General features: G+C 35.6%; 4 protein-coding genes, 3 long non-coding RNA genes and 1 pseudogene across 14 annotated transcripts; 7 read left to right on the forward strand and 1 right to left on the reverse strand.

The window, feature by feature from the left end:
- Positions 1-84,337: 84,337 nt before the first annotated feature.
- On the reverse strand, positions 84,338-135,477 carry LOC145674346 (uncharacterized). Of its 7 annotated transcripts, XR_014128900.1 has the most exons (4): positions 119,436-119,562; positions 118,768-118,901; positions 108,497-108,668; positions 103,774-104,175 (listed from the first exon to the last, which is right to left on the reverse strand). XR_014128900.1 is itself a non-coding variant. In XM_081744280.1 (3 exons), the coding sequence occupies exon 3, from the start codon at positions 86,654-86,656 to the stop codon at positions 85,643-85,645; it is 1,014 nt and encodes a 337-aa protein (XP_081600406.1). In that variant the 5' UTR covers positions 86,657-86,673; positions 118,768-118,901; positions 135,334-135,477; the 3' UTR covers positions 84,338-85,642. The 7 variants fall into 7 exon arrangements, 6 of the variants coding, with proteins under 6 accessions (XP_081600406.1, XP_081600405.1, XP_081600409.1 ...); XM_081744280.1 differs by lacking the exons at positions 103,774-104,175; positions 108,497-108,668; positions 119,436-119,562 and adding exons at positions 84,338-86,673; positions 135,334-135,477; XM_081744279.1 differs by lacking the exons at positions 103,774-104,175; positions 108,497-108,668 and adding an exon at positions 84,338-86,673 and having other exon boundaries at positions 119,436-119,647.
- Positions 120,536-214,164, forward strand: LOC145674181 (uncharacterized). The gene is made up of 5 exons (XR_014128877.1): positions 120,536-120,619; positions 151,819-151,861; positions 165,833-165,976; positions 195,377-195,556; positions 214,062-214,164. It is a non-coding gene; the product is annotated as an uncharacterized LOC145674181 (long non-coding RNA).
- Positions 195,395-308,281, forward strand: LOC145674182 (condensin-2 complex subunit G2-like). The gene is made up of 9 exons (XM_081744016.1): positions 195,395-195,556; positions 214,062-214,175; positions 231,114-231,302; positions 251,273-251,449; positions 269,800-270,460; positions 287,914-288,110; positions 297,751-297,993; positions 305,065-305,232; positions 308,063-308,281. The coding sequence occupies exons 1-9, from the start codon at positions 195,395-195,397 to the stop codon at positions 308,279-308,281; spliced, it is 2,130 nt and encodes a 709-aa protein (XP_081600142.1).
- Positions 308,282-326,447: 18,166 nt separating this feature from the next.
- Positions 326,448-346,283, forward strand: LOC145674183 (uncharacterized). Its single transcript, XM_081744017.1, has 5 exons — positions 326,448-326,474; positions 331,211-331,322; positions 334,639-334,826; positions 344,282-344,425; positions 346,236-346,283. Exons 1-5 carry the CDS (start codon positions 326,448-326,450, stop codon positions 346,281-346,283), a joined length of 519 nt encoding a protein of 172 aa, XP_081600143.1.
- A 5,148-nt stretch (positions 346,284-351,431) lies between these two features.
- On the forward strand, positions 351,432-384,691 carry LOC145673718 (uncharacterized). Its single transcript, XR_014128790.1, has 3 exons — positions 351,432-351,557; positions 354,437-354,624; positions 384,556-384,691. It is a non-coding gene; the product is annotated as an uncharacterized LOC145673718 (long non-coding RNA).
- Positions 384,692-446,009: 61,318 nt separating this feature from the next.
- LOC145673719 (uncharacterized) lies at positions 446,010-455,569 on the forward strand. The gene is made up of 5 exons (XR_014128791.1): positions 446,010-446,206; positions 449,052-449,284; positions 449,987-450,160; positions 452,292-452,388; positions 455,336-455,569. It is a non-coding gene; the product is annotated as an uncharacterized LOC145673719 (long non-coding RNA).
- Positions 455,570-524,086: 68,517 nt separating this feature from the next.
- LOC145674348 (uncharacterized) lies at positions 524,087-548,760 on the forward strand. Of its 2 annotated transcripts, XM_081744285.1 has the most exons (5): positions 524,087-524,549; positions 530,518-530,620; positions 534,091-534,190; positions 539,884-540,018; positions 548,417-548,760. In XM_081744285.1, exons 2-5 carry the CDS (start codon positions 530,532-530,534, stop codon positions 548,570-548,572), a joined length of 480 nt encoding a protein of 159 aa, XP_081600411.1. In that variant the 5' UTR covers positions 524,087-524,549; positions 530,518-530,531; the 3' UTR covers positions 548,573-548,760. The 2 variants fall into 2 exon arrangements, with proteins under 2 accessions (XP_081600411.1, XP_081600412.1); XM_081744286.1 differs by lacking the exon at positions 530,518-530,620.
- A 142-nt stretch (positions 548,761-548,902) lies between these two features.
- Positions 548,903-553,116, forward strand: LOC145674349 (histone H3, embryonic-like; annotated as a pseudogene).
- The last annotated feature ends 23,600 nt before the right edge of the window (positions 553,117-576,716 follow it).

A 576,716-nucleotide genomic window follows, 5' to 3' on the forward strand; every position in this document is an offset into this window, starting at 1 on the left:
ATACTTTTGATAAAGTGGATACTTTCAAATATCTAGGATCATTATTAACAGACGAAAACCATATTCACGAAGAAATTAAATGTCGACTAAAAGCAGGGAATACGTGTTATTATTCAGTTCAAAATCTCTTGTCGTCGCGAATTCTGTCAAGGAATTTGAAGCTTAAAATATATAAAACGGTAATCACGCCTGTTGTTCTGTATGGTTGCGAAACATAGTCGCTTACTCTGAGGGAAGAACATAGACTGAAAGTATTTTAGAACAAGATACTGAGACGAATATTCGGACCCAAGAGGAACGGGAATGGGGTATAGTGGAAACTTCATAAATAGGAACTACATAATTTAAACCGTTTACCAAACATTGTTAGGGTCATCAAGTCTAGGAGGCTTAGGTGGGCAGGCCATGTAGCTAGGATGGAAGAAAGTAGAAATGCTTTCAAAGCCTTGACTGAAAGACCAATCGAAATTCGACCATTAGGAAAACCTAGGGGTAGATGGGAGGACAATATTAAGATCTCGAAGGATGGGAGGATCTCGCTGAAATAGGAATACAAAGTAGAAACTGGATTCAGTTGGCTAAGGATAGAAGCCAGTGGAGAGCTTTTTGTGAACGCGGCATTGAACCTCCGGGTTCCATAGGCCATAGAGTTAATTAATTAATTAGTTAGTTAGTTAGCTGTATGCATTAGAGTAATACATTATAGAAAAAGGAATCAATAAACGATGTTCCCTTTAAATTAGGCACCTGAAATACTGAAAAGAGTTACAGAAAGTTATGGTTTAAACATAACCATCTATTTTTAAAATCCTTGCAGAGTATATATATTTTTAAAATGTGGATTTTAAGGTCCCAATATACGATACAAGGGTAAAACTTTTATTGCAACCATATGATAGGAAACATATTTTAACCTCTACACTTTTCTCAAACTATAATAGATGCATATCTTAAACTTTTACTGTTTTTAGAATTTTTTAATATAACTTAGTAGATGTTTTCATCTTTTTTTAATTTTTATGTCTCAGTGTTTTAGGAATTGATATAAACTGCACTGTGAGAGTTTATCTTATTATTAATTCATGTTAAAAAATTAATAATTATTTATCTCTTTTATTATATCACAGTGTTAAAATAATGTTGCAGAATATGACAAAGTGCTGTATTTTTGCTGCATTTCAGTTGTTCTCAACACGTAAAATTTATTATTTATTAAAAGTTTATATCTTTTATTTCTGTTTTTATTCTTTATGTTAGAGTTGCTTCTACGTTACTCGATCTTCTGCTTCCTCCTTTAACTATCAATATTTTATTATATTTTTTTAACCATCGATGAGTTATAAATCTTCCATCTCTATGATATCTTTACGTATTTCTCTCTGTGGCGTTACGAATGAGGCATTTTTTTTTTGGAACATGTGTCCAATCAATTGACCTTCGTATGAAGGATGATGGTTAAAAGTATTATCTCTTCTACACATTTTAAATTTTCTCGTTTGTTATTCTCTCCATCCGTTTTATCTTCCTCACCTCTTCCGACATTACATTTTGAAGCTTTCTAAGTATATCTTTTCTAATTTCCATAATGACTAAAATCTAAAAACTATAAAATTCTATACTCTTTGATAACAATATAACCTGAGTTTTTCTTATGTGTACGGCTTCGATGAGTATAAAGTTTATAATCAATAAAAAAATAAAGAACGATCAGTATGTCTTAATGCAAAACATGGTCCACATGTGTCACCGTTATATGGATAGCTTACTTCCGTCAGTGGGATACTCCCTAGTTCTTTTGACAGCAAGAGCTCATATTCTCCGGATACCACATTAGGCTTTAGGTTCATGTCTCATATAGCATCGATGCTAAGAGAGGTTAAACTTCAAACGAAACAAACAACCAATCTTATTGCATTTTGAAAATCACGACTAGCAGTTGCCGAGGCTATCTCACTTTCCTAAAGATGATTCAGACTCCACATTTTTACACCATTCACCACAAATTTCAAAATCCACCATGAAAGGACATATTTACATCCTAGGCCGTATTCTCGCAATCTAAGGATGAGGAAATATGTCATCTCATGGCCGGCGTAACAAATATCGAATAGAGATATCTTAGAAATATTTCAATGATGTCCATACCAAAAAACATTAAGAAACTAAAATAGAAAGATACAGGTCACCGTACTAAACTTTCTCGCTCAAATTTATTCAACTGTATCATGTTGTGCTGTAGTTACTAATGAAATATTTTCTTGTGAAATACTAACAAAATCATAAGAAGGTTTAGGAAAACGTCATTCAAAGAAAAATCGTCTTCAAAAGGAAATTAACTTTTGTAGATTTTTGCTTTAAAAAATACTATGCCTTTAGAGAGCACGGTTGTTCAGTTGTACAGTTCTTACCTCTGGTGTGTATCATCCCTGGCAAAGTAAATTTGTGATAGACAACATCGTGTCCATGGGTTTATTCGGTAATCCTGTTTTCCGCCTACATTGTCATTCTACCGACTATTGTATCATCATTTAATTGCCTTAATCATAATTCTCTCTTAGCTTAAAGGGCATAATCGTGGGGCGTTAAACTGAAAGAAGAAAGAAAGAAAGAAAGAAAGAAAGACGTGTTTGTAAAATAATAATAAAATTACATGAGTGGTAATTTTCAATACAGTCAACAAAAAGAAAAATAACTCACCACAAAAGAGTACTATCCCGTGTTGGTAATCTCATGGAAGTGATATACACAACATTATATGAATAATTATCAAATATTTATTTATGAAATATGACCAAAATCCCCTAAGCTGTTTTTGAGAATGCAGTCTAAAAAGAAACTTATCCCCCCCCCCCCCCCAAAAAAATACCCCGTGCTATTTTTTTCATAAGCAATATATTACACAACACTACAGAGTAATTGTTGAAATATTAATTTGTGAAATATGAACAAAATTGTTTGAGTTCATCTGGAGAAAATCGTCCGAGAAAGCTAACTCCCATAAATAAACTACCCTTTCGAGATTTTTCCCAGGGAAAAACATGATGAGTTGTTCCTTTTCTTAAAAACAAAAAAAGAAAAAAAGATTAACTAAACACGAGGAGCATACAAAGTCGTGAGCAACATGTTTTCACAACCGCAATCTTTAGTTGTAAGTGAAACCAAGTATTTCATCTCAATCTTCAGACCTTTCTTTCTTTCTAGATGTTGACGCTGTTTGTTGTAGCACATGACCACAGGCAGAATTTCCAAAATGACTGACAGCGATGTTTCGTTTCGACAGCGTGCTGCGATTGAATTCATTATTAAAGAGGATCAATCCGCTTCTAAAATTCCCCGCAGGCTCCAGCATGCCTATGGAGATGTGTGCATGGCTGCCAGCAGTGTTGGGAGGTGGGTGAAATATTTTACGGATAAAAACACGAGTATCGAAGATGAGCCTCGCAGTGGGCGCCCTGAAACTGCCTCCACTGAACGCGACAAAGTAACGGTTGATGAGCTGATTAGAGGAAATAAGCGCTTCATTGTAAATTAAATCGCTACAAAACTTGCTGTTGAACATAGTGCGGTGCAAGAAATGATTCACAGCGTAGGTTATCAAAAGGTTTGTGCCCCCGTTGGGTACCACGTTTATTAACCGAAGACCACAACCATCAGAGACTAATCATTAACGAAACCCTTCTTCAGAGACTTAGACATGAAGGTGATGAGTTTTTGACGAGTATTGTGACTGGAGATGAAAGATGGTTCCATTTCATTATGAACCTGAAACAAGACGACAGAGTATAGAATGGCTCTACTTCAATTTGCCAGCGAAGAAGAAAGGGGGATCAGTAGGGAAAGTTATGGGAAGCGTCAGCATTCTGGTTGACTTCCTTGAGCCTGAGCAAACCATAAATTCTGCTCGCTACATCCAGACATTTTTGAAGCTCCGTCATGACTTGCGTGATCAACGTTCTGGAAAGAAGATCATACTTCAACAGGATAATGCTCGTTCGCATGCTGGATGTGTCACTATGGAGCAGATCAGGAGATTTGGGTGGGAAACACTTCTACATCCTCACTACAGCCCCGACAGGGCACCCTCCGACTAACATCTTTTCGGTTTTATGAAGGAACAGATGCAAGGCCATCACTACGAAACACTGGAGGATATTCGGTAAGCAGTGTGCACTATCTACTGGCAGCTGGAACGGAATTCGATGGAAAGAGTATTCTCAAACCTGCAGAACGACGGGAAAATGTGTGCAAACAAATGGGGACTATGTGGAAAAGTGAAAGAAAGGTCTGTAGATTGAGATGATATATTTGGTTTCACTTACAAATAAAGATTACGGTTGAGAAAAAAATGTTGCTCACAAATTTCAGTATGCTCCTTATATTTAAAAAAAAAATCGTTAGAGATGTTTCTGAGAAAATCGCAAATTTTGATATTTTCGTTAAGTAAAAATATTCGAAACATTTCCCTGGAAAATCACATAGAAACATCAAGTTTAAAATTTGGTTGACATACTTGGAACAGCGTGCCTCTACGCGTGTGTACATAAGGACAAATAGATGAACAGACGGACTGGCAATTGTATGAACAAATGGACAGATGTTCAAAATTGATTTTCTGAAATCTGGCTCGAACGATTATGTTTATATTTCATAAATCAATTTTAAAAAATATCAAATGGTATAAGTCATTTCTCTGGGGAAAATCGAGAAGGCGCAATTTTGTTCTCGGAAGTGAGTTTTTTCAGGCGATTTTCTCACAAACTATTCAACATTTTTTTTCGGATTTCACAAATAAATGTTTCTTTAACATTCTAATAACACTGTGCAACACGAAATCTGTCCTTTACATGAAAATATGTTTTTTATGTATTTTTGGATGAGAAAATCGAATCTGTAATTACTTTTTGTGTCACATATCAATTTTTTTAAAAAATGAAAAGTTTGAAATTTTGTACTGGGAAATAGCGTATTTTTACGGGTGGTGATGAAATATGATAAATGATTGGTTTGGTAATTGAAATTTAGCGTACTTTTTCAGCAGCGAGGCTATATAAGACGTGGTCCTACAGTTTAGGATGGAATCCGAGCAATCGTGTCGTTCAATCTTCTCTTACCGGGAATCGAACCCGAGATCTCATGCACCGAAAGCTCGCGTGCTACCCACTAGACCAGCTGGGAGAGCAAAAATGTGCTTAAGATAAAAATTGTTGCATATATAGTATACATTAAAATATACTCTTATTGAAAAATCATCCAAACGACAATTTTTCTTCTTTACAGAAGGAATACGCTGTTTAAAAAGGGGTTCTCCTCATCCCAATTTTCTCCTACCACATACGAGTCTTTTTCTGTGTTATAATAGGAAGCACTAGTTTCTCATATTTCTACTCACTCTTTATCTTTATTTCAGGTAGTAGACCATTAATATCTAATAATAAACGAGTTCAGATTTGTGTCGCCTAAATCTGCTACTATATGTTCTAGCATTTGAGTAATTTTTGATTCGATTGTATTGTTATTTGCTGAGTGGTGTTTCGTCAGGAGTGGTCGGATTTGCAGCGTTGTATATTTTTGTGGTAGTGTGTGTTAAGCATTGGGTTTCAAGAAAATGTTGAATAAATGTACAACTTTAGTTATAAAGGCTTATGAACTGTACTTTAGCTGTAGGGTTGGAGACTAGGGTAAGTCTTGGGCCCCGCACATATGTTGCACTACGTGTTCCAGGAATTTGAGAAATTGGCTGCAAGAAAAACATAGTTTCATGAAATTTGCTATTCCTATGATTTGGCTCGAACAAATAGATAATGTAACTGACTGTTACTTTTGCTTGACAGATGTAAAGGACTTTTTCTCTAAACATCAGATTTAGTACTTTAATTTAAAATCAGCTATTCGGCCAGTTATCATAGTGAAGATCTTCCAGTACCTAAAGCTCCAGAACATTACACTATTGATTCAGAAAATGATTAGTCAGACGTTACATGCAACGGAGAAAGTGCAGACTTTCACCCATCTGCATCCCAATCAACGTCACCTTACTTGGTCACACAAGAAGAGTTTAACAATTTTATACGAGACTTAAACCTTCCTAAAAGAAAAGCGGAAGAATTGTGCTCCAGGCTTCAAGGTTGGAACCTCTTAGCTCAAGATATTAAAATCACTTTGTTTATAAAACGACAAAGTCATTTTGAGGACTAGTTTGTTGAAAAGGGTGGCATTGTTTATTGCAAAGATGTAGATGGCTTATTTTAGTCTTTGGGACATGAACATAATCCCACCGACTGGCACTTTTGAGAGCTCGAAACTAAGTCTGAAGGCAGTGCTTTCCCATATTGGAAATGTTAATCTATCTGTTTGTGTAGCATACGCGGCTCATAGAAAGGACGTATGAAGTTATGAGTGCAATATTGCACTTCACTGAGTATAAAAAATTCAAATGGCATATGTGGGGGGACTTGAAAGTTATTGGTATTCTCACAGGAATGCAACAAGGATACGTGAATATTGTTGTTTTTTATGTGAGTCGGACATCGTGACAAAGTAAACTACTACGTCCTTAAATACTGCCATCAAAGACCAGAATCCATTCCTTTCACCAGATACATATCTAATAAACCAATTGTGAACCCTTAAGATGTAATTTTGCCACCATTACATATCAAATTTGAGATGATGATGATTTTTGTTAAAGCCCTAGATAGAGAAGGTATTGCTTTCAAGCAACTTAAAGAGAAATTCCCAAACTTAAGTGAGGCAAAAATTAAAGAAGGATTATTTGTTGGTTGTGATTTAAAAAGTCATGCAGGGTGAAGACTTTGAAACTTAACTATCTGAAATTGAGAAATTAGCTTCGCTGTTATTTAAACCATATGTTGAGGATTTCTTGGAAATGTGAAAGCTGAAAATTATGAATGTATTATTAGTGACATGATGCGGAGTTTTTAACTCATGGGATGCAACATATCATTAAAATTACACTTTTTGCACTCACATCTTGACTTTTTCCCGCAAAACTTCGGCGTAGTAAGTGTTGAACACGGAGAACCGTTTCATCAGGACATTGTCACATTTGAAAAGCTCTACAGAGGAAAATGGACTGAAAGTATTTTGCTGAGTATTTGCTGGTCTATTGTCAGAGAGTTTCCAGAAAATGTCTACATGTGTAAGCAACCAAAGGAAGTATTTTAAATGGTAAGTCAACAAAATTAAATGTTAGTATAGTACGCCTTCCCAGCCTACATTAGGTAGTAAATATGTACATTTCGTATAATGTTTTGTGGTCTGCCCAACAAAAGCGTGACATGATGGAACATGTTGGATTCCACTAATGAATTCAACACCTGTCATTTAGTTAAAATCTCATTATTTCATTTGAAGAACAGAAAAAAAGTTTAAATTTGTTGCACAACGTAATATAGCATAGTTTACTTGCCCTAAAAAAATATATATATACTAGGAGTAATTTATTCTTGGGGGTGTCATTTGTCGAACGGTTTTCTCAATTATGACTCAAGTGATTTCGTTAATATGACATAAATAAATATTGCATTACTAACCTGACAATATGACTTAATTTGTCCCGAAAAAGGAAATCTACGAAGTTAGTTTAATCTTAGAGCTGAGTTTTTTTTTCGGAAGATTTTCTCAGAAATGACTCACGTGATATTCATATTTCATTAATAAGCTGACTATGTGATACAGATAATTTATCCTCAGAAAACTCTAAGAGGGTAGTTTATTCTTTGTGGTTAGTTTCTTTTCGGGCGATTTTATAAAAGAAAACAAAAAAAGACTCAGGTGAATTTGTTCATTTTTCATAAACAAATATTTCATTAATAACGTAAACTAGAAGTACAAATCGCTCTGCAAAGGAACGTTTACTTAAAAATAATAAATGTGTACATGTTTCGCCAACTAACTGAGCATATTAGCTTCGTCAGACTCTGTTCATTAATAAAGTAGAGTGTTGTGTAAATTATTCCTTTTTAAGAAATTCACAATTGGTAGTTTACTCTTAGGGATTTGTTTCTTTTTAGATTACTTTTTCGAAAACTACTCAGGCTATTTTGATCATATATCGTAAATAAATATTTCATTATTATTCCTATGATGTTGCATACATCACTTATCTGAAAATGACCACAACGAGTAGTTTATTCTTGGGGAGTTTTTTTTTTTTTTTTTTTTTTTTACCAATTTTGTAAAACACCACTCATACAATTTTTTTATTATTTTGTAAACACATTTTTCATTAATAACTTTAATATACGACATAAGTCATTTTTAATACAAGAATTTTAAGGATGAGTTTTCTTATGGTGAAGTTTTCAGAAAAATCTTAAAATTTTGTTTGTATTTCACAAGAAAACGTTTCACTAGTAACTTCAGCATGACATGATATAGTTTAAGCAGTTGGAGCAAGAAAATGTAGTGCGGTGGTCCTTACATTTTATTTATTTTTCTTTTTGTAATTTATTTAAACTGTTTGTCCGGAAATTAACTGGATAACAGACAATAGTCCTGATCTAAAGTCACTGTCTATTCTATTTGTAAATAAGTAAGCGATTAGAAGGATAATAATAGTGGAGATAAACAGTTTTTTTATTATTTAAACATTTCGAGCTATTGATTAGTTAGCAATTTATGACAAACAATGTAACTATTTATTTATTTATTGCAAATAATATTAAATCATCTTTGATAATAAGATGTGCATTTGCCTTTTTAATTTACTGATTATTTGTGTTTAAAAAGTTTCTTGAACAAGACCAGTTTGAAAAGGGAAAAACGAGTATTTTCTAGTCCTTCTACTTCGTCTATTTCTTTATAATTTCTTAGTTTTTTTTTAATCTAAGAATTTGAATTTAAAGCCCGGATTTGCCAATTCTGGTGAGGCTTCACCAAAGTTTTCTTTAGTAGTATAGTACAGTTCACGGCAGAGAAAGTGTTACAAAAAGTTTAAGTCTAATTACTAACAAAATCTTGCGCCATGTGCTTTTGCAATCAGAAACTCATATCTCGATCGAAAGTTTCACAAAATGTTCTCATAGGTTTATTTGCATTCTTTCCCTTCTTCAAATACTATATATCACATCAAGCTAGGAACATGCTCCTTGCGAAATCTATAGAAATTGTGAATCACGGAAGTATATTTTGTGCTTTCGGAAGTCAGTAATGCAGGCGCAGAGCTCTGAAAACTGCTGACAGATAAATACAAATTGTTTGATCAAATGTATAGAAAAACACTGATATAACAACATTTTTTGGAATGATCTAAAACAATGGATCAAAATATTGAGATCTTGGTCAAGCCTTTTAGGAATGATCCAAACAAATGCATCGAAACATCGGCCCCTAAATCGGGTTCACGTATTTTCTAAGGAATAAACACATCATACTGAGTTAAGTGGTAGTTTTGGTTTGGCTACACTATTTGTAGTTCTCCAGATATAAGGCGTACAAGAAAATTTTTTTATTGAATGAAATATGTTTTAGCTGGAGTAAATAAGTGTATATACTTTGGTCCGAAGTGTTAATTATTCCAAAAATATGGTATATAAAATAATGTTTGTGTACCTGTTTTACTATATTGGATCTTCCGTCAGGGGCACAACATTTTTGAACGGCCCTTAAATTGAGTTTTCGTATTTTCTTCCAAATAAGCACATCATACTGACTTAAGTTATAGTCTGAGTGGCTGTATTTTCTCCTGATACGTTTGCAATGCTCCGAATAATGAAAAAAATAAGAATGAGTGACTACCAGAGGGGAACAGGTGGGCCGGTGTCCGCAACCAGTGACCACCACTTCTACCCAGATATGTTGTACTGTAATGTAGGTGAAGTAATATAAAATTTGGTATATAAAAATTATATAAAAATAAAAACAATTAAAAATTATATAAAAATATGGTACTCTATCCATCACGACCATGAAACCCACTAAAGGAACCCACTAAAGGTCTAACACTTCTGACCAAAGTATATACACTTATTTATTACAATTAAAATGCATTGTAACACTTATTTTTTACGACTAAAATACAGAGTTAGAGCTGATGAAGATAACGTTAACTTGTCGAGACCGATACACTGTGTTTTAGCTGGAGTAAATAAGTGTATATACTTTGGTCCGAAGTGTTAATTATTCCAAAAATATGGTATATAAAATAATGTTTGTGTACCTGTTTTACTATATGAAAATTGTTTTCCCAAAATTGTTCTGCTTTCCCGCTTCCCCCATCAAGAAATTAAAGCTGGCTCTGTTCATGTTTAGAATTTTTTAGTGACTTCCTGAATCAATTTCTTCTTACTTTAAAATATTTTTCACTGATGATTTACAGGTTAAGAAATAGTTATTGTGACGCAATGAAGCAGTCTATACAACTTAGTTTACTATTGTTGACTCAGTAGGTTTTGTAGAATTGATCTGATAAATGTTGTACATCATAATGTGAAATACGCTAATACAAGGATCATAAAGTAAATGCACTCACATATATTATACCTTATCGATATTTAGTGATGAGCGCAGGAGTCTTGGTCTTGCAGTTTTTGCAAGAGTCTTGCATGCAAGACCAAGACCAAGACCAGGAATCCCGATGCAAGACAAAGACCAAGGCCAAGGGGTGCAAGACCAAGACTAAGACCAAACTCTTGCGCAAGAGTCTTGCACAAGTACCAGCTCAGTGGTTGAGTGTTCACCTCTGGTGTTGGGGTGCCTGGTTCGATCTCAGCTTGCACCATGTGAGCTTTTTTGGTGGATGGAGATCGTTAGCGTAGGTTTTCTCGGGGTTTTCCCGTTTCCTCCTACATTCTTCATTCCACCATTTTATTCATTTCTCACCATCGCCATCTCCCTTAGCCTCGGTGCATAATCGTGACACGTAAAACTAGATATTATATCATTTCAAAACATATTAGTGGTGTTCTTCTTCTAAAACTAAACACAAATGTAGTATTGAACATCGGTGATTCCGTACACCATAGGTGCCGACTACATGGGTATGGCCTTGGCTCCAAGGATCAAGTATCCGTTAGAAATTTTTAATGTGTGCTCAAAAAATCAATATCGAAATAACGTTTTCATGACATTGACAAAAACTTAGTGTATGTGACCGCAAGTTTAATTTCATGAGCGGGGGCTTACACGTTAAATAATTGTTTATCAATATAACTTTTAGCCTCCTCAGGTATATGGCCCACGAGGATTGAGCTATATAACATTATACAACAATAAATAATCCGTATTTACAAGTGAGAGTGATTTTGTACAGTTATTTCAAATAACTTGGGGTTTGATGCTGTGTTTTTGTATTTCTGATATAGGTCAAAGGTATTTGTATAAATTGAGTTTACACGAAAGACACGGACAGTTGAGTCGTTTTCAGTTTTTACTCAAATTATACTAAAATATTATGAGGTTCGATTATAATCGTTATTATTTTAATTTTCTCCCTTTTTTGATCAATATTGATATCATCATCATCATCATAGCTATTCTGCCATTATTGGCAGGTCACTTGTTGCAACTCAGAAGCTTCGATATACAGTGGTCCTCAGCTAGTCTCTTCATCTTGGAGTAGCATTTTTCTGTTTTGATACCTTCCTCCAACTATAGTCACCTTCGTCCCCTCCCTCTCTTTCCTTCCACCATATCCTCTAGCATGTCCCTCATAATAAAGTTCCTCTTCAACCAATGTCCCAACCAGTTCCTTTTCTTCCTCTTAATTACATCTAAAATTCTTCTTTTCTCCCCTACTGCTACAATTTCTAACACCTTCTCATTCGTTTTCCGTTCAACCCAGCTAATTCTCTCATTTTTTTGAAAGCCACCAAAATTTTTTTTATCGCTTTTGCGTAATGTCCATGTTTCTGTTCATGGACAGCGATTAGGGGGGGCAAAGGGGTGAAGTTGACCACCACTTTTTTGAAGTCACCCATTAATGTATATACTCTATATCTACTTTCATTTGGAAATGTAAAATTATTGTATGCATTACTGGTTCATAGAAAAAAAAATATGCAATATTTGCTGTTGCGTTAGTAAGTATTGGTTGTCTTCCCGTGGAGTTAAGAAAGCTACAAGAATTGTGTTGTGATTGTCACGGAAAATGGCCCAAAAAAATCTATTAGAGCGCAATTCCAGAGTACTTTCATTTCTTCTTACAATGTTAGTCGGCTCGATATATTAGTCAACCACTTGGAAAGTAATTGAAAGAACATTTTACAAAAGAGAAAAAAGTCTTTCATAAAGTTATTCTTTAATTGCACAAAAATTGACAGTTTCTAAAATGTCCTTCTTTCCTTCTAATATTAAGGAATATTGATTAAAAATAGAGTAATAAGAAACAACTTGTACCTTTTCCACTGTTTTGCAGTGTAATATACGATTGAAGTGATGCGTTTAGGGTAGTATGAGTGTATATACAATTAAATTTAGTGAATTCAACATAATTCTAGGTTTTAGGATTATTTTGTATAACTGGACTGTGGAGTGATTCTAAGTATTGTTGAGTTTTGATGTATTCCAAGAAAGTGAAAACTCCACCTATTGGCAACGAACATTTTTCGGAAGGGCCTTCGTGGCTTAGTGGTAGAGCGTTCATCTCTGGTGCGTGAGGTCTTTGGTTCGATCCCTCTCAAGCCAAGTGAACTTTGTGGTGGACAATCACCGTGTGCGTGGATTTTCCCGGGGTTTTCCCGTTTCCTCCCACTTTCTTCACTCTACCATTTCATTTTTTTTATCATCATCACTATCTTCATTAACCTAGCCGGAATAACAGTGGAACGTAAAACTGAAAGATTTTAATTTCATTTTATCATGTTTCGGGAAGCTGCAAAAGTACTTCTTTAAATTCTGTACATGTGCTTGTAGTATTTCTATCTTTCTAAGAGTAATAACATACATTTAGAAGCATGTGTGGAATTAAAAATAAAAGTTGTTCATTAATCCCGTTTCAATGTAACTTTTTCAAAACAATTCTCATTATTTATTACTGTGATTAATATTATCCTTTCTATTTATTTGTTTTACAAATTTGTTATTAAATAGCTACCGGTAATCTGATCACACAATTTTCCAGACAGAATTTTAAGACGTTCATACAAGGAATCAAATCTCTTCTTACACTTTCGTTGTTTAAGAGTACCTAATTGTGTTGCTTTTGTCAATTTACTTAATAAAACATAAAATACGATGTACGGTATTTTAACAGAAAAAGAAAGTCAAACAGTGTTAGAAACAACCAGAAAAACTAACACTGATATACAAATATTCAGATCATGTCTTGCCCCCTCCCTCACGTTTAAAGTCCAATCGCCGCCACTGTTTCTGTTCCATAGAGTACATATTAGAATCAGTAAAATAAAATCTCAATATTTAATTGGAAGTTTGTTCAATACAAAGATTAGCTAATCTTGGTTGAAAAAAAAAATACTTGATGCCTTTGAAGTGTGAAAATAATATAGCAATTCATGATATTTCAGTAATCTGTGCCGTCTTGACTTTCGTTCATAGTCTCCCCAATTTGGTGGAATATTGAATCTGTTAAAAAAATATAAAAAGATTACGAAACGTTGTAATTTATAAGTAGTGAAGGTAAACCTACATTACATTTAGAAACATACAGTGTATTTCCGTTACAATTGGCGCATTGTAGAATTTATCCAGAGTAAAATTTACCTATGAAAAGCATAAGATTTCTTAAAAGCAAGACTTGCAAGACTCTCGCAGCAAGACCAAGACCAAGACCACCCGGGTCTTAGCCTTGGTCTTGCATTTGTTCATCACTATCAATATTAATTGAAGTTATTTGTAGTATGTTTGACCAGGGTTTCTCAACCTGGGGGTCGCGACCCCTAGAGGGGTAGAGAAAGGGTTTCATAGGGATCGCGAAAATAAGCGGAAGAGATAAATATAGTTAGAATTTAATACAGGAAAATATGTTTAAATATTATTTTGAATTTTGTTCTGAGAGGCATACTTTTGTATTGATACATACTGTTAAGAACACAAAAAGATAGGTCTACTAAACATTTTAAACAGGCATTTAAAAATCAATTTAAATGAATGAGATATACTATGAAACTAATGAGAACTGCATATTAAAACATCAGAAAAATTCAAGTGCAACAAAACCTGCATATTGAAATTCAATTAAAACTGAAAGTCAATGATATAATTGAGCATGATGTGATTTCACTAGTGTGGCAATGTCCGGTTCAATCTTCGTGACGCACATAATCAAGTTATTTAAAGTACTCAGTAACTTTTTTTAAAAAAAAACTGTCCAAGTTTTTAAAACCAAAAATTAGAAATCGCATTATTTTCTTATCATATGACCCAAAATTAAGGGAGTTATGAAGTTTTAAAATTTTCAAAGGAGTCCATTTTGAAACAGCATAACGGACCGGATACGATTCAGGGCTGCAAATGAGCAACAAAATTTTACTAGCCCACATCCGAAAATAGAAATGATTTATTTGCCTTCGATATTTTTATTAGTGATATTAGTCTGCGAGTGGTTATTTGCATCTCTGTTGTAATATGAATGAACTGACCAAATTAGTTTTAATCCATTCTCTTTTAGGAAAGTTACTGTATCCCCTATATACAAGAAATGGCTTCTACTATTATAGAAATAGATGGAAATCGTGAGATCTCAGCAATAGGTATATTAAAAATCACACACAAGTTTATTATAAATTAAAAACTGTAAGTAGGTCAATGACAAAAGGATGTTATAAAATGGGGGTCGTGACAGGAAATAGGTAGAGAACCACTGCGCTAGACTATCGCTAATCCAGCCCTTAGTAGTTCAGTCTCTCATTAATACGGTCTCATATATGGCCTCTGCTGCATGATGTCGCAACAACCTGTCAACTATTGTATTTGTTTACATTGTAACTGCGGGAAAATACATATAGTACTATTGTGGCTTCCGTATATTAATCCTTGCAGAGCGGCTGCGTGATAAAGAATAACGCCGTATAATCACCTATCACCTATCACCTTATTGCCTATCACTGAGCTCACCGACACCTTGTCCACGTGCCCCCTGTTGAGAATAACTGACCTAAAAAAGAGACATATTTCAGGACGAATAAAACTCTACGAATTTCACTTCCTTCAGCGTCAGTGCTTTTTTTTTTTTGTACGTTGGTTTATCACACATAATATTTACTTGACAGATCTATCTATGAGAATCCTACTTCTACATCTAAAGTGGGAACACGGTGGCTTAGTGATAGAGTGCCCATTTCTGATCTTATTTATTCCTAGTTCGAATTCAGACCATGAAACTTTGTGGTAGACAATATCGTGTTAGTGAGTTTTCTGGTGGAGAACCCGTTTTCTAAAACACTCTCTGTCCACGAATTATTTCCCAAGAAATTGCTTTCATTTATTGTCCGTCTTTATTAGACTAAAAGACACAACCATGAGAACTTAAAAATTCGTTTCATTTCAGATCTTTCAAAGAGAGTTTATTCTGTACAGAGATACAGATGGTGATCAGAAAAATGGAAACACCTGAAGCAAATTGCAACTTACCAGATTAATATGGTGTCGGGCCACATTTCGCCCTCAGAACAGCCTTGATGCGACGTGGGATGGAAGCATAGAGGTCGTGAATGGTAGCAAGTGGAATTTTACACCATTCCTCGTGCAGGGCATCGATCAGTTCTGTGAGAGAGGATGGAGGTGGAAATCGTCGCCGGAGTCGTGTTTTCAAGACGGACCACATATGTTCAATTATGTTGAGATCTGGGGATTGGGCGGGTCAGGGGAGGTGTTGAACTTCATCCCGATGCTCCTCAAACCACGCTGCAACAACGCCAGCTGTGTGAATTGGTGCATTATCATCCTGGAAGATGTCGTCTTGTCCGGGAACAACATCCGGACCATAGGATGCAAGTGGTCTCCTAAAATTGCAACATAATCATTGGCAGTGATTCGTCCGCTAAGTGTGACCACAGGACCCAATGAAAACCATGATATGGCGGCCCACAGCATCACCGAGCCGCCGCCATGTTTCACAGTTGGGTGGAGACACTGCAGATCATAAGCTTCTTTGGGCGTTCTCCACACATAAACACGGCCCGTGGTTGGGAATAGGGTGAAGGATGACTCATCCGACCATATCACATGTTTCCAGTCCTCAACGGCCCAAGTTGCATGGTCGCAGCACCATTTGCGGCGTGCGAAAGCGTTATGGTCTCTGATGAGCGGTTTGGCCCGTGCAACACGACCCCGTAAGTTCATGTCATGTAATTCGCGACGGACTGTGATTGTCGAAACAGGGTGGGGGAGGTGCTGATTGAGTTCCTCCGTCACTTGCTCCGCAGTGGTACGACGGTTCTGCGTGACAATGCGCTTTAATACCCGGCGTGAACTCTTCACTCATGATTTTCTTTCGCACACTGTTCCCCTTCCCCGATGTGGTTTTCCCGTGTGTTGTGTAGGCCGTCATCACCTTAGACACTGTCCCACGCGACACACCTAACACAGTAGCCACTGCCGTCACACTCACTCCACATAACCGCGTACCAACAATTTGCCCTCTTTGAAAATCTGAGAGGTCTCCCATTTTATACTACCTCCGTCTGCTGCAGCCACTGGACACTGCTGTTCCACTGCGCCTGACGTAGTACGGAGACCGACCTAACACACCACCCCCAGCGGTCCGGCGCTGCGGGCGCCACGACACCACTGCCAACAAATACATCTGACGTGTTGCCAACTACAGGTGTTTCCATTTTTCTGATCACCATCTGTAGAGTAGATCAACCAAATACGTGTATCTTTGATTTTTTTAAAACTCAATTTTACGTCCCACGAATATGCCCATTAGGCTAAGGAAAACGATGGGTAAAGTAAGTGAATTATAATGGAAGAAGTGGTGGAAGAAGATGTGGGAGGAAATAGGAGTACCCCGGGAAAACCTCCGAACATAATGTTGTAAACCACAAACACACTTGGCCGGAGATCGAACCAGAGACCGCACGCATCATAGCTAAGAGGTCTATCATTGAGTCACCGTACAGCCATATTTTCATTCTCTTGAGTTATAATGGTGTTTTTCTAACGTAAATAATATACCACGGTTTTTGTTCCTTGAGAAATTGCACTTGATTGTTGCTTAGTTTTTTTTCATTCAATTTTTGAGAGAATACTCTAACAGTTTTCAAGTTTCATTGGGGGACAACCTTGCACCCCCATGCACCACAACCAGCTATGCATTAATTGAAGCTACAACTAAAAAAAAGACATTCCCTATTATTTGACTTCGATCCGACACTTTATTCTCAAATTTTGGCTGTTCTTGCATTTTGATGACAAATTTTTGGCTGGTCATAGCATCGAAATGAAGCATTTCTACACTTATATTAGTCTATATGATTTGTCTTATCTTAGGGTCAGAAATCACCTCCCAAACGTTTTCGGTGTTGTTTTGAAACACCCAGCATCATAAAACAAAGTTTTACGCAAACTTCGTATAATGGCTTGAATTGAAAATAAAACTAAACAGTACAGAACAGACACAAACCACTGCGATTGATAATTTATATTCGGTTAATTTCTTAAATTAAAAAAAAAAAAAGAACCTTAAACATCCAAATCGAAACTATGGTTACAAAACTCAATCAATGACGTCATGATTGCTGAAGCAATGAAATCATTATACAGACAGTACATATTACTTTAGCCACAAGTTGTGAGTAAAACCACAATCAGAGCACCATCTAGCGAGTGTAATTTAAATACGTTCCGCAAAGCAGAACGCAGCGCGATATGCGTCGTGTATCGAAACTAGTAAGCCATTTTATATGAATTTGACCGTAACTTCCTTACTTTCTCCCGCATCTCTGAATATACGGATTGTATCAAGGTGTTAAGGCAAAAGAACGATTTGATTTGATTGATTTTAGAGTCCATTTCAGCAGCGAGGCTATATAAGACGTGGACCTACAGTTTAACGTCTGATCTGAACCACATGACCTCCTGCCGGGTATCTAACTCGGGTCTCCCACGCCAAGAAAGTAGAACGAGAAATCCGCAATTAGAATAAGTAATCTCTATGTTGTAAGGTTTTATATTGTATTATAAAGTAAAGAAATGCGTTATTAGTAGACATTTTGAATTAAATATCTTTAAATATTTAGAGGAGTGATGGTAAAGCGCAGATCTCAGGACAATGGGTGATCAAAGTTCTTATCCACTCCCAGCGCCCGGATTTAGGGGGGTGCAAAGGTGCACGTGCACCCCCCTTCGTTGTAAATATACACTACCTAAAGTGAAAAGCTAGCAGTAAGTTTTGCAAAATCAATAGTTTAAGTCAATTTTCTGAAGGTTGAAGGAAAAGAATTAATCGAGGGTAGACACTTAGCATTTCAAAAGGAATTCCTCATTCACATCACAGATGCCTAAAGGCATTTAAAACATTCAAATTTAATTAAAATGTACTGGTGCACCCCCCTCAAAGAATCCTCGATCCGTCCCTGTCCACTCCAACACATATAAACGTGTATTATTTAATCATTATTATCTGCAGATAGTCAAGGTCAAATAGTAATTTAAATTCTAGTTGTTTTCGTTTCCTCGTAAAGACATGCAACAGAGTTATAAAAACTGTTGTGCAAACTGCAAAGCACTTGAGAAATAAAGCGACAGTCTTTCAACTAGAGATTTGCCTTCAATTATCTGTCAATTGAACAATAGGTTAGAAAATGCATTTGCATATACCTTCTAACGATCAACTAGGTTACAGACGTTCGCTCTTATGAAACAACGTTTCGAAATAGAAGTGACGGTCGAATTTTAAGATACGGCTTTTACCTATTTTAGTCATTTTCATCTTTTTTTTTAAAAAAAAGGAACAATGTAAATACATAAAAGCATTAACAAATTGCATTTTAATATCGAAATTTAATTCAAGTTTATTATGATTTTTTTTGAAGCTAAAATACGTATGTTGTGCGTGGAGTTTAGTGGTCTTTTTTTTAGTTCCGAGCTGGGGGACGGTAGCTCAATAGTGGAGCGCTTAAATTTGGTGCATGGGGTCCTTGGTTTGATACCCAGCCAAGTAAGGCTGTGTTGGACAACATCGTGTCCTTAGGTTTTCTCGGGGTATTCCCATTTTCATTCAATCAATTCCTCCATCATCAATCACATACTCTAATCATTCCTTTCCCTTAACCTAAAGAGGGACGTTAAAGTGAAAGATTTTTGACTTTTGGATTGCTTTAAGTTTCACCTCTTAGAACAGTTTCATATCAAACCAAAGCAATCCATGAGAAAAATTGCTCAATTGAATAATACTAAACGTTTCCCCAAGCAACTGCAAGTTTTGAATGCATTTACACTATACAGCATGAGACAAAGGTAACTTGTAAGTCTCGAAAGACAATATTAAATGTTTAGAGATAACCATAGGAAGATAGAGTGTAACATAGTGTATTCTTTAGTTGATCTTACACAGAAAATTGCAACTGACAAACGCAATGACGTTCCGGTGGTAACGGAGAGCAGTCACTGTCATACGGTGATCCGTACAGCTAAACGGATAATTCACACACGTATTGCCAATATATGCTGGATGCTCGTTGCCTAGCGATCTTTCTGTTAACATCAATACCACATTGCATTTGTCAGATGCAACTGTGTAATCTTTCTAACCCGACAGTGATATATTTCTACTTGCATGAGATATTCGGCATTATACAAGCCCCAACGCCGATTTCTGCACGTATCTCACTGTAAAATGATACCGTTTCCATACCATGTTCACTAGACATTCTTTGCTAATTTTATTACTATTAGTATTTACTTCAGTTTGTCTGTGTGTTATTGCATCGCTCTCTCTCTCTCTGTATATATATATATATATATATATATATATATATATATATATATATATATATATATCTTAGCCCTTGGCTAGCTAGGGGATCACCCCCAGACCCTAGTTTTTTAGCCCTACGGCCTCACATCTCTTATGTATCAGCCTTTGCATCAAGAGTAAATTTTGTTCATTTTCTCTTTAATTTCATTTCTTTAATTTTGCCCCTTTCCAAGGGCGCCGATTTCTCTGTAAATTTGGGAAGTTGGGTACATTCAGATGCAGAAGGTATCTATATGAGGATTTTAAGACAAATTGCATTCAAATTATGCCAAATATTGTATATTCATAAATACAATAGGGGGGCCCACATGAGATTTGGGGGACCGCCCCCCAGGATCGGAGCCCTTGCCCCTGTCCCTTCTGTCTCGCACCTCTCAAACCCACAATCCTAAAATATTTCAAGTTTCCTTCCCTATTTCAACCATCTAAAATATAAGATTTTGTATCCCAAGAAAACACCTATTTAAATAACATGGGAATTTCTTCGTCCCCACTTAGATCCCTTAAAAACTAAAAGTATTCACTATTAGCAATTTTGCTGTGGGTTACTCCCGAAAGGCTACAATCATGCGAAATTTCATTATTTTAATCCTGCTAGAAGTGCCTAAACATTTTGGGGTGTGCAAGATGCCCTATATAAATAACATTGCACAGATTTTTCAGTTCCTCATAAAACCTCTAGAGTTTGAAATTTCAATTTTTGGTGATTTACTTAGTTAAGGATAACAAAAACGTATAAGCATACTGAATTTCAAGTTTTCAATTCCAAGTACCTAAAACATGAGATTATAGGTAAAAAAAAAAGGTCCATTTAAATAACATGGGGAATCTTTTCACGCTTCTTGTAGACCCCTTAAAAATTAAAAAAAAAGTCACTTTTTCTGTAGGTTAGTCCCAAAAAGCTACAATCATGTCAAATTTCATCATTGTAGCTTCACAGAAAGTGCCCAATAATTTTGGGCTGTAGAAGACGTCCCATATAAATAACTTGGGGAAGATTTTTCAGTTCCCTATAAAACCACTCTACAGTTGGAAATTTTATTTTTACTGATTTACTTAAGTAATGCTAACGGAAACGTAGAAGCATGCCGAATTTGAAGTTTCTATTTTAATTCCAACATGAGATTATAGGACAAAAAAAAAGACATTTAAATAACATGGGGAAATTTTTCGTCCCCCTTAGTCCCCCTAAAAATTAAAAATATTAACTTTCGGTAATTTTCCTGTCGGTTAGTCCCGGAAAGCTACAATCATTCCAAATTTCAACTTTCCTCGTCAACCGGAAGTAAATCTTTAATTTATGTCAGTTCATGTAGTTTATATATATTGTAATGATTTTGGTAGAGTCAATAATGGTCCGAGATTTATCCCTTCACCAATTTTATTATAAAATTTGATAAATACAAAACGTCTTTGATTACAAAGAGAATAATGCTGTTTCCTCGTTAATGTCAAGTAGAGGAGTATGGGTGTTTTGACAGTGCCCCTTCTCTCAAGGCAGTCTCCAAGGCACCTGCGGGTTCGTTGAGTTTGGAAGGATAGCCCCCTCAGCTCAAGGCAGCTTCGCAAGGCTTTGTTGTTGAGAGGATCGCTAGTCCAGTGCGACCTCGGGAAGGATGGGTATACCCCTAGTCCAGTGCGACCTCAGGGCGGTGTAGGTGATTTGATCAGTTGGACGACTGATGCTGGGTCCCTCGGTGTTCCTCCTTTTATTTGTCCTCCTCGGGTTCTTTCGTGAGGTCCGTCTGCTTTCGGCGTTCCTCGGTGTCCTTCCGCGTTGGCTTGCTGTCTGCTATGTTGTTTATAAATAATAGCACGTGTTGAGTTGACACGTGCGTCTGTTGTGATGTGGGGACCTTGCAATATATATGTATATTAGAGCGGAGCAAAAAATCACTTTTTTTTATATATCGAAGTCGCAATAGTGCGGAAAGGTTGTCAATTGATGTTGATAAAATACTGTAAAGATTTTGTCGTTGAAATCGAATATCTTCGGGTGGCGAATTGCCAAAAAAGATTTTGTGTCTTTATAGGGTATGCAAATCCGTCGTACACAACACTCTTTTGCGTTTCGACGGTAAATAAACAAAAGTATAACCTACATTTCTTACGTTAAGTAATATATAAAATGTAATAAATGTTTTCTGCATGATTTAGGCGCATTTTGGATCACACACTAGTCAATTTGATCAAAATAACAATCTACTTAATACAAAAAACATATTTTTTCTGCACCTCTTTGTTTGTTTCAGCGAAATGACTCAGAACCCACGACGAGGACGTGGGTGCCGGTCAGGTCCCTCCCATGCCCGCCCTACCATTCATACACGTATGTTCAAATTTAGATCTTTGGTTATTTGCAGAGCATAGTTTGTATGTGTTTCTACTTTTGTGTTTACAAATCGATATTTTTAGTTTAAGTCTGATAAAACCATCTCTTCCACAAACTGCTGCAGATGCTTCTGTTACAAGTTTCACGCAGCGTTCTGTACTCGTAATGTGACAGGAATATTTTAAAGCTCTTTTTATGACTGGATGTTCAGTGTTATTATTGTAGATTTCAAGTTCTTTGTTGGAAAACAAGACAACGCTTGAGGATGCCTCACTTCAACTGATCCCCAATTAATAAGGTCTGTGTAATCGTTTGCATTCAAATTGAGCTTTGGTAGCATACACTTTTTACATGTGACTCATTGTCGTCTTTAGCTGATCTTCCTTGTTTCGTCTTCCTACTGATACTACTGTCATAATATCTACTCTTCTCATTGCTAGCTTTTCCCATTACGTTGACTATCTTTCTCTATGTTTTTTTTTCTGACATGAAGTCTTTCATCGTCAACCATAGAAGGCAATATATTCTCCGGGTGTGCGAAATAGCACTTATTTTGGATTACGCACTTCTTGAACCAATTGCCGCACCTTTTTTAGTACGTACCTTGAAGAAGTTCTCATTAACCACACGTGTTTAGCTCCATCTTTACAAGTAGCGTATCTCTTTACTGAAAATCAGGGACCTCCGGTCTCTTTCCTGCATAGAGTTTGATCTTTAAGACCACCAAAGTAAAAGACTCTAAGATACTTTCCTTTGGTCATTAGCACTTCCTTTTGTTCTATATTTTCCTTTCTCGACGGACTTTTGGTCAGTCTGTCATCTAACCAGCATTTTGTGGATCAATTATTCCAAAAGATTGCAATGTAGCTGTTGCTATCAAAGCAGTTGCACGATCAGATGTCCGAAATCGGTCTGCCAGCATACCGGAAGTCTAAGGACATGTCGTTGCTGCTTGCTTCTTTTCTTTCTAATATTCTGTTGTTTTGCAAAGTAATCATCAACACCTGACTCATCTCCATCAGAAAATGATGTCTGGAGTTCATTAGAAGTACTCGTTTGTGATGTGTAAGAAGACTGTTGACAGGTGGTCTTTCGTGATTTAGTTTTAGTGAGTATGATTAGTTTTAAAGTCTCCTCGTAGTCAACTCTTTCTATTCTGGCTACTCGTGTTGTTCTCTGATCTTGCAGAAATGTCCACTCCTTCCTAGGTATTTTCTTTCTTAATTCACATGAGCACATGGAAAGTCCAGGAGCATATATCAAAAGACTTCGTGTAATCTTGTTTAAATATACCCATTTTTTCTGAAAACTAGCAGAAGCTTTCGCTTTCTCCTCAGATTTAACAAACTTCTTATATACTTTCCGTGCAAGGCAAGTAGAAACTGAACTACACGTTCTAACGACAAAGTAGGGATGGAAGCTTTGCCCTAAACGGGTTTCAGACATTGAGCAACGTCTCTCGCCAACTTCTTTACAGATCGATCATACCCTTTCTCACACTTTTCCAGCTCTACCAATTGAAAATAATGGTTCGTTACATCTAATTTTGTGGGCAACTACACACCTGAAAGTTCAGTTGAATGTCCAAGCACGGGGTGACTTGTTCTTGATCTTGTTCTTATCTTCGGCATGGTTAGAGTTTCAATATTGATACAATATACAGATCTCACACACATTACATAAAGTTTAATCCACAGTACAAAAACAAACTTTTTACACGCACAACGAAGTAAACACTGAAATGCAATGTTAACACCGTAAAATTACCTTGAAAAGATTGTCTTCCACTCTCGAACAAAGTTATCGAATACTAACGTTGTTTCTTTGTAATACTGCTACTATCAATTGGACTAGTCGAAATTGAATTCATATTCAGGGGAGGAAGTTAAATTCTATAAAGCAGTACAAAAATTTTTAAAAGGAAAAAGAGTGTTGAAGGAAAAATTATAATGAACAATGAACACATTTATCGGCATATTAATTTAATGCTAGAACCTTATAAGAAACCACAAGTACAGTATATGATATGCAATACTTTCTTTTGCTAAAATGGGCTATTTTATGGTTCTAAATCTGCCTAAATCATCTAGAAATTATTTCTTCAATTTTATAGACTGCTTACGTTAAGAAATATAGGTAATAATTTCTTCATTTATCGTAGAAACACAAAAAAGTTATGTGTACAGCGGGTTTCCATACCCTATAAAGACAAAAAAAATGCGATTCGCCACCGGAAGATATTTGATTTCAGAAACGAAATTTTTACACTATTTTATCAATATCACTTGACAAATTTTCCGCACTATTGCGTCTTCGATATATAAAAAAGTGATTTTTCGCTCCGCCCCAATGTATATATACACTAGTGGTTTTCTTTAGAATTATCCTTTTTGCGTAATAATTTTGCAAAAGATATTTAAAATAAAATGAAATGAAATCTTTGAGTTTTATGTCCCACGATTATGCCGGCTAGGCTAAAGGAGATGGTGATGATGAGAAATGAATGAAATGGTGGAACGAAGAAAGTGGAAGGAAACGGAAGAACCCCGAGGAAGCCCATGCATACTGTGTTTGTCCACCACAAACTTCACTTTGCGCGAGCGGGGATCGAACCAGGGATAGTGATGGCCAGTGGGAATATTCCCGGTGGGAAGGAATATAAAAATTAGAGTATTCCCGTTTTTTTCCCTGGCATATAAATTCCCGGGAAGGAATTTATTTCCATTTCTTTATCTAAATTTTCAAATTATAAGAACCGTGTGACTAATTATTTTATTTTCATTTATTATGATTTACTTCTAGGTTTTAAATAATTTGGATATTTTAAAAAAATAAAATTTGTTGTTTGTACTTTGTATAACTAATAATATGATTTTTTTTAGTTCCATTTTCATTTGCACTAAAAAGTAGTAAAGTATTAATTTACAAACCATCAAAAAGGAACCAGTTTGTAAAGTAATGGAGAAATTATGTAGAAATGGAGATGAAGTACTTTTAGTACATCCAGAATCGCGGTTAGTAAGAAACGTTGGTCCTGTCCCTCACTTGAATTTCTAAAGAGGTGCACGGACTTCTCTTACATGTGAATTAACGCATGAAATTTCGAGAAATAAGTGGGAAGAAAGGTCTGTGTGGCAATGTTACGTGCAGAATTATAAAGATAAATCAGTATCGTGCAAATATTATGAACATACGTATGTATGCACAAATATTGATAAAATGGTGCCTCAGGTGTCTTCTGGCAGTTACCCAACCTAATTTGTTTATAACATTTAAACACTTAATATGTTTATAATATCGGTAGTATAGTCAAGTTTAGAAAATTCACTTTCATATCAACTTAAACTGTTTAGCGGTGTAGAAGTATGTGGACTTACTATACCATTTTTTGTCACATGTTTACGTGCATAGAACATTTCGTAAGTAAATATACATTTATTCGTATTCTCTAAATATAATAAAATATTAATAAAATAACATAATACCATTCAGAATATACATTCTAGAGAATCCTCTATAACAACAGTAATAATATATTGTGATAAAGAAAACGAATTTAACTTTGAAATCATAATATAGTAATAGAATTCTATTTTCTTTCTGATTGTACATAAAATGTCGGAAAATTCGAATTTTTGGGAATCTTCTCGGGAAAATTCCCAAAAAAATCTTCTTTAGAATTTACCCATCACTAACCAGGGACCCCATGCACCAGAGGTAAACTGTCTACCCTGAGTCACCGCGGACCCTTATGTGTATTTTAAGAGGGGAGAAGAGTTCAAATAGTTTCTAGAAGCCTTTTATTTCCTGCAAGGTAGGGAAGGATTCAGTACCTTATGGATTGGATAATTCTTCGACTGTTTCCTTATTGTAACCGAATGTGACCACTTACTGTTTTAATGTTGACGTATTTATAGAGCATAAATGGCAATTACTATTTTTATATAGATTCAAAACTCCAAGAATACATTTATATCATAAAGATCCGCTAAGCAGGTAGAACAATCAAACACGGGAATCGTTTTCTTCCACTACCAATTTTATTACAAAATTTCCTGTTATAAACAGTATGATACAATATCATTATAAAAATATAGACGTATCTAATAACTAGGAAAAGTAGGTGTCTCAAGGTCCAGACAGCTTAGAGAAAGATCCCTACAGAGTTCCACGAAAACTGAGTGGAGTGGATTTAAGATTCTCAATACTCCACTTAAGCAGTGAGAGGTTAGAAAGCAATAAAGCTTCACTAAAGTTGGGTAGCTGAGATTTGGAGTCCCACAATGCTCCTGCACGTAGAGTGGAATGAATAGTATTTCTTAGAGCTCCAAGTAAGCTAAAAGGCTTGTGTTAGGTACACTCATGTCCAAAATTATAGTCGCATATCTATAACTGTCTTGTTGTGGAAATATAATTTGATAATGGTTTTGCAAGGTACTTTTAATACTATTACTAAATCGGAAAATGTATATTTGTGGTAAATTTTATAGGAAAAGAATTATAAATACGAATATTAGAATGAATAAAACAAAATATTTCTAAGTGGACAAGGAATTATATTTTTTTTGTTTTATTTTTCTTATTGTTCTTATTTACTACTCTTTTGACACGAAATTTACCACATACATGTATTTGCCCATTATACGCATGCGAACATCATAAGAAATACCTGGTGAAATCGTTATCAAATTATATTCCTACAACATATTTATAGACATGCGACAATAATTTTAGACATGATTGTACCTCTCAAAGCTCCAGGCAAGCTGGAAGAGTGGAGTTGACCAGCCATAGACTGATGCCAGATATGAAGGCCCTCCTCGTTTTATAGCTGCTGCAATGTGGCGGTGGTGCTGCTGTTCCTGTTGTCTGTGACTGTAGTAGTTTGTAATAGGACGCCCTGGTGTTGTTTATAAATACAAACATGTGTTGATTGTTTGTAAACAGAGCCATGTGCCGAATATTACAATATTTATCTTCCTATTCATACCGAAATTTGTAGTAATCCACGTTTTATAGTTCGAACAATGATAGTCATAGTGAGAAAACGGTAATAAATAGCAAGAATTAGTCCACTCATATGCATTCAGTGCTTCAAGAATACTTCTTAACATTGTATATACGTATAATCAGAAGTAAGCAGAAAGTCAAGATGTATACATATATAACATATTACATCTTATGAACCAGCAAAATAACCGGGATACATTTAAAACGGAATCTGAACTACAAGAAATATCAGATTTTGAGGCTAACCCAGCGAGACAACTTAAGGCTTGGGGGTCCGCCTGCAAACACCGTGGAGTGGGGTCCCTTCCCTACTTCCCACTTCACGATTTGGGGGGGGGGGCCTGATGGCTTGAGGATCCGCAATGCGAGGTCTGAGGTGTCCTTATTTACGCTCCTGCCCGCTAACCCATTCGGGGATTCAACACATGCAGGACCATATAAATAATATAGCTATTAGGCAGTAAAATTATAGGAAGCTTGTGCTATAAAGTGTGAATAAAACTCGGAAAATCTAAAAGGCAATACAGTGTGTCCGGATGAAAATATACCAACAAGCATTTTAGCAATGATCCAAAAAATGGATCAAAATATTGCGATCTTGATCAATAATCAGTTTTTGGATCAGGGGCCACACAATTTTTGAAGCGCCCCTAAATCGAGTTTTCGTATTTCTTACGGAATAAGCACATGATTCTGAGTTACTTGATAGTTTGGGTTTGGCTACACTATCTGTAGTTCTCCATATATGAGGCGTACAAGAAAACCTTTGATTGAATGAAATATATATGATCTTTAAGATTAGGGGGCCACAATTTTTTTTTAATATCCGCTAGATCGAGTTTTTTTTTTTTTCGGCACAAGCACGTCATACTGACTTAGTTGAAAGTTTGTGTTTGGCTAAACTGTATGCAGTTCTCCATATATGAGTGTACAATAAAATGTTTGATTGAATGAAATAAATTGAATTTTTTAGATTGGGGACTACAGAATTTTTGAACGTACCCTAAATCAAGTTTTCGTTTTTTTTTAATTATTTTTTACGTAATAACTCATCATACTAAGTTAAGTGATAGTATTGGTTTGGCTACACTATATGTAGTTCTATAGATATAAGGCCTTCAAGAGAATTTTTGCCTGAAATATACTGGATCTTTTGATCCAAAAACAAATGTTGAATAACTCGAGAACTAATAGCGATAGAATCGTCAGATTTTTTTTCTTTGAAAGACTAAAAACTACAATTATATGCCCAGCAGACAATTGAACGCAACAAGACTTTGCGCATGTGCACTACTTGTGAACAAAACCCTGTCCTTTACTGTTCATCAGAATGTAAAGTTCCGTTTTTGGTTCGCAAAATTCAAATGATCTGTAACCGTACAGAGAAGATTTAGAAAGCAACACGAACATCAAACACGAAACCATCATTGCATTGTTAGATGGCGCAAACAATTGATGGAAACTGACTAGGTAATGAAAAGAGAATGTAATGAAAGGAATGTAACGAAAGAAAATAGGAATAGAGAAATGGAGACGATTCGGGAGACCTTTCAGCAAAGTCCACGCAAATCGATAAAGCGTGGGATGCGAATCCCGCGTTCTATTGTACACGATAACGTGTATAAAAAATTACGTCCCTAAAACTTAAGTTTAATTACGAGCATTGGATATATTAATTTGTTGTTGAAACGCCATAGTATATTGATGAGGACAATGATTTCCTAAAAAAGGGTAACTTTTTCTGACGAAGCCACCTTGCATATGTCAGGTAAGGCGCATAGGCATAACTGCAGGATATGGCGTGGCGAAAAAAATCCACATGAATTTGTGGAACATGAACACAAGAGGTCAAAATTAAACGTGTGATGTAAGTAGACTGGAAATTCTGCCATAGGCCTATTGTGCTTTGAAGAGGCTATAATTACAGGGACAATATAAGTGGCAACGTTGGAAAATTATGCTGCTCCTCGCACACAACAGTGATATATGTTTCAACAAGAATTTTGCAATGATCCAACAAATGAATCAAAAGACTGCGATCTTGGCCAATAATCAGTTTTTGGGTCAGGGCCACAAAATTTTTGAACGGTCCCCAAATCGAGTTTTCGTATTTTTTACGGAATAAGCACATCATACTGAGTTAGTTGTTAGTTTGGGTTTGGCTATACTGTACGTAGATCTCCATATATGGGGCATAAAAGGAAAATGTTTGATTTAATGAAATATATTGATTTTTTTATTAGGACCTACACAATTTTTGAACGGCCAATAAATTGACTTTTCGTATTTTTTTAAAAAAAATAAGCACGTAATACTGAGTTAAGTGATTGGTTTGGTTTGGCTACACTATATGTAATTCTCTAGATATAAGGACCACAAAAAAAATTTCGTGAAATATATTGGATCTTTTGATCCAAAAAGACGGCCCTCCTCCCCATTATGGCTGTTGCGTGAGAAAAGTTATGGATAACCATTTCCAAAACAATTGCATGGAAGGGAAGTTCCCTTTCAATGGCCCCGAGATCGCCCGAATTGACACCTTGGATTTTTTTTCTGTGAGGGTACGTGAAGATTTTTGTATGACAGACCCACGTTCAAGTTTTGAATAATCTAAGACAAATAATTATCAATGCTTGTTGATTCATGACACCTCAAATATTATGCAACTCCTGAAGGGAGGTTGAGTGTGGCCTTGATGTATGACAACCAACAAATGGAGCACACTCATAGGTGTACTAAGGTCAGTTAAGTGATTTGTTTGTATACCGAGAAAGCTAATTAGATTAATTAAGATATGTTTAAATGAATCCCAAAGTAAAGTCCGGGTAGGGATACGTCGTCGCCATTATTATTTAACTTTGTTCTGGAATACGCTATAAGGAAAATCAATAATAGCAACCAGGGCCTAGAGCTGAACGGTATTCACCAGGTTATGGCATATGCTGATGATGTAAATTTAATAGGGGATGATAAGAGAACAATAGAAAGAAATGCAGAGATCTTATTATACGCTTGCTGGTACATGAGTTTAGAAGTAAATGCAGAGAAAACTAAATACGTGGAAGTATGTCGGGACCGTAATACAGCAAATTATGGATGCGTTAAAATATTAAATAATACTTTTGATAAAGTGGAAATTTTCAAATATCTAGGACCAATATTTACAGAGGAAAATCATATCCACGAAGAAATTAAATATCGACTAAAAGCAGGGAATTCGTGTTACTATTCGGTTCAAAATCTGTTGTCGTCGCCAATTCTGTCGAGAAATTTGAAGATTAAAATATATAAATCGATAATCATGACTGTTGTTCTATATGGATGCGAAACATCGTCGCTTACCTGAGGGAAGAACATAGACTGAAAGTATTTGAGAACAAAATCCTGAGACGAATATTCGGACCCAAGAGAAACGGGAATGGCGAATGGAGGAAACTTCATAAGGAGGAACTACATAATTTATACGGTTTACCCAACATTCTTAGGGTCGTCAAGTCTAGGAGGTTTAGGTGGGCAGGTCATGTAGCTAGAATGGAAGAAAGTAGAAACGCTTTCAAAGTCTTGACTTGAAGACCAACCGGAAAACGACCATTAGGAAGACCTAGGCGCAGATGGGATGACAGTATTAAGATGAATCTCGCAGAGATTGGAATACCAAGTAGAAACTGGATGCAGTTAGCTAAGGATAGAAGTCAGTGGAGAGCTTTTGTGAACGCGGCATTGAACCTCCGGGTTCCATAGGCCATAGAGTTAGTTAGTTAGTACTGGATATAAAATTATATTCCTTCTTCTTTCCGAAAAAACAAAATCAGACGATTCTATTATTATCGGCTCTGGAGTTACTCAAAGTTCCAATTAGTATTTTTTTTTTCAGTGATGGTTAGCTTTCGTATATTTGAAATGAAACATTGTAGAGATAATTTACTAACATTTTTTAAACTAATGAGCTAGGATTTTAGGCAAAGTATAGGGCAGAGAAAGGAAGAGATACATATAATGTACATCTTTTAACTGGGTAACTTGAATCCACATTACATTTCTGACATTTTAGTTTTAAATTGTGGATTAAATTTTTCTATAGAAACAAATGAAATTTTAAGGGGCTATGCCCTCTGACAAGACTGTAACAATGAGCCTGATCTCTAAGTGAGCGCGTAGGAGCAAGGTGGCTCAGTGATAGAGCGCTTATTATCTCTAGTGCCTGGTGTCCCTTGTTAGATCCTTTCCCAAGTCAGTTTGTGGTGGGCAACATTATGTCCGTAGATTTTCTAGGAGTATTCCCATTTCCTCACAAATTTTCATTCCACCATTTCTTAAATCAACATTCACTTTCCTTAATCATCCTACTTCCTTATTAAAACAGGCAAAATTGTGGAACGTTAAAATAAAAAAAAAAATCATTTCATTTGATTTCGTAAGTGAGCGTGATTCATCACTCGTAAAGTATTTGAACCTCTTCCTCCCCTTATGATGCGCAGGAGCGAGTAATTTCAGTTTAAATAGCATGGCCAGAGTCACTATTAATACTATGGATGGAATAGTGATACCAAATGTTTTCTATTATTTCTCCCACCCCAGCTAATACAGATAAGACTGAACTTGGATTTCAACGGTATCCAGAGTAGTACTAAATAACGTCAGCAACACCAAAAACTATGGATTGGAATCAAATATCGGTCGTAGTTGATTTTCTTCACATGTCACCCATCTCTCCCCTTTATATTACTGAAAATGCAATAGTATTTAAGTTAGGCCAGGGCACGCTTATGTACCAAAAGTCTTGAAAAGTAGCTAGATGTTTATGAACAAACTTCTTCTTTATATATGTAGTTTCGTATTCACAATTTTGTTTCGGGGAGGGCTTTCTTAACTTTATTCCTGCAAATGTGGAAAATCTGTAAAATATTTCATTAACTTTAAATTAGTAAATAAAATTTCGGCTGAGCTTAAGCCTAGAAGTCCCCTTAAATACGCAACTATATATATATATATATATATATATATATATATATATATATGTGTGTGTGTGTGTGTGTGTGTGGGTGTGTGTGTGTGTGTGTGTGTGTGTGCATGCAGATATGACAGTGACTGCACGACACATAACATGTATATGAGCAATCACAGCGCCACATTGTTTATCTTGAATCAAATTTGAATAAGTATCATTGTTTAGATATGAGAAAAGAAATACTATTACTATCCAGGATACTTTCTGGAAGTTTCTACATAACCTAAACAGGATGTTATTGCGTCTTGTTTCTTTATCTGTCATCACGTGATATTCTTTCAATATCATTCCCATACGGTGAGCTCATACGTAAGGTTATTTTCCTTGTGATATTATTGAAGGGAAGTTGATTGTTTTATACATTCCAAATATACTTGTGAAAGGAAATCCTTATTTTATTGTTCTCCTTTATCTATCTGGTTGCAGAAAGAAATTTCAACACAATGCGTACTTAATTACATCACTACATATTTTCTCGTTACTACTGAGTACAAATAATCAATACCTTCCGATATGTAATTTTGAAAGTATTACTGGAGAAACAAATTGAATTGGCCTTCCTTTCAAGATCTTTGGCTAGAAAATGTTCAATGTACATAAAAAAAACTCGTTTAGAAAATAAAAATATTAAACTTTAAAATAGAAAATACTACTTATGAAAAAAAAATAGTCTGACATTATTATAAGAAAGAATTTTAATGTGTTTTAGAGTTAGTGTACGTTTAAGGAAAGGTTTTGATTTTATAATAAAATAAAACTCGTAAAATACTAAGATTTCAAAAACTAAAATTTTCAATGAAAGTAATGAGAATTTTGTATATAATAAATTATACAAGAATAAAATACGGTAAATCACACGACACCTCTTCCTTTTTATTTCGTACGTAGAGAACAATAACAATTGTAATTATCTTTTTCTTCCATTTACAAAAAAACCGTGGCAAGCGCTTTAGAACTGTAAATATATCCAATTTTATTGATCGCGATCGCTCAGAGAAAGGGCGTTCTTCTCCGGTGCGTAGGAATCCTGGTTTGACAATAGCCCGCGCCAAGTAAACGCTGGTGAACAAACACCGTACACTTGAGTTCTCTAGGGGTTCTTCTATTTCCTCCTACTTCAATTATTCCAACATTATCATCCACTCTATGTTTACCGTCTCCTATAGCATTGTTCCATAATCGTGGCACATTTAACTTAAATAAGAGAAGTTCTTTTAGAAAGAAAGTTATTTCTCTAATAACAAACTTTCATTTAATGTACACTCGTGTCCCAAATTGTTGCCGCATGTCTATAAATATGTTGTTGTAGGAATATAATTTGATAACGAATTCGCCCGGTATTTCTTATAATGTTAGTATCTGTATAATCGGCAAAGACATGTATGTGGCAAATTAGATGTCAAAAGAGCAGTAAATAAGAACAATAAAACGAAAATAAAACTTTCTTTCCCATTTAGCAATATTTTGTTTTACTCATTCTACTTTTCATATTTATAATTCATTTCCTATAAAATTGACCGCAAATATACATTTCCCGATTATACACTTAGTATCAGTATTAAAAGTACCCTGCAAAATCATTATCAAATTATATTCTTGCAAAAAGACAGTTATACATATGCGACAATCATTTTGGACATGAGTGTACATATTCTTCCCTAAATTTGACATCATTCTATGTCTAGAAACCTGACGATTACCTATCCTTCATGTATATCAAGGTAATTATGTACCACTCCCGAAGATACGACGTTATAATCCTAACTATATATAAAACTCCATGAACTAACATAAAATAAAGGGGTACTTCCGGTTGACGTGGAAAGTTGAAATTTGGCATGATTGTAGCTTTTCAGGACAAACTCGCAGGAAAGTTCAAAAAGTGAATATTTTTATTTTTTTAATTGGTCTAAAGGGGGCATGAAGAAATTTTCCATGTTATTTAAAGGGGCATTTTTTCTAGACTTATAATCACATGTTTTAGATACTTGGAATTGGAATTCAGTATGATTGTACGTTTTTATTGGCGTTACCAAAGTAAGTCACTAAAAATAAAAGTTTCCAAATTTAGAATGATTTTATGGGGAACTGAAAAATCCTCTCCATGTTATTTATATGCTACACTTTTCAAACCCCAAAATTGTTGGGCACTTCCTGTAAGGCTACAATGATTAAAATTGACATGATTGTAGCTTTCCGGGACTAACCAACAGAAAAATTGCAAAAAGTGAATATTTTTAAGTTTCAGAGGGTCTAGAGGGGCGATGAAGAAATTCCACATGTTATTTAAATGGACGTTTTTTTACCTATAATCTCAAATTTTAGTTATAATATGGGGTAGGTATAATCTCAAATTGGAATACAAACTTGAAATTTGGCATTCTTATACGTTTTCGCTATCGTCAACTAAGTGAAGAGCTAAAAATGGAAATTTCCAAGTGTAGATGATTTTATGAGAAACTGAAAAATATTTGTGATGATATTTATATGGAACATCTTCTACACCCCAAATTGTTTAGGCACTTCCGTCAGGATTAGAATGATTAAATTTCGTATGATTGTATCCTTCCGGGACTAGCCCAGAGGAGAATTGCTAAAAGTGAATACATTTAATTTTTAAGAGGTCTAAAGGAGGAATAAGGAAATTCCCATGCTATTTAAGTGGGCGTTTCCTTGGAATACATAATCTTATATGTTTAGATAGTTGAAATACGAAAATAAACTTTAAATTTGATAGAATTGTGGGTTTAAGAAGTGCGAGGTGGTGGTCAGTGTGCCTAATCGCCAGCTGGGCTAAATTCAGGAAATGTAATTAAAGAGCAACTGCACAAAATTTACTCTTGATGCAAAGGCGATGTATAAGATATGCGATGCCCTAATCCGAGCAAACGCGGGAGTCTGGGGTCAGAGTCCCCAGCTAGTCAAAGGCTAGTCTGAATCGGTAGTCCCCAGCTAGTCTAGTCGGTATAAAATCCAAAGATAATAATAAATAAACATTATAATTTAACCTAAGAAACCCTCAGCAATTCTGGAATGTTCTGTGATATTAGGTACTGTAAAACTAAAATAATAGTTTTTTTTTTACCAATGGTCGGAATAATAAAAATATTATGTATTTATCCTGAAACATCCTTTTGTTGTTACACAACTCCAAATGAGAATTTGGGGTTTCCCCAAGCATCATGGCTGGAGCCCTGAGTTTTGGAGCGTGTAGTTGCCAATTCAAATTTAATTGGAAACAGAAAATCCTAAAGAGAAACAGTACGCCGAACAGTTGCAACTCTAATAGTAACTCTTGCTGTTTGTAACCTTGTTATTGAATAATGACGTAAAGCAAAAGCGTAATCCAAGTTCCGTCTTTTCTTTTTGGATTAAAAGATCCAATATATTTCAGGCCAAAAAATTATTGTAGACCTTTTTATATCTGGAGAACTACATATAGTGTAGCCAAACAATAACTACCACATAACTCAGTATGATGTGCTTATTCGGTAATAATAATAATAATAATAATAATAATAATAATAATAATAATAATAATCGTCGGTTTAACTCTCGATAATTTTTTGAAGTCCACCTGCATACAAAAATAGCATTTCGTACTCAGTTTCGATGATTTCGTAAATAATCTTAATTAGCGTAGGGCAGTTTTTTTTTATAACGTAAAAGTCTTGAATAGGAATATGAAATATAAAATGTCATAAATGGAGCATCTGCAAATTTTGCTGAAGCAAAACTGTAACTGGTGATTCTATGCGGTGCTTCATTTATAATTTCAGTTTCTTTATGTCAGTAATTTTAACTCCGTTTCCTCGTTCTTTACGCCCCCAGGTTGGGAACTACTATTTCAGAGGATGTTCGACTTTTACCTTAAATATAATTAATTACTTTTGACATTTATAGTGGGTCTGAGATCAACGTTTATGAACTTGTTTATCAAGAGTGGATATACCTACACGAATTTCACACATATTTTATCGAAGCCTGAGGAGAACTGGGTACTTGGTCCAGATCCCCGTGTTTGCTCGGCCTACGACCTCGCACACCCATGCCCAACATTATTGTCACATGTCTATAAATATATTGTTGTAGGAATATAATTTGATAACGAATTCGCCCTGTATTTCTTATAATGTTAATATGTGTATAATCGGCAAAGACATGTATGTAACAAATTTCATGTCAAAAGAGCAATAAATAAGAACAATAAAACGAAAATAAAACTTTGTTGTCCATTTAGCAACATTTTGTCTCACTCATTATAATATTCGTATTTATAATTCTTTCCCTATGAAATTTACCACAAATATACATTTCTCGATTATGCCCGTAGTATCAGCATTAAAAGTACCCTGCAAAATCATTGACAAATTATATTCTTACAAGAAGAGAGTTATAGATATGAGATAATCATTTAGGACATAAGTGTGTATCGTATTTTAGCCATTGGTTTTGTTCTTCGTACAGTACAATATGTTTATGCCATTATTATTTGCGAAATATTTTTAAACCTCTTTCTTCTTTAGAATTCACATTTAATAAATTTGAAATAATAAAAACACATGTTGCCTCAAACGCTAGCAGTTTCGAACTTCATTGCAAATGGTTCACCTGTTTTTCTGTGATGAGACTGATAGTTTCGAAGTTTTTTTTTTTTTTTTTTTTTGTATCAAGAGAAAAAGAAAATAAATTACTCCCTTATTTTGTTAAAATTGGAATTTTCAGAAACGCTGTGACATAATCCCGCTCGTTTTGAAGAAGGAGTGTATATACCAAGTTGCATATCCCTAACATAGGTATCTTATTATAACAACTGCAAAGACTGGAACTTTTTTTTTTCAACAAGGTAAGCTATCCAACTCCTCAACGACTATCTCATTGAAACTCACACAAGTGGAGGGACATGTTGAAAGATGGAAATATACTTACTCTTACGATTCGCAAGGTCGTCCAACCGGAAGTAGAATGATTGTTCTCCCATAGCCCCTGAAAGTTATGTACTCTGGTCATACATGCTAGAATGTGATACACTGGAACCTGTTTTCTCACGAAGACAAATATTGCAAAATCAAGATAATAACAGTAGTTGGTGATTGGGATCTCTAGTATGTCATTGATGCGAATTGATATCAAGTGGAACACGATGCACGATCGTAAGTTTCAAACGAACACGCTTACCCGGTGGAGAAAAGGAACACACTAAAACCGCAACGCAAAAATGTCTTTCTATGATTATTACTGTTGTTATTAGTATGACTATTATTATTATTAATAACAATATTATTATTATTATTATTACTATGAGTAGTAGTAGTATTAGTAGTAGTATAATTAGCATTATTAATATGAGCAGTATGATGAGTAAAAATAATAATAAGGGAAAGATGACAAGAAATAGGCTATATTGTTGGGCCCGTTAAGTAACGAAGGACTTCGGCCCGTTTTGAGTGTCCTCCAGCACTACTATAAAGGTTTTAAAATCCACAAACAACCATACCCCAGCAGGGATTCGAAGTCGAGACCCTTGAGTCGCTGGCTTGACGAATCAAGCAACACGAACATGAGGTCTGCAATAAGACAAAGAAGACGACAAAGAAATAATAATAATAATAATAATAATAATAATAATAATAATAATAATAATAATCTTATATCAGTTGTTCTCAACGTAATTCCGATAACGACCCCCATATTATCACATTCTCTTGCCAGAGACCCCCCTTATAATTTCTGGCTTGTAATAAGCTTGTGTCGGATTTTTAATATATTTATTACGGAGCTCTCACTGTATACGTTTATTTCTATAACAGTAGAATCCATTTCTTGTGTATAGTGGATGCTGTAACTTCCGAGTGGATTAAAACCAAATTTGGTCCGTTCATTCATATTACAAATATCGAATCCGATACGTCATACTGTTTCAAAATGGAGGCCGTTTCAAAATTTTATGACTTTCGAACTCCCTTAATTTTGGGTCATATGATAAAAAAAGAATAAAGTGCATTTGCATTCTTCTGGCATTTCAATATGCAGTTCTCATTAGTTTCATATCGTACCTCTTTCATTTAAATTGATTTTTAACCAACTCTGCATCTGTTGAAAATGTTTAGTAGACCATTATTTTTGTTCTTGACAGTATGTATATAAATATGTAAAAATTGTCTATCAGAACAAAATTCAAAATAATAATTATTTAAATTACGTTTCGGAATTAGATTCTAATTACATTTCTCTCTTTCGCTTATCTTAGCGACCTCCAGGTTGAGAAAACCTATCCTATACTATTTCTTCTTCTTGCAGGCCTCGTGTTCGTGTGGGCTCAGGTGTCAAACCATCGACTCAAGGGCTCCGAATTCGAATCTCGGTTGGGGTAAGATTGTGTGTGCATTCTAAACCCTTTATATCAGTGCTAGAGGACAGTCAAGACGGGCCAAAATCCTTCGTTACTTAACGGAGCCATCAATACATTGTTTCCTTCTTCTCATCATTATTATTATTATTATTATTATTATTATTATTATTATTATTATTATTATTATTATTATTATTACTCATCATACTGCTCATATTAATAATACTGATCATAATACTACTACTACTATTACTACTGCTAATAATGATAGTCGTACTAATAACAATGATAATAATCATAGAAAGACTTTTTTGCGTTGTGGTTTCAGCGTGTCCCTTTTCTCTACTGGGTAAACCTGTTCGTTTGGAACTAACGATCGTGTATCGTGTTTCATTTGACATCGATTTGCATTAATGACGTACTAGAGATCCCAATCACCAACCACTATTAACATCTTGATTTTGCAATAATTGTCTTCGTGAGAAAAAAACAGATTCCAGCTCATCACATTTTGGCGTGTATGACCAGAGTACATTACTTTCAGGGGCTATGGGGAACGATCATTCCACTTCCGGTTCGACGACGTTGCGAATCGTAGGAGTAAGCAAATTTCCATCTTTCAATATGACCTTCCACTTCTGCAAGTTCCAATGCGAGACTCGTCGAGGAGTTGGATAGCTTTCCTTGTAAGGGAAACATGAATAGTGCTTAAACAACTTATTTAAATAATTTAAATCAAAAGCATAAATACCAAATTTCATGTCCCTTAACTTTAGGGATTTCGAGATATGGTCATTTCGTTACAAAAATTGCAACTCCACTTTCTTATCTTCCCGCATGTTCTTCTTTCTTTATTGGAGAGATATAAAATCATGCTGAAACACATCTTTAATTATTTTAACACTTGGACGCTCAGGATTTTCAAACATGTGTAGAACACGTTGCAAATGTTTAGCATGATACGTACATAAAACTTTGGGAGGTGTAGTACGTTGCAAAAAAAAAGCGCATGCCTTTATCTCATATCATTTACAAGCTACGGGTCACTATAACGATAGCAGGAGCTTGTAGACGGTGTCTTCCTGTTTTGCCTAATTCCTGTTCTGACTAATGAACCTTCAGCACTTTGAAAATCATTTTTTTTCTAATCTTATCTTTAGGCAAAACATTCATTCCTGTTCTGTCTAATTCCCTTTCTGCCTCATCTTCGTCAAAAGAGGTACAGTATTTAAATTTAAGAGAAATGTAATAGACCTACTAATTATTTTCTCGACAATTATAGTTCCTTTAAGGACCTCTTGATTTTCTTATATCATTTCAGCTTCTGTGAAATTAAAGCAGCAGTCATAGACGATCATTATTTTAATATGAATATATTGTAAGGATTCTCATATTATGACAAACGCACGTGTCAGTTTAACGCGTGATATTGTTTATAAATAACTTAGTAAGCAGCAATCCGACACGGGGGATACCGAGGAACGTAGAAAGCAGACGGACCTTATGGAAGGACCCGAGGAGGATAAATAAAAAGAAGAACACCGAGGGACCCAGCATTAGTTGTTTAATTAACTAAATTATTTATACCACCCTGAGGTTGCACTAAATTAGGCGTACACTTACTTTTTTTGAGGTTGTATTAAATTAGGGATTTTTTTTTTTTTTTTTTTTTTTTTTACAACCAAGCCTTGCAAAGCTGCCTTAAGCTAAGAAGGTTATCCTTCCAAAGTCACCAAACCAGCAGGTGCCTTGGAAACTACCTGAAGAAAAGGGACACCGTGCAAATCACCTAATCTAATCCACTTAAACATTAACAAAAAAAAAACAATATTGTACTCTTTATAATCAAAAACCTTTATATTTATAAAATTTTATAATAAATTAGTAAAAAATAAATAAATCTCGGTTCATCATTAACTCTACCAAAATCATTACATGGTGATAGGCACCGGGATTGTGTACTAACAAAAAACAATATTATATTCTTTATAAACAAAAACATTTATATTTATCAAATTTTATAATAAATTAGTAAAAAAAATAAACCTCAATCCATCATTAACTCTACCGAAATCATTACAATATGTACACGATATATGTTGGCTATCTACGACTTCAGCTAAGAGATTTTATCCTTCTGGTTGCGAGCGTGCAACTAATTGAACAGTAACACAGTTAAAGACATATAACTGCCCTCGCGAAAACGTGGAATGGTTCTCCCTCATGACATGAAAAATTCTTTAAAATAATAATAGGAAAATTTGTGTATTTTAAAAAGTGATATGAAATTAATGTAATTCAGTCAATATTTCCTCGTATACAAGTTGAAATGTTAGGAATAATTGTAACATAAATATATGAATTGGAACACTAGGACCTAACTGATTAAGTTGCATACTGTATAAGCACTTACGGACAACTATCCTTTTACTGTAGGATTAATTTACTGATCTGTCCGTAGCATAAATAACAATTATTACAATAGGCACAGTAAGGTGCCGTATATATAAAAAAAAGTCTTCAACTGCGTGGAATTAAAGTGTTATAATATGTAGTATTTTAGTATCGAGAAAAAGTACTTCTCAATTGTAAAACAATTATCCACCTGAAAGATGTAAACAAATGCTTGTTTGTGATTGGCCAAAATTGGAAAATATAAAAAATCCTTATCTCTGATTGGTGGAATGCCTGTTTACGATATCGAAATGGAACTTGTAGAAACACTTTTATTCGATGCAAGTTTGATTTCTTAAGTTTTCCAATAACTATTTGTCAACTTACTAAGAGTTGAAATATGGCATTCTTCTTTCTTCGTTAATAACACATTGAGTCGTGCCCCCACCATAGAACAACTTCCTGGCTTCATGAATGAATATGCTTTGGTTTCTGCATACGATATGTATTGTATATCACATTACTATTCTAGCGATATATGTTGATGTTGATTTTTTTCTTTCACACATCAATTCTATTACAACATACTCCAAATGGGTCTTGGACGTTTTGGTGTAGGACGTTCGGTGTAATGATGTTTGGTGGCTGCAAGGGATGTTTCGGTGTAAAAAGCAATATTTGAGAGCATTAGTGATATACTTCTAATGAAGAAGAAAGGAGAATTAATTCACATAGAAATATAAAATAAAACTTTATTTTTTAAAGTACTTTGAGTTTTGTGATCTTATACTCGAAGTGCCGTAGAGTAGTTACCGTGCCATAGCGTAAGCTGGTTAAAATATTATTGAGGCAGTTACAGAATGAATTGGAGTGCGTTCATGATAGAATGAAACGTGTTCATGATAATATATTCAATTTACAACAGAATAATAATAATAATAATAATAATAATAATAATAATAATAATAATAATAATAATAATAATAATAATAATAATAATAATAATAATAATAATAATATGTACAATAATACTCGAATTTAGTTCAAATGTATTTCAAAGATTCAGCGTCAACAAATAAGCCTATTGCAGAACGTTCCTGAGAAATCAACTTACAGACTGAATCACAGGAAGGGGAGGGTCTTGAGAGTCCCCTTGGAAATCCTGACTTTTGTGTAAATTTAGGTCAATTTTAGGGGAGAATTTACAAATTTTAATGTAATTTATCCACATATTGAACTTGGATCCTCCCAAAATAAATTCCTGCGCATGTGCCTACCTCATAGGAATTCTGCTCAAGAAAATTTGAACAACTTCAGTTTCCTTAGAATCAAAAAAATTAGAATTCAAAATTGTATGCAATTTCCTTTAACAAAATAATTATATAATTAAATGTGTATTTGTACAAATGTTGCTTAGCCTCTTTTTAACTTTTTTTTTATTCTGTCCTCATATTCGCCGGTAATTCGTTCCATTTGAGTTGCACGTGAAATTTCTGCCTTAGAAGAGCATTTAATGACTTCTATAATGAGAGGTGCGAAGCATCTACATTAGACTTGAATTCCCGATGCGCGTACCCTGGGTTTTGTTTTGTTTTTCTCCCAAATGTCAACAAAGTGTTGCTTCTTACTTCTGATTTGACACTTCCACTAATAGATGTTATACATAAGGATGCTTGTATTAAGTTTCTAGTAAAACTTTCCAGCTTCTATTTGTACACTCCGCATCAAAAATTGCAGTTGGTTGCAAATTCAGTAGTGTTCATTGAACGTACTCATCCGAAACACATTATAATAAACCAAGTAGATAGCGTAGGTCAGACCTTCCATTCCAGACTACTAATGCAAACTGAACAAGAATAAATAAATAAATAAAACTAAAGAAAAAAGAAAGAAAAATAAATTAGTGTTTTTCTATCATAAAGAGCCTATATTAAAAGTCCGAATTGTGTCATAACTATCACTTTTAAGATTTTTGGTAACTTTTGTTACCATGGCATAGTATTGTTTTGACCGCTTATTTTGGTTCTATAACAGGTATTTAAGTCGGGTTTTTTAATTAGTCAAGCCAAGGATGTACTAAAGAATACCTCAGATGCGTGTTGGAACCAGATGGTGAATTTGGTGGCGCTAAGTGGGAGCGAGGGGTGTGAGATTATTACTTTTTTTTACGACAAATTTCTAAACTTTTTCGGGCCTTTAATTTTCACGATATCAGATTGGAACTTTGCATACAGATTGATACAGATTGTATATACCTTCGGGCATTTCTCATTTTTTTAGATCCGTACGTAAAACCGGGTCTGGGCACGAAGGGCTTAAGTGTTCTGAGGGAGTGATTTTTTTTAGAAAAAAAATTCCGATTTTCTCCGATTTCTCCGGTTTTGATATATGATACGTACATGCGAGTGATGTTGTTGAAAAGGACTTGTTATGCTAAAGAAAATAACATTTAAACGGAGATCCTAGGCCAAATAGTAATGACGGAGTAAATATGTATAGTATGTATATGTATATATTTGTTTATATATAGAGAGAGAAAGCCTAAATTCAGATTTCAACAATTTTTCCGCCCTTTTTTTTTCAAGATACACGAATGAAAGTTTGCACACGTATTATGTACATAACAATGTATTTCCAGAAAAAAATCAGATCCCCACAGCAACCCAAGGCTAGCCCAGAGAGGCAACATATTTTGGTTAGATTATCAAAAATACTTCCGGGATTTTCCCTATTTTACCGGTTCAGGTGTATGATACGGACATGCAGATGACACCGTTGGAAAGGTTATAATAAGCAAAATGGCGTTTGAGCCATGACTCTAGGTAGGTAGAATGACGCAGTAAATGTTTGAAGTTTTTTTTTTTTTTTTTTTTTTTTTTTTTGCATATATGTATATACATATGTGAGGAAATTGGTCACCTTCAGACTTTCAAAAATTTCTCCCCTCAGTTTTCAAGATACAAGAACAAAACTTTTCACACATATATGTATGTAACAATGTATTTTTTAAAAAAATTAGATCCCTAAGTGATCCCAGACCTGGGACAGAGGGGCATAACCATTTTTAAAAAATCGAAAAATTTATCTTTTTTTTTTTCAATTTTCTTGTTTCTGGTGTATAATACGGACAAGAGAGTGATACTGTTGGAAAGTATGATATATTCTGAAACAAACAAGGTATGAACCACGATCCTATGATAAAACTTCACACTGAACAAGACTCACACCTAAACGTCCTTGTCGGAACTGTCTATATCGAAATGCCCTACATCGAAACGTCCTATACCGAAACAGCCGTATCCCGGTCCAAATTATTGTGTGATTAGCATGACTACGTCATGGATGAGATACTTCCTTCAGAGTCTATTTCAGTATTAGAAGTCTATGTTCATTGTCTATTTTGATAATCAGTCTCTTTTTCCTTTTGCTACATTTTCTTTGCCACTCTTTTCTGTATACTACAGACGTGCCTTTCTTAGTGTATGTTTCTGCGTAATTTGCGACCATGGAGAAAATCTCTGTTCAAGTGCATCAGATGCTGCTAGTGTCCGTAAGTTCTTTAGATAGACGTGTTATTTGAGGCCATGTGGAACTGTTAGGTTTGATTCGATTCTATTCGACTAAATCTGAATTACTCAAGTTGAGTGTACTTTTTTTTTAATAAGGATGGTACTTTAGTGGAAGGTAATTTTCCAAGGAGTATTAAAGTATCGAACTTAAAGAAATGTGTTTGTCTCGACCCGCATAATATGTAAAGTGGCTTAAGTTTCGTAAAAAACACTCACTGAATTTTTTTATTGTGACATTAGCTTTCAAGTAAAGGCAATTCTAAGGAGTGATACACTATGATGAAATACCTATAATGGGTTATAAATATTTCTCTTGTGTTACCAAAGATAGTAATTTTTATTTGAAATTCGTAGTAAATATGATGTGCATGTCTTAGTGGAAATCCATTAGTGAATTCTACGTAATTTATAGAACAGTTCTAATTTAAAATGTGGAGCAATATCTGGTCTATTACAAGCAAGAATTCGTTGGCATGCAGTTTTCTCACCGAAGTAGCTCTAAACATCAACAAATAATTGCTTCTGATTGGCAGAAACTAGATGTCAACTAATTCTTGATTATAAATCGCCAATCATTTTTCCATATTAAGACTAAAGTTGCTTATTTCAAATAAGGGGACATTACAGAACTCAGATTCAGTTATCCTTACTAGCTGCCAAAAGCTATGTAAATTGGATTATTTATGCTATATTATTTAATTGAAGCTGTTTTATAAATATGTTAAGTATTACATTTTAATTGTCTTTCCAATAATAAAGTACGTGAAAATTTAGTTTCAATTTCAAGTAGAATTTACCTGTTAGTTGGTAGATACCATATATAAGAAACAAGATTTATTCTACTATAGTTTTCTATTTACTGATTATAAAATGAACAAAATGAGAGAAATAAGCCTAAAAAATCTTACCGAATATGAGTTGATATACAACAATATAGAGGCATTTGACAGAAAACAAAGTCTAAATTTTTCATTTTACACTCATTGTACACTATAGGTACTGCACCGTAGTGTAAGATTCAATAGGATTGATTTTACTGCAAAACTTGTTACAATGAACAGTTTTGAAGGTGATTTTCCACGGGAGGTATATGCTAAAGATAGTAGTGCAACTAGGATTTAATTTCGGGAGGAGCCAAGACTACCTAGTACAGTAGTCTGAAAACGACGTGGTGCACCATCTGGTATGGACAAAATTGAAAGTTTGAATTTTACCCATTAGAAGAAGTTTAGTTATTCCTATCATTAACAGGGGTACCGTGACAAAGTGGTAGTGCGCTTACCTCTGGTGTGTGGGATCCCTGGATCGATCCGAGGCCAAGTATTTTTGTAATGGATCCAATTCCGTGGGTTTCTTCGAGGTGGTACTCCCGTTTTCTCCCACTTTCTCATTCCACCAATTCTTCCATCATCATTCACTTGCTTTAATTGTTCTCTCAGCCTAAAGGGCATAATCGTGGAACGTTCAATAGATTTCACTTCATTTTCCTATCATTAACACGCTAAAAGGCATTAAAAAATTCTAGTTCAAAATTATTAAGACAAACTTTCGCACATGATGTCACATGCCTCAAACCAGATTAAGAGCACTCTTCACTCACGGTGCGTGTGTGAAAGAGAGTTTGCATACTTTTATAGATACTGGACAAATGAGAAGAAATAATGGTTGAGAATTTCACCAAAATTTGTCTGCAGCGCTGCTGTATAAGATAGGCCAGATTAATTTCGAAGGGAATCTCGGTCCCCCGAGCTCATAGTTGGTAGCGCCACCGGCTAATGATAGGGCTTATGGGAAGTCGTTCTTTTTTAACATGACTGTACGACTTGTTTTTTGTAACGAATTACACTATATAGAGTCCCATTTCAGAAAATTTAATAAAGAGTTCTTTAATGCATCTCAATTGAAAGTAGGTACTATAATACATTTCCCTTAAGTCTAAACATCCTTTTTGAAAGAATTAGGCAGAACAAGAATTCCTGTTCTGCCTAAAGACAAGATTAGATAAAAATTGTGTTACAAAGTGCTAGAGGATCATTAGGCATAACAGTAATTAGGCAGAATAGGAAGAACCTTGTAGACATAGTCTGTTTATTTCTAACTATTTTGAAAAAGAAAAATTAGGATGGGTTGACAAGCGCTTAAGGTTCAAATACACGAGTTACAAGTTGCTTCAGAGATGCTATGTAAGATTCTTTTATGCAAATAAATTAGTTGTAACTATTGTCCTTTTGTTGCAAGTACTGTGCAGTATCCTGCTATATTGCGAAATAACTATAACTATATATATATATATATATATATATATATATATATATATATATATATATATATATATTACAATTAGAGATGTATTGGACCATTTAAATCAATGTTAAAATCGAATAATTTTAAATTTTCATTTAGTTCATTAATTAACCTTCATAAAACATGGTTTCTCAGTGGTCTAGCGGTTACCTCTGGTGCGTGGAATCCCCGGTTCGATACCCGGCTAAGTAATATTGTGGTGGACAATCTCGTGTTCATGGATTTTCTCATTGTACTTTCATACTAATACGAATTGTCTAGTAAAATACATTGTACTAGTCAATTCGGTAGACATTTCTTTATCATGGAAACCAATGCGATGTTGCCTTTTGATGTTTCTGTTTCCTTCTGCATTTCGCAGAACTTGTAGAAGCCTCCTTCGTCTTATTTTGTATGGCATTTCGAGAATGACAAGGAAAAACAGTCGTTAGTCTAACTACTACTCGCAAAAATATTACCCTACAAACATACAGAAGACTTTCAACCCAGATCGGGCAAAAATGGGCAATAATCGGTCTTTTCCTCTAACAGATAACATCCTCTACTATCACATCCAGCACAGAGTAGAAATGGACTCGGCTGGACTCAAAACAAAACTCTACATGAAATTCAATATCAAGTATACCAATTTTGGTTTTCAATCTAATTTTATTTATCCATATATTGACTGATACATGAAAGTATATTAGAGTTCTATGTATGTGTCTTGAACGAAGAATGTATAACAATGTTCTTGACAATCATTGTTGACGCCTAACAACGAAACATTATTTTGTTTTCACATCATGAACTTTGCATCTGCTACCGGAATAGACACCTGGCCTTCTTCCATCAACTGTGATATTTCACATTGGTACTAACTGTAATCCCAACCCTTAGTAGCTGTACGAAAACCTAGCTATTTCTACAAACCTTACATCTTTCCTTATTAAATGTGTATGGTCTTTCTTATTTGTGATAATATCGAATTTTATGGTTTTGGCCAGGTTTGAAGGGTGTCTGGACCACTGTGTGATGGGGTAATTTGCAACATCTGTTGCAACATGCACCATGGCATTGATTTTTTTTTGTTAAGCATTGTTATATGCACAGTTGATGTTGTTATTACTGTAGTTATTATTATTATTATTATTATTATTATTATTATTATTATTATTATTATTATTATTATTATTATTATTATTATTATTATTATTATTATTATAGGACAATAGCAATGGCTTATTGGTTGCAGTGCCAAGTAGTAGTTGTTTCCTTTCGTCTCCTCAGTTAGAACTTCAGACTGCAGGTCAAAGTGAGCTTCATGGATCACCTGCAAACGAATCTAACAAGATAGTGAAGAATCCTTCAGATGATCAAATACCAGGACAAGTGGTCTTCCAGACATACTTTGCTTCTCTCCTGAACATGTACGGTCCTATCCAAAAGCTGTACCTCGAAAACTGACAGCTCGAAAAAGGAAAATATGTACTATTCTCACAGAGACACCAGAGAAAAGTGTTTTCGAAATGGAAAAGAAACGTATAAGAAAAGTCGGAAAGGTGAAACCATTAGCTAAGAAGAATTTATTTTCAAGTCCTTCCACAGAAGATTGTATCTGTTTGGTTTGTGAAAGTGAGTGAAGCGATTTTGAAACTGTAAATTTGATAGTTTTGACTGCCACAGTGATAATGAGTTACACAATGTGAGAACTGTAGATTTGATAGCATTAATTTCCTGAACCAAGTCCGATTGTTGCAAGTCACCCCAGATGATGTTGCAATTTACACCATGGGTGGGGCAAGTGTCAACAGTCGGACTTAATTCAAAAATTGATGCTATCAAATCTACTGTTCGATGTTTTGCACTCCTATTTTTTTTCTTGGTATGTAGCTAATTCATGTACCTTTTAGTCCACTCAATATAGTTCTTGTATCTATAATATGCTTCGAGTAAAAAATCAGATCTGAAAAGTGTTGCAACTAGTTCCACCTTCATATATATACCGGTATATTATACACTATATGAAATAGTTTAATAATAATACTAACAAGGAAATACTCAAAGTGGTACGCGGAGATCTGCATGTGTTACATATCATTGGAAACTTCACACCGAGTACACCTAACATGTGAAACATATCGCTTGAATAGGGACTGTAAGGAGCGTGGCGACCATTTGAAAATCAGAACAAGGCACGGCCGGGAACACCAGATAACACTGACAGAATAGGAAGTTATGACGTAATTGTTTTGAGACTTGTATATATAGGTTTAAAAGATAGCGGAATACGAATCTGACATCAAATTGTTACAAATCAAAATGGCGGATCCAACATGGCGGACACAAATTTAATAAAACAAGCTATGGATCTAAAATTTGGTATATAAAGATATTCGACGTCGCCACGTATGAATCGAATACCAACAGTGTAAAATTCAAGATGGCGGATCCAAGATGGCGGACAAAATGCAAAACATTGCTATGGAATTTAAATCGGGTAGGTAGAGGTTTCCGTAGTTGGTGAGTATGAATTCAATGCTAAAAGTGCAAAATGCAGTACGACACATTCGTTGTGGCTGAAAAAGTGCAAGAAATGTGTACAGAAAGGACATATGTGATTCTTACACACATGATAGAATAATAAATATAGTACATAAAATATAGGGCAAGTAGGGGCAGGTGATGTTTTACAATAAACAAGGAGAGTGCTTTGCTATACAATCATGCCAAAATTGAAACACGAAATGTAGGGCAGATTTTGTAGTGAACATGAAAGTTTTATGATATGAAGAGATTGCAATCATAGACAGTGGAGTAGAAGGAGGGAATTGGGTGCAGGAGGTGATTAGGCGGAAAACTTTTTTTTATTTTTTTGCATTTAAGTATATTTTTATAAATTTAATCACACCCAAATTTAGGGTGGGTAGATACTGATCAGGAAAAAAGCTTAGATGGTGTAATAATGACAAAAATAAAAAACTGATTTGGTTGAGAAATGACCTATTTGAAAGCAAGTTTCAGGTTTGTGTGTGTTTTGGTATTAGTTGCAATAAATTGCACACGTGTTAGTTTTTTTTCTGCTGCCTGAAAATATCATAAGGATGATGCCGTGAAGAGCAGCAATCATGAATCCTCACTGTGAGGCAGTTAGAATTTGTATCCACCAATTACTCCTACGGGGTAATTCGGCGCATGATGAGGGGGTTAATGGGTGGAATGCCTTAAGTGAATATTTTTTGCTTAGAATTCAGTTAAATACTGTGCTATCTTTGTCTTTTGTGGTTTACACTTTTATTTGATAGTGTATTGTGCTTATTAAGCTATTTTGTTTAACTTTGGCCTCCAGTGGCTGTTGCGTATACCAATAGTGCTGATGCTGTAAATAGGATCTGTTTATCAACCCAGACTTCCAACACGTGTTCTGTTGTAATAGTTTATAGTTATTTAGCTTTAGTCTTATTACCTTCTCCTATGTTTGTTTGTATATCAGGGCCTGTTCTCTTGTTTTATTATTATTATTATTATTATTATTATTATTATTATTATTATTATTATTATTATTATTATTATTATTATTATTATTATTATTATTATTACGTTTTCAACCAAAGTTTTGACCCACTATAATTTTATTTTCGTATGTGGTATATTTTGCATTAAGTTCACAGGACAATATACTATGCTATAAACAATAGCTGGAAGGGTTGAAAAGGCATTCAAATTTCTTTGAGAGTTATAAATAAGTTACTATTTATTTTGCGTAAACAAAGATATACTGTATATGTTTTTTTTTTCTGGCCACACAAAACTATTAGTTTTTAAGTAGAACGCAAGTTATATACACCAAATGAAAGCTTGAGTTTTCTTCATTTGCACCCAATTATCCCCACGGGTTTATGTGCACCGTCACTGGCTTTAATCATTTTGCACAAATTAAATCAGACCAACAATAATATGAATCTTGCAGCATTAAAAGTAAAGATGTCGAAAGCTTACCACTATTACAGTGGGTGCAGAAGAACCTGCAACATACAATCAGTTCTTAAATCTAGAAAAACACCTATAACCTGTGAGGAAAAGAGTTTGATAAAAGCATACCTCCCAATTTCCCCCAACTCCCTTTCCCAAATTTTCCCAATGTTTTACTGCCAACTCCCTCTCCCTTCCCCTAGGGGATCGGCATGTGTTATATATCCTTGAAAAGCTCGCACCGAGTACACTCTATATCTGTAAGATCTCGATTGAATGGTGACTGTAGGGCACATGGCGATTATTTGCAGGTACCATCTGACGAACCAAACAAGTAGGGTATGTATGTATGTTCTAGGACACTTTTCCCCCTCCACCCCCTAACTGCCAAAAATTACAAATCCACCACTAGCCATAGTACTTTAACAAAGAAGAATAGCACAAAGTAGATTGGGTAATTGCACTGCATATAGGTATTTATGACATTTAAAAATCAAACAAAATGAACTAAGTATTTTGAATATTTTATATTTAATAAATCATGAAAAAGTGTGTAATTTGTGGAGAATTAAAACAATATCAAGAATTTGTTCGAAATGGAAATACAAGACGAGATGAGTGTAAAGCATGCCGGAATAAAATGAGCAAACAAAATGATGAAACAGAAAAAATGGACGCGTTTGCTTATTATGTTGTAAATCCTGAACAATTATCTGAAAAAGAATTTAGAGACTTACAAAACGAATTGAATGATATCAAACTAATGTTTTTAGAATTTTACATCGACTATAAGAATGGAAAAGCTCAACTTGATGAAAGACCAAAATATCATCTTAATAAAATACATGAGCTGTGGAATAATGCATTACCCTATAAGAATTTAGACTACTATTTCAGTTTTAAGAACCATCGTATCTTTATCAATCATATTAATAATATGAAGTGGATTGATTATATAAATGCATTTTTGAAATGGAGGGTAAGGATGATGCCTTATTCAAATTGGAAGTAAAGATAAATAAACTACTGTTTTATGACATTTAAAATCATAAAAACTTACATCTAAAATATTACAATGGAATCCTACACAAAATATATTTACTGCATCTTAATTGCCAGTTTATAAGCTTTCATTTGACACTTGAATCATTAAAATTCGTTAAAAATTAACTTTAAAAAGCCGATGAGAAGAAATATATAATAAAATAACATTTACTGGAATAGGTGATCTGTCACTGATTCATTTGAACGATTCCAGTACCAGTACAGGACCTTCCAATCCGATTCTCTTTCCTTCTCCTCACATTAACATACATATATACACATTAGCCTCTTTTCCTTCAACAGAACTTTTAGCTAGCAACTGTAAGAGGGCGCTCTATGTGGCGTAGTCTCCTCGAAGGAGAATACATCATACATGACGTCATTGAATCCGTGACGAAATATCTCTCGAGTCTCTTTCTCTCTTTCCTTCCCATCAACACTCAGCGATACCAGAATATCAGAACTAAATCCTAAGTTGCAAGATAAAAGAAAAAAGTCAGTGTTGCCAACTCAATATTTTTCGGAACGTTCCAGGATTTTAATTTTTCAAGATATCGCTTTAAAACATATAGGGATGAATTCACCCCATTACTAATAAATATGATAATTGTTAAAAGAGAGTTGGCAACACTGGCAGCCTTACCCCCAAATAACGTTAAAATTCAATAGCTCGGCTCCTAATTAAACAATTTCAAAACTTCAACCGGCAAATGAATACTAATAACACAACCAATTTTATAAAATGCATAAATGGTTGCATAACCCTCAGGATACGTTTCCCTTTTTCAATATCTCTACTAATTTTCATCAAATCGAAGAAATAAAAAATACTACCATAATCACAATAACATTCTAAGACTTTTTTAAAGAATAACATTTTCCCGAAAACTCAAAAGTAAACCTGTAAAAAATTCAAGAAATTTTGAATTTGCTATAACATCATCAAATATTAACCGATTTTCAAAATTCAAACGACAATCAATAGGCAAATAAATTTAATATCTATCGAATGTTTTGTAGGTTGCATAACTCTAAGGATATAATTAAAAAACTCAAATAAATCTCTTATTTATACATGTATCTTTAAAATTTAAATGATATTATGTTCTGTACATCCAAAGGTCTTAGTTTTTATAGTCTTGATACTATAAAAACACTTATACACTTAAAACATACTTAAAATTACTAGTTCGGATATTGATAATGGAATCTTCTGCTAACCTCGTTCCCAATAGGAAACAATGACTTCTTAAACTCTGTCCACTGATCATAATTCAAGCTGAATAGACAGCCGTTAATATCAAAAACAACTTGAAATTCGGTCTGCACATTTTTCACAATTACATTGAAATTATTAGTAAGTATAAATTTATTTTGAGGATCCATTCTATCCACTCCATTTTTTACTTCTGACGACATATTTTTGATCATTTTTATTATTCTTTGGATTCACAAAACCGATCATCATTTGAAATTCACATACAGAACTCAACAGTTGGATAATTATCTTTTAAAACAGTGTATTTGATTTTTATTCCATCTTTAACGATCTCATCAATCATTTTATCTGTTAAGTGTTTTGTAAATCTAGGTGGAACAAATACCTTAAATTCTTCACATTCAACTAAAATGCTCTTTCCAAACTTAATTTTAATCTTTTCCATTTTCATAATCTTATATTCTGTATTTAATTCTAATTCTCTTAATCCAATAACTTGTTTTTGTTCAAGACTTCCAAGTTTATTTAAAAGCTCAATATGACTCGACATCGTATTTATTATATATAAAATCAATGAACACTCTTCAATTTTTATCTTCACAAAAAATATTTAATCATTTGAAGACCTCAAACGCCATTGAAAGACACGTAGATGAAGAAGACAAGAAAAATTTTTCAGAAGTTAGGGGCATTGAATCAATGCCCCGCGTTAATCCGCAACAACAATCTTCATCATTTTTTATCAATTTCGTTTTATGGAAAAACTTCCATAAAACAATACAAACATGCATTTAACTATCTAAAACTCTTCTACTACTTTCTCATTCTTAGGATCATATGTAAAGTTCTTTTGTCCAATTAAAATCGCATAGCATATAGTATTAGCAACCACAGCTTCTGCAAAGTCTACCACAATCTTTATGTTTGATCTCTCATTTACCGATACATTCTTCCTCTTACTACAATTAATCACATACATTGGTCTGTTATCTATAAACTCTTTAGGGTCATAGTACATTTCGGTATTGCCACATGTTATTCTCTTAAATGCAGTTTAATCTTCATACATCTTAAAATAATCGCTGTTAGCAATATCTAAGTTTCTTGATTCTTTTGGAAATACCTCATTCCTTCCATTCTTAAGATAGATATTCTTTACCTTACAATGATCGAACTTACTGGCATCTGCCGTTTGTTTGCCACTTCTATCAGTTTGGAACATTACAACTACGAAATCAGGCATATCAAATTGTCTAGAATTAAATTGAGTAGTAACATCAAACTCCAAGAAAGAAATTACAACAGCCTTCTGAACACATTGATAAGTATGGAATGAAAACATGATTTTAGGTTCTTTAAGAATATTCAACTTTAACTTGTTTTCATAATTAGATTCGTATTCAACAATAGGCATTCTTATCTCCATACTTTTTATTATTATTTTTCCATCATGAGGAGCTGCTGCACCTGCTCCTGTTCCAACCCATTTGTACAAGACATTGTTATTGTTGTTAGCTTTTGTAAATGTTATTCTCAATCCGCCTTTCCACATAACCTCTTTATAATCATTTAAAAAGCCTGGAATTAATCTTAATGGGCACAAAACACTAAAGTCCTTTCTTAGACCAAGTTTATCATCCGTTTCAAATCCTGCTTGTTTTAGATATTTAACTTCTGGTTTGGAAATCTTTAATGTTCCAATAGCTGTAGATGTTATTCCTGGTAGTTCAATCTTATCTATAACGACTCCATGCTTTCTAATCTCAATTTGAGAAAAGAAGAATGGTAAGAAGTTATCTACAAGTTTTATAGTATCATTTGCACCAAATGTTCCTCCAACTGATGCACCAACAACTTCAAAAGTCATATGACAATCTGCTTTGTGTGGATGTATGAACCCTTCGCCCACATCGAAATCAAACTCAATATCTTTGTTAGCTTCATTCAAATTATTAAATGTTCTTGTGTTAGCTTTAAAACTCTGTAACTCATAACTCTCAACACTATCCATTTATTAGAAAGAAAATCTTGAAACAACGCTTTTATGGGAAATACCCATAAAAGAATCATACATAATAACAATTAAAAACTTATAATCCCCATCCTAACTTAACCTTAGCATTCATAGCAGTACCAACTCCAAAAGCAGCTAATCGTTCATCAATTGACGCATCACTACTAAATGCTCTTTTCCATGCTTTAGTTTCTAGTTCCTTGTCTGCAATATGTCTTGACTCTGTATCTTTATTGTCTCTGTAGTATATATCGTGTTCTTTACAAGCCTCATCTAATGGGTTAATACCTTCATCACCTCTCTCTAACCTTTCTTGAATCTTCGTAAAAGGTCCGCAAAATTTAAAGCCTGGTATATGTAACTCTGGTATCCCCTTCATGTTTAAAATCTTATTCATTAGTCCTTTTCCAAGCTTCTCATCATTCCAGAATCGTGGTGGTAATGTATTTAAGATCTTAATCAAATAACCTATACCTTTTGGATAGTTAGGAATAAATTGTGAAAAGTTATTATTAATCATACTTACTATACCTACTTTTTCATCATAAAAGTTATTATTACCAGCCTTTTCTTCTCCATCTATAACTATTAACCGATCAATTAACTTTCTCACATCATCCATCCATATATATTCTTTAGGTATCTCTGTATATTGTTTAATTCCTTCACCAGTCCTTTAAGGTGTTGTGTTCTTTTTAGGAGTTGGAGGTAAAGATGGTTTAATATAATTATCCCAAATAGGCTTGATAATATTAATGTACTTAGAACCTCTACTAGATGCTACTTTTTTTATCTCGATTATATTTTTGGAAGGCAGCATCTGATTCTATTATTATTTCCTTGTACTGTTCAAAATCGTCATCATCATAATCTTCAATGGTTTTTTTACTATTCATCGTTAACAATTCCCATAGATCTTCTGTTCCTTTATAAGTTTTACCATTAATTATAAAATCATCACCATTCACTTTAACTTCAGAATTTCCTACCTTATTTATTATTTTTCCATCTTCTTCTACAGTTCTTATTCCAAATACACTATCATTTCTTTTACTATAATATTTCGTTGCAATCTTACCAAATGATTGTGCTGTTGTTAAAGGCTCTACTCCTTCCACTTTGTCTTTAATTTGTTTTCTCATTTGTTTTATTTCTTCCGTTATAGGAGTATCACTACTACTTGGAAATGAAATGAAATGAAATCTTTGAGTTTTACGTCCCACGGTTATGCCGGTTAGGCTAAAGGAGACGGGGATGATGAGAGATGAGTGAAATGGTGGAATGAAGAAAGTGGGAGGAAACGGGAGAACCCCGAGAAAACCCACGAGCACGGTGTTTGTCCACCACTACTACTTGGAGAACTATCATAAGTTATCTTTTTAGGTGTTTCTAGTAGACTAGGATCTATTGAAGCCGACTTATGTACAACTGGAACAAGTTCAGTTATTAGATTTTTATTTTGTTCTGCTACTTCTTTGATCTCACTTCCCAAGTTTTGAATAGCATCAATTACAGGTTGTTCTTGTGTCTTAAATTTATCATATATACCTGTTCTTTCTTTCTTCCAAGATTTGAAGCCCTTTATCAAGAACTCCTTTAACTTGATATTCTTATTACTTCCTTTCTCATCCATTTATTATATAGAAAACGAACAAACGTCAATAAACGTTAATAAACGTCAATAAACGTGAAAAAACGTCAATAAACGTCAATAAACGTGAAAAACGTCAATAAACGCCAATAAACGTCAAACGTTAAAACGAACAAACGTAACGAACGAATAAACAAAACGAACGAACGAACAGACATATCTCCTCCAACAAACTCATTATACACATGTTTAAGATTAGTATCATCTTGTCTGAATATGCATAGGAAGTTAACGTTATCTCTTATAAGATGTTTAGGTACTTTTGAATAGGTTTGTGCAAGATAGAAACAGTCTAAATGTCTATGCCTACCTCTTGTAAAGTAATTTCTAACAGTATGTTGATTCTCTAAAATGTAATCGTCAAACACAACGACAGAGTATTTTTCACATTCATCAATAGGTACAATAGAATCATTACCGCTTAAGAACGTTGCTATTTGCTTCTTAAACTTTAGTTCTGCTTTTTCAAATCGATCTTTTAACTGCTCATACTTTGGCTGATTTATGCTTTTAGAATATACTAGCAGCGTTCACCCCGCTTCGCTGCGGTCACCCCGGAACGCAATAAACTTTGTTACTTAGATAATTTTTACTTTTTCGCTTTCAAGTGATATGATAAAAACCATAGAAGATTGCAGTAAATCTTAACATTATATCGCCTATCATTTATGTTAACCCGCCCCGCTTCGCTGCGGTCATCCCGGTGCTGGCATATTGTAAAAGTGTCTGTAAAAATAAGCAAATCAATTAAAAAATTTTAAACAGAAGATTCAAGCTATTTTCCGCTGTATATCGCCTGTCATTTATGTTAACCCGCCGAGTGACACGGTCATGCGGGTTGCATATAAATACGTTTATTTTTACCTATGATGAACTAATAACAAAGGATTTGTACGTTATGGACACTTGAATGGTCAATTATCTCAAGACACTGGTAATTAAAAATTAAAGTGATATGATAAAAACCATCTTGGGTCCAAATCCTAATAACCCCCCAAAAATGAAAGAAATTGGTTCAGCCGTATTAGCGTGATGAGCGGACAAAGGATTTTGTACGTTCTCTTTTATATATATAGATATAGAAGTAATTATTGTTTAACCAACCTGGCTGTAATAAAAAATTAAATAGCAAAAACGTCTTACCACAACCAGATGGACCCACTATAAGACATCGAATATCATCAGGTATAAGTTCTTCATTTCTTTTTTTAGCTGTTGTTTCTTTTATCACCTCTTTTACATCCCAATTAATAGTTTTCTTACTCATTTATTATAGAGAAAATCGTCTCTTTTATGATCTTGTATCTTTAAGTTGTTCTCTGATCTTAAGCAACGTATCTTTTATATATTCGTTATCCATTTCACCATTTAATGTTATTATCATCTCTAACTGTTCTTTAAATGAGTTAATACAAGTGACAATGGTTTTATATTCATCTTTTCTTTTGATTATGTTTAACTTAGAAGACAAACCTGTTATCATAGCACTTCCAGTTGCAAGAGATGTTGTTAATATTGAGTAAATTGTTACAGGTATAAAAATATTAATAAACCTAGTTGTTGCAGAAAGTATAACCGATAACGTGATCAAAGTGTAGTATGCATATCTAACAATTCGTAGTTTTCTCTTTTTCTTCTTTAAACTGTATTCTAACTTTTGAATGATATTTTCTATTTACTTGATTACTTTCTCTCTTGGAATATCTCTAGGTAAATCAAACTCATTCATTTATTATATAATAAATGGCTAAGGTATTTAAGTTAACGAGTGATACTTCTGTTTTAAAGAAGAAACTCCATTACGAATTAGACAACAGTAGCAACTATTTAAGTATAGGACTAGTTGGGTTTTACACAACATACTTAACTCCAAACATTACAGAAAGAAATAATAAATTAACATTTTGTAGTAACATTCCTGACTTTCCCAATCTTACAAAACAACTTATAGTCCAACCTGGTCAATATAATTTAAAAGAATTAGAAGAATATATTAAATCAAATCTTCCATACGCCACCGATACTTTTTAAAAATATTAAATTTACTGAGGACAGAGAGAAAAATAGAGTTAAAATATTTAGCGGACATTGTGATATAATCTTAGACACCATTAATAACGTATTAGGTTTTAGTGAGAAAAACTTGACCAAAAACATAGAACATGTTGGAGATAAGGCACCAAAGTTTCACCCATTCGATACAATTAATGTTCACTGTAACATAGCAGATGGTATGTTTGTTAAAGATACAGAATACACACATAGAGAAACAGGAATTATAGCATCATTTAAAACAGATGCCGAGTTTAAACATAGTATTATTTATGAGCCTACTTATCCATTATTTTTTCCTATATCTAAAGACAAGGTTGATAATTTTGAGATAAGGATAACAGATAAGAATGATTCCTTAATTGATTTTGGTGGAGCAACAACAACTGTACTTTTACAGACTAAGATTTTCTCTTAAATAAATAGGAAGATGTGTTCTATTAAAGGTTGTATGTTTAGTGTTCCTTATAACGAACAAAAGGATTTAAATATTGATCATGTATTAACAAAGAAACAACTTAGTGATAAATCTAAGAAAATTAAAGAAGGTAAAGGAATGGATTTAACTTTAACTACTGCACAAATGAAAAAGATTAAGAAAGAGCATATGGGTGGTTTTATTTTTACAATTCCAGCCATTTTAGCAGCTTTAGGAGCAGTTGGTTCATTAGCAGGTGGTGCAGCAGCGATTACTAAAACTGTACTGGATGCTAAGAAGAATAAACAAGAACTTGAAGAACAAAAGAGACACAATATGGCTATGGAAGAAAAGCAGGGAGCAGGTAAACCAAAGAAGTCAAAAAACTAAAACCATTGACCAACTTCGATGTAGAGAGGTTGGTTAAAGAATTAAAGATAAAACGATTTAGAGGTGTATTTATGAGTGATCAACTTCCACAAAAACCCTATGTACACGAGTGTGGTATAGTTAACCTCGATAAATCAGAAAACATTGGTACTCATTGGATATGCTATTGGAAAGGTAACAACATAAAGTACGTGTTCGATTCTTATGGTGGTGTTCCTCCTAAACAACTAGTACAATATCTTAGCACCGAAAAGTTATTTTACAATGACGAACGAATACAAGACTTTAATTCAGTTATATGTGGTCATCTTTGTGTTAAGGTTTTAAATCTTTTAAATCAAGAGCATTCTTTTAGTGATGTTATGTATATGATTAAAAATGATTAAGTACTTTTATGGTTTATATCCATAAAAGTTTTGTTTTAAGGTAAATATTTAAGCTATACACAAAGGATTTTTAGATTATTTTGAGAAGTATGAGGATGAACTAGATCCACTAGTTAGTTATAATTTTTATCAGTATTTTGAACAACTTAGTGAGATAGACTTAAAAGATAAAAACAACGTATATAATGTTACTGGTTTATGGACAATGTTAATACCTAAATTTTTGTATACGGAAGAAGAGTTGAAAAAGTTACGACCAATAATTACCTTAGAGGAGTTGTTGTCAAATTATAGTTCTAGACCATTAGAATGCAGTAATTGTGCTAGTAAGTCATTAACAAAAGGTATGAGTAGGTACATTTGTGATGATTGTTCTGTAGAGAATGGTTGGGTTTACAGTACTAAGGAAGAAATGAAAGATGGTTGTGTAAGAAAACCATGGTATGATACTACAAAAAGATTAAAGTTACAGTTATCTCGTTTACAAGCTTTACAGGATAGAATTATTTCCGAAAATGTGTCCAAGGTGTTAAATGATGAATTTAGAGATATATCAAAGGATTTAATATCAACAAAAGATGTTCTAGAAGTACTAAAGAAAAACAAATACACAAAATATTATGATGATGTCTATTTAATACTATCACATTACCGATCAAAAACCATTAAAATCACAACATATGGAAGAAACACTTATAAACGAGTTTGAAAAGTTACATGAGATCTTTATAGAACTGTATCCGAAAAGAGTATTGTTTATTAACTTAAAATGTGTACTGTACTATCTGTTGAAAAAGCATGATGTTTATGTTGATATTGATTTTAAGCACTCACTTAAACAAATAGAGATGTTAAAGGAATGTTTTGAAAAATTAGGATGGACATTTTCTGTATAATAAATGAGTATGGATATATTTGGTAATGTTAAGATAGAAAAGATAATGTTGATATTAGTGAAGAAAAATTAAAATTGCTGGAGAATTTAAATGATGTTGTTAGCGTAAGTCAACTTAGGTCAATAGAAGCCCAATTAGAGAACGATATAAAACGATTTGAAGATGCATTAGAAACGTTACAAGACACATACATAAAGAAAGAAGATATTGAAAAGATTAGGATGGATACTACTAAATTGATTATGCAGAAATAAACAATACCTTTATTATGCCGATTGAGAATTAAGAATGTTAAGGAGCCAATCTTTAAAATATTCAATCTTTCTAATGGTTACACATTTCTCTATAATGGAAAAATAATGCACATGGAATTAAGTTTGGATAAATACTTTTTAGACATATATTTAGGTGATACTTTGATCGAAAATGTACCTTTTAACTTTAACAAGAACGATATAATTACAATTAAACCAAATAAAAATTCAGCTATATAAGAGGGTCAATTTTTGTTTGTTTAATGTACATAGAAAGAGAGGTTAAAAGTATTGTATTAGGTAGTGATAAATTTTAATTTTTTTGTTGATTTTCTATACAATAAATAATGATGATGTATTGTGTTAAGTGTAAGAAATTGACAGATACGGAGAAAGATACCATTAGAATTTAACAAACAAAAAATGGAAGATATATTAAGAAAGGTATTTGTTCTGTATGTGGTGTTACTAAGTCTCAATTTGTTAAAAAGCCCGATTGACTAGAAGAAGGTAAAGGTATTAGAGAAGACATTATAGAAGAAATTCATAAACCAGCAAGGAAAAACTACCCTAGACTAAGTGTTGTGATTAAAGGTATCGATGATCTTTGGCAAGCTGATCTTGTTGAAATGGATAGTGGAGTATTAAAAGTGTTTCCAAATTAAATAAAGCTTATAAGTATCTGCTAACGATTATAGATGTGTTCTCGAAATATGCGTTTGCTGTTCTTGTTAAAGATAAAAGCGGTAAGAATGTTACAGAAGCATTCGAATCCATATTAAGAACAAGAAAACCTAGTAACTTACAAACTGATCAAGGTAAAGAGTTTTACAATAAAGAATTTAAGAAGTTAATGGAGGAAAATAAGATTAATCATTACTCAACCTATAGTGGTAAGAAAGCTTCTGTTGTTGAGAGATTTAATAGAACACTTAAACAGAACATGTGGAAAAGGTTCACAACACAAGGAAATTATAAATGGATAGAGATATTACCAACATTGGTTAGTGAGTATAATAATAGAGTACATAGAACAATTGGTTTAAAGCCTATAGAAGTTAATAAGAAGAATGAGCCACCAATATTGGAGAAAGTGTATAAGAAAGAATATAAACGTGTTAAACCCAAATACAAGTTAGGTGATTATGTTCGTATAAGTAAGTCGAAAGGGTTATTTGAGAAAGGATATACACCTAATTGGTCAACAGAAGTATTTGTTATTAGTGAAGTTATTCCATCTAATCCACCTACATATAGAATTAAAGATTTAGAAGAAGAGGATGTACAAGATAGATTTTACGAACCAGAACTAATAAAGACGAAACATAAGGATGAATACTTGGTAGAAAAGGTGTTGAGAAAGAAAGGTGATAAAGTATATGTTAAATGGCTAGGTTTTGATGATTCACATAATAGTTGGATAGATAAAAGTAATGTTGTAATGCAAATATAAATGTTTGTCTTTTATGGCTATTATTCCATAAAAGGCTAGCGAACCGTTACTCTCTGTGTTAGATGATTATGTAATGGTTTAACGATTTCAAAAATGATTAAATAAACATTTTCTATATAATAAATATGAGTAATATGGATAATTCTCTTAGTTTAAATGATATTTGCTATGAACAGATTAAAGGTAATTATTGGTATGGTATTTTTGGTGATTTCAAGTTGATTATAGATAAGAGTACAGGATACTTTAACGCTACTAAGTTGTGTCAAGATGGTGGGAAAAGATTTGATAATTGGCTGAAAAATAAAGAATCAAAAGTGTTATTAGATTACTACAACAAACTTCGAAGTTCCTCGGATTCTAGGAACTTCAGAAACTCGTCTTACACAGTAAAACTAGCTGGTAACGAAATAAACAATCTAATCTCAGGAACATATATGTATAAAAGATATTTCTCGCTATTGCTTTATGGGTATCACAAGACTTGTATGACAAATGCTATGATATTATCGAAGACTACTTCACACAAGATGCTAAACAATACCTTAACGACAAAGAACAACTAGAATCAAAGCTACAAGAGATAGAACAACAAATGTACGATTTAAGAATAGAAAACACAAGACTTAGAGATATAGCAGCTGAACATACAGAAGATGCGGGGAAAGTACAAAAACTAGTTATTATTAAAAAGAATCTCTCCCCTATTCAACTACAAAAAATATTAAAAAAGTACGAAACAGACAAAAGAGAACAAGTAAAGAGCTATGAGAGTTACAGGTATTGGGTTGGAAGAATTCAAGAGTGTAATATAAAGACAAGATTACAATGCTTACAAGAAAAATATCCAGACATGACTATATTGTCTAAAACCAAAGACCCAAACTCGATTAACCTTCTAAATAAAGTAAAAGAAAAGTATGATTGTGTTATTTTGCATGGTTGTCATGTAGACCTAAAAAATGCGGATGGAGAAGAAGGTGATGAGTTTGTTGTTTATTTGTTTTTAAGTATAAGAGATAATTAACATTAAGTTTCGTATTTAGATATTCGTTAAGGTAAGGATAATGAGTTTTGAACATCCCTATCAGAAGAAGATTTGGTTAATATCTAATAATTAAGGTTACAACTTTTATGATATAATAATCATAAAAGTTAATTAGTTAAACATTAAACAAACCATCTGTTATAACATCGAATGCTAAATTCAATATACTACCTAAATCGGGATTATTATGCTATTTTCTTATTATAACTCTCCAATCTACGTAATGTCTAAATAAATATATATACTCTAAAGAGAGGTGTTGATAAATTGAGATGTTATGCCAATGAACTCTGTCTTTGAACTCTGTAATAAATCCTTCTGTTAAATTTTGAAATATTGAAATTGCTTCCCAATCTACTTTGTCAGCGTAATCTCTTATAAGGTTTTCAGATAATTGTTGAGTTCCAGATAAGCACCCCCAAGAAACTTTATCTGCATGTTCTCGTATAAAGGCTTCAGAGAGTTTGTTTCCATAAGATATAGCATCAAAATCAACTTTATCTATAAACTCATTAATAAATTTTTCAGATAGGTTTTGATTATACGATACTTCTTCCCAATCAACTCTATCTGCAAATTCTCTTATAAAGTCTTCTGATAAGTCTTGGCTTCCTGAAATAATCTCCCAATCAACTTTATCAGCTAATTCTCTTATAAACTCTTCTGATAACTTTTTCCATAAACATATTTCGCTCAAATTAACTTTCTCCTGATATTTGCGTATGAAATCTTATGTAATGTGATCATAGTTATATTCCCCCTCATAATCATCATAGCCTATAGATAACCATTGTTCATGAGAAATGAGTTCTTTTCTTTAGTAGCTTTCTTGAACAAATGATCTAACATACCTATGGACACGCTAAAATTTATTTTGTCTTCATCATTATAACCACCAATATCTAAATGTTTACATACACAATCAAATATAGGTTTGTAAGATAATATTTCCTTAGCACTAGTCATGTTCGTTTTTATTCTTAGATTTTTAAAATTTATCTCATTTTTGTTGGCTTTCTATATAATAAATATGGAGAAAGAATTTGATTTATTACATTATAGACTTAAACTAATTCATCATGATCTTAAACTCTTAGCAGCACTACTAGAGAAGCAAATACTGTTAAAGGAAAAAGAATTACTAATAATGCAACAAAAAACATCTGATTTGAGTAGTGATGATGAATATAAATATGGTAGTGATGATTATGATGATGATGATGAGTAAGTTTATAAAAATGATTTAATTTTAATATGTGTATATGTGACTTTGATGGGTTATTCTCTTCAAAGTCGTGTTCTAATACAACGCGTAATATGTAGACAATGGCAGGAGTGTACAATGTTAAGCGTTGTATTAGGATATATGGAAGTAAAAATAGTACAAAAATGAACTGAAATAATCCGGCGAAGATAAAAATTGAGTATAGTAAGATTTTCTATATAATAAATAAGATGAGTAATTATAATAGATTTACTGTAGTGGAGTTAAGGCGACAATGTAAAGAGAGGGAAATCAGAAGATATTCCCGATTAAGAAAAGCAGAACTAATAAACCTTCTTAAACAATATGATGATGAACAAAGCAGAAGACAGATTAGAGATATATTCCCATTTAAACAAGAAGTAATTGAAGAACCGAAACCAACACGTATACCTATAAAAGTAGAATTAGAAGAAACAGCATTAAAGAAGCGTTTACAAACGATTAAAGTTGAAAACACAGGAGGATATAAAGACCCAATAAAATTTTTAGATACAAGTGGAAGAGTTGCTATTAACAAAATCAAAGAGAAATTAAAATTTCACCCTGTTAAAGTAAATCTCGTTTTCATTTGTGACTATATCAAAGATAAAGAAATACAAGAGCGCAATTTTAAAACATCAAACGAGAGAATATTAGAATCAACTGACTTAAATGAATATATATCTTATGCAAATCAAAAACTTCGTAGAGAAATGGAAGAATTTGAAGGCAGAGTATCAGGATGGACATTACACCAAATTAAATATTTACAAATCAGATTAAACAAATATGTACCATTAAGAGCTTCTTCCTATATTGAACTTCCTAAACCAATTCAAGTTAAGAAAGCAGTGATTAATGTTAAAAATAAAGACAATAAATGTTTCTTGTATTCTATTGCAAGTTACTTAAAGCCTGTTGAAATACATCCTGAAAGACCTTCACACTATAAACAGCTTGTTAATGAGTTGCAAAAGAATTGTGACAACATTGAATTCCCAGTACAATTCAAAGATATTCCAAAATTTGAAAGAAGAAATAATATTTCTATCAATGTTTACAGCTATGACAAAAACTATAATGTATATCCACTTCAAATCACAAAAAATAAGCAGGAAACTCATATCAATTTATTATATGTAAAAGATGAAGAAAACAATCATTTTTGTTGGATAAAAGACTTATCACGATTAATAAGAAGTCAAGTGACAAAACATACTGAGAAGTTATACTTTTGTGATAGATGTTTAACAAGACACTTTCGAAATGAGAAGCAGTTGCAAAACCATGAGCTATATTGTAAAGAGCATGAGGCTGTTAGAATAGAACTTCCAAAACCATACGACAATCAAATAAAGTTTCAAAACTATAATCGATCATTAAGAGTTCCATTTGTGATAATTGCCGATCTTGAATGCATCTTATGTAAGTTAAAAATAGAGCATAATTGTAGTAAAACAGTAAAATATCAAAAACATGAACCAATGAGTTTTTGTTACTATGTCAAATATTCAAATGGGGACTATAAAGCCCCTGTTAGTTATATAGGTCCAGATGCTGCGAAAGTATTTATTGAAATGTTACAAAAAGAAGCAATAGAAATTATGGAAATATATAACAGGGTAGTTGATATGACCCCGCTTAGTGAGGAGGAAATAGAAGCTTATAACAGTTCGAATTCTTGTCATATATGTGAGAAAAACTTGAATGACTTACCACCAGATGTTGAGAAAAAAATAAATATATTAAAGAAGAAATTACAGTTCTACAAGGATAAAGATGATATGAGTGAAAAAATAAAAGAATGGAAGCATGACTTAAAAAAGTGTTTGTATAAGATAAATAAAAATAAAGCTAAAGTAAGAGATCATGATCATTTAACTGGAAAGTTTAGAGGTGCAGCTCACAGTTATTGCAATTTAAACTATAAAAATCCCAACTTTGTTCCTGTATTTCTTCACAATTTAACTGGTTATGATACGCATTTGTTTATTAAGGAATTAGCTTATGATACACAGAAAATTAAACTGATTGCAAACAATGAAGAAAGGTATATAACATATGAAAAATATATAAAAGCAGGACCAAAAAAAGATGGAATAAATTTAAGATTGATTCATTTAGATTTATGCCAAAGAGTTTAGCAGAGTTAACTAGTAATTTAAAACCAGAACAATTTCGAGAAACATTAAAGTTTTTCCCGATCGATAAACTTGATCTAGTTAATACTAAAGGTGATTATCCATTTGATTATGTTGATTCATTTGAAAAATTAGAAGAATCTGTTCCACTATCTATAGACAAATTTACAAACAGATTAACAGGAGAAAAAATGAGTCCTGAACGTCATAAGCTTCATGTACGAGTTTGTAAAGAATTCGATCTGAAGTTAGTGAGGGACTTAACTGAACATTATGACAAAACAGATGTCCTCCAATTAACAGATATATTTGAAAACTTTAGAGATGTGTGTTTAAAGGCATATGGATTAGATCCTGCTTGGTATTATACAGCACCGGGTCTATCGTGGGATGCAATGTTAAAGATGACTAAAATTAACTTAGAAATGTTGACTGATTATGATAAAATACTAATGTTAGAAAAGGGTATACGAGGAGGAATCTCACAATGTAGTAAAAGATATGTAAAAGCTAACAACAAATATATGCAAGATTATAATAAGGTTGAGTGTTCAACATACCTAGCATATTTAGACGCAAACAACTTATATGGATGGGCAATGAGTCAATACATGCCTTATAAAGACATTAAGTGGATTAAACCTTACATAGATATAATGAACATTCCAGATGATTCAGAAACTGGCTACATATTAGAAGTAGATTTAGAATATCCGAAGTATTTACACAACAAACATTCTGATTTACCATTTGCTCCAGAAAACATGTGTCCACCAGAATCTAAACAATCAAAACTACTAACGACACTTTATAATAAGGAAAGATATGTAATTCACTATAGGAACTTAAAACTATATATGTCACTTGGAATGAGATTAAAGAAAGTGACTTGAAATTTAGAATTCAAACAATCAGACTGGTTAAAGAAATACATTGATTTAAATACAAATATGATAAAGCAAGCTAAAAACACGTTTGAAGAAGATTTTTATAAGCTCATGAATAACTCGGTATTTGGAAAGACTATGGAAAATATTAGAAAGAGGCAGCCCATACAATTAGAATGTGATCCTGAAAGAGTAGAAAAATTAATTGCAAAACCTAATTTTGATTACAGAACAATATTTACAGAGAATTTATGTGCTATACATATGAAAAAAGAGCGATTGACATTTAATAAGCCAATATATGTTGGTATGACTGTATTAGAACTATCAAAACTATTAATGTATGATTTTCATTATAACACTATGAAGCCAAAATATGGAAACAATATAGATTTATGTTACATGGATACCGATAGCTTTATATATGAGATTGAAACTGATGACTTTTATAAAGATATAGCAGAAATAGTTGACCAGTTTGATACGAGCGAATACAAGGAAAATAATATATATGGACTACCACTAATAAACAAAAAAGTAATAGGTAAGATGAAAGATGAGAATAAAGGTAAGATAATGACAGAGTTTATTGGATTGAGATCAAAGATGTATGCTTATAGAGTAGAAAATAAAGAAGAGAAAAAAGCTAAAGGAGTAACTAAAGCTGTAATATCAAAAGAATTTGCAGTTTAATGATTATAAAGAAAGTTTATTTAAAAATGTAAAAACATATAAAGACATAAACCTCATTAGGAGTTATAAGCACGATATATATAGCATAACCGTTCATAAGCTGGCACTAGATTCCTCGGACGATAAAAGATATATTATGCGAGATGGTGTAAATACATTAGCTTGGGGTCATTATGGGATAGAGTAAAAGTGTAATTATGTATAATGTAGTGTAGTGTAGTGTAGTGTAGTGTAATTTTAGATGTAAGTTTTTATGATTTTAAATGTCATAAAGGCATATTCAATCTCACTTTGGGCTATTCTTCTTTGTTAAAGTACTATGACTAGTGGTGGATTTGTAATTTTTGGTAGTTAGGGGTTGGAGGGGAAAAAGTGTCCTAGAACGACGTCACTGGTATACTAGGCTATGTAAATACAAGTCAAGTCCTTAAAGATAACGTGAGACCAAAGTTTCAGAGTAGATTTGAAGACCTGGAAACAGACATACGCCGCACGGATAGCCTTCCAAATGAACAACCTCACACAATTTAAATGTCATAAATACCTATATGCAGTGCAATTACCCAATCTACTTTGTGCTATTCTTCTTTGTTAAAGTACTATGGCTAGTGGTGGATTTGTAATTTTTGGCAGTTAGGGGTCGGAGGGGGAAAAGTGTCCTAGAACATACATACATACCCTACTCAAACAATGATAGAGAAAAGTGCACGTTGGAGTTTGAAACATCGTTATGCTTCTTTCCGGTTTCACATTATGCAGTGTATACTTGTGAAGCATATGTATGACAAATGTCCACTCTGTTGAGTAGGGATGGTACCGACACCAAGACTAGTATCGATCTCGTCTGGGTTTCATCCAGAGATGGAGTGGGTCAGTGGGTCAAGTGGGTGAAGTTTTCTGAGTGGGTCAGTGGGTCGTGGGTCAACAGCATGTGACCCACTGTGACCCACCACCCACCGTGACCCACTGCGACCCACCACCCACCATCACCCACTGTGACCCACCACCCACCGTGACCCACTGCGACCCACCACCCACCATGACCCACTGTGACCCACCACCCACCGTGACCCACTGCGACCCACCACCCACCATGACCCACTGCGACCCACCGACTCAGTATGGTCTACCGACCCTCTCTGCTCACTGCATTGTAGAGAGTATCTTCTGAAGACCGGTAAATTTGTCTCCATTTTACTTTCAAGACCTTCATTTCCCTTTCTTTTCCACTTGTTTCTGTCTACTTACCTGAGGTGAGTATATCTAACTAAGTGAAAAAAGAACTTCAGACACTTTTGGATATTGATATTTTTAATAGTAATAATAGCAATAGGACTTACACTACAACTTGGCTTTCGAGACCTGTGGGCTTTTAGAGCTAACTACTGGAAAAAAATACATTTTTGAATCACTGTAAAATATAAATAAATTTACAAAAAATTGAATGTAACTATGTGTGCCTGATCATCACGGTCAAATTACAAAGTCAAATGAAATTACGTTTGGTATATAGTTAGGCCTTAATCCAAATTGGGATGTTATATTGCTTTTATTATAATGCATAATATCCTAAGGAGGTAGTGAGGATCCGATTTTTTGCGAAAAAAAAATGAGTATCTGGCAAGCCGTTAAACCTACGGAGCTGAAATTCAGTATATTAACTCTTTATTGAAAATAAACAGAATGTGTCCTAGCATTTTTTTAAAAAAATCTTCTTTATGTGAGTGTGTGGGGGGTCACTTTCTATATATGGAAAATTGGTAGAGAGTTGGTTTGTAAAAATGATCGAAAACGATCGATATTATTTCAGAAAAAAATCAGAAACAAAAAATACAGTGCTTGGTTTCATATATCCATTGCTTTCTGCTATAATAATTGCTGAAGCTTATGTTTATTATATGGAGGGCTCACAACACAGGGCAATCAACCCATAAAGTTGTGATTAAAATAGGCATAAAATTTGTACTGTAAGCTTAATTACACGGAAATTTGAAGTTCAGATTGTATGCATAATTGTATGAAAACTTTTACACTTTCTTCCCTTTACGTTGGTCTACTTACTTTGATTTGGAACTTTGAAATTTCATCCTTTTCTCCACTGAAAAGTATTGATAATTCAACAAGGAAATAATTATACTATGATAATTTAATTAAAATTCATCGTAATTTGGCACATGGCAAACAGCAGTGTGGTAACTGAAGTTGAAGAAGGAGGGAAATTCCCATTCACTTCTGAATACTTTCCAGAAACCTCGTTCCCTTTCGCTTTCTAGGCGGGAGAGGGAACTTGGTAATGGTATAAAAATTCATGTATAATTACAAAAATTAAATTTATAAACAAATAAGAAATCATCAGTTTATCAGGATTTAATTGATAATTTATTGAAAAGATTCCCTATCAAAGGCGTGGTAGATGAAGTTTCTGTTCTACATGGGTCGACATTGCCAACTGACGTGGTCGATATGGAAAACATGTTGTATGGTGATAGAGAGATGATACTTCTTGCTGAGTATTTCAAAACTGACCGAGAAAAATCGTTATCAGACTTAAATCTAACAAGCAGATTGTCGATAAGGAGTTGCAGAAATCGGGTAGAAGTATTATCAATTTCCACGACAGAGTGCGAACGGGGATTTCCCCTTATGAATTTACAGATGACTGATATTAGAAATAGACTAAGGGCTCACGCATTGTCTAACTTGTTGTTCAACAATGTTAATGGCCCACCGCTAGACAAGCTCAAAGTACACGAGCTAGTTATTTCTTGGCTGAAGGATGGACATCATTCCGCTGCGGATGATTTATCACGAAAAAGTTACCAACAGGAAATAAACCCGATCTCAGATTTGTTTTAAGGTGGAAAATTACGAGTTATAGAAAATGTATACTTGTATTACTAATGGCTTATTTGTGTTATGGAACTTTGTACCTATTTTTAGTAAGTCTCTTCTATGCTTTAGGTAAAATACTTTGAAGAAATATTCATAATAATTGCAATTATGCATATTTGTAACTTAAATTTAACGTGGTGTTTTAGTGATTACACAAATTACAATTATGAGCATACTTTATGGAGATGCTCTCACGTAGGGTACCCGAGCACCTTTATACACTATGAACAACTGATTTTTCAAGTCTTTTGTGAGAAAAATACTGTGAACTGAGAAACCATAACATTTTCCATATTGTATAGGGTATTTTTTCCTGCGAATAGAAGTTTCTTGTGGAATGCGTTCAGAAATTAACACTTGCAAGAATACTCTCTTAGTACAAGTATATTTTAGGCACATACTAATTTTCCCTCCACCTCGAACTGTTTCAATTTCCTCACTGACAAACACTTTACCATTTTTGTATCGTAAAGGTCAGATCCACCGTTATTGTAACAGAGTGGTGCTTGAGCGATTGCTAAATATTCAAACTCCGATTAGTGACAATTTCACAGTCTTGTTTTATTACAAGTGTAAACTCTTTAGTCAGTTCAGAAGAGGCCGTGGATCGTGTTCTGAGTTGATGGTGATGGATTTTGGTAAGAGTAGGTCAAAGTGGATGAGAGTGGTTCATGGTGGGTGGTGGGTCAGAGTGTGTCACGGTGGGTCGTGGGACAGAGTGGGTCGTGGGTCAGAGTGGGTCATGGTGGGTGGTGGGTCAGTGGGTCCTGGGTCAAGCTTTCATTGACCCACGCCAACTCTGGTTTCATCTCTAATTGGAGACCGAGATGTGCTCTCCAAATCGAGACAAGACTGAGATGGAGCCCAGGCTTGTCTCGATACGCATGTGTCCATTCTGTATTTTAGCACCTTTTGTCCGCCATATTTGGATCTGACATATTGCATTTTGCAGCTTTAACATTGGATTCGTACTCCACGACAAAGAAAATCTCTACCTACCCGCTTTAAGTTTCATAGCGATATTTTTCATTTTGTCTGCTATCTTGGATCAGCCATTTCGAATTTTACATTTTTGGTATTCGATTCATACAAAACAATGTCGAATATCCCTATATGACAAATTTCAGATCCATAATATGTTTTTGTAATTTGTGTCCACCATGTTGGATCCGCATTTTGATTTGTAAACATTTGATGTCAGATTTTATTCAGCTGCCTTTTAAATCTATATATACCACATCTCAAAACAATTACATCATAGCTTCCTATTTTATCCACCTTTCCTGATGCTTCGGAGCGTGTCTTCTTGTGATCTTCAAATGGTCGCCATGCCCCTTACAGTCCAAACTCAAGGGAAATATTTCACATGTGAGGTGTACTTGGTGTGACCTTTCCAACGATATATAACATATGCAGATCCTCGAGTACCACTTCAAGTTCTTCCCTTGTAAAAACAAACACTTCAAAAGAGAAATGAGAAAAGTAAAAGAAGTGCTGTCATCTGTCGAAGTTGTCATTTGCTTTTAAAATAACAAAAGTTCAAAAAGCAATCTAAAAACACATTGGGCCTTATGCAGAGACATTTTTTTCGCATGATTAGCGTCATACTAAAGGTCTTTCTACTGCAGGAAAGATATGCTAGTTGCACTCGTTTTATATGGCACTAATCACGCGTCAGAACAACTCTGCATGAGACGCATTAAGTGCAATTCAAGTATTTCTATCATGGCATCATTAGTTCCCACGCTTGTTGTGGGATAACCGGTGTAACCAGGAAGAAGCACCACTAGTTAGGAGAAAAAAAGTGTCTAGGGAGGAAGTTTATTCGAATTAAGCCACATTATCACGTTAGAAGAACTTGTAGCTGTCATAAAAAAACAAATCTTGAAACCCTACCATATTTCACCGTGTACACGTAGTCTTGAAAAGTTCATAGAACATTGTTTCCATCTTGCAAGGAGTTGAACGATGCGCAACTTTCTGGGACGTTTTGCTTGTTACCTGCTATCGCCCTCCCGCTGACATAAATGATAAAACAGTTTTGCCGCTTCCAAAACAACGGATTCTTTTGAACAAGGAGGGGAAGTGCGCCAAAATACACGTTTCTAATGAGGAGGTTCACTGTTTGTCCTCTAGAGCGCAATGTTGCATGTGTGGAAAAAACCTTTCTTGCCTTCAAGAAGTTGTAACATGTAAAGTGTAAATAGAAAGATCGGGTTGAAAGTTTTTTTTTTTTTTTTTTTTTTTTTTTTTTTTTTTTTTTTTTAATGACAGATACAAGATTCATTTAACGTGGCAATGTGGCTTTAAACACGGCTACTTTGACAAAGAAGTAATTCATGTCTGGTCATTTTATACCTCCATCAAAAATCCAGCGAAGTGACAAGTAATGTACCTCCGAAACTTCAACAAACACAAAACAGAGATACAAAAAAAAAAAAAAAAAAAGAGTATGTTATGTAAGAATTTAGAGGGTGGGCACGATGTCTCAGTAGTAGAGAGTTTGCCTCTGGCTTTTAGGGTCCCTAATTCGATCTCCTGCTAAGTAAGTTTGTGGTGAACACCATCTTGTCCGTGGGTATTCTCGTTCTACTCCCGTTTCCCCCACATTCTCATTCCACTATCATCATTCACTTACATTTTCCTTAGCCTAAAGGGTATAATCATCGGACGTCAAACTCCAATATTCCATTTCATTTTCAACGAACTTAAAAAGTTCGTTACTGAATTATCTATGCCTGTCTGTCTGTCTGTCCAACTGTCTGTTATATATGATTTTTTTTTTCAATTTAAAACCCTGCATTCGATAGAGCATCAAAAACTGTCAGAGGAAGTGATTAAATTTCTCGCGTCACTCTTACCGTTCCCGAGATATTGGCCAAAAAATGGCCGACTTCCAGAGATGTCGTGGTGTTGATAATATAAATATTTCCAGACCAAATAAATACTAGAACGGCATGTTCAATAGCATGTGCAAGGTGCATTTCGCCAGCCCCCCCACCTCAGAGTTTCGAAAAAAATCTATGCCAATCGTTTGTTCTACGTTTGTGCCGGAATGTACCGCAAAAATTTTCGTTTGTACCACTTCCGGTACGAAGTTATAAGGGTTTTAAAGTGGGGGGCTGGGTAACCGGCAGACCCCCCAACTTGGAATTTCGAAACGAAACCTATGCCAATCGTTTGTGCTGCGTTTGTACCGGAATGTACCGCAAAAATTTTCGTTTGTACCACTTCCGCTACGAAGTTATAAGGGTTTTAAAGTGGGGGGCTGGGGAAACGGCAGCCTCCCCACCTTGGAGTTTCGAAACGAAACATATGCCAATCGTTTGTGCTACGTTTGTGCCGGAATGTACCGCAACAATTTTTGTTTGTACCACTTCCGGTACGAAGTTATGAGGGTTTTCAAGTGGGGGGCTGGAGAAACGGCAGGGTCCAAACTTGGAATTTCGAAACAAAACCTATAACAATCATTTGTGCTACGTTTGTGCCGGAATGTTCCGCAAAAATTTTCGTTTGTACCACTTCCGGTACGAAGTTATAATAGTTTTAAAGTGGGGGGGGCTGGAGAAACGGAAGCCTCCAACCTTGGAATTTCGAAACAAAAACTATGCCAATCGTTTGTGCTACGTTTGCGCCGGAATGTACCGGAAAAATTTTCGTTTGTATTACTTCCGGTACGAAGTTATAAGGGTTTAAAGTGGGGAGCTGGGGAAACGGCAGCCCGCCACCTATGAATTTCAAAACTATACCTATGCCAATCGTTTGTACTACGTTTGTGCCGGAATGTTCCGCAAAAATTTTCGTGTGTACCACATCCGGTACGAAATTATAAGAGTTTTGAAGTGGGGGGCTGGGACACGGCAGCCTCTCACCTAGGAATTTCAAAACAAAATTTATATCAATCGTTTGTGCTAGATTTGTGCCTGAATGTACCGTAAAAAATTCTTTGTACCACTTCCGGTACGAAGTTATAAGGGTTTTAAAGTGGGGGGGGGGCTGGAGAAACGAAAACCCCCAAAAGTGAAATTTCGAAACACAACCTATGCCAATCGTTTGTGCTACGTTTGTGCCGGAATGTACCGCAAAAATTTTCGTTTGTACCACTTCCGGTACGAAGTTATAAGGGTTTTAAAGTGGGGAGCTGGGGAAACGGCAGCCCGCCACCTAGGAATTTCAAACCAAAACCTATTGCAATCGTTTGTGCTACGTTTGTGTCGGAATGTATCGCAAACATTTATGTTTGTATCACTTGCAGTACAAAAGTATGACAGTTTTAACTAGGGGGCTGCCGTTTCCAAAACCCCCACCTTGGAATTTCGAGATAAGACTATGTCAATCGTTTGTGGTACGTTTTTACCGGAATGTGCCGCAAAAAAATTTACGTGCCTGAAGTTGGCACCCCTCCTCTCCCAAATTACACAAAACGTACATCGTTAATGCATCGTTAGTGCACGTTATTGCATTTAGAACTAACGTTAGTGCTATCAGCGTTTACGAGATATTGAAGATTTTGGTGGGGGACCAACTTCATATGAAGTTAGCCCCCCACCCATCTTTATGCAGACAGATTTTCAATAAACTTAGCACATCGTTAGTGCATCGTTAGTGCACTTAAACACACTAAGCACTACCGTAAGTGCTACCATATTTTGGGATTATTCAAGATTTTCGGTGGGGGCCAACTTCAGAAATATCAAATTCTATACAAATAGAGGTAGAAACATGGGGTTGACGGTAATCGTTAGTGCATCGTTAGTGCACTTAAAAGCACTAATCGCTAACGTTAGTGTTACCACATTTTGAGATTAATTCAAAATTTTTGGTGGGGGCCAACTTCAGAAATATCAAATTCCATACAAAGTGTCAGTATTTTCAGGAATCAGTAACGAATGCACTAATTAAATTGTTAGTGCTTGAAGAGGGCGCAAATTCACGCTAACCACCAAAGATATTTTACTTCTAGCACCTACACTAATTAAGCACTAACGTTAGGGGTTGGTGCACGAAGAAGCACTAACGATGCACTAAGGATTGTACTGGAAATGATCATTAGTGCTTTTTAATTTGGCAGAAATTGGACACAGTGAAAAACTCCCCTTAAATTTCTTATGTGAGTTTCCTGAGATGTAACTGGCCATAACTACACTAATAGTGAAGCACTAACGAAAACGGCTCTAATTGTTTTCGTTATTGGTTGAAGTGGGCCATATCTACATCAATAGTTAAGCATTAACGGAACTATGAGTGTTTTGCAGAAGCGCTAACGATACATTAACGAGTGGACTTAATTTTCGTTACTGCTTGAAGTGGGAACCAAGTTCACGCTGGCCCGCAAAGGTTTCTTACTTGTAGCACCTACACTAATGAAGCACGAAACTTAGGTGTTGGTGCACTATAAAGCACTAATGTTACAAGGAAAGAAAACTTTCGAAATTATCGTGAACTTAGCCCCCACTACAAGCACTAACGAAAAAAATAGTTTTATACGTTAGTGCATTGTTAGTACTTCTAGAAGATACAAGTAGTTTCGTTAGTGTTTCACTATTAGTGTAGAAATGGCCAATTATAAGTCTCAAAATTCCCATAAGAAACACATGGGGAATTATTCATTGTATCAAATTCCCACCGCATTCAAAAGCACTAATTACCGCTTAGTGCTTCATTAGTAAATGTGCTACAATTAAAATACCTTTTGAGGCCAGAGTGAACTTAGCGCCCCCACTTCAAGCACTAGCTAAAAACTTAGTGCCATTCGTTAGTGCATTGGTAGTGCTTCTGGAAAACACTAACAATTTAGTTAGAACTTCAATATTAGTTTAGTTATGGCCAATTACATGTAACGAAACACATAAAAAATTTATGGGAAATTTTTCATTGCATCAAATTTCCGTCAACTTCAAGAGTACTAATGATCTATTGTAGTGCAATCGTTAGTGCATCGTTAGTGCTTCTAGAAAACACTAACAGTTTCGTTTGTCCTTCAATATTAGTGTAGTTATGGACAATTACATGCCACTAAACTCCTATAAGAAATTTATTGGGAATTCTTAATTGCATCAAATTTCCGCCATATTCAAAAGCACTAATGATATCTTCTAGTGCAATTGTTAGTGGTTCTTAGTGCACCAACCCCTAATGTTAGTACTTCATTAGTGTAGGTGCTACAGGTACAATATATTTGGAGGGCACGGTGAACTTGCGTCAACTTCAAGCACTAACAAAAAATTAATGCCATTCATTAGGGTATCGTTAGTGCTTCTAGGAAGCACTAAGTGTTTGTATGGAATTTGATATTTCTGAAGTTCGCCCCACCAAAAATCTCGAATAAATCCCAAAATATGGTAATGCTAACATTAATGCTTAGTGCATTTAAGTGCACTAACGATGCAATAACGATTGTGTTTAACTGCATGTTTCTACCTCTATTTGTATAGAATTTGATATTTCTGAAGTTGGCCCCATCTAAAATCTTGAATAAATCCCGAAATATTGTAGCACTAACGTCAGTGTTTAGTATTTTAAGTGCACTAACGATGCACTAACGATTGCCGTTAACTCTATGTTCCTATCTCTATTTGTATAGAATTTGAAATTACTGAAGTTGCCCATCCCACCGATAATCTTGAATGAATTCCAAAATATGGTAGCACCAACGATAGTGCTTAGTACGTTTAAATGCACTAACGATGCACTAACGTTTGCCATTAACCCCATGTTTCATCCCTATTTGTATAGAATTTAATATTTCTGAAGTTGACCACCCCACCAAATTTTTTGAATAAATCTCAAAATATAGTAGCACTAACGTTACTGCTTAGCGCGTTTAAGTGCACTAATTATGCACTAATGATTGCCGTTAACACTATGTTTCTACCTTTATTTGTATAGAATTTGATATTTCTGAAGTTGGCCCCCCACCAAAAATCTTGAATAAATCCCAAAATATGATAGCACTAACGTTAGTGCTTAGTGCTTTTAAGTGCACTAACGATTGCCGCTAACTCAATGTTTCTATCTCTATTTGTATAGAATTTGATGTTTCTAAAGTTTGGCCCTCACTTTAAAACTATTATAACTTCGTACCGGAAGTGGTACAAACGAAAATTTTTGCGGTACATTCCGGCACAAACATAGCACAAACGATTGGCATAGGTTTTGTTTCGAAATTCCAAGTAGGGAGGCTGCCGTTTCTCCAGCCTCCCCCCACACACATTAAAACCCTTATAACTTCGTACCGGAAGTGGTACAAACAAAAATTTTTGCGGTACATTCCGGCACAAACGTAGCACAAACGATTGGCATAGGTTTTGTTTTGAAATTACAAGTTTGAAGGCTGTCGTTTCCCCAACACCCCCACTTTAAAACTCTTATAAATTCGTACCGGAAGTGGTACAAACGAAAATTTTTGCTGTACATTCCAGCACAAACTTAGCACAAACGATTGGCATAGGTTTTGTTTCGAAATTCCAAGGTTGGAGGCTGCCGTCTCTCCAGCCCCCACATTAAAACAATTATAACTTCGTACCGGAAGTGGTACAAACGAAAATTTTTGCGGTACATTCCGGCACAAACATAGCACAAACGATTGGCATAGGTTTTGTTTCGAAATTCCAAGTAGGGAGGCTGCCGTTTCTCCAGCCTCCCCCCACACACATTAAAACCCTTATAACTTCGTACCGGAAGTGGTACAAACAAAAATTTTTGCGGTACATTCCGGCACAAACGTAGCACAAACGATTGGCATAGGTTTTGTTTTGAAATTACAAGTTTGAAGGCTGTCGTTTCCCCAACACCCCCACTTTAAAACTCTTATAAATTCGTACCGGAAGTGGTACAAACGAAAATTTTTGCTGTACATTCCAGCACAAACGTATCACAAACGATTGCCATAGGTTTTGTTTCGAAATTACAAGTTTGGAGGCTGCCGTTTCTCCAGCCCCCCCCCCACTTGAAAACCCTTATAACTCTGTACCGGAAGTGGTACAAACGAAAATTTTTGCGGTACATTCCGTCACTAACGTAGCACAAACGATTGGCATAGGTTTTCTTTTGAAATTCTTGGGTGGGGGGCTGCTGTTTCCCCAGCCCTCCCACTTTAAAACCCTTATAACTTCGTACCGGAAGTGGTACAAACGAAAATTTTTGCGGTACATTCCGGCACAAACGTAGCACAAATGATTGGCATAGGTTTTGTTTTAAAATTCTTCGGTGGGGGGTGCCGTTCTCCCAGCCCTCCCACTTTAGAACCCTTATAATTTCGTACCGGAAGTGGTACCGACGAAATTTTTTGCGGTACATTCCGGCACAAACGTAGCACAAACGATTGCCGTAGGCTTTGTTTTGAAATTCCAAGTTTGGAGGCTGCCGTTTCTCCAGCCCCCTTCTTTAAAACCCTTATAACTTCGTACAGGAAGTGGTACAAACAAAAATTTTTGCGGTATATTCCGGCACAAACGTAGTACAAACGATTGGCATAGGTTTCGTTTCGAATTTCCTAGGTGGGGGGCTGCCGTTTCCCCAGCCCCCCACTTTAAAACTATTATAACTTCGTACCGGAAGTGGTACAAACGAAAATTTTTGCGGTACTTTCCGGCACAAACGATTGGCATAGGTTTTGTATTAAAATTCTTCGGTGGGGGTTTCCGTTTCTCCAGCCCCCCACTTTAAAACCCTTATAACTTCGTACCGGAAGTGGTACAAACGAAAGTTTTTGCGGTACATTCCGGCACAAACCTAGCACAAACGATTGACATAAGTTTTGTTTTGAAATTGCTAGGTGAGAGGCTGCCGTGTCCCCAGCTCCCCACTTTAAAACACTTAAAACTTCGTACCGGAAGTAGTACAAACGAAAATTTTTCCGGTACATTCCAGCACAAACGATTGGCATAGTTTTTGTTTCGAAATTTTACGGTTGGAGGCTTCCGTTTCTCCAGTCCCCCCACTTTAAAACCCTTATAACTTCGTACCGGAAGTGGTACAAACGAAAATTTTTGCGGTACATTCCGGCACAAACGTAGCACAAACGATTGCCATAGGTTTTGCTTCGAAATTCCAAGTTTGGAGGCTGCCGTTTCTCCACCCCCCCCCCACTTTAAAACCCTTATAACTTCGTACTGGAAGTGGTACAAACAAAAATTTTTGCGGTACATTCCGGCAAAAACGTAGCACAAACGATTGCCATAGGTTTTGTTTCGAAATTCCAAGTTTGGAGGCTGCCGTTTCTCCAGCCCCCACACTTTAAAACCCTTATAACTTCGTACCGGAAGTGGTATAAACGAAAATTTTTAAGGTACATTCCGGCACAAACGTAGCACAAACGATTGCCATAGGTTTTGTGTCGAAATTCCAAGATTGGAGGCTGCCGTTTCTCCAGCCCCCCCCCACTTTAAAACCGTTATAACTTCGTACCGAAAGTGGTACAAACGAAAATTTTTGCGGTACATTCCGGCACAAACGTAGCACAAACGATTGGCATAGGTTTTGTTTCGAAGTTCCTAGGTGGGGGGCTGCCGTTTCCCCAGCCCCCACTTTAAAACTATTATAACTTCGTACCGGAAGTGGTACAAACGAAAATTTTTGCTGTACATTCCAGCACAAACGATTGGCATAGGTTTTTTTTCGAAACTCCAAGGTGGAGGGGGCTGGCGAAATGCACCTGCATGAGCAATAATTTTGCATTTATTAAATAGAGTTAAGATGAAGATAGCTTGACATGGTGAATAAATATTCAGTTTTATTTGGTCTAGGAATTAATTCGTGCGGGTGGACAAGAGATGGCGCAACGAACGGAGCGTCCCACTGTTCCGTGTATCCACACATGTGTTGCAAACCCCTGTCATCGCGTATCGTTCGTAGTATAGGGCAGTGGATTAAAGCGTCAACAACACCAGTTTGTAGTTAAGTGAACATGGCGCAATTTGTGCCTGATAAAGTGTTTTTGCGGGGTGTCCTGCTGCATTACTTTAACATGCAGAAAAGTGCGACTGAAAGTCATCGTATTTTGGTGGAAGTGTATGGTGACCATGCTCTAGCTGAGCGAACGTGTCAGAAGTGGTTTGCACGGTTTAGAAGTGGTGATTTCGGCTTGGCAGACCAAGAGCGAGCTGGACAGCCTAAAAAATTTCAAGGCGAAGAATTGACAGCATTGCTCGAGCAGGATTCGTGTCAAACGCAGGAACAACTTGCAGCAGCATTAGGCGTTGATCAAACAACCGTCTCCAAACGCTTGAAAGCCATGGGAATGATTCAAAAGATGTCACATTGGGTTCCACATGAATTCAAAGACAGAGACGTTGAAAGACGAAAAACCATTTGCGAATTGCTGCTTCAACGACAGAGCAGGAAGGGGTTTCTGCATCGAATTATTACGGGTGATGAGAAGTGGATCCATTACGAGAACCCTAAACGAAAAAAGGCCTGGGTGAAACCAGGTGAACCAGGTCCATCACAACCAAAACGAGATATTCACTGTGCAAAGGTTATGCTGTGCATATGGTGGGATATGAAAGGTGTGGTGTACTATGAGCTGCTGCAACCGGGTGAAACTATGAATGGAGAACGTTATCGACGACAATTAATGCGTTTGAAGCAAGCTCTGGCCAGAACACGACCAGAATGGGAGAACAGACATGATAAACTTATTGTTCAACATGATAACGCTCGCCCACATGTCGCAAAACCGGTCAAAACCTATTCAGAAAATGTCGGATGGGAAGTTTTACCCCACCCGCCGTATTCACCAGACGTTGCTCCTTCGGACTACTACTTGTTCGATTGCATGAACAACGATTTGATTGGACAGCGGTTTACTTCTTCAGAAGATATCGAAACATGGGTCTCTGATTGGATCGCTTCCAAGGATGAGGACTTCTTTCGCCACGGAATCCGTACATTGCCTGACAGATGGGCGAAAGTGGTGGCTAGCGATGGACAATATTTTTCTTAAGGTATTTATGTATTTTGTGTTTGTACTACAGCTTCAATGTGTGCGTACCAACCGCACGAATTAATTCCTAGACCAAATATGAAAAGTCTTTAACTTTGAAATTGATTCTGTATGCAACGCAAATTTAAAAAAAAAAAAAAAATGAAAATTACTACAGGATAGCGTAAAGGTACATGTTTCGTATGTGACTTCATGAATTTTTGTTAAAATAAAATAAATCAAAATTTTTAAATATTCCATGGGAAGTGTAGTACACTTTCCACAGCAAAAATACAGGGTGTTTCAAAATGAATATCGGGGCTTTAAGGTTTCGTAGTATTTATTACAATTAACTTAAAATGATTTATAATATATTAAATGAAAGAGCAACTCAAACTGTTTTGTACGCACTCATGAGCATGCACTATTTCCTCTGTCTACCGTTAGAAACTGCTAGTAGCAAAGATACCTACTAATTAGCATAAAACCTTTTTGTGTATTACGCCACGGAAACACTGAATTTGTGGTTACAATGCAACGTGCTTTCCATATTAAGTTCAATTTCAATCCATCAAATGATAACATCCGTAGATGGTATCATCAGTTTGAAAACACCGGCTTTCTGTTCAAAGGAAAGAGTACGGGAGGACCAAGAGTGACTGAAGAACGTGTTGCACAAGTGAGATAGTCTTTTAAGCGCAGCCCCAAGAAATGAATTCGGAAGGCTAGTCATGAATTAGCGATTCCAGTGACGTCTGTGTGGAGAATTTTAAAGAAATTGAGGATTTTAAGAAAGAGGTTTAAACAGTTGTTGCAGCAATTACTCCAGACACACTGATCAATGTTTGGAGAGAACTCGCCTATTGACTCAATGAGTGCCATGTGATGAATGGTCCTCACATTGAACACTTGTTGCAAAAATACTGTTTCAGTTGTTCTTTCATTTGCTGGATTATTTATAATTCTACGTTAAATGTAATAACCACAAATGCTTAAAATATCGACATTCATTTTGAAACACCCTGTATAACAAAGCATCACTTTTAACCAATTTACAAAATTTAGATACAAAAGCAGTTAGACTGTTATTTTGTTGCTTAACGTAACTTTACAATGGGGATGCTACATCAAACAATAACATTTTTATCATGGGATTGGAACCACGTAAGCAATACCGGAAAATCTTATCTATTGAGTAAACGATTCGTGATTTTATCGCATTGCATGTTAGCTGCAGGTAGACCTTATAATATTGGTATTTTTTTCTGTTGTTTCTCTTTATACCCATTAGGTTAATTCCACCAATTTCTTCATCTACATTTACTGTCAATAACCATGCTTAATCTTCTCCTAAACGTTATGATCATACGACATGAAGATTATATTTATTCAGAAGCGATTGTGTTTGGTAATAATGTATGGAAGTTGCCTAACATATATACATAGCTACCATTTAAGATATATATCAATGTAAAATTTAAATGCTAAAAAGAAAATGTACCTTTCTTAACTTCTATTTCAGAGTACAGACAGTGTTTCTTTCAGGTATACCTTTTCGAGGAGGGACAGCGCCCCCCAGAGCTCTGAGAGTGCCCGCCGGAGTTGACAAGATTAACACAGACTAAAATAAAATCAGTAGTTGGAGGATAGTTTCATAATACAATAAATAAACAAACATCTTAGTATTGCTACCTTACAAATGTTTTAAAGCTCGCGCTGAAGCTATTTTTCTGAAAGAAACACTGGTACGGACTAATTAGGACATATCTCTATTGACAATCAGTTAACTTAAGCTACTAAGGAACTAGCCTTTTGAATATATATATATATATATATATATATATATATATATATATATATATAATTTTTTTGCTATGCACAGGGTAATAAATTGAAATAATAATGCTTGAATAATTTATTTTGTAATGTGTATTTTACATACGTATATAAGTGAAATAAGTGCGTAATAGTACAATTAATATTTGGAAACAAGTATTACATATAGACCTATGTGCAATGTATATTTTCGTATGTAAAATGAAACAAGTGTACAAACCACACAAGTGCATAAACCACGTACATGAGTTGATATTGAAACCTATATTGAAAACGCATCCAGTACAGATATTTATAAACTGAACTAAAGGCCTAGAGAAATTGACCAAGCATCTTCTTTACTTTAATCCATAACTAACCAATACCACATATTTCAAAAACAGGCAAATTTAAGGTTTATTTTTTGTGCTTTTTTTCGTACGTTACATCAAACCAACTGAACTTTAATTAGATTTACATTTTTGCGAATTGCATTTTATAAAGAACATGTGAAAATAGTCGAGCAAGAGCTAATACTCAAATATTTAATTCAGCAGAGAACGGATTGTTTTAATAATATTAGCAATTGGAATGCCTAAAAATAGTTGTACTTCTCCCGATTAAAATAGTTGTCTTAACAAATCACTCGAACTTCAACTAAATCTTCAAACAAATTGACATTTTATGAGGAACAAGTAAAAAATATAGTCTTGCAAGATCCAATACTAAGTTGTTTAATTCAGTAGGATATTTTAAGAAGTATTCACCAATTGAAGCGTTTTAAGTTTGTGTGCTTTATATGTTGCATCAAATCAACTGAACTATATCTAACATTTAACAAATTGCCATTTCATAAGGCACAAGCAAAAACAGTCATGCAAGAGTGAATTAAGTAAAGAACAAGACACATTTTTAATCATCAATTGAATCATAATTCTTCTTTCTAGAAACAAAATTACAATTAGAAGTGTTGTGTCAGAAACAAACACTACTGGAATATCTTTTTCTTTTTTTTAAAGAAGTTGTTTCAATTACACAAACAAAAAGTGATAACTAATAATTTGCAAAATTGAATTTTAAGTTGATTTTTAAAGGCAATGATTAACATTTAGGAATTATCAAACAATTATTTAGCCTTGACTTTGGTTATTTCTACCAGATCATCGTTAGCCGTGGGATAGCCAAAGTTCGCATTTCTGTAAACACGAACTATATATATATATATATATAATTAGTGAACCAAGCTACATTAATTACTCTTGATGTTCATTGATGTCAAGGGATTTCAAATTGTTACCATTTAAAATCAATTCCGTACATCTTTAAGTCCATTAAATTTCATTGCCATCTTTAACTCTTTTATGTGAAAAAGTAGCTGGTTAGTTTACGAAATATTTTTTTAGTATCGCTCGAGAGTACACTGTACGCAAAACCCAATTGGCTTAGAAATCATTGGTTTACATATCACCATACTTTGTTCGTAAGCCGAACGATCTTCCTGGGGATCAGTTAGCATAGATGACAGTTTGAAAATTAATTCCTCACAGCACTTGGGATTTATGTTTCTACGCAGCAGGAGCAAGAAAGCGATATCTTCATACGACAGTGTTTTAGCAAGGGCATCCGTCGCTTTACGATCCTCACTATAGAAGAGCCAACCAATATATAGAGACCGGGCCGAAGTGGAATGGTACAGTAACACATTAAGTGTTAGGTAAATGTAACTAATTGTGATTAGGAGAACAGAACAACACCAAAGGAAAGAGCAGATGGCCTTATACTCGATACTATCAGTATTAAATATTTTTACAATACCGAATGTGCGATCTTCATGTATTAGAAGAGCATACGATGTGAAACAGTACATCACAGCAGCAACTAGATTGTAGATATGACAAACAAAAAGCATTAACCCGTAAAATCTGAATTTGTGTAAATTTCCAACAATCATATTTGCAACATCGGTAACCGGACTTTTCAGAGAAACAGCCTTATCGATCTTGTGAATAAATTTATCCAATCTGCCATTGTCAAGTATGGCCCATATGAAATTTGGCAGACGCAGATTAAATGTTTGAATCAAAATCCAAGCCCACATCAAAGAATACCAACATATATCAGCAAGCAGCATCTCTCCAATGTCATCACGAATACTGATTTCTCCTGTTTTGGTATTGAATGACATAACATTGGACCTGAACAAAATGAAACGAGTATCGGAGTCGTTCGCCTGAAAGTAATTTCCATCAAGATCAAAGACTTCCATCATTCCCTTATAAGCGATGAAGATAATAGGAACCAGAGCAAAGCACATTACTGTGGTGACCATCCAGTAAAAATCCATAACAGCATCACGAATAGTTGTCTTAGGGTTGAATATGTCAAGGTTGCAGATTTTCTTCTGAGCCCTCATATTCAGTCGTGACTAATCTAAAATAAAAAAGGTAGTGTATGAGTTTAAGATTATGAACTTGATTAATTCATAAATACATTTTGAACTTCTACTCAAAAACAGCACACATATAACACATCTTTTCAGAATACAATGAATTCATACATTTATGCAATATCAAATGCAGAGAGATTCTTAAATCAGAGCGCACATTCTATAGGATAACTTGTTGTGAAAAGATAAGGGGAAATGCTGCAAAACATGTATTCGAAAGCTCGGGTAATATTCCAGGTAAAATGAAGTACAATTCACTAGAAGGCACTAACCGCAAGTGTTTATTCATAAGGCAACGATTAATATATCAAATGACTTTTAGGGTCAAGGGTCTCATAGAGGACACTATAAACATGTTAAAATTCGTGTAGATACTTGTACGACCTTATATTAGGCCGGAAATGTAAAAGAAAATAGAATAAACTAGAGAAAATCGATATATTTTGTAAGATTTGGCTAATTCTGTAGTTGCAGGATTTTCCATGATGTTTTTGGAGCACATTAATAAATTTTCATTAAATGCGTTTCGCCTTAAATTTCTGTTTATTTATTCTCTTGTATTATTATGAGCGTCTGAATCAAGTTTCACAAGATCATCGTATCTTTAGAAAAATCTTTATGGCTCTTATGCAGAGTCGTTCTGAAGCGTGATTAGTGTTACACTAAAGAGTTCGACTAACATATGTTTTCTGCAGTAGTCAGGCCTTTCGTATGACGCTAATCATACGTCAAAATGACTCTACATAAGACGGTATATGTTTAAAAACGTGTGTGCGTGTGTGTGTGTGTTTGTGTGCGAGAGAGAGAGAGAGTATGTATGACAATAACTGAACACCTGTACCAATTTAACTAACCTTGATACACGCATCATTTGTAGTCTTGAAAAGAGGATTGTTGGGTAAGATTCCCTAGAACACATAGGGGGACACCTATAAAAATAATATAAAATGACCGATATTAGTCTCAAATCAATAGCTTTGGGGCTTCATGAGCTGATGGTGACAGTCTCGATGCCCTTTAAGTTGAAGTTCAGCCCTCGGTGACAGTAAGATCTCTTTGCACACCAACTGAGAAGGAAGGGGGTACATATAAGAATGATCGAAAACAGTTGATATTAGTGTTGAATCTATAGTTTTTGGGGTAGCTGAAGTGAACAGTGATGCCCCCAATGCCGTTCAAGTCCAAGTTCATTCCCATTTGCAAAGAGTGAAGTTGGGACTGAAAAATAAAATGTCAAAAATGACTGATATTTGTATCGAATTGCTAGTTTTCAGGGTCAGGAAAATGTCTAACTCGTTTGGAATTACTTTTTTAAAATAGTTAGTATCCACTTCAACCAGTTTCTTTCTGTGGGGATACGGTGTCTCAATATTTATGTCAAAAGTACAGTATCTGCTGTATTTTTGTTTTCATTAAAATTTCATTGAAATAAATATTCTAAGAGGAAGAAGATTCAAGAATTTCTTATAAATCTATTATCCCAGTACGAAGAAAGGGTCATTCACCTAATATTAAATAAACACTTCCCATTAGATGAACTTTTTTCTTTGTTGTTATTTTTTTGAATTTGTTGGGCCGTGCCTTGCATATGTTCACAAGACGTTAAGTAATACTTATACAAACAATTTATAGTGTTTTTTCTCCCAATGTATACGGTTGTTTTCTAGTTTGGCAAATTACTCGCATTACTTTAATTACTCGTATTTTATGTTTATAGTTTACGAACATTGACTATGCAAGGTGATTGTTAAATGAGTTTACACATTTTGAAGAGTGACTCCCTATTCCGAAAGGTAAAAAAGTTTTATGAGACTAAATCTGTTGTACAGCCAGGAATATGATATTTCCCAGAACATGATACACAATCCAGTCAAACAAGGAAATGAAAAAAAAAAGAATAAAGATATTGATATCTATAGCAGAAATTTGGTTGTAATTCACAAGGTCAAGAAAGGAAAAACCAAGAGATGATTATTTTGGCGCATGACAATTAAGCATTTGGTCGAAGAAGAGAATAACTGTAAAGAGATGTAGTTAGTGTAGAAGGACGACACGGAATAAAGAAACTACAAGAATAACACAGGAAAAGCAGACAAACTGTACACACAACGAAGATGAATAATCATAAGATTATAACAGCCAATAATGATATGAGAGTAATAAAATATAGATACAAAAGATAGCGAAGATGCATTCAGAGAGTCTTAAATTCTGGAAGAATGATAACCTGATTGGAATAAAGAAGTTGAGTAAAAAAAAAAAGACAGCAAGTTACGCTTAATATAGGAAAATAAAGAATTGTGTTAGCGTTCCTGGTAAGCTGTGAAGGTTTCTTAGCTTAGAGAACACAGTAGAGGTAATTTTCGATGAAACACGTACACAATGGTGTATGAAGGTACGATATTTTAAAATGCATATTCAGAAAAATATGTCATATAAAATTAGGAGGAATTGTTCTTTCATTTTTGGCCTTTTTAAACTGCAAGCAATTGAATCTATTGGAAATTCTCAGAAAAAATAGACCATATTCGACGAAATTGGATTTCCTTTCTTTTTTTACGAAAGTTATCGTAGATTTCTTTTATTTAAATCTTCGAAAACGAGGAAAGGATATGATGTCACTCAGAGATAGAGATGCAAGGGCTCGGAAAAAAACCGGCTTTTTTGGAAAAAAAACTCGTTTTTTTCTGCTTTGCTTTTTTGCTTGGGAAATTTTGGGCTTTTTTCAAAATACTGCTTTAAATTGATAAAACAGACTTTGTATCGCTTCTCTATAACACAAAAAATCATTTAATTAGTGGTTGATGCTGATAATAATATAAAACAACGAAAATAAACTATGAATTTCGAAAAAATATTTCAAACAATTTTTCTTCAACATATTTACATTATGAATTCCACAGGATTAACCAATGTATATAATAAGAATTTTTTAACCTCCTATATACAAAAGTAAGCAGAATTGGCAAGAACCGTGGTTGTTTTTGAAAATGCCAAAAACCCGTTTTCTGGGGAATGTTTAAACCAGGCTTTTTTGACTTAGATTTTTTGCTTTATGTATTTATATTACATATTCACAGAAATAGCCTAAGTTTGTTTCGCCTTGATGTTATTATGCAACAGCGGGGTTATGCCGGAAGAACTCCCATAAGCTTAAAGAAGTGCGGTCAGTAAATTTCTTAAGTTGAGAATCTCCCGCCCTAGCCATTGGGAAAATCCCGTCATTACTTGAAATGTAAGACAATAACGGGAAAATCCTGTTATTGCTTTGCATGTAAAATTTAAAGGTCAACGTACCATAATCAGTACGCTAAAACTGAGGTATTAAATTACAAATTTAGTACCGGTACGTAGATATAATTGAAAGTCCAATCCAAGCTAATGTTGGAAGCTACGTAGGCAATCGATAAATTTTGCCAATTTCTATCAATATATTTAAGCAATATTGGCTTCTTTATAAAACAACACGCATTTAGGCATGTAGAAATATACAATTTGGTTTGTTTCGTATATTTAGGCTTAACATCCTTACGAAATCCCGAGGTTATCAAGAAGACTTTCGCTTAAACTGACATCCGAACCGCTACTTGGGTTACGCATGAAAGAAGGATTGTGGTTCGACCAAGAATTGAACATGGGACACCTTGATTAAAAGGTGAAAGGGAAATAAAACTATTGCAGGTGGTTTGATATCTGGAAACGTTACCATGAAGTTCACACGATTCGCATTGTTCATTCTTTTTATTTTTGTGGTTTAAACCAGTTATTTAAAAAAAAAGTTGGTGTAAATCAGCCAACCCTAAAAGTAAACACTTCTTTTTAAAGAATACACAAATAACTACCAAAATAGTATGTAGTATTTTTACTTCAAAATATTCCATACCCTCTTTTTGAAACAAAATAAAATTAAAATAAAACATAAGAGAAATACTTAGATTTATATGATACACTTAAAGACTGCACATCTAGAGCTTTTGGTTCTGTATATTCTTGAAATTCTACAGTTAAGTTTTATAGAACCACCATCACAGTTTACCCAATCCTCAAGTTTTCTGAATTTTTAACAAGAGGGATTCAACATATCATTACGGAACTCCCCCCCCCCCAAAAAAAAAGACTACGGAATATATTTAAGTTAAGATAAATACAACTGCACAACAAACATGACTGAGTGATTAGCTTTTGCGCTTCTATCGGGAAGTCCGGGATTCAACCAGCATTCGACCATTCTGACAAAGCTTTTCTTCATTCCATCTGTGAATGTAGAAATAGTGCGTGTACTGTGAGTTGGGCGACTTCCTTTTTTATTGTTTTTAAATCGTTATTATTACTAATTACCAGCAGTGACGGTTTTGCGAAGGTTAGGGGGGCGGTCTTTCGGACTGAAGCCCGTTCCCCAGAGTTACGGAATGTCTGCAACAAACGAAATATCTATTATTTATGCCTTTACTCATAAACTTTAAGCTCCCGTCAAATAAAAATTACGAATGTTTAAAAAAACTAAACATTAGTAAGAAACCCTTCCCAAAATACTTTTCTAAATCCGCCACTGATTCTCAGTATAAAATGATTTTTAAAGTTGTATCCGGAAGATTATTGCTAAACATGTAAACGAAACGAAATATTAGTTATGCCTGTACTCATAAACTTCAAGCACCCCCCAAATAAAATTAGGACTTTTTAGGAAACGAAACAATCAGAAAAAACCCTCCTAAAGTACTTTTCTAAATCCGCTACTGATTATTTGTATAAATTGGTATTCAAGGTTGTGTCCGGAAAATTATTGCTAAATCACTTGACAGCTACAGTATAACAGAAATGTGGAAGTACGGTTCGACGGATATATTGAAAAACATACGCTTTGACGGATAAATAGAAAAACGGGCAAGTTTAACTTTTGCGCTAGAAGCTAGAGTACTAAAAGCTCTTAGAAATGAAACACGGATGACAAACTAGAGAAGAAAAAAGATGTCGATAACTCAAAAGTTAAAATAAAGTTAAATAGCCCCTAAAATTACCCTCAAATACTACATTCTTCATGTTAGCTTTAATTCGTAAAACATGTGCTCCATCCATCTTGATGGTGAATTTCAGAGCGAAATATCACATTCAGGTCATGGAATTATTATCTAACTATAGAATATACTATAAGAAAGCTATTTAGATAGAAAAATCATGAAGTTGAAAAAAGCCAAAATTTCCAAAATTCTCGTTTTTTTCCCAAAAAAGCCGGCTTTTTATGTGAAAAAAACCATCGATTCAAAAAAGCCGGCTTTTTTGCATCTCTACTCAGAGATAATTGCACCAAACTTGGTGTAAGAGTAGGTAATGGGCATAGAAAAGAACGAGTGGTAGCATTCATTTCGTAGGCGTTTGGAACTGGAAATAATGGGCCCTACAGTTCAGGAGAAGTGTGGCCTGTCAATCAGATATTGATGGGACGGACCCTTTGAGGATGGGACGGAAGTTAAATAAAGTAGAATGAAAACAGAAGAGATGAGCTGAACAGAAAATGTGTCAATGTCCGCCCTCAGTCCCAACAGACGAATGCCGGGATACTAAATCTATCAACTGCCCTGCCATGGCGTTACTAATTGAGTATGCATCACTAGTTAGTTTAATGAAATTATATTTAAAAAATGAAGAAAATGTACTCAGAAATTAATCATGGGCGTCGCCAGAAGTTTTCCAGGGAAGGGGTTGAAATGAAGTTGATGTATTTCTTCACACTATAAGATGCTGTCAGTACACAAGTATTAAATGTTTGAACCCACGAATATTAACTGATTTCATTTGTACGGGTGTTTGATATCTACAACGTGGCGCCCACCAAAATTAAAGGAATGTGTGTTTGTGAGGCGAATTTAAATATATATTTCGGGATTAGTAATATTTAAAATGGGGATGACTGTGGACGTCCAGAACAAAAATAACCGTTTGAATACATACAAGACTGTTCATTAACACACTATGTTAACGCAAAGGGCTACTCACCACTAGAAAGCAGCAAAATATAATGAACAGAAACAGCCTCTTAACAGCTGCGTTCAAGACTCCAAATATATGCCTCACTCACGCATGTTTCACAAACACAGCACGTTAATAGTTCGAACACAAAATGGACATGAGCGTTTCACTTCTGTTGCCTAGCACACATGAAACAGAATGTCTTCAATGTCTACACAGATGCCATGTTCGTAAAATTAGTTTCCAAATTGGTCTCAACAAATTTAGAAAATACTTGTAGTTAACCTTAATATACCGAACAGTGAGTTATATACTGTTCTTTTGACATAACGAAACAGTTGTTAACAGAATCATTAAAAAGTATAACAGACACATACAGTACTAGGAACTGTATTTAAAAAAAATATGCTAAAAACGAACACATGTTCAGTCTGAAACAGATAAGACTGTTTTTTTTTTTTTAAAAATAAAAAAAATATTTCAATTGCTCTTTACAGAGAAAAGGTGGGTATTGACAAGGACAGTTGATGATTTAGTATCCCGGTATTCGTCTGTTGGAACTGAGGTGGACATTGGCACATTTTCTGTTCAGCTCATCTTTTCTGTTTTCATTCTACTTTATTTAGCTTCCGTCCAATCCCCAAAGTCTATGTCCCATCAATATCTGATTGACAGGCCATACTTCTCCAGTATTGTAGGGCCCATTATCTCTGGTTCCGAAAGCCTGATTATGAATGCTACCACACGTTCTTTTCTATTTCCATTAACTACTCCTACACCAAGTTTGGTGCAATTATCTCCGGGTGACATCGCGCCCTTTCCTCGTATGTCCATAATTGGTTGCTTGGTTGACTCCTGCTACAAGAGTAGGGATTATGTTAAAAACTCAATAAACACATACATCATATTGTGATAAAATTGAATAATATTTCAGAAAGTTACTAAAGAACATTTTTTAAAGCAAGGAGGGAGGAAAATTCACCTCTCTCGTTTTCTGTTCATTTTTAATCCAAGTAGTGGTAATGTTGTTATTCAGTTCATTTTTTTCCGTCGAGAAATTTGAAGCTTAAAATATTTAAAACGATAATGGTGTCTGTTGTTCTGTATTGATCCGGAACATGGTCGTTTACTCTGAGGGAAGAACATAGACTGAAAGTGTTTGAGTACAAAACCCTGAGACGAATATTCGGACCCAAGAAGAACGGGAATAGGGAATGGCGGAAACTACATAACGAGGAACTACATAATTTATACGGTTTACCAAACATTGTTAGGGTCATCAAGTCTAGGAGGTTTAGGTGGGCAAGTCATGTAGCTAGGATGGAAGAAAGTAGAAACGCTTCCAAAGTCTTGACTGGAAGACCAATCGGAAAACGACCATTAGGAAGACCTAGACTCAGACGGGGGGACAATATTAAAATGGGTCCCGCAGAGATTGGAATACAAAGTAGAAACTGGATTCAGTTGGCTGAAGATAGAAGTCAATGGAGAGCTTTGGTGAACGTGGCATTGAACTTCCAGGTTCCATGGGTCATAAAATTAATTAGTTAATTAGTAGTGGAAATGATTTTAAGTCTCAAAACATATAAGCCTTATTCCATGAAACTCTAATATTTTTGTGAAATGTATCTACGAACATATTTATATTTTCATTGGAAAGGGGGAATAATCAATTCCATATGTTGGAGTAAATTAACTGTTTCAAAGCATTGTGAATTACAGAAAAAAAGTCAAACGTACAAAATAATGTATCAAAACCAATTGAGTTTTATATAAATTTTCGTAGAGCTTTAAAAAATCGAGGGTGGAGATAATACTGCTACATTATTCTTTACTGATTTCAGCTCCGTCCAGAAAAAACGATTACGAAGCCTTAAAGAAACAGTACTACATATTCCATCAAAATCAAACAATGTTAGCAAAAATTAACATGAAACATTTTATAAGTGTGTCGGGAGCGAGGGGCGGAGTAATCCATACCATATTTTCTAACTGAATTTACCGCTCATTCTTGACTGATTTTAATCTCAAACACTGGGAATTACGGAAAATAGTTCGAAGATAATATAGATAATATTGTATCAAAACTGACTGAATTTTAGAAACGTTATTGTAGAACTCTAAATGTAATCGTGAAGTGGGCCAGAAGGGTAAATGCACTACATTATTCCTTACTGATTTCAGTTTCTTCCAGTTGGGATACTTCGGAAGCCTCAGAAAAATGTGGGACACATTAAGCCAAAATTGATCGCCCTTTTTAAAACAAAAATTGTCGTATAACATGCTTTCTTGAATTTAGAGAGAAAAGTATATTCACCCTTTCGTTGTAAATATATTTTACCCCCAAGCTGTAGGGATATTTACGATGCCATGAAGAAAATATACACTAATTTTAGTCCCAATTGAAGACGTTTCCGCGGTTTGTGTTGGAAAATTGATTACATATACCTTCAGTGACAAAAGTTCTTTCCGTTTGGTGAAATTATTTTCGTAAATAACTCAGAATGGAATGACAATTTGAGTACAGTTTTCAGTAAATTAAAGAAAAATGTAATTTTCTGTACCTTCCAGCTATACCACCGTTGTAAATTCCAGACATACCACAGTTATTCCTAAAGTAAATATTACTAAACGCAAAGAAATTTTGTCGCTGACTGTGCGAGTGTAAACTTGCGACATGGGGTAAACTTTAAACTATCCTACCCCTCATACTTCATCGATTGAGATCCCAAAGAATAGGGGGTATTTCAGTATGTTGAAGGAAAGTACATTTAAGTTGTGTTAGGGTAAACACATGCCAAAGACGCCTTGCGGTTGCTATCTCGATATCTAGGTCTCAATGGATGAAGGACACACATAGCGAAGAGGTCGCGTTCTTGCTCTAAGTACTCAGTTTGAGGAGTGTCATTGCTGTGACGCATGTGAGGTATTTGTGTGTGTGTGTGTGTGTGTCTGTGTCTGTGTGTGTTGATTTTAAAAGTTTTCATGACCTATGATATTGCTTCACATCAGAAATATCCATGTGTTTGTGCCACCATCGAGGCAGGGACCGAGAGCTAAACCTCGATCTATATCGCGTGGTATCTTCGGCATGTCTGTACCCTTAGAATCGGTTAAATTTTTACGAGATTTATTGTACAGCAGACGGACGGAGAGACAGATAGATGGACATTCACACATATGTCAATCAATCCAAATGGTAGAAACTTCGCTAATGCTAGCTTTAATAGTTGAGAAATACGAGTACAAATTGCATTGGACAAGGTCGTTTGGATAGATTGGTTTCGTAGAAGAAGTGAACTATATTATCAGTAGAACTTGTATGAAGATATGGAAGATTGTCTGTGAGGCTTTGAGGCTAAGGAAGTAACTCGTCTTGTACTACCGAACCTGTATTATTTATTTATTGGCGCATTTATATATTTATTTATTGTTTGAACTTCACTCTGTACAGTTTGATTCCATATCCTAACGACTAGCATTAAGATAGAGGGAACACTACGGGAACGAAATGGACTGGTCGGGTATGGGATTGAATGCTAAAATCTCTTGATTGGGTAATATGTTAAATATATAGTCGAGAATTATTTTAATGTGTAGAAATTAATTAATCTTCGAGGATAATTCTAGCAAATTAATATTCCTCGAACATTGTGTGAAGACTATAGTAACTATATTACGAACTCTAAGAATGTACCCTATTAAATCCAATTACTTCGTCTTTAGTGTCTTAACCGCGAGCTTGAGAGCAGTTTCTCCTTCAACGTTCAGACGGTATGATGTGCATAGTGTAGGTAAGTGTGTCACAGAGAATACTCAGGGATATTGTCTGAAGTCTGAATTTGCAAGCAGTCACGTTTGTACTTTAAGAGACGGACAATATGTACGAATTATGTTTCTTTTGAATATGATGAAATACTAAAACAGTGCCTAGTATTAAGTTTAGTTACTAAATTAATATTATCAACATGCACGGCAGTGCACGGCAGCCAAGTTCCGCTAAGAAAATTAATCGGAAATGAAAACTGGTCTGCATTGCCGTAAGCATGTTATACACGAACAAGAGTTTTGGGTAAAATCGCTAATTTTGAGGCTCTGTAAAAAGGATTTTTGTTAAAAGTAGAAATATTAGGTTTAGAAGTTAAGAAGATATCCGAGAGATGTGTTCATGGGCCAAATCTCATATTTCTAGCTTAAAACATATTAGAGTACTGGGCAAAAACCTGTCCTTAGTCAAGCAGAAACCGGTTCATTTGCTCACTCATCACATTGATTAGGTACTTTCAAACGAGACAGAGACATGAACCTCTGCATAAAGGTACCTTATAATGATTTGAGTATGGTAAAAAAAAAAAAAAAAGACCAAAATTTAAGAAATATACTATGGGAAATTTTTATGGGCGAAAAACTGTCCGTAGTCATTAGGTACTTCTTAATAAAGCTACAAATGTAAATCCTAAATCTTAATCCAACAATATGCCACAATTGATAATCTCAATATATGATATTGATATGGTGAACTAAAAAAAAAAAAAAAATAAAAACACCCGAGGTGCAAAATGTGCAGCCATGTTCGTCAGCTTCAGAAAAAGTGTTGATATGAGGATAGATGAGGCAAATTCCTTGGCCACTGCATCTGAAATGAACACTGGAACTTGGCACGGAATTATCTTCTTCTTCTTTTTTTTATGAAACTCTTCAATCTTTGTTCTCTCTCCTTTTCTTTCTTATCGCTATCAGAAGCAGGGGACAGTCGTTTGTGCAACAAGGGGTACAGAGGACAAAAAGCAAACAGTTCCAACCGGAGAACCATTTACAGCAATTAAAGGGCGGGCCGTTGCCATTGCTACTAGCTTCAAAGGGTATATCTTTAAAGTAACTTGCTGATTGGCAGGCTCAACAAGTACCATCCTACACCGGAACCATCTCACTGACTGAGGCCCCCAAATACTCTCCTGCACAGGTGGCAACTAAGTTATTGCGATCCTCCAATACATTGCTACACCGGAGTCCGGATTATATTTGGTTACAGCAATGGTCGTGACCCCACCGAAATTAGGAAAGTCAAATTATAGTGATACGTAATCATAAATATAAGAGAACCATAGCACACAAGGGCGTGTCTTTGGTTTCTTGTATTTATTCCATGTTAGCTTTTCGGACCTGTCTTCTCCCTCACTCTCTTAATTTGGTCCAGGCGTTTTTTTTTGGGGGGGGGGATTTGGTAAATGACTTATTTATAGAGGTTATAGAGAACATAGCATTACCTATTTCAACATCCAGCGAGTAAGATCTGATTTATGAGACACCCAGCATGCAGTTGCTGAGTGTTGCGGAAAATTCCAACCCCAGATATAACCATCTGTAGGTATAGAAGAAAAACAAGATTCTGATAAACACAATACAAGACAATGTATCCTTGCAAATTTAAAAGTTAGGGAAAAAGAGGAAAGAAGAACTTCACTACGTAAATCAAAACTAATTATGGGATCGTGTCAGAAGCGAATTTATGAATTACTTGTGGTTCAAGCAAAGGGAATTTAGTAAAGACATAAGATACTTTATAAGCACTGGTAGGTACAAACTACTTATAAATGTCAGCTTTCTAGTATATAACATTTAAGATTCATTTAAATTTCTCTGTTGAGTATGCAATTGAATAATATCACTTTTTGTCTTCACTCAACAGTATACATATTTTCAAGAGTTATGTAAATACATTTAGTATACTTTGTGTGTAAAGAAACGCTTGTGATAATAGCTAAGAATCCAATTTCCATCTTAATACATAACAGCCCTATGTCGACGTTGTTAAATAACACATTTACTAAAGGGTTCTCGTTTAAGACTAAACATTAAAATAGCTCTACGACAGTTAACATTATGGAAAATGGCTCAAACGTTTTAATAACAGTTTCCTCATGGGTCCAAACTTGATGGTCATCAAATAGAAAGTATTCAGACTTGTAATATAAAAAAATAATTTTTGTCAAAAATAATAATTTTCATAAATAAAATAAATTGTTACGCAATATAGCGAATATTTTATTTTGATCCCTCAAATCAATACCACTCCGTGAAATTGAATCGACCATGAATGAGAAGTGACGTTTATCCCAAGTTAAACAAGAATAACATAAAAAATAAATAAATATATATAAATAAATAAATAAATAGGGTTAAAATTTTCCAATTTCAATTAAATGTAACATGTGGCTTGTTTAAAACAAGATATTTCCGCTATTATTATTATTATTATTATTATTATTATTATTATTATTATTATTATTATTATTATTATTATTATTATTATTAGTTTGAATTTATCGCATATTGAATATAAAGAACACCTTAAGTAAATATTCCCTAGAAATTATCAGATTATAATAAAACTTTCATATCTTGTTATTAATTCTTTTCATATAATACATCGCGAACTATTACATTGCCTGTAGTTGAAATGGCGTGCATTTACTTCCATTTAAAAATGTGTTCCATAAATGGGCGGTGTTATGCAACAACCAGTCAACCCACACAATAAAAAAAAAAAAAAAAATGAGTTAGCCCTGCTGAAGGGTTCGATCATATGTAAGGAACATCCTAAAGAATCCTGGTAACGCGTTTGCGATCGGTTTGCCATTTATGAAGGGAAAAGTCAACCCACATAGGGTAATATCTTAAGGGCTCGAGAAACCTGTAACTGCGATTTCTTCAAAACTAACTCGTTGTGGGTTGAATGGTTGTTGCGTAACACCGCCCAAATATTTCTCATAAACTTCCTACAATGTTTAAGAGCAATAGTGTCCATTTAGTTTAAAACACAATACTTTTACGTATTGTTTGAGACTGAAGTTAGTCAGAGACAAGAAGTTGAAGTCACCCATTTTTTTCTTTCTTTTCAGAAACATGTTTATCTTTGTATTTTCTACTATGTGTCAGATGTTCATGACGCATTTACTTTTAACTTAAGATTTATTTTTCGGATTTACTTTATCAAAAATAATTGCCTAATATCAATGAAGCATGGTGTTCCTTTCCGGGCGGGAGTTCGTGTGGTTTGGATTCCACATTAAGCTGTAGATCCACATCTAATACAGCCTCGCTGCTAAACGAGACGCTAAACCTAAAATCAAAACAAATGGTGTTCGTTTGCTTTGTCTGTTAATAATTAGCACTGCTTTTGATTGTTGAAGTTAGCCAAAGGTACAACTATAATAAACTTTCAAGTTACAAGTAAAACTATTTGCCTTGCATTTACTATGCAAAGCACCACCAGCACCAGCATAGGAAAGCATTCGAAGTTTTTCAATCTTACCAAATATTTACAGTTCAAAACGGTTAAGAAGAAAGTGTAAAAGAAGTGAGTTCACAAGAATTTTGAAATTTCATTTTGTAGAAAGTAAAGTGAAACTACCTGCTACGATAAATTTCGTAAAGAAATTATTCAATCATGATGCACGGTGGCTCAGTGGTAGAGTGTTTACCTTTGGTGTGTGGGATTCCTGGTTCAATCCCAGACCAAGTAACTTTGTGCTGGACAACATAATATCGATGTTTTTTTCGTTGTGCTCCCGTTTCCTCCTGCATCTTCATTCCATCAATTATTTAATCATCATTAACTTGTCTTATTCATCGTCTCTCTTAGCCTAAAGGGCATAATCGTGCGACGTTACACTGAAAAATTTAATTTGTCATATTTTGTGATGCAATATGCTCTGTGCATATTGTTTCAAGATTTTCAACTCCTCTCTGGTTTGGTGTTCAAATCATTCAATAATGATGGGGTGATTTTACTCTCTCCGATTAGAAAGAAAAACGGAAAAGATAAAAGTGTATGTTAACCTTAAATTTGGTAAAGGATATCTGTTTCTTATGGGGCACTGTATGTATTTTTTTTTCAAAGTTTGTCTTGTTGTTTCGGGTTGCAATTTGTCAAAAGTAAAAGAGTGAGTTCTTCGTTATTTCCAATAGTACGTTTAACGATAACTATTCTTAAAAAGAATCATGGAATGCTGCAAGCCTTTACCTTGAGACTTCCTAAGCAGGCCTATATCTTACGGCTAAACTCAATCAGGGCAAAAGAGTGAATTCACTCCATTTTGATAAACATGATCAATTATATTTTTTCTTGAAATTATTAATGATTAGTGAAGCATGATATATACTTCATTTGAGATTTCCCAATGAGCGTATTGCTTGATATTCACGTCACTCAAGGGATAAGACAATGCATTCATTGCGAACATTAAGAACTGTTTAAACGCAACTCTCGCTGGACAAGAATCGTAGCTGTATGAACTACTTCCATTGATTGAATTTGAAATTGTTCAAGCAGTGTTTCGCTCGCTTTTACTATGTAGAGCAGCATTAGTTCAAGTAATAGTAAGCAAGAGATCTTTTCCATTAGGCACTACGAGTACTTGATTTTTTTTTAAATCTACGATAACGTTCAAAAACGTTACTTCAGACAAATGAAACTTGGTATGTATCTTCTTTGATGTTTAGGAAATAAACATGTTTTGTTAAGATTGAAATCTCTTTAGAACAAAATACTAAACGCAGGTAAAATTAACCCGAAGCTGCAAGTTTACGTAACTGCGATCAAGAAAAACTTTTAAAATAAAAATCTTATTTTAAAAAGTACGAACCGACTTTCAAAATGGCACTAAAAGGGGAAAAAATAAAATAAAATAAGTCACTAAAATGCAAACGATGACAATAATAATAATAATAATAATAATAATAATAATAATAATAATAATAATAATAATAATAATAATAAAGAGCTTGAAAGCAGAAAATAATTTGTTATTATTAACTTTTTATTAAGTTGTGCCAAGCCGAATAATTACTACCTAATATAAAATATTTTTGAAGATAATTTAATGAGTCGTTACTACGACGGTGGATTGGAAAATTCGTGGCTTGACTAGAAAGAAACCAACTATTTTACGTTTTTATACACTAGCTGGATAGCCATATCTGTTGGTAGTCACTGTATGAAATTTCATTTCTCTATTGTTTCATGTGAGGAGTTTATAAAGTTATAAGTTGGCGGAACTGATGGAAATTTGTGACATGGAGAAAATCGAACATCGAGTTGTCATTAAATGCGCGTGTTCACATGTCCTTTGCATCCGTGGCAGAAATCCATTCATGTGGATTCGAACTGTTGCTGCACTCACCCTATTCGCCTGATCTAGCTCCCATGAACTTTTATTTCTTTAGAAAAATTAAAAGATTTTTTTAAGGGCTCAGTGATTTTCTTCGGGTACAGAGGTGAAAAGTGCTGTATTGGGATATTTTGCAGGCTAGAAGAATCTTTTTTTTAAAAAGTGATATAGAAGCGTTACCGGAGAGGTGTAGTAAATGTATCATGGTTGAGGAGAATTATGCACAAAAACAAAATATAACTTATCCAAGTATTTTCTAATTTTGTAGATCAGGCCACGAACCTTCCAATCCACCCTGGTGTGTTTGATTTGGCACTACTTCAAAAAATGTTTTTTTTTAATATATAGATAATAGTAATAAATAATTTCCTGCATTGAAGATCTTTATTAATCTTATTATCGTCTGCTTTTAGCACATTATTATTATTATTATTATTATTATTATTATTATTATTATTATTATTATTATTATTGTTATTATTATTATTGCTTTTAGTGGTTTTCAAAAGTCAATTCATATTTTAACCAAAGTTTTTTTTCTTTTTATTTTCTGCTTTTAGTGCATTTTGCTGTCTGACCATTTGTTTTTTCCAATTTTAAGCATCTCTGTCCCCATATTTGAATCTTTCTCCCTCTTCTCTGGCAGAATGTTGTCCGTTACAAATTCACATTGCTTGGAATCAAACGTCCGACTCTTGAAACGAAAATATAAGTCTCTACAAACGACCACCGTGGCTCTTTATAGGTTTGTTTTTGTTAGGGTGTTGATATTTAGGCGCACAAAACTTGAAATATAGATACAGAAACAGTCGATTTCGTTCAGGGAAATCGATCTTCAAGATGCTAATCGCAGTAGGGGACCAATCACACAAAATATGCATGATATTCCGGCAGAAGCTGAGCAATACTGGCATGTAAACACTCATGACATCACCAATCAGGGACGGACTGGCCAGAGCCGCTAGGCCACAATGGCGGCCTAGGACCTCTCGGATAAGAATTAATGAAAATAATAAAGAAAGAAAGAGAAACAGAGAAAAGCTAAAACAGAAGAAAGATAAATAATTCGGTAGATCACTGGTTACTATGCAGTTGGACAGTTGCAACTGGTTACTATATTGGGCAGTTGGGGCCTGGGGCCCTTTTTCATTATGTTAGGCAGTCTTTTATTATGTTGCGTAGTTGGGGCCCTTTTGTCGTTGAAGACTGGGGCCTGGTTTATAGCTGGGCACATATTTAACCAAAGGCTGATTGGTCCTTTATGGATGTTAACACATCTCGTAGGTCTATATTTGATAACAACAAAAACGAAAAAAAAATGCATTTTTAAAAATGTATTTAATTTCGCCTACACTCTAAAAAATTTCATGGGTAAATTTACAAAAAAACGGTGGCAATCTGTTTGCCAAGCCTCTATGTAAATCAGTTTACATTCCTAAAGTTGTAAAACAGAATACACATCTCGTTGTAAAGTATTTTACACTGAATGATGTAAAAATACACCGTGCAATATAATTTGTTTTACTCTGACACATGTAGTTTGTTTTACAACTTCAAAAGTGTAAACTGATTTACATAGAGGCTTGGCAAACAGATTGCCACCGCGTTCGTTCGTAATTTTACTAAAATGCGTGCATGTAAGTATACACGCATGTATGTAAATTTATAAATTGATCTAATATCTAAATACATAATATGTGTCACTATTATTATATGCTCCATCGAAGCGGATAACAAATATTCTGTACACTTGTGACCAAATTATCCAACGCATTATGGAAATATAACTAATACTTTCCATAATTAAATTTTACGAGAGAACATTTCCGTAAAATGTGAAACCACATTTACTGACACACAACAAAAATTCCTTCCATCCGTTCACGACGGAGCGCAAAGCCAAAATGTGTCGGTATTTGGTCTGTGATTTATACGCTTATAAAATTAAATGAACACCATCTTTATTAATTCAAAAATTATATACACACACAATATCATATATAAATTGCCGACATTTTCAATGCGAACTTCCACTTTCCTCAGAGGTTCTTTCTTAAAACATCAACAGCACATTTACACATCACATAAATAGCGAAGTATCAAAACAAAAATGATTCTCCCACTAATGCACAAATAACTAGATATTTTCAGCAATAAATGCTGCACTCTTCATTTTTCCGTCGGGTTTCTTTTCACTAAAGAAAGAAAGTAGTTTTATGAAACTTTGCTTCATATTAGAGTCTTCCTTTTATGAACATTATTACGACACAATCTTTTTGGCACACATTCAGTGATTATTTTACACAAGGCATAACTGGAATTCCTTCCGTATTGCTGCCTACGATTCTGTAAAATAAATAAAGAAAAAAATTAAAACTAAGTATTTTGATGCTAAGTGAAAGTTAAAATAATTAATAAACTAACTTAACTATGCCTTTCTAATTTGTACGTTAATTTTTTTTCTAATTCATGCAAGTTTAGTTTTGGTAAGTTATTGCAATGAAAATATAAATATGTGCGGAAATGCAGTTACGTGAAAATAAACCTTGTTGATCATTTAATACATAGACAGCATAGTTGAATCTGCTGACAGCTGACAACGGCTGTCCCATCTCTTGTTTAAGTTGCTTTTATGAAGATTGAGACTAGGAATTTTTTGTTTGCAGAAAAAAGGAAAAATGAAATGAAATTTTTGAGTTTTACGTCCCACGTTTATGACGGTTAGGCTAAAGGAGACGGTGATGATGAGTAATGAATGAAATGGTGGAATGAAGAAAGTGGGAGGAAACGGGAGAACCCCGAGAAAACCCACGCACACGGTGTTTGTCCACCACAAAGTTCACTTGGCGAGAGCAGGGTTTGAACCCGAGACCCCTAGCACCAGAGGTGAACGCTCTACCACTGAGCCACCGTGGCCCGCAGAAAAAAGGAATAAATAATTTAAAAAAAAAACCTATCTCTCAATGAATGAATTCATTCTGTATAGTACTTTAACATAATTTATCTTGCGATTGGACGCATAAAGATGTCGTAACAGGCCTGAATGTATCTGTTTTTAATTTTTTCTTCTTTTCAATGAAGCAAAAAATTGCACAACTTACTATATTAAAATCTTGAGGTGACAGGTGTGGGATAAGCAGAGAATTCCACTGGAAAGAATCGTCTAACATTTTCGTAGCTCACTTTTTGTGTCATACGGGGAGCATGGTGGCTCAGTGGTAAAGCGCTTACTTCTGGTGCGTGAGATTCATGGTTTGATCCCATGCCAAGGTAGTTCGTAGTGGATAATATCGTCTGTGGAATTTCTTGGGGTACTCCCGTTGCCTACTACATTCTCATTCCACCAATTCTTCCATTATTCACTTGTCTCAATCATCTGTCTCCCTTAGCCTAAAAGAGCATAATCATGGGACGTTAAACTGAAAGATTTTATTTCATTTTTTCTGCCGTCCTTTTATCTTCAGTTCTTATGATTTATATCCATTAGACGTTTTATCTGAATATACACTCATGTCCAAAATTATTGTCGCATGTCTATAAATATGTTGTTGTATAAATATAATTTGATAACGAATTCGCACGGTATTTCTTATAATGTTAGTATGTGTATTATCGGCAAAGAGATGTATGTGGCAAATTTCATGTCGAAAGAGCAGTAAATAAGAATAATAAAACGAAAATAAAATGTTCTTGTCCATTTAGCAACATTCTGTTTTACTCATAATTTTCGTATTTATAATTCTTTTCCTGTGAAATTTACCACAAATATACACTTTCCGATTATACACATAGTAGCAATATTAAAAATACCCTGCAAAATCATTATCAAATTATATTCTTATAAGAAGACAGTTATAGATATGCGGCAATCATTTTGGATATAGGTGTACATCACCATAGGTATTCTGCCATTATTGGCAGGTCACTTGTTGCAACTGAGAAGCTTCCATGTATCACGGTTTCCGCGACACAAGTAGCAAGAAAGAAAAAAAGTAAATACTCAGACTAGCTCAACGGTAGAACGCCCACCTCCGGTACTACGAGTACCTAATTCGTTTCCAGGCTATGTGAATTTTTAGTGCAACATTTATCTCATTTAGTCTAGAGAGCATATTCGTGGCACGTAAAAATAATCAAGAAACAATTCAACTGAACGTAATAAAATTAATACAAACCTTTTTGTATCGCTGAAGAAAATAACATTCAATATTACGGACATCTTATCATGTTTCCATTATTAAAGACCATAAAGGCTTATAATGTATTCGGCAAAAAAATCTTCACTGTTAAAACTTGATCATCAATACTTTTAAAGGAAATGTATTTTATTTTTAATCTTGCAACTTCTTTAGATAGTTCACCTTGTTTCTAGGGTCCTACCTTAAATATACATTCTCGTGGTTTGTTTTCTTTTTTAAATTAAGCTTAGTGTAAGTACATTTACATCTAAAAAGAATACACCTATTACAATTTTTAAATCTTGCATGCAAATGTAAGTATATTGACGAGTTCCTCACTTTCTTCAGTCTCCTACCTCATACACTATGAAATTCAAACTAGTACAATGTTACACAAAGCGTGAAAGAGTGCATCACTGGACCAGTACGAATCAGGAATTCTTTGGTGTGGGAGACCCGGTTCGATTCACGGTGGGAGCTTATGTGGTTCAGATTCCACTTTAAGTTGTAGGTCCACGTCTTATATAGCCTCGCTGCTGAAAGGGAAGCTTTCTAGAAATCAATCAAATGAAAACAAATCGAAGATTCGGGGTTCGAATCTCGGTCCAGTGATGCACTTTTTCACTGTTGAATCATTGAATTTACACCTATAGAGGAATTGTGTGTTAAAAATCGTTTGATTCCTCCATTCGTTAATGTAAAAGTACGATGTTGTCAAATCCTACGGAAGAAAGTGTGAAGAACAGGATAAAATATTTCTATTTATCTGCAAAAGATAAAATTTCTAATAATCTTTTTTTGTGTTAAGTGCATTTACATTAAGCATAATCCATAAAAAAGAGGGCCTCAGTAAACTCCCACCAATAATAAAATGGGCTACTTAAAAGCGATACCAAGCTAACGTTATTTAAAAGAACTGAAGATATTCATTAAAGACAAAGCCTTAAGACCTCTGCTGAATAAATTATAAGCATAAATGGTCCTTAATAATGGGAACTAGGAGTTATCAAAATATTGACTATTAGTTATCTCAGAAATATAAAAAAAGATGTACGAAGTTTATGGATAATATATATTCTGTTAACTCTGAGTAATTATAAACTGATTTTATTTCAACAAAGCTGATTACCCCTCATTACAATTTCCAAACTGTTTAATCAATCTGCTGATTCTAAGTATGTGTTACAAATAAAATTAGTCCATTACGTAAAATGTTAAAAATTATTATTCATAACTGTGTCATAATAGTTACGCCACACAATACTTTATATATACAGGATGAACTATTTATCTTGATACGCTATTTTAATTTTTAAACTAATAGCAAAACAACTGAAATTTTGTACCACGCAAACATCAACGAGGGACATCATTTTATATATAAAGTCAAAAAGCTAGTTATCCCCACCAAGGCTTCCTCATCTACTAAGCATTAATATGTATATATGTATGTGTAGTTAGAGAAGTATTGCAAAACAAAATAATTTATTTTATAAAATATCCCTACAAAAGTTTTACAAGCAAACTAAATTCCCTGACTTTTTCAGGATTTCCACGTCGGTGGGAATCTTGAAATTTGATTTTTTTCAAGAGCCTTTATTTCGAAAAAATGTTTATATAAATACCTCATACAATTGCATAGATACTTTCCAACAGATACGAACATCGTAATGTTTATAGGAATTTGATATCTCAAACCGTTCTGGAAACATGGTAAACACTTATAAAGTTCGGAATACTGCTTAAAATTACGTAATTCTTGTAATTACAGTATTCACAAATACGCCAATTTATTATGCAATGTATCAAACTTTACTATTTTCTCATATTTCTTGAATGGGTTGAGAAAACAAATTGAAGCATATATTCTGCTCTTTAAGCCAATTAACAATTATCTACGTAACTGGATGTGATATTTATCGAAACATTTTTCGAAATAAAGTCCTTTAAAAAAATGTCAAGTTTTGAATTTCTTGTAACTTCGTTCCTACTTGCTCGAAATACATCGTATGATGACAGTTGTATTCGATACAAAATTCCTTTGGATTACGTCGTTCGTGTCATCTTCGCTATCACTGTTGTGGAACCCTTCAAAATTCGGCTGTTTTTCGATCTTTGTGATATTCTCGCCTCCTGTTTGCAACACTGTGTAACAAGTGTGGTATTGTAAGTTTCCGTTTTACATGTAGATTCAAAATATGTAACAACCTGACGTAGTGCTATTTGAGAAATATAACTTTATGTTGTGTTCGCAACATTGTTAGTCTGGTAATATCACATAATATGTCACACAATGTCCCCCTGTCGATATTTGCATGGTACGAAGTTCCAGCTTTATGTACCTATTAGATTAAAAGATACAAGAGCATATAAAGATGAATAGGTCTAATATAACTTGGATCATGAAGCACTTTTGTAACTATAAACTAATAGGTAAAAATAGATTTGATAGAATGCATATTAATAATAAAAGTTAAAATTTTACTTACGTAAGTATCAAAATAGTAAAGCAGAAATTTGATATGCTACATTTCAATCACAACAATGATCTTCTTGACCACATATTTTTACGAATTTCTTCCATCGTAGGGAAAGGTACCACACTTTCTTCTCATTATTTCTCCCGAAAGGGTAACCCAACTGATGTGACCATAAATTCAGCTAAAGTGGACAAAAAAGATGTAAAAATTTTGAAAAAAAATAATAACTTCACAGTTAACAGTACTAGAAGATGAGTGTGAAGAAACAATATTTATCGTGTAGTTGGAAATAAATGCTGTATAATAACAAAATAAATATAATACTTTCTAAAATTAAAACACACGAGCCAAGCACTTAATTCTCCTATAAAAAGTAGTGAGCCTACTCCTATCATATGTTCACTATGAAAATATAATAAAACTCTTAGTGTATGTAGGCACTCTTTCGAGCTAAAAATGTTTACTGCTCAGTTTAAATTATCCAATGTTCTTTTTTTAAATTATCGTAGGATCCACGTAAAACCATCGCTATACCTACACATCAGAGTCGCGGTGGTTCAGTAGCAGAGCACTCACCTCTGATGCGTGGGGTCATTGGTTAGATCCCATCTCGCACCAAGTGGATTTTGAGGTGGAGAAACACGATGTACGTAATTTTTTCGGGGTGCTGCCGTTTACTCTAAATTTCTTCATTTCAAAAATTATTAATTTCATCAACACAATCTTCCTTAGCCTTGGTGTATAAACATGAAAATTAAAAAAAAAAAAAAAAAAAACTTCATTTCAACGAATATTTACTTTCTTTTCATCTTGTATATAACTTCGGGTTTGATCGAAGTTCATGTGGTCCGTATTCCAGTTAAACTGTAGGGCAAGATTCTCCATTAAAATTCTTCAAAATGTAGGTTTAACCCTTTTAAATTCTGGCTTTTTTGGGCGTTTTTCTTGAGTCTCAGATAAGCAGCGACAGTATCATCCCTATGTACTCTAGGATCATGGTTCACAGCTAGTTTTTTTTTTTTTTTTTTTTTTTTCAGAATGCAACAAGACTTTCAAACAGTACCACTTACATGTCCCTATGATGTAACGGAGGGGAAATATTTGAGGGAAAATCGGGATTTTTGAGGCTCTTAAAAATATGTTTGAAGCCTTCTGGGCCCCACAGGGGTCTACGCACAACTTTTTTTTTTTTTAAATACTACTTAGTCTACTAAACAACTGTACCAAATTTTGTTCTCATAGGTTAAATAGTAAGGGATGGATTTTTTTTTTTTACCTCTGTGGGAAAGCATCAAAAATGGACCCAAAATAGGCCTAAAAACACAAATGTAACTTAGCTCGTTCTCTTCAGAATAGACCTGCCTTTCCAAAGGTACTATTCAAATGTCAGAATTGCAGAAATCCCTCAGTTTTTCTTTAAGAAATCCCTTTTTTTAAATTTTGGAGTCGCCCCTGCGTTAACCTAGACATCAGAAAAATTCAGGAAAGTGCAGCGGGTATGCTGACTACGTGTACAAAATTCCAGGGTCCTATCTTGAGAAATAAGGGCGGTAAAAATATTTATCGATGTCCTACGCATATTCCTAGAATATTGCACATCTCTGCTTATACAAAGTCTCAGATAAAAATTTCCTGAGACATCCCTAATTAACCTAGGACCATGGTTCATAGCTCGTTCTGTGAAGAATGCAACACTCTTTCACATCGTATTTTTTAAATTTCCCCATCATGTACCAGAGGCGGGAAATTTTAGGGAAAAGGGAAATTTCCCTGAAAAAATCGCATTTCCCCCTCTTGTCGCCCCTCTGGACACCACTCATGTTAACGTATAGAGCTGAAAAAATATAATAAATACTAGGGTATACGCTGAATGTTTGTACAAAATTTCAATCTTCTAACTTCAAAAGTGAGCCCGCCAAAAAATAATGAACTTAGGTGTAACAAAAATATATTTTTCCCTTTATGACTTCATTCAGTTATGACGTCGTGACCCCCAGATGCAAAAGCCCCCACGAAACATGTTCTACAATGCTTCTATGCTTGAGAAAATACAAAAAAACCCGAGGTAAAAAGCTTTATTAGTTCATTTTTAAGCCCAAAAAGAAGACATTGTTTCATGAGAACTATAGTTCCATAAAATTTAAAAGGGTTAAAGCAGTCCTGTTTCCTCTTTGCACTAATGATGTAAGCATTACATCGAAAATGAATGCAAAAGATCACATTTTGTAATGCAACAAGGTAAGATATTTAGATATTTTAATTAGTAAGTATGCATCTCATCCTTATTCTAAGTAATTAGAAATGATAAATTAGTTCAGACAATTGAGCAGGCATAAATCCTCCCGGGCAGATACAAGATTGAGGCGAATTAAGATTCAAATTCAACAATATCATCCAAAAATTGTTCAGCCGAATTTGAACATTCTTGATACAAGAGTAGACTTTCGGCTTGGGCGAGTTCATACATTTACACATTCGTGTTAGCGCGGAAGTCCAAAGAAGGTTTACCATGAAAAAAAAAAAAAAAAAAAAAAAAAAAAAAAAAAAACCTCATGCCCACTCCTTGGTTGTTAAAGTACAATAGTAGTCTGTCAATCCAGAACTAACTGTAAGAACAATGAACTGGAAATATCGAGCTATCTGCACATATTGTCATAGATACATGGGAAAAAAATTGTACAGAACGTGCCGTAGCGTCGTGTACATAATTAGCATGTTGACATTAGAAAATTAAAATGATATTGCGAATGATTATTTCAGATAATTATTTATTACGTGTAATACTTTTATATTACGGAAATATTTTTACAATGTATTATTTCATTGATTAGATCACAGTTTAGTACCCTTTCAGCATCGACGCTATATGAGACATAGGATCAGAGCCACATGAGCTCTTACCGCGAATCGAACCAATGCTGAAATCAAGAAAAATTAAAAGGAATTACTAGTATTACATCCCACAGATGACTTTTTCGCTAAAGAAGGTGGATTATTAATGATTGTTTTGAAATTATGTATGTATGTTAATACAGTGAAACCTCCCTTAACGGACACCTCTCAATAACGGACACCTCTATAATACGGACAGATTTTTTTGTCCCGGCAAAAATATACGTTCTCTTATGGAACAAAACCCTCCCTTTTACGGACACTCTCAGATACGGACGCGGACAGTTCTTTTCCCCCCAAATGTTTGAATAACCTCTTCATAACGGACAGGAATTGTTTTCGGTTCTGCGATAGTCTTCTCCCCATAAGTGTATCTCTCATGAGTTCAGACCTGGTGAATCATCAAACAGAACAGCTGAACTTGAATTTTTTCCCGCAATAAACTGCTTTCTGGCGGAAATCCTAGAAAATTTTCAATAAGCAATAACACTCATGCAGGGTTAGTCGTAAGGCCAGGAATTCTATGCGAAAGATCTTCCCTTCCCTAACAAATGTAATCCTTTTCGTCTGGACCTTTCATCTTTACCGACAATTTCATAGATAACAAAACAAACATTGTTTGTTTTACAATAACATTTTCAACGAGCAATGCTACCTTTCTCTTACTTTTTTGGATTTTTTTTTTTCTCATGATACTGGAAAAGTCTGGGTTGGAGTTTTCCCGGCTTCCTTTTTCATTTTCTCTAAAAGGATATTCTTTGTGATTGGGCCTGGGTCAATAAATATGCACCCCCAATAGCTTCCCTTTTCATCCATTCTGCAAAGAAGATGCCGCGCCAGTACACAAACACACACACACACACATGTTTCTTCTGCAATCGCACTGAGGATTTTTAGAGGAACACTTGCTAATGAGTTTTATTACCGTTGTAGAGGAAAAGCATGCCTTTTTCGTTAAACATTGCCCAGCAATAATAGGCTATGATTTAATGGAAATGAATTTCTTCTTCATCCCTCCCAGTAATTCAAATTGTACTAAATAAGACTATTTTCATATTGAATTTTACGTATTTACGCCCATACATAATGTATTTACTGTATATTCCTGCATACAAGTGCCCTTATGAGAACTTAAATTTCTGTAACCTCTCTATAACGGACACCTCTCAGTAACGGACAAAACTTCATGTCCCATTGGTGTCCGCTATTGAGAGGTTTCACTGTAATAATTAATGACTGTTGCATTTGAAATGACTATGTTAGAAGGAAAGGGACAGCCCAGAGTAAACCAATGAACACATTGTCCACAAAGAATTTCCATGCACGGGGATCGAACCAGAAACCCCTAGGCCCAGAGGTGAATGCTCTACCACTGAGCAACATAGTCCTTTCCGCGGCGAGGTTGTATATACAAAATACACAATGTTTGAACGTATATGACATATACAAAACAACTCTCGTGACAGAAATACATTGCCGTAAACACTACTGTAAGTACACAGGATTATCAAATGGTATATTATTTCCTGTAGTATAGGAGGCGCGATGGCTCAGTGGTAGAGCGTTCACCTCCGGTGCTTGGGGTCCCTGGTTCGATCCCAGCTCGCGCCATGTGGACTTTCTGGTGGACAAACACTGTGCTCGTGGGTTTCTCGGGGTTCTCCCGTTTCCTCCCACTTTCTTCATTCCACCATTTCATTCATCTCTTATCATCACCGTTTACTTTAGCCTAACCGGCATAACCGTGGGACGTAAAACTTAAAGATTTCATTTCACTTTTCTTTCCTATAGTAGCCTATTTGAGGCTTTGTAGCGAACACCGTGTGCGGAACCGTTATAGCGAACACTCCCAGCAGACGCATCCCCGCGCGGGCCCACCTGCTCCGTTCCTATTCTGACTCGGTTAAATAGCATTATTACTTCAGTTGCCACCTAGCAGAAGTTGGTGTGTTTTTTGCACAGTCTTTGTAACACGTCCGAACGTGTACTTATACCCGTAAGGAGCGACCTCGTAAAGTCAATCTGTTCCAATGAATGCAACGCCTATCCTAAGAGGGGCTGCATGGACCAGTGGTAGACAAACGCCGTGTGTGTAAATTTTATCTGAGTTTTCCCTTTTTCTACCACTTTCTTCATTCCACCAATTCATTCATTTCTCACTGTCAGCGTAGCCTTTAGCTTGGCCGTCATATTCGTGGCACGTGAAACTTATTTCATTTTTCTATCCTAAGAAACAACTTATAAAATTTCGTAATAAAGTGATGGATATAATAGGATAACACATCAAATTTTCCACTGTTTTTGCTTGTATGCATATCCTCCATCGTTGGCGCTTTTCCCCTCTACAGACAAACCTCATGTAACATGGGCCCTCCCTCTCTGCTTGGACTATTACTTACACTTTTTGCTATTAGTGGCCACCTAGCACACATCAGTTAGCGGTTTTGGATTTTATAGTAGTTTTTCTGGCATATCTCGTATGTATTTGTATTTATAACGGATAAGCCCTCGTAAAGTAAATCTACACCTAAAAATACAACATAAGAAATAATTTTTAAAAAATATTACGTGTACATTTCGTCAAGAAAGATCTAAATACCGTGCAGGTTTACTTCTGGAACACCAATCGAAATAATTGTAAAAAAAAAAAAAAAAAATCACTAATTTCCTTCTTATTGTACCATAAAAGATTTGCGCTGGGCAACACGAAAATATCTCACTTGTAATCAGGGTTGGCAAAAACCATGGTTTTCTTTGGGTTTACACTCGGTTTTTTTGAATTAAACTTTTTTTTTTTTTTTTTTTTTTGTTTAAGTGATTTGCTCTATATATTTACATCACATATGGACAGAAATAAATTTGTTTCTTCTCGGTGTTAATATGCAATAACTGGGTTATGCTGGAAGGGGTCACATAAGCCTGAAGCAGAATCCAAACCGCTTCTCTGCTCATCCGAGAGAAATTGTCCTCCATTTGAACGCGAAACCAGGGCTAGTTGGCCACAAATGCGATACGTCTGCAGACTCACTCACGAAGGACTCCTGATAAAAATACGTTGTACTGATCTTAACATACTTGTTAATATAATTGTCAAGTCTTTTCAGAACAAAAAGATAAACAGTTGCACAAGTGAAAACATTATACAGAACTAGCAGCGTTCACCCCGCTTCGCTGCGGTCACCCCGGAACGCAATAAACTTTGTTACTTAGATAATTTTTACTTTTTCGCTTTCAAGTGATATGATAAAAACCATAGAAGATTGCATTAAATGTTAACATTATATCGCCTGTCATTTATGTTAACCCGCCCCGCTTCGCTGCGGTCACCCCGGAACGCAATAAACTTTGTTACTTAGATAATTTTTACTTTTTCGCTTTCAAGTGATTGCAGTAAATGTTAACATTATAGCGCCTGTCATTTATGTTAACCCGCCGAGTGACACGGTCATGCGGGTTGCATATAAATACGTTTATTTTTACCTATGATGATCTAACAAAGGATTTGTACGTTATGGACACTTGAATGGTCAATTATCTCAAGACACTGGTAATTAAAAATTAAAGTGATATGATAAAAACCATCTAGGGTCCAAATCCTAATAACCCCCCAAAAATAAAAGAAATTGGTTCAGCCGTATTAGCGTGATGAGGGAACAAAGGATTTGTACGTTCTCTTTTATATATAAGATTACATTACATATGGACAATTTCAAAATACTGCAAAGTACAGAAGAACTCATTTCGTCCAAGTGAGTTCACTACGACTTTCAATAATCGAAGTTAAGGAAATACAACTTAATTTGCATATCATGGCTCTGAACCATTTATACATAGATACTAAAGATACTTCAGATTTCAATAAATGTCTCTCGTGGGGTTTGTATAGCACCTCCCCCCCAAAAAGTACGGCATTTCGATGTATTTTATCAATAGTAAACATTATTAAAACGAAACAATATTTAGAATTTTTCTTTGCAATTACATAACAATAATAACAAACTATTAAAAAATCACAAAAGAAACATTCATAAACCAATAAAAAAAATACTTTTGTAGTATAATCACTTTGAGTAATGAATAATATAGGGAGTGAAACATGATAACCCACAAACGTGTGTTGATCAAGATTTTACGAACACTTACACTTTTACGAACATTTTTCGCTTTTGGTTTAAACCAGTAGGCTTTTCTGAAGAAAAAAAAAAAAAAAAAACAGCTGGTTTAAAACAACCAACACGGCTTATAACAGAAAAAATTCGAGGCCACCAGAAGTAATTGTTGTAAAAGTAGAGTTCCTTTACAACTCATGCATAAATGCGGCTTCTAAATGTATGGCATAAAAACTAGTGCAAAAACACAAACCAACCTCTGCTAGGTGGTCATTAAAAGCACGAATGCTACCTAACACTCAGAGCAGGTTGAGGCTGGTGAGCTCGCAGAGTAGAGCAGGGGTGCATCTGAAGTGAGCAGGTATGTCAGCGGTGGTGGGTACACGCGAATGCAAGGGTAGTATAAAGAAATAGGTTTCTGGCAATGATATGAGTTCAAATTACACTTGTCATGGTTTCATACCAGTAACACTACAATAGAAATATAAAATAGAGCTTGGCAAGATTTTACTTTGACTCGGACAGTGGCTGCAACCGATTCATGTAACCCCATTCCCGGAGCATTTTAGGTATCAGATTGAAGTTGCTCCATCCATTCGTGGTATTATCATGGGTGTAAAGGTAGAATAAAACGAGCCTTGCGGGGATCCTACCCCCTTCGCACGCTCAGCTATGTTTCGTAACGTAAGTAAATCACTTTTTGGGTTCACTCGAACAGATGATTTTACCAAATATAAAATACGACGTAAAACATTTTTCCTGAAGGAATGAGAGTGTGAATATAAGTAACTACTGTCTTTTTACAACAGCATATTGAAACGAATTTTGAGTGATAGTGAAAGTATTGTATGTGGAAGTGTGATGCAAACCCTCCCCCCCCCCCCGTCGCTGACGTGCCTGCTCCCTACGGACACCCCTCCTCGCTGTCTCTTAGGGCCTCTGTTGTGCTCCTTCCCTGACTTGGTTACATAGCATTTGTGCTTTTTAGTGGGTACCTAGTACAAGTTGGTTCATGTTATTTGCACTGTAGTTTTTATGCCATACGTCCACACTCCTGAAGTCAATCTGCACGTACTAATAGAGCTCCTAGTTTAGTGCATACTCTGCTAAAAAAGATATAAAGCTCTAACGTAAACTGAAAATGTAACAAATATGTCATAATTTGGTAGAACCATCTGCTCGAGTAATGTCCACTTTTTTTTATCCATAAAGTTTTGTATGAAAAGTGGCGTATATACCACATGACTGCACCAAAGGCACAAACAGTTCCAGGAAGTGCCTGAACCTGTAAGAACTGACTGAAGTCACTGTCCGAGTCAAAGTAAAATCTTGCCTACAGCTTCTATACATTGTGAAGAAATATACCGCATCTAATAAAATCTTCTTTCTTATGCACTCATTTTATAAGTCGTAAAACACTTGTAATGATTTTATACGGTGAGGTTAAGATGGCCAGAAGACAATGATTAAAAAGCCGGACTTGATGAATCTGTAAATTATATATGACAATTCAATTCATTAATTGCGTTAGGCATTTTGGCACAAGCAAGCTGGAAAAGCTACATTTACATGTTAAAATGCTTACTTGATAGATATTTCCCTGCTCCTCCAGCAGCTTTGAATTGACGCTTGTTCTGAAGAACTCTTTAAATGTCATTGCACGTTCCATTCTCACTTTTTCGTTGAAAGTTTATATTAACTTTCAGTTCGGACTTAACTCTAGAGATATTAAGTCAGTTGCGATCTTTTGTCCAGCACTCATTAATGAAAATACCCGTTCGCAGTAATTATTACTACTTTGTATGGAAAGAATATATGAACCGACTTTGGAACTCGAAACTTTCCTTATTTTACAACTTACAAAAATGTATCGATAATAATTTGGAAATTCTGAAATATATGAGACTGAAGCCACCGATCCATCCGAATAATAGGTTGAATTGAGTTGATTTTGATTTTAACGTCCCGTTCAGCAGCGAGGCTATACGAGACGTGGACCTACTGATTAACATGGAATCCTAACCACATTATCTCCCGTCGGGAATCGAACTCGGGTCTCCCACGCCATAGCCGCGTACGCTAACCGCTTAGCCACGAAGGAGCTTCCATCAGAATAATGGAAGTTAAACATAATGAGGCAACTGAAAAGGAGGACAAATGGGGGGAAGGTTCTAGAACACATGTTCCTCTATATAGATTAGTAGCTAGGTTGGTTCCGTTCTATACCAAAATTTAGTATTTAATTCGCAGTATTGCCGAGCGAGCCTTAGCGAGTGAAGGCGGGTTAGAGCCGCGCAGGTCACGTTGCTTTCTGTCTTTATTACAGCTAAATGAGAAGAGTGATCTGTGTTCTAGAACCTTGTCCAAATGGGCATCCAGCTCGGCTACTAAGCTGGACTATCCAGCCAAAACCAGGACATCAGCCCACCCTAGGTGAGGTTCTGGAACACAGGTCCCCCTCCCACTAAGCCGTAATAATGACAGTAAAAAACGTGCCCTGCGGGGCTCTAAACCTCCTTCACTCGCTAACGCTCGCTCAGTAATACGGTAGCATGTGAATTAAATATTAACTTTTGGTACAGAAACCAACCAACCTAGCTAGTAACCTATACCTGTGTTCTAGAACCTCCCCATTTTATAACCAACACTTTTAAACCTAAAATACAGCTATATTACTTCATATTTAATTTTGTCGCTTGCAGAAATTTGTTCTCTATGTCTTTTCCAGCAAAGTCCTGAATTTCACATGTAAATCTTACAAAATGTGGCGTGTCAAAACTACAGCAGCACCGTAAATACCGTATATATCACAATATAATGTCTAGTCCTGGATTCTTAACCTGCAAATATCCTGTCTATTAATGTTAATAGGTATGTCAGAGGTAAGATCCCTATACATTTTTATTTTCCCCTTCTGAAATAGCATTAGACATTTCTATTGTTTCACAGATCTATCTTTACAGAAACTAGGACAGCACATCGTATTTATGAAGGCAATGAAAATTATCCAATTCGCCCCTAGAGATACAAATTTTTAGTGCATGAACGCATAACGGGGGGTATTTAAGTATTGCACGATTTGCATCGTCTTACCGGTTGCTGTATTATTTATACGACCTAGTCATATATTACATAGGGATGTATTCCATATCTCCACTAACATAGGTATAATAAGCCTGATACATATACTATATAATTACTCTATAACGTATAATCTATTGCATAAAAGATAAGAGATGTATTTTAAATAACATTTTTAATTTTAATTAATCTACTTACCTTTCAATGGCATCCATATTTTAAAATTTCTTGTGGTCAGTGTTGACACGTGATTTTGTTTTACCATATGTGATGTCTCAGTATCATCTACGTTCGGAAAAATAGTAGTACGTCATGAATATCTTAAGATTGTACTGGCAACGATGAATTCCCATGGTGCAATTTTTTGTTGAAAAGGAAAAAGGACGTGTAAGAAAACATTATATAAGGTATGTTTTTTAAATCACAATAATAAAATGATGTAAAATTTCAATTTCTTCAATAAAAATATCAGAATTTCGTGTAAGTTTACAGCAAATTTGTAAGAATATATTGAATTTTGTAAATTAACATAAATAAGTGTATACAAACTTACAAAATGAAGGATAAAACGAAATTACCCACACATTTTGTAAATTAAACTACAAAAATTTTTTTGAGTGTAGTCCAAATATCAAGTTCATTTAGACCAGAAAACATGCTTCGTTTTTGGAATTATCCGCTGGAGCTTATGCTATAGTATTGACATGGATTTTTTTCCGCCACCATAAATACCATGATTCTACCCAGCTCTGAGATAAAAGTGTTCTATCACAATCATGTCCAGTAGGCGATATTGCCAATAAAATACGAGATTGAATATAATGATGTAGGTAAGTACTACAGTAGACCCAAAATAACGTGCTTACTAATCAGAAGACAACGCACGACGTTTTAGAGTAGGGCCTGTTCAGAACAGATGCAGTGAGCAATACCTCTTCCTTAGAGCCAAGTTATTATTTTTGCGTCTACTGAATAAGGTTGATTCACAATACGTCACAAGTGTGTTTTGATCACGTGGCGCCGGTAAAAACATCCAAGGCACATCAGCAGCATTTGTAGAACATATACAGGCTACCTGAAACAATGTAAACAAATAACATTTTTCTCTCAGTGTAGAATTTGATCGTCTGTTAGCAGTCGTCGTAAACAGTGACACTACAGGACAAGGAACTTATAATGAAATCAAAAGAGTACTTTCTGTCAACAATATTTTGATGTCTGATATTGTAGACTGCTCTTTTGATGGTGCTGCTAACTTGAGTAGGTGCAATAAAGGAGTTGCAGCATTACTGGAGAAGGATAATCCTGAATTTTTTTACACCCACTGCATTGCTCATGCTCTTAATTTGGTTATAACAAATTCGGCTAAGCAGATCCCTGAAGCTGCAAACTTACTGGGTGTGGTTCAAACCAGTGTTGTGTTCCTGTCTGAATCCTACAAAAGAATGGAAGCATGGAAGAAAATTATTGATGTAAGCCAGAGGGATATGACAAACTAGGAAAACTTCAGAAAGTTGGTGTAACACGATAGTGGAGCAGAAACAATACACTGAATGTGATAATCGACACTAACGTGTTTGCTACGAAACAGAAAGACAAGACGAGGACGACTGTCCATCATCATCAAAATTTCTTTCATTTTTGTTGTTCCTCAATGATGTTGTACCGGACAGGCGCTTTGATGCGAAATCAAAATTTCAAGCTGAGACTTTTCTGAATAAATGGACATAATTTTACATTGTAATGATGTGCTCTGTGTATCAGGACTTGTTTATAGAAACGGAACGTGTTTCGAAATACCTGCAGTCTCACGGACTGGACTGTCTTACGGCCTGGAGACAATTTGCAGCAGCTTCAGAAGAAAATAGAGGCGAAACAAGGTGTATGTTTAATGCTTTACGAAAATGCAAAAATATTTTGTGAGAAAATAAATCAACAACTTGCGCAATCTGGTGTAGAAATAGAAATGGAAGACTTTCCGATCAGAAGAATCTCAAAGAAGAAAATGCCAGGAGAGCTTGCCGCAGATGAACTGAGAAAGAACGTAAATGTAAGTGAATATGATTTATTCAGAATTAAAAAAAAAATCTTCAACGAAATTCTGAATACAGCTGCTACATGTGTCAGTGATAGATATCAGCAGACAAAAGACTTACTGTCTGGACTTCAAATGTTGATTCCCAAGCACTTCTCGGAAATCAAGAAGAATGGTGCGCCTGCAGGAGCTTTCAGTGGTCTTGCGAAAAACTAAATATAAAACAGGGGGAAATATGCAAAGAGCTCCAGCAGTTGTCTGTCGTGTATGGCACTCTGTCACAAAACGACCTGAATAGAATGATGCCCCTAAATCCATAGATGATGATGATGATAATGATTATGCACCTCAGCCTGCCATGCGAGATGGAACGCCTTTGGACTGGATTCACGGCAAGGGTAATAATGATGTTGGAAACACCTTGTGTAAAAATAGTTTGTCATGTGCAGTTAAAATTTTGAATCAATTTCTATGTCAGTCTAGTTGTTTTAATAATTTATACATTATATACAAATATGAGTTGTTTTTACCATGCACACAAGTGACATGTGAAATGTGCTTTTCAAAGTTGGTAAAAATAAATCTCAGAGCTAGTTTGTCTGAAGACATTTTGGACACATTTTTACTAACGAGTATGGAAAGAAGCATGTTAAATTTAGTGCTCGTGGACGAGGTTATTCAGGAACTCTGCAATTCATCATCTGAACTGAAAAGAATCTTAACTTTTTAAAATTATTAGTTGTTTAGTGTTCCAATAGTGTTTTCCATTTCCAGTAAAACTATCGTGTTCATTCTACAGCAAAAAAGTTATTTCTTTAAAGTTTTAGTTATTATATAGCAATACACTACAAATAACAAAATATTCTTTCAAGAGATTATGTTTCTGGAAACCTTGTGCTTTGCTGTTTGATTAAAACTTGCTGTGACATCAAATTTCGAATGACCAATGATAAATCATAACTTGGAAAAACTACCAAGTAACAACGAATGTATAAATTCATAACACAATGGCTCATCGCAGATGTTCATTGTATGCTATTTTAGAAATTGATGTTATAGTCTGAGGGCTCTCCTTGGTAACCGCGGCTTAGGCCCTAATATACCCGGTCCGCCCCTGTCGTCAATGATCTAAACTTTTATCACCAGTGTTAAATCATTCCGAGAAAGATGGCTGAAAAGGGTTTTTACCTCCTGGGTTGCATGCAACCCATCTTACTATGCTGAATTTCTGGTTACAAGATATTCAAGATATATTTTTCTCACGCGTTGCAAGATTTTATTTATTAAAAAAATAATTACTAATTTATTACTTTTAAAAAAATTACCGCATAAACCTTTGTTGGGAACAGTTTATTCGATAAGTGAAAACGCATTGAAATATGACCAATGGTTTTCGAGATAATCACATACAATCATACGTACATACAAACATACACATACAGCATATAGGTCAAACTGACAAGGAATGGACATGAACCTGTCATCCGGATATCCGAATCAAACCTAGTCCATTCGATAAACATAACAAATATATGTTCATGCACAAAAACCTAGGTACCATGGACAACAAAGTAAGTCCCTGGGCCCCATTAACCCTGTTAGTACAAAGAAAATCGTATATTCGCAGTGAAATAGCTATTGCATCAACACTGCTCATTGGAAAGTCATGGTTTATGCTTCTTTCTCTTCAGTATGAAGCAAGCTTTGCAAAAATGCTATGTATTGGGGCCCGTAACATAGCTGAACAGGGAAAATTGGGATAATGTCGGAAAAAATCCCTCCAGAAGTCCCTCCCATCAACTTTGGACCCCTCTGAAATTGCCCCGGGTAAAAGCGCACAATCCAAATGTATCTCAAAATATACTATAGGGGATAAGAAATGTGTGTGCCAAGTTTTGTATTGATAGACATATTAGGTATGAGAGGAAACCGTGTATTGGTAAACAAACTTTTCCCTCATATCTATTCGTAGTAGTTTAGGGCTAGGCAGCAATATTAACAATTATGAAATCGACAACTCTTTAGAGAGGAGAGGGGGCTTAGTGGTAGAGCGTTTACCTCTGATGCATGGGATCCGTGGTTATATCCCGAGCTAAGTAAGTTTGAGGTGGACAATATCGTGTCCGTGGGTTTTCTCGGGGTATTTCCTTTCTCCCCAACATTCTCATTCCACCAATCCTTTCATCATCATTTGATTGCCTTAAGCATCTAACTCCCTTAGCCTATAGGGCATAATCCTGTGACGTTAAATTGAAAGAAAAATGGCAACCGTTTTATTTATGTTATAAAAAATGGTATACAGTATAGACACCAGAATCTGTATGTCATGGCATGGTAGTGCATACCCCTATTTCTTTCAGACAATTCATTTCACATCTGGTTCAATTTTGCTGCATTTAGACATAAATCAGGTTCAACATCGAGGTGATTTCTATGTTTATTTTTCACGAAACAAAGCATAGCAAAATAAATCTGCTACGATATGGAAGCAGTTGTTTCAATACTTTTTCATCTGCTTTCTTATGTTCAGTAATTACCCTCTCTAAAACTACAAATAAGATCTGTAAATTCGTCTTGCTTCTCTTAGATAAGTTTATAAATGTACCACAGTCTAGTGCATAGTTTTTTTTTTGTTTTTTTTTTGTATGTGTGAGTTTTTAGAGTCTGATCTAGAGGAGGGTAATGCTATTCAGGTACTCAATGAGTCAACGATTACATGCACATTGAACTTTTCCTAACAGCTCTTCATCAGTGGACCCCAGAAATAATGTCCATTTTCGGAAAGTTGAGATAGTGCTACCTTAAGCTCGGTTTTCCATAGCTGCATTTTTTTTATAATTGCTATTTCAATTTTGTCTCTAAAGCCAAAAAAGAAAAAAAAATCCTTTAATCCACTGTCTTAAAGGCTGGTGTTCAGTGTGTTCAGATTTGGGAAAAATATCCGCTTTGTAGGCCGTTATGCACAACCAAGAAAATTATTCAACTGATCACATGGACAGTTAGTATATATCCGTTAGAAATAGTTGTACTTCATTGCTTAACTCAAAAAAATCTGCAGAAATGTTCCTTTGAATAATCAAAGTATTTGTACTGCGTAAGACTAATTGAGTAAATCGGTTTCCAACATCTCCACATAATTTTAAAAGGTTTCTGGAATTCAGGGAACAAACTTTATGAAAGATATGAATTCAAATTTTGCCCCCAATAATTGCATGCAGGTTTATTTCTATTGTTTGTTTTGGTTTCATCTATTGTTTAGAAAGTTTCGTTGTTAGAAAATTGCCTCCGAAGAGTAATTTTAAGTACTCTGAACAATGGATTTAAAAAAAAAACAATCAAGAATTACACGAATTACTTATACTGTAATTATCTATTTAACTTGTTTTTGGATACATTTTCAAGATTAGACTCTTGAATTTGATCTAATCATTACGAATATTGTTACTGCTTACAAAGTTCATTAGAAAAAGAGGAAATAGGTGCTACCATCTGTTGGTGAGAGCCGAGCATTTACACTCAAGACACTTCAGGACCGAGAATAACCAGCAAATAATAATAGTTTATCGATAGGTCTAATATAGACTAACAGTTTATCTTACATTCTATTTCTATGGACGCATAGTTAACATCACGACGATTCTGGTCTGAATTATGGAAGAGTTTATACAATGTTAACTAACTAACTAACTCTTATGGAGCCCGGAGGTTCAATGCCACGTTTACAAAATCTCTCAACTGACTTTTATCTTTAACCAACTGTATACAATTTCTATTTTGTATTCCTATTTCTGCGAGATCCATCTTAATATTGTCTTCCCATCTCCGTCTAGATGTTCCTAATTTCCGTTTTCCGATTGGTCTTCCAATTAAGACTTGAAAGCGTTCCTACTTACTTCACTTCTGGCTATATAACCTGCCCCCCAAAGCATCCTAGATTTGATGACCCTAACAATGTTTGGTAAACGGTATATACATATTGGTTTAGCAAAATTGAGTACGTTGTAAATTGTGATGTAAATAATGCCACGGGTCCTCTACAATTTGTTTCAAATACCCCAGTGGTTTACTGGCCGCGGTGGCTCAGTGGTAGAGCGTTCACCTCTGGTACATGGGATCTTTGGTTCGATCCCAGCTCGCACAAAGTGAACTTTGTAGTGGACAAATATCGTGTGCATGGGCTTCCTCGGGATTCTCCCGTTTCCTACCACTTTCTTCATTCCACAATTTCATTCATTTCTCAACTTCACAGTCTCCTTTAGCCTATCCGGCATGATCGTGCGATGTAAAACTTAAAGATTTCATTTTCTCCCGGTGGTTCGCGTACCACCAATTTTTAAACACTGCTCTGTCTATATATATATATATATATATATATATATATATATATATATATATATATATATATATATATATATATATATTGAAACTACAGAATGTACGAAACAGCAATCCTACTTCCAGTGGAAAATAGAAAAACGTGGCTTCGTATGCGATTTGATCTGGTGGAAAATCCATCTGTGTATACAAGTCGGTGGCTCTAAGCGATGTCTTTTTATGTGAAAATATGATAACAGACATACGAAGAAACACACACATACATTTATTTTGTACATTAGTAAAGATAATCTGAAAATAAGAAAAAAACGAAGATAGCAACCAGAATCTAGATCTGGAAGGTATTCACCAGGTTATGGCGTATGCTGATGATGTGAGTTTAATAGGGGATGACTGGAGAACAATAGAAAAAAAAGGAGAGGCCTTACTAAACGCTTGCAGGAACAAAGGTTTGGAAGTAAATGCAGAGAAAACTAAGTACATGGAAATTCGCCGGGATCGTAATACGGCAAATTATGGATGCTTCAAATTATCAAATAATACTTTCCACAAAGTGGATATTTTCAAATGTCCAGGATCAATATTAACAGCCCTAAACCATATTCACAAAGAAATTAAATGTAGACTAAAAGCAGGTAATTCGTGTTATTATTCAGTTCAAAATCTTTTGTCGTCGCGAATTCTGTCTAGGAATTTAAAGCTTAAAATATATAAAAGGATAATCGTGCCTGTTGTCCTGTATGGATGCGAAACAGGGTCGCTTAATGTAATGAAGGGAAGTAGACTGACAGTGTTTGAAAACAAGATCCTGAGACGAATATTGGGACCCAAGGGGAACGGCACTGGAGAATGGCGGAAACTTCATAACGAGTAACTGCATAATTTATACCGATTACTGAACATTGTTAGGATCATTAAGTGTAGAAGGCTCAAGTGGATAGGTCATGTAGCCAGAATAGAAGAAAGTAGGAACGCTTTCAAAGTCTTAACTGGAAGTTCAATCGGAAAATAACCATTAGGAAGACCTAGGCGCAGATGGGATGGCAATATTAAGATGGATCTCGCTGAAATAGCAATACAAAGTATATGAAAACTGGAACTAGTTGGTTAAGGATAGAAGTCCGTGAAGAGATTTCGTTAACGTGGCATTGAACCTCGGGTTCCATAGATCATAGAGTATACCTTAGTTAGTAAAGATAACCTTTGTTTTTGTAATTATGACGATCAGTTCTGAAGCTGGAAAACGTGAATTTTCTCTGCATCCGATTTGAATAGGGATACAGTCGATATGACGCATATTCTTGGACGATAAATAACGTCAAAAGCAAGTTTTGCTATCTCTCGCCGATTATACTCTATAGTAAACAATATTAAAACCGGAAAGGGAAGTTGATTATACAGCTGCCAGTTGCAAAGAAATAATAATGTTGGAAAAGGAAAATATCTTTGTGAAACTGAGTCTACCTCAAAAATCTGTATTCGCTATTTATTACCGTTCATCAGTCTCGAAACCTTAAATCGCAGATTTCGACCACTTCTGTTTTAAGGACTTAGAATTTAGATTTCTGGGCTGTCGGCATATATAACCATTTAGCCCGTCGCATATAAAGCATGACGTTCTTCGGCGATCACACTATCCAGGGGAAGGGAAGGAAAAAGGGATTGGGGAAGTCAGGCAGCGGCCTGGGACTTATAAGTTACGTACCACCCCGACATTTGCCTGGTGTGAATGAGGAAATCCCAGGAAAATCTCATTCAGAATGGCTGGCCTGAAAAAGCTTTTTACACTTTTTCGACCAAGCGCTTCCACCACTTTCATTTTAAATAGAGAAATAAATTTGAAAGAAGATATATCTTTAGGCCGCTGAATTGATTCCGAAAAAGTCAGTTATCGCTATCTATTACTGCGTTTATTATATTGTGATTAATGCTGAAACAGGAAATGGTTAAGTTTAGCACTTCCGGTTTGGATAAAAAGTTAATGGCGGAGATGGAGCATTTTGAGATAATTCTTAACCGATTCCGAGAAACCACTTTTCGCTATATTTTATCCTTCTTTTTGTCCGATATATGTAAGCCCCTCCTGGATTGGGTTGGACTCTGCCGGGCTGTAGTGATACCATGGGATTCAGTAGCTTATGTCAGCTTATCCCAGGAATCTGAGTAAGAGCCCAAATTATGGGGATAGGAATCATATGTACTCCTGTCAAAATGTAAGTAGCTCAACTGAAATTAGAATGTAGAACTGATTTTTAAATGCATCAAAAAGAAAATATAGACCGAATAAAATATTTTAAAATGGGTGAAATCTTATTATATGCCTGTCAAAGTGTTGGCAGATCAACTGAAATTTGATTGGAAAACTAAAATATGAATATATAAACTATATCATAAAGCAAATAGTCAAGATTTGGGAGGAGGCATGTGTACACCCCTGTCCTCAAAATTGAGGAGAGCTAACCAAAACTTGATTGGGACAACTAAACTTTGAACTAACAGCATAAGAAATAAATACTAGCAAAAGTATTAAAAAGCGGAAGTGTTATAAGCTCTACAATAATCTATGTCTGTCAAATGGAACTTGGATGGCAAATTACAATTTAATCATATAAATTATAAAGGAAAAAGCATATCCTATTTCCGAGTGTAAATTATGCGCCATTGAACCAAAGATGCAACTATTCAAAGAGGGAGAAGATCTCCCTTGTGGTTGAGCTGTTAGCGTACTAGACTTTCGCGATCCTATCTTGAGTCCCGGCGGAAGCCGATGTGGTTCCAATTCCACGTTAAACTGTAGGTCCATGTCACATATAACCTCGCTGCTGAATGGTACGCTAAACTGAAAAAAATCAAATCAAATTAAATCGACGAGAGAGACAATTGTTCCGTTTTGAGAGAAGTTTAAGTTAGGCATTTGGTGGAAAGTATTCAATGTGTTGCCAAACTGGCCAAGTGAACCTTCGAATTTTGAGAGGATGCAAGTGGTCCACTTTTAGGCGTGACGCATGATTAATTAATTGTCAAATTCGAAGTTATTTTAGGTATAGTGTCAAGCTTATGAGTCCTTTCTACATTTGGCTTCCTGTGACTCAAGTGTTGGACGATTATCTCTAGAGTAAGGAGTTTTTGATTCGATTCCCGACCACCCAAGATGGTGATAGACAAGATTATCGTTGCGTTTTTTTTTTTTTTTGGAAGTCCTTACGTTTCCTCGACATTGTAATTACACCATTTTTTTCTTAATATGTCACTTTCATCAATTATCTGCCTCTTCTAGAATAAAGTGGATAATTGTGGAACGTTAAACTAAATATAGATTGAATTTACGTTTTTTTTTTTCTAAAAATATCACTTTATCTCATGATGTGTGCTGAATAAAGATCACTCTAAACCATAATGAATTAAAAATTTATTTAATTGTCTATTAATCGAAATAAACATTATTTTCATTTTTTGTATCTTTTAAAAATATATGTTTAATTTTTATTCTAAAACAATCTAATTAAATGTTGATATTATTGCTCACTAACTAAGACTTAAAAAAAGAAGAGATAAAAGGAAATGAAATCTTTCAGTTTTGCGTCCCATGATTATGTCCTTTAGACTAACGGAGACGACGATTGAAGCAAGTGAATGATGATAGAAAAATTGGTGGGATGAGGAAGTGGGAGGAAATGGGAGTACACAGAGAAAACTCAAGGACACGACATTGTCCATTACAAACTTACTTGGTCGGGATCGAACCAGAGACCTCATGCACCAGAGGTACGCACTCTACCAGTGAGCCACCGTCCCTCTAAAAGAAGAGAAACATATCTCTATTTGATATCAAGTACCAGCGTTGATTACCGCTTTGCTCGGTTGAAATAAAAACTTTAAATACACAACTCCATTATATATATATATATATATATATATATATATATATATATATATATATATAGGGCATTTCAAAAGAACACCGGGAACGTTTGGGAGGTGATTCCTGACATCACGATAAGACAAAAAATATATAGACAAACCTGGGTGCACAAATGCTTTCTTTTGGAGTTATAGACTGCCGAAAACTTGGGAAAATGAACTTTAAAGGTCCATAGTTCCAAAACTATGAGAAATATTGTAGTCGGCTCAAGATTTCACTTAGGGACTAGTATGTGCTCTATCCAAATATACATGTTTCAGAGTCCTGCCGTACTCACGCAACAATATTTGTAGAGAAAGTTTGACTACGGGCATATAATTTGAAGTACTCGCCAACTATCTCTATAAAAACTGTTGAAGAACTACGGCAGGATTATGAAACTTGCATATAAGGATAGGATACATACTAGTCCCTAAGTGAAGTCTTGACCCGACTACGGTAAGCCCCAAAGTTTTGGAGCTATACAGTTCTAAATTTCATTTTTCTCATATTTCCGGCAGCCTATAACTCCGAAAGGAAGCAATGTACACCCAGGTTGGTCTATACTTTTTGTCTTATCTTGGTGACAAGAATCACCTCCCAAAAGTTGTCGGTATTGTTTTGAAACACCCTGTATATACAGGGTGGCATATTTTAATATTTCCACGGAAATATCTCGAAGACGTTTGAACATAAATGAATTGAACAAAACTCGAATAGAAAATACCATACGGCAAATCGATTGGTGATGTCGCGGGGCCGCTCTGTAAGGGGGCTCGGGGCCGCTCTGTAAGGGGGCTCGGGGCCCAACTTTAAAATTTAAAATGGAAACATGGGATGAATGACACCTCGTTCGATAGATATTTAAAAACTAGAAAGAAATGCGGCAAAATATTTTTATATCGGTCACCGTATTCAAAATGACGGCCAAGACATGGTGCCTGTATCAGATAAAACGTCCAGTACCACTAATATGAAAACGGAAGAACATAAATGAACCAAAAACAAAAACAAAAAAAAAAAAGAAACTCAAGTAGGAAAGCCATGGGCAAAATCGAATGGTGATGTCGCGGTGTCCTTCACGGGGGCTCTTCAAGGGGACCCGGGGCCCAAACTTGAAATTTTAAATAGAAACATGAGGCGAGTGACACCTCGTTCGATATATCCTTAAAACCTAAAAAGCGACGTGGCAAAAGATTTTTCATATCGACCACTCTATTCAAAATGGACGCCAAGACATGGTGCCTGTATCAGATAAAACGTCCAGTATCACTAATATGAAAACGTTTGAAGATAAATTAACAGGATAAAACTCGTACAGGAAATCTCAGAGGGTATTTATCATTCCACGCCTCGAGAATAATCCAACGGAAAAAATATTAAAGTACAAGTGACATAATGCTAAAGAGGAAATCTAATTCTTAGAAAATTATCTTTCCGATCTCCCTCCGTAAGTGGGCGAAGCGGGAATGAACGGTAAAATCTCAAATGAGAACCCCACTTTTACTTGCAACAGGTATGGTTTATCTGAAACACTTGGGTGTACAGCGGTGGACACTTCTAAATGGTACACCTTAGCCGTAAATCTCCATATGGCTGTACCATTTAGAAGTGTCCACCACTGTACAAGTGATTGGTACTGTAATGAACCAATATTGTGCAGACAACTTTTGAGCAAAACAAACGTTTGTACACATTGTTCTAAAATTGCATTGTTCGATTAATTGTTTTTCAGTTGATTTATTTTTGCACAAATCGTTGCTTGCAATCAAAATGGAAGGTACCATTTAATAAGAATTTGACCTACTTTTTTCCATTACAGACATCTACTTGACATTTCATCTGATACAGGCTCCATGTCTTGGCGGCCATTTTGAAAACGGTGACCCCTATGAACAACCTTTTGCCACAAAGCTGTTTAGTGCATGAAGATCTATGGAACGAGGTATTACTTGACTCATAACTTCGTTTAAAATTTGTTAGTTGGGCCTGGGCCCCCATAAAAGGCTGCCCTGGGGGGCACTTCGGCAACATCATTCGATATGTCCCATGGCTTTCCTATTTGACGTTTTGTTTGGTTCATTTATGTTCAACCGTTTTCATATTAGTGCTACTGGACGTTTATCTGATACAGGTAACACATCTTGGCGGCCATGTTGAATACGGTAACCGATATGAAAAATATATTTTATCACGTCGCTTTTTAGTTCTTAAAGATCTATCAAACAAGGTGTCATTCGCCTCATGTTTCTATTTAAAATTTTAAGGTTGGGTCCCGGCCCCCTTGAAGAGCGGCCCTGAGAGGCACCGCAAAATCATCGTTCGATTTTCCCCCTAGGATTTGCTTTTTGAGTTTTTGTTCAGTTAATTATGTACAACCGTTTTCGAGATATTTCCGTGGAAAGATTAAAATGGAACACCCTATATATACACAGTGTGTCCCAGGAGGAAGGGGCAATATTTTGGGAAATGGTAGTATGGGTGATTCTAAGCAAAATAAGTTCATATGAACATAGGTCCTAATCTCAACTGTTTGAGAACTACAGGTTGAGAGCCAATTTTTAATTTACGTTGCATATTGCTCACCCTGTAGTTATTCTACAGAGGTGATACATAGCGGATTTGAAAGGTGACGAAAAATGACCCTTCCAATGATATGCAATATGTGGCAGTGGTGTCTTTGGAGGAGAAGTTATTGAGGGATATTTTGGAAACAGCGTTGCCATCCACTTTCTTTAAATAACCTTAACGTTCTCAAATTTTCCTCAATAGCTTCCCTTCCGAAAACAACACTGCCACATGCTGCATACTGTTGGAAAGGTGATTTTATCAGCTTTCAAATCTGCTATCTCTTACCTCTATAAAATAGTTAGATGGTGAACAATACGCAATAAAGTAAGAAATGCATCACAATCTGTAGCTCTCAAACCGTTGAGATTAGGGCCTATGTTCATATGAACTTTTTTTGCTTAAAATCATCGATACTACCATATCCCAAAATATTGTCCCTTCCTCTTGGGACACCCTATATATATACAGGGTGTAACAAAAAGGTACGGCAAAATTTCAGTGGTGGATTGTTTATTGGTAGACAAGCAAAAAAGTTCATATGACCATATGTCAGCAAATGCATCATTATAGAGTTATGGCCATTGAGACGTTTGATGCGGTTAAATAGTCACATTCTGGTTGCCTCTTGATGTAACTCAATTTAAACCTCAACATCTCAGCCCCTACTTAAGCTACAAAGATACTTTTGGCATCAATATGTTTCTGAAGGATCAAGCTCTCAGACTATGCGTATTTTATGTATGTGGGGGGTACCACGGGGGATGGGGCAGGGAATCTATGTGTTTTCTTGTAGTTTTGCATCACGTAGTTACCCTTCGCCGTCCATCATGATTCCCTCCACATACATGAGATACACATCAGTCGAAAGCGTGATCCTTCAGAAACATATTGATACCAAAGTTATCTTTCTACCTTAATTAGGGGCTGAGTTATTGAGGTTTAAATTGAGTAGCATTAAGGGGCAACCAGAATGTGACTATTTCACAGCATCAGAGGGCTTAATGGCCATAAACTCTGTAACGATGCATTTCCTGACATTTGGTCATTTAAACCTTTTTTGCTTGTCTACCCATAAGGAATACACCCCTGAAATGTTGCCGTAACTTTATGTTACACCCTGTATATATATCCCCTCCCTCTCCTTTAAGAGACATCGGAAGTGCCAGTGTTTATCGCAACGACCTCGATAACTATGGATTCGTCACTAATATCGGTAATCTTGATCTCCCAAGTTGCGAGGGTGAATTTGGATTTAAATGGCATCAGAAGTGTAACTGTTCATCTCAGTGACTCCGAAAACTATGAATTCGACACTAATATCAGTCATTTTTAAATGTCCCTCCTCTACTCCCGAAGTTGCACCGTCAAAGTGAAATGACAAAAACATCCCATGCCTGAACCCCATCTATGTGTCAAATTTGGTCGAGATCGGTCTGGCTGTTCAAGAGTTATTAAGTTTTATTTATTTTTATATATCTTCTCCTTCCTCCTCCCCAACGTTGTACCGTCAAAGTGAAATGATAAAATCCGTTCCAGACCCAAACAAAATGAACATATTTAATGAAATTAGATGTCTTAAGAACAACCACCTGCTTGAATTTCGAAGCCTGCAGTCAAAGAAGCAGGTACGCACAATGTTTGAAAAAAAAAAAAACTCAAATGCTCGCACTAGCTAGAAATATTGTTGAAATCTTTCATAGATTTAAATCATAATAACTGTGGAAACCTAATTACTATTTAAAACTACTCAACGTCTATCAAAGAAGCAGTATGCGCGAGTTGTAGAAACTGTCAGGGATTTTTTTTTCTTTTTGAGAGGGAAGACATAGACAGACAGACAGTATTTCCTGTTTTCAATTTATAATTTTCAGTAAGATGGTTTTGTACGAAAAAATATCATTAAACGAAATTTCTAGGTCACCTGCTTGAAAGTATATTAAATGCTTAATTTCAGAAAGTAACAACACTAAAATTACTATTACTAGTACTACTTATACTACTAATACTACTACTACTACTACTACTACCACTACTACTAATAATAATGACAATAAATGACATGTTTTAGTTTTACGTCCCACGATTATGCTGGTTATGCTACAGGAGACAGTGATGATGAGAGATGAGTGAAATGGTGGAATGAAAAAGTGGGAGGAAACGGGAGAACCCCGAAAAAATCACGAGCACGGTGTTTCTCCACCACAAAGTCCACACGGCGCGAGCTGGGATCGACCCAGGGACCCCAAGTACCGGAGGTAAACGCTCTGCCACTGAGCCACCTCGCCCCCATTTATAATGAGAGATGAATGCAATGGTGGAAAAAATAAAGAAATGAAATCTTTAAGTTTTACGTCCCACGGTTATGCCGGTTAGGCTAAAGGAGACGGTGATGATGAGTAATGAATGAAATGGTGGAATGAAGAAAGTAGGAGGAAACGGGAGAACCCCTAGAAAACCCACGCACACGGTAATGCAATGGTGGAGTGAATAAAGTGGGAGAAAACGTGATTACTCCAAGAAAACACAAACACGGTGTTGGTCCACCACAAGCACCACTTGGCAACATCTGGGAACCCACGCACCCATTGGTAGAATGGGAGACTGGGAGGAAAGGGTAGTACCCGGAGAAAACCCAAGACACTTGTCCACCACAAACTTACTTGGCCGAGAATCAAACCAGGGAAACTACACACCAGAAATAAACGCTCCACCACTGACCCACCGTGCTCCCTAATAATAATAATAATAATAATAATAATAATAATAATAATAATAATAATAATAATAATAATAATAATAATAATAATAATAATAATAATAATAATAATAATTTAGCTCGGTTTGATCAAAATATTATGTTATGGAGGATAATTAATTCTGATTCCGTTCTTCAGATTTAACCATATGTTAAGTACGTAAGCTACACTTCTAACAATGTACCCGCAGTTAGGTTAGAAGTACTACTCGTAACACAAAGAGAAAACTTTATAAAGAAATACGGATATAAATTCACGCATCAAATACTAGATTCTTTTTCTCATTTAAATGACGCATAACACGGTGGCTCAGTGATAGAGCGCTTACCTCTGGTGCGCGGGTCCCTGGTTCGATTCTTGACCAAGTAAGTTTGTGGTGGACAAGTGTCCGTGATTTTCTCAGGGTACTGCCGTTTGCTCCCACTTTCCCATTTCACCAATTATTTCATCATCATTCACTTGACTTAATCATCACCTCCCTTAGCCTAAAGGTCATATAAGTGGGATATTAAACTCAAATATTTCATTTTTTTTTTTTCATTTAAGTGACAACACAAATCATAAATATGTCATTACTGTGCGTTACAGTTCTTTTAATCCAATGCTTTGTCTTCTCCGAGAGATGTTGTCAAATATAGAAGTACCTTAACTTGATAATAGAGTTCTCGGAAGCTTCATGCAGGCATTTAATACAGTGAAAAAGTCTAGGATAATAAAGAAGTCATCTTGTTAAAAAAAAAAAAAAAGTCAATACTGAAGAGGTTTCTTAGAAAATACTTGTACTGGTTAAAAAGAAATCTAAAACATTTTGTAAGAAACTACACATGCAGAAGATTAACTAAGTAACTATACACACTTGAAGACAGATTAAATTATTATTATTATTATTATTATTATTATTATTATTATTATTATTATTATTAATAATAATAATAATAATAATAATAATAATAATAATAATAATAATAAGTGAAAAGCATATCTCATTCTACACACACATACATAGACACACACACGCGCGCGCGCGCGAAAGGAGACACAAGGAGAAAAAGGAGAAAATAAAACGATGTAGAATTTAAGGTTAACTAAAACCTAGAATTAGAAATAAAAATAAAAGAAAGTTAGTGAAAAATACTCTAAATTTTAATTTATTGAAACTAACTTACCTTCTATGTCGTTTCGGAAGGAGAAAAAATCTTCAAATTCCACCACCACCGTTGCGCTGCTGATGTGACACCGCCTTATACATGCGCATGCGCAGGATCAAAGTCAGAACTGACACTAATAATTACTAAGTGTACGCTATTAGGAAGCCGCTGTAAAAGTGGTAGTTCCATGTGGACGCTTCTTATATATATATAAATATACCCCATTGACGCCTTCGCGCATGCGCAAATGTAGGTAGCTCTACTTACATAGAAAGTTTCTTATAAATATTGTTTTAATGCAAAATTTAATAGTAAAACAATAAAGCATTCTACTATTGAAACAAATACTAAATTTGTTGCTTTTTATAGATCATCCGTAGTGTTTTTAAATAATAGAAATTAGCAAACGAATGTTACAGAGGGAAAGAAACGTAATATTTTCAAACACAGAGAGTCGATATATCGAATAACAAAGTCGAATAGCACATATATTCGATCTCTCAATAGGGCAGGTGTGATTCAGTGGTATAGCGTTCACCTCCGGTTCTTGGGTTTCCTGGTTCAATTCAAGCAAGCGCCAAGTGAACTTTGTGGTGGACAAATACCGTGTGCATGAATTTCCTCGAGTTTCCCCCGTTTCCTCCCACTTTCTTCATTCCACCATTTCATTAATTTCTCATCATCACCATCTCCTTTACCGTAACCGGTATGATCGTGGGACGTAAACTCAAAGATTTTTTTTTTTCGATCTCTCAAACTCAGACTATATTCAACCTTTGGTAAATCGCATGTAACAAAGATATTTTCTTTTCATAAAACTGGATATTATTTCTGGTACTAAATATTTGACAAATCAATCTTTCGACACATTGGTAAATGATGTCTTGAAAATGAAATGAAATGAAATCTTTGAGTTTTACGTCCCACGGTTATGTCGGTTAGGCTAAAGGAGACGGTGATGATGAGAAATGAATTAAATGGTGGAATGAGGAAAGGGGGAGGAAACGGGAGAACACCAAGAAAACCCACGCACACGGTGTTTGTCTACCACAAAGTTCACTTGGCGGGAGCTGGGATCAAACCCGGGACCCCAAGCACCAGGGGTGAAAGCTCTACCACTGAGCCACCACGGCCCCAAATGATATCTTGAGAAAGGGGCCATAGTGGCGCAGTGGTAGAGCGTTTACCTCTGGCGAATGGGTCCCAGGTTCGATCTCCGGCCAAGTAAGTTTGTGGTGGAGAATATCGTGTCCTTGGGTTTTCTCTCGGTAGTCTCCTTCATTCCACATTCTCATTCCATAAATTATTCCACCACCATTTACTTGACGTAATCAAAGTCTCCCTTAGCATCACAGGCATAATGGTGGGACGTTTAACTTAAAGATATAAAGATGATGTCTTGAAAAGTTAATATATTTCTATCATCATTTTAAGTTTTTATAGTCATGTTGTTTATAGTGTCAGTACACATTTTTCTTTCGTTCTCTCCCATTTGCAGTCGGAATTGAATTAACACAACAATGATGACGGAATGCAACAAAACTGTATTATTAATACATCTATCTATCTATCTATCTATCTATCTATCTATATTTCATCATATATATACGAGGGGCAGTCAGGAATTTCCCCGAATTTCGTTGTAACTATTTATTGCTGCAATATAGTTACACATTCACTTAATAGCCTTCAAAATAGTCTCCTTGAAAACAGACACACTTGTTCTTTTGCTTCTGGCATTGCTAGAAACAACGCTGAGAGTTCTGTTTTTGTATGTTCCGAAGTTCAGCCATTGCTTTGGTGAGGATGTCTTCCACGGTGGCAATTAAAATATGGGAACACAATTTTCAGCGTTTTTTAAAAATTTATTTCCTAAGAAGGGAGACTGGGGTTGCTTCTTTAACATCCAAATTTGTCATTCTTTATTGACAAAATGACCAATGTGAGGGTTCATTTAGTTTGAAGATGTGAGACTCGAAATACAAACTCTTAAGTAAAAATAAGTGAATATGAGTTTCAGCATTAAAAAAAAAAAAAATCCCTTCCTAAGGGAGAAAGAGAGGATGTTTCTACAATATTGCAATTGACTATTATTTATTTATTGGCGGTGTCATATGTAGAATTTTACTTAAGTTAGAGATGTGAAATTCGGTATATGAACTATTAAGTGCAAATAATACCACACATATTTCAGTATTTTGGAAAATTACGCTCCTTAGAGAAAAATTGTTATTATTATAATATTCAAATTTCCCATTTTTACTGACTGAGAATGTGAGAAATATATAAATACGTATTTCATCGTCAATAACAATTCAGCTCTTGAAAGGGGTAAGAGGGACAATTCCGATAATATTAAGATTTACCATTATTTATTCGGAAAATGCTTAATGTGAGAATTCGTTTAAGCTGGAAGTGTGAAATTCATTACATAAAATATTAATTAAAAATAACGGGAACACGTATCTCAGCGGGCCATGCTGGCTCAGTTGTAGAGCGTTCATCTCTGGCGCATGGAGTCTTTGGTTCAATCCCAGCTAGCGCCAAGTGAGCTTTGTGGTAGACAAACACCGTGTGCATGGGTTTCTCGGGGCTCTCCAGTTTCCTGCCACTTCATTCCAGCATTTCAGTCACTTTTCATCAGTCTAGCAGACATAAGCGTGGGATGTAAAACTGAAAGATTTCATTTCATTTTACACGTACGTTAGCATTCTCGAAAGTTGCTTGTGGAAGGGGAACAAGTATACGATTATACAGAAGAGTGGAAGGGATTCCCTAAAATTGAGTCCATGTTATATGTATAAACTTGAAACTTCGACAGAAAAATAATTTTGCAACGATATCAATGCTCCAAGAGCATTGCCAGAACGAAATTAAAATAATGGACAGATGGAGCGGGAAGGATAACTGTGATTGTTCCTACATGTAAAAGTAAATCCTTTTATCCATACTTCCTTCTGTTTCTTGCAAAAATTCGCAAAATATCATCTCACTATGACTTACGGTTCCCGAGAGAAGGCTCCTCTAATCTCCGGAAATTCGAACCATTTTGGCCAATATCTGAGGAACAGTGGCCAGTTTGCCAATAGCCAGGTGTACAATGGCCACCGGTTACTATTTGGTACCAAAATGTTCGCCATCCTCTTAGGTATTGATGAACATCAATATGATGCTTCTATGACTTACGGTTCCCGAGATATGGATCTTTAAATCTCCCGAAATCGGAACTATTTTTTGGCCAATATGTTGGGAACAGTAAGTCATGGAGAAATGATGTTGGTGTTGATCAATATGTAAGATCATGGTAAACATTTTGGTACCAATATTCACTAGCGGCTACTGGCCAAACTAGTGACCACTTGGACAGTGCCCACCGATTACTATTTCGGGTTATTGATCAACATTAACGTCGTCTCTCTATGTTTTATCGTTCCAGAGATATGGATTCTTAAATCTCCGGAAATCGGCCATTTTTTGGCCAATATCTCGGGAACGGTAAAAGTGAAGTGAAAAATTCCATCACTTTCTCATATAGTTTTTGATGCTCTATCTAATGGACATCTCAAAATTGAAAAAGTCGCAAATATCAGACAGACGAACAGATAGACAGACACACAGACATAGAAAATTCATTAACTAACTTTTAAGATCGTTGAAAATAGTATGATAAAGGAAGTATAGGTGAAAAAGTGATTCACATGTTCTACCCAAAACAAAATACCACATAAATCCTTTAAGTTTGGCAGATACAAATATGAAGATACAAATAAGAGGCAGAAAATCCTGTCTAGTTTTTTTTTTCTGCCATCCCAGATTGATTAATGAGTGTATCTCAATTTAGTACTGGAGTTATAACTGAATGACAAAATATAGTATATTGTGCGTGTTGTTATTACACTTTCATTGAAATGCGTTTAATAATGGTAAAAAAAAATAAAATATTATCCATAAACCTATTCCTCCCATATTAAGAAAGGACATTTCAGCTAGTGTCCTTATAAATCTTTAAGGACACATGTACACCTGCTACACAATATTTAGATATCGATGGACTTTTCAGAAATTGCTCTGTAACCGTTAGTATTGGCGCCAAGAAAAATAACCGGACAAAGACATTTTTGGGACACTCGAATTAACAGTGAAACAATTAATATATCATGTAAAGAATATAGTTAATCATTGTAGTATATTTATAGTTATGATATTTCCCCTACTTCAATCATTTCTTTATTATATCTAGATTAAAAATATGAATAGTGTACACAGAGAAAAATACGTTCTCCGGACAGCGGCATATTGTACAAATATACGGTATCCTCTTGCTTACTATAGAAATCAGTACGGAGCATACGTTATCCGTATGCTACATAGGCACTGCCCTTAGATGTTACATCATGCCGTTGCAGGATGTCTGACATCTAACAGTTTTCCGTATATCACATGCATATACTTATGTTACCTTCGTCAGCTATACGTCCATTTATATGTGAAATCCTGACCGCCTACATTGTTTCATACAGAAAGTGCGTATAGATGGAACACTTATACAGAAAGTATTATAAAACATGCGTTTTCAGTTATACGTCTGGTATACGTTAAGTCCAAAAACTACAGCAATTACGCATCTAACCCATCTTTTTAAGTACACCACTTACAATTTTTTTCTCAGTGTATCAAAGGGTGTAGTCGGACAGGCAGTAAACAGTGAACTTACACGTATTGCTGTGATATTTGTACACAATGTATATCATATCCAAAGATAACTTTGGCCAGAAAATCAACTTCGAATCCCTTCGAATTTCGACGTTATTGTTGAAAATTCGAAAATCAAAAATTGTTCATACCTCGGAAATGAATTAAGTTACAAAGATGAAACAAAATATACGTATATTTTGCCTAAAGGGCCTTACCGAAAACTAGAAACATTGTATTTTGCCCTTAACATTCCTAGTGAAAAGCGCGCTGAAAATATTCGAATTCATTTTTTTTTTTTGCTTTTTTTTGAGTGACCACCTTCTATTTTCCACCATAGAAGCTGCATCAACCCACCTATAATATATCTTGACCATGGTTTGATACTCTCAGTGTAACTCAGTGTAAAATGATGAAAACCAAACTCGGACACATCTGGATGATATGCAACCGGTGTTACGCCATACATATTTTGCCGGCACGAATACTGTCAGAAGTGAAAGATGGTCGAGTTTTAATTTATGTCTCGTCATGAATGGCTCTACATGACAGTGCAATTCTCATAATCTTGCCTCTTCGAGATACCGCGAGAGGGCGCTGGTGCCGCTGATAATCGAATTGTCATTTAACCACTATTGCGTTTTTGTTGAAATTGCGCACTGGCAATTCGAGTAGTTTTAGTGCTGCAATTCTACGCCTGCAAAGGGATCAGCAAGTTTCTGATATTGTGCATCTGTTATGATGTCCTTCGAGAAAAATCATTTTACCCTATAATTTCGAAGTCGCTGCCTGTTCGCGAGAAAAGTTCATATCAATTGAAAAAGCAATTGTGCCAATAAAACTTCATAATACTGTTGACATTTTAGTATTAATCGTTGATGGAAGATATATTCGATACGGCAAGAAGTCGAATAATGAGTATGAAAATCGTACCCTGGACAAAAAAAGAACGCTGCCTCTATGTAAGCCATTTACTATTTATAGTAAGACTGGTTATATTGTAGATATGCTGGGGCCAACACATAAGATCCAAACAGGCTAGCGATTCTCATGGCATAAGGTAATATTTATTGCTTGAATCACAGCATTCGGGATACAACTGAATATTTGGAAGAAAGAGGATTTACAGTTTTAATGTCTACAAAAAGTAAGCGCAGGCAATTGAGAACGGCTGAAGCAAATTTTTCCCGCTATGTTACAAAAATTCGCTAGGTTCTTGTGACCTTTCATGGTATTCTTGGACAAGCATTGACATCTACGTCACCAACTGGACGTCTCAGGCAGTTTTCTATTTAGCTGAAATCATAAACGAGAGCTCCTTTCGTAGCTAAGCGGTTAGTGTACATTCCTTTGGCATGAGGGTCTCGGATTCGATTCCCGGCGGAAGCTCATGTGTTTCGTATTCCACTTTAATCAGTAGAATCATGTCTCATATAGCCTTGCTGCTGAAAGGGACGTTCAACTCAAAATCAAACAAACTCATGCAATGATGAATGAAGATAACAGCACCAATCTCCATTTCCTGAAAGAAAATACCCACACCGTTAAATGCGAGATACGATCTCGACATATTAGTAGTAAGACATACAGATGTTATATTAATTTTGTTCCAACTACAATAGGGTATTCGGGTCCAAAGCTGTATAATTGTAAGTGTGCACATGGGAATCGAACAATTTGGTGTTGTTCATATGCTGTTACAAACATTCCTTTCACGTGCTCGATAATTTGCTAAGATTGTTCGACCTACAGAAATTTTAAGCAAATTGTGTCTCATCGGCCTTGTCACTCCAGTAATAAACGCACATAGTGATTAAGATTGAAAGTTCCACATACTGTGCCTCTCATTTTCCTTGTAATGTTTTCTAATACAGGAAAGACATTGCAAAAACATTTTGAATATTTTTGTGTTATTATCTTGTCCATTATAATATTTTGTACATTATATATGGGTATACATTATATGTAGGGTTAATCTGTTTTCTATAAACCACGATTTAAAATATTGGTATTCTACTAACCAGTAAGACAGATTGAAAATCTATGCCACTAGTACTCTCACGCTTTTTCTGGAAGAGGTACGATTATCAGAGTTATACTTCCACGTAGAACCATTCATGACGAGTCAGAAACTCAAACTCGACCATCTTTGACTTCTCGCAGTGATCGTGTCGGCCAAAAAACACGTACGGCGTAACACCGGATGCATATCTTATAGGCGTATCAGAATTTGATTTTGCTCATTTTAACCCAAGTTGCACCGCGAGTATCAAATCATGATCAAGATATATTATAGGCGGGTTGGTGCAGCTTCTGTGGTGGAAAATAGATTGTCACTCAAACATAAAGAAAACATATTTGAATTAGAATATTTTCGATACGCTTTTCGTTAGAAATTTGAAGCGAGAAATACTTCGATTCTAGTTTTCGGTAAGGTCCTTCAAGCAAAGTAAATTCATATTTTGTTTTATCCTCGTAACCTAAGTCGTTTCAGAGGTATGATCCATTTTTGATTTCCTTTCAACAATAACGTCGAAATTTGTAGGAATTTGATTTTGTGGTCCAAGTTATCTTTGGATATAAGGTACCCTTGGTATAAATATCACAGCAATCCGTGTTAGGGTACTTTCACCGTCTAATCCAGCTACATCCTCTATGACTTAATTTACCGTAATTTCCTGTATTTTAGATGTTTTGTTTATCTACAACAAAATATTCATATACATACTGCAATATTGTAGGTCAATTTCTATCCCTGACTGGTGAAAATGCACAGAAAAAGAGCCAAACCTAAATAGAATTCGTAAGAACCAAGGGATATTTTTTTGAATTCTTTCTCAGGAAGGTAGTCTGAGTATATGTCACTAGAAGTGTATCGTCCCAGCATTTCCCTGGTGAGATGTTGAAGACCCAGGAAAACCTAACTCAGGATTGGTGGCCTGAAAACGCTTTACACTTTTCGACCTAGTGTCCTCATGAGGAGTCGAGCTCGGAACCACTCTCACCAAAGGCCGAGAGCGTTAGTGATTACGCGGGGCCGTTTGTATGGTTGGAGGAAGGTCTATACTAAGTTTCATGAAATCAAACAAATTTTACAAGAGTTATCATAGTAGAGGAAGACGGACGGTTACACACATGCCGGTTGAATCAAACGGTGGTCGATAGTTACGTTCGTTTCAATTACCTGATAATTCATAATGATTTTATGTTGCAATGGGATCTTGCATCGTTTGGCCTAATCCTCGTTTCGCCTAACCAATTATCTGACACGTTTATGACAGATAAAAGATAAGCTTTATGTCCGCCATTTTAGGCGAAATAAGGATACTCGTTTGGCATAATCCTCGTTTTGCCTAAAATGGTGGACTATAAAAAAATCGTGAAGATAAAACTGGAGGGAAATTTTTCGAAAGAAAAATATCCCTAATATATGAAGAGCTGAGAAATACAAATTAGTTTTCCCATAACTAATTTGTAATAGTACAATTTGCTTTCGGAAAAATGTTTCGACAATTGTACAGTTACTTTTCCTTTCCATTTTAAGAATATTAATGTTCCCACAGGGTGTATAGTGACTATATTTGAGATGAGAGAAACACAAAAAGTTACACCTTTTATTAATTTTGTTTAAAGGTGAGTACTGTTCAAAAGTAACTTTTAGTTTGCAGTTTGTTTCCAAATATCTGATATTGTCAAATGGTACTGCTAATCGGTACGTTAAAGGAAATATAGTTTGTGTGTTTCTTCTTATGTAGATGCAAAAGTTATTTTATTGTAGGTTTTGCTGATCTTTCAGACGATTTCATTCCAGTTTCAACGCTTTTTTGAAACTGTTAATGCATTATAAGAGATCCGATTGTGATTCTATTGTAATTACAATTCGTATGAAATTTGTAACTATTTCGAGCTAGATCTGACAAAAGATCCCTAAATTTGCTAACTTAACAATGGACAATTGTGATCGCAATGAGTGATTTGTGACAAATCGCTCCGCTGACAAATTGCTCTTTGGATAATTCCACAATTCAAACATCTCAATGTGTTACTGACAAAGAAAGAAGAAAAATATATTTCATTTCTTATTATTACTTTTGAGTTGAATTTCCACTCGTTTCACATACTACCGGGAATGTCCATAGCATAAGTCTGTGAGATGCACAATGAGATTGAAATCCGGGCTTCTCGGTGGTTGTTTCAGCAGGAAGAAGTTGAATGCTCCTCTGCACAGATGGTGGCCAACCGGAATCTGTTATGAGGGTGGTTGTCCTGCTGGTACACTCCATTTCCACTCATATGACAGAAATAAAGATATAGTTGACTCTGGTGATCTTAGTACTTCGATACAATACGGGTGAATAGTAGGTACCAAAGGTCCAAAATATTGCTTACAGAAAAACACTATAAATCAACATGGTCTCCGTTATCTTGTACAATTCCAACCTGACATGATTTCGTTGGGCTGGCACCAAATTATAGATCACTATCGGCGTGATGAGATTGAAATCGAGACTCATTGCACCAGGGTTTGCTGGTTTAAACCAGCTGTTTAAAAAAAAAATGGTTTAAACCAAAAAACGAAAAATGTTCGTAAAAGTTTAAGTGTTCGTAAAATCTTGATGAACACACATTTATGGGTTATCACGTTTCACTCCCGTATATTATTCGCATTATATTCAGATCTAAATTTCCCATTCATTACTCAAAAAGATTATACTACAAAAGCAACTTTTGTGTTTTTTTTTATAAGTTTATGAATGCTTCTTTTGTGATTTTTTTATAGTTTGTTATTAATGTTATGCAATTTCAAAGAAAAATTCTAAATATTGTTTCGTTTTAATAATGTTTACTATTGATAAAATACATCGAAATGCTGTAGTTTTTTGGGGAGAGGAGGGTTCATACAAACCCCACGAGAGGCATTTATTGAAATCAGAAGTATCTATTTATGTATAAATGGGTCAGAGCCAAAGTGGACTCAAATAATTCGTATCTTAATTCACTTTTCTTACAGATATGCAAATTAAGTCTATTTCTTCTTCTTCTCGTTGTATTTCTCTATCTTGGACTAATAAAAGTCGTAATGAACTAACTTGGACTAAATTAGTTCTTCTGTACTCTGCAGCATTTTGAAATTGTCCATATGTAATTCTGTACAATGGTTTCACTTGTGCAACTGGTTATCTTTTTGTCCTTCTGAAATGACTCTTGAGAGTTACATTAACAAGTACCTAAAGATCAACACAGCATATTTTTACCAGGAGTCCTTCATGAGTGAATCGGTAGACATATCGCATTTGTGGTCACTTGGTCCCGGTTTCGAGTTCAAATGAAGGACAATTTCTCTCGGGTGTAAGCCGAGAAGCGGTTTGATTCCGCTTTAAGCTTATCTGACCTCTTCCAGCATAACCTATTGTTGCATAATAACACCAAGATGAAACAAACTTATTTCTCTCCATATGTGATATAAATACATACAGCAAATTATTTAAACAAAAAACCTGGTTTAAACTCAAAAAATACTGGGTTTAAACAAAAAAAAGAGGATTTATTGGTGTTTTTTTAACATGGTTTTGCCAACCCTGCATCGCACCATGCTACTCGTTTTTATGGTCCAGTCACGGCATTCTGTTGCCAGTGTAAAACATTAACCGTAGTGACATTTAATGACAAGTAATAACCTCGTGGGTTATCGGCTTCTGAAGTCCATACGATGAAGCGAACGTTGTCTACTAACTATCCGGCTGAACCCCTTATTCAGTTGGGTGTCCGTCTTGGCTAAGGTTTACTGGTGTTCGGTGCAGTAAGCAAAGTTATCAAAACATTTATACCTTGTTCTCTTACATGTGAATTTCTTTTTACATTGTTAAATTACTGTAGATTTCCAAATTACACAGATTCAATATTGAAACCGGAAATATATCTATAACTTACGGCAGGAATAGAGTGATAATGTGAGACATGCAACCTGTTTATCGGAAACTGAATTCTCATCAAAAACGATTTCTCATTATCTCTTACGATTTTTAATATTTAGGAATCGATATTGAAACCGAAAGTTGTACTAGTTCTTACTTTAATAGAAGATTCAAAATGAGATGAAATCTATTCTTAAGATTTGGAATCCATACCATAATCGTTTGGATCGTTAGAGAACGTGTCGATCGTTAGAGAACGAGTAGGCCAATGGTAAAACCCGTTAAATTCTCTTTAAAAAAATGAGATAGTGGTTGTTCTGGAAACCTTAGTTGGAAAGCTATTATTTCCAAATAGTATTCAGTAGAAAAAGCCATTTTAACTACCAGTAGTTGAAAATTGAGATTGAAATATGTGCCAATTACCAAAACTTGTTAAATCCATCATGGCAACAGATGCAAAACCAGTTAAATCCCTCTTCCATATTCAGTTTCATGAACTGTTAAATCTCAAACCTACAAATAACCTCATGAGAAAAGCGGAATCAAATCCGGTTAATTCCATATTTCAAACAATTTGAGGTTTCGTACTGTATAGGATTAGTTTAGTAATCTGAATATTTATTGCAACTCTTCGTAAATCACTGGAAATTTTATTTGGCAGAATTTGAAGTGCGTACTTTCATTTTTTTTTTAATTTTGGACTGAAAATTGAAAAAAAATGAAAATGAAATCTTTAGTTTTACGTCCCACGGTTATGCCGGTTAGGCTAAAGGAGACGGTGATGATGAGAAATGAATGAAATGGTGGAATGAAGAAAGTGGGAGGAAACGGGAGAATCCCGAGAAAACCCACGAGCACGGTGTTTGTCCACCACAAAGTCCACATGGCGCGAGCTGGGATCGAACATGGGACCCCAAGTACCGGAGGTGAACGCTCTACTACTGAGCCACCGCGCACCCTGGAAAATGGAGACACTATACGTCTTAACCTAACTGTTCGTGAAACTTTTCTGTGCTTATTTGCTTTTCTTTAATAATTACTAGACAAATGCACGCAAAATCGAAAGAAAACGATAGGGTCTACTCTAAGCAGCGATGATCATAACTTTGTTATCAGACAACACCAAAATTGTCTAGAAAACGTACAAGACACATGAAAAACTGGAAACGAAATGTAGCCAAAAAAAACAAGGTGAGTGGACTAGCTACGGTTAAAAGTAGTTTGTTTTGTATTTCAGGGTACCTCTTTACTTTGAACAGAACATTATTGGATTAGGTTCTTCTCTAAACGGTCTCTTCAGCTTCAGCAGAACCTCTTTCTTAAAATGTCTCGTGTCAATTATCATTCAAAATTATAACATGCTTCTGGTACAACATGTTAAAAAATTTTGCCACTTATTTACCATTTCTGATTCTCTTTCTGCCACTGTTTTGCTCAAACTCAACATTTGCACATTTTGGTTTGCTATATTTCAAATTCATATATTGGGATAGTTGGCAAATTAATATTCACTATGTTAGTCCATAAAAGGTTACAAACTCTTCCAAAATATAGTCATTCAGTTTAGAAATTGATACGGATAGGTATAATTAACTCCGCTTGTAGCTACGAAGGGTTTGACGATTGAAAGCAGCTCAAAGCTCGCGTTTTACAAAGAGGTTTTTGAGGAATAGAAAACCGAGAAAATGGTGATGCATCAAAGGACGACGACGATATGGATTTCCATTTAGTAGATGATGATGGAGAGGAGGTTATATAATTCAATTTTTTGCACATTTGGATCCATTGTTTTCAATTTAGAACAAAGTTAATGTAGCATTTATGTATCCATATTCATTTGTGCCAATCTTGTGCAATGTATAGTTGATAATACATTCCCCCGCCACCCAATATTTTAGTAGGCATAATACTGATTTCTGACTCTGACTCCCTTTCTTTTTGATAGGTTTTGTATCTTGAGCCTCAACAAAAATGGCCGCTCGTCCAGATGCAAAAGCTATTATTTCCATTTACATACGCAAAACCTGTTAAATCCAAACTATTTTCTTCAATCACGCAACTCACAGACTAGTGTGATTATACAGCTTTCGACAGACCAACACTCACATTATTCTTAATTTTTTAATGTTATTTTTTTTCTAATGTTATTTTACAATTATGACGTGTTTAAACAGTTTCTAGTGTTATTTTACAATTATGACGTGTTTAAACAGTTTTTCTCGATTTGTCACAAATTTTAAAATGTGAATTTAACGGGTTTTGCTGTTCGCCTGCTCATATATATTCGTATATATCCATGGTCCTAGTAAATACATAAAGGAGTTTTGGTAATCCTAACTCCTCGAAAATAGTTAATATAATATTAATCTATATATTTTGCATTTCTTAATTCTTTATATACTAGGGAATTTTCTCTTATATAATTTCCCTCTAGTTGAATTTCCACGATTTTTCTTATTGTCTGCCATTTTAGGCGTAACGAGGATTAGGCCAAACGAGGATCCTTTTTTCGCCTAAAATGGCGGCCGATAATCTTATCATTTATCTGTCATAAAAGTGTCAGATAATTGGTTAGGCGAAACGAGGATTAGGCCAAACGTGGCGACACGTTGCAATGGAATACTGGCGTTCCTCTCATTCTCTCTCCACCCCCCTCTCTCTTTCTCCCTCTGTTAGATCTACATAATTCTAGTTTGTTGACAGTTTATATTTACGTCTGTTAGTAACAGCATAATTATGTAGAGAAAATATCTACTGTTTGAAATGTGTCCTGAATAAGTGTAAAGCGATTAAAACCCTTCTACCAGGAGTCGAACACGAGAACTCGTCCACGGAACAGGCTCTCGTGCTAGCCACTAGATAGGCGAGGGAAGGTTCGTACATTTGTTAGTTTAGATGGAAACGTAGTGAAGAGATGAGTTGAGTTGATTTTGAGTTTAACATAAGTTTCAGCAGCGAGGCTATATGAGGCGTGAACCTACAGCTCAACTTGGAATCCGAACCAGATGGGTTCCCACCTGGAATCAATCCCAGGCTCACCACAGCAAAGGTGCGTACGCTAACAGCTTATCCATGAAGGAGCTCAACCTAGTAAAGATAAGACGCATATACTTAAATGTTGATTTCAGATTGCACCTAAAATTAATGCCTGTAGTTTTTTTAGATAAAAGGTACAGGATACTACACTAAACTTTCTCGTTCCAACCTCATAAACTAAATTACGATATGCTGAAGTTATAACTGAAACACTTATTTCTGAAATATGATAAACATTATAGGCGTTTGCGAAGGAAGCCTCAACCTAAGAGAACTCATACTCAACATCATAGTTTATTAAAATATATATATATATATATATATATATATATATATATATATATATATATATATATATATATATATATATATATATATATATATGAAATATGATAAAAATTGACTGAGTCATTAAAAAAAAACACCCGAAAAGTCTCTACCTTAAGAAGTTCGTTACTGAATTCTCTATGTCTGTGTATATTTCTGTCTGTCTGTCTGTTATTTGTGATTTTTTTTTTCAATTTTAAGCCCTCCATTTGATAGAGCATCAAAAACATCAAAAAGCATCAAAAAGTGATCAAATTTTTCATGCCACTCTTACCATTCCCGAGATATTGGCTAAGAAACGGCCGATTTCGAGAGATTTAAGGAACCATAAATTACAGAGAGATAAGAATTGATGTTGATCGATACCTAAAAGGATGGTGAATATTTCAGTACCAATTAGTAATTGGTAGCCACTGTTCAACTAGCCACTGGTTTGGCCACTGGCCAAATGACCAGTGAGTGGCCACCAGTTAATATCGTTGGTATATAGAGGCCATGAAGCATGTAAATTCGTTGAAATTTAGAATTTGATTTTTTTCACGATCGCCATGTTTTCTTCTTTTCTACCATTGCTGGAAAGTAAATAAAAAACAATCTGAAAGAAAAAAAAGAAAAACGAAATATGAATACAAAGTGCACTATACCGAGGATGTTATAAAATAGAAAATCCTATTATCTCAATGAAGCAAAAAATAAACAATAAAAAATAAAAACAGAACATCGCCACGTCCAGTGTTGAATTCAGACTTTTGTTCAAGGGGGCAATAAAAATTTAAGAGGGCTTATGTTATAGATTGCAATAGAGCAGTAAGAATCTGTCGCAACAAAACTCGCAACTTATTATTGTCTGGTTGGTTGCAATACCCAACATATTGCCATTTTTTGTAAATAACGTTGTAAAGCGTTTGTGTGCATCTGTATCTAATTTCCAAGTTTTTATTTAACTTTGACTTAATAAGAGAATGCGGTTTATTAATTAGAACAATTAGGTTGGGCAACAGAAGAAACTAATTTTCTTATAAAAAAAGTCTTTGATTTTAAGACTTTTATTCAGAAAAAAAAACGGAAAACAAATATGTATGTGTATAGATATTCTAGGGGGTCGCATATATACTCTAGGGAGGCTTAGTTCAAGCCCCCCTTTAACATGTCTGAATTCAATACTGGGTACGTCTGATTGGCTACTCTGATTTCCGCCATGAAAGTTGGGTGAAAACATTGCGATCTTATTTGATGTATAGCGGGCAGAGTGGGGGTAGCGAAACTGTGACGTATTATTTTCTTGTATAAGTAGATCATCTTTTTGCATTACACACATTACATTGCTACACGTTACACTTCACGCCGATCGTGGCATTTGGCGCGAAATCATGCCTTGATGTTCCTGCCATCTAGCGTCTAATCCTGCATCAGTGGTCGTGACATCTCGTGGCCAATTCTAATTCTGCGACATACGTTACGAGATATTCATTTTGTGGTAGTGCGGCAGCTTGAATTCTTGTATCGGACGTACAGCTACAATAGAAAGGTAAGAAAGGTATTCGTACTTATGAAGTATATTTTAGCGGTAATTTTTAGTGCTTCACAAAAAGATAGTGCTTCTACATTCACTGTTATTTCTTCATAAAGGTTTTTCTCCAGTTCAGAAGGGAGGCTGCGCCACGGGTTTGTGTATATTTGTAATTGATCATAATTTGAAGATGTTCTAATTACTTTTATATTTAACATAGTGCTGGCTTAACATTACTCAGTGCTGGACGCAAAATTTTTCAGAGGTGATTTTCTTAATTTCTCTATCTCTCTCTCTCTCTCTCTCTTTTTTTTTTTTTTTTGGTATAGTGCATCATACATATGAAAAGTGAACACGGATATCCGAATTACAAACTCTCCCACCAAGAATCAATCCCAGATCTCCACGCCATAGTCGAATGAAAAGCCATTTATCAAGAAAACTCAGTTTCGTGGTTTATTTGCCATCGAAACTGTATTAACACAGTATTTTTCTAGCCACATAACGCCATGCAACTTTAAAAAAAACCTCCTTTACAGTAGTAGCTCTTGTGAGAATTCCCATTGGCAAAAATTTTACTTTGTTTTATTTTTTTCGCCATGAGTATGAAGCAAGAAGCTTATCTGATTTACTAATTAATCTGTACAGATTTATAAAGCATTCTACTTTTTAAATTGTAGTAGGGAGCACAGTGGCTGAGTGGTAGAACTCTTACTTTGTGTGCGTGGGTTTTGTGGTTCAATCCGCGGTCAAGTAAGTCTGTGGTGAACAACATCGTGTTCATGGGTTTTCTAGAGGTAGTCCCGTTTTCTTCTATATTCTCATTCCACCAATTCTTCCATCATAATTCACTTGCCTTAATTGTCGTCTTCGTTAGCCTAAAGAGCATTCGTAATAATGGGACGTTAAACTGAAAGATTTCGAATATTTTATTTTCTTTAATTGTAGTAATAACATTTAAAGTTATATCAGTGTGACTTCCCTGAAGTGTCGCCACTGTGAGATTTATTTCATTATTTGCAGAATTTTGGATTCAGGACTGGAGACTGGTACGCAGTTTTGCTAGGTAAGTACAAGCATTTGGATACGTGTTAAATTGAAAATTAAGTTGTAACCAGGGACGTAACCAAAAGGTGGATCCTGAGAGTCCGGACCTGTTCCGAAATCCCAACTTTCCTGAAAAATTTAGTTTAACGTTAGTGATGAATTTTATAAATGTTAATATAATTTATCCTCATATTCTTTTTGGATCCTTCCCGAAATAAATTTCTGGCTACATGCCTGGATGTAAGTCATCATTTGCAATGAAAGAGAGAACCGCTTGACCGTAGAGTACGAACATGGGTGAAAATTCATCTGTGTTAGTATCTATGGAGTATTAAAACTTTTTATTATTTTTCTATTGTGGTATGCTATAGAATTTTGTATTAAACTATTTATTTAGAAGTTTTTAAAATAAGAAATTGACATTGGACTGTACAAAAAATATTATTTTGCCAATAAAACGTTCAATGCAAAATTTGCTTTTTACGATAAAAAATATGTCATAAGAACTATATTGTATTACAGATTCGTCACATGTTGATAATCTTAGCTTCTTCAGAATTATGCACCCAAAATTTATGTGGGTGCAAATTAACCTGTGTTATTAACATGTTATTACACTACGGTTAATAAAACTAAAAACGTTACAAAATACTCCTCCATTTAGAGACTAATAATATATTTTTTATAATGTACACGTTTACAGGGCCGTGCCGTGGGGGCGCCGAAGTAAGGGGGCGAAAAATTCGGGAGAAAAGAGGAAAAAAGGTAGGAAAAATTGCTTGGAATATATGTATGGGGGCGGATGGTATACTCCTGCCCCGGGCGCTGATTTTCCACGGCACGGCCCTGCACGTTTAAACTACTGCAGGTAATCTGTTGTCTACTGTTCATATTCTACTTTTGTCTTGGCCTCACGGTGGTATAGTAGTAGGGTGCTTAGCTGTGATGCATAGGGTTCCTGGTTCATTTTCTGGCCAAGTAACTTCATGGTGGACAACATCGTATCCGCGGAATTTTCTCGCAGTACTCCCGTTTCCTCCCACTTTCTCATACCGCTAATTCTTTCATCATCATTCACTTACCGTAATCATCGTCTTCCTTAGCCACGTCCTGGCTTAACCGTGGAACGTTAAACTAAAACAATGCATTTCATTTTTTATTTTCGAAAGCTTATCAAAGCATATCAGCGTGAAGAACTACACAGCACATTCTAACTAACAGAAACCTCAACTCAAGAAGCAGTTAACGAATCGCATACACAATTTCATAGATCCCCGTGTAGGTACCAACTGAATGTTACCTACTAAGTACAGGAATTTGTTCGCCGAACTATTTTCCAGACACACACGTGCGTGCGCCAGCATACTCACACTCATGTAAGCTCGATTTTTTTTGTAAGTTTCTCACACAGCAGAATACAAATCCGGTCGTAAATCCAAATATAGTGTAGTTTAATTAGTAGCAGTAGTTTAATTTCGTGGTAGTCTAAGCTTTTCTGTCGATTTCAAATATTTGTCGGTATAGGCTTGTAACACACAAGTGAAAATCATTGGGAATATCTGGCACATATCGAAACACCAAATCGATCAAATAATATAGTTCAATATGTAGTTGTCTGTATGAAAGTAATCGGAAATTTCAGACAACTTCACGTAAGTAAATAAGTAAGATTGAACATGTAGTTTGATGTGTTACCTTCGTGATCCCTTTGGGGTATCGATACGAGACGTGTTACCAGTCGTTGTTTCTTACAATCTTTCGAATGCCATCGAAATTTATATACATTCTGTTTTGAAGAATGAGTTCACCTATCATTCCTGGCCCCTGGGGATCACTCACTTATCATGAGCACTTTAACACTAGAAGCACGGAGCTTTTGAACCCCCTAGAAGCACGAAGCAGTCAAATTGACTGCTTTCGGTTTTTGATTAAAATAGAAAAGAATTCTAGCACACGATGACTATTTTATTGACATTCTCAATGAGACACATCTACAGGTAAGCCTAGAAAGCATATTATTTATTTTATTGTTTTTATTTATAAACACTAAGGGCATTAATATATAATATTAAAAATATTTATTAATATAATAAGTTTAATATCAGTATTTCTAAAATAATGAAAAACAAAAGATTGCTGTCAGTCTTAGGTTTTAAATTTGATTGTAAAATAATATTTGCTATGGTATCTTTCGAAAATATCTTTTTAGGAGAAGACAATCACAAAGCACCTACACTTAGAGCAGACAATTCGCTTTCGCATCTCTCCAGTACACACCTTCCACAAACATACTTTCGACACTTGTAGCATATGTCAACTGTTTTCTTTTTTTACACAATCGTTCTTGACATTTTTTTCGATTGTGTGTGGAAGCGCAGAGACATTGACAATCAAATCTTCGGCCAAACGTTAAAAATATTGTCACATACTAATTTTCATTCCATTAGCTTCTCTGTGCATCTTCTAGGAATCAATACGCACAACTCACTTTGTGTTTCTTCAACATTTGATCCACGATGTCTACACTAAACTTCATCTGATTGCAATACATTATAGTTTCGTTTTTCTTTTTCTTAAAGTGTCCTGGAAATTGACACTGACTCATGCATGGAACTCAACACAAAGACACTTTTGTTGCTTTTACATTTGTAGACAGCTAATTCATTACCACTCTGATCGCGGTAAACATCACAGTGATACAGGTCTTTCAGCTAGTTTCCTTGTGAAGAAGTTATTACATTTCTCACATTTATTTCTTTTTCAACAAAAGGATTTATCAAACTAAACACTAGAATTTCACCTAACTGTGTCCCAGCATGACGTTACCAATAATTGCCCATATATGGAAAACCTTTGAGGGTAGACTGATTGTACGTCGGCTAGTAACCAAATTTTGATGCCAAATTTTATTTGGCATATATTACAGAAATCGAACACTGACTTTCGTAGGAGAAACTTGCTCGTCAAGTTCACGCTGTCATGTGGTTTGTAATTTTTATGCCGTTCTCAACAAAATGACCCCACAGTTCCGACTCGATTGCGAATTTTTTCTCTTGAAGTCATGCAGATCTTGTGGTGCCTTTTCTTCAAGTATCAAGTACCGTTTTATTTCACAGAACCTATCCCTACTCATTATTTTACTATAAATTTTGGCCCTGTTGATCTTTCGCGCAAGACCCTAGTGGGCAATGTCGAAACATCTTGATAAATAATAAGGCCCAAATAAGACTGTAGTTTTGAAAGAGTTAAAGTATATGTTGCTGACTGCAGTTGCCTACATGCTTCAGAAACGGCGCACTTTAGGACATGCCTCATCATAGATTTATAAAATAGTACACGAAAAGCACTACATTTTTCCTCAAACACTTACCACTTGGCAAAATTTGTCGGTGCTGGAACTTAGCGAACAGTATTCTGCTTAGATGTACGACCAATGCCACTTTGTTCGAAATCCATTTCTTCTACAATGTTCCATCTGGAGCAATAAGACTGTCATCGGTATTGGCGTCGTCATCTCCCTCTCTGTCTTCCTCTCATTCATCACTTGAATATAAAATGTTCTCTTCAGGTTCAGAATCACTCCGGTTTCCATACCCTTCACTCGAATCCTCAGCTTCACCTTCTAAGAGATCAGGTAACATTCGAAGTGTTCCTTGAGTTCTCATCGTAAAATGCCAATCTACACGGTTCAGCTCAACCAACTCTAAGTGCACACTAACATGTAGATATTGGCCGCATGTATCTGAACTAATTTGTTTGTCGACTATAAAACACAGAGATATCTCATAACACAATAAAAAATATGAAGTTATAATTGGAACTATGTATCGCAATATACCTAATAAAACAATAAGTTATCTTAAATTTTTCTGTCTCAAATTACAATGAATAAAAGTTTCAATATTTCTTTTGTCTAGAAACAAGAAATATTTAATACTGCCATATGTGACTTACAAACAGAAACACTAATTTCCTATACTCTTTATAAGGCAGTCAAAATGACTGTTTCGTGCTTCTAGGTATAACTGACAATAGCGCCCCTGTAAAAAAGCATAAACTAATTATTAATACTATCAACAAGTGCGCACAAAAATATTAAAAGTCAATGAATTTCAGGGCCTTAGCGAAAATATTACAGAAGTGATACGAAATTATATTTCTTGAAGCAGTCAACATGACTGCTTCGTGCTTCTAGTGTTAAAGAAAAATGAAATGAAATCTTTAGTTTTACGTCCCACGATTATGCCGGTTAGGCTAAATGAGACGGTAATGATGAGCAATGAATGAAACGGTGGAATAAAGAAAGTAGGAGAAAACGGGAGAACCCGGAGAAAAACCACGAGCACGGTGTTTGTCCACCATAAAGTCCACACGGCGCGAGCTTGGATCGAACCAGGCACCCCAAGCACTGGGGATGAACGCTCTACCACTGAGCCGCCGCCCCCCGTGAGCACGTTAAAGAGTAAGTGTCACAGTAATGAAATGAATTGGAGGGCGCAGTGGCGCTTTGGCAGATCGTTCACCTCAGGTGATAGGGGTCCCTGGTTCGATCCCAGCTCGAGCCGTGGTGGACAAACACTGTGATCGTGGGTTTTCTCGGGGTTCTCCCGTTTCCTTCCACTTTCTTCATTCTACCACTTCATTCATTTCTCATCATCACCGTCTCCTTTAGCCTAAGCGGTATAAACGTGGGACGTAAAACTTCAAGTAACGAAATGAAATCTTTCAGTTTAACGTCCAACGATTATGCCGTTAAGGGTAACAGAGAAAGATGATTAGTACAATGAAATATGGAAGGAAACTGGAGAACTCCGGGAAAACCCATGTACCCGACATTTTCCACTACAAACTTACTTGGCCGGGGATGGAATCAGGAAACCCACGCACCAGAGGTAAACACCCTATCGCTGAGCCACCGTGACCCGCACAATTCTAAACGTCCAGATATTTGTCCTTTTGCAAAATAAATCATTAGTAATTAACACCGAAGAATGTAAGGGAATAGTTCTTTCAGATGATTTTAAAATGAAATTTTGGATTTGTATGTTTTCTGAATCTTTCGTACCACTTTCTATGTGAGTGTATTTTAGTATACGAGATCTAGAACTGGAAACGAAAGATGAATTAAACTGTATATGAGTTGATAATTAACATGTGAAAAAAAAATACAAAGTAAAATTTCAGTTGCTAGCTTCCACTTTTCTTCTTCTTTGTTTACTCTATATAGTTTTTTTTTTTGTTTCCCATTGCTACATTTACTATCGATAAGATTTTTCTAACATTGACTTAAGCTCTTTTATTTTACAAAAGATAATTTGAGGTTTTAGCTTTTGTCGAGAGTAGCTAGTTTTTATATTGACGCGTTAGTGCAAGTATTTACATTCACTGCAATCTTCTTAAGATAGGAGCGGGACTTTTTCACTTCTACATCTTGTTAATCAGTTATCCGTTTCGATATCTTTGCTACTATGTTGTTAAATATTTTACTAGAAAATGACAAAACTGCTCTTGTAGAGCAACGTGTAAAAAAAAAAAAAAAAAAAGCTATGTGTAATAAATTGAGTTTATTTTTCATTTATTATTTATTTACTTATTTATTTATTTATTTGACTTGTCAGATATATTATTTGAAGGCCTTATGTTTGTAACTATTTTCTCATAATTCTTGGGACGTATTTTAGATTATTATCATTAGTAGTAGTATATATTCTGCCTTTCGGCAGGTCCCAGGACTAAAGGGTTTTTTTTTTTTTTTTAATTTTAGATTTAGGACTGGAAATGTTTCTTCCACGTTTCTCGATCCTCAGCTTCCTCTTTTAACTCCCAATATTTTCTTCTGTTTCTCAAATCAGTTGTGCTCTTCTTCTCCCTATTCCTCGTTTTTCTTCCATATTTCCCTCTATGACGGTATGAAGAAGACAATTTGTTCACAAGATGTGTCCAATCCAATTGGCCTTCCTACGAAAGATGTTGACTAGAAGTGTCCTCTTCTCTCCTATCCATTTTAACACTTTTTTGTTTGTTGCTCTCTCTGTCTCCATCTTCCATCTCTCTGTGTCTCCATTTTATCTTATCCATCTTCATCTAACACCACATTTAGAAGCTCTCTAAATATTTCTTCTCTAACTTCCGTAATGTTCAAGTCAATGGTAAACCATTGGATTTCAAATTGTAAGGTCGTGAGTTCGATTCCCATCTGGGTCAGTTCATCTATAAGTGCTATATCTGGAGAATTTGAGGGGGCGCGGTGGCTCAGCGGTAGAGCGTTCACCTCCGGTGCTTGGGGTCCCTGACTCGATTCCGGCTCGCGCCGTGTGGATTTTGTTGTGGACAAACACCGTGCTCGTGGGTTTCTCGGGGTTCTGCCGCTTCCTCCCACTTTCTTCATTCCACCATTTCACTCATTTCTCATTATCACCGTCTCCTTTAGCCTAACCGGCATAACCGTGGGACGTTAAACTTAAAGATTTCATTTCATTTTTCTGGAGCATTTGACTGTTTCATTCAGAGACTGTATTGTATTTTAGATGCGTCCCGAAATAGAGACAGCGGCCTAAATTGTATATTGCACATCTGTTATACAAGGTTGTGAAGATGTGAAAACAATGAAATAAATTTAGAACACTACCAAAACTATGAAGTCGAGGTTTATTGGTATGATGCATTACAATGAAAATATTCCGTATTACATGTGAGCCTCTGCAGCCATTTTGAAAAGTGTCACACTGGAATCTAATTAATTCAGTGAAATGGTTACTTTACGATGCAATACTATTTTTGAAGTAGGATGTGATTTCGTAAAAACATCGGTGTGGTAGTTTTCTCTCTGCTTGTTTTCATCCTGAGCGAAATTATGATCATGAATTTTCAATGACAAGCTTTGTATATGTTCTAGACCTATGTGATCAAAACTTCGTTAACAAAGAATATAGAAAACATCATATTAATAACTTTAGGAAATCATACTTTATTTCGAAAATATAAATGTATCGTTAAGTCCATATTTCACTGAAATAATTCAAATCCAGTATGGCACTTTCCGAAATGACCGCAGGGGCTCTTATGTAATATGGAATATTTGCAGTGTGTTCTGCATCACACCAACAAACCTTGATTTCATAGTTGTGGTGGTGTTCTAAATTTATTTCATTTTTTCACATCCTTGGAAATCCTGTATATCAGATATGCAATACACAATTTAAGCCATTCTCTCCATTTATGGGACGCATCTGAAATGCATACAGTCTCTGAACCAAACAGTCAAATCCTCCAAATATTGCACTTATAGATGAATTGACCCAGATGGGAATCGAACTCACGACCTTACAATTTGAAATCCTATGGTTTATCATTGACTTGGACATTTCGGAAGTTAGAGAAGAAATATTTAGAGAGCTTCGAAATGTGGTGTTAGATGAAGATGGATAATATAAAATGGAGACACAGAGAGATGGAAGATGGAGACAGAGAGAGCAACAAACAAAAAAGTGTTAAAACGGATAGGAGAGAAGAGGACACTTCTAGCCAACATCTTTCGTAGGAAGGCCAATTGGATTTTACACGTCTTGCAACCAGCGATAGAAACCACTGTTTCAATTATTGTATGCATATGATTCAGTAGGAGACAAAAATGCATAACATCTTGTGATTTCAGCAAAACGTTTACGTGCATAATGATTTTTATGCTAAAAATGCATCACTTAACACTTTTCATTGTGCATTTAGCTGTATCCTTAAAAATTACGCATCTAAACGTTTTGCTGAAACCACAAAAGTTATGTATTTGTAGTCTTTGTGTGTGTTTGTGTGTGTCAAGTAACGCGTCTGTGGTTCTATGTGTGTGAAATGAAACTTACTTGTTCAACCTAAAAAATGCTGCTGCACGAGAACCACGTTATCTATTGATGAATAAGTAAGATGAAACGTGTCATTAACTTGGAAGAGATTTGAGTTTAGCGTCCCATTCAGCGGCGAGGGCTATATGAAACGTGGATTTACAGCTTTGCGTAAAGTTCGAACCACCTGAGCTTCCATCGAAAATCGAACCCGGGTCTCACACGTTAAAAGCTCTTACACTATCTATGTAGCACGTGTTGCACGGAGGAGCATGCCATTTACTAGCATACCTGTAACTACAAAACTATATATATATATATATATATATATATATATATATATATATATATATATATATATATATATATATATATATATATGTGTGTGTGTGTGTGTGTGTGTGTGTGTTGTATGTCTACAAAGTCAGACCTTAGACCATTTTCTCAGAATCGGTTTAGAGATGGAGATTTTTGCTAACATGTAGTCTATGTGCGGTGGAGGCTACAGTTTGAAGTGATTGAGACAAGTGGGTGCTCCCCGGGGACCGGTGCAAGAGTCAATTCAATAATTTCAAAGGAAAAGATATTTCAGATTGGATGGCATTCGAAATATCTTAAGAAACAAATACTTGACACCGTTTACTTCATATCGTTATACCAAACTGGTCACGAATAGTGACGGGTCAAACGACGAGTTCAATATACATCATTACAATGATGTACAGTCTGACCCGTAGTCATTTTTTGAGAAATAGTTCGGTGTTTAAGATTTCCCCTGTCATATAGTGCATGTACTGTGGGGCTCACTGCGTAAAACTGCGGTAGGTTTCCAAATTATCGGAATTCAATATTCAAACTTAAAGTAGTACCGGTACATCGATAATTACTGGTTGCGATAGAGAAATAAGACTAAAGATAAAGCCTGCCCCACGAACGCTGGGTAAATATCAAAAACTCGTTACTCGCTAGCCCGTCCCGTTTTCGTTCAATATCGATAAGCGTTGAAACCGGAAATCGTAAATTTTAACAACGGAGGAGATAGTGCCTACTCCTGATACCCAACCGATTACCAAAAAAAAAAAAAAAAAAAAAAAAAGTTTCTACTTAATGAAAATCAGTATTGAATTCCGGGAATAGTAGTACATTTAAACCACTTTCGATTTCGGTACAGTCTTGCAAGTTGTCATAATATGTTCTGTCGGAACCCTAAATCAATTACAGAAAACCACTTGTCCTCCTTATGTATTACTATATTTTATTCTATGAGGATAAACGTTGAAATCGGAAATTGTTAATTTGAAGCACTTTCGGTTTGCACAAAAAGTTAACGGATGGTATGCAACCTATTTTTGTCACTCTCAATCCATTGCAAGAAACCTCATCTCGGTATATCTTCTTACTTTTTCCCATATGAAAATCAATATTCAGACTAGAAGAAATACAAATTTCCAACCCCTTTCTGTTTTGGTAGATTTTTGTGGATACTCAAAGTATATTGGTTTGGAACTCTAAATCTTTTATAGAAAACAGCTTCTCATTATCTGTTACTATTTTTGTTCTTGGCTGATAAAGGTTAAAACGGAAAATGGCTAATTTGAACAAATTTTGTTTTGAATAAAGGGTTAAGGTAGAAGATGAAACTTATTCTGAGCACGCAAAATCGATTGCAAAAAGCCACACGATGTCTCTTACCATTTTTTCTCTGCTACCGGTTCACAGATGGTCGCACGGACAAAGAAGTTCTATAAGACATCCGACACACACACACACATATATATAAAGGTAACCTTTTTCACCCAGCATCTCCGAACACCGATATGTCACCTAAGACGTACCTTGAAGATCAAAAATAATCTCCTTCTGCCAACGTTTTGGAGGACTATGGATTCCATCCCGGTAGAACTTGGAGGGCAGTGAAGCGAAGAAGGTATCAAGTGCATTTTGCATCTCTAGTAGGGATTTGAACTGGCGTCCCCTAAGGTGATTGTCCAATGAATGGAACAGGTGATAATCAGATGGTGCAATGTCCGAGTAGTATGGCGGATGCAATAGTGTTTCCCAACGAAGGCGTAGAATGATGTCCCGATTCATCCTAGCCACGTGGGGCTTAGTGTTGTTCTGTAACAAGAGGACCCCTTTGCGATTCAGAAGTGCTGGTTCCAGAGTTTTGAGTTTTTCTTGAACACGGCTCAACTGCTGACAGCACACAGTTGCACCAAGCAACACCGACAACGTTTGGGAGATGATTCCTGACACCACGATCAGACAAAAAATTATAGACCAACTTGGGTGCACAAATGCTTCCTGTCGGAGTTATAGGCTGTCAAAATCATGGAAAATTGAACTTTCGTTTCAGAAGTAGTTGGTGAGTACTTCAAATTGTATGCCCGTATCCAAACTCCCTCTATAAAAACTGTTGCGGAAGTACCACAGGATTTTGTAACATGGATTTTTGGATACGGCACATACTAGTTCCTAACTGAAGGCTTGACCCTTGGACTACGGTAGATCCCACAGTTTTGTACCTATGAAACTTTAAAGTTCAATTTTTCATGATTTCGGCAGCCTATAACTCCGAAAGGAAGAATTTGTGCACCCAAGTTGGTCTATACTTTTTTGCCTTATCTTGGTGTCATGAATCACTTCCCAAACGTGGTCGGTGTTGTTTTGAAACACCTTGTACACATAGTATCAGTATTAAAAGTGTCCTACAAAATCATTAACATATATTCTTACAAGAAGAGAGTTATAGATATGCGACAATCATTTTGGACATGAGTGTAAAACAATAAACCCGGACTTAAAATAATAAAAAGGGACGTTGTGTAATAAACACTTATATTCTTCTGCTTAGCACAAAAGTGTTGCGGTCTGCATCCTTGTAGGAACTGCCAAAAAGTTGGGAAACTCCCGACTTGTGTGCTTGCGTGTAGTTTCGTGTCACGTGCAAGGCAAGATGTAATGACAAATCGTCACCGATTGAGACTGAATGAATCCGTTCTTTCTACTGTCACCGACGACACGTTACTGATTCCTTGCAATGTTGCCAATTCAACTCTCAATACAAAGCTTAGTTATCATTATAGGAGGAGCTTATTTCCAAATTAAATAATTCCATTTCCAGTTTTTCTTTTTCGAAACTCATCTAAAACGTTTTCTGAATTTTAACCTTCCTGTTTGCGTACACCATGTTGTATAATCCCAGAAAGCTCATTACTAAGTTTCAGGAGCCATTAAATGTGAGTTTCGACAAAAAGAAAGAAAATAAAAGAAATAGGAAAGAAAGAAAATTAGATCCTCATCCGTTTTCTTACATAACGTATTTCTTGGCGAACAGAAATGAATTTAATCAACTAGCAGAATGCCCGTTCTTCGCACGGGGAGAATACTTTTCATTTTCTTTTTTTTTACATAAAAGGCACCAAAACTGTCACCAATAGTTCAACTCAGTTTGGGTTCAACTTACAGACCCCAAAAGCTATGATTTTGACACTAATATTGGTATTTCCAATGATTTTTACGTCACCACCCTAGGGCTACTAGGCTACTAATCAAGGCTGAATTTGGATTTAAACGACACCGTTCGACTCAGCGACCCCGAAAACTATGAATTGAGCACTAATATCGGTCATTTTCGATCATTTTTGTAACTCTTCCTCAATTTGCACAGTCAAAGCAAAATTATAAATAATAATAATAATAATAATAATAATAATAATAATAATAATAATAATAATAATAATAATAATAATAATAATAATAACAATAATAATAATAATAATAACATGCCTGACCCGAACCTCATCCATGTTGAAAATTTGATTGAGATCGGTCGAGTGGTTCAAGAGTTACTAAATCACAAACATAGTTACTTTCATTTGAAGACTACAAAGGAAAAAGGAGGGAAGTCAGTGTTTTATTACTTTACACAATTGCCCTGTTTTCCACTGACTTACCTACTTCTTCCCCTGTAGGCAAAATCTTTAGCATTAAATTTCTTCGTGACTAACATTCACCTTACTGTGGAATTTAGTCCATGCAAACTACACATTTCAGTGTATACACAATTCTGTTGCTAACCCATTTTCGATCATTTTTTTGACTAACCTCTTCATATATATAAATCGTGAAACATAAATCTATCCTGTGATCTTGTAGCTTGTTCCGTTCATATGTCTTCATATTCCATATATATTTCTAAATTGAACCCACAATTTCATATGATTTGCAGAATACCATGCAGGCAGTTATATAAACTTACGAATCCTCCCACTCCTGAATATTATGTATCAATATTCCTATGAAATACCATGCGTTAAATATCAATTCAGTAAAATCTCCTAATAACGTATACTAGTGGGATATGATTATTCGGCCGTAAATGAAAGGTGTTTATTATAGAGAGGTCTCATAAATTAATACTTATCACACTTCATGCGTGAATTGCATGCAGTATACAATAAAGTCGTTATAAATGCATGGTAAATACAGGGTCTGCACAAAGCTATCTGGACTTTCCTGTACTCATCATACATCCCATACGAAAAACATTTGAATATGGAACTAATGCGAGGAAAGAACTTTTTTTTTTTTTTTGATGGAGCAACCTAATATATTTTAATATGTGCACCTTTGGTGGTCCTGTATGTGTCACACTGACATTCTATCTCCTGCCATGTTCGTGCCAAGTTTCCTGATGAAATGGGTTCCATTGTGTTCGTGACTCGTTGTTTAAGGAGATTTAAATATTCAATTCTCCAAACATACATAAGATCTTTTATGTGCCCCAAAGGCGTTAGGTCAAGGCCACGAGGATGCCAAACAATAGCTCCTCCATTGTCAATCAATCTACCTGGAAATCATTTGTGCGTAGCTGCACGAACCTAACAACTGGAATGGGTGGATGGTCACTAACACCGTATGTTTCTTTAAATTTTTTCACTCACTTACGAATATTGTCATCTGTTAGTGGGATCTTACCCATTGGACGAAAATGTATAAATATTTTTGCCTAGATAATTATGCAACCCATAACTGTTAAGTGCTTTGAGGTTTGCATATAAGCGTTACTCACTCACTGATACATTCTTGCTTTATACACTGAGAAAAATTTTCATCGAAAGTTTAACAGTAAAGACATGTAAAGTTGATTTTTTTCCTGATCCCGTATTTAACTTTCGTAAATTTTGACCTGAAACATTTATAATGTTAATTTGTCATGTGCCGAAGTAGAAATACAATATGGTGCATTTTGTCTTTTACGAAAAATCTGTAGTACCTAAAAATGTCCGTAACGACAGGAAAGTTTTCAGTTCTGTAATATTAAGAATACATTCGAGACTTTACAGATAATCGTGACGTCATCCAAGAGAGAGAAATGTCTTTCAAGAATGAAAATATTACAGGCTATCCCACCCAGTACGCGTTTTTTACATGAGTAAGGAAAGTATCGCAGAAAGAACAAATTTTCTTTGCAATGAATTTTTTACATTTTACTGTTAAAATCTCAATAATGTGAAAACGTTTGTAGTAAAGTGCAAACCTCTGGCGAAGTTTTACGTCCCACGTTTTTGATGGCTAGGATAAAGGAGATGGTGATTATCAAAAAAGAATGAAATGGTGGAACGAAGATAGTGAGAGGAAACGGAACAATCCCGAGAAAACACACGCACACTGTATTTGTCCACCAGAAAGCTTACTTGGCACAACCTGGGGTCGAAACAAGGACACCATACACCAGGGTTGAATTCTCTACCAGTGAGCCGTCACGCTCGCCACTGGTGTTTCAAGTCCGTGGTTTAACCGCCAACCAAGTAACTCTGCGGTGGACAACATCGTGTCCGTGGGTTTTCTGGAGTACTCCTCTTTCCTTCCACTTTCTCATTTCACAATTTCTTCCATAATTACTCACATACTTTAATTAACAATCTTCTTTAGCCTAATGAAAATAATCGTGGGACGTTAAACTAAAATATTATATTAATAATAATAATAATAATAATAACTATTATTATTATTATTATTATTATTATTATTATTATTATTATTATTATTATTATTATTATTATTATTATTATTATTATTATTATTATTATTATTGCACTCAGCAACTCCTAGTGACACAACGTACCATTTTACTGAACTGTATGTTGCAGGCAAAGAACGATTCGTGACAGTGGAACAGGTTACCTCACGTATTGGTTCGTTCGCATTCTGTATGACTCTTACTCAATCACATAGGATAAAGTCAAGAAGAAATACTTACTTTGAAGGAGATACCTCCGGTGTTATCCACGGAGGTAAGTGTTGTTTGTTTTGTTTCAATTAACCAAATAAGCATTATTATTTACTATAGATCATTATACGATGTAAATTTAGTTTAATTCTTAGTGGTAGTAGTATTTAGAATTAAACGTAAAGGTCAATATTTGAATGCACTTTCTAATGCCCCTTCCTCATTTTTAAATATTGTAGGAATCAAAGCGTAATGTCACGAATATTTTTTTCTGTAATGTTCTAGAAAACTTCTTTAATGTCTAACCAATATTTCTGAGACAATTTATATTGCTGCTCAGATCACCCTCGCTAACGACATCATAAAACGTATTCTTTAACATTGGTAAAAGGTAAAAAAAAAAAACTGTTTTTTAAGTACAATTTTCTAAGTACATTTTTGCGCAGAAATTTTAGTATTCTTGATTTCGAGAATTTTTAGGATAGTGTGTAAAAGTGGAGATCGAACTGGCGGCTCACAATGAGTTTCATCCTGTAACTTTTAAAACAATTATTTGTTTTCTATTTATTTATTAAAATTGCTCTACCAAAGAACAGTGACGGGTCTACCCCGTGGTCGGGGGGCCAGATCCCCACTTCTTTAAGTGACACAAATAATTAAAGCTATTATTTATATATTTTTTTGAAAGTTTATAGTAAACTCATTATATACATATCATACTCTGAGTTCTGGATGGCTCCCCAGTATTTACATTCTAAATCTGCCACTGCTAAGGAACAATATTATTTCATAAATAGAAGACAATTACGCATTTATTATAAAGGAGACGGGATTAAATTTCATGAAACTCGTCACTTACATCTAGGAATGATCGGAGGCCTTTTTTTGCAAGCTAGGGTGGTTGAAAAAGACCAAAACTTAAGCCTAGTCCATGCGTTTCTCGCGGATCTAGTGCGGGTATGTTTAGTGCCAGTGGTGGATCTAGCCCGGGGCTGGGGAATCTAGGCCCCCAGTATGTTGAGTGACAAAAATAATTTAAGCTATTGTTTATATATATATATATATATATATATATATATATATATATATATATATATATATATATATATATATATATATATATATATATATTATTTTAAAACGTTTATAGTAAGCTCACGATTTACCTATCACAATCTGAGTTTTGGCTGCCCCCAGTTTTTATTTTCTAGATCCACTTCTGTTCCGAGTTCGGTTACTGGTGGGACGGCACTGAACGCATGACATTGGTTTCCATTCCACCTTAATCTGTAGGCCAACTTCTTACATAGCCTCGGTGCTGAAAAGAGACAATAAAATTTAAAAATTGAAACAAGTGCTTCGCAAATGTACGCACAACTTGATGCATGCCTGCAGATAATTTTAATGCAAAACAAAAATTATTTATACACATTGCATATCTTTATTAACTATATATTAAATATACTATAGCAATGTATAATATTTAATATGTTAGATATTATAATGTGTGGGTAAGCAAACCTAATACCGTTTGCTATGTATCTCAAATAATTGAACCCCATTAACCCGAGAAAGCCCAAGGGGTGCCTCAGAGGCACCTTGGTCCACTTTCAATGCAATTATTATTAATAGATGTTTCTTCGCGTGTCTTCCTCTCTAGAATTCTCCTATCTCTTTGGAATATGCCCCTTGATTGAGTTGTTCATACGTTTCCTTATTTTACTTCAGAAAAAAATAGGTTTATTTTTTATATTGACGTAAAGGATCAAGCGGTGCCTCGGAGGCACCCTGGTCAATTTTTAATGTCATTATTCTTAATAAATATTTCGTCCCGTGTCCTGCGCTCTAGAATTCTTCTATCTCTTTGAAATACACCCTCTGATTGCGTTTCCTAAGTATTTTTTACTTTACCTCAGAAAAAATAGCGTTATTTTCTACTAACGTAAAGGTCCAAGGGGTGCCTCTGAGACTCCTATTGAAGTATGTACTTTTCCAATTATTTGATACTGTTCATTGTTTATTTCCATTGACAAATGGTTTCATAGCAAAGTAGTGACTAGCCTTTCCTATTAATGAGGAAAAATACAAATGGTCGCGGTGAGTTCAGGTAGCTTGTATACGTAGCAGGGAGCCTCAGAGGCACCTCCTGGGCCTTTTAAGTGTAAAACTAGCGTAGGCTTTCTCGGGTTAAAAATCCTGGGGTGAGAAATTAAGACCAAACCTTGGCCGAAGCTGCAAATGGCCATGGCTCCGTTCCTACTTTTGAAATTTGTGGATAAAGTTTGTTATTCTGAAATCTGATTTTACAAATAAATCCTTCGTACTTCCACCACCGTTAAGTACGAAACCGCTTTACTTGTTTGCTCGGGCGGGAACTGACCTTGCCGTGACCCTAACGTTACTGAGACTATGCAGGTTACTGCTGTGTAAATACTGGTATGTAAGTTCGTGTTTGCTGCAAGATGCTTGGAAATAAACTATTTCAGTTTAAAATCCCACGATTATGGCATTTTAGGCTAAGGAAGATGATGATTAAGACAAGTGAATAATGAAAGAATTGGTGAGGTGGGAAAGTGGGAGAAAAAGGGAGCACCCACGGACACGATGCTGTCCACCACAAATTTACTCTCCGAGGATCGAACCAGGGACACCCCGCACCAAAAGTATGCAGTCTACCACTGTGCTACGGTGCTCTCATACAAGAGGCTCGGGTTCGATTTCCAATGGGATTTCACAGTTCTGAATTCTGTAATTACAGGGAGGAGTGCAAATTTGGGGAGATGCGAAGCAAGAGGGGGTGAAGAATAGTTAAGACCGTTCGAGTACATCCACCATCTTGATTTGTCAGCCCATTGATTTATATGCTGATGTTTTTCTTTATTCACTGATATGAAAGGAAAGTTTTATATTTTGGTTTCACTATTTTCTCCTTCAAACTCGTTTCAATTCACTGTTCCCCACAAGCCGAGATATTTCTCGTCCTGTCTCGTCCTCAGAAGTAGAAAAAATAGCAAATTTTAATATTTGAATCGAGACGAGAATCATGACCCAATATCGTTTCCTTGTTTCGAGACGAGAATCTATATGAGACAATACATCTCTAAAGTCTCGTTTTCAACACTAGTTTACCCAAATCTCAGATCTGAAACACTGTGTATTACATGATTCATTGTGTAAACATTGAAAATGGAGAAAGTGATTGAAGAACGCAAAACGAACATACGTATCATCGTATTAGAACCAGATAACGTAACTCCATTTACGTAGGGGGGCACTGTGGCTCAGTGGTAGAGCGCTTACCTCTGGTGCATGGTGTCCCTGCTTCGATCCCCGGCCAAGTAAGTTTGTGGTGGACAACATCATGCTATTGAGTTTTCTTGGGGTATTCCTGTTTCCTCCCACTTTCTGATTCCACTAATTCTTCCATCATCGTTCACTTGCCTTAATCATCGTCTCCCTTAGCCTAACAGGCATAATCGTGGGGAGTTAAACTCAAATATTTCAATTTTCCATTTTCGTAGGTTTACAGGAGAGAGGAAAATAAGGTAATTTTTAACACGTTGTTTTAATAAGATGAAAAAAAAAAACATTATTGAATAGCAGTCAAAGCGTGACAAAGTGTGGTTCATTAGCACTCAAATGACACTAACAGGGACTTTCAGATAATTACGCAGATAATTCAAGAAAACGATAGTCCTATTTTTGAAGTTACGTTCTTATGGTTCTCATACGACAATATATCAACGTTTAAAGATATTCAAGTCAAATAAATTTTAATACTAAATATTATACGAATGTTGTTATATATACACACCATTCTTCATGTACTTTTCGAGACTCAGATGGATACTGATAACTTCTAGATGAAATTAGGCACTAATCAGGGTATAAATGTTGTTCATAAGTGTTCATAACGAGGCTACACGAGATGAGACGAGAATTGATTTTTCAAAAATCGAGACGAGACAAAAGTATTCTTCGAAAATCGGAACAATACTGCCTCTCCTATAGCTTCCAAATTTATTAAATTTTACTTCGTCAAACAAAGAAGTCCTTTTATTTATAGGCAGAAGATAAAATTCACTTGTTCTTAATTGTATGTGCAGCTTTTTCTTTGGAAATTGCATCTTTCGTTTTTTTTTTTTTTTTTTGAACTACGTACAGGCAAAACAAGTTTGATGACAAGCTTGTTTTTGTTGTTGTTGTTGGTTGTGGTGATCTTTTTCTAAGTCTGGCTACTCCTTAGTAACAAACCAGGGACTCTATCCCAACGATTTCTTTTAAACAACTCGGCTTAGCTTGAGTGTTGTGTGTTTGAGGTCCTTATTCATCGTGAGACCAATTTTTGTACATTTTATCTCCAGGGCCAAGTTGATATTTACAACAATCTTAAAATAGAAAACTAATTGACCTACTAAAAGCAAAGTGTTATCATCAGGCCTGAAATAGTCAGTCGTCCCAGTTCGCGCCAAATGAGCTTTGTAGTGGACAAACATCGTGTGCGTGGGTTTTCACGGGGTTCTCCCGTTTCGTCCCTCTTTTCTCATTCCACCATTTCATTTATTTCTCATTATCACCGTCTCCTTTAGCCTAACCGGCATAACATTGGGGCGTAAAACTCAAAGATTTCATTTCATTTTTTTTTTTATTTTTTCTCAACACCGAGTTATGAAGGAAAGAACCTGCTATTAACGCGTACTTTAAGAGAAACTTGCATCCAGTGTAATTAGTAGCACGAGACCGCCATGTAAACTCAGTCTTCACATTATGGGAAGTTTCACTCCACACTATTTTTTCTCCAACAAGGATTACTTCGCCTAATCCGGCAAAACTCGGTTTCATTATACGCATTAAGTCAAAGTAAAAATTTCCTTACTTATTTTATTTATACCTATTTCTGGGCACTACTGTCATCTTTTGCCTTATTGCCAGTTACGTACGAGAGATGGTGTCTCTCAGATAGCAACACTATCTGCACACGGTGAAGAAAAGAAGCGAAAGAATAAAAACTTGTATGTATGGTATCACTCTGGGATTGGTGAATGAGAAAAACCCAGGAAAAACCTCACTCAGGATTACTAACTTGAAAATGCTGCTCCATATTTTCGACAAAAGCGTTCTCAGCCGGAAATGAACCCGGAACCGCTCGCACCAAAGCCGAGAGCGTTAGTGACTACTCTACGCGGGGCCACGCCAACATATAAAGATATCCTATAGTAAGAATTATTATTAGAAATTTACTAAAATTAATAGTAAGTAGAAACAATTATCATTAATTTATTGTGTTTTGTACTAGTGTCAAATACCCGCTTCGCTGGGTAAAAATAACAAAAGTTAGTAATATATTCCGTTAGTCAGTCATTTTTTACTATTACTGAAGCGCCCCCTGATATCGGTTATTTTCGATCATCTTTAACCCCTCCTCCCCCTTCCCTAAGTTGCAGGGCTGAATTTATTTTAAACGACATCGGAAGTGTCACTGTTCATCTCAGCAATCCCGAAAACTATGGAACCGACACTAATATAGGTAATTTTCGATCAGTTTTAAATATCTTCCTCTCCCCGTACCCTAAGTTACACCGTCAAAGTGAATTGACAAAAGTCATCTCATGCACAAACCTCATCTATGCGGATCGGTCCGGTGGGGTTTAAGAGTTATTAAGCCACAAAAGTAGTCACTTTCATTTTCGTTCATTTTAAAAAAAAATGACTGAGATCGGTGGAGTGATTCAAACGCGGTACGAAATCACAAACATAGTGCCTTTCATATTAGAGTGGCCTAAAAGTAGGTATAAACTCCTGCATTGACCAAGTATAACATTCTAGTTTATGGATTTATTTGCTTCGACTGTTCCAGGCTTAAGTTATAAGCAAAAAGACGTTAAGAACAAATAATAATAAAAAAACTAGGTCTACCTGTTTGATAACAATAAGAAATGATATAAAATACGGGACGGAAGTGTATACCTATTTTTGGGCCACCCTGTATATATATATATATATACGAAATGAAATCTGAGTTTTACGTCCCAGGGTTATGCCGGTTAGGCTAAAGGAGACGGTGATTATGAGAAATGAATGAAACGGTGGAATGAAGAAAGTGGGAGGAAACGGGAGAACCCCGAGAAAACCCACGCACACGGTTTTTGTCCACCACAAAGTTCACTTGGCGGGAGCAGGGTTTGAACCCGGGACCCCATTCACCAGAGGTGAACGCTCTACCACTGAGCCACTGCGGCCCCCTATATATTATTATTATTATTATTATTATTATTATTATTATTATTATTATTATTATTATTATTATTATTATTATTATTATTATTATTATTATTATTATTATATTTTCCAGATGGTAGCTAATGAAGTTCCGATCGTACGTTAAGCTATAGGCTGACGAATCATATGGCCTCGCTGCTGAACGGGACGCTAGACGCAAATCCAATTTGATTCATTTTTTAAAAATATCTATTTATATATAAGCTTAATTTGACGACAAGAATATATTTATTAAATTCCGCACCATTTAATTGTCCGATCTACTAGTAATTCATATCTTAATGCTTTGAATATTTTCTTGAAAACTTTATTTCCGAAATATTATATCGCACATCCATGCGTGCTAGTTAGTTGTTGATCAACGTGTACACCCATGGTTTTAAGTAAGTTAAAAGTATTCGGAGTGATTTATCATGCACATTTTTGTTTCGATATCATCGCAATTCTCTGTGAAGTTGTAAACATCAACTTCCTGCCATTATTTTGCATATTATTTTCAAAATAAAGATCATTTCCTTTCTTTGTGTATGCATATGTATGGGTAGGTATGTCTGACGCTATAATAAAACATAAAACAACATCATTCTTCTCCTGAAGAATGTACATATTAGTCAAAGGCATATCTAGTTTACCTTGTTTACCACAACATTTATAACGGATGCCAATGTCTTCTTTATGAGAAACATCTTTATATTGCTTCCCGGGCAAACCCAAACATAGAGCAAATATAAATGACGCATAAAAACAAGAAATTCAAATCCTTTGACCCAAGAAGCGGGAAAATATGTTATATGTTTATTACCTATAACAACAAGTACTTAACGATACTGTTTAGGAAGAATAACAATATGGGTGTTTTCCCATGAGAGTACAAATGATTTAAGGACGCGAAAGAACACAACAGTGAAATACAACAGATTACGTCAGTAGTTCTCAACCTTTTATAAAGGTAACCAAGAAAGTTCTGTCGCTTTTTCCCCCACAAACTTCAAACATCGATATGGCAACTAAGACGTACCTGGAAGATCAAAAATATTCCACATAAGCATCGACGACCTTCTGGAAACGTTCTGGAGGGCCATGAATTCCGTCGCGGTAGAACTTGCTTGGCCGTGAAGCGAAGAAGATATCAAATGCATTTTGTACCTCTACTAGGGATTTGAACTGGCGTCCTCTAAAGTGATTATCCAAGGAATGGAACAGGTGATAATCGGATGATGCAATGTAAGGGAAGTATGGAGGATGCAATAGTGTTTCCCATCCAAAACGTACAATGGTGTCCCGGATCATCCTAGCCTAGTGGGGCTTAGTGTTGTCCTGTAACAAGAGGACCCCTTTGCGATTCAGATGTGCTGGTTCCAGAGTTTTGAGTTTTTGTTGAACACGGCTCAACTGCTGACAGCATACAGTTGCATTGATGTTCTTACCAGCTGGTAACAGTTCCCGATGCACGATGCCGCCAGCAGTCCACCAAACCAAACACTCAGCTGCAGTGCTGTTTTCTGCTGTTTTGGAACGGGTTCATGGGACCAATTATGGCAGTGCCATGGAGCTTCGTACAAGACTTACTTCTGATCACATGTCAACACCCTGTCCAGAAATGGCTCCTTCCTCAGACGAGACAACAAAGAAACACAGGTGTCTGCTTGCGTTGCCTTCCGGGCCGGAGTCAGATTACGTGGGACCCACCGACCCAACTTCCCAAGTTGATGGATGTGCTGCCGAATAGTTTCTCCACTCAGACTGAATTGTAGCCCCAGTTCCTTACATGTCTAGCCATTATTCGCCTCAAGTGTTTTTGTTACTGTCCTTAAACTTGTTAAACCACCGCTGCGCTGTCCACGTAATCACGACATCCTCTCCAAAGGCCTGGCATATCTTCTGCCCCACTGCAGCGGCGTTGGACCCCAATTTGAACTCGTAAAGCATACACGCCCTTATGACGCTCTATATAGGTCCCATGTTCACTATTTCTTTACGCAAGTTCACGGTGTAACTGAAAGGCCACAACCTGGCAGTATGTTGAATATACCCAAACCAACAACTGACTTTCGCCTTATTTCCGTTCGCATTCAACTCACGGTGTGAGGGCCAATGGAACACAGATCTCCAGAAAATGCGACAGAACTTTCTTGGTTTCCTTTATATTAATGATGACACAGTTTAATAAACGCTCATGATATTGTGATATATTTTATTATTTTTGAACGCTTATCTCGGGTGCGAGGGGTCCCTCGTTCGATCCCCGGCGAAATAAGTTTGTGATGGACAACATTTGTCCGTGGTTTTCTCTCGGGATACTCCTCTTTCCTCTCACAATCTCATTCGACTAATTCTTTCATCATCATTCACTTCCCTTAATCTAACAGGAATAATCATTGGACGTTAAATTCAAAAATGTTACCTGATTTACGTTTTGTTATTCTAATTAATAGTAATATAGATTGTATCTGTAATAGTGTATGACTAAGTTCCTCTAAAGTAGAGTTGATTTTAGTTTAGCGTCCCTTTCAGCAGCGAGGCTATATGATACGTGGACCTACTGATTAACGTGGAATCCGAACCACATGAGCTCCCACTGGGAATGGAACCCGGGTCTCCAAAGGCGCGTACGCTAACCGCTTAGCCACGAGAGAACTCTAAGTTCGTCTAAAGTATTGCCTCAATGCAGTATTGAGCATTGTTCTGGAGGCGTTAACGTTTATGGTCTGTGTCAAGACATACCGGTTGAGAATCACATCACTGCATTACGTAACCAACTAATAGGCATGTTGAGAATATATATATCGTGCATTGACTTATTTATGTATTTATTTTTTATAATGGTCGATTTTTTTTAAACGAGCATAACAGAATTTATACGGTTCGAACAGACATTTGTGTGTCTATCTGTTCTACGATACTTTCCGGTTTTTTTTTTTTTTTTTCGTTCTGTCGCGATGTAAATTCCACCTCCACGTAAAATGTGACTTGCGTTCATAAAGAATGGCACCAACTGAAGTTTTTTTTTTTTTTTTTTTTTTTTTGTAAAGTAGAAGCACCCGTTCTTAGCACAAACTGAATGTATGCAACCTTCAACCCAGTAGAGTAGTGTGGGTTGTCTAACTCCAAGTTCAACTTTATATTCTACACTTCTTGAACTTCCAGAAATTTGATCCCCGAATCTCCTCTTGAGTCGGAAACCGAGAAAACGGCTTCGTTTGCCATTAGTTCTGAAAATGAAATGAAATCTTTCAGTTTTACGTCCCATGGTTATGCCAGCTATACTAAAGGAGACATTGATAATGACAAATGAATTAAATTGTGAAATGAAGAAATTTTGACGAAATGGGAGAATCCCGAGGAAACCCTCAGACACGGTGTTTGTCCACCATAAGGTTCATTTGGCGTGAGCTGGGATCGAACCAAGGACCCCATGCACCAGAAGTGGCGATTAGTTCTAGTAAGGATGTCCATTTGGTAATTCTAAAATTCTTTTATACGAAAATCGATGATAGAAATACTTTATATGTTAGTAAGAATGATAATTATGAAACTAAATAAGATTCTTTGAAATTGGAGTGCTCATTGTGTCCTTGAACCTTCTATTTCCCTCTTCTTTTTTTTAATGATCAATTTTCTCTTGTCTCTGTTTTGAAGCGCTTGGAGGATAAAGGTGTTGTTACTATGTAACAAATTGAATATGACGGGATAATTTACTTTCGCAATTTTGTCCGTTTACATACCGTCTTCATCCTTTCAAAATATCTGCACCCAGACGAGGACTCACTAAATAATGTGTTACGTAGCGTGATTGACATATAACACGTGCATGAACCGCCAGAATGTAACGTTTCAAAAGAAAATGTAACATAACACCTTTATCCTCCAAGCGCTTCAATTTCTAAAATCTTTCTCCTTTCGCAAAAGAGTAATTATTTTCACCTGAGTTACGGTATTAAAAATCAAGATGACACTTGCAATTGTTTCTTCACTTAAATTTAAGTCTTGTGCTGAGTGGAACAACCATCACTTCTGATGCAATGAGTGATCCCTGGTTCAATCAGAACCTATGGAAGTTCCTTGTGGGCAATAGTGTTTACGGTTCAACGTTTTCCTGCCCCACTTTCTACTATCAAGGTATCAAATACTTCCAAACAATGATGATCCAATATTACAACCGGAAATAGTAGTTACATAACATCCGTTTCTAATAAAACAATGAGGCAAATAATGAACGTATTTTTCTAATGGTGCACTGAATTCGTATCAGAAGTTGGAGTGGGCAGGATGGATTAAGGGTTGAGATCTTACTTTTAGTGTGTGGACTCCGTGGTTCGATTCCTGACCAAGTAAGTTTGTGGTGTAGAACATCCTGTCCGTGGGTTTTCTTGGGGTACTCCTGTTTCCTCCAACATTTCATGCCACCAATTCTTCCATCATCACTTGCGTCTCCTTTAGCTTAAAGAGCATAATCCTGGGACGTTAAACTCAAAGATTTCATATCAAAAAGTCATTTCTCGCTTCCGTTCTTTCTCTGATAAATATGCATAAACATTCCAGAAGAGTTCTAGTGTTTACCACAATACGAGAGGAGACGAGAAATAAGGTTTAATGGTCTCGTCTCGTAAATTTTGTGAATGCCTCGCCTCAATTCTCAAGAAAGATTTACTCGTCTCGTCCCGAAATATTTCTCACCTTGTTTTCTAATTTTATGTAAAATATTTATTCCCTGTTTTTTTCTTAATTTCATCTAAAAATTTATCACAATCCTTCCCCGTCACGAATGGTCCACGAAGATGGTGAAATAGTAACATTTAAACCCAAGCGCGCAACCAGAAATTATTGTTGGGTGGGGTCTAAACTTTGGAGGAAGTTCAATAGTACAAGCCACTACATCTATTTAATATTTAACGGGTATTATCTTCCACCTTAAAATACAATAAGTAATTGTAACATACTTCCACCTATATTTACAGAACAGAAATATAAAAATAGATTCTTTTTACAAGAGAAACAAAAAATTAAATGAAATCTTTGAGTTTTACGTCCCACGGTTATGCCGGTTTGGCTAAAGGAGACGGTGATAATGAGTAATGAATGAAATGGTGGAATGAAGAAAGTGGGAGGAAACGGGGAACCCCGAGAAAACCCACGCACACGGTGTTTGTCCACCACCAAGTTCACTTGGCGGGGGCTGGGATCGAATCCGGGACCCCTAGCAGCAGAGGTGAACGCTCTACCACTGAGCCACCGCGGCCCCCATGTAATAGAAAGCGTACAGATGAAGTGTAAGATCAAATTTTGATGCTACATCAATCATTTCTCTGTTAAAGAAGTATTGTTTTATTGAGAAAGTGGACAAATATATGTTGATTAGGAAGTTTGGGGGCGCCCGCACCCGGTGGACGCCTCGTGGATGCGCCTCTGTTTAAACCACATTTATTATTGTATAATGACGTGCGTATCTTTACCGGTTCATATATGCTGTTCATTGTGTTCTTACAATCACTTTCTCTATAGCGTTTATATTATGAATCATGTGACACTAAAACCGTGTTTGAGACGTAAGACGTGGGTGAACAAGTGATGCCCTATTGACTAGAGAAATATCTAATCCTCTCTTGATTCTAGTTTGAAAAAAAAAAGTGAGAACTGTCACGTTTTTCATCTTACCTTAAATTTAATATCACACTTCTCATCTCGTAAAGAATACTAAAGATTTCCCGTATTTGTTGATTCGATTCAACTGATTTCAGTTCAACACTCCTTTTCAGCACGAAGGCTATATAAGGTGGAATATACAATTCAAAGTGGGATCCGAGCAACGACCCAGATTTGTATCCGAGGCAAATACCCACACTGGGGATCGAATCTAGGGCCACCAACACAGAGAGCACGCATGTTAGCCACTCAGCCACGAGTACATATGTCCAAAAATAATATTAACAAGTGAGCATGTTTCAAAGTGTGAAACTAAGATTTTCCAACCATGCGAATTCAATACTCAAACTTGTAAGTATTGGCTGCAATAGAGTAATAAGATCAAAGATCGATTCTGCTTCTCGAAAGCTGAACGCATATCGAAAACTCATTACTCGCTATCACTTCTCGGTTTTGTTCTATGTCGATAAAAGTTGAAACCTAAAATCCTTTATCTCAACCAGTTTCGGTTTGGATAGAGGGCTAAAGTAAGAGGTACAACCTATTCTTGGGACACTGAAGCGATTACAAAAACCAGCTGCTTGATATCTGTTCCCGTTCTTTCTTGGGCTATATCAGTACTAAAACCGGAAAAAATGGTAAATTTGAACCACTCCCGGTTTTTGTAGAGCGTTGTGGATAGTCATGCTATGTTGCCTTGCGAAACTGAATGGTTTAAAAAAAAAGCACACACTTCTTGCTATCTCTTACTGTTTTCGTTTTACTTTGATGAAAGTTCAAACCAGAAGTGGCAAATTTTAACCACTTCTCGTTTGAATAAAGGATTAACGGAGCGTATAGAACCTATTATTGGGACATTGAATCGATTGCTAAAACTATATTTTGGTAGCGTTTACCGCTTTTGCTCTACGGAAGTCGGTATTGAAACCGGAAGTAATAGTAAATCTGAACCACTTTCGGTTCCAGTACAGTATTGTGGATACTGATGATGTTTTTGGATCGTTTACAAAAAAAAAGTTTATATCTATCTGTTACCACTTTTGTTGTATGGCGATAAACGTTAGAAACCTGAAGTAACAGAAAATTTTAATCACTTTCAATATTGATGGAGTATTCGAGAGAGTTATGGTTAGTTGATGAGCTGAATCGGTTGCAGAGAACCGTTTTTCGCTATCGGTTACTTTTTGGTTCTATGGCGATAAACATTGAAACCGGAAATGGTTAATTTGAACCACTCACGGTTTGAATATATATTTAAAGAAGAAGATGAAACCTAGCCTAGACACGCTGAATCGATTGCGAAAACCCATCTCGAAATATCTTTTTTTTTGGTTTTGCTCTGAACGTGTTGACGGACAGACGGGAGGACATAACAGCTCTATAATAAGTGAGTGTGTTTCTTTTCACATTCAGAAACTATTATAAACAAGTAGTTTTCGTTCTACAGTGTGAAATTAGAACTTTCGAACTATTCCAATTCAATACTGAAACTTGAAGCAGGAGGTCACGGTGGCTCAGGGATAGAATGCCTACTTCTGGTCTGAGGGGTCCATGGCTCGATCTCCAACCAAGTAAGTTTGTGGTGGACAACATCGTGAGCGTGCGTTTTCTCGGGGTACTCCAGTTTCCTTCCACGGTCTCATTCCACCATTACTTCCATTATCATCCACTTGCCTAAATCATCCGTCTCCCTTAGCCTAAAGGGCATAATTGTAAGACGTTAAACTGAAAGATTTCATTTCATTTTATTTTCAACCTTTAAGTAGTGCATCTGTAAGTACTGGTTGCAATTTAATATAAATAAAATAAAAAAAAAGTTTATTTGTATATTTGTCTGTTTGTGTGCGGCCTGGGGACCAGACGAGTGGACTAAGAGTCACCAAATTTTGGTTACGGATAACTTGATCCAGGCCCCGGATCAAGACGAAGCGTTTTTTTTTTATTTTCGAATCAGGAGGGTCTCAGGGGGGAGGTGTTTACCGGGACCGGCCTGGGGACCAGACAAAGTTGACCGACTTTTACCAAATTTTGATCATGGATACCTTGGTCCAGGTCCGAGACCAAGGCGAAGCGTTTTTGTCAAAATTCGAAACAGAGGGGTCTCAGGGGGCGTTTACCGTGACATATTAGTAGAAAATGACCGATATTAGTGTCCAATTCATAGTTTTTGCGGTCGCTGAAATGAATTGTGATACTTCCACACGCGTTGGCATCCAAATACAACCCCAATGCGAAGAATGGGTATATTCAACTAGTATAGCAATAAGATCAAAGATAGAAAAGGTTGATCGGACGCTGAACCCATATCAAGAAACCATTATTCGCTAACCCTTACTATTTTATTTTTATGGCCTGGTTTGAAGAAAATCGTTTATTTCAATCACTTTTGATTTGAATAAAGAATAAGGAAGGAGATAGATTTTTTTTTTTTTTTTTTTTGAAAAATGAATCAATTGCAGAAACCGTTTCTTGATATATTTCATCATCTTTGCTCCACGGAAATTACAGTTCAAGCCAGAAATAATAGAATATTTTAATCACTTACCGTTTTGGTACAGTGCTGTAGATAATCACGATGCGTTGCCTTGAGACACTAAATCGTCTTCAAGAACCGCTTCTTCCTGTCTGTTACTATTCTTGTTCTATGTATGTAAACGTCGAACCAAGAAATGGCTAATTTGAACCACTTTCGGTTTCGTTAGAGAATTAACAGAACAGATGGAACATACTCTTTGGACGCTGAATTGATTGAAACTAAACACGCATTTTTATAACATTTACCGTGTATGTTGCACGAAAATCTGTATTGAAACCGAAAACAGTAAAAAATTTAAAGACATTCGGTTTAAATATAGTGTTATGAATAGTCATGATACATTGTGTGGAAACACTGAATCGTTTGAAAAAAAGCACCTCTTACTATCTGTTTCCATATTTGTTCTATGGTGATAAACATTGAAACATTTATTGAAACCGGATGTAATAGTAAATTTGTACCACTTCTGGCTCTGACAAAGTGTTGTGGATAGTTATTACATCTCTTGAAATGGTGAATGATTTGCAAGAAAACGCTTCTCGCTATATATTACCGTTTTCTGTTCTATGGTGATAAACTTTGAAACTGGAAATTGCTAATTTGACCCACTTCCGATTCGAATTGAAGGTTGATAAAGAAGATGAAACCTGTTCTTGAGACAGTGAATCAATTGAAAATAACAACATCTCTATATATTTTACCGTTTTCCCTCTGATACTTGTCTTGGTTCCGAGGGGGCTCAATGATAGAGCTTCACCTCTAATGCATGGGATTCCTGGTTCGATCGCTATAATGAAAATTATTAATAAATAACTAAATAACGAAGCGTAGCTTTTTCTTGTGCCGCAAAGATGATTTTGTAATCTGCTTTATTTATTTTTTTTATTCCAATCCTACCACTTTGGTTTCAATATTGATCACTATAAAGCAAAAACAATAAGAGATACCAGAAAATAGTTTTCTAATACGGATTCAGCGTTCAACGAACAAGATTCGTCTCAAACTTAATCACTGTATTGAAACCAAACGATTTCTGGTTTCAACATTAATCGCCATAATGGAAAATAACAGTAATAGGGAGCCAAAAGCAGGTATTTTTATGTGGCTTCAGTATCAGAAGTAGATATTTAATCCCAGACTTTTTTTTCCTCTGTAGCAACTACAAGTTGTATAAATCTATTATCACGTCCGCTACCATTGGGGCCATGATAGCTCAGTAGTAGAGAGTTAACTTCTAACGGATGTTCCTTAGTTCAATCCCAGTGATCGCTAAATGGGAAAGTGGTGGATAAATATCGTGTTAGTGAGACTTCTTGGGGTTCTCTTGTTTCGATGTTGTTAACTCAGATCGTGCCAAGAGAACTTTGTGGTGGACAAACACCGTGTGCGTAGGTTTCCTCGGGGTTCTCCCGTTTCCTTCCACATGCTTCATTCCACCATTTCATTCATTTCTCATCATCACCATCTGTTTTTGCCTAGCCAGCATAAGCGTCGGACGTAAAATTCAAAGATTTCATTTATTTTTATTTCTGACTAGCTGAACCTGCGCTCTCTACACAGCGCATCATTCGCATATGAGCATAAATATCCTTCTCATTCCTCACATCTGTATATGTCCCTTTACAGACAGAACTGAAAGACGTCTTGATTTTAAAAAAAATCGGCAAAGCATATCATAAAGGGGAGATTTTATCGATTATTTTTTTCTCAATATCTCTCACCGTTTCCAAGATTTGAGCTTACTTCCAGTTGGAGTTTCTAATTCATGCATGACCAGTGTTTTCTTTCTTCTTGCATGCAGTAGGGACGTAATAAGCAAATACATTACATACACAATTAATTTGTTCATTGGGCAAAACACTCCAAAAATAAAGATTCATGTTACACTGGAGAAATGGTTATCCCTCCTATTTCATTATTATTTGGCCATGAAACAAACGCCTTGCACATATGTATCCCCTATATACAACAGTGTGGTGTTGGAATGTATAATGAATATGATATGATGCTTTAATTTTTAATTTTAACGCTTCCAGTGCACCCTTAAAAATGAAATAAAGAAATAATGACCATGTTTTTTTAATATTCAATTAAAACTACGCAATCTACTCAAAATTTCCAATCGATCAGCGAAAACGTCATCTTTCTATAGCCTTTAGTTTCCGAGATCTCATTGTCGAAAGAATTGACCACAAACATATAAACGTCCACAACATTTAGTTTAAAAGAACTCGGAAGATGGAAGTACAATTCACGGTCATTGATTTTGGAGAAGTCTTATTAAAATACAAAGGCTTTGAACAATAATTTTAAAACATAAACTTTGTGAAAAAGATCTAGTTAAATTTATTTAAAATACACATACTCAAAATGTTTGTCTCTGTTAAACGTGAAATCACACATAAAAGTAAATAAAAGATTTGAAAGCCAAAGTTATAGGTTGAAGCTCAGTCGCTTTTAATTGGCCGAGCCCACCGCCTAATGTGTACATCTTTCAATACGCAGACGATACTGCCTTTTTATCGATTGGAAAAACAATCCTTCAGGTCAGTAGAAACCTACAAATAACCTTAAACAACTTTCTTACTTGGTGCAGTAAATTGAAATTAACTGTTAACACTGCGAAAACACAGGCTCTTGTGTTCCTCCCTTCAAAACGACCCAGTAAAGTACACAGAAATCCTGGTAATCTTCGTGTGTCAGTAGATGGTAATTTCCTTAGACTAGCAGTTTCTGCAACACACTTAGGAGTGGTATTTGATTCGAAACTCTCGTGGAAACTTCATTTCCAAAACCTGGTGTTACAAGCAAAACGCAGGTTAAATCTCCTCCGTCGTCTCACTGGCACAACTTGAGGGCTAAATGCAAAGTTAATACTCAACACCTATAAAGCATTCTTACGGCCTATATTAACATTCGGTCACATTACCTGGTGCCATGCCTGACCTACGCTATACGAAAAGCTTGCAATTCTGGAACGCCATGTCATTCGCCTTGCATATTGTATTAAATTACCATATCCAAATTACCTCACGTATGACACACATTGATTTTCCCAACATCATTGATCATCTCTCTACTCTTAGGGCATGATATATACGCTCTCGCATCACTACTTCTCATCCCTTATATCTCGATGCATTACGAGTTGATACCCTTACCGACACAACGTACAGATTTCTACACTTGCCACTCAACATCCTATCGTATTCAAACATCGAATCTGGGCGCAGCAGAAAGAGACACCTTTTCCATTTACATGATTCACGAACATTTACCTTACATTCTATCATCTTAGTACTTGTTTTTCATTCATAATTAATATTGGGCTTCCATCCTGTCTACATGAGTTTCGAGTCGCCCCGAGACAGAAGATATAACCCTCATGTGTTTAAACTAACTTACCCATTGTGATTGTGGCGTGAATGCACTTCATGTCACATATTCATATTCACATTATATTTATTTACAATTTTAAATATGTATTATTTTTCATATCCAGCACCTTAGTACCTTGAATGTATTTCCTGCACTTTCTCATTATTATTATATGATATATATATATATATATATACATACACACACACACACACACACACACACACATATATATATATATATATATATATATATATATATATATATATATATATATATATATATATATATATATATATATCATCAAGATTAATGCATTTTGTGTTTTGTATTTTGTGTTAAATATTACTCTACTCATAGTCGCACTTAGATCAACTGCAATCCTTTAAATTCAATTAACATATCTTAACATCTGTGTGTGCCAAAGAGCTCTCTAATGGCTAGGAGTGAAACATCTCTTCCAAAAATGGATGCTCTAAAAAATGATGAATAAATATATCTATTGTATACCTTTACTTCCACACCTAAAAAAAAAAAAAAAAAAAAAAAAAGCTTTTAATTGCTATTGTAGCATTTTAATACATAGATACCTGTCGACACTCAGACGGATAATGTAGTTTTATAAGACTTCCGGAACTTATTCATAGGATATTTTTGCAAGTCTAAAACTATTATGAATTCGATACTGAATCGGAAGGTAGTAGATATCTAACTTTCGAATAGAATAGAACAATATAGTTAGAGGTGAAACCTGTTTTCCTATGCTGCATCCATTTCTAAAACATGTTTTCGTTATCTCTTATAACTACTAACTATATAGGAATCTAAATTGAAATGACAAGTTCTGACTTGATATCCAGTATTCAGATCAAAAAACCGTTTATCGCCTTCTGTCACTGTCCTTGGAGTATTGGAATCGGAATCGACATTGGAAAGGAAAACATTCTTAAATGAGTTCGTTCTGGCTTACTTCCGACGTTGATGAGATATATGAAAATGATAGGATGAAAAACATGGAAACAGGAGAACCCCGAGAAACCGCACTAACACGATATTTATCCACCACTTTCCTACATAGCGCGTGCTGGGATCGAACTAGGGAATATCCAGCAGAAGTTAACTCTCTACTACTGAGCAACCCCAGCCCCAATGGGACCAGAAGTGATAATAGATTTATACCACTTGTATTTGCAACAGAGAAAAAAGTCTGGCATGAAACTGTACTCTCAAGTACTTGTCATACTGATGCCACATAAAAATACTTACTTCTGGCTCCCTACTATTGTTATTTTCCACTATGGTGATTATATTGAAACAAGAAACCATTTGCTTTGAATACAGTGATTAAGTTTGCGACAAATCTTGTTAGTTGAACACTGAATCCGTATTAGAAAACTATTTTGTGGTATCTCTTTCTGTTTTCCCCTTATGGAGATCAATATTGAAACCGGAAATAGAAGGATTGCAATAAAGAAATAAAGCAGATTACAAAATCATCTTTGCGGTACCATAAAATAAACTGCTCTTCGTTATTTATTAATAATTGTCATTATAGCGATAAGTGGTGAAATCGGTTTGGTAGATTCTCACCACTTTCAGTTTGAATATATTATTAAATATTGAGATAAAATTTTCTCTTTGGAAGCGGAATCCACATAAAAAGGAGATTTCTTGCTATCCCTTACCGTTTTTTTTCTACGGAGATTGTTATTGGAAACGAAAATCTTGTTGAATTTCCATCACCTCCGTTTTTAATAGAGATAGATACTGATGGAACATATATATATATATATATATATATATATATATATATATATATATATATATATATATATATATATATATATATATATGTGTGTGTGTGTGTGTGTGTGTGTGTGTGTGTGTTCTTGGGACGGTGAATCGATTAAAGATAATTGTTTCTCATTATCCTCGTATTATAGTTTTGCTATATGCTAATTTCCACAACCTCCTGTCTGAATAGAGGGTTAGAAAAGGAGACAGAACCTATTTATCGAATGTTGAATCGATTTAAAAAATACTTGTCACTATCTCTTAAATTTTTACTCTGATACATATCAAGAAACAGACAGATGGACGAACATAGCCCTTCTATAAAAGTTGTCATATACAGGGTGTTTCAAAACAACACCGACAATGTTTGGGAGGTGATTCCTAACACCAAGAAAAGACGAAAAGTATAGACCAACCTGGGTGCACAAATGTTTCCTTTCGGAGTTATAGGCTGCTGAAAACATGAAAAAATGAAATTTAAAGATCCATAGCTCCAAAACTATGAGACCTACCGTCATTGGGTCAAGACTTCACTTAGGAACTAGTATGCCTTATCCAAATATCCATGTTTCAGAATCCTAAGGTGCTCACGCAACGATTTTTATAGTAGTAGTTTGAGAGTACTTCAAATTATATGCCCTTACCCAAACTCCCTCTATAAATTTGTTTACGTGGGTATCTTATGATTCTGAAACATGGATATTTGGGTAAAGCATATACTAGTTCTTAATTGAAATCTTGACCCGACTACGGTAGGTCCCATAGTTTTGTACCTATGGACATTTAAACTTCGTTTTTATTTTTATGGTTTCGGCAGTCTACAGCTCCGAAAGGAAGCATTTGTGCACTCAGGTTGGTCTACACTTTTGTCTTATTTTAGTGTTAGGAATCACCTCCCAAATGTTGTCGGTGTTGGTTTGATACACTCTGTATACTATACGTATAACTTAGCTTGAATGTCTAATATGAAATAAACTCCGGTAGAGACAGTAAAGAGAATCATGGGTTATAGAATATGGATTGCCACTTTTCTAAATATACTTTTATTACAGACAACGAACTTTTTTTTTGCAGGTATTCAGGTTTCGCAAACGATAGGGAACATTATACATTTTAAAGGGGATATATATTTGCATTGACTTTCGCGGTACTCCTCGAATTTATTTGAACTGTTTGATTTTCTCGAATTACTAGAAATTACAACAACCTCATTTTGGGAATAAATTCGCCCGGTTGTTTATTTTCTCTTCCTAAGAATGACATGATCGGGGAAACATCAAACTATAAAATCTGTGGGTGCATGCAAGAACCTGGTATGTTACAATTAAAACATTTTGAAATAAATAGCTGCAAAGTTTTCGGGCTATAATAAATACATTTACTGTTTTGATCATTACATTTTGGTTTCAGTATTTTATAAATGATCATAACATAATATCCAGAAATCGCTGTCTGGTTATATGCGGAAATATTACGTACATAATTGTTGGAAAGGAAAATGGCATTTCGACAGACAGTTCTTAGCGTGCATGAACTACATGATGGTGACACTAGTCTCGATTGTCACCAGTTTCTTCCTCTGCTAACGTTTCTATTTCGCTTTCTACGTCTGAATTTCTTTCGCAGGCCCGTATCCAGGAGGGTCAAGGGGGCCCCGAAATTTTTGCTGCCCCCCTAAAATTTTCACGGTAGGCTTTCAAATGAATTATAATATGGTGATGAACTATAATAGGATTGGATCGGGCCCCCCTACTCTCAGCCGGGCCCCCCTAAATTTTTGGGCTGGCTACCGGCCTGCTCAATTTCTTTGGCGCTGGAGTAACACTCTGAATATACCTGCCACGTTCAAATCGTTCTGAACCGGCTTCCTTTGCACTCAAGTAGAACATTTATCCTAACCGCTCATAAATAATCATAAACGGCACGAGCTATAGGACGGGCTGTTGCCATCACTAAATTTATACCAATACATATATATATTGCTAATGTATCGAATTGCAACATTGTTTTTTTCCCACCAGCTCATTCGAAAGATCATCCTCAACTAAAAGTACTTGTTGATTTTCTCTCTTATGTAACAAGGAAACATGTGACTTACTTTAATGGTGTTCAGCTTCCTTTTAAGCCGATGTGAAGATGATTTGGTTGCGCTTACTTTAAATTCGTAGTAGTCTCGCAATTCTGATGAAATATAAGTAAGAAGCTTTCGCAAATCCTTTACTTTCGCAGTAGACAAGTTTCTTCATCCGAAGAACAGAGCAAGCAATTCATAAAGATGTGGGTGCTGGCCACGCACGGCGATGTTGATTGTTTGCCACTTATTTATATCGCAGAGTAAGCGGTATGGACAATAGTAGATTACTCCTTGGTACTTGTAAATTTGGAAGCTTTCTGTAACTGATTCGCCTTGAACACAGTCTTTGCAGAAGACTAATGATGAAATAACTGGAGCAAGGGAAAAGAGCATATTTCTCACCATTTCTGTTACTTGGAAAAGTTTGGCTCTTTTTGATTTTCTAATAATGTCGACCCACTGATGTGTAGTTTATACTGCTATTGTAGACCTCTCCTTCTTTTCAATAATTCCAAACTTCCTGTCACAATATAGGAAAGTACGACCAGGGAACGGAAAAAAATGTGTTTTACATCATTAAAAGTCCACTACAATGTCGTATGTATCAAGAATGGAAAGATTAGAATGCGGCGAGAACATATCAGGTTCTTGCACGCTACAAGCGTTAATTCCAATTCCTGATATGATGTACGCACCAGCTTTTGCTGGACTTGTAAACTTCCCACAACTCTGAATTTTTTACAGGAAGTCGAATGACCTCTGGAGCCTTCATGAATGTCGATAACTCACTTTTCACAGAAATGTCACATATCAGGTTCTTGCATGCACCCACAGAAATTTAGTTTTATAGCAATTCGCATTTACGTTCTTGGTGTTAGAAATATGTTCTATAGGATTTATTATGAGGGCAAATTTCATAAGCTGAACGAAACACCATAAGCAGAATGGAATACTGGCCTCAGCTTCGTCTTTAAACACAGAAACCAAAAATGTAATTACGTTTAAACAAAGACTTGGGATTTAGATAAACCAGAGTAAAAGTGTTACTTTAGGGAGATCTCGATAAAAGGGAGAGCCGTAGCAAGAAGCTCTTTCTAAAGCGCGGGATATAATTGACTTCATGTGGGTTAGACCAATAAATGAAGGCTGTGATGCGACGGTGCCACGTTATAAAGTAGATAACCACACGCATTACTGCGCGAGCAGATTATGGAAACATGTCGTTAATGTGCACAAAGACATGGCAACACGCAGTTCTCTCACTTACCAACAACGCTTAAAGAGAATTCGGAACGCCGCCTTCAAGTGCCACAAACGCTGTCTCTTAGCATATATAGTATATTTGTTTTGTTTGCTTGCTTTGGAGTTTTGGGTTCCTTGTCACAAATCGTAATATGAGATCTGAGTCACACGAGTTTCGACCGGGGACCCCATCCAGATCTTCGAAATCGAGGTAGTGTACGCTAATCTTACAGATAGCTACAATGAAGTTCATATTAGAGATTTTCTTTCCCCGAACATTTTAGATTAGAAATTAACATTTTGCTACCGAGGATAATTTCGTCTCAAGCTCGCTTAATTCAATGAAGTTTTCAGTTACCTCTATGCTTCAACTAGATGTACACAAATAAATTCAAGGAAGATTGCTACGACCACTAAGAAAGTTTAACTAACCAATTTATAAAACTTCTCTTCTTACTAGGGGAAGGAACGATGCAAAGATATAAGGATTATTTTCATTCTGCTTGATATGATTTACTGGTCAATATTAATAATCGTTTATATTTCTTACCTGCGACCACTTCTGTTTCATTTTTTTAACTTTTTATTTTACTTGAAATATAAATGATTCATTTTTTAATTGTTTTAAATCGTAGGGCATTAAGTTTTCATCTCTTGAAGGTTAAGTGCAATATTTCTACATAGCCATGACGTATTTCTTCCTTCGTATTTCCGAATGAAGCCTGTTGTTGGATCAAAAAAGCCACTATATTTCAATCAAATATTTTAGTAGGCGTTATAAAGTGGAGAACTACATATAGTGCAGCCAAACCCAAACTATCACTTAACTCAGTATGATGTGCTTATTCCGTAAAAAAATATGAAAACTCGATTTAGGGGCCGTTCCAAACTTTTGTGGCGCCTGATCCAAAAACTAATTATTGGCCAAGATCTTAATATTTTGATGCATTTTTGGTCATTCCTAAAATTCTTATTTTGTATTTTAAAATAGTAAAGCCTAAATGGACGAGTTTCCGTTATCTTAAGGAAACATGTTTAATCATTGTTTTCCTAACAAAAAAAAATGTTTTGATTTCCAAGAAATACGAGGCTATTTTTGAAACTTTCTTGCTTGACACTGAAATATTACGCTGCTAATAATAAGGGGATTAGGATTAGGATTTAGATTTCTGGGCTTTCGGCATCTATGGCCATGTTAGCTCATCATATATGAGGGATGAAATTCAACTGCGTTTGCACTTACCGAGGAAGACAAAGGAAGGAAGAGGCCTAAGACCTGTGCGTTATGTATCATCCCGGCACGTGCTTCGTCTGAATTGAGAAAACCCAGGAAAACCTCACTCAGGCTGGCTGGCCTGAAAAAAAATATTCTTTTCGAACGAGTGCCCCAGCTGGAATTGCGCTCAGGACGCTCGCACTAAAAACGAGAGCGTTAGCGACTACTGTACGCGGGGTCACACTAATAATAAGACGCTCATGACATATAATGCCATCTATTGAATAAACCATTTGTCATCTTCAACTCGCTAGTTGTGTCAGTTCGTTGGAAGCAGTCATTTGAATCAGTCGGTCTGACAAAGGTGAGTCGCGATATTCACAAACTTCATGACAATGATCCAATCTACACGGGTGTTGTTGTCAAGGATGTAGTTAAACAATGTGATATAAAAGATATTCAGCACTCAACCTACACCCCAGATTTAACTCCAAGCAATCTTAGAACTCAAGAAAGACCTTTGAGGAAGAAAATTTTTGGACAAGAATGGACTGAAACATGTTGTTACAAGCTGTTTTGCAGGGAAGATTTATGACTATTTTTACACTGGGATAAAGGTGTTAAAAGATTTGAGAAGTGCATTGAAGTGTAGAGTAATAATTAAGGCCCGGATTTTTATGTAGTACAAAGTACCGAAATATGTACATAAATATGTAACAAAAATCAGTGAAATATGTAAGAAATATGTTAAAAATATGAAAATATGTAAAAATATTTTCTCATGTTTATTTTGTGTCTGTGCTATTTTCTTAGCTAATAAATATACTGTAACATATTTACGTAATAAAAGCTTAAGCAGTAATAAAAGCTTTCCTACCACCAGATTGGCAACGAAACGTCCTAATCCGTCTGTAGTTTCATCCACCGCAAATCATATATGCGAATCACCAATTTCAGCTCGAATGTGTTTGATAGTATCTTCATAGCACGCATCGAAATAATTCTTGCGGATAGTAGATTCGTTTCTTGCAATATTTTTCCAAAAAGGACGAGAACTGTGGGACTTGCAATTTGTACCACGGTATGTCTGCTGCTATGAACGCATTGGCAAGGTCTTTGTAAAATTCACTGCTGTTTTCAGGTGCTGGTTTTGTTTGGGTTAAAAGTTTTTGCTTTGCGGCACGCTGTAACACCTTGTTTTTCATGTGAGTAGCCGTTTGCATATGCTGATCCAATTGTGACTTCATTGAACAGACCAATTTCTTATCGCATACTTAACAAAAAACAATTTTACGGTCTGTGGTATAAGCGTCATCCATAGCTATCCACGATTTCAATTTTGATGCTAAAGAGGAAGCCATCATTGAAAACAAGAAACTGACTCGGTCACGAGCGTGCACACTAACAAAGCGGTCGCGAAACTGAATACTTTTCCCCTTTGTTTGAAGGAAGAAGTGGCGGAGTAGCCATCGAGTCATACAAAAGCGATTTTTAATTCGATTTAAGAAACAAGTGATAAAGCCTAACCGCTCTAATCACCTCCCTCTCACCGCCACCTCCACCCCCACTATATATATATATATATATATATATATATATATATATATATATATATATATATATATATATATATATATATATATATATATATATATATATATATATATATATATAAAGATTTTCTTCTTTTTTTCAGGATTGAAAGCGATAACTGACGACATTTCCTTGCATATTGTAGAGTGTACGATTTGTTTTAACTCAGCTTTCCCGCAATGCAAATCGGTTGAACAAAGTGAGAGAAAAGATATAGACAATTAAATAAAGTACTTTTTGAGATATTGTTCCATATATAAGCCTATTTTTATTTGCGTATTATTTAAAGAAAATTAGCGAAAAGGAGCAAGGAAACTGAATTTATGTAAAAATATGTACAGTAGACGGAAAATATGTAACAGACTTCAAAATATGTAAAAATATGTAACGTGATTGTGGTTTATATGGCTCCTTACTTCGTAATTTGCAAACATTTCATATTTTCACCAGCGTACATACAAAGGAAAAAATATGTAAAAACATAAAAATCCGGGCCTTAGTAATAATGTTGAAAAATAAACGCATTATTTTCTTTATATCATTTCCCAGACTTGGTCAGGTCGGAAACGTTTGAAAACACCTTCGTATTGCGCGTGTTGTCTTTGAGTCTTCTCGATAGGGACTATTGTTTTGGATGAAACTGATCATAAGCAGGAAATGGATTTCCGGTTTTTTTTAAGCCTTTATTTGCTTTTGCGGAGTGTAGCATGTGGTTACTGTTTAGAGCACATTGAGAAATGAGAATAAGTAAATGGGTAAAGAGAAGTTTATCATACCTTTTTTTTTTTAAGCAGGAAACCCTTCTTGAAGTGGAAGGTTATTACTGAAATACCTTTTTCACCTAACGAAGAAACGTGAGATCACATCAATGACCATTTTTTTCATGTAAAACAGACCATACGCAACTTTCTCTTTTTCTGCAGAAAAAAGTGGCATCTAGTTATATATATTATATACATTGGTATACCTTTCGAGTCCTCGTCTGGAAACACAAATTGCACTATGTGAACAGTGGCGTCATTTAGAGGAGGAGGAGTTTGCAATTACTACTCCCCCATGAGCTTGAGGAATACATATACTTTAATCGATTGTCTACTATTATACTAGTACAAAACGTGAAAGTCTTCTGTCGATGGTGCTCTTGCCCCCTCAAGCGAAGTCTGAAATGACCCCTATGTGGCAACGTCGCAAATAAAGAACCATAGATTAGAAAAATGAAATGAAATCTTTGAGTTTTACGTCCCACGAATATGCTGGTTAGTCTAAAGGAGACGGTGATGATGAGTAATGAATGAAAATGGTGGAATGAAGAAAGTGGGAGGAAACGGGAGAACCCCGAGGAAACCCGCGCACACGGTGTTTGTCCACCACAAAGTTCACTTGGCGAGGGCTGGGATCGAACCCAGGACCCCAAGCACCAGAGGTGAACGCTCTACCACTGAGCCAACACGGCCCCACCATAGATTAGATCTACCAATCTATCAAATAGTGATATCGATTCTTTCCAGATGGCAGCTAAAGTCAATATTGATTGACACTAGCATTACTTATTAGTGTAGCAATCCATTTAACTGTTTGTTGTATTCGTAAAGTTGGCTCCAATTTGACCTGCGACGTTGCGACATTGTAAAATTTTGATTCCCCATAATGGCTGAAGTAGGCCCGGGGGGTATTCCATCATATAATATTTTCGCTTTATATATATTTATAAAGAGCTCGCAGGCTGCGTCAGTTCCGGATTTACACCATCTCTCCCCCCAAAACGCTCAAAACTCCAAAAGTACAGTTTTCCCCACTAAAACAGAAGTTAATATCGTTCTTGCGATAATTAAATAATATTCAGCATTTGTTAGTCATTGATACTTGACTCATAGGAATCTACTCTCTGTCACTCACTTCTGGTCAGTGACTACCTTTTAATTAAACAAAATTCCTTTTAATTTAATGAGTTTTGACTATACTGGAAATAAATATGACTATATTGAAGAGACTGTTCCGGATTTTTGTGTTAGTTTTTACATGCGTCTGGTTTTTAGTGTAGATTTTTATAGGGCATCCAGGTGTTTAGTCAGTAAGTTTGGAAGCCCAACATATACGTTAACACTTTCCATTCCTTCTGTCTCCTAGAAACGATTATAGCGTGTCTTCGGTACCGAAGTTTTATTGTGTACTTTAAAAAATAATAGAATGGTTAATGCGATTTTTTAACGTATTCTGCTTTAAAAACAATATAAACTAAAGAAAGGAATAAAATTAAGTTGTAAATAAACAAAAGGAGAAAGGGCAATCTAAAATCAGAGAATAAGTAATTACGAATTCATTGCATGATTTACATTAGTACTTGAACACTAACGTTATCAAATTGTTAATTTCTGCTAGTTTTAAAACACGGTGTTCCAGAATTATCTTTTCAACTTTAATTGTCTCTAATTCAGATATAAGGATAGAGAGAATGGTGCGGTTTGTGACATAATGTTCACACACATACCTAAAGATTTACTGGCTATTTAGAGAGTTCAATGTGAGCGCCATTTGTAACATGCAAGATATCTAAGCGATATTCAAGTTCCACCGCATCGGGCCCAGTGCGTATTTCGTAACGTCTAAAATGCTGCGCCAGTGCGAGCTTGCAGTTCCTTTCAGTCCTGCACTGGGGTCTTGTAGACCACATCCTTCACAAAGCCCAAAAGACAAAAATCTAGACACTGGGGGCCAGGCAATGGGTTCTCCTCAACCAACCCAACAACCTGAGGGTATGTTGTCCAAAGTATTCCTAATTATCGCGGTCCAGTGAGGAGGGGCACCGTCCTGTTGCAGCAGGACGTCAAGTTGCAGGTGTTTGTTCTGTGGAAATGCAAACTGTTCCAACATTCCACATGAACAGTCGCAGTGATTAAAACCTCTAAAAAAACGGTTCCACCACACGATCATGAAGCAGACCAATCAACAACAATTTCTTCGCTTACGTTAGAGTTTTCTAAGCCGCTATGTCCGCACATTGTGTTGGTTTACCATCCCGCACACATGAAAGCACACTTTGTCCGAGAACGTCACCTTTGTCAGAAAGTCTGGGTCCTCATCGATGTGACTCCGAATCTCAATTGTAAATGCTTTGAGATTTGGCCTGTCATCAGGTTGAAGAGTATGCAGCAGCTGCAGCTTCAGTCACTCGTGTAGCACCCTGTTCAATGTGGTCGGTGGTACCTGCAACTATCGATACTTTGACGGACTGATTTGGTTGGGCTCCGGAGAAATTCGTGTTGCACCCATTCTACATCTGATACAATCGTGCGCGGACGTTCAGAACTCGTCCTCTTGATGACACTTTCGGTCTCCTTGAACCTCGTATACTAGTGGCGGATGGTCAGACGTGATGGGGTGTGCGGCGTGTGTAACGCGTCCGGAAGTTCCGCTAGACCTGGACCTCAGATTTGGTCTCTATTCGCCATTCCACCTATTGTGCCCTTTCCTGAGGGTGCTCAGTTTCGCCAACGCCTCACCTGAAAAAAAAAAAGAAATAAAGAAAAGAAAAGAAAAAAATGAAATAAAGAAGCAAGATTTGTTGGAAGTGTTGGAAGGGTTGGCTAACTCCTAAGATCTTTCGCACCAGGTGTTTAGTTTTTAAAGTGTAGATGGATAAATATTTCTGCATTACACAAAATTGAGTTTCTGCAAAATGTGAGTTATATATTTTCTTTTATTTTACCAGATGCATGAAATTCTGAGAATGTGGGACCTGCGCGACGACTTAGAACGTCGTATCCGCCAAAATCCAAGGGCAACATCACGGCCATTGGTGAACACAGCTCGTAAGAGATTGTATTTGTTAAGACCCGAAGGACGCGAATTAATCGCATCTTTGTTTTGCCTTGGACCTCACATTAGGGAGGTGAGTAAGGATGGAAGAAATATTACTTATTACTGTACTTAATGTGTGCATGTATTAATGAATTTTAACACTGTTACTTTATACAATTTTTTTTAGAGTAATATATGAGTTAAATTAACTGACAACGTGCTTCATAATATAAAAAAATAATGGGAAAACCTACTGAAAAAGTAACTTTCATGATTAATTCAGCTTGAGATCGATTGTTAGCCTACAGAACAGCTTTGGTTCGCCGTAGAAGACAAACGTAACAAATAAAACACAGTTCTGGCCAGAGCAGAATGAAATATATTAAAAACTATACTTACAATGTGTTACAGTTTCAAGGACCTAACGTCCTCTTCATCAGACACAAACACTGTTTCATCTGACATGAAACTGTAACACATTGTAAGTATAGTTTTTAATATATTTCACTCTGCTCTGGCCAGAACTGTGTTTTATTTGTTACTCTACTTACCCAGAGCCATGGAGTTTGTTCATTAAGACAAACGTACAAGCCATGAATGGTTTCCAGACAAATATTGAACAATTTCTCATGCATTGCAGCACCACTCTGTTCCTCAAGCGAGGATGGACAATGATGTTTGCTCCGGAGTTTGAGCTCCAGAACAGATCACAGATGTTTAATAATGTTGAGGTCTCAGGATTGGTTGGGGGCAGGGAAGGTATTGTATTTCATGTCGATGCTCATCAAACTACTCCTCAATAGGTCTGTCTAGCAGTGTGAATCATCATCTTGAAACCGCACCATTGGCCTGAAACAACATGTTGAGCATACGATGCGAGTAGTCATTTAAAATCTCCATGTGATCACTGACAGTAATGCGTCTCGTGATCGTAGTCACAAGATAACTCCCTCGTGGTTATTTAGGCAACGTATGTGCCTTTGACGTGGGAGATCCGAGTTTGTTTATTGGCGAGACTTCATGTAATTTGGGTCGCACGTTCAGCTATACGACCACATTTCAACAGCCTCGCTGCTGAACGAAACGCTAAACTCAAATCTAATTCAATCCAAGTAATCACAGGACTCACTAAATACCAGGAAATTGTAACTCTAAGCATCACAGACCCGCCGCCATATTTGGAGGAGACAGTTCGGGTCATAGGTTTGTTGGGGGGCCGCCACAGTTTCTTTGAGTGAAGGTTCGCCGTGCATGTGCCACCATTACATTCATTTACACTAAACCTTACGGAGGCGGCGAGTAATTTGGAAATTGCAACTGACAGCGGATGTTTAAGTTATGTAACTTGCATCGATTTGTGATTGTCGCAACAGGCTACTCGAGGTATTGATTCAGTTCCACATTCACGTTTTTTGCATTTGCTCTACGGTTCTTAGCAACAGTGATCTCCAGAGCATGTAGATCTCTGTCTCTAAATCTTCTGTTCCCACAACTATTACTTTTGGGCAATGTGGTTTCCCATGAGGTCTGAAACCTGCCATTACCAAGAACACTGTTTCTTGCAACGCACTTAACACATTGACCACCTTAGATATATTTGCATCAACTAATCTCGCACCTTTAATTCGGACACTTTGAAGTTCAGAGGTTTTTCATTTTGCACCACCACAGTCTCCTTGCTTCAACAAACGCCTCCGTCCTACCTGACGTACTACAGACCATCAATTAAATTAACACATCACATCACTAAAAAGAGCCATACTTTGTATATACATCATCAGTATTAGCATTTCACGATTATTAGTGCTCCAAACATCAGATGTTTCTGTTATTCTGATTATAATGGTTACTTTATATCTATATCTACCCATATACATAAAAATGAATATAACGATGTTTATTCTCCAATTCCCCCTAGACCAATTGACTGATTTTGCTGACTCTTGAAACCTGATTTGACCCTTGTTAGTCTTAGGTTTTTATCATGTTACTTTTGTTAAAATACTTGGCTTAAGAGGGGCAAACAATTAGCCGAAAATGTAGTATATCTCCTTCATTTCAACCTAGGAAGATGAAACCTCGTATATTGGTTTCTTGTTATTCTACTATTTTATAAATATGGTTAGTAGACCTCAGTAATAAACATCCTCATTACTATTAGTACCATCTATTAGTACCTCATCACTATTAGTACCATTACTGTTAGTACCATCCTCAGTAATAAACAAGGAGTTCGTCGTCTCTTTACTGCCAAATGCCATACAAATACAGTATAGCTTCGATTATCCGAAGTAATTGGAGGACATGGGTGTTCAGAAAATTGGTTTGTTCGGATAATCGAACTGTACATGTTTATTTGCCATGCGCGGAGCGGCACGCCTCAACTCTAAGCTGGCGCAGCTGTTGCTGTGAACAGCTTTGATACTGCCGCTACTTCTACAGCCAGTGCCAAACCGACAGAAGTGTGCTGATTGTTGAAACACAGCGACTAGCGGCTTGGCCGGTCAGCAGCGCCTTATGAAGGCCCCATTACGAAGCAATGTTCCGCCAGCGGTGGCTCAGTGCGGCGACTACTGTGGGAAACTTGGTTTGGGAGTGAGGGGGATGATGGACGGTAGGGTGGGAGAGTAACAGGTGCGAGCGAGTACACAGTTCGGTTAAGCGGTCGTTCGGTTGACCGACGTTCGGATAATCGACGCTCTACTGTAGATCAAAATATTTTGTCATTTGCACTGAGTATAACAACCAGTTTCTACGGATTTGTTCACCATTATAATAAAGCTTACCAGGACTAAAAGGCAAGTTATTCGCTGTCACGCCTAATTCGATAACTTGAATGGGATGCTGTGAGGTGCAGGTAGCCAGAGCCGAAACTATGGTCACCTAAGAACACCAACACAAAATAATAAATAAAAAAAATAAATGAAGGAGAGTGGCTGGGAATATTTAAATTAACTGAAATATTTGCATAGAAGGCAAATACAAATTATGTGAAAAAGATTTCTTCCCTCTTGGAGATAAGGTACTCTCCTGTAAGGACCACCACTCCCTTATGAAGTCGGTAGAGCAATATTATTTAGTTTTGTGGAACAGCAGATCTCAGGATCATCTGCATAACAGCCATGCTCAAAGATGCTACAATAGTGAGTCAGTTTAAACTTTCAAATAAGGTTAAAAAAAAATTATAATGTAAAATTTTACAGGTAGCAGCCTGTATTTGAGCTCACTATCTCATGGCTGTTATTCGGTTCCTTGGGCAGTATACTCTCTCTGAGCCCCCATACAGAGAGGTGGTCAAACATACACAATCAAGGGGAAAATGCCTCCTTGAATCACACTCCTGAAACAAACATATCATTAGCACAGGTACTCACCCTACAGCAAATTGAGTAGACATTGGTTCTGGTCAGAGATGGTAGTTTTATTTTCCACATAGGAAACAGGAACATAAATATGATAGATGTGATGATATCCACACTTTGATACACTAATATTTTATCACCTTTACGTAGTGCACTACCACACACACACTTTTTAGATATATTGATATGTTGATATATTTAACACAATTTCATAAAAAAAAACTTTAATAACGTAGGATGAACCTGAAGTTAGAAAGGTCTGTCTGACCTTAAAAAAAATATAGATATATAGATATATATATACACAACTTTCTTTTATCTCCTCATATTCATGATTTTCTGGTCTCTAACAGTTTAGAGGAGAGATGTAATTCAAACTGAAAACATATTTCAATATCTGCGTAGATAAACAAAAACAAGTTGAAGATAAAAATAAACAAATTTAATATGCTGATTCACTGTTCAGATATTCACTCGATGTTCACAAGTTCTAAGTTGCATGACACAGAGTCCTTCTGGATTCTCATTCCACCACTACGGGAAAAGTTCTATATAAGATATGGTACACTGGATTACTGACGTTCTATGAGCGAACTTTTAGTATATCCTCTATAAACAAGCACAATAATTGCTTGAAGCCTTGTTCTAAAAATGTCCAAGGACAGGCACGGCTTAAAGGCGTTACCGGCCTATGTTTAATATCTCTACTTGAGATATCTTAAGTAATATATTTCTCCCATATTGGAAGAGCTAGGCTTTCCCATATTAAAAAGGGGATGTTTGAAGAGATTCAAAACAAATAGTCTCTATTGAGTGTCCGTAGCACTCAGAGAATGAGTGAAGATTCACTTAACGTAAAAGTTAACTTTCATTTTTTTCACTAGATTTAATAATCACCACTGATACGTATTAACTACAGATATGTGTAGGGCTCACACATTCTGTGAATTGATTGTAACTTCATTTTGAAAAACTGAGTTCTACACACTCGCGTATACAGTTGTTCACAGGACCATCCAGGGGAACCGGACTTTGTTCACACCTTGTCCCGGGTATCAAACTCTCTGTAAGAGAAGTCAAGTGACTTCCTTCTGACCGAAAAACTATATCTTGTCGCCTCTCGATTCTAACTTGAACTGCCTCGTTCTCTCATGAAAACGAGTATATGTCTTTACCAAAAACAAGGAAACGAAGAAACTCGCTTCCTCAAGCAACCTTTGACAAAAGATTCTCTGCCTTGAAGCGATATTCTGGGTGGTCCGATTTGCCACTGCACTTGTTCAGCTACCATCCGTAGCCAAATTCACCCTTTCTTTGCTGACACGTGCTGCCCCTACTTCAAGGACGGTCAACACTGAAGCTTTTGCTCGCAGCAGAAACTATGAGAGTTTTTAACACAAATTTTGTTTTTCTTCACTTGTTATACACAAACTAATATGAGAAACATTGGTTATTATACATAAAATTAAAGAAAAATATACACAGAATACATATATATAAAATTCATGAACTGTCATCTCTCTCAGAAGCAGCAGTACACCCAATTCCTGTGGCTGTCTTTCAAAACTGTCTGCTACTAATGCAGCCATGTTTGCTTGGAGAGAGATTGAGGAAACATCTTTGTTAATTATTTACTTTTACCAAATACAAGATCCAAGTGTCTTCTTCGATAAGGGAAACACGATGATAAAATAAATCAGAATTTTAAGCGGTACTTCCAAGAACGTGTTTTGCTTAGTACGTAAATATTAATATTAAACACAGAAAATAAGTCAAATCAGAGTATACATTTTCAAATTGGTGTTGCATTTCGGGAACTAACTAAAGGCTCGCTAGCCAGGTTTACTGGTCTTTGGTTAGAAGGGGGGAGGAAGTGACGCTTGAGCTCGCTGCATTGGAAATCACACCTATAGAAAACTAAAATTTCGCATGTAGAAGCGAAAAAGTTTATGGCTTTTGAAACAATACAAACGCTGTGTTTCAACACACTGTATCAACTTCAGTGTAGTTTCACCAAGGAAGTTCGTAGGCTACTTCCTGTGTATAAAGATACTTATTTAGCTCCTATTCGGGTTATTTCTTTCCATGGTGAGTTGTGAGAGACCTCACATCTTGAAGTCTAGGCGACAGCAAGTCGGGAAAAAAAAACTTCTCTCAGCGCTAGCTCTCTTCCAGCGTTCTGAACTTTCATGTATGATTCCCATGGAATCTGCTCATTTCCTATTTAATTAATCCTTCATCTATGCTTTTAATATCATTTCTTCCATCATCCCCTGTAAGCTATACATTATGCAACGACGCAGTAATTATATGCAACCCATTAATACACTATATAATGCCTATAAATGTAATAAACACAAATGAAATAAATACAATATAATACAATATTGTATTAATATTTACGTACTATGCTTGGTGTTTCACACTTCATTACTAATAATATCAAATAAATATGCACTGAATGTGCTAATGTTAAGCAATTAATTCTACCACAAAATCATTATATTTACATATCAATATGCAAATGTGCCCCTCATCTGCATTTCGATATGCAGATGATGGAGAAGGACATGGGCCTTCTACAATGCTGCTTCACGGTAATTGGATTATCAACGTTTGGGCTTACATTTTTGTTTCTAATTTTTAGGTACTACTATTTTCTTTGCAATGACCTCCATTATTATTATCGGCATCAAAAGCAGAAGAAATTTTGCTCTTCTGACAGCATCAGCTTCATTGGTAAATGCTCATCTTGAATTTCTCTAATTGCTAGCGAATATTGAGTTTCTTCAACTTTCATCTAAATAATTCAGAATTACATATTCAATGGAAGTACCATGTTTTAGAAATTCACTAGTCTGTAAGATTATTATTATTATTATTATTATTATTATTATTATTATTATTATTATTATTATTATTATTATGTATTTTAGTCCGGGAGGATCCCATTTGAGCATTCGGAACTAAGGGCTCTCGGTGATCTTCGACTTGCCAACCAAGTCAGTCCTACCCTGCTAAGGAGGAATAACGGGACTTGAATGATTATTTTTGCCGTTCCCCAGTTCTCCGAAACTATTAAACGTGAAAACTTGAAATTTTGTGCAAATGTTATTCTTGCATTTCAACCTGTAGATAAGACCAGCTTTTTTGAAATGTGGCCCGCATCGAATGATAGTGGGACTTGGTTTCCTTTCCAATAACTAGATCTCCAAAACTATTAGCCTTACAATCTTGAAGCTCTGTGCAAGTGTACTTCTTGCATTTAAAGCTGTAGATAAGACTAACTTTTCTGAAATGAAATCCCAAACGGGGGAACAACAGTGCTTGAATATTTTTTTTCCGTTCGCCGTATCTCTAAAACTATTAGGTGTACAACCTTGAAGTATTGTAAAATGTTCTTGAAGTTTATACTGTAGAAAAGACAAGACTTTTTTGAAATGCGACCCCTAAAGTGGGATAAGGGTGCTTGAATGATTTTTGCCGTTCGCCAAATCTGCGAAACTATTAACAATATAAATTGAAATTTTGTGTAAATGTTTTCCACATACTAACTAACTAACTATATGGCCTATGCAACCAAGAGATTCAATTTCGCGTTCACAAAAGCTCTCCACTGACTTTTATCCTTAGCCAACTGGATCCAGTTTCTACTTTGTATTCCTATTTCTGCAAGATCCATTATAATATTGTCCTCTTATCTGCGCCTAGGTCTTCCTAATGGTCGGTTTCCGAATGGATTTACAGTTAAAACTTTGAAAGCGTTCCCAATGTCTTCCATTCTGGCTACATGACCTGCCCACCTGATCCTCCTAGACTTGATGACCCTAACAATGTTTGGTAAACATTATAAATTATGCAGCTCTTTGTTATGATTATTTCCTCCATTCCCCATTCCCGTTCTTCTTGGGTCCGAATATTCGTCTCAGGATCTTGTTCTCAAATACTTTCAGTCTACGTTCCTCCATCAGAGTAAGCGACCATGTTTCGCAACATAAACGGGCACGACTATCGTTTTATATATATTTTATGCTTTAAATTCCTCGACAGAATTATCGACGACAAAATATTTTGCACTTAATAATAACACAAATTCCTTCATTTTAGTCAACGTTTAATTTCTTCTTGGATATGTTTCTGGTCTGCTTCAAATAGATATTTGAAAGTATCTACTTTGTCGAAAGTATTATTAGATATTTTAACGCATTCATAATTATTACGATCCGGATCAGTTTTCAAGTATTTAGTTTTTCTTATATGTATTTTTTTTTTAAATGAAGCCTTATGGGTGAAGGGAGTCTTGAATATGTTTTGTCGTTATCTAAATCTCAGAAACTATGAAGCGTAAAACCTAAACATTTTGTATATAAATATTTTCCATGTACCCTAGAGTTAGGAAGTAAAGAAGGTATACGGAATACCACTGCCACAATTCAAAAGAGAGCCTTCAATATAATATTCAGCTTTTATAAGAATCTCAAAACCTTTGGGCACAAGCATTTTAAGTTTTGCACAATGTTCTTCTTAAACCTTGCACTGACTAATGAGTATTCCGCAAAGACACTTCTACCAGGAAAGAAGGAGACGTGAAATATTTCCTCAACTTCTACTAGATGTTTGGAACTCTTGGGTGTAGAACTTGTAATTTTGTACAAATTCGCTCATTGAATTTTAAATTGAGAATAGTATGTTTTTTTAAAACAAAAATTGAATCAAAGGTGGAAAAGTGAGCTTGGACGTTTTACACTGTTCACCACCTCTACTAAATAATTGGGTGAAGGTAATTTGAATTTTCTAAAAGTGTTTTATTCAAACTCTAAAATATGGGTAAGATAGGAATTTCGAATATTCAAGATCTAGGAGGGCAATAAATGGTGATACATATATTTTTGGTCTAGGAATTCTAAGTTTTTTTTTTAAGATTCTAAGATGGAGCTTTGAATAATTCTCTGCAGTGTAGGCCTACGTGGGTTGATTGAAAGTTTTACATTATTAATACGAATTCCTTTTGAAGCGTTCATTATACATCCATGAAATTTGTATGCTATATATTTTAATGTGTTCAATACGAGTATGTTATACACAAGGACAATTCAGCTAATCATCAAACACTGAGAAAAAAAAACTTAAGGTTGATTTAAAAAAAAAACAGTTTGATGGATATAAATTTTGGGTAAGAGTTCCCACTAAACGGATAAAATCTTCCGATTGCGGGTGTACGAAAGCAGTGTTACAACATAACTTTGACAAAATAATCGCTTTTAAAATATATATTCCGGAAAAATAAAGTTTGTTGAGTTGATTTTGAGTTTAATCAGCGGCGGGGCTATATGAGACAGGAACTACTGATTAATGTGAAATCCCAACCACATGAGCTCCCTCCGGGAATTGATTCCAGGTCTCCCACGCCAAAGGCACATACGCGAACCGCTTAGCCGCAAAGGCCCGAGAAAATGGAAGTTCATTTTCCAGATGCGAGAAATCCACTTGAATTGGTCGTGACATAGTGAAAAGCTATTTAGGAGCAATTTAGAGGACGTATTTTCAGCGAAATCGATTTTACATTGATAAATATTTGAAACAAAAAAAATGTTGCATTCAGGTTTCAAATAATTTCCGCAAACCTTATTCTACACCAAGGAAGAACGGGGATTCTGGTATGATATGCAGTTGAGTAACTATAAAAAATATCTCAAATTTTGTATTTGACATTATTCGTTTAGACATGTTAGTTCGCATTGCGCAACGACAAAAACATCATTTTTACCACCTACTAGAATGAAACACAAACTTCCTTGTTTTTTGAGTAATAACTACAAGAAATTTAACAAAGATACGCTAGAGGCGCTGCTGTACCTTACTTCCAGAGACATCTGTTGAGCAAAATATACATTGCCAATAGAAGTCTTCCTTCGGCTAAAGACATGGTTATCAAAGATCTTTTAACTGAACATGCCTCCTTTCTTGGGCCCCAAAGTATGGTCCGTGCGTTTTATATATATATATATATGTATGGAAGTGTCCTCTTTTTCTAGTGTACAGACAGCAGCATCAGGTTCAACGTTCGCTAAAAATACCTGTGTTGACTTAAATATATTTATTAGTAATCATTAATATTTTAGTAATAATGATCAATTTTCCAGGAAACACAACATATTCAACTGTAAGCATGAAGGAAATAAACTTAATACGCCAGTGCGCGTAATTTAAGTACAAAGTAAGTTTCGCATGCTTTATCACTCCCAAGTGACATAGATTGATGAAGCTTGAACTATATATACAAGATGGTTGTAAAGTCAGTATCTATTTGTAACAATGAATATTTCAACCTATCGCAACCTATCGCAATTTTATTTCCATTGAATACATTACTAGGATGTACCATTTGGTTTTTAAGTTATATTTCAACGTATGTATCCCCATTTTCCACACATTTCTGGAATGTTCTAGGAACAGAATCCACCGCTCTTTTTAGCACCTCAACTAGAACATTTGCAAACACTTCATGCGTATTTTGTTCAAGACTGTTAATATCTCTTGGTTTTAACTTGTACACTTGTTCCTCAGTCCAACCCCAAAGGAAGAAGTCGCATGGGTGTAGATCGAGGTGCGTGCAGGCCATTCTGTCAGTCTCCGGCGGAAAATCCAGGGAAATTATCATTAGGTCATGTTTTCGCCGGAATTGCGTAGTGGGGCGGAGTTCCATCTTGCATGAACAGCAATTACTGTCATTTTCCCGTTCTTGAATCACAAGGTATATGTACGTTTGATGCATCTTCAAGTATAGTTCACTATTTATGGTGTTGCGTAGGACGTACGGACCAAAGAACCTGGTAGTCATTCCACACGAGACGGTTACCTTTCGTCTTGATTGCATTTTCTCACCGTTACATTTGGATCGAATTTCTTATGACAGTTTTTTATTATTATTATTATTATCTTAGGGTTAAGCGTAGTACTCCTACCTCGCTCTTGCCTCCACGACTTCCAAACTTCATACTTGGCGGCAATCTTAGTTCCGTCTTCTACGCTGTATACACCAGCCATTTCTTAGTCTTCACTGGATCAACTTCTGCAATCATAAATGGCAAACCTCACATTAGTAAAAAGTATTACACGCCAGAAAGAGCTGATGCTAGTTTCTAGGATAATCTAAATTAAAAATAGGTGTTGAATTTACAACCGCCCTATAGAAAAAATGCTATAGTATGACAAAAATGGCACTTCCATACTAAGGAGACCCGAGGTAGAGTGACTATACGTCCCGCTTTTTGCGAAACATTTTCGTATTTCAGACCAATGTAACGCTGTCCAAAAAAGGGTTGGTGGTATGTACAAATATCCCACTTTCAGCCTATAGATCTTTAATATCCCCCAATACAGGCAACCAAGACATGCTAATTAAGATTTTACTCCCTATGAATTTACCGACAGTGTTCAAACGAGCATGTGAGTTAAAAAGAAATAAATGAAAGTAAGCACCATTTCATTAAGAGGATGAAACGAGACAAAGATGTCTGTGTTCGATGTGAAACATTAGGATCTTAATTCTTCATTTCTCACGGCGGTAGATCAGACATTACAATCATCTGAAATTTGAAAAGTGATTTAAACTAAAAGATTTTTTCTTAAACCTATGATTTAAATCAAATTTTATTTGCTCAAAACATATATAAAATGCAGCATTTCTGATCATTTCTTGAACACTAATCGAATGCCAATCTAAGATTAACGTTTTGATCAATACTACATTGTGATACGATCTTAATAATTCAAGTTCAAGCAAATTATATTTCTTTTTTGTTGAGGTTAGTGATCCACAATTTTTTTGACAATCATTTAATTAAATCGTTTCAAATTGTACAGAAGACTTGAAGAATAACCTCGAGTCCATTGAACGTTCAATAACCATCATTTTAGTTCAGAATTTAGCATATCGTGGTAATACATTTCATAGTATTTTAAGCGTAATTGAAGTATATATATATATATATATATATATATATATATATATATATATATATATATATAATACTACAAGTAAATATTAACTACGCTGAATAAACTACAAGTAAATATTAAACATAATTTGGCATATGTTACAATTCTTTCGGAAATTCCGCCTCTGAGGGAGGAGGGGAAAATTTCTATATTGTTTTTTTGCATTCAAATCGACGTTGTCTGTTTTGACAACAAGATATAGCGACTAAATAATTTGAAATTACTTTTTGAACATAACACTTGTCTCTAGCCTAGATTTTCATGTCACATTCATATATACGCTGACTCTCTTAATGTGCCCACCAATATGCATACAACTTTTGTTGTTTATCATATTCATAGGACCCTGTTTGTTTATCTTGTTGTCAGGATTCACCTTCTGAAGTTTGTTACATCACTTAATTTACATCCTGTGTGTACAACAAAGAAGTCATTTTTGATCAGAAGCATTTTTCTACTAAACTATTCTACATACTGTGCTGTTATCTTTGTTATACTGAGTGCAGATAACTTGAAATCAAATATATATGGTCATGTACAGTACAATTCATGCCGAGATGCAAGTTTATCCCAAATTATTTTACAATTTTAAAGTAAAATATACAGGTATTCATATTGACAAAATCATACTGACAGGATTACAACAAATTGTATTCAATTCTTAAACAAAATACTTTTAAAGGCTATATACTCACTGTGTAGAGCAATGTAATTTTTTGATGTTTGCTAAATGGGAACATACTCTACACCGGATGCTTTACTTGGTTGTTTAATAATTACAGTGGCGCATGCGTGGGAGGTATCAACCTACCTGTAAAAATAAGCATTTAACGTGTAGATTTATGAATAGAAACAGCTGAAATTACATGAAGTTGGGAGCTTAAACCCCGCTTCTCTTGACCAATTTACGCTTACGCCACTGACGGTTTAAGATGCTTATAAACAAAATTACGATTACCAAACATGGTCTGTCTTTTGTCCAATCATTGTGAATGTAAAAGGTAACCAAGAAAATTGTGAAGCTTTTTCAGCCACCACCTTAGAACATAGATATGTCACCTAAGACGAACCTGGAGGATCAAAAATAGTCCCCATCAGCATCTATGACCTCCTGATACCGTTCTGGAAAATCATGGATTCCATCGCGGTAGAACTTGGTTGGCCTTGAAACGAAGAAGGTATCCAGTGCATTTTGCACCTCTACTAGAGATTTGAACTGGCGTTCTCTAAGGTAATTGTCCAAGGAATAGAACAGGTGATAATCAGACAGTACAATGTCCGGGGAGTATGGGAGATGCACCATCCAAGGCGTAGAATGGTGTTCCGGGTTATCCTAGCCACGTGGAGCTTAGAGTTGTCCTGTAACAGGACGACCCGTTTGCGATTCAGAAGTGCTGAGTTTTTTTTTTTTTTTTTTTGAACAGGCTCAACTGCTGACAATACACATTTGTATTGATGCTCTGACCAGCTGGTAGCAGTTCCCGATGCACGATGACGCGAGCAGTCCACCAAACACATAGGAGGACCTTCTGGTGCAGTGCTGGTTTCGGCTGTTTTGAAACCAGTTCATGGGATGCTAACCAATGATGATGGCCCGTGTAGCTTCATAAAGACCCACTTCTCATTACATGTCAACACCCTGTCCAGAAATGGCTCCTTCTTCAGACGAGACAACAAAGAAACACAGATGTCTGCTCGCGTTGCCTTCTGGCCTGGAGTAAAATCATGTGGGACCCATGGCCATAACTTATAGTGCTTCTCAAGTTGATGGAGGTGCTACTGAATGGTTCCTCACTCACACTGAATTGTAGTCCCAGTTCCTCATGTCTCGCTACTGTTCGCCTCAATTGCTTCCTGAAGATATTCATTTTGTACATGTGTTGGTTTTCCGGCGCGTGCTGCGTCTTCGAGTGTTTCGTCACAGTCCTTAAACTTGCTGAACCATCTCTGCACTGTCCACGTAGTCATGACACCCTTACCAAAGGCCTGACTTATCTTTGTCCCCGCTGTAGCAGCGTTTGACCCCTGTTTGAACTCGTGGAGCATAATGCCCTTATGACGTTCTGTGAAGGTGCCATGTTCACTCTGTCCTTGTGCAAGTTCACGGTGTAACTGAACTGCCACAACCAGTTAGTATGTTGGAGATGCCCATACCAACAATTGGACTTCACCTTATCTCCATTCGCATTCAACTCACTGCGTGAGACCAATGGAACACAGACCTCCACAATAAGCGACATAACTTTCTTGGTAACCTTGGCAAATCGTAAGATCATTGCAAATGAGCCTGTTCTTGGGTTTTGGAAGAATATCATTGCACTGCTACTGAGTAACTGTCACGTGTGAGAAACACCTTGTGATAACGAAACGTAAATATGGGAAAACCCTTGGTTTTGCTCTTATTCTAGCACCACTTAATAAAGAAACCTGACCCTCACAATATACCAATTAAGAAAGAAACATCATCCATTTTTATTCCGTTTTTTTAATGCAGTACGAATGGTTTAATTTTTAAAAATAGTTCATTTTTAAAACCAACAAAATAAGATTTTTGAAAACAGTCTTGATTTTTTAACCCTGTAAAGGACCCTAGAATAATATATATTTCTTAAGACTTTAAATTTTACCAAATAGTGTTCTCTAAATATAAGCCGTGAAGCATGGAATGGGCCTAACTTACCATTTCCAAAATAACTGATAATAGTTTAAGATTAGGCTACTACATCATCTTCTGGACAATACATATTACCCCGAGATGAAGCAAAATATAACCTGGGTCATTTTTCAGTAATATAGCAACTGTGACCCGTATAAGTAATAATAATGTGTATTAAGGCTTTGAGTCCTAGAGAGATCCAATTTAAATGTTTCATATTTTTCCAAGGGTGCTGTATTTTATATTTCTGTAGGGGACTCAAATATTAATGCTTTCTCTTCCAGGAGGAGTTCCAAGTTACGACACTGGAGCACAATAATTCAGTTTGTCACCAATTAACCTAAAGAAAAAAATAATAACAACGCATTTGAAACAACAACTACAGACGCCTCAAATCAAACGTGTTCCCACTCCTAGAAATACTTAGATCCATCGGGTGTCGAAATCAACTTATTAGATTTATAGTCAGTTTCATACATAATTTATGGATTTTTAAGTATCACATGTTTAAACGAATTCCAAAGTAAACTCCGGGTAGGAAAATTTTTGCCTACGAGCTTTCACGTCGAAAATCTGGAACAAGAAGATTCGTTGTCGCCATTATTATTCGAATTTGTTCTGGAATACACTATAAGGAAAATCAAAGATAGCAACCACGGCATAGTGTTGAACGGTATTCACCAGGTTATGTCATATGCCGATTATGTAAATTTAATAGGGGATGACAGGAGAACAACAGAAAGAAATGCAGAGATCTTATTAAACGCTTGCAGGGACATGGGCGGAATACGCGTCGGGACCGTAATACAGCAAATTATGGATGCGTTAAAATATTAAATAATACTTTCGATAAAATGGATACTTTTAAATATCTAGGATCAATATTAACAGATGAAAATCATATTCACGAAAAAATTAAATGTCGACTAAAAGCAGGGAATTCGTGTTATTATTCAGTTCAAAATCTCTTGTCGTCGCGAATTCTGTCGAGGAATTTGAAGTTTAAAATATATAAAACGATAATCATGCCTGTTGTTCTGTATGGTTGCGAAACATGGTCACTTACTGTGAGGGAAGAACATAGACTGAAAGTATTTGAGAACAAGATCCTGAGACGAATATTCGGACCCAAGAGGAACGGGAATGGGGAATGGGGAATGGCGGAAACTTCATAACGAGGAACTACACAATTTATACAGTTTACCAACATTGTTAGGGTATTCAAGTCTAAGAGGCTTAGGTGAGAAGGTCATGCACCTAGGATGGAAGAAAACAAAAACGCTTTCAAAGTCTTGACTGGAAGGTCAATCAAAAAACGACAATTAGGAAGATCTAGGCGCAGATGGGAGGACAATATTAAGATAGATCTCGCGGAGATAGGAATACAAAGTAGAAACTGGATCCAGTTGGCTAAGGATAAAATCAGTGGAGAGCTTTGTGAACGCGTTATTGAACCTCCGGGTTCCATAAGCCATAGAGTTAGTTCGTTAGTTAGTCTTGTAATAGTAATCTGTGGTAAAAAATACTATTATATATACACTATTCGTGTTGAAGAATAGAATGAATTTTTCGATTTTGCAAGATTTGAGTACAAATGCATTCCCGGGTACAAGAATATTAGCTGACTTTCACTTATGACAGCAGGAGAGAAAGTCTTGAAACGCTTTCCTGATTTGAAACCATATTTTTTTCACAACGAAATAACTCAATGGAGATACAAGTCTTATTCGCACATCTATGCGCTGCACTGTTGCTCTCTTTGTTCATCTGCATTCGGCGACCTCTTCCAGAATTATAGGAACATAAGCAGAAATACATATGCTCCTAATAAGGTGATGATCTAGATTCACCATCTAGAATTTCAAGATAATTCGAAAAGACAGATGTGACCAATATCACCAACTTCCATGAATATACGAGGAATATTTAGAAAGTAATGCCTCCAAGCCCACTATTTGGCCAATAGTACTGCAAACATTTTGAACTGTTTATTACTAATGCACTGATGTTCAAGCTACAGAATGTCACTTGTTTCACCTTCCTATTGCTTTTTGTTCCAGAGTAATGGGGCAATCCATGGCATCCAGTGGAGACGTCCGGTTGAAACAAGCGAGCTGTCATTGAATTTCTGACTGTTTAAGGTTGTGCACCCAGGAATATTCATCGCGGTATGATTGCAGCTTATGGGGATGTTTTTGTTGACGTGAGCACGTCAGTTCATGGAGTACCGCCACACGTCTTCTCCTCCGCCAAAAAATTCAAAGTTGTCTCATCTGCTGGCAAAGCATTTTTGATTCTCTTCTTTGATTGGGATGGTGTCGTGCACACTGAATTTCTGCAGAATGGTCAGGCATTAAACTCAGATTTCTACGTTGACATCCTAAAGGGACTACGAGCCAAGTTGCAACGCACTCGTAAAGACCCAGGAAGCACTGCAACGCCTGAAGTTCACGGAAATTCTGCCTTATCCTGTCTATAGTACATAACTTTCACCCTGCGACTTTTGGCTTCTCCCCAAACTTAAGGATCACCTTAAGAGCCAACGCTACAGTTGGGAAAGAAGCAGTTCGGCAGTAGTGTAGCCAACAGCCATCACAATTCTTCGCTGACGGTAAGTAAAACCTTGTTTCTCGTTGGCGCAAATGTTGTCCGTAATGAGGACCATGTTGAAAAATAGTGCCACCATTTGTAGCAGACATTACAAGCTTTCTACTGACACCGCCGATGTGCAGGTGTAAACGAAATGCATCTTAATGACAATCAGCAAAGATACCACCTCCATGCATTCGACGTGCCACTACGGAGTGTAAGATTGGGAGATTTGAAGTCCTCTTAGATGTGCTTGCAGTTACACATGTTGTTTGATGTTGGTCCTTTCTTGCTTGTTTCAGCATGTAGCAGTTATCCTTTGCTGTAGTTGACCGTGGTCGACTACCACCTCTCTTTCGCACAGCATTGCCTATGATACGAATGCTCCTCATGCATGTGAAACCATGATACGGGTGATATCAAACTTCTGGGTTACACTCATACCATTTCACCGTTCTTCCAGTTTCCCAATTCTTCTCATGTGAAGTCATCAAATGTTGTCTCTGGGCTATGTTACTACGAGTAATACTACCACAATGCACCTTAAGAGCTCTCTGACTGACACACACTGTCTCAGTCCCTTTCGTTCAACTACTTCGAGTTGGAGAAGCAGACCATCTGCCACTATGGTCATGCTGAGGTCACACTATCCAAGTCTTGCTTCTTGTGTACATGTGCGAGACTTCTTGCAATATGCTACCGGCTTTTATTTATTTCTTCGACTACGCAATAGTTAATTTCACTTTACTTCTCTCGGCCTTAAGTTTTGCAGAAAAGTGTATTTCTGTAATGGCTATATCCGCCATCGTGGATCAGTGGTAGAGTGGCTCACATTATCGATTTTTAACACAACCTATTTAATAAAACAACACGAGAAAAAAATCAAATGGTGCTTGCATAGAAATATACTAACATGCAAACGATCACGTTACTTTTGTTACAGTGAAAATTCTCGTGCACTTAATTTGTTTTTGTGCTCAACAAAGTACTTGGGTTGCCAAATCAAACGATGTGTCGCCTAATCACCCAAGTACCATTATTCCTGCAAAGTAGCTCATTAAATTTCACCACTTTTTTTCTGGATGAGCTAATATTTTTAGTTCATATTGTTAAATGCATTATCATATTATCTTCGCTTGACATACGAAGTTTTAATCTTTCGGATCGAGATTATAGAATGACGTTGGTTTCAAATTTATTTGTAAATAGCGAATGGTCCGCGTGTTATTGCAGGACGTTCCTCCTTCTTAGGCTTTCACACACCATTAACCTTAATTCAAAACCTCGAACAAAATTTGGACACCTCATATGAGAATCTTAATAAAACACCCCTTTCCCTTTCTTCAATCCTAGATAATGTATCAATTCTTGTTTAATCATTTTAAACGAAAAGTCTGAATACTAAATTTTAATGGATTCAAAGGTATGGACACCTTTGCAACCTTCATTCCTCTTTCTTTCCAATATATTCAACCTTAACTGATTCAGAAGTATTGAAACCTTAGTATTATAATTACAATCTTCATTCTTTCTTCTTTCCAATATATGCAACCTTAACGGAATCAGAGATATTGAAACCTTAATATTATAATTGCAACCTCCATTCCTTTTTCTTTCCAATATATGCAACCTTAACGGATTCGGAGATACTGAAATTTAATATTATAATTGCAACCTTCATTTCTTTTTCTTCTCAAAATATCTAACCTTAATGGATATGAACATCTTAATATAATAACTGCAACTTTCACCCCTTTTTCTTCCCACCTCTTTTCTTTTCCTGTAGATCGAATATAAAAGTAAATTCTGATACGTAACGTTAGATAAACCACTCACAATTAAAAATAAGAAAACTAGATGGGTGACACATTCGGAATCCATTTTAAAGAAAAATTTATTCCAAAACTGAACAAGTATCAGCTATTCTCCCTACACATGTCGAACACTCTTATTGACTTACTTTATTTATGTATTTATTTATTTTTCAGGAAATTAACAGAAACTTAAGCTTTGTAATGCAAACCTGCAAAAGATATGTAGCAGAAGGTATTGCAATCGTGCTGTACAAGGCATGGATCTATAGCGATGAAGAAACAAAGGAAGTAAGAGTTTTTCTTTATTTCTTTTACAGATGTAATACATTTAAGATCCTATTTTTAAACGACAACTCTCTCAGCAAAAGGTATCGCTTGCTGTGTGCTATCGCTTTCCTTTCTGACGTTAATAGATGTCGCTAACGTGCTGTCAATTTTCCAATTATTACAACGTAATTGTAACGTAAACTTTCTATTGCTTCATTTTAACGAGAAAATGGTTTAATTGCGATAAAAAAGTTGCATTATTTCAATTAAAGCAGAAACTGGTTTAATTGCAACTGCAAAACTATATTGGTTCAATTTGACGAAAAACTGTTACAGTTAAGAATTTCAAGTAACTGCACCATTTTTGCTTTTCAGCCCATCAATTTGTGTTTTTCGTTTTTAATTTGACATTAACCTGAAAAATGAAATATACTTTATACCGTACGAGTTAATTCATACTCTTTCGATTGAGGTCAGAACTGGTATGGTGATAGATTTTGACCTCCTATAAAAGATCATGAAATATTATGTTGAGTAGTTCGGTCTCCCTGTTATGGTCGATAAAATTTTGAGCCATATTTTCGAAAACGTAAAACAATATATCGAACTCATCCCATGAATATCAAACTTATCATTGTGGTAAGCTTAGATCCATTATATAAGCGTGTTAAATATATGGGTGTGCGTGCTTTTAGTTCCTAAGTTATGTGTACTTTTGGTCACAGAAACCTTGACTGCTTTTCGGAGTCTAAATCCAAAAAGTTGAAGCTACGTCCTTACGTTACTCTGATCTCCTTACAAGGGAGATCTATTTCTCTTCCGTTAAGTTACAGAGCAACATGAACATTGTCTAATTGAAATAGGCCATCTGGGAATTTTCTTTAAGTTACGTGTAGAAAACAACCATAAAATACAAAGGTCGTTTAATAAGTTTTTCCATAAATGGGTGTGATACTTTTAATAGTGATAATATTATGATGAAATTTTAGGTGAGCACAGTTACATTCCTTGGCTTGAAAATGGCAATAATTGTTGTTTCCTATTGTTCGCAGATAAACCATAATGTACACTGAAGTAGGGCCCGACAACTTTCGGTAATGGAATTCCTGTTCGAAACCGTTGATGAATCACCCACATAGATTCATAGAAAGTTGCATCCGGGTTATAAGGATCAAAACTTTGACCAGTATCCAACTTAGATTTATCGGTTTATGGAACTGGGGCTTTCCAGATCAAGCCAGAAAATTATGACCTCCTTTTTCTGGGACCAGTGCGGTGTCAATTTAATAGACTTCTTGGAACTCCATAGTTAATATGAAGCGTTATTGTTTGCCACTCGATAAGGCACGATATGTTGTCCAGACCAAGAGACCAGAACTGACAGGTAAGGTCCCAAACTCCAACATGACAATGCCAAGCCTCACACAGCCATAACAACACCGCAGAAGATCAAGAAAAAGGATGGGAGGTCATCTCTTAGCTTCCTGATAGTCCAGAGTTGGCTTCTTCAGGTTTCTTCTTATTTGGTCGTCTGAAAGTCCACCTCTAAGAAGGAAACATTCAGCAATGACAAGGGACTCATTTCTTGTGTGATGTAGACGCACAGTGGGCCATAAACCCCGAAAACCTGGCCAAAAGCCTAAAAATGAAAGTTCATGGAAGCGTCTATCACCTAACGCGTGTTCAGGCTGCTTCAGGTTACTTCCTGTTTGGTCGTCTGAACGTACACCTGCAAGAAGAAAACATTCAACAATGACAAGAGACTCCTTTCTTGTGTGAAAGAATGCACAGTGGGCCAGGAACTCCGAAAACCTGGCTAAAAGCCCAAAAATGAAAGTTCATGGAAGTGTATATCACCCTATGATCCAGGAAGGTTCCACTCGTGTACAGCTATCAGTGCTACTGACATACGTTCACTGTTTTGGTCAGAAGTCAAAGACGAAACGAAACTTTGTAAATGTTCTGTATTCATGTGTATTTTCTGTGTTAGAGAAGGTTAAGTTTGCGATATTTTTTACGGATGTTATAAAACTATCCACGAGTGGGTAACTGTTGTCTATTCCATCTGTATATTATAATTCAATGATAGATATCTAGTTATGCCATTATATGTAATTCATCAATTCTACGGATGCTTATGGAAAAGTAGATTGTAAATCACCAAGAAAGATTCATTTTTATGGTTTCGTAGATCTTTAATCCGGGAAAAACCGATACAATATGTTTTTTGCTAATTTTGTATTTGAATTATTTATATTTCTGGAACAGTGAACCAATTTCGACAGTTTTGGTCCATATAGTAAGTGCATATTTACTGTAGATGGTGTGTGAAATTTTCCAGCCAAAATACACCATATTAATAGTAAGTTTGTTCTTTCTCAAAGCAATACCACATAAGATAACTAGAAGAAAGCTATTTGAGTTTCTGAAGAATGTAGAAGGGAACAGAGAAGCCAGAAAGGAGTAGCTCCTGCGCTTCGTGAAAAATGAAATATCAAATGTGGACGTTATGTAGTGCAGACCAAAACGCAGTAGTCGCCTTTTGTTATCAGTTATTCCAGAAGCTCTACAAATGCAATCGCGAGTACAGTACAGTAAAGAAAAAGTATGCGGATTGGCGGGATACTGATATTAATCTGAGTGATAGTGAACCACACCTATCGACCTTGGCACAAGTCGGACGCGAACAGGCAGACTTTGGAGAAGCAGTGAAAGATCAAAGAGGAGTAAAACTGAGACAATTCAATCAGCCCAGAGTAGAACCACTCTTGCTTACGCAGCAGTGATGAAGTACAGATAGCAAAGAGAACTTGACAAGCCAAAAGTACTACAAAAAATCGAGGTAAGTCCAACTAGAGTGACCAAGGCTAGGAAGTCTTGGACACAATCCGAAAGACACACTGCAACGTCGTACGATTCAGATAAGGCTCTGGCATTGTTTTGGAAACGAATCTAACTAAACATCAGTGTCATATTCTTAGGAATGAAGCGAAGAAACTGCACCATGATATTTATTCTGCTTATAAATCACGTATGGGACGCAATACAGCCTCCACCTCAGGATGGTAGATGGTAAATTCTGCAACGCTATCATGCATACAAAGTCTGCACAAAACTATTATGTATGCTTCACAAAACCTGAAGATATGAGTAGTTACAAGAAAACCACCATGAGCAAGCCTGAAAATTCCAAGTCTTTCAGATTTGGTCTTTCTATGCTACATGCATGGATTAGGTTCCATGGAATGGCTGCTTCATGTAGCCTACAGATTAGACATAAAGAAATGGCAAGTCCGGAAAGAGCAGTCAGTGGTAAAGAAAAGAAAGGAATACATCAAAAAAAAATTGAAAGCCGAGTTAGATCTCATTCTTGATGAACTATGGCCGGACGGCAGCACAACAGCAAACTAAGGCAACACGGCTAAAAGTTTTTTTTTAATGATTGCTGAAACAATAGCTACCATAACAGGCCTCCACACGAAACTCATCGAGAAATGTTCTGTGTTATTACAGGCATTATTCTCAGGGCTGGACATCTAAGCGGACAGATTTTAAGAGTGTGTAAATTATATCCAGGAACTGTATATTGCAAATTATCCGTGGTTCTACATGACGGCATTAGTTCATAAGATTCTTGCTCATGGCCAGTCCACAATACCCTATTGCTTCCTTCCGATAGGACAAATGTCCGAAAAGGCCCAGGAGGTTAGAAATAAGCACATTGAGCAGTAACGAGATCATCAATCACGGAAGTGCTCCAGAGAGCAGACAATGGAAGATGTTATGCTTCGTCTTTTTGTGACATCTGATCTCCTTATTTCGATCTTCCGCCAGCCCATGTCTCAACAAACCAGAAGAAAGGCACTATGTTTCGAAGCAGTTTCCCTCCTGAATCCATCCATTCATGCAACAAGTATTGAGGGAGGATTTAGGATTTAGTTTTCTGGGATTTCGGCATCTATGGCCATTTAGCCCGCCACGTTTGAGGGATGATCTCGCTCGGTGATCATACTATCCGGGTAGAGAGAAGGAAGAAATGATGGGGGAGGAAGGAAGCGACCTGGGACATATAAGTTAGGTACCACCCCGACATTTGCCTGGTGTGAATGAGGAAAACCGAAGAGACCCTCATTCAGGGTGGCTGGCCTGAAAAAGTATATTACACATCTTCGACCGAATATCTCTACCGGAAGCAACAAGTATTTCGTCTCACTTTGAATAACTAGATATGCAAGTATCTATGTAACTATTTTCCCACTTTGTTTTACATTCCTCCATGAGGGTATTACACAGTGATGAGCAATGTGAATTCTACGATGTGAAAAGAGAATGTGAAACAGGGAATACGGAAAATCAGACATGTTTTAAAAAGAATTAACAAGGGAAACACGTGAGTAATCAAAAACATAATTTACAGGGTTTGTCCGGAAATTAATAGGACTGAGTCGATTCTAAAAAAAATATATTGAGCCAATCGTTACAATTCTTTAAAAACTTTCAAAATATGCTCCTTCTGCGTCGATGCAGCGCTGCCAGCGCGATTTCCAAGCATTGAAGGCGTCACGGAAGTCATTCTCCGGAATAGCCTTGAGAGCCGCGGTGCAAGCTGCTTGGATCCCTTCTGTCCTCTCAAAATGCTTGCCTTTCATCGGGTGTTTCAGGCGAGGAAACAAAAAGAAGTCCGGGGGGGCACATCTGGGCTGTAGGGCGGCTGAGGAAGCGTTGGGATGCCAGCCTTGGTCAGGTAGCTGTTCACAAGAAAGGCGGTGTGAGCCGGGACGTTGTCGTGGTGCAGCTTCCAGTCGGCTCCGATGTCTGGTCGGACCCGATTGACCCTTCGTTTGAGTCTCTTGAGCACTTCCACGTAAAATTTGGCGTTGACGGTTTGTCCAGGAGGAACCAATTCATGGTGGACGATGCCTTTGATGTCAAAAAAGACAATGAGCATCGTTTTCACTTTGGATTTGCTCATTCTTCCCTTTTTTGGGCGAGAAGACGCCGGCGTGTGCCACTCGGAAGATTGCCTCTTTGTCTCGGGATCATACTCAAAGATCCATGATTCGTCACCTGTGATTACGTTATTCAAAAATTGGGGGTCACTTTCACACATGTTCAAATTTTCTTGGCACAATTCAACTCACCGCAATTTCTGGTCGTCAGTGAGCACTTTTGGGACAATCTTCGCGCACACCTTGCGCATGTTCAAATGCTCCGTCACAATTTCATGAACCACAGTTTTTGGTAAATTTAACATCTGAGCAATTAAACGAATACTTAGTCGACGGTCTGAGTTCAAAACTTCTCGCACACGAGTCACATTCTCGGTGTTTGTCGAAGTCGAAGGTCTTCCAGCACGGTCTTCATCGGCGACCTCTTCCCGGCCCTCCGAAAAGGCCTTGTACCACCGAAACACACCACTTCTTGCTAAAGCATCATCTGGGTAAGCCTGCTTGATCATATCAAACGTCTCTGTCGCAGATTTACCGAGTTTAACACAGAATTTAATCGCGTACCTCTGCTCTAACGAACGCTGTATTTTCGGCTTGCACCACTCACAGAAACACATCGCGCTAAAAAGCCTGTCCTGACTCTCCGTGTGCTCGGAGACAACTGACCAGCCGCTCGTTCGTTAGCTAGGAACGCCCTCTACCGGATCCAGTCGGTGCGCGCACGCTCCGAAGTACAGTCATGGCGGAATAAAATCAGTCCTATTACTTCCCGGACAAACCCTGTATAAGTTTTTGAATCCTCATTCACACAGAAAAAACAGACTGTTTTGTGATGTAAATCGTGTAAAAAGTGGCTGCAATAGTTTGCAATCTTTCGGGACACAATAATGTATGACAAATATGATTTCGATTGTTGCTGTTTTAACATCCGCTTGTTGTGTAATATCTATAACTATATTACACATATTGTAGACATATTTTTGCAATTTGTGTCCGCCATTATGGATATTCCATTTTGAAATTTCCCCTTTTGATATCAATTTCATACCGAGAGACCTACTAGGTCTATGTGTACCACATTTCATAAAAATAAAATACGACTTCCTGTTTTGACCAGGTTTTCGGGGTTTCTATCCCACTGTGCAATGGTATAAAAATCAGCTACCTGATTTTAACCAAAATGCATTTAAGGCATGGAATGAACGTTTGGCAGAAGCGTATAGGTAGGTGGAGGCTAGATTGAGTGGCATAGTCTTGTAGTGAAAAAATCAAAATATGTTCACCTAAATTTTCATTATTATATTGCAACTAAGAGCAATCATACGTGCAAAACTTATTCAACTGCCCTTATTGTCAAAAAAGAAGATAAAAATAACAAAAAATGACCGAGATTACTGTCAACAGAATAGTTACAGAAATAAACATAAGAGGCTAATAGACATGTTCTCTTGGTCTAGCGGATAATGTAGTGAATTCACATAGCATTGTTTGCTATGACATGGGTTCGAATCCTGTAGACGCAAGTCCTCTCTGTCTTCTATATATATATATATATATATATATATATATATATATATATATATATATATATGCATAGGGTGCGAAGAAAGCTCCGGAACGGTCCAATATCTCGCGAAATATGCAGATCAGGAAAACGAAGAAAAGCACGTGTTAAATAGTTTCAGAAAAGCTATCCAATGATACCAAACGCAACTCCCTATCTCCACCCTTTCGAGGGTACAAGAGCAAAATTTAAAATATTAAATGAGAAATCCAATTTCTTATTGCATTATTGGATTCTCCACAAAAAAAGTGAGAGTAATTTCACCCAGAATTGAAAACACTGCCTTCACAGATGACGCTTGAATCGACAAAAAAAGAAAGGTTGTACCCTCCGCATCAAAAAATTGCGATAGCTAACGCCGTGCAGCTAGGCCACCCAATATACACTTCCTTATCCCATAATCCTGTCTGGTAAAGATACCTCCTCTCTCTCTCTCCTCCTTTCTTCTCTCCATAATTAAAATTAGCTAACAACATGAACGGAATTCTAATTTTAAACTACACATGCATTAGTATCGATGAAATGAAATAACAAAACCGAGACGAAACAAGATTCATAAGTTGATTTAGGGAGAAACTGAAACACACACAATGAAAAATTGAAACCAATGCATGTATATTACACTGAGGTTCAGAAATGAGCCAGAAAAAGAGAGAGAGAGAGAGAGAGAGAGAGAGAGAGAGAAGGCGAGAGAAGAAGAAAAGGAAAAGGGAGAACAAATACAAATGTGGAATTTTAAAATTAGTAAGAAAACAACCTAACAGATGATAAAGTTCCGTTACCACAAATCCAACAGTAATATAGAAATAACGTTTCTTTTATATTTTTTTCAGAACTACTCGAATATATAGAGGATGCTTGAAACACTATCAAAAAGAATAGCATACTCGATTTCCAGTAGAACTGTAGATCTCACAGATATATCTAAGATAATGTCAACAGTTTAACACATGCTTTGTTTCCGCGTGGTTCGGTTGTAAATTCGGTAGTGTTCAATGGACGTACCGATGCAAACCACATTCTGATAAACCCAGTAGGTAGCGTAGGTCATATCTTCCATTCCAGACTACTAACGCGAAGTGAACTAGGAAAACGAAAAGAAAAGGAAGGAAGAAAGAAAGATAAAATTGTATGAGTGCTATTTTACTGGTAAATTTTTATCAGAAATATCCTATATTAAAAGTCCAAACCGTATGATTATGAAAAGTTAGAATTGTTTAAATGGAAAATTGAATGTTCCTTTACATGTAGCAAACCTTGCATGTTTCAAATTTCAACGTGGATGAATCACATTGAATTATAGGATGGAAACAGATTTGTATCGAACTAATATAAATAAAATTTTGTTTCAAATAACCAAAGAGGTTGCCATTTTCTAGTCTTTTCCGAAGATTTATCTGTTCCGAATATCCAGGATCACTTTCATCTCTTGCGAATATAACGTTGTAATTTGCACAGATAGAATGAACGCGCTAAAGCTCAAACGGATCATACTGTCAGTCGGATGATGTTGGTTAACTTATGGACCGCCACTTGGTCGGGGATTCAAAGCCATAGTGACCCAGTAATTCGACTGAAACTCGGTAACCCCGATGATAAAAAAAAAGATATTTTGCTTATTCCTTTGCATTTAAACAGTATTTCTTTCAGAGATGACCAGGTCTGGGGATGTTATCCCCAGAGCACAAAAACTCGACGCTGAAGTTGGCAGTTAATTACATTTTTCAGACCAGGTCTATCGGTATCTTACTCGGTTTCAACTTTGGAACATGCACACGCACATGAAGTGCGTGCGTACGTGAGAGAGAGGAATGAGAAGTGAAAGATGTAAAAACAGGATAGGGAAACGACAAGAAAGAAAGAGAGAGAGAGACGAATGTAAATATGAAACATACTTATCATACAAGTGTATGATGAAGAACACACACACTGTTTATTCGAATTCTCGCCAGTGATGCTTTGTAAGTTCTCCAGCGAAAGATAAATCTCTGTTTGCAGCCATTATTTTATGCGAAAGAGTTATATTACCCGACGGGGAATCGAACCTAGATTTTTTACTTGGAAGTCTGGGACTTTACCACTACACCACCGATTGTTTTACCCAAACTCTCTCGAACAAATGCTGTAATATTTCTTTCTGAGAACGATAACACGAAAAGTGTTTACTGCAGATCAATGAAGTGTTTCGAATATCCTGGTAAATCTCTTGCCTTTTCCAACCAACATTCGTAGATCGTCTCTATCATGATAAAGGTGTTTGCTTCCAAATTCTTACGCATTGCACGTCTAATATGAGAAATTTATTCTTCACTATCACTTTGTGAAACATGTAAGTGTGCCGTGAACAGGATTCGAACCTGTGCTGGACGGCTGTGCTAATCATAACTCTACTATGTTACCGCTACACTACCATGCCACCTGAAACTAGAACCAAATAATACTTACTTTAGCGTTGATCATTGGAACGATCAAGCTTCTTCCTGTAATTTTATTTGCACCTAAGTGCACAACGAAATTCATTTATTCGACGACCTAGAGAGAAATTAGTGCCCACTAATAAAGAAAATCACATTCAATCCAGAAAAAAATACAGAAATAAAAACATATTATGCAGTAATTTCACCGTGCAAATTCAAAAGGACGCGAATAATAATAATAATAATAATAATAATAATAATAACCTATATTATAAAGTTAAAGTGACTGTGACTTATAGTCTCTTGAACCACCCGACCGATCTGGATCAGATATTCAACATTGATAATGTTCGTACCTTGCAGTATTTTTATCTATTCGTTTTGATGTTTTTACTTAGTGGAGGGGGAGAATGGAAAAATATAAAAGATAAAGAAAACTTAATAAGTTTTGAATCAAACGACCAATCTGGATGAAATTTGCAACATAGATTACGTTTGTGCATGGAATGGTTTTAACCATTTCACCTTGATGGAGGAATGTAGAGAAGGGGGAGGACGGGGAGATATACAAAAATCAATGCAAGTAAAAATAAAAGTGATTATGTTAATTAGTTAATAAGTCTTGAACTACCGGACAGATCTGCATCAAATTATCAACATGGATGAAGTTCAAGCCTGGAGTAGATTTCATCATATCACTTTGACGGTAAAACTTAGGGGACAGAAGAGGAGGCGAAAGATATATAAAAATAAATAAAACTTTATAACTCTTGAGCCACGCTACCTATCTCGATTAAATTTTTAACATAGATGAGGTTCGGGCTTCATATGTTTTTTATTATTTCACTTTGACGCTGGAACTTAGAGAATGGGAATGGGAAAGGAATATATATATATATAAATAAATAAAATTAAATAAGTGTTGAACCACCGTACCAATCACGATAAAATTTTCAACCTAGATGGAGTTCAAACCCAAGATGTTTTTCCTCATATCATTTTGATGGTGTAACTAAAGGAAGGGTGAAGAAGAGCAACATTTAAAAGAGAACGAAAAATGACCGATATTAGTATCGAATCTATAATTTTTGGAGTCGCTGAGATGAACAGTGACACATCTGATGCCGTTTAAATCCAAATTCCACCAGCACATGGAGGAGGAGAAGACATATAAAAATGACCAAAATTGCCAATATCATTGTAGAATTCATAGTTTTCCGGGTGGCTGAGATGAACAATGACACTAAAGATGCCGTGCTCCGCAACGTGGGAAATATAGAACTCATCGAAAATGACCGATATCAAAGAGCGCTTTAGTAATAGAAAAAGTGACTGAATAACGCAGCATATTATTATTTTTTTCTCAATTTAGCCCAGCAAAATGGCCAAATGATGCTAGCAATAATAATAATAATAATAATAATAATAATAATAATAATAATAATAATAATAATAATAATAATAATAATAATAATAATAATAATGATTATTATTATTATTAGTAGTAGTAGTAGTAGTAGTAGTAGTAGTAGTAGTATTAATATTAGTATTAGTATTATCATTATTATTATTATTATTATTATTATTATTATTATTATTATTATTATTATTATTATTATTATTATTATTATTATTATTATTATTATTCGTGTAATTTTGAACTTGCAGGGCGAAATTAATTCATAATATGTTCTTCCTGGATTGTATGTGGTTTCCTTTACTAGTGGGCACTAATTTCTCTCTAGGTCATCGAATAAATTAATTTCGTTGTGAACTTAGGTGCAAATAACCTTACTGGAAGAAGCTTGATCGTTCCAAAGATCAACGCTAAAGTAACTAATATTTCAGTTTCTGGTTCAGGTGGCATAATAGTGTAGTGACAACGTAATGGAGTTACGATTAGTGAAGCTGTCAGGCATAGGTTCAAATCTTGTTCACGCCAAACTTGCATTTTTTACAAAGTGATAGTGAAGAATAAATTTCTTATATTAGACGTGCAGTGCTTAAGAATGTGGAAGCAAACACCTTTATCATGGTGGAGACGATTTACGAATGTTGGCTGGAAAAGGCAAGGGATTTATCAGGATATTCGACACACTTCATTGATCTGCAGTAAACACTTTTCGTGTTTTCGTTCTCAGAAAGAAATATTACAGCATTTGTTCGAGAAAGTTTGGGTAAAGTAATCGGTGGTGTAGTGGTAAAGTACGAGACTTCCAAGCGAGAAATCTAGGTTCGATTTCCTCATCAGGTAACATAACTTTTCGCATAAAATAATGGCTGCAAACAGAGATTTATCTGTTGTTGGAAAACTTACAAAGCATCACTGGCGAGAATTCGAATAAACAGTGTGTGCGTGTTCGTCATCATACACTGTAATGATAAGTATGTTTCATATTTATATTCGTATCTTTCTCTCTTTCTTGATGTTTCCCTATCCTGTCTTTACATCTTTCATTTCTCTCCCCTCTCTCTCACGTACACACGCACTTCATGTGCGTGTGCATGTTCCAAAGTTAAAACGGGGGAAGAGACCGATAGACTTGGTCTGGAAAATGTAATTAACTGCTAACTTTAGCGTCGAATTTTTGTGCTCTGGGGATAACATCTCAAGTCCTGGTCATCTCTGAAAGAAATACTGTTTAAACGCAAAGGAATAAGCAAAATATCTTTTTTTTATCGTCGGGGTTACCGAGTCTCAGTCGAATTACCGGGTCACTACGGCTTTGAATCCTCGACCAAGTGGTGGTCCATAAGCTAACCAAAATCATCCGACTGACACTATTATCCGTTTGAGCTTTAGCGTGTTCATTCTGTCTGTGCAAATTACAACGTTATATCCGCAAGAGATGAAAGTGATCCTGGATGTTCGGAACAGATAAATCTTCGGAAAAGACTAGAAAATGGCAACCTCTTTGGTTATTTGAATCAAAATGTTATTTATACTAGTTCGATACAAATTTGTTTCCTCCTATAATTCAATGTGATTTATTTACGTAGAAATTTGAAACTTGCAAGATTTGCTACATGTATAAGGAACATCCAATTTTCCAATTGAACATTTCTAACTTTTTATAATCATACGGTTTGCACTTTTAATATAGGACATTTCTGATAAAAATTTACCAGTAAAAAAGCACTCATACAATTTTATCTTTCTTTCTTCCTTTTTCTTTTCGTTTTTTTCCTTTTTTGTTCACTTTGCATTAGTAGTCTGGAATGGGAGATATGACCTACGCTACCTACTGGGTTTATCAGAATGTGGTTTGCATCAGTACGTCCAATGAACACTACCAAATTTACAACTGAACCACGCGGAAACAAAGCATGTGTGTTAAACTGGTGCCATTATCGTAGATGTATCTGTGAGATCTAGAGTTCTACTGGAAATTGAGTATGCTATCCTTTTCGAAAGTGACAAGCATCCTCTATATATTCGAATAGTCCTGAAAGAAATATAAAAACAAACGTTATTTCTATATTATTGTTGGATTTCTGGTAACGTAACTTTATAATGTTAGGTTGTTTTGTTACTAAGTTTAAAATTCCACATTTTTTCTGTTCTTCCTTTTCCTTTTCTTCTCTTCTCGCCTTCTCTCTCTCTCTCTCTCTCTCTTTCTGTCTCTCTCTCTTTCTGGCTCATTTCTGAATCTCTGTGTAATGTACATGCATTGATTAAAATTTTTCATTGTGTGTGTTTCAGTTTCTCCCTAAATCAACTTATGAATCTTGTTTCGTCTTGGTTTTGTTATTTCATTTCATCGATACTAATGCATGTGTAGTTTAAAATTAGAATTGCGTTCATGTTGTTAGCTCATTTTAGTTATGGAGAGAAGAAAGGAGGAGAGAGATGGGTCTCTTTACCAGACACGATTATGGGATAAGAAGGTGTATATTGGGTGGCCAAGCTGCACGGCATCAAGTGTCGCACTTTTTTGATGCGGAGTGTACCAAATGTCAATTATCGGTCTCGTACTCTATAGTCATGCGGTTAGAGTACTGGGCTGAAGAGTCAGAGGTCCTGAGTTCAGTCCCCGCTCAAAGTATCCTTTTCCCTCTTGTTGTTTTCCAAATAGTAAGTCCATACTTTCTAAATTTAAATAGCGCTTCATTCAACTTACATGCAATACAAATTTTAATAATTGTTTTGCAAACTCGTTTTATGAAATGTTTCTTTAATAGGGTTATTAGTGTTAGAGTTCATGGGGTTATTTACAACAAAAACAAACATTTTTGTAGCAATTTGTATTTTCTTGCAAGTTAATATTATGGATTAATACACTATTTTTATCGAAGTTAAAGTGTATGAATTCATTATTTGGGTACAAAACATACACATAAAAAAGGTATTCTCAGCGGAAATCGAACTCAGGACTCTGACTACGCAATCCAGTACATTAACCGTATGGCTGCAGAGTACGGGACTGAAAATTCACATTTTCATTATGGTTTGGTACCTCCCCTTTTTTGTGTGTATCGATTCAAGCGCCATCCGTGAAAGCACTGTTTTCAATTCTAGGTCAAATCACTTTCCCTCTTTCTGGAGAATTCAAATGTGCAATAAGAAATGGGGATCCCTTTTTAAAATTTTAAAGTTACCCCCTGCACAACTAAAGAAGGTAGGTATAGGGGGTTTCGATTGCTATCATTGGTTAGCGTTTTCAAAACTATTTAACGCATGTCTTTGTTTTGCTGATCTGTATATTTCGCGCACTGAGAAAAAAAAATTGTAGGTGACATACTTAAAAAAGATAGGTTACATGCATAATTCCTGTAGTTTTTGGACTTAACGTACAGCAGACGTATAACTGAAAACGCATGTTTTATAATACTTTCTGTATAAGTGTTCCATCAATACGTACTTTCCGTATGAAACAATATAGACGGTCAGCATCTCACATACAAATATACGTATATAACATACAGCTGAGGAATGTAACATAAGTAAATGCATGTGAACTACGGAAAACTGTTACATGTCAGACATCCTGCAACCGCATCGTGTAACATCGAAGGGCAGTGCCTATGTAGCATATGGATAACGTGTGCTCCGTACTGATTTCTGTAGTAAGCAAGAGGATAACGTATATTTGTACAATATACCGCTGTCCGGAGAACGGATTTTTCTCTGTGCGAGATAATTTAGCGTTCCGGACTTTTTCCGCACCCTGTATTTACTTGGTGGCAACCTGATGGTCTATCGGACTTGTAGGACTCACGTGTTCCTCTCTGTCAGAATGGAAGGAAACTAAATATCCTTGTAAGCACGCATCCGAGGGACGTAAGGATCTAGGTTCTACCTTTTGAACTTAATTTCTTCAAAGCAGTCTGTCTCACTTTTTTTTTTTTTTTTTAGAAGTGCGTCATGTAAATATTGACTGAAGCAAATCGTCTCACACGATCTGTGATACCATCAGATATGTCGCCTACCTAATGTAAAGTTGATTCTTTTTGATAGCACTACGTCAAATTATTACATATTTCAAATCCCATGTAAACGGAAAACTGATAGTGCCGCATTTGTTGTTCAGAGATTCAAACCAAGGACGCTAAAATATCAAAAACGCATATAAACGCCCAAATTAGGCCTCTGTAACAATAATATGATAACTGAGACACATGGTACCGTTTGGAAAGGTTAAACTTTCGACTCCCTGTGACTTTGTTCGTATTTATTCGAAACGCTTAACATAATGATAATAGTATTCGACATTCATTTGCTCTGAACGTGTGTTGCCCCGTCCACGTCACTTGCGTTGTATAAGCCTCCGAAATTTGTATGTTTGTGATACTGTAGAATCCTTAGTTGCAACATTCAATAATAAATGCGTTACCGTAACTTTTCGTGAAACATGCAAATTAAAAGTGTGTAAAACACAGCCACCCACTCGCATTGATACACAAAGTTCTGTGGAGTGGACCCCACAGTATGGATTCGACGTATTTTTTTCACGCCGAATCCAAATGTTGAAACCACAAGACCATTGACCGTATCCTTTTTATGGACAAAAAACTTGAGCGATTTTGGATAGGAAGGTTATACACGTAATAAATAGGCTTTTCCGAAGAAAATCTTTCAAGATTACAGGTATATGATCGATGTGAAAATATCATATTTGTAGGATTTCTAATCGATGCTCCAAGATCTTACTGATATGATCTACCTGCATATTGTAACGTTTCTTGTAAATGGCTTTCAGATCACCGGTAAAAGTTTTCCTATTTTTCCTAAACTCATACTTGCCGTAAACACAACATAAAGAATTTCTGTCTCCATCGCACTGATGAGAAGGACATTACGATATACCTTAACTCCTTGAAGCATTATGCTCTTCAGTAGCCATGTCGCCCACTACTGAGGAGGTGCGGTCTTATGATGACGTCGCTTGCGGGCTAGCTTGCTCACCCTAACCAGCTTCCGATACTCTGCATCTTAAATATCTTACCTGTTTTTGCCATGACGGCAATAACATCTCGGAGTATCGGTTAGAAATTCTAACAATATGATATTTTCACATTGATCATATGCCTGAAGTCTGGATAGATTTTCTTTGGAAAATCCTATTTATTACGTGTGTAGCCTCTCTATTGAAAATCGCTCAAGATTTTGGCGCATGAAAAAAAATGGTACGCTCAATCGTCCTGGGGTTTCGAAATTTGGATTCGACGTAAAAAATACTTCGAATCCATACCCTGGAACCCGCTGCATAGAAATATGTGTGTGTATGTGTGTGGCTGTGTAGTCTATTGCAGTGTACAACTTTAAATTGAGTTATAAACATTTAATCTGATAGTGTTGTGCAGTATGTTCAAAAGTTTTACCTTGCTGATGCTTGAATTAGTTCGTGCAAAAGGGGCTTCAGTCACCATAATGGCGAAATTAACAGTAGATTTTCGTTCCAATAAGGTCAAAACTAAATGTGTTTCTATACATAAAGGATTTCAGTTTCATTGGTTCAACATTTTATAAAGAGACTTATACTTTGATTACTCTACTAAGAATTAGCTTGAATCAGTGGCAGAAAGCCTTCCTGTATGAAAAGTTTATTTGATTTCTATGTTAGTGACAATAAGATTCGACTCATGTAATTTTTATTATGTAAAAAACCCGCCCAGACGCAAATTACAGGGTCCGAAAAGAGGACATGACCGGAAAAACCAAGACGTATGGTAACCCTAACATACTGCAATGTTCTCAGATTCATAACCTAACTGTATCTCAACTAACCTTTTTTCTAACCTAAAATTAACTGCAGCTGTCTTGTTATAAAGAGAATTTGGTAAAATCTTTGTAAGTCAAACTATTGACAGTCTAGTGACACACTCATTCAAAATGTGCGAAGATGAGAAACAAAAAGGAACATTATCATAATCTGCAGCTTATTCCGTTAGTAAAGTTCCCATCGAGAGTGCCAAAATCAATGACATCAGGAAACATCTGCCCTATGTTCCTGGTGAGCACAAACACTTCTATGAATTGATCGTGAAATGACCTACAGTTGAGCAGATCGAACTGGAAGTCCAAAATGATTGATAGTGTTTTTTTATTTTTTATTTGAGAAGAACAAACCTTAACAAAGTATGCAATACATTGCGTTTAGTAACTTAACGTAGTCAACAAACATATCTTTATTTTTATTTGGAGTTGTATTTTTATACCTGCTTCATACTTTAACTGGTCGGAAAACGTCCTAACACAGTTCTGTGTTTAAAAAAGAGCAACAAAATAATACTAAAAAATAAAATTTCATGGATACAGGGATTTGTCTATAATTTACGTGCAAGCAAGAGTGTCTTTTTTAATTTTTTCTCTTTTATTTTTTTTCAAAACTAAGTTTGTGTAACTGAAGCCCTTTTGGTATTACCTGATTCATTTGTATCATAGATAATTCAGCGTTTTAAAAGTAACATGGGCGTATTGAAAATAATGACCTACTCCATGTATATAATCATGTAAATATATATATATTTATTTTTTACATGTTGTCGCACTTACACGTTATTCCTTTTCTTTTATATTTATTTTTAGGATGTAGAAGCAGAATTTTTTAAGCCCACCATTACGTGCTTCCTCAATTTGTCACGACAGACTATACCATTTCGTACCCTACGACGGAACTTAAAAACAATGCTGTACACGTTGTTCTCTCAACAAGATGAGTACTTCAAGAGTATGATGATGGAACTCTACGAATCTCATATTTTCACTCGAATCTGGGTAAGTTATTTTTATTTAAATGTTCATCAGAAATGTCTTTCAAATTATTGTGCTTTATTTTTTCATCCGTTGAAATTAAGATTTCTTTCTTTGTTTTCTTTTTCTATAGCACGTTTGTTTTCTTCTTGACACGCTTTCCGCCTAAAGGATGGATCTGTCTGCAACGTATGGTTGCAGCGCTACGATTAAGTTGAGAATTACAATACACTAGGAAACACAACAAAATGCGACACTACTCACAAATCACTGAAACACACTTGTTCGCGTGTAGCTACTAAGCACTCCAAACACCCGCTAAATAGCAATGACCTCATTTAACGGGCTGGCTGACAACTAACGTCACCTACACGACAAAGCCAATAAGACGTCTATTGGATTAAAACGTTCAAGTGAGTGATAGCAGAAAATACTTTAAAGGCCAACCAAGTGCTCTGGCGGGAAGTGTGCCAAGATAAAACAAACGTACTCTAAGAAAAAGAAAGAAAATGAAAGAAAGAGGAGAAACAAGATGAGACAGTTCTTTTCTTTCATCGTTTTATTTTCTTATTTTCTTTTCTCTCTCCCATCTTTCGTTTTGCAAGAAAATAAAAAAAAACGAATGAACTAAAGAAATAATATAGGGCTTCATTTTTAAGAAAATGCTTTAGTTTCGCAGGATACTTTGATTCCATTCACCGGAATTTTCTCACTTATATACAGTGTTTACATAAATCTATTTACAGTACAAGTATCACTGTAACGGTGTTGCAATGTACCCGTTAATTTCCGAAAGGTTGCTACATCAATCATGTTAACGAGCAGTTTAGGGTTTGATTCCTGGTGGGAACACTCGGTCAAATAAGGGTACCACTTTTTCAGTGTTCCTTGTTTTTCTCATTAACACCACGCAAATACTGGGTTGGTACTGAACGTATAGGTCCCAAGTAACTTCCTTCCTTCTTTTTTTCGAATGATGTTACGCTATACCTGATACGCGGCTGACTAGCATGGCCATAGATGCCGAGAGACCAGAAATCTAATTCCTATTCTTCCATCAATCATATTAAATGGTTTGAGCTTAGTCCAATAACAAACATGTTTTAGCATAAACAGAAAAACACCAGGCATTTGGTTAATCACTGTTCAGAACGCGTTTGACTTGAAAAATGTCAATTGTTGAACTCGCGCAACTTCTTTCAGAAAAAAAGTAATCCCAATAATGAAAAAAGTGCATCTTTCTAAAATTTTCTGCCGGCTGTTACGCCACTAATGGTTCCTTAGTTCATCAACGGAGGGTTGGATCCTCAAAGTCCATATAGTTCCACGATTTTACTATTACATGTCAAATGTGGTAAACTTTCATGTTTGCATAACATGTTCTTAAGCAAGGTTTAGAACTCGGAAACCCCAGTTTCCGTAAATCACTGATGTCTTTCTTTAGGAACGTGAAATCTTTTATGTTGTGGGTTTTCCTACAATTCGGTTGATCTATGATAACATTGAATTGTGGTTTTCGAGACACCTTCTTCTACTCATCTGAGATTGAACATTACAAAGACAAAAGAAAAGAAAAAGAAAATAAGGAAAAAGGAAAATTCAAGTGAAGTGTGTACCGTAAAGTATAGTTGAAAATCTCAGGTAAATATAATTTATACAAATTAAGAAAGCAAACAGTGCACAAAATCTTAATAACCTATACAGACACATTATTACAGAACATTCTTGATAGCTTACAAATTATCCCGAATTTATATATATGATGTCCAGACGCCATTGCTTCTGCTTCATTGTTAACAGCTTCGGTACAAATTTCGAGGACACTCTCCTCATGCCCAAATTCTTGTTCAAAACTGACTGTACTGATCCGATGCTTACCCATATATCGTTTGCAATTTCTCAGGCTGTGATACGCCACACCTGCAAGACCAGTGTCCGCACTTATCATTCCGGGTTGTTGAAGGCCTACCTGAATGTGGTTCACTGTCCACTGATGTGCAGCTATCTTTGAAACGGCTGTACAGTCACTCACATAAGTATCTGCACCCCTGACTGTTTTAATTCCATTACTTGGGGTCCAGGTCATTTCCAGTTGTGAGAACACCTAGACAGATACAACCCAATTTACACGTAACTTTTCTCGACACTGACAGCAGTTGGTAGTACTGATCCAGGTGTTTATGCAGGTAAAAATATAAAGTAGGTAACTAACGAAACAATTCTCCATTCTAAGATGAATCTCTATGGTTCGGATCGTGTTTTCCAAAGAACATCATATATTAATCTCAATATTGCTTTGTATGTAATGTATTATTTCTTTATATACTGTATATTTAGAGAAATAAAACTACTGACCATGCATGAATCAGTAAATGCTTAAAAGTAGCTGAAAATATCAAATCTAGAACAACTGCAGGAAATAAGTTTGTAAATGATTGCCTCCAAATGTTGAGAGACCTTCTCCAATTCTCCTCATTCCAAAATCTTTTTCTCTTTGCAGGAGACAAGATCTGGCTTGTAACACTGAGTATGTATTGAAATTGAAACATTTGAAAAATTTCAGCCTGGCCGGGATTCGAACCCGGGTACGCCGAATAGAAACTCAATACGCTAACCACTTACCTACCGCCTCATGTCATCTTTCATCTAAACTATTAGCTAGTTAAACTCGTTGCATGTAAGACTATACAAAATACTAATGCTTGTATAATGAGTCGTTTCTTGTGAGTGTCACAGTGACTTACTCGAGATTTCTTTCTTTGACCCAAAAACAAGTTCTATAGACGTTCCTCAATCAGGAACATATCACGAAACGTTCTTCAAGTTAAGGGTACGTCATTGTTTTCAGCGATGGTCCCAATTTACAGTACAATTCTTCTTCACCTTCTAGTTTCCAAAGAAGAAAAGAAAGTACAAATTAATTTCACGATCTTTGAATTATATCAACATATGTATAAATAGTGTGTGCAATGTTTAATTACAATAACTACTAGTTTATTTTCTTATCTTTGTATGAGGAATTTATGGCAAAGTGCGAAAGTAGAGAATTGCTATTACAGCAACTCGGGTTCGAATCCTATCGCGACATTTATTCTTTTTCTTTATTGGAATGTATTGTATACGTAATTGATATCGTAATTCTGTGCTTCCTTTATTATATTATTATTATTACTATTATTATCATCATCATCATTATTATTATTATTATTATTATTATTAATAATAATAATAATAATAATAATAATAATAATAATAATAATAATAATAAAGCAAAGTCGAGATTTGGCTACATATTTTATATTTTATGAATTTTCTGATTGGATTTCAAGCTTTTTGTTGAATAATCAACACACTCCATTGTAGGAGGTTTGGGGGAGGGAAATATCATCCTGTTGCTTTATATTTGTTTACTTGTACGCTACACCAAGCTTGGTTACTAAATTTCATCTTTCTATATCTACGGAAGTACCCTAAGGTTTTGATGACCATAAGAGAGGAAGTGAATAAGTGATTAGATCAATGAACTTTACGTATTATCAATATTTAAAGTATCAGGTTGTCGGAAAAACTATGCTGTATTTCGGTAAAATATGACAAATGATTATTTGTGGATATACTAGAGTTATTCGAATCATGTAATAGTTATATTATGAATAGCTAAGATGTTAAGCGTTTTGTGTATTAATATTGCTTTTTGTTTGGTTTGAAAAAAAAACGTAATGAAATATTCGAGTTTTACGGCTCACGATTATGCCGGTCAGGCTAAAGGAGACGGTGATTATGAGAAATGAATGAAATGGTGAAATGAAGAAAGTGAGAGGAAACGGGAGAACCCCGAGAAAAACCCGCGAGCACGTATTTGTCCACCACAAAGTCCACACGACGTGAGCTGCTATCGAACCAGGGACCCCAAGCACCAAAAGTAAACGCTCTACCACTGAGTCACCGCACGCCCTTTGTTTGGTTTGGTTTTACAGATTTGACCAGAGATGGCGTTGGTCAATCAAAACTTGACACACGCCCCACTGACCCACCACCCACCGTGACCCTCTCTGGTCCACGACCCACCACCCACTGTAACCCTCTCAGACTCACCACCCACCATGACCCACTCCGACCCACCAACCACCATGGACCACTGACCCACCAAATACCATCGTCATCAACTGACACATGATCCACGGCCTCTTCTCTACCGATTAAAGAGTTTACACTTATAATAAACCAGGTTATAAAATTCTAACTAATCGGAGTTTGAATTTAAACGGTCAATCACTCAAGCACCTCTCTGTTACAATAACAATGGATCTGACCTTTACAATATAAAACAGTAAGGACAAGATTACAATAAATTTCAATTAAATTAGCATGGTCTAATTATTTCCTTGTTGAATTGTCGATACTTTTCAGTGGAAAGACGGATGAAATTTGAAACTCCGAAATTAAGGCAACCAACGTACAGAAGGTTACAAATTTCACATATATTTTCTCATAACTTTATGGGTTGATTGCCTTGTGCTCTAAGCGCTCCATATAATAAACAAGCTTGAGCAATTGTTATAATAGAAAGTGCATGGTAAGCATATATAGATATATGATACAAAACACTGTATTGTTTGTTTCTCAACTACGAGTAATATCGAGTGTTTTCGATTATTTTTACAAACTAACCCACTATCAATTTACCATATATAGAAAATGCCGCCCGTCTCCATAAAGGAGAAGTTTAAAAATGCTAGAAAACGTTCTGTTCATTTTCAATAAAGAGTTATGTACAGAATTTCAGCTCCGTAAGTTGATTGGCTTGTGAGATACTATTTTTTTTTTTCGCAAAAATTTGTATCCCCTCTATCACTTAGGAAATTATTATAATGAAAGCAATATGGTAACATCCCAATTTGGATTAAGGCTTAACTACATACAAAACTTCATTTTATTTGACTGCCATTTGGCCGTGATGATTAGGCAAACATAGTTGCATTCAATTTTCATATAATTATTTATATATTACAGTGATTCAAAAATGTATTTTTCCAGTAGTTAACTGCTATAAAAACGCATAGGCTCCGTGTCTCTAAAGCCAAGTACTAGTATAAGTCCTATTGATATTATCACAATTACAAATATCAAATCCAAAAATGCCTAAAATTTTTCCCTTAGTGATATTCATCTCAGGTAAGTGAACAGAAACAAATGAAAAAGGGAAATGGAGGCGTTGAAACTAAAACGTAGACAAATTCACCAGTGTTCAGAAACATATTTTTAAATCACGCTCCACCCTACTCATAGGAGATATATACGCGGTTCTGGTTAGTTGGACTTATCCGTTTCTCACCACGTAGCATAAAGAAAGCAAAAATCAAGTGCCTGGTACTGGCGGTCATCGTAGCCGAGCGTACTAGCGCAATGAGTTAGTAATTATATTTGCTTTTGGTGTGGGTTCAAACCCGGGCCAATGAAAATTTTATTTTTATATTTTATTTTTTTTAATTATCAAAATTCCTTTTTCATTAAAATAAGATGAAAATAATACTGAAAAAGTGATGACGTTACATGTGCAGTTTTCCTATACGAATCCACAGTATAAGTAGTAGTAGTAGTGATAAGAGTAGTAGTAGTAGGAGCAGGAGGAGCAAGTTAGAAGTCTTCCAGGGATCGTTTTGTTCCACTTTGAGTGCCATGATATAAATTTAAACTCAACTTTTTCTGCAATTTTCTTCTTCAATTCCAACAAAATTACAAATTTTCTTCTATTACTACTATAATACACAATACATACACAAGAACGTTTGGACAATCGCAAGCCGCAATCAATCAGAAACGTGTTTTTAGTTTCTATGGCTAGGGTCGAGGATGAAAAGATATGCTGCTGAGAAGATGCTGTCTACAATGGACTGAGCAGAGTGCGTCGGTGTATCAGAGTGGGTCATAGTGGGTGGAGAGTCACAGTGGGTCATGATTCGCAGTGGGTCACATGCTCCCTAATAGCATGTTGGTTTGCAGCAAGTCTTTCACAATATTTGATTTTAACTTGCTAGACTTTCTGTGCACTGTAAACCTCCTGCAGGCTTTTTGAAAGAGTTATTCGCAAATGTCGTAATTTGATTTTCACTTGCTAGATTTTACTTGCCTTGGAGGCTTGCTGCAACTTTGTAGCAAGTGTGTCAGTTCTAGTTTCTACCAACAGGTGGCACAAAAGTCTAATCTTAGAAATCTCCGCGCCAGGCCGCCATTTGAAGTAGGTGCGAAGTGTGTGAAGCATTAAAACAAGTGGATAATTAAGATAATTACGTAAGTATCCAGTATGTAGAGATAATTTATATTTTAAGCGTGTATTGTTTGACAAAGTTTTTGAGAAAAATATACTGTGTGATTGTTCGTATACAGTAAATGTTCGGTTTATAAAAGACATACAAAGGCATGCAAGTATATACTTGCAGAAGACTTACTACAAACTTGCTGTAGACTTGTTAGGGACTTGCAGTGCAAGTGGTATCCTTGCAGAGACTTGCTTTCAACCTACACAAACTTGCTACCAACTTGCTGTGCACTTGCACTGCAAGTGGAAACTTGCAGTAGGCTTGCTGTGCAAGTAAACACCTTGCAGAAACTTGCTTTGCAAACTTACGATACACTTGCATTACAGGCGTGCTGCAAGTTCGAACAGCGTCAACTAGGAAGTTTACATTAAACTTGCATTAAACTTGCAGACTTGCATCACAAGTCTGCTGAAAGTTTGCCAGACTTGAATTGCAAATCTGCTGCAAGTTTGTTGAAAGTCATTTTTGCTATCTGGGCTGTTGACCACGTCCCACTGACCCACTTAGAAAACTGGATCCATTTGACCAACTGACTTACTCCAACTCTTGATTTGACAATGCATAGAAGAAGGAAGACCAAGAATTGCATGTTCACCATATTTTAATGTTTTACTTCAAGCAAGGTAAGGACACGCAAATAGTGTTTGTGATTTTCACTGTCCTCCATATTTCTGTGTTTTTGTCCCTGTTCTTAAAGAGCTACTGGAAAAAAATGTAAAACGGGTAAAAGTAGGAAACAAGGTACTGAGGAAGATTCGATAAATTAGTTAACTTTTAAAAAAATAATCCAGTGCCATGAAACACCAATATGAGTATCTGTCCAATGCCGTGCCGTGAAAAATCAGGGCCCAAGGCGAGAGCAGTCGGCAGCGCCCCCGTACATGTGAGTTGTCAATTTAAAATTGAATTTTCTGAACTATTCTTTCTGCATAATATTTAATATATTATCATGAATGAAATCACAAAGTTTCAGCATTATTACACTGGAATCGTAAAAGTGTGTAATTACTGAATTCACTCCACATCCACTTTTTTCCTTCTCTCAGAACAGTGATGTGTTAGAGTAGTTGCATAAGCGTTAGTTTCGTAATGTTGGGGTAGCGGGTTCGATTTCTACTGTGGCAATCTAGGAAATTTTTATATTCTGCAATATCGATACTTCTGATATATACTAAGATGAACAATATTAAATTTCTCTGGGTCTAAGAGTTAATACGACTTCCTTCACATGTGAAATGCCAACAACACAAAATAAAGTCATCAGTATCAACTTTCATTCGTAACTGTCTGGCGATGTAACGTGTTTGGACAAGAATTGATGAATACATGAGGGCTAAACACGTCCTTACTGCTGTAGTATGGGCCAAAACTGAGTTCCAATTACATAAACAATACCTTCCAAATAATAATTACCACGACGGGATTTGAACCCAGGTAGCTGCAAAGGGAGTTTCCTGATTTCACAATCTCTTTAGACAAATCGCCCCAACCCACTATTGTTCGCCACTGGCGCCTCATGTCCTTTCGACGTATTCCAAACACTACAGGGACACGAACACAGAAATGCTGAGAACAGTAAAAATTCCGACCTTGCTCTTCAGAGGAATTCGAACCCCTAGTGGATTGCACTCCATGATCAGAAGCCGAAGGCCTCAGATCACTTGGCTAGTGCCACCGGGTCAATTTGCCACAAATTCCTCAAATGAATATAAGGAAATAAACTAGTAGTTTTGGAACATAAACATAGAATTGTCTATTTCTACACGTGTTGATACAATTCAAAGAATGTGACAAAAATTTCTGTCGTCTTTTCTTCTTTGGAAATCAGAAATCATGGTAAAGAAGAAATGTAATGTAAGCCGGGACCATCCCTGAAACAGATAACGTAGCCTCAACCTGAAGAACGTTTCGTGGTATTTTCCTCATTGAGGAACGTCTATATAACTTGTTTTTGAGTTAAACAAGGAAATCTCGAGTAAGTTATTAAGACGCTCACACAAGCATTAGTACCTTGTTTATATTTTTCCATGAAACGATTTTAACTTGGTATTAATTGGGGTGGAAGATGAAGTGGCGCATTAGGTGAGTGGTTAAGGACGTTCTGTAGACCCGTGTTCGAATCCCGGCCAGCCTGAAACTATTTCAAGTATTTGTGTTTCAATTTCAATGCACACTCACCAGGGAAGAGCCCGAATGGGGTATTCGAGTTGCCGAACGACATATATCAGATATGAAAGAGGGTGTGAAACTATGTACATATGCAAATTTAAAGCGGCCGAGGACAACATGAAGAAGCATGAGAGCTGAGAGAAATACGGACGACCATTGGGCTGAACAACACAGAAAGCTAAAGGATTGCTCGTTCCGCGCGTGAGTGGCCACAGAAATGAAGGTCAAATGTTTAGTAGTAGATGCATGATTAGATCTGCTATATGTTGGGGAACATGAACATCATGACCGCCATATTGAAAGTGGACATTTTCAATTTGGATTTACAGTGTAAAAGAAAAAGTAGGTCATGTGGCATATCAAATAGTACTCAAATTTTACCAGTTGTTCATTGGTATTAGCCATTCTGTAATAATTCTATTTTGAGTTTAGAAGTAACAAGAAAGTCGTAAGGAGATATTTGTACAAAAACGAAATAGCCTGTTTGCCCTTTGATGCATTGGCAAGATACAAGACAAATGACCAGCAACATCTACGTGCAAACAACGACAAGTATCAGTATGTTCTAATGAGCGTGTAGAAAATCGTACATGCTCTAAACCATCTGCAACATGTTGGCACGGGATGTGCATTTAGGAAAGGAGTACAAAGAGTATTTGTACATGCAAAGAGTTGGTACTATTTCAGTGTTAAAGATGGATAGTCGCCGTCACGTTTAAATACCTGAAACAAATGAGGGCTGGGGATTACAAGTACAATTACGATGTGGTTCTTCATATATCATCATATAAGCAGGTATATTGATAAAGGTGCATACTCGTCTATGAAGGATAGTTGATGTGAAGTGTATCTATAAGATTGTGATGAAAGCACAAGAGCTTTCACAGTGTCCACACTTGAAAAAAACAGGGACTATTGCCTGATGCTGCTGACAATCCGATGACGTTTCATAACGAAAATAAAGGGACATTGAAGTCTGGAATTTTCCTGGATGCTCTTGAAGATATTCAGCCATGAAGAAGACAAACTGATAACCGGGGACACTAAACTGGAAACACGTAGATGCTTGGAAACGGATGAAGTTGTCACGATACCATACATGAAATCCATCAATATGTAACGTATCATCCGTGAAAAACCTCACGTACTGTTTGTATGTGCTAAAGAATTCAAAGTCGAGAGGTTGAATACGTCCAATGCATTTAGGGGTCAGGCCCGTAGTCAGCCTAAATGTGTTTGGGGGTGGCGGTCCAACCATATTATAGTTAATTTGCAAGCCTACCATGAAAATTTTTGAGTGATCAATAAAAACTAGGTAAGCCTGCCTCCCGTGAATAATGGTCTACGGGCCTACCGGCCTGGGAGTTATCAGTATCTTGTGAAACTCAATATTATTCGGAACGGTGAAATGTATGGGTTCATCATTTTCGTTACGAGAAAACGAATCAACCAGCAGTAAGATGCTATTCTCGTGCACAAGCGGCCAAATACTTCCGGAAGACAGAACTTCAAATCATCCTTGCACATATTAGCTGATTTTCTTGTAGGTGCCTTAATATTCGAAGGAATGTCAGGCATCTTTGCAGGCAATTGAAAATATTTCCCTTGCTCTCAAATATTCTACATGTAAACATACTTTTCCTTTGGTCTGTATGCAAACCAGAGTTCTCGAAGCTGTAGCTTTTTCGTCATACTACCGAGACTCACAGAACTTCTGTGGTGCTTTTTGCATGACACTTCTCAACTACAGTTGCTCAACTCTCAGTTACTACAGAATGGTTAACACTGATGAACTCCTGGGAAAATTTCAGTGCTATTTGATATGCTACGTAATCCAATTTCTCTTTACATTGTGAATCCAAATTCGAGATGGCCGTTTTCAATATAGCGCCCATGTTCATATTCCCCAACATATAGCAGATCTTATCATGCAACTACTACTAAACATTTGACCTTCATTTATGTGGCCATTCAGTAATTTCTTAGCTTTCTGTGTGGTTGAGCCCTACAGTTGGCCATATTTCTTCCGGCTCTTATGCTTCTCCATGTTGTCCTCGGCCGCTATAAATTTGCACATGTATATAGTTTCATACCCTCTTTCATATCTGATACATGTCGTTCGGCAAGTCTAGTACCCCATTTGGGCCCCTCCCTGGTCAGTGTGACAAGCAAGTTCTTCCCTTACCTAGAAAAAAAGATGCTGGAATAAGAAGAATTGGAGAAGGTCTGTTAATGGAGACAGTAATTTACAAACTTATTTCCAGTAGATGTTCTAGATTTGATATTTTCGTCTACTTTCAAGCGTTTTCTGATTCATATGTGATCAGTGTTCTTATTTCTTTCACTAGTTAACAAATTTAAACTTTTTGTTTGTTACATGAGAAAAATCACCTGATCTTAAAAGAACTTTTTCCGCTGAATTCGAATATGCACTCGGTTTCTCTCCATCACGTACAGTTTTCCCGTAACATAGGGATTTTCGGGAAATTCCCTCAAAAATTTCCCTTTTTCTGATATTTTATTCCCCTAGCTCCTGTCCCCTTACATATAGTAACATAGAAATTATACCTTAGTATACCTTGATTTATATTTAATAAACCCTAAAAGTTTCGTAAAAATCGCTTTGTTCTTTCTAGAGAAATAAATATATTTGTATGTATACTGTGTGCACTGTTTATTGCACCTGATAGTAATGCTTTCAGATCTCCTGAGTTGGGGTAAAAACGATTTGTTTTATTACTACAAACACAGACATTTGCTTTATTACTACAAAAATGAATATTTACAATAGTCAACAACACACTTGTATTGCTCTCTGTAAATTAGAAACGCGTATAAAAATAGAATGTACTTCCAACGTATATTTTTTAAACGTACAGTATATGTATATCTTAATACATATATATATAATTCTCCAAGTTTTTTCGTTTTGTTCATGAAATGGTTATCAATATTTGTTATCAAATGTAACAGAATGCAAAAGAACTTCCACTTCCCGAGCCCCCTACCAACTGGGAAGAGATATGGCCAAAAGACTCTGATGACGATCATGACCTTGATGAACCATCAACATCAACATGTACATCCAAGGATCCAACGTTCATCCCTGACTGTGTTCGCGAACCATATTTCATCCGGCAATGTGAACTTAATGACCTAGTCCGTGATTTGCACCTGACAAAACAAGAGGCGGAACTTTTGGGATCAAGGCTCCAGCAGTGGAACTTATTGGATGCAGAAACGAACATATCAGTGTACAGGAAAAGGCATGTTCAATTATCAAGCTATTTCTCAATGCAAGATAATGTGTGCGTATGTACGGATATAAATGGGTTGATGGCGGAGCTAGGAATTCCTTACGTTCCAGAAGAATGGAGGTTATTTATCGAGACGCGTCAAAGGTCAGCCTTAAAGCTGTCCTTTTACATAATGGAAATAAAAAACCTTCTATACCACTTGCGCACTCAGTGAAGATTAAGGAATCCTATGACACCATTGTCAACTTTGCTAAATCTTATAAATTACAAGGACCATTGTTGGCAAATATGTTGTGATCTCAAGGTAGTTGGTATTTTATTAGGACTGCAGTGCGGTTACACGAAGTACCAATGTTTTTTATGTTTATGGGATAGCCGAGCTGATAACAAACATTATGAAGTGAAGGAATGGGAACCTAGAGTGATTTACGTACCTGGAGAATGCAACGTCAAATACGCTCCTTTGGTAGATCCTTATAAGATATTACTACCGCCACTTCATATCAAGTTAGGACTTATGAAAAACTTTGTCAAAGCCATGGACACATCTGGTGAAGGTTTCAAGTATTTGCGAGATAAGTTCCCTGACCTGAGTGATGCTAAGATTTCAGCGGGAGTGTTTATTGGTCCCCAAATTAGGAAATTAATGCTTGATGATAGCTTTGACAGCAAGTTAAACAGTGCTGAGCTAGCTGCCTGGACAGCATTTAAGTGTGTTGTGCGCAACTTTCTGGGCAATAACAAAGCTGAGAGTTACACAGAAATCGTACAGGACATGATACAGAAATACAAAGAGTTGGGTTGTAGGATGTCTTTAAAAATCCACTTTTTGCACTCCCACCTCAGCTTCTTTCCTGCTAACCTAGGTGCTCTCAGCGACGGACAGGGAGAAAGATTCCACCAAGATATAATGGCAATGGAGAAAAGGTACCAGGGACGATGGGATCCTTCAATGATGGGGGACTATTGTTGGGGTCTTGTTAGAGAATGCAACATTTCTTACAAAAGAAGGAAGTAGTGTACGTTTTTGTAACCCAATGGAAGTTTCATATATTGTGATAGTTTTGATTGTCTTTTCATGACATTTTGGTACATTTGTATTATTGTTTATTGTAAATTGTCACACTTGTAAATTATATTGTGTTATATTTTATATATGTGTTTGTGGTAATAAAGCAAAACGTTTTACCTCAACTTAAGAGATCTGAAAGCATTACTATAAGGTGCAATAAACAGTACACACAGTATACATACAAACATATTTATTTCTCTAGAAAGAATAAAGCGATTATTACGAAACTTGAAGGGTTTGTTAAATATGAATCAAAGTATACTTAGGTATAATTTCTATGTTAGTATATGCAAGGGGACAAGATCTTGGGGTGTAAAATAAACGAAAAGGGAAATTTTTGAGGGATTTTCCCGAAAATCCCTCTGTTACGGGAAAATCGTACGTGATGGAGAAAAACCGAGTGCATATTCGAATTCAGCGCAAAAAGTTCCTTTAAGAACAGGTATTTCCTTTTATGTAACAAAACCTTTGTTAACTAGAAATACAGTATTACATACACAGCAATATTGAGATTAACATATGATGATCATTGGACAACATGAACCAGAGAGATTCATCTAAAAACGAAGAAACGTTTCGCGTGTCATCTACTCACAATTTTAATTGTATAAAGACTTGACTCACAAGCAACGTACAGAACAAGGCACGATCAGATCCGACTCAAACTTCGCCCAGAGAACACATATTAGAAAAGAAGAAAAATGCCAAATTGTAGCTGCCCCCATCCAGAAACACCGGAGATATGCTCCCCAACATAACGCACCACGCGACAATATGATATAAGGTAAACGTCGCAAGATACCCATTTATGTCGAAAACGGAAAGGATGGGCAGCACCAGGATATCAAGATATTTGATATGCTATAACACTGACTTGGCGGTCATCTTGAAAGCCACCATCTTGGGTATAGCGTAAGGTATTGAAATGAGAAGCGGGGTGTATGATGTATCAATGTAAGGTAAAATGCAAAAGGAAAACCAATGATGTAACCGCGAAAAACATATGTATGATGGTATGGACGGGACGAAGTGTAGAAGACTCGGGCAAAACAAACGTGTATTTGAAGGGCAGAATAATAGGTCAAGACTCCACGATAAATGGTACGCGACAAGTAATTGCGACAAGTAAAAGTGGTGGTTACAATTGTTTTAATATTATGGGCATATTTCGATACCCCTTAAAATCATAGATATACCTATATTAGGGACATGAGTAGTGGTAGCAATAGCAGGGAAGTCTCCATCTAGCCGAAAGCTAGTGTATATATAGGGCTGTGAGGACACTTGCCCCCTGAATCCCCTGGCGCCGTCGCTGGATACATCACCAAAATTACTATTTTCGGTATTTTAGGTAAATTTATTTTCAGAGAACAAGAACGCACATGGAAAGCGAATAGTATAGACCTGAGCGCCGGCAGGATTTTTTTCCAGGGGAGGGCAACAACATTTTCCAGGGGGCAAAACTCCTGAAAATAGGCAATTTTGTCTCGAAAGTGTCTCAAATTGCATAACATTAAGGGTATTTCAATTTCCAGGGGAGGGCAAATGTCCCCTCTTGCCCTCCCCTCCCGATGCTAATGGGTATGGATCTAATTGTATAGAAACATAAATCAATAAAAAGTGCTTACTATATAGCCAGATGGCACGCACTAACGTGCGTGCTAATCACGTCAGCAGAAGCAGGCATTTGTTCTCCAAAATAGTCATATTTGACCTGCCTTACTGCACGATAACCAAGTGGGAAATGCTATTCCACCAACCTGAATAATGCACTTTTGACTCTATGATTTTGGGAAGATATCTTCCCACGGCCCGGAAAAGGGTTAATTGAAATTAAAACCCTAAAGACCAATTTTCATGTGTCTAGTCTTAAGGAATTCCGGTATATGCACTTCTTATTATAAAAATTGTAACGCCCTTTCCTTCGTCTTTCTATCATTTTTTCTCCCTTTGAAAGCGAAATATTAAGAAAAACATATAAACACTTTTTTTCATTACTTTAAGTGAAAACAATACAAGGTACGACCGAAAAATAAGGTGAATGTAGTTGTGCAACTCCAACTATTGACGTTTAATCCATTTCAATTAGTATGCCTGGTCGCCTAAAGCTTTTGTACAGTCAGTGTTGAGTTTCAACGAGTTGTGACATTTTAGTTGGCTTCTAGAGTCAGAAGAGTGAGGACGTGTTAAGAGTGTCTTTCGCGCGCCAACATTGTTTTTTTTCTAGTCTGCAAAAACGTGCAAAAAGTAGCACAAATGATTTATTGAAACAGACGAGTAACTACTCGAGAGCTTTCCTAAGAACTAAACATCTCGCATGAGTCCTTGAAAAACATTTTCAAAGCCGACTAAATGGGAGAATGGCTTCCATCTTCACCACGAAAACGTCCTGTGTCACATCTTGCTTTTGATTCGCGAGTTTTTCGCCGAAAAAATGTTCATGTCAGTCCACATTTGCTGTGCTCTCCAGATATAGCACCACGCAACTTTTGACTCCTCCCATAAGATAAAACCATGCTTAAAGGAAAACGTTTTGACAACATTCCTGACATTAAGAGAGCCATGACAGAGCAGCTGAACGCCCTTTCAAAAAAAAACCTTCCAGAAAACCTTCCAGCTATGGATTCAAGTACTTTGGGGATAAGTACACGGCTAGTCAGAGACAGTACTTTGAGGCAGCTTAAACCAAATACCATGTAAGCTTATCACTTTGTTTCCAATAAAATTATTCACTGTTGTTTTTGATCACACCTCGTATGGTAATTCTTATATACAGCCTTAAGAAATCTGATTTAAACTACTTACTGAGCAAAACAATACCTTTATTGTATGTATTTGTAACGTGTAGCAGTTTGGCCAACTATCCACTTGGCTTCGTCAGACACTATCCAAGCCAAGCAAATAGTTGGCAAAACTGTTACACGTTATTATTATTATTATTATTATTATTATTATTATTATTATTATTATTATTATTATTATTATTATTATTATTATTATTGTTGTTGTTATTATTATTACATAGGCGTACTGTTTTGCTCGATGAGTGGTTTAAATCATGTACTTATGTGGCTTCCCTCAACAGGCACCACTGATTATACGTAATACAGTAAGCTACAACACATTTGACAGTTGCTCTTTCCAATCTTTCTTTGAAACGCTTTACATTGTGTGTGAGGATTAAATACAGGATGTAATATAAATGGATGGCCAAAAGTGACGAGGTGCTTGCGGACATCCAAATAAGTAAAAATGTTCCTATGAACATGGGTCCCATGCTCTTCGTTTTCGAGATACAGGATGTTCAAATGTCGAGTCCCTCCAATGGCTTACTATGGGAAAGTGAATTGAAATGTTCAATATTACAGGAATAATACAATCAAGTGGAATTATGCCTGTGCAAATACATTTACACCAACATAGAGAATGAAACTAACCAACATTTGAGGTTATTGAGTTGTCAGTATTGCCAACCTGGTACCAAGTGTTATCTTTTCAAATAGCACTAGATGTCCACACGCTAGCATATCGTCGTTGTTTTCACGAACTGGCGAACTTAGTTGTTCCAAGACATCACGAACCGGCGAATATGAAAAAATGAACTTTTCTTTTAGTTGATATTACGAAAACTGTTAGATGCATGTGTACTATTAGTGAACGAAAATTTATACCCGAAGTCTCCTCATTTTGCGAGAAATTGGCAGTATTATATTGGCGAATACTGATAAAATGAGAACCACAATTTCACGAATGTAAATTCTATTCTACGTGAAACGTATAAAGAGAGAATTTTCCCATTCGCCACATTCTTTACTTTTATGGCTAATAAATATCGTAGTTGTATTTAATAAAATAAATGAAGCGAATTGTAGTAAAAAGTAACTTTTCCTCCTTTTAACTTTATTTTCTTACCTGCAATTAAATGTTTATGTTGCACTTTGTATACCAACAATTGTTACAAAAGGAAAGTGTTTATAGATTTTATTCTGTCATTTTGTGTCTCATCAGTATTTCAGTGACGAAATGTATCGTATTCTAAGTACATAAATGTTTCACCTCAAGGAAGTAAATTCAATACTTGTCAAATACACTAACAATTGTTAAGATGTACGATATTTGAAATCGGAGTTTACTAGTAATCTCACATAGTACTTTTAGTACAGATCAGTGTTTGCGTCTATGAAACTGAAATTTAATGCGTCAAGGAAGGTCTTATGCACCATATGTGAAACAAATTGGCAAAGGATATGTGAACGAAATTCAGCTACTAACAGATACAGATACATTCACATTTAACAAAAGGCTAGAGTAAGAGAACTTAAACCTTCTGAAAATCAACATCTCTCAAACGATCCAAAGAGCGTCTCTACTTGCTTTGCTTTGGAAAGGGTAATATAGTTATCTCGTACCAAACATGGAGAATGATATTGTAAACGAAAGCAATCAACCTACAATTTCACAATCTATGAACTTGCTAGTAAGAACGGACACGGTTATGTTTGACACTAAGGATTAGAAAAAGGAGGTCTCAATGAAATCGCAACTAATAATGTTTTAAGTTAGGCTAGGTTAGGAATTAGATTTTTGGGCTTTCAGCATATATATCAACGTTAGCTCATCACGTATAAGAGATAACATCCCTCGGCGAGCACACTATCTGGAGAAGGGGAAGGAAGAAAGGACTGGGAAAGGAACGAAGCGATCTAGGACTTATATGTGAGGTACCATTTCGGCATTTGCCTGGGGTGAATGAAGAAAGCCTCACTCAGAATGACTGAACCAAAATAGCTTTTTTACATTTTTCCAATGCTGTGCGACGTGGATTTACTGGCATCACGCCAACAATGTTGAGGATAATTTCACATCATACATGGAAAACGATGGTGTACATCCAAGAACTCTGGAATGAATAGTAAAGAATATTCACACTACCTCAAAGTTGTCCTCTGCCATGGTCCCACATTAATACAATGCAACCATCTATGAATATATGGACACGTGAAAGGGGGTAACGGAACTTTGTGATCACTCTGTACAGTAGCAGCGTAGGTATTTGAATTGAAGTAATTGTTGCTGAGCTTTTCGAAATTTACGTCACTAGTGTCCTTCTAATTGCGGAGAATATGAAATCGCTATTGTCGATTATGAAAACCGTGTTACTCAAACGTGCGACGAACTGGCGATTTTCAAAAAAAAATCACGAATAGTCGAATAGATTAAAAGCAATAAATCTCACCTTATAACGTCAATTGTAAGACAAATATGTCATGAACTTTATTTTAAGATATCGCTCATTAAGATACATTAATATTTTTCATTTATGTAAATTTTTAGATAGATTCGCTAGTGAACGAAATTATCCACTTTTTAACCTCAATTTTCTCAAAACCATATTTTTGTATATTCGACAGTTTGCGATATCTTGGAACAACTATATTCACCAGTTCGCGAAAACAACGACGATATGATTGATGACATCAAAAAGTTCCTAAGCATGGGACAGATTTCGCTTTTCTGTATTTATGTTAGTATAAATGTATTTGCACAGGCTTAATTCCACTTGATTCTATTATTCCTATAATATAGAACATTTCCATTAACTTTCCCATAGTGAGCCATTGGAGGGACTAGACCTTTGAACACCCTGTATCTCGGAAACGAAGCGGGACCCATGTTTATAGGAACATTCTTACTTATTTGGATGTCCGCAATCACCTCGTCACTTTTGGCCATGCATTTATGTTACCCCCTGTAGAGGAGACCGGGGCTGGTTGGCAGCAGGGGCTAGTTGACGAACTGCATATAACTCCTTCATTAATCAACATAATGAGCTGTTGCTGCTGTCATAAAAGAGCGACCTATGGATGCAGCTGCCACCTTCATATGGAATTTGTAACTTGCGGATTATGGCGTTTATTAGAAAAAGAGTGTTTTTGCCAGTCTGAAGTATTTTTTTTCAGTTCTCCGTTACAACATCATAGAATCGTCACTACTTGGAGTACAGAGGTAAGTAATATAGCATTAGTTAGATCTGAGCTTTGTTTTTATGGATATTCAAACAATAAAACGTAAATGCCAAACAATTGCTGAGTAATTATGACTTCGTTGCACAACATGGGCTTAGGGTTGGTTGGCGTATAGCATTTGGGGTTGGTTGGCAAGTGCGTCAAACAACCTCGTTTGAAATTTGATTTCATTTTACTTTTACTGTTACATTGTTTGCTTTATTGTTACATGGTTAACAGTTCTACCAATCGTTTACTTCAATGTTATAGAATAGCATACACGCATCGGATTACTGTCAAAATTTAGAAATCGAGATAAGACTGTATGCCGGACTCTGAATTTTCTGAATAGGCCTAATTCTCAGGATCAAGAATATTTTGTATGTTTTCTTTTGTTACAAAAAATAGAGGCCTAGCTATTGCTTTTTCTTTTTTGTGGAAAGTAGGAAATAAACTGCATTGCACGAAAATTCAGCTAAAATATATCTTATTTTCTCTTAGTTACTTTGTGAACAGCGGGAAATAAACTACCTTTCTTGATAGTTAAGTTATTTTAATTATTTTTTTGAAATAATATGAAGAATTAACCTACACCAAATCATATTAAAACTGATGTGGTTTGATAATCATGTAGCTATCACTATCATGACAGCCAGGCTAGAATTAAAGAAAGAAGTTTTCATATTTCATAATGCTGATTCTTTTAAATGTTGTGAATAAAAGTCGTTAGCCTACTTCATTGCAATATATATAATAGAATTTAGAAAAATAACGTTTATTTCTAATAAATCCAATTTTTGTTTGTGTTCTGCTATATTTAAAAATTATGCCAATTAGCCCCACAATATCAGCCAACCAGCCCCTTACTAGGGGTCGGTTGGCATACTCCGTTTTAAAAGAAAGAAAAATGTATTTCTCGAAAACTTTAAGCAACAAAACAAAAACAAAAATTGAATTTGTTAGAGGAAACATTGGTCTGTCCGTGCACATCAATTACATTGCGATACAGTGCACCATCTGCTCATAAAAAAATGAAGAATTAAATGTTCGCCAACCAGCCCTGGTCTCCCCTATATGTTTTGCTTTTACTTTTATTCTGAAAGGTACACAATGTATTGTATTTCTTGTATCACATATCAATTTGCTAATTCTAGTTTTATGTATTTTACAGAGTACGGATGAAGGTATCCGTTGTTGTGCAACGGAAATATTTTGCGTTGCCTTTCGTGCTATGAATTTACTACGAAGACGTGGAAAGAAATACCGTAATATGGTTACTCGTCACTTTGAAATTCTGCTGGATTTATTATTTGATTACTCCGAGACCATTCGAGTTATTGCTATCAAGGTAAGTGAGCTGTCCAAAGAATTGCTAATTACTAACGTAATCAGAAATATTATTTCGTGATGTTTATAAGTTTGTTTTAATTTTTTCCTCTTTCGCATCACACACACATACACACATACACACACACACACACACACACACACACACACATATATATATATATATATATATATATATATATATATATATACTAAGGGTCAACCCCCAGTCCCCCATCTAGCTTGGTCGGCCTACAGCTTCGCATCTTATATGTATCAGCTTTTGCATCAATAGTGAATTTCATGCATTCCAAGTACTTAAAACATGAGATTACAAAGCTAAAATAACGTCCTTTTAAATAACATTGGTAATTTCTTCATCCTCCTTTAGATCCCCTAAAAAGTATACATACGTTTGATGGATAGCTATGGTACTATGTCATTCTTAAAGCCCTTGATAATATGATACTGGCTGTTTTGAGAATAACTTCCAAATAACTCAGGGAAATAAGTACCTTAATACTGCTCATTCAGGGTATGAAACTACGTATAATAAACAAAAATTAAATCCAGGCAAACACACATTTATTAGTAGGGACTAATAATACGAGGGAAGATCAGAAACTAACGTTACAAGGTCGATACTTCTAAAGTTTCGTCTGTTATAAAGGGATGAGGAGGGTGCAGTAATTTTAATGCATGGAGTTGGCAACTGAGGACAGCTTCAGCCACCCGACAGCTACGGCGCTAGCTGTAGGTAAAAAACAAATGGCGACTCGTTTGGAAAACTGGTCTCGCGAAGCAGTCCGCTCAGTTATTCGATTTCTGTGGGCGAAACATGTAACCGCGGCTGAAATTCACCAATAGCTGCTAGAGGTTTACGGAGATACTATAATGTCTCATCAGCATGTCGCAGAATGGTGTCGAAAGTTCGCTGACAGTATACAAAACGTCACTGACGAGGAGAACAGCTTTGCTGGGAGGTCATCGACCACACTCCCTCCAGCCCGGATCTCGCTCCAAATGACTTTCCCCTGTTTCCCCTCTTGAAGGAGAACTTAGGAGACCTTTGCTTTGCTTCAGATGAGAATGTTAAACACTTGAAACGCAAGGACAGTATTTTTACTAGGAGAGAATCTTCAAACTCATCCCAAGATGCGACAAGTGCCTGAACCGACATGGAGGCTATGCCGATAAATAACCTAGTGTATGTAGTATCTGTTGGCTATATTGGTTGTATAAAATAACACACACACACACACACACACACACATATATATATATATATATATATATATATATATATATATATATATATATATATGGTTAACTGTTGAAAAATATACGAAAATAAAGCTGTACTTGTTAAGGTATATTAGTCGACGACGTAGCTACTGACAGTGTTGATTACAGATTTTCTCGAGGAAGAATTTAATTACAGTAGAAGTGAAAAGGAGACGTCCATTTAGACAGCCCCCCCCCCCTTATCAGACTCAATCGGAAATGGTCTCAATCGATTGTACACAAATGTGCAGGCGAAATTTTCGTTTGTACACAATTAGGGGCGCCGTCAGAACGAAAACAAAGTGGGGGCTGTCTAAATGGTAGCCCCCCACCCACCAAGTCCAATTCAATCACAAATTGTCGCAATCGTTTTGTACATCGTTTGTACAGAAATGTGCAAGAGAAATTTTCGTTTTACACAATAAGGGGCGCCGCCAGAACGAAAACAAAGTGGGGGCTGTCTACGTGGTAGCCCCCACCATGTCCAATTCAATCACAAATTGTCGCAATCGTTTTGTACATGGTTTGAACAGAAATGTGAAGGCGAAAGTATCGTTTGCACACAATTAGGGGCGCCAGCAGAACGAAAACAACGTGGGGGGCTGTCAAAATGGAAGCTCCCCACCATGTCCAATTCAATCACAAACTGTCGCAATCGTTTGTACTTCGTTTGTACAGAAACATGCAGGCGAAATTTTCGTTTGTACACAATTAGAGGCGTCGCCAGAACGAAAAAAACTGGGGGGGCTGTCTAAATGGTAGCCTCCCCACCATGTCCAATTCAATCACAAATTGTCGCAATCGTTTCCACATCGTTTGTACAGAAATGTGAATTCGAAATTTTCCTTTGTACACAATTACGGGCGCCGCCAGAACAAAAACAAAGTGGGGGCTGTCTAAATGGTAGCCCCCACCATGCCCAATTCAATCACAAATTGTCGCAATCGTTTCTACATCGCTTGAACAGAAATGTGCAAGCCAAATTTTCGTTTGTACACAATTAGGGGCGCCGTCAGAACGAAAACAATTCGGGGCTGTCTAAGTGGTAGTCCCCCACTATGTACAATTGAATCAGAAATTGTCGCAATCGTTTGTACATCGTTTGTACAGAAATCTGCAAGCAAAATTTTCGTGTTTAAACAATTAGGGGCGTCGCCAGAACGAAAAAAAGTGGGGGACTGTCTAAATGTTAGCCCCCCCAAAATGTCCAATTCAATCACAAATTATCGCAATCGTTTCTACACTTTTGTACAGAAATGTGCAGGCAAAAGTTTTGTTTGTACACAATTAGGGGCGCCGCCAGAACGAAAACAAAGTGCGGGCTGTCTAAATGGTAGCCCCCCCCCACCATGTCCAATTCAATCAAATTGTCGCAATCGTTCCTACAACGTTTGTACAGAAATGTACAGGCGAAATTTTTGTTTGTACAGAATTAGGGGCGCCGCCAGAACGAAATCAAAGTGGGGTCTATCTAAATGGTAGCCCCCCACCATGTGCAATTGAACCACAAATTGTCGCAATCGTTTGAATATAGTTATAGAGAAATGTGCAGGCGAGATTTTCGTTTGTACCAGGGCCGGCGCTAGAAGTTTTGCCGCCCTGGGCGGTTCTTTCACATGCCGCCCTTTTATTGTTTTCTTTCTCAAATATTGCCGCCCCTGTATTCTTTTCTTTTTTCAAATTTTGCCGCCCATCAGACTTGCCGCCCCGGGCGGTGGCACGGCTCGACCCCCTCGCGCCGGCCCTGGTTTGTACACAATGAGGGGCACCGCCAGAACGAAAACAAAGTGGGGGCTGTCTAAATGGTAGCCCTCCCACCATGTTCAATTCAACCACAAACTGTCGCACTTGTTTGTACGCCTTTGCACATAAATGTGCAGCTGAAATTTTCGTTTGCACATAAATGTGGCCCCGCCAAAACGATAAAAAACTATGGGCTCTCTAATTGATAGCCCTCCCACCATGTCGAATTCAACCACAAACTGTCGCACTTGTTTATTACGGTTTTGTACAGAAATTTGCAGGCGAAATTTTCGTTTGTACACAATTGCGAGCGCGCCAAAACGATAACAAAGTATAGGCTGCCTAATTGGTAGCACCTCCCTACTCCGATTCAAAAGAAAATTATCTCAATTGTTTGTACATCGTTTGAGCAGTAATACGCAGGTGAAAGTTTTTTTTCTACGCTATCAGGTGCGTGGACAGAACGAAAAAAAGGGGAGTTGTCTAAGTGCTAGCCCCACCATGTTCGATTGAACCACAAATTGTCGCGATCGTTTATACATCGTTTGTGCAGAAATGTGCAGGTAAAATTTTCGTTTGTATTAAATAATATACGGATGTGAGTTTTTTTAATATCTGCGATCAACGTTAACCGGTTTGAATAACGGTTGCTGAGTTTGAAAATGGTACCTATTACACTAGTCGAAAAAAAATTCTTTTTCTCTGGCACACGGAAGAAAATACCTGATTCTAATAGAACTTTTTACGTAGAATTCGAATCTGCAATCAGTTTTTCTCTATCACCCTCAGTTTTTCCGTGACAGAGGTGTTTTCGGAAAATTTCCCCTCAAATTTCTTTTCTTTTTCTTTTTTCTTTTTTTAAAAACCATTTTCATACTTGTAGCTTGGGTACGTTAGGCATATAAACACACAAATTATATTGTATGTTAGCTTGATTTATACTTAGTAAGCCCTCTAAGTAGCATTATTCTATCTAGAGAAATAAACATATTTATATAAAAATATGCTATGTGCACTGTTCATTTTACAATATTCATTAGTGCAGATAAAATCAAATATAACTTCCATTACAATATAAGCACGGTTTATATCTTATTGGATTTGAAATAAAACACATTTTCAATTATGTATACACCGTGTCAGCATTTTATATCTACTTAATAAATAATACAATAGAAGTGAGTGGTATCTTCTTAATAAACGGACACTTACTTACCTCAACTAATATGTTTTAGTTGTCGACTTTCTTCTGTGTTTGGTTTCTAGAACATCTCTTTTAAGTGTCCAACAGTAATCAGCTAGCATTTTTGAACTTCACTGTCACTGGTATCTCTTCTCCATGGAGGAATTGTCCTGATGAAAATGTTCCCCATACTCATCACTAACAGCACCAAGGTTTTCAGGAAAGAAATGCAGGTGGGAGTCTAGAAAGTGAACTTTAAGTGACATGTTGCAACCCATTTCATTGAATGATTGCCGAAAATCACTCACAATATCACGGTAATTTGGGGCTTTCTTGTTTCCTAAAAAATTCTCTGTTAAACATTTAAATGGACACCAAGCTGCTTTCTCAACCAGAGTTAAGAGATCCTCAATTTTTTGGTCACGAATCAAACATCTTATTTGGGGGTCTGCAAAACTCCCTAGCGTCACTAACCCGAGGAATTTTTTCCTTGAGGTAACAAGATCCTGCATTACTTTTGTCCATTGCCCAAACAAAGTTTTTGAAGAGCCCCAACTTTATGTGAAGAGGAGGTAGAATTATCTAATCAGGGCTCACCAGTGAGGAATAAACAGCATTCTTCTGTCCAGGAGTTAATACATGCGTTGGCCATTCCTTCTTGATGTAATGTTCCGCTTTGTTTCTGCTGTCCCATTCGCAGAGGAAACAACATTTCGTATAACCAAGCTGCAAACCCATTAACAAAGAAATGACGTAAATCACAGCAAACGGTCCACTTGTATTTCTCATACTGAATGTTTTCTAACACTATTTCGATGTTTTCATAGGTTTCCTTCATATTAGTTGCATAAGCCAAAGGCACTGAAGGATATTTGTTGCCATTGTGCAAAAGGACAGCCTTAAAACTAGTTTTCGAAGAGTCAATAAGCAATCTCCGCTCTGTACTTATGTGCATGTCCAAGTGTATCCATCACAGCACAGACATTATTACAATACACTAAATCATTTTCTTGAGAATAATAGTTTTGAAACTCTGTATGAAGGTTTCGAAAAATACACACTTTAGTGTCACGATGGAGCAGATTCCAGCCTTAAGTTTAGTATCAAGAAGTTCTGTCTGTGTCTTGGAGAGTTTTAAATCCCGTACGAGGTCATTTAGTTCACCCGGAGTTATCAGATGGGGATCCAATGTAGATGTGCTTCCTACATAAATAGGATCATCATCTTCATTTGGAACTTCAATAGTTGCCTCAAGTACGTAATCCTCATTTACCGTAAGATGAGGAAGAGGTACTGGTACAGGTAATTCTGCACTGTGTGGAACTGGCCTAATTGCTTATGGCAAATTAGGGTACTGTACTGTGTGGTTAGATTTACTGCTTATTTCTTTTATCTGTATCATACAAAAGTAGCAGTCTGAAGAATGATCTTTTCGTTCCCTCCAGATCATCGGTACTGCGAAGTTCATGTTTCGTCCACCATTTGCCCACCCAGTCAGACGTTCCAAGCAAGTACAACAAATGTAGTGAGGAACCCAGTTCTTATCTTGGTCTCCTACACAGCAACCAAAATATAACTGATAACACTTCCTCACAAGTGGAGTAAAACATCGACGTTGTGATTTAAATATCAGCTCCCCACATACATAACAGAAATTGTCCGGTTTATTACACACTTCCTCGACATCTTGTATCCTGTAACGTATCACACACACACACACACACACACACACAAACAGGAATCTACACTCCATCAAATTCCCACAAAATCCATCTAGAAATTTCCTCATACAAAAATGGTGACATGGTGTACACATCTTTGAAAATGTTTTATTGGAAGTCCAATGAGGTATAAACCGTGGTATATTGTAATTTTCGTGGAATTAATGACAGGCCAGTTTCCGTGAACTAGGTAAGAAGTTTCCATTTTTGCGATTTCCCGCTAATATCTGCCTCGCAACCCAACATAAAGTGCCACCCTCCTTATTACAATCTATCAATTGCTACCTTCTTACACACTCTCGCTCTCCTGATATCACCCCCTTTACTACATCTCTCAGAATGCAATCCCTTAGCAAGATCGAAGCTTGTGATCCGTCCATTTTTTCGCTTCCTTATATCGTCTAATATTGCTCTCGTCTCTTGGATTTTTTCAGCATTTCCTAATTCGTTTTCCTACCCTGCTAACCTTCTTTATTTTACTCCACATCCAAATTTCCAAGGTTAAAATTTAGGCAATCAACTTCGAAAATCAAAATAAAATTTGACTGAGTTCTGAAGACAAGTTCTGAAGACTAAAAGAATAAAAGTTCTGAAGACAACATTATTTTCTAGTAAGGAATGTATATAGAACTTCTTTTAATATTTTTTGCTGTGTAACAAACAAAAATTTCATCACGTTAACATTCCGATTTTTCTATTTAAAACAGCGTTGCTGTCTGATAGAATCATAAGGAACTAATTGCACTGAAATTTCATTCTGTAGGGAATTACCTTTTATTTTTTCTTGATTAATTTATCTAGAAGGTATTTGCAACATTATATAAAATTAGCAAGTATTTTATTGCGGAGAAAGTCAAATCACTACCGCAGCAATAATAATAATAATAATAATAATAATAATAATAATAATAATAATAATAATAATAATAATAATAATAATAATAATAATCTGAAGATGACCAAGAAAGTTCTGTCTCTTTGTGGAGGTCTGTGTTCAATTGGCCCTCACACCGTGAGTTGAATGCGAATGGATGTAAGGTGAAGGTCAGTTGTTGGACGAGACGAGACGAGACAGAATTTTCATGAAGGGGTACGAGATGAGACAGAGCTCTTTCAATAGAAACATATGCACTTTTCGAGACGAGACTACCTTCACGACACATTTTCGAGACGAGAATGTCCCAAACCTGGTCTCGTGAGCAACACTAGTAAGTATATCCAACATACTACTTGGTTGTGGCTGTTCAGATACACCGTGAACGTGCGTAAGGACTGAGTGAACATGGGGCCTTCACAGAGCGTCATAAGGGCTTGTTTGCTGTACGAGTTCAAATTGCTGCTCCGGAAGATATGACAGACCTTTGGTGAGGGTGTCGTGACTACGCGGAGAGTGCAGTGGTATGACGGTTTAAGGACGGTGACGAAACACTCGAAGACGCACCACGTGCCGGAAGACAAACAGATGTTCAAAATAAAGATCTTCAGGCAGCAATTGAGGCGAAGACAGATATGTGAGGAACTGGTACTACATTTCAGTGTGAGTGGAGAAACCATTCGGCACCACCACCATCAACTTGGGAAGCACTGCAAGTTGGGTTGATGGGTCCTACATGATTTGACTTGGAGCCAGAAAGCAACGCGAGCAGACACCTGTGTTTCTTTGGTGTCTCGTCTGAGGAAGGAGCAATTTCTGGACAGGGTGTTGACATGTGATGGGAAGTGGGTCCTGTACGAAGCTCCACGGCGCCGTCATTGTTGGTTAGCATCCCATGAACCGGTTGAAAACAGCCCAAGCCAGCACTACACCAGAATAAGGTTCTCCTGTGCATTTTGTGGACTGCTCGAGGCATCGTCCATCGGGAACTGCTACAAGCTGGTCAGATCATCAATGCAACTGCGTACTGTCACTGTGTACTGTCTGGATCCAGCAGTTCTGAATCGCAAAGGGGTCCTCTTGTTACAAGGCAACGCTAAGCCCCACGTGGCTAAAATGACCCAGTACATCATTCTACGCCTTGAATGGAAAACACTATTGGATCCGCCATACTCCACGGACATTGTACCGTCCGATTATCACCTGTTCCATTCCTTGGACAATCACCTTAGAGAACGCCAATTCAAATCGCTAGTAGAGGTTCAATATGCACTTGACACCTTCTTCACTTCACGTCCCACCAAGTTCGACTGCGATGGAATCCATAGCCTTCCAGAACGTTGGCAGAAGGTCGTCGAGGCTGATGGAGACGATTTTTGATATTCCAGGTACGTCTTAGGTTACATACCAATGTTCGAAGGTGTTGGTGAAAAGGCGGCGGAACTTTCTTGGGCACTCTTAAAGTTATGGGCTTTCTTGGGCACGCAGATGTTTGACCCGAAGATCCATGGGTATTGATTCCAGTTCGTACCAAGTAAGTTTTCTGGTGGACAAACACCATGTGCATGGGTTTTCTCGGTGTTCTCCCATTTCCTCCCACTTTCTGCATTCAACCACTTCAATTATTTCTCATCATCGCTGTCTCTCTTAGCGTTGCTGCATAACGTTGGACGTTAACTAGATATTTCCTTTCAATTTCACTTAATGTGACATTCAACTTGACATAGAAACGCAGAAAGGAAAAAAGTCAGTAGTAATATTAATGACAATTACAATGCCAATTAGTTAATATAGGGTTAAATTAAAATTTTATTAGTATTTCACCTTCAATTAGTCACAATTATCATTCATTCACCAACTTCGAATTGAATTCTACAACAAAGCTCCTTATAGTATTCCGTATAGAAAATAAGCGAAGAATGTGACGACTCGACCCGAGTGACCCGACACGAGCTAACCCGACTGACCCGACCCGACCCGTAACCTGACCCGTTTGAGAGCACTATCAGAGGGGTACAATTTACAGTACAATTTATTTTGTATGGTTTAGCATACTTTAAGGCTACCATACTTTTTGAAAACAGAAAAAAACGGGACATCTTACAAATAGTAGTAAATATTGCATTTTGTATTAATTTTATCTTTCCAATTTTACTACAGTATCGCACTAGTTATACAACTTAAAATAATGTATTAATATAGTCCATACTTAATCAACAGTGCTAAAAATTATTATAGAAGCTAGAAGCTGTTATACAATATAAACGCAATCAGTGAACATACAATATTTAGGCAAAAATTATATTTTCAATATTATTACACATACCACCTTTACATGCTCTACATGTCTATAAAGAAAAAAATCGAGATTTATGAAGTTGTTTCCAAATTTCAATAGACTGATTTATTTTTGTTAACCTAAAATGCGTACTAAAAGAAAGCAATTTGCATTTCTACTCTCAATAAATATATAAAATCCTTTTACAATAAAATATAAGTATTATCAAATTTGTTATGTTAAATAAACAAAAAAAACTGCCATACATTAAAAAAATATCGGTAATGTATAATACAACGGAAATTTGTGTTTGTAAAGGCACTGTTGAAAAATTTCGATGTTCAATGTTATATTCTGGATTGCAGATTCCAAAATACCCGTCAGAAGGGGGCTAATAAGTTTGTACCGGTCACCGGCCTTAATCAAAATCACAGCAAATACCGGCCAGTTAGCAACTCTACTCGTAAATCAGAATGCTGAATGCACCAAAATACTTCACCATGCATTCTATAGTTTCTGCAAAATGAGTTTAATGAAGATGATCAAATAAAACAAAATACTGTGTTATAATTTTCCCTTTAACAGTCTACTTTGTGAATTTGTTATATCTTCCACTTATCAATTTCCTGTACGAGATGAGAATAACGGTTTCTGCGCAAGATAGAAAGAAAAAAATAAATTCTTCTCATAAGGATTCAGCTCACATAAGAAATAATGAATAAGTTTAGTAATAAGAGCCAAGGAGTGATAAACTAACTCAGCAGTAATGATTGTAAGTATAAATATAAACAAAAAACAAAAAAACAAAAAATAAACATTTAATTCCATCATCGTTAGAATAAGATCAATATAGTGAATCACACGATAGTGTGAACATACCAAACCACACAAAAGTGTGAACAAAGTCCTGTTAGAAAAATACTCCATAAATGTGACACTTTTTTTTTAATGTTTCTACCATTTATACAGTCCCCCACATTGTTTTCGTTCTGGCGGCGCCCCTAATAGAGTACAAACGAAAATTTCGCCTGCACATTTCTGTACAAACGATTGCAACAATTTGTGATTGAATAGGACATGTTGGTGGGGGGCTAACACTTAGACAGCCCCAATCTTTTCTGTTCTGGCGGCGCCTCTAATTGTATACAAACGAAAATGTCGCCTGCACATTTCTGTACAAACGAAGTACAAACGATTGCGATAATTTGTGATTGAATAGGACATGCTGGTGGGGGACTACCAGTTAGACAGCCCCCAATTTGTTTTCGTTCTTGCGGCGCCCCTAATAGTGTACAAACGAAAATTTGGCCTGCACATTTCTGTACAAACAATGTACAAACGATTGCGATAATTTATGATTCAATTGGACATGGTGGGGGGCTACCATTTAGACAGCCTCCCACTTTTTTTCGTTCTGGCGGCGCCCCTAAGATTGTTCAAACAAACATTTCGCCTGCACATTTCTGTACAAACGATGCACAAACGAATGCGACAACTTGTGATTGAATTGGACGTGACGGGGGGGGGGGGCTACCACTTAGACAGCCACCATTTTTTTCACTTCTGGCGGCGCTCCTAATTGTGTACAAACGAAAATTTTGCCTGTACATTTCTGTACAAACGACGTAGAAACGATTGCGACAATTTGTGATTGAATACGACATGTTGGTGGGGGGCTACCACTTAGACAGCCCCCAATTTTTTTCGTTCTGGTGGCGCCCCTAATTGCGTGCGAACATACATTTCGCCTGCACATTTCTGTACAAACGAAGTACAAACAATTGCAACAATTTATAATTCAATTGGACATGCTAGGGGGGCTACCACTTAGACAGCCCTCCATTTTTTTCTGTTCTGGCGGCGCCCCTAATCGTGTACAAACGAAAATTTCGCCTGCACATTTCTGTACAAACAAAGTACAAACGAATGCGACAACTTTTGATTGAATTGGACATGTTGGTGGGGGCTACCACTTAGACAGCCCCCAATTTGTTTTCGTTCTGGCGGCGCCCCTAATTGCGTGCGAACATACATTTCGCCTGCACATTTCTGTACAAACGAAGTACAAACAATTGCGACAATTTGTGATTCAATTGGACCTGGGGGGGGGCTACCACTTAGACAGCCCCCATTTTTTTCTGTTATTGCGACTCCCCTAATTGTGTACAAACGAAAATTTCGCCTGCACATTTCTGTTCAAACGAAGTACAAACGATTGCGATAATTTGTGATTGAATAGGACATGTTGGTGGGGGGCTACCAGTTAGACACTCCCCAATTTGTTTTCGTTCTGGCGGCGCCTCTAATAGTGTACAAACGAAAATTTGGCTTGCACATTTCTGTACAAACAATGTACAAACGATTGCGGCAATTTGTGATTCAATTGGACATGGTAGGGGCTACCATTTAGGGGAACTCCCTCGAGAAGAATCACTCTACTTATTTATTGCAAATGCAGAATTTAAAAATTCGCATTCGTTCAAAGTTATCGTTGGAAGTTACAGCCGTTTGTATGTACGTACTAATATCGATAAGTTGCACTACGCGATCCCAATTAATACTTCATATACCCGCGCCACACACACACACACTAGCATATGTACACACGAAAGTATATCTGGTAGTATCCACATGCTTACGCCGGAAACTAGAAACAAAAACACACACACACAGAGAGAGAGAGAGAGAGAGAGAATATCTTGTTGTACCTTTATACTGAATGCACCATTACTCACAAAATTATTTAAAAAGAAAAAGGAAAAGAGTTGTAAATGAAACTTTCAAAGATTGGTACCACTGCTGCGTGTCACACATGAGATTGTTCCATAATGATTGATTCGTAATATGATGTATATGGGTTTCTTAATGGTAGTATAACAAAATGCCTTCAAATTGACCACAAAATAAAAAGTGAAATTTATTTTTCAAATTTTGTAAAATCGAAGTCGGTGGGCATTATGGGAACAGTCTACAATAACAATATATGCAACAAAACGTAACAGAGTTACAACAAAATGTAACAGAAAATCTGTCTTCAAGTATGACATCCTTAGCCTAAAGTGAAGTTTTTTTTTTTTAATCGAACGAGCCGTTTGGGCTGTACACTCTTTATGTGCCCAATATAAAATGAAAATACAACGTTCTCATTTACCTGGATCCACAACATAAAGTGAATGGGGACAGTTTTGTAATGAAATCTGGCGATCGACATATTAGCGTAAAAGACAGTAATTTCATTCACTTATGTTGTGGGTCCAGGTAAACGGCAACATTGCATTTTCAATTAACATTGTGCGCATAAAGAATGCACAGCCCAAAACGGCTAGTCCGACTTCAAATCGTTCTTCACTTTAGACTGAAAACATCATATTTGGAGACAGTTTTTCCTCTTACATTTTGTTGTAACTCTGATAATAACAGAACTACCCTTTGTAAGGGGACTTTTGAGACCCCTATATATATATAGTAGGACGTCGATAATCCGAACGTCAAAAATCCGAACGCGGTTCCTAGAAGCCTTTTGCATTTTGCCTTAACACTAGCGATTAACAAACAATAGTGTTTCCATCGACGTTGTGTGAAGTTAGTGTTTTTTACAAAAATTCATTCATATATAATTGTTTTTCATACATATTTTTATTTTTATTTACTCTTAGGCCTATAAGTTTTAAGTGTGACTTACAAAATCAATGTAATTTCGTGTACGAGCAGGTTCTTCACAAACATTAAATGTCAGTAGCCTTACGTATGGTATTGTAATTACTGTATGTACTGAATAACCACTGTGTCGATAGAAGAACATACCGTACAGTATATGTAAGCCTAAATGGCATTTTCTTGGTCATTTTCGAAAATCCGAACTACCTGTGGTCCCTATTAGTACGGATTTTCGACTGCCTACTGTATATATATACGTTTCACTGCAGACTTTGTAATCTTAATTTCCGATCACCCCTTGTAAATCCATGTTTCAGTCAGATTTTATTTTCAGCACTCTGTATAAGCGCATACGGGATCTTATTGTTTCACTTTAGGAGTATATATATATATATATATATATATATATATATATATATATATATATATATATATATATAGAGAGAGAGAGAGAGAGAGAGAGAGAGAGAGAGAGAGAGGGAGAGGGGGTAACCCAAAAGTAGGTATACACTCCAGCATTGATCAAAAATAAAATTCTAGCATATAGGTTCATTTCCTTCGGCTGTTCCGAGCTTATTATTAAAGTAAAAAGACATTAAGAACAAATAATAAAGAAACTAAGTCTACTTGATGGATAACAATGAGAAATTATTTGAAAAGCAATGAGTTGATCAGTACGGGACTGTATACCTACTTTCGGGCAACCCTGTATATATATATACATAAAACATTGAAAATCACTATGTTTGTGACTCTAAATCTCCTGAACCACCCGACCGATCGCAATCAAATTTTGAGCATAGATGAGGTTCAGACCTGGGATCGTTTTCGTTATTTAAATTTGACGGAGCAACGTAGGGGAAGGGAAGGAAGGGTAGGTATATACATAAAAATCAATTTATATAAGACTGAAAGTGACTATTTTTGTAACTTAATAACTCTTGAACTATCCGACCGATCTTAATCAAATTTTCGAAATACATTCGAAAAAAAATTTCGAAATCAAATTTTCAAATTTTCGAGGCTCAGTTCTGGAAAAAAATGTGATTTCACTTTAACAGTAGATCCTAAAATAGGGGGACGGGAGGGAGACGTATAAATAAAAACTAATAAAACCTAATAACTTTTCAACCACCGAACCAATCTCGATCAAATTTTCAGCATATATATGAGGGTCAGGCCTTGGGTGTTCTCTATTGTTTCACTTTGACAAGCCAACCTAGGGGAGGGGGACATATATATATACGTTTCACGCCCTTTGTGACTTCATCACTCTTGAACCACCCGACCGATCTCAATCAAATCTTCAACATACATGAGATTAGGGGCGTGAATTACTTTAGGCTATTCACTTTGACAATGCAACGTAGGGCAGGGGAGAAAATTCTGATGGCGTGTGCCGCAGCATGGAGGAGGGAGAGGAGAGCTCTATATGTAATACTAATTGAAAATGACTAATGTTAGTATCTAATCCATAGTTTTCGGGATCATTCAGATGAGCAGTGATACTTTCGATCCCGTTTAAATTCAAATTCAACACCTCAACTTGGGAGAGGGGGAGGAAGAGATATTTTAAAAGTCATCGAAAATGACCGATATTAATGCTGTATCCACACTTTTTGGGGTTGCTGAGATGATGAACGGTGACACTTCCGATGTCATGGGGGAGGGGAATATATATATATATATATGATCCAAAATGACCAACATTAGTGTCGAATCCATGGTTTTCGGGGTCGCCGAGATGATCAATGATCTTTCCGATGCCGTTTAAATTGATGCCATTAAAAACGAAAACAACATATTTCACGGGTACTAAACACATGAGATTGGTAACTATTTTTCAACAAACTTCGGGAGCTGATTTACGACACTGACACCGGCAAAGAAGACCTCTGGAACTTTGGTCAGTGAGGGATAGTTTCGGCGATATAAGGTGCCGAAAGCGTAAGAAAATGAACTTCATAGGGCTGTAATTCAAAACAAGTTAACCTAGAGAGTGCGGTGTAGAACATGACACTCGAGGTCATACCTGCTCGATTGAAAAATGTTTGTTTCAAACCTCCGCAAGATGTGTGCGAGTGATTCCGCAAAGGAACTTAGGGATTTCCTATAACCTGGCAAGTAATCCCTACGTTCAATCGTTTACTCGTGATTTGGCCAAAAACAAGATAACTTTCATTTTTATATAGTAGAATATAGTCCATTCCTGTACGGTCCAACTTAAAGTTACTCTTAGTTAAAAACATAAATATATAGAAATATACAAATGTAACAATAGAACATTATATTGCCACCTGAGATCCATCATTGTCCTAAATTGCATCATTATACGTGGTATGTCCAATAAATACGCTAACTGATGTCATAAACACTGTGTTCTACAAAATTAGGACACACCAATCTTATCCCCTTCGAAATGTTCCCCATTTCTTGCAATACACTTGTTCCACCTCCATGTCCATTGTTGAAAACAACCTTGAAAATCTTCAGATGTCAGGCTCTTTCAGATGCCTTGTTCTTTCACGTATTATCGTCTGCACGTCATCCCAGTGCCACCCAGTGGTGAGTAGGGAGGGTGATCCAGCGTTTTGATTGAATTACGGGTCAATATTATCTTCAATACAGGAGGTCGACGGTCTCCTAGCCTTGCCTCATCCTTGCAGTCTTCACGATACTCACTGAAACTCTTGATCCGCTTGGAAAGAGCTGTTTTCTTCAGAGTATTATTTCCACAAACAACCGTCAACATTTCATGAATTTCTTGAGAGCTTTTCTGAAGTTTTACCAAAAATTTGATGTTGAATCGTTGTTCCATCTGTTCATTTTATTATCCACTGTCGACACAAACAAAAGCAAGACACCACAAAACGAATGCTATCTCTAGCTGTACAATCGCCTCGACGGTGTTGCGGTTATTGCGGCACCAATGGGTTCCCTGTCAGCAAAGCAGTATGTACGCATGGAGTAACTTCAACTGAAGGTCACTCTACTAGCTCCGTTCGCGTATTTATTGGGCAAACCACGTATGACGTTGGGTAATGAGTAAAATTAAAGATTCAAGATGATATATGGTCTGTACAGTCCATGTTCATACTGTCTGTGTAAAATTATTTTTAGTTAAAAAAAAGAGCAGATAAATATACAAGGCGTGTCAAAATGTGTCGCACTATTTTGGGAACAAATTTCTTACATCGAAATAAGAAAAATGTTCATATGGATCTGCACTCAAAAGTGGATAGTTTTGGATAGTGCAAAAAATGTGAAATAAGTGAACTTTAAAAGTTCATAGCTCTACTACTATGGAACCTATCGTAGTTGAGTCAAGACATTACTGAGGAACATATAAAGGGTTTTCATAAAGTATGGACGGATTTAATTCGCTTATAATTTACATAAAAATGCCCATATTGAAATCAAATAAAGTGCAATCGGTAGCGGAAGGATTAAATTTTTACATGTAATCTGCACCAGCTCAGTTCATTCACCGCCACACTTCCAACTGCGCGCCATTTACGTCCACACATTCGCGTAGGCGGCGCTGGAATCTACTCACAGCGTTCCGCCGTGTTTGATCCGAAATGCCAGCCACAGACGCCCTGATTGTGTCATTTAAGTTCTCCAAACCACTTGGCTTCTTTGCATAAACTTCTGTTTTCACATGACTCCAAAGCCAGAAGTCGCAGGAGGTAAGGTCGGGTGATCTTGGCGGCCAAGCGGTCGGGCCACTGCGGCCAATCCATCGGTTAGGGAATTTCTAGTCAAGGAACTGTCTCACCTTGACGAGACCTTTAAAAGACACACACACCAATACAGCTTACAACTTACTTTTAACAGTCAACATTGAAGCAACAATGAAAACAACAATGGATGGAATTTGGTAAGAAACTGACCCTTGCCCTCCCTCTCCCTCTCTCAACGTGTTCAGAGTTGCCGCTTATCTAACAGTGTTGCCAACTAAAAATTTAATCCTTCCACTACCGTTTGCACTTTATTTGATTTCATTATGGGCATTTTTATGAAAATTATAAGCAAATTAAATCCGTCCAGACTTTATGAAAACCCTGTATGTGAACTATCCAAATATCCATGTTTAACAATGCTCCATACTTGCACACCAATTTTTAGACAGGTAGATGGAGAGTGATCAAGTACTCCCAAACAGCCTCTCTAAAAATGATTGTGCAAGTACCAAAGGTTCTGAAAGATCGATATTTGGTAGTTCACATACTAGTTCCTCAGCAATGTCTTGACCCGACCACGATCTGTCCTATAGTAGTGAACTATGAACCTTTAAAGTCCATTTTTTCACATTTTCAGCACCATAAAACTACGAAACTATGCACTTCCGACCACAGGTCCATATGAATTTAATTCTTATTTTTATGTGAGGAATCTATTCCCAAAATATTGTGACCAATTTTTCTAACACCCTGTATAGAAATATATGAAAGTTACGATGGAAAATCGAATTGCAGCCCGCTTTTCATCACTGTGCTAAATTGCATCATTGTATGATGGGAAATGAGTTGAAATGAGGTTGGAAGATTTGATCTCTCGGTTGAGCCCTTGCGAGTAAAAGAAAAGCATGTACAATATAAATTGTATATACAGTGTAGACCAAAAGTCACGAAAGGTATAACTGTTAATAACTTTTTTATTTTAATTAGTTTCCAATTATATTTCACAAACTTACAGACCAAAAATTGAAGATTCTTTACACTTAAATGTGGAATATAATCTCAGGTAGGTGTCTGCCATTGTGGGCCTCACAGACACTGACCCTGTGTAGCAATCGAAACATGATTGTGACTACTGACATTTTTTGGCCCTCCAGTTTGCCTGACCTCTATCTGCTTGATTATTTTCCTTGGGGCTATTTGAAGGACAAAATGTATGTGAAGAAACCACAAACAATACAGCAGCTCAAGGAAAATATTCGTGCAGAAATGCAAGCACTCGGATCAGAAATGTTGACCCTTGTCACAAAACATGTGCTATGGCGGATACATGCCCGAGATTATATTCGTGGCCCCGCGTAGCGTAGTTGCTAACACTCTCGCCTTCGGTGCGAGCGATCCCGGGGTCGATCCCCAGTGGGAGGCACTCGGTCGAAAAAGAGTAAAACGCTTTTTCAGACCAATTACTCTGAATGAGGTTTTACTGGGTTTTCTTCATTCACACCAGGCAAATCACTTAATAGTACCTAACTTTTAGGTCCCAGGCTGCTTCCTTCCTTCCCCAATCCTTTCTTCCTTCCCTTTCCCCGGATAGTGTGCTCGCTGAGGAACGTCATCCCTCAAACGTGACGGGCTAAATGGCCTTAGATGCCGAAAGTCCAAAAATTTAAATCCTAAATCTTGAGAGTATATTCCACACGTTAGTGTAAGCAATCTCTTGTCCTTGGTCTTTCTGAAATATCAACGAAAATTGACGATAAATAAAAACACGTTATTCACAGTTATAGCCCTTCGTGACTTTTGGCTCACTCTGTGTATGTTTGTTACGACTAAATACAGTAATTCCTAATGAGTGAAGCACTTGATATTATTTTTTAATAAAATGAAGAATATAAAAGCTTTCTATCTTTATGTATTACTGTAAATATAGTTAAATTATTTGTTTATTACAGGAGATAACACAAATCCTTTATGAGTCCTGGGGCCTTATACATCCTAAAATAATTGAAGAATTCTTTCACAACCTTGGAAAAATCACCGCAGATAAGTCTTCGGAAGCGAGTGTCCTGATAGAAATTTTCAGAGGGTTTCAGTTAATAGCACTAAATCCATATTCAACAGAAATCATGGTGAACATGTTGCCAACAATAAGCAAGAAAGCAAATTTTGAGGACGATAGAGTGAAGATTTCATTCGTCAACTTGTTGCTGGAATTACAGATATATAATCATATTACGTTCTCGAGGATCATTCCGTTAGAGTTTTTATTGCAAATGGTAGCAGAAGCTGGAAAAGGAGCTTGTAGAAAGATTCTGCAATTGGTATTTAACAGAATCCATCCGGTGGATAGAGAGATGACTGTAATATTACAAACCTGTACCCGTTTGATCATTGTAAATCGGGAAGCGGTTAAAAAATTGTATCTACATTCTAGAAAAGTCTTACAATTTGATGATACTATAAAGTTCATCTTATCCATTTTGGAACACGTAACACTCTTGGCGGAAGTAAAGATGCGTGTTCTTCGCGAGGAAGACGGTCAACCACTTTGTCAGAAGCCTCGACTGGAAGAACAAGATGTTCCTGTTGTACAGCAACATGAAGAGAATGGCGGTAAGTTACCATTTATATTACCAGTACCAGGTGATTACACATCAGTCATTTGCAGCGGAATGCTCTGAGACGTCACAGTAAGCAGAGAACTAATCTGGCACTTAACTTGACGTTGATAAAAGGGAGCGATGGAGGGGAAACAATATAGCATGGTCTATGGTCTCACTGGCACATTACTCGAGAATTCGTGACAGTGTGTTAACTGCCAATTGCACTCCTATGTCGTCCTCTCTCCTTTTCTCATTGTGTTTCTCTGCTGTTCTCAGATTTAAACCCGCGCTTTTGTGTCATATAATACCCGGCTGGAAAGGACTTCTTTTGCATTTTAATATTATTGGAGCAACATACCATACTTGTTATTCCAAAACTCGTAAAGTACTGTAACTTGAAATTGTTCTATTCATAGAGTTCCAAACTAGTCAATTAAAAACTACTGCACTGAGAAAAATCCATTACACGGACAGTGGTATATCGTATAAATGTACGGATTCCGTACGTTTAATACGGAAATCTGTACGGAGCATACATTACCCATATGCTACATACGTACTGTCTCTTCCCCCGCTTAGATGTTAGATACTGTCTTTGCATGATGTCTGACGTCTAACAGTCTTCTGGATATTCCATACTTATACGTATGTTACATACGTCCATCTGTATGTAAGAGCTTGACAGCCTATATACAGTTCTTTTTTTTTCGTACTGGATACTACATACATACGGAACACTTGTACGGAAAGTACGCAGAAACATATATTTTCAGTAGTACGTTTGCTGCAGGATTTATGCATGTAATCGTTTTTACATTCGCCACATACGTTTTTCTTCTGTGTGGAGATATTATAGGACTCCTATTTTCATCTTTCATTTGCCCATAGGTTTCAAGGGAAAATGGTAAAAAAATATTATGTATAATATGTTTTCAACTCTCAAACAATAGGATGTATCTCAGTTTTTACCACCGCATTAAAACGGGAAGTTTTTGGATTACGTTACATCTCAATACTGTGGAACAAACTTCCTTTTCGTGGCTGAGTGGCTAACAGGTGAACTATCTGTACTTGTTGTCCTGGTCTCGTTTCCTGGTGGGATTTCTGCAATGGCGGTTTCCGTTGCGTTGGTTCTGGCGTAAATGTGATGCATATTTTAACGCTTATACGTCAAAAAACGTGAACTAAACCATGAAAAGACACATTGTAGCATACGTGCTTTCGAACACGAAATATCGTGGTGCTGGAGATTCCTACAGGTTTTCCACCGATACTTTACTTGTTCGCTTCTATCAAAGCTTTACCTTTTTTGCCAAAATTGGTAAAGCTTTGCCCACCTTTAAATTCGACCGTGTTTAGGAATTCTGTTTTGAGCATGTCTGGGAATTATGTCATACACACCCTTTGCAAGTTGGTGAAATATGCATTTTAATAACTGTATGTGTGATTTAATTTAGCACAATATAGACTGCCACTCCACGATTCGTTCTGTTCAAAATAACGTGTATTTCAACTTATGTATTCCTTACTTTTGAACGGTCTTAGCTCTGAAACCATGCACTTTTACACACAGGTCCATACGAAAATTTTATTTCTTTCCTATTTTTATTTTGGCATTTTGAATCACCACTTACAATGTGTCGATATAGTTCATTAACACCCTGCATATACCCATGACTCAGTGGTAGAGCGTTCACCTCTGGTGCTTGGGGTCCCGGGTTCGATGGCCAAGTGAACTTTGTGGTGGACAAACACCGTGTGCGTGTGTTTTCTCGGGGTTCTCCCGTTTCCTCCCACTTTCTTCATTCCACCATTTCATTCATCACTCGTCATCACCGTCTCCTTTAGCCTAACCGGCATAACCGTTGGACGTAAAACTCAAAGATTTCATTTCATTTTTTCACCCTGCATATAAGCTAAATGTTCCAAAAAAATAGTTCCGTGTCTTTTCCGCTTTCAACATTATATTTGTTAGAGAGAAAACGGTATAGGACAACCATTTCCAACTCGTCTATCTATGACGTAAGAGCGTGCTTCAAATCCAGGAGTGATGAAACAGTTTGGGCAAAAGGGGGGGGGTAACAAGGTAAAGAAAAAACAAGTGTTACCAGTGTTTGATTAGTCATAATTCCAAAAGTACTGGAATTTAATCCAATGTAATCTGGAATTCAACCCAGTTTGTCTTTTTGCTTATCACCACTGTTCCTCATCACTGATAGGTTTGGAGCCTTCTCCATGCACTCTGTGACACGTTTATTGAGAATCCGAACGCCAATATGTGACGCCTCAGAGCACCGAGATAAATATGATTGATGTAGAGAGACTTTCTCTTTTTTGCTATGGGTTCAGAATGACAAGATTAGTTTAACTCTCTCCTTTCATCCCAGAACTGAAACATGAAGTAGTTTTGGAAGTTTGCTGTAGTCACACAATGTCAAACAAAACTTACTTCATTCGTTTGAAATAACATATATGATATTTTTCTGTGTTGACGAACTAGAACACCAAACATAGTAAGTCCATGTTAGAAGGATACTTGCTTACAGTGTACCAACATGGTTGCTGATGTGTGAAAGGCAGTCAAATGAAAACCGAACGCGAAAAAGTACCAATGGAATGATTTTATTATTATTATTATTATTATTATTATTATTATTATTATTATTATTATTATTATTATTATTATTATTATTATTATTATTATTATTATTCAAAACTAATTGTCAATTGCTTTAATACATTTATCCCATTGGGAGATGTAACGTCCATGTCCGCCTAGCTTCATCACTTCGACTCCAAACTAAGGGTTTTAACAAAAAAAATGTAAACAAAAAATGATAATTTCAAAACTGTCAATTTGGATTCAGTTAGACAAAACCCGACAGAATGTACTTGCTGGCGGGGTTCTCATTAACGAAGCAACTACGTAGAATGTCAACCAAATCATCCAATATTTTGTTCATATAGGTAAACTACACAAACAATTCAAACAAACCAGACACAAGTTTTCCAATTTTTAATTAACATTTTTTCAAACAATAATACGATAGTCTATGTACGCTAAAGCGTCTGAATAACGCATATACACAAAATTGAAATAACAACCAATAAAATCTAGAACACGTTTAAATCTTTTTGATTCAAGAATCCAGAAATTTGAAATAGTTAGATAATAATACGTCATTTCCAATTTATATTCCGCAAATTCTCAGATCAAATCGTTCATAACACAATAATATCTGAATATTAATTCTCTTCTGAATTTTCGAAAGCACGAATCAAACTCAAGTACTTAAACTTCAATCAACTTCCGAAGAATTACAAAAAGTATCGAAATTTACTCTGTATAATAATCTGTCTCAATTTCTGGATTGTTTATAAGGAAGTAACGGAAAGATATAAAAAGACAATTTCTGAGACAGCTCGCACAATGTTTGACTAAAGCTGAGCATGTACAGGACGAGAGTGACAGTTTCTCGGATGATGATGATGAGCAACAACAGTGTAAAATGAGAAAACAATGCCAAATTCTGCTATGGAATGGTAATAAAATTACGGATGTCTGCAATATAGTAAGAAGTGTATTTGTGGGAAGTGTGTAAGTGAAATCAAAAAGCGTTTTGTAAGAAGTGTGTTTGTCATTGAGTGTTTTCTCTCTCTCTCTCTCTCTCTCTCTCTCTAATTTGATATAGAGACTGCGACTGAATAATAATTGAATTATGTGTAAACTGTTCCCGTATAAAACTAAAGCTGATTTCCATCACTACGCAATAGATTTTGTGGTAAATGAAAGTATATGAAAATTTATTCAAATATAGTTGTACTCTTATAGTTAAAGAAATAGTTTCTTGCAATGACTGTTATAATTTTGCAGACAATACAGGACATTGCGGTAATCTAAAACATTTACCTCCAAATTTCCTTTGCAAAGTACCATTTTAAATGATAGTTCAGAACTTAATCTATAATAAATATAGAGCGTTAAATATTTTAAATTTATATTCCTTATCGTAGAAATATATAACATATCTGTACATATTACATAATTATAGCACTCTAGTAAAAGCAAATTCTACTACACTATGTAGAAATTTTTATTTCTAGTTACTTATTATGAAGTAATTACAGCATTAAAAATTATTATTGGCAAATTAGAAATAGGATGCCATAAAATAATACCACAGAAGATATCCAATAAATAACCGATAACCCGCTTCCACCTTCAAATATAATGTAGCGGTCAAATTGACCGCTTAGTCCTTAGGGGGTAAACTTTTCCAGTCCTTCTAGTGATAATTAATTTTTATGAAAATTCTTCTTGAACAAATTGCCGATGGCCATCTCGATCAACCGATCTAAATTCTCTATTGAATCGATTAAACGTATCTCTTTGATAATTCAAACATAATCTTTTCCTTCCATCATGCAGAATTAAAACTTTGTTCTTATAGTCTATAACTGCTAACGCTGAACTAAGGAAAGGCATACCTAAGAGACACTCACATGGAAGTTGTTCCACAATTCGGAAATTTAAATTCTGAAAATACCCTGACACATTAATATTAAGAGTTATCTCCTCTCCCGTAGCGAAATTCAAACCAGATGGAGCATTAACTATTCATTCGTCCACCGTACGAATGTGTTCTTGAACACCACTTCGTCTCACTAGATTTTTCGTGACAAGATTGAAACTAGAGCCACCGTTCACACAAATACTAGTTAAAATGTTATTAATCTTGCCTACAACAAAAGTTGCTACTAAGACGTCAATTTCCGATGAGATTCTCTCATTGAATTTCCCAACACTTTTTTTTCTGAATGGTCTCTTTTGTTATTTTTATTACTATTATTATTATTATTATTATTATTATTATTATTATTATTATTATTATTATTATTATTATTATTATTATTATTATTATTATTATTATTATTATTATTACGAAATCCTGGAGTAATCGAGATCTCAGATTCCCTCCTCAATTGACTCGATTTTACATTAAATGCTGAAGTACAATTCTGATCTTTGGACCTACCATCAGACAAATTTGAAGCATTATTTGACAAAACCATTTGTTTTTTCCTTTAACACCCATTAACTTATTTTATTAAATTTGTTCACGTGTATTTATTACAAACGGTTCTGAAATATCTAATAGCTCTAACCTATTGTTCGGAAAATAAGAACCAAGCATTCGAAAACGCTGATTTGGATTCATTCCATTTAAAATAATCCTAACGAATTCACCTTCCTCCATAATTAAACTAAGAATATTCATAGAAATTATTGCAGACTTCTCGTATTCATTCATTAATTCAGAAACCCTTTGCTTTCTGTAGATTCTATCGCTAATCAATGAGTGAATTACGGTAGGAGGAACAAACCTACTTAACAAATTATATTTAAAAGAATCCCAATTAAGATGTTCATGTGAGGCGGAAGTTACTAATTTCAAAATAATTCCATCGCATTTTGGAATTAGCACCGACAAAATCATGCTAAATGAATAACTGCTTTCTAATAAAATTTCCTCTATTTTCGTTAACATTTCGAAAACTTGTATGCTATCATTCAATTACATTCTTTACACTCACCAACCTATTCTCTAAGTATCACAAAGATCTCGTATGAGTGTATTTCAGCATTAATCTTGTTCTACACTCGATTCAGCATGATAATTGTCTAAACGAGATGTGGTTTGAACACCCCTTCCAATATTTCTAAAATTCGGATTCCTAAATTCTGGATGCAATTCAGGGTTACTCTCAAAAACATTATTACTTCCTACCCTTGGAGTTGAGCTAAGAATATTTGAAACCCTTCTGTAATAATTTCCTAGTCTTAAATATCGCTTGCGAACTCGAGCATCTCCTGTTGGATTAACATTCGGAGAAGAAACACTAAGTCCACTACGCAAAGGCGGTTCCTTAAAAGTAACTCTTTGCTCACATCTTGAGTAATTTGTACTCGGAGGATTAACTATCCGACTAAAACCATAAGTTCCAACAGAACTTTAAATTGAAGGATTTGAAATATTACCAATTGGTGAAGGAATATATCTTACATCCATTCTACCGCGTGTAGTTGGAGTTAATTCCATGTTCAAAGAATCAAAAGCTAAATTTAAATCAAAACTAGGATGCCCAGTTGCATCAACAGTAACAAGTTCTGAATCAGGAATACCGATACTGACGTAATCACGAACGTTATCCATTATACAATAGTAATATACGCAAAACAAAAAATATAAAACCAATATTTAATTCTAGATATACACATAAATACTATTCTACCAATACTACGACTGAAAAACAAATGAAAATTGACCCGAACCAAATTTCAATATTCTGGAAGAGATTTGAAAGAAATATTTTCTTAACAACTAATCATTAACATTCAAATAAAACCTAAACGCCAACAACATTTATTAGGAGTAGCGATATATATATATTTGTAATTAATTTCCAATTGCCAAAAATTTGAATGCAAACACTCTCATTTGAATTTAAAACAATAATTAAATTATTATGTCTTAATGTATATTTTTTTCAGTCAGTGGAATGCTAATATCGGAGGACAGAATAAGTTAGACTAATCAAAAATTAAGATATTAGAAAAAATTAAAAGGTAGGCTACTAACCAAAAAATAAACGTGGACTAGTTCTTTGTTCTCTGTAGCGCCCATGTCCGCCTAGCTTCATCATTTCGACTCCAAACCAAGAGTTTTAACAAAAAATGTAAAAAAAAATGACAATTTCAAAACTGTCAATTTGGATTCAGTTAGACAAAACCCGGCTGAATGAACTTGCTGGTGGGGTTCTCATTAGCGAAGCAACTACGTAGGATGTCAACTAAATCATCCAATATTTCTTCACGTAGGTAAACTACACAAACAATTCAAACAAATCAAACACAAGTTTTTTTTTTTTCAATTTTTAATTAACAATTTTATTCAAACAATAATACGGTAGTGTATGTACGCTAAAGCGTTTGAATAACGCATATACACAAAATTGAAATAACAACCAATAAAATCTAGAACACGTTAAAATCTTTTCAATTCAAGAATCCAGAAGTTTGAAATAGTTAGATGATAATACGTCATCTCCAATTTATATTCCGCAAATTCTCAGATCAAATCGTTCATAACACAATAATATCTGAATATTAATTCTCTTCTGAATTTTCAAAAACACGAATCAAACTCAAGTATTTAAATTTTTATCAACATCCGAAGAATTACAAAAAGTATTGAAATTTACTCTGTATAACAATTTCAAAATTTCTCGCGTTAATTCAAAATTCCTAACATTCCTGTTTATGAAATATTTTTCTGCTTCATGAAAATCCAATATGCGGATAATTTCGACAAATTCTCAGTTAATAATTTAACTTTAAACAAAGTCCTCTAATAATTTATACTAATTAACTTTAAAATGTTGCAGTTCAGTTTCTATCAAAACCATCTATCATATAACTAATCATTTGACAACTGGAGCTGGAGCGAAAAATAATCGTATTCAGTTCAACAAAATATTTCACTAAACGCAAATTATCAACATACAAAATTAACTTCAAGCTGTAAGAGAAAAAATATTTATATCGAAAATCCGGATCATTGTATTAAGTATGTCTGATTATATTCTTCAATCCTCCATTTATATAATCGAAACAAAATCTGGAAGGGAAATAAAATACATCAAAAGAACCAAGAGGACAAACCGTTTTCTCTTCCTCAATGGAAATGGATTTTGACACACAACTGCACAATAAAGCAATTACACAAAAAGCGTGACACGACGACTTTACAAACTAATAATAAAAATAGAGACTCGCGTCGTTGTAGATTGCTTATTTTACCTTGATTCTTTAGGTCTAATGGAACCATCTATCTTTCTTATTCTGAACTTCTTAAATCTAGCATTAGAACAATTTATCGGTTTAGAGCCAGTCGAGGTTTCGTTCAAAAATCCGGTTAAATAAGTAATTTCAGAAAAAGAACAATTTAAAATTAGAGAGCCTGTAAACGAACACACCCCACTACTACCTGGCAATAAAGAGAAAATGTCCAGCAATAAAGCATTTCACTAAACTCCGACTTGTCCACCACAAAATTTCTACTTTGAAACATCTAGCAAATATATGACACTTTAAATTTATGGCTGATGTCACTACAATTACTAAATTCACGACTTTAATTATATATTTACAGAGAGCTTGACAAACAACTTCAAAATCACTATCCACTTGGACCAGCAGTCGGACCCCCCCCCCCCCCGGTTCGACTCTTTTCTCAATATTAGAGATTTCACTATTTTTTCGTTTATTTCTTTTCGATTCTCTCCCTGCTGATTTATAGTGATAATACATTGCAATCACACCAATCACTATCGATAATTAACCAAACAATTACAATGGCACGAAACTTCAAATTGCCCCATGCTATCCATTTAAACATGAAACAGCTTCTACGCGTTTACGCAGCGAAGCAACGAAAGAGATCCTAGCCGCCAGACTCCGTACAAAGAACTAGTCAACGTCACCAGGTGTTACGCTGTCTCGTAACCCATACCGAGACAAAGTCAACGCCCCCTATTCGCGCAACTCGACATTTTTCACTTTTTCCCCGTTTGTCCATAGCATAAATTTTTGAGTCAATTTTCATTTTCTCTTTTTTACTTCGCTTTATATTTTTATTACTTCTACACGGAATGGACTTTACTACAATTATGCATTATTAAAATAATAAATCAATTAATATTTCTTTTAATTTTACATTATTTTTTCTTTTTTTCTTTCCTTCTTCTTTTGCTTTGAACGAATCCATTCTCCGATGATGAAAGATTCTGGACGAGATGGATCGTTACAGAGACGAGACAAACAATTTCAGTCTTATAGAAGGAGTTAGGTCGCTGACGGATCCACAACCTCACCCACTCTTGCACTTCATCATCCGATTGAAACCGACATCCACAAATGTTATTCTTCAGGTCGTCAAAAATGTGAAAATCACAAGGGGAAACATATGGGCCGTATGGAGGACGTTGAAGTGTTTCCTATTCATTCTGTCAATTTTTTTTGTCCCTCCGTCAAATCGTGCGGAAACCATTTCGGCCAATTTTTTTGGAACTGTAGTTTTTTTTTTGTCAATAGCATGCACGGAGCCATGGCTAATTCCGACCTGAACATGAATTCCTTCCTTTGTGATTCGTCGTTTTTTTTTTCGGATAAGACTATTTATTTGCACAGTGACATGCAGTGTTTGTCATACATAGTAGACATGCGATGATGAGTTTCAAGTGTTCCAGCACTCTCAGCCCCCAAAAAGTGAACCACATCTCTCTGCTCTTCTTTGCTTACGTTCATTTCTAATGTTGGACGAACACACTTCTCACTACGATCACCTATAGAGCAATAAACGAACAATTGTGTGTTCCTGTGAGTTGTCACTATGCATTTCTCGTCCCGAGAGATGGCAGTATCGATAATTAACAGCAGCGTTGATAACTTTTGCGAGGAATGAGTTTTACAGAGAGTGTTCGGGTTTTATTTGACTACTCCTCATAAAACACGTACCTGATAACGACCAGTAAGAGTTAAGAAATATCAATGAGTTGAATATACTTTTGTCATTCCAAACCTATATATAATCATAGGTTCCTCTTTAATCCAAGTGACAAGAAACGAAAGTATTTATTACGTTCAACTACAACGTCTGAGATAACATTCTTGTGTTGAAGTAATAATGTGCCTCCAAGGGATTCCAATTTTTGTCCCTACTGTAAATATTCCTTGGAATGAATTTAATGAACATTTGAGACGACAGATTTTGTTTAACTGAAATATTATTGCTAGTTAAATAAAAAACTTAATTGATCAAAGAACAAAATTGCATCTTTTAGTCATTACTTATTTCTCGGATCATATGACTAACAATTGATTTGTCGCATAAAACGAGGTTGGTTATGACTTTGTTAACTCCCATTTATGTTGATTTATACCACCTACTTTCAACTAATATAAAAATATTGTTAGATAATTCTTGAAGCACTAAGATGTAAAATCAGTAACTACTGAAGCGATGTAGACAGATGGGAGAGTGGTGTAGAGAAGTGTAGGCAGTGTACTAGTTATCGTAGATGGCTAGGAAGTCAGGCATTAGTCAGTAGCTAGGAAGTGACTCACGTGTCAGTCCTTTCCAGATGGCTGATGTATGTATTGAGAATATACGTCTATGCTCGAAGCAGTGACACAAGGAAAGAGTCAAGAAGAGGAAGGGCGGAGAAGAGGAGTAGTGAGGTGTTTGTAGTATAAGAGTACATATATGTTCATGAATGGGTATCTGTAAAATCATCTACGTGGTTTTGTTTTCATGTTATCACTGTTCTACCAAATCTAGATTGTTCAGCTTGTTCTTAGACCTGTTCTTCTCCTTCATTGAAAATGAAAGGAGCAAACTGGCATCGCATAGCATGAAGTTGTAAATAAAGATAAAACGATGTTCAAAGATTATCCTTAGTCAGAATGTCCTAGTGTATCAATGTAGAAGGGAAATTGTAATGTCTTCAAAGGACATGGTGCTACTAGTTTGAGAATCATCACATAACACAACAATTGTAGTTGTACGTGCAAATTCGTTGTGTATGAATGGCATTCCATATATGAAATCCCAGGACGACGCCAGCGCACATCTATTCTGTAATTCACTTCAACTATGATTGTATAGTGAGGCTGTGAGGGGCGAGACAGTTGTTCCGCAGAATTACCGTTTGTGCGGATAGTTGCGTTTCAGTAGTTAACCATGGCGGATCCTCCGATACCACCAAAGTACACTGGAGAACATATGGAAACATTCACCGCTTGGGTCTCCCTAGTTAACAAGATAGGGCTGATAGTATAATTACAGCTAAAGTGATCCCATTCCCCATGCAAGAGTTGAAACATTAACCATCAATAGCTGCAATTCCACATCTTATCTCGCATGAATACAGATGACACCTGTTCACTGTCAACACCGTTTCCAAATGTATCAGGTGAAATCACACCTGAGTGGCAAATGAAGGGTGGTGATAGTAAGACTTATTTATTTCGGGCCTAGTGATGGCTATGTGCGTGTCTACAGACAGAACTTGAAAGAAAACTCCATCATATTTTCGTACTCGCCGTACATGATCCATACCCGGCATTCTTGTATGTACGGCAATAAGCTACACAGTTCGCTCCCTTATAGTCTTCATTCACAGGAGTTTGGGTAATGCATCGTATATTCATACGTAGTCAAAAATGTCGTACGAAATTATCTGGACATTTTCGGAGATCTCTTCTTCCAATAGGGTAACACGCATCCCGAAACCTAAGGAGTAACCCATTGTACTTTACTCTAAATGGCCCTTCTACTTTTGCCTGGTAGATCTTCGGATATAAGTCCTACCGAGCAAGTGTGGAGCATACAGATACACCGATATCTATAGCAAGAGTGAGATAACCTATATCAGAGATATATTTGGAATACATTCGATGAAACACATGTCCTAACTACTATTCGTGCAGCCTAATGAAATAACTCCGTGTGCTATTAATGTAATCACAATAAATTTCAAACAACCTGTGTGATATGTTTAGGATATCCCACGGTCGCAGTGTTTCATCGTTTCAACGTACAAACATTGCCACCTTGTATACCAACTTTGCGATAGAGTTCACACTTTTTAGATGCGTTCCCGTCAGCGGAAGTACTGTGTTCAGAGGCTCCAAACAATTTCTAAGAGATTGGTCCTTATGTTGTATTGAGAATTTCAGGTAAGGAACAATGTCAGCAAAGCCAAGATAGAAGATAAACAGGATGTTCCGCAAGTTTGGACTGGGCCATTTAATTGGATGTATATAAGCGCTAGTTATGACTGTACGATGAAGAACAATGATAGATGTGGTTTTAAATCTTATGGATGCACTTTAAATATTGTCTATTGATTTTTGATATCAAGAGTTCACGTTTGGTAACACCGAATTTAGTAGAGTGTAGGATAGCTGCGAGACGGTGCAAGAGAACCTTACTACTAACGTGAGAGCAGAATTACGAAGATGCTTAAATGTGTAAGGCGCGCTCAATTTTTTTTCGTTAATTTTCCTTCTATAACACCTCAGATTTTCTTTGCTACAATAATTGTCGTGATTAAAATCAAAAAGTCACTGCAATTATAAAGAACGCAACATTGATATAGGTGGTTTAATCAACCGATCAATGTCTTCCGATTGAAATTTGTAGAGAACACGTTTACTGAAATATGATTTGCAAAGACTGCAGATAACAGGAGTACATAAAGAGTAATTTTTTTACATGTAGCAGACCACGTAAAACTGATTTCAAGAATAGCTTTCTCTGGAAATTCCAATCCTAAAACAAAACACCACACGACTCCTTTCCTGTTTGTAGAGTTCGATCTAACTCCGAAGTGACTGACTTAAGATGGTGAACGGTGTTGACGGTGAACCTATACGACTTACTTTAGCCATACTACTGATTTTCATCCTTCAATCGCTACTAGTGCTTAGAGTTTTCTAAATATAAATATAACCAAAAAGTTCTGTCGTTTTTCACCCATCACGTTCGAACATCGATATGTCACCTAAGAAGTACCTGGAAGATCAAAAATAGTCCTCATCAGCATCGACAACCTTCTGCCAACGTTCTGGAAGGCCATAGCGGCAGAACTTGCTGGACCTTGGAGCGAAGAAGGTCCAAGTGCATTTTGCACCTCTAATAGAGATGAACTTTCGTTCTCTTAGGTGATCGCCCAACGAATGGAGCAGGTGGTAATCGAACGGCGCAATGTAAGGAAAGTATGGCGGATGCAATAGTGTTTCCCATCCGCGTACAATGGTGTCCCGGATCATCCTAGCTACTTGGGGCTTAGCGTTGTCCTCTTACAGGAGAATCCCTTTGCAATTCAGAAGTGTTGGCTCCAGAGTTTTGAGTTTTTCTTGAACACGGCTCAACTACTGACAGTACACGGTTGCATTGATGCTTTGGCCAGCTGGTAGCAGTTCGCGTTGCACAGTGCCGCGAGCAGTCCACCAAACACACAATAGGACCACTTCTGGTGCAGCGCTGGTTTCGGTTGTTTTAAAGATGGTTCATGGGATGCTAACCAATGATGACGGCGCCGTGGAGCTTCGTTCAGGATCCACTTCTCATCACATGTCAATACCCTGTCCAGAAATGGTTCCGTACTCAGATGAAACAGAAAAGAAACACAGGTGTGTGCTCGCGTTGCGTTCTGGCCGGAGTCAAATCATGTGGGACCCATCAACCGAACTTGTAATCTTCATTTCGTTCATGTGTTGGTCTTCCTGCACGTTGTGAGTCTTCGAGTGTTTCAACACTGTTCTTAAACTTGTTAAACGGGACCATACACTGTCCACGTAGTCACGACACCCTCACGAAAGGCCTGGCATATCTTCCGCTCTGCTGAAGCGGTATTCGACCCCAGTTTAAACCCGTACAGTATACATGCCCTTATGACGCTCTGTCGAGGTCTCGTGTTCACTCTGTCCTTACGCAAGTTCATGATTTAAGTGAAATTTCAGAAGCAGGTAGTATGTTGGATATACCCACCCAAACAACTGACCTTCGCCTTATATCCTCTGGCATTCAAATCAAGCTATTAGGACCAACTGAACGCAGTTCTCCACAAAAAGCGACAGAACTTCCTTGGTTACATAATTGATGAGCTTAAACATTTGGAATTATCTGTGTAACTTTCCTTCACCGATAATAAATTGCCTATCCCAAAATCTTCGCTACGACGTAAAGAATGTCCGTTAATGTTTGTCCGAAACCTTCAGAAACATTCTGTATATGACATGTTGATGCACTTAGAAACATCCGTTATCCAGACAGAGGTATATTGTCGTATAGAACCTACAGAGGGTACACAAAAAATCGAAAAACGCTTCATACAGGACACGTAAGTTTGGCCCTCCACTGTACAACACGTGTTGCGGTTGCCGATCATTTTTTGTTTTCCATATGTCATGTGTGTCTTCCTCTTTCGTCAGCATTAACCAGTTCACCTGTGAGTGTCGTGGTGTGAAAGTGGTGCGGTAAAATGGGCGACCTGATAGACTTCCAAAGATGCATGATAGTTGGTGCCCGTATGGTTGGAGCTTGAGTGGCTACAGTGGCAAACATTGTGGAGGTGTCGAGGGGCACTGTGTCCAATGTCGCGAGGGCATACACAATTCATGGGCAAACGACGTCTGCCAAGCAAAACAGTGGTCGAAAGACAATCCTGTTAGAAAGGATCGGAGGGAATTAAAACGGATTGTAGCAGCTAAAAAGAAGACCACTGCAATGAAAATTACGTATGGACTCAATTACGGCCTACAGAACCCGGTTTCATTGAAAACGGTGCGACAGGAACTTCATAAAATGAAAATTCATTGCAGGGCCGCTATCGCCAAACCCCTGGTCACAGCAGTAAATGCGAAGAGCCATATCCAGTGGTATAAAGACCACAAGGAGTGGACTCATGAGCTGTGGAAACACATAATGTGGTCCGATGAATTGACCTTCACCTTATTTCCGACAACCGGTCATGTTTACGTATGGAGAACACCGTCGCAGGCCTATGATACAGACTGTCTGCTCCCAACTGTAAAGCATGGGGATGGTTTTGTTACAGTATGGGCAGTGATATCGTGGTTTTCTGCAGATCCCATCATAACCCTGCATGGAATGATGAATGCTAAGGCGTATGAGGCCATTTTGGGGGACCAGGTTCTAACCATTTTGTTCCCTGATGGTGTTGACATCTACCAAGATGATTTGGCACCCTGTCACGCTGCAAAAACGGTGATATCATGGTTTGAGGAGCATGACCAGGAGCTATCACACCTCCCCTGGGTCCCACAATCACCAGATCTGAACATCATTGAGCCATTGTGGTCTTAGTTAGAAAGGCGTGTTCGGTCTCATTACCCTCCACCAGCATCCCTTAAGGAACTTGACCATAAGACATATTATCCATATGCTACATACAGACTACCTTTTTCCTGCTGTGACGTTACATTATGCCGCTGCAGGATGTCTGACATCTAACAGTCTTCCGTATATTGCATATGTATATGTACAGTACTTACCTCAACATCCACCTGTGAGGTCCCGACTGCCTATATGCAGTTATTTCTTTCAAATGGAAAGTACATATAGATGAACACTTATACGGAAAACCTTATAAAACATACGTTATCATTTATACTTTTTTCTGCAGAATGTTACATACAGTCTTACATTAACTCCAAAACCTTGCGTTTTTACGTACTCCACATACTTTTCCCCCTCTGTGTGTATAATTACAATGTATAAACACATTCACTTAAAAATATATAGAAATTTTGTACGTTGGAACTGAGAGATTAAAAAAAAAAATATGTTGAAGCTTTTCGATAAACTCATCTTCATTTAAATATATATAATTAGGCCTTATCTTATAGAAGAGACAATAATTGTTTACAAAATCCTTTATGCAGTGTGTAAGTTAAGTGTCGAATAATCATGAGTTGTATGAGGCGTTCAGAGCACAAGAAAATCAAGTTCAATTACCACAGTTTTGAGAAAAAAACAGGCAAAGCTTGTACAGAACGTTGAAGTTCATGGAAAAATGAACAATGTTGTTTTACGTTAGAAGAGTTGTTCACAATATCTGAACACGAATATATTAAGCTCTAGAAAAAGCTTAAGATGGAGATCTTAAAGACAAAATATGTCGAAAATAACCAAAAGTGGACGTGAGTCCTGTGTGCATTGATGCGCTGTGTATTGTGGACCCAAATTTATTTTCTGTAAGGAAAGATTGTGGTAGTACCCTCCACAAAACTCTCCAGGTGACGTACACAGACACCCGAATGAAGTCACGATAGAAATTGGCAATCCTGCTACCTGGTTGGCGAGTCTACGAAGCAGTTATAATCTGCAAGCACCAGGAGAGATTCTACCACCTGTGGTGGACAGAGCATGTAGTGAGATCCCACAGAAAAACAGAAGAATGGGAAACATGGGTTTCACGGCGTGATAAAATTATAAGTATTATTATTTTGTAAAATCATTGGACGGATATTTATCCAATCAATTTTATATTCTAATATATTTTGTACTTATTAATGAATATTGGGCATCAACCCAATAAATCTTGTGATTTCTTTATGGTGGTGTTAAATCATTCATTTGACTTATTGTCGCATGCCATTAGTTGCTAGCTTCCCTTGCACGTGGTTTCTTTGCGTTTCTGAGCAGGGAGGAAACGCATTCCTGCTGTTTGTTACTTTGGCCAACAATGAGTGAGATTTCTCTTGTTGTGAGGATTTATTTTTCCATGGATCATTTAATTTAGGATTTTTCTTTATGATCCTTATAATTAAATGAGCTGGCGCCCACAAAATTTGAAAACAGTTATTAGTATAGCAATATTTTGTAGGTACTGAGTGGCTCACGTTCTACATTTTCAGTGTTTCTCATTATCTTAAAGTTATTCAATAAAATAACAACTGACGGAGAGCTTAACGAAAATACTTAAGGTTTATAATTTATATGTAAAAGTGACTTTCAGCTTCTTGAATATGATATATTAAAAATAATTAGCAGCATTTTTCTGGGATAAACCAAGGAGTTTATTATACAAAAGGGATGCTACAGAATTTAGACCAGTGCTGGAAGATTTATACAAGATATCTACATTTGTTCTCAATATATTATACCATTACAATCAAAACATATTTTTACTAACACAAGTCCTTTAAAAAAATAAGAGGAAAAGAAAGAAAAGAAAAACAAAGAGTAACAGAAATACCATACTATACAGAAATTGGAAATAAAAATGTCCTACAATTTATTTTGATAATATCCTAATTTCTCACACTTAATATATAATTAATAGGGAAATCAGTCTTTAAGATTCCCCACACTTAATATTTCTAAATTTTAAAGGGAACTGGTCCTCCGAGTTCCCTATGACTGACAGGAATAACATGTGGATAGTAGAAGATGGAAAATGTTGTCCAAGCAAGCAATAGCTCACTTTAAGGGACTAAGTATTTCTTTTTGCTATTTTTATGTAGTAATGTGTCAGTATCTACTGTCTTCATTTATCATTTTTATGACTAGTAGATTATTCAGCAAAATTTATTCCAAAAGTGTTTTTTGATTCCTTTTTTAAATAAAGGTATTGCTTTAGGGTCCTTTATATCTTTAGGCAGACTATTATAAGTTTGTGTAATGTTATGCTTAACGCTATTCATACCATACTTTGTTGTATTAACATTATCAATATCAATATCATTCTTTTTTCTAGTATTATAATTATGCACCTCTTTCCTCCTTACTAAAAGTAGATTAATGTGTATATTATTTGAAAGGACATTATGGGCATACATACAAAATTTGATTTTAATTCATTTCCATACAGATGATGATCCACTATTTGAGTCTGAACCAACCCCTAATACGGATGAAAAAATTATTATTGAGGGATTTCTTAACATTCTTGATGTTTTATTGCGAATCAGATCTTCCGAGCTACACCTTCCAGAGCACCTGGAGTACAGAAGTAATATAGAAGAAGTGTTATGCTCATCGGTACCAGTTCTCTTCAAGTGTCTTCAGGTAAGTAGTGTAGACTATGGATAATTTATTGAAAAATAAATCTAATTTTTGTTTATTTTAATTTTCATAAAATAAATCTGATTGTATTCAATAGCTTATGAAACGAAGTAGCAATAGAAGATCGCGAGAGGGGATTTTTTTTTTTTTTTTTTTTTTGCTACATCATTACATAAGTATCTGGTTCCGGTAGCATTGATCTCTATGAGACATTGAGACACTGTCTGCACTTTTAAATTAAGAAAACAGTTTTCGTATTTTCTTATTAATAAATATAAATAGACATTTCATGTTAAATTGCAGGAAAAATATTGACAAAGTAATTATGTTCAGTTTGTCAAAAGTGGAAATAATTCAGAAATTGGAGAAAAAAGTTGCAACGCGTCTAGAATAAATTAACCCCTTACCGCATGCCATGCCATATATGACACATACCCTTTTTCACTTTAGCTTCTTTGTGATTTATCAATGGCATCAAACGACTTTTTGTCTGCTGTGTGAGATATTGACGTGTATCAATAAGAGATTTTGGTGTCATCTGGAATGTTCTTTGTGAGTTGTAAGTGTGTCATATATGGTACTTACTTATTTCTCGTCGAAATTAAGTGAAAAATCTAAAATTCAACTTTTAATTCATATTTCAAGTTCCATATGAGGATTTCCAATACTGATTATTTGTTTTCGCTAAAAGAAAAAAATCATGCAGAAAGGGGTTAATGTAAAGCTCGCTTGAAATTTATACATATTCATATATTTGGGAAGCTCTCACTAGCTGAAATAAGCTAATTGAGAGACATTTGAAGAAATGACTTAAATGTGGTAATATACTTAGCATAACAACACTATTTAAATCCAGTGTAGATTTCATTCTTTCCTATGAAATTTATTTATATTTTAATGAAGAATATTAACAGAGGGAAACAAAAATAACTCTTTCCAATCTGCTGATAGATCGACTGATTTCATACAAAGTATCTGAAATGCCAAAAAGCGTAACCCTAATAGGATGCTAACTTTTACGCGCTATTTCAATACATTAAACAACTCAGCAAATAAGATCCATCCAAACTTTTGAATCGAGGAGAGAGATTTTATCCTCAGTTAGTTAGTCAGCCAGGCAAAGACAGAGGAAAGACAGAAAGCTTGAGACACTAAAACCTCAAAGTTCCAACTTTAGGTAGAAATGCACATAGGGTCTAGTCCCATTAATTTTAACCAGTATTAGTGTTCCTTCCTTAGATTTCAATTTTCTAAAATTTACCTCTGTCCAAGTGTTTAATTCTGCTTCACGACATTGCATTATTTATTTATTCAGAACATCAAACATGTAGTACAGTACATTTTATTAAAAATACTAAAGGAAGATACATTTTAACATGTTAAGCATAACTTTCCAAATATGGGTAGTGAAAACGACCCCTCTTTCGTAAACGGCTCCATCTCTAATTCAAAATGCAGTATTCTTACTTCCTTTCTGTTGAATTAGTTTATACTTTATATCCATCATATGCACCGTAACTGCCTATTGATATGGGCTTCCTTTATCTCCATCAGAATTGCATATAGCATGAAACTTCTCTCTCCAACACAAATCCTATAGCATCGAATGACTTTTCCCCACTTCTTGTTCACTCTAGAAAAACTTCTTCTCAAATACTTCCAACAACGCCTCAATTTTTATCACCCGTTCCTCCTCAATGCTATCAACGCTTACACTATGATCTTACAACCCCATCTCACATTCTTCTATTCCACTCCTCTTCACATTATATCATTACTTTTACCATCCGACTACCCCGATCTTCCTGTCCTCTCTCTTTCTTATCTATAGCTCCCATCTCACCCCATCCCCTCGTATTCTGCAGAGTAATTCCTCTGTTACTAACACGTTAGTTAATTTAGAACAATTTTCATCATTCAAAACTTTCTCATACCACTACAAATGATCATGGATTTCGCAGTTGCCCATTAATGGCTGGAGCAGCCCTCAAGAGGAGAGATTAGCTTCCATCTGTCTTGTAACTCTCAGCCTAGTCTTGTGTTGTCAAGTGTATCTTATCTCATAGTCATCGCACACATTCCTTTGGCCCCATGAAGAAAATGTTGCTCAATCTTACAATGTACTATATCCATCATTTATTGTGCAATGCAGACCTTACTCAATTTTACTGACTAGTATCGCAAATTTTGCAGTATCCAACTCACGCATACCATTGTTTTATAAAGTACAGTTCTGATAAAATTATGAAACATCCTCTAGGCCATACCATCTAACGGGTACTAACCTAGGCTACAGAAATAGGTAGTTATTTAGAAAGTTTATTTCGGTCGTCGAGGAAAAATGAGCTCAGAAGTCAGAAGTGTACGAACTCGAAAAGACAAGTATGATGCAAATGAAATTCGATTTCTTGAGGCCTCTAACGTTGGTTGTGTAGGTGATGAAAGTTACAATGAAGACAATAGTGGAAGTAAAATTGAAGGTAATGAAACAGATGAAAGTGAAGAACAATGTGCTAGTGATGAAGCAGTGTCTGGACCTTCAACACGTGCAGAAGTATTGTGGTCAAAAGTAAGCCCATCTTTGAATAAAAGATTTTCGGTTAGTGAGAAATGTATTTGTATCGTAAGACTGATAGCTCTTCCGGTGAACTAGATATGCCTCAGAAATATTCTCTCACAGTGTGCTTATATTCACAGCTTAGTGCGCGAACATGTGGTTATCTAAACGTCGAAGTCACAAAAAAAAAAAAAAAATTGAAACACTGATCCAGCAGAAGTTATATTTGTTTTAGGAATGACTCTTATGGCGTCATATAACATGGATCCAAATTTCTCAGATTATTGGTCAAATCATGTCTTTGAAGAATACGGTCATCAAAATGCTATCCCGTCCAATAGATGCCAGATTATGTTATCAAAAACTATACTTCAGCCAACATCATGACACAAATAATGCATCGAAAACTTATTATATAAGTGAAGTTTGTTTCTTCTTTGCCTCAGGCGGTCATTTCAGTAAACAAGAGAGAAAAATTCACACCAAAGTATTGACAAGTCGATGGCTAAATTCAGAGGTAGGTTTGGCATTTAAAAAATACTTGCCATGAAGAAAAACAAACGTGGAATAAAACTATGGGAAAGTTGTGACACTGAAATTAGTTGTATAAATGATGTAGAAGTTTTAGCAGGTAGATACAATGAAGAGAATGCCTCAGCAAAGACACTTGAGGAAAGAGTTGTACGGAGTGTAATTAAGACAATTAAAAGTATAGATGTCATAGTGCAATTTAAAATATTTTTACCACAATCAGCCTCATGGATAGTCTACTAATTGCAACTGTCGCCACATGCAACGGTGTAAGGAGAAATATGCCACAGTTAGCACAAAACTGCAGGAAGTGAATATGATTTTTTTTTTTTTTTTTTGTAAATAGTTCTGGGACAGTAGTATCACGATGGGTGGATACTAAGGACGTTTGTTATGATTAATTGTCACAAATCGGAAATATAACTGTTGTTCGGTGCACACTGAAAGATGAAACAAAACAAGATCTCCTTTCCACAAGCCATTGTCACGTATAATAAAATTATGGGAGATATAGATATATCCGACCAGAAATTAGGCTACTATGCTTTTGATAAAATGACAACTAAATGGTAGAAACATCTGTTCTTCAAACTCCTGATGGCGTTAGTGATGAATGCTTGGATTACGTTTCAAGACTTGCAGTATACCATAAAAAAGCCGTTGATTAATTTTCTTATTTCAGTTGCAGAGCAAATGATTGCATTGGGAAAGAAAGACGCGATTGTAAAAGGAAGAGAACTGCTGGACGTTCAAGTGTTGCCTACAAATCAATGGCGAATACTGTAAACTATCTACCAACTGAAGTTGAAACAAGAAGATGTGGACAATGCGTTGAGAGACAGAAGGAAACTAGAACAAAAACCTTATCTACCATGTGTGAAATCACAATGTGCAAACGGTTCACACGGTACCACCAGTACGAGGATCATGTCTGTCACATGAACCACTCGGATTTGCAAGGATGAACTTGTCATTTGGAATAGGCTACAGAAATGTCAATATTCGTAATCATAAATACTATTCGAGTCCTTTTCTGACAGTACATATCATAAATAAAAATACAGAATGATTACTTATTTCATTACCACTGGGACATGTAGTACCCACATAAAAATACCAATGGGATACGTTGGGAAATGAAATTACAGGAACTATTTTTATATAGTGTTACAAATGACTACGACTTTAAAGCAACGATACAATAATTTATTTCCATTCCCCACAAAAATGGTAGTGAAAGGGTTGATACATCGTGTTACGTATTGACTACTTGTTCGTGTATTAAAAGGACATAACACAGAAAAGAATGACATAGCTACATTTTTCCTGCTATCGCCTTTATTGGATGTTTTCATTAGGATCTATATATCTATGTATATTTATTCTAAGGTTCCTGCTGTTACAACTAGTGCTGTTGAATTTTTGTGACATTTGCGGTTTTCGGTTTTTGAGAAAACCGGTTTTCTGAAAACCGAAAACCGCAAATGCGGTTTTCAAAACCGAAACCGCACATGCGGTTTTCAAAACCGAAACCGCAAAAGCGGTTTTTAAAACCGAAATCGCAAAAGCGGTTTTCAAAACCGAAACCGCAAATGCGGTTTTCAAAACTGAAACCACAAAAGCTCTTTTCGAAAGCGAAAGCCCCCCGAAACCGTGTTTGCGGTTTTATAAGGGATTGCCCTTTTCAAAGCAGAAACAATGTTTGCTGTTTTTAATTACACCTTTTAGCAATTGTGAAAGCATCTATCGATCGAGACAAATGAATTGATTTATATGTGTGTTTTAACTTTTTTTTTGCTCCAAGGCTATTATGGTAATATGTGCAGCACAGTGCGAAAGGGATAGTTCGATGGTTGTACAAGTCACAGTTAAATTAGGGTTGCCATATTTTAAAATCAGAAAAGTGAGGGTTCTAAACCGTAAGTATTGATGTGAACTTCCGTGTTACAAATACTGACCTGCGATCCTTAGTACTTTTTTTTTAGTTATTTCTTTGATGACACTTCCAATGTACTTTTCGGCTGCAGGGAAGCAAACTGGACTCTACCTGATTTTTATATATTTGGTAAATTAGACCACAAGAAACACGAATATGAAGGAATTTTGACATTTCAAATGTCGGAACTCGAGATATTCGAACATAAATTGACCATGGAAGCAAACTGGACTCTACCTGATTTTTATATATTTGGTAAATTAGACCACAAGAAACACGAATATGAAGGAATTTTGACATTTCAAATGTCGGAACTCGAGATATTCGAACATAAATTGACCATGGAAGCAAACTGGACTCTACCTGATTTTTATATATTTTGTAAAGTAGACCACAAGGTACACGTATCTGAAGGAATTTTGACATTCCGAATTTCGGAACTCGAGATATTCGAACATAAAGTGAACACGGAAGCAAACTAGACCCCAATTGATTTTTATATATTTTGTAAACTAAACCACGAGGAACACGAATCTGAACGAATTTTGACATTCTGACTTCCCGAACTCGAGATACTAGAACTTATACAGTAGTTTTATGTAATATGTAAAAAAGTAACGAAGAAATTTTGGTCGCTTTTTGACCTATGACTTAGAGCATCGATATATCACCTAAGACGTACCTGGAAGAACAAAAACAGTACCCATCAGTATCAATGACCTTCTGCCAACGTTCGGGATGGGCATGGATTCCTTCGCGGTAGAACTTGGTTTGCCGTGAAGCGAAGAAGGTATCAAGTGCATTTAGCACCTCTACTACGGAGTTGAACTGGAGTCCTCTAAAGTGAGTGTCCAAGGAAAGGAACAGGTGATAACAGGACGGTACAATGTCCGGACAGTATGGCGCATGCAATAGTGTTTCCCATCCAAAGCGTAGGATGGTGTCCCGGCTCATTCTAGCTATGTGGGGTATAGCGTTGTTCCGTAACGGGGGAACCCCGTAGCGATTGAGAAGTGTTGGCTCCAGGGTTTTGAGTTTTTCTTGAGCACGGCTCAACTGCTGACAGTAGACAGTTGCATTGATGTTCTGCTCTGACCACCCGGTAGCAGTTCCCGATGCACGATGTCGTGAGCAGTCCACCAAACACACAGGAGGACTTTCTGCTGCATTGCTGATTTCAGCTGTTTTGGAACCAGTTCATGGGATTTTAACCAATGATGACGACGCCGTGGAGCTTCGTACAGGACCCACTTCTCAACACATGTCAACATCCTGTCCAGAAATGGCTCCTTCCTCAGACGAGACAGCAAAGAATCACAGGTGTCTGCATGCGTAGCCTTCTGGCCCGGAGACAAATCAGTGCTTCCCAAATTGATAGAGGTGCTGGCGAATGGTTTCTCCACTAACATTAAATGTTAGCCCCAGTTCCTCACATGTCTGTCCACAGTTCGGCTCAACTGCTACCTGAAGATCCTCATTTTGTACATGTGTTGGTCTTCCGGCACGTGTGGTGCGTCTTTCGTGAGTGTTTCGTCACCGTTCTTAAACTTGTTAAACCACCCTTGCACTGTCTGCGTAATCACGACACCTTCACGAAAGGCCTGAGGTATCTTCCGCTCTGCTGCAGTGGTGTTCGATCCAAGTTTGAACTCGTATAGCATACACGCCCTTATGACGCTCTGTGGAGGTTCCATATTCACTCAGTCCTTACACAAATTCACGTTGTAACTGAACTGCCACAACTAGGTAGAATATTGGATATACCCACACCAACAACTGACCTTCGCCTTATATCCATTCGCATTCAACTCACGGTATGAAGGTCAATTGAACACAGACCTCCACAAAAAGCGACATAACTTTCTTGGTTACCTTTATATATCTCACAGGACATAATATGTTTCGTATAGAGAATATTGTGTTATTTCATATAGATAGATAGCGTCTATATTAAACTTTAAGTTTTAATATCTCGAGTTCCGAAACTCGGAATGTCAAATTTCCTTCAGATTCGTGTTCCTTGTGGTCTAATTTACAAACTATATAAAAATCAGGGGAGGTCCAATTTGCTTCCCTGCATCCTACTTTTCAAACGAAACAGTTTTCCAGAGTGTACATTTTGCTTCAAACTGAGTTCTGCCCTGGCTAAGAAACGTAAATTCGCTTCTATAAGAGTCTTGAAAGTTACACTTGAAATTGTCGTTCGGCATTCTTGTAGCTTATGAAGGCATGATTAATTCAAGTATGTTTGTCACAACATCTACAAACGAATATTCATTCGTATAGAACTTCCAATACATTACATTAAAAACACATGAACTACACAAAGAAAACCATTGTGCATTAGAGCAGATCTCTTATTAGCAAATGATTCTGCACACGCGCACTGCTCAGATAGCCCAGAGCCTGAGCCTGAGCCCGAGCGCGAGTCCAAATTTAACTCAATCGCGATTGAGATTGTCAGAGGTGTAACGGTTTACGTTGAATGTACCATACCAACTAAGTCCTCTTAGATTTTTCTCCAATCCCAAAAAGCGAGTGGTTTTTCGTGATTAAGATATGTTTAAGCGGGGGACGAATATAGAACCAGAAAATCGGGTGGTACCCGCTAAAATGGGGTAATAAGCCAACACTAAGCTCAATAGAAATGAGGTATATCCCTATACACATGCAACTCATGAAATTCAATTTGAAATATCATCCACTTAGACAGACATCTTTTATATTATTATTACTCTTTCCCCTTGTTTTTAAAAATAGTACTGCCACTCTTTCTTTTGTTAACAAAAAGGCACCACCTAGCTTTCTTAATAAAAAAGAAAAAAAGAAAATCTCTATCTCAATACACAATTTTATTGTTGATTTGTTGCCACTCCAATAAATGTGAATGTTGTGGTTTTGCATGTGTTGACTGGCTTCTTATCGCAAGTCCCAGACACCTGCAGTAGTTTATACGTGAAGGAAACGCCGATCATCTTTTTACTTCCCAATAACGATAGCCGTGCCTCTTTGAGAAATTGCAACTTATTTTTTTATTCTGCCAATTGTAAAAGTATATTCACCAAGAATTTTCCCACACTTTAAGACATTTTAAGAAAAAATATATTTTTTTCCTTCTGCAAATTTTGATCATTTTTTCCCTACGCCGAGGGAAATTTCCCTCCATCTGGCAACTGTGAGCCGGAGTGGGGACAGATTCTTTGCTGTTTTCTCGTCGTTACTTGATATTAGTGCTGTCGTATTTTTGTGACATTTGCGGTTTTCAAAACCGAAACGCAAAAGCGGTTTTCAAAACCGAAACCGCAAAAGCGGTTTTCAAAACCGAAACCGCAATTGCGGTTTTCAAAACCGAAACCGCAAATGCGGTTTTCAAAACCGAAACCGCAAAAGCGGTTTTCAAAACCGAAACCGCAAATGCGGTTTTCAAAACCGAAACCGCAAATGCGGTTTTCAAAACCGACATTTCGGTTTTATGAAATTTCACTCTTTTCAAAAACCGGTTTTCGGTTTTTTCAAAAACCGATTTCGACAGCACTAGTTACAACCACTTCTTGTGTAGCTTTTTTCTACCTTTGAATGGATAAGGAGTGTGTAGGTTAAGGGGGTATTGCAGATTTATGGGTGTGAGTAAGATTTCTTAGGCGTCAAGAGTTGAGTGAGTCCTGCCTCTAAAATATGAAATGAGTGATATCTCGTCTCCGAAAGATATCTCCGCAATTTATTGGAAGAGATCTGCTATTTCGCATCTTGTCAGGAAAATTGTATCCTTGTATTATCTCTTGTGGAATGCTACAAGCAAGAAACTGGCAGAAGCTGTAATACCTTGGCGTAAAAATTTAAATAAATATTTTTGTTTAGTAAACTTGTGTAGTCACCGTTTCCTTATTAATTGTTGCAATTTATACAAACTGGCACAAATTTGAATACCCCTTTTGTTTCGAATACTACAGTGAATGTAGTTGTTGCGGCGATATGATCACGTACATCATACGAGTACCTCACTTTTCCAGGACATTGGTATCGAGAGCATCATTACCGAAGCATAATCGAATTCTACGCCATGTCCTGACAGATGTTTTGTGGAGATATTCCGGTTTGCTCTCGAATTCTCTCCAGAGTATAGCGGGCTTTTATCAAACTCTTCATAAAACAAATGGGTTTTACTTAGCCCAAAAAGTGATGCTGTGTGAACGCATGACCTGGTAAACAACACATTTGTCTGTAAACAGGACACTACTGCTGTGAAGAGACAGTAAGAACCGCGCCACAAAATCGATTTATGGACATCCATATTAGCATGATTGAGTTCATTAACGTAACAAGTATGTTAAGGCTAGCACTTTAAATGAAGTTTCATGTGTTTCATCGTCGTTGACGAGAAATAAAGTTCTGATGATTGTTTGAACGTGGATATCATAGGAAAGTTTGACAAATATCTCTCAACACAGTAACCTGTATCTCTTCTGCTTGACCAGAGCTACGCTCCATTGTAGTTAAACTGTAGAGAGCGCATTTACAGTTGATCCCCTTGGTTAATGATCCCTTCAGAAAATAAATACGTAAATAAATAACGCCAATAAATTTATGTCGTTAATTTTATTTTATATTTTCCCCCACAGGGTGATAAAAGGTTAAGGTCAGTGCTGCAGCTTACAAACTATCTTCCTGCCGACAAGGTTATGACTCTGGTGTTACCCTGTAAGTCAGAGTTGTTACGTATGCATCCAGATGCAGAGGTATGCGAATATGACATGATAGTATCTTGTTTATGTATGTGGCAGCAAGCTCAAATCGTCTTCATGATCATCGAAGAGTGGTTGGACGCTGCGTTTGAAGACCCTCAGTCAGTTCTGGTTTCAAAAGTAAGTAATAAAATTTGTTCCTGAAGGATTTTGGAAAGGTTTGTAGGTTCTGATATGCATTACATGAAAAAAATATAGTACGAGACATATTGAAATTACTTAACTATAGGTATTTTTAACCCGTTACGGATTGATTTTGTTGTCTCAGAAAAGATAATTTTTGTCATTTTGGAGTCATCGAGGAATGAAATTAAACAGAACAACTCAAATTTGTGACATAAATCATTTATTATGGACGTAACGTTGTGTAAAAGTTGGATAGACATAGGAGAATGAGAACACTAAAATAGTGGCACCTACAACTTGAAATATAGAACGCAACGTACTGTGACCATACGGTAACGCTAGTACATAACAGGTAAAATAACCTCTAATATGACAGGCAAAATCTTAGTAGACACTCTGACAATAGTATACAGATGATTTTCCACGGAATAGGTAGACAACCAATCACATTGACAATTCATGCTCCCATGAGGGCATGCATGTCTATGGTTTGAGGTAAGCCTGTAGCCAGAATGAAATTCAATCATTGGGAAGTCACATCTTTGAGCAGGAAATTAAATTGCTAGCGATGACGAACGTATTTACAACAGTAACTCACAAATTTCATTTGTTTAACATAGAAGTTTACATTAAAGTACTTGCAAAAGCGACTCATAAGATCGAATATAAAGTATTAATAAGACTTCCAAACAAACTAATGTTTTTCCTTATTATCAATGTTTTCTGGACACATTTTTTATATTCTCGTTACATATATACTACTTACGAAATTCCGTTACTTACGTTACTTCTAAAAATTTCCGGCCTTATAGTGAAATATCGTGTCGCTGGTAATAAAACGGTAATGGCTTCCAGTGTCATGTTTGGAAGCAATCATTGAATCAGTCGTTAAGCGTGAAGCGTAAGCGTTGCATACTGCATGACAATGCTCCAGTCCATACGGCTGCTGTTGCAAAGACTGTAATAATAATTCTAGACTGTAGGGTGAGTACTGAATCTCCTTGAAACCACAATCTTTCACTGGAGTCTTGCCAAAAACAGCTGTGGACTGCAGCAGTGTCATGCACTACGTGAGCTCAACGCACAACGACTGATTCATGACTGCCTTCAGTGAATTGATGCAGCTAGACAGTTGATGAAACTCATACATCTTTCTTCCATAGATGGCATTCAAGTTAAAGTCCAGCCTAAGCATTCTAGCCTTGGCAGCTACAGGCGTGTGGACTGGAGCATTGTCATGCAATATGCGAGCTCAACACACAACGGCTGATGACTCAGCTGGATAGTTGAAAGTGATACATTATATCTTCCATAGATGACACTATATGCCGTTAATGGCTTATTTCTAGTGGTATATTTCAGTATTAACCCACAGCGTGCAAGGCGCACCTTGCTAGTTATTTAATATTCTTATATAAATGTATAGATTTATATTGTAATTAATAATATGCAAAATAGAACTAGTATATAACACCAGGCCTGGTCTTAGTTGTATTTGTAAATTAATAATTATATATATATATATATATATATATATATATATATATATATATATATATATATATATATACAGTGGCGGATCCAGGATATGATCAAGGGAGAGGCTAAACCATAGTTTGCCGTTTTATCCAGTGTAAAGCAGTAGTGAAGCCCATTTTATCCAGTGTAAACCTGAGCGTCAAGGGGGGGGGGCTATAGCCCCTATAGCCCTCCCCTTGGATCCGCCACTGTATATATATATATATATATATATATATATATATATATATAGTTAGTTAGTTAGTTAGTTAGTTAGTTAGTTAATTAGTTAACTTGTATACTGAATTTGTAAATGACTTCTATATTATGTATGCTTAATAACTTTTCTTTAGGGTGGAAACACTTCTCGCCGGGGTTGCAGAAGCGAACTTTTTTTTTCTTTCTTTGAAGAGGAAACTCCGTGGACTACTATAAATACGAGACGATATTGAGTAAGAGGGCTTCACTTTCTGGAGACAGCCACTGAATGATGTGGGTTTTGTAGGCTGGAGCTTCCGAATGAGGACCTGGTTAGGCTTTAATACTTTTGAATCTAGCTTTGAGAGATGTGGCTGTATAGGAGGTTCCTAGTGAGAACCAAAGTAGTTATTCTGTTTGTTAGGAGTATCACTGAGTAATGTGGTTTTAGGTTGCTGATTCTGAGCGAGAACTAAGGTTATGACTTTTTTAAATTCGTGGGCTATGTACTTCTTTATGAATCCGTTAGTTATCTTGAGTTTCACATTTAAATTTATTCGAAGTGTAGGACGGAAATTTTGAGAGGTGTTTTAGATGGATTTTAATTAGGGAGTGATTAATATTTAATTTCTAGATTCCCAAGAAACAGGAGATTAGGGAAGGAATAGCGGAGATTGGGCATAACTGATGTTCCATAGAGCACACAGCGAGTGTTCGCTTAGAATTATTAAGAGTAAGAATTCTATAGTCGGGATTCTACGTTATTGAGGCCTAGTCTTGAAACATAGACAAAACTGATAAAGAAAATTTCTTACTTAAGAATTCTACCTGGGATTAAATATATGGATCCAAATTGTACTTTTCCTAACCTACACCTAACCAGAATAAATTAGCTAGTTTCTTTAAGTGGAACGGAATCCAGGTTCGATGAGTTTCACGACAGGGCTTTAGATGACGCATTGTATAAGTGACTAGCAGTGCTGATAGAAACAAATTAAGGAGTGTACTAACAGCTTGAAAGTGAACGCGGGTTAGTAACTCCACAGACCCACCCCAATTAGTGTCTTATCAATTTAAATTAAGAATTCTACTCAGGAACAAGTTATCTTAGAAAATTTCATAAAAACCAAAACTCTCTTTATTTAGTAAACAAACTGACAAATCAAAAATGTGTTCTATGATTTATATGTCTAAAAATCGTTCCCTTGAGACTAAGATAAATTAGATATAAAATTCCCCTAGACATTTTAGTATAATTTATAAAAGGCGAGTGTAATTGCGCAAACTTGTTTCTTGATGAGATAAAAGAAAAGAGAAGAAGTCCACAAGAGTAATGATAACAAAGGCAAATATATTTTATAAATTCATAGTTTGTACCATCGGGATAGTACAGTGGAAGGTTAAAGAGGTAGAAGAGGAACTGAGATAATTCATGTGAATAATTAATTCCTTGGTGCTTGATATAGTTTCAATTACATCTCTTTCCTCATTTCATTATGGATTTAAATGTGATTTTCGACAATTGGTAGTTTTTGATGGTTATCGTATCTAGTGGATGTATTCCTCGATAGGGACGGGAAGCGTATAGTACGTTTAGAAGGGCAACGGTGCACAAAAAGGAAGATTGCCGTTTTTCGCAAGCGACTAATTCAAATGACTGCCTCCAACGAACTAACTCAGTTAGATAGTTGAAAGTGATGCATTATTTCTTCCATAGATGGCACTATATGCCTTGAATGATTATTACCAGTCATACAATATTTGAGAGTCAAGCAGGAAACTTTTTTAAGTACCTAGTAGTTCATTACACAGAGTGGGTAAATATTAACAAGTAAGTACGAAATGAAAATTGGCATGCATTTTTCAAAATGAATATTTAAATGAGAAGGTGAGTTGCAAATAGTAACAGAGATGGGAGCATATTAAAGTTTGCATGTAACAGGCTGCAGGTGAAGTAGTAGGTTACCGCGAACCCAAAACATCTAAGAAGCCTGGTTACAGAAAAGATCTTGCAAAAAATGATGGAAAGGAAGACTTGGAAACAAGTTAATACATGAGGGGAAGAAAGATATATAGAAAGTTAAACAACGAGTCACGAAAGAAAACAGACACAGCAAGGGAAGTTTTACAAAAGAAAATGCCGGCTCACAGACGAATTTCAAATAGTGGGGAAATACGATGAAATGTAACAAGAAGTGAAATCTTTGTAACTTTGGAGGGAACAAGGGGGTGTTACCATGGCAGTAGAAAATACGAATGGGAAGATAGCGTGAGAAGGGAAGTCTTAGGAGGATGGAAAGAATATGCCGAGGACTTATATGAGAATTTTAGTAGACTGTGGGGCCTAGAGGTTGAAGTAGAAAATGAAGTACACAAGGAAGATAAAGGGTTTCCTATTCTTCCGGATGAGTTTGAAAAAGGTATATTCAAGATTAGGAATTGAAAGTTAACCGAGATAGATAATATGTCAGTCGAATTCATTAAAAATATGCTGGACAAGGACAAGAAAGAATTGTTCCTACTCAACAATGAAACATATGAAACAGAAGAATGGCCCAAAGATTTACTAATGATGATCATGATACTGATAGCTAAGAAATCAAACTGAAAGAGACGAGATTATTATAGAACTATTAGCTTCATATCTCATGCAGCAAAAATTTTGCTTCTAATTCTGAACAGAAGGTTGTAATGAAGAACAAACGATGAAGTTGAGGAGGAAGAATTAGTGTTCAAGAGAGGTAAGGGCATAAGAGATTCAATTGGATTATTAAGGGTGATTGGAGAAAGGTTAATAGAAAAACAGAAAGAGCATCTAGAAAAGCCTTTTGACCGTGTGAATTGGGAAATGTTGTTGGAAGTTCCAAAGAGGGTTGGATTGGAATGCAATGATCGAAGACTCATAAGAAACATATAAGGTAGCTGCAGATATATACGCAAATTTAGCTAAATGCGCCAAGTGTTCAGTGCTAGGACGTTTCCGACGATATCCGCTAAAATGCGCCTCCAATATGTATCACGGTCTTGGACAAGTCCGATTATATGAATACTCCGGTATTATTTCAATATAGATAAGAGTCCGTTATTAGTACCGTTCAAACTCAGAGCATTGCCGATTGTTTACAGCCATGCCTGCCTGCCACTAGATGCACTCATTAAGCAAAGCGCGCTACCTGTGACGGTTGACTCACTATGTAAAAAATGCTGGGTTTTCCAAACATACCTCATATATTGCATGTTGTGCGTATATTTATTTGTTTTTTATTTGTGCTTTTCTACGGGTGGTTATAATAGTTCATCGCTTTTATTACACTTTTTTATATATTTATAATATTTTTAATATAGATAAATATATTTTAAACTATGTACTTCACTGATGCAATGGGGATTTTACGGAATTCTACGTTCATCACAAAAGTTGCATTACTCTGTAAATGTGCATCCATGTGTTCTAATTCTGGAAAAGATACATGAACACTGCTAAAAATCTAACTAATATATTTAATAAGATATTGCAATATATTAAATAGTAGGAGGGAGTATCAGAAAATAAGGTTACAAGACCCATATTTCTGTAGTTTCACTTATTATAGAGGAACGAGAAATGTGCGGTAATTTTACTGCATGGAGTTCACAATTGTGCAGAGTTTCAGCCAGTTGCAGATAAACACAAATGGCGACTTGTTTGGGAAACTGGTCTCCAAAGAAGTCCGCTCAGTTATTCGATTTCTTTGGGCGAAACATATAACAGCGGCTGAGATTCACCGGCAGCTGGTAGAGGTTTACGGCCAGGACTTCTCAACAAGGGTGTCAATTTCCTTCACAACAACGCGCACCCGCATGTAGCCCAGGAGACCACCACGCTGTTGAAGCAATTTTGCTGGGATATCATTGACTAGTCTCCCTACAGCTCAAACCTCGCTCCACGCTACTTTCATCTGTTCCCGCACTTGAAGGAGCACCTAGCAGGCCGTCGTTTTGCTTCAGACGAGGAGATGAAACACTTCGTGACAATGTACCTGAACACGGAAGGACAGAATTTTTACCAGGAAGGAATCTTCAAACTCATCAAAGGATGCGACAAGTGCTTCAATCGATACGGAGACCATGATGATAAACAAATAAATGTATGTACTACCTCATCGCTGTATTGGTTGTATGAAATAGTATATACACGTTTCACTGCAGGCTTCGTAACTTTACTTTCTGATCACTTCTTGTAGAATACAAAGGATAGATGAACGTGAATGACATTTGGAAGGACACATAATATGATATTTGACAGAGTATTATAAAACAATCTGTTGGAGCGGAGTTATGATTATTGGCAATGAACGCCACGGAAGTTCAGTTATGTCGATTTTCTTGGAAACTACGCATCATAATGTATCCTTATTCACATAGTTTTGTTAAGTCCCGTGTGACCATGTGATCTATCTACTGATAAATGGTCCATCTTTCAGTAATGTTTTGGTAAAAGAGAAAATAAAGTTTAAAAACGAATCCTAACTTTGAGATCTCTCTTATTCATCATATTACATGCGATTGTCTTTACTGGCATCATAACGAAGAGCTTCTTGAAGATATATTTCGATACCAGTCTCAGTTTATTAGATAGAATGGGTTTCATTCAGCATCAGTTTTTAACCCCTTGCGTTCCAGGTGTCATTTTTCTATATGCGTGCTGCAATACCGGTTTCATTTACTGTTAAAAGACGGTTTAGACTGTTATATAAAGCACAGTTACTGTGCTCGCGTGAGGAGAGCATTCATATTACTGATAAAAGCAATTATTGCATTCTGGAACATTTTGACTGAAAAGGGAAATTGTGGCGTTCAGAAGGGATTTTATGCTGTTTCTGGTTGGCAACACTGACTGGAGATCAAAAGTTTTTTTTCCGATCTCGAAGTTGATAATTGTTTACCGTCAAAACAAACACATGTGTGTTGTAATTGAGTGTACCCTTAGGCCTACCATCTACTAAGACAACATTTTTTTGTCTTTTCTGTCAGTAAAGTGCTGTCATCTAAGGAGAAATAGTAGAACTAAGTTTTGCCTTGTAACCACTAACAAATTTCATCATCTCCAGGATTAATACGACCCTTAATAAGGAATACGTTTTCATGACATCCACATGGATGTCACTGGTACGCAAGGGTTAACTTTACAAATTAATTTGTTTTTGTCAATTATCTCAATAACTACTCATGTGGTTTTACACTGGCGAATATTAGTTTGCTCTAATTAGTGAGGTATATTGTTGTTATGTCTCATCTTTGGATGTATTTTTTTCGTTAAATCCCAATAGTATCGTAGAATGTTAAAATAATGTTCTATTTTTTATTTAGACTGGTGCAAAAAGACCTCATCCAACAGAAGGAAATGTCGACAAGCCAAAGCCTTTGCTTGCCCTAAAATATTTGGAGGTTCTCTTGGATCCACCAAATGCGTCCAAAGTTTATTCTAACTACTACACTGATGCCATGATTATTTGGAAGAAAATGTGTTGCATCACGGTAAGATTATGGTATAGTTCATGTTACTTTGTTATAAATCACATTTATAACATACTTGTAATTCCTGGTAAGGTGTCCTAATGATTGTATTTCCAATCTAAACAGTGGAGAACATGACAAACTTGTTGTGAATTCAAATGAGACACTATTTTTAACACTTATTACTCGTGACACACACATCCGAACAGACTGCTATTTGCACTGTTTCATGCATTACCCCTTCTCTCATGCGATTACAGACAGTATCAACTGAGGGGACAGCCAGTGAGAAACATGCAGCCCTCGAAAGCGTAAGTCAAGGGACTCTCTGACTCTGAAGTAGGGAATCACTTTCAAAAAGAAGGATTGAGTCGTGCAACTGTGTACAGAACATTAAAAAGGATCAAAGATAATATTTCAATGAGAAAACAGAAGGGGAAGGAAAGAAGAAAATGATTATGACGAAAAAAATCAAAGAAAATGTTCTGACACTGATGGACACTAGCAACGAATTTACCATTTCAAGTGCTGCACGTGCAATAAAACTGAGTCGTAATGTTATGAAGAATGGCTACTTAAACTAGGGATCAAAAGGAAGTCTAAAAAGGATGTTCCATATCCAGGTGAGAAACAAAAAGTCATTCTGAACAAAATTACCAGGGATGAGTTTCGTACTTCTAATGTTGATAGGGACGTAATCTTGGATGGTGAAACATATATTAATATGAAAAAGTATGATTTTAATGGAAACATGTCGTACTTTGAATCTGGTCACATTCCTGTCTTTGAATCCTAAAAATTTCAGTTCAAAACTAAACTTATCTCGATGGCAATAAGCAGAAAACGTCATTCTCGGCCATATTTTTATAAGCAATCAATGGGTGCAATTAATTAAATTATATATCAAAATGAATGTATTCGAAAGAGAATTATCCCATTTATCAAAGAATACTATCCGAATGGTGATTACATCTTTTGGCCTGATTTAGCTTCTTCTCACTATGCAATAGGGAGGCAGCAGCTGGTGGACCGGGAGGGAATGCTGTTTTAGCGCAAAGAGCGTAATCCACCAAATGTGTCAGAAATCCGTCCCATTGGGAAATTCTGGGCTTATTTGAAAGCAAAAATATTCCAGCACCATCTGTATAAAAAATATGTATCATGTTTGGAAAAACGATCCCGATATATAATGCGTCAATTCAGTACAAACTACTTCAAACAGCTGATGGAGAATGTGGCTCCAAAAACAGAGCGGCTGCTAATCAGAGTTTACTTTCTGTCATTAACTGATTTCATATGATTGTAGAATGTCTATTGTGTGAAACTGTGATTTTTTTATGTGCAAGTAAACAAAATACGACAATTCAATAACATGTCTAATTTGAATCCACAGCAGGTTAGAATTTGTGTGTTACTTGTTTGCAGTGTTTGTTTGTTCAAAGCTGATGTCAAGTGAGTTTTTTGCTTTTCTCAACAGAAAGACATGCATATATCTATCTATATCTGTATACTATATTCAACACATGCTAATCTAATATTGAATGTCATCTAGTGACTTCCCGAGCATTAAATAGTTTTTGGGAATATAGTTGGAGTGTAAAATAAGTAGGTTTGCATAATCGCATATGTAACATTCGTCTTGTAGCTCTGATCGGCTCTATTTGACATTTCGAGAGAAAGGAGTAGTATAGAACAATAATCATACCCGAAGGAACGTCTGTATTGTATTATTGGAAGACATATTCATATACAGGGTGTTTCAAAACTACACCGACAACGCTTAGGAGGTGATTCCTGACAGCAAGATAAGACAAAAAGTATAGACCAACCTGGGTGCACAAATGCTTCCTTTCGGAGTTATAGGCTGCCCAAAACGTGAAAAAATAAAATTTAAAGTTCCATAGCTCCAAAACTATGGGATCTACCGTAGTCGGGTCAAGACTTTACTAAGGAACTAATATGTGATCTATCCAAAAATATATGCTTCAGAATTCTGTAGTACTTCCGGAACAATTTTTATAGAAGTAGTTAGTGAATACTTCAGATTACATGCCCGTAACCAAACTCCCTGTACAAAAATTGTTGCGTGTGTACCTTAGGATTCTGAAACATGTATTTTTGGTTAGAGCACATATCAGTTCCTAAGTGAAGTCTTGACCCGACCACGGTAGTTTCCATAGTTTTGGAGCTATGGACCTTTTAAAGTTCATTTTTTCACGTTTTCGGCAGCCTATAACTCCGAAAGAAAGCATTTGTGCACCCTGGTTGGTCGGTAGTTTTTGTCTTATTTTGGTGTGAGGAATCACCTCACAAACGTTGTCGGTGTTGTGTTGTAACACGCTGTATATACGCATGTAATTCTCCTTTAATTTCTCGCACAATTTATCTTGCTGTTTCCTTGCGTGCTACTGACACTCTTACCTACTTCTCTTCCACGGGCAATTCTTCTTCTTTTATTTGCTTAATAAAAGAAAATGATTGGTTACGAAAAATGTATACGTATATACTGTATCTATAACATGAGGTCGGTATAACATTTTATACAAGAGAATCTGCTCTTGTCAGAAACCCATATTGTAGTTAGCATTGACCATTTTTATGCATAATAAAACAGGAAAAAGTGAAAAACGCAAAAAAAAAACGCTTAAAAACACTAACTTGGGAAGTTTATTTTACTTAAAATTACCTTAAAATGGGGAAAATATGACATTAGACATTTTGTCGTAAAAATTATAACAGCCTCGATAGCATTGGATAGGGATAGGATAAAGTACACTGGCAAGATTTCGTCGATGACCCTAGGGTTCCACAAGTCATAGACGTAATTAAACTAAACTAAACTGAACTCCAGACGCAACAATCTTCTGGGGGCCAGAGCCTATCAGTGAGGTTATGGTATTCTGCCTTTGATGGGATGTGTTGTGTTGTCTACATATCAGTTACCCTTGGCATTAACGCTGGCTTTTTAGATCGGAGTTTGCTGTGCTTCTTTCGTTCAAGTAGCTTCCCAATCGGCCTCACGACGTTGAGTAGACGTCGCAAATTCACTGTAACTGGTGGTTACGAATGATCACCATCTTTCTTCTGACAAGACCCTGTACTCTAGACCAGAGTTCGCTACCTCTTTCTATCAAGCAGCTCCCCAATTGGCCTGACGATTCTGGGGGACGCGAATGCAAATATCATCTGCTGGTTACGAATGATCACCCATCTTTCCTCTAACCAGACCCTGTCCTCAAGTCTAGAGTTCGCTATCTCTTTTTATCAAACAGCTCCCCAATTGGTCTCACGACGCTGGGTAGATGTCACAATGTGAATATCATCTGGTGGTTACGAATGATCACCCATCTTTCCTCTGACCAGACCCTGTCCTCAAGACTAGAGTTCGCTCCTCAATTGTTATCCCGACGTTGAGTGGATGCTGCAATGCCATCATAGTCTGATTAGTATTTATGGTCACCTTCCATAGATGCATTTAGTTTAATCTATAAATACTTTCCGGAAGTTTAAACTTTACAAAATCACAAATAGAGAGCAAAACCTACATACTAAATTATAATGATTATGTATTTTTTTTAAATTATTTTTTCAGAGTCTTATTGAAAGAAGATTAGCATGGAGAGAACCTTTTCTAAATAGTTTCTACTCAGATGAATTCTTAGAAAGAAGTCTGTTCGTGTTCATCAAATTGACCATTTTTCTACACAGGCAGATGGATTTGCTTCCATTTAATGCATTGAACAAATGCTCTGAGCTCCTTCTTTGGGGAACAAGGTTAGTAATTTAGCATGTCATTTCCTTGAGCTTGAAGTTCGCTATGAACTATATACAGCGTGTCCCACTCGTAAAAGGCACCGGGAAAACAGTTATAAAAATCTTAATAAAAGTAAGTATGAAACCAAATTTGTATATGGGCGTGACCACCTAGATTTCACGACGGATGTTCTCATATAACTCGTCGAGGTGGCAACATTGTAAATCTATGAAATGTAACAACAATAAGATTCCGAAAGCTGTGTGTGTGTTTCGTATTTCAGCGTAGCCTGGCTTACTGTTCGTGTATTGTAATTCTGTGGAAGAGCGCGTGTTTCTTGTGGAACAGTACTGGATAAGTGGTTTCTTTAAGACATGTCAGGGAATGCAAACTCACAAAACGTATGTTTATGGAGTAGTAACAATCATATGCAGTCGTTAAAGAACCCTTCATTCGCAAGACGTAGACGTGTTTTATGCATTAACACAGCAGTGCGTCATCAGGCCGTTTTTTTTACACTGATGTTACTGGTAAAGTGAACCAGGTATTGTTCCATGAATTTGTGAACTAGTTGGATGAGGAGGAACTGACACTTGGCTGGTGCCAGCAAGATGGAGCAACGTGCCAAAAGTCTAAAGCAAGTATGGCTGTGGTGCAATCATTTTTTCCTGAGAGAGTAATTTCCAAGGGATTATGACTCCAAGGTCACATGACTTTACGCCTGACCTTTTTTTCTGTGGGGTCATCTTAAATGTAATGTGTACAAGAACAAACCACGCACCATCGACGAGTTACGTGAGAATAATAACCGTGAAATCCAGGCAGTCACGTCCAAAACTCTGACAGCAACATTCACGAACATGCAACGCCGTGTTGAACTGTGAATACAGGTGGGGAGAAGTCACTTCCAACACCTCCTTAAATGTATCTTCATTTCTCAACCATAAAGGTATGTCATATACAAATTTGATTTCATACCTACTTTTATTAAGACTTTTATAACACTTTTCCCAGGGACTCTTACGAGTGGGATACCCTATATATGCATACAAGATGTCCATCAAGTACTTTGCCACCCCTAAGACTCTGAAATGGGTAATATATGTCAAAACGAGGAAACACGTATTTCATCATTTTAAAAGTACCACGTATTGAGGGAAACAAAGTTGCGCCACGGTCCTCGAAAGGTCTCAGACGGGGTCCAACTCAAAATTTTCAAATGGCAAGGGGGTCAAGTAGTATATCGTTTAAAAGTTATCTTTAAAAGAAGGAAGATGGAACAAGTTTCGATGCTCTATAGTAAACCTGTACAAAATGGCGGCAAGTCAAATTGTTAACACAGTTTGCATTGAAAAGTCTTTGATCACCTCTAGAAATCTGAAATGGCTCAATAGATATCAAAACTGAAAAATACGTATTTCATCATTCCAAAAGTACCAAGTACTGAGAGAAACAAAGTTACTCCAGGGTCCCTCGGAGGTCCCAGACGGGGCCTAACTCAAAATTTCAAAATGGCAAGGGGGGTCAAGTAGTATAATGTTTGAAAGCTATTGTTAAAAGAAGGAAAGTGGAACAGGTCCTATGTTTCAATACCAACCCTGCGTAAATGGCAGGATGATTAAAATATTCCAAATTATCCGAATTGGTAAAACATTAGATGTCAAAACGCTAAAAGGTGTGTTTCCTTATTTGTAAAGTACAGATTTTCGATGTGCAAATATTTGTCCCAAAATACCACAGGTTCCCGGGTGGTGTCCAACTTAAAATTTGCGACTAAGAAAAGGGTCAAGTACCATATTGTTTGAAGGTTATTGGTAAAAGAATGAAGATGATACAAGTTCGGAACGGCTATGCAAATCGTGTCTGAAAGAACAGGGATTGGGTGAACTGAGAGATATGTGAACAGTCACATCTATTTAAAGGTTTAATTAACTGGGTGTCATGTCTGCCTTACTAATTGAGACAATACTCTTTCAAATAGAAGTGTGCCTACTACTACTTCTGACGCTATTACTAATATTCCTATTACAAGTAGTAGTAGTATTATTAGTATTACTACAATTTGATTTACAAGGCTGTGTTAACATTTTCAGTCCGTCGCCATTTCACACAGGGTTAGTATACCCACAAGACTTGTTTCATCTTCCTTCTTTTAACAATTGCTTTCAAACGGCCATTTACAACTTTTGCGTTGAACCCCGTCTGGGTCCCTATAAGGAACACTGGTGCAACTTTCTTTTCCCCAATACGTGGTGTTTTTGAAATGAAGAAATACGTGTTTATTTATTTATTTATTTATTGAGTTTTGATATCTGTTGAGCCATTTCAGATTTCTAGGGTTGGCCAAAGACTTATCAATGCAAGCTGTATTAACATTTTGAGCTGCCTCCATTTTGTACAGGTTTACTATAGAGCATCGAAACTTATTCTATCGCCTTTCCATTGAAAATAGCTTTCAAAGATATATTTATTGACCCCCTTGCCATTTGAAAATTTTGAGTTCGACCCCGACTTAGACCCTCCGAGGGACCCTGGGACAACTTTGTTCCCTCAATACGTGGTGCTTCCAAATGATGGCATATATATGTGTTTTTCAGTTCTGATAAATGTTGAGTAGGGTGGGCCGAAAAAAAAACTTTTTTTTTTTAGAATTTCGATTGTCCGGGTAGCGGAAAAGTTGCCTTGTGTTAATGGTAGTCAACCCACAAAATTTGGATTTTTTTGGTCAAATTCTTCCTTTGCCTCATCGGACTTGAATATTTTTATAGCTGCAGCTATGCAACCCGCACGATACTACAAAGAAAATTGTGCTCCACAGCCATTTTTGTTTTAATTTTCAATTGGCCGGGTGGTGGAAAAGTTCCCTCGTGTTGGTGGTAGTCTACACAGGAAATTTGGATTGTTTTGGTCATCCCCTTCTTTGCCTCATGGAACTTAAATATTTTATAGCTACAGGTATGCAACCTCACGACGCTACGAAGAAAATTGTGAGATACGATATTGTTCCTATGTGGTTAAAAATTATAATCAAATAGACGAAGAAATTGTATTGGTGTTTTCAAAACACATTATGAATATAGGTCATGAAAAATTGTTGATAAACCTTCCCTTGTATCTCTTAGCTCGTCTTGTCACATACACTCCGAAACTCCCCAGAACCCACCAAGAAGAGCTGGCCTGACCTGACAAGATAGTGTTAAAAGATTTGAGTAATGATCAGCAATACCTTTTGGACATTTGTAGAGCCGTTTCAGAAGCTTTGTGTCCGCCAGACCTTCTGAAGGAAAAGCCTGGACAATTGTCATGTCCCGATGGTTCATGACAGCTTCTCGCATTCTCCATTATATACTTACACCGAAGATCCCTAAGAAGCATTTTGTTGGCTAGCACAGTATGTCAGTAAAGTATTTACACAAGTTTGGTTTGAAATAAAGCGAAATTCTTCTCTCGCTTTACCGATGGGACGCGATACTTGTGGCTACTCGCTCGATCTGAATCCTTTCTTCCAGAGGAATTAAGAATAATCCTGTATATTGTGATTAGCTGCAGCGCTTACTTTGTCCACCCGGAAAACTTGTTGACAATGATCACCGACAGGAACCAGAACGTCCAAGTTTTAGAAGGGAGAAGAATAAAAAAATGAATCGACAAAGAAAGAGATCAAGTCTACGTGAATTTGTTCCGAAAGTAAACTAACGCAAGTAAATATCATAGATGATCGATTGTTTCTCAACGGACATCACCAAGCCAGAATTAACAAGATAATTTTCTTCGAGCCAGATAGAAGAAAATATTATAACGATGGCTACAGCTTCTGAGGACATTAGATGTTTCTTGTGCCATACGCAAGCGGAGAAGAGGATGATAAAACTAGTTACAGAAGCGTCGACATTAGTGTGTGGAGCGGATCGAAGAGAAGGCTTTATTATGGCAAAATTAGTCTCGAAGAAAAAATGCAAAAATTGAACTCCCAGCAGGACTATCAAATGTAATATGTCTTGAAAACATCAATACAATTTCTTCGTGTAATTAATTATAATTTTTAACCACATAGGAAAGATATTGCATCTCACTTTTATCTTGCGTTTTATTTTCGGCTTCAGAGCGCTTCAGTGTGAAAAAGAACGAAAGGTTATAGCTGTGCAGCACAATTTTCATCATAGCGTCGTGCCGGTTGCATAGCTGAAGCTATAAAATATTCAAGTTCCATGAGGCAAAGGAAGGGGATGGCCAAAAAATCCAAATTTTCTGTGTAGACTACCACTGACTTGAGGCAACTTTTCCACCACCCGACCAATCGAAAATTAAAACAAAAATGGCTGTGGAGCACAATTTTCTTCGAAGTATCGTGCGGGTTGCTAGCTGCAGCTATAAAAATATTCAAGTCCGATAAGGCAAAGGAAGGAATTGACCAAAAAATCCAAATTTTGTGTGTTGACTACCACTAACACGAGGCAACTTTTCCGTAACCCGGCCAATCGAAATTCAAAAAAAAAAAAAGTTTTTTCGGCCCACACTACTGTTGAGCCATTTCAGATTTCTAGGGGTGGCCAAAGACTTTTCAATGCAAACTGTATTAACATTTTGACCTGCCGCCATTTTATACAGGTTTACTATAGACTCGAAACTTATTCCATCGTGTTTCTTTTGCAAGTAGCTTTCAAATGATATACTACTTAATGCCCTTGCCATTTGACAATTTTGAGTTGGACCCTGTCTGGGACCCTCCGAGGGACCCTGGGGCAACTTTCCCTCAATAAGTGGTACTTTTGAAATTATGAAATGTGTGTTTTCTCGTTTTGACATATATTTCACCATTTCCGAGTTTTACGGGTAGCAAAGGACTTTATGAACTGTATATATAATTAATGTTGCACACTATTATAGTTACACACAAAGTAAAGAAACTGGTGTGCAAAATTTAGATGAAAGTATATTTTGCATGTTGTATCACTCCCGAGTAGCATAGGTTGGTGAAATTTATACTGTAGCATATCTATGTATTGTTTGGCACAGGAAATAACAGGAAGAGACACACGATTAGAAGAAATGAAATGGAATCTTCCAGTTTAACGTCCCACGTTATGCCCTTTAGGATAAGAGAGGCGGATGATTAAGGGAAGTGAATGATGATGGAAGAATCAGTTGAATTAGAACGTGGAAGGAAACGGGAGTATCCCGAGAAAACCCATGGACACGATGTTATCCACCACAAACTTACTTTCCCGGAGATCGAACCAAGGACCCCACACACCAGAAATAATTGCTCTACTACTGAACCGCCTTGCCACTACACGATCAGAACAATAAATATTACTCTTCTAAACAGAAATAATAACTTAAGCTGAAGTTACTGTGACTTATGATGTCTTCTGATATTACATAAGGCATAAAATGGTCATTAGAGGGATGTGTCATCAGCATAAAGAGCTATGCACGCTTTTAATCGTGCTCCCATGCTGCTGACAAGGTTCGTATTGATCTGTTGTGGTAAAGTATTACATTTTTACACCAGTGCTATTGACAACTGAGGATAACCCTCGTTTTGTTTGGATATTATGCTAAACGTTACTCTATAGCATACCATATGTGCTCTATAAGACTCAGGTCAGAGGAACAGGCAAGCCAGTGAATTTTCCGCATATCATCACGTTCCAGGAGTTCCATATTATCGTTGTTCTATGTGGTCACGCATTATCATCAATAAAGTAGTTATGACCGACTGAACTTCTGTAAAGACGCACTTGAAGGAGGAGCATTGTACGACAATAATGACGATCGGTGAGTGTAGCAATTGAACATTTGATCCGCACTACTTGCATGCTGTTTTGTATGAGTTGCCACATTGCAGGTAGACACCACGTATAGTATTTAAAAAATAAGGCACACTCGGATTTGGACGGGCTCAAATTCACGATTGTACTTACTAATCGCAACGAAGTTCGCACCACCTCAGACTCACAATCCTCAATGACGATTACACTTTCTAATCGCAATTAAGCTCACGCTATCCCAGGCTCACAATCCTCAATGACGATTGCACTTACTAATCGCAATAAACCTCACGCTATTCCAGACTTAGAATTCTTTCGTGGCTAAGCGGTTAGCGTACACGCCTTTAGCGTGGAAGACCCAGGTTCGACCTCCAGCGGGAGCTCATGCCATTCGGATTCCGCGTTAACCAGTTGGTCCACGTCTCACGTAGCCTTGCTGATGAATGGGACGTTAAACTCAAAATCATCTCACCTATCCCAGACTTGAACTAGCTCGAGCTTTGTTTGCTATCTTCAATAAAGACACACATTCTCTCGTACTCTGTGCTGGCTATCACTTAGAGGGAAGGCGAGGCGCTCAAAATAAATCTAGCTTGAGTTCAATTAATAAGTCAGAGAGCTGGGCCCCTCGAATTTGGACATTTCTACTCTACTGACGTTCGCTGACTAAGTATCTTTAAGTTCGTGTTTGTTCAGGTGTCAATAATTCATAGGCATAGTGAATACAATTCGTAGCAAGCAATGAAGTTTGATCTAAACGTAATAGCAATGAAATCCAGGAATAATAGTACGCTGATTTGTTTCCTCGAAGTTCATCGCATGAATCCTTTCCTTGGTAATTTAAAACTTCCGATAAAGAGAAGGATACCAGTTTCTTACTTGAGTTCGTGGTCACTCCGTGCATTGGTTTACTTAAAATGCTATAATTTCATTATTTGTTAATACGAAAGAAAAACGAGATGTTAAAAGACACTGCGAAGACGAATAAGATTAGGAATTAGATTTCTTTGCTTTCAGCGTCTATGGCCATGTTAGCCCGTTACGTATGAGGGATGACGTCCCTCGGTGATCACACTATCCGAGGAAAGGTAAGGAAGAAAGGATTGGGGAAGGAAGGAAGAGCCTAAACCTATATGTTAGGTACCACCCCGGCATTTGCCTGGTGTGGATTAGGGAAACCTAGGAAAATCTCATTCAGGATGGCTGGCCTGAAAAAGCTTTTACACTTTTTTGACCGAGTGCCTCCATCAGGAATCGAACCCATGACCGGTCGTACCAACCTCGAAGACGAGTTTGCGGTTATAATTCTTATATTTCCAGTGTTCGAACCTGTTGGAAGATCAGTAAAATAATGACTTTTTAGCCAGAATCCAGGAACACGCACCCCACGTTTTTTGTGCAGCGAGTTGAACCACTTGGTTCCTGTTCTCCCGAGTTTTTCATACCTTGAGTCCGTAAAGATTTCTTAATATCATTCTTTTCTTGCTCATCACCAAATCATCATCAGATCAGCAATTTATTCTCTGTATACTTCATTCAAAACACAGAACTTAAAGAAAGAACTTGTAGTAGTAGTCTTTCAACCTTCCTCCAGGTAAGTATTAAACAACTACAACAAGTAAGTTTTCAGTAACCCTAAAATGTGCAAAACATATGCTACATTTTGCTACATTTATATGCGGAATTCATGTTCTGACATGAGTATACCTGGCTTTACCTTTACATTCGGTTTTGTCCGTACTTGAAGAGGAAAGGGTTAAGATAAGGATATTTGTTAATTAAAATAGACTGAACTCATGTATTACTTTCTTTGTGATTTAAGGCTGCTAATAGTATATATTTCCAGGGTCCTAGCATCTACTTTGCCAGAAAGCCAAGGAAGAATGCCAAAAGAAGCACCAGTTCCCCTCGCCTGCAAATATCTGAAGGTCATTTGTGTCTTTACAGGCGACATGATGGCAGTTGAAAAATCAAACGTAAAGGTTTCCAAAGAAGTACTTCAGTTTTTCGAAGTTTTGCTGTCTAAAGGTATACGTGTTTTATAAATATAATATGGAAGCTTACTCACTATTATAATGCATAATAATGGTTTATAGAACTTAGATGAGACCTCGCATTTCAATAACCATGAAGCGCTGGTCCGTACAGTTGAATATACTTAGTAGATAGAGGTTACGTGAAGCTAACATGTAACACTTCCCAAGTGTAACACTTCAATTTTGATAATGAAATAAACGAATACTTGTTTTTTTATTTTCTGCGGGAAAACTGTTTTAGAGGGCAAAAGCCCCCCACCCAAAATTTTGAAAGTCGACTCACGAAAGGCAAGAAGAATTGGACCGAAGTGAATGAAATTGTGCACAGATATTGTAGACGTAAAATGAGAGAATACCTGTTTCGTATTTTCCTGGAAAAACGGTTGGGCGGGTCACGGACTCCTTAAACCTTTGATCACGAAATATCAAAAATGCTAATAACAGTATGTCATATGTGTCTAAAGAACATGAAGAATTGCAATGAAACTTTGTGTATGGACAATACGCAAAAAACAAACGAATACGTGTTTTGCTTTTTCTTCTGCGGAAAAACGCTTTTAGGAGCAAAAGACCCCACCTAAAGCTTTGAAAATTGACGCCCAAAAGGCAAGAAGAAGTGGAACAAAATGAATGAGATTGTGCACAGATACTGTAAACGTAAAATGTGGGAATACGTGTTTCGAATTTTCGTGAAAAAAACAGGTTGGTGGGGCAAAGACCATTCCAAACCTTTGATTTCGAAATATCACACGTGCGAATAACTATACGTTAGAAGTGCCTAAAGGATATGGAGAATTGCAACGAAACTTTGTGTAGAGGCAATACGCCGAAAATAAGCAAACACGTGTTTTTAGTTTGTCCGGAAGAACAGTGTTGGGACCAAGGCCCCTACATAAAAGTAAATATTAAGGTAGAAGCGCAGGAAGGAATGGACCGAAGTGAATGAAATTGTGTGTAGATATTGTATATGTAAAATAAAACAGTTCGTGTTTCCAAAGTGTCCCTAACCGATCTGTTTAAATTTGGCACAGCAACAGTAAACAAAAAATAAATCAACACGTGTTTTTATTTGTGGAAAAACAATGTACTAAGGGTTAAAGGTACCCCCGAAATAGTATAAAATACGCTATAGGTAGGAAACAGCTACTGTAAAAATAGTAAACTTTTACAGTATTGAGTGGCACTGTAAAAATAGTGCCACTCGATAGGCGATCTAAAAGTAGGAATCAATACAGTGAATTTCGAGTGTGTCGTGCTTTTACCGTCAAAAGTTGAAGTTCAAAGACTGAACATTACGCCCTCTAGCTACTTGCGGAACACATATTGCCTTGTTTTACATATACAATATCTACGCACAATTTCATTTGCTTCGGTCCACTCCTTCCTGCGCTTCTGCGGTATTTTTTTTGTTCGGAGGGCACCTTGGCTTTCACAAAGTTTTTCTGCACAAACTAAAACCACGTGTTCGCATACCTTTTTGTATTGTCTCTTAACACAGTTTCGTTGCAATTCTCCATGTAATTTAGGCACTTCGGACGTATACTTATTAGAATGTTTAATATTTCGTAAAGAATTGGAAGGGTCTGCGCCTCACCCACCTATTTCTTTTTTTCCAGGAAAATACGAAACATGTATTACCTCATTTTACGTCTACAATATCTATGCAAAATTTCGTTCACTTCGGTCTACTTGTTTGCCTATTAGCAGTGAACATTCAAAATTTTGGGTGGGGGCTCTTGCCCCCTACAGCCGCTTTTCCACAGAAAATTAAAAAACACGTATTTTATGTGTAGTATCTATTTGTCAAATTTTATCAAAATTGGAGTGTTACACTTGGGAAGTGTTACATGCAAGTGTACCTTACAATTGCGTGTTTTAATTCAGGACAACCATCGAAATCATATTTTTTTTCGTGTGTATCCACGGCTAAAAGTAATGTATGTGTAAAGGAGTAGGTATAATGACAAGTAATAATATATATATTCTATTTTACAGTGTATGTTGATTGTACAGTCCGCGGCATATAATTTGTTACAAAAATGCTAAGTCCAAATGAATAACAAACTCTTGCCCAGTTTTCTTATGCATTCCCGTAATACATGTATCAATCGATTAGTTGCTTCTAGTATTTATTCCAACTCCTCCCCGTCCTCCACCTCTCCTTTCTAAAGCAGTGTGTGTGACGTAGTACAATCTTTCCATTCAGCTGAAAAAGAAACAGGAATCAAGTTTACAACGTTATAGCTTTAAAACAGTCTTTTCCATTCGTTTGTTCTGAAAATTTTTTTGAGCCTAAATTAAAGGAAAGTCACACAATCTTCCCAGAGCTTCATAAATATCTTTAGTTTCATTCTTTTCTTACTTTAAAGAGTGCAAGCTAGTAAGATGCTCCCTAAGAAATCTATGGAAATTGCCAAGAGCTCTAAAATATCTACGGACAGAAACGAGTTTTATTCAATGATTCATTGAATTTCTTTTCAGTAAGTGCAAGCAAATGTTTTAGGGGCGTCATTTGGGCAGGACAGGAGGGTGTAATTCCCCCTCTCTTGAGCTTCATAAATACCTATTCTTTGATCAAATGTATAGTAATACACTAATAAAAAGTGAACAAGTTATGTCGCCGGAGAATCTCCTCCTTCCCCCCCCCCCCCCCGAATAAAGTCTAAAAGACACTGGTTTTAACAACAAACCTATAGAGCTACGATAGCACATTGCTAAAGAGCTTACATTTGGTTTCAAGAGTCGAAGGTTTGATCTCAAGTCATATGACTTCCGGGGTGACATTGAGAGAGAGAGAGAGAGAGGGATTCAAGTATGGAGACAGAGAGGGATGATTTTTATACACAGATTTAGAATTGGGGAAAAAATGATCGGAAAGCTACCTTAAGGGGATATTCCAAATTTGACTCGGTGGATGCGCCGCTCAGATAGGATGTAAACCTCTTGTAACTTAGTTACAATGTGCAAAATGAACTTCCTCTTCTTCAGGACACTTTTTAAAGCTTTAAAATTTGTTACTATTGTTTTAATTAAGTTACATTTGATAGAACCATCTGATAAAGTAGTGCCAAGCCCTGTGCGTTATTGTCTGTTAGGTGAATGGTTAATGTAAGTTACTTTTACGTGAATGGTCCGAGCTTCCAATCAAGACCATTCTTATTGAATATTTTATTTGAGCTACGCTCATACTGTATATTCCACAAGTTCAATTTTGAAGTAACGTAGTCACAGCTAGTTTAATTCGAAATAATTTTCCAATATTATATTTATTACTAAATTTACATGGCACTCCTCACTGTTTGTAGCCCTGCATAAATGCAAAATTGTTTTAAAAGTATATTTTACTTTCAAGTTTTATTGTTTTTTTTTTAAATTGTCCTTCAACTTTATTTTATAATTATTTTCTTTTTCTTAATTATAACATATGTTCTATTTATATTGTATTCTATGTTACACATTTATTATTTATGTTTTATGTCTTACCTTTGAAGAGGAGCTTTTGACAATACAGAGCAGCAGGGACATACACAGGATGCAGGCCTTTGCAATCAAGAGCTTCTACCCCCACGAAATCACTACTTTTTTTTTGTAAATTATATCTAATTTTAGAGATGATAATAGCAGGGGCGGATTCAGGGGAGTGCGTTCGGGCGATCACATTCCCCAGAATAGGGAACTTTTTATACATTTTATTTTAAAAATAAAACATATCCTAAGTATTTTTCATCTTTGTATTATAAACTTAAAACATAAAGTAGATAGGCCTTACTTTCTTAAGAAAGTTAATTCTGCAGAAGAGCTACTTCTCCTTTTCTAAATTAGTTTTTTTCTTTTCTTTTCTTTTTTCTTTCTTTTTTTCTTTTTTTTTTTTTTTGCAATCCGCTCTTACCTTGATTTGACTTCGAACGACCGTCCCTCCCAAACAATCATCCTGGATCCGCCCCTGGATGATAGACATTTTAGTAAAATATGCCCTCAATCGCTGAAATAAATTCCTGTCAAGCTTTCGAACGCTGAAATAAATTTCTGTCTACGGCCCTGCAAAACAGTGACGAATTTAGGGAGTGATCAGTTAGTAATGCCTCCCTGGAGCAACGACACTTCCCCAGAAGTCATATCTCCGATAATTCAGAATGTGATTTGTGCATTATCACTTTTCACTCTCAGTGTCTTGAAACGCACCAAAAAGGAACTGTTCTGAAGTATTTACTGGTTCTCCCTATGACCCCATTTCAATATGGCCAACCTTGGACATATACACATCTGAAATGTCACCTTTTATGTCAGTGATCCCGAAAACTATCCATTCGACACAAATATAGGATATTTTCGATTCTTTATTCCTGTCACCCTTCCATTGTCAACTCGAAGCCAACCAAGGCTTATTTTGGACTTACGCAGCATCCACAGTGTCACGTTTCATCTTTGCATATGAATTCGACACTAATTTCGTTCGTATTTGACTACTTTTACATGTCACCTTCACCTCTTGGTAGGGATTTTTTCAGTATCTCGCCCCCACAACTATGGAGAAATTTCAACCAACTAAGTATAATTATAAATTATCATCTGAAACACAACCTTACGGGTGATCTTTTTCGCAGAGGAATTCCTTAACTACTGTTTCAATATCAATGTATTGGCTTTTTTTGCTGTGCATGCTAGAGATTGCCAAAGAGCTAAACTTCATTCTGTACTATTGTGCTATGAATATAGTGATTTAATTCACTGAATATTCGCTTAGATGATGCTCTCGTCACAGGAAAAATGAGATACAGTTATAAAAGAAAAATGAAATGAAATATCTAATTTTTACGTCCCACGTTATGCCGACTACGCTAATGGAGACAGTGATGGTGAGAAACGAATGAAATCGTTTAATGAAGAAAGTGGGAGGAAACGGGAGAAACCCGAGGACACTCATGCACACGGTGTTTGTCCATAATAAGGTTCATTCAGCGCGAGCTGGGATCTAACCAACAACTCCATGCACCATAGGTAAAGTTATAAAAGAATAGGCGTCTAAACAAATACAGAACACTACTATCAATGAGAGTTGTATAAGATTAGATTTTTATTTATTTTATTCTAAGTTGAAATTTCAATCAACCTTGATCTTCATTACTGTTCGAAATCCGGACCAACCAGTATTCCCTACTAGGGTAAAGATTAATTGATCGCCAACAGAAATCCAAAATCCTCTGTACAACCCCACGTTCCATTATTCCATATACACAATTAAGAGTCCAGCGTAACCTACCAGTTAATAAGTTTTCTTCTTATTATTATTATTATTTTTAACACCTCAAAAATATAGGCTCATAATTGAACCACTGATTGGAAGGAGGGAATAAGTACATAAAAATATTTTTCCCACTTTTAAGCTTTTCTCACCAATTCCAGTGCTACAGTACAAGATTCTTCTTCTTGTCTTAGAGTTTGTCAGTTGTTTTGCTACAATTAATCAGTTATACACGTGTTGAAACAAATACAAATACGCCTCGGGAAGGTTTTTTTAGCGTTTCTGAAAACTTAGGTCTGATGTACTTATTCCCTTTTGCTGGAAATAGTTGCTGCAAATAGTTGCTGCAAGGACGTGATAAATCTTTTTGGTAGACTTCACAGTCTATAGCTCCTTCACAACTTCCTTTTCATCTGAGGCTAAGTAGTTACATTTTAGACATTGAAGAAACAGTGTGAAATTAATTAAAACCCTTCAAAGTAGAGTTACGAATCTTCAATGGACCCCATTTTGCTGTTGGCCTCGCTCAACGCACTCCCGTCACTGTCCAGGGTGCACAATGGAGTTTCTCCCTTTTAGGAATACTTTCTAAGACAGTACTAGTTTTTTTTTACAGCTGTTTCAATTGAGTTGTATTCGCTAGAACTGTCGGTTAAAGGAAACAAAAGATCCTATACTCAAACACAAATCATCTCTCTAGAAGCTCTAATGGAAAACGAGACGAATCGTCGTACACATGTTACGTTCTTGAAGAGGAAAACAGCAAAACATTGATTGCACAAACGTATAATGTTATCATTCGCTTGCAAATTTAAAACTTATAGAAGTTGATGGCTTGTTAGGTGAGGTGTGAGTGAACAGGATTTTTGTACTGGTGGTCCAGGGTTCGAATCTCGTCCGTTCTTCTTACGTTTTGTTTCTTTAAGCTACACTGAGTTTGTTCATTCCAATTCTTTAAGCTTGAATTAAATCTAATACCAGTTAGTGAATTAAAAGTAGCTAACATTATTTTCAAATACGAGACGTTATTACATGCTTGTCACTAGCTCACAATACTCAACTTTGATATAAACTCTTGCAGCCTTCATTTAACTCATTTCTTGACGTATTTTGTTACAAAACTCATGAATCGTGGCGAACAAAATTGCTTTACCAGATAATGGTGACTGCTTTGAAACCAAATGACAAGTATGTGAATTAAACGTATCATATCTGTAGTTTGGTGTGGATAAGAAACCAAATAGCGAACGAAAGGTTTAAGAACAACCACGTTATTAATATAAACTATGCCAAAGATTATTGACTTATATGATTAAAAAAAATCGAAAGAAATTTTGAAAGAACGAAAAATACTAACTTAGAATTTTGTAACTGGAGGCAAGGAAATCTAACTTAAACATACTAAAACATACCATTTAGCGCATATAGAGCGTGGATCTGTGCTCAAGGCGCTAGCTAATAATCTGGAGGTTCTCAAGTCGGAACTATGTGTGAATATTTTTGTTTAAATTTAGAATTTTTGGTGATTATTAGTCGTCGATGACACACGTTTAATTGTCTTAAGGTATTTGAATATTTTGATCTTTCAATATTTGAATGATCAAATCTTCAATAATAATAATAACAATAATAATAATAATAATAATAATAATATTAATAATAATAATAATAGCTATTATTATTATTATTATTATTATTATTATTATTATTATTATTATTATTATTATTATTATTAGCAAAGTAATTCAATAACACGTTAATATCTTTAATTATTTCTCGATAACTACTCGAACTTAAGACGTCCTCGAATCTAAGTCGCACCCCGATTTTGCTGGGATAAATTAAAGAAAAATAGTAATATGTAATGGTTTTACTATTACTAAAGCACTCTTTGATATTGGTCATTTTCGATGATTTTATGTATCCCTCTCCCCTCTCCATGTTGGGGGCACGGTATGACAAAAATTATCCCAGGTCCGAATGTCATGTATGTTGAAAATTTGATCCAATATGTTGGATGGTTCAAGAGTTGTTCTATTTATTTTTATATATTAATCTCCCCTTGTATTATCCTCTCCTATGTTCTACCGTCAAAGTGAAAATATCAAAACAAAAGTTTCTAGGCCCGAACGTCGTCTATGTTGAAAATTAGATCGAGATCGGTCACGTGGTTCAAGAGTTGTTAAGTTTAATTCATTTTTATAGATATCTCCCCTCCGCTCCTCCTACCCTACATTCTACCTTCAAAGGGATATGATAAAAACTACCCCAGGTCCGAACCTCATCTATGTTGATAATTTGATTAAGATCAGTTCGGTGGTTTAAGCGTGATGAAGTCACCAAGACCGCATTTTTATTTTTATTTTTTACATAGTCCCCCCTTCCCCTCCTCTACATTGTGCCGTCAAGGCACCAAATGAAAACATCCCAGGTCCGAACCTTATCTATATTGAATGTTTGATTGATTGGGATCAGTCGGATTGTTCAAGAGTTATTAAGTTTTATTCATTTTCATATATTTACCCTCCCCTCCTCTTCCGCAAGTTCTAATATCAAAATGAAATAACAAAAAGCTTCCCAGGTTCGAATTTCATCTATGTTCAAAATGTGCTTGAGAACGATCGGGTAGTTCAAGTTATTCACCACCGAACATTATCACTTTTATTTTTATATTTATAGCTGTTATGTATCTTCCCCCTCCTCTCCATCCTCTACGTTATTCCGTCAAAGTGAAATGGTAAAATCCAACCCTCGCGTTAATCGAGACGGGGACATATAGCTTCATTGCTGACGTCCCCATTAATCCCTCTACTCATACCCTTTAGTATGTTTAAGTTTTTTTTTTTTTTTGTGTGTGTGTGTGTGTTCAGTTGCAAATTTCTAAGTTATTTTTCTTTGTTTCAAAATTCTCGCATTTCTTGTATGATAATACAAGTTAATAATCTTTGACTTGTTTTATATTAACCCTAGAAAGGCAAACTTCACTATTAATCCATTAAAGGTAAACATACGTAATATTTACGTACACACTAAATAATGATTTATAAATATACGATTCATATAGAAACTCTTATTGTTGGTTTGTTCAAGGTTCCAAAATTGAAGTTTTATTGTTCAGATAGTATTACAGCACAACTATTATCCAGGGCCGCAATTTGTGGGGGCAGGGTGACAACTGCAACCTAGGAAAGCTCCCCGCGGTTTGAGAGGCCCCATTTGAAGAAAAAAAATTCTAACTTCATATACGGTACGAACATGAAATTATAAATGAAGCATCAAACAGATTCGCTACATTACATAAACAAAACAGCACACAAAAGGTAAATAAAACAAAAATAAATCGTGAGCCCATTTCAGTAAACAAATATTTACTATTAGGGGCCCTAGAAATAATATTTATTCGTATGGCTTTGAGATGTGTCAATATTGTTCCCTTAATTAATTTTCATGTATGGAACGGGCCCAGGGGTGTAAGAAACGGCACCGCAGATCTTGCCGTGTGGGAGGGCCCTCAGGCTCCAGGGACCCATAAAGAGTAAGAGAAAATGGAAAGAGAGGGGGCACAAGAATTAGAAAAACAACTTTTTCTAGGGGGCCCAAATACACATATTAATGCTTGCCCCTTGCCCCCCAGAAAAAATCTAAGTTGCGGCGCTGCTATTATCCTAAATCTTTTAGAAGTACATAGAAAAAAAAAGCAAAATAAACATTAACACTTAAGAACAAACTCTGAGAAAGTCTAGATATATCACGGTTTATTTTTGTTATAAGGAAATATTGAATTCATATTGAATACTTCTTTCACATTATATGTCAGATTTATTCGCAAATCACACACAGTTTTAACAATTTTGATCTGATGTTCACCACTTACTGGCTTATTGCAGTTATAGCAGTGTTCCTTCTTGAGATCTTCCCACTTGAATCTGTCATTGGATTTGTGTTCCAAGGACTATTCTTTCCTAGCAATTCACTAATACCACTAATTTTCACTTGCCTTTCGTCAAATGGAAGTTCATTTGCCTTCTCATCTCTAAAATATACTGCCCTCTCTCTCTGATTTTATCCAGATTCCTCTCTTGAATGCGTGGCGAAACTGCTATTTTCGTTTTTACTACATGTGGAAACTTTCCGCTTCTTTGGTTGGATTTGAGATTTCACATTCTACAGTTCGAATTCCTGACACAAAATGTTGTTCAATATCATTTTCACTGGGGTAGTAATCTGGATCTTTGTCGGAGTCATCTGCTTCTTCTTCTGATCTCACATCAAGTTCAGCGTTATCTTCCTCCATTTCTGAATCTGAGGTTCCTCTAATATCCGTAAAATAGCTTCCTCGTTATTTATTGCATCACACTCGACCATTTTTGGAATAATAATTAAATATTTACGAATGACAATAGTCCATTGATGGTAAACATACGTAAAAAATGCGTGCAAGAAAACTAACACTAAAGGTAAACACACGCTAAACTTACGTATAAGATTTTACGTTAAAAGGTAAACATACGCCGAATTTACGTATACGGTTCTACACTCAATCGTTTGGCACAGACAACATAACACCTACCGAAGTAATTAACGTCGGAACTTCAAGCCAACTAATCCGTGATAGCATATCTAGAGGTTTGTATTTCTACACACAGTTCCTGCTACGTCACATCAGTGTTTCCAGCTCGTACACGTAAAATTTACGTAGTTTACCTTTCTAGGGTTAATAATCTGAGTTGTTCTTAAACCTTTGGTTTCCAATTTTGTTTTGTCTCTACACCAAACTACAGATATGACAAATTTAATTCTCATACTTTACATTTGATTTCAAAGCGGTCGCCATGAACTGTTTAAAAGCACCTTTTCCGTCACGAGACACCCAGCAGAGGGCGTACGATATCGTCTACAGCAATGAGAGGAAACTCCGCCTTGTTACGTGACGTCACATGAAGCACGTTCCGTTCAAACACCTAAGGAAAGCTATCATTTTGCTTCTGGTGTGAAAATGGCTCACTACGAAGCTTCTGTTAAAAGCAGCGTGATTGCTTTAATTGAGCATGCGGGCATGAACTATAGCGAGGCAGGCGCGAGATATGGCGTTAACCGTGCTACAGCACGGAGGTGGTGCAGGAGATATGAGGAAACAGGAGATGTAAGACGTAAAAGAGGAAGTGGGCGACAAAGAGTTTCCTCTGCCGAAGAAGACCAGAGTGTAATTGCCCAATGTCGTGAGCACCCTTTCATGTCTGCCCGACAGTTACGAGAGGAAACCAATTTCCCAGGCGATGTTACGACTGTCCATCGTAGACTCAAATCCTTTGTTTTAAGATCATACAGGGCAGCTGTATGAACTTTTTTATGAACAAACACCGTGTGCATGAGTGTCCTCGGGTTTCTCCCGTTTCCTCCCACTTTTTTCATTAAACATTTTCATTTATTTCTCACCATTACTCTCTCCATTAGCGTAGTCGGCATAACGTGGGACGTAAAAATTAGATATTTCATTTCATTTTTCTTTTATAACTGTATATCACTTTTTCTGTGACGAGAGCAACATCTAAGCGAGTATTCAGTAAATTAAACCACTAAAACCTATATTCATTGCACAATAGTGCAGATGAAGTTTAGCCCTACGGCAATCTTCAGCATGCAGAACAAAAAAAGCCAATACATTGATATTGAAACAGTAGTTAAGGAATTCCTCTGCGAAAAAGATCACCCGTACTGTTGTGTTTCAGATGATAATTTATAATTGTACTTAGTTGGTTGAAATTTCTCCATAGTTGTGGGGGCGAGATACTGAAAAAATCCCTACCAAGAGGTGAAGGTGACATGTAAAAGTAGTCAAATACGAACGAAATTAGTGTCGAATTCATATGCAAAGATGAAACGTGACACTGTGGATGCTGCGTAAGTCCAAAATAAGCCTTGGTTGGCTTCGAGTTGACAATGGAAGGGTGACAGGAATAAAGAATCGAAAATATCCTATATTTGTGTCGAATGGATAGTTTTCGGGATCACTGACATAAAAGGTGATATTTCAGATGTGTATATGTCCAAGGTTGGCCATATTGAAATGGGGTCATAGGGAGAACCAGTAAATACTTCAGAACAGTTCCTTTTTGGTGCGTTTCAAGACACTGAGAGTGAAAAGTGATAATGCACAAATCACATTCTGAATTATCGGAGATATGACTTCTGGGGAAGTGTCGTTGCTCCAGGGAGGCATTACTAACTGATCACTCCCTAAATTCGTCACTGTTTTGCAGGGCCGTAGACAGAAATTTATTTCAGCGTTCGAAAGCTTGACAGGAATTTATTTCAGCGATTGAGGGCATATTTTACTAAAATGTCTATCATCCAGGGGCGGATCCAGGATGATTGTTTGGGAGGGACGGTCGTTCGAAGTCAAATCAAGGTAAGAGCGGATTGCAAAAAAAAAAAAGAAAAAAAGAAAGAAAAAAGAAAAGAAAAGAAAAAAACTAATTTAGAAAAGGAGAAGTAGCTCTTCTGCAGAATTAACTTTCTTAAGAAAGTAAGGCCTATCTACTTTATGTTTTAAGTTTATAATACAAAGATGAAAAATACTTAGGATATGTTTTATTTTTAAAATAAAAAGTATAAAAAGTTCCCTATTCTAGGGAATGTGATCGCCCGAACGCACTCCCCTGAATCCGTCCCTGCTATCATCATCTCTAAACTTAGATATAATTTGCAAGAAAAAGTAGTGATTTCGTGGGGGTAAAAGCTCTTGATTGCAAAGGCCTGCATCCTGTGTATGACCCTGCTGCTCTGAATTGTGAAAAGCTCCTCTTCAAAGGCGAGACATAAAATATAAATAATAAACGTGTAACATAGAATACAATATAAATAGAAAATATGTTATAATTAAGAAATAGAAAAGAATTATAAAATAAAGTTGAAGGACAATTAAAAAACAATAAAACTTGAAAGTGAAATATACTTCTAAAACAATTTTGCATTTATGCTGGGCTACAAACAGTGAGGAGTGCCATGTAAATTTAGTAACAAATATAATATTGGAAAATTATTTCGAATTAAACTAGCTGTGACTACATTACTTCAAAATTGAACTTGTGGAATATACAGTATGAGCGTAGCTCAAATAAAATAATCAAGAAGAATGGTCTTGATTGGAAGCTCGGACCATCCACGTAGGAGTAACTTACATTAACCATTCACCTAACAGACAATAACGCACAGGGCTTGGCACTACTTTATCAGATGGTTCTATCAAATGTAACTTAATTAAAACAATAGTAACAAATTTTAAAGCTTTAAAAAGTGTCCTGAAGAAGAGGAAGTTCATTTTGCAAATTGTAACTAAGTTACAAGAGGTTTACATCCTATCTGAGCGGCGCATCCACCGAGTCAAATTTGGAATATCCGCTTAAGGTAGCTTTCAACGTAGCTAAGGGAAACGTATGTGAACCACTAATAGAAGTCTCCGTAGCAGAATGGATAAAGTCATGGTTCGATAATCACAAGGTTCGTGGTTCGAAACCAGTCGCCGAAATCAGATTTTTTAAAATCTTAATTCCTCAGTTCTGAAGATCTTTCTCTCCTTTCGTAATCATCTGATGCTCTAAAAAGAGTTCCCCACATTAATTCGACAACTGCCTAATGTGATCCTCGCAGTTCGAAAACTTCCCTTGTTATCTCTCACAAAATCAGAATTTTCGTCATAATACGAATGCTGCCCGGTCATTTTTTCCCTAATTCTAAATCTGTGTATACAAATCATCCCTCTCTGTCTCCATACTTGAATCCCACTCTCTCTCTCTCTCTCTCTCTCTCTCAATGTCACCCAGGAAGTCATATGGCTTGAGATCAAACCTTCGACTCTTGAAACCAAATGTAAGCTCTTTAGCAATGTGCTATCGTAGCTCTATAGGTTTGTTGTTAAAACCAGTGTCTTTTAGACTTTATTCGGGAAGGGGGGGGGGAAGGAAGAGATTCTCCGGCGACATAAGTTGTTCACTTTTTATTAGTGTATTACTATACATTTGATCAAAAAATATGTATTTATGAAGCTCAAGAGAGGGGGAATTATACCCTCCTGTCCTGCCCAAATGACGCCCCTAAAACATTTGCTTGCACTTACTGAAAAGAAATTCAATGAATCATTGAATAAAACTCGTTTCTGTCCGTAGATATTTTAGAGCTCTTGGCAATTTCCATAGATTTCTTAGGGAGCATCTTACTAGCTTGCACTCTTTAAAGTAAGAAAAGAATGAAACTAAAGATATTTATGAAGCTCTGGGAAGATTGTGTGGCTTTCCTTTAATTTAGGCTCTTAAAAATATTTCAGAACAAACGAATGGAAAAGACTGTTTTAAAGCTATAATGTTTTAAACTTGATTCCTGTTTCTTTTTCAGCTGAATGGAAAGAGTGTATTACGTCACACACACTGCTTTAGACAAGGAGAGGTGGAGGACGGGGAGGAGTTGGAATAAATACTAGAAGCAACTAATCGATTGATACATGTATTGCGGGAATGCATAAGAAAACTGAGCAAGAGTTTGTTATTCATTTGGATTTTATGCCGCGGACTGTACATATGCCGTACATAAAAAATTCTATCAATAATATATATATATATATATATATATATATATATATATATATATATATATATATATATATATATATATTATTGAAAATGAACGACATAGCTTCTAGCGTCACGAAAGATATATCACGAAAAACTCACTAAAATTGAATGTGCTCTCATGCTAATTTGTAAACTTATTTGTAACATTACTACAACAATTTAAGAAGTATTCTCTTAGGTTTGACTTTCTATATTATTTTTTAAATGAATATTTAATAGTCCAAGCATACATTTTGTCGGTGGAGTAGCTAGAAATACATCAAGTATTATGTGACATCACATACCATCACATATATTAGCCTAAAAGTAAGATAGGTCTTGTGAACCAGATACATCGACTACGCGCCATCAACTGTAATGTGTGTGTCATTTAGTCGGCCAGAGTCACATTTTTTTTTAATGTTTTCTTTAATAACAAAGTGTTACGATACTAGTTAAAATACAATGAATGACTATGGCTGGCCAAATGCCCGTTACTCAACTGGGTGATGTGTGGTTAGCGCATTGGATCCCAGGCGTCTTTATATCTTGCTTTCTATACCTGACTTCAATACTTGTTAATTCAGGCAGTTCCCCAGGTCCCTCACGATTCTGAGTCAGCACCGGGATACTTTAGTACAGTATTTTCACCAGAAGTAGAACCAGATATCCAGGACACCAAAGTCGCGCGTGTTAATAGTTAGATTAAGTAAGAGATTTGTGTATATATATAATAATAATGAGCAAGCACTTCGCAACCAGAAATGGTAAATTTGATATCGCAAGTGTGCCCAATTTCATAGTGTATTTGATGCTTTGATATATATGTACATAGAGTTATTAACTATACCGACAAACTGTAGGAAGATATTCCTTACACCAAACTAAGAAAAAAAAACATTCATATTTTCTGCGAGGAAAAGTGCATAATTTCAGAGTTAGAGCCTTCCAAAATTGTATTTAAAAAAATCAACACGCGTTATTTCGTAGGCGAGAAACTATTGAATTGTGGTCCAATCAGCGTAAACGAATTTACGCATGCGCCATCCAAAATGCATATTCTAGCAGTATGCAATGGGTGCGCAAGGGACTATTACATATCAATTTCCAGACACACTTCCAACAAAGTTCTCAGATATGCTCTGATTAAAGTAGTAAATAACATAAGACTTGGTACATGTGAACATAGAATTCGTCGGTGAGAAGTTGGAAGCGTTAGAAAACGTCAGGTTCGCGATTTCTGGTGTTCGAAATAACGCAAAATATTATAGGTTTTTGACGCTTTATACGTGAAATAACCCGTTAACAATGCGACAAAGAAAATACATCGGAATACGAGATATTCCAAACGTGATATATAACGAAACTGGCGGACTCTCGAAGTTTCGAGTTCACGCCCACGCATTCCGTGTTCACTCCCGTCAATTCTTACCTTTTTTGCTGCTTTGTACCCACCTTTAATTCAGGAGGCATCTAAGAATTATGCTGGGGGTATGTATCAAAATTATATTTGGGAAATCCCTTTCACATCCATTAGAAAATGGAGAAATATGCATTTTTGAATGTCATATGAGTGGGTTCTTATAGGCTGATATGAACTTCCACTACACTGTTTCTCATCCTCGAAACAAAGCGTGCTGGAATCTTACAGGCGTTTGGACGATCTTGTCTATTGAACTTTTTATCTTATTTCAGTGTTGGGAATGACATCTCAAATTTAATCAACTTAATTCATGAACATTTTGTATATTATCAATTTGAAAATTAGTAAGTAACAACAGACATTTTTTTTTTTTTTCATGTGCCGATTCAAACATTTACAGATACATTGTGTTGACTTTTTCGTTTAGAAATTTCGTAGATTTTACCTCCAAATTCAGACTATTATTTGTCCCTACTTCATAGGGGTATTTTCTTACTTAATATTGCATTTTTTGTTACAGATTTATATATATACAGGGTGAACGATAACTACGTGGGCAAACTTGAACGGATGATACAATAATCTAAAAAGTAGTAAAAATGTCCTAGTGAATATGGGGGAAATTCCGTACTGTTTAGGAGTGACAGAATGTCGAGAGCGCGGGGACATGAACTTCAGAGGCCAACAGCTTAAAAACAATACATCGTAGAAAGTGCGGTTACAAACGTCACCTAGAAAGTCATACCTGCTCCACTGACAAATGCATGTTTGAAAACGCAGCTATGCGTGCACACGGGATTCCCCAAAGGAACGGAGGGATTAGCGGACATGCTGCAAAGGAAAGAAGTGTCACACTTTGTTAATCCCGTAGCTGCGCTTTCAAACATTCATTTTTCAATAGAGTAGGTATGACTTTCAAAGTGACGTTTTTAACTGTACTCTCTACAATGTATTATTTTTAAGCTGTTGGCCTCTGAAATTCATGTTCCCACGCTTTTGACATTCTCACACTCCTCAACGAGACGGAATTTGCCCCATGTTCACTAGGACTTATTTGTTTCTTTTAGATGTACTATCATCCGTTCAAGTTTGTCCACGTAGTTACCGTTCACTATATATATATATATATATATATATATATATATATATATATATATATATATATATATATATATATATATATATACAATTAGTAATGCATTTTATTACATAGGATTACCAAATGTCCCGGTTTAGCTGAAAAAGTGTTGAATTTATATCTTCTGTCCCGCCCCGAAAAAACAAATGTTCATGATTTCAAATGTATCAGCGTTTTTACAATACTAGCAGTTATTTAATTAATTTTGATTTTTCAAGTGAGAAATGAAATCATTATCTGATATAACTACCTATCTTCAACACTACGTCAGTCTCCCTACCACCTCCATTTCAAGGAACTCTAAAGTGTCATAGTTATAGCTGTGAATTGACTACAAAACTCCTAAAACAAAATTTATACTGTAAATTCAAGAATTCTTCGAAGTCTGACAACTTATGCATTCGATCCGGACGATCTTCCTTCCTTCACGTAGATAAACTGTGATGTATTAATAATTCTAAATTTATACAGGCGTTTATAGAGTTTATATTTCCACCACAAAAAAGAAACAAATAATGGTAAATCCTATATTTGTCAACGTAACTTACAAAAGACCATTTTATCATCAAAACTCTTTACCTGCTTTTGCTCTTACCGGAGATAAAACAACGAAATTAAGCCTGTAACGGGCTTTCAAGTATAGCTACGGACATTTTTGAGTATACTATTACAATCTACGTCATTTCTGCTTTACAGTTACGTACAAATGATATTACCTAAAGTATATGCCACCGATACCTGATAAAATGGGAAGCTTCAATTCAGGTTCTAAAACGCCATAAAAATTACATACTTTTATGTATATATTTTATCTAACTTGTTAGAAATGCGTCAGATGACACAGAAGGAAGAAAGTCACCTCAATGATGAGAACTACTTCCACATTACAAGTTTGAAAAAATGAAATGAAATTTTTAAGTTTTACGTCCCACGGTTATGACGGTTAGGCTAAAGAAGACGGTGATGATGTGAGATAAGTGAAATGGTGGAATGAAGAAACTGGGAGGAAACGGGAAAACCCCGAGAAAACCCACGAGCACGGTGTTTGTCCACCACATTACAAGTTTGCATCATTTAATTTAGGAAGTACTGCAAAATTAGACATACTTGTGTTACATATGCTAGCCAAAAGCAACCCATAAAGATTAGGAAAACAGCGTGTAAGTAATTTATAGTAATCTGATGTTGGGTTAAGCATAAAGTTTCTGGGAAGAAAGATTTCTGGCCATGTCCGTCAATATGTTTTGTTTGTTTGTTTGTTTGTTTTGAGATAACGTATTCGTAACACTAGTACCACAAATGGATCATAGTAACTTATAAGTAAACAGACTCCATTTCCGGTACCACTATATTAAAGACATAGTATTAGTCAGTCTACACCACTGTTTTGTAATGTCAATTTTCCCTACGTACATTTTTCTTCGTTTACTTACAATTTCTTTTATGTATTTTAGGATGTGCGATTGAGTTTTTCAGTCCTTGCATGAAAATTGCATCACAGTTGTGTAGAAGCTTTCCAATAGATGATCCCAACAAATGGAAAGCTAGTAAAGTGATTGCTGACACTGTAAGCATAATTGTAGATATGACATTTGGAGCAATGGAAGAACATTTTAGACAGCACAGAGACTTGGAAATAATGGTAAGATAATAATAATTATTATTGCTATTACTATTTAAATCTTACAACTGGATTTAGGTCCGTAGAGGTCTGATATTTTGTACACATACTCAATGTTAATACAATGGCAATAACAAAGATAACCACCTTGTAGGACCTCGAAAGGAGGAAGAAAAAGGTCTAGTAAACATAGGGCGCATAATGTGTATTTCCAGAGTTGAAAGGTGACAAAAACCACGGAAAGTAAACTTTAAAACTCCACAGCTTGAGAACTATGGAAACTGTTGAAATCAGTTCAAGGATTTACACATGGACTAGGGTACGGTCTACCTAAATATCCATGTTTCAGCATCTTCAGGTAAAGGCTCAACGAATTCTATGGAGGAAAAAATGAAATGAAATGAAATTTTTAAGTTTTACGTCCCATGGTTATGCCGGTTAGGCTAAAGGAGACGGTGATGATGAGAGATGAGTGAAATGGTGGAATGAAGAAATTGGGAGAACCCCGAGAAAACCCACGAGCACGGTCTTTGCCCACCACAAAGTCCACACGGCGCGAGCTGGGATCGAACCAAGGACCCCAAGCACCGTAGGTGAACGCTCTACCACCGAGCCACCGCGCCCCCGAATTCTGTAGAAGAAGTTGGGATACACTTTGAAGTACTAATTAAGCATAAATACCAATTTTTTTGGAAGATAACACTTAAAAATCACTTCGTTTCCCTATTAGAGATGGAAAATGAATAATATTACTTTTTACTTTCATATAGAACTAAATATTATTATCAAGAGTTATACAACCACTCACAACACATTTTCTCTTTAAAGACAAGTTTAAAACAAGTGAATTCTAAGTTTATTATTGAAATATCCTTTCTTAACTTTTTTAAAGACGGTATTTACTAACTTGTTCCTGTTCAGAAGTAAACACTATCATTTCTGCTCGAAGATTCGAATCATTGTACTTGTTGTACGCGAATCCGTTACAATGTCTACTAGACCAATAGCGAATGATTAGTATCCTCCTCAGTTAGTTTGTTCCTTTTGTATTGACATTGTACTTTACACATGCTTCAATCTGTTATCATGTACGGTAGTATACCAGTTTTTGAATGTTATATTTCTTTCGTTATACTTTGTGGTTGTTTTCTTCATGTCACTGCAATATTTCCTTGGAGGCAATGCTCAGACAGTGTATTTACTAGAGAATACGCATGTTGCTCTGTAACTGAAAGGAGTAAAAATATGTTTCCCTTGTAAGCAGATCCGAGGAACGTAACGCTCTAGGTTCAAGTTCTTAGACTTGAACTCTGGGAAAAAAAGTATTGGTTTTCATGACCAAAAGTACACGACTGTAGATTCAAAATGCATACGTATCACAAAAGGAAGTGATGAGTATGCCTTAGCAAGTAATATCTAAATACAATGTAAATTCATGAGAAATATATACTATTACAGTTATTATTATTAGCAGTAGTAGTTCTGTTGTTGTAGTGCTTGTTATAGTTGTAGTAGTATTCGATTTCGCTCATTTTGTTATTGAATGCAATATACAGGCTGTCCTATTAATGCGTACAAAAAATTTAAGGGTAGAAAGATTATGTCAAACCAAGAAAAAAAGTCATCTTCAACTTTGGCCAAAAGTCCATAGCTTCGGAGATATAGGGTGCCGAAAGTGTGGGAAAATGAATTTTAGAGATTTATATCTTTACTATCCTAAACGATAGAGCAAAGGCAGTATGATCAACTCAAAGACATCGAATGTGCTCTATCCAAAAATGCTTATGCCGCAATCGTGAAAACCGTGCGCAAGAGATTTCCCAAAGGAAGTGGGGAATACTCGTCAATTCTCTTGCGAAAAACAGGTTCACATTAGCGTGGTTCGAAGACTATACAAACAGCAAATTTTGTAATTAGCTATATGGGGTTGCATAACTGCAACATCAATAAGAGGTAAAAACATATGCTTTAGTTACCATAAATGAGAGAGGCGGGCCATCCGAGGTGAATAGCAGTAGCACAGTGTTTGTATGCCTGCAATAGGAATTGGCGTGGGAACATGAATGAAAAGAGGGTGCCGTAACCAAAAACATAGGGAATATGAGAAACTACTAAAAAGAACATGCACATGAGCACCGTAGTAAATACAAAAATGAAAAGAAATGTGTATCCAGTATGTGGCAAAATAAACGAAATAAATAGGGATAGACTATAGCTGCATTGTACTCACCATAAGCAGGTTCTAATTGCCAAATTGGTGTTCCATGTTTCCAATATCCGCCGTAATCGTTCCTGTGTACTCTTGGTATGTTCTCAATATGTCCTCCACCAACTCGCTCACACGCATGAGCAAGACGCAGCAATAACTGACGAAGAATATCGAGTACTTCGGGTGTATCACGAATCGACTGGAAAGTAGCCTGGATACATTGTTTTAGATCGTCTATATCATGAATTTCCTTTGCGTAAACTACTTCTTTAACATGTTCCCACAGATAAAAATCCAATGGATTTAAATCGGGAGAAGGAGCAGACCATGCATATCGACTACCCCTTTCTATCCATCTGTTTGGAAATGCAACATCAAGATGTTCGCGAACTTGCCTCTGAAAATGAGGAGGATCCCCATCGTGCATGAACCCCATGGAACGTCTTACTTCCAGATGTACATCCGCTAGAAGTTGTGGAAGTTTGTGGTGTAGAAAATTGAGATACAGCTCGCCAGTTAAACGCTCTGGGAAGAAATATGGCACTAAAGTTGATTTCTGATTATGCCTGCCCACATGTTTACGCTAAACTGTCTCCGGTGGCAGCCTACAACAATTTGATGTGTATTTTCTTCGGCCCAGAAATGGCGATTGTGTAGGTTTACGACGCCATCTCTCGTAATTAAAGCAATCTTCATCTGTGAAAAGAATGCAGGATTTAAACAATGGGTTGCGCGTGCAGTTCCTGAGTTTCCACCGACAAAATCTTCGTCGTGGGGAATAGTCTCTCATTTCAAGAGCATGTACACGTTGTTAGTGCCATGAATATAACACCTGGTCACGAAACAAACGCCAAATAATATTGCGGGATACGCCTGTTGTTGTAGCTGCTTGACGTGTGCTGATTTCTGGCTGCCGTGCTACTTGGTTAAGAATCCTTTCCTCGTCGGCAGATGAAAGCACTTCACGTGCTTTTCCACGACCCACGTTTCCACAGAGACTACCTGTTTCTCTGAGACGTCTATCAATGGAAACAAATGTCCGATCTTTTGCAACCGGATGGTTTGGGAACGTCTCACGGTATAAGCGTTGTGCTGCCAACGAGTTACCTTCAGCACGTCCATAAATTAGGTGCATATCGGCTAGCTCACTAAACGAGTACTCATTCATCTTGTAGCACTGAATACGTCACTACCCTTTCGTTCGAATCACAAAATTTAAATAGTATACCACTCACACAATGAAAACCACAGCACTTCACTGTAATCGGGCCAAAATGTTACTTATTATAGGAGCACCTAATTCACTTAGTGTCAGGCACATTTTGTGTTTCATGTCGTTAAAAATAACCTGTTTCACTAATGTCTTACAGACATACAGAGCTTCTATTCTAGGCGCGTGTAACAACAGTCAGAGGCGGCCTTAGTAGTATGCGGGGCCCCGGGCGGGGGGTTCGGTAGGCGAAGCCCCTTCCCCTCCGAAGCCAGGAATCATAGGTGAAATTTTTGAGGGGTAAGGGCTTCTTATGGCATGGGGGTCGATATAACTTACGACATTAATGATTCGGAAACATTTTACATGCATGCAAGATCAACAAACTAGAACACATAATAAAACTATCACTGACTTACGAAGCCGCTGCTTTGACGGTCACAGACGGAAGTCCACTTTTCTGGCTTTTCGCTGTGGAAAATCGTTGATAAGGTCCTCGTGGTCCATTGTTGAGGCAACTTCCTTTTCGATGGACAAAATAGCTAAACCGCACAATCTGCTTTGCGACATTGTTGATCGTAGATAGTTTTTGATAAGTTTCAACTTCGAAAAGCTTCTTTCAGCGCTGGAAACTGTCACAGGAATTGTCAACATAATTCTGCATGCAATAACGATGTTGGGAAATGAATCTCGAATGGGCCAAACGTACTGAAGACACTTTTGGGTGGCATTGATGTTATCAGGAAGCATTTCTCGAAAAATCTTTAATTCTGTGCACAAGTCAATTCCGTCCAAATCGCGTGAATCTTCTGCGCGGAACATGTTGTCCAAATCCATACAGCACTTTAACAAACAATCGTCGTTCAATGACCGCAAACCCTTCAAGTTGTATAGAAATCCAAAGATTGAAGCATACTCTTCCAGTTGTTCGAATCTTTTTTCCATTAAGATAAGTGCTTGATCCACTATCCATAAGAAATATCCTGTTCTGAAGGACTCCTCCGGCGAAGACGTTTCTTCGTCGTTACCCTCATAATCGAATTGTTTTTTCTTGCATCTGACTCTTCGTTCCTTGAATTTCTGAGCTACGTTCATTTCGGACACAATTTCCTTTGCTGCGATCATAGCATCGGAGAATCCGGTTTTCCGGTACTTTCTCAAGAAAGTAACAAGGCCTTTGATTTGCTGTATTGCCACATCGAGCTGCATGTCAGCTGACTGCAAAGTTTTGCTGACAGCGTTCACAGCAAATAAAATGTCATACCATATGATTAAGCTCAGAATAAACTCGAAGCTTTCGAGGTCATAATTTGCAAGACATTCGGCTTCACTTTTTACTAGCGGATCATTGGCGGTATCTGCGACAGTCAACAGTGCCTCCCTGACTTCTTTCGTCTGATAACGCAGTGCTTTCACACTTTCCAGGTGACACTCCCACCGCGTTTCTGAAAGTGATTTTGTAGTCATTAAAGGCACGGTTTCTTCCAAAATTTTCCACCTTTCAGCCGAGGCAGCAAAGCATTTATATATTCTCTGTATGACACCAAAAAACATCACTGCTTGGGAGTTGCATTTAGCCATGTCTCCTAAAACAAGGTTCAAATTATGGCAGCCACACGGAGTGTAAAATGCTCGACTGTTCATGCGAAGAATGTGCGCTTGAACTCCTTGGTGTTTTCCCTTCATGTTCGCACCATTGTACCCCTGGCCACGACAGTCGGCGATGTCCAGATCGAGGTTCGCCAGTGCGGCAAGAAGAGCTTCAGATAACCGCTTTCCTGTTGCGTTGTCCACATCCAGAAATTCGATGAAGTGCTCCACCACCTTCACTTCCGGATCTGATACGTCCACTAAACGAGAGGGACACCTGCTCTTTGTGGCCAACATCAAGCGTGCAGTCAAGGATGACGGCAAAATATTTAGCAAGTTTCACTTTATCAATAATTTTCCCCTTTACTTCTGACGCCATCAGGTCGATAAGCTTGTTTTGGATCCTATGCCCGAGGTAATGGTCGTGAGCCTCGTCGTTCTTAATTCGGCGGAGATGTTCTTGCATGGTTGGATTGAATTTGGCCAGCATCTCAACTAAGCCTAAAAACTTACCATTGTTCGGCGCATAAAATTTCTCCGTTCTCCCACGAAATGCGCTGTTGTTTTCGGCAAGGTACTGTACAATCGCTAGAATTCTTGTTAACACTGCGCGCCAATGCAGCTTTTCTTTTCTAATTCGTTCTAGCATTAAGTTATCTATTGCGCTACCATTGGACATTCTCCGAGCTGATTCCAACCACGCTGTCATGCACTTAACGTGATTTACAGAACTTCGATGTGCTGAAGTTTATCGCCAAGATGCTTCCAGTCGCAGCAGCCTTCGTTTGCTAACTGCCTCTAGTAGCTGTTGTGCCAAACAACTTACAAGGAAAGCAAAATACTCTGTCTCTGATCTTCGGATAACTTAGCCATCGCCTATCCACTGTTTCTCCGTTCGGCATCCTCCGTCTAAAGAAATTGTTCGAAAAATGTCTGTTACCTTCGTCCTTTGGGTATTCACAGTCACTTAGCCTGATTGGACCCTTCTCCACTAACATGTTACGCACTTCATTGTTAATATGTTTCCAATTACCTGGATCGTATATGTCTTCGAACAGTGTGCTCGTCGTTTGAAGAGTGTCAGAAGTACGCAGAGGAATGGTCGCGCTTTCACAGGAGAGGTCACTTTCCGGGTCTGTTGCAACAACGTTTTCCCCAGAGAATTGCACCAAGTTTTCATTGTTGCTTGTGAGACAACAGGGCGTAGAAACAGTTTTGTTGCCGGCTAGTTTGTTTTCTTCGTCGGACGCAAAACTTGGTATCACAACCTGGTCTGTCGCATCACACCGGTCGCTCACAGTCACAGACAAATCATCATCCGTGTTCTCAAGTTTTTGGTGTTGACCCGCTGATTTTACCGCTACAACAAACTTGACCAAAGATCCAATTTTGCTTCTGAATGAAATCTTCTTTATATTTCCGTTTCTTGGCTTTCGCAGCCCCACTTTCGTATTTACGGAATTTGTCTCTATCTCTGCCACTCATGATGGTCACTTATTCTTTGCCCAATAAACGAATAATCGGAAGACACTCACGCAGTAATCAAAATATTACGTATCCACATCTCAATACGACTGCGCGGTCCGAATTCCGAAGCCAAACTGAGGTGCTACACAAGGCGTGCAATAGGAGCTATTTCTTGGAAGCGATAACTCAGAGGTGTCCGTAGCTTCAGGACCACTCTTCTGACCCAAAAGCAACAAACAAAATGACTTCTCACTCTATTTCGACAACAAAGAAAAGTTGAGATAAGGCCATTTAGAGTCACGTGCATAGTATTAACGTCGCTTTGTTTGCTGACCCATTGTTAATCCGAAACTCAAGGGCGTAATTATTACGGTACTTTAAAACAAAAAAATATTATGCTAAACGCTTTCATAGTAATGGTGTAGATTTCGGGAATTTAAGGCTTCTAAAAGTAAAATATTGTGTAAGAAGTTCTGGTTTATGAAAACTGGTTTCCGAAGAAATCCACCCACCGTATTATTGGCCAAAGTATTCACTTAACTCTAAGCTACGGTACATTAGAATGTTGCAGAGGCCCCGCATATTTGAGCTGATTGTGACAAGAGAATATCCCATCGCGGGGCCTGGGGCGGATGCCCCAGTCGCCACCCCCAAAGGCCGCCTCTGACAACAGTATACGACGATTGCAATCTGTTTCTTTCATAACAAATTCTGCCACCTCGGCGTTCTTGTAAGTTGCACGTCACAAGTTAACTGCTTGTGTACTTGAATCCAGCAAAAGTGAAAAGAGGTCTAAGACACTACCCCAATTAAACACAATTACACATTTGTGAGACTCCCGCGTAGTTGAGTATTAGTCTGTGTGATTGTAAGGTTTACGTCACTAGACCTCATATCACAGAGCCTCGTACTCAATCTTGGCTGGAACAGACGCTGGCTGTGTGTGTATAAGGTTATGTGCAATGGTAGTAAGCAAAAAGAAGCTATTATTATTATTATTATTATTATTATTATTATTATTATTATTATTATTATTATTATTATTATTATTATTATTTACTTATTTCTTTACTTACTTATTTCACGGTTTCGTTAGTTTCGTTGTCTTTCCCAGAAAGTTTTTTTCATTACCACCTATAACTACATTCCAAGCAAATGAGTGTTTTAATAAAGGTGTTCTCATACCAATGCTTGCCTTCCTTGCTTTTTTATATCTTTGAATGAAATTAATTGGTATTTCGGTGCCACTATTTCCTGTGTTGCCTTGACGATTTCTCTCTCTGCATACGAAGAAAGCAAGCTTCCTTTTAATTTGCAACCACCCATTAATTACATCAACCAGAGTTTAGCGTTATTTTGGTCCATCTGTACAACAGCCGTGTGCAACAGCCGGCCCGCGGGCCATATACGACCCGCCTAACCCTGTCTTCCGGCCCGCTGGTCAGTTATTGAAAACAATAATTATTATAATTTTCCTTTTTTATTACAAAACCTGTTAAGATTGAACTGGAAATTTTCCATCGATCACACAGTGCAAAACGTGGTAACGCCCTGAGGACAAGCACTTGACAAGCGCAGGTACTTGGGGGAAATTTCCCTCGGTATAAGGATTGCTAGATGTACCGACAAAGTTCTAAATACATTATTCTGCTCCTCTTTAGTGAGTAAATATTTTGGTTACCAGTATAATTGTTGTTTTGTGTTATTGTGATGTAAATTACGATGAACATGTTCCATCATTTAATACTATTTTATTCAATTGTCGTACAAATGATACACCTACAGTGAGGCCCACGACGCCATTTAGTGCTTTGTGATTCCACCGTCCACTGTTCCAAGTTGTACACCTCTGCTGTACAACCTGCGTGCTGATTAGTATGCTCTTCTCCCCATGTGCATGTTCTTTTTAGTAGTTTCTCATATCCTCTATGTTTTTGGTTGCTGCACCCTCCTTTCATTCATGTTCCCACGTCAATTCCTATTACAGGTATACACACACTGTGCTGCTGCTATTCACCTCGAATGGCCCGCCTATCTTATTTATGGTAACTAAAGCAGATGTTTTTACCTCTTACTAATGTTGCAGTTATGCAACCCCATATAGCTAATTACAAAATTCTCGCGACATGTTGAATTCGTTGAAGATATCACATTGCCGACAACGAATTACTGTTTGCTGTTTTTATAGTCTTCGAACCACGCTAATGTGAACCTGTTTTTCGCAAGAGAATTGACGAGGATTCCCCACTTCCTTTAGGGAATCCCTTGCGCACGGTTTTCACGATTGCGGCATAAGCATTTTTGGATAGAGCACATTCGATGTCTTTGACTTGATCATACTGCCTTTGCTCTATCGTTTAGGATAGTAAAGATATAGTTCTCTAAAGTTCATTTTCCCACACTTCGGCACCCAATATCTCCAAGGTTATGGACTTTTCGCCAAAGTTGAAGAGGAATTTTTTCTTGGTGTGACATCAGCTATATTTTTTGTACGCATTAATAGGACAGCCCAGGATGCAAAATTTCAAAGTAAGACGCACTCGTCAATCCAGAATGATGGTCGCCAGTATCTCTCACATACAAATTATGAGGTAAAACATTTCGATTGAGGGTGGGAAAGCAGGGGCGAATTACAACGTTGTGAAGACTTCACTATCCATGTCCGTTAAGAACACTTCAAATTTCGTGTTTTCTCTCACTCAGTAACATTATTTTCGAGCGAAACAATCATTGCGCAGCAATGTAAGTTTAGGCAGAAACCATTCCTACTGAACACTGGTCACCAGTTCTAAATTTCTAGTCGCCAATGGCGACCTGGCGACCGGAAATTTTGCGCCCTGAGTATCTAGGTACAGTCATGTATTCCACCTTTACAGTGCAGACATCTGTCACCCGCATGCATTCCGCTTGACGCTTGGATGTATGTAACATTATCTGTAATATTTATTATGATTGGTATATACATTATGTTTTATTTGTACGATTTCATTTCGTTTGCAGAAGTTTGAGGAGATGCAAGCTTGTTTCCGTAAGATCTTGAAATACCATATCAAGATGTTTGGAGATTATTCAGCAAGAACACGAGACATGTTCCATTCTTTCATCTGCTTCGTAGTTAACATCATAGAAATTGATATGCTTCAGGCAAGTTTAGAAATAATTACTTTATTATTCCCTTAAATAAATTGTAGCATTAAATTTAGTACATTTAAACTTAAATTGTTCGAAAAAATTCAATGATTTCCTAACTAAAAACGCAATACCAGTTGATTTTTAACTTAGTATTCGGTAATGCCACTAATGGTTTCCCAACTAAAAACTTAATACCAGTCGATTTCAAATTTAACATTCGGTGATGTCACCAATGATTTCCGAAGTGAAAACAAACACAATACCAGTCAATTTCCAACTTCATATTCGGTGATGCCACGAATGATTTCCCAACTAAAAACGCAATACCATAGATGTCCAACTTCATATTCAGTGATACCACCAATGATTTCCCAAGTAAAAACGCAATACTAGTAAATATCCAACTCAATTTTTGGTGATGCCATCAATGGTTTCCCAACTAAAACTCAATACCATCAATCGCCAACTTCATATTTGGTGATGCAATCAATGATCTCCTAACTGAAACGCAATACCAGTCGATTTCCAACTTAATATTCGGTGATGCCACCAATGATTTCCTTACTAAAATGCAATACCATTCGATTTCCAACTTAATATTCTCTCGATAACACCAATTATTTCCCAAGTGAAAACACAATACCAGACAATTTCCATCGTAATATTATGTAATGCTACCAATGATTTCCCGCAATACAATCGATCTCCAACTGTATATTCGGTGATGCCACCAATGATTTCCCAACTGAAAAAACAATAAAAGTCAATTTCCAACTTAATGTTCGGTGATGAAACCAATGATTTCCCAACTAAAACACAATGCCATCGATCTCCAACTTCATATTCGGTGATACCACCAATGATTTCCTAACTGAAACGCAATACTAGTCGATTTCCAACTTAATATTCGGTGATGCCACCAATGATTTCCCAACTAAAAAAGCAATAAAAGTCAATTTCCACCTTAATATTCGGTGATGCCAACAATGATTTCCCAATGAAAATCCGTGTTCTCCATGTCTTCTAAAATTGGCGACCTTGTTGGGTCTTCGGTTGTTTCACTTTTTCCCAAGTGTGCGTTCGGAAGAAAGTTCCACGAGCCGTCCCAAATTCATCCGATTCATCACACGTGAGGAAAAGCAGTTATATGATTCGTGTAGAGTACAGGTTTCACGAGTCTTCGTGGTCACTATAACAAGACTTGGTCATCCTATTCTCCTATCTCATTACCTTTTCCTTCTATACTTAACATGCTTCTCACTGCTATTTCTCTACTGGTAGAGACGCGCTACTACGTCACATATTGTTCAGTTGGAAATAACTTATCTATTTGGTAGTGCACTATTTCTCGGAAGCATGATACTTGGAACCCTAAGGAAGGATTCCACTTTTTTATTTTATTTATTTACCTTTCGTTATAGTGAAAACATTATTGCAGGCTAAATGTGATAGGAAACAACGAAAAAAAGTGAAAACAGTGTGTAGAAACTGAAGTAAGTACACTAACATACCGTTCAAATGTTAGAACGTGCAACATCTGGGTCCAAACCAGCTTCACGTGAACTGAACTAGTTGATTTTGTGTGTAGCGTTCCGTTCAGGACGGATCCTATATGAAATGTGGACCTACAAGTTAAAATAGGATCCGAACCAAGTGAGTTTTTACCAGAAATCGAATCCGAGTATCCCGTGCCAAAAATGCGTATGGCAACCATATAGCCACAAGTGAGTTTCGCGCATTAAAGGCGAGTCTCCTGGTTTCTTGACATGCGTGGAATGTGCATATCATGCATATGTATGTAACTTGCTTGTGTCTTTGTCAGACCATCTACAACCATATAGCAAAAGTTAAACACACTACAACCATGTAGCAAGTTCACTTTGCAGCAAAACTTAAAGACATTCACAGATTTACGTTGTATGTTAGTGCACTTATTTCTATTACTTGAGACTTTCCACTTTGTTTCTTTGTTTCCTTTCATTTTTTTTTTTTTTTTGCTTGCAAGAATGTTTGCACTGTAAAAACATGTAATTATTTTCGGCATTTCAATACTGTCATACATTATCCTTAATCCACTACAAACAGTCGTAACTTCTCAGTTAGACACTTATATAGTAATGTGCCATACAGCGTTCCCAAACCTCCGTGTATCTCCCTGGATTTCTGCCGAAACAAGCCCTGAAAAGTCAATGGTCATACTGTATTTTCGTCTTCCTTTTACATGTACCACCCCTCTGCTAAGCATGGGTGCGAGTTTTAGACCACCTGATAAAAAGAAACACTTTTGGCTTGCATAAACTAACAGAGTTTTGTTGCATTTCCTTGCTTTCATCAGCATATTCAGTCCTTAGCTTCTGTATGGTGCACATATTCTATTCCGCATTTTGAAGGCACATGCAATAATAAAACTTCATTGAGAAACATCCGTTCTCCGGACACCGGTGTATTGTACAAATATACAGAATCCTCTTGCTTACTACAGAAATCAGTATGGAGCATACGTTACCGATATGCTACATAGGCACTGCCCTTAGATGTTACATCATGCCGTTGCAGGATGTCTGACATCTAACAGTTTTCCGTATATTACATGCATATACTTATGTTACATTCCTCAGCTATATATTATATACGTCCATTTGTATGTGAGATCCTGACCGCCTACATTGTTTCAGACGGAAAGTACGTATAGATTGACACTTATAAGGAAAGTATTATAAAACATGCGTTTTCAGTGATACGTCTGTTGTACGTTAAGTTCAAAAACTACAGGAATTACGCATGTAACCTAAGTGCGCCACCTACATTTTTTCTCAGAGCTTTACAGTATAATCAAGTAGGCCGTGTTTAATTATTACTTAATAACTAATATTTAAATTTATCATCTATCCTTTCATTTACAAGACAATATACAATAAATTATGAAAATGTGTGTGCGTATGTATGTATGCAATAATTCAAAATGCATGTAACTGAAGTATACATTATCCTTTAAAAAGTTTTCAAATATTATGTTTAGTAGAAAATCATGCTTTTATTTAATAACATTTCCCATTTCTGTTTCATATAATACATTTTCAGACAAAAAAGCAAGAAAGTTTAAAATAGTAACTTCATTAAGCGAATTAGAATAAATGTAAATCTTAACAATATAAAGCAAAATCATTATTATACTCGCTTTTCCGTATGTTGTATAGACATGGTTTGTGATTTAAGCGTGTTTCCCGTTCAACAATTAGCAATTCTTTTGCACGTGATCGAAATATTTAGCACGTGTTTTCATGGCCTAGCTCGTTGAAACGGTCGAATAACGTTTGACTGCTGAAACAGACGAAACGTTTCAAACGTCTTTAATTTGGTGGTGGCTGTTTTAATGCATCCACCGTATTGCTTGGACCTATCACCCTCAGACTATTATTTGTTTCTTTCTGTGCCAGAACTCGTCGTATGACGTTAAGTTAGTTTGGAAAGAGGCCTGTGGAAAACCACGTGTTACATTTTTCTTTTTTTTTTTTTGGGACCAGAAACCACGAAAGATTTATAGCAACAGGATTAAAGTGCTGCCAGAAAAGTAGCAGAAGGTCTTGAATAAACTAGCACATATATGGTTTTATAGTGTTATTTTCAAATCACAATAAATTTATTCTCAATTCTAACCTCCAAAGACTCAAAATATTCTAGACAAGCTTTTTAAATTTATCGACAATATTGTAGATTATAGTGAGATACTTAACAGGATTAGACAAATAATTTGTATTCACATTACTTATATAAAGATCATTTATTTGTCTCTTTTATATCAACAAAAACTTTTTCACTTTATTAAGAGTAAAATTACTATGTAATCTAATATTATGTGTTAGTTCACTGGTGACATGCATATAGCTAGGAACAGCTCTATTATATAGTGAGGATTCCATGTGTCTTCTTATTAATACGAAGAAAAAAATATTTGAAAAGGGAAAGAAATCAGTTGAGAATGCTCCAAGAGCATTGGCAAAACGAACTTAAAAAGAATGGAGAGATAAAGCGAAAGGATAACTGTGAGTACTCGAACATGTAAAAGGATTTTTTTTTATCCGCGCTTTCTTCTCTTTCTAGCAAAAAATAGCAAAATATCATCTCTCTATCACTTAAGGCTCCCGAGATATGGCTCCTTAAATCTCCCGAAATCGGAACTATTTTTTGGCAAAATCTCGGGAACAGTAAGCCATAGAGAGATGATATTGGTGTTAATCAATACCTGAAAGTATGGTAAACATTTTGGTACCAATGTTAACTGGTAGTCACTGGCAAAAACAGTGGCCAGTTGTACAGTGGAAACCGGTTACTATTTGGTGCAAAATGTTCACCATCCTCTTAGGTATTGATCAACACCAATATTATCTCTCTATAACTTACAGTTTCCGAGATATGGCTCCTCAAATCTTCGAAAATCGACAATTTTTTGGTCAATATATCGGGAACCGTAACAGTGACGCGAAAAATTCCACCACTTTCTTAGATAGTTTTTGATGCTCTATCGAATGGAGAGCTCAAAATTGAAAAAAAAATGCAAAATACACACAAACACAGCCATAGAAAATTCAGTAACGAACTTTGTAAGTTCGTTGAAAATATGGACATTTGTTTCTGAATACAAAGTAGGAACGACTGAAGAGAAGTTTTTAAATGTAGACTCTGCATCTCTAATTCCTGTGTGAGATTTGGCAATATATCGTAAGTCTCAATGGTTGGTTTTACCCTTTGTTCGCGTATTCAGCTTTATCTCTTCCTACCTCACGCCTTCAGTGTAAGTCCGCATATGACAATCAGGTCCAGTGTGCGAATTAGACAATTTATATTAAGGGGGGATAAAATTAGGCAAACTTACGTAGAATCTGAAGGTGCAATAATTCAAAATGAGACAATAATGCCTTACCCCCTCTTTCCGCACACACATAAATATGACGTGACATCTGTAATAAATAAGGGACATCTGTAGTAAATGTACCGACTAAACTATGAATATATTGTTTGACATGCACACACCACACCTAACCTTTCTGAACATGTTCAAATGTTGTGCTCACTCTTGTGCTCTCTAGGGTTTATTCACATGAATAATTCGGTTCGAGTGACAGCCATGATCACAAACACATGTTAATTTTTCCGCTGATATTGAAATCTTCCACTTTGCGTACAGCTTTGCGAAAGGAAAGCCTACTTCAGTGTTATGAAAACCACTAAAGTTAACTGTTAAACCGGACTTACTTTAAAAAAAAAAATCTACATATTAGTCTATGATACGAGAAATGGATTGTTACTGGTCCCGACTCTCAATTCAAATTTTGAGATTGCGCTTCTACTCCTTGCTAATGCTGCGCTCTCCAAGTTTATATATATATATATATATATATATATATATATATATATATATATATATATATATATATATATATATATATATATCGATTCTATGATGGAGCTCAGGAAATCAACACTTACAATTACGTTACTGTTAGGTTACAGCTGAGTTGATTCAATATGTGCTATGTTATCAAATAAAGTATAAACATTACATTGAAGTTTTTCAGACAGGATTATTGGCGTGGACATCAAACTGTACAGCGAAAAGAATGATAGAAAGTGAAGGGTTAACTTTAAACTGCACGCTCCAGTTGAAGTGCTTATACAGACACGGACAATGAATGACACGGAGAATCAGTCGTATTAGCAAATGCTAAAACAAATCTTATGGTCTTACTCACCTTCACTAACGTGTCTGCTCACTACAGACGCATCGTAAGCTTATACATTAACATATAGCCACGAGAGAATATATAACTCAGATTTGGAGTAGTTTCAAAAGTTCATTTCCGTAAACTGTAAAAGGCAGTGATGCTCAAGCAATAATAGTCCACTTAAGTTCTATTAAGTCCACTTGTTTTATTTATTGGATATTACAAATATTAAGCAAACTTGCTAACTAAAATGAAATATAACAAAAATTAAAACAAGATGATAATCGATACAAATATAGAGGATGGATATGACATGCCTGAGTATGATGGAAGAAGCTATTTGTTTACTTCTTGACCAACCACTAAGAGCATTTATAAATTCATATCCTACTTTGTTATGCGCAATTACGAGTAGTACATTCAATATTCACGAACGACGGGGAACTGATTCGCACCCTTTATTTCGCACCCTAATCAGGTCCTTGAAAAGCCTGGCCTTTCCTACATTAAAATCACAATCTCAGTTGTGGTTGAAAAGAAAAATCTTTTGTTTTGTACTTTTTTTTTTGGCGGCGGAAGGGTGGAGCTTCTAAGCTTTGTGCTGATTACCCGCTAAGCACATTGAAAAGGAAGTGATGAATTAATTCCGTGTTCTTATTGATTCCATAAGAAATCAAATCGTAGGATTTTGTAAGTTTTTATCTTATTTTAATTGTAAATTATTTCTGCATTTGAACTTAGAAGAAATAAGATTACCTGAGTTTACTTTCGTCTGTTGGAGAAGAGCGTTCACCTCTGGTGCGTGTTGTCCGTGATTCGATCCAAGTGGGCTTTGTGGTGGACAAACACCGTGTTCGTGGGTTTTCTCGGGGTTCAACAGTTTCTTCCCACTTTCTTCATTCCACTATTGCATTCATTTCTCATCATCACCGTCTCCTTTAGCCTAGCCGGCATAAACGTGGGACGTAAAACTTAAAGATTTCATTCCATTTTTCCTTCATCTGTACATGTATTGTATATACAAACGTTTCAAGTCAATTTCTGAAAGTTAAAGTTTTTCAAACTATGATAGCTGAATGATTGAATGTGGATTATTGCACTCCAGTGAATATCGTATAAATTTAGAAATGCTCTCCATGGAATATCATATTAAAAGGAAACGAAAAAGAGCCACGACATGGTTAAACTTGAGACTTAGGAGAACTGTTGCTCATTAGAAGTTAGTTTTCAAACCTGACAAACCTTCCTTCTTATAAAATTTACATCTTATTCCATTGCAGAAAGACAATATGAAACCTACCGCAGCAATTGAGGATTTGCCACCTGTAGCCTCAGGTATTGCGGATTTGTTTGTAAAGGACTTTGAATTTGGAAGTGCGTTTCTCTCCGCTTTCACGCGAAAGTTCAAAATGGACGGACAGGTAATAATTATAATGATGATTTTATTAAATTTAATGAGTTATATATATTTGATGTTTTCATCATTCATTTGACTTCTCTAAAACAAGTCAAACACACGCGGTATATGGAACGCATCTAATCTTGACAAAACTTGGTATAATAGTAAATCTTGATGTAATTGAAGTATTATGGTGTACAACTGACCTTTGTTTCTCGAGTTATTAGTCATGAACCTACAAAAACACTAAAATGCAATCGATGAAACTAATCCTATATTGATCAAACTTTGTATAGTTGTAGACTTTGCCTTGCTTTGTAAGCTTTTTTTTTTATTTTGACAGCCGTTTATTCGATCCACCAGTTAGGATATAGAACATCTTCACTTTTACAGTTGCCTATAGAAAAAGCTTACCCACATTGAAACACAATTGCTGGCTAGGTTGTATAAAAAAAAAAAAAAACTTTTTTTCGAAATACTGTATTAAGGTGAGTAGTGTGGAAAAATGATCATTTGTGACCAAAAAGATGCCTGATTTTTTTTTCAGATTTTTTGGAGGTCGTTTAGGTGGCGCGCATGGGTTTAGGTTTTGATAGTGATGTGGGTATGCAACACGTACAACAATTTCAAAAATGTAATTATTGGTTATTTTATGTATTTCTTTTCTGTATTGCGGTGGTTTATTTTTTCGTTTATGACAAACACGTTAAATTCGTGCCTCATGGGTAAATTCTTTAAGGTTTATTTATGCTTTTGTTTAAAAAAAAATTGTCAATTTTAGACTAAAACTGCTTCTTTTTTTTCTATTGATGTTTTCCGATTGGCTTTGACTATGAGTTTTACTAGAAAGTTTTCCGATACAAAAACTAAATAAAATATTTGGCTTTCTAATTGCTAACATCTTTCAATTACTGTCCAGAGCTTCACTTATTTTCATAGCTTATTATGCTTTGAAATTAACCCTAAGCTCACTACGAGGAGGAATCCGAAGTTCATTGGCCATAAATTATGTTAGCAAACATTGTTTTGTTAAAGACCAGCCCAAGACTTTGTTCTAGTTTCCTCTTTTGACTTTATTGTCACTTTTTGTTCGCAATGTCGGCATATGGCCTCTAGATTTCAATTTCACTTTGATGTAGCCATTAGGTGCGCCGACGCCGAAGACGAAAAAAGCAGCCTCTGTGATAATTTTCTCAAGTAAATAAGGTGACAGTCATTGGAGATTAGGCCTGGAAAATAGGATGGATATTTGAGCAGTTTAAAGCCTGCTTCTCGGATGGCAGTGATCGCAACTCAAGCTCTGTGCAAAACTTTGTTTCTTTCCATTTTCGTACTATTATCTTGACTGCTTCCATTCAAATGAATGTATCTCCCAGAAATGGCGGTCTATTTATATAATTTATTTTACAGAAAACTATTGAAGGTATAGAGGAGTAAAATTATATTATTTAGATTTTTATGAGTATTACAAATGTTAATTATCATTACTTTTGGTTCACCCCTCGTATTCTAAAAATGTTTCTTGTTAACAAGCTCTTGGGATTCTTTCTTTGCACTACTAATACATAATATTTCTCCTATATATATACAGGGGTTGGACAAAAAAATCTAAAACGTTTCGAAAAGTGTGAAAATCTTACCTAGTATGATGTGGGGCCTTCTTTTGGGTCTAAAACAGCTTGGATCCGACGTGAAATGGACGTATACAGATACTGAATCGTGGTGTGTAGAATTTTGTACCATTTTTCCTCGAAAAAGTGCTTCAGTTCCTTAAGGGATGCTGGTAGATGGTAATGAGACCGAACACGCCTTTCTAACTGAGTCCACAATGGCTCAATGATGTTCAGATCTGGTGATTGTGGGACCCGGGAGATGTGCAATAGCTCCTGGTCATACTTCTCAAACCAAGATTTCACCGTTTTTGCAGCGTGACAAGGTGTCAAATCATCTTGGTAGATCCCATCACCATCGGGGAACAATATTTGGGCCATGGGTAGAAAATGGTCCCCCAAAATGGCCTCATACGCCTTAGCACTCATCATTCCATGCAGGGCTATGATGGGACGTGCAGAAAACCACGATATCACTGCCCATACTGTAACAGAATCACCCCTGTGCTTTACAGTTGGAAGCAGACCGTATGTGTCATAGGCTTGCGACATGTTCCCCGTACGTAAACATCACCTGTTGTTGGAAACAAGGTGAAGGTCGATTCATCGGACCAAATTACGTGTTTTCACTGCTCATGAGTCCACGCCTTGTGGTCCTTGCACCACTGGATACGCCTCTTCGCATTTACTGCCGTGACCAGGGGTTTGGCGATAGCGGTCCTGTCATGAATTTTCATTTTATGAAGTTCACGTCGCACTGTTTTCGATGAAACCGGGTTCTGTAGGCCAGAATATAATTCTGACGTAATTTTCATTGCAGTGGTCTTCTTTTTAGCTCTTACAATCCGTTTGAATGCCCTCCGGTCCCTCTCTAACAGGATTGTCTTTCGACCACTGTTGTGCTTTGCAGACGTCGTTTGCCCATGAATTGTGTATGCCCTCGTGACATTGGATACAGTGCCTTTCGATAGCCCCACAATGTTTGCCACTGTTGCCACTGAAGCTCCAACCAGACGGGCACCAACGATCATGCCTCTTTGAAAGTCTGTCAGGTCGCCCATTTTATCGCACCACTTTCACACCATGACACTCACAGGTGAACTGGTTACTGCTGACGGAAGAGGAAGATCCACCTGACACATTGAAAACAAAAAAAGAATCGGTAACCGCAACACGTGTTGTTCAGTGGAGGGCCAAATTTACTTGTCCTGTATGATGTACTTTTAGATTTTTTTTGTCTACCCCTGTATATCGCTATGCTAATATGGTAATTTATGCTCTATTTTTGTAGAATGAAGAAATGAATAAGACCAGATATTTGGCAGCGTTAAGTCTTCTGTATACAGTTGTCCATAACCGTGACTACCTAGATAGGTTTGACTTAAAACGCTGCCTGGAAGAGGCAAAAGAAGCTTCGCAATTACTTCGGGCCAACTATCGACGTGCACGAACAGATCCTTCAAAACGCTTTATCGACTCGTAAGTAGTTTTAGCAAATATTTGATAGTAATTATCTTATATTCTATTTTAAATACATGGTGTTGTACAGGAAGAATATTATGGAAAAAATTATGGAAAAATGTCTCAAGTTATATTTGAATTCTCTTTTCCTCCCTTAAATTGGGTATTGTAATCAAAGTAAAATGAAAACAAAAACCTTGAATCAAATGCTAATTATGTTTTAAAACGCATTTCAGACAATATTACATCGGTCATTCCTTGCAGAAAATTAAAAATTCCCCCTCTTCAATCGACAAAGCCGGCCTTAGGTGGTGCGGGGCCCGATTGGAAACATTTCGCAGGGCCCCAGGTATACAACTAACTTGCACCAAGTTCTGTAGAACCAATATATATATATATATATATATATATATATATATATATATATATATATATATATATATATATATTTGGCTCAGGCCCGTCTTTCAGATCCGGCCTCTGAAACTTTTGACCGGAACGGGTTATCATCATTGCCATTTATTTGTTTTCTTATCTTTATTGGATATCCATGTTTGAAAGAGAAAAGGTGGAAAGGATAAGGGAAAAAACAAAAGGGAAAAAGGGAAAGAACAAAAGAACCACAGCACAATAACAAAACAAACAAAAAACAAAGAAACAAACAAGAATAAGCTATAAAAAAATTAACAACAATTTTCTTGCAGTGCTACTCAGCTTAACTCTATCTGCACCTATCCTGAACTATACTACTTAGTATTTCAATTCCTGATCCAACAACTGTAATAGTATGAAATACGATATAAAATACTTAAATAATACATTCTATTGTTATTAATTCTTATCTACTTATCTATCTATATTATCTAACTAATCTACTCTTTTATTTTGCTGTTGTTTGTTTATTTTTATATATTATTTCCCTATAGTTCTTAACCATATAATTCCTACTGATTGATTTCTTTTCTTAATTATTAAGATTTTTTTAAGATTGTAGTCTTATTATGTTTTTTAGTTACCTAGTTTCTATTTTTTTTATTTTTTTATTGTAATTATGGTTTCCTAATCTTATTTAATGGTTTACTATATTATTTATTATCATGTATTAATACATTTATTATTTAGGCTACTATTTATCCTTTTTTCCCTCTTGTTATTCCACATGAGTGTTTAATGATATTGTTTAATTAATTTTATATTTACTTTATTAATTATTTAAATTGTTATATTATTTAGTTAAGTTTTATTTAATAATGTGTTGCTTCATCTTCTTTCTTTGGTTTTCACCGTATGACAATGGTTCCTCTCCTGTATGCTGTATGATTATTTATGAAACTGCACTCCTCTTCACTTTTCACAACAAAACAGATCACTACGGTTTTTCACTGTATGATTGGTTCTCTCCTGTGGTCACGGGGCACATTTACACTAACATTTCACTTCACTAATAACTTCCATTCTTATATGACCTAAATTTAATGGTTATTCATGAAGTACTCTGTGAGTGTTCTCAGTTTCGTGTCCATGCCATATCACAGTCCTGTATGTGCTGACTTGAGGTCCAGGACCCACTCAGAGCACTTAGTGTGGATCCTGGTCCGTTGTGTCCTTCCGCCCGCACACCCAGGCTGGGACCGTCATTTCGGTCAAGACACTCCTCTTCACTTATTGTCCATGACGCAATGAGGTACACCCAAAAACCCGAAAGCCGAAAACCCGGAAACCACGAACACAAAAGCACACATGCGACGCACACGCACAAGACCATATATATATATTGGGCTCTCAACCCTGTTCTAGTGGTTAGCGCGTGCGCCTGTGCCTGTACATAGTCTCGAGCCTGATTCCCGGTTGGAGAGCACACAAAATTTAATTTCATAATCACTCCCTTTCATTAATCATCCATCGCCTAAAAACAAATCCTGGGATGTCAAATAAAAAAAAAACATTTCATTTCAGAAGTTAATAAAGATTTTGTAGTCAGAATGGATGACAATGAAACTGTGCGCTTAAATTGTGCCTCAAAATTAATAGACTATATCATATCAGAAAAGGACATAGTCATAATACTATTTGTTTTAGTGACGCCCTCAGTGACACTTGGAAAATTGTTAAAATAAAATCTAAAGTTACGTTTTCAGTCCCAGCATTACCAAACACTGAGGGCTCCCGGAAATCCCCGAAAATTTTAAAGTTGTTGAAGAAACTTTAAAATTGCCTTTCAGTTTCCCCATTGCCGAAAACTTTCCGGCGGATGACCGACGGACGCGTCCGAAATGAAATCCTGGCTACGCCACTGTGATGATAATTAAATATAGTAAATATCTATAGCACTATTAAATTTATACTAATCTATTTAATACAACTGTGTATCAGCAAGCCAACCTAACAAGTTTTGGCATGTATTTCGAAGAATTGAACACTTTTGGAAAATATAGGTGCTGTAACTGACCTCCTTGTCCCAACCTGCGGATGACCATGCATACAACAATAATTATACTTTAAGACGTGCTTTAAAAATTTAGCAAAAGGTACCAACAATCCTTATATTGTGAAAAATATAAGAGAATGACGTTTTAAATGCGTCATAATTACTATAAATACCATAGTTTCTTTGTCATTTTGGCCTTACATGAATTGACTTTCGAAAGTTATTTTGCAGTTTAAAGTTGAAATAATAGGCCCTATTTGCACTTTGTGTTAATATGACTGAATAAAACATAACACCTGCGTATGATTTCTTACGAAAAGTCGCCCGTTACTAAAATCATACTTGAAAATGAATGAATGAGAAAATGAATTCATCTTGGGGGTATATTAGGGCTATTGGAAGTGTGCAGAATACTCCCTGGACATAGTATCTATTTTTAAAACAGAAGTTGCAAACGATAAAAAAATAAACTACTGCAGCATTAAATTCAGAAAATATTTGCTTATGCTCGGAAACTTAATATGAACTAACTATTCATTTACTGGTAAGGAAAACCAGTAAATTAATATCATAGAGGTCATACCTTGCCATGTGGAGTCCATGGATATACCTGTATTGCAATATGTTGTTGTGTGTACTTGACAACCAAGAATAACAGTCATCTTAACGGTGCCATAGCCACTTGGCCGGGGGGCCCGCGACCAGACTGGCATGTATTAATTACATGTATTAGGAGCAAAATCTATTCATAGGAGCCACAACACACTTGTTTGATCTGGGGCCTAATATTCTGTTAAATGGCACTAAAGAGTAGATTAGACTGGAGAGTAGAGTAGGGCCCCTTTAGACGTGGGGCCCGATTGGGAGCAATCAGTCCAATCGGCTTAAGGCCGGCTCTGTCCCTGACAGACTCAAGTGCTAACTGCTTTCGAAAGTTCATTTAGAAGGGATTAAACGTTTTCCTTACTTCAATCATTTCGTAGATACAACATGGCACTAAGATACAGATTTCCCCCTGTATCTTAGAAATTATCCTTTTTTCCCCTAAAAGTGGAATTTTCAAAAATGATAATAATTTCAGTGAGGAGTTTAAGTATCGAGTTTCATCTTTCTAAGATACAAGGCCTGTGAGAATCTCTAATTTAGGTATACATTTTAATCCCTCCCTTTCTCTGCTCAGAATAGGTATGTTCATGTTACATGAAGGAGGTAAAAATCAAAATTCTACGTTCAAAAATTTGTTTCAAACGGTTCAGCCGTTCTCGACATGGAAAACCGTTTGGAAAGAAATATAGAAATTGCTTCCCTTCGCCTTTTACAAGCAGAGCTGCCAGAAAAGTAGGATAAAATGGCTACCTATTTTTAATGAGGAATTTATATATCGAGTTCCATCTTCATAGGATAGGATAGTCTATTTTTAGCGTGCATTTTTAATCTCCTCTCTTTAGAATACGAATTTTGATGGTGACATGATAAAATTTGATCTAGAGGATAATGCAATTTACAAACATTCATTTCAAGTAGTTCAATCGTTTTCTCGTTATGAGGCAAACACACCTATATGCAGGGGTAAAAGTGGGTCTGGAAAAGTAGGGGACGGTAGGTAGCAGCATGACGTCCGGCCTTCCCCTTGCCTATCTTTGCCCATTGTAACTTTTTAGGAACTGAGGGAATGCCGTACTTATTTTCGGAGGTGGGAGGACGGCGTTCCCCGCGTTCCCCCTCACATTTGCCCATGTCAATATGAATATGTAGAAGAAATATTAATATTACTCGCTTTCCCCCCTTAAAAGCAGTTTTAAAAAAAAGACAGCAGGGCATGTTTCAACTTGTTTTTAATGAAGAGTCTTCATACCGAGTTTCATCTTCCTAACGCGAGGAGCTCATGAAATACTCGATTTTTGGTATAAACTTTACAGTACTTTTCCCCTTTGAGTCTCCTCCCTCCCTTAGGATACACATACGAAAATTCTGAATAACCTACGGTCTTAGAACTGAAGTTTCCTTGGTATCGTGACGAATATAATTGTTCTCGGGCCATCAGTCAGTTGAATTCTATGTCGTCCAATGTTTCGAGAACCGATAGCATTGTTCTCGTCTTCAGGCTGAAGTATGAGAGATCAAGTCAAATCAAGTCAAGTGTGTCCCACCCGGAAGGGGAGAGGGGCGTCTAGCGTTTACGGCCACTTTGTCCAATATATATTTTAAACTGTTTTGGATGTTTTGTGGCGGGACTCAATGTATCTAGGTTTGGGTATTTATGTGTTAGGCAGTGTTGACAGAATTGCAGATGAATTGGGCCATACGTCTCTTGAAATATGTAAGTGTTTTTCTCTTCATTTTTTTTTTTTTTTTTTTTGAGTTGCTAACATCATCCGAATTGATCGTCCATCGTGAACGTGAAAATTTACTTCGCCTTGGGATTTACTTGAAAAACAAGTTCTGTTTTTTTTTTTTTTTTTCTACAAGTGTGTGTGTGCTAGGTTAGTCATAGCTTCAATTAGTGTTGTAGGGTGTTCTGTTTTCCTGACATTTTGATAACGATCTTCATAGAAACTAGTTTATACTTGTCTTTGTCTTTTGGCAAACTTGTGTTAAGCTGTTCAATGAAATATTCTAATCTGGTTATGTTGTATTTTGGATATGATCCAAAATCTCTCTGTCCTCTGAGTTTTAGTATATTTTGTATTGTAAAAAGTGGGGATCCATAAGTTATGTTTGCTCTTATCACTGTTTTGTAGAACCATGACTTGATGTTGCCTATGAGAGACCAATGAAAGCGTTTATTATATAGGTACTGACAGGAAGGGGGCGGAATTTGATTGGCCAATGGTGGCGTCCAATCAGCATCAGTTATTTCCCCAATTTTGATTGGCTGGTTAACTGGATTTTGATCTCGAAACGTTGGACGAGGTACAATTCACCTGGCTGATTTGCAGGGAACAATTATATTCAACCTACGGTCTCTTCGCTAAAATTATTTAGAATTATGAAAATCTAATTGTCTGGGTTTGTATGCTGAACAAAGAAAAAAATATTAAATGTTATATAAAGACTAACCTTTGGCTAATCTCGTTCATAATGCAAGCTGAGGACTTCACTCCAAGACCTCTGCGTTTGCTAAGTCCATAGCCTTACACCTCTTTTATCAACCCTTGGTTCTTAATACTGTGCTTATTCACTTGTATTTAATTTTTCCAGTTATATATATATATATATACACTAGTAATTGGGAACACTTGGTTCAATCAGCACAAGAGAAGAAGATATACATGGAAATCACCAATAGACGGCGGAAGATATCAGATAGACTATGTTATGATTCAGGACAGGTATCGGAATAGCTTAAAGAACGCGAAGACCCTTCCCGGGGCTGATATTTTCTCTGATCATAATCTTGTGCTGGCCGAAGTAAATATTCAACTGAAAAATGTAGGCAGAAGAAAAGTAGGTAACAAAGTGTTGAATACTGAAAAGTTGAAAAACGAGGAAATAAGAAATCTTTTCGCTGAAAAATTCGAAGAAAAATGTTCAAACGAGGAAAGGATAGGCGCAGGTAGTAACGCACGGTGGGAACATATTAAACGTTGCTTACAGCAGGCTGCAGAAGAAGCAGTAGGTTACCGCGAACACAAAACTGCTAAGAATCCATGGGTTACGGAGCAGATGTTGCAGAAAATGAGGGAGAGGAAGATGTGGAAACAGGTTGATACAGAAGAGGGCAGAAAGATGTACAGAAAGTTAAATAATGAATTACGAAGAGAAACAGACAACGCGAGGGAAGAGTTTTACAAAAGAAAATGCGAGGACATAGAAGAATTAGAAAGAGTTGGGAAATATGAGGAAATGTACAAGGAGGTGAAATCTATGGAATTTCGGAGGAAACAAGGGAGTATTATGATGGCAGTAGAAAATAAGAATGGGAAGGTAGTCAGCGAGAGAAATGAGGTCATAGGAAGGTGGAAAGAATACGTTGAAGACTTATATGAGAGTAGGGATAGACCGTGTAGCCTAAATGTTGAAGTGGAAAATGAAGTAGGCGAGGATGATAAAGGATTTAGTATTCTTCGGGATGAGTTTGAAAAGGCTATATCCGAGATTAGGAATGGAAAGGCAACAGGAATAGATAACATACGAATTGAATTCATTAAAAATATGGGAGACAAGGGAAAGAAAGAATTTTGGCGACTATGCAATGAAATATATGAAACAGGAGAATGGCCAAGAGACTTTCTGAAAACGATCATGATACCGATGGCTAAGAAATCGAACCCAAAGAGATGTGAGGATTATAGAACTATTAGTCTCATATCTCATGCAGCTAAAATTCTGCTCCGAATACTGAACAGAAGGTTATATGGAAGAACAAATAAAGATGTTGAGGAAAAGCAGTTCGGGTTCAGAAGAGGCAAGGGTACAAGAGATGCTATTGGATTATTAAGGGTGATCGGTGAAAGGTTTATAGAAAAAGGGAAAGAGGTGTATGTTGTATTTGTTGATCTAGAAAAGGCTTTTGACCGCGTGAATTGGGAATTGTTGTTGGGAGTTCTAACAAAGATAGGGTTGGAATGGAAAGATAGAAGACTCATAAGAAACTTATACATGAACCAACAAGTAAGTGTTAGGATAGGGGAAGAACTGACGGAAGAGAGTGCAATTGGAAGGGGAGTTCGACAAGGATGCTGCCTCTCGCCAACACTATTTAATGTCTATCTAGAAGAAATAGTAAAAAAGAGCCTACATGATAATGATGGCATTTCGGTAGGAAGTAGAATGATTAGATGTATAAGATTTGCAGACGATATGGCGCTTGTTGCAGAATCTGAAAAGAAAATCAATAAAATGTTAGAAAAAATGAGAAAGGGTTTTGAGGAATATGGGATGAAAATAAATGTTAGAAAGACAAAAGCCATGGTGATTGGAACGATGGGGTCTGTGCCAAATATAAAAGTAGGAGGGGAGAAAATAGAACAAGTGAATAGTTTTCGATACCTGGGTAGTGTTCTTAGTAATGACATGAAATGCGAACGTGAAATAAAAGCAAGGATAGGAATGGCGAAAGAAGCCTTTAAAAGAAAGAAAAGTCTGTTTTGTGGGACCTTGAACAAAGAGTTGAGAAAAAGACTCATAAAATGCTTCGTGTGGAGTGTTGTACTGTATGGGGCGGAAACGTGGACATTACGTAAAGGTGACGAAAATCGACTGGAAGCCTTCGAGATGTGGGTGTGGAGAAGAATGGAAAGAATTAGTTGGGTCGAGCGGAAAACGAATGAGAGAGTGTTAGAAATGGTGGGTGAGAAAAGAACACTTTTAGATATTATTACGAAGAGGAAGAGAAACTGGTTGGGACATTGTCTAAGAAGAGATTGTATCATGAGGGACGTCCTAGAGGGTATGGTGGCGGGAAAGAGAGGGAGGGGGCGAAAGAGACTACAATTAATGGATGATATTAAAACAGAAAGATCATACGCGAAGACGAAAAGGTTAGCGGAGGACCGTGGAGCATGGAAGCTTCTCAGCTGCAGCAAATGACCTGCCAATAAAGGCAGAATACCTATGATGATATATATATATATATATATATATATATATATATATATATATATATATATATATATGTATGTATGTATGTTCACAAAGTATCGACTGCTCGCTATGATTGATCATCCCTTATCAATTTCGTTAGAACTTTAACACCATTTATATTTCCTGTTAAAACCTTTCATTTTTTACCTCTGTGATCAATAGTAAGGATATTAAGGAGGCTCTAAATTTTCAACCGGTCACCATTTTGAAAAATAAAAAGATGATGTATAAAAGAATTATCAAAACAAAAGTTGTAAAGATCTTCACGAGTAACAAGAAACATTTTTTCATTTTTCATCTAGCATCAATACTAAGGTAGTTACGGGTCCTGTGAAAATGCGCGGGGTTGAATTTTTTAAGAAATCCTCTTAAAGCAGATCTTTTTATTTTTATTTGTTTATTTATTTATTTTGTGTTTGTGTGATTTTCGTGCTTATCAATTTCAGAAACCTACGAGCATGTCAGTTTTAAGTTTCTATTTCAATTTGTAGTTCGTCAACTTAAACTTTTCCTTTTAAAAGAATCCCCATTTGATAAACAAGAACAGATTGTTTTTCTCTTCCTTAGACCACCTATAACTAAAAATATTCAATTTTCTCAACCTTTGTGCTTTTTGTAATGTTATTATAGTATACAACATACTACATGTATATAACTCTTTCTTCCAATACATCATTGTTTTCCTTTTGTGCTCTATTTCTACGGAATATTTCAATAATCAAAATGTGTTTTTTAATGTCTATTTCTTTATACTTTTAGTGACATAAGTTACTCTGAACAGTTTTACTAAATTCGAGTTCAAATGACATAAATTGTAGCCATGACAATGAAATAGTATTTTTTTATTCCGTATCCACAAGGAAAGAATGTATCTTTATTGTAAACCTTATATGATTAATGTAATTTAAAGCTTACACATTGTTTTTAAGGATATCATAAGTAATTGACATTTAGAGTTTATATTAGTTTTTATTTCTTGCTATCAACAAATCTTTATGAGGTACATTTGACATTTATACTAGGTAACGAACAATGTATTATATTTCCTGTAATACAAAATAGTTTCCTGAACGTGTGAATTTTCTGACATTTACATTAGTAGAAGTGCTGCTATCTGCTGTTCTTATGTTCACTATGTTTCTCTTTGTCGATAATTATATTCCGTTCCTCGTAACCACTTATAAAGAATTATCACTCATGTCAATTTAACAAGAAGTACTTATTGTAAAAGTAGTAGTTTGGCAACTGTATATAAAACACCAATGATGTGTTATTAAAATGATCATCATGTCAAGTGGTTGATACAACGACTGCCATTTTAAGACTACTACAAAGTGTGGTGGAGTTGGATCAGCACCAGACACATGTGAAAATTTAACACAACTCGAGTAGCAAAGCTATTCTGTAGAATTATCACAGTCCTTTTTCTTGAATAGTGGCTAACAACAGCCAGTGCACTATTGATATTGTATCTTCTATAAGACGGGGATTTTTATTTTAATCTAGTTTTATTAGTTGGCACAACTTCGCAACAATAAAAGCGAGAGGAGCAAAGCTACTTTAAAGGTGATATTTTTGTGACCTGGCTTTCGGTAGCTGCGGAGGGAAGGTCTGCGTAGAAACATCTAGTCTTTGCTTTTTTTTTTTTTTTGAAAAGAAATGTTGTGCAATGGTGCCAACTTAACCTTCTCACGCATGACCGTACCTGTTTTTTATAAAGGTCAAGTGACTATGTGCCTAGAGACGCGCTTAAACTAAAAAAGAGCCGTTGAAAAAATAAAGTTACAAGAAATACGTAGATGTGCTTGTTATTTGGCTACGCACTTTTCAGACAATGTACTTTTCCAGCAGTAAGAGCGGTGAGTGGTACTTTTTTATGCACCCAGCAGCTTGACCTTAAACGTGTGATGGTTGTAAGATTCAACATAGAATAGCCGTGCACCCCTTTTCTCTTTCGGCCAACTGGGAGGGCGCTTACTCACATTGTACTCAGGCCACTGTTGAGTGTTGATGTCGAGCACGGACTTGTACAGTCAGCGACTGTAATAAATGGAGGTTGGATACATAAGAAATGATAGCTTTTTCCAGTAGCAGGATAGTTTCACTCTATGTCTGATAGTTGGACAACCAACATGACAGCAAATACGTGCCCGAAAACATAACATGCCAGGATATTCCTCCACTTGGAGAAAAAAGTATTACTATCTGAGAGCATCACTTAGAGAAACAACCACGAGATAAATCTGTAGAAATTCCATTCACTTTAAGATCAAAAAGATAGGAATTAATGCAAAGGAAACAGAAAAGAATAATACGCATCATGTAGAGACAGAAAAAGTATGGAAAGCTAAACAAAATGAGAATAGAAGGAAACAGGGAAAGGAAAGAGCAAAAGACATGGGAATAAATTAAATTTTAACACTTAAGGATAAACAGTGTCCGTCTTTCCTCCTGCCCCCTGTATCCGTCCTGGTTTTTCTCCCTTCATAGGATAAATCTCATTCAGCATCAAACGCGAACATCATTTATAGTGTTTAACTCCTTGAAAAAATGTAACTCAGTCCTGGCCGAGACTCGAACCCCGGACACTTAGCATAACAGTCAGACACTGTAATGACTTACCTACACACGCTATAGCAAGTATGTTTATAAACCAGTCATTACCAGCGCTATCAAACGTCTTAAATCAGCTATTGTCGGGAGTTACCCCAGTTACACTTGAAGTTTGAACTTTATTTACGGTCTTTAGCCATCTACGGCAACAGGCCCCATGTTTTCATTAAAATAATTTGTTCTGTAGATTAAAATCAAGAATAACTTAATCTATACTCTTACTTACTGTTGTGTATATATATCTATATCTATATCTATATCTATATCTATATATATATATATATATATATATATATATAGAGAGAGAGAGAGAGAGAGAGAGAGAGAGAGATAGAGAGAGAGAGAGGTGTATAAAAATCGGATTAATGGGGGTTAAAAGAGTGATTTCGTAACTGCAAAATGGGTCTTCAAGACGGTTGTCGCACCACTACTACCACACACACATTAAAAATAAAGCTTCGAAACGATAACTTGCACATTGTGCCCTGGATAAGTCGGTAAGGTGTCTGCTTATTGAGTAGGCAACTCGAGTTCGAACCTCGAGTACACCAATTACTTTTTCCTTCAAAATACATTTCTATATTTTTATATATGTTATTAATAATTGCTTTCTTGCATTGCTTGTAAATTATCTTAAATTAGTGAAGGTTCAGTAAAATCAAGAAGGTTAAAATACATATATATGATTGTTTTATCCGTATGTAGAGTCCAGAGATGGAGCGGGTCGGGGGACCGCGGGTTAACAGAACGTGACCCACTACAACCCCAAACCCACCAGGACCCACTCTGACTTAACAACGTATTACGTACAACAGACTCATTCTGCTAAGTGCATTGTAGACAGCTTCTGAACACTGGTGAATTTGTCTACTTTCAAGGCATCCTTTTTCGTTTCATTTGTTTCTATTGACGAAAGAACTTCAGGCAATTTTAGATATTGATATTTGCAATTGTAATAATAGCAATAGGACTTATTTGAGACGCAGCCTGTGATTTCGTAGAGGAGCTAGCTACTGGGAAAAATGCCTGAATCATGTGTAATATATGAATTATTATATAAAAAATTGAATGTGACTATGTGTGCATGATCATCATATCCAAATTGCAAAGTCAGATGAAATGATTTTTGGTATATACTTAAGCCTCAATCTCAACTAGGAAGTTATCATACATGTATCTGTTTCATTATGTTACATATTCTAAGAGGGTCCGAATTTTTGCGAAAAATTTAGTATCTCGCAAGCCGTTCAAGTTGGAGAGCTGATATTCAGTATATTAATTTTTTATCTAATATAAATAAAATAAAGAGTTTGTTTGTGTGTTTGTCTGTAAGTCTGTCTGTCTGTCTGTGTGCGGCCTGGGAATCAGACGAGTGGACCGAGAGTTACAAAATTTTGGTCAGGGGTACCTAGCCCAGGCCCCAGATCAAGACGAAGCCGTTTTTTTTTTAAATTTCGAAGCAGGGGGGTCTCAGGTGGCTTTTACCGGAACCGGCTTGGGAACCAGAAAAATAGACCGAGAGTTACCAAATTTTAGTCACAAATACCTTGGTCCACGCTCCAGATCAAAGTTAAACGTTTTTCTCAAAATTCGAACCAGGGGGTCGCAGGGGCGCGTTTATCGGGACATGTAAAAGTAGTAGAAAATTTCCGATATTAGTGTCGAATTCATAGTTCTCGCGGTCGCTGAAATCAATAATGAAGCTCCTCTCGCAATAAACTTCCAAATTCACGCTATTCGGCTTCTTGCTAGGGGTCTCGCGGGGTGGCTGAAATATCGAAACATATAAAAGTAATCCAAAATGACCAATATAGTGTCAAATACATAGTTTTCGCGGTCGCTGAAATCAATGGTGACACTTCCATTAGCAATGAATTGCAAATTTAATAACAAATATATGCGGACCGGGAGTCAGCGGCAATTGGGGGGGGGGAAGAAATACCGAGACATGTATTTATAAAAAAAAGCCCAAAATGACCGATATTAGTGACAATTCCATAGTTTTGCGCTCGCTGAAATCAATGGTGACACTTCCATTATCGATGACTTGCAAATTCAACTACTATTGTATGCGGGCCGCGGGTCAGCGGGTAGGGGACACCGAGACATGTTAAAATAGCCCAAAATGACCGATATTAGTGTCAAATGCAAAATATTCGCTGTCACTAAGATCAATGGTGACAATTTTATTAGCGATGACTTGCAAATTCAGCTACCATTGTATGCGGACCGAGGTCACATGTGGGGGGGGGGTTACCAAGATGTAAAAATAATCCAAAATGACAGAGATGAGTATCAAATCCATAGTTTTCGCGGTCGGTGAGATCAATGGTGACACTTTCATTAGCGATGACTTGCAAATTCAGGTGAAATTGTATGCGGGCCCGGGTCACATGTGTGGGGAGGTTACCGAGCCATGTAACAATTATCTAAAATAACCGATATAAGTGTCATACCCATAGCTTTCTTGGTCGCTGAGCTCAATGGTGAAACTTAAGATCGCGTTTACTTCGAAATTTAGCCTCAATCAGCTTACGAACGGGGGCATAATAGAAGGGTCATCGAGGCAAAGCGTTTGTTTTTTTAAATTTCGAACCAGGGGTTCTCATGGGGAGCGTTTACCGGGAACGGCCTGGGGTCTGGGCTGAGAGTTACCAAATTTAGCTTATGGGTATCTTGGTCGAGGCCGCAGGCCAAAACAATATATATACTGTATATCGTGCTTGTCAAAAGTTCCGGAACGGCTAAATATCTCGGATAGTATGCGTTTTTTCGAAAATTTAGAAGGTACAAAAGTTGCAGGATATGAAAGGAACTATCGGAAGCTCGTGCCTGTCAAAATATGTGCGGCCCTGTGTGGGACCCAGGGAGCTCAACTTGGATTTTTCAAATGAGAACCTTTTTTTATTGCAAGTTAGGTATCTCCGAAGCAAACTAAATCAAAATATGTACCAAATTTCTCAAAAGTAAGTCCCCACGCTAAGCGGGTCTGCATATCCAGGCTCCTAACTATGAAAATATTTACGATCACTCCAACCCCAATCATTTCACAAATTCAACCTGTTGTATATAAGTTATTAGGACGTAAAATTGAATGTAATTTATACGAAAAACCCTTTTATGCATTGCAAGACCTGTAACGTTCAAAAATTCACCACAAACTTATAGTCGTATCGACATAAACAAAACAAAAAAAAGTGTGGTGTAGGGAACCACTTTACACAAAAGTCAAAAGTGAGCGATTGAAGACATACGAACTGGCCGAGCGGTTTGGGTCACTAGTCTATCAATCAGAAGTTTATGTGTTTAAACCCTGTAGGAAATATTAGTTTTGTTTTTTCTTAAAAGTTTGTTCCTATTTTCATCAGAGAACCGAGAACATTTGTTTGAATAAATCTTTGGAAACTACTTTTCTCTCAAATTCGATTAGAAGCGAACATTATATGAATTGCAAATCTAACATCCACAGCTGAAAACAAAATATTAAGTATGTTCAATATTTCATTATTATCCTTTGATATGTAGTGAAAAATTAATTATAAGCATTGAGAATTTCAGAAGATTCTCCCCCGGTAATGGTCAATATATGAATGAGAGAAAACTGATAAAACATTATTAGTCCATTTGAGCATGATCGAAGATAATTTATGGCCACGAAGGGGAAATTTATGTCGACAGGGTCCCAAATTCTCCCACAGGTCAGGCCCTGAAATCATCATTGTTTGAAAGGTGTCCTTAACTAATAGAATATTATATTTATTTCTCGTTCTACGTTTTGAAATGGAAAAATCATAATTTTAAAGAGAATTATAATCAAATAAACGTAAAGATTTATAGAACTAATAAAGTAAATACCCTTGTGTAAGTTATCGATTTCTAATCGGATTAAAACTCGAATATTCGTTTGCATCACACTTTAAAGTAAATCCTCTGTATATATTGTTCTTACTGGAAAGCAGGTTTAACTCCAATTACTTAATCAATATTTTTAATGATATACTTTTATTGTAATACTCTTACTATTCAATGTTGTATACACTTCATTTCCCAAAGCAAAACCTCGCAAATGTATAATTGACTAGTAAATATTATCAAATAAATTTTAATTTAGTTTACGTCAATACAGCATCGCCCGATTTGAAACTTCGTACTTTAAATAATAATAATAATAATAATAATAATAATAATAATAATAATAATAATAATAAAATCATAGCCGTATCTTTATCAGAATTTCAGGCTTAATCAAGAAATGAATTCAACGTGGTCTCTATTCGAAGCTCAATTTAATGGAAACACAAAGAGAAACTTCGAGAACAGGTAAAAGAATAATGTTACTTCGGTGGGATTGAAAGAAACCTTTAAGAGGTTTTTTTTTTTTTTTTACAAATTACAGACAAGTGCCTTAGACACTTTTCTCTTTTCTTAAAGTTAACTGATTCACCAAATGTATCTGACATATGAGTAACTTGTCTCTAGTTTCTACTCGGTTATACGCGTTTTACAATCTTTTCCATAACCTTGAACGACATTAACTCGAACACAAAAATATACACATAGATATGACAATTAAAATTCCTAACTTCCCATACGGGGAATCGAACCCGGGATCGCATGCACCTGATTCTCATGTGCTAGCCACTAGACCAGTGGGAAAAGCGAGTGAAACGTATTTTGTAGTGTCTGAAGTTTATACTTATTTCACCCTGTTGTAATATGTCTATTGATTTTTTAATGTTTACCGTATTCGTTACTTTGAGGAATGATATATATTATTGATATAGGTTCTGTTACATATTCGTCCATAACTATTATATAAATTATCAGAATTATTCATGATATTCCATGGAAATTCACTGTTGCATGCACAGTAGACAGACAGTGTAATTCTAAGGTGAGTTCAACAGAGGTTATATATTCCGCCGATTATGTTTTGTTTAATAGCTATTTAGAAGAGATAGCGAAAACGAGTCTACATAATGAAGATGGAATTTCGGTAAAAGATAGAATGGTGAGGTGTATACGGTTTGGGGTTGATATGGCTGTTGTTGTAGAATCTAAAACGAAAATTAATAAGATGTAGAAAACTTGAGAAAGGCTTGTGAAGAATATGGGATGAAAATAAATGTTAGAAAGACAAAATCCATGGTGATTGAAACGAAGCGATCGGTGTCAAATATAGAAGTAGGAGCGGGAAAAAACAACAAGTGACTAGTTTTCGATATCTGAGTACTATTATTAGTGATGATATGACATGCGAACGTGAAATAAAAGCAAGGGTAGAAATGGCGAAACAAGCCCTTAGAATGGAGGAAATAGTATTTTGTGGGACTAGGAATAAAGTTGAAAAGAAAAAGACTGATAAAATGCTTCGTGTACTGTATTTTGCTGTATTTATAGGACATAAAGATGGACATTACACAAAAATGATGAGAAGCACTTGAAGGGTTTTGAAATATGTGCGTGGAGAAGAATGGGGAGAAATAGCTGGGTCGAGAGGAAAACGAATGAGAGGGCGTTAGAAATGGAAGGAGAAAAATATTATTAAGAAGAGAAAGAGACACTGTTTGGGTTATTTGTTAAGAAGGAACTGTATCATGAGGGATGTGCTAGAGAGTATGGTGGCAGGAAAGAGAGGGACGGGACGAATTAGACTATATAGAAACAGAATTAGGCTATTGGCGATATCAAAACAGAAAAATCGTATGTGAAGATGGAGAGGTTAACAGAAGATCGTGGAGCATGGCAGTTCTCAGCTGCGGTAAGTGACCAGCTGGTAATGGCGGAATACTTCTGATATAATGATGCTGATGATGCACAGTAGAAACAGAAAGATCCACTTTACTGTAATTGCTAATACGAATCACTATGCAAATTTCTACAGGCTGTCAAAAGACCTCACTCTAAAAGCTGTAGAAAACTATCTGTTACTATGCGAGGGAAAATCATTGATCAAGCAACAATGAGACAAACTGCTATTCAGATAGCTAGGGTATGAGCTGTGACGAGAAAACAGTGAAGATATTGATTTAGCGATATGAAGAAGGTAGTGAATGTTCACATCTTGTCCAAGAAGTATGAGACCAATAATAATAATAATAATAATAATAATAATAATAATAATAATAATAATAATAATAATAATAATAATAATAATAATAATATCAGAAATTTATATTTATTTCGAGCAAGACTTTTAACTGTCATACCTAGGTGGATGTTTTTGTGTTCGTGTTCTTGTCGTTCAAGGTTAATGGAAAAGATTGTAAAACGTGTATAACCGAGTAGAAAATAGAGACAAGTTACTCATATGTCAGATACGTTCGGTGAATCAGTTAACTTAAAGAAAACAAAAAAGTGTCTAAGCTATTTGTCTGTAATTTGTAAAAAAAAAAAACTCTTAAAGGTTACTTCCAATCCCACCAAAGTAACATTATTCTTTTACCTGTTCTCGAAGTTTCTCTTTGTGTTTCTATTAAATAGAGTTTTGAATAGAGACCACGTTGAATTCATTTATTGATTAAGCCTGTAATTCTGATAAAGATATGACTATAATTTTATTATTATTATTATTATTATTATTATTATTATTATTATTATTATTATTATTATTTAAAGTACGAAGTTTAAAATCAGGTGATGCAATATTTACGTAAACTAAATGATAATTTATTTGATAATATTCACTAGTCAATTATACATTTGCGAGGTTTTGCTTTAGGAAATGAAGTGTATACAACATTGAATAGTAAAAGTATTACAATAAATATATATTATTAAAAATATTGATTAAGTAATTTTAGTTAAACATGCTTTCCAGTAAGAATTATGTATACACAGAGGATTTACTTTAAAGTGTGATGCAAACGAATATTCGAGTTTTAGTCCGATTAGAAATCGATAACTTACACAAGGGTATTTACTTCATTAATTCTCTATATCTTTACGTTTATTTAATTATAATTCTCTTTAAAATTATGATTTTTCCATTTCAAAAACGTAGAACGATAAATAAATGTAATATTCTATTTGTTAAGGATACCTTTGAAACAATGATGATTTCAGGGCCTGACCTGTGGGAGAATTTGGGACCCTGTCGACATAAATTTCCCCTTCGTGGCCATAAATTATCTTCGATCATGCTCAAATGGACTGATAATGTTTCATCAGTTTTCTCTCGTTCATATATTGACCATTACCGGGGGAGAATCTTCTGAAATTGTCAATGCTTATAATTAGTTTTTCACTACATATCAAAGGATAATAATGAAATATTGAACATACTTAATATTTTGTTTTCAGCTTTGGATGTTAGATTTGCAATTCATATAATGTTCGCTTCTAATCGAATTTGAGAGAAAAGTAGTTTCCAAAGATTTATTCAAACAAATGTTCTCGGTTCTCTGATGAAAGTAGGAACAAACTTTTAAGAAAAAACAAAACTAATATTTTCTACAGGGTTTGAACACATAAACTTCTGATTGATAGACTAGTGATCCAAACCAATCGGCCAGTTCATATGTCTTCAATGGCCCACTTTTGACTTTTGTGTAAAGTGGTTTCCTGCTCCACACTTTTTTTTTTGTTGTTGTTGTTGTTTTGTTTATGTCGATACGACTATAAGTTTGTGGTGAATTTTTGAACGTTACAGGTCTTGCAATGCATAAAAGGGTTTTTCGTGTAAATTACATTCAATTTTACGTCCTAATAACTTATATACAACAGGTTGAATTTGTGAAATGAAATTTACTTTTGAGAAATTTGGTACTACTCAAAGTTATAGGATGTAAGTACCAGGCGAGTAAATTAAATAACATGCAATGCAGGAAAATTACATAAAGATTAACATATTATACAGTAATTTCGCCCTGTATATTCAAAAGTATGTTAATAATAATAATAATAATAATAATAATAATAATAATAATAATAATAATAATAATAATAATAATAATAATAATAAATTATAACCTTCACTGTATAGTTTTAACTTTAAAGAATTACTTACGTCTTCGTGCGAGTGGACATTGGTTCTAGTCCGTTGGGGATTATTGAACATAGAGGTTCTTAACATAGTTTGGCCACAACTGTACGTCCTGTCGTTAGGAGCTCAGCTGTTCGTTTTAGTGTTTCGTAGCAATTATTATTGTTAATGTTTAGTGCTGAAATTACTGTATAATATGTTAACCCATTGCTGCCCCTTGGCAACTTAAGTTGCCATGGCAATTTTTCGTCATAGCGCAAAAAACTCATGGATTGACATTGCTAGTTGTAATCGTAAAGTAACTTTGGGGTCTGTTTCGTTATAGAATTGTTACATTTTCTTTGTGTAATATATTGATGCGGGATTAGCACTGTTTTTGGGGTACAATGTGTTTTAAAGAGAAAGACTCAACTGGATTGATTTGAAAGACTCCAGAAGGAAAGATTAAGGGTCTGTAAAGAAATGATTGATTTGATTTTAATAGTTATGATTTTCCAGTGTATTTTCTCCTTGAAAATTGTAACTTTTCAAAATGTTCCCTTTTCTTGAATATGTTGCCTGTTGGAAACTTAAGTTGCCGGGCTAAAAAAACAAGAAAAAACTAAATATTTTTCAAAAATAGTTTAATATATATTTTAGAGTACTAGTAAGACCAAATAGGCGAAAATAACTTTTCAAAATATAAGTGGGAATTCTGGGCACTAATGGGTTAATGTTTATGTACTTTTCCTGCATTGCATGTTATTTAGTTTACTAATGGGCACTAATTTGTTTCCAGGTCATCGAATAAATGAGTTTCGGCGTGCACTTAGAAGGATTAATTTTAAATACTTCATAAATAATATAACTCATATACGTTTTCTTACCTTCTTAACTGAGTTTAATATCCACTCATGAGAAGCATACATAATAAGATGTCTATCTCTACACACACTTATTCATTATGTATCCATAGCAACGACTCTTTTTTTCTAATTTACGATTACAAAAGAATAATCTGTTGATATCTCTATGTATCTTTTTTTCACATAATACTGCTCCACTAATTCGCCTCTGATCACCTTCTTATAAGCTGGCACAGATTGCCAACAACAACATAACAACGTTATCGTTGTATTATCTGTCAGGAAAGTAAATGTACACCTATTTTTCGAGTCTGGCATTCCTGCGCTCCATCCGTGGAGAGTATGAGAATTAAATCAATCAAATGTTTACTGAGGGACAAAAAGAAAAGTTTAATCTCAATAAGACATTACACAAGGCACAAACTGTGAATACGAATAGTGCATAGTGTAAATAAAGGACGACACCGAAAGAGAAAGCCAGAAACAGCTGTTAAACTTGAAAAAAAGAGTAAAAATTGTCGAAGTGGGAACATAAAACACAAACATACCAAAGAGGCCGACAACTAAACGTTCACCATGCCATGATCTTGGTGTAGTGGTTAAGGTGCTGGCTTACAAATGCAAAGGTCGCCAGTTCGAATCTTCGGTGAGGACATTTTTAAAAATTGTTTGTTACTAATACATGCAGTTCATGAGAGATGCTAAAGAAGGTCGTATTTAGTTTTTCGTAGCAATTATTATTGGTAATGTTAGTACTGATAATACTTTTTGTCTTTGCGTATTGCTTTTATTCTTTTCTTCATTTCAAAAGAGAAGAATATCCGAACAAATGCCACCAAAATTCCTCATATTTTGAATGTAAACACCATTTACAATTAGTAAAGAATAAAAATTGAACGTTCCGATGTAGCTGCAAAAAGTAAAAAGAAAAACATGGAAGTGGACCATACTCATGGTTATTAAAAATACAATTTCTACATGCCTTACACCTCCCGACCACGTTTCTACGTTAGCAAGTAAGAGGTTTCTGTTTGGGTTAGGCTGGTCAATAGTTTTGCAAAGGGGCCCGGTTTAGCTCTGACGCACCACGGGTGCGAAAAGAGAGCAAAACACTTTTTCTCTCTCCCTCTGTGTGTCTATTTATCTATCTATCTGTAACGCTACTTGTGAATCCCATAACCACCCTAATTTTCAGCGGATTGAGACAAAACTTGGCACAAACATTAATTGTTCAAATATCTTGATGAGTTCGTTAACCAGAATAATCAGACGAAAATGTTCAAAATGGCGCCTTTCAAACTCTTAAAAACTTCCAAGGGAACCAAATTTCGCCCATAAATAGGTATTCAGAAAGTTTGAATAACTTTTCCGCTTTTACTGAAATATTTGTGTGCAGAGACTTATTGAAATATTGCACCCGATTAATCGCATAAAGAAGGTTCACGCACTTTTGCTACGGTCAGGATTTTTATTTTTTTGCAGGAGGGGGTTATTTTCGTATCGGAACAAGATGATTGTTAGTGATGATATGAAATTACACATTGAAAGTGAAGTAACTTGTGAAACGTGTTATTTGAAAGAATAATATAATAAATGTGCTTTCCTCTAACACAGAGAACTGTAAATCATGTATTTCGAGTTCTGGGGCGTGAATGGCGAGGAGTGTTATTTGATTTGCTTTTTAGTAACACATTGCATTGCAAATAAAGGTAGGCAATATTAGTGGTAAGTAAAACAACAACAACAACAATAATAATAATAATAATAATAATAATAATAATAATAATAATAATAATAATAATAATAGTTGTTGTTGTTGTTTGTGGCAAGGCGATATCTTCCTCAATTCGTCCTCAAACGTAATGATTGTAACGCCATATCTCCCTTACAAACAAAATATTAGCAATTTATATCGAGAGAACGGGAAATTGTAGAGTGATGGGAGCAACATTGGATAGTAAGCACTCATAGTACTCACAAAAATAAGCGATTTCAATGCAAAATGAACGAAGAGTCATTGTCATGGATAGTCATGTAGCCACGGCAGAGCCGTCTTTACGCAAAATGTCAACAACTTATATCGAGAGAACAGGAGGTGATAGTGAGATGGCATTAACGTTGGACACCGTGGACCCATAAGGCGCATCGAAAAAATTAGGGGGCGCCAGCCAGCCTTACTTATTTCCACATAATAATATAAAATTATATTGTCGAAATACACACACGAGTTAGCTAGCAATATTTCATATTATTATTATTATTATTATTATTATTATTATTATTATTATTATTATTATTATTATTATTATTATTATTATTATTATTCTGACAGTGTCTTTTCATTACGTGTGCATGTTTGACATGAAGCCAAAGAGAAGATCCATCATTCGTAGAAAGAATAAGAATAGTCAGTTACTTTAACTGTGAACGATGCCGAAAAATACGAAAAGAGTGACTGCCTGTAGCGAAAATAAACAATACTTTCTCTCAAATGGATAAAAAATCAAACCAAGATAGATTGGAACTCACATGGTCGGCGCGAACAGCCAGTTCATTGCCCACTTTTTCTTTAACTGACTCACCGAACGTGTTTTAGTAACTTACTTATTGCTAATTTTACTTCCTTCACTCGTTTACCTTGCTTTTTCTAATAACTTATAACGACAGGGACACGAACACAGAAAGATCGACGACAGTTAAAAATCATAGATATTCTCCCGCCGGGAATCGAACCCGGGACTCCATACACCAAAGGCGCACGTGCTAGCCATTACACCAGCAGGGAGGGCACTGCTGACTCCCTGTGTCGTTAGGGATTACGACCACTGTATTGCCAGCTATCACTTCTGTGGGTTGTATACTACGATCACATGTTTCTTCTTTGCTGGAAGAGTTAAACCTACATTCTATGTAATACACGAGGTATTTAGACCTACATGCTCTTCATATAATGTAATAAAAGGGTCATGCTGGGAATAAGAAAAAGAACATTCCTTGGCCAAAACGGAAACTATTGGCATCAGAAATATTTACCTACGAGGCATGCGCAATAGTATATTTCGGAATAGTTACTGTTTAGTTCAGTAAACGAAGAAAGGGGTATAAAAAAGCAAATATTTCGCTTCAACGAGACCGACCAGAGTTGAGAAGCGAAAGCAGATGTGTAGTAATGCAACAACTTGGTTAAATTGATAATTGGTTCTTTATTCTGTAGTAGATCGTATCACAACTTTACGGGAGAGCAAAGAAAGACTTACTGACGCTGTCATATAGTAAGCTTTAGTAACACGATCATATAGACACAAATGGATATAACTGTGAGTACTACAACTTGGATTTAACGAAAGCCGTTTAGATATTCAGTGGTTTGCAGGGTTGTGTAAGACACAAAAAGATAAGACACAATACAATTCTTCATACCTCACCTTCCAGTAACTGGATACATGCAATTTCTGGTTAGATACTGAAACTGCTGTTGGATTTTAATACATGATGTACTGCAGGATACAAAATGTTTTGCATTACTTGTTTGTTTGTAGACAGCAACTAGCTTAGTGTTGTGAAAGGTTGTGTATAAACTAGAAAGGTTGTGTAGGAATGTTCTTTTTCTTATAATCAGCATGACCCTTTTATTACATTATATGAAGAGCATGTAGGTCTAAATACCTCATGTATTACATAGAATGTAGGTTTAACTCTTCCAGCAAAGAAGAAACATGTGATCATAGTATACAACCCACAGAAGTGATAGCTGGCAATACAGTGGTCGTAATCCCAAACGACACAGAGGGTGAGCCGTGCCCTCCCCGCTGTTCTAGTGGCTAGCACGTGCGCCTTTGGTGTATGGTGTCCCGGGTTCGATTCCGGGCGGGAGAATATCTATGATTTTTAACTGTCGTCAATGTTTCTGTGTTCGTGTCCCCGTCGTTATAAGTTATTAGAAAAAGCAAGTTCAACGAGTGAAGCAAGTAAAATTAGCAATAAGTAAGTTACTAAAACACGTTCGGTGAGTCAGTTAAAATAAAAGGTGCACAATGAAATGGCTTTTCGCGCCGTCCATGCAAGTTCGAATCTATCTCTGCTTATTTTTTATTCATTTGAGAGAAAGTATTGTTTATTTTCGCTACAGGTAGACACTCTTTTTGTATTTTTCGGCATCGTTCACAGTTAAAGTAACTGACTATTCTTATTCTTTCTACGAATGATGGATCTTCTCTTTGGCTTCATGTCAAACATGTACACGTAATGAAAAGACACTGTCAGAATAATAATAATAATAATAATAATAATAATAATAATAATAATAATAATAATAATAATAATAATAATAATAATAATAATAATAATAATAATAATAATAATAATAATAATAATATGAAATATCACTAGCTAACTCGTGTGTGTATTTCGACAATATAATTTTATATTATTATGTGGAAATAAGTAAGGCTGGCTCCCCCCCCTAATTTTTTCGATGCGCCTTATGGGTCCACGGTGTCCAACGTTAATGCCATATCACTATCACCTCCTGTTCTCTCGATATAAGTTGTTGACATTTTGCGTAAAGACGGCTCTGCCGTGGCTACATGACTATCCATGACAATGACTCTTCGTTCATTTTGCATTGAAATCGCTTATTTTGTGAGTACTATGAGTGCTTACTATCCAACGTTGCTCCCATCACTCTACAATTTCCCGTTCTCTCGATATAAATTGCTAATATTTTGTTTGTAAGGGAGATATGGCGTTATAATCATTACGTTTGAAGAAGAATTAAGGAAGATATTGCCTTGCCACAAACAACAACTATTATTATTATTATTATTATTATTATTATTATTATTATTATTATTATTATTATTATTATTATTATTATTATTATTATTGTTGTTGTTGTTGTTTTACTTACCACTAATATTGCCTAACTTTATTTGCAATGCAATGTGTTACTAAAAAGCAAATCAAATAACACTCCTCGCCATTCACGCCCCAGAACTCGAAATACATGATTTACAGTTCTCTGTGTTAGAGGAAAGCACATTTATTATATTATTCTTTCAAATAACACGTTTCACAAGTTACTTCACTTTCAATGTGTAATTTCTTATCATCACTAACAATCATCTTGTTCCGATACGAAAATAACCCCCTCCTGCAAAAAAAATCCTGACCGTAGCAAAAGGGCGTGAACCTTCTTTATGCGATTAATCGGGTCCAATATTTCAATAAGTCTCTGCACACAAGTTTTTAAGAGTTTGAAGGGCCGCCATTTTGAACATTTTCGTCTGATTATTCTGGTTAACGAACTCATCAAGATATTTGAACAATTAATGTTTGTGCCAAGTTTCGTCTCAATCCGCTGAAAATTAGGGTGGTTATAGGATTCGCAAGTAGCGTTACTGATCAATGAATTACTGGTCTGTGGAAAAACGTAAAAAGAAGAGGAAAGAAACAATATTAGTATATTTTGTTTTATTATTAGATGTTTCAGTATGTTGAAAAAAAGAAATCATATCCACTATTAAATGAGAATATGATCAATAAATTAGTGTTCATACCGAGTGGAATGACAGTACGAATTCTGGAAGGTCATATTCTATTTGGGAATACTCACGTGCGAATGAAAAGAATGTAACAGTTATGGAATCAACCTATCAAGAGATTGATTTCCGAAGGGAATTCATTTAGTTAGGGATCCCAAGTTAAGTTGTAGAACCATGTCTCATATAGTTTCGGTGCTGAAAGGGATGTTATACTCCCATAGGACCAACTGATCAGTCTTAGAACTATCAGTTTCAGGAAAGATGATATATTTGTGAACTGTGAAAGGTCTCTATTAATCTACAAGCCAAGCTTAGAGCAATTTCCACATAACCCAAAATAGATTAAAGTCACAAATATGCGTATAAAAGTTGATGGCTCGCTGAACCATTGTGATCCATAATTAAACTTGATTTTTAGCTTCGTAAAATTGTGATTCTAGGTTCAGTGGAGAAAAAGCTGGGGGAATGACAGGGGCATGTCTCCTCTAATTTGGAACTGAGGAGGACTGTCCTCACAAAATCCGATTTGAAGGTTTTTTTTTGGGGGGGCAGGAAAGTGATGATTTGTGTCCGATTGCCACAAAGGAAAGTGAGATGAAATTGATGTCCCCCACAATAATCCTCAAATCTGCCTGCCTCCCTATGTTGAAGACAATTCTGCTCCCCTGATACTCCACAGCATTGTTTATCAACTTCATAATATTTTGAACATCGCTTTAAATAATATATGTGAACAGTCTTACCCCCTCCCCCTAATGATGAAGACAGATTTGAGCCGCTGTCTAGGTTCGTAATACGGGTTCAAAAGACCTGTAAATATATTTTTAAAAATCAAAAAATATAATATATAATTCTTTTAAAAATATAGGCTATAGCAATCTTTAAAGGTCCGACACGAATTAGTTGAAATGTTCATTTTTCGAACGAGAAGAATAAGTTTATGGAAATATTTTTTGTGAAATATTCAAACCTCTTCTCCAATAGAATAGTATATCAATCGAAGTGAAATGAAAAAGATCCAAGTGATTCAAACTGCCAAATATTTTCTATGTTTATTGTAATCAGCTAAAATGCTTACTCACTTTTTCCAGTTTGTGAATACAAAATTAGAAATTAAGATATTGTATCAGTTGCCTTGCTTTCTTTGCTAGAGTTGGAATTCCCGAAAACGATGCACCACGTGGTCACAGATTTGTAAGGAAGAGTTTAAGCATCGAACCCCCGTGACTTCTGGCCCTTAGCCGAATGGGGTGAATGCGCTCGGAGTTTCACCATTGAGCTCAGCGACCACGAAAGCTATGGATTTGATACTTATATCGGTCATTTTAGATAATTGTTACATGTTTCGGTAATCTCCCCACACATGTGACCCGGGCCCGCATACAATTTCACCTGAATTTGCAAGTCATTAGCGAATGAAAGTGTCACCATTGATCTCAGCGACCGCGAAAACTATGGATTTGATACTCATATCCGTCATTTTGGATTATTTTTACATCTTAGTAACCCCCCTTCCCCACATGTGACCCTCGGTCCGCATACTATGGTAGCTGAATTTGCAAGTCATCGCTAATAAAATTGTCACCATTGATCTTAGTGACAGCGAATATTTTGAATTTGACACTAATATCGGTTATTTTGGGCTATTTTAACATGTCTCGGTATCCCCTACCCGCTGACCCGCGGCCCGCATACAATAGTAGTTGAATTTGCAAGTCATCGATAATGGAAATGTCACCATTGATTTCAGCGACCGCGAAAACTATGTATTTGACACTAATATTGGTCATTTTGGATTACTTTTATATGTTTCGATATTTCACCTCCCCCCCCCGGTGACCCCTGGCAAGGAGCCGAATAGCGTGAATTTGGAAGTTTATTGCGAGAGGAGCTTCATTATTGATTTCAGCGACCGCGAGAACTATGAATTCGACACTAATATCGTAAATTTTCTACTACTTTTACATGTCGCGATAAACGCCCTCCTGCGACCCCCTGGTTCGAATTTTGAGAAAAACGTTTAACTTTGATCTGGAGCGTGGACCAAGGTATTTGTGACTAAAATTTGGTAACTCTCGGTCTATTTTTCTGGTTCCCAAGCCGGTTCCGGTAAAAGCCACCTGAGACCCCCCTGGTTCGAAATTTGAAAAAAAACGGCTTCGTCTTGATCTGGGGCCTGGGCTAGGTACCCCTGACCAAAATTTTGTAACTCTCGGTCCACTCGTTTGATTCCCAGGCCGCACACAGACAGACAGACAGACTTACAGACAAACACACAAACAAACTCTTTATTTTATTTATATTAGATAAAAAATTAATATACTGAATATCAGCTCTCCAACTTGAACGGCTTGCGAGATACTAAATTTTTCGCAAAAATTCGGACCCTCTTAGAATATGTAACATAATGAAACAGATACGTGTATGATAACTTCCTAGTTGAGATTGAGGCTTAAGTATATACCAAAAATCATTTCATTTGACTTTGCAATTTGGATATGATGATCATGCACACATAGTCACATTCAATTTTTTATATAATAATTCATATATTACACATGATTCAAACATTTTTCCCAGTAGCTAGCTCCTCTACGAAATCACAGGCTGCGTCTCAAATAAGTCCTATTGCTATTATTACAATTGCAAATATCAATATCTAAAATTGCCTGAAGTTCTTTCGTCAATAGAAACAAATGAAACGAAAAAGGATGCCTTGAAAGTAGACAAATTCACCAGTGTTCAGAAGCTGTCTACAATGCACTGAGCAGAATGAGTCTGTGGGTCGTAATACGTTGTTAAGTCAGAGTGGGTCCTGGTGGGTTTGGGGTTGTAGTGGGTCACGTTCTGTTAACCCGCGGTCCCCCGACCCGCTCCATCTCTGGACTCTACATACGGATAAAACAATCATATATATGTATTTTAACCTTCTTGATTTTACTGAACCTTCACTAATTTAAGATAATTTACAAGCAATGCAAGAAAGCAATTATTAATAACATATATAAAAATATAGAAATGTATTTTGAAGGAAAAAGTAATTGGTGTACTCGAGGTTCGAACTCGAGTTGCCTACTCAATAAGCAGACACCTTACCGACTTATCCAGGGCACAACGTGCAAGTTGTCGTTTCGAAGCTTTATTTCTAATGTGTGTGTGGTAGTAGTGGTGCGACAACCGTCTTGAAGACCCATTTTGCAGTTACGAAATCACTCTTTTAACCCCCATTAATCCGATTTTTATACACCTCTCTCTCTCTCTCTCTATATATATATATATATATATATATATATATATATATATACAACAGTAAGTAAGAGTATAGTAAGTTATTCTTGATTTTAATCTACAGAACAAATTATTTTAATGAAAACACGGGGCCTGTTGCCGTAGATGGCTAAAGACCGTAAATAAAGTTCAAACTTCAAGTGTAACTGGGGTAACTCCCGACAATAGCTGATTTAAGACGTTTGATAGCGCTGGTAATGACTGGTTTATAAACATACTTGCTATAGCGTGTGTAGGTAAGTGGTTACAGCGTCTGACTGTTATGCTAAGTGTCCGGGGTTCGAGTCTCGGCCTGGACTGAGTTACATTTTTTCAAGGAGTTAAACACTATAAATGATGTTCGCGTTTGATGCTGAATGAGATTTATCCTATGAAGGGAGAAAAACCAGGACGGATACGGGGGGCAGGAGGAAAGACGGACACTGTTTATCCTTAAGTGTTAAAATTTAATTTATTCCCATGTCTTTTGCTCTTTCCTATCCCTGTTTCCTTCTTTTCTCATTTTGTTTAGCTTTCCATACTTTTTCTGTCTCTACATGATGCGTATTATTCTTTTCTGTTTCCTTTGCATTAATTCCTATCTCTTTGATCTTAAAGTGAATGGAATTTCTGCAGATTTATCTCGTGGTTGTTTCTCTAAGTGATGCTCTCAGATAGTAATACTTTTTTTCTCCAAGTGGAGGAATATCCTGGCATGTTATGTTGTCGGGCACGTATTTGCTGTCATGTTGGTTGTCCAACTATCAGACATAGAGTGAAACTATCCTGCTACTGGAAAAAGCTATCATTTCTTATGTATCCAACCTCCACTTATTACAGTCGCTGACTGTACATGACAGCGTCAAGCATGGGCGGAGTTAGGAATTGGTTGCTGGGGGGCAGACCTTTTGTCTGCTAAGGGGGCACGGTTAACACAAATGAAAATTGAAGGATATTATACGTGGCATTTTATTTTTAGTCATAAAGTTGTGGGGCACAATGCCCCCTATGCCCCCTTCATAGCTCCGCCCATGGCGTCAAGTATTGCTACATAATTGACTGGAAGTATTCACTGTATCTTAAATGAAACAGGTTCTGTTGTGGCACTAACACAGACTTAGATATCTACCAAAGGTATGTGTTATGTTTGATTATCCAGAAGATTTAGAAATATCTAATTCAAGTAAGAAACTACTTAAACCACGTTACAGGAAATGCCCCAACCCCCGCACAACAGGAATAGCTCCTTTGATACTTCATTAGATATGAAACAGCGCATTCTTCACAAGTCAACAAGTCCTGCTTCTCAGAAATATTGAACTTAAAATTATAAAGTAAAAATATAAAATTAAAGAGCCTGGCATAAAGAGAGTTGATTTCGACAACTAAAGTATGGTATTTCATAAACAAAGCTCATAAGATTGGGAAATAGTATTATTGCTTCAGTGTGTTCTGTATTATTCGACATGTTAAGTCATAATAGTGGCCAAATTTCAAATATGCTAGACTGTTTAACAGTATATTATTGGCAATTATCATTAGTATTATTTAGTAGTAATGGTAGTAATAGTAGTACAATTGCTTATATGTATACAATACTAACATGGGACATTTTGGAAGTAACATGTTGAAGGGAAAATTCCAGAACACTAATTTCAAATTGCTTGTTTATTCCTTTTACAGAAATGCCGATCAACTTACAATAAGTATTTTATGGACCATGACATTGATTTTAAGCGGTCTGGATCCAGAGAATACACAAGAAGAATAATTGTAATTTTGCAATTTTGTTATAATACATAAAAATTTCTTCCAATTTTTTTTTTTTTTTTTTTTTTTTTTTGCAGAATAATATTTCAGTTGTCATAAGCTTCACTTCAATTTCTTTTAATTCTTTATGCTTTTAGTGACATAAATTATGCTGAAAAGTTTTACTTAATATTAGGTTCTAATAACATAAATGGTAGTCATGACAATACAGTAGTATTTTCTTTTTATTTTGTGTCCACAAAGAAAGAATATAACTTTATTGTAAACCTTACATTCATGATGATAACCACACCATACGTTCCTACAAGCTCCGGCGAAATTCGTGAATGCTATATCGTCTGTCGGCGTAAGAAATATCATTGATCACGAAATTTGTAAGCATTTCAAGGTGTCTCACGTTTTTATTCGACGACATTGTCACAGTGTTTTAGTCGAATAAAAACGGGCCTCTGATATGGTTTACTAATACGGCTCACCACACATTCATTTTCGGGCTCTCTTTTGCGCGTTTCATATTCATGAGGGTCTTCGGTTCCCCAAACAAGACAGTTGTTGCTGTTTATCTTCCCTAAAACATGGAAAGTTGCCTCATCTGAGAACACGAGTAACTGCAGAAGTTCTCTGTCATATCTAGTCTTTTCAGCATCAGTTCACAGAACTGCAGTCTCGTGTTTTGATCTTATTCTGTCAGTTCATGCACAAATTTAATCTTGTACGGTTTAGCTTTCAAATGTTTACACGTTCTCTTGCGTGTTGTTGACTGAGAAATTGAGAACTACAGCGACCGCCGCGGAGTCGATTTTCTTGAATTTCTCTCCAGGCTGTCAGCAACCCTTCACACCATGTTTGGGTTCACTGGCGGTCGACCAACTCTTTGCATATCACAAACACTGCCGGTAGCCAGAAATTTGCTATGTTGCCAACACTTTATACTCCTGACATCAGGAGGTACTCTTCTGTACACTCTCCTGAAGTTTCGCTACACCAACACACCTTATTTCAATTCTTCATACCAATACATTCACTGTGCTTTCTCTTGTGCAGTCGCCATTTTTAAGACCATTGTTGTTACCAGTGTTGGCAACGAAAAATTTACAGATCATCGCACAACTGAAAATGCATTTCACTGCAATATTATTCTTAAAAAAAAACATAAGCATTTGTTTTATAGCAAGGACGTAATAACAGCCTTGTATTAGGGTGTTCCATTTATTTTCATACACTTTTCTAACTTCTAAACTCATAGAAAACGCTGAAATTGTATAAACTTGTGATCACAAAAACCTCTATTGCCTTCTAGAGACTAATTTTAGAAAATAACCTAGATCCTTGCGTCCCTCAAGTTTGTGCTTAGAGAGCAATCTATTTCCTATCCATGCTGCCACAGAACAATGTGTGAACATGTGTAAAAGAATCCACAAGAGACTATGTGAACATGGCCGTTAAGTAAAATCCAATATACATATAGAAAACGGTTATATATGATGACAATAAAATATAAATGTGTCGAACGCTGCATATTGAGTAATACCTGCTACATGGTTGAAGCCTGCAATGGGCACACATGATCTCACGATACTAAGATATACAGATGGAAGTCGACTTTTTGTGCCTTTGTGGTTTGGTTGGTAACGTCATGAATGTGTGAGTAAGCGTTTCTTTTAGCATGTATTTGAGTCCTGTCTATGGAAAATTATTTTATTAAAAAAATATAAACTGCTTTCTATCAGAAAGAACATATATATATGAATGTTAGAAAATTATAAATACCTGTATATCACAACTTTGTATTATAGTATAAGAAATCATATATTAAGTAATATTATGATCTCGTATCTAATGTATGTTCTCGAACAGAATGCGCAACTAAAATAAAATATGTCCATCTTTTTCAGTATTTCGTACAAGGTGAATCATTATGTAAGATAATAAATCCTCACTATATGAGGCGTTCGATGGCAAAGTGGCGTATCTCAGTTTTGAGACATTGTGAAATGTTAAGACTTTTATTAGAATCGATATAGAAATAGCGGACAAAATCGGTCGTTTGTGCTCCCATATTTTGCACTATGGCCTGGTCTTTTAACTCTGAGATACGCAATTTTGCCATCCGACAGGTTATGGTTTCAATTTCACGGAAATGACTTGACCTCATTAAAAAAAAAATGAGTTATCCATCCACTTTACCACCCAACGCCTCATATTGTATCTATTACAGGTTATTTTAGGCACTACAAAATTTCCTAGTTACGTTTGCTAATAAATCGTTGACGTTACTTTCTGTCTCTTAAATGCCATAGCTACTTATGGGCTGTAGCAAATACAATAGTAGTACCTCCTTCTACTTAGTGGATAATTTCATAAGTATCTCAATACCATGCAACTAAAGAAAACTGAAAATATTGAAATATGGAATAATGGATACGCAGTGAATCTCTTGGCTTTCGACACTATATTTATGTCCTTCTTTGGCCTGCACATGTAATGAATGCTATATAATGCTACATAATGCTTTATATAAAGTGTACAACTTTGCTTCCGCCGTTTTTTCCCCAAAATATGACGCTTTAATGAAACAAATTGCTTACCCAGACATTATTCAAAGTATTGTCCCTCGCTGGCCACAACTTTCTCCCATCTTTCGGGCAGCGTACGAATGCCGCGTCGCAAAAATGTTTCATCTTTGGAGACGATCCACGAATCGATCCACTTTTTGACTTCTTCATAAGATCGGAAGTGTTGGTGAGCCAGGTCATGCGCCATTAATCGAAACAGGTGATAATCAGAGGGAGCGATATCTGGAAAGTACGGCGGGTGGGGTAGGACTTCCCATCTTAGCGTTTCCAAGTAGGTTTTGACCACTTTTGGAACGTGGGGTCAAGCGTTGTCGTGCTGCACAATCACTTTGTCCTGCCTCTCGCTGTATTGCGGCCGTTTGTCCTTTAATCCTCGGCTCAAACGCATTAATTGCGTTGGATAACGATCACCTGTGATTGTTATACTTGGTTTTAACAGCTCATAGTACACGACGCCGAGCTGCTCCCACCAAATGCAGAGCATGATCTTGGAGTCATGAATATTCGGTTTGGTCGTCGACGTGGAAGCATGGCCGGGATATCCCCATGATTGTTTGCGTTTAGGGTTATCATAATAAACCTATTTTTCATCCCCGATCACAATGCGATGCAGAAATCCCTTCCGTTTTTGCCTCTGAAGCAACTGTTCACAAACACTCAAACACCGTTCAACGTCTCTTGGTTTCAACTCTTCCGGGACCCAAGTTCCTTCTTTCTGAATCATACTCATGGTCTTGAGTTGTTTTGAAATGGCTTGCTGTGTCACTCCCAATGATCATGACAATTCTTCTTGAGTTTGACGCGAGTCTTCTCTCAGCAATGTCTCCAATTCTGCATCTTCGAAAACTTTCTGTCTTCCACCACTATGCCGGTCTTCAATGTTAAAGTCACCGTTCTTTCACTAATAGCGTCCTTACCATAAGTACTTGAGAGCATTCGATGAGACTCAGCCGCAGTTTTCTTCATATTAAAACAAAAAAGAAGACTCTCCCGCAAATGGCGAGAATTTGGCTCGTAACCTGACATTTTCAATCGAGAATAACTTTACAATGCACACATAAATCGACTAATGCTTGAATGGGGTTATGTTGACAGAGGTTCAAGCTAACTGCCTGACGTCTGCAATCTGTTTATTTCGATCGCTACTTACCGTTGTAGCCACCTATCGGAAAACGGCGGAAGCAAAGTTGTACACCTTGTATAATATGATGCTCGGGAAACTTCCTTTCACCTTGGCACTACCTGTAGAAAACAAGAAAAAGACAGGCGCTAGTTGTGAACCCAGGCCCCATAATAACGTAAATCCAATTTGATATTTAAGTGTAAATGGTCTGGCTAGATAGACCCATTTCCGTTCCCCATCACGATTTGGCGCGCGGAGTTCTGGCGCACTGAATGTATATTATGTGAGTGAGAGAGAGAATATCCCCGTTAATAAGTTTCTGGCTACGTCACTGCGATATGTAGTAATATTGTAGTATTGTTCTTTATAGTGATTTATTAATAAACGGGGAAGGAGATAGTCATCTCTGAATTTGACCCTGCCTTAATCTCTAATCCTATTCGATTTCTAACCCTATGTGCCCGGCTATTTGTAGTGTTTACAAAGCGATTTTATTGCTCTTGCGTACGCTTGGAATATGCTGATCATGTATTTAAATGTAGATGGCTAATCACAAACGCGAAAGCAATAAAAAGCGGAGAAACAGTCAGTTGGAGCGTATTTGGTGCGTTTCGGAACAATAGACCGCCTGCTGTTTAAAACATGTCAAAAGGAAGGGAAAAAAGGAAAGACATGTTGCCAGGCAAGGGGATTTATCAAAAAGCAGCTGCTTTGAAGATGCTTTGTGCAGAGTACTGGAGTTCTGCTATTATAGACCTGGACTTGACAAAAAAGACCTGGAAACCCTGACTGGCTCACAGTATGATTTATAATTCTGGCGAAAGTAAAGTTACCAAATAGCCACCTTGGTCGCGTTCGCTCTAGGGGGGTAACGCTTCGAAAACGCATTCCCAAATAGCCACAGACTATATTACAAATTACATATATATTCAAGAATCTTATATTTCAGAATATACGTAAACATATTTTTACATTCTACGTTGTGTTTCATTATAGGTTCCATGTAAATATGAATCATTGCTTCATCTATCACACAAATATCCATAATATTTATTTTATTGTCTTTGACATTCTAGAGTATATATTTATTCATTTCATAGTTCATAGTATATTTAAGTATTGTAGTGGCACTAAAATATTTTGAATTACGTGATTTTTGGTTATATTTAATGATGCTTATTTTACTATTCCAGTCAGAAAAAAATGATTTGAATTATATTTAGTTCGAAAAAATTAAAAAATGGAAGTTAACGTACTAACCACACATAAAATAACTGAAATCCACTTCGTCGATCGTAGCTGTTTATGGATTATAGTGAAAGAGGACTTCATCTAGTTTTCAGCTGTAAACATATTTCTAGTTTTTATCAATAGAAAATTTTAGAACGGTCTTTAGTGTATGGCTATTTGAGAACGCGTTTTTAATGCGTTATCCCCCGCAGCAAATGCGACCTAGGTGGCTACGGTAATTTTACTTTCGCCAGAGTTATAAATCATACTGTGAGCCAGTCAAGGTTTCCAGAACTTTTTTGCCAGGTCCAGGTCCATAATGGCAGAGTTTGAATACTCTGCACAAAGTATCAGTCAATCAGCTGTTTATTGCTAAAATCTTATTGCTTGGCAACACGTCTTTCCTTTTTTTCCTTCTTTTAGACATCTTTTAAACAGCAGGCGATCTATTGTTCCGAAACGCACCAACTACGCTCGAGCCGACGTTTTCTACTCGTTTTTATTGCCTTCGCGTTAGCAACGTATTGTGATTAGCCATCCACATTTAAATACATGGTCAGCCTATTCTAAGCGTACGCATGAGAAATAAAAACGCGTTGGGAACACTTCAAATAGCCGCCTACTTATTCTTGTAAAACCCAACTTCATCCTTTTCACTTAAAAAAGCATGTCCGCAAAAAGTTGAATCTCACTTTTTTTGTTCTACTCATGATTAGAGAAAGTAATACGGGCAAAGAATCGAACACAGGTAGTATGATTATTAGTCAAGTGCAGATCCATTGAGCCATGGAACAACTTGTAGCCAGGGATGGAAAATGAACCGGTTCTTGTGGAAACGCTTCGGACAGGTTCCTACCTTTAGCGTGGGTTCTTGGTGCCCGAACCGGTTCAAAAGCGGGTCAGAACAGTTTTTTTTTCATCCCTACTTGTATCAGATACCGTGTACTCTGCAAATATGCGCCTAATATCTATCGGATTTAAATTGTGAAAGGACGTCGTTTTATTATCTCCTTTTTACTAAGCTTTCGATATTTTTAATAGTATTTTCTCTGAACTGGAATGGGAGAAAGGTAACACTTTTATAATCAAAATCTCTAACAAGATAAGTAAATGGGAATAAACATTTAATTAAATCGCGACATTTTAGAACGGTACGGGTACAGATTTAATTCTTATAGTAAGGGACAAAGTATACTATTCCACGTAAAACGACAGCTTTGTTGTGAAATATAGGGAGTGCTTGGAAGCTTCTCAGTTTTCTGTAAGCAGTCTGCTAATAATGAAAATGAAATGAAATCTTTCAGTTTAACGTCCCACGATTATGCTCTTTATGCCCCTATGCTAAGGGAGGCTTTGATTTAAGCAAGCGGATGATAATGGGAGAATTGGTGGGATAAGAGTGTGGGAGGAAACGAGAGTACCCCGAGAAAACCCACTGGCATGATGTTGTCCACCACAAACTTACTAGGCCGGGGATCGAACCAGGGACCCCACGCACCAGGGAGTGAACGATCTACCACTGAGCCACTACGCCCCCACCTGCTAAAAATAGCAAAATACCTACGATGATGATGATGATGATGTAAACCTATTCCTACACCTTATTAATGAAAAAAAAATAAAAATCTATTTCATTCGCTTCATTAAGGTAAGAATAAAATAAAGAAAGAAAAAAGACAGAATCGAACCACGTCTAAGCTTGTAATGTCTTATTGAGATTCGTTTCTACCATGATATTAACCTTTTGACTAATGCGTAGTGCAAACTTCCGTATTTTGAAACACTAGTGTAGTTAGAAGCGATATATATATCGAAAAGAGCCTTTCGCTCTTCTGCAAGGTTGTCCAAATACATAGGCCTCCCAAATGGGGTTCGTCTGTTAATTGTTTATTTAAACATGATTATTACAACAAATTAAGAAAGTTTATAATAAAAGAAATTTAAGTACCTGTTCTTCGCACCAGAACACCAAGGTTTAATTAATACTAAACCAGGCATTTGAATATTGGACAAACTTCCTCTCTTTTTCCCTTTAGAAGCTTAATTTTCGTCAACATTGCAACATACAGGGTGGCCCAAAAGTAGCTACACAATACCGTACTGCTCAGCTCATTGCATTTTGTATCATTTCTTATTATTATCCATCAGGTAGACTTAGTTTCTTTATTATTTGTTCTTAATGTATTTTAGTTACATTTTAAGCTCGCAACAGCCGAAACAAATAAACCTTTAAACTAGAACGTTATTCTTGATTAATGCAGAGGTGTATACATACTTTTGGGCCACCCTGTATATTCACCTACTTAAGATAATGAATGTATATCCTATATCGAATTTCATGCCTTCAACTCCAGAGAATCCTCACATGAGGCATTTTCTGAATAAATAATCGAAAATTTTAATACTAGAAATTATCCGCTTTAGGAGCCATATGTTTGAAAAGGCTGATACATGTTTTGGAATTATTTAAATTTGGAGTTTATGAACCGGATTTCTGACCTCCTATCTAAACAAATACTCAAATCAAGCTTTTCTGCATAAATGATCGGAAATTTGAATATTATAGAATATAATTTTCCTCTATTAGAAGCAGAAACGTCGAAAACTTCGAAACATGCATTCTCTTATGTTCAATTGAATTTAAAACATTTAAAGTGAGTGAATTGCCACGTTTGACAGTTTCACAATAAAGAGTCGACGTTTGTTATATAGAAATTGTCCCCTTTCCCAATTTAAGACTAACATTTTTGAAAGATTCTGTAATATATGTTCAGTTATTGCAATGGGAAAAATCATGTGCCGAACTCCATCTTCCTAAGGGCAGATACTTTCCGCCTTATGCAGAGTCGTTTTGAAGAATGATTAGCGTCTTCATATAACATGCATGAAACATATGTTAGTCGAACTCTTTAGTATGATACTAATCACGCGTCAGAATGACTCTGCATAAGGCCCTGTATTTCTAGCTATAGTAATGTTCTAAAAGTTAATGAATGAGTCACTGCTATTCCTGTTGCGTAATCAGGGTCGTTTCTAACCTCCCCGGCACCTTAGGCACTTCAAATTTTTTACGCCCCCCACTATTTCCAAAACATCCCTTCCTTCTAAAGTCGTCTTCTGTGACCTTGACTGGGCGCAGCCATGATGGTTACAAACGCTGATAATTGCTTTTAAGTAAGCAAGTAACAAGATAATCCCATGCAGGTAAAGTCCGCAGCAAAAAAAAAAAAAAAAAAAACTGCTACATGAGCATGTGTTTATAGTGAAACTACGCCTAAGAGCGCAGGGAATTAACATAACGTCTAAGTGGCACGAATCACCTCAGGAGAAACCTCAGCGTCCCCCCCCTGCACACTTATTTTGGAGCAAAAAACTTCGTCGTTTCACAATAAACCTACATGCTCATGTTGCAGGTTTTTTGCTGTGGACTGTACAGTGGGCCACATAAATTATTGAGGTATAAAATCCGTGAGTAAGGCAATCCAACTTACACCCGCTCCAAGGCTAATTACGCCTGATAGTAGCTAAACAACAGCATGAAGTTGCTCCTACCTGTTCAAAGCACAAATCATAAAGCTGGTGTTTGTGTAGGTATAGGGCGAAATATGGCTAACGAAATGACAAAAGGGAGTCTTTGGATACTTGTACCCACAGTACTTCTTGTTTGTGGGAGAATCCATACGAAGTGGTCCAGAGGTGGTTGCTCGACCATCTCCGAAAATTATAAAAATTTGAGTGTGATTAACCTTGTGTATGAAAAGGTTAATAACATCATTCACGTTGTTGTATGTACGAGTGTTTCTGAATGGTGACCATCTTTGTTGTCAGTGCAGTGCCAATTTTTGCATTTGCAAGCGTTTACGAAAACTACAGTTGCTCAGGATGTACGAATCAGACGAACACCAAACAAAAACGAATGTTTAGAGGAGAGACTGAGGTACACGCAGAATATAAACATCTGCGTCTAAATAAATATGCAGGGTTGCAAACCAATACATGAAATCACCAGAAAACTAGAGAAAATTACATTTTTAAACGGGCAGTATTTTGGAATGGCATAAATTGGGGGTTCATAAGTTTTGTGCTGAATACTATTGCATGCAAAGAGTCTGTAGAAATATCCACAACTATGATACTACTGATACCGTAGATTTATGGGGTCCAAAATATGAAGTTTGTGATTCTGATGCCATTTTTGGGGCGTAATACCTCAGGAGGGCAAAGTGTTAAACATTTGCTGCTTAGACCACAAACTAATTCTGTATGTGAATAAACTATTGCAAAAAATCATGGTTGATATTACATGGAGAATAATGTAAGAACATGGTAAAAGCACGAAGAAAGCACGTACGTGACGATGGTCGTAGCCGGGAAAAATTGAAATGTTTTGATATATTTCATTCTAAATCTTAAAAAACTATGCATGGCGCAGCAATTAGGATCGATTTTGTTTGTGTTCAGTTGTGCACAAGCTTACGAGTTGCCATTGTTCCATCTTTCTAGCTCCATGATCATTGACACGTCCATATAGTCAGGAGGTTTAGGCCCCCCTTGCAACCACGGCACCCACTAATCCTGCCGGAAGCTAAACATTTTCGGGTGTAGAAGATGTCCCATATAAATAACATTGGAAAGACCTTTCAGTTCTCCATAAAACCTCTCTACGGTTAAAAATATCTATTTTTGGTCATTTACTTATGTAACGCTAACTGAAACATACAACCATACCGAATCTAAAGTTTTCATTCCAATTCCAAGTATCTAAAATATGAGATTATAAGTTTGAAAAGGGCCCGTTTAAATAACATGGACAATTTCTTCATCCTCCCCTTAAACCCCCTAAAAATTAAAAATATTACCTTTTGGCAATTTTTGAAAGCTACAATCATGCTAAATTTCGCCTTTCCACGTCAATCGGAAGTATCCTTTCATTTTATGTCAGTTCATGTAGTTTTATATTTAGTTAGGAAAGTTGTAACGCAACTTTGTGAACATATTAACTTCCGTAATATGGATTGGATTTCAATATCACTGCTCATACGTTATGTGCCTTAATACAGCTGTCCAGTTCGACGATGGGTGCCGTGGGTGCAAGAGGGGCCTAAACCCCCTTACCATATAGTCGTGGCAAGGAGATAGAAAGATGGAACAAAGGCCACTCGTAAGCTTGTGCACAACTGAACACAAACAAAAGCGGGCCTAATTGCTGGACCATGCATATTTTGAGATCTAGTATGAAACATCAAAACATTCAAATTTTTCCCGGTTACGACCATCATTACGCACGTGCTTTCTTCGCGTTTTTATCTTGTCGTTACTTTTTCCTCCATGTAATATCAGTAATGATTTTTTTGCAATAGTTTATTCACATACAGAATTACTTTATGGTCTAAGCAGCAATTTTTATCACTTTGCCCTCCTGAGATATTACACTGAGAAAAATACGTTCTCCGGACAGCGGTATATTGTACAAATATACGGAATCCTCTTGCTTACTACAGAAATCAGTATGGAGCATACGTTATCCATATGCTACACACGCATTGTCCTTAGATGTTACATCATGCCGTTGCAGGATGTCTGACATCTAACAGTTTTCCGTATATCACATGCATATACTTATGTTACATTCCTCAGCTATATGTTATATATTTCCATTTGTATGTGAGATCCTACCACCTATATTGTTTCCTACGGAAAGTAAGTATATCTGGAATACTTATATTGAAAGTATTATAAAATATGCGTCTTCAGTTATACGTCTGGTGTACGTTAAGTTCAAAAACTACAGGAATTACGCATGTAACCTACCTTTTTAAGTACGCCACCTACATTTTTTCTCAGTGTACACACCAAAAATGGCATCAAAATCACAAGCTTCATATTTCGGACCCCCATAAATCTATTGTGCCAGTAGTATCATAGCTTTGGATATTTCTACAGACTTTTACATGCAATAGTATTCAGCACAAAACTTACGAACTCCCCACTTTATGCAATTCCAAAATGCAGCCCGTTTAAAAGTGTAATTTTCTCTAGTTTCTCTGGTGATTTTATGTATTGGTTTGCAACCCTGCGTATTTATTTAGACGCAGAAGTTTATATTCTTGGTGTATCTGTCTCTCCTCTAAACATTCGTTTTTGTTTGGTGTTCGTCTGATTCGTACATCCTGAGCAACTGTAGTTTTCGTAAACACTTGCAAATGCAAAAATTGGCACTCCACTGACAACAAAGATGACCGCCATTCAGGAACACTCGTACATACAACATGAATGATGTTGACATTGCCATGCACACGGTTCATCATACTCATTTTTTTGTAACTTTCGGAGATGGTCGAACAACCATTTTCAAAATTTTTGGACCACTTCAGATGGATGCACACGTATTGTATGATACACACGTAAAATTATGCATAGGCACTTGAAAAAAAATATACGGATACCAGAGTCGCCGATGAGTAGATAACAGTCTAGGGACTTAGTTATTCTGATAATTAACTCAAATGAAGGACTGTATAAACAAGTTAACTTACTTCAAATGACTACAATATTTGCATATCAAATAATATAAGGGTAGGTTATGCGGCATATGTAGTAGATTATTTTTAAGTAAACACAAAGCCTTGCGCTGGGTGTTGAAACTATTAACAGTAGTCCTACCTGTAAATCAACTAAAAGTATGGATGGGTCATTTGGGGGGAAGAATGCAACCCCTAATGAAAATTTTTGGGAGTCTAACAGGGCCTCAGCTCCCAGGTTCAGACGCCACTGATTGATACGTAATACTACTTCGAAAGAAGAAATTGTTGATTTCATTATTCGTTAAATAATTTTTGAAAATGCTAATTATTGGTAATGGTATTTTATTTATAAATATTAAAAATGAAAAATTCGATAATACTCAAACGAGTTGGAGAACTTATCCGTATGAGCGTATTTCCCGTTAGTTTGAAAATATAACTTAGGGTTCACGATTTCTATTTACACAAAGAGAAAAAAAGGGGAGAATATAGTGTCAATTAACAACAACTTGAAAATGCACGAAATTAACAGACAATATCAAATATAGAACCATTGAGAGATTTAACTCCGCAACTCGTTTTCTCTATTAATTTTTCTTCCTTTATATTCAAGATCACTAAGTTTCTCCACTGGAGATTATCTTTCATTTAGTAGCATCCAACTAGAACTCAGCCTTGTATATGAAACATTTTAAAAGTGTAAAAAGCGAGAGGCAGAACCGAACCCGTACCACGCGATTAGGAAAACCACAACACTAACCCCTCATGTAAAGAATTACTCATTCTGCCTCGCCTAAATACCGAGCCTTTTCTGTTCGCTTAAAACAGTAGCTTTTTAATAGTCAAATTGATTGGCAAAACACAGGAATATGTAATTGAGGACTCGGAGGGTATTCACTAAATTATCAACATTACGGATGTTTTAAAAATAAAATACAAAACTCCTTTATTTTGAATCAAATACGGTGTGTTTATTATACTCGTACAGAAAACGGGACATGACCGGGAACCGAACCAAGGTCCCTTAGAATGACAGCCGACCACTCTACCACTGACCTAACTTTCAACTGAAATCATGCGTATTCAGAAACGATACAGACGGTAGATCATCTTGCTTCTCTAGAAACGATCTAAACATTCATTACCTCTCGGTTTGGGAAAAGGCTTTAAATACACATGAAAATCAAAATGCGATGCAAGCTTACAAAAATGTAGTGATATCCCATCAAAAACACTGAACCTGTCAAAACGCTAACCAAGTGAAAGCCACGAAAAGTACTGAAATCAAATAAGTCGGCCAAGTGATTTTGCTCTTTTGTGAAATGAAGCCATAAATACTTGGCAAACCGCAGATGTGGTAGTTGAGAACTGTACTATCCAAATAACGTATTTTCACCTTTATAGGCTATCATTTGAGGTATTTAGCTTACTTTGTGACAGGCTCACTCTTTTCGATGGGATATGTTTTACAAGTAGCACCTCAAACTACGTATTTATTTAACCTTTTGAAGGCACCAGCGCCTAAGCGTTGAAGGGTCCATACAGTACCATATTTCAAATAAGTAGAAATAAATCCCCAGGTTAAGCGGGTTTGCGTATCAAAACTCATAACTATAAAAACATTTACGACCATTCCAACCACAATCATTTCAAGGATTCAAACAGTTTTATATAGGACATAAATCGAATGTGATTTATTTGGCAAATAGTTTTATACATTGCAAGACTTATAACCCAAAAATATTCACCGCAAACTCACAGTCGTATAATCTGTTACACAGGGGAGTCATTTCACACTTCGTTTGAGGGGGCAAGAGCTCCACTGACGTAAGACGTTCATATTTTGTACTAATATGTTAGTAGACAATTGATTAAAGTATACGTAAACCTCAAACTCTTGGGGAGGGCAATTGACTCCTCCTGCCCCCGTAAATAACGTTCCTGCTGTCACATAAGAGAATGCGTGTTGTTTCGCGGGATAGTATCTCTTGCCCCGTGTGACAAACCAATTTTTTTTAAATTTATTTCAGAAGAATGGAAGAAAAAAATTGAATTGTCGCAAAAAAAATGAAAAATTTGGAGGAGTAAAGTTGGCAACCTTGTAGATGATTTGATGAAATATTAATTTGTAATATATTTTATATTAGTTGTTTATTTTTATAGGTAAACATTTAGCTAATGCATAATTGATAGATGGAACTATTGCCTGTAAATATGTTTAAATTCACTGCTGGAAGTATGTACTTTATTTCTCGTGAATTGCTAGGGGGCGTTCGTGTTGTTCCTCGAAGAGAGCGTGATCGCTGGTCTTTTTCCGGCTAGCGAACTCACTCTGTAGTCGTGGTGTGTAGATCGTGTCTGTGTGACGTGGTAATCTTCGTGGATATTCATGTCGGCTTTCGGAGTATGGCTCATTTTTGATCTAATTTTTGTGTGGCTTTTGTTGGAAGAAAGAAATGAATTTCAATCGTGGTTTGATTTGTCTTCTCTAGTGCGAAATTGATTTCGTTTTGAGTGTTTTGTTGTTTCGAAAAATCTTCTGCTAAGAGACTAACGCGACAGAATATACGAACTGTGACTGTGAGTAAATGGGAAAATGTTGGGCAAATTCGCTGTATTTAGTGCTAGTTGCAATACTAGTGTTCAATAGTGAATTAATTCAGTGCTTTGAATTAGTGATAAATTTTAGAGTGATTTAATTATCTCTCCTCTAAATTGTAAAAATGTCGAGATTAAAAAGAATCCAGTTGGCCCTTCTGGGGAGGGCATGTAAATGTTCCCATTGGAAAGTATCTTTTGAACCTTTGTCTGGATGAATTGTCAGTTTATTCATATATATTATATTAGTTAACAAAATATTGAATAGATTTGGATTCTTTGTGAATTTAATATTAAGAAGATTTTTAATGGAAATCGAAGTGTACTTGTGAAAGTAAGCAAGTTGATCCTAAAATCTCCCCTTTCTGCCATTCGTTTAATAAGAGTATTTGCTTTAGTGTTAGTTATTCAACATTTGGCCTCTAAATAATTTACGCAATTATTTTTTGGAATATCAAGTGAAATACTGGCATTAAATTAACGAACTTTGCAATTTGAACGTGTGAGGTTATATTTAAACGACTCACAGAATATTGGATTTCCTCAGGAAAGGTAACTGAATGATTTACTTCAAAAAAGGTGAGTTTTGACATTTGTTAATCTCAATAGGTTGGTCGGGTAAACTGACCTTTTTGGTCGAGGCTTCTGATTGGTCGTTTGGAGTATAATAGTAATTCTCCGACTTTGGTTTCATACATTTTTGGTATTTGATAGTTTGAACTCTTTTTCATTATGCCAGGTCCGTTCTCGAAAATTTGCGCCTCGTATAAAAATCGCGAATCTTAAATTGTCAAAGTTACATCGACTCTGATCCAATATTTCAGAAATTAATTTGTATTTTTGTTATTGCTGATAGAAAGGTATCGTTTATTGCTTTTTTATTTGTATTTGATGAAATATTTGTATTTGATGGAATATTTGATTCTTCAATATAGATTAAAGGATTTGGCATATTAAGTGAAAAGAATTAGATAAGTAAATGAATATTTTTTTAAAAAGGAATTTAAATAGTAACTGAAATACGTATTTAAGGAATAAAACTTTGAAATTGTTTAATTGGAATTCCGCGAATTTAGACTCAAACACTCGAGATTTTGAAGTAAGTATTTTTAAACTAAATTATTGAGTTTGAAAAAATTTAAATTAAATTCATTTTGAAGGTTCCAGAAGTTCTTCCTATTAATGATTATTTGGATTTCCTTGTAATAATTTATTTGTAGTTAATATTGTGTATTTGCAACAACCTAACGTGTTGTTGGGAAATACACATCCATCATATTGTTATAATAAAGTTGTTACTGAAAGATGAGTTGTGTTTGATATGGTTATTATGTTTAATGTGTTTGATTTACTCTAATTTTGATTGATTTGAGATATTGGATCAGAAATTTAGGTTTATTTTGTTTGATCTCTTTTCACGTGACGCGTTTGATTTGCTGTGTTGCTCGGATGTGGTCTGCACACCCAAGTCCTGCTGTCGGATCTAAATGATTGGAAATCAAGGCTGACAGTTGGCTTTATTATAGTAATAATTTATTTTAATTTTTTTGTTTAACTCTCGGTTTGGATTTCTTGATCTGGGATTAGACTGAAGGGGACGTTACACCCGTGAATCGCTGGAAGATATGATAAAATTATACCGCTTAATAATTTAATTGAGCTCAAAAGCTTATAAACGTTATGATCCTGGTAAAACAACAAAATATATTATGTTTCAAGACGCAATTTACACAATAAATAATACGAAAAAGACGAAAAGCGTGACACACACGGAAAGCACAGGGAAAGCAGAGAATCTGTTATATGGTAAAGCGAAAGAAACAAAAATCACAAGCTAAATGTTTAAAGTGTACAATAAAAAAGTTACCATCTGACTATGTGGCGTAGTGGGTAACGTTCTAACCTACAAACGTCAGCTGATCTATGTTCAAATCTTCAAGTACACTTTTTTCGTCGATAGAACATCCATTACTTGCAGTATTTAATTTTTTTTTCTTTTCGTCGAAGGAACAGCCATTACTTGTGGTGTTAGTTTTATACATTTTGTCAATCTGTTAGATTCTTTTAATTCTTTTCGAAGTTAATAATATAAGGCTGCAGGTATGATTCTACCTAGGCAGATCAAAAGTAAGGGTGTTTCAGATTTCTTTCCATTAATAAAATATAAAATGAAACTTAATCCAAAACTAAATTACAATTAAAATGAAATAGTAAATGTATACCAGCTGACTCAACCAGAATTTGTTTCTGTCCATCTATCTGTCTGTTTACCATAACTCTCGTAAAACTTACTTCGTTTTAACTAAACATGGTATATGCCTTCCTCCAATCTTTGAAAACAACTTTATTATCTGATGTTGCAAGAATCTTTTAAAATAAGAGAGTAAAAGGGAATACAATCTTCTCCGTCCTGCAGGTTTTCACATACTAAAAATCACTTTCTGGTAGAAAATATGTAAACATGATTTGAATTCGATAAAAAGTAGCACATGCTTTCTTTGGTGTAGCACTCAATCCCAGTAGTTGTAGTTGAAACCGACTAAATTAGTTCTATACATTTTTGATGGCACTAAGTGAATCACAAACGAAATAGTCAACAGAATGAATGAATGAATGTGAAGGCGTGCGCTAAATGCCAGAGTAATATTATGTGTTGATTTCTTTATTGAAACATGTTCATTATAGTTATTATTAATTTTATTTGTGTAAATAAGCACGTTACTACCCGCAAATGTAATATAATTGTAACTATATTATTTTTCTATTTTTCAACAAAATAATGTGGCGAGTGTGGTTCTTTTGTTTGTTTTGGGGTGTCAGACTGTTGACCCAATGAAATTTTCATCAGTAATAAGCACCTGCGAATACACTGAGTCATCACGAAACATTATAAGCAAAGAAAGAAAAGCAGTATTATCTGAAGTGTTGTTTGAAATGCGTGTCTTGTATCAGTTTTACATACGAAGTGAAGGCACATCGCTTCTAAAACAAATTTCTGCTACGCAGTACGTCAATGGAGTATTGGTCTGTCTGTGAAAATAAAGAAAGAAACGTAACTTTTAATGTAACATTTTATGATTATGACATTTAAGATAAAGCAGACAATAACAAATTGATCATGAACTTACAAATAATTATTGGAACGATAAATGTTAAAAGAGAAAAACACTTACTCTAAGAGTTCGGTGCAGAAGACCTGGGCTCGATTGCAAGTGCGACTTTATCTTGTTCGGGATCCCACGTTAGGCTATAGGTACACCTATCATATAGTCTCGGTAACATTACGTTAAACCCCTAACCATCCAACTTACCAGTTCTAGAGCTCATAAGGTTGTGAGAAAGTGATTGATTTGTGATCCATGATGGGTTGCAAATAGTCTAAAAGCCAGAGGTAAAACCTCAACACTGGGTATAAAAGTTGATTTCTCGCTGAAGCATCGTGACTTAGAAGTAAATTTCAGATTTCCAGATTCCAAGAATTGTACCTGTACGTTCCTAATATAAGCTTTGCGAAGTAGTTAAAAATATTTTGAAACTCACAAAATAGAACCAACAATTAATTTTAAATTATTGACTGGGTAAAACTGTAAATCCAGGGTTTAAAAAGCAATATGTAAATATAATTAGACACATGGTTGCATTCGTCTGGATTTTCAAAGCATATTTTCACTGTACATGTCATTTTAAAACTTATCAACCATCTAATTTAAATTTGTATTCTCCGAACCAAAAGAATAAGTTCATGAAAATGTTATTTGGAAAATATTTAAGCCTCTTCTCCATCCGAAAAGTGAATGATAAAAGCTATCCAAGTCAATCCCCGTGCTAACGATGTTCAAAATTCATTCTAAACAGTTAAATTGGTGTAATGCTAAGGAAAAGGTTAATTGCTACTAGATGCTAAAACATATAAGGACACAAGAGGAGCTGACGAGAAGATAACAGTCGAGAAACTTAGTTAATCTTATAATTAACACAAATGAGGGTTTGTATAAACAATTTAACTTACTTCAAGTGACTACATATATATGCGTATCAAAAAATAAAAGGATAGATTATGCGGTATATGCAGCAGTTTATTTTTCAAGTAAGCACAAAGCCTTGCGCTGAATTTTGAAACTATTAACAATAGTCTTATCTACAAATCAATTAAAGTATGGATGGATCATTTTCGGGAAGAGCCCAGCTCACAATGAAAATTTTATGGGTCTATCAGGGCGTGAGTTCCTCTGTTCCGGGTAACTGATAGATATGTAATACTACTTGGAAAAAAGAACTTGTCCGATTTTATTATTCGTTAAATGACTTTTGAAAATGCTAAATATTGGTATGCAGTAATTTATATTTTTTAATATTAAAATTACAAAATTCGATACAACTCAAACTAGTTGGAGAACATATCCGTACTAAGGGTATTTCCCCTTAGGTTGTCAATATAACTGAAGGTTCCTTATTTGTATAATATTTGTGAAAATTTAGACATTGAGACACAAGGAGAAAGGGAGAGAATATACTGTCAATAAACACCAATTTAGAAATGCAAGAAATAATATCAAATATAGAACCATTAAAAAATTAAATCTGTAACTAGTTTTCTCCATTAATTTTTCTTTCTTTATTTTCAGTATTACATCATCGCTGAATTTCTCCACTGGAGATTATCTTTCATTCAGCAACATTTAACTAGAGCTCAGCCTTGTAAAAGAAATATTTTAAAACTGTAAAGTGCGAGGGAGAGAATCGAACCCGACTCGCGAAATTAGAAAACCGTACCGCCAACCACTCATCTAAAGCATTACTTAAGCTGTATTACATAAATAAAAAGCCTCTTTCTGTTCGCTCAAACCACTAGCTTGTTAATAGTCAAATTGATTGGCAAAACACAGAAATATGTAACTGAGGACTCGCTGGGTATTACATCATTGTATTCACTAAATTATCAAAATTACAGATATTTTAGAAACAAAATATAAAACTCCTTTATATTGAAACAAATAATATACACGTAAACAAACTAAAGACGAATGAATTAACGCGTAGTAATCGTGGTTCAGTGGTCAAGGCGCTGGACCACTAATCTGAAGGTCGAGGAAGGTTTATTCTTTCTTTTCCTTTGTTTTCAATATGTGGAAACAATCCCTTAAATATAATGTTCGGTTTTGAAGTGCTTGAAAAAACAAAATCAGTTCCTTTCGTCACATTTCAAAGCCCAGACACGTTTATTCACAATGTCCACCATTTATGTACGAGGAGGCTAAAATTGGAACGTAACCATTGTTATAATGGGAAAAGATTTCTGAATTGAATAATAACCCTAAAAAGCACGTCCAAAATTAAAACTATTCATGTTGCTGAGTAGCATAGTATCCTCACTTTTAAGCGCACTTTTACTCCCTTTTTTCGAACTAGATTATTTAGACATGAATGAAGCTGTGCTCTGCGCATAGGCTTTTATGACATTTAAATAACAAAAAAACTTTCATCTAAATATTTCAAACTATATAACTCTTCCTTCTTATAATGATCCCATGGTAGGATATTTATCACATCACTTTAAACACATCTTTTATCATCTACACAACTTAATCCTAGTTTGTTTACTTCTACACTATATATATAGATTCTGTAAGTCCTAATCTATCTTCTTATAATGCGTCTTTTGATTGAACAGACAGTTTTTGCATCATCCAAATCGGTTAGCAGATGGCAGAATGATGAGGAGATGAAATTTAGACTGTATATGAGTATTAAATTGATGCACAGCCAATTGTATATATATTCTTTCATGTTACCGCACACACACATGCACATGCAATTCAGCCTTGCTGGAAGAAGAGCATACATATATATTTCCTCGCAATTCCATCTCTCAAACTTACATACATAAAAAACATTCTTTTTCAGTCCACTAGATGGTGCTTTGATGACGTAGTCTATCCTCATTATTCAACTTAATGTATGACGTCATTGAATGCGTGACGAAATATCTCTTGGTCTTCTTGCTGACACACGATCCTTTAGGAAGACAACGAAAGCACATGGTGTTTATAGAAGCGGTAAATTCAAAAGAATAGTATTAATATTATCCATATATCGGATCTGATTGAAATTTGGATAACCAATATTTGTATTGCAGGTTGCATATTTAAAGGGGCAAGTGTTGCTGGGTTACATAGCTTCTGAAGTTTCAGGGGCAAAAAATGAAAATGCTTAAATCTTCCTAATTTATAAATCAATTTTGAAAATACAAACGGATATCAAGATCGAATTAATGGTATTACTTTTCTGATGTGCAACTTGTTCCCTACCTTTAAGGATGCGATTTTAATTTTTAATAAAAACTAATTTTTACCAGTTTTAAAAAGTTAGAAACACTAGCATAATCTACATAAGACTTTAAGATTTTTTAAGGAATAACACTTTCCCGAAAGCTCACAAATAAACCCGTAAAAGTTCCCAAAATTTTAAATTTGTTATAACTTCGAAACATATTCATCGATTCGGAAAATTCAAACGAAAATCAATAGAGAAATAAATTTACTATCTTTTGAATGTTCTGTGGGTTGCATAACTCAAAGGATATCTTTACAAAAACTCAACTCTCTTATTTATTTATGGATCTTTAGAATTCAAATTGCATTCAAAAGTACTCCTTTCCCTTATGCGTTGTGTATGTCCAAATGTCAGTTTTTATGAATTTATAACCATAAAAACACTTAAAATGAATTAACTATATTTTAAAACATACTCAAAATTATAAGTTTGAGTACTGATACTGAAATATTCTGCTTATTTCGTTCTCTATTGGAAACAATAATTTCTTAAAGTCAGTCCTTTGATCGTATCTCAGACTGAATAAATATCGATTGATTTCGAATACTACTTGCGATTGATTTTGTACATCTTTTACAACCACATTGAATGAAGGAGTAAGAATAAATTTATTTCCCGTTTCCATACTAACCACTCAATTTATTATTTAAAAATATTTTTATTTCATTTTTTACTTTTAGATTCATTTTAAAAAACAGTTGGTGCATTTTATAACCATTAGAAAGATCTTTCGCTCCATCATACCTTATAAACAGTTTCTTAGTTTTCATCTCTTTTAAAACTTCAGCAGTATCTTCATTATATCTCTGTGGAAATAGCGTTTTGTATTTGTTATATAAATCTATTAATACTCTTTCACAAGTGTACTTTGTTGGAATAAATATCCATAAAGTTATTTCGTATGGTTTTCCTTTCTCCAGATCTTGCAATTTAACATGTCTTAAAACGGTAATATTGTTTCTCTTGTTTAATTGTGTTGCCATTCCTTATTTATTGTACAGAAAATTTTTAAAACTTATTCATTTTTGTAATGATCTTATTTTATTCGATATAATTGTAATTCTATGAACAATATATTTTGTATGTTCGTCTGTTAGATCTCCATTCTTTATTCAATTACATTAAGCTCATCATTAAACAACTCAATTTCATTCACCATATTTTTATAATACTCTTTCTTCGAAGCTGTATTAAATCGTGTTAAATCGAGAGGAAAGTGATAACGGCTTAAGTAGAGAGAAATGCAGCTATAGTAATCGAATACACTGTAACAGGAATAAATATATTAATAAACCCCCCAGAAGCTGATAGTAGAAGTGATAACGTAATAGAAGTAATATAAGCATGTTTTATTCTTATGAACTTCCTTTTGTTTTTGTTAGTAACGTCTCAAGATTTAATATAGTATCTTCAATTAGCACAATTAGATTCTCTCGTGGAATCTTACCTCGATTATTCATTTTTATTAAATAAGTTTTTTTTTATATTATCATAGAAACACTTAAAAACTAAACCAATCTAATAAACATATAATTAATTTATACCTTCGCGATCATTTTTTTCTTTCTGTACATCGTATTCAATGTTCTTGTTACCAATCGTAACAACACAACAAATCGTTTTAACTGGAACATCGCTTTCAAAATTAACCGTCATTTTCAAATTAGTTCTATCACTTACGGTTACTGATTTATGTTTGCTTGTATTAATTACAAACATTGGTCTATTATCTAAAAACTCTTTAAGATAATAATACATCTCAGTGTTTCCAATTGTAACTCTCTTATATATCGTATACATTTCGTAACTTTTGAGATATTAATGTTTTCAAAATCCAAATTCAAAAACTCTAAAGGAAAAGATTCATTTCTATAATTACGAAAATGAATATTCTGGACTTACAATGATCAAAATAGTTTGAATTTCTTTCTTGGTTATCATTCCTATCACTTTGGAAAAAGGCAATCACGAAATTAGGCATATAAAATTCATTCGAGTTAAATTGTGTGGTTAAATCAAACTCTAAGTATTTACCACAAACTGATTTCCGTAAACATTGATAAGTGTTGAAGTAAATAGAAATCTTATCCTCTTTTAACATCTTAGATCTTAGCAAGGTAGCATAGTTAGGTTCTTAATTAACAACAGGCATTCTCAACTCCATATTTGTAATCTTAATTTTACCTGGATGTGTGGGAGACCCGGGTTCGATTCCCGGCGGGAGCTCATGTGGTTCGGATTCCATGTTAATCAGTAGGTCCACGTCTCATATAGCCTCGCTGCTGAACGGGACGTTAAACTCAAAATCAACTCAATTTACCTGGATGTGGTTGATCATTTTCATATGTCCCATGCTGCTTTTGTTTTTTAAATAGCAAATGCATTATCATCAGAACCACTTCTTTTAAATTTATATCTTAATCCACCTTTCCACATGATATCTTTATAATCAGAACAAAATCCTGGTAAAAGTTCTAGCAAAAATACTATTTCTTCATCTGTTCATCGCCATGTAATTCCTTCCTATCCACATTCATCATAATTATTTGCTTCTGCTTTTGAAATCGTACATGTATTTACAGCTGTCGAAGTTAAACCAGGGTAATCTATAATATCTAATATCTGTCCATGCTTACTAACTTGTGATTGAGAAAACAAATGCGGGAAGAAGTTATTAACAAGTGTAATATTTTGACCAATATTATATTCTCAATCAGCATCTCTACCTGTAATTTCAAAAGTTACATAAATATCAGCCTATTAAGGATAAACGAACAAATCTCCAACATCTATATCAAACTCAATAGATCTGTTGGGTTTATTTAAATTTTCGATTGTATTTTGATTAGTTTTAAAGGATTGTAATACATATGACTCTATTTATCCATATTTATTAAGAAGAAAACATAATTTACGCTAAAACTTAAATATACTTTCTCCAAACATATTTATTTCTGTTTAGTTCTCTAATAAGTTCTTAAAACTGTTCCTATCTGTAAACATTTTAGCACTAATACATACATATCCACATATTACATCATTGAAATGTTGTATAAGATTGCTACTGTACTCTATATTATTATGACCAAAATATTTTACGAATGTTTTTGGTGGATTACCTCCGAATGAATCAAACACACACTTTCTATTTCCTTCTTTCCAATAACAAATTCAATGGGTTCCTATATTTCTAGAGTATCAAAATTAACAATACCACACTCGCTTGTCTTTGGCTTTTTACGTAATTCACCAATCGTAAATATACTTCTAAAGTTTTTTATCTTAAGCTGTTTAACGAGATGAATTAGATAAAACTTACTTAAAGGTTTAATTTCTTCTTTTCCTTTACTCTTTTGGGATTTCCGTTTTTTTGGAAATTCACCACCTTGTTTTTCTTCCATTGCTAAGTTATGTCTTTTTTTTTGTCCTTCTAATTCCTGCTTATTCTTTTTACATCATCTTCCGTTTCGACTATAGCAGCAGTTCCGGTAGCAGCAGAACGTATAGCACCGATTATAGCTAAAATTGTTGGAAGAGTAAATATAAAACCACCATAATGAGTACCGTCTTTAAGTTTCATTTCTTTGTTTATTTTCTTAACTTGTGGTAAAAAAAGAAATATCAGCATTCCTCTACCTTCTTTTATCTTCTTAACTTTATCATTTAACTGTTTCTTTGTTAAAATGTGATCAATATTAAATTTCCTATGTTCTTCGTTAAGCACTGTAAACGTAAAACTACTAAACTTCATACTCATATATTTATTGTAAAACTAAAAACTTGTTTTATGTAAAATCTATAAAAAATAAGCATAATATTTATAACCTAAACCAAACCTTATTTTGTATTTATAACCAAAGCAGTTCCTAAAGCTGGTAACCGTTCTGTTATCAATTTTGCATCTTTAGCAAAATCTCTTTTTCATGCTGTATTTTCTAATTCATTGTTCGCAACATTTATTTATTTATTTCCTCCAACAGAGATATCTTCCAATTGTAGGAAGTGTACACAATTGATTATATTATATGATAATAATAATAATAATAATAATAATAATAATAATAATAATAATAATAATAATAATAATAATAAGAAGAAGAAGAAGAAGAAGAAGAAGAAGAAGTAAAACAGAAATTTATAAATGAAAATAATAAAAATGAAAATAGTAAGAATATTAAGCTAGCAATAAGCAAATGCAATACATAACTTTGTACACGCACATTCCATAGATCAACGCATACATTTTATGAAGCACGAACTCATGCCCTCACTCTAGAAATAGGCATACACACATAATACATATATACATTAACATATACATATATATATACATATACATATATTAAACATGCAAATATATATGCACGAACACACATACATATCTCGCACATTTCACATGCACACATTCATGTGCTCACCATGGATATTGTACATTGCAATAACATGAAAGTACAAAATAATCAAATGTCATTACTGTAGTTAATATAGTAATATACAATATTAATTACGTTTTCCATTGAACCTAATTTCGTACAAATATCTGTTCAATAATTTTTTAAATATTTTTTCTTTCAAACTTAAGTCAATGTCATCGATACTCTTAGCTATATTATTATATAATAAACATAATCTTATTAAATGTGAGTTGTTGTATGTGTTGGTTTTCGCAGGTGCATACCGTAATAATTTCCTCGTTCTTAAAGTTCTTGATTTTATATTGAATTTAATATGCTGCAAAGACTCACTGTTATCGAATTTACCATTTACTATTTTAAATAAACATATTTCTTGTAGAATGACACATCTATCGGAAAAAGTTGCGTAATTGAATTCACCTAGTAGTCTGGACTACGAAATGTTATTAGTAATTGCAGGTTGTCCAGTTTTCTTGTAATATAGATACCTTAAAAACCTTTTCTGAATTGCTTCTAATTGATTGTTTTGAGTTACGTGTTTCGTAGTCCAGATCACCAAGGCGTACTCCATCTTTGATCTTACAACACTTTTAACAATAATTCCTATAACATCAATGTTTGTAAACATTGTCGTGTTTCTTACAATAAATCCTAATTGCTTAAAAGCGTTATGTGTTAGCAACAATGTATGGTTATTAAAACACATATCACAACTGAAAGTAATACCCAAATCTTTATATGTACATACACGTTCTAATACTTTGTTATCTATCTTATAGGGAATAGTTTTAGTTAACCTTCTTTGCTTTGAAAATATCATGAATTTACACTTCTTAGTATTAAAATATAATTTATTTTCTATACTCCACTGATATATGTTATTTAGATCCTCATTCAGTTTCAATACATCCTGATTTTCCTGTATATCTTTGTATAATTTGTATATCTTTGTATATCTTTGCTCAGCCAATCAGAGAGCAGTTTCCACCAGCAAAATCAAAGCACGCCATTGGCCAACAAAAACAACCAATAGGAACACAGCGATTCTTAAAGACCACAATATAATCTGTACGACCAGCACACTCCAACACATAGCTCTGAAGATGTTGCCGCTGTATGGTAACGAAAGCTCAGCACAACAACACTCACTCTGGCAGCAATCCCGAGAACATTGGATTAATTGTAAATGATAATTTTTTTCTTAATTTCCTCACAGGGAATCGATCCGTGAACATCTAAGTTACGAAACAAATGCTCAACCCACTACCCTGAGACTGCTGTGTTAAGTAAGAGTCAAGAAACACTCGTCTATGTAGCATATTGCACACGTTTAAAATTCCAATATTTTATTAACGATGAAACACTGATTTCGGTCGTGATAAAATACTATAGTCCAGAGAATTCAAATTTAAATTTAAAAAGACTTACAAATGCGGCGCACTCTTTTTTCTGATTCACCGAAAGTATATCCGTAACTTATCTCTATTATATTCGGTTATTCTCATTTTACAGTTATTTCCAATAACCTTGAACGACAAGGACACGAACACAGATACATCGATGACATTTAATATTTCAAAGTCTCTCCCACCGGGAATGGAATCCGAGACCCCGCCCACTGAACTATCTGATTGGTGGGGTCTTGGTTCGTTCCCAAGGCAAGTAAGCTTGAGATGAACAACATCGTGCTCGTTGGTTTTGCCGGGAGAGCCCCGTGAATATGTCTGTAACGTGTCCCATAATTTTGGAGCTATGGACATTTTAAAGTTCATTCTTTCGTTTTCGGAAGCCTATAACTCTGAAAGGAAGCATTTGTGCACCCAGCTTGGTCTATACTTTTTATCTTATATTGTAGTCAAGAACCACCTCCCAAACTTTGTCGGTGTTGCTTTGAAACACCCTATATATGGGGTGGAAAGAGCGGACTATAGGGATATATCTCCAAATTTGAGCTACAAAATGGCAGCTGATTTCACGAGACAATAGTAACATCAACTGCAATCTAGGTATTAGACGTGCTCCAACAACCAGTTAACCGGTTTGGGTTCGGTTTAAGCTTGAAATAGAATGTGTCCGTTTTTTTCCGGAAAACGAACCGTAATTTGGTTCAGTTTTGTTTGAAAACGGACACTATATTGTCACTTTTCAGAATATCCGTACACATTTTGGAAAAGTTCCAAACGATATGTATTTTTTTTCGGTTAAGGTGTTATGAGTCTACTGTTTCACCTTTGAATGGAATTATGATTCCCCATGTTGCTTTTTCTATATATGTTTTATGAAAAAACATTGACGAGCATTAGAAAATTCAATTGTTTTTCGCGGCGGGAGCTCATGTGGTTCGGATTCCACGTTAATCAGTAGGTCCACGTCTCATATAGCCTCGCTGCTGAACGGGACGCTAAACTAAAATCAACTCAACTCAATTGTTTTTCGATTCGGATTGGTTTGGATTAACAGCTTGACAATGGAATCTTTAGGTTTAATGTTCCACGATTATGTCTGTTAGGTTGAGGAAGACTATGATTAAAGCAAGTAAATTATGACGGACGAATTGGTGGAATGAGAAAGAGGGAGTGTCCCGAGAAAACCCACAAGAACGATGTTGTACGTCTCAAGCTTACCTGCCTTGGGAGCGAACCAGGTACCTCACCAATCAAATATTTTAGTGGGAGGGGTATCAGTTTCGATTCCCGATGGGAGAGACTTTGACATGTTAAATGTCCTCGATGTATCTGTGTTTCTGTCCCTTTCGTTCAGTGCTAGAGGGAATAACTATAAAACGAGAATAACCGAGTATAATAGAGTTAAGTTACGGAGATACCTTCGGTGAATGAGAAAAAATAATGGTCTGATTTACCAGGTTCCAGTTAAGGGTTCGAATTACTCTTAAGACCACTTTCTCCTTCATGTTCTTGCGTGTTCGTATGCCTTTTTAAATTTAAATTTGAATCTCTGGGCTATAGTATTTTATCATGACCGAGATCAGTGTTTCATCGTTAATAAAATATTGGAGTCGCAAATGCGTGCAGTTTGCTACATACACGAGTGTTTCTTGACTCTTACTTAACACGGCAGTCTTAGGGTAGTAGCTTGAGCATTCATCCGAGGTCCACGGTTCGATTCCCTCTGAACAAATTAACAAGTTTTTTTATTATTTACAATGTTGATATTTCCGACGTATAATAACATGAAAAACATTCATTTCTCTCGTTCTTAAAAGTTAGAATTGAAACTACTTCCTTCACATGGTAAATACTAGCAACATGACGTCACAGTCTAAAAACTTGATTCATACTCTCTGGAAATAGCGTGTTTAGCAAACACTTCATGAACATAAAAGGGTCTTACTTAGGACCTAGAATGAGTCATAAATGTGTCTGAAACGTTATTGTTTCATTGTTTCATTCTTTAGGGGAAGGAGAAGATAGATGTAAGAAAATAAAAATATAAGTAACTGCCTCTGTGACTTTATCATGCATAAACAACCCGACCGATCTTAATCAAATTTTCAATATAGGTGAGTTTCGGACCTGGGGCAGTTTTTTGTCGTATCACTTTGACTTTAGAATTTAGAGGAAGGAGAGGGGAGGAGTGATATATATATATATATATATATATATATATATATATATATATATATATATATATATATATATATATATAATTCTTGAACTACCCGACCGATTTCGAACAAATTTTCAACATAGATGGTATTCGGGCTTACGGTAGTTTTTGTCATTTAACTTTGGCAGTGCAACATAGGGGTCGGGGAGGGGGAGATATATGTAAAGAATAGAAATGAAAGTGACTATTTCTGTGACTTCATCACTCTTGAACCACCCGAACGATCTCAATCAAAGTTTCAACATGGATGAGGTTCAGGTCTTTGATGGTATTTATCCTTTTACTTTGGCGATAGAGCATATGAAAGGGGAATGCAGGTGTTAAAAATAAATAAAACTTAATAACTCTTGAACCAAACAATCAATCTCGATCAAATTTTTAACATAGATGAGGTTCAGGCCTGAGATTTTGTTATTATTTTACTTTGACGGTAAACTTTAGGGAGGGGAGGGGGAGATATATAAAAGTAAATAAAACTTAAAAGCTCTTGAACCACCGTGCCGATCTCCATCAAATTTTCAACTTATGTGAAGTTCAAACCTTAGATGTATTTTGTCATATATCTTTGACGGGGTAAGCTAAGGGACTGGGAGGGGGAGAGACATTTAAAAATTATCGAAAATTATGGATATTAGTGTCGAATATATAGTTTTTGGTTTCGATGAGATGGACAGTGACCTTCCGATGCTGTTTAAAGCCAAAATCAGTCCCGCATCTCGGGAGAGGAGGGGGAGGGGGAGATATAAGAAAAATATCCAAAATGACCGATATTAGTGCAAAATCTATAAAATTCCAGGTCGGTGAGATGAACAATGACACTTCTGATGCCGTTTAGATCTAAATTCAACACGCAACTTAAGAGAGAGTAAGGGAGAGATATATAAAAATGATCGACATGATCAATATTAGCGTCGAATTCATAATTTTCGGGCTCGCTAATGACTAATAGAAAATATTACTATTTTTTTCTTAATTTAACCCAGAGAAGCAGGTAATTGATGCTAGTTATTGATAACGTTTAGTCTTCCCGTATTGTTTTTATTCTTCTCTTCATTTCAAAAGAGAAGAATATCCGAATAAATACCGCCATAATACACCTTATTTGGAATGTAAACACCATTTTCAACTAGTAATGAACAAAAATTGAACCCAATACTAATAGTCATTAAAAGTACTAGTGTCAAAGGCCCTAAACTTCCCGACTACGATTTTTTTCGTTAAATAAGATATAATTTATTCAATTTGTATAGTGATTCCATTATAGCAAGTTTATACGGATGTTTTTCTTTCCTTATTACAAAGACGTTGAGGCTGTGAAAATAAGTTTGATACTAGGCAATCACTGACAACAATACGAGTAGACAGTGTGTGCGTGCTTTATCATAATGTGAATATAGTGAGCATGTCTTAATTTGCCTTTCACTCTTCATGTCTTTCTTGACATTTATTTATCTTTTTTCTCTTTGTTCTTTCTCTATAAATTTTTATATCTTACTGATTACTTCACTCTTTTACCCATATTCTCCCTTCTCGTGCCTGTACTGTACCAGAGCTATACCCAAGCCCTTCAGCAAAACTTATTGACCCGGCCTAACCTAAACACAAACGTTCCGGTCCACATTTTCAAGTTCTGAAAATATAGAAAGACAAACGTCCTTATTAAGTTGCTATAATGGGACCGTATAGAAATTGAATAAATTATATTATATTCAACACAGAAATCGTGGTTGAGAGTTTTAAGGCGTGTGGTTATAGTACTTTTACTGATCATGAGTATGGGATCGAACCCAACCACTTCCATTTATTTTAACTTTTTGCAGCTATGTCGGAATTGTTCGGAAACTCTTTTTTTTCGAAATAAAGAGACGAATAAAAACAATACGCAAAGACGCAGAGTATTACCAATACTAAACATTATCAATAATAATTGCTAAGAGAGAATCAAACAAACAGCTGAGCTCAAAACGACGGGACTTTCAATTGTGGCCAACTATGTTAAGAACCACTGTGTCCAATAGTCCTCAACTGACTCGAACCAACGTCCTCTCGCACCAAGACGACCATCATGTTCTTTGAAGTTTCAGCTTCACAGCGAATGTGAATATTTATTATTATTATTATTATTATTCTCGTACTTTTGAATTTTCGCGGCGAAATTACTTTATAATACGTTATCATTTCTGTAATTTTCCTACATTATATGTTATTTTTTATTGGTAGGCACTATATTGTCTCCAGATCATCGAATATATATATTTCAACATTCACTTTGCTGTAACTATCAATACAGGAAGAACATTACCGGTTCGTTCCAACTATTAGGTCTGAACTTAGCAATATTTGTCTTACAATCTAACGTGATTAGATAGTGTAAGGGTAACGTGCTGAACTTGTGAGTAATACAGTTAATGAACATATATTCAAATCCTTTTCAAGTAGAAGTTTTTTAACAAGGCAACTGAGCAGAATCGAAGAGTGACTTCTCATACCGGCTACAAAAAATTGCGTCAGCTAAGTAGCAGTTTTAATTGATTGGTTTCACTACTCAATATTGTTTCGCTTCTTCCCATTTGTCCCCAATTCACGAACAATCAAAGAGATTTACAAACCAAAAAATCCTTGAACGTCACGTTCACTGAACTTTGCTAGAGGCAACCTAACTGGAAGTCACGCTCGCCAACTTTACTTACACTCGCTACCCTTAAAAGAGCTTTGGACATCTCGATTTGGAAGTGAAGGAAGAGCCGGGGAAAATTCGGCTGGCTGTTGCGTTAGAGTCAAATTTAAACTTCAGAAATCGGAACATTCGTTAGCACATTAACTTCCTAATAATAGTTCTCTTCTATCACAAAAGATGTTTCTAAATGCTGGTGTCCCACAAGGTTCTATCTTGGGACCAATCTTATTTCCCTTATATATTGCTGATCTACCAAAAGTTATTCGGTTTTGTACGCCTCACTTTTATGCAGACACTCAACTTTACCTGCCTAGAAGTCTTCAAACTTTTGAAAGGTATGTGTCATTGATAAATAGTGATCTTGTGGCAATCAGGTTTTTTGTACTTCAAACGGTCTCTAAATAAATCCTGGCATATCTGTGTATATGGCAATTGTCTCAGATCAATGTTACAGTCAGTTGTGCACAGCAACATAAAATTGGCCTTGAATGACTCCCTTCCCTAATTTCGCATGTATCCGTTACAAAAAAAATAGGGATAATATTCAATGAACTTGTCAACTAGGGTGACCATATGCATTCACAATACAGAAAGGCATTTGGAATATTACGCAACCTGTACAAATTTCGCGAAGATATCACAGCTACTTGCAAATTACGGATCGTTCAAACACTAATTTGGTCACTTTTTGATTATTGCTATATTCTTTAAGGTCTCGAATCACAAAAGAAACTTGCTTACAAAATTCCTAGTCCAAATTCTACGTTAAGGTACGCTTTCTGTACCAAGAGAAGATCTCACATACTTACCGATTTAAATGAGCATAATATTCTTACAATGTTTCATAGAAAATATTTGCATTATGTTTTCTTTATGCAGGGTGTTTCAAAACAACACCGACAACGTTTGAGAGGTGATTCTTGACACCAAGATAAGACAAAAAATATAGACCAACATGGGTGCACATATTCTCCCTTTCGGAGTTATAGGCTACAGAAAAGATGAAAAAATGAACTTTAAAGGTCTGTAGTCTAAAACTATGGGATCTACCATAGTCGGGACAAGACTTCAGTTAGGAACTAGTATGTGTCCTATCCAAAACTACATGTTCCAGAATCCTGCAGTACTACAGCAGCAATTTTTATAGAGGTAGTTGATGAGCACTTCAAGTTATATGACCGTAGAAAAACACCCTCTATAAAAATTGTTGCGTGAGTACCTTAGGATTCTGAAACATGTGTTTTTGGATAGCGCACATATTAGTTCCTAAGTGAAGTCTTTACCCGACTACGGTAGGCCCCATAGTTTTGGAGCTATGGACCTTTAAATTTCATTTTTTCATATTTTCGGCAGCCTATAGCTCCGAAAGGAAGCATTTGTGCACCCAGGTTGGTCTATACTTTTCGCCTTATCTTGGTGTCAGGAATCACCTACCAAACGTTGTCGGTGTTGTTTTGAAACATCCCGTATACAGGATCTTAACAACTGAGAAACCAGACAATTTGTTCAATAAGCTGACTAAACGTTCTAATGTTCACAACCATTCCCCATGTAATAATCTAAAACTTGATTTTTCCATTATAAAAAACATATATATCGTGCATCTTTTTCAGTGTCAGCGCCAAAAGCTTGGAATACACTTGCTAAGAAATTTGACTATATTTCTAACTTTGTAAAATTCAAAAATACAGTGCAAAATTTACTGATACAGAAGCAGAAGCTTCAAAACGGAACACATGACAAATAAATTGAATTGTTTAGCCTTCTTTCCTTCAACGACCTATTTTTCCGGTCTCTTTCCTTATTACTATCTTTTATTATGTTTTTTGCTAGTATTTGTTACCATTTATTAATTTCTATTCTGTTATTATGTACATTTTTATTATTCATAATTTTAGGTTGTTTAGCAGCTTTAGCTGAACCTCGCACTCAATAGAGTTTTTATTATTATTATTATTATTATTAATTTCCATATGATTGAATTCAACTCACGCTAGTTTTCAGGCCAGAACTTGATGAGTGATTCATAACTCACATGTATCTTTACCTTGGGAGTCCCGTGGTACGCAGATGACTCACGCTACCATTCTAAACATTTATGTCATTTGATTGTTGGTAGGCAGAAGCATGTAATTGGATAACACACGGACATACAAAAATAAATATATTTCTTAGAAGTAGAAATGTCATTCTGTTCTCGGTGTTCTTAATATTTGAAACTAGAGCATCGAGGCTCCAAGAAAAATATTTTTTAGTGTTGCCATCAAGACAAAAACATTTATTTAACCAAGTATCCTGTTAGTCAAGGTACATGTACTGTTAATCACGCAAAACTCGTTCTTTCGCAACTGATAATAATCTGATAAAAGAAGCAAGTTGAAACACGCTTAACCAACAAATCGCTAAACACACACCCCCCCACACACACACACACACACATATATATATATATATATATATATATATATATATATACTCATTCATTCCCCGTTTTAATTATAATGATCATTCTTATAGATAGAACAAAGTCCATACAAACACTTGGTTAAACTTAAAAAGATAAAATTAACTCAAAAGAAATTTAAAAAATAATCATATAACAAATATCTTGTCACATAAGAAACATTGAACAGTCACATAAACTTCTACTTTCCAAGCCCAATAACCAAGAATCAACTAACTCTAAAAAGTATATACGGATTTAGGATCAAAATTCGAAAATTAATTGCCGATAATTAACTCGTTCTGCTAATTAAACAACAAATTTGAACAAATAATGTCCTTGATGCCGATAAGCAGAGTTGCCAGCTCTGTAAAAATTCAAAAAATTATTTTTAATATCCTACTTTTTCTTTTCTCCCTTTGTCATTCCAATTCTTACTTTTGTCACTGCATACTACAAATTGACCGCCTGTGTGACAAGAAGTTTCTCTAAGTTTTTGTTGCTCAAGCACTATATATATATATATATATATATATATATATATATATATATATATATATATATATATATATATATATATAATAAACTATATAAGATGATAGCAGATATTAAATCCCAAATACAGAATAATACAGAACGTAAAGCATATCGTTAACTCAAATTCACATTAATACACACAGAGTGATCCAATAATTTATTCTGAATAATAATTTCGTATACACCTAAAATTTGAAATGTATAAGAAATTCTTTACAAATTTCTCTCCATTGATTCTTTCTTAAGAAGTGCAGCATCTTGCCATGGCACATTCTTTCTTCTGGATTTACAACACATCAATTTGATTTTAATAGATATTAAATTCAAGCCTTGGTGAAGCATTTACTCTCGTTTCCGAATTTACATAGGGCATTCTCATTTCGTTATAATTAGGAAGGTATCTGACTGAAATATAGAAAAAAGACTGATCCTTTTAAACCATTAAATATTTAACTTAGTCATCACGAGCGTTGATCCCTTAGTATTGATCCAACTTAATCCTTCCTTGGAAAATACTTTTATTATTACAAAAACATGAACTCTTCTGTAATCGTAATCATTGTTTACATTTGCCACCAGGACATTGTACTAGGTAAGAAACCTTTATATTTTAAACGGAGAACATCATTTATTATCTAGGCTTTTAGTAAACTTATTACTCAAGAAACTATTTGTTTCTTGGGTGCCAGGCCTTTTGCATATTTTCTAGGACTTGTTTCAAATTTCGAGTTCAATCTCGTTTGTATACATTCTGGTCGTTAACCCTTTATAGACTGGCAGGACTTTTAAGTCGAGGTTTTTCAAGGTTTCATTTTATATTATGTAAACATACTTCCTTTGCTAGTGACCTGAAGGGACCCACACAGTCTTGCTTCTAATGGTTCAAAGACAAGTCACGATATGGCACAAGGTGTTTCTTGGCGTTCGTGTGGGTTTGTGACTAATATAAATTTCGCGCTTTTGGATTATTTCTTCTTGACTAGTGATCATGTGGGTTGATATTTGCATATTATTTTCTGTATTATTTGGAGCTCCAAATATACATAGATTTTATTCGCACTTCATCAGGTAATGTATGGCTAATAGAAATGGTCATTACAAAAATGTATACATTATTGTATACATTATGGGATAAAATTACAGATGGACCATGAAGTCCCGTCAGCCTGTTACGCAGTGGAGGGCGATGTTAGGATGTTTGTCTACGTATCGTTTGTCTTCGAGTCTACGTATCGTTTGCTATAATTTTAACATGGATTGTTAGTAGTCATATTTAAGTAAAGAAATTGTACCGGATTTTAAACTAATTTATATTCTTCACTTGGAACACACGTGTAGATAGGGGCTAGGAGGCAAAGCCCCTTAGGATAATAACTGTACCATATGAGAGTGTCGCCATCAGCAAGTGAGAAACCGCTCAAAACAAGAAAAACATCATTTTCAGTAAGCAATGATATCAGACTCCAAAATCGAAAATCACGTTCGCCGTAACTCATAGACAAAAGAAGTAGATGTGAACTATGCACTTTGAAGAAGATTGAATACGGAGCACACTAGAAGTATACATTGTGCAAGGTTTTTCTGTGTGAATGAAAAGAAAAACTGTTTCTGTGAATAACATCATAAGTGACAGAACCAGAGTAGATTGCTTTAAAATTTGGGTTCAAGCATACTAAATTATCGTTTTCTGTATCCAGATATTGTTAAAAGCAACAAATAACTAGCAACCTGAAAATAAAAATGTGAAGGATCAAAAAATAATTTAGTTTCATATCAATGGGTAGTGGTGTATGCTGCCTTGAAATTGAAGTACTATCATTTTTCAACTGTTATTTTATACTTATTCAAATCATAGTATAAAGTAAAATAATCACTAATGTTATGTAAAGGAATGAAGAATAAACGCTGATGGTATAAATAGCCCAAAGGTTTTAAATTATTACAATAACATTCATAGCTTTATCTATATAAGACATGAAAATAAAAATATGTTACTATATATGTTAGTCAATTTTTGCCTGACAGGAGTTCTAAGTCCCATACCCCAAAATCTGCATAAAACAATAAAACACTGATTTTGCATGTTTTTTCGTAAAGTATGCTATTTATGACTTAAAAAAGGACGATAAAAATATTGGTCGAAAACAAAAAAATGAGTCATAAAGGGCTAATGCAGTGATTTTCTAATGGGGTGTTAAATGTTCGACCATAATATAACAAACAGTGTGCTACCTTTAATGCACAATGCTCACAGATCCAAACTATATTGTACATCACAAATACTTTCACCTTAATGTTCCGAATAATATGCCCTAAGCGTCGATTTAATTTTTTATAAATCTTTCTGATATGTTTGCCTCAGCATGGCAAGGAAATAGCTTAATCTGTTTAGTCCCTACACTATCCATCAAACTCTTAAATATGGTTGAAGAAAATATACCAACATTATTGTTGATAAACTCTCTGGGAGAGTATACTCACAAGACAATTCATATAGCTTACAATAATGTTAGAATTTAATTTAGATCATTATTTTAATAATAAACCCAGACGCATTATCTACACATATTAGGATGTAAGAAAATGCACTAGGTCTCGGTAAACGAGCAGCTACATTGCACATTCAGTTTTGATCGATGCGATTTATTTCCTAATTGGCCTCTTGGAACCTAATTGATCTATCTTTTTTAATTACATTCATTCGCCTTTTGGCAGATCTCACATGGCTTTACAAATTCAATATCTAATACAACATTTGACCAAGTAAATGTTTCATGGTTTTGAATATTGTTCTTCAAATTCCAGAGTGTCCATCTATTGGTGGTTCATTATGATAATATTCCATTAATCTTCTCTTGAAACCATCAGGTACTACGATCTTATAGGGTATCTCACTGTTCTTGTTTTCTTAACAAATCATTTCTCATTAAGGAGGCAATTTTTCTCTGTTTGACCCGACTCTTATCTATTGTTTTACTCAATCCAAAATCTATCCTCTAAAGTTATTGAAAAGGTCTATAGATGAGAGGGTGCTTCAATAAGTTCACTTAAGCAAGATGTTCTTCTTAATGTTACTTCGCAAATTGGTTTCGACAAAATCAAATTCATATGAATCGTAGATATGTGGTAATAAATCTGCTCCTTTATTTTTACCTAATGTAATACGGCGAATCTCAAAATGTAAGCCAGAAAATTCTTTTTCAATAGCATCGTGCTTGAATAATATCTTACGGTTACCTAAACTCCAGTTCAAGGCTTTGATGTTCGTATACACATGAAGGGGATCGTGTTCGGACATTTTTAGAATAAGCTTCAGAAATCAGATCATTATCATCTTTTAATTTCCTTACCAATCTCCAGTACTTCCCCTATAACGACCAGAAACCACATGAAAGGATTTACTCAGATCTGGAGCTGTTAAAATTTAGTTTTTAACCAATAATTTCTTTATTTCATTAAAAGTTCTCTGTTGTAATTCCCAAATAAATTTCTTTTTCAGAGTTTCTAAATCCATAGGAGCTAATATCTCTTGTACGTTTGCTAATCTTTTTTTCTAGAAAATTGATTATTTCATAGAATCTCATCAATGTTTTGCTATTTTTAGAAGGTGGTATATTTTTAGAAGGTGGTAATATCCCTTTGGGACTAATATCATTGTTGTTGACCTAGATTCTTCGCTATTTGAAGGTATGCTTTCAAAAGATCTAATCTTGAAAAATAGTGGCATTGAGTCAATCTCCCTAAACATCCTTCCATGTTCGGTGTCGGAAAAACATAACTAATATAATAGTATTAGCGTGGGATTATTGGCAAACAATCTATGACTACCACTCCTGTTTTAAAGAAAAAAGAAACAACCATTATTGTTCTAAGAACAATATGTTTCCTCGATTATACCTTCCGCTAATGACGTCTTAATTCGACAAATGTTTTTCGTTTTTGTTTTGGAATCTGGAAAGTAACGTAAAGTATGGGTCTCGGATCTTTTAAATGAATCTTACACTCAACGTTTTAAACATCCTATATAAGTTGTTATCAAATCTGAATAATCCTTCTTTAAGCAAGAACCAAATTGCCGGATTTCAGGGTCAATATATTGCCAATCACTTTTACGTACACATTCAGAAAAAGCCTCTTCTGTTTGTTTCTGAACTGTATTTAAAAGATTCTCTCCTGAGACTGTTTTCGAATTGCTATCCATTTTGTTCAATAACTTATTTTAAGGGCTTGAGAAATTTCTTCAATCCACGAAACTTTCGACAAATCCATAACACGTTGAGATTGATCATTTATTTTACTTATCACTGGTTTACTTCAAATAAGTCTGCTAAATTTCGAATTCTCTTAGCCATTTCTTTCCACTAATGTGAATGGTTTCATACATTCATTTGAGTGTCCTCTCATATATTCTAATCGAATTTTATTATAATATTCTCTTAACTGGTCAATCCATCACCAAATGTGAATTTCATTCATTGGCTCAGATTGTTAATTTTATCACCCTGTAGTAACTTTCTTACTTTTAGGTAAAACCAACCCGGTCACATCACACGATGTAAACTTTTTAGAACTGAGACTAGACTGGCCGGTAACATCTTTAGATGTAAACTATTGACTACGTAGATTCAATTTTCCGATCACGTCCTCTGATGTAAACCTTTCAATACAAAAACAAGACTGGTAACATATTTGAACATATGACTGACTGGTAACATTTAGTATGTAGGATTGGTTTGCCCGTCACAACTTCCGATGCAAACTTTTCAGAACTTGGAATAGATTGGTTCGTAACCTCTTCAGATATAGACATCTTAGGCTATAGACTAAACTGGAATGTAACCTTCCGAAAATTAGACCCCTTCAATTAGCCAGTCACATAACCCAATCTAAATTTTCAGATCTGACACTAGACTGACTGGCAACATCTCCAATTCTAAACCCATTATTATGAAGAGTTGTTTGATCAGTCACATCACTCGATGTAAACTTCTGAGAAATGAGGCTAGACTGACCCCTAACATCTCCGAATGGAAAAGTCTTAGGCGGTAAGGTAGCCTGGCTGATCACAGACCCGGATGCGATCGGATACCAAAATTATCGTGTTGACTTGCTATCTTTTCAGAAGAAAGTAATCGCTCACTATGTAAATTTAATAATTGTTCTTCCAATTTCTATAAAAACGATTACACTATACACTAAAGTTCCCTCGAGTGGAAATATTTCTAATCCTTTCAAACAACATATTTCTTTTTTTGATTCGGAGTCAGTGGTCATCTCTACTAAGCTCATGAACTTTTTCATTATGGCAAATATTTGTAGATCGTGGCATTCTCTCTGAAAACCACTGAATTGGCGTTCTTCGCAATCCATTATGTAACAAATATTTATTATTTGCCAAGCCCGTTCTCACCTGAACCACCTTCAAATATAGTATTGCTAATACAGTACATGCAAAAAATTTACCACTCGGAAACAAATAGTTTAAATATTAGTAATCTCAATATTTAAAGTCTTTTTATGTGTTACTAACTTTCCAGCCTCTGTAGCCACTTGAAATCGCTGTACATCATTTTTCTTGAGTATTTCTCCGTTTTAATCGATCAACATATTCAGACTCTGTCAAATTGAAAGAACTGCCAATGTCTATAACGATTTCGGTATTTAACTTATTTACACGTCTATTTATCAAATGAGGAGCTATATATTTTGGTCTACAGAAGATACACCTTTAGTAATGAGATGCTTGAACCCTGATGTCCGGAAAGTTGTACCCTCCTGTTCTTCAACCTTATGTTGATACTACACGATAATTTATTTTTAATTTGTTGATCCAAGACTTCCTGATTATTTACTTTCTCATAAGAATTAAAAGTATTTAAACATTTACTACTAATTTTTTTTAAAAAAAAACGAATAATCCGGGTGAAATTGTATGTTATTTAGGGAATGAAAAATGGGTCATAGTCTTTTATAACGGCTGAAAAGACACCACAGCGAATGTCATATAATATCTAGACTGGACTATGTTCAATAGCATTTGGAATACGTGTTCATAGCCCTTTTTTGATGGGGGTTGCGAAATATGCAATAACCTTTGTAGTTTGTGTAATTTCTGCATTTCTACACTGGGTGTAATTTCTGCTATGTTCAATAGAAATTCATGGCCCTCTCTACGGGTTTCTGCTATGCCGTACCCTTTCTTGTGTAATTTCTACAATAAGTCTTACCTTTTATAACGGTTAGAAAAAGGTCATAAAAGGCTCCAGCTTTTCTGGTATGTTCATAGGTGTTGCATAGTCGGAACGGGAACAGAAACCGGAACTGGAACCGGAACAGGAATTGGAACTGAAGCCGGAATGGTTTGCGCATGTTGTGTTGTTCAAAAAACATTGCCAAGTGCCACCACCTACTCCAGAGCCAACATACAAATAACTTGACTTTACTAACTTCCAATCCCAACACCTACACTTTAACTTTAAAGGAAAATGCATCAGGGGTGGTTTTTGAGGGATGTCAAGACTATCTCTTCACTACTATGGAAGCAACATCTTCGATAGAAGAAAAAGTTTCATAACAAAAGAGGAGTTAGCCTAACGATTGAAATATACAGAGATTTTTTTTAAAAAATTGATCCCTTTGACATTAATTCAGACCTAAATCAGTCTCAGAAATACGCCATACATGATCTATTATACAAGAACAGAAACGTTTCTACCTATGCTTCTTACGATAGTTTTCCAGGCTGGGTTCACAAAATAAGGATTTCTAAGTCCGCTGCATTCCACGACAGATCCCACTGTTCCTCTGTATGTCTGTGATCAGATGGATGGGCATATTCAAAAAGTCGTAATTGATAAAATTGTACGATCTACAGACGACAACAGTTTTGCTTAACCGCTGAATGTTAAAAGTTTAACTCAAACGAATTTAGAATTGTTTTGAATTTACAAAACTGTCACTTATAAACAAAATATTTTTAGCGCCATTCCAGTTAACTGAAGAGGTACTACACACTCTCAAAGGCCACTCTTACATCCACTATGGATTTCTCGCCGAGGTGCCACCAAATTTTTCTCCATTCAAAACGTTGCGGATACATGACATTCGAGGTCAATCATACTAGAAAGTCTTATGACTTTCTCATGTACGTAATGTGCTACAAAACCAATGCGCAAGCATTGTCTATCGCAACTAGAATTATTCTAGATGATTTACCGGACAAAACCAACAGGATCTTTTTGCAGACGACAATGTACTCGATGGTCATACTTTTCGACAACAATTATCGGATTTAGAATTATTTCAGAACATGATTTTCGTGCGTCGCCAAGGAAGACACTTTGACTCAGAGATAAATGTGGTCAGATATCCTGCGTCAGGCAAATGTATCTCTCCAAAAATAGCATAGAAAAGCAGCGACGTGAAAACGCCAACTACGAAGAGAACTTCGAAAAGTTTTATTGGCCTATGTCCTTACTTACGGTCACATATGAAGGACTTTACTATGAAAATATAACATTTTCAACATTTCGTAGACCAGCATTCAAAATATATATGATGAAAGGACCGTGTGTTAGGCTGACCCAGGTATACAGTGTACAAAAGAACTATGCGTAAAGTATATATATATATATATATATATATATATATATATATATATATATATATATATATATATATAGATAGATAGATAGATAGATAGATAGATAGATAGATAGATAGATAGATAGATAGATATCAGTACAGCCTCCAGCAGGCTATTCTCAAAGATAAGAAAATAAGGAGAAGCAATTTCTGCCTTTAAGAACGCAAGAGAGCTTGGAGAGCTTGAAGGAATGATGGACCCTGATGATGAAATTGTTTCGCAGAGGACAGATAAATGAAACTGAGCTATTTAAAGGATATGAGCTTGAAACCAAAGGAACATCAAGTAAATATTGAAAACTCAATGAAGCTGATGCAGTGTTATATTATGTACGATTGCAGTTGAATGCCTTGTGAACGAAGATCAAACTTATGCCCTTTAGTAAACTGTTTGAAGGTGCTAGAGCTGGTACAAACAGTAAACGGAAAAGTGCAAACATAGTCAGTCCGCGAACTGCTGGAGAAAATACTGCAAGAGAAGTGTAAGAAAACGTGGGAACTCTAGCAAATATGTAAAAATCAAGTGAATTAGTACAAGCAAAGGTGTTTCATAACACAGAGCGGGCGTCACACAGTGGTAGGAAACTGTAAAAATCGGTCAAAAATCGATTTTGTCAACTTCCTCGCCTATGAAATCGGTATTGATATTTTATTGTTAGTATCTCTCCCACTTCCAAACCCGGAGTTTAACGACATAGGAATATTTTCATTGCCCGTAAAATGCATGTAACATGAACAAATGAAAGTGCCGAAACATCAGTAAAAAATGAACCAAACAATATGATATATTTTAACCATTTTTATAGTTTCTGAGGTCGCTGAATGTTGCTGGATAGCTCACTGGACTCAAATACTGTGTGTTTAGTGAAGAGTTTTATTTGTTATCTATTGTCATATCATTTATATGATAGATTTTTTTAGTGTTACCGAATAGTTACATATATGCTGATGTTAGTATTTCTGCAGTCTAAACTTATCATTGCTTATCTACAAAATAAGTTTTATTGAGTTGACCATGAGTAGTACAAAGGTCGAGAATTGGAAGTAGCTGCAGCCAGGTGCAGATGCAGGATTTAGCCCAATCTAGCTGCAAATGCGTGATGAGTAACGTTGTTGTGATCGCAATTGACATTCGTTATCTGAGCCATGGTGGAAAGACTACAAAGTGGTTACACGCGCATTTTGCCTGGAGCTCTGTCGTGGCTGTGACGTTATCTGGGTTGCAAGGGACAACGGGAAAATGTGCAGCATTAAGTGACAAGTAGAAATCCTTTGTTACTTTGTTCTGTTAAATGATAACGAGAATGTCCAACTGTGCCTTGTGCGGCTGTAGTAATTATTACAGAAAACCTATAGGAACTAATATAAAATACTTTAGATTTCCTTAAGAAGAGGGGGAATGTCTCCAGAAATGGATTTTATCTTGAAGGCGACAGGACAAAATAAACCTAAAATATGGTAAGTTTTACATAAAAATAGTAAATAAAGGCAATGTTAAATGAAATTCTATAAACACGGTTTCATTATGTAGTTTCTTTTTAGTATTAATAGCATGTAATGTAATAGTGGTATATAGGGTTTGTTTTGATTCTACATATAAAAATCCAATAGTACGACTGGAAAAGACGAACTTCGAGGTAAGACCCAGATTCGAAATCATGAGGGAGGGGGAGCGACAGAGGTGAACATTTCTATCTCACATTTCCTTCTGCATAAGATATTGGGACAAAATTTTCCCCACAGAAGCAGGCATGTAACTTGGGAAGGGAGGCACGATGATCTAGGGAGCTTACCTCCCTCGAGTTACGCATATGGAGAGCATTGAACGCGTTAAAGTAGTTCCGATCCCATTTCGTTCTGGAGGTCTTTATTCCCTGTAGCCTCGATGCTGAAACGGGACGTTGCACTTCAAATTAACTAACGAATGGAAGTTTCGTAATAACGATTAACGGTTACAAAGATATATAACAATATATTAGATCAAGAGAATAAAGTATCCACCTACCATGTCAGGCGACATTGTCAAGACATGTTTACACTCAGATTTTGAAATTTGTGTTCATTTTAATCAACTTTGGACAATTTTATATACATATTTAGGGTGTCCCTCCAGAATTGCAAAATTAAGAATGACTTGTAAATTTTAAAATATGGTAGATTCTCGAACAATCAAGGAAACACTGTGGCTCAGTGACAGAACGCTCACCTCTGGTGCAAGGGGTACTGGTTCACTTCCCGGTCAAGTCAGTTTGTGGCGGACAGCATCGTGGCCGTGAATTTCTCGGGGTACTCCCGCATTCTCATTCCACCAAATTCCATATAATCATTCACTTGCATTTTTCGTTTGTCTTCTTTAGTCCACGGGACAGAAAAGAAAAAACTTATCAAGAAGATGAAGATGATTATGTAATTTTATGGTCTATTTGTTTTCTAGTATAGCTGTAACACCCCTCCATAGTCTTCACCTACGCCTAGTACTTTGTTTCTTGCTTGAAATAGTCATGTTGTTGCAATTTCTTTGTTTGAGGTGCTTTGTATATACATATTTATTTCTATATATTTCTAGAACACGATAGTATATGATATGTAACGCTCTATTTCGTACAAATGTTTAATAATACAATTTGTTGTGGCGTAAATTTTGAGACTAATATTCAAAGAACTGTCAATTTCACCAAACCTTTTGTTCAAATACAAATTCTATAAATAAACCATCAGCGATTTCAAATAAGATGTTTTTAATATAAATCAAAAATAAAAACGATATTTAAAATATTAAATACGTGCGTCCCTTCTCAATAAAGTTTTTAACCTGCCTGATTTGCGATAACCATGAATTCGCCCCTGAGATATTCTCAAAATTTATATGGGGTCATCAGTAAAGAATTCTCTTTCAAGGAAAATAATACTAATAGTAAATCGAAACCGATTAATGTGTTACGAAAATATATTTGAGCATACATAAATATATAATAATGAAATGCATTAACGACACACTGTGTTATAGATTATTCAGGCCTATACATACTCGAGTGTATTACTTCAGATTATGAAAAGAAAGAAAGAAAGAAAGAAAGAAAAAGCAAAAAATGTAATGAGTAATATTGGCTTGTTCAAGCTTCAAAGTTTTTTTTTTTTAAATACGAACTGATACTGCTGTTTCTTTTGCTATTGTAAATATCTTCCTTCGAATTAACTTAGCTTAATCATTGATTACGTTACGTTTACATAATTACTGTTTGCACTAAAATTTTTATTTCGTTGAAGATTACTACAAATAGAAGAGAAGTTTGAGTGTGAGATACCAGCGAGCAAGCGCTTGTTAAAAGCGCATCTGTCTCCCGTTGGCCACGTCTGCGACCAAGATGACGTCATGCGTCAGAGCGACAAGAATGTCGCACTACATTGCATCCACCTTGTAGTCTTTCCACCATGATCTGAGCCTTACAAAGGAAAAAGGTATATTTTCTTGTACGTAATTTGGATGTCATGTGGAGCTGCTGTATGTCACATGTCAGTGCCGTAGTATATAGAAACATTCTATAATTAATCTTTTAATCGTACCGAAACAACTGCATCCTAAATAAAGTTACACTCCAATAAGTATTAATGTTTCTTCGAAGATGGTGTTAGTGGAAGTGCAAAACCGCGAACTTGCAGAAGTGTTAATTGCACCCAAAGTTCCTAATGTAAGTGTTTTAGTTAACTACGTCTTAACAAAGTTCAAATTGTCCAAAAAATGGGAAGCACGTGGTGAGAGATTGAGAAAAACTTTACTGCCACAACTCAATAAGAAGAGGACTAAATGTCGTCGTGTACAATCGAGGTTTTTGAAGACATCTCTCCTTTTGTAAATGATCAAACAAGTTCAAGAAGTACTCGGCCAGGGAAATAATTTATGTCCCTTTCTGAACGTTCCAAACGACGGAAAGCTCATTTGCTGCTGTTCCTCAATGCATTGCTTCTCCTCAACTTGAATTGGTCGAAGAAGCGAAGCAAATGTTGTCTCTGCCACGTCCAACTATTGATGATTGCGGCGTAGATGACGATTGAATGGATTTGGACTAATCCTGACAAAGGGTTTGATAACACGAAGGTAAGGAGGACCACTTTAGGTACTTCAGTTTTTACTTTTATTTTCATTTATAGCTGCATACCCTTATTTGGTAGGTTACGTTAACATTGGTCGTATAACTACTTTCTTGGTTTTTATTCACAGAGTAAGCAGTATCCATCACAGTTTCCATAATCATAACATCCATTGGATTATTTTCCCTTTTTACAGATACCTACACAGAGGCATTGGTTGGGTAGGTTAATTTTGTATCCTAAGGCCAAAGACACATTTGTTTTACACCTTCCTTTTATTAGCTGCACATGCAATTAGATGGAGAGCACATGGAACCCTTAATCGCTTCTTGAATGCACATTAACACCTGTCATAACTTCGTACTGGATAGCGATGTCCAATTCATATAAGATGTCAACATGTTATGTTTTCAATTTACAAACTACATGCATGATTCACAATTGTGGATTTCAAGATGGTGGCTTTCATTGTTCTGTGTCCTTCGCAATTTCTTCTCACTTCTATTACACCCCTACATTGTTCATTAAGTTATATTTGCAGTATTTGGCATTAATGCGAGTGTTTCCAAACTTTTGGATCATCCTGTGTGTATATACAACTGTGCGTATTATAGCAGGGATCCATCGAATAATTTTTCAGTAGATACAATCGATTTAGAAAGGACAATTACATACAGAACGGTAGACAGGCGTCCGTCAACTTCCATTCTTTCGGAATAAACTACTTTTCCCAGTTTCCGACAACTAAGCGTCGCTGCGATAGATATCAGTTAAGTCGAACTTTGTTGTGAGATCCTCAAAAGAAGAGATATAGTAGACTGCATACGACCTTCACAACTCTTAAGTAGAAAACTACAAAAAGAAAAAGTGGAGAAAGTCTTATCGCGAATAACACAAACACAGGTAAACAATCTTCCATTCGAACAGGTCTACAAACCAGTCACTTACACAAAACAACACCAGAAAATACACAATCAAATTAAATAAAGGAAAATAAAAGGAAACGAAACTAAAATTGAAATAAATAAAAGTAACGCTTACCAAAGTTCATACATGCAGGACATTCATTCTGCTTGGCAAAATTCCTGATAGTTTCGAATACTAACCGAACACGGAAAAAAATATTATTATTTCCGCACAAAATACTAATAAGATAATCGAAATTACGATGAAGAAAAATTACATAATCTTTTGTAAGTTTTATGTTTATTTGTTTTGTAAGTTTTGTAAGCTCATAGTGCTCGTCATTCTTTATCATTCATCGACGTGCACCAAACCGACAACTTAACCGGAATAGAGGGAGCTCCCTTGCTCCTCTACAAATAGGTGGTAACCAGAGTTGGCCATTCCTCTGTGGAAAAATATACCAAAGTTTTTAGTATCAGAAAGCCACAAATTCATGAACTTACTTTTCATATTTTCTCTTTATTTGAAACTGTACGATACAATTGACCGCCTATGTGAAAAATATAAAAGACTATACTTTAGAAGTCCACACATACTAATAAACTTCTCTATTTTCTTGTCTCTTAAATTAACAAATAACTCAAATTTGTCAATATGTGTATATAATTAAACAGTGAATTCACATATAAATTCAAAGGAATTTTAAATTTAATATATTTAAATAATTTTTACTTTAAATTTCAAAACAATTCAGAATCAAATTTTCTTTATCATTCAATTTAAATGACATGAATATATATTTATACATCTTTTTAATCCCCGGACATAATCAAAATATTGTTATTGAGTAGAACTCACCGTCAGTCCTCTACTATTTGTAGCATTCGGGTTCTACTTGTCCAAGCTTCAGTCATTTTCGAATCTACTTCGGACGTTTTTCATTAGTTATTTACTTCCAACTAGAAATGCAAAACAATTAATTATTAACAATACAATTTAAATATATATTATATGTACAGCCACTCACAAAAGTATCTCCCCCTAAGTGTTCTAATTTCATTACTTGAGGTCCAGGTAATTTGCAGTTTGTAAAAACGCCTGGACTGATGCAACCCAACTTACACGAAAGTTTTCTCGATACTGACAGCAGTTGGTAGCAATCAGTAAGGTGTTTATGCAGATAAAATTATAGAGTATGTGACGCAGTAAAGAGTTCTTAATTCTAAGATAAATCTATCTTGTTCGGAGCGTGTTGTCCAATGAACACCGTATATTAATCTCAATCTTGTTGTGTATGTAATGTATTATTTCAATATATACTGTATATTCAAAGAAATAAAAACACAGACCACGCATAAATCAGAAAATGCTTGAAAGTAGATGAAAATACCAAATCTAGAAAAACTACTGTGAATAAGTTTGTAAATTACCGTCTCCATTGACAGGTCTCCAATTCTCCTCTTTTCAACATCTCTTTCTCTCTGGGGAAGAGAAGATCTTGCTTTTCACACTGACCATGCATTGAAATTGAAACATTTGAAAAAGTTTGAGCCTGACGGGGATTTGAACCCCGGTCCATCGAATTGAATTCATTGCGCTAACCACTTTACCGCGTCACTTCATGCTCTAGTCAAATTATAAGCTAGTTAAAATAATTCCATGTAAGACTTGCAAGGTACCCCTTCAGGGTTCATTGCTGTTTTTTTACATATTTCTGTTACATATATATATATATATATATATATATATATATATATATATATATATATATATACTATATTAGGGTGGTCCAAATTTATATGAGGAAAAATAAATTTAGAAATTTCTTTGGACTCCCCCTAAAATGGTTCCATATGGAACCAAATTAAGCCAGGAGAAAAATTAGATCCATTGAATAATTTTAAATGGTGCCCCAAACGACCTAAAATTTTGAATGCGTTTACAATACATAGTGTATGGGGAAAAACTGGAATAATCTCTCCTAATTTAGAAACGGCTCAAGGGAATGAAAAGATATCTCGGATAATGGAACTAGAAAAAGAGACCAACCTAATTTTGTATACGTTATCATAGCGGCCTTCTTGAAGTCCGCCATCTTGAATTCAGGTCAAAATTTTTAAATAGGAAGAGTCATGTGACATATCTTTTTGAGGTAGCACTTCACCAGATGTACAAATCTGGTATTATTTTCAAGTTACCTATACTTATGTAAGAGTTATTACGTGTGAAAAACAAAATGCTTCATGTAATGTTATTTTATTGCAGTTATGGAATACAGATATGTAAGAATTTTGGAAGTCTTTTACATAAACTGAAACATACTGCTTGTTTCGCTTTGAACTACAAATAAGTTTTTTTTTTCATCAAGATGATTCATAGACCATTATGAGGAAAAAGAAAAATTATAACTTGGAAGAAATTGAAATATCCCTTCTTTATGTAGTATCTTTTTGGTAAGTTATAAATCTTATTTGCTACATAGTTCCCTTTGTCGCATATAGGAAAAGATTGTCTGTGGGCCTTTATTATCTGCAAAAGAAACTGTTCGTGATCCTCATTTTTCGTAAGAATTGTTGTAATCTTCTATTAGTTACACTCCCCTTTCTGTACACCGTTTGTTACGTGGATGAATTAAACTATTGTCTTTCCTTGAAGATAGTCATTGTTATTTGGCCATGAAGTCGAATCATACTCAAGAAACCCTTTGGGTATTTTAAAGTTCTCGATGAAAATTTTTTTGCTGTAACAAAATCACTGATTTCTCTTTTCACAAGAGTTTTTATGGTATGATCTCTTGCGTCAAGCCTCTTTGCTGCTTCACGGTTTCCCCTTATAGTTTTAATGCTTTCAACCATTCTTTGCTTTTCCATTATGGTAACTCCATCATCAAAAAACTCTAATGCTACGTGTTCCTCCGTCAAGTACCAGAGTCAGCGTGAACATTTAGAAAGAGCCACTTCAGATAATTCAGCATCTATTTGTCTTTAACTGTACAAATCTTTCAAAAATTGTAGATCTTGTAATGGTGAATGGGATGTTTGATCACATTTAAGCCAACTGTGAACATATAGTCGGATTAGAAAGTGCATACTCTCTGAATACCCGTTTCTATTTGCTTCGTTAAACGAAATTGTTGGCGAAAGAGAAATATTTTAAATAGTATCTTGCTTTTTCCATCCACCTTACATGGTGAATTGCTCCAGGCAAACGAAATAAAACTTCTCAAGGAGGTATACCACCCAAGAACATGATGGTCAGTTCTAAAAGTTCCCTATAATCTTCTCTGCAGTGTCCTGCTTCTACAAGTTTGATAGCAAAATTCAACACTTCATTTCTTACATCGCAAATATTGTTTGTTACATCATCATCATCATCAATTTCTGGAATAAAGTTAGTGCAATCTATTCTAGACCACTCGTTCTGAAAATTCTTCAATAGGAGAACGTTCGGTCCAGACGCAAACGAAACACAACAGTTATCAAATACACATTTTAAAACTAATTCATAAATGTGGTGTGTACAAGGAAGGTATAGAAGGTTATTTTGGAGCTACTGCTCTAACACCGTTGACAAGATCCATATTGCAAGGAGTAGTATCACAATAAACTGCCTGCACGAACTTTACCAAATTTCATTCTTCAAGCGAATGTACTATAGTAGAATCAATATGTTCTTCTCTTGATGACGACAAAATGGGAACACCAATTAACCTCTCATGACCATCTCTGGTAATAATTATTGATAACCTGCCGGCAGTCTCTCTGCCAGTCAAATTCAGCAGTAGTTTTCCGTTCCAATGCAAAACTAACGCACTTGATGCACTCTGAAATTGTTTACTGTAGTTCTGTGCAACTTCACTACAGGTTTTCTCTCAGCATCGGTGAATGGAAGACCCATTTATTGCTAGTTCCTCTACAATATTGGCTAATGCCTCTGCCGTCGCTGTCAGAATATGTATTGCTGCTCTATGAGTGATCTTTTATCGATTAAGAGCAACACCAGTCTTTGAGTAATAAAATTAGTTTTTCCCCCTTTTACCTGTGTTGGACGGTCCGGACACACACGCATTCGTATTTACATTTTCTCTAACATTCTCAACTGAGTTTTCCTCTTCATTACTTGAACTGCTCCATGTCGTTTGGCGTGTAAAGTTCAAAAAAATCATTTTCAGAAGAGCATTTTCTTTCGCGTTCCTCTTTCGTTTGAAGCCGTGCATATCCCTTTCGTTCTTTTGACGTCAAACTCATGTCTTTACTTTTAGTCTTGTAAGAATTATTAATCTCAAAAGGATAATTTTTTCACATGTAATAATTCTTACACGACTAAAGCTATCTTTAAAATAGTGCCAGATTTGTACTTCTAGTAAAACGATACGTCAAAACGATATGTCACATGACCCTCTTTCTGTTTAAAAATTTTGACCTGAATCCAAGATGGCGAATTTCAAGATGGCCGCAATGGCAGTACTATACAAAATTAGATATGTTTCTTCCTCTATTCCTATTATCCATGGTATCTTTGCATTACCTTCAGCCGTTTCTAAATTACATGAGTTTATTTCAGATTTTTCCCATATACTATGTCCTGTAATCGGATTCAAAATTTTAGGTCGCTTGGGGCACCATTTAATATTATTCAATGAAGCTAATTTTTCTCCTGGCTTAATTTAGTCCCATATGGAACCATTTTAGAGGGTGAGACCAGTGCGATCGGAAAATTGATATTTATGGACCACCCAAATATATATATATATATATATATATATATATATATATATATATATATATATATATATATATATATAAACATGAATATACATTCTTGTATATTTGTAATTACTAAGTAGATATAAGATAAACCAGCGCTGGTTTCAAAGATAAAAGGTTCGATGATCTTTCACTCTGTCTGTCTGTCTCTCTCTCTCTCTCTCTCTTTCTATATATATATATATATATATATATATATATATATATATATATTACTACTATTCATGTAAAATATCTGTGTTTACTCTGTATAATCCACACATTAATTTTCCATATCCGTGGGACGTAAAACTGAAAGATTTCATTTCATTTGCTTTCTGCAGCATACTAATGAAAAATAGATAATTTTCCTGTTTTATAGATATCAAATGCTAGTTGAAAACATTGTTCAGCTGCTAGCATGTTTAGGATATCGACAGAGGGGAACGGTAACCAAATTTACTTTCCTTCCACCTATGTCACCTAAATGGATCAATGGGTAGTTTTACTAAGAAAGCGGTTAAATATGTTTCCGAACCTCTCACATATTTCTTATTTGGGATCGCAACAAGTCTTATTCGAGAGTAGCAAGATGTTGGGGATGCACTGATGAACTAACATTTGATCGAATTAAATGAACAAATTCAAGTTTATACTTTTTACACACGAATTTATTCCCTTCCTATTGACAAATAAGTCTATTGGCGTAAGGTGAAATTCATATTATACTCAGAGATACTTTTTGTACATACCTCTTCTCCTGTCCATACTGGACCCACCACTTCTTTTGTAGAACGTCTTTCACTTAAGGATCACCAAAACGTCGGACAGAGGTTCTAACACGAATAATCCTTTGCCTTACTGTAGTCTGGATTTTATTCAGAAATGACTTCCTAGATTCAATTCAACAGTTTTCTATCATTGAACCCGGCGGTACAATAAAGAATGCGGAATCAAGACAGGATGCTATGATCAGGACAGAGCAGTGTACTCATAGAAAATACAATGAAACTTCAATAGATTGTTCTTCCCAAGTATAATACAAACATTCTTCCGGTGGCCATCGAATACCAACCGTATTCGAATTTCATATAGAACAAGAAAAAATAAAATGAATACAGAATCACTACAAAGTTGAATGTTGAAGAAAAATAAATGAATTGCGTCCATGGTCTGAACTCACAGTTCGCAGACATACAGTAAATGCTATACAGTCTATGCAGATGTAGTAAACACTGAGTTGAAATGTTAATATACACTGCCTTGCTGAAACATGGCATCACTGAATTATTTTTTTTTTAAAAAATAAAATAATGATAATCACAAAGTAGTAATAATAATTAACACCAATACCAAATATCACATAACACTGTCACATGAATGTAGTAGTGACAGAAAGCAGGGATCACGTTGTATCTTTCCACTGTTAAAATCACAAGGAAGAGTTTAATTCTAAAGACTTCATTAGGTTGTTGGTATCCTCAAATTCCATAAATAAGTTTTTGTATGTTTTTGTACCATAATTGATGGAAACCAGTCTGTGGTTTTACAAAAGGTCTTATTCTTGAGCCCAATGCTCGATATTAGCGCAGTCTCTGGTGAGTGAACACAAGACGTTATGCAATAATAATTTTTAAATATGATAATCACATATAAATCCAACAAAGATGTACATAGTTTCAGGACTATCTTTTGGGCCAAAAGAGCGTCGGAGTGTGCACCACAAATAGCTCTCAAAGTACACATTTCTCACCGTTAGGCCACATAAAATTGATGACACTTGATTAAGATGAACGAGAGAAGAAATTTCAGATTCTGAATTATTAATTATTACTTTAGGTTCTAAATAAGACTGGCCAACAGTGAAAATGCTTCGGAGATGAAAGTAACCAACTTTTACTAATTTCAGGGTACTGATAACAGAGGCGGCTCGTGGCTAAATAAATAGGTGAGGCACAGAAAACCGGCATCGTGTCGTAGTGTTCAGTGACAATGAAACTAGCTCTTCTCGACTCCTCCCCCTCCCCCCCCCGTTGTAGAATTTTCCCTGACTTTGGGGCTGCTAGTAAGCTAATAAGCATAATATGAAACCAATCACTTGAGGGGGGCATGAAGTCGAGGTTTCCCCACGTTGTAGAGACGTTATTGCCGCCACTATCAATGTTATATCTGCAGAAGACAAAGTGGCATTCGTTAATCTATATATCCTTATATTTTGTTACAATAACATTGCTTTTAATATAACGATCGTCAGGTTAGAAACTTTTTTTCTTCAAAGTTGAATTACTGTCATGGGCAGCGGAGCAGAGTTGTCTTCAACATTGAGAGGTGGGCAGATTTGAGGGTTATTCTGGGGGGGACATCAATTTCATTTCACTTTCCTTTGTGGCAGTGGGAAACAAATTGTCCTCCAAAACACATTTCTCCCCCAAAAACACATATCAAATCGGATTATTTGGCGCGGGAGACCCGGGTTCGATTCCCGGCGGGAGCTCATGTTGTTCGGATTCCACGTTAATCAGTAGGTTCACGTCTCATATAGCCTCGCTGCTGAACGGGACGTTAAACTCAAAATCAACTCAACTCAAATCGGATTACTGGGGGACAATCCCCAGTCCCAAGATTGGGGGACATGTCCCCCTCATCCATTCGGGATTTGCGCCAGTGATCACTGTTGCTTCCTCCCTTACCTACAAAAAAATCTACATCCCATACGGAAAATAATGAAAACATATATACTAAACACACAGAAGTAAGTTATGCGTTGAATTTGTAACATAAATATTAAAACACTAACTTAACCTTACTTGTACGATGCGATGATCCTTTTGTGTTGCATATCGTGTGATCACACGAACCAATGTTCTCTATAATGTACACACTAATTCAGCACAAGTCCAATGTTCTAACACATTGTCACAAACTTAAAAAAAATACCCCACACATTAATATCTTACAAATGCAAAATATCGCTTGAAAACAAGAACAAACCTGCAGAAAATCACGATATTACACCCGATCTATGTTTCACAGTATTGCCTAATTTTTGTAGTTTTTTAGGTCAATGTTTTTAGCATGTTTACTAGAAATTAAGTATAGACCACTATATATTTTGAAAACCAGGTAATTTCCTCCAAAGGAAACATTATACTTCCTCAGCAAAGCGTTCTAAAAGTTTAAAATGTTGTTAATGTGAAGGAAATAGCATATGTAATTTGTTATTTCTATATAATTCATGCTTACCTTTAAATCTATTCAATTTGCTACACTGCATGCCTTTGTCTGGGGAACAGGGAAGAGTATGGCAAGCATCAATCTCTGGTTCAAGCATGCGCATGCGCGTAGGCAGGCCCATTTTCAACTGGCCTCCCTTGAAACACAGAGCATTGGAATAATTCCTAACCCAAGACTACTACTCTTTGGTTATCCCCTCACCCCTTCCACAGTGCACGATGGGTGTTTCCGTTGTCAACAGTACTTCGCGGCTGAGGCGGTCAAATCTGTTTCAGACCTCAATACAGGATTGGAATTTTTAAAACTGAAATTATCATGCCAAAGAGTATAAATTTTCGCTTTTGCTTTTAATTTCTATTAAATTCTGTAATATTCTACAAACATTTTCTACATTTGAGTAAGTGAATTTTAAGAAGTCTGTTTCGTGTAATACAATAAATAATTTAAAATAAGTTTTATTTCAAAAATTACACAAAAATGTTGACTTAATTTGAAATTTATTACAAAAAGTTAACTTAGTTTTGTTCAAAAATATAGGTGAGGCCAGGCCTCACATGCCTCACCTGACAAACCGCTAATGGCTAATAAAAATATGAAATTAGTTTTTGAAGATTGGTTCGGGTTTCAAAGAAATACGGTATCACCGGATATGCTTCGATGGGCAAATTATGGGTTCGTGGCAACAGGAGCTGTCTGCTTATTTCAATAAACTTCCATTGTTTTTGCGGTTAGTTTCTTTGCTATCCTCAGGGCCGTACGCAGGGAGTGGGTCTGCGGGTCTTGACACCCCGACATTCCGACTTTTTTTGTAAATTTAGTCTGATATCAAGTGCAATTTTACCTAGACTTAAAATAATTTAGCCTCAAATTGTATTTGGATCCCCCCGAAAAACTTAGGATCCCTTCCGAAATAAGTTCCTGCGTACGTCTCAGGCTATCCTTATTGCTCGACCTTCATCGTAATGTTCTTTTGTAATTTCAATTTGCCATCCCGGACGTAGTGGTGAGATGCTGTTGTTATTATTATTATTATTATTATTATTATTATTATTATTATTATTATTATTATTATTATTATTATTATTATTATTAATTTATTTATTATTCTATGATTGTACTAAGCAAAAACATGTCGCGTAAATGTGTTTAGACTGCAGAGCAAATTGTTGTTTTTAACGAAGTGAAATGAGAAGTGGAATTTCACTCCTATCATAAAAAACGCCTATCACTTGTACTTTGGATGTAAAGAGGGAGATATGGACAAGAAGTGGGCATCACGTTAATGCTGTAATACTTGTTCTACAAAATTGCGGGACTGGCTACTTGAAAAAAGGCCATGCGTGCCATTTGCAGTTCCAATGATAAAAGCCGACAGATCATACTTCGAACTGCTATTTTTGCATAGTTCATTCAATTAAAGGCCTATCGAAAAAAGGAAAAAATGGACTGCTATTTATTCAAATATTCCCTGAGATGTTCGTCACTGTGCCATATTCTGAAGCACTAAAGGCTTCACAACCTCCCGTACCTTACTCCAGTGTTACATCCAATGAAGAGCAAATGGCAGACAAAGTCGAACCAGGTTGTCAAATTCTGTTGCAGATTAATCGTCTTCCACCGATGTTAACTTCACAAAACCAGCATACCATTATCTATTCGCCATACGATACTCAACCTGAATTCAATTACCTGGGGTTGTCAAAACTTGGAGCAGAACTACTGACATCCAGACTCAAGCAGTGGGGAGCTTATTCTGAACATCTAAAAATGTCCGTGTTTTCAACACGTCAGAATCCGTAAACAGTATTTGCAGTGGAAAGTTACATAGTACATTGTAACAAAGTAGGCTTAGCTGGTTTTATGAGTAAACTTAACATAGAAGATAATCTCGATGAATGGCGGCTACTCATAGACGCATCAAAACTATTCTTCAAATACGTATAATCTGCGTAAACTTAAAAGAATTGCTGAAACTAAAATCAGGTAGGGAATCCATATTGGCCCTCAAATTCGCAAACTCCTCAATGATCCTCGATTTGATGCAGTGTTAGAAAATAAGGAGAGGATTGCATGAGATTCTTTCCGAAAATTGTGGCGAATGTTTTGGGAAACGAGCGGTCTCAGAACTATAAGTAAGTACCCTAGGTAGTGGAGTACCTAATATCTTCTACCCAATGGAGTCTAATGTATCACTAAAAATGCATATGTTGCACTCCCACATATATTTCTTCCCAGAAAATTGAGTATATAACTTTTATGAATAATAATCATAAAAAGCTTTAACAACTCCTCTAATCGAAATAGAGGCTAAATAGAAATAGAAGCTCGTTAGGTATCTTATCTTTAAATTCTAAAACAAAATATTTTGATAAACGTTGTCTCAGTGAAATTCCTATCCAACATACTCTATCAGTATAATCTCTTATAAACTTCTGATATAAACTTTGAAACCATGATATATCATATCAATTAAGTTTATTAGCATACTCTCTAATAAAATCTTCAGATAATTTTTGATATAATCCCCCTAATCAACCTTATCGGCAAACTCTCTTATGAAATGTTCTCATAATTCATTGCATGATATAGTGAACCAGTTAACTCTATTTCCAAACTCTCTTATGAAATCTTCTGATAAGTCATTGAATGTTAAGACTTCCCAATTAATTTATCCTTATATTTAAGTATGAAATCTCCTGTAACATTTTCAGTAAAACGCATATAAGACTATTGCTCATCTACCAGTTTGTTTCATATTTCATCTTACAAGTTCAAAATGTACTTCTCATTAATATATTGTATAAGGCGTTTGTTATTTTCCTTAACAGCTTTTTTTACATAAATGATCTAAAATCAACAGCAATGCAAAAACTAATTAAATGAGAATTATCAAAATTAACTCTTTCGTCATCATCATCTGGATCATCTGGGCTATAATAAATATCAACTGGATCTACACAGCATCAATTAAAAATAATCATCATCTAAATAATAAGACACACGACTAAATACATGTGTAAGAGGTAATATTTCTTTAGCAAGTGACATGTTCGATTATGATTTTCTGTAAAAATATATATATATATAGTTAATTTCATTTTTAAAGATTTTCAATGTAATAAATATAGATAAACATTGCAATTTGATACATGATAAACTTAACCTTTTCCATCAAGCTCTTAAACTCATAGCAGCACTACTTGAGAAACAAATTTTGTTAAAAGAAAAGGAAGTTTTTAAAAAGAAATAGAGTTATCCCATATTCCAATGGGGTTCGTTTTGATCCACCTATACATATCTTGCCATGGGGTCGAAAACGACCCAGAGTATTAACCACGACATTCTCAGGGGGTCATATTTCGACCCACCCCTATACAGATGCACTCATTAGAAATATCAAACTATTTTTTACCATTTTAGCAGTTATTGACACTACTTAATATTTATAAATATCATCGAAATCCGTGAGTGATGGTCATGATAAAGTAGATTCGTAGAAAAATAAGTTGATTTATTATTTTATGTTTTTATAGAAATTACTCTATAAAAATATTTTTTTAAGTTTACAATCTTTTTCGAAAACCATGAAAACTACATCACAATTGAAACGTTTAAGATAAGATGAACTGATAGAAAAAATATGCTTAAGATTTAAATAGCAACAACTTAGTGATGAAAACAAAAGCTACAAATCTATGGTAAATAAGCTATTTGAGAAAGTTCCATTGCATGAGTTAATTAAAATGTATGGAGATAAAGATTTGAGTGCAAGATATTACTCAAATTTTGCATATTAAGAAGGTGAATTGAGATAATGCAAGCAAATGCCAAAAATTATCAGAAGAATTCATAAGAGAGTTTGAAAATAGAATTGATTGGATGGAAGTTTTGTCTAGACAAAAATTATCAGAAGACTTTATAAGAGAATTTGAATATAAGTTCAATGATGATCTTTGGGCACATTTGACGGTTTCTTAGAAATAATCAGGTTTTATTAAAGAAGTTTTGATAAATTTGAAGACAACTATTGCTGGAACATTTTTTCAATTAAACCTAAGTTGAGTGAAAAGTTCATTAGATATTTTAAAGACAACTTTTCTTGGTTTAACATGTCGAGTGACCAAGTGTTATCTTAAGATTTATTCTAGAGTTTTGGGATAAAGTCTATTGGTGTGAGACTGTAAGATATCAAGAACTCCATTCAGATTTTAAATTTGATCTTATCAATGGATTTTATGATGAGATAAAGCTAGCTGATAATATCAATTGTTCGGAATAATATTTACAAACCATATGCAGTCATATTTTTGTAAGAGATATTTGAGAAAGTGGTTGTGAGTAGAGGGTAAATGGGGATTCTAGCGCACTTTTACTAACTCACCCCTCAATGACCCTACCCTCAATAACAATAGCGCACCCCTAAAAACTTCTAGCGCACCCCTGTCCCCAAATATCTTCTAATCAACTCCTAATAATTTCTAGCGCATTCCCTATCCCCCAAATAATTTCTAGCACATATCAAATAACTTCTATCTCACTCTTAATAACTTCTAACACATTCTATCACTAAATCTAGTTACAAAAATGAAAAATCACTAAATCTGGTCACAAAAAATCACTAAATCTAGTTACAAAATGAAAAATCACTAAATTTAGTTGCAAAAAAATCACTAAGTCTGGTTATAACCGGTTTTGACTTCAAGAAAACACTAAATCTAGTTACAAAAAAATCACTAAATCTAGTTACAAAAATGAAAAAATCACTAAATCTGGTTACAAAAAATCACTAAATCTAGTTACAAAAAATCACTAAATCTGGTTACAAAAAATCACTAAATCTGGTTATAACCGGTTTTGACTTCAAAAAATCACTAAATCTGGTTACAAAAAATCACTAAATCTAGTTACAAATTAAAAAAATCACTAAATCTAGTTAAAAAATCACTAAATCTAGTTACAAAAATGAAAAATCACTAAATCTTGTTACAAAAAATCACTAAATCTAGTTACAAAAAATTAAATATCTCCACTATTTAAGAATGTATTAAAGAAATGTAAAATGGGTATAAATACTGACTCTAAAACAATTATTTTCATGTTACTGGTTACATATGTCTAAGGATAAAATTACAAAAACACTTTTATGACTTAAAAATATCATAAAAATCATTAAATTTTACTTAAAACTAAACCACACATAATTACACACTAACAGCTATCAACTACACTACACATAAAAGTTAATTAAATTTTACTTAAAACTAAACCACACATAATTGCTCACTAACCCCTATCAACTACACTACACATAAAAGTTAATTAAATTTTACTTAAAACTAAACCACACATAATTACTCACTAACACCTATCAACTACACTACACATAAAAGTTAATTAAATTTTACTTAAAACTAAACCTCACATAATTACTAACACCTATCAACTACACTACACATAATTACATTTTAACTATATCTTTAATGCCCCCAAGCTAATGTACTTACACCAAGCTCTAGTATATATCTTTTGTCATCACTCGAATCTAATGCTAACTTATTTACAGCTATGGTATACACATCATGCTTACAACTTCGAATTAGAGTTATATTTTTGTATGTTTTCGTATCATTGAATAGGGTTCGCTTATAATCATTAAATTGTAACTCTTTTGCTACTACACATTTCGTTATTCCTTTTGCTTTTTTCTTCTCTTTATTTTCAACTTTAAAGGCATACATCTTTGATCTTAACCCAATAAACTCTGTCATTATTTTACCATTGTTTTCATCCTTCATCTTTCCTAATACTTTTTTGTTTACTAGTGGTATTCCATATTGATTATCCTTTCCATATTCACTTGTATCAAATAGATCAACCATTTCCTTTAAGTCTTTGTAGAAGTCATCTGTATCAATTTCATATATAAAACTATCAGTATCCATGTAACATAAGTCTATATGGATATCGTATTTAGGTTTAAAAATTTGTCTATCACCATATGAGAAACTGTTTTTTTCTGTTGTTATGTTTGGAGTTAGATATGCACTGTAAAACCCAACTAATCCTATGCTTAAGTAGTTGTTACTGTTGTCTAATTCATAATGGAGTTTTTTTCTTCAAAACAGAAGTATCACTCGTTAATTTAAATATCTTAGCCATTTATTATATAATAAATGAATGAGTTTGATTTACCTAGAGATATACCAAGAGAGAAAGTAATCAAGTTTATGGAAAATATTACTCTAAAGTTACAATATAGTTTAAAGAAGAAAAAGAGAAAACTACGAATTGTTAGATATGCATACTACACTTTGATTACGTTATCGGTTATACTTTCTGCAACAACTGGATTTATTAATATTTTTATACCCGTGACAATTTACTCAATATTAACAACATCTCTTGCAATTGGAAGTGTTATTATAACAGGTTTATCATCTAAGTTAAACATAAGCAAGATAAAAGATGAATATACCCAGACAGCATGCTTGCTTGCCGCAAGCTTGCCTTTCGCTTTAATTGGATTTTATTTCGCTTTTGCTTATACACAAAAGCTTATTTTTGTTTAGCGCAAGCCATAGTGCATACAACCCAAGCTTCGCTTGCGAGACGTTTTTCTTGAATTGAACTAAAAAGCCAGCGCGCGTTCGATTTTCATTTGTTCTCAAAAACCACGAGACGCTGACATCTTTTAATTTTTGGCGCCTTGGTTGGTAGTGTTCGCGTTGTTAGTGTCTTTTTTGTATTCACGTTGATAAAAAGGGAAGACAGTAGTCGTTCATTTTATATTTGTTAATCGCAATTTGGCACCTTCAGTGTTGGAAGATAAATTATTAAGAAGGAGGAATCGCAAATAGAAGGAGGTAAGTCAGAATTTTTCCTTAGTAAAATATGAACTTCATTTTATGCTTGCCATTTTATGTTGTCTGAATGTCAATTGCCGGTGTATGTTACTGTCGTACATTAGTACAATAATATAAATGCAACATAAATATATCTATATTTACGGGCAATATATATATATATATATATATATATATATATATATATATATATATATATATATATATATATATAATGCACTAGATGCACCACACAAATAATAAAAATCATTCTTTGATATGTATTAATATATACAAATGCAAACTCACACTTTAATTAAAATTTGTTTCTTCAAGTGCTTTATTTACCTTAACTATGAGTGTTTACACATGGCAAGGAAGGATTGAATTGGAACTATACTTATCTCCAAAGTCTGTTCTATATTTTTGATTCAATGAATCAGAATGTTAATGAAATTCATCGTGCATATTAAGAATAATGGAGTCTACAGTAATATTTTAAATAAAACATGTCTTGTATTTTTGGCTTACAATTTGCTTGTTAAAAATAAAATCCCTGAGACATTCTGCAGGCTTAATTTTCCTTGTAGGCCTATATGCCCAAATATTTGCGTACAGATTGATAAGATGCGTGGAAGCTGATGTACCATAAAAAGTATTGTTCTGCGAAAAACAACACTAAGCTGTGATACATGGCTAGTGCAAGCAAAAATTGCATCATTTCACGTCAGGACATAGCATAACTGGTGGGCCCGCATGTGAGTATCCATAAGGAGGGGCGCGTTAGCAACATGGGTGCGCGTAAATGGATTAAATTTCGATACACACGAGGATAACTTTACACGTTCATCTTAACGCATAGCAACAAGTGGAACTGGGTTAGAAGTATTTTGTAACAATGTGTCATTGCATACGACACATACTGTGCAAATGTGTCAACACGTGCGAAAATCTTTTGCCTCATTCACACTTTATGGGTGCATACTGTCAACTTTTTACCACAAAATCGTATCTTACAGCCTTAGCAAGTGTTTGTGACTCGCGGAAACTGGGTGCTATCCTATTGTAGATAGGCATAAATTTGTGGAAGAAATGTGTTTTATAATTTGAAGAGAGAATTTCGTTAGTAATCGGAAAAAGGAAGTACCTTATCCTTGACCAATATTTCATTTGAAAACCTTACTGAAATGTCCACTTGTGTTGGTTAACTACAAAGGGACTCTCTGGAAAGCGCTATACCTCTGTCACCTGACTCATTAAATGGAATCCTCCAAAAGAGATTTGTTAAATGGTTGTTAATATTTCATGAAGGTAATAGTGCGTCCTTAAAGCAGAATAGTACATGAATGGATGACGGGTAGTGAAATTCCCCCTTCAGAAAGTCTTGTTATGGAAGTAAGGGTGCATTTGATGCTCATGAATATGAATGCTCATGAATATAATCTTTACGCAATAGGATACTACGGGAAACTGCACTATCCCCTTTTATGGATGTGCACGTACTCTGTATGTTCGGCATAGGTCGGCTTTCGGGGATCTAGAATTTTTTGGTAGAACTTATTACTATTTTCTTAAACATGCCTACTTTCGTTAAGTTAGTTTAGCTTTCGCCAAAAAATACTACTAAATTAAATGTTTTATACAATATTGCCGAGCGAACGAAGGCATTTTAGAGGCCCGCAGGACACGTTGTCTGCTAGGTTCGCAATCAAAGAGAAATGCTAGGCCCTTATGCTTCAGAAGTACTACTTTCAGTAAGGTATTTCTGAGGAAATACTAACTGTATAGATAAGGTACTTACTTTTATTTTGATCACTACTGCCTTAATAATGGCAGAGGACCGTTATGCGACATAAGTTTCCAACTCTGTCTGTGTTCTGTTATGTGATTTCATGTTTGATTAGCAGAAATTTTATTAATGTATTTCTCAAGAAATATCGAACTCACAGGTTCAGTGTCCAGATATTTGGGTTCCTTAGTAAGTGAGCTTTCCAAATTATATTACATATTTTGTTCCGTAAATTTTACAGATTCATGCACCTATAAATGTGAATGCAGCAACACTTGTGGTAGGTGGTTATTACAACTTAGTATTGCATTAAATTTTTGTCTGGGAAAGATTTGTATAAGGCAGGCGCGTTGGCAAAGGTGAGCATCCGTATAACGGAAAAATTGTTTGTTTCGACATTCAATACTAGTAGATCCACAGATCAGGGGGCCTTATGCAAAGTCGTTTTGACATCTGATTAGCGTCATACTAAAGGCCTGACTGCTGCAGGAAATATATGTTAGTCGAACTATTTAGTATGGCACTATCGTCACATAGTAAGGATTAAGGTTCGAGTTTCAGACTCTCATTCGACTAAGTTCCAGAATGGTCAGAAATGCCGCATTGTCTTCTTATTTTGAGGACAGTAAATTGATTTAAATAAAGTATTTCCAGAAAGTCATTCGATTTAAATAAATCAACCCTTTGTATTTCTCTTCGGTATATTATTGGACCGTCGAAATTTATTTTCCAATAGCATTTAGTTTTATCAACCATCCATTTACAACTGAGTGACGCAGCAGGAAATTAATCAGAGAACACTTTTCTAATCTTCACAATTTGGAGTCATTCGGAACATTTGAATATATACTTTGCATTTTACAGTGATCAAAATAACTAAATAGGATATATTTTCATTATACAGTGTGATTCAGCATGAATAATAAGTTTTACCAGAAAACTGATACAGCAGTTTAGACTATGCTACACGTCAAGAAGTATCTGTTATAATTTTCACATTACATGTTTAGCTGATGTACTGACTTGTCAAATTTAAGATTGCTTTATTATTTAATTTCATAATTGACTTTATTTCAGATTCTGATGGAAGATTAATGAATCACACACTTTCTGCGGTAACGGAAGTATACAAAAGAGTATCTGCTGTAGAAAATAAGTTAAACTCACTGATAGCAGGAGCAACAGAAATTAACTCCAGCTGTATTCCTGAAGAAGATGATCAAATATTCCAAGTGCTTCCATTAACTTCAATGGAAGAATTCGACACATATGAAAAAAAGCTGGAGAATCGGACATACCAGACAAAATTAGTAAGTATACACAATTACTTTAAGAAACGATGGAATACGCCATTAGCAATACCAATAGTATTTTTATCTTGATGCATGTTTTTTCTAAGCTGCAGTCTTTCAATTTCCGTTCCTCGTTCCTCATCTTCAAGCACTACACTTATTCTCCAACATTCATTGTTTAGTAATTTTTTTTTTTTTTTTTTTTTTTTACGATAATGGTGTAGAAATGAATTCGCATTGACGTTTTCCGGTAACTTCTGAACTTACGTCTCGTTAGTTTCTCTTATTTTCTTCTTCACATTTTCTTTTTTACAACTGGGTTCATCAGTCACAACTTTTATCTTTTTTTTTTGGAGGGGGGCATTTTAACAAATGTAATAAGATTTAGTCAATTTAATATAACAGTTTTCATTGCTTCACAGCACAACCGGCGCCAAGTGGGCTTTGTAGCGAGCAAACACCGTATGCGTGGATTTTCTCAGGGTTCTCCCATTTCTTTCATTTAAGCATATTATCCATCCATACAGCTAGCAAGTGAACGTCCCGGGACGCGAAAAAATCAGAAAGAAATAGGGGAACGCTGATCACTATCGTACTGAGGTGGTGTATGCCATAGCCCCCTACTTCGAGCACTGACGACGAGCAAAGTAATATATAGTATAGAATAAAATCTTAAAACAGTTGAGAGTATTAAAACTTTGTTCTTTTTTAATTTTACAGGTGAAGATGTTGGCTACATTGGAGGGCTTGATGTGAAATCTCTTGTAATCAACATTTTGAGAAGACTGATTGCTGATTCTCTTGCGGTGCAATTTTCCTTTTCTCGGAGAGTATCTTCCAGCAACACTGTTAAGAGGCCCTTCTCTTGTACAATTCTGTGCAAGACAATATATGGTAAATATTTTCTCATTGAGCTTCCATGTAGTCGAGTAGTTTGTCTTTGTTGTATGCGATCCTGGACTCATTTCTGGTGATATGTATTTTTCGGTATTAGCCCAACATCATGAAGTAGTTAGATAGCTATCTGAATTAAGGGGTAGCGGCTTGACGCCCAGAAACCACAAAGGATGGAGCTAGGAGTCTATGCACTAAAAACGTATAACCACTTGAGCATGTTCTTTGGCCTAGCTGTCCATTCGTTCAAATGCTATGAATTTACTTTCTTCAAATTTATTGTTTTTATTGTGCTAGTGTAGTTTGTTATATTATATTCACAAAACATAATGAAGACGTGTAGTTTCCATCCTAAGTAGAGTTTATTATATTCACAAAACAATGAAAATGTGTAGTTTCTATACCAGATAGAGTTTATTATATTCACGAAACTTAATGAAGACATGTAGTTTCCATCCTAAATAGACTTTCTCTGATTAATACATTTCATACAGTTGTAATATTGTACTGTTGTAGTATTTTTAATTTCTTTAGAATTACCTTGGAAATGCGATTCCTGCAATTGTAATTTTATTCGGATTATGTTTTTTTATGAGTATATGGAGGAAAACAACTTACGCCGACCTTCCTAACTTTTAAATAAAATTGCTCTTCCTGAAAGAATTCTAAGATGCATCAATAAACTCAAGAATCCAAAATATAGAAGAACCTGACCATACTTGAATTGTTAGGGATTAGTTTATATTAAAAGACGCTGAAATTAAATGACTTTGGATGTTTTGGAGTGTTTGTATTACTGAGTAAATATATCATAAAGTTATGCTGTATATGCACCATAAATGTGAAGAAACGCTTAAGAGCGTAGCCAATAACCCTCGAAGTTCGCATTTGCCTTTTGCAGTTTCTTGCCTTTTCCGGTTCTCCCAATCTATACCACATAAAATTTTATTTGCTGTCTTCTACCGATAGTAGCTTGTGTCCTTTTTTATTTATTTATTTATTTATTTTATTTTTATTTTATTTTTATTTTTATTTTTTTTTTGTTTGCTTATCCACTGATAAGCCATATGGCTCGAGAGATCACTGCTATAATGCAATGCAGTGTAATGTACGCAGTAGTTGTGTAATAAGCTTCGCAAGTACATATTACATCGGTTTATAGTATCAAACTTGGTAGAGATAGATCGATTTTCACATATTGCTGTGTAAAACATCAGGTTACACATCTAGAATGCTGCTATCTTTGTGATTAGCAAACATTTAATTCACAATAACTTGAGAAATGATCAGATGCATATTAGGGAACATTTTCATACCTTTGTGCATCCAATATAACAATGTTTCCATCCGAGTTTTAATGCATTGTTTACCATCAGTGCTGAGAAGCAACGTTGATTTAACTCTTATATTTTGTAGTTTGGTGAAACCAGAAGATCAATTACATCTATTTATTTACTTATTTATTTTTTCATACATGGATTACATTTCGTTCAAGGGGAAGTGGTGGCTCAGTGATAAAGAGTTTACCTACGATGCTTGGGGTTCCTGGTTCGATCCCAGCTCGCGTCGTGTGGACTTTGTGATGGACAAACACCGTGCTCGTGGGTTTTATCGGTGTTCTTCCGTTTTCTCCCACTTTCTTCATTCATTTCTCATCACCGTCTCCTTTACCTTAACCGGAATAATCGTGGGACGTAAAACTTAAAGATTTCATTTATAAATTTCGTTCACCAAACCAAAGAATGTTAAGAGGTAAAACAACGTTGCTTTTCAGCACTGAAGAAGATACAAGTTATGGATTGAAACTTTGCTATAGAAACATAGCTTTATTGGATACGTAAAGGTAGAAATTTTATGATTTTTGTATGTATTTCTCACTTGAACTGTGTCTTCATTTATTATTAGTTATGCTACTCAGTTTTTAGTGAAATAGTTAATTTTCCTCTTTTATCTCTGCTGCTTTAAATAACGTATTAGGGGGAATATTTTCCAGGTTTAGCAGCTAGTGGAAAGTTGTTTACTTACACATTCACTGTAGAATATGTTGTTTTATGAATAATCTCTAAAAATGTTGCCTCTTTTTTGTTATATCTTACTGAAAAAAATATTCATTTATTTATTTATTTTACAGCTGCAGTCAAAAAGATGTATGGGGAGGAAACCGAAAGCAAGATTAAGAAGTTAATGTGCCACTGGCTCCAGCAGGCAAAATATCGGTCACAGAGAAGGTAAGTTTCTTTATTTTTTCGGGAAATTTTGTTTGTCGGAAAGAAAGAAAGCAATTTCCTTTTAGTACCACACCTGCAGAATGTTTGGGAATCTTGCATAAAATAAAAATATGTTCTTTCTGGAAGTTTTATACATTTCCTCCGCGTGATTGATTAAATGGTATTGTGAATTTAAGCACTGAGAGAATTGGGACCAACCTTTGTTTCCGAAAAAAATTAAAAGGACGAAAGATTATTTTAGGTTTTACAAGAATCTATTATTGCTTCCTTGTCACTTCACCAACCCAGATTTAGGGTTTTAAAGTCTAAGCTGTAGAGCATTAGACAATACCACTATAAACTGTCTTGTGTGTTGTCTGCTTATGATTAATTAGATGCTCATAGGTAACACAAAGCCCTACTGATGAAGAGATAAAATCATGTCACATAGGTGTCTTATTTGTATCATGAATTGTAACTTTGTAATTTTACGTGTTAGGTAGTATAGAATGAGGATTAATGAAAAAGTTTTTTTTTTCACTAGGAAGGATCATGCAGGTTCAAGAATTTAGTAATTCAAAGTCAATGTTATTGCAAATACATTATGATTGTCAGTGGCGTATTTACGATTTTGTTTCGGGAAGGGCTATGCTAACTTTCGGGGGAGCTTTGCCTGAAAGTGTGAAAATTCTGCAAGATATTTCATATACTTTACTATAGTAAGTAAGATTTCGGAGGGGGCTTAAGCCCGGAAGCCCCCCTAAATACGCCACTGATGATTGTATATTAAGTGTTAGAATCATCTCATAACTGTAGATTGCTATCTTGATAATAAGATATTAGAGGTTTAGTAAGATCAAGATCGTTTGAGCTAAGCTTTCTTCTCGACAATAATGCATTTTTAATAAAACAAAATCTTACCAAAACAACTACTTTGAATAATAGTGTTGTTCTGTTTCGACAATATATCATTATTTATGCCAAGATAATGTATAAGGAAGGTAATGATATATTGCGCAAACAGTAACAACATTATTATTAAAAGTGGTTGCTTCTGTGAATAGTCTTATAAAAAAGTATTTCCAAATCTACAATGAGCGGCATTTAAAATCAGTTTTAATTCTATCCATATTAATTTCTCTTTAAGAGTGATGGATTGTACTGGTAATAATTGTATATGAAACTAAAATCATTGCTATCACTACAGAAGGATTTTTTGTTTTGTTTTGTTTCGAACAACGTCATACAATACTTAAGTGAAATACATTTATGCTTCTGAAGTATTGATTTATTTTTTCCTGTAAGACAGTAGTCTAGCAAGGAAAGAACTTTGTCATGATTGCCAAATGTATATCTGCACATGTATTTCGAAAAAAGCCAAAATTAGAAGCTCAACAATGAAACCTAAGATGCAAGTGTACTCTAATATATTTTTAACGCGCAAATCTGTTTTGATTTTGTATTTTGTTAAGAGTCATTCCATGTCACAGCAACATGCCGAAAAATTGAATTGCCTGAAACTTTGTACACACAAATAATGTTTTTATATTCTATTACTATATCTAAAGCGGTTTTTCTACGGTTACATTTGAAAGATTTCCTTAATTTTCAAAGAAAACAAAATATCTGTATTGCGGGAATTCACGAAGGGTATTATTACGGTTTTTGACCAATCAGAAACTAGGTACTGCAAACTGATTCATATTCAATACAGAATCAGATTTCTTAGTTTCAAAGCTTTAAAATGATGTATCAAAACTTTTATTTTACAACTCTTGTTTGACAGGATATAATATTTTTTTGTTTACACTTGTACCGCTCTCTCCAGAGAGAGAAAAAAGTTAAATTGTCCGAAAACCCGAAAAACAAGTATTTTTAAGTACAAAGTTCCAGGCAGTTCAATTTTTTAACATGTTGCTGTGTTATGAAATGACCTAATTGCATACAATACAAAATCAATACAAATCTACACATTAAAAGCATTAGGGCACATTTGCAATTGGGGTTTGATTTTTTGAGCTTCTAATTTTAGTATCTGTTGAGAAACATACGTAGACATCCATTTGGCGATCATGACTTAGTCCTTTCCTTGTAAGTTAGATGAGTAATAAAGTAATTCAGCTTTCGAGATTCAAAGAACAGATAATGTGATTGAATTTGTCCTTAGTTACACTAAGTTTTTAGTCTCCCTACCCCGCCCTCTTTTGGGAGTTTTCCAATGTGCTTACCTCCCGTATGTGGATCCCTGGTTAGATTTCAGCTTCCGCCAAGTAGGCTTCGGGGTGGACAAACACTGTGTGCCTGGGTTTTATCGAGTTTCCTCCGTTTCCTCTCACTTTCATTTCACTCATTATCACCACCGTCTCTAGCCTACAGGACATAACCTTGGGACGTAATATTGAATATTTCCTTTATTTTTTCTTTCCTTTTTTGTAGTTACATATTAAAAATTTAAATAGCTGATATAGAGAAAATTTTTGGATCTTTTGCTAACTTGCACGAGGCAAATATCGTGACGATTCATTGGCATTGCAATTCCATTTTTTCTTTTACTAAAAGAAATCATAAATTTTGGGATTACAGACCTTCGCAAACACCAAAAATTGCGTCTAAACCATTATATTGAATAGTGACTAATTTGACAACAATCTGTATGGTAGTAAACCACACAGTTTGAATTTACTTCCGTCGCTTACACTCTATTTACTTACTTTATTTAGGACTTGCTTTGTTTCCAGCTTAGCTTAAATTGCATCTGTACACAAATCACATTATTCATAAACAACGGTAAATATAGGGTAAGTCATCTGTTACGATAGATACGACCTAGTAGGTCTTCTATTGCGAGAAAGTCTGATTTTGGAAATTAAATATAAATATCTTTACTAATGCTTTTAGCATGTAAATCTTGAAGCGAGAAAAGTACACTGCTCAGTTAATGCATTAAATTCGCATCTGTATTTTCCAGGGAGTTCAAGAAAACCGCCTCGATGGACCGAGAAAATGGTGGTTGAAGCAGGAGGATGTTATAATTTTTTTTTAATTTATAACTGTATTTTATTGATTTGTACATGATCTATGTTAAAAGAAAGCTATTACGATTTTTTTAAAATTTGACATTACAATGTAAACCTTTGAAGATTTTACCAAAGATTATGAAGATTATACATAGAAGATTTTTACCAAATAAAATACATTTATTCAAAGCTAACCAATTTCTCTTTTTATTTCCTTCTCAGTATTACTTAGCATAGTCAATAGATTCTGCTATCAGTGGATGAAGTTATAGGAAATTGTTCGAATAGCGTAGAGGTAAATATCATGCACTGTCGGTAGATATACCATATTGTCTCGAATATAAGCTACATCTTAAAATTTGAAAAGGAAAAAAAATATCTGTATATAAACCAAATGAAGAAAACAAATAAAACGCAATGATAAATCAGAATATTATCAATAATGCCGACTGTTTTGACAATGCTGTTGTTGGATAATATTGTGGTATTTATAATGCGGCTAGTTTCAACAGTTCTATTGTTCATTATTATTATTTCAAAATAGAAAATCAAACTTTTTTTAACAGCATACGATATGACAAAATTTTATAATTGTACGGTTGCAATATAAGACGCATCCAAACTTTCACAACTGGAATTTGGATAAAATGTACAGCTTATACCCTGGCCAATACGGGTAGTGGCAAATACACGAGGATGAGCTGAGGGGCAGTGAGTTTGCGTCTGAAAATCTCACAGGAGTATGATGTGTGTTTCTCATCGTTTCTCTGCCTTTATTGTTCCATTTTCGGTTTTTTATCTTGGTCTCACACAACTCTACAACAGAAATTCACTGCTTCATTTTAGTTCAGTTTTAAATAAAGGTAAATTTAAAATGACGGTAACATAGGTGAACCAAAATCATCTTGATCGGAATCAGTCCTATTGAAAATGCTCCGACATCATTATTCATGTTCAAATAGTTCTGAATTATGTTCTGCGGTTTTGTATAACAATTTCAGACGATCTTCGAGCTTTCGTAGTAGTTCACTGGTAGTGCTCCATCTGATGTGTGGGATCTCTGGTTCGTTCTGCCTCGCGCCAAATGGGCTTTATGGAGCACAAGTTACAACCACAAATAACATTTCAATTTCATTTTGACGTCTTGCACAACGAACACACTACTCATCGTCTTACGTTGTGTATTAGGATGGTTTCTTCACATGTTTTCACAATACTTTCGGGTGTCCGTTTTCCAGATAGCCTCTTCTGGAACAATATCAGGTAAGGGATCGTTAGGTCAATTAGTTACGACTATTGTATCTGAAGATGTATATTTGATTCATAATTATGTGGACTATAATAGAAACAAGAAGGTCGTATGTTGCTTATACTTCAAACAACTCGTACTTTTATTGGTAAGCTTACTACTTGTCAGGTAACCCAAGTATAACAACTTATATAGTAGAATTAACATGGATGATAAGGTTCTAGTCCATCAGTTTTCATTTGTTCTGATGGTGCACAATGACACTTTTCGAAAGGGGAAACGGTCTGCAATAATGGACAACTACAGAAGTAAATGTGGAAATTAGCCAAAGGCAGGGGCGTACGCAGGAATTTATTTCGAAGAGGGTTCAAATCTTTTCGGGGGGGAATCAAGTTCAACATGAAGTCCAATTATATTAAGATAAGTAAAATTACACCTAAATTTATGCTAAATTTATAGAAAAGTGATTTGGGGGGGATCAGGACCCCTAGGATTCACACCTGCGTACGCCCCTGGCCAAAAGTACGCGAAATGTAGCCAAAGACAACCCTAACTAAACCAAAGGTAAGCTAAACGAAGCGAAAGGCAGTTCTAACCCAACCAAAAGAAAGTCTAATACAACTATAGTTAAACCAACGGCAAGCTTAGCTTAGCCAAAGACAAGTCTACATTAGCCAACGGCAAGCTGACCTTAGCCAAAGACAAGCCTACATTAACCAAAGACAAGTTTACGTTAGCCAAAAGCAAGCTTACGTTAGCTAAAGACAAGCCTATCTTAGTCAAAGGCAAGCCTAAATTAGCTAAAGACAAGCAAAGTGCAAAGACAAACTACGCTACTTACACCTGTCATTAAGTTTTCCGTAGATCTAAATTCGCTAGCGCAAGCTTGCATATCACTTGTTTGGCGTGTCTTTCGCTTGCATTTAGCTTAATCAGGCTTGCCATTAATGAGTTTCGCTTATACTTGGCTTGTGTTTGAGATAATTTGACTTGAGTTTCATTTGTGAAGGCAAGCTTGCAGCAAGCCTTGCCGTGATGTAACTAACTAGCTTGCCCCAAGCTTGTAGCAAGCTAATTGGCTTGCATAATATAGCTTGCGACAAGCTAAATTGACCTGCAACAGCAAGTTTGGGCAAACTTGCAGCAAGTTTAAATTGCTGTCTGGGTAAAGCCATTGTCACTTGTATTAACTCATTTAAAGAACAGTTAGAGATGATAATAACTTTAAATGGGGATATAGATGAAGAATATATAAAAGATACATTGCATAAGATTAGAGAACAACTTAAAAATATAAAATCATAAAGGATTTGAGGATTTATCAAGTCTAAATCAATATTTTCTTTATAATAAATGAGTAAGAAAACTATTAATTGGGATGTAAAAGAGATTATAAAAAAAACAACACCTAAGAAAAGAAATGGAGAACTTATACCTAATGATATTTGTTGTCTTATTATGGGTCCATCTGGTTGTGGTAAGACGTTTCTCTTATTTAACTTTTTATTACAGCCAGGTTGGTTAAACAATAATTACTTCTACATATATTCTAAAACTATGAATCAGCCAAAGTATGAACAATTAAAAGAACGATTTGAAAAAGCAGAATTAAAGTTCAAGAAGGAAATAGCAACGTTCTTAAGCAGTAATGACTCTATTGTACCTATTGATGAATGTGAAAAATACTCTGTCGTTGTGTTTGATGATTACATTTTGGAGAATCAAGATGTTGTTAGAAATTACTTTACAAAAGGTAGGCATAAACATTTAGACTGCTTCTATCTTACACAAACATATTCAAAAGTGCCTAAACAGCTTATAAGAGATAACATTAACTTCCTATGTGTATTTAGGCAAGATGATACTAACCTTAAACATGTGTATAATGAGTTTGTTGGGGGAGATATGTCTTATGATAAATTTAAAGAGATATGTTCAAAATGTTGGCAAGATGATTATGGTTTTATAGTAATTGATATGACAAGGAAGGTAAGCAATGGTAAATATAGGAACAAGATAAAACACTTCATAAAAGTTTGACGTTTATTGACGTTTTTTGACGTTTATTAATCTTTTTTGACGTTTTAACAATCTATGTTTTTTTGGACGTTTATTGATGGTTTTGACGTTTATTGACGTTTATTGACGTTTATTGATGTTTATTGACGTTTATTGATGTTTTGTGACGTTTATTAATGTTTATTGACGTTTTTTGATATTTTTACGTTTATTGATGTTTATTGACGTTTATTGACGTTTTTTGATGTTTATTGACGTTTATTGATGTTTATTGACGTTTATTGATGTTTTTGACGTTTATTGATGTTTATTGACGTTTATTATTTTTCTATATAATAAATGGATGAGAAAGAAATTAATAAGAATATTAAGTTAAAGGAGTTCTTGATAAAGGGCTTCAAATCTTGGAAGAAAAAAGAGCAGGTATATACGATAAATTTAAAACTCAAGAACAACCTGTAATTGATGCTATCCAAAATTTAGGAAGTGTGATTTAAGAAGTAGCAGAACAAAATAAAAATCTAATAACTGAACTTGTTCCAGCTGTGCATAAGACGGCTTCAATAGATCCTAGTTTACTAGAAGCACCTAAAAAGATAACTTACGATAGTCCTCCAAACAGTAGTGATACACCTATAACTGGGGAAATAAAACAAATGAGAAAAGAAATTAAAGACAAAGTTGAAGGAGTAGAGCCTTTAGCAACAGCACAATTATTTGGTAAGATTGCATCAAAATATTACTCTAGAATAAGTGGTAGTGATAGTGTATTTGGAATAAGAGCTGTTGAAGAAGGTGGAAGAATAATAAATAAGATAGGAAATTCTGAAGTTAAAGTTAGTGGTGATGATTTAATAGTTAATGGAAAAACGTATAAAGGAACAGAAGGTTTATGGGAATTGTTAACGATGAATACTAATAAAAGCATTGAGGATTATGATGATGAAGATTTTTAAACTATAAGGAAATAATAAAAGAATCGGATGCTGCCTTCCAAAAATATGATCGAGATAAAAAGGTAGCATCTAATAGAGGTTCCATGTACAATAATATTATCAAGCCTATTTGGGATGAATATATTAAGCCGTATTTACCTCCAACTCCTAAAACGAACACACCACCTAAAAAGACTGGTGAAGGAATTAAACAATATACAGAGATATCTAAAGAATACATTTGGATGGATGATGTTAGAAAACTTATAGATAGATTAATTGTTATAGATGGTGAAGAAAAGGCTGGTAATAATAACTTTTATAATGAGAAAGTAGGTATATTGAGTATGATTAATAATAAGCTTTCACAATTTATTCCTAATGATAATAAAGATATAGGCTATTTGATTAAGATCTTGAATACATTACCACCACGATTTTGGAATGATGGGAAGCTTGGAAAAGGATTAATAAATGACTTAATTAATAAACTTCCATTTGAGTTACATATTCCTGGTATGTCGTACTGTGGTCCGGGGACTAAACTTCAAGAAAGGTTAGAAAGAGGTGATAAAGGAATAAACCCATTAGATGAGGCTTGTAAAGAACATGATATATATTATAGAGACAATAAAGATGCAGAGTCAGGACATATTGCAGATAAGGAATTAGAAACTAAAGCATGGAAAAGGGTATTTAGTAGTGATGCGTCAATTGGTGAAAGATTAGCTGCTTTTGGAGTTGGTACTGCTATGAATGCTAAAGTTAAGTTAGGATGGGGATTATAAGTTTTATTATGTTTTATTAGTAAATATTATTATGTTTAAATCATTTATGGGTATATTTTATAAAAAGTATTGTTTTAAGATTTTTATAATAAATGGATAGTATTGAGAGTTATGAGTTACAGAGTTTTAAACCTAACACAAGAACGTATAATAATTTGAATGAAGCTAATAAAGATACTGAGTTTGATTTTGATGTGGGAGATGGATTTATTCACCCTCACAGGGCAGAGCCTCATATGGAATATGAAGTTGTAGGTGCAGAAACTGGAGGAACATATGATGCTAATGACACAATAAAGCTTGTAAATAATTTTTTCCCATTCTTTTTCTCACAAATACAAATTAGAAAGCATGGAGTTGTTATTGATAAGATTGAATTACCAGGAATAACATCTACAGTAATTGGAACTTTAAAAATATCTAAACTTGAAGCATTATACTATAAACAAGCTGGTTTTGAAACAGATGATAAACTAGGCTTAAGAAAGAAATTTAGTGTTTTTTTTATTAAGACTGATACCTGGATTCTTAAGTGATTATAAAGAGGTTATGTGGAAAGGGGGATTAAGGATAACATTTACAAACACTAATAATATTAATAATGTTTTGTATAAGTGGGCTGGTACTGGAGTAAGTGCACAAACACCTCATGATGGAAAAATAACAATAGAGAGTATGGAGATAAGAATGCCAATAGTAGAATACGAGCCTAATTATGAAAGCAAGATGAATTTGAATATTCTTAAAGAACCTAAAATCATGTTTTCATTACATACTTATCAATGTGTTCAGAAGAATGTTGTAGGTTCTTTTTTGGAGTTTGATGTTACTACTCAATTTAATTCTAGACAATTTGATATGCCTGATTTCGTAGTTGTAATGTTCCAAACTGATAGAAGTGGTAAACAAACAGCAGATGTAAGTACGTTTGATCATTGTAAGGTAAAGAATATATATCTTAAGAATGGAAGGAATGAGGTATTTCCAAAAGAATCAAGAAATTTAGATATTTCTAACAAGGATTATTCTAAAATGTATGAAGATTATACTGCATTTAACAGAATAACATGTGGTAATACTGAAATGTACTATGATCCTGAAGAGTTTATAAATAACTGACCAATGTATGTAATTAATTGTAGTAAAAGGAAAAATGTATCAGTAAATGAGACAACAAATATAAAGATTGTAGTACACTTTGCAGAAGCTGTGGCTGCTAATACGATATGTTATGCAATTTTAATTGGAGAAAAGAACTTTACATATGACCCTAAGAATGAGAAAGTAATAGAAGAGTTTTAGATAGTGTTAAATGTAATTTTTATGATTTTTATGGAGGTTTTCCATATATGCTAATTTTAGAAATCATCCATTTATGGGCGATATCTAAAATTAACATATACGATTAAAAAGTTTTTGTTGAAGATGGAAATTGAAGAGTGATTGTTGATTTTCTATATAATAAATACGATGGCGAGTCATATTGAAGCTTTAAATAAACTTGGAAGTCTTGAACAAAAACAAGTTATTGGATTAAGAGAATTAGAATTAGATACAGAATATAAGATTGTGAAAATGGAAAAGATTAAAACTAAGTTTGGAAAGAGCATTTTAGTTGAGTGTGAGGAGTTTAAGGTCTTTCTTCCACCTAGATTTACAAAACACTTAACAGATAAAATGATTGATGAGATCGTTAAAGATGGAATAAAAATCAAATACACTGGTCTAAAAGATAATTATCCAACTGTTGAGTTCTGTATGTATATTTCAAATAAGGATCGGTTTTGTGAATCCAAAAAATAATAAAAATGACTAGAATATGTCTTCAGAAGTAAAAAATGGAGTGGTTATTATGGATCCTTAAAAAAGTTCATTCTTACTAATAATTTCAATGTAATTGTGAAAAATGTGCAAACCGAAGTTCAAATTGTTTTTGATATTGACGGCTGTCTATTCAGCTTGAATTATGATCAGTGGACAGAGTTTAAGAAGTCATTGTTTCCTATAGAGAAAGAGGTTAGCAGAAGATTCCATTATCAGTATCCGAACTTGTAATTTTAAGTATGTTCTAAGTGTATAAGTGTTTTTATGGTTTCATTATCAATATCCGAACTTGTAATTTTAAGTATGTTTTAAGTGTATATGTTTTTACAGAATCAAGACTATAAAAAACTAAGACCTTTGGACATACGGAACATAATGCCATTTGAATTTTAAAGATACATGTATAAATAAGGGATTTATTTGAGTTTTTTATAATTATATCCTTAGAGTTATACCGCCTACAAAACATTCGATATATATTACTCTTATTTGTCTTTTGATTCCCGTTTGAATTTTGAAAATCGGTTAGTATTTGATGAAGTTATAACAAATTCAAAATTTCGGGATTTTTTTACGGGTTTATTTTTGAGTTTTCGGGAAAATGTTAGGCTTTAAAAAGTCTTAGAATTTTATGTAGATTATAGCAGTATTTTTATTTTTAAAATTTCTGAATTTTTATTATTTTTTTTTTTTTGCAGTGTGCCAACTCATATTTTTTTCTGAAATTTGCAATTTTTTTATTTGATGAGTTAGCACATTATAACTATGGAGGGGTGAAACTATCCTCTTAAAAATATTTTGGGTAAACACTATAATATTTGTCAAGTGGTTTGGCAACACTGACTTTTTTCTTTTTTGAACATTGATGCTTAAATTAAATTTGCCGGTTAGGTGACCATATTCAAACAGTTACTCACTTATTCAATAGATGGTGTTGCATATCATTTAGTTTATCACTGAGTGTTGATAGGGAGGAAAGAGAGATAGAGACTCGAGAGATATTTCTTCACGGATTCAATGACGTCATGTATGACGTAGTCTCCTCGAAGGAGAATACGTCAGATAGAGCGCCCTCTCGACTGCTAGCTAGAAGTTGTGTTGAAGGAAGAGGCTAATGTATATATGTAAGTTGGCGTGAGGAGAAGGAAAGAGAATCGGATTGGACGGTCCTGTGCTGGTACTGGAATCGTTCAAATGAATCAGTGACAGATCACCTGTTCCAGTAAATGCTATTTTATTATACATTCCTTCTCATCGGCTTTTTAAAGTTAATTTTTGACGGATTTTAATGATTCAAGTGTTAAATGAAAGCTTAGAAACTGGAGATTAAGATGCAATAAATACGTTTTGTGTAGGATTCCATTGTAAAATTTTAGATGTGTTTTAGATGTAAATTGTTTATAGTTAAGTGCTATAAAGTTCTATTTGATTCTTATGTTAATCCTTTTGTAACTAGATTTAATGATTTTTTGTAATTTTTGTATCTAGATTTAGTGATTTTTTGTAAGTTTTGTAACTAAATTTAGTGATTTTTTTGTAATTTTTATAACTAAATTTAGCGATTTTTTGTAATTTGTATAACTAGATGTAGTGATTTTTTGTAATTTTTGTATCTATATTTAGTGATTTTTTGTAATTTTTGTAACTATATTTAGTGATTTTTTGTAATTTTCTAACTAGATTTAGTGATTTTTCGTAATTTTGTAACTAGATTTAGTGATTTTTGTAATTTTGTTACTAGATTTAGTGATTTTTGTAATTTTGTAACTAGATTTAGTGATTTTTGTAATTTTGTAACTAGATTTAGTGATTTTTCTGTAATTTTCTAACTAGATTTAGTAATTTTTTGTAATTTTGTAACTAGATTTAGTGACTTTTGTAGCTAAATTTAGTGATAGAATGTGTTAGAAGTTATTAAGAGTGAGATAGAAGTTATTTGATATGTGCTAGAAATTATTTGGGGGACAGGGAGTGCGCTAGAAATTATTAGGAGTTGATTAGAAGATATTTGGGGGCAGGGGTGCGCTAGAAGTTATTAGAGGTGCGCTATTGTTATTGAGGGTAGGGTCATTAAGGGGTGAGTTAGTAAAAGTGCGCTAGAATCCCCATTTACCTTCTACTGTTGTGTTTAAATCATAACTGTCCATTATGTAGAAGAGGTCTTATCAGGAAATCATTGAAAGTGATATGCTTTATGATAATATAGTTTTATGATACAGTTTAAACTTATCTGGCAATGTATATAATAGAAATGGAAAGAGAAACTGAAAGTGAAAATGAATCAGGAGAAATCAGTAGTGAGGATCAAAATACAAATAGAGGAAGAAGAAGACGAAGACATAAACGAAGAACAAAATGAATATAAAAAATAAAATTTAAAAGAAAATAAATCTTATAAGAGTTGTAGTATTCTCTTAAAACATGTCAACATATTACCTAACTGAAAAATCTAAACACAAAGAATTCCAACCTGTTAAACTTGCAGATCTAGATAAGTCTAAGTTCTATGATATTACAACTTGGAATCATATCAACACGAAGAAAGGTTCAAAGGTATTAGTACATTTAGATGATACAATTAAAACTATATTACCAGATAGATACAAAGAAAGGTATAGTACATTTAGATGATATACTTAAAACTATATTAACAAATAGATACAACAAAGACGCTAGCGATTACAGAGTGATTTGAAAAAGATGACAACTTTTATGCGATATGAGGGCTTGCAAACGTTAATAATGGATTTACAAAACATATCCTTCTTTTTTTATCAAAACCTAGAAACTAGATTAAGTATGTAAGTTTATTAAACTAGATTAAATATGTAACATGATCGCTTACTCGGAAGGCAGCACATAGACTGAAAGTATTTGAGAACAAGATCCTGACCAAAGAGAAACAGGAATAGTAGATCACCAAACATAGTTAGCGGGCAGGCTGGAGCGCTTTCAAAGTCTTAATTGGTTGACCTAGATGAGGACAATATTAACATGGCTAAGGATAGAAGTCAGTGGAGACCATAGAGTTAGTTAAGTATGCAACACTATTAAACATTTTATGATGGTAGTCATAAAAATGAAATTTGAAAAATATTTATTTGTTGTAATAAATAAGATGAATTATAATAGACATACTGTTAGTCAGTTGAAACAGCTCTGCAGAGAAAGGACTATTAAAGATCACTCCCGATTGTGGAAAGCCGAACTTATTTATTTACCAGAAAAATATTATTTTAATTTATTTAAAGGAAGAATAAGAAACATAATATATTCCCATTTGAGGAGGAAATCTTTGAAAAACGAAAACCTAAAAGACTAGATAGAAAAAAAGTTTTAAAACTGTTTCCGTTTGAAAAAGAAACTGAAGAAACTAAACCAGGATGCATACCTATTAAAGTAGAAACAGTAGAAACACATTTTAAAAGAGATTACAAACCATTAAAGTCAATAATGTAGGTGGATATTAAGACCCAATAAAATTTTGAATGTAATTACAAACGTTAATCTTGTTTTCATTTGTGACTATATTGTAATGATTTATAGGTAGAGACTAAATAATGGTCCGGGCGAGATTTATCCTTTCACTAATTTTGTTGCAAAATTAAGTGTTTTGTGTCTACAAGAGTTCTAATAAAAAGTTTCTCTATAATGACCAAGGTTTGCAGGTTATAATGTTTTGTACGTGTAACCCCTCAGCTTCATAGCAGCCTTCAGGGTTCTCAAGGATTCGGTTCTAGGAAACCTCAGCTAATAGCAGCCTTCACGAGGTACGGTACTGTTTAAGGTGATCCCCTTAGCTTCATAGCAGCCTCCAGGGTTTAGGATAGGTTGCGATCAGTTAGTCGACTGATGCCAGGTCCTCCGGTGGTCCCTCTTTTATTTTTCCTCTTCCGGTCCTTTTGTGAGGTCAGTCTCCTTTCGGCTTCCTCCGGTGTCTTCCGTGTTGAATTTTTGTCTGCTTCATTGTTTGTAATCAATAACACGTGTTGTATTAACATGTGCTTTTGTTGTGATGTGGGGACCCCCACATTGGAAACAAATAACCTGCAAGATTATTTTTGAGAAAAATACATATTTATCATGGGTAAAAGTTAGTTGCACTGTAACACTGATATATTTGGAGACACTATAAAATACTATAGACACCATAATACACTGTAAAATCACTATGATACTTTGTTGTGATATTTATATATGTAGTGGTAATAACACACTATTTCCGTCCCATCTAAGGAGGATCAAGCAGTCACTATCATTTCCCTCAAAGTGGGCAGAAGTGTTATCACTGTAATTAATAAATGTATACCAGTTCACTAATTGTTGGTATTGGTCGAGAATGTTGGTCATTAAAATCGGTATTTATATTGACGTCACATCCAGTATTTGTTGTCTTTATTGGTTGAGTCTTATTTTCGTAGTTGTAGGCGCCGGTGAGTTAAGTCTTTCTAATTGTGAAGATATGTTTAGCCAATTAGTTAAGTTTTTGGTTTGTAACGGAACTAATAAAATGTGTTTCAGAAATAAATTATTATTATGAGAACTAAGGAAAGGAGAATGATCGGTTTTAGAATTTGGAAAATCTTCATTAAAAATATAAGATAATAAAGAATGTGAATTTTGGCTACTCTGTATAATGTTATCAAGAGCCTGATTTCCTGAACATCCCGTATAAGGGGAAAAATTACGTAATAAGCCATCATGTACTTCGTATTGAAGAAGCAATGTTGCAAACAAGAAAGTGTTGTATTTCGACCTTGCATGGATTAATGACTTTTGAAACTAAAAAGGGAAAGAAGAAAGTGCTGAGTTTGTAGTTTGCGAGCTCAACGGAAAAACTGATATACCGAAGTTAAGTATCAGAATAAGATGAGGTTTATAAGTGAAATAAAGAAGTGCGATTTTATGTTAGTGCACCTTTCTGTTTTTTTTTTCCTTTGTTACTCCATCTTCTGTTCCCGGTAAGTACTTGGAAGTTTATCTTCTTCTTCTTCTTGTATTTGTGTATCTGTCTTCTTAGTTTTGTATTCCCTCAATTTGGTCCTCGTAAAATCGTTTCAAACAGTCCTTGAAAACGCAATTTCTTGAATTCTATTCTTGATTTTAGGAGGTAATTCTACACGATATAAATTTGGATTAAGCTTCTCTAAAATTCTTGTTGGCCCTTCGTAATGAATGCTAAAGTGCTCAAGTAAACCAATCTTTCTTGTAGGGTAATATACTAAAGCAATGTCCCCTGGATTGTAAGATGTCTGTTTGTGGCGTTTGTCGTAAAACTTCTTTTCTCTGTTTTATGCCTCTTCCAGGTTAGTTTGCGTTTTCTTCCTAATTGGTGTTAATTTATCCCTGTCAACTTGTATGTGTTATTTAGATTCGAGCGTACATTCTGTCGGGATCCTAGGTTCGTATCCAAATAATAAGAAACTTTCTGAATATTTGGTCCCACCTTGTATGTAGGTATTAATGCCAAAGATAACGTGTGGTAGTCATTTCTCCCAAACCGTATGGTGTTCTAGTGCAAAAAACTTGAGTCAATTTTGTATAATTTTGTTGGTTTGCTCTACTAATAGTATCGAAGCGTGATTATATGCTGGTGAGTATTTATAGGTGAATCGTACTTCGTTGCCAGGTGATGTAAACAAGCAGCTCTATGGACTTGATGTTGGTCCCAATAAAGTGTTGTAAATGCTCCGAATTTAAGAATGATATCATATTCTAAAATTTTCTCTATATTTTCGACAATTCTTGAGTCCACTGTCTTTGCAATAACGTAACGTGTAGCTACTAGTATATATTTATTTCGTCCTTCTTTGATTGAGAATGGCCCCAGTTCACCATATACCCATGTTGTTGCTATATCTCCTAGACGGTGATGTAGTAGTTCGGCCTGTTTCTTTTCTCGTAGCTTTTTTAACCTTTGATATTCTTGACAAGTGCGTATTTTGTGAGCAAGATAGTTTTTGAAATGCGGCGTATAAAATTTCTTTATGGCGGTTTTATATGATTTCGAGAAACCAAAATATGGGTTGGCAGCTTGGCGGTGGAAGGTTGTAAACCACAAGTTGGCTAGCGACTTGGGTATGAAAAAAGATATAATAAGCCATTATCAGGATGATTTTGTTTCTTGTATAATATGCCATCTTCGAGAAAAAAATCTTGCTGATCTAACTTTGGAGATTTTTTCAGGTTCCTTACCCTTTAAGACAGAAATTATGCCCTTGTAGTTGTCGTTCTTACGTTGCTTTCTTGCAATGTGTGGTAGAAGGTTGGTATTTTCTACTTCTATGGTATTGACTTCAAGACTATTTGATCTTAAGGCATGATAATTTCACCCTTAGCTTCGCTGTTTTCTTCATGCTCTTCTTTCTTCTTGATATATTTTGTTTGTTCAAGATTACTTATTATATCAGCATCATGTTTGGATCCTGGTAAATACTGTATATTGAAATCATAATCGGCTAAGAATAGTTTGTATCCGGTATACTTCGCAGTGTGTCCAACGTGGCGATGCATTTAGCGTTCACAGAGACTGAATTTTCTACTTAGTAAAAACTAACGAAATTTCCGCAAGGTATATATGAGCGTATATAATTGTTTTTGCAAATACTAGCATTCTGTTCGCTCTTCGTCAACCTCCTGGAACATGTTGCGCAATAAACACACATATATAATATATGCCTCCAGAAATTCTCAGTACTCGTTATTTTCTACCCTGAAGTATTTAGAATTAAAAATTTATCCAAAAATTATTCTATACAAAACAACCAGCACGGAAAATTAAAGGACACACGTAGGGTGAGCGCGTATATTTGTTGGCTGTAAAGCAGGTTACCAGTTATAGTATAGCAATTACAACAAGCCCATTTTCCCAAAACAGATAACTTTATTATAATAAGAATAAATGCAATAACAAGAAACATAAGAAATTTAAATAGCATTCGACTTCACTTAAGTCTGTTAATCAAATCTCAATAGGAGGAACAAGTAGCTTTTATCTTTTTTTTTCAAGTGTTATTTGACAGGTAACGAAAAGTATAAAATCCCCACACCAAACAACAATAAGGAAATACGTTCATAAAGCTCACTCAATAATAAAGCTACTAACGTCCTAGAATACTTGTTTTATGGTTTGCTGCCTTTAATTTAAAAGTTAAGAAAAAAATATTTCTAATAAGTAACCAAACAGCAAGCTCAGCTCAAATGTAGCTGATAAATCTAAAGACATGGGCTTATCAAAATTTATTATATTTATTTTTTCTTCCTTTGCAAAGGCAAGACAATATGAATGAAGAAACAGAATTAGAGTAGTATTCTAATGTTACTTAAAGCTAACATACAAAAAAATACGAATCATTCATTTTCCATTGCATTCTTTTCGCTCCTTTTGTCTCAAAACTAGTTTTAAAAAATTAAATTTAGTGGTTAGTTTTGCCAAAACTCTCCTTTAAACCAAACCACTCGTAAATCTCACTCTATAATCACAAACTAACACAATTTCATTTCACTTCTCCATCATATCCTGTCACAGAAAATTCCGTTCGAACAACACCCAAAGTGCTTACCTAGAACGTTACGAATTTCGCTTGCTGCACACTCCAGTGGAATGAACAGGCACAACTAGCGCCATGCAGTGGGAAGTATGACAACTTCTAGCGATAGGTAACTCTAGGCCAACAGAAACAGCATTTAAAGCTATTTCTCTTATTGTCATTGACTATGGATATTTTATTAACAATAATCTTAACAAAAAATTTTATCATTCGACTAAATGCAACACAAAATTCCCCCTCCGGAGGGCTAAGAATTTCTCGTTTCCAAAAACAATAAATAAACAATAGAAGAAGAATAAAAATTATTGTACATTACCAATTATCTTCTAAATATATGATTAATCCTCTTACAATTTTTTTCCAAAAAATGAAATCCATTACAAACAATAGTTCGACGAACACAGATGATGATGATGACTATATCTACCACCTCTCCTAGTCTCTAACACTCGTGAAGGTTTTCCTGCAGGAAAAACAAAACGAAACAAACACAACAAGAATTCAAACATTATTGTATACAAAACAATAATCTTAACTACAAAATCTAATCCAGTTATGGAATTTTTAAGCTAATTTTAAAATTAGGAACCTAATCGTTTTGAGGTACATTGTATGGTTTACAAAAACTTACGAGTCTTTCCAACCTAATAATAGGATTCTCTACATTTTCTAGCCAAAATGTATTCTGTATTGGTTTGCTCAGTACAACAAAAGGGCCATCCCAAGGAGGTGATATTTGGGGGTTAAAGTTTTTTCTACAGATATTTTCATCCTTTTAACTAACACAAGACCTGCAATATGTATATTAACTGGGATATGTTTATGTGAATAGATTTTCTCACTTCGTTTCCTAGCATTATGAATATTATTACTTATAGTAGCAAACTTCTCTTCCTTATTCTGATCAACATCAAGAATTTCAAGATCTAATAACCATTTGATGTCTAATGGATGATAAAATTTTCTCCCCATATAAATTTCACTAGGCGAAAACCCAGTTGTTTTGTTCATGCTAATGTTGATAGTGAACGCGATTTTAGTTAACAATTGGGCCCATTTTCTCTGCAATTTATCAACATACGCAGGAATTAAGTTCTTCACTGACCTTACGGTCCTTTCAGCTTTATTCGGCGACGGGTTATAAGGGTACAATCTAACATCCTGAATACCATAAGAATATAAAAACTGAGGGAAGAAATCTGACACGAAATAGGAAGCGCCATCATGCAACACAGAACCTGGAAATCCATATCTCAGACATAAATCTAACAGTTTATTAAAAAATTGTTTTAGAATTTAATTGTCTCAAGGGTCTTAAAAACACAAATCTACTAAAAGAATCGGTTACAATCAAGATATATGCATAACTAGAACTATTAGGCAGACGGCCAGCTACGTCAATATGCCAAACATAATTAGGATGTTTAACTGTTCTTGTATAATAATTACCCATTGGTTTAGTAGTTTTATCCTTGCATTTCTGACATAAATCACAGATATTTATGAAATTCTTAATATCAGAGTACATTGATGGCCAGTTAAAGCGAGAAGACACCTTAACTATGGTCTTTTTAATTTCCATGTGACCTCCCGGTACCAAAGAATGATGGGCGTACTCAAGAATTGAGTTTACTAATGAAAAAGGTACAACAACTCTAAAACCTTGTCCAGATTTACCTTTAGTTTGTTTAAGAAGATATTACTTTGTAATTTATAACCTCTTACCTCCTGTTTGTTCTCTAGTTTAGTAATAATTTCCTTCAGTCGAGGGTCATTCCTTTGATGGTCTTTTAAGGGAATACTGAAATCAGAATACTTCCAAAAATTAACAAAACAAATTTACACTTTCACTATGATCCTTAACAAGTTCTACAGTATCTTCATCTTCAGTGTAAAATTCTAAATGATTTCCAACTCGGCTGAGAAAGTCAGCGACGCAATTTATTTTCGTCCGGATATGCACTATTCTAAATCTGAAACGAGCTAGTTTTTCTAAAAGTGTTCCATATCGCCGTTGACGTTTATGATTAGTTAGAAGCCAGGACAAACTTTACTATCTTTGTACACCACAAATGGATTAAATAAATAGTACTCAAACCGTTCTAAGCAAAGGGTTAGGGCTTTAAGTTCCAATTCATAAACATTCTTACCCCAATCAGTAGGTGGAATAGCTTTAGAGAACATAGCAACAGGTATTAAATTACCATGGTCATCATACTGACTTACAACTCCTGAAAAATGATGCAAACTACTATCTGAATGGACAACAAAGCCTGAATTCATATCAGAAACCTTCAAAAGCCCGTATTCACAAAATTCATCTTTTAATTTTTGAAGTGCTATGTCATGATCTTTAGTCCACTTAAATGTTCTCTTGGGAGAACGTAATTCCTGTAATGGAGCAATTAATTCAGAGTAATTTCTAACAAATTTAAAATACAAAGCAAAAAATGAACAGATTTTATTAACACCTTTGCGATTTTTAGGTCTTGTTATATCCTGATTTGCTTTAATTCTTTCAGGATTTATACTCATAGTTCTCTTTTCAAACCGAAACCCTAAATACTTAATAGAGTTTTGAAATAGGAAAGTTTTTTAGGGGAAATAGTTATACCCAATTTTCTCAAACGAAAAAGAACTTCCTCTAATAGCTTCTTATGACTCTCGATATCAGAGCTAAACAGGAGAATATCATCATAGAATATATCTAGATTTTTACCAATAACCCATCAAGTACCTTAATCATCAAATTACTCAATACAAAGGGACTAGTAAAAACCCCATTGTACAGACCTTAAATTCATAAATTTTAGTTTTCTAACAAATGCTGTATAAGGACGACTGAATTTTGTCAAGGGGAATTAAAAAAAGAGGATCTGAAATCAATTTTGCTAAATAAACTATGATTAGAAATCATAGAAATGACATTCTCCATGCTAGGTGACGGAAAGTTATTTCAAATAACTCGTTCATTAATTTCGCCATACGCCACGATCAATGTCTACTATTATCTGAGTTCTTGACAAGAAAGCAGGGAGAAGTAAAAGGGGAAAATTCTACCCTTTCTACTATATCATCCTTTTCAAGTTGTTCAATAAATTGTTCTAACTCTTTCTGTTTAAACGGAGGAAGTTTGTAAGGTTATTGCCTAATTGGCATCTAATCAGTTACTTCTATTTTATATTCAAAATTTTTAACACGACCAATTTTTTGGGTAATTACATCCTTATAATTTTCTAAAAGTACATTAGCATACATCTGTAAGTTAGGATCCAACTGTAAAAGTTCAGGCAAAACCTTATAATTACCTTGTATTTAATCCCGGTTTATGCCTTCTGGATGAAGAACAGAATGGTCATAATAATTCTCCAACTCCGGATCTGGTTCTTTAGGAACAACTCCCTTGGACGTGGATGCAGCAGTTTCCAGAAAATCAGGCGATTGTACATAATTACCAGTAGAAGTACTAGGGGTAGACGATACTTTCAGCGAACCTAGGTTGCGTGCTGGTTGCCTTCCACGATCCTCTCCCCTAGAAATAAACAGGGAAGAGCGAGAAGTTTCCGTAGACAACTGAGAGGCATCTTGAATAGGAACGCTAAGCTTTCTATTTTGAACTCTATATGTGTTGTTAGGTATGTCTATGATAGCACAGTATTTTTTTGTGTGTGAAAACAGTTTCCCAGTAAGATATCAAAATCATCAGAGTCAATAATATACAACAGTTCAGAAAACTGCTGACGTCATATTCGAAAATAAATACACACTCTCAGGTTAACAAAAATTTGCGTGTTTCCTAGACCCGTGGTTCGTAAATTCACATTCTCCACTTTCAAACGACATATAGTTCGTAAATGTTTGAAAATAACGTTCACTAATATAATTATTACTACTACCGGTATCTATTAAACAAGGTACAGCTTTACCTTTAATATATATCAATACAGAAATTAAATTCTTTAACAATTTTCCATGTGATAAAGGCATACCAGGTTCTGTAGAATCTCCTATTTTCTTATCCTTTACAGTTAACAGTGGTTGGGATTGAGCACCTTGTTCTCTATTGAAACTGTCAGAAATATTATAAGAACTCTTAAATTTCCTCGTATTTCCAAACGAAGAATAATTTATTTTTGTGCCTTGATAGTTATCACTCATTTTTAATTCACCGGCAATGTCTCCTTTATAACTAGAATATTGATCACAAGGTTGATTAACATAACATTTTTGATTTGGTAGCTGAAGTACTTGACTTCGCATGCTACAAGCATTTAACATATGGGGAGGTTTCCTGGATATCACCTGGTCTCGTTTGTCCCCAGTGTTTTGGTTCCTTAACCTATAATAATCTGCTTTATACCAAAATAAGGCATCATATCTAGCAGCTAAAGTTAATAAATTTTCAAAGGTAGTAGGAAGACCATGTTCTACTAAAAATTCGTAGCCATATTCACAATTAGATTACAAATAGTATTTTCATCAAAATTCATATCAAGGACATTAATGATAGATAATATAGAATCAATGAGGTCATAAAGTGTCTCTTCTTCACTTATAGTAGTATAGAAATAAAGTTTCATGTACTGAGTTCTAGCCATAGTAGAGATAAAGCGCAAAATTATTCTTCTACAAACTGTCTCCCACGAGAGGGAACTTCCAATTAGAGATTGCACCATCTCCTGAATTTCCCCTTTCGTACAAAAAAGACAGGCGATAAGTATTAAATCCAATGGGAAATCCCGTCCCCTGAGAAAACTGTCTAATCGTATCAAAAATTTAAAGGTTAACTCCGTATTCGAACCATCTATCACGGGTAGATTATTAATTTCTTCCATTAGAACCTTATACATACCGTCGGAGGCATGCTTCGAAAAAATAAATCTGAAATTATGGGTTACTGGAGGTACATTTACTGTCCTTCCACCCCTCGTATATTTGGAGCTCCGCTTCCCATATTTGGAGAAGCACACTCATTATTCGGCCTACTACTAGCTTCATTACCAAATAAAGGATTCTCATAATGATATCTCAAATATTCGTCGCTACTCCAGCTAGACTGATCATTTTCATATACAAAACCAGCCCTCCTTTCATTACACTGAGCCATTTTACTATTCATTTTTCAAAACCAAATAACGGAGAAAAGAGAATTAGACAAACGTATATATACACAATTACAATTATGGGGAATTTTATAGTTACTGTCATCTGTCATTAACTACAATGAATTCTTCTCCAACATTCCCAAGCCATTCCTATAACTGATCATTTCAAACAGTTAGCAAACTGCCATATCCGTTGCAATAGGTACATTAACATTTAATTTTCCTGTAATTACTTCTTTTGTAATATTGTACCATATTCCAAGCAAGAACTTATAACGTTCTAGGTAATTTTATTAATTATATATGTGTATCGTAATAAACACACATATATAATATATGCCTCCAGAAATTCTCAGTACTCGTTATTTTGTACCCTGAAGTATTTAGAATTAAAAATTAATCCAAAAATTATTCTATACAAAACAACCACACGGAAAATTAAAGGACACACGTAGGGTGAGCGCGTATATTCGTTGGCTGTAAAGCAGGTTACCAGTTATAGTAGCAATTACAAGCCCATTTTCCCAAAACAGATAACAACTTTATTATAATAAGAATAAATGCAATAACATGAAACATAAGAAATTTAAATAGCATTCGACTTCACTTAAGTCTGTTAATCAAATCTCAATAGGAGGGACAAGTAGCTTTCAAGTTTTATTTGACAGGTAACGAAAAGTATAAAATCCCTAGACCAAAGAACAATAAGGAAATACGTTCATAAAACTCACTCAATAATAAAGCTACTAACGTCCTAGAATATTTGTTTTATGGTTTGCTGCCTTTAATTTAAAAGTTAAAAAATTATTTCCAATAAGATATCAAACAGCAAACTCAGCTCAAATGTAGCTGTTAAATCTAAAGACATGGGCTTATCAAAATTTATTATTTTTATTTTTTCTTCCTTTGCAAAGACAAGACAATATGAATGAAGAAACAGAATTAGAGTAGAGTAGGGGAGATATGTATGTTTTGCCCCACTTTCCCCCTCCGCCCCCTAACTGCCCCAAAAATTTATGAAGCTACCATTGACCATTGTACTTTAACACAGAAGGATACCCCAAAGTGAGATTGAATATGCTTTTATGACATTTAAAATCATAAAAACTCTATAACATAAATAAATTTTCAAAGTAAAAAGCAGCAAAACCTGTGCACAGGTGGACCTGAGAGGACTTACGCCTTTCTCTTATTTGTTTGTTTGGTTTGCTTTTGGCTGCCTCTCAGGCTCCTTTTTCTGTTTGTTTCTCTTTCTGCTGCTGCTTCTGTTGTGCCTCCGTTTCTCTTTCTGTTGCTGCTTCTCTTGTGCCTCCGTTTTCTTTTTCCGACTAGCGCTAGTCTCCATTCACGTCAACTCAATCTGATTTGCTGCTTATAGATGAGAGAGTGAAAATCCTTCTTCTGGCTTGGAGGCGACTCGAACCTGCGACGTCCACGCCGATAACTACTTACAGCTGGCCAGACTGCAAGCGAGCGAGCTCGGCTAACACTACGCTCAAGAAATTAAGTGAAAATCGGGCCTTATATATGAACAAATACTTCTACAAGTAACGCCATCTATTAGCAAAGTGATAAACTAAGTGATATGTAACGTCATCTATTGAGTAGGTGAGTAACTGCTTGAGTATATTCGCCTGCCCGGCAAATTTAAAACGAACAATAAGAAAATTGTGGATATCTTGGTTCCTATAAGAGATAGAGGGTTGATATTTAATTTTTGGCAATTAGTGTTTGGCAGACCCATAAGTGTTGCCAACCTATAAAATTAAAAAATCACTAAGTCTAGTAACAAATTTGGTCCTAAGTTTGCAACACTGCAAAAAATAAAATTCATAAATTTGAAAAATAAAAAATACTAGCATAATCTACATAAAATTCTAAGACTTTTTTAAAGAATAACATTTTCCCGAAAACTCAAAAATAAACCCGTAAAAAATTCCCGAAATTTTGAATTGGCTGTAACATTGTCAAATAATAACCGATTTTCAAAATTCAAACGTCAATCAATAGAGAAATAAATTGAAAATTTTTTGAATGTATTGTAGGTTGCATAACTCTAAGGATATAATTACAAAAACTCAAATAAATCTCTTATTTATACATGTATCTTTAAAATTCGAATGACATTCAAAAGTACTGCTTCTCCTTATGCATTGTGTATATCCAAAGATCTCAGTTTTATGGCTTTATTACCATAAAACACTTAGAAAAAACTTAAAACTACAAGTTCGGATACTCATAATGGAACCTTCTGTTAACCTCGTTCTCTATAGGAAACAATGACTTCTTAAACTCTGTCCACTGATCGTAATTCAAGCTGAATAGACAACCGTTAATATCAAAAACTACTTGAACTTCGGTTTGCACATTTTTCACAATTACATTGAAGTTATTAGTAAGAATGAACTTCTTTTGGGGATCCATTTCTAAACACTCCATTTTTTTACTTCTGACAACATATTTTTGTTCATTTTCGTTCATTTTTGGATTTACATACAGAACTCAACAGTTGGATAGTTACCTTTTAGACCAGTGTATTTGATTTTTATTCCATCTTTAGCGATCTCATCAATCATTTTATCTGTTAAGTGTTTTGTAAATCTAGGTGGAAGAAAAACCTTGAACTTCTCACACTCAGCTAATATGCTCTTCCCAAACTTAGTTTTAATCTTTTCCATTTTCACAATCTTATATTCTGTATTTAATTCTAATTCTCTTAATCCAATAACCTCTTTTTGTTCAAGACTTCCAAGCTTGTTTAAAAAATCAACGTGTTTTGCCATTGTATTTATTATATAGAAAATCATTCTTCAATTTTTATCTTCACCAAAAATATTTAATCATTTTCGTAAGTGAGGGTCAGTGATACTGGCTCTCAGATTCTTGAACCGTAAGGGGTGAGCAAAACGCTCACCCTTAAAATCTCTATATGTCCGTTGATATTTTGTTAACTATCTAAAACTCTTCTACTACTTTCTCATTCTTGGGAGCATATGTAAAGTTCTTTCGCCCAATTAAAATCGCATAACATATAGTATCAGCAGCCACAGCTTCTGCAAAGTCTACAACAATCTTTATGTTTGTTCTCTCATTTACCGATACATTCTTCCTCTTACTACAATTACTCACATACATTGGTCTGTTATCTATAAACTCTTTAGGGTCATAGTACATTTCGGTGTTGCCACATGTTATTCTCTTAAACGCAGTATAATCTTCATACATCTTAAAATAATCCTTGTTAGCAATATCTAAGTTTCTTGATTCTTTTGGAAATACCTCATTCCTCCCATTCTTAAGATAGATATTCTTTACCTTACAATGATCAAACTTACTTGCATCTGTTGTTTGTTTGCCACTTCTATCAGTTTGGAACTTTACAACTACGAAATCAGGCATATCAAATTGTCTAGAATTAAATTGAGTAGTAACATCAAACTCCAAGAAAGAACCTACAACAGTCTTCTGAACACATTGATAAGTATGGAATGAAAACATGATTTTTGGTTCTTTAAGAATATTCAACTTTAACTTGTTTTCGTAATTAGACTCGTATTCAACAATAGGCATTCTTATCTCCATACTTTTTATTGTTATTTTTCCATCATGAGGAGCTGCTCCCGATCCAGTCCATTTGTACAAAACATCGTTATTGTTGTTAGCTTTTGTAAATGTTATTCTCAATCCACCTTTCCACATAACCTCTTTGTAATCACTTAAGAAACCTGGAATTAATCTTAATGGGTACAAAACACTAAAGTCCTTTCTTAGACCAAGTTTATCATCTGTTTCAAATCCTGCTTGTTTTAAATATATAACTTCTGGCTTGGAAATCTTTAATGTTCCGACAGCTGTAGATGTTATTCCAGGTAGCTCGATCTTATCTATAACAACTCCATGCTTTCTAACCTCAATTTGAGAAAAGAAGAATGGGAAGAAGTTATCTACAAGTTTTATAGTATCGTTTGCGCCAAATGTTCCTCCAACTGATGCACCAACAACTTCAAAAGTCATATGACAATCTGCTTTGTGTGGATGTACGAACCCATCACCCACGTTGAAATCGAACTCAATATCTTTGTTAGCTTCATTCAAATTATTAAATGTTCTTGCGTTAGCTTTAAAACTCTGTAACTCATAGCTCTCAATACTATCCATTTATTATAAAGAAAATCTTGAAACAACGCTTTATGGTAAACACCATCAAGCTATATAAATATTAGCATTGTCGTAAAGTCGACCGAGGAAAAATTTTCAGAAGTTAAGAGCGCCAATTCACCGCTTTTATAATCCCCATCCCAACTTAACCTTAGCATTCATAGCAGTACCAACTCCAAAAGCAGCTAATCGTTCACCAATTGGCGCATCGCTACTAAATGCTCTTTTCCATGCTTTAGTTTCCAGTTCCTTATCTGCAATATGTCTTGACTCTGCATCTTTATTGTCTCTGTAGTATATATCATGTTCTTTACAAGCCTCATCTAATGGGTTATTACCTTCATCACCTCTCTCTAACCTTTCTTGAAGCTTAGTCCCAGGCCCGCAAAATCTAAAACCTGGAATATGTAATTCAAATGGGAGTTTATTAATCAAATCATTTACTAATCCTTTTCCAAGCTTCTCATCATTCCAGAATCGTGGTGGTAACGTATTTAAGATCTTAATCAAATAACCTATAAATTTTGGATCATTAGGAATAAACTGTGAAAGCTTATTATTAATCATACTCACTATACCTACTTTCTCATTGTAAAAGTTATCATTTCCAGCCTTTTCTTCTCCATCTATAACAATTAGCCTATCTATAAGCTTTCTCACGTCATCCATCCATACATATTCTTTAGGTATCTCTGTATATTGTTTAATTCCTTCACCAGTCCTTTTAGGTGTTGTGTTCTTTTTAGGAGTTGGGGGTAAAGTTGGTTTAATATAATTATCCCAAATAGGCTTGATAATATTAATGTACTTTGAACCTCTACTAGATGCTACCTTTTTATCTCGATTATATTTTTGGAAGGCAGCATCTGAGTCTATTATTATTTCCTTGTACTGTTCAAAATCGTCATCGTCATAATCTTCGATGGTTTTATTAGTATTCGTCGTTAACAATTCCCATAGACCTTCTGTTCCTTTATAAGTTTTACCATTAATTATCAAATCATCGCCATTCACTTTAACTTCCAAATTTCCTATCTTGTTTATTATTTTTCCATCTTCTTCTACAGTTCTTATTCCAAACACAGTATCATTTCTTTTACTATAATATTTCGTTGCAATCTTACCAAATGACTGTGCTGTTGTTAAAGTTTCTACTCCTTCCACTTTGTCTTTAATTTGTTTCCTCATTTGTTTTATTTCTCCCGTTATAGGCGTATCACTACTACTTGGAGAACTATCATAAGTTATCTTTTTAGGTGTTTCTAGTAGACTGGGATCTATTGAAGCCGTCTTATGTGCAACTGGAACAAGTTCAGTTATTAGATTTTTATTTTGTTCTGCTACTTCTTTGATCTCACTTCCCAAGTTTTGAATAGCATCAATTACAGGTTGCTCTTGTGTCTTAAATTTATCGTATATACCTGCTCTTTCTTTCTTCCAAGATTTGAAGCCCTTTATCAAGAACTCCTTCAACTTAATATTCTTATCAATTTCTTTCTCATCCATTTATTGTATAGCAAACGAACGAACGAACGTCAATGAACGTCAAAGAACGTCAATAAACGTCAATAAACGTCAAACGTTAAAACGTAAAACGTCAATAAACATTAAACGTTCAAGAAGTGTTTTATCTTGTTCCTATACTTACCATTGTTTACCTTCCTTGTCATATCAATTACTATGAAACCATAATCTTCTTGCCAACATTTTGAACACATTTCTTTAAACTTATCATAAGACATATCTCCCCCAACAAACTCATTATACACATGCTTAAGATTAGTATCATCTTGTCTGAATATGCATAGGAAGTTGACGTTATCTCTTATAAGCTGTTTAGGTACTTTTGAATATGTTTGTGCAAGATAGAAACAGTCTAAATGTCTATGCCTACCTCTTGTAAAGTAATTTCTAACAGTATCTTGATTCTCCAAAATGTAATCATCAAACACAACAACAGAGTATTTTTCACATTCATCAATAGGTACAATAGAATCATTACCGCTTAAGAACGTTGCTATTTGCTTCTTAAACTTTAGTTCTGCCTTTTCAAATCGATCTTTTAACTGCTCATACTTTGGCTGATTCATGCTTTTAGAATATATGTAGAAGTAATTATTGTTTAACCAACCTGGCTGTAATAAGAAGTTAAATAGCAAAAACGTTTTACCACACGCCGACGAACCTACGATAAGGCATCGAACATCATCAGGTATAAGCTCTCCATTTCTTTTCTTAGCTGTTGTTTCTTTTATAATCTCTTTTACATCCCAATTAATAGTTTTCTTACTCATTTATTATAGAGAAAATCAGGGGTCCACCAGCACTGGACCCCCTTTCAAACAGTTTGAGGATGAACTGTAGGGTGAGCGTTTTGCTCACCCTTAAGAACATTTTGGACCTCCGAATACAGCGGGGCAAATCTTATGATCTTATATCTTTAAGTTGTTCTCTGATCTTAAGTAACGTATCTTTTATATATTCGTTGTCCATTTCACCATTCAATGTTATTATCATCTCTAACTGTTCTTTAAATGAGTTAATACAAGTGACAATGGTTTTATACTCGTCTTTTCTTTTGCTTATGTTTAACTTCGAAGACAAACCTGTTATTATAGCACTTCCAGTTGCAAGAGACGTTGTTAATATTGAGTAAATTGTTACAGGTATAAAAATATTAATAAACCCAGTTGTTGCAGAAAGTATAACCGATAACGCGACCAAAGTGTAGTATGCATATTTAACAATTCGTAGTTTTCTCTTTTTCTTCTTTAAACTGTATTCTAACTTTCGAATGACATCTTCTATTAACTTGATTACTTTCTCTCTTGGAATATCTCTAAGTAAATCAAACTCATTCATTTATTATATAATAAATGGCTAAGGTATTTAAGCTAACGAGTGATACTTCTGTTTTAAAGAAGAAGCTCCATTACGAATTAGACAACAAGAGCAACTATTTAAGTATAGGACTAGTTGGGTTTTACAGTACATATCTGACACCAAACGTTACACATAATGCGCGGTTTACGTATGGAGGCGAATCTGTTCGTATACCAAATGGACAATACAGCTTAAACAGTCTTAATGAGTATTTAAAATCTCGCTCCATAAACATAACGTTAAAAGAGGATCATATAACAAATAGAGTAAAAATAGAAACAGGTGATATTGATATTAAGATGGGAAACTTAGGTACTGTTCTTGGATTTGAGTTTTATGAAGTTTTAGAAAAGAACAAAACACATATTGGAAGTAAGTTGCCAAAGTTTCATCCGTTTGATACTATAAATGTTCACTGCAATATAGCAGATGGCATGTTTGTTAAAGATACAGAATACACACATAGAGAAACAGGAATTATAGCATCATTCAAAACAGATGCCGAGTTCAAACATAGTATTATTTACGAGCCTACTTATCCATTATTTTTCCCTGTATCCAAAGACAAGGTTGATAATTTTGAGATAAGGATAACAGATGAGAATGATTCCTTAATTGATTTTGGTGGAGCAACAACAACTGTACTTTTGCAAACCAAGATTTTCTCTTAGATAAATAGGAAGATGTGTTCTATTAAAGGTTGTATGTTTAGTGTTCCTTATAACGAACTAAAGGATTTAAATATTGATCATGTATTAACAAAGAAACAACTTAACGATAAAGCCAAGAAAATTAAAGAAGGTAAAGGAATGGATTTAACTTTAACTACTGCACAAATGAAAAAGATTAAGAAAGAGCATATTGGCGGTTTTATCTTTACAATTCCAGCCATTCTAGCAGCTTTAGGAGCAGTTGGCTCATTAGCAGGTGGTGCAGCAGCGATTACTAAAACTGTACTGGATGCTAAGAAGAATAAACAACAACTTGAAGAACAAAAAAGGCACAATATGGCTATGGAAGAAAAGCAGGGAGCAGGTAAACCAAAGAAGTCAAAAAACTAAAACCATTGACCAACTTCGATATAGAGAGGTTGGCTAAAGAACTAAAGATAAAACGATTTAGAGGTGTATTTATGAGTGATGAACTTCCACAAAAACCTTATGTACATGAGTGCGGCGTAGTTAACCTTGATAAATCAAAAAACATTGGTACTCATTGGATATGCTATTGGAAAGAATTCAACATAAAGTACGTGTTCGATTCTTATGGTGGTGTGCCTCCTAAACAACTGGTACAATATCTTGGTACCGAAAACTTATTTTACAATGATGAACGAATACAAGACTTTAACTCAGTTATATGCGGTCATCTTTGTGTTAAGGTTTTAAATCTTCTAAATCAAGGGTATTCTTTTAGTGACGTTATGTATATGATTAAAAATGATTAAACGCTTTTATGGTTTGTATCCATAAAAGTTTTGCTTTAATATAAATATGGAAGCTATACATAATAGATTTTTAGATTATTTTGAGAAGCATGAGGATGAACTAGATGCACTAGATAGATATAATATTTATCAGTATTTTCAGGATGTTAGCGAGATAGACTTAAACGATAAAAACAACGTATACAATGTTATTGATCTATGGAAAAGGTTAATACCAAAAGTTTTGTACACGGAAGAAGAGTTGAGAAAGTTACGTCCAATAATTATCTTAAAGGACTTGTTGTCGAGTTATAGGTCTAGGCCATTACAATGCAGTTATTGTGATAGTAAGTCATTAACAAAAGGTATGAGTAGTTACATTTGTGACGATTGTTCTGTAGAGAGTGGTTGGGTTTACAGTACTTGTGAAGAAACGAAAGCTGCTTGCGTACGAAAATCATGGTATGATACTATAAAAAGATTTAAGTTACAGCTATCTCGTTTGCAAGCTTTACAGGATAGAATTATTCCCGAAGAGGTGCTCAAGGTGTTAAATGATGAACTTAGAGATATACCAAGAGATTTAATATCAACAAAAGATGTTCTAGAAGTACTAAAGAAAAACAAATACACAAAATATTATGATGATGTCTATTTAATACACCATCACCTTACCGATCAAAAACCATTAAACTTACGACATATGGAAGAAACACTTATAGACGACTTTGAAAACTTACACGAGGTCTTTAGGGAGCTGTATCCGGAAAGAGCATTGTTTATTAACTTGAAATGTGTATTGCACTATCTGTTGAGAAAGCACGATGTTCATGTTGATATTGATTTTAAACGCTCACCTAGACAAATAGAGATGTTAAAGAAATGTTTTGAAAAATTAGGATGGACATTTTCTGTATAATAAATGAGTATGGATATATTTGGTAATGTTAAAGATAGAAAAGGCGATGTTGATATTAGTGAAGAAAAATTAAAATTGTTGGAGAATTTAAATGATATTGTTAGCGTAAGTCAACTTAGGTCAATAGAAGCCCAATTAGAGAACGATAGAAAACGATTTGAAGATGCATTAGAAACGTTACAAGACACATACATAAAGAAAGAAGATTTTCAAAAGATTAGGATGGATACTACTAAACTGGTTATGCAGAAAGAAACCATGCCTCTAGTATATCGATTAAGAGCTAAAAACGTTAAGGAGCCAATCTTTAGAATATTTAATCTCTCTAACGGTTACAAATTTCTCTATAATGGAAAAATAATGCACATGGACTTAAGTTTGGATAAATACTTTCTAGATATATATTTGGGTGATACTTTGATTAAAGAGATACCTTTTGACTTTAAGAAGAACGATATAATTACGATTAAACCAAATAAAAATTCTGCTATGGAAGAAGGACAATTATTGTTTGTTGTGATATACATTGAAAGAGAGCTTTCCTAAAGACGTTTGCTATATAATAAATATGGATATCTTTGGTAATGTTAAAATGACACCAGAGTTAGATAATGCAGTTGTGAGAAAAGATATTGCTATGTTGAAAGAAGAGCTTAACTTCATCAAAAGGAGTTATGTTATAGAGCTTCATAGTCGATTGATATCAGAAAATGTTGAAACTCCGTTCTTTTTAATACATAATCTCTCTATCACATACAAATTTCTTTATAAAGGTAGGTTAATGCATATAGAGTCATCTTACAATACGTATTATATAGATCTATATTTAAATGATTCTCTAGTTGAAACTTTTCCATTGCACTTTAATACAAATGATAATTTGGCAATTAGACCATCTAAAGGTTCTGATCTGAAACATGGTAAATTACTATTGCTTCTTATGCATGTAGAAAGAGAAGACGAAGATAGTGATGATGATGGTGAGAATGTTTATAGTATAATATTGAACAGCGATAGTTATTGATTTTCTATAATATAAACAGGATGTATTGTGTTAAGTGTAAGAAAGTGACAGATACGAAGAAAGATACCATTAGAATTGAACAAGCAAAGAATGGAAGATATCTAAAGAAAGGTATTTGTTCTGTATGTGGTATTACTAAAACTCAATTCGTTAAAAAGCCTGATTGACTAGAAGAAGGTAAAGGTGTTAGAGAAGACATTATAGAAGAAATTCACAAACCATCTAGAAAAAACTTTGACAGATTAAGTGTAGTTATAAAAGGTATCGATGATCTTTGGCAAGCTGATCTTGTAGAAATGGATAGCGGAGTATTAAAAGGCGTTTCCAAAATCAATAAAGGTTATAAGTATTTGCTAACGACTATAGATGTGTTCTTGAAATATGCGTTTGCTGTTCCTGTTAAAGATAAGAGTGGGAAGAATGTTACAGAAGCATTCGAATCCATATTAAGAACGAGAAAACCTAGTAACTTACAAACAGATCAAGGTAAAGAGTTTTACAATAAAGAGTTTAAGAAGTTGATGGATGAAAATAAGATTAATCACTACTCAACCTATAGTGGTAAGAAAGCTTCTGTTGTTGAGAGATTTAATCGAACACTTAAGCAGAACATGTGGAAAAGGTTCACGACACAAGGGAACTACAAATGGATAGAGATATTACCAACACTAGTTAAAGAGTATAATCATCAAATTCATAGAACAATTGGTTTAAAACCTATAGAAGTTAATAAGAAGAATGAGCGAACAATATTGGAGAAAGTGTATCAAAAAGAATATAAGCGTGTTAAGCCCAAATACAAGTTAGGTGATCATGTTCGTATAAGTAAATCGAAAGGGTTATTTGAGAAAGGATATACACCTAATTGGTCAACAGAAGTATTTGTTATTAGTGAAGTTATTCCATCTAATCCGCCTACATATAGAATTAAAGATTTAGAAGAAGAGGGTGTGCAAGGTAGATTTTACGAACCAGAACTATTAAAGACGAGGCATAAAGATGAATACTTGGTGGAAAAGGTGTTGAGAAAGAAAGGTGACAAAGTATATGTTAAATGGCTAGGGTTTGATGATTCGCATAATAGTTGGATAGATAAGAGTAATGTTGTAGTGTAAATATAAATGTTCGTCTTTTATGGTTATTATGCCATAAAAGGATAGTTTGAACGAGATAAGGGGATAATGAAACGATACCCCCATAACATATATTTCCAGCGCTCGTATTAAAATAAACAATCTAAAGAGCTAATTTCTTATATAAAGTCATTGCAACGATTTCGTGGGGATGACTTTAAGATTGTTAAAGGTGGGCAATTAGGTATTATACGAGGAACATATGTTCCGAAAGAGTTAATACTTGATATAGCAAGATGGGTTTCACCAGATTTTTATATTAAATGTAATGAAATTATTATTAATTACTTCACTCAGGAATTTAGACACTATCAACAAGACAATGAAGAGTTGCAAAAAAAGAGTAGAAGAAATAGATCAAACAATGGAGAGATTGAGAATTCGAAACGAGAGCTTAAAAGATATTGCAGCACCATATACAGATGATGTTTCAAAAGATAATTGCCTAATCATATATAAGAAGAACAAACCTAATGATCCTTTCCCTTATTATGCTATCAGATGTCAAAAGAGAAGTCTATACAAGCCTCTTAGTGAAGCAGAAGAAAAATATCCGAATCATGTAATAATATACGAAAAGTTTAGAGATCCTAACAGTATTAAGCTATTCAACCTAATGCAGCAAGAACTAGATATTCGTAAAGGTAAGGGTAATGAGTTTTGGACATCACTATCAGAAGAAGAATTGGTTAACAGTATAGATCGCTTGTATGATCAGTTATTATCTGATAATTAAAGTTACGACTTTTATGGTTTAATCCATCAAAGTACAATTTCAAGCGTTAAACAAAACCATCCAGGGGTCTCTTACATAAATCAAAGCCGGTGCGGGATATCTGGCGTCGGCTAGCTGGTAACGAAAATGAAGTTAAAAATAAAGATTTTCTATATAATAAATATGAGTACTATGGATAGTTACTTTAAACAGCTTCGACAAAACACAACCGCCCTAAAAGCAAGAGTTGAAAAAGTAGAACAGCTAATGTCCGACCTCAAAAATACGTAACGAAGAACAAGCAAGGGAGATAACAAAGCTCGAGACCATAGCAGCAGAACACACAGAAGACCCAAGTAAGGTACACAAGTTGATCATCGTTAAAAAGAACCTCACAGCTGGTCAGCTTCAAGACATAGTAGACAAGTACGACACAGACAAACACGATCAGGTTAGGCGTTACGAGTCATACAAATATTGGGTTGGAAGGGTTCAGCAGCGAAACATCAAAGCAAGACTTCAGTGTCTTAAAGAAAAGTACCCAAGAATGTCAGTGTTATCAGAAACCAAAGATCCAAACTCAGTCAACCTCCTAAACAAAGTCAAAGAAAAATACAGCTGTGTTGTTTCGTATGGTTGTCACGTGGATATTGAAGGAGAATACGACGATGAGTTTGTTGTGGATTTGTTTTTGAGTATAAGAGATTTGTAAAGGTAAAGGTAATGAGTTTTTGAACATCCCTACCAGAAGAAGATTTGGTTACAACTGGGGGTCTACCAGCACTGGACCCCTTTCAAACATACAACTTTTATGGTATAATAGCCATAAAAGATAATTAGTTATGCATTAACCCTCTGCTGCAACAGCGAATGCTACATTCAACATATCACCTAAATTGGGATTATTATGATATTTTCTTATTATAGCTCTCCAATCCACAAAATGTCTAAATGCATATATAAAGTCTATAGATAGGTCTTGATAAGTTGAAATGTTACGCCAATGAACTCTACCTTCGAACTCTGCAATAAATTCTTCTGTTAAATTTTGAGACATTGAAATCATTTCCCAATCTACTTTGTCAGCGTAATCTCTTATAAGGTTTTCTGATAATTGTTTAGTTCCAGATATGTACCACCAATTAACTCTATCTGCATGTTCTCGTATAAAGGCTTCAGAGAGTTCGTTTTTGTAAGATATAGCATCAAAATCAACTTTATCTATAAACTCATTAATAAATTCTTCAGATAGCTTTTGGTGATACGATACTTCTTTCCAATCAACTCTATCTGCAAATTCTCTGATAAAGTCTTCTGATAAGTCTTGGCTTCCTGAAATAATCTCCCAGTCAACTTTATCAGCTAATTCTCTTATAAACTCTTCCGATAAATTTTTCCATAAACATATTTCACTCAAATTAACTTTCTGCAGATATTTACGTATGAAGTCTTCTGTAATGTGATCATAGTTATATTCCTCCTCATAATCATCATGGCCTATAGATAGCCATTGTTCATCAGTCAGTGAATCTAATATTTCATATGACAAGTTCATAACGTTCGCATAGAGAATGTTTTGTGTAAGAAATGAGTTGTTTTCTTTAGTGGCTTTCTTGAACAAATGATCTAACATACCTATGGACACGCTAAAATTTATTTTGTCTTTATCATTATAACCACCAATATCTAAATATTTACATACACAATCAAATACAGGTTTGTAGGATAATATTTCCTTAGCACTAGTCATGTTTGTTTTTATTCTTAGATTTTTAAAATTTATTTCATTTTTGTTGGTATATTTTTGGTAGCATCGATCAGAGCTCCCTATCTGTTAAGTATTTTCTCACATCTAAAGGGGAACGTTGAATCAATGCCCCCGCGTTAATCCACAACCACATTTTTGTTGGTTTTCTATATAACAAATATGGAAGCACATTTTGATTTATTACATGATAGACTTGAACTAATTCATCAAGATCTTAAACTCTTAGCAACACTACTAGAGAAGCAAATACTGTTAAAGGAAAAAGAGTTATTAGTAATGCGACAAAAAACATCTGATTTGAGTAGTGATGATGAATACAAATATGGTAGTGATGATTATGATGATGATGATGATGATGATGATGATGAGTAAGCTTACAAAAATGATTCAGTTTTAAATGTGTATATGTGACTTTGATGGGTTAATCCCATAAAAGCCGTGTTCTAATACAACGCGTAATATGTAGACAATAGCAGGGGTGTACAATGTTAAGCATTGTGCTAGGACAAATGAAAATGAACTGAAATAACCCGGTGAAGAGTACTAACGAAGATTTTCTATATAATAAACAGGATGAGTAATTACAATAAGTTTACTGTAATAGAGTTAAGACGACAATGTAAAGAGCGGGGAATCAGAAGATATTCCCGATTAAGAAAAGCAGAATTGATAGACCTTCTTAAACAACATGACGATGAACAAAGCAGAAGGCAGATTAGAGATATATTCCCATTTAAACAAGAAGTAATTGAAGAGCCGAAGCCAGCACGTATACCCACCAAAGTTGAATTAGAAGAAACAGCACTCAAGAAGCGTTTACAAACCATTAAAGTCGAAAACACAGGCGGATATAAAGACCCAATAAAATTTTTAGATACAAGTGGAAGAGTTGCTATTAACAAAATCAAAGAGGAATTAAAATTTCACCCTGTTAAAGTTAACCTTGTTTTCATTTGTGACTATATTAAAGATAAAGAAATACAAGAGCACAATTTCAAAACATCAAACGAGAGAATATTAGAATCAACTGACTTAAGTGAATATATACATCATGCAAAACAAAAACTTCGTAGAGAAATGGAAGAGTTTGAAGGTAGAGGATCAGGTTGGACATTACACCAAATTAAATACTTACAAATCAGATTAAACAAGTATGTGCCATTAAGAGCTTCTTCCTATATAGAACTTCCAAAGCAAATTAAAGATAAGAAAGCAGTAATAAATATTCAAAATAAAGATAATAAATGTTTCTTATATTCTATTGCAAGTTATTTAAAACCTATTGATAGAACCATTTCAAAAAATCCTCAAAGATCCTCTCATTATAAACAACTTGTTAATGAACTACAAAAGAAATATTGTGATGGTATTGAGTTTCCTGTACAGTTAAAAGATATTCCAAAATTTGAAAGAAGAAGTAATATCTCCATCAATGTTTACGGCTATGACAAGAACTATAATGTATATCCACTTCAAATCACAAAAAATAAGCAGGAAACTCATATCAATTTATTATATGTAAAAGATGAAAAGAACAGCCATTTTTGCTGGATAAAAGACTTATCGCGATTAATAAGAAGTCAAGTGACAAAACATACTGAGAAGTTATACTTTTGTGATAGATGTTTAACAAGACACTTTCGAAATGAGAAGCAGTTGCAAAACCATGAGTTGTATTGTAAAGAGCATGAGGCTGTTAGAATAGAACTTCCTAAACCATATGACAATCAAATAAAGTTTCAAAACTATAATCGATCATTAAGAGTTCCATTTACGATAATTGCTGACTTTGAATGTATCTTATGTAAGTTAATAATAGAGCACAATTGTAGTAAAACAGTAAAATATCAAAAGCATAAACCAATGAGTTTTTGTTACTATGTCAAGTATTCAAATGGAGACTACAAAGCCCCTGTTAGTTATATAGGTCCAGATGCTGCGAAAGTATTTATTGAAATGTTACAAAAAGAAGCAATAGAAATTATGAAAATATATAAAAGGGTAGTTAATATGATCCCGCTTAGTGAGGAGGAAATAGAAGTTTATAACAGTTCGGATACTTGTCATATATGTGAGAAAAACTTGAATGACTTACCACCAGCTGTTGAGAAAAAAATAAATATATTGAAGAAGAAAATACAGTTCTACAAGGATAAAGATGATATGAGTGAAAAAGTAGAAGAATGGAAGCATGAGTTAAGAAAATGTCTATATAAGATAACTAAAAACAAAGCTAAGGTGAGAGATCATGATCATTTAACTGGAAAGTTTAGAGGTGCAGCTCACAGTTATTGCAATTTAAACTATAAAAATCCCAACTTTGTTCCTGTATTTCTTCACAACTTAACTGGCTATGATACGCATTTGTTTATTAAGGAGTTAGCTTATGATACACAGAAAATTAAACTGATCGCTAATAATGAGGAAAGGTACATAACATATGAAAAATATGTAAAAGCAGGATCAGAAAAAGATGGAATAAATTTAAGATTTGTTGATTCATTTAGATTTATGTCAAAGAGTTTAGCAGAGCTAACAAAGAATTTAAAGCCAGAACAATTTCGAGAAACATTAAAGTTTTTTCCAATTGATAAGCTTGATCTAGTTACTACAAAGGGCGATTATCCATTTGATTATGTTGATTCATTTGAAAAATTGAAAGAACCTGTTCCATTATCTCCAGACAAATTTACAAACAGATTAACAGGAGAAAAAATGAGCCCTGAACGTCATAAGCTTCATGTGCGAGTTTGTAAAGAATTCAATCTAGAGTTATTGGAGGACTTAACTGAACATTATAACAAAACAGATGTCCTTCAATTAACAGATATATTTGAAAACTTTAGAGATGTGTGTTTAAAGGCATATGGATTAGATCCTGCTTGGTATTATACAGCACCAGGTCTATCGTGGGATGCAATGTTAAAGATGACTAAGATTAATTTGGAATTGTTAACTGATTATGATAAAATACTAATGTTAGAAAAGGGTATAAGAGGAGGAATCTCACAGTGTAGTAAAAGATATGTAAAAGCTAACAACAAATATATGCAAGATTATAATAAAGATGAGTGTTCAACATACCTAGCGTATCTAGACGCAAACAACTTATATGGATGGGCGATGAGTCAATACATGCCTTATAAAGACTTTAAGTGGGTTAAACCATACATAGATATAAAGAACATTCCAGATGACTCAGAAACTGGCTACATATTAGAAGTAGATTTAGAATATCCAAAGCATTTACATAACAAGCATTCTGATTTACCATTAGCTCCAGAGAACATGTGTCCACCCGGCTCAAAACAATCGAAAGTATTAACAACGCTTTACAATAAGGAAAGATATGTAATTCACTATAGAAACTTAAAACTTTATATGTCACTCGGAATGAGGTTGAAGAAAGTGCATAGGGTATTAGAGTTTAAACAATCAAACTGGCTAAAGAAATACATTGATTTAAATACAGAGATGAGAACACAAGCTAAAAATGAGTTCGAAAAAGATTTTTATAAGCTCATGAATAACTCGGTATTCGGAAAAACAATGGAAAATATTAGAAAGAGACAGCCCATACAATTAGAATGTGATCCTAAGAAGGTAGAAGCATTAATTGCTAAACCTAACTTTGATTACAGAACAATATTTAGTGAGAATTTGTGTGCTATACATATGAAAAAAGAGCGATTAACGTTTAATAAGCCAATATATGTTGGTATGAGTGTATTAGAACTATCAAAACTGCTAATGTATGATTTTCATTATAACACGATGAAGCCGAAATATGGAAACAATATAGATTTATGTTATATGGACACCGATAGCTTTATATATGAGATTGAGACTGAAGACTTTTACAAAGATATAGCAGAAATAATTGACCAGTTCGACACGAGTGAATACAAGGAAAATAACATATATGGACTACCACTAATAAACCAAAAAGTATTAGGTAAGATGAAAGATGAGAATAAAGGTAAGATAATGACAGAGTTTATTGGATTGAGATCAAAGATGTATGCTTATAGAGTAGAAAATAAAGAAAAGAAAAAAGCTAAAGGAGTAACTAAATGCGTAGTTGCCAAGGAGTTGCAGTTTGATGATTATAAAGAAAGCTTATTTAAAAATGTTAAAACGTATAAGGATATAAACCTCATTAGAAGTTATAAGCACGATATATATAGCATAACCGTTCATAAGCTGGCACTAGATTCCTCGGACGATAAAAGATATATAGCGCGAGATGGTGTAAATACGCTAGCTTGGGGGCATTATAAGATAGAAGAGGAGTAGATGTAATTATATGTAGTGTAGTTTTAGTTATAAGTTTTAGATGTAAGTTTTTATGATTTTAAATGTCATAAAAGCATATTCAGTCTCACTTGGGGGTATCCTTCTGTGTTAAAGTTCAATGGTCAGTGGCGGCTTCATAAATTTTTGGGGCAGTTAGGGGGTAGAGGGGCAAAGTGGGGCAAAACATACATATCTCCCCTACTGAGTAGTATTCTAATGTTACTTAAAGCTAATATACAAACCAATACGAATCTTTCATTTTGCATTGCATTCTTTTCTCTCCTTTTGTCTCAAAACTAGTTTTAAAAAATTAAATTTTGTGGTTAGTTTTGCCAAAACTCTCCTTTAAACCAAACCACTCGTAAATCTCACTCTATAAGCACATATTAACACAATTCCACTTCACTCCTCCATATTATCCTGTCGCAGAAAATTCCGTTCGAACAACACCCAAGGTGGTTACCTAGAACGTTACGAATTTCGCTAGCTACACACTCCAGACGAGCGAACAGGCACAACTAGCGCCATGCAGCGGGATGTATGATAACTTCTAGCGATAGGTAACTCAAGGCCAACAGAAACAGCATTTGAAGTTATTTCTCTTATTGTCATTGACTATGGAGATTTTATTAACAATAATCTTTAACAAGATTTTTTTTATTATTCGATTAAACTCAATAAACAGTAGGCAGCTACCTTCCCTGTGTTAGTTTGTGGGTCATAACAAACAAGTATTCCTGCTATTTGCATCTGACTACTGTCATTACACACGCGAAATTCTAGAGAATCGTCTAAATGAGAGACTGAAGGAGCTTGTAGTATGTCTTCTTTTAATTGTTCGAAGAGAACATCATGCTCCTTTGTCCCTTTAAATTTAGATTTAGAGGTTACTAATTGCTGGAGAGGTTTCATTTTTAGTGTGAAATCTTTGATATGCGGTTTAAGATATTAACATAACACGACAAAACTTTTGAGTACCCGTTTTGTAGTGGGATTTTTGAAATTTCTTATTTTTTGGCTATCTCTGGAGATATTTTAATAGATTCTTGACTAAGGAGCTGTCCTAATACGTGAGGCTTTTGGTAACCTGTGTGTTTCATCTTAGGTGATGCATGAAAATCAAATTTTCTAAGCTTCTTGGATAGTAATTCAAAATCCTGTAACTGCTGTGGAAAGCTTTAGGCGCTGGAAATTTTATCACCTGCAAAACTTGTAATCCTGTCTAGTAGTCCTTCCAAAATCATCCTCTTTGCGATACTTAACCTTTGGCTTGAGGTCCGATGGCCCATTGTGCACCTCCAAAATTCGTATGACTTTCTGTTATGATTGAGCTCGATGGTCATATATTTTCGGCTCTTATGATGCAGCAAAATTTGGTGATAAGAACTTGAAAGATCGGTACTTGTTATGAAGGTTTTTCCCTTTACGGAGCTTAAAGCATCTTCTGTAGATTGAAATGGGATGGATAAATTCTTGGTATAGCTGATACATTTCTGTAAATTGAGAACTATCCAAAATTCTTGTGTGTTAGGTTTCCGGAGCACCAGAAGTGAAGAACTGAATTCATTGTTGTCTGTGAGTCTAATTATTTTTGCATTAATAAGTTCATGAATCTGTTTGTCTACCTCGTCCTGGATGTGTACTGGAATTGGTGGGGAACGGTCGTGGAATACAGCAGACTTAAAAATTCTAATTTTATGAATATATCCCCTAAAATATCCAATCTCGTCAAAGGCATACGTAAAAACATCCCTATACTTGAACAATAATTCATACACTGCTTGTTTTTGCTTTTCGTCTAAGTTGGGGTTGACGTCAAAGAACTCTTCATTGAAAAGATCTTCTGTGTATTTTAAGCGTTCTTCAGTTTCTTCTTTTATTTTAAACTGGTACGCATTTTCTAGAAAATTTGGTTCTTCTAAAGCGTTAAAAGAAATTTCGTACCCTTCCTCAAGAACTGCCACTGGGGTATTTCTTTTTATATTGACGCTGTTACTATTAGGAATTGATATTAAAATTACCATTATGCTTGCATCTATCTTCTGGTCAAGAGCATTTAATATATGTTTCTCGAGTATTTCAGGAAGCAATGATATATACAAGAATCCCGCATCAGCTATTCTTTTCTTTCCTGCTACTTGAACGAACATGTGTGAGTGCGGAGGAAGTGTCATTTGCTTAGCCACCTATAAAGAGTTTTGCTTTGGCTGCATTATTATCCGAGTTGTAAAAGCTGACAGAGCTTCTTTGTTTTCAGCTGGTAACTGAGGCTTCCGTGGACGTTTAAAGAAATTATATTCTTGTTTAAGTCAATGGTGGAATGCGTACGTTGGGGGAAGTTCCTAGAAATACCGGCATTGTCCTATTAACTATGCGAAAGTAATGGCTGAATATTGTTTGTCCTACTTTAAATGTTGTCAGTGCTATTCGATTTAAGCAAATATTCTTTCCTGAAATTCCGCTTACTATTGTTTGAAATGGAATCAAATCTGTTACAGGGGGGAGAGATTTGGATGGTCAGACCGATATCGTACTCCCCTTATCAATTACTGCCTGTTAAGGTCCTGATTTAGTTTTAATTGTTATGTTCGATCTATTATTTTCGTCTTTTAGAATGATGCTTTCTCGTCTTTCTGCTAATTGTTCTGATTGTTTTTCTATCACAGGAATTTCGCAAGCTATGTCATTGTTCTCACTAATTTCTTTTTGCTGTTCCTTATGTTTCGGATGCTGTTGGCTGTCGACCCCCTTCCCATGGGGCGGTCTTACACTTTATTTGGTTGCTTATATCAATTGGAGGCTCCGTGTCCGCGCTTTCGATATATTGCTCATACTAAAATTTGATACTGCGTGGATGTGGCCTGCTGACTGTTCTCGGTTTGTCCCTGTTTTCTCTTTCCTTTATTATGATATTGATTATTCCTATTCCTGTATCCCTGATTTCTATCCTTCGATTGGTTTCTATAACTTGTCTGTGCTATCACCAGTGCTAATCCTGCAATTTTCTTGGCCACGGTAGATAGATCATGTTGTGGAGGATTTTGCTCGTGATGGGGAACGGTCTTTGGTTCTTGACTCGTGTTCTGATATTCTTGAAGATTAGGTGCTGATGTTTGAGAAGTCGTTAATGATGGATTCGATTGATAGGTATTAAATTGTTGTTTATATGCAGGTACATAACTGTGGATTGGTAGTGTGACAGGTTGCGTCTGTATAGGATAAGTATGGTGGTATGATTGTTGTATAGGATACATTCTATGGTTCAGTCGGTAATACATGTGATATGTTCTCTGGGTTAGATATAAGATTTTGGCCGTATACCGTGTGCAATTTTTGTCATAGCTCTGCATGCTCTCTTTTTCTTAAAAGGTCATTGGTGGCTTCAAAGGTGTTCATTTTTTCCGTAAGGCGTCTACTGTTTCGAACCTTTCTAACGCGATCTTGTTAAGAAAATCCCTTTGTAATCCCAAGGATAAATGATTGATATTTTGATCTTCTGACGCATCCGGTAGTAACTGCCTGATTGCTCGGAGTTCACGCAAAAAATATGTACGTTCATGTCCAAAATGATTGTCGCACATCTATAACTGTCTTCTTGTAAAAATATAATTTGATAATGATTTTACAGGGTTCTTTTAATACTGATACTATGTGTATAATCGGGAAATGTATATTTGTGGTAAATTTCATAGGAAAATAATTATAAATATGAAAATTAGAATGAGGGGGGAAAATGTTGCTAAATGTACAAGATAGTTTTATTTTCGCTTTATTGTTCATATTTACTGCTCTTTTGACATGAAATTTACCACATACATGTCTTTTCCGGTTATACACATACTAACATTATAAGAAATACCGGGCGAATTCGTTATCAAATTAGGGGGCCGCGGTGGCTAAGTGGTAGAGCATTCGTTTCCGGTGCTTGGGGTCTCTGGTTCGATCCCAGCTCACGCCGTGTGGACTTTGTGGTGGACAAACACCGTGCTCGTGGGTTTCCTCGGGGTTCTCCCGTTTTCTCCCACTTTCTTCATTCCACCATTTCATTCATTTCTCATCTTCACCGTCTCCTTTAGCCTAACCGGCATAACCGTAGGACCTAAGTTTCATAAGACATCGTTCCGAGTTGATTTTGGTTTTTAAGTTGTAACACTACATCTAATGCCGTGTCCTGAATGTATATAGGCAAAATTTCCTTCTTTTTAGCTGGTGACCATGATTGCATGGTTGCCATATGATCAAATAGCTTGAAAAATCTCTCCGGGTCCTCCTGCACGTGTCCCAAATATTTCGTCAAATGAGGCATATCAAAAGGTATATTAGATGCATTCCCTGTCATATTTGTATTATTTCCTCCCGACTTATATGTCTGTTTACCTGATCTTGTTTTTAGCATAAATCGCGCTCAGGAAAGGAAAAAAAAGGAAGGATACATAGTGAACTTAGATGAATGTTGACCTCTTTAGTGCCTGCTAAAAAGTTAATAAAAAGAGCGCCCTGTTCTAAACTCCCGAAGCCTATCACCATGTAATGATTTATAGGCAGAGACTAAATAATGATCCGGGCGAGATTTATCCCTTCTCCAATTTTATTACAAAATTAAGTATTTTGTGTCTACAAAGGTTCTAATAACCAAGTTTCTATATAATGACCAAGTTTGCAGATTATAATGTTCTGTACGAGTAACCCCTTAGCTTCATAGCAGCCTCCAGGGTTCTCAAGGATTCGGTTCTAGGAAACATCAGCTAATAGAAGACTTCACGAGGTACGGGGCTGTTTAAGGTGATCCCCTTAGCTTCATAGCAGCCTCCAGGAATTAGTTGTGGTTAGGATAACCCCTTAGCTTCATAGCAGCCTCCAGGGTTTAGGATAGGTTGTGATGAGTAGGTCGACTGATGCCAGATCCCTCGGTGGTCCCTCTTTTATTTGTCCTTTTCGGGTCCTTTCCTGACGGCCGTCTCCTTTCGGCTTCCTCCGGTGTCTTCCCTGTTGACTATTCGTCTGCTTCATTGTTTGTAATCAATAACACGTGTTGTATTAATAATGTGCTTTTGCCGTGATGTGGAGATCCTTACAACATTAAACAAAAAGAAGTACGAGAATTTAATTTGGAAACGTCAAGCGAGAGAATATTAGAATGAACTGACTTAGATGAATAGATATACCATGCTAAACAAAGACTTCGTAGAGAAGTGGAAGAATTCAAGGTAGATGATGAGGATGAGCATTGAACCCAATTAAACATTTAGGAATCAGACTAAACAAATATGCACCATTAAGAGCTCCTTCCTATATTGAACTTCCTAAACCAATTAAAGATAAGAAAGCAATAATTAATGTTCCAAATAAACACAATAAATGTGCCTTATATTCTGTGGCAAGTTACTTAAAACCTATTGACTATCAATCAGATCCTCAAAGATATTCCAACTATATACAACTTGTTAAATAATTAAAAAATAAGTATTTTGATAGGATTGAATTTCCTGTACAATTACAAAACATAGTAAAGTTCGAAAAGAGAAGAAACATTTCAATTAACGTTTACAGTTATGACAAGAAATATATACCCTCTTCAAATCACGAAACATAAGCAAGAAAACATGCTAATTTATTATATGTAAGAGATGAAAAATATATCATTATTGTCAGATAGAAGACTTATCAAGATTATTAAGAAGTCAAGTAATAAAATAGCATGAGAACTTATACTTGTGCGATAGGTTTTTAAAACATTTTAGAAATGAGGAGCAGTTACAACAACGTGAGCTATATTGTAAAGAACGTAAGGCTGTTAGAATAGAACTTCCGAAACCATATGACAATCAAATAGAATTTCAAAACTATAATCGATGTTTAAGAGTTAAATTTGCAATATATGCTGATTTTGAATGTATGTTATGTAAAATGAAATTATAACAATTGTTTTAAAACAGTAAATACCAAAAGCGTGTTCCAATGAGTTTCTGTTACTATATTAAGTACTCAAGTGGAGATTATAAAAGCCCTGTTAATTATATTGGTCTAGATGTTGTAGAGGCCGTGTAACGTGGGTTCCTGTCACCACGGCATGGCGCGTCCTCAGGTTGCGGATCGAGGAGAAGACCTCTAGATATAGAGGTTAACTGCGAATATACTGAATAAGCAGTCGCGGACAGCCGACTAGGAGTGGCCCTCCAGCTTGGGGGTTTGGATAGGGCTAACAACCTCATCCTGTAAAAAAAATAAGCACTTGTTCAGAAATATTCACAAAAGCCTCGGAAAAGGACTGATAACTTGGCACGACATCAGCAAAAGAAAATGGACATGAGATTTGGAACATGGAATATTAGGAGTCTTTATAGGGCAGGCGCGTTAAAATCCGTAACGAGTGAGCTAGAGAAATACAGGATGGACGTGGTAGGAGTTCAGGAAGTTAGGTGGGAAGGAAATGTATCTGAGAATTCCGGAAATTTTACGTTCTTTTACGGGGAAGGAAAAAAAATCACCAGTTAGAAACAGGGTTTTTCGTTCATAAACGTATATTACCAGCAATTAAACGGGTTGAATGTATTACTGATAGACTTTCTTTTATTACTCTTAAGGGACGGTGGTGTGATCTTATTGTTTTAAATGTACATGCCCCAACTGAAGATAATGATGAAGATATAAAAGACAGTTTTTACGAAGAAGTGGAACGGATATTTGACCAACTCCCGCGATACCATATGAAAATTCTATTAGGGGATTTCAATGCGAAGGTAGGACAAGAGGATATTTTCAAACCCATTATAGGGAACGAAAGTCTGCATAAGGAAAGTAATGACAACGGTGTTAGACTCGTGAACTTTGCAACATCCAAAAACCTAATCGTGAAGAGTACAAAATTCCCACATCGCGACGTTCATAAATACATTTAGACATCATAACTTCCATAACTTTTAGAACAAAGAAACGCGATTTTCTGAAAGCTAAAATTAAGGAACTTGAAGATAATAGTAAAACTAAAAACATCCGTGACATGTATAAGGGAATCAACGAATTTAAGAAAGGCTATCAACCTCGTGCTTATATATTAAAGAAATCTGACGATACAGTTCTCATTGACAAGGATAGCATCTTAAATAGATGGAAAGATTTATTTGACGATTTGCTTAACACGCAACCAAAAACTAGTGTGCGTGGGGAAAAGGTGATACACACCGCAGAACCGTATATTCCAGAACCCAACCGAATAGAAGTAGAAACCGCTATAAAGAAATTAAAGAAACACAAATCTCCGGGTGTAGATGAAATTCCGGCTGAGTTGATTTTAGCTCGAGGCTAAAAATTGTGGAACAAGATACACAAACTCATTCTCCTTATCTGGAACAAAGAAGAATTGCCACAAGAGTGGAAAGAATCAATCATTGTTCCAATTCACAAGAAAGGCGACAAAACTGACTGTAATAATTATCGAGGTATTTCTCTTCTGTCAACATCCTATAAAATTCTTTCAAATATTCTGTTAGCAAGACTGACCCCATACGCAGATGAAATTATTGGAGATTATCAGTGCTGATTTAGATGAAATCGATCAACTATCGACCAAATATTTACCATTCGCCAAATACTCGGAAAAAATAAAGAATACAATACCCCGGTACATCAATTATTTATTGATTTTAGAAAGGCGTACGACTCGGTTAGGAAATAAACATTATACAACGTTCTTACAGAACTTGGAATACCGAGAAAGCTAATTAGATTAATTAAGATATGTTTAAATGAATCCCAAAGTAAAGTCCGGGTAGGAAAATTTTTGTCCACAAGCTTTCACGTCGAAAATGGCCTGAAACAAGGAGATGCGTTGTCGCCATTATTATTTAACTTCGTTCTGGAATACGCTATAAGGAAAATCAAAGATAGCAACCAGGGTCTACACTTGAACGGGATTCACCAGGTTATGACATATGCTGATGATGTAAATTTAATAGGGGATGATAGGAGAACAACAGAAAGAAATGCAGAGATCTTATTAAACGCTTGCAGAGACATGGGTTTAGAAGTAAATGCAGGGAAAACTAAATACATGGAAGCTCGTCGGGACCGGAATACAGCATATTATGGATGCGTTAAAATATTAAATAATATTTTGATAAAGTGGATAGTTTCAAATATCTAGGATCAATATTAACAGAGGAAAATCATATTCACGAAGAAATTAAATGTCGACTCAAAGCAGGGAATTCGTGTTACTATTCGGTTCAAAATCTCTTGTCGTCGCGAATTCTGTCGAGGAATTTGAAGCTTAAAATATACAAAACGATAATTATGCCTGTTGTTCTGTATGGCTGCGAAACATGGTCACTTACTCTGAGGGAAGAACATGGACTGAAAGTATTTGAGAACAAGATCCTGAGACGAATATTCCGACCGAAGAGGAACGGGAATGGGGAATTGCGGAAACTTCATAACGAGGAACTACATAATTTATATGGTCTACCCAACATCGTTAGGCTCGTCAAGTCTAGGAGGCTTAGGTGGGCGGGTCATGTAGCTAGAATGGAAGAAAGTAGAAACGCTTGACTGGAAGACCAATCGGAAAACGACCATTAGGAAGAACTAGGCCAGGTGACTGGTGATAGAAGAATTAATGGGATGAGAATGTGAGAGAAAGCGAGAGTACCCGACAACCCCATGGACACGATGTTATCCACCACAAACTTACTGGAACGGAAATCGTATCAGAGACCCCACGCACCAGAGGTAAGTGCTGTACCACTGAGCAACAGTGCTCTCGCACTTTAACTTTAAGAAGGCATAACCACACAATTTTTCTATTATATTTGGTCTAGGAATTAATTCGTGCGGTTGGTACGCACACATTGAAGCTGTAGTACAAACACAAAATACATAAATACCTTAAGAAAAATATTGTCCATCGCTAGCCACCACTTTCGCCCATCTGTCAGGCAATGTACGGATTCCGTGGCGAAAGAAGTCCTCATCCTTGGAAGCGATCCAGTCAGAGACCCATGTTTCGATATCTTCTGAAGAAGTAAACCGCTGTCCAATCAAATCGTTGTTCATGCAATCGAACAAGTAGTAGTCCGAAGGAGCAACGTCTGGTGAATACGGCGGGTGGGGTAAAACTTCCCATCCGACATTTTCTAAATAGGTTTTGACCGGTTTTGCGACATGTGCGCGAGCGTTATCATGTTGAACAATAAGTTTATCATGTCTGTTCTCCCATTCTGGTCGTGTTCTGGCCAGAGCTTGCTTCAAACGCATTAATTGTCGTCGATAACGTTCTCCATTCATAGTTTCACCCGGTTGCAGCAGCTCATAGTACACCACACCTTTCATATCCCACCATATGCACAGCATAACCTTTGCACAGTGAATATCTCGTTTTGGTTGTGATGGACCTGGTTCACCTGGTTTCACCCAGGCCTTTTTTCGTTTAGGGTTCTCGTAATGGATCCACTTCTCATCACCCGTAATAATTCGATGCAGAAACCCCTTTCGGCTCTGTCGTTGAAGCAGCAATTCGCAAATGTTTTTTCGTCTTTCAACGTCTCTGTCTTTCAATTCATGTGGAACCCAATGTGACATCTTTTGAATCATTCCCATGGCTTTCAAGCGTTTGGAGACTGTTGTTTGATCAACGCCTAATGCTGCTGCAAGTTGTTCCTGCGTTTGACACGAATCCTGCTCGAGCAATGCTGTCAATTCTTCGTCTTGAAATTTTTTTTGGCTGTCCAGCTCGCTCTTGGTCTGCCAAGCCGAAATCACCACTTCTAAACCGTGCAAACCACTTCTGACACGTTCGCTCAGCTAGAGCATGGTCACCATACACTTCCACCAAAATACGATGACTTTCAGTCGCACTTTTCTGCATGTTAAAGTAATGCAGCAGGACACCCCGCAAAAACACTTTATCAGGCACAAATTGCGCCATGTTCACTTAACTACAAACTGGTGTTGTTGACGCTTTAATCCACTGCCCTATACTACGAACGATACGCGATGACAGAGGTTTGCAACACATGTGTGGATACACGGAACTGTGGGACGCTCCGTTCGTTGCGCCATCTCTTGTCCACCCGCACGAATTAATTCCTAGACCAAAAATAGTATTTATTCCAACTACTCCCCGTCCTAAACCTCTCCTTGTCTAAAGCAGTGTGTGGTTATACAGAGGATTTTGGATTTCTGTTGGCGATCAATTAATATTTACCCTAGTAGAAAATACTGGTTGGTCCGGATTTCGAACAGTAATCAAGAACAAGATTGATTGAAATTTTAACTTAGAATGAAATAACTAAAAATCTAATCTTATACAACTTTCATTGATAGTATATGTTCCGTATTTGTTTAGACGCCTATTCTTTTATAACTTTACCTATGGTGCATGGAGTTGTCCAAAATAAGCCTTGGTTGGCTTCGAGTTGACAATGGGAGGGTGACAGGAATAAAGAATCGAAAATATCCTATATTTGCGTCGAATTGATAGTTTTCGGGATCACTGACATAAAAGGTGATATTTCAGATGTGTATATGTCCAAAGTTGGCCATATTGAAATGGGGTCATAGGGGGAACCAGTAAATACTTCAGAACAGTTCCTTTTTGGTGCGTTTCAAGACACTGAGAGTGAAAAGTGATAATGCACAATGCAGAATTAACTTTCTTAAGAAAGTAAGGCCTATCTACTTTAGGTTTTAATTTAAGTTTTTAATACAAAGATGACAAATACTTAGGATATGTTTTATTTTTAAAATAAAAAGTATAAAAAGTTCCCTATTCTGGGGGATGTGATAGCCCGAACGCACTCCCCTGAATCCGCCCCTGCTATCATCATCTCTAAAATTAGATATAATTTACAAAAAAAAAAGTAGTGATTTCGTGGGGGCAAAAGCTCTTGATTGCAAAGGCCTGCATCCTGTGTATGTCCCTGCTGCTCTCAATTGTCAAAAGCTCCTCTTCAAAGGTAAGACATAAAATGTAAATAATAAACGTGTAACAAAGAATACAATATAAATAGAAAATATGTTATAATTAAGAAATAGAAAATAATTATAAAATAAAATTGAAGGACAATTAAAGAAACAAAACTTTAAAGTAAAATATACTTTTAAAACAATTTTGCATTTATGCAGGGCTACAAACAGTGAGGAGTGCCATGTAAATTTAGTAACAAATATAATATTGGAAAATTATTTCGAACTAAACTAGCTGTGACTACATTACTTCAAAATTGAACTTGTGGAATATACAGTATGAGCGTAGCTCAAATAAAATAATCAATAAGAATGGTCTTGATTGGAAGCTCGGACCATTCACGTAGGAGTAACGTACATTAACCATTCACCTAACAGACAATGACGCACAGGGCTTGGCACTACTTTATCAGATGGTTCTATCAAATGTAACTTAATTAAAACAATAGTAACAAATTTTAAAGCTTTAAAAAGTGTCCTGAAGAAGAGGAAGTTCATTTTGCACATTGTAACTAAGTTACAAGAGGTTTACGTCCTATCTGAACGGCGCATCCACCGAGTCAACTTTTGGAATATCCCCTTAAGTAGCTTTCAACGCAGCTAAGGGAAACGTATGTGAACCAGTAATAGAATTCTCCGTAGCAGAATGGATAAAGTCATGGTTCGATAACCACAAGGTTCGTGGTTCAAAACCCGTGGCCGAAATTAGATTTTTTAAAATCTTAATTCCTCAGTTCTGAAGATCTTTCTCTCCTTTCGTAATCATCTGATGCTCTAAAAAGAGTTCTCCACATTAATTCGACAACTGCCTAATGTAATTCTCGCAGTTCGAAAACTTCCCTTCTTATCTTTCACAAAATCAGAATTTTCGTCATAATACGAATGCTGTCCGATCATTTTTCCCCAATTCTAAATCTGTGTATACAAATCATCCCTCTCTGTCTCCATACTTGAATCCCCCCCTCTCTCTCTCTCTCTCTCTCTCTCTCTCTCTCTCTCTCTCTCTCTCTCTCAATGTCACGCAGGAAATCATATGGCTTGAGATCAAACCTTCGACTCTTGAAACCAAATGTAAGCTCTTTAGCAATGTGCTATCGTAGCTCTATAGGTTTGTTATTAAAAACAGTGTCTTTTAGACTTTATTCGGAGGGGGGAGGAAGGAAGAGATTCTCCGGCGACATAAGATTTTCACTTTTTATTAGTGTATTACTATACATTTGATCAAAAAATACGTATTTATAAAGCTCAAGAGAGGGGGAATTACACCCTCCTGTCCTGCCCAAATGATGCCCCAGAAACATTTGCTTGCACTTACTGAAAAGAAATTCAATGAATCATTGAATAAAACTCGTTTCTGTCCGTAGATATTTTAGAGCTCTTGGCAATTTCCATAGATTTCTTAGGGAGCATCTTACTAGCTTGCACTCTTTAAAGAAAGAAACGAATGAAACTAAAGATATTTATGAAGCTCTGGGAGGATTGTGTGACTTTCCTTTAATTTAGGCTCTTAAAAATATTTCAGAACAAACGAGTGGAAAAGACTGTTTTAAAGTTATAACGTTGTAAACTTGATTCCTGTTTCTTTTTCAGCTGAATGGAAAGAGTGTACTACGTCACACACACTGCTTTAGACAAGGAGAGGTGGAGAACGGGGAGGAGTTGGAATAAACACTAGAAGCAACTAATCGATTGATACATGTATTGCGGGAATGCATAAGAAAACTGGGCAAGAATTTGTTATTCATTTGGACTCAGAATTTTTGTAACAAATTTTATGCCGCTGACTGTACAATAAAAATTACAAAATTCGATTGTGAAATTAACTTTCAAAAGTCTCTGGAGCCCTAGCCTGAGATTGGCGATGGGTAGTTCAATGTTGTAATATTTCGTTTGGCCTATTGTTAGGATTCGGGGCTTTCTGAGTCTGAGTGATGAAATTTTCGTCAGACGATGAGAAAAAGTTTGTGGGAAGTCTGGGTTTGTATTTTTCTTAAACTTTTTCCGGCACAAATTCTCGCGATAACTGGCGAAATCTGTTTCCAGACTTATGACCTTCGACACTTAGCATCTTTATTGAGAGATCAGCTACGGATATAGTAAACCCTCCAGGCATTTATCATGTGCGGGAAGACTTGTCTAGGTGGCAAGTCAACACGACACACTGGGACTATACACTGATGGCGCCCCCAGACTCATTGAAGTTCGTTTCGTTTACCAGGGAGAAAATAGCAGCAGCTAATTCTAAGAAAACACATTAATTGAGAGACCATGGAAAATATTAAAATGAAAATGAAACCTGGGACTTGCTAGGAAAATTTTATGTCTACAAATATGTAGCATAGCGTTGTCTTTGAGTATAGTGTTATAAAAATGCCCCAGTGCGCACACAAAGCGCTTCAAAGGTCTGCCATTGATTTTAAAGGATTATTATTGCTCTGAGTAACAATACCAATATTTAACATTTCATAAGTATGAATATTCCTAAGAGCAACAGTTCCGCCATAGTACCACACACGAAAAGCATTTTTAGGAGTTCGGTCAATTATCCACTTTCGACATTTTTTTTTCATGAACGAGTGAAATCACCATGAAAAACAGATCTGTTCTATATAGAGCGGAGATTCCCCTACTGAAACTATAAACATTCCTTCCAGTGATAGATTTCGTTTTGGGAAATTTGTCCAAGTTTTTTTCTACTTCGGCCACTAAGCGGCACTGTGCCTGTAAAGGGCTCGAAGCCCTCTAAAAGCCAGTTTCTTCTTCGTGTCCTTGAGTGTTTGTATATATTTTGTTTTTCTGAGAAAAACGAGAAAGGCGTAAAAGTAAATGGTCAGGTTTTCAGCAAAACAAGGTTTGCTGATGACATAGGACTGATGGCGGAGAACGATGAGTACTCGCAGGAAGCACTTTCAAACTTGAAGAACAACTAAAAAACTTGCAAAATGAAGATAATCGAGAAGAAACCAAAGTTATAAGGTGCACAAGAGCAGAGCAGGAAGAGGCAAACGTATAGCTAGATGAAGAGGAAATCGAAGACGTTAAGACGTTCCTATATTTAGAAAGTCTAATATCCTCGGACGGAAGAAGTGAAAAAGACGTAAGTTCCAGAATAGCGCAGGCTAAACAAGCATTCTATGGGAAAAGAGAACTAGTAATATCAAGAAATGTGTCGCTGGACTTTCATAAACGATTTATTAAGACCTTGGTATGGAGCGTGGCGATTTACGGATCACAGACGTGGATATTGAGAAAAACTGAAATATCCAAGCTGGAAGCGTTTGAAATGTGGTGTTGGCGCAGAATGCTGCGCATATCATGGACATAAAGAAAAAAGAATGAAGCTAATAAAGGACGAAAGATCACGAACATAATAGGAAACAGAAGAAAGAGCATGCTTGGCCATCTTATTCGGCATTCCGATTGGATCATCATGATGATACAGGGTAAGGCAGAAGGAAAAGCAGGAAGAGGAAGACCGAGGATAGAATTACTAGATACAGTTACGAAGATGTCTTAACAATGTATAAAACAGCTCTCCCAAGCGGTATATTTTTTTTAAATTTCCATGTTGCCCACCAACCTATCATAGAGACGAACAAGAAGAAGAAGATTCTTTCTACATAACACTATTATTTTATCATGAATGAAATCAAAGTTTCATCATTATCTCATTAAAATCGTAAAAGTGTGCAATGCACATCTAGTCTTTTCCTTCTTCTAGAGCAGTAATATTTTAGTGTAGTGGCTTGAGCGTTAAGTTCACAATCTTGGGGTTGCGGGTTCGATTGCCGCTGAGGTAATAAAGAAAATTTTTATCATTTTCAATATTGAAACTTCTGATATATACTAACATGAAAAATATTAATTTTCCCTAGGTCTCAGAATTGTGGCGACTTCCTTCACAGGTGAAATTCCAACAACACAAAATTACGTCATTCGTATCAACCTTGATTCCTACTCCCTGGTATCGTAATGTGTTTTATCAACAATTGGAGAATGCCCAAAACTAGTATGGGCCAAGTGTGTGTGTTGTTCTAGAATTGTCCATACCTGTGCACAAATTGCAAATAGTGATGGAAAATAATACTCTAGTCACGAGATAGATCCTATTTAAAATGTCACCTCACCTTTCTACCTAGAAGAAGGGCGAAACAAATTTCATCACTATTATCAGTTAACTAATATCTATACTCCATTTCCTGTTGTCATAAAATAATTCTATCTGCAAATCCACACACGCAGTAACATTATTGCGTTCATATATAAACCTAAGAAACATCTGATATATCTTTCCTCTTCCTATGAATAGGTTCAACTATGTGACGTTTTCCTTTCCTTCTTTTGTCGTAATAATAATAATAATAATAATAATAATAATAACAATAAAAAAATTAATAAAGGTATAGCAGAATTACATCAATTACGTACATATGTTCCAAGAGAGTAAAAATAATAATTGCCACAATAAGATTCGAATCCTGTTCACTGCAATTGAAGTTTCCTACTTTTACGCTTTGAAAAAAGTTCCTCATTTAAAGATAAGAAAATAAACTAGTATTTATGGAAGATAAACATAGAAATTTCTATTTCTACACGTGTTGATAGAATTCAAAGAATGTGAAAACAAAGGCCGTCTTTTCAGAAGTCTTTTCTTCTTTGGAAATTTGAAATTAATATGAGCAAGAATAGTAATTAAAATCGGTACCATTGCTGAAAACGGTGACATCGCCTCAACTTGAATGTTTCGTGATATTTTCCTCATTGAGGAACGTCTATATAACTTGTTTTTTTGTTAAATAATTAAATATAGAGTAAGTCCTTGTGACACTCACATAAGCAATGTCTGCTAATACGACCATTAGTATCTTGTGTATAATCTTTCATGAAACAATTTTAACTAGCTATTAACCCATTAGTGCCCAGAATTCCCCAGTGGTATTTTGAAAAGTTTCTTTTCGCCTACTTGGTCTTAATAGTACTCTAAAATAGAAATTATAATATTTTTGAAAAATGTTTTTTAGACCGGCAACTTAAGTTGCCAAATGGCACATACATATTCAAAAAAGGGAAAATTTTGGAAAGTTACAATTTTGAGGGAGAAAATACACTGAGAAAACATAACTATTAAAATCAAGTTAATCCTTCCTTTACGAACCTTCAATCCTTCCTTCTGGAGTCTTTGAAATCAATCCAGTTGAGTATTTCTCCTCAAAACACATTGTAGCCAAAAACAATGCTAACCTTACGTCAATATATCATACAAAAAATGCAACGATGTTATGACGAAACAGACTCCAAAGTAACTTCATGGTTAAAACCTGCAACGTCAATCCATGAATTTCTGCGCTATAACGAAAAATTGCCGTGGCAACTTAAGTTGCCAAGGGGCAGTAATGGGTTAATTTGTGTGGAAACTGAAGTGACGCGGTAGGTAAATGGTTATTGCATTGAACTTTTATTCGGTTCGAATCACCGCACGGCTCAAACTTTTTCAATGTTTCAATTTCAATTTCAATACATATACAGTGTGACGAGCAAGATATTCTTCTCACCAGAAAGAAAGAAAGATAATGGAAAGAGAAGAACTGGAAAAGTTAAGCCAATTGAGACAATGTTTTACGAACTTATTTCCAGCAGTTGTTTTAGATTTGATATTTCCACCTACTTCCAAGCATTTTCTGATTTATGCGTGGTCATTTTTTAAAAAAAATTCTGTGAACATTCAGTATTTAATGAAATAATACATTATATACACAGCAATATTGATATTAATATATGGTGTTCATTGCAAAACACTCTCTGAAGCAGAGAGATTCATCGCAAAGTGGAGAAATGTTTCGTGTGTCATCTACTAACAATTTTCCTTGTATAAAGATTTGACTCAGTGCTACGAACTGCTGTCAGTGCCGAGAAAAGTTACGTGTAAGTTGGCTTGCATCTGCAAAGCCACTTTAAAAACTGCAAATTAGATGGACCGCAAGTAATTGGTATTAAAACACTTTGGGGCGGAGATGCTTTTCCTGGTTCCTGTACATGTATAATCATTTTAGTCCAGTCATTCCGCATATTTATTGATCCAACATGATCCCTTCTAGCAAATTATTTCTTTCTTTCAGAATCGTTAACTCTTTTATACTCTTTATCATTATTAGTGTTAACTGCTAAGATTGTATGTTTGTAACGAATTGCTCTATAGTATATGAACCTATCCATTTATTTTCTAGACTTTTTGTCCTTCTATTGTTAAGGCAACTTTTTACATGAGATTAAATCAATATTAAATCTCGTACGTCAACATATACAGCTTGTCTGTTTTCGAAAGAAAATTCTTACGAGTTCACCGAGGATTATTCTATAATGTAATATACTCTGATTAACTGCTTAACGCCCCGTTAAAAATCATTTTTGTGGGTCTGATTAGGATGTAATATTTTCAAATGCTAATTTCCAGATCTTAGCTCGATCTCTCTTATTTACGTTCTAGTGAGACAAACTCCAATGAGTCTTGGAGTGTTAAACGATCGACCACAGAATAACTCATTAGATGCTGCTTTCGAACCTCAATATTCAAAAATATTCGAGCTATATTTTAAGTCGTAAGTACTTTTTGCGAAATTCAATTGCCGCTCAGAATAGTATATCCTTATTGTCACCTTTAAGGTTTTCATGAATTTTCCAGATATATTCACCTCAGAAGGATACGGCGAAAGTCTAATTTGTATTATTCCAACTCTATACATAAATCTCTTAAAAGTTTCTGTGGTTAATATAATTGCATTATTAGTTGAGAAACTTTCAGGAAACCGTATGGTTGATAACTACTTTAGTATTTTAATTTTGATATCTTTCTAACAAAGTGGCATTTATCTACACAGATTGAAAGATATGAAAACCCATAGTGTCGTGGTAAAAAATACAGTGAAATCGCACATCTAGTTCCAGTCGATACGGTTAATAAGTTCACCATAATTGCCCTATATATATTACTCTTTTACCTTTGGCCAGATCCTACAGGTCTTCACAAATTCATTAAGATCTTCGACCAATCATGGCCAATTGTACCGTTTCATTATTTTATCAAGAATTATTTTTAATTCCAGAGTGTTCATCAGTTAATTGTTCATTAGAGTAATGTTCCATAATCACTCTCTTGGAATTTTCAGGAATTACGATATTATACAGAATAGAAACTGTTTTGGTTTCTTTACTAATAAGTAATCACTAACCAGATAAAAATACTCAACTTGACGAGATTCGAAATTTTTAATTATTTTATTTAATTCTTGGTGCGACCTTTGTGACTGACAATGGTTTGTGTGCAAATGGATATTTCAAAATATTCACCGTATCTAAATTATTTTTTTTAATTTAAAGCCTAGAGATGATCTGTTAAATCAAATTCTACATGATCATAAGGAAGTGACAATAAATCAACAAATTTATTTTTCCCGACCTATTACGGCGAATTGTAAATTCAAAACTTCAGTGTTGTTCGACTAATGCACCATATTTCAATAGTCGCTTAGGTTTCCTAAATCCAACTTAAAGACTTGTTGTCCGTATACACTACAAAAGGATTTATTAAATAATGTTTAAATCGAGTAATAGTTTTTACCGAACTAATAAACGCTATTTCATATGTCGAGCGATGTCGACCTGGTTAGCTTATAATTTTGGAATAATGTACATGTTTTACATTTCCTTCAGTGTCTACTAGTCCTATCCTTCCACTTATACTGTTACCACTTCCATTCACATATACTGGAAGAGATTTACCTAAATTTTTGCTTTTAAAATAGCACGTATAGATAAAACTGTTTTACCTTTTCTAAAGCTCTTTGTTCTTCTATTTTCCCTTTAAATGGCGTTTAGGCGATCTTAAACCTGAAAGGGTAACCTACACATCTGGGATACTAGGAAAAATTGTCAGAAAATTTATTACTTCAAGAAATCTCATTAAATCTTGCCTATTCTAAGAAAGGGCATGATGTTAATTGCCTGGATTCGAGATGGATGAATTTCTCTTGAATCATTGACGATTAAGAATCGTAAACACATGATCTCCTTTTTGCGAAAATAATATTTTTCCTGTAAAATTTTAAACCTTTCTAAGACTATCCAAAACATTTTGAACAACTCTTCATGTAGCTCATAATCTGTATGCTTACGCAAAATATCATAAAAATACTTTTACTCATGCCTTTTCTAGGTATCCTTAAATTCTCATCATGGCTTGAGTTAATAAATTGCTACCTGTCTTTATTCTCATTGGCACAGAGATAAATGTATAGCATGTATTTGGAGTTACAGTAGGTGTAATGGATCTAGATTCTTCACTAATGAGAATTTGATGTTAGGCTTTAGATAAATCTAGTCTTGAAAAGAAAATACAAGCAGCTAAACTAGCTAAAAAATTCTCCCATATTGGGAGTCGGAAAACATCTCCTAAGATTATCGAGTTCACTTGAGTACAATTACCCACAAGAGGATGACAACCGTCACAATTCATGACCAGAAAACAATTACTACCATATTCCAAACGATCGGTTCCTCGTTCCAATAACTTTTGTATATAATCTTCAAAACTTTTTGTTTTTTTATATAGCAACTGGAAAAGCTTTGTGTCGAAATGTATTTTGATCGTTCAAATATATTTTGTACTTATAATCTTTCAAACATACTATTTTTCAAGTTATAACGTCAAATATTTTAATTTTAATTCCTCAACAAATAACCGAACTTCCGGATCCATATTATCCGAATCTCTATCTTTCGAACTTATAAGTAAAGGTCTTCCCATTTGTTTTTCACCCCGTGCGTTAAAGAAGTTTGTCAGTTGTATACTTAAAGGTCTCTCTCTTGAGGAATTATTCTTAGAAGTCACATGCATCTTACGCAATAATTCAATAAATCGTTGTGAACACCCTTCATCGAAATAAGAAATCAGACTTCTTATACGAAAAGTGTCTGTTTCTACGGAACATTCTCTTGAGATACTTCATTGATTGCGATATCTGAAGTAAAATTCTTTTTAAACCTATCGCATTAACCATTATTTTATTCATGTGATCTCCCATATTGTCGAATCTACCTTGTCCACTAAGTTGACTTAAATCGCCTCTCATGTCACCTAATGTAAAATATGTACACAGTTTATTTGAATGGTAACTTATGCCATTTAATATTACAGTTGCACCAAGTGTATTTAAATGGCCACCCATTTCACAGGCTGCAACATACGTACAAATGTTATGTATATGGCCACATATGTCACCTGATGTATACTGTGTACTAAGTTCTCTTGAATGGTCACTCGTACCGAATGATGCACCATAAGTACTAAGCTTTTTATATTGGCCTCCCATAGCATCTGATATAATAGGTTTATTTAAGATTCAACTGGCCAACAGGATCAATAAGGAACACCCGACCTACCAAGTATATCATATTTTTCTAACTGGCCGTTAGTTTCTTCGATGTTAAAGAAAAACAAACTTCTCCCAAATGACTGTCAGTATCCACGGAGTTAAATCCATTTAATCCTGGATCCGAAAAATTAAATGTCTTTCCGACGATTCTTTATCATTCATTACCTGTGGCCTTCCGTGGTTCTGGATGTTAAAAACACATTTAATACTTAATTCCTTGAATTGGATTAACACTTGATCGCTAAGATTATCACTTGTCAAGTCTGTATTAAATTTATAAAACTGTTCAATCGTACATCTTCAACTGAATTTCTTCGAGTCCTTCAATTACCTTCTTTCACCCACAGATGTAAACCCTTTGATTTTATACTGGGACGAAACACCCCTATCACTTGATCGGTGGTAAAGGTTAACTCTGTTGATGATTTTTTTCTTGTCTCAATGTAAATGACAAAGACCAGTTAGTTCAGATAACTTCATTTAATCCCTTCTCAAATGCACATTTACTTGCTCGTGCTTTTAACTTTACCAAATGTCCGTGGATTGATTGTCCATCTCTTTGTCGTATAATTTTAGATTGTCCATATTTTTCATCAAAACGTCCACTAAAGAAGTATATTTTAAATCACCTACATTCTTTGGAGATACCAGTTGTATCATTGTATTGTAGACTATCTGAACAACTGCCGAAATTTATATATATATATATATATATATATATATATATATATATATATATATATATATATATAAATTACATACATTTATATATATAATTAATTTATATATATACTCGCTTCCTTTCTAGAATATCGTTCATACAGGAATAATGTTCAAATCTTTCTACATAAGCTTCTTTATCACCAACTTCTGGATCGTTTTTTAAAAATTATAGTCTGCATCCTGTGTGTGATTCTGACAATTTTAACAAAATTTCCTCGTGGTCATTATGCTATGTATTTAAAAAATTATTCACATACTCAATCTACGATAATCATAGACCAAATAAGTTATCGACATACCTTTATTTTAAATGGAAAATTCTAAAGCTATATTACTCAAGAGAAGTAATACATTTCGTAACTGAAAAACAAAGACATAATACAATCGCACCACCGACTTCAACTACATCCTAACGTCCAAATTCATTATCATATGGTACGGACTCCTTCCGCAGTTACCCATATTCTTTAAATTTTCATCAATAACTATACGGATTTTCTTTCATTGAACGCGAGAACTTTGAGATCAAAATTTCATTTCTTAAATTCTATAACTGACAAATGAAAATTCGTAATCATTCTTTAGATCTCTGAAAAATTTGGATGAAAACAATGAGTGAAAAGTTGACAATATTCAAATTTGAGCATGTTGAAATTTAGGGACAGCTCGTAGCCCAAGCTTATTGGTGTAAAAGTTTTAGAACATGAAATCTGATGGGTAATTATTAACATCGATTGATATGAAACTTGAGTCACAACTCAGTTTAAGGTCATTAATAGAAAGTTATCTTTAGTAAAATCTGATTGGTTGATTTATACCCCGAGCTTTAAATGTTGGAGTTGGAATCCGATAAGTAACTTATTGATATACATCAACAATTTCACATTTTGGATATTAGAATTGCAGTTATGACTGATAAGCTAGGATGGTAAAAAATAACACATTATACCTGATCTGAAATTATAATCGCTTTTTATGGAACAACACATTAAATTTCAGTCACAACTCACTGTTTAGGGTCATTATTCTTCCTGTATTCTGATTGATTGATGACCGGAAAATTATTATTAATGCAGTCTGAGTGGCTAATCGATTTTCAAAACTTTTCTTAAAAATTTCTGAAATTTTGCTAAACATTTGCGATCACTGCTTAATTTTTAATTTTTTACTTCAAAAATGTTTGGTTTGAAAATTTGTTTAAATGCTTTTAGTACAATTTTCTTGAAATTTTTAATTTTAAAATTTTACTTTGAAATATTTGAGTTTGAAGATTTTGGATTGAATTGTTTAGTTTGAAGCTTTTGGTTTAGAATTTTGTCTAAAATTATTTGGATTGAATACATTTTTTAAATATTTCAAATTCGAACGAGAATTTTATTTCATCATCATACATGACATGACAAAGTAATACTAACAAAATTGTATAACGGTTTATAACTGATGCGTTTGGATTGTATCTGGACTAAAAAAACAACAAATGATTTAAAAGTATAATTTTATTAACAAATACGTATTCACTGCACTGGACAACCACATGCACCCTTGCTAACTACAGGATCTGATTTTTTTAACATAGTCTATTTTACACTTCTTGCAGCAATATGTTTTTCACAATTTTAGTTCAAATTGCAGTATTCTGAGGTTTATAATAATATCTGTATGTGGAAAATCAATGTCCATTTTATCTCAAATAAACTGTCTATCAATCATGTATGTATCCACAGACGGTGTTGACAAGCTTCACATAATTTGTTTAGATGTTGTACGATATGTATAACACATTTCACAACATAGTATTTTTTAGAAATACACTTGTCTTGCAGCACACTTCAATAGAATGTTTCACACACATGAATGCATTTATGAATTTGTTCCATTCATTTTTTGACAGGTATACAATATTGGAAGGCACATGGAATGTACTTTTGTCACGAAACAGAACAATTTTCTCATCGAGGATTGTACGTAGCACCACTTCACGACTTGAGCCTAATGATTTCACAACTGTCACATTTAGCTCACTACGAAAATAATCCCTAATTTGGTCAAGTAGTATACGTAATGTCTCCCATTCTTGAAAGTCCAATTGCATACTAAACTGTTCTACTTTGAACAATCTAATGACTGGTACAAACGAAGTAGCACAGATACCAAATATCACATGTATTGTTTTAAATATATTTTTGAAATAACAGGTGGCAAACAGGATTCCTTGAACGTTAACAGATCACATCCTTCCAACCAGAATGCTCTTGGAATGATTTCATCACAAATCATAGGTTTATTGCTTACATGTTGGTGATGTCATGCTGACACGTCATTGAATTGGAATTTGCTGACAACGTAAGATTCAAGGAACACGACAACAAATATACTAACATGAAAATCGGATTTCTTACTAAATTTGAATTGATGACCTCTTCCAACGAATTCTTTGTAGAATAAGTATACAGATCTGGTGTCTAAGAAAGGTAATAGTTTTTTGTTTTGTGGCTTCCATGGGTAAATATTTTGCTGTTAAAATAATGTTCTTATCATTTTCAAGAATCACTAGGAGTCTTAATTCAAACTTTGTAAGAATCGTTTGACTACATAAGATTCTATAAGGTACATTCTGTTGTAAATTAGTAACGTTTTAAAATAATTTCATCATATCACGTGTGTTTAGAAACTGTCGACAAGTAACCATGATGACGTTATGATGAACACTATTTAGAACCGTACTTATATATGTAAAGGTCATAAGCGAATGAGATGCAATTCTGCTGACGTTACATACACTTATTCTGACATGTACTATGGCATCATAAGGGAAACAGTGTTGCCAGATCTTTTAGATCTAACCAGTTCTGATTGTTTCTGAAACTGTTCTTTTTCAAGGAGTGTAAACTAAAATTTTTCAAATCAAAATTTTCAAACTAAAAATTTCAAATTATAATTTTTAAACATTTAACAAACAAGAATTTTTAAGCTAATATATTTTAAACCTAAATTTTCAAACTAAAATTCCTGAACTAAAAATTTTCAGACAAAATTTTGAAACTAAAAATTTTCAGACAAATTTTAAAACAAATATTTCAAAACTAAAAGCTTTCAAACGAAATTTTGAAACTAAAATTTTTCCACAAAAATTTTTCAAACAAAAATTCAAAGCAAAATTTTGAAACTAAAAAATCAAAACCGAATTCTTAAATTAAGAATTTAAAACAATTTAACCCTAAATTTTAAAGCGTTTTCAAATTTTAAGAAATAAACCAAAATTTTCAAACAAATTAAAACTAAAATTTTTTTAAAAAATATTTTTAACAAAGTTTCAAAACAAATATTTTTAACAAAGTTTGAAACAGTTTTGAAACATTTTTTCAAATCAAATATTTCAAACTAAGCTTTTTCGAACCAAAAGAGTAATAATTAAACATTGATCGCAAATGTTCAGCAAGAGTTTTAAAACTTTTTAAACAAAGATTTGAAAAGTGATCAACCAATCAGATTGCATTAAGAACCACTTTCCGCTCATCAACAAATCAGATTACACGAAGAACAGTATCTTTAAACATTGAGTTATGACTAAAGTTCAAAGTGTTTTCGCATGTCAAACATTTTTAATAATTACATATCAGGTATCATGTGTTAATTTTTTCACACGTACAATCTGCTGCTTTGAATCATAACTGCAATTCTAAGATTCAAATTGTGAAATTGTTGATGTAAATCAATATGTTACAAAAATACATATCAGGTTTGAAGGGCAAAATATAAAACTGGAGATATAAATCAACCAACCAGATTTCACTAAACAAAACTTTCCACCGATGACCTTATACTATGTGTTGTTTAAAGTTCAAAGTATCGTTTCATATCAATCGATTTTAGTAATTACCTATCAGGCTCCAAGTTCTAGAACTTTTATACCAATAAACTTGGGTTATGAGTTGCCACTAAGTTCCAACATCCTCAAATATGAATTTTGGCCATTTTTACCAATGAAAGAATACAAGTTAGATCATCCAAATTTACCAGAGATCCAAAGAATGATTACGAAATTTTACTTGACAATTCCAAAATTTAATAATGGTTCTAGTGACTTTTTCCTGATCTCCTTATCCTGACCAATTTTTATTTTTTTCTGACAATTCATAAACTAAATGGGTGGTCATATGTATCCTCTCTAATTCTGAGAAAGGAGCATCATTATGCTATAAAAGAAAATATATTGTTGTATCCGATCATATAACAACATAACGTGATAAAACTTAATCTAAGAAGTGAAATTATGTCAATAACGTACCACATGGTACAACATATTGATTACGTTTATATTTTGATATTTTTACCAATAGGATGGATAATCAGGACCATTGCAAAATACATAAATCCATATTTGTGTCTTAGAAAACATCTAACAAATTTCATTATTGATAATTCCCAAATTTAAGGGGTGTTCCTAGGTACCCCTCGCAGAAAGTTAAAAGGGAAGTATCAATCTACCAATGTCTTATGAAAGATAATGGACCCCTATACTCATCCATGTAACCATACAAGATAATAAAGAGCGATCAAAGATAAAATAGGTTAATAATCGACCACTGACCTTGCTAATATTCGGCAATTATCTATCCAGAAGGGAATAAGCTCCAATGTACCTCTCCCAAAATTTAAGAAGGTCAAGCTCATGTATCCATGTTTCATGAAAAAGTGGACACCTGTATATATATATATATATATATATATATATATATATATATATATATATATATATATATATATATATATATATATAATCATATAATGTAATAAAGTCCTCGTCAGAGGGAATTTTTCTTAAGTGTTTCTGAAACAAAACTGTCCAGAAAGGAATGTCTTTTTTCTCTAACACCAATACAGTCATCGTGGAACCACGTCTTTCCGAGCTGCATTGGATCATTAAGTTTTTCTAAAGGAAAGTACTTTTCAGAAAGGAATGTATTTTTTCCTTGGGCAACAACACAGTCTTAATCGGGTACCATAAACTTCTGACCGCTGATCTTTCTATCCTATACACAGCTATCAATGGGTGGAAGAAGGAATATGAAATTAAATACGTTATCCATTTGTTATTTAGTATGTAGTGCGAAAATGTTTTATGTGTAGTAAATTTGATCCATGATTTATTAGGAAGAGAAAGATGGGTTTTCTACTAAAAGATAACACTAAATCCTGACGTATTTAATTACAAATCCATACAATTGATCAAAATTGTAAGAAATAAACTATTTTTAAAATGAAAATATTTGTTTCACAAGAGAAAGAAAAACTTTCTACTGATTTACTTTATGGGACCTTTCTATGAATGATCCTGTTTACAAGACAATCCAAGATCCGGTTTACAAGACATAACCTTTCGCTTAACGTTCAGCTGTGAGCAGCTAACGAGAAAGACGAGGCGTCACTGAATTTTATCAATTATTGCACAATGGCTATCTTAATGAGCAACAAAAATATAGTTCAATTTGAGCTAAAAAAATACTTACCGCAAAACTTTACGTTTTTCCTCTACTGTTCTTTCGGAAGTAACTTTTGTTCTAACGATGGACGCCGAAACTTTCTTTCCGATTGTCTATGCGAAAGACGCCACCACACACACACTTCCAACGGAGGTATTCACTTAAATGACCTTGAAGGCTTCGATAAAGTTAGACACTGGAACACAGGAGTAAAAACTTTTATTCGCACATCTCGATTTTCTTACCTTGATCCTTTTTATAAGCCGATCCGGTTTTGAGGACTTGACTCTATATTACGGTCCGAGAGAATATTTATCAATTATTTTTACTTAAATATTCCAAAATTTAAGGGGTATTCCTAAGTACCTCTCCCTAATTTCAGGAGGGGTGCATCAATATACTCATTCCGTATGAAAGGAAATACGGCCCTGATACACCTATATAACCAGATAAGGTAAGAAGACCTCATGGAAGAGAATGAAGGTCAAGTTCCTCCGAAATTTACAATCTTTGGCATTTTTTTTTTTTTTTTTGCACGAGATGGACCCACAAAACTTCAAGAGGTACTTACTCCGTTTCTATTCTACCATACCATATTTTTAAATTTGGCAATTTCTAAAACGTAAGAGAGATGGTCGTAGGTATCTATCGCGAAATTTAGGGGGTTAGCCAAGTTCCCCATATCTTATGAAAGAGTATGAATCCCTGTGATACCCATACAAGGTAATAAGACCTCATGAAAGATTATAAATTAGGTCAAAAACCTCCGAAATTTGTATTTTTGGATTTTTTTACCGACGAAAGGGAAAGAGATGGACCCCAAACTTACATTCCCTTGTCCGTGTTACCATACAAAATGTTTAGTTTTGTCAATTTCCAAAATTTAAGCGGGTGATCCTAGGTATCCCCGCCAAATTTGATTAAGGGCTAAGGTACTGTACCTCTGCAAAATACAGATGGGGTGTCCTAGGTACTCCTGGGTCATTGACCCAGGGCTACACACTTAGATTATTGATCTCGGGACACATTCAAAGGTTATTGACCTTTGACGCGCCAAAAATTTTGGTTATGCGACTAGATCTAAGCCAGTCCCTACTACTGAAGTCTTAGGAAGATGGAAAAATATGAAGGAATTATATGAGATGGAAGATGGAAGGATTTATATGAGAGTAGAGATAGATAATACGGACTAGATATTCTATTAGAAAATTAAGTACTCGAGGATGAGAAAGGGTTTAGTATTCTTCGAGATGAGTTTAAGAAAGCTATATAAGAGATTAGGAATGGAAAGGTAACCGGAATAGATAATATACCAATTTAATTCATACAACATATTTGAAACATGGGCAAGAAAGATTTGTCCCAACTATGCAATGAAATATACGAAAGAGGAGATTGACCAAAAGACTTCCTGAAGATGATCATGATGTCGATAGCTAAGAACTCGAACCCAAAGAGACGTGAGGATTAAAGAACTATTAGTGTCATATCTCAAGCAGCAAAAGGTTTGCTTCGAATTCTGACAGAATATCGTATGGAAGAACAAATGAAAAATTGAAGAAGAACAGTTCGATTTCAGGAGAGGTAAGGGCACAAGAAATGCAATTGGATCATTAAGGATGCTCGTCAAAGGCTTATAGAAAAAGGGAAAGAAGAGTACATGGAATTTAATGATCTAGAATAGGCTTTCGATGGAGTGAATTTGGAATCGCATTGGAAACTCTAAATAAGGTTACGTTGGAATGGAAAAATCGAAAACTCATAAGAAACTTAAACAAGTACGTGTTAGAACAGGGGAGGAAATGACAGAGGAGAGTTCGATAGGGATGCTGTCTTTCCCCAAAAATATTTAACATTTCTTTAGAAAAAAATAGTGAAAAATAGCCTACATAATGAAGGAGATACATTAATTCCAGAAGGAGGTACAATAATTATGTTTATACGGTTGGCAGATGATTTAATGTTTGTTGTGGAATCGGAAGAGCAAATCAGTACGATGATAGACAACTTGAGGAAGGGTTGTGAAGAATATGGAATGAAAATAAATGTGAGAAAGACAAAAGCCACGGTGATTGGAAAGAAACGGTCAGTGTCAAATATAGAAGTAGGAGGGGGAGAAAATAGAACAGGTGACTAGCTTTCGATACCTGGGTGCTATTGACTGTGGTGATATGAAGTGTGAACGCGAAATAAAAGGAAGAATAGGAATGGCGAAAGAAGCCTGTAGGACAGCGTTTCCCAACCGGTGTGCCGCTGCACAGTGGTGTGCCGCGAATGGGTCACTGGTGTGCCGCGAGGAAATCGAAACAAAACTATTAATTCTATAGCAATAAATTGCAAGACATAGAGAAAAAGGTGTATTTATATTTCACATTACTACTATGAATCTAAAATTTATAGTTTCATACTGTGTTACTTTTCTGTAGAACATTTTTAATTTTCTGTAGACCATTTTTCTGTACATTTCTAGTTTTTAAAAAAGTATTTAGTATCATTGTTATGACCATTATTGCTTCTTTATTGTTGCAGACTATTTCGTAACTTTAAATTTTAAAATATTATTCAATCCTTCCGGCAAAGTAAACGCATACGAATTACCTACATTTGTGTTTTAAAAGTAAAAGAGATTCGTTTGTTCGTTCGTTATTTAGTGATCCTCCTCCTTAATGAAAGGTTGGATACAGTTTTCGAAAAAGGTGTATTTTTAACAACTTCAACCCTATATTTGATTGCAATTGTTTTCTATTTTTAAATTAAAATGAAAAATAAGCATAATGATTTACCACGGGGAAAAACCAGTGAACGAGCTTTCTTCTCTGTGAGAAGGATGTCAGTAATCAGAAAAAAAATACTACAGTATTTTATATTTTCAAATAATAATAATAATAATAAGATTAATAATAATAATAATAATATGTGTGCCGCGAGAATTCAAGTTACCCTGAAGTGTGCCGCAAGTTGAAAAACGTTGGGAAACGCTGCTGTAGGAGGACTAAAATACTATTTTCTGGGACCTTGAATAAAAAATTGAGAAAAACACTTATAAAATGCTTTGTGTAGAGTATTGTCCTGTATTGGTCAGAAACATGTACATTACCCAAAAATGAAAAACGACTGGAAGCTTTCGAATTGTAGGTGTAAATAAAAAAGGAAAGAATTGGCGAACTCGAGCGGAAAACGAATTAGAAAGTGCTATAAATGGTGGAGAAAAGAACAATTTTAGATATTGTTAACAAGAAGAATAGAAACTGGTTGAACATTGGCTAAGAAGAAACTATATCATGACGGTTGTGCTAGAAGGTATGGTGGCACGAAAGCGAAGGAGAGAGTGAAGGAGACTACAATTAATGGACGATATGAAAACATAAAAATCGTACCTGAAGACGAAAAGGTTAGCGGCAGACAGTGGAGCATGAAGCTTCTCAGTTGCGGCAAGTGACCTGCCAATTATGGCATAATAATTATGATGAAATAATGATGATTATTTTTATTCACCCGCATTAGTGGGAGAAAACTACTTCCAGAAATGTTAAGTGGGGGGAATACTTCTTACCATCTTCCACAATTTCACAGCTTGTGTTTAATATATCTCATCACTGTTAGGATGATTGATGATTTCATGGGGACGACCAGAGGAAATACCACAGGAGTTACGAAGTTCTACTGCATGTGGATTCACAACGTTCTTGCTGAAGGTTATTTTCACCTTCTGAAATCAGCACTGATCAAGACTAAGACAAGCAATATCAATTCTCGATTTATGATGATGATGATGATGATGATGATGATTATTATTATTATTATTATTATTATTATTATTATTATTATTATTATTATTATTATACAATTTCTCAACACTTGGGAAATATGGTGTCATGAAATCAATTAATAGTAACGGTCCGCAATGTTTTCAAGCACTTTCTGTGACTGCGAAAGAATGACACTTTTAATTGTAGTTCAACGAGACTTAATTCATTGCACTTATACAGTATTGTACTCAAACATTAATTTAAATAAATAAATAAACGTTAGAGATAAATTACAGTAGCGAAAAATTAAAAAGATATGTTGCACGGGCAATTTGCCAATAACATTAAGCTACTATGTTAAATAACAGTTAGTCATATTTAACACTAAGAGTATTATAATATATGGCTGTAGTTAACGTCACGTAATGAAACTCATAAATAACAAATAGCTACAAATTATCCACTAGTATTCGACATATTTCTACTGGTTATTCGCGTTTGCTGAGTCAGTTTAGAACGACGGAGCGATTTACAGCTAAGCAACAAATTGGCCTGCCACCTATGGATAAAAATAAGCGTCGAGCAGATTAGAAACAAAAAGTGATTTGTTTATTTGGAGTGTAGTGTGTTATTTCAGACATAAAAATGGATATTTAGTTTCGGATATATTACTTGTACAATATATACGTTTAGAACTTATAATATGTATCTTTGAAATTAATCAGTAATTGATAATTTGGAAGATAGTTCTGCATATATATATTCCTTCGCGTACTCAGTTCTGTGTACGTCGTGTTAACAACGAAACTACTATTAGATTGACTGCAAAATGCAAGTCAAGACAGCAAAATCCAGTTCCAGTTTTCCAGTAATTGACACTGACTGTATTATGTTTTGCTTGTTAGCAAAACATGGTAATTATAAGAGAAGGAGAAAGAAAACAGGAATATGGGCAAGCATAATGTATTACTTGTACACCTAAAAAACTTATTTCTCATGACAAAGAGTAGAGGAAATTTCAAACAAAAGTAAGTAATAATGTTATTTTTTTTTACTTTAAGAATTTTTTATTTTATATGAGCTCACGAATTCCCTGTGAGTAATTCACGATCACTCTTTGTTATCTCAGAAGAGCAATAGAATTTCAATTACTTTGGTGCTCGCGAGAGGGAACTCGCTTACAAATTCTGGTATTTATTGCGGTGTTGCCAAGCATTCAAAATATCCAATCTCTAGTAGAAAAAAAATGCTTATAATCAACAGCCCTAACTAGGGGGTGGCCAGCGTGGGCTCAGTCTCCTGCAACATCCCCCCCCCCCAATTGTTTAGATAATTTTATTTTTCCAAAGTAAGCACTCAAGTGATGTCAGCTCAACTTCACCCTTCCAATTTTCTCGCTCCCTTTGTCTTAACTGTTGCATCTACGGGCCTTATGTGAGAATTTTATAGAATATGTCAAAATTAGTGGCATTTAAAAGTTTCAAACTAACTGTGAAACGTTTATGACTATAATGAAAGGACATTTGATATGTCTCTGTAGTAAAATGGTCTACCCTGGGTAACATGTTTATTATTTATTGTTTTTATTTGAAAAATCGACTTATAAAGTATGCTTATGCTTTATAAAGTACGTCTTCTACTCGTTTCTTTGGCTCGTTTACGATTTTCCTACCCTTCGCCAGACACATTGACAATTCCGCATACATGTTATATATATATATACATATAGTGGATAACCCGGCAGATATATTACAATTGCGAACTATAGGACATTTCATACAGACAGTAAATATTTCGCACATACAAGCAGGCTGATCTGTAAAGGTTATTTAAGAAGAAGATATGACTGACTGAAGTGATAATAATAATTCAAGCCTCACGAGTGAATAAGGTATTTCCAACTTGACAAGACCGATTCTTGGGCTCACTTGGCCTTGGCGAAAGCCTCATTAAGGTTAGTAAGCATTAGCCACTTTGAGGATAGCTAGCCTGACCCCTAGATCCTCGGTTACGTACTGGCTATATCTGCTTCGGAATTGTTCCATGGCGGGAGCCCTCTAAATGCACCAAGTCCGTAGCCAGAACTCAAAGACAGGAGGAGGACTAACGTGTCTGCACATTACATACATACCACTAGACAACTGGAAGTTTCAGGTGGAGTTGAAGGTGGTTGTAGGGGGACCGAGCCCCTTCGCCACCCCTACATATAGGCATCCATTATAGCTAATCCACCACCTAATATACATAACTGACACTGACACACCATATAGCGCTGAATTCTTTCCGAATCCCTTTACACTGTCTTCCGCCCGTGTGAGTAATTAAATAATATCGTGCATTCACACCAAAAGAGTCTGTAAAGCCGCCATAAGGCAAGTTCTGTAAAGAAAAAACAAGTTGTCATGTATGATGGCACCCGCCTTCTATACATCTGCCAAAACTAAAACTAAAATAGTTCGCTTGAAACTAAAATAACTTCCTTAATACACAAATCCTTATGCACAACAGTTAATACATTTAATAACCTTTATTCAAGCGATAAAACTTTTTTTTTTTTTTACTATGCGACTTCCCAAAACGGTGGAATAAGAACTAAAAATTGTCGGTACTGATTAATAATAGACCGTCACGAAAATGGTAATTTTAGGATTAAAATGATCGAGTGCACATGAAATAAGATTCTGCAGGATATTAAATTGCACTGCTAGAGAAATGTCTCACGATATTGGAAACCAGTATTTTATGTTTACAAGTGTAATGTTTTAAGTATGCAACTTTAAAAAGTTAACTTGCAAGGCTAAAGTGAATTAGCATAACAAAACGACTGGGAAACACACTAATTTCCACCATAGTTTGATGAAATATTCTTAATCTGCATCAAATTATTAAATAGAATAAGCTCTATAATTATGTCCAGAAAGAAAGAATAGTTATTTACTCAGTGTATGGTGGCCTAGATTGATAAACTGCAGGGAAATGTATGATCAAGAGACCCTCATATTCTAAATCAGTACGCCTTTTACTATATCCAATTCCAGTTAGCTGCTACACATCATCTACATTAGATAATAACAAAATACTTACACAAGCCATTGCTCTTTTTGCTTTAATTTATACCATGTTATTATTCTCTGTTGTTATTCTGAGGTATATTACGTTAGGTATTCCATTTCTAAGCAGATTTGAAAATGGAATACAATTTTAAGAATTAGGGAGTCCTAATAAGCTTTAGGGGAATATTGAGACCAATCTAAAGAATGACTTCCTATTTTTCGATCTGGCAACATTGCTTCCTGGATCTGTTTTCGGATAGGTTGTCAAGGTAATATTATGTTGATATTTTTATAATTTTTAGAATAAATTGACAGATATGTCAGTCTGCTGGATAATTTAATGTAATTTAGTGATTCTTCCTCTTGTTTTTAAGCATGTTTGGTAGCTTGTCGTGTGTCAGGAACTGAAAAAACGTTAAAATATATGATCCATTACGGCGCTACTGTCCGTTGGATTGGAGTGGGAATCCATATTCTTTCAAACTTCACAGGACGAATTTAAATTCTTAATGTTGATACTAAAGTGTAGAAATATGTGATCTAAATTACGAGATGCGTACTTCCGGATGAATACAGGACAAACAATAGCGTAATTGATGTATTCACTCCTCCATAAGTAATATATTTAGAATGGTGTGTATAAATGAATCCAATGTGTGAAGTAATAAAGCGGAATCATTGAGGTGTCGCTGCAATGTCTACCTAACCTAGCATAAGTGACTTTTCTACTATCATAAATCATCTGTATGCCTACCGTCCATGATGCACCGGCTTTTTACAGACGCACTACTGCGCAGGCCCCTGCCCTGAATGGCTTCAGACAGCATTCTCGTTAGTGTTTTTCCACTTCAGTTTTTATGTTATACGTACAATTGCATTATTTATACCCATAATGCGTGAGCCCTCCTAAGGTGAATATGCACTGAGAAATGCAATTCCACCCCCAAGAAGTGAATGTACGTATAGATCTGTATTGAAACTTTGCACCGGCATTGCGAAGGTTAGGCCCGTATGTGTACTGAGTAGATTTGTACTTATACATTGTCTGCGATTGGCTCCTATCCCTGAGCCTTCGGAAGCATCAGTATTTGTACTTCAGCGCCGGAAATTATATTTTAATACCTTTTATAATGTTATTCCCTTGTCCAGTATTCATCTTCAGTGCGTACAATTGGACGGGGAAATAGTGAGAAGTGTGGGAGCCGTAGTAAGCGATAGTGGTAGAAGGCAGAAAAGAAGCACTGACTGTTAGAGCGCCAAAGGCATATATTCAGGCATTATTCTCAATTACTGAATGGGTATAATTCTACACAATACGCGTAGGTATATTCTTCACAATGCTTTGTATCCTTCTTTATGCTATCTCGGTTTGGCGATTGAATATATGACGTTTGCATAAATAACTGCTTTAAACGCGACTCTTCAGCTGTGGATGAATAGATTTTGCCCTAAATTTTTCAAAATACCTTCTGTATTTTTTTTTTCTGAGCCATGAAATGGGTGGTAATGATCAAGAACAGGTTTACCAATTCACATCAGACGGAAAGTGTATTGCCTATGTAATTAGTTAAAGCAACTGACATAAATGTAAGGCGTGTAACTTATGTTTCAAACGTTCTCTTGTATTGACTAACCTAAGACTAGGATCCTGCAGTTAATAAAGGTAAAATAGATATGTTGAAGGAGACTAAAAGGAGCATATGAACCGAGTGGGACAAAATATTGGGTGCTATTCGATTTTATGGGGACATACATCTGTCAAATCCATGGAATAAATATGATCCTTGGTTTCTCAGTAGTACTGTACAAGTAATGAAAGTAGATTACAGTTATAATCAGGTAGAAATACGTAATGGGAAGTGTGTTCTTTACAACGCAGTACATCATAAGACAGGCATGAAATGAATTACTGTGTGAAGACAATGTACAAAATCATCATAGAAGTGTCTCAAAGCTGTGCCACACGCAAATCGTGTTTTTATGCGTTGTAAACTGGTTTTCCGCTGTCCTCATTTATGCGTATACCCACCGTCGCCGATTGGCCAGCTCTAAGCTACTCGCCTACTTTCTCGCTATCGCTCGATCCCCTTCTCCGCTTCTAGCCTGTTTCAGTTAGATACCATTCGTGCTTTTTAGTGACCACAGACCCCAAATGGGTTCGTGTTTTATATTCAGCCCTCCTAAAGTCAATCCATCCAGTAATGGGCGTTTATTCCGTTAATCCCCACTAGCTGATGCACTGAATAACCAATCGGAATTTACAAATTCGCTTGCCAAAGGCATTGCCAGTTTTGGTTCATAGATTAGGTTACGTTTCATGTACAGCACTATCGTATTTTAAGGGAAAAAAATGAAATGAAATCTTTAAGTTTAACGTCCCACGTTTATGCCGGTTAGGCTAAAGGAGACGGTGATAATGAGAAATGAGTGAAAATGGTGGAATGAAGAAAGTGGGAGGAAACGGGAGAACCCCGGGAAAACCCACGAGCACGGTGTTTGTCCACCACAAAGTCCACACGGCGCGAGCAGGGATCGAAACAGAGACCCCAAGCACCGGAGGTGAACGCTCTACCACTGAGCCACCGCGCCCCTTGTATTTTAAGGGGAGACGCTTACATTCATAGAATATATTGTTTTAGCACGAAATGTGTACTGCCTTGGAAAGTTCTTAACGCAAATGTTTCATTACTGTATGCAGATTGATTTTAGGAGTGCTGAGTATAGAACACTAACCAACTTGTGCTAGGTGAGCACTAATAAGTACGAATACTATTTAACCGAGACAGTGAGGAACACGTCGAAAGGCCCGAGTAGCGGGGAGGGGTGCGTCCTTAAGGAGCAGGCACCTCAGCGAAGGTGGCTACACGCATAAACATGGATAATGCGGAAACATTTCAGGGCGTAAGAGCACATGGCAAGTGTGTGGCAGAGCATTGCGACACTTCTATGATCACTTGATACACTCCCTTCACATAGTACTTCAGTTCTTCATGTTTTCCTTATGGACTAAAATACAACATCTTTTCTACAGGCAATCTAGCACGCTCGAAAAACTTTCTCTTTGTTTCCTTTTTCCCAATAACATTTTACACCATTGACTGGTGCATTACATTTGAAGAGGTTATTTTTCCTTATCTTGACATATTTCCTGCACTTTCGACTTGGCGTCCTTACATTCGTTAATTCTTGTCTTTGGCATAATTGCAGGATACATTTCTCGTGGTTGGCATTTAACTGCACGAAACTAAATACAGTTAAATCACAATTCGCAGAGATATTCGCCATTTTCTTAATATATTTCCTCCACAGTAGGGCAAACTTGCACAGTAACTTCCTTCATAGCAAAGTAGATCCATCTTCGCTATAACCAATATTCAAAAATAAACGCTAATTTCTACCTTTTCCTTATTCTATCACACTATATCCTTACAGTCACCAGTTGTTCTCGGTGAATTTTGCAAATTTTTAGTTACCATGATAGAGCTTAACGGAACTTAACCCTAGTAATGCAACACGTATCTTATGAAACATTTTTTAAAGCTGTAAGAGTGCATTTCGTGCTAAGAGAAAACGATATTTCATTAATGTAATCGTGCCCCCTAAAATAAAATAGTGCCGTGAACGAAACGTAACCTAACGTATCAGCTGAAACCGGCAATTCGTAATTTTAGATCCATTACTTTGTTCATTAGCTGGCGGGGCTTAGCGGAATAAATGCCTTTTCCTATCACTTTTCTTGCTTTAAATAATTCCCCAAGGAGATCTAGGCCATTATTAGGCTTAGAACGTTAAACTGAAAGATTCCATTTTAATAGTAATTTTGTATATCTGAATAGCATATTAAAAAAAAAAAAAAAAAAAAAAGATATTTTAGGTAAATATGCATTGTACAGTACATATTGTTATTAGCATATTTTGAAATCTATCTTTCGTATGTTTGCAGAGAAAGAGAAAGATATGGCTGATGAATGGACTCGATTTTGCGAGTTACTTGTGCATGTAATCCAAGGTGTGGGATCTGAGGGTACTCCTCCAGACTCTCAGAGGTGAGTAGCATATGCGGTTCGTACGGGTAATGATTTGATGAGTTTTAGGATCTTAATTTTATAACAGACATCCTTCATTGAACATAGATAAAACTAACCCAAATAAAAAGTAGGAAGAAGTTAGAAGGAAAAATTTCACTAAAAACACCCAGTAGTTTACTAGTTAATGCTTTACCGAACTAATCACTAAAAGTCTATATACCCAGTGCTTTTCTTCTGGAAAACTTAATAGCTGAGCGTAAATATACTATAATGTATTATTGGGGCCGCGGTGGCTCAGTGGTAGAGCGTTCACCTCTGGTGCTTGGGGTCCCGGGTTTGATCCCAGCCCCCGCCAAGTGAACCTTGTGGTGGAGAAACACCGTGTGCGTGGGTTTTCTCGGGGTTCTCCCGTTTCCTCCCACTTTCTTCATTCCACCATTTCATTTATTACTCATCATCACCGTCTCCTTTAGCCTAACCGGCATAATCGTGGGACGTAAAACTCAAATATTTCATTTCATTTTTTATGTATTATTTACTGATTGGGTTCAGAGGCAAGTATCAAAATCAAAAGAATTACAGGTATTTAAAACGTGCTTCCATATATTCGTCGCATTGCGTTTTAAATCCATGTAACACGAGGCATTTCTTGTAGTAAAGCCGAATTCCAGAAAAGCTGTGTGCAATCTGAATGCTCGGAAATTATAATACATTTTAGGTGCTACAGCCTCTTCGTGGCTAAGCTGTTAGCGTACGCACTTTTGGCGTGGGAGCACCCGTGTTCGATTCCCGCCAGGGGGACCGCGGTGGCTCAGTGGTAGAGCGTTCACCTTCGGTGCTTGGGGTCCCTAGTTCGATCCCAGCTCGCGCCGCGTGGACTTTGTGGTGGACAAACACCGTGCTCGTGGGTTTTCCCGGGGTTCTCCCGTTTCCTCCCACTTTCTTCATTCCACCATTTCATTCATTTCTCATAATCACCGTCTCCTTTAGCCTAACCGGCATAATCGTGGGACGTAAGACTCAAATATTTCATTTCATTTTTTTTTTCGATTCCCGCCGGGTGCTCATGTGGTTAGGATTCCACGTTAATCAGTAGGTCCCGTCTCATATAACCTCGCTGCTGAAAGGGATGTTAAACTCAACTCAACATTCCAGGTGTTCGAGCAGTAAATACCAAACTGTTAGGTGGCAGGAAGCTATTCTCAATATGCTTTTATTGAGTTTACTCTTACTGCCTGGAACGCCTTATATATTCTTGTTTCAGTCTTCATATGGATGTAAAGTAAAAATTAATAAATAAATTATTTTTGTACATCATATCATTCAGCAGAAAAAAAAACTGTTGCAATATACAAAACAGTGTGCAGTATGCATTTTAGTTTCTTTTTTTTTTTCTTTTTTTTTTCAAAATTAGACAAGAAATAAAAGGCACGGGCCTCTACGCTAAGCTTTATAACCCAAATTCCTTAAACTAAATCGTATTGTGCTGTAGTTGTTAATTAAAAAAGAAAAAACTTTTTGTGTGTGTGTGTGTGTGAAATACGAACAAATTTCTGAGTGTTAGGAAAATTTCACCGATAGAGAACTGATACCCGAAAGTAAACTCACCCGTAAAGATTTTCCCATAAGAAGTAACTTATGCTACACTTTTTTTTTTTTTTTGTTTGCTTGCTACTTAACAAACAAACAACGCATTCATTTTTTTAATCTCCCCTGTATAAAGTTTTGAATTTTGCACGAAGCGGTTTTTGAACGCGAATCGACGATATTCGAAGTAGGTCCCGTCTCATATAGCCTCGCCGCTGAAAATGAAATTAAAATCCAACTCAATCAGTCGATAGATCTGATGCATTTTCCATATTTTTTCTTTTCCTTACAAACCTCCAGAAATTTGTAAATTTTAAATCAAAATATATTTTTACCTAGGTATAAGAAGTCAGGTCAAGTCTTGATATTACAGATGCGATCTCATTCCTTGTGAGTAGAGCGCTTTCCTCTGGTGCGTAAGGTCATTGGTTCGTTTCCCGACCAAGTAAGTTTGTAGTGGACATCATTGTGTCCGTTTGTTTTCTCGGAGTACTCACTTTTCCTTCCACATTCTCATTCCACCATTTTTTCCATCATTCACTTGCCTTAATCGTCGTCTCCCTTAGCCTAAAAGGAATAAACGTGGGACTTTAAACTGAAATATTTCATTTTTCTCATTCCTTGTGAAACTGAGGCAGAAGCTTGAAAAATAGAGGTCAGATTCAAACACAGTACTTCTCGTTAATGAGGTGAGGTTTAATAGTTCACTTAAATGAACTTTTCTAAGTTGTAGTAGTTTATAATAATGACCTGTCCACCGTTGTGACCAATGTACAAGAACTAGACAAAAAGTAATGGCAACACTGTTATAATTCATACGTGGCCGTATGCATAGAACATTCCTTCAATGTAATCGCCTTCTATCTTTACCACCTTCTGTCACACGTGTGGAAGGCCTCGTACACAATCAGCATGTCATCGATGTTCCGCAGGTACCAGTGCTTCCTGCGAAAGAGTTCTTTCATTTTGGCGAGAGGGTCGTCGCGAAGTCCCTGAAAACATTGTAGTGCACTTGACCCACGTGTCACTTCAATCCTGATATACGAACGCTGTTCCTCTTTCCGAAACATATTGTTATAGTGATTCCACTTTCCTTCTCTATTTTGCGACACACAGTTAATACTACTTGCCACATTTTAACGCCTCCGCTTCGTAACTCTTGTAGTTCTGAGAAAGCCCTCTGATGTGAGAACAATGTTGCACTTCTTTTTGCCTAACCTATGCATGTTTTGACTTAGCTTATTTTCGTTCGTTATTAGAGATTAGTTTCCCTTCGTAGCACAGAGGCTATATGAGATGTAAAACTACATTTTCGAATTTCATAATGCGTTTGAGTTTCAAAACCCTCCCCCTCCGACCCAGTGCGTCGAAGGCTGGACAAACGGGGAAAGCTATTATTATTAATATTAATAATAGTAGTAGTATGAACTATGTGATTTTCTTGCATCGCCTTATAAAGGTTTTGTGGTACAAGTGTACCTGCTACATAATATTTAGATTTATCATGTACCTTCTCATTTACTAACGTATATCTCAGTCGTTTGAAAGCTTCCTTTCCATAATTACCTTTTGTAGAACATGATTTTATTAAATTATGTTTTCCACTTACAAGTTTCATGTAACACATTTTCAGCTAAAAACTAAATTAAGAAAAAAATGTGATTTCATTAAGGAAGTATAATTTGTAAACTTAACATTACAAAATAAATTCATTATTAAAGAAATATTTCTGTGTTGTGCAGACACTCTTTGTCATTTGTTTCTCTTTCGATACATAGCAACTCCTTTGTATGTGATCGAACTACCTTGCATGGGTAGAATAGATTGACTCGTGATCCTGCTGGATATAGAATATACTATATAGATAAGTGTTACAAGAACTATTTTATTGTTTCTTTTAGTATCCCTGAGCATACTTCCGTATCTGAAGTTGATCGGATCCCGGACCGGTTACCCTTAAGAGATGTGGCTTTCAATCGTCATGATGATGAATGCCGCCGAGTAAGTTTTTATTTTATATTATTTTTTTTTTTATTTTTTTTATTTTTTTTTTTTAACTTTTTGTCACGTAAATGAATAGTCTGCATGGTGCGACTTTACTTGTCCATAGTCTACCATATGAAAATATTTCAATTTTCTTTAAATTTTATGTTAATTTTTCACTATCAGAAATTGTATAAAAACAATGCCGTGTTGTAATTTTCATTTCGTAAAATGTCATCCCGTTTTAGATGTGGTAATCTTGATATTGATTGTAGATTAATCCTGATAATATATTACATCCATAACGTTATAAAACCTCAGAAAAAGTACATAACTAAAAATTATAATTTTGTAATGATGCAACGTTGAAAGATCGCACTTCAGTTAATGTGTATTTCCCCATATATCTTACTGATACTTTATTTTTATTTATTTTCTTATCCTCCCTTATACTTTCGATTCCCGGTGGGGGCACTCGGTCGAGGACGTGTAAAAATCTTTTTCAGGTCAGCCATCCTGAATGAGGTTTTCCGGAGTTTTCCTCATTCCCACCAGGTAAATGCCTTGATGATACCTAACATACAAGTCCCAGGCTGCATCCTTCCTTCTCTTTCCTCTGATAGTGTGATCGCCGAGAAACGTCATCCCTCAGGCGTGAAGGGCTAACATGGCCTTAAATGCCGAAAGCCCAGAAATCTAAATCCTAAACCTAAATCCCTCCTTACACTTCTAATCTTATATACTGCAATCTGTATAGTAAAATTATTTTAAATCTTAACGTTTTCTTCTCTTACACTATAGCTCGGAAAATGTTCACACTTTTCACAATTTCTTAAACTGAAGTTGTTTCAAATCGTGAAGCCGTCATAAAGCTGATACTATTCCAGCTTAACTTCCGGAAATGTTTTCACTCATTGCTTCGCATTTCATATCGTTGAATTTATTCGTTTCCGGTGGCAATAGTGGAGAAAGAATGTTACCAGATCCCCTGGTAAATTAGGGGAATTCGTCCAAGCACTTGAAGGGGATAAATAACTCTGGACAGAGAAGCATTTATGGAGCATTTAATAAGTTCGTACCCCACCAGAGTTACGGAATTTCATACACATTTGGGGTCTCTCTTCGGGGTTATAGGATTAGTTAACAAACGCGTCTTCGACATGAAATAAAAGGGTTTAGTTCCTCATAAGAGTACATTTGTTTCAGATCCTACGTTAGGTTGTAGGTTCACGTCTTTGCGGTGAAAATAAATGATGGAGTGAATCACTCATTTGCTTTACAAACGATGGAAATCGAATGCGTGCTTGAATTGCAATGCATCGTAAAAATATTACCGTGTCAGTGTTTTAGAATTATTAAATATCATGAGTGTACGAGAAATCGAACTAGTTAGGTTTTCATAAAATTACTGTAAAGGATTATTGGTAAGATTTCCCACATTAGGATGAAACGATAAAATTTTAGTTTGTATTGTGTGTCCCCAAAACAGAAAAATATACGACGGTGCGTCGCAGAAAGATCTCTAGACGAAACTTACTGTTTCAGAAAAATCGTCTACTCTGTAAATAAAAATAACGACTGCAGATTCCCCCCGCCCCCCGTAAGTAAAGCACGATTCAGAACAATTCAACGTTTGATAGTCATGAAAATATACCGATAAACTTGAGAGGTGCAAAATATATGTGGAAATTTATTGATTGGTTACTTATTCAGTTATTACACAGTCCTATAAGCTCCCTGTGTACTTCTCCAGAAATAAAAAGCCTATAAGAGAAAGAAATATATACAAAAATGTAAGAAATTTTCTGTTTTCATGCGCATGAAAATTTTGTCATAATTTTTCGGGAGTCGTCGCAGAAAGTAGAAAAACGTTCTGCTTTGAGGTAGAGATGCAGGAGCTGGAAAAAAAACAAAAGAAAAACGGTTTTTTCTGTCTCGCTTTTTTGCTTGGGAAATTCTGAGCTTTTTTCAAAATTCTGCTTTAAATTGATAAAGCAGACTTTATTTCGCTTCTCTATAACACAAAATCTCATTTAATTAGTGATTGATGCAGATAATAATATAAAACTTCGAAAATAAACCATGAATTTCGAAAAGATATTTCGAACAATTTTAATTCTTAACATAGGTCCATTATAAATTCCAAAGGATCAACCAATGTACATAATAAGAATTTTTTAACCTCTTATACACAAAAGTAAGTACTTTTTTAAAAAAAATACATAAATAACTAGCAAAATTGCATGTAGTATTTTTACTTCAAAGTATTCCACACTCTCTTTTTGAAACAAAATAAAATAAAACATAAGAGAAATACTTACATTTATATGATACGCTTAAAGAGGAAGGTTCTAGAATACAGGTCCCCCTTTATAAAGATAATAAAATATATTTTACTTTGTTTTGGTTCCTTTTTGCTTCTTGTTCTTTTCTTCCAGTTTTTGGATTTTTTTTTTATTTTTTTTTTTTATCGTTGGAATGTATTGTTATCTACACTAAGAACACAACTTCATCCTTTGAACAGTACACTACCATGTTGGTTTACTTAACCACACTAGTAATATGTAGGTCTATTGCTTTATACATAAAGTAATAATAATGTTTTAATTAATTATAATTTTAGATAAATGAAGATTTTTTGTTGTTTCTTTGATTTTAGTTGCACGCATAACTTTATTTTAGTTTGCTTTTTATTTTATTCGAAATTCCATTGAGTTTCGTTTTCGTATTCGGAGTAGATGTTGAATTGTTCATTGGCGCCTCTGGCGATAGACGTCGTATGTAATCGTATTGTGTGAGTCTGTCGAAGTATTTATATTTTGCAACATATTGCTTCACACCTCGTGTGTTATGTGTGCATTTTATAGGGTTTTATTTCTGATTCTTTTGTTTTTGTATGTGTATTTGGGTTTACATTTTTTGTAGCATACAGTGTGGTGTTGTTTAAAATCCATCTGTTTGCAATGGGTATATTGTTTGCAACGTCTGATGTTATTGGTGTTCCTGTTTTTTAGGGAAGTTGGGTGAGTTATGACAAAAGAAATAGTTCAAAATTGTTAATTAGCCAAAATTCCACTTGCCTTGCAGGATTTATTCTAAAATAATGTACGTTTGGGGGTGTGGGGGGCTCTGTCCCCACTGTTATTTTATAATATAGATTATTGGAAGAAATCCTTTTATGCAAGTGGTATTTTGGTGAATTAATAGTTTGAAATAGTTTACTTTGTCGTAATTCACTAATTCACCTAACTAGGCCTCTGGGTGGTGGACCTCGAGGGGGACCTGTGTTCTAGAAACTTGCCCGCTTGAACGTTACACACCTAGGGTTTGTTTTGGGTGATTCTGTAGATTCTTGAAATTTTACAGTTAAGTTTTATATCGGGTGTTCAGAAAGTAACTATGCAGTGCCATGTTGTGGTGTGCTAAATGATGACTGATATGATTGTCAATTAGTAATACAACATTTTTCCATTGTTTAACATATTTGACCAGGTATTTGTATTTGTTCACGGGTCCGGTTTGATTGAAGACCAACGTCTTATGTGACATCATTGTGATCCATGTCAACTGCATACTTACTTTCTGAACGCCCTGTATAACCACTATCACGATTTACCCAGTCCTCTACGTTTCTGAATTCTTAACAAGAGGAATTCAACACATCATTACGGAACTCTTCCCCCCCCGCCCCCCCCCCCCCCCAAAAAAAAAGAAAGAAAAATTTACAGAATACATTTAAGTTCAGCACAACAAACATTAGTGAGTAAGTAGCTTTTGCGCTTCTATCGGGAAGTCTAGGATTCAATTCCACATTCGACTTTTCTGACAAAAGTTCTTCTTAATTCCATCTGTGAACTAGAAATAGTGCGTGTACTATGAGTTGGCCGACTTCCTTTCTTATTGTTTTTAAATCGTTGTTATTACTAATTATCAGCAGTAACGGATTTGCAAAGAGTGTTAGGATGTCTTTCGGACTGGAGCCTGTTCCCTGAAATTACGGAATGTGTAAAACAAACTAAATATTACTTATACCTGTACTCAAACCTTAAGCTCTCCTCAAATAAAAGTTAGAAATTATTAGAAAAAACAAAACATTATTAAGAAAAACCCCTGTCAAAATACTTTTCTAAATCCGCCTCTTATTATCAGTATAAAATGGTCTTCATGGTTGTGTCAGGAAGATTATTGCTAAATATATAAACGAAACGAAATATTAGTTATGCCTGTACCCATAAACTTCAAACTCCTCCTAAATAAAAAATTAGAGATTTTTAGAAAAAAAAACAAACGTTAATCAGAGAAACCCCTTCCAAAGTACTTTTTAAAATTCGCTACTGATTATTTCTTTCTTTATTTCATTTTATTTTATTTTATTTTTTTTCAAAGTTGTATCCTGAAAATTATTGCTAAATAATTGCACAGTTACAGTATATAGAAATATGGAAGTACGCTTTGGAGAATATATTGAAAAACGTACGCACTGACGAATATATTGAAAATCATAAGTTTAACTTTTGCGCTAGAAGCTAGAGTACTAACCTCTTAGAAATGAAACACGGATGACCTATTGAAATGATCCAAAGAAGAAGGAAGATGTCGATAACTCAGAAGTTAAAATAAAGTTAAATAGCCTCTAAAATTGCCCTAAATACTACGTACTTTGTGTTTGCTTTCATTCACAAAACATGTGCTCCATCTATCTTGATGGTGAATTCCAAAGCGAAATATGACATTTAGGTCATGAAATCATATTTAACTGTGGAGTGTACTATAAGAAAGCTATTTAGATAGAAAAATCATGAAAACGAAAAAAGCCAAAATTTCCAAAAATTCTCGTTTTTTTTCCAAAAAAGACGGCTTTTTATGTGAAGAATCAATCGATTCAAAAAAAAAAAAAACGGCTTTTTTACATCTCTACTTTGGGGCTATGTGTCTACTGTCTTTTGGTACTCAGGAACCACGAGTTGCATATGTAAGGGGGTTGAGGTTCTAACACCTCTTGATCAGCGTAGTAAGAAAAGTTAACACTTACCATATGAAGATATTACACAAAAATCTGGAGCAATGTGAACATGAAGTTTTAACCCCCTTTGGAAAATTGTGTGTACGCCACTGGGATCCACTATTGCTCAAAATATTTTTTTAAAAGTACTTTTAGATACTAATTAATCAGACGCTGTTAAGCAGTTGGTATATAATATGTTAATGAAAGTTATTTTTACACATCAAATCCTCTGTAGGTGTGAATTCAATAACTCTCAAAGAGTGAAAAAGTGATTGACTGAACCGGAACTCGAACCCAGGATCTTCGGCATACTGTGCCGATGCATTAAACACTACCCCACCGAGTCCGCTTCCCAGAACAGCCAGCCACCCTCTCACTACTGTAGTCGGTGCTCTCATCTCTGACTACATATTAATATATGAAATTACAACGTCAAAAGGTGTTCTCAATATATGGATACTTGATCGTCCAGGCGCAGCAGTTAGGCTGTGGTACAAGCCATGAAGTTTGAGTGGAGATCATCGTCTTCAGGAGTGAGAAAGAATATATGGCTGTTTTGGGAAGTGGAATGGGTGGCGTAGTTGTATGCTGGAGAACCCGGGTTCAAGTCCACGTCCAGTCAATCACTTTTTCACTCTTTGTATGAATAGAAGATGAGTGGATATAATTTTTAGGAACAAACTGACTTTATATTATTTTCATTTAGAGGACTTTGAAGAGCTGCATTCGCAAAGATGATGATGATTGTGGTAAACCACCAAAGAAGAGAGTCTGCTGGGGTCCCGACAGGGTTTATTTGGTGGAGCCATTCTTGTCTCATAAGATATCCTCAGAAGACGAGGTAAGAAAGATTATGGCAGGAATAGTTATGTCAGAAACTAATAAAGAATAAGTTTCATTAATATCAAATACATATTTACGGCGCAGGGCACTCGGGAGCTCTTGTGTTTTGGATTCCACGTTAAGCTGCAGATCTACGTCTCATTAAGGACGTTACACACCAATTCAACTAACAAACATATATTCTTAACAGCTAATGTTTAAAACTTCTGCTAAGTCTATTTTAAAGGATAACTTAAGTTTAGATTCTCTTTAATTATAAATTCTAATGCTTATGGATTTTCTCACTAATGAATTCAGATCTCTTTTTTAAAATATTAGTTGGCGGTGGCTCAGTGGTAGAGCGTTAACTTCTGTTGTATGAGATCCTTGGTTCGATCCCAGCTCGCGCCAAGTGAGCTTTGTGGTGGACAATCCCCGTGTGCAAGTTTTTCTCGGGGTTCTCCCGTTTCCCCCACTTTCTTTCATGTTTCATCACCGTCTTCTTTAGCCTAGCTCGCATAAACGTGGCACGTAAAACTTAAAATTTTCGTTTCATTTTTATTTATTTATTTATTTGCCAAAGTTCCAGATACAGCAAGGCAGCCATTTTACACTGAAACTATATAACATAGAATATAAAATTAACAATAACAAGTATAAACAAAAAGCTATATAAAGGTCCATAAGTGTAGCAATAACAAATTGAAATAAAACTAAGGTTCCATAAGTGTAGCAATAATTTCCTGTCGGAAAACATTCTCAGGTTTAAAAATATCCACGTCAGAAGCAATGGAGTTAAATTCAGAGGCCAGTCTATAGAACAAAGAACGCTGAATAATTGATAATCGAGGCGTGTTGCAATGAAGTAGTTCACTATTTCTATTTCTTCTTGCAGGTACCCGAATATTAAATTTAGAGATTAGTTCTTCAGTTCTAAGTTTCCCATTTAGAATTCTATGAAGAAACATCATATCAAATAGCATGCGACGAGATGAAGGTGTACGGATGCCAAGAACAGTCAACACTTCAGGTTTACTTAAACAGCGTACAGAAGGTATTCTTTTCCTGACAATGGCAAGAAAGAAATTTAGAACTGAGTCAATGCGAGAGAGAGTTGATACGCTAGCCATACTCCAAATGGGGGAACAGTACTCTATTTTGGTTGAAATGAACGTTTTATAGAATATACTTAAGGCTGTAATATCCCTAATCTCTGTAAACCTGTACAGGAGACCTAATAATCGCATAGCACTCTTGGTCATGGCAGCAATGTGATCAGCAAACAGAAGTCTTTCGTCGAACACAACCCTGAGATCCTTCTGAGATGAGACCTTGGCAATAGGATCATCTCCCATGAAGTGGGTAGAAGGGATTTTGTTTTTCTTTAATGAAAATGTAATGGTAGAAGATTTTAAGGGATTTACTTTTAGATTCCACATGCTACACCAGTCCAGAAGATCTGAGAGGTTTTTTGCAGTTCAATCACATCTTGAGCTGTCCTAATTTCCCGAAATAATTTGCAGTCGTCAGCAAAGAGAAGAATTTTGGTGTCAGATAACTCAAGATAAGACGGGAGATCATCTATGAAGAGAAGGAAAAGAAGTGGGCCTAGAATACTACCCTGCGGAACACCAGAGAGAACAGGAACAAAATTCGAAGCAGATCCAGAGAGAACAACACGTTGTTCACGTTCGGTGAGATAGTCTCGTAACAATGAGAAGAAGTTGCCGTGAATATTAAATCTATGTGCTAGTTTATGAAGAAGAAGCTTAGTGTCAATGCGATCAAAAGCTTTAGTTAGGTCTAGATAGATTACATCAAGTTGTGTATTATTGGACAGAGGTTTAACTGCTTCCGAAAGTAATAAAGATAAATTTGTGATAGTAGAACTGCCAGGAAGAAAGCCATGTTGAGCAGGATCTAAGTAGGGTGAAACAAATTTATGCAATCTATCTTTGATTATTTTCTCGCACACCACAGAAAGGATGGGCAAGAGAGAAATGGGTCTGTATGATGAAACATTGTTCGCGCTGCCAGATTTCAAAATAGGTACAATATTAGCCTGTTTCCACGATCTAGGAAAAACACCTTCACTAAAGCATCTATTTAAAAATCGTGATAAAGGGTTGGCCAGAGATTCAGTAGTATTACGTAAGAAGATTGAACTGATATTGTCAGGACCAGGAGAACGATTCAAAGGTAAAGGTAAAGATTCACTTCAATTGTAGTTTAAATTGCGTGTTATGTAGTCCCGGGTTTTGTTCCCGGTGGGGGTACAGTTGAACGATAAAAGTGGTTCGGATTCCACTACAATCAGTAGGTCTACTCTCCCTTAGACTCCCAGGCATAATCTTGGAATAACTCAAACAAACCAAAACTGTGTGTTGTACTAATGACCTTTAAACTGCATTGTAGACGTAATTTAGATAGCTGCTCTTTCAAATTAACGGCATTTTACATAGTAGCACATTTATTTGAATCTTGACAGGATTAGAAGTGTATAGTCACTAATATTTAATTTGTTTTTGATTTTTACTGCGATTTTCTTTTGCTGCAAATCGCCTTTCATTTTAATCGTTTTGCTGCTAGAGCTCTCTTGAATGTAGTTTCGTTTTGCGTTTTCACTTCTAATTAAGAAAGTATGGATCGTGCTCAATTCATTAGTAAATAGTGCCATCATGTGACAATTATCAACCATGTTTCCGTTGTTTTTAAGTTTCTATCTGTTAACATTCCGTCTTCGTAAAGAGAACATATTCATTTCCTTAATACGGAACGGAAGTACACGGTATCCGGAAAGCTCAAATTTTCAGCATAGATGAGGTTCATGCCTGGGAGTGTTTTTATCCTTTCACTTTGACAATACAACGTAGGGGAGCGGTAGGACGGGAAGATATATAAAAATAAATAAAACTTAATAACTCTTGAACCACGAGACTGATCTCGATCAGATTTGTCACAGTAATAGAGTTCGGGCCTGGGATGGTTTTTGTCATTTCACTTTGACGGTGCAACTTAGGGAAGGGGTAGGAAAGATCTTTAAAAATGATCGAAAATGACTGATATTCGGGGTCGCTGGGATGAGTAGTGGCACTTTCGATGCCGTTTAAATCCAAATTCAGCCCTGGAAATTCGGGGAGGCGGAGATATATAAAGGAGTTGTACATTTAAAGATTTTATTTCAACCCAGCGAAGCAGGTAATCAACGCTAATACATATATATATATATATAGAGTGAGAATGGATGTCTGATATTATATATTGTAATTGGGTTCAATTGAGCTACTATTTGTTATGGGTTACTTTGATCGGATAAGGAAACATTTTAGAGAGTGAGAATTTAAAAAAAAATGCAAATAAAAAAAAATAAGGACCACCCTAACATATATAGATGCAATTTGGTTAACAGGTCACACATTTTGAATTTCAGTCTAGCGTCCCTTTCAGCAGCGAGACTATATGAGACGTGGACGTACAGCTTAACGTCCGATCCAAAACCACATAAGCTCCCGCCGGAACTGACTTAAATAGATGCAACCATTCATAGTGCCCATTAGCTTTCAGAAGGATGCCCCCCATATTCTGACAATTATTCTTCGTAATTTTACTGGATTTATTAATATATTTTTTTAAAAATCTTGTTTCTTGTTTAGTACTAGTGTTACAGAACATGATTACAGAAGACCAATGTTTCTTCTGTTCTCCACTACAACTATTCCGTTTTGATACATTATAGAAATTTTCATTATCATCATTTTTGTCTTTCATTTTATATAATTTTATTGCAATTTTTATTATGTATTCTGTTACTGATTATTTGTTATTTATTTCACATTTTAATTCTTATTTTTACATCCCACTACAATTGCTCTGTTTCTCATACACAAATTCTATTTTCACTGTTACTCTCATGATTATTATCTTTTATTTTGTATTATTTTATTACAATTTTTATTATGTATTGTATTTATTATAATTTTATTATTATTTGTTAGTTATTTCATACATTGTTATTTTATTTATTTATTTATGTTTGTTTTATTCATTTCTATTTCTAAAAATATTAGATATAATTGTACAACATTTTTCTTTCGTTTATTATCCATTTCCTGTTCTCCATGTTCTTATTTACCAATACTCCATGTTTTTTTATCTTCCTATAATCTTTTCACATTCAATCTAACAGTACTGTGTAACGTCTCGTATCTTTGAACGCCAAAATTACGCCACACAGACGTTTCTCAGTTACTGCTCTATTTTCAACGAACTTAAAGGGCGTGTTACTGAATTCTTCATGTCTGTGTGTGTGTTTGTTATTTGCGAGTTTCTCAATTTTGAGCCCTCCATTCGATAGAATATCAAAAACTATCTCAAAGAAGTGATGAAATTTATTGCGTCACTCGTACCGTTCCCGAGGTATTGGCCAAAAAATTTCCAATTTCGGAAGATTTAAGGAGCCATATCTAGGGAACCGTAAGTCATAGAGAAATGATACTGGTGTTGATGAATACCAATATTGACTCATTAATTATTGAGTTGAGTTGATTTTGAGTTCAACTTCCCCGTTCAGCAGCGAGGCTATATAAGACGTGTACCTACTAATTAACATGGAATCCGAACCACATGAGCTCCCGCCGGAAATCGAACCCGGAACTCCCACGCCGAAGGCGCAAATGCTAACCGCTTAGCCACGAAGGAGCTCTCAATAATTATTGCGTCATTAGTTATTGATTTATTGAATGTAATCAAATAAATTTAATATTTAGTTTCATATAAATTTCGAGAAAATAATTCTTTTTAAGTTCGTTCTAGCAATGCTCTTCTAGCATTCTCAGCTGGTTTATTTTCCATCTCCTTTGTCTACTCTTACTTGTCTTGTGATGCTTTTATCAGAGGAGTGTTTAGTTTTCTTCCTTTTTTTTTTTTTTTTTTTGTTTGTTTTGTGATTGTGTTCTTACTATTTCGCGATAAGTAATTTGTTTACCATACCTGGTTCAAAATTATTTTGTTGCTGTTATTTGTACAGTCAGCGACAGAAGTTGTTTCCGTTGATGAAATTAGTTTCGTAAATAACTCCATAATGGAAGGACAATTTGAGTACACTTTTCAGTAAATTAAAAAGGATGTAATTTTCTGTGCGTTGCAACCGTACCACAGTTATTCCCAAAATAAATTTTACAAACAGAAAGAACTTTTGTTGCTGATTGTACAAAGAGAGAGGGTAGAAAATACTTCGAAAACACGAAACCGCCAAATGTCAGGAGGTAATTCTTTTCACCTAATAAAGCAGAAAGTACTAAAAAAACATAGGTCAGGAAAACGCTCCTTTCAGAGTAATAGGGTACACAAAATGTAAACAGTTAATTTTTAACGAGCTCCTTTGTGCTCTATGGTTAGCATACGTGTCTTAGACACGGAAGGACCGGGATCGACTCTCAGTTGGAGTTCGTGTGATTCGGATCTGACGTTAAGCTGTGGGTCCGCATCTCATAGAGCGTCGTTGCTTTAAGAGAGACTAACCTCGAATCAACGAAATTAATTTTTGAAACTCCTAGCTTGAAATCTGTGCAAAATATTTGGTCTAGGAATTAATTCGTGCGGTTGGTACGCACACATTGAAGCTGTAGTACAAACACAAAATACATAAATACCTTAAGAAAAATATTGTCCATCGCTAGCCACCACTTTCGCCCATCTGTCAGGCAATGTACGGATTCCGTGGCGAAAGAAGTCCTCATCCTTGGAAGCGATCCAGTCAGAGACCCATGTTTCGATATCTTCTGAAGAAGTAAACAGCTGTCCAATCAAATCGTTGTTCATGCAATCGAACAAGTAGTAGTCCGAAGGAGCAACGTCTGGTGAATACGGCGGGTGGGGTAAAACTTCCCATCCGACATTTTCTAAATAGGTTTTGACCGGTTTTGCGACATGTGGGCGAGCGATATCATGTTGAACAATAAGTTTATCATGTCTGTTCTCCCATTCTGGTCGTGTTCTGGCCAGAGCTTGCTTCAAACGCATTAATTGTCGTCGATAACGTTCTCCATTCATAGTTTCACCCGGTTGCAGCAGCTCATAGTACACCACACCTTTCATATCCCACCATATGCACAGCATAACCTTTGCACAGTGAATATCTCGTTTTGGTTGTGATGGACCTGGTTCACCTGGTTTCACCCAGGCCTTTTTTCGTTTAGGGTTCTCGTAATGGATCCACTTCTCATCACCCGTAATAATTCGATGCAGAAACCCCTTTCTGCTCTGTCGTTGAAGCAGCAATTCGCAAATGGTTTTTCGTCTTTCAACGTCTCTGTCTTTCAATTCATGTGGAACCCAATGTGACATCTTTTGAATCATTCCCATGGCTTTCAAGCGTTTGGAGACTGTTGTTTGATCAACACCTAATGCTGCTGCAAGTTGTTCCTGCGTTTGACACGAATCCTGCTCGAGCAATGCTGTCAATTCTTCGTCTTGAAATTTTTTTGGCTGTCCAGCTCCCTCTTGGTCTGCCAAGCCGAAATCACCACTTCTAAACCGTGCAAACCACTTCTGACACGTTCGCTCAGCTAGAGCATGGTCACCATACACTTCCACCAAAATACGATGACTTTCAGTCGCACTTTTCTGCATGTTAAAGTAATGCAGCAGGACACCCCGCAAAAACACTTCATCAGGCACAAATTGCGCCATGTTCACTTAACTACAAACTGGTGTTGTTGACGCTTTAATCCACTGCCCTATACTACGAACGATACGCGATGACAGGGGTTTGCAACACATGTGTGGATACACGGAACTGTGGGACGCTCCGTTCGTTGCGCCATCTCTTGTCCACCCGCACGAATTAATTCCTAGACCAAATAGTTGAACTGGGTCAAGGAATTTTAAAACAACAACTGTAAGTTCTATCTAAATATTAGCTTTTTTAAATCTAGCGAGATGTATAAAACGAATTTTAGAAGAGTAACTTGAATAACCGGTGGAAAACTTTCTCCTCTAGCGACTAAAATGTGTTGTGTGTATATACTGCATTGTTCGGAGTCATGAATATTTAAATAGAACTTACATTAATTTATTTGCAATTTCTTGAAAGATGACTTAGGTTCTATAGTTTTTAAGTTAGGGAGCTACAAGAAAGGAATCACGGCCTGAAATATAATACGAGTTGATTTTCCCCATCTTAAATACAAGGTGAGCATAAAGTCTTGCCCTGATTACAAAAAATTATTACAGAAGAACCGTTTGACATAATAATGTAAATACTGGTCAGTTACACAGGTTAGTATTACAAGTTTTTTTTAAGACCACTTACGTTGAAGGGCGATTTGCTTTCGTAACACCACAGCACGCATTGTGCTTTCTCCTGCTTCGATGCCATTTCGCCAACTAACCCGCGCGCGCCAAATAACGCACTGCGTCACTCTTGGGTAGCACTGGTGCCATCTATTGGTCTTTAAAAAAACTTGTAATACTAACCTATGTAACGGACCAAAATTTACATTATTCTGTCCGACGGTTATTCCGTAATAAATTTTTATAATCAGGACAGGACTTTATGCTCACAGTGTATGTAGGGCTTTATGCAGAGTCGTTTTCACGTATGATTAGCGCTATAGTAAAGGCCTGACTACTGCAGGGAACACATGTTAGTCGAACTCTTTAGTATGGCACTAATCACTTAGTGGTTGATTAAAACAAACAAAATAACAATAAAAATATTTATTTAAGTTGAAGAACAGTATATTAATGTAACTTCTATAGCTTACGAATAAGAGATAAGTTTTTTTTTTTTATTATACGAGGTGTTCTACAATATTGAATATTACATTTGTTTTTACATTGTATAATGCCAACCTTTCTAATTTCTAAGTACGATAGGCATGGATGTATAGCGTGTTTGTGCAATGTTGCCACCTTCTGACAATTTATCAATTTTTAAACATTCTTTTCAGTTTCTTCTTTCTGTCCTCCTTCCAATAGAGGATAATTGACACAAATATTACGCTGTTGAAATCTCTATTCCATCACCTTTCCAACAATGTATCAATCATAGCCTTCTGACAATTAGGAATGGGGCAGGGATGAAGGAAAAATAGCAGTCCGCAAAACTGCGAAAAGTTAGAAGAAAAATTGTGGGTACCAGAAAATTTGTACACGCTTTCCAGATGTCAGGAAAGGGAATACAATCAGAATGAGCCGTTCCCCGAACTTCTACCAAATGTGTGTTGTCTAGTGTTATGCTGCCCTTAAACTTGCTGTCTTATTACAATAAGAAAATTTCGGTAGTAGGAAACATTTTATGTCCGTTATGCTCCCTCTACCATAGAAAATAACATTGATCAATTTGTAATATCTATAAGTATTTAAGTTTTATGTTAAAATAGCTGTTACTATTAGAAGTTTTGTTTCAATTTCAGCCGTTATCACCAAATACGACAGAAGCAGACAGCGATAAGGAGAATATAGGTGCAGGGCGGTTTCCGCAAAATTTGGTTAAGCGGACCATCAGAAGGAGAAAAGTCCTAGGCAGTAGAATACAGAAAAAAACGTTGAAGAAGGTACGAGTGTTTTGATCAAAGGAGATTTTAAATAGAGAAAAAGGAATATTTTTAGCGACATGCGTTATTCAAAATTCACCTATAACGAACACATACGATTTCACATAGTAAAATAGAATAATTTAAATTGAAATCTGGGACATTTATACAGGGTGTTACAAAAGTTTGTCACAATATTTTCGGAAGTGCATAGTTTCGTAATTATAGGGTGCCGAAAACGTGAAAAAATGAACTTGAAAGGTCCATAGTTCCTCTACTACAGGACCGATCGTAGTTTGGTCAAGACATCACTGAGGAAGTAGTATGTGAACTATCCAAATATCCATCCTTCAGAACCTCCGGTACTTCATAACCATTTTTAGAGAGTCTGTTTGGGAGTACTTGATCACTCTCCACCTCTCCACTAGTTCTTCAGTGATGTCTTGACTCGATTACGATAGGTCCCATAGTAGTGGAGCTATGAACTTTCAAATTTCACTTGTTTCACGTTTTCGGCACCCTATAACTCCGAAACGGTCCACTTTTGAGCACAGGTCCATATGAACTTATTTTAATATGAGGAATCTGTTTCGAAAATATGAGGAATCTGTTTGTGATAAATTTTTGTAATACCCTGTGTATATACAGTAAAACCTATCTGTAGCGGAATCGAACGAGACTCGCAAAAATTTCCGTTAAAGATGGGTTTCCGGTTAACGAAGGTAGACCTCTGAAGAAGAAGAAGAAGAAGAAAAAACATGGACATACCAAGATAAAATAATATGCTGTACGTACCTTAGTCAATTTACAGTATTTATACTACGAGTAAATACAAGCAAAACTTACAATGTACAGAAAAAAAAAAAAAAAAAAAAACGGTACGCACGTTAACTTTATTTTTTCCATAATCAAGACTAGTTTTCTGTGCACATTACTGTATAGCTCGTAGGCTTTCTACAAACACTTTTACCTGAGAAACCGTACTAAATATATCAGAGTCATTTTTACTTAAGGCATATCCAGCATCTTAATAAGTCTTTACCCTACACTCTTCTTCCAGATGAATGCCATATTTCTCTTCTTCCTCTACGTCCTCCTCTTCTTCTTCTTCTTTGAGATTTCCCTATTATCCTCAATTAAGGCATCTACATACATCAGTTGTGTCTGTTTCGGTTTGCGCATCACTATCTGTTTCGCTGGCAACGTAGTCTATTGTATATGTGTATCTTATCTCTCAATGGATGTCTAAGAACTTTCTAAATGCTGCAATCCGGAACTTGAATTTTTCCGTTAAAAGGCACATCTTGATTTCCGTTGTGAGCGTAACGTTGTTTCCGCTTAATGAAGGAAATTTAATACGTCTTTCAATTCTATGTTCAAGGGACCGTGAAATATTCCGTTTCCCGTTTAATAAAGGATCCGTTGAAAACAGGTTTTACTGTATATATATATATTATGTTCAAAAAAAATTACACCAACTTTTAAAACATTTTAAAAGTGTGCAGGACTATCATTTCATTCATTCATTTATTTATTTTAAAAAAAATGTGATCAAAATAGTTTTATTAGGTAAATAAAGACAAATATCGTAAAACGTACTAGAAAAAGGTAAATCCTACGAACAAAACATAAGACCTGCTAACTCTGGTACAGTAATAACAGTTAAACATTAAAATAATCGTTGAGAAATGCAAACCAATTTTCTTATAATCTCCTTTGATCTTGTAATAGTTTCGCCAAATTGACGCTTTTATAAAATGTTTAGCTGACGAAACTGTCCAAGATAGTAGTTTTATAATCAAATTAGTTTACTTTGTTCAGTGATTAGTTTGTTGTTGAATAAGAGGTTAGCAGTCATTGTTTGTTCCATTTTGAGCGGAAAAAAATGAAGTTACCAGCATTAACCGTTGTCAATCTACTGCTGGAAAAAGGCTTATCTAACTCTTCTAAATGTACGTGGTTAGTTTTAATTTAAGGTTGGACATATTTGGCCAAAGGATCACTACAATGGCCAAGCATTTTGGTGATAAGTCCTTCCCATCATTACTTAAACTCAAAATGTTCCATCGTTGAAAGGAATTTTCCTGTCTGACTACTGTACCTGCATGACTTTATAAAAATTACCATAGTTGAATTCAGATTTTTTGTAATATTCATTGATACTGTGTGTATTCTTATTAGAAATGATATTACATGTATTTTCACGTGAATTTTGTTAAGAAGGAAAATCGTAGAATTGTCTTTAGAAATAATGGAATGATTGTAATTATGATTTTCAAATTGATTTACAAAATGTCGAAATTTTCTTCTTCGTATTACTTTTAGTGTGTAAGTAATATTTCCTTTTATTTCTTTGCTGACGCTAAACATGTTTTTCACTTTCTGAGATCCATCTCAGTTGACTTTGTAATTTGGGACGTTTTTGCATTTTTAGATTTTCATAATGACTGGTTGTTTAATAATATATATATTTTTGCAAATAGATATATATCTCTAGTGGAGAAAAATACATATATAGTTATATAAATATATCGTAACCGTTACAAAACTAGTCTTAAGTGTTCCATGCCCAGTGTATTTAGCTTTATCGTGGGGGATATGTGGCTGTGTCTGCGTATAATTATACATGTTAAAATGTAAGTGTATATACACTACTGCTCAAAAAGTCTTGAATATCTCGAATTTTTATTAGCATCTACTGTGATCCTATTATTTTGGCTCGAGAACTTTACCGCCCTGCATCAGCTGTACTCCTATCTTAAGCATAGAATTTGACGACAGGTCTGAGAGGTACTGCAGACGATGTGTCGAATTATAATTCTTAAAACTGAAGTCAAGAAAGGACATTCATATAGATATTACATAGAGTAAACAAAAGTTTGGAAGGCGAGGTAACTTATTAGTTTTGTTGAAAGATGTAGACATAGGAAGGCAATGTAGACAGAAATTTGAAAAAAAAAAAAAAAGTTTTCCAAATTTTGCAGGTCTCTATACCTTCTAGATATGCCGGTGTTTAAAAAACTAAAAATGCCATTCTTTCAAATTTCTGTCACGGCATTGACGCTGTATATCGACACTTATCATAGAAAATTAATATCTTTCCTCATCGTCCGCAGTCTTGTTTGTACTATGTATATTGTTATTGTTTCAATTAAAGAATTATAATTTGATATACCATCTGCAGTACCTCTCAGACCTCGAGTCAACTGTCATCAAATTGTATGCTAAAGGCAGCAGTACCTCTGATACATAGTGGTAAAGTTTTCATGTCGAAATAATAGGATCACAGTAGATGCTTATGAAAATCTGGTATGTTCAAAAGCTTTTGAGCTGTAGTATAATTATTTGAAAGAAGTCGCGACAGTCAGAATGGCACGTACCAAGCAGACAGCTAGGAAATCTACTGGAGACAAAGCTCCTAGAAAGCAGCGTGCTACCAAAGCTGCAAGGAAGAGAGCTCCAGCTACCGGTGGAATTACGTAAAAAGCCTCTTCATTACAGGCCTGGTACTGTGGCTTTGCGCGAAATTAATCGTTACCAGAAGAGCACTAAATTACTTATCCCTTCCAGCGACTCGTTCGTGAAATTGACAAGATTTCAAGACAGATCTTTGCTTCCAAAGCTCAGCTGTCATGGCTGTACAGGAGGCAAGTGAAGCTTATCGTGTAAGGTTTTTTCGAAACACCAACCTGTGTACTGTTCACGCAAAGAAGATTACAGTCATGCCTAAGGACATCCAGTTTGCACGCCGTACTAGTGGAAAACGTGCCTAAGTTTGAAGTTTTGGTAGTTTTATACATTAATGCATAATTTTTCGTTAGATGTAGCTTCCATATCCCTCATTGTTGTTATAAATTGACTAACCTTAGTCTAGTCTTATTCACTTTTGTTCTTAGTTTAATCTGTTAAAGATAAAAATAAATGCTGCATTATCACTTAACTGCGGATAAATTTAAATGATATATGTATTTAAAATTTAGAGGTTTGGACCTTCAAAATGTAATACATGCGTATTCATGGTATTCAAAATTCTTGTACGAGGGGGGAGTCCGAAAATAAGTTTCCCCAGGTGACTGTGGAGAGAGATGGGGATGCAAGACCAAAAATAGCATGTGACATTAAAGATCAGACACACCTTTATTTTTCCACATAAGTACTACGTACATTGAGACATCTGTCATACCGGTCTATAAGCTTCAAAAACCCTTTCAGAAAAAAAAATTATGACTCTGCATACGAAAGAAGCGTCGAACAGTTTCTGTGACTTGAACATTGCTTCCAAAGCGCCTGCCGCCGAGAGTCGTCTTTAAAGCCGGAAAAGATAGAATTCGCTGGATGTGAGATCAGGAATGTATGACGGCTGTCTTGTTTACTCCTTGCTGTTCGCTTTCCTGGGGAAAACGAGAGGAGAATTTATTTTCGGACCCCTCCTCTTGTGTGATTTATTAACACACAAATTTTTATTTTTTTAGTGTTACTGTTTTGCATATAAGGACAATATACTGTCAAGCTCGCTCACAATACTGTAGTAATGTGGAATATAATAAAAAAGTAAAATCGATATTTTGGTGATTTATTTATTTATTTATTGTATTTTATTGAGAATATGGCCTGGTTAATTTCGACACTTTCTATAGCAATGCAGAACAACTAGAGACAATGTATGTGTGGTATTTGATGTTGACTAAACTTAATATTTTCTTTGAGGCTGAAGGACCAGCAATATTATTTGAGAATGAAATTGATGAAGGATAAAAAGAAACGGAAGTTTACTCATACTAAAATAATTTGAATAAACATTATTCGATGTTGACGAAACGTCCTACGAGTAGCACTGTATATATAACGCTGATTTCAGCGCACTTTTACTTTGTTCACATTTGTATGTGTAAATCTCAGTGTTAAAACATATTTCCACAAATTATATTTGCGTAAGTATAACTTTACAGCATTTAACTATAAAATACTTCCGAATTGGATCATGGATTCGGCAGATATGAGTGTTATGGGTGCTCCTGATTGTGCACAAATTCAAATTCCGTATTTGCGCGAATATCGGCCGCACTTTTTTCCCTACATTTTCGCTTGAAAAATCATGGTACGGCCTATAATCGAGATTTTCCCCCTCAGATCGTAAATCTTCAGTTTCAAAATGATATGTACACGTATTATTTTGCAAAATTCAATTTGAATCATTTCAGTTGTAACGGCATATCCAGATCTCCTGTTTTAAACTGCAAAATGAAGCAAGTGTTTTTCTACATCTGGATATTTGCACTTTTATCCTCGAAATAAACACCGACTTTTCGAACTATTTAAGAGTTTCTCTTCACTTGCACACCCCCGTCGAAGTTTTTTTTCATCAACACCAAATCTGCGGCCAGCTTCCCGCTTTCCATGTTCCTTTAAATAGCCGATAACTTGAAGTTTAAATTTCGCTGCGTGACTAGTACGCTCCTATTTTAACAAAATGATCAACTTTGAACTTCCTTACACTGTCGCTTAAATTAGTCACGTCACCAGATCTCCCAATACGCAAAACCTGTCCTGTTGTTGGTGATTAGTCACATTTAGTTATGCAGGAGTTGAAGAAGGGGAGGGAGAGAGATGCAACTCAAAATAGTGTCTAATTAAACTGTTTTGTAAATTTAGTACTGCGGCCTGTATTCGAGATTTTTTTTTTTTTTTTATATATATATATATATAATCTTATGTCAAAGATTTAGGTACGGCCTGTATTCGCGCAAGTACGGTATATCTATCCAAGTTGGACTGAGGGATATACTAAATATGGTTGCATCAAGAGTGGAAAATTTGACATGGAGCTGTTTTAAAATTGGTTTCTAACAATATATTTGTGACACCTAAAGAAATTTGAGGAATACATATTGACAACTTAGAAAGACAACTATCAAAGTGATTCAGAAGTACTTACTAAAACTATTTCTCGCAATCCTCGGCACAGATTCTTTAAGAAAACTAACGTTGTTTGTAGCACTAAATGCTGTTGATTACCTTCTGTATATCGTAACTCATGTACTTTCTGTAGCCTTTCGATGGAATTTTCTCTATACTTACGTACTTCTCTCGCTATCCAGAAACCGCTATCATATAAAAGTGGCGATTGCTAATAATGAAACATTGCTTTGGTTGAAAGAGGAATTACATGATTTATAACAGAAGAAGGTAATCGACGGAACGTTAGTTCCGCAAGCAACGTTAGTTTTCTTAAAGGATCTGTGTTCAGAACAGCACGAAATTTTGGGAAAATGCTCACAATTGAAGAGTAATTTGGGTGTTTTGGTGTAACTATTAAAGCAAGGAGCCGATTCAGATGCAACAGGCTGCCTTTGTTCTTCTCCCGGCAAGTTCGACACACTTGACATCTCAGTAATTAAAGCCAAGAAGCAAGCATGGTGATGTAGATTGGAGAGAAGAAGAAATAGAATTGTAACATTCTTCTTAAAGCTGCCTTCCAAACATTTTTAAACTGTAACATTATACATAGCAGAAAATATTTCGACGATTATAACCCTTGGTTCTAGGGCTTGCCGAATAATTCTTGTCACTCTCGAAGATCCTATAAGAAGGCTATCTACTTCTATCACTCCAATTGTTTTGTCAGTGACCCTTTGGCAAGATACGTACAGATTTTATTACAGTCGCGCATGCAAGTGAGTGAAAGCTACCGCACATCTACGAGTGAGGGAAGAGATTCTAAGTCAAACCAGACAAACGTATGAGTACAGAAGAGTTGAATTTATAGCGAGAAGATAGAGCTGTTGACATTCCTAATCCATTACCAGCACTAGAAGGTAAATTTTTGTGACTAAAATCAAGGCATAAAAATGTAGGATAAAACAACTTTGTTCTTGTTAAATTCAACACTGAATATGAATAAAAGGTAAGACCGAAAAAAAAACTATTTTATCTGTAAAGAAGCAAATAAGAAAGAGGATTACGGTACCATACCCCTCACCTCTTACTAAGGCAGCCCTGATTTCATGGGAAATGAGCGTCGGCTAGGCTAAAGGAGTCGGCGACGATGAGAAATGAATGAAATGGTGGAATGAAGAAAGTGGGAAGAAACAGGAGAACCCTGAGAAAACCCACGCACATGATGTTTGTCCACCACAAAGTTCACTTAGCGCGAGCTGGGATCGAACCAAGAACTGCAGGCACCAAAGGTGAACGCTCTTCCACTGAGCCACCGTGGCTCTAAAGATTTCATAGGCCCCTACTGTTGCCATTAAACTAAACCTAATTCTTGTCACCACAGTCTGTTTAGAAAGACGCTAAATCATATTTTTTTGAAATCTTATTTTGTATAATTTGACTTTTGGAAAAGCTTTGATCATTTTGTCGCTCTCAGGAATTTCGAAGTTGAAAATAATAATAATAATAATCACAATTGTGTGAAGAAAACTTGACAATATATATTTTTTTGACGAGCCCCTGATATTTGTCGGAGTTGCTCTCTTTTATGGATAACTATGCTACCACTCGTTATTACAGTGGTAAATAGATGCAATATGATGATAGAACTCGTAGATAGGTATTTAATGAAAGTCAGAGCTGCAGATTGCTGAATAATTATATGTAATTTCAAGTCACTTATGTTATACTTGTTTCCAGGCAAGTTATTTCATTCTCATTTATATGTAATTAATGTTACTGATTATTATTGTATAATCTTTAGCTAATGTTTCACAATTATTTGCACCTCAGTAAGAAACAGTTTTTCCATCTGATTCGTTTTTCATCTAATATAGATAAAACAAGGTAATATGATATTGCTTTCCGATGCGCAACTTTACCTCGTACCTAATTAAAAGCTGATTTAGAATTTTATTAGCCATATGTACACAAACCTTCACACTGCTAGTGGCGTAAGTCGAACATGTTTCTCAATTTAAAAATAACAACTCTTGTCACAGAAACCACTGTCTAGATGGCCTTCAAATGTAGGATTCCTATTTCTAGCAAATCATATTTTCAACAAACATCTCACAATTTCCGGCCTTACTCGAAACATTGGTATGTATATAGTACAGTCTTGAATAATTCCTTCAACAGTAAATTGCGTCACAATTTGTTATGTTCTAATTTTGTTTCAGATTGATATTAAATTACTTCCCATACAGCTTCAAGTGAACATTCAAACTGTAGTTTTTTTTTCTAAATGTGTCAAAGTGCGAAATCATAGGTCAAAAAAAGGTGAGAAAAGGAGAAAAAATCTTAACACTTTGTAGGAATCTTATTTTTTAATCTTTCCTGTATTGTTAATGTTTTTATACTGTTGTCAAAATTTGTTGCAAATTTCGTGTATTACTAATATTTATTTAATCATCTCAATTTTTCGTTTATGTGAATTTGTTAGTCATGTCTTGATTTGACTAGCTTATTTGTGAGCGTAGTGATACTAATGATAAATTTTGTTACCCTCTGAAATACGTATATTCAGGAAAATTCTTTTAAATTATGTGAACTTACATTATTTTAGTATTATCGTATTCAAAACATTCGATTTCTTTAATTGGGATACATATTTTCAAAATTATTCAACAAGAAAATCCGATGATTATATCCATGGTCTTGTATATGTTTACATTTCCATATATTTTAATGTAAACGTTGCCATGGAATTAGGCATGTAAACTCCTGATTTGAGAAACGTCTAGGCTGAGATTAGTTAGTTGAAGGTTATGAAACATGGAAGCCAGTTGTGTTTAATGTCCGTTTTGCAAATTCTATCAGAAATATGGTGTGTTGGATAATTTAAATATAATTAATAAAGCTCGAAAGACGTATTGAAATGAATTCGCTAAAGAAAGTCTATTAAATAAAACAACTTGAGAAAATATCTTAAGTACAAAAGCACCTCGTGTTTCATTCGTGATTTAACTTGTTTAATCTGCTTGTTAATAGATCTTGAGCATTGCCGTAAATTGAACTCTTAGTTTGGCTTAGAGAATTCTTTAAAATTAAGTTAGAACTAGATATAACATTTTGACATTTTGAATATTGCATTTCAAATTACCTTTACTGGCAGAAGACGTTACAAGGTCCAGCATAAGTGTGGTACATAGTCTTTATCAGTCTCGGAAAATGACATTCCAAATTCTGCATATCATTTCAAATTACAATTTTTCTCACCGCAATTCGAACGATTGAATTTAAGGAATTTAGAATTTACAATACAGATTTTGTATGTTTTTTGCTAGATCTCTATTATGAACTGATTAGTGAACCTAATGAAAATGAAGTAATAAATTTAATTCTTGATAATTTGCCTCCGGAAGAATAAAGGTTTATTAAAACTTGTAGCACCTCGGAAGTTTCAGCTGTAAGATATTTGAGTTACAAGTACCAGAATGGTCAAATCCAGTAATAATGGGAAATGTTCGTGTGAAAATAGTCAATGGGCACCGAATTTCAGGCCAGTTGTCCTGCGTGAAAGTTTTATGGGTTTTCATTATTCACATCTAGCACAAAGATCCCAGGCCATTTCATTCTTTTCCCACCTCCTCGGAAAATGAAATGAAATTTTTGAGTTTACGTCCCACGGTTATGCCGGTTAGGGTAAAGGAGACAGTGATGATGAGTGATGAATGAAATGGTGGAATGAAGAAAGTAGGAGGAAACGGGAGAACCCCGAGGAAACCCACGCACACGGTGTTTGTCCACCACAAAGTTCACTTGGCTGGGGCTGGGATCGAACCTGGGACCCCCAGCACCAGAGGTGAACGCTCTACCACTGAGCCACCGTGACTCCCACCTTCTCGGGTAGTACGATCCCCGAGGGAGGTCACCCTCATTCGGAGGGGCTTAAAAGGCCAGCAATATAACTTCTAATCTAAAAATGGTATCCTTGAGGGTAAAATTTCTTTCGCACTTTTCGAGAAAAATGAATTTTTACGGCGCTGAAAAGAATGTTGTTTGTTGTCAAATAATAATTGTTTTTTTTTTCTTTATTGTACTGACCTAAATTGTTTGCATATACTGGTTATAGATTGGTGCGTTTCCTCGAAATTCACCGTTTCCTCATACAATCTACTTTCACTGATCATTTTATAATAGTTCACTTTGTTGATAATGTGTATCCTTTAGCCGAAAATGTATAAGCGTGCGAAATTAAACTAAATATTTAATTTAATTTTCCGTTTGAAAGAAACTTATTAAAGTCAAAAATGCGTCCAAATCTTTACTTATTAATGTTGAAATTTTGAATAGGAAGCCCCACCTTCGTCAGCGACTTAATTTATGTATTTCATGACTTCCGTTATAATGAAAATTTATTTCAAATTCAGTGAAGCTTACCTATAACATCCTGAATCAATATACATAAACCATAATATAATGCGTAATTTATGACAAATATAATGGCTTCAAATACACTAATCCTCCAGTTTTAATCATTTATTGGTACTGTATTTCAGCTGTATCATTTTTTTTATCGGTATAGTTGTGTTGAAAAAAATAAATACTAGAAAAAATCTACGTATTAAAATGTTAAGTTTATGTTTGTCTGCAAAAAAAAAAAAAGTTTATACCGTATGTTTGTCTTCACTCATTTCGACAATGAGATCTCGAAAACCACGAGTGCTAGAAACGTTTTTTTCACTGGTTGATTTTTTTTTGTTTTGTTTTGTAGATTGTTCAGTTCTAACTGAATATTTAAGAAAAAAAAACATGACCGTTATTTCTTTATTACATTTTTTATGGTTACACTGGAAGTGTTGAAATTTTCAAAAAGTACAGAATCATATCCTACGAGCTATACATTCCAACACCACATAATTGTATATGGGAGTAGTATATCTCTGAGGCGTGTGTTTCATGCCTAAATGATAATTAAAAACGAAGGATAACCATTTATCCAGGCTAAGATGAATCTTTATTGTTTGGAGTGTTTTGCCCAATGAACACCATATATCAACTAACATTATAATTAATTGTGTGTGTAATATATTTGCTTATAACATACTACATGCAAAAAGAAAACACTTATCATACATGAATTAGAAACTCCAACCGGAACTAGGCTCAAATCTTGCAAATGGTGCGAAATATTGAAAACTAGTTGAATATACTCATGCTTCGCACGGGGGCTATATTTGGAAGTCAACGCCTGTGGGAGTATCACAATTGATCTTAGCGACCGCGAAAACTATGGATTTGACACTAATATCGGTCATTTTGGATTACTTTTATGTGTCTCGGTATCTCATCACCCCCCCCCCTGGCCCGGAGCCGAATATCGTGAATTTGGAAGTTAATGCGATCGGAGTTTCACCATTGATTTCAGCGACCGCGAAAACTATGAATTCGACACTAATATCGGTCATTTTCTACTACTTTTACATGTCCCGATAAACGCCCCCTGGTTCGAATTTTGACAAAAACCTTTAACTTTGGTCTGGAGCCTGGACCAAGGTATTCGTGATAAAAATTTGGTAACTCTCGGTCAATTTGTTTGGTTCCCAAGCCGGTTTCGGTAAACGCTCCTCCCTGAGACCCCCCTGGTTCGAAATTTGAAAAAAGGACTTCGTCTTGATCTGGGGCCTAGACCAAGGTACCTCTGACCAAAATTTGGTAACTCTCGGTCCACTCGTCTGGTCTCCGGGCCGCACACAGACAGACAGACAGATAAACACAAACAAACTCTCTATTTATATAGAAGTTATCGAAAAATTTTCCATTTATGGTACCCCTTGCCGATTTTTATCAAGACGTTTTTCACTTGTATCTGTAAAGGGACATGTACACTTACCTCCAAAATTATTGTCGCATGTCTATAAATATGTTGTTGTAGGAATATAATTTGATAACGAATTTGCCCGGTATTTCTTATAATGTTAGTATGTGTATAATCGGCAAAGACATGTATGTGGCAAATTTCATGTCAAAAGAACAGTAAATAAGAATAATAAAATGAAAATAAAACTTTCTTGTCCATTTAGCAACATATTTTTGCTATGAAATTTACCACAAATATACTTTCCCGATTATAAACTTAGTATCAGTATTAAAAGTACCCTGGAAATCATTATATTCTTACAAGAAGACAGTTATAGATATGCGACAATCATTTTGGACATGAGTGTACATATGTTGTGAGGAATGACAAGGAGATTCATGCTCATATGTGAATGATGCGCTGTGTAGAGAGCGCAGGTTCAGCCAGTCTACAAGTTAAAAGTTTATAACAACTGAAGTACCTTTAAATTCAAAATTGCCTTATGATTTTCGCTGATTGTTCGAGATAAAATTTGTATCGTCTTCCAACTGTCTTAGCCTGTAAAAATTCTTTCAGCTATGATCTATTTGATCCGATGATCCATTGCACATTTTAACTCACTTGAATCTATTCACAGTTTTATAAGAACTATCAGGTGTATTAGTATATGAACTCCAGATGTGTTCATATATTAAACTCATCCTCAACAGAACGATTGGCTGTGTTTATATGCCACACCCGTCGCTAAATGGTTAATGGAACTCACACACACTAATAAATATCTAGACACATTCTTGAGTTTAATTTATAATCATGTGTCAGTTTAGTTTCTTCAGCAGTTCTTGTATTATAAGGATGTATTCATAGGAACATTATTATTTGCAAATATATCCTATTTCAACCAAAGTTTCACATCCTATGTCTACTGTAACATGGAAACTGATAATTGAAGACTCGCTTTAGAAAACAATGTAAGCGCCATCTTGAAATTGTTTCACTTATTTTATTTATTTATTTTTTTATACGTTTATGCTTTAGTTAGATTTTCATACATAGCTTCGTTATATGCTAGGTTGTATTTCTAAGCAATAGTATTTTCTATTTTTTTCTACGCTTGGGCACAATTTACTATTTTCTGTCTCTACTGTTACAGTAACTTTTGTTTTTGGCACTTACATTGTTCTCTACAGCGAGTCTTCAATTTATTGTAAGTAACTGAACAAAGAAAATACCTATCTAATTATTATTATTATTATTTCGAATAGGAAATTAGAGGTAATTTGAAATGCAGAAGTGATTCGTTCAAGAATAAACAACTCTTAAAGTCTTGCGTTCAGCAAGGAATGTAAGCAAGAATTCCTAAATAGTACAATAGCCATTCCTATTCACAACTTGAATGATTTACGACATACAGTGTATTGAGTCTCCAGATATTTCAACTTTCTTATCAATATATTTAAATTTACAGCCTTTATAAGCACCTAAGGCTACAGGCCAGAGTAACTTTACTATCTGTGTACCGGAAGGAATGGAGAAAACAAGGGCTATGATTTCAAACATTGTATATTCCATCCGAACCATTCCCTGGTAGGACTTCGAAAAACAAAGGTAAATCATCGGTTCAGAATTGTACTCGAATTTGAGCTTGTTACACTGGTCGACAGTGAAAAATTTTCTTTCATGGAACAGTGTGTTCCTTATAGTTTTCGAGCTGCTGAAAACGAATCTGATCTTAATTTTGGCTCTGCACCCTCAGATTTTGAAATAATGTCAGTTATCGTAGATTTTGGTTAAAATTTTAAAGAAATCACAGAACTGCAGGTTTGAAGCCTCTTTACTCCTTTCCTAACTATCCCAGACCTCTTAGAAAAGAATATGGAACACAAATTCCAACGGTAAACATTTAGGACCCATCGCGCTCAATTTGTAGAAGAAAACTAATATTGAAAAACTGGGGAAAACGTTTTTTTTTTTTTTTTTTTTTTTTTTTTTTTTTTTTTTTTTTTTTTTTAAACAAATTTAGAAAGGTTCGCGACATTGATAGTCACGCTAGGCAAACATAAGCTCAGTAACCCATACCCTATACATTCAGGTGTGCTGTATTAACAAATCAGAGCTCAAACGCAAGGGGAGTAAAATAGTGTGGAAGTAATTTTTAAAAACCGAGAAAATTTAACATTTGGAGAAATTGAGAAAAGTTTGCAACATTAAACTTGCGATACTCACACATAAGCTCAGTAACGAACACCTAATACATTCAGGTAAAATACTCACAGATGTTACCTGAACAGAAGTTTAGAAACTTTTGCTAAATGAAGTTACCATGTATGTAAATCGTCAACGATTGTTTTGAAAAATTTCAGCTTTTTTACGGCAAAAAGAAACATGGTCAGAATTTCTTGAATTACATCCAATATTCCAATACGTGAGAAAAAAGTCCCTATTGAAGCCTGGCAACATTGTGGTTTTTCTCCCTGCCAGTCACCACTCTACTGTTACTCACAAGTAAACCTTACGTTTGGGTGAATCGAGTTGCTGACTGAGACACATATGAGAAAGTAGTACTAAATGTGGTCAGTATTTCAGTGAAGTTGTAGGTGCGAAGCTCCAGGGACTTAGGAGATACAGGTACCAAAACATCACATGGAAGTGCAGAATAGTCTTCATACAGTTGGAGGTAAAAGCTCTGTAAGACATCTTGTAACGACAAAAGGTGAATAACAAATATATGGGTACATTTTAGGACTAGGGGGAAGTCATATAGTAAGGGTATACCTGACGGCGGCCATCTTGAAATCCGCCATTTTGAATTAAGTTTAAGTTTTTAAAATAGGAATAGAGTCATGTGATACATGATTTAAGGCGCAAATTTAATCAGAAGAACAATGGTGACGTTAATTTTGATTTACGCGCAATTGGTAAAACGTTACGGGGATTTTAAATATTGTTGCAGCATATGTATTAGTCCTTTACCCCACCTTGTAAATTTTGTGTTAATGATAATAATTAAATAAAAAGCAGGTGGATAAATATTAGGTCTATGGTAAAAGTTGCCTTGATGGCGGCCATGTTGAAATCCGCCATTTTGAATTAGACAAAAGTTTTAAACAAAACGCATAGCATTGACACCTTATTAATAGCAAATTTTACCATAAATCTAACGGTATAACCACTTTTGCTTTATCATTAACCAGCATTTGTTATCGCAAACAAGTTGCTAATTTAAGGGAAAATGACCAAAGTGGAATAGAGTTATAATTGAACTTGGGTCTTTCTTCCAGAAAAGTCCTTAACTAGTACAATCAATATGTAGTTCAGAAATGAGTGCCTGACTTGCACAAATGCTCTGCTCACAGTGAGCACACCTGACAAAGGCAATCGAGTTACACTTGACACATTTGTCGTTAACAATTCCGTCAAAGCAGTAGTCGTAAGGAGCGATCCATTTAATTTTGTGTTGGTTAATGATAAAGCAAAAATGGTTATACCGTTGGAGTTATGGTAAAATTTGCTAATAATAAAGTGTCAATGTTATACGTTTTGTTTAAAACTTTTGTCTGATTCAAAATGGCCGATTTCAAGATGGCCACCGTCAGGTATACCCTTACTATATGACTTCCCCCTAGTCCTAAAATGTACCCATAAATTTGTTATTCACCTTTTGTCGTTACAAGAGGTCTTACAGAGCTTTTACCTCCAACTGTATGAAGACTATTCTGCACTTCCATGTGATGTTTTGGTACCTGTATCTCCTAAGCCCCTGGAGCTTTGCACGTACAACTTCACTGAAATACTGACCACATTTTGTACTACTTTCTCATATATGTCTCAGTCAGCAACTCGATTCACCCAAACGTAAGGTTTACTTGTCAGTTGTCTGAAGGTTTGAGCGTGGGGCAGGAAGTTTGTACACGTCTTCCTACCGTGTAAGTGTTTTTGTGACTGTCACAATGCCTCGAGATTGTGTTACCCACTCAGATAATTTTTGTTATGTCTGTGGAGAATACATAGTTAAGGCTAAGAGGGAAAAATTGATACTTTTGGCGAAGAAGGCTTACGAACTATATACTTCGACAGTAAAATTGATTAAGAAAGGCAGTGGGTACTTAGTACAATATGTAATAAGTGTGCTTGGCATTTCCGGTCGTGGTTGAATAACAAACGTCAAGGTAAAATGTCATTTGGTGTTCCGAAGATATGGCGTGAGCCAGCCGACCACGTAAGTGACTGCTACTTATGTGCTGTATACATTCACGGCATGAAAGGGAAGGAAAAAAAAAAAAAAAAAAAAAAAAAAAAAAATCTGACAATATTTCGATTGCATTAAGACCTGTCAAACATGGTGATAATGTTACAATTCCTGTACCTCCAGCAACATGGTCTCTGGAAGAGGAGAAAACAAACGTAGCTTCTTCAGGATCGGAGAGCTCAGAGTCAGATTTTAAATTTGAAAAGAGAAACAACCCACATTTTGTAACACAAAGTGATTTAAATGACCTTGTTCGAGATTTGAAACTAACCTAGTGGCAGGCTGAAATTCTTGGATCCAGACACAAAGAATGGAATTTACTTGACGTAAGTGCCACCGTTTGTTCATACGGGAAACAACATGCACCATTCAGTTTTTTTTTTCTTTCTTTTCAACAGGAAGATACACTTTGTTTTTGTTCTGATGTCAATGATTTGTTTGCTGCTCTTGGTACGACACATGTGGCACGGGAGTGGAGACTTTTTATAGACTCCTCAAAGAGCAGTCTTAAGGCAGTTTTAATACATAATGGCAATATCCTCCCAACTGTACCAATTGCTTATGACACACAGGAGAAAAAAACGTATGACATAATGAAACTTATACTAGAAAAAGTTCAGTACAATGTTCTTAAGTGGCACATTGTTGTCGATTTCAAAGTTATAGCATACTTACAGGACTACAGAATGGATACACGAAACATTGCTGATTCTTATACGAACAATGCAAGTAGGTGTTGAGAATGTTGCAACCCCTCTCTAGTTAAATCTGAAGACATATATCTCCTTCCACTCCATATAAAACTTGGCCTTATGAAATCTTTTGTGGTTGGAATGGACAAGAGTGGAGCTGGATTTTAGTATTTGACACTAAATTTCCGAATGTCAGCGCTAACAAAGTGAAAGCTGGTGTGTTTGTCGACACCCAGATAAGAGATCTAATTCGGGACCATAACTTTGATGCAGCGCTTAGCCCTCTTGAACTGCAGTGTTGGGTATCATTCATGAGTTTGTGTTCCGGTTTCTTAGGCAAGACAAAGTATGAGAACTACAAAAACACTCGTGGACAACTTGTTGAATAATTACGGAAAGCACGCATACAACATGTCGCTGAAAATTCACTTTCTACACAGTCATCTAGACTTCTTTCCACCGAATCTCGGCGACGTAAGTGATGAGCATGACGAAAAGTTTCACCAAACAATAGCAGCAATGGAGAGACGTTACCAAAGTGGATGGAAACCGAATATGTTTGCGGACTATTGTTGGGGATTTTGGTTAGGGACACTGAAGACACCCACAGGAAGAAGGTCAAACGCAAAACAATGAACTAGGTGAATCATATGTAGTGTTCTTTGGTCACATATGTATTTCTGTATTACAATGTGAAAATTCATATTGTACATACATTTCTTTGCTCGAGTTAACCCATTTTTTCTCGCCTAGTAAACAGCAATCTCTATGACTCTTTTAATATAATGAATGTATGGGATATGGGTTACTGAGTTTATGTTTGCGTAGTGTGACTGTCAGTGCTGCAAACTTCTCTAAATTTCTTCAAAAGAACCTGTTTTTCAATCTTTTTCTTCTTCTTCTTCTACACATTGAGCGCGATGGGTAATAAATGTTTATCGTTGGAATTTGTGTTCCATGCCCTTTCCAACGAGGTATCATTTGTTATTCTGGGATAGTTAGGAAAGGAGTAGAGAGGCTTCAAACCTGCCCTTCTGCGATTTCCTTAAAATTTTAACCAAAATCTACTGTAACTGACATTATTTCAAAATCTGAGGGTGCAGGACCAAAATTAAGATCAGATTCGTTTTCAGCAGCTCAAAAACTATATAAAAAAAAAAAAACCTGCTTTCATGCAGAAAAATTTCTTGAAGTTGAATTTTGTCGAACAGTGTTATCTCCCGATTGGCAAATACATAGATATCCATATGACTGAAGGGTCACGAACGTCCCAAAGCCCGCTCCAGTTGCTATTCTTACTAAGACACGAACAATGGCAGTACTTTCAACGAAGAGAAGAAACAGTCGCATTAACAAGTGTCAAAACAAATGTATCTTTATGCCTATACCGACGTTCACTAACGTGCCTGCTCTCTACGAACACTCTCTCGCTCTTCCGAGAGGGCCCTCCTGCTTCCTTTTGTCTTGACGTAGATTATATTCAATACTGCCTTGTAGTGACCAGTTATTACAAGTCGATGGGTGTTTTTCGCACAATTGCACGCAGGCCTTATCTGTAAAGATACAACAACGCCATCTGTCACAAAAGACTTCAAAATCATTCTATTCTTCATGTCTGCGTAACAATACATAGTGGAGTGTGTAATGTAAAGTTAACGCTGACTGAACAATGACCTAGCCTCTCTATCGATGGAATATTCAAAATTATGCATTTGGTTTGTTCTGAAACCTTTCCTTTGTAGGATGCATCGTAAGAATATGAGAGAGACTTATAAAAACAGAACATTTACTCATTGATTAGACATATGCTTCAGGGCTTAACGCAGCCCAATGTATGAGTTGCGATTAAGGTTAATACAGCATGTGGACAGATGCAGAGAAACCAGACACCATAGTTTCAAGTATGATTCCATCAAGCAAGAGCTTTTGTTACTATGATCACTCGCAGCACAGTTTTTATAGTTGCAAGCCAACGAACTCGGATGTCACATTGTTGGACACTCTTGTGCAATCCTATTTTCACTTTTATAAAAATAAAAATTTGTTGTAAGGGATGAATAAATGTATAGAAGAGAACTTATATAGACATTTGACTACTCCATACAGGTGCAGTTTGATTTGTTGTTGTTGATTTTGTGTCTGAAATGAACTGTTTAATTCATAGTCCTGCCCTGAAGCCGATTAGATGCAAAACTAGTGTAAGAGGACTTTCATCTGATAATGCAATCACTTGGCGAAAGTGCTGAATGGACTTTCCCCATGGAGTTTGTCAAGATTCTGTGTTCCTGCGTGAAGTTACAAGTAGTCGTTCGTAAATTCTTGGAGATGAATCACTCACGTTTAAAATCCTTTAGGAGTCAGTCCAGTAAATTTATTTTGTCCACCTAAACAAAGCGATTATCTTTCAGAATTCTTTATGTTAGTGCAGTGTAATCGGGTGCTTACTCAAAACAATTGGTGCTCATTCCAGACCGCTAGAGGAAATATAACTGGTCTGCTTTTTACCCAAGTTTCTTCAGCTTGTGAAACAGTGATTTACTTAAATGTCTTTGAACTAGGGATGGCCGGAACCGGTTCCTGGTGGAACCGGTTTTCGGCTATAAACGGATCCGGTTCCGGAATCGCGTTTTCGGATCCAGCTCTAGAACCGGTTCTGAAAATCGTATCTCCAAGAACCGGAATTTTGTGGCCATCCCTACGCTAAACCCGAGCTGCTGACAGGCTGTGAACAATGTGCTAGATAAAATGGTGGAAGCGACAAGCAGCGGCCGCTTGTCTCATTTGGCTAAACACCCACTGGTGGACATTTTTTTTTTCTGGGGCACAAGCGGGTGGTCCTGTTTGCAGTGTTTTGAAGGTGAACTTTGTGCCTCTTTTACGGGTCATAGGGGGCTTTTGGATCCAGGAACCGGGTTTCTCGGATCCAGGTCTGGAACCGGTTCCTCGCGGGACCAGAACGTTGTGGCCATCCCTACTTTGGACGAGTTGCTCCATGTTAATGTTATATTTCCTATTAGTTTGCCATCTGACGGTGTTGAGACTAACATTATAAGAAGAAAAAGAGAGAACAGTGAAGCACCTCGCCAGTGCATTGCTGTTGGTAAACGGTTGTTTTAGAAATTTGAAAAACTGAAAAGTCATTCAAAGAGAAGTAGTAGTAGTCTATACAATAGATTCGGTCCAGATGCACTTTTTATTACTTACGTTGTGAATTAAAAATCAGCATGATTTTATAAATTACTGGCATGTGTAAAAATTTTACCCCAAATAGCAATAATAAGCCCTTTCTTTTCAGTAGTGACGCAATGGATAAAGTGACAGAACTTTCCAGAAACGTTAAAAAGGAGTCAGTAATTAGAAAAAAAAGAAAAAAAACTCCGTCGCCGGTTTTTGGTTGGACTAGCTTGGGAGGTGAAAGCACAAAACTTCGGCTTTGATTGAACTATAGTATTTAAATACACATTATAGAAGTACTTTAAAGGGCTGACGGACACTTCGTAAAAGTTTGTGAATTATTGGAGAATACATTTCGTACCAGTTTCCAGGTGTACTTCATGCATGATGTCAGGTCTGACAAGACAGATGATGATTCAAGAACTTTCATGAAATGAACAATCGTTGAAATATCGACATGTGTTACACAAACGTAAGTGTCCGTTGTTTTAATAGATTTTTTATATCTATAATCAATGAATAAATTAGTTGCACTTTAATTTACATCATGTTTATGTTCTAAATTTGCTAGCTATGCAATTAAATGCATGGTACTTTATATTTGGTATTGGCGCAAGGGAAAGGCAGTGCAATTGCCCCTTCTTTTCTTGGCACCAGATAGAACTCCTTCGTGGCTAAGCGGTTAGCGTACGCGTCTTTGGCGTGGCAGACTCGGGTTCGATTCCGGCGGGAGCTCATGTGGTTCGGATTCCACGTTAATCAGTAGGTACACGTCTCATATAGCCTCGCTGCTGAACGGGACATTAAACTCAAAATCAACTCAACTCTTGGCACCAGATAGATTAGTTTCTGGTTATTCTATTCCGTATTCTGGACCTACGGAATTGGATTTATCCTCGCTGTTGGACACCACACCTGGAAGACCCGCGTGCTTATACAGCCTCAGCCTAATCATTCCTTCTCTCTAGTACGGTATTTGCCGGAGTACATTGAGACTGGGGTGAGCTTAGCAGATGTTACCGGCGTTGTGATTTTTGTATGTCCTCAACCACGACAGGGATGGATCCAATACCATAAAAACACAAATAACATTAATTGATCAAAAACTTCTGTTCTGCAATAGCAGGAAATATGCAACCAGACTTGCATTAAAATTGGTTGGGTTGCATAAGGAAAGGGTTTCCTGGATAAAATCAAGCGAAATCGCGCTATAAACTAGTGGTGGGTACAAAAACAGGTTTTTCGGTTTTTGAAAACTTAAAAAAAACGGTTTCGGTTTCCTGCAAAACCGGTTCGGTTTTTTCACCGGATTCGGTTTTCTTCAAAACCGGATCCGTTTTTTTCCCAAATTTGTTCTATTTTTGACCAGAATAATGTTTCGTCGTTCTCCGGAAACCGAATCCGTTTCCACAAAAATAGTTTTATGTTTTCCAAAAGTTTTCACCGAAATTAGTTTCGGTTAAACCGAACCGGTTTTGAAGAAAACCGGAACCAGTTTCGATGAATTAACCTAATCGGTTTTGGAGAAAACCGAAATGACGGTTTTTCGGGTTTCGATTTTTCTAGAAACCGGTTTTGATCATCCCTACTCTAAACCAAGAGCAATATTACATTAGGCCACTGGTTGCTCCACCGGTGGGGCAACCATTGGATGGAGGCCGTGGCGGGGCATTGAAGTAACATAGCCTATTACACTAGGGCAACTGGTGGCGCCACCAAGAAATCGGTGGACGAGCTGAGCAACTGCCCGGGCAACCATTGGTGGCGCGGGACACACTTGGGGCATTATTCTTAACGTAACGTATTACACTAGGCCACTGGTGGTGCCACCAGTAGCAGGTTCAAAAGTTGATTGATCGGCGCTCGCTCTGTGACTCATCAAACCGCAATATATTGTCACTCTGTTTAGGCTGCTTTGCATCTAATCGGCTTCAGGACAGGACTATGAATTAAACAGTTCATTTCAGACACAAAATCAACAACAACAAATCAAACTGCACCTGTATGGAGTAGTCAAATGTTTATATAAGTTCTCTTCTATACATTTATTCATCCCTTACAACAAATTTTTATTTTTATAAAAGTGAAAATAGGATTGCACAAGAGTGTCCAACAATGTGACATCCGAGTTCGTTGGCTTGCAACTATAAAAACTGTGCTGCGAGTGATCATAGTAACAAAAGCTCTTGCTTGATGGAATCATACTTGAAACTATGGTGTCTGGTTTCTCTGCATCTGTCCACATGCTGTATTAACCTTAATCGCATCTCATACATTGGGCTGCGTTAAGCCCTGAAGCATATGTCTAATCAATGAGTAAATGTTCTCTTTTTATAAGTCTCTCTCATATTCTTACGATGCATCCTACAAAGGAAAGGTTTCAGAACAAACCAAATGCATTATTTTGAATATTCCATCGATAGAGAGGCTAGGTCATTGTTCAGTCAGCGTTAACTTTACATTACACTCTCCACTATGCATTGTTACGCAAACATGAAGAATAGAATGATTTTGAAGTCTTTTGTGACAGATGGCGTTGTTGTATCTTTACAGATAAGGCCTGCGTGCAATTGTGCGAAAAACACCCATCGACTTGTAATAACTGGTCACTACAAGGCAGTATTGAATATAATCTACGTCAAGACAAAAGGAAGCAGGAGGGCCCTCTCGGAAGAGCGAGAGAGTGTTCGTAGAGAGCAGGCACGTTAGTGAACGTCGGTATAGGCATAAAGATACATTTGTTTTGACACTTGTTAATGCGACTGTTTCTTCTCTTCGTTGAAAGTACTGCCATTGTTCGTGTCTTAGTAAGAATAGCAACTGGAGCGGGCTTTGGGACGTTAGTGACCCTTCAGTCATATGGATATCTATGTATTTGCCAATCGGGAGATAACACTGTTCGACAAAATTCAACTTCAAGAAATTTTTCTGCATGAAAGCAGGTGTTTTTTTATAGTTTTTGAGCTGCTGAAAACGAATCTGATCTTAATTTTGGTCCTGCACCCTCAGATTTTGAAATAATGTCAATTACAGTAGATTTTGGTTAAAATTTTAAGGAAATCGCAGAAGGGCAGGTTTGAAGCCTCTCTACTCCTTTCCTAACTATCCCAGAATAACAAATGATACCTCGTTGGAAAGGGCATGGAACACAAATTCCAACGGTAAACATTTATTACCCATCGCGCTCAATGTGTAGAAGAAGAAGAAGAAAAATATTGAAAAACAGGTTTTTTTGAAGAAATTTAGAGAAGTTTGCAGCACTGACAGTCACACTACGCAAACATAAACTCAGTAACCCATATCCCATACATTCATTATATTAAAAGAGTCATAGAGATTGCTGTTTACTAGGCGAGAAAAAATTGGTTAACTCGAGCAAAGAAATGTATGTACAATATGAATTTTCACATTGTAATACAGAAATACATATGTGACCAAAGAACACTACATATGATTCACCTAGTTCATTGTTTTGCGTTTGACGTTCTTCCTGTGGGTGTCTTCAGTGTCCCTAACCAAAATCCCCAACAATAGTCCACAAACATATTCGGTTTCCATCCACTTTGGTAACGTCTCTCCATTGCTGCTATTGTTTGGTGAAACTTTTCGTCATGCTCATCACTTACGTCGCCGAGATTCGGTGGAAAGAAGTCTAGATGACTGTGTAGAAAGTGAATTTTCAGCGACATGTTGTATGCGTGCTTTCCGTAATTATTCAACAAGTTGTCCACGAGTGTTTTTGTAGTTCTCATACTTTGTCTTGCCTAAGAAACCGGAACACAAACTCATGAATGATACCCAACACTGCAGTTCAAGAGGGCTAAGCGCTGCATCAAAGTTATGGTCCCGAATTAGATCTCTTATCTGGGTGTCGACAAACACACCAGCTTTCACTTTGTTAGCGCTGAGATTCGGAAATTTAGTGTCAAATACTAAAATCCAGCTCCACTCTTGTCCATTCCAACCACAAAAGATTTCATAAAGCCAAGTTTTATATGGAGTGGAAGGAGATATATGTCTTCAGATTTAACTAGAGAGGGGTTGCAACATTCTCAACACCTACTTGCATTGTTCGTATAAGAAACAGCAATGTTTCGTGTATCCATTCTGTAGTCCTGTAAGTATGCTATAACTTTGAAATCGACAACAATGTGCCACTTAAGAACATTGTACTGAGCTTTTTCTAGTATAAGTTTCATTATGTCATACGTTTTTTTCTCCTGTGTGTCATAAGCAATTGGTACAGTTGGGAGGATATTGCCATTATGTATTAAAACTGCCTTAAGATTGCTCTTTGAGGAGTCTATAAAAAGTCTCCACTCCCGTGCCACATGTGTCGTACCAAGAGCAGCAAACAAATCATTGACATCAGAACAAAAACAAAGTGTATCTTCCTGTTGAAAAGAAAGAAAAAAAACTGAATGGTGCATGTTGTTTCCCGTATGAACAAACGGTGGCACTTACGTCAAGTAAATTCCATTCTTTGTGTCTGGATCCAAGAATTTCAGCCTGCCACTAGGTTAGTTTCAAATCTCGAACAAGGTCATTTAAATCACTTTGTGTTACAAAATGTGGGTTGTTTCTCTTTTCAAATTCAAAATCTGACTCTGAGCTCTCCGATTCTGAAGAAGCTACGTTTGTTTTCTCCTCTTCCAGAGACCATGTTGCTGGAGGTACAGGAATTGTAACATTATCACCATGTTTGACAGGTCTTAATGCAATCGAAATATTGTCTTTTTTTTTTTTTTTTTTTTTTTTTTTTTTTTTTTTTTTTCTTCCCTTTCATGCCGTGAATGTATACAGCACATAAGTAGCAGTCACTTACGTGGTCGGCTGGCTCACGCCATATCTTCGGAACACCAAATGACATTTTACCTTGACGTTTGTTATTCAACCACGACCGGAAATGCCAAGCACACTTATTACATATTATACTAAGTACCCACTGCCTATCTTAATCAATTTTACTGTCGAAGTATATAGTTCGTAAGCCTTCTTCGTCAAAAGTATCAATTTTTCCCTCTTAGCCTTAACTATGTATTCTCCACAGACAACAAAAATTATCTGAGTGGGTAACACAATCTCGAGGCATTGTGACAGTCACAAAAACACTTACACGGTAGGAAGACGTGTACAAACTTCCTGCCCCACGCTCAAACCTTCAGACAACTGAGTAACAGTAGAGTGGTGATTAGCAGGGAGGAAAAATACAATGTTGCCAGGCTTCAATAGGGCACTTTTTTCTCACATATTGGAATATTGGATGTAATTCAAGAAATTCTGACCATGTTTCTTTTTGCCGTAAAAAAGCTGAATTTTTTCAAAACAATCGTTGACGATTTACATACATGGTAACTTCATTTAGCAAAATTTTCTAAACTTCTGTTCAGGTAACATCTGTGAGTATTTTACCTGAATGTATTAGGTGTTCGTTACTGAGCTTATGTGTGAGTATCGCAAGTGTAATGTTGCAAACTTTTCTCAATTTCTCCAAATGTTAAATTTTCTCAGTTTTTAAAAGTTACTTCCACACTATTTTACTCCCCTTGCGTTTGAGCTCTGATTTGTTAATAAATCACACCTGAATGTATAGGGTATGGGTTACTGAGCTTATGTTTGCCTAGCGTGACTATCAATGTCGCAAACCTTTCTAAATTTGTTAAAAAAAAAAAAAAAAAACGTTTTCCCCAGTTTTTCAATATTATTTTTTTTCTACAAATTGAGCGCGATGGGTCCTAAATGTTTACCGTTGGAATTTGTGTTCCATACTCTTTTCTAAGAGGTCTGGGATAGTTAGGAAAGGAGTAAAGAGGCTTCAAACCTGCAGTTCTGTGATTTCTTTAAAATTTTAACCAAAATCTACTATAACTGACATTATTTCAAAATCTGAGGGTGCAGAGCCAAAATTAAGATCAGATTCGTTTTCAGCAGCTCGAAAACTATAAGGAACACACTGTTCCATGAAAGAAAATTTTTCACTGTCGACCAGTGTAACAAGCTCAAATTCGAGTACAGCAATTCTGAACCGATGATTTACCTTTGTTTTTCGAAGTCCTACCAGGGAAATGCTCGGATGCAATAAATATACTATGTTTGAAATCATAGCCCTTGTTTTCTCCATTCCTTCCGGTACACAGATAGTAAAGTTACTCTGGCCTGTAGCCTTAGGTGCTTATAAAGGCTGTAAATTTAAATATATTGATAAGAAAGTTGAAATATCTGGAGACTCAGTACACTGTATGTCGTAAATCATTCAAGTTGTGAAGAGGAATGGCTATTGTACTATTTAGGAATTCTTGCTTACATTCCTTGCTGAACGCAAGACTTTAAGAGTTGTTTATTCTTGAACGAATCACTTCTGCATTTCAAATTACCTCTAATTTCCTATTCGAAATAATAATAATAATAATTAGATAGGTATTTTCTTTGTTCAGTTACTTACAATAAATTGAAGACTCGCTGTAGAGAACAATGTAAGTGCCAAAAACAAAAGTTACTGTAACAGTAGAGACAAAAGATAGTAAATTGTGCCCAAGCGTCAAAAAAATAGAAAATACTATTGCTTAGAAATACAACCTAGCATATAACGAAGCTATGTATGAAAATCTAACTAAAGCATAAACGTATAAAAAAATAAATAAATAAAATAAGTGAAACAATTTCAAGGTGGCGCTTACATTGTTTTCTACAGCCAGTCTTCAATTATCAGTTTCCATGTTACAGTAGACATAGGATGTGAAACTTTGGTCGAAATAGCATATATTTGCAAATAATTATGTACCTATGAATACATCCTTATAATACAAGAACTGCTGAAGAAACTAAACTGACACATGATTATAAATTAAACTCAAGAATGTTTCTAGATATTTATTAATGTGTGTGAGTTCCATTAACCATTTAGCGACGGGTGTGGCATATAAACACAGCCAATCGTTCTGTTGAGGATGAGTTTGATATATGAACACATCTGGAGTTCATATATTAATACACCTGATAGTTCTTATAAAACTGTGAATAGATTCAAGTGAGTTAATATGTGCAATGGATCATCTGATCAAGTAGATCATAGCTCAAAGAATTTTTACAGGCTAAGACAGTTGGAAGACGATACAAATTTTATCTCGAACAATTAGCGAAAATCATAAGGCAATTTTGAATTTAAAGGTACTTCAGTTGTTATAAACTTTTAACTTATAGATTGGCCAAACCTGCGCTCTCTACATAGCGCATCATTCACATATGAGCATGAATCTCCTTGTCATTCCTCACAACATATGTACACTCATGTCCAAAATGATTGTCGCATATCTATAACTGTTTTCTTGTAAGAATATAATGATTTCCAGGGTACTTTTAATATTGATACTAAGTGTATAATCGGGAAATGTATATTTGTGGTAAATTTCATAGCAAAAATATGTTGCTAAATATACAAGAAAGTTTTATTTTCGTTTTATTATTATTTACTGTTCTTTTGACATGAAATTTGCCACATACATGTCTTTGCCGATTATACACATACTAACATTATAAGAAATACCGGGCGAATTCGTTATCAAATTATATTCCTACAATAACATATTTATAGACATGCGACAATAATTTTGGACGTAAATGTACATGTCCCTTTACAGATACAAGTGAAAAACGTCTTGATAAAAATCGGCAAGGGGTACCATAAAGGGGAAATTTTATGTTAACTTCTATATAAATAAAATAAAGAGTTTGTTTGTGTGTTTGTCTGTGTGCGACCTGGAGACCAGACGAGTGGTCCGAGTTACCAAAGTTTGGTCAGGGGTACCTTGGCCCAGGCCCCAGATCAAGACGAAGCCTTTTTTTTTAAATTTCGAACCAGGGGGGTCTCAAGAGGGCGTTTACCGAAACCGGCTTGGGAACTAGACAAATTGACCGAGAGGTAAACGTTTTTATCAAAATTCGAACCAGGGGGCGTTTACCTGGACACATAAAAGCAGTAGAAAATGACAGATATTAGTGTCGAATTCATAGTTTTCGCGGTCGCTGAAATCAATGGTGAAACTCTGATCGCATTGACTTCCAAATTCACGCTATTCAGCTCCGGGCCGGGGGTCACTGGGGGGGAGGATACCAAGACATATAAAAGTAATCCAAAATGACCGATATTAGTGTCAAATCCATAGTTTTCGCGGTCGCTGAAATCAATTGTGACACTTTCACTAGCGATGACTTGCAAATTTAGTTACAATTGGATGCGGGCCGGGAGTCAGCGGAGGGAGGGGGAATCCGAGAAATGTAAAAAATAGCCCAAAATGACCGATATTGATATCAAATCCAGTTTTCGCG

The sequence above is a fragment of the Thermobia domestica genome, chromosome 17 (assembly GCF_964235325.1).
Source record: "Thermobia domestica chromosome 17, izTheDome1.hap1.1, whole genome shotgun sequence".
Lineage (NCBI taxonomy): Eukaryota > Metazoa > Arthropoda > Insecta > Zygentoma > Lepismatidae > Thermobia > Thermobia domestica.

Excerpts from the sequence above, each read along its gene's own strand:
- LOC145674182 (XM_081744016.1), top strand. The coding sequence starts at position 195,395 with ATGTGGGACCTGCGCGACGACTTAGAACGTCGTATCCGCCAAAATCCA. Across the intron at positions 270,461-287,913 it reads GCAACATGAAGAGAATGGCG|ATGATGATCCACTATTTGAG; the intron begins GTAAGTTACCAT and ends ATTTCCATACAG. Across the intron at positions 297,994-305,064 it reads AGTCAGTTCTGGTTTCAAAA|ACTGGTGCAAAAAGACCTCA; the intron begins GTAAGTAATAAA and ends TTTTTTATTTAG.
- LOC145674346 (XM_081744284.1), bottom strand. The coding sequence starts at position 86,656 with ATGAGGGCTCAGAAGAAAATCTGCAACCTTGACATATTCAACCCTAAG.
- LOC145674183 (XM_081744017.1), top strand. The coding sequence starts at position 326,448 with ATGCGTGCAAGAAAACTAACACTAAAG. Across the intron at positions 331,323-334,638 it reads CAAAGTCGCGCGTGTTAATA|GATGTGCGATTGAGTTTTTC; the intron begins GTTAGATTAAGT and ends TATGTATTTTAG. Across the intron at positions 334,827-344,281 it reads ACAGAGACTTGGAAATAATG|AAGTTTGAGGAGATGCAAGC; the intron begins GTAAGATAATAA and ends TTTCGTTTGCAG.
- LOC145674348 (XM_081744285.1), top strand. The coding sequence starts at position 530,532 with ATGGCTGATGAATGGACTCGATTTTGCGAGTTACTTGTGCATGTAATC. Across the intron at positions 530,621-534,090 it reads ACTCCTCCAGACTCTCAGAG|TATCCCTGAGCATACTTCCG; the intron begins GTGAGTAGCATA and ends TGTTTCTTTTAG. Across the intron at positions 534,191-539,883 it reads ATGATGATGAATGCCGCCGA|AGGACTTTGAAGAGCTGCAT; the intron begins GTAAGTTTTTAT and ends ATTTTCATTTAG.